We start from the raw sequence: 576,716 nt of genomic DNA, 5'->3' as shown, positions 1-576,716 counted from the left end.
GCCGCCTAATTATAATGCAGCTCTGGCACGAAAAACCCCCTATATTATTTTATTTCTTAATGTGTTTTTTTTTTCAGATCACCAGGGAAACCGGAAGTGCTCAATCGGAAGAGAAATGAAAGTGTCACTCGTGCGAGCAATTTGTTTTTGTTTAGTTTTTTTCCCCTGTTTAATGAGCTGTTCAAAGCGTCGGGGTCAACGACACATAGCCAAACGAAAGGAGCACGCATCTGCGACAGCTGACGCATCGAACTTACGTATACGATTAGCATTGCTAAATGCGGCGCAGCTCAACGTCACGGCGACCCGCGTAAGATCGATAAGCCGCAATCAATGTCCCTAATGCAATAAAGGTCGACTCGCCGTATACAGACCCCACGCGCGATCTCAAATATGCGCAAACAAGCGTGCGCTGGGATCCTCATTAGATAAGGGCGCGCCCCATCCGACCCGATCCGATTAAAACGGTAATTTATTGAGGCTTACTTAGCGACCGGCTTGGCGGAGCCAACGAGGCAGCGAGGATTAATTTGGACAACTTTCGCTCTTCCGTCTTCTTGTCCATTATCTCGTGGGTCGCAGTGAAAAATCTGGCTCCACCGGGTTTCTTTTCGTTTTTTTTTTTTTATCCCTAACGACGCTTTGAAACCCCCTTCGGGTACCCAACTCGCTGCCATAATTATGTTCCCATAATCATAAAAAAAAAATTGACAGCTCGCGCGACGGTCTATAGTGGTTATACGGCGTTCCACTGCTGACCCGCAGGAGCGAATCCCAACTGCGGCGGCCCCATTTTCGATGGAGGCGAAAATGCTAGCGGCCCGTGTTCTTAGAAAGAGATGGACATTGAAGATCTCTAGGTGGTCGAAATTTCCGGAGCCCTCCACTACACGGCGTCTCTCATAATCATATGGTGGTTTTGGGACGTTAAACTACAATATATATTACTAAACACTACCACTGCTAACTGATCATGATCGCATTGAAAGTTCATGTTTTCATCAATTCACTATGAATTTCATTCCATTTTAACTGTTGAATCATTGTACCGATTTTATTTATCCAGAAAGCCAAGGGTTTGAGCCCGCCCACGTCGGTCGCCCTTGGAGGGACAAGATAATATCTAGAGTGTTACGTCCCAGAACTACGATGTCAATATGAGGGAAATAAGATACGTTGTAGTTAGAGCGCGTCGAAAATTTCCACCACCCAGTGTTTTTTTTTTTTTTTTTGAACGTGTACTAACATCGTAAAATACACGGGCGTCTGTAAAATTTCACTTCCAAAGAAATGCGACCGCCTCGGCCGTCATCGAACCCGCGACCTTGGGTCAGCAGCCGGGCACCCTAAACCGCTGGAGGGAGGCGAAATTCGAGGCCCGCGCTCTGAGCAAAGCCAGTTAAAGGACGCCGGATTGTCGAAGTTTGCTGGAGTCCTCCATTATACGGTGTCCCTCGTAATTAAACCGTTATTGCGGCACGCGTAGTCTCCAGGAATTAATTCAAGTTTAGTCAACATTCAATCAAAATAATTCCGAAATAATTCCACACGACTCGCCTTTGGCACTAGAAGCCACGCATTCGATGCACACCTTATACACATATTATCATTGTTATCGTTTTCGATAACTTTTGGTGTCAATATATAGTGTTCGATTTTTATTTACTATCACGGCGTTTTAAAGTAAAGGCAAGTTATTTCTCCACAACCTGAAAAAAAAAACACTGCTATTGAAGAGAAGAGAGTGATTGTATTAATTAGATGCGCATACTCCCCGAACACTTTCCTGCCCGTTGCACCTTTTCACACACGCAGCACAGAAAGTTACGTCACCAGTTAAGTAATGTACAGCAGCGGCCACGTCTGTAGCCAGTTTCGGGCTCTGAAGTGCTGTAACATAAGCATGTGCGGCTTAGCTGTCAGGCGGACCACATCAGAGCCCGAAACTGCCTCGAGGTTTCGCCCAGCGGAGCGAAAACCGGCTCCACGCGTGCCCTACACAGACGTAGCCGCGGCTACACTTTAGCGGATACTCACGCACACCCAATTACAATCGACAGACCGACCTTAAAGATGTTTGGGGAAGGAAAAGAATGACACGTGGATTAAGCGAAGATTAAGCAGGCACATCAACTAAACATCGGCCAGCAGTGGTTCAGCTCAGCTTGCTTCAACGTACCACGTAACCCTTAGAGCAGAACAAAACGAGCTATCTACGCGACGGAAGCAGCATTCAGGAAACGATCTCGAACTGTGCCAGTTATCCCGAGCAATCGATGCTTTTGGAGCGCCGTGCATCAAACACATGTGCGGTTATAGTAACGCGGCGCCGGTCTGCCGCCGGTAGCAAATTGCTCGAAAGCGACAGGAAGAGATTTTGAAGCGATCAAAAAACTCGAAACGAAAATAAAGACGGGCCGCGACTAAACAAGCGTAGCAGACGACAAACGGGCAGACGACGTTTAAGCCAGTCGCTCTTTTCTCTTTTTTTTTTGCAAGGCAGACGGCATACAGCACTGTACCAATGGGAAATCGTCCCCAGACGTCGCACGTTTCACGTCACAGTCATCACGTCAAGCTCGTCACTTCCACGAGGAAAACACTAAAACAGTAATGATAGTCGCGAACAGCTAGCGACAGAGCGTTGCTGCTAATGCGAGCGCCTCGACAAATGAGCTCTGGCGATGACCCGCTTTCGTGTCCGGTCTAGGATAGTACTTCACGAGTGAACACCGACAGAAATCGTGCTTTTAGTGAATGTCAAGATCGAAAGGGGCGGGGCATATCGCCAATTTTCGGGTCCAAGATTAAAGTAAACTCGGTACGAGAGTCGCAGCAGCGGTTCAAGGTGTCCTAGACAGGAACGAAGCAGGCACAATACTACGTTCGTACGCAGACACTCGCGTGCGTTTTTATTTTTTTTTTTCTTCGGCCCGAAAACCGCACCGACCGAACCCACCGCTACTGGCAAGCCGACTGACGGCTCGTCAATCAACCGTGCTTCGATGCGAACAGCCACAGAGGCGACGCTGCCCGTGTATTACGTACAAAAGCCACCTCGCTTCTTCTCCACGACGACCTTTCCTCACTAGAAACAAAAATCGAGAAAGAAAAAACAGAGGCGGCGTCGACGCACGCTAAACTTTCTCTCCTGGAACAACGGCAGGGCCATGCCGCCGGTCGCGCTAGCGTTTCATTCTGAGACCCCGAAAATAGTCGAACCGGCGAGGCCAGGCCCGCACGAACTAGCCGCAGCGAGGCATCGGCCCGGAGAGCTGAAGGAAAAGAAAGAAAAAAGTAAGGAAAAGCGGGTTTTGCGTACCTGACAGCAGACGTTGCTCGGCGAACACCGCCGGACCGGGCCAGCCGCAGAAGGCCAGAAAGCAGACGAAAAGCAGTGCGGTCAGCGACATGCCGACCCGCCGCGACAACATCTCGCCGCCGCCACAACTGCCGCTGGAAATCCACGGCAACCGCGTTTCAGGCGGCACGGCACCTAAACAGAAGCACTGCGTTCACGCTCACACCGGCGACGGACCACATGGTCGCCGCAGTTTTTTTGGGGGGTTTGGCACAGGCACACAGCTGATCTCAAAAGCCCTAACCGATGCAGACGACGTTGGGACGCCCCGGCGATGATGATAGCTGGCCCAGGTGCGACGCCTCTGAAGAAGCTCAAAAGGCGCTTTACGCACGTGAAAAAAACAGGGTCGCAGACACGAGCACGTTGCGGGTCACTCGGATTGCGCGGAAAGCACCAGGCAAGATGCATTCATTGGCACTCAGACACCGCCGCCGCCGGCATTGAAGTCGCTTCGCGGGCACGCGCCACTCCGCTCCTCGGGGCACCTCAACTCGTAGTGAAGTGCTGCCCGCCGAAGAACTCCAGCACCTCGGCTGCTCCCCCCACTGTTCCCTCCGCAGTCGCCTATACTCTTTCGTGTCTAGGTTCGTTTTCTTTTTGTTTTTGCGTATGAAGCGCTCCGAAATCAGATAGGGAGCGCCCTCTGCGCGCTATTTTCGCTACTAACGCGCCTGCCGGCGCGCTCCGCGTATTCTTGGCCCTCTATCGAAAGCAGGCCGCATTTCCAGCCTCCGAGCATAGCCGATTGCGTGCCGTGGGGTATCTCAGGGGCTATGCTCCGAAGTTTTTTTTTTTTTTTTTTTTTTTTGCAGTAAGACCAAAATTTTGTTTGAGTAAGATTTGATAGAACACAGCAACAGAGCTTGGGAAAATACGTGTAGACAAGAAAGCGTGCGCCTTGGCACACTTGGTTGAACCTTTCGGGAGGCGATAGAAGACTGTCCTGCTTTTATTAAACGTGATACGGAGCAACGGTACCGTCGCAATGATTGCTTGTAACAGCATTAGCACCGTGATTAACATGGCCTCCGACACTAGAGTGCAGTCAGTGCGGTAAGAGCGCGTGAGTTTGAACGCGTGGAAGAGTCAAAGCATGGATATACTACTACTACTACTACTACTACTACTAACTACTACTACTCCGAATAATAATAATAATAATAATAATAATAATAATAATAATAATAATAATAATAATAATAATAATAATAATAATAATAATAATAATAATAATAATAATAATAAAGTTAGGTCAAACGACGAAAGAGGACTGAAACACGAAATAAAACACTCCCAAGCCGACAATTCAAAAACCGCGAAAACGCACAGATCAGGGACCGCATTGAAGACTTGTTACGCTAAGTATATTCGGAAGAGAATATTTCAGCTAATCACGATACGGCACCGATCACTATTGAAGCCGGCTTACAGATGGCAAAACGCGCTTTAGGAAGATATGCGCATGAAACACACAATAAAGACTCCTATCCGAGTGAGAATCAAGCCCAGACCGTCTGGGTGGCAAGCGGATAATTCGGCGCAGAACTGCGCGATTGCTTGACGCTGCTTCGGAAAACATCCCTATCAATGTCATGTAGTGGATGGAGTCTGCGTTTAACGGATGTAACGTTGCGTGGCGGAAGCGTATACAATCGCGCCATGCGTGAAAACATAACAAGAAGGGAAATTGGGCTGTTAGTTATCTAAAATGAAGTAAAAAAACATGTGATTAAAGTCGCAACCATCACAAAGCACTCAAACATATGTTCGCGAGTTGCCTTATGGAGGCAAAGTGGGCTTTTCGCTGATTCGAAAAACGAGGGTGCAGTAGCCACTTATGGTAAATGCACTCGCAGTATAGGCATTCTGGGATAGATTGAAACAGCCAATGGTCTGTCGTCGGTCATAGCGGTGGCCTGCCGTAATTGAATGGGAAATAGGCGAAAAAAAATTATGTCTCACGAAAAAAAAAAAAGGATATGTATGCAAAACCAACTCCCAGTTCTATACAGCAGACACTTAGTTGAAAAGTCTGACAAAGTTTAAGGGCGGCTTTATAAACCACGTGGCTTCCCAGAGTGTTTAACATTTAACAATGGAACCCTATGTGTCTCTAAGGGCGGTGTTCGATTGTCCTAAGAAGCCACAGTCTTTGTAGTGCGATTCTACAATTTTACCAAAATGTACCAGTAAGCCTCTGCTGCATATAACCCGGAGCCGTTTTGGATAAATAGATGTTTTTTGAATAGATGTGATTTTTCTCATCTGCTTCCCATTCAGTTGTGGCAGGCTGCCGTTCCTGCTGCTGAGAGATGGCGCCACATTGTCATCCCCAATTCCTGAGAATGTTATAAGGTGTCGTGCTGATCTGCAAAACGCACATTTGAAATCTGCGTTAAACGACACAGAACACGTGTTCCAGTGTCCAGATTCGACAACGCCTGTGATTGGCCACAATATTTCGGCCGAAGACGACATCGAACACGACAGGTACTTACGCGTTGGCGGATTCGAACGCTTGCAGTACGCTGTCGAAGTATTGAGCAGTTTCCATTCTACATTTGGGGAGGAATTTACCGAGACCGTCGAAAACACACGAAAGCAAATGGAAAGCGCGGAAGAAAAAAGATCAAACACTCGGTAGTGCAATCTATAGTATTTTAAAGCAAAAGCCCTAAACTCCTCTTGTACATACCCAGGAACCACGTAGTTCCCTTATATCTGACCTTCGAGCTCACTCAATGTCAATGCGAGCGAGAAGCTTTCGGCAAAATGTTTGCAGAATATTTCACGAAATATTCGCAAAAAAAAAAAATTAACAACGGCTCAAGGTGAGCCTTTCGCGCACCTCTTCCACTTTTATGAACGGAAAATGCGTATAGATTATTTCATATTCGACCATCTCAACCAATGTTACATAAAACGTGAATTCCGTGCTTTGATGTATTTTATTCTGTTTTTGTGACAGTATTTTTGTTTTATTCTGAAATAAATTGAAAAACATCACAATTTGTCTACCTTACGGATGCATGAAGCACCATGTACATTTATTCGCAGTTTTGACTCCTTTTTATGTTTTGTACTGCTTTTCTGGCTGATAATAGAGTGCAAGTTAGTTGTTTCAATTATTTGTTGATATAATTTGTATATATTTTATTTGTGTATTGCATTATTAGTATGTCTGTGGCCAAATGCTGACCCGAGCCCAAGATAGACGGGGTGGGCTTAGTCAAGCTGCCTAAAAGCAGCTTTTCTCACACCTCGAGGTCTGCATTGCTCATGAAATAACCATCTATTCTATTCTAATCCACCGCTTGAGGCGCTGGCTGGATCCAAGCCTACCGCGCGTGCAAAATGGATGGATGGATATGGCTGTATCCTTTAGATCGGGCGGTGGCTAGCGCCACCAAGCCAACAGCCCTGGCGCCGCCAAGCGGCGTCACTGCGCAACACGTTGGCTCCCTTGTCGCTGGATGCACCGGAAACGTGTGTATGATTCTCGACGCTCTTACCTGAACCAAAGCACGCGGTAAGGTTGAATCTCAGCAAAACAATGGTTGCCTTCTTTCCCAAATCAATCAAAAGAGAAGAACTGTTCGATGCGCCTCCACCGATCGGAAGAGGTTCACGGCGGTGTACACCGGAGAACTTTCGGGAATCGCGCAGCGCGAGCTCAAGGGGTGCAAGCGCAGTGCGACACCAGAAACGAATAACGAGGTGCCGACATGGTGCAGACCTTATGTTTTTTTTTTTTTTCGCTTAATTTACTCCATCAACCTAACTTTGACATCCGGCAAGACGCGCATAGGGCATTTCACGATGCGCAAACGTCTTGGCAAGATACACAGCGTAACCGCCCTCTACGCCTGAAGTCTCCTTCATCTATCTACTCTGCTGCTAGTGCGCGTGCACTCTATAGTGCACCGAGCCGGCCCCATCCGCACTTCTCGAAGAACTCTGGGTGCCAACATTCACGTTAGAACGCATGTTCGAGCAGTGAGCCCGGTCACAGTCAATAACAACTCCGGGTCAGGTCGGATGCGGCCCTCCGTAGCCCTCTTCTGGCCTGTGGGTTGTCCAGGAGGCCCACAATGTGGTCTAAAGGCTTGGCCTTCCACGGTCCCTGAGACGCGACGTTCTCCACTGCCGTCGTGCATGAAGACGATACGGCCGCGGGTTCGTCGACTCTCCGACTACGGTGCAGAGATGGAACTCGAAGCAGGTCGTCTACAAACACGGGATTGTACGTGGGAGCGGCCCACTGCGTGTTTAGACATGATTAGGGTTAAGATTAGGATGTTGTAGGTAGCCGGCGGATCTAGCCTTGCATAAATTGCAGGCAATTGCCCCGCCCGGTTTCTACTTTGCTAATTGCATCTAATGAACTTTTGTTTGTTTTTTTGTATTTAAACACGAGGAGGCTCTTAAAGAAAATCGAGCATAGCGCGACGTAAGCCTGCATAATACGGTGGCCTCTGTGCTATTCCACATACAGTATTGCGCCGTTAATCTATCTCGCTGCACCATACCCCAAACATCATTATCACCAGTCACATGCGAGGTCTGCAGTATTCAAAAATTTCAAAAGAAGTCACGACACCTGTTTCCTGAAGATAGAGTGACCACGAGGAAACACTATATCAGTCACGCTGTCACATGTCGAGCCTAAATGTCGCATTTCCTCAAATAAACCTTGCCGTTCCTTCTTAAGCTAACGACACTTAAGCAAGTAGTGTTCTATATCACCATTTCCCTCGCACTTCGGGCACAAGGACATCGCTCTGGATGACCTTAATAAACTTTTTACATACCACATCATACCACCAGCTTAGGGGCGCAGGGGAATCCTGAAACAGCGCTGCACCTCATCTTTGAAACGGCGTGGCATGGTTCAGACGACGTCACTGCTACACCGCTGAAGAGAATGGCAAGGTGCAGCAGCTCGTGAACTACTCCGGTGGTGCAGGTGAATCGAAAGGACCTCGAGATATCACTCGATAAACGCGACTTAACTACGTTCAACCACGGGAAATTTTAACGTCACTTGCGTTTCCCAGAAATTCCATTGCCGGCGTCGTGGGTTGTTAACGAAAAATCGGTGTTGTCCGTAAATACAGTCGAACCTACTTATAACAATACTCAAGTGCCACGAAGATTCCATTGTTATAGTTTATAACCTTTAACCAATAATTGCTATAAGGAGGTTGCACGAAAAAAAAAAGATGGCAGGCTGTTTAGAATATGCCATCAGCCATCAGTGATGAGGATAACATGGCTGTCGATTTTTCGGACCTGCTTGAAAACTGGTATGCTTTCACGGAATTACCACAGACCTTATAGAGACAATGACGACACCTGAAGTTTTGGATGCTGAAACTCTTCACCGCCGCTCCCTCGCTGCAGCGCACTTTGAAAGCCATCTTTGCCGCAATACTACAACGCTGTTTGGTGAAGCATACCACAAATCCGCAGGTGCGCTGTTGGATGTTAGGCTTGTGGACGGGTGTTGAGCAGCCGTTGCGTAGCCAGACTTCCTTGGGGGGGGGGGGGGGGGTCACATGGATTTGACAGGGGGGAGCGAGGGGGGCACACAGACATCAGCTTTCCTCTGTGACATGACGATCAGCGGTAGTTTGAGCAGATTGTGTACATGTATATCAAAGCCATGAGACTCACCCACCCCCTCCCCATGCGAATGCTTGTAAAGAGAGCAGGTGAAAGTAAATCGCAGTAAACCACAGTAAACAACGGGTACAGTGGCCGTCTGGAGCAATGGCCTCTTGTCGCACCATTGAATGGACCATGGTCTTCGATAGCGCATTCTTGCGGCAACCCACCCGAGCGGAGAAGACATCGTTATTCTTTAATATCTGTTAAGCGTATGTGGCGTCGTTCTCGTCGGGTCGAAGTGCGTTTCGCAAGTCAAGGACGGCTCCACTTACGACGAGGAATGAGACGTATGCGCAGCGCGTTTTTGTGCAGAGGCAAGCGCAAAATAATTGAAACTGTGCAGAACTAAACGACGAGTAAAATTCGAAGACGTTTCATACTTCTCCAGCAAGGCATGAATTCGGATGTTCCTATAACCATGGCAGGCACTGAAAAAGAAGATTACCGCATCGGTTCACTCTGGAAAGTGGAGCTTCGAGTAGTCCGCTGCATTATTCGCAACAAGAGTCCTGCATTTAGCACAGGTCAAGTTAAACTGAGAGCAGAGTGGATTAGGGAACATATCATAGTTGAAATAAAGAAGAGGAAATGGACATGGGCCGGGCATGTAGCATGTAGACAGGATAACCGCTCGTCATTAAGGGTAACTAACTGGATTCCCAGAGAAGGGAAGCGGGTTAGGGGGAGACAGAAGGTTAGGTGGGAAGATGAGGTTAAGAAGTTTGCGGGTATAAATTGGCAGCAGCAAGCACAGGACCGAGTTGACTGGCGGAACATGGAAGAGGCCTTTGTCTTGTCGCCTAGAAGATCTTGGCTCATACCCACAAGGGGGATTGGCCACATTGTACCTTATAATAGATATTTTTGTACAACGCTTGCTAAAAAAATAGAGAAATTAGATAAGAACAATAATATTGCTCCTTTGAAAAAACGTGAAAAAGAATTCGATAAACCAGAATATATAAAACAAATTGTCCTGCAGTAAACGTAGTCAGGCTGATGATGATGATGAAGATGAAGATAAACAGAGGCCTCTCAGCATCAAGTATTTACCGCGAAAGTATCTTTTATAAGAGTTCAGAGGCGTATAGCGAATGAGCCCGTGCACGCACAAATCTTGTGGACAAAGCAGCTTTTGTTTACACGTAACTGTTTACAAATAAAAGCGACTAACTGCCTACCGTATCATTAGTTTCACATGGTAGCATCAGACGAAGTTCGGTGGTGATGGTCAGATAGATGTATGTATAAGAAACTTTGTTAATCCTGAGGTACAATACCTGACACTCAACGGGACAGATAAAAAAAAACATTTATATTCATGGTATGCTGCATAATACGCTCGTTTAATTTTCAACAAAACGTCATTTATGTTCGGCTGTTTGGCCCTGGTTTCCTCTCGTGGCCGTTTTCACTATCTAATAAATATAGCAGGCACGCGCGATTCCGTTTAGAAACCAGCCCGACACCCCTAGATAGGAGTGTGAGAGCAGAACGTACTTTGCTCGCCTGACCGCTTGGATGCAACACCGCTTCCTCTCCTATCGATATGATTAAGGAGGGAAAACCCAGACGGATACGTCCTCCCTCATTTGAACATCATGCTCCGCTTGAATATGCGGTAGTACCGCCAGCGCCCTCTGGTTTTGTCACGGCGCAACTCTCGTCTGCGGAAGCGGCTCGGCCGTGGAAACTCCAGCACTGGTTCCCTATGGGAATAATTTTTATGTTAAGCTCCATATGTCTAGCAAATTGCTTTTAGTCAACATTTTTTTGCTTTACTGCGCGCATCCAAGCATGCTTGCAATACGCGAAAGTTTTTTTTTTTTTTTTTTTTGTAAGTTGTGCTGCACGTTGGTAACATGATTTCGTTGCTCGCGTTATTTTTCAGGCTGACCGACTCTCGCGATCGTGGTGGACATTGCAGTTGTACTGTGACTTTTGATAGCAATGAAGTATTCTAATCGTAGAGGTTTTATCGTGCAATCTGCGAGGGCAAGGTAATCATTGTTGATAAATGTTCACTTGGTCGAAATCGAAAATGCATTTGGGACACACACATATAGAAATAGCTTGTTCACGGCGTACTAAGGGGGGGGGGGAGGGGGGACCGGCAGGACCCCTTGGCTACGCCATTGTGAATTTCTGGTTTTCTTCTTGCTTGTCGGGAGTTTCGCGTTAATTTACCTTTCGGCTAGAACATCCAACAGCCAGAATTCAGTGTTATAAAGAATAATGCGACATGCGGGTAATGTTGTAAGCGAGTTACTTCACCATATAAACCAGCAACAGGTTCTCTCATTGTTAGTAACCGAGATATTGTTAAAAAAAATGGTATTTTCCTCATTTTTTATGGGTGCCCCTAGAGTAAAAAAAAAATAAAATTCTGGCGCCTCCCCTGAATCCAAGCCGGGCATTTTGCGTGGCAAGCAAATGTACTACCAAACATGGCATAACTGTCAGTTCAAGCGCACGAATACACAGAAAGGAAGTGAGGACAAGCGCTTTATCGCGACTAAACGATTTAATATAGAAAGGGAAGAATTAATAAACAGGCAATCAAAAAACAACGCATGCGTGTGCAGGCAAAAAATGTACACCCGTGGCACCTCGAGAACACTTTCTGTTTATTCGTGCGCTTGAACGGACAGTTATGCCATGCATATCCAACTAGCCCAACTTCAGATTCTGTTACTATCAAACAGCCATGCCATCACTTAAAACTGCTTCGTGAAAAAAAACTATATATATATAAAACGTTATAAAAACTTCATGCACTAGAAGGAGTCCGATGAATGTAGTATTGCGAGACAGAATCATAGAGTACCTCCAGGAGTCAAAACATGCGAATTGTGCAACGAGTGGGTAAGGCTTTTAAAGTTGCCCATCCGTACAGCGTATATTCACCTGCGCAGGTGTGCGCAGTTCTTTAAGGGCGCCTAATGGGCGCGTCGCCTATTTCCCAAGGGTAAGAATCGTGCGGGCACCTCGCAACTCCACGTGCAGTAGATATTCTACGGTAGCGCCAATATCAGAAATGACTAACGTTACACGCACAAACGTTCTCCTCCTTGCGGCACGATTGAAGGCGGTCAGACGCTTAGGCTCGAGCCCGATATCGACATCGCTATCGAGTTATACTCTTAAAGGCGAACCTCAAGCTTCCTCAAAGTTTGTTTTCGTTTTGTCAAGGCAAAACCCGCACACCCGAAGACGTGCTTCGAAACGTACAGGCCATGGTGGATGCAAGAAGGCCGCAAATAAAGTTACATATGTACAGCTACAGGCGATATTCATTAGAAATGTTAAATACCTTCACGATTAACTTGATGACATTTGACTGAAGCCTTGCAATTACAAATGCACGACTGGGATTCACTGTATTTAATAAACTAAGAGATTTACTCGTTGGATTTGGATGAAAACTAAGTACATGTCAAAGTGTTCACCGCACGTAACAAGCGTGAGATAGGCGAACTCGGTTAGACGCCGTGACATCCGATGAAAGTGATAGTTTCGTACGAAAAACCATCACACATTCTCGAAATACATGCTTCTTGCTCACAACCGATTAACCCGACCACACAAACAACAAGTGTTGTGTTCAACGTTTGTCCCCTTTGGAGTTCTCAACAGCTGTCGAGTGTAAATACAAACGTTCTCTTCGTTCGTATCCTTGTCTTCGTTTTTTGCCCGAAATGCAATAATACAAAGATGAAGAAGAGATGACGTAATCTTACGCACAGTTATTGCAGTATTTATTTGATATATTGCATGATATTTCATTTTTGTTTGCGTTACCCCAGACAACGCTCCGACAACCTGAGGTTGTCCTGAGGATGACCTACACCGTACGAAAGTATGACCTGAGGAAGCCCTCAAATGAACCTCAAGTGGTCCTAAACCAGTCCGTTTGTCCGGCCTCAGATCGTCCTCAGGGCATCCAGAAAAGAGCACATTATGATGAGTCTAGTACTTTTTGAGGACGAAGCATACAAGACCTAGGCACTCATCAGACCTTACGAAAAGTTGCTCTAATTCTTCTTTTGGAGCGCTGAAATGACAACTGATCAATCAAAAGTGCCTGAACATGCACACTCTTTAAAGCACTGCCTGTGAGGTTTCAGTAACAATTTCTTCAAGTATAGCAATAAAAACAGCAATGCACAGAAAACATGTTTATTTTCAGGAATGAAACTTGGCAGTTTTCACTAGATGAGACTTCTTGCCCTGTGCCTTCAGAGGTCTTCATCCGATGGGCTTGACAACGCGACACTTTGAAGACATTCTGTAGTAATAGAAAGCAGCATATCTTGAAGCACAAGTGAATTTAGAGTATCAATAAGAATATTAAGACAATAACAGCATGCCAGATTTGAAAGCATAAAATGAAAATTATATTACCATAATGTGCAGGTACGAACTAGCCATTATATAATGGTGAAAATGATTTATATAGTTCATGCTTGCATACACATCAAAATTCGAGTAAGGCAAGAAAATTATTTAAACTATAACAGCAAAAGTATCATATGTTATGATAGCTTCAACAGCACAGATAATAAAACTCACCCTCATGGTGAGTGCGAGAAGTTCTTAAGCGCTGCTTCTGGAGCTTTTCCCCAGCATGCCGAAGCCACACTTTAATCACACACTCGATGTCATTTTTTTTTGTTTCCGGAAAATTTCGCCTCACGGCCTCTGAAAAAGTACAAAGTTCATAAAACAGGAATTACACAAACATAATACATTAATATAATGCTACATAGGTTGTTTGAAGAAGTACCTCTAGTCAGCATGATCGACATTTTGATAGGTGGGCACATCATCATTAAAGGTCCTTGCCATCCTTCCCCATGTTAATTTCAAGAGTACTGACATTGACACTATGTGTTGCATTACAAGAAGAACACCACGAAGAAGACATCATTGTAACTTTTTTGAAACCTAGCATGCAAAGAATGATGAGGCGCCTTTGACGAAAATACGTCCATGTATGAAAATGTTGACCAGCTTGTCTTAGGTACTTATTCCTGTTTAGAGATCCTCAGTGATCACTATGAGCTTCCATCTGTTAGTTTTCATCTGTACATAAGATTTCCACTACAGTTAAGAATGCCTAGTAGTGCTACCTGATAATAACTTCTGCAAGTAGTGAATGCTTGCGTATGTGTGCCATGCAAGTATACTAGTGTGCTTGAAGAAGCTGCAGGGTTTCTTACTGACAACAGATATTTCATGCTAAAAATTTTCCACGTTTAAGCACATAATTTTAATTAGCAAGCATCCTAAAAAATTTAATGCTTTCATGAAAAGATTGTTCTTTTGCTATTGACTTCAAATGAAAGATAATGTGGATAACAGACTTAGAAATGTCTGTACTCAAACACGGCTCTTGCAGCACATGGTGTTGTGAAACAAATTACTCACTGCAAATGACATCTGTGACACCTAGATCCACAAACTTCCTTTTGCCTTTTTGGCCTGCCCAGCTGAACTGCACAGCAACCTCAAGGCTTAGCAGAAGCTCCAGCATCCTCCTGGCTGCTGCCCCAAAAGTTGAGCCACCAAGGCCAGCAAGCTGCTGTATCTGTAAAGTTTTGAGGTCATTATTTTTTTTAGAAGAGTAGCTTAATGCAGTGACTAGAAAAAAAAATTATAGAAAAATATAATGAATGACGTACAAGCTTTAGCTTAATGTTGCCATCAGCAGCAAGTCTCCCCTCAAGACTTAGAAATTGGTCAATATCCTTGACCGGTGTCAAAACCACATCATCATTTGTCTCATCTTGAAGCCTCACTGTTGTGTTGAAAAGGTGCTGCTGCATGGCATCAACCTGTCGTCCCAGCTGCTCTAGCCTCATCAGGATAGTTTGCGAAATTCGCATGAGTTGACGCACGTATTCTGTAAAGACGTGTTCATGAAGTAATAGCGCTGAATTGCAACATATAAAATGGCAAAAGCTGAGATAACATTGAAAATGAGAAGTGCTACTAAACACAGCAAAACAAGCACACAGTTGTTTATGGCTTCTCTGCACATTATTGTCGGTTTTAGAAATTTGTGCCTACATGGCTTCAGTTATTTTGTTAGCATGCTCAGTGATGCCTTTTTAGGACCTGAATACGCATGCAGAGTTGACACTGAGATGAAGCACCTTCATTGCGTGCTGTGATTCAGTGTACCCATATATTTACAACCTAGTTTTCAACAAAAACTTGGAATAAGTTCAGAAAAATTGTTGAAAGTTAGGTTATTAAGTGAATTTGTGAAAAATAGAATAAGCAGAAACAGATACTTTAATGTTTTAAGCACTGAAACAATGTGTGACCAGACCATACATATAACAGTTGCCATAGTTTTTGCAGCAAAGTGATGCCACTATCACTTTCCCAACGAAAGCAAAAAAAAAATGTTTAAAATATAACTCTTCATTTATGGGGTAAAAGCGTGCTCATCGCCATCAAAGTGACACACAGTCCTCATTTCCACTGTGATCAAGAGGCATGTTCTCTACACTAAATAGGCGACAACAGTTGTTTATGAATTAAAAGTATTAATTGTGGCACCTTCGCTTCAATTTTTCTGAGACATCAGGTATTTACACTTGATAAAGCAACTACAGTTAGTACATTGTTCCGAAATTGCAAATAAGCAATTATGCTGCTTACGACTGGCACAGCTATAAGACAAAACGTTTTGCTTAGCACTTGCAAAGATTTTAATCTAAAGAGAAAAAAAACTGTATTCCCTAGACAATAAATACAAAGATTGTCTTCACCTCTGAAGTGGCACCCGGGTAAGAAAGCTTTAATGTTACTTACCAGGAGGTGAGCTTCTATTGCTAGAGGGGAAGCCTAATGAAGACCCATGGGTATTATTGTGTGCAGTCCCTACAGAAGCATAGATGAAGGTTTTAAGATGCACTTCTAAAAACTAGCTCTGAACATTTCATCGAAAGTATTCTTACATGAAGGGCCTTGCTGACTACTGTTATGTTGCTGCAACACTTGCCTTTCAAGGTTGTCTGCATGCTCTGTAAGTGACAGTTCCTACAAGTGACAGTTGCCATTGTTTTTGCTACAAAGTGATGCCACTGTCATTTCTGTCTACTGAAAAAAAAATATTTTTTTTTTGATTATGGGGTAAAAGCGTGCTCATTGCCATCGAAGTGACACGCAGTTTTCTCATTTCCACTGCGATCAAGAGGCATGTTCTGTACACCAAAAAGGTGATAACAGTTGTTTATGTATTAAAGCTTTAATTACTGGCACCTTAGCTTCAATTTTTCTGAGACAACAGGCATTTACACTTGATAAAGCAACTACATTTGGTACATTGTTCCGAAATTGCAAATAAGCACCCTATGTTGTTTACCACTGGTGCAGCTATCAGACGAAACGTGTTGCTTAGCACTTGCAAACCTTTATAACGTACAGGCAAAAACACTTTGTATTCCCCAAACAATGAATATAAAGGTAGTCTGCATCACAATAGGTGCCGATCTAAGGAAGCTCTAATGTTACTTACCAAAAGGTATGCTTCTAGTGCTAGGGGAATTGGAAGGTGTGTGTCTACTGGTAGGAGAATTCCTGATGACATTTTGCCCCTCATTATATCCTGCTCTCTGAGCAGGCATAGATGATGTTGAGGGAAAGCCTAAGCCAGGCTCGTGGCAATTATTGGGTGCAGTCCCTGCAGAAGCATAGATGAGCCTTTTAAGCTGCACAATTCTAAAAACAGCCCCTGAGCATTTTATCAAAAATACCGTCTTACATGAAGCCCCTTGCTGACTGCTGTAATGCTGCTGAAATGGTGGCCCTTCAAGATTGTCTGCATAAAAAAGAAAAGGGACAAGAATCAGAGTGATGGGACAGTTATTTTGGCCAGTTACGCGAAGCTCCCACCATCTTTCCATCAACACTTGCTGCAAAGCTTTAGTTGCAAAGTGATGCAAAGCTTTAGTTGTTCCAGAGTTTAGAAGGCTGGAACTACATTTACACTTGACACACCAACTACAGTTAGTAAGTTGCTCCAAAACTGAAAAGAAGCATCCATGCCATTTAGCTCTACCATAGCTTTAGACTAAACATATTGCTTAGCATATGGAAAACTTGGTGCCTAAAGTAAAATAACAACTTGCATACATAACACACAATAAATATGAAGGTAGACTTCACACGTAAAGTGACACCCATGGAAGGCAGCTTTTGTATCACTTACCCAGAGGTCTGCAGTTGTTGCTGTATGAACCTCTGTAAACATTTTGACCCTCAGGTGATGCCATTCTCGGTGAAGGGGCTCTTTGTGATGGCCTAATGCCTGCTGGTGAACTGGAGTCGAACGCAGGCACTTCACTGATATTGGATCTAGTCACTGCAGAAACATAAGTGAAGCTTTGAAATGTAATTCTACACATGCACTTTGAGCTGTTCATCAAACATAGTCTTACATAAAGCCCCTTCCTGGCCTGTGGTGCGATGCTGCTGCAGTGGTTGCCGCCCTGCCTTGTCTGCATACCCTGTTAGAAAACAGAGGCAAGAAAAAATCAGCGGGTAATGGGACAGTAGAATAGTCATGTGAAGATTAGACAAATTTTCCATTGTTTCTTCATGGCTCCTGAAAACCTGCAAACCTTGCATGAAATCAGCTCCGTCTACAACATAATCAAAGTTACAAATCTGTGCAGTGAGAATGATATAAAAAATGAATTTCAAGCGCTAGCATCACTCTGTCGTGGAATACTCAACACCAAGCAAAGGGCAAGTGTCCAAATTCGATACGACCCTGGGTATTTCTCTTCTCAGTTTTAATTTTTTGTGTCTATCAGTTACTTTTTCATGTCCATCAGGCCACTGATGGCCATGGCGACCCCACTCAATGCAAGAACGGGTGTTCAAGAGCTGCTCTAAAACTGATGTGCATGGTTTACGTACAATATCCCCTTTGGCAAAAACTCTTGGTTGGAAGCGAGTACTTAAATGCGTGCTGACATTCTCAGTTATCGCAGGTCAGAAGCATGTCATATGCTATTTGACATGACATTTTGGAAAGGAAAATGAAAAGTAAATAGAGGTTAACATGGAGTTATTAACCAGTTTGCCACCCTGCATAGGGGTGTAGAAAAAGGGGTTGTAAAGAGGAGAGATAAATAAAATAGCAAGAAAAAAAAACAGGATTTTATCCCAGAAGCATATCACCTTCATGTTCCAATGACCGTGGCTGGGTGGGCAGTGGCCGATTCTCTAAATTTCTTGGTCGCTTGTGTTTTCTCCCTAAGAAAGCAAGCCAGAATCAGCATTTCACAGCCCTAAAGCCAGATAACCCAGTGTTACTTTTGGCGGTAGATAACAGAAAACAGTGTGAGCAATTCCGTGGGGCTATCATTGTAAAATAGGCATTGCAGGATGTAAAAAGATTCAATACTATTAAAAAACATAAGTACAAGCAGTTCACTTTACGTAAAGTTCAAAAATGGTGTTATACGTCTTATCATTGAAGCTGGAGGTGATGGTGCCCCTTCATCATCTTCAGACTCATAGGATCTCTTATTTTTTTTTCTTCTGCCTTTCCCAAGTTCTGCCTCGCCGTCCAAGTTGGATCCATTTTCTACCCTTGGCAGATTTGCCCGTGCTTCGGCATATGTATCTGCAGAAAGAAGGGCAACAACTACTAATTAAATGATAAGCATGATCATTTCTCAGATCTGTCACACATAACAAGTAGAACTCCAATTCCTTTGCATAAGTCATTACCAAGCAGGTACTAAGAGTCACCCATGATATTAAAATGGATCATTTAAATTTTGCTGCAATGACAGCTGACATGCAAGTATTCACAAAATATGAGATACTTGATTTCGCATAATTGTTCTTTTTTTCCTGATATTCTCGAAGCTATCTTCTGATATTCTTCGAAGCCATCTTCTGATATCTTTTCCTGATATTCTCGAACCCATCTAAACTTTTAAGAAGTTACTTTGATCTAAAGTGGCAATTAGAGTTACAATGCTGAAATTGCAGTTTATTACATACCTTTTACTTCATTGCTGACCAAATCGCTGAAAAACGTGCAGTAAAACAGCATAAATAAGGAATAATTTACCAAATTCTCGGACAACAGTGCAAGGCACTTCTATCCAGTCAGCCCCTGGAGTCGCTTTCGCCTTCAACAAACTATGTACATATTTAGTTTGTCGAGGCCACAGGCAGCCGTCGCCTTTCAGCCAACTTTTGAGGATGATCCCAGATGTATCATCCTCTTCTGGGAAGAGAACGACAACGTATTGACCTTGCAAAAGAAAGAGAAGCCAAATTCAAATTCTGTATACATTCTGACACAGTTGTGAAAGTTTATTACATGTGCACTGTAGCATGCAAAAGAGGGAAAACAATGCTTTTCCTTTTCAAATACACTTTCAGGCATTTCTGTGAGATGTTCTTCAGAGGCCAATACCGCAGACTAGAAGGCTGAGACACTGAGTAAATTCCCAGTATGGAGGAAGGGCATGGCAGAGAATAAAAATCTTCACACTTGAGGAACTTCCTTCCAATTATGCATGGCTCACCGCACGGGAGATGAGCAAAATTGTCAATAACGACGATTGACCCATCACTTAGCCTACAGCACCCATTTCTCTTTTCAGCTCTAAGAATGACATTGCCAGGCAATGTTACTTTTTTAAACTCGGGGCCTCGGCATGGAGCAACAAGTGGCCCGTCAGCATGCTCTGCAGCAAATACGACATGGCTTTCAGTTTTCTTATGCCTCAGAGGACGGTGTGCCTGCTCAGCAAGCCTGTTGCAAAGTTGCTCCAAGGGAAGGTCTGGCTTTCTCAGCATTCTCTTTAACGAGGACATATGGTTTTCAAATGGGAAGGCACTCCATGAGTCCAAGGGGCCAAGGTGTGTAACATCATCTGCCAAATGACACAGGCCATGCACATTGTGTGAAACATGCTCTTTGCCATAAATGCTTATGAATGTCCGGATAAAAAACTTGAGCATGTTTCCGGCATACTCTATCTCACTTGCAGGTGCAGCTGGTGTGGAAAGAACAGAGATCCCCACATGTAAAGCTAAGAAGTTCTTGTACATGTGTGCAGGAATCAGTGATGACAAAACAACGGGTCCTCCATATAAAAGAAAAAAGCGAAACTCAGTCGCTTTCCACCGATCAAGTTCAGCAATGCTCCTCGGCTTTCGGCTAAAATCACATGGAACACACCGTGCAATTTGAGAATTTTTTTCCGACATCTCAAGACGCACTTTGCTTCCAAGTCTGGTCACTTTTGGGCCACGTACCCACAGTGTCAAGAGCTTGTTCATGACACCCAAGCACACAAGGTGCATGTAATCTAATGGTATATCTTTCACTAGGTCAAAAGGAAGTTCCTCAAGAATACTTTCGCCTGTGTGATGCTCCTCCTGGACTTTTAAGCGAAAGCTGTCATCTGTTCGCTTGCGAGCATTGACGTTTGGGAAGCACACCCTGCCCTCACAGTAGACACCTTTTACGTCACATTTGGTGCAGCTGTAATAGCCTGTGTGGCTTCTGACATATAATACAAATGCCTTTGCTGGTGCATCACATATGAGGGCATACAAGCTAACAGGAATTGCAGTTTCTCCAATGGTAATCCCTGTTGTGATAGCAGCATTTATGTCACAAACAAATGGTCGCAAAAAATCATTCGCGTTGTTGGGCTTGCTGCTTCCGAAAAAAACACCCACTATAAATGGTGCTTTGTCCTCCAAATTACTTATGCGTCCCAGTATGCACCAAAATTGGCCCCGTGAACTTTTTGAAACCGGCAGACCGTCAATGTTGAAGCTAAGCTTCAAAATTCTTGGTAGTTCTGCACAATCTTGCAGCACTCGCTGTAGGCCTGCACTGAGGCCGAAATGATGGTATTTCCCGCCGGCCAGCTGCAACACTTCCAGGCACTTCTTGGGCGTCTGTAACAATGCCCTTGCAGTTGAAGGGAGCGCGCTGAAGCATTCGTGGGACTGTAGTACTCTCAAGAGCGATGTAACTGAAGTGTGCGATGCGCGAGATTGTAAGGCCCACGCTTGCAGTCTCTCACGAAAGGCCAGCAAGCTGTCCACACTGCCGCGTTCACAAACTTGCTCTTCGTTACTCCCAGTCGGTGCCAATTCGAAAGAATCCCTCTGCCTCACCTGCGAGGTCGCCGAAGTCGAAGCCGCAGCGCTGCTGTCATGGAAGGCACGCCGTTCGAAGTCTGTGTGATCGTGAGGCACAGAAACACTGCAGCCGCTGGGGTAGCACGCGTCGCCAGAAATCAAAACGTGTCCTTGGGGCACATCCGTTTCTGGAACGATCGAGGAGTGTGCCGAAGGCCGTTCTCTGTCATGAACACAAAGGCGACGATGGCCGTCTTCGAGGTCGACCGCACAAGCCTCGGAGGGCAAGTCGCTCTCTCTTTCGGCGTTGCGGGAATCTCGGTCAACGTACCGCGTGTCATTTATGACATCGGCCTCACTGTCAATAAGCTGAAAACTAGCATTGACGCGCCGATTAATTTCACGCCGAAATTTGCGATCCGCGCTCTCAGCCATCTTGAACAGCACAGAGCACAGTAGAATGGTGGCTAGACCAAAGAACACCCACCACCAGAACACGTTGTTAGGCTAGTCAGTTGGTTTGTACATACATACATGAATAAGCAGTAAAGATATACAGCGCGAGGCTGAAAATCAACTGTCCTCTCTTTTTTTATTTATTTACCTTTGCGGCTTACAACTTCAATATGAAAATTTAACAGAAGACACTCACCTGGCATGCTTACGATTCTTTGAGGGCTTCTGCGAGAAGCTTCCTCTATGGCGAGAAGTGTTGTATTGGAATGTTGACTCGACCAATGACTCGACTTGACTTACTGCAGGCCCATAATGATGATGATGATAGTTGCGTCACTTTAAAATGGGTAAACAGTGTCGTAGACATCCAGATTTAAAAGCACCTTGACTGCGCATGGTGACCGCATTAAGGTACTGCTTTTTTTTTGTTAGCACCACCACAACTTCAGTCGCCCATTCGTTTTCCCACAGCGTTCTAGTTCCAATGCTGCTCTATTCACGATAACCTAGGCCAGCCCAGTCGTCAGCATGGTCAGTTGTCGTCTGCTCGATGGGACCGTGCGGCATTGCAACACTGGACACTCGAGAATAACGTGCTCGCTATTCACAGTTTTCACGCCTGCATTCATTTTGGAGCCGACACCGTTTATACTCGCACCAAACTTGGTCTGCCGCACGTGCGTTCATTGGGGAAACGGGTCAGACCACAGTCAGTGCGATATAATTCCGTATGCACGTCGGCGGTAGATCACGACCAACGAAAACGTGCAGGCAGAAAGTTTGGCCTACGATCACTTACAAAGTAAATAAATAAATAATAAATAAAAGAACACGTCTTTCTCGTGTTGGCTTGAAGTGCTTCCTCGTGTAACTATCTCATTTTAATGATCGAGAAGTACTTTACTATTATGACTCGAAAGTAGGCATACGAAATCCCGTGGACTTATTCGTTAACAGCCAGAAAATTAACCAAACACGAATTGCGAAAGCTGCATGCACCTACGAAACATGCATATCCTCAAAACGTCCTCGAGCAGACGATATCAGGACAATTCTTCGTCCTTAAAAAGGTCTCAAAGGGGCATTTTGGGGATAATCCTGCAAGTGTCGACTAGAGGACCAAATGAGGACGTCCTGAAACTGCCGAGGACGTTTGTACCATATGAGGACGACCTCAGGTCGTCGAGTGTTGTCTGGGACGTTATTGAACATTGTTCAAGTGACTTTGTAAACATTGAACTACGACTTATTGCCCGTTCCCCCCGAGTGGGTGTGTGTCATATTGTCTAAGGAACAAACACCTATGAAGGGAGAGCAAGACGAAGATGTAGGACAATTCGTTATTCTTCAAAAATGAAATACGCAAGTGCACTTTTTTTGTGTGTGTTTTTTCTCGTGCATATGGAGGAAGGGGTAACAAAATTAGGCGACGGGTATAATCGTAATTTTTTTATCCTAGTGTAAACAAAAAAAAGTTACAATTCACTCGTAAAGTTCGGTAGTCTGAAGAAGTCCATCACATCACTCCTAATACGGGCCATCTTCACCACAAAGCCGCCTTTGTAAAGATCTTCTTCTCCGTCGCCACTGCTCAAAAGGTTTTTGATGGTTGGCCGGATGCGATCCAGTTCGTATTTACCCCAAACGTTCCTGACGAACTGCGGGGTGATGTGTTGCTCGGGGGAATTTCCCGCGTCCAGCGAGAGAGGCAGCGTATTGTTTGGAATGTCGCCCGCCACTCTGTTGTATCTCTCGACGGCGTGCCTCACCCGATAAGCCTTATCATGCACAATCGGCTGTGACGCGGCTTCCCCGTTGGGGGCAGTCGCCGCGAATCGAGGCTCGATGCTGTCGGGGCAACTGTCACTCATCCGCGCCATGTTCTCGTCGAACGTTGGGTTTCCCGTCTTCAGCCGGCCCAGGGTTATGTGCGTCACGTACGACTTCTGGCTCGTGAAGACCACGTACAAGCTCCAACCCGTTCCGTCCAGGGACGTGCGACCCGTCGTGCCGTCGCGGAAGACTGTCGTCGCGTAGCCCCGCTTGGTGATGTACTCGGCCGCCTGAGCGAACCAGGTGTCGACGACTTCGTGGAGGAAACCCTTGAGACCCGCGATAGGCATGTCGCATTCCACCGCGAGGCCCAAGTGAGACGGGTCAAACTGTCCGTTGACGATCCAGGGATCTTCGACCACCGTGGCCGTCACTTCGCCCATATCGCAAAGGCGGTCGACTTCGTCGATCCTCTCTTTCGCGCACTGGAGTAAGGTCAAGCAAAATGTCCCTAGTATGTTGTTCGGCAGCGACCTGGCGTCGTAACGCTCCGAGTCGGTGATTTGCAACGCCACATGCATAATGGTCAGATGCATTGCCGAATCTCTGGTCTTTAACGTGAAGAGACTCGGCGCCAACTTGTCTCTTATGGCGTGAATCTTCTGCCCCGGTTCTAAAATAAGCACAACTCCAAATCCCGGATTGGCATTCGCGAGGTTTATGCCGTCCGAGGTGGTTACGGACTTCCATCCGGATCCCAATCCAGCCTCAATTTCGGATCGAATTCTCTGGTGGTGGGAGCGTTTTTCAAGGGGCACGTGCAAAGCGGTCAGCCGCGGCTGTTTGCCGGAGAAGCTGAAGCGTGCGGACGTACCTGCATCACCTGCTCCGTCTTCCATCTCCGATGATGATGGCAGTGGTGGATGCTCCTCCGAATGCTGTGCAGCACTCCCACTCGATTGGCTCACACTCACTTTCTGGGATTGCCTAGCAGCAGGCAAGGCACTGTTTGGGGTCGGTGTGATGCATTCACCATCTTCTTCTCTGGACACGGATGTGGCGAGCAGCATGTCGACGTCCTCTTTTACGTTGGCAATGGAGTGGCAAAAATTTTGACCGCCAGGATTTCGAAAGAAAATGATAATCTCCACACGCAGATGCAGGGAAGGCAACTGAAACACTTGTTAGCTCAAACTGCGTGCGTATATTTATACACAAAACATTTTGAAAGAGAGATGGGTGAAAAAGATCACCGCCCAAGCGCTCCGCACAAACGGTTTACACAGAGAAGCTGAAACGTGCAGCCGCCGAGTTCGTCACGGGGGGATTCCCCTCGGATGTCCCCGACCGAAAATCGAGGAGAGGGCGGACAACCCACACGCGCGTCAGCCTACTGTTTGCGCGGTTTGCGCCACGCCATCTGCTACTTAGCTCGAAGCCCATTGTTTGGTAGAAGACGCCACCTAGCAGAAGAATAACGAAACAGACCAATAGAGGCTGCGGCCTCGGAGATGGCGCACCAGCAGGTTTTCCCAAGTTCGCCGGCCGGCGCACAACGTCGGATACCGATCGCAGGCTCGTGGACATTCGGGCGTATGATTCTCGTGAGTGTGTTTGTCGTGAGAAATACACAAAAGCACTGCGAAACATTTCAGATGTACCCCACAAATCCACTAGAGGGCGAAGACGGAGTGAAAAAGAGTTCAAAGTCCTCACAAACGAACCCCAAAAGTAAGTTAATCGAGCCCTACAGCAAATATTCGCTATACAGTCACGCTGTCGTGACGTTCACGAAAGCAGCGGTGGGCGTGTTCAAAAGCGAAAATTTAAACGGGCAAAGGTGAGCCCGGGAAACAAAAAAGTCCGGCGATAAGTAATGCAAGCTGCCCGCTGATAGCGGTGAACAGAGCGTCGGCCGTCGATAATCTTATCTGTGATAAGCCGCGTCGGTATCTATAAATGCGGCATCGAGGGTTCTGATGCTTGCGAAACTCTCAAAAAAAAAAAAAGAAGCCTTGGCTATTCGTGTCCTGCGCGTAATATTAGCAAAATGAGCTCAGCCAATCGCGAAGCTTCTCGAACAATAATTGCGGCGCGGTCTGTGCCAAGCGATGCCGACAGCTTTGCCGGGCGAAACTCGAATACATAAAAACAAAGCAAGAAAAGGGTGCACCAATACATTAGTTAACAAAGTTTAGTGATCAATGATTATGTTGTACATTCATGACCATGCCTTTGGAACAACTAATGTTCAAAAAACGTCGATAGAAGCTTCCAGGTATCGGAATCGCCACTTGCATAGAAAGCCGAGTCAATGAAATCTTCTCTCAAAGAAAAAAAAATCGTTATAAACAGACATAACTGTTTTTAGTGCTCAGCGTCAGTTGCGTTTACATTCCGATTTTTAAAGCTTTCACCAATACGTACCAGTGAGGATGACAAATTATCGGGATCGGTTGTGGGGATCGATGCTCGCATCCAACGAGAAGCTGTTTTCACCGCATGGCGCCCACACGTACTAGGGGCCGGCTTCACCGCAGCACACTGTCCTAGCCATAGTTGCTGCCGTGCGAAAGATGGCGCTGGATAGATAGATTAGATTGATTGATTGATTGATTGTGTGATTGATTGATAAGTGGGGTTTAACGTCTCAAAACCACTATATGATTATGAGAGACGCCGTAGTGGAGGGCTCCGGAAATTTAGACCACCTGGGGTTCTTTAACGTGCACCCAAATCTGAGCACACGGGCCTACAAGATTTCCGCCTCCATCGGAAACTAGATAGATTAGAGTATGCAAAAACTGAGCTAAGAGAAAAAGTAAGCAACGTTCTTTTTCAACCCACCACTTCATCCTAACGGACCGTGATACCCAATAAGAATATATTCCGCGTTTCCTTAGTTTCCCTACAGCATGTGTGTTGTTCGTCTTCTTTACTGAATCTCGCTTTATGACAACGACTTCAAAGGCAACATTGAAGCGTTTCCCCTTGAAATGTCATGGAATGCACCCTCTTTACTTCGTTTTTGCCCTTTCGATAGGTACTCCGCCATCGCTGTCACACCGGTGTCTTTGCTACTTTGCACCGGTGTTTTCCTTCTACTACTCGTGAATGGAATAAGCTGGATGCGCGTGTAGTCGATGTTCCAGCCTATGTTTTTGTCCGTCGCAACCAAATGCGTGCTTTGCATGAATGCACAGACTCTGCTGCGCAAATGTACACCTTTTTTTTTTACTGTACAACTGTTTTTTTTTTCACTCCCCTACAATAATGCCCATTTGGGCGATATAGACTGCACTAGAATACATAAATAAATAATCAGAGCAGGCGCTGTGTTTTCGCTGTGGCGGTTAGAATACGGAGGGTCATGGTGAACGGGATCCTCCGCAAAGAATGGCTCCCGTAGTGAGTCGTACATCAATCAATCAATCAATCAATAAGTAAATCAGAGTTTATTCAATCAAACTAATACAAAAATCAGTTAAAAAAATATCAGGACGATAAGCCTGTACGACTATAGTTAGTGGTCTAATCAATAGATACATGACATGAGTATCTTTTACACGCCAGGAGCATATATGCGGGTAGTATGAATAAACAAAAAAATAAACAAAAATAACTTAATTTACATTTTTATTAGCAATTTTAGGGTGGTTTGTTGATATGACGAAGTTGCTGTGCATTACAAGTTAGCCTAGTTCCTAAAAAGTGAAAAACTTCACGGGCGGTTTCACGGATCCGTCGTCGAATTTCCAGACGGCGTTGCCGGAGAAACCGAAACTAACGCACCGCCGGAACGGTGGTCATCTGTGCTGCGTCACGCGCCAACCCCCTTTACGTGATCGCAGCGAGACCAGCAGGTCTCGGTTTCGCGTGCCTTCTCACACTTCGCGCTTCCTGCAGACGCCCTCGGCGTTCCAGCGCATAGAGTTTCTCAAAATTAACTAGAGGGCACTCTAGCGCTGCGATCGTTCAGCGACCATGGGATTGATGGGTAGTACCAAGGAGGATACATAATGGGTAGTACACACATTTGCCTAGTCTTCGTACTTGCGGGCGGCGAATCGTACTTGCGGCATCGTTTATTACTGGTTACGGTTTTGTTTTGAAAGAAAGAACGAACCCTTTTGAACTTAAGGAGTTGATTCGAAATAGTAAGCTTAAAAGAATAAGGCTGTGAAGCGCGAACGGTGAACATTTGCCAATTTATGTTTTCGTGAAAAAAGCAGCTCCAAGCCACACGAACACACGCGGAGCCAGAAGCAGGAGAGAAGTACGAAAATTAGACAAATATGTGTACTACCCATCCTTCCCATGCTCGCTGAAGCGCCGTGCGTTGCAACTCCCGTAGACACTAGCGCCAGAGTTCCCTCTAGTAAGTATTGTGGGAAACTCTATGTTCCAGCGCTCATGAATCTGGCGTGTGACTCAGCACAGGGACCGCCCTTCCGGCGGTGCGTTAGTTTCGGTTTCTCCGGCAACGCGGTCTGGAAATCATTTATTGATTTATTTCGATTACCCTCAGGGCACATAAAGGCGTTACAGAGGGGGTGGGTAATACAAGAAAAATGCAGTAAAAGTAGAACATTAAAATACAAGTCAGTGAGAATACATGTTTAACAACAAAAAAGTTATTTAGGGCGCGTAACATAGTCTGTCAGTGCAGTTTTGAATGATGATGCGTCTTCAATGCAGGCGACCACGCGTGAAACCACGCGCGAAGTTTTCAATTTTTTTTTTTAGAAACTAGGCTCGCCATGATTTCCGACAGAGAACAGCTTCGTCATATCAACTATCAACCTGAAATTTATAATTAGGCAATTAAATAAGTTTTGTTAATTAATAATTCCTGAGCAATGTAAATAGTGGCATTTTATCCCGCCGGAACTAGAAATTGGGTGCGGAGATGACAAGTCACTGCCTATTATAGTTTTTTTTTATTGCTCTTAAAAAAAAACCCTGTTATAATGGTCGCAAAGGTGAGTTTAGATTATCCGCTACATCAGACTTCAATAGCCCTATATGTTATCAAAAGTGGCCAGTTGCAGCGAGCAGTATGCGAAAAATACGACGAGCTTAACGGTCAGAGCTTGCGAAAAACTGCAGCCACAAACAAAACCTTACATTTTTTTTTTTTTTCTGCTCGCTGGAAATCCGATGAGCAGCGAGCAGAATGACAGCAAGGCAAGTTGCATCGCAAACCGTAGGGAAGCGCTTTTCAACGCTTTCATGCACGCACACTAACGGAGAAGTAGCAGACGGAACAGGGCCCGCACCACCATTACGATGCTATGCGCATCCAGTGATGTCCTGTGCAGGGAATTTTCCCCTTTTCGGGGAATTTTCGCCTGTCATTTTGAGCCAAATGGACACAGTGAGTCTTCGTGATACTGCGGGGAATTTCAAGAACGGTTAAATTATTCTATGACAACCGATAATTAGCGGTCAGAGCGCGCCTTCATCTGCTCTAATCGGTTCTGGCGCATGCACCACGCAAGCATAGCCTTCGAGATTTGTGTCTGATATTTACGCGCAGTGACTTTTAGCTGACTATTGGTGCTAGACTTGAAGCCCACAATGTGCAGTGTACTAACAGTATGTGAAATAATAAAGCCACGTTCTTGTTGTGCAGCGGTGGAGGAGCTAGTCATCTGAGAAGTCGCCAGTACGTGAGAACTATACAACATGTGTGTGCTTGCATGGGGGCGGAAATTACTACTGTTGTGCAGGGCACTACGTTGAGAATTTCGTCAGGCTCTGCATGTAAAATTCCCAAAATAACGAGTTTCCGCGTCCTTGAATGGGAATTCTTCGGCATAGTACGGAACATCACTGTGCGCATGCGCCACATTTAGAAATCCCGCCACCAGCCTCGAGTCACTGACTTTACCCCGGTCACGAGTTTGCCTGTTCCATCTAACAGTGGACCGTACTGTAGATGTGTTTGTGCGTCAAAGCATTCCTGAAAACTGAAAAGACGCTCTGGCGCATCTGTGTCCAGGTTCCATTTCAGCTAAGATAACTCAGTGTTGAGAATGACGCAAAGATAAACTGCGTTTTACGGAGAACTTGGGATTTACGAAAAATAAACACCGCTAAACGCCGAATTTCCGCACAGCTAGACGCACAAAAGGGAGACTGCGAAACAGACTCTCAGAATTTCAAGAAAAATAAACTCCCCAAAACACGGAGCCCGTTATAATTCGGCTCAGTGACTGGCTTGTTGAGTAGAAGTAGTCGTGAAGTGAAGAAGAAAAGTCCTGGCGTCTGCTGCTGCGCGCCATCTGCGTTCATGTTTGACCAGCGCTTATGTCCTGCCAAAATTCTTGCAGATTTGAATTTTTCATCACTGACAATTGAAACTTCAAATCAACAGATTAACTAACTATCGCATCTACGAATCAAACTCTACACAAAATAAAAAAAATTGCCCGCAGCTTCCCTCGGGGGAACACTCAGGAGGATGCGGACCATATAATTGGTTAACGGGGTGTTAAAGTGCGACTTACTTGGGTCGATGGCCAAATTGGTTAACGTGGTTGTGAAATGGGGTGTTAAATTGCGACTTACTTGGGTCGATGGCTAAATTGGTTAACGTGGTTGTAGGAGGGGGTGTTAAATGAGTGAACACGTACACACGTATGCGAAAGGGCGGCGCTGGTCGAAGGGACGTCGATCATTGTGTTTGTGGATTCGTTGGAATTCATTTCACCGCGACCTTGGACGTCGACGCGCCGTACAAACCAACCGACGAGCGGCAACTGAGCGAGCGAGCGCCGACCTTGAGTATATATACAGCACGACGGCGCATGCACTGTCAGCTGTTGAATGTTCTCGAAGCGCGACGCCACATGCGCGTCCACTGGAGAATCAGGAGAATTGTAGATGTCGAACGCGGTGTGTAGAGGAGGAAGGGTGCACAGATGGTGGAGGAGTGAAGCGCGCGCGGTGTGTAGAGGAGGAAGGGATGCACAGATGGTGGAAGAGTGGGCGACGGCGCATGCGCGCGCGTCAGCTGTCGAATGTTCGAGAAGCGGCGCGGACGGCGCACTACAAGGCGCGAGTATAAGATGCTCCGCATCTAAAAATTGGCAGATACCACGTACAGTGGGAATCGATGATATGCGAAGCACGAATAAGAAAGCTTGATATGACACTTTAAAATCAACAAAAAGTTACGAGGTGGAGGTAAATGATGCCGTACGTGACTTTTCTGCCATGATTATCATGTTTGCATGTGTCGTTTGCCTTCGTCATCTATTCACGTCACGTGATACCACATTTAGTATATGTGGAGCTAGCGAAACGGCAGCGAGCACGCTATTAGCGTGGTATATTCTCATGTTCTTACATGACACGCGTGTCAGGATTATCATGTTTGCACCAGTCATATATATTTCGTCATCCATTGACGTTTCGTAACACCAAATTTGATATATGTGGAGCTAGCGAAACGGCCACGAGCGCATCATGAGCGTGGCATGTAGTCGTGTTGTTACATGACACGCATATCATGATTTTCATGTTAGGGTCTGTCGCTTCTGTTCGCCATGTAATCATGTCATACCATACCAGTTTTGCAACATGCCATGTGAACGAAACCACCGCAAGAGCTGCAGGACCATGAAATGTAAATCATGACGTAATTGACATGTCATAATTTTCATGTCATGACTAGTCAGATATGTTCTTCATACAGTCATGTTATGTCATACCAAGTTTGGTATCGATACCATTATTGAAACGGCCAGGAGTGCTAAAAGTCGTAGGCGGCTAGATAGATAGATAGATAGATAAATAGATAGATAGATAGATAGATAGATAGATAGATAGATAGATAGATAGATACGCTCAAGGTCGCTGAAGTTCGCTAAGAAATGCTTCGCCTTTCATAGAAAGATTCACTCGCTGCTCGGCCAATTCACTGCATTGTATTTGTGCCACGCTACATCGACTTCCGTGGCTACCTGTGAAAGTCGCCAGTGTCTCCTAATAAATCATGCGACGTCTAGTGGTAGGTGCTGGATATCCAAGCCCGTACCACACGTGCTATACTATGAATAAATTTTCTTTGCTGCACTGCAGTGTGAACTGTGTCAGTCGCTCCTTGAGCGTGAGAGAGATCACACGCGGCAGCTATAACTGAAACAGATCACTCAGGCCATGTGAACGGCTTGCGTATTACCGTATCGTAATATATCATGCTATCTCGTTCACTTAGTCAACATTTCTAGAAACAATCGCTAAACGGGCCTTTGCGAGTAGCCATGGAATGACTTCACTAAAGGGGCTTGTTGCTCCACGAATTCACCTGCGACAAAAATTTTAGATACCGTCCAGTACGAGTGGAGTTACAAAAGATTTGGCCTAAAATTCACAATAAATTCTCAGTCAGCTGAAAATTGCTTTCTCTTCTCCCAACAAATGACGGAACAAGCTCGAAAATCACTCGTCACGGCCGTTGTATCAGCCATTGACCGACTTGAGGATGGCGCACTCGATCGTTACAAGTACCGCCACGGGAGGCCGCAACTTGTTCACGCGCGAACGCATTGAAAAGTCGCGTATTCGAAGAAAGAAAAAAATGTCTCGATTTGACTGCACTTTCTGCACTAGTTCAAGAGTGCAGCACTTTGGCCCTCAATTGGGCGGGCGCACATAGCGTCACTTGCACTTCGGCATTCTTTTTGAGGCCGTGCTGCACACCCAACATCCAACGCCAGTTTCTGTAACACTACAGAAACTGGCGCGGTACAGGCACGATACTTTCGTGAAATGTATACCAACTAGCCCAGATTTCCCTTCTTGTACGTCCAGAAAGTGCTGCCAAATCGAGACCATTTTAAAGTGCTCAAGGTCACGAGGCACGCATGACGTAATCATTTTCATCGTGCCATCTCTTCCTGTTTAGCGTCCAGCGCTTTTGTCGGGACGAGACATTCTACGCTCGTAGCAGACAGATTTTACCAACTTTTGCCGTGGATGAATTCACGAAGCAATAAGCTCCTGAGTAGCCATGGAACATATTCCATGGCTACTCCAAAAAGTGTTGCAGGGCCCCTTTTAAGTCTTTCGCTGCGACTTGAGAGGCATCAGCTACCCTTACAATCCACTGTTCGAATACCCCGCCTTGCGTGAGCATCGCCACATTACCCCTTTTTCTTCTGCTCCTCTCATGTGCACCCTATAAAGTGGACGGGGGGAGGGGGAGATTACCACTACCGCAGCTAAGTGGTATAGCATCGGACGCGTTATTCGAAGATCGCAGGTTCAGATCCTGCCGGTGGCAAGTTATCTCTCTTCGTCTCCTTTTCTTTCTTCACATTAGTTACTCCAAATAACATCCTCTATATTTCTTTGGCACCATTGTCCGTTCTTATTAGCAGTTAAGTGGACGCTGTAATTTGCGCAACACACGTCTTTACTGTAATCCCACATTACCCCCCCTCGCCACGTGGGTTGCGCAGGACACCAAATAAACCCTGTGCCTGAAGTCTAATAGCGGCGTATGGATACGCTACTTGACAGCCACGCCTAATGAGTAGAGTACAAATCCTGGCAGATAACTTCGTCTAACAGGCACCTCATAACAGGTCAGTTCAATATCAAACTCGTCCTACACAGAACCTACCATCAGCAAAGCATACTACACAGCGCTGCTCAAGTTCACGGGCAAAGGTATGTACCACGGATGGGAAAAGAAAGGGATAATTAAACCACGAAAAACTGAAAGGCAGGTAGTTGGCAGAGAAGGAATTGATGAAAATTTGGGGAACCCTTAAGCTTTGCTTCAGTTGAAAGCGATGCGCCGTCTTCAGTAAGTACTTCAACAACTTCGTGCATATTTTTATTGTATGATGTTACTTGAGAAGTTTAAACTGTGGACGACTATACTGCAATCCATAGAAGAGCATGAGTGAACCTTCCGCATGTGGATACAACCTGTGTAATGGGCAACGTGCTTTAAAACCATGACAAATTATGCATGTGAACATGGTTTTAAAAAAACTATGCACAGTAACGTACGTGGATTCTGCAATATGTGGCCAGTTTTAAACCACAAAATTATGATTATCACATATTCCAAGGTCTGATGGCAATGTACGCTTGTCCCATGCGATATCACTGTGATAATACCGTACACAAATCGCGTGTTTGCAATGCATGAACATTTTTTTCGCTGCATTTCCGACCAGACACGCAGCTGTGTGGTACAACACCAGCTTGCCACGCCAACGGCATGGGTTCAATCCTGCCTCGGACATAGCACATTTTCAAATTTTGTATTCTCAATTTTTGGTCATGGACAAGATTCTGCGCTCATAACCGACGACACTGGAATTCCTGTAAACAAGCTCTTTAATGCTATCACATTAAAATATGTATGTGCCGCACAGTCCATGCCTAGCCATGTGATCTGACCAGCTCCAGTTTAACCTGTCAGTGGGACATACACATGGAATGAAGTTAAAACAGCACTAGAACGAAACCGATCATATCAAGTTAAACACCACTTGGAGGTTTAGGAAAACAGTGCATAATCAAAGTGTGCAATTCCAAGGGGCTCTTTGACTGTGTATGAAAAAAAAATTTGTGATTCTATTATTTGCTGTCATGTGCCACATGCATGTTTCTTTTTGTATTGTCGCTTTCCACTGCCTGCAGTTTTTGTAATTTTTTGTAAATTTGTAGTTTAGATTATTTTCTGGGTGAAGGGGCCAGTCAAGCTTTGAAATGCAGCTTTTTTCCCCTTCGCACCGAACCACGTATACAGTGTATTTTCGTGTACTTGTCACGTGGTTGAATAAACTCAAACTCAAAATCAGCCGCTTACATAAAAAACCAAGCCCTCGAGCACCTACATACAAAGTGTGTCGATAAATTCGAGTCCACCCTGAAAAATTCAGGTCTTGAAAGCAAGTTTCACTTGCTATTATAATCAATGTTACGATACCACATGAGGTCGTCATGTGCTCTCCCTCAGTTTCCATGGCAGCTTCACTCTTGGCTGCACTAATGATCCACGAGTGGCCATACGGTCTGTTTTGGTTCCTGCACCATCACTACTAGCCATAGTGGTGCACCACGTCACGGGAACCAATACTGTAGCCCGACGTCATGCTAGTGACAATGCCAGTAGGTGCACCCTGTAAGAACTGATAAAGCATCAAAATAAAAAATGTCTTCCCAACATTTCTCAGCTACAGGCCTGCGCAGAAAACTGGCATCAGCACCTGTTTAATATTGGCAACAAGAGCAATGCATCAACAGTACGTCTTCCAGTTGCCATTACAGTTACACGCGTGAAGTAATGGATGCGTAAACACATACAATGGCTTTAGCAGACATTGCTAAAACTCGAGAAATATTCAGTAAGCGAAAGTTGAGTCAGCTCAGTGCTGAGGAGCCTTTATTAGTCAATAATCTTCACGATCGCTCAAGACGGGGTGGCAGAGGAGCATTCTCAGCTGATGCACGGATATTCAGGATACATTGGTAATACGTTCTCATGTAGACAATTAGAAATGTCTCTTCCAACCAGGAGAATAAAATAAAGCTGACTGTGCAAAATGACATAAAAAGAAAAATATATGAAAAAATGAAACTATGAAAGTCACGCTAAGGTGGACCCGTACGCCCACAATGTTCGATGCCAAGACAGATGTCCCTTTGAAGATCATAACAATGGTCAACAGATGTGAAAAGCAATAACAAAGAGAGATAGAAAAAAAAAAGAATGAAACGACAGCAACCTCAATGGCTCATGCCTGCTTTGAACACAGGGAAAGCTAAACAAAGAAAAAAATACATGTTTTCCCAAGTTCAGTTAAGCAAGAAAATTCACATGATCATTGCTAACTCGGTGCATGCACAGATGAAAAAAAAAAAGGTATGAACAACCACACACACTCTTGCACTAATAAAAGATCAAAACAGAAAAAAAAAAGATCAGAAAAAAAAGAATGCAACAATGTCTCACAGTACCCACAAGCTGAAGGGGGCAAACAGTCTGTCCGCTCTGCTGTCAATGCAAATTTTCTTGAGCAAGACAAGATGGAGCAGACCAGTCGGGTTCATGCCAAATAAACCAATATTCATAGGCAGAAAAAGAAAAAAAAAACATGACTGCACACTCAAGACCATCCCCCCAAAACGCTACCAGTCCCTAGAGGCGGCCAGCCATATTCTTCATAGCACACAGGCGATATGTGGCAGCGTTAAGCCAATCCAGAGTGGTTCTCGGAAAAACAATTCAACAATGAATAAGAGGAAAAAAACAAAACATATGAGGGAGGCACGTAACACTGCCAGTCACCAACAAGACGTGGACATGGTTATCGAGTTGCAAGAAGAGCGAGCACCCCAGAGTCCTGCAAACAGTTCGGAATGACTTTTCAAAACAACCAGGGTGGCTACCATTAAAATTAAGGTACACGAACTGACTTGCAGAACTGCGGTCGATGCCCCTTGCAACCGTCCACTGATGACCACTGCCAGCACAACGATCACTTCTACTTGGGCTGCTTGAAGGAGACTTGCAGCGGTCGACCCGCATAGCGGAACCCATTTAAGGCCTCGATGGCCCACACACAGTCCTGGTAGTTGGCCATGGTGACAAAGCCAAAGCCTTTGGACAGGCCCGTGGCTGTGTCGCGGATGATGTTCACCTTGGTCACCGTGCCATACTGGGCAAAGAGTTGCCACAGCGACTTTTCGTCCGTATCGGTCCCAATGTTGTAGACAAAGAGTACGTGCCCAGCTGCATCGGCCGCTGTGGGAGCAGGTGCCATGCCTTGCATCGGGTACTGGTAGGAACCCGTCAATGGGTTGTAACGGTAACGACCCTGGGCGCCGCGCATGGGGCCTCCGCCGCCAGCGCTCGGGGGCCCAATCAGCTGACCCTGGGGCCCCCGGCCTCCCGGAGGTCGCAGCTTCTTGGAGTTGTCTTCGGCGAACTTGATCAGAAGTGGCTCGGTGGCGCCTGGAAGCGTCTGGCCGGTCAGTGCCGCCATAGCAGCCTCGGCATTCTCACGCAGATCGTACAGCGCAAACGCCACGCCCTTGTTGCTCTGTCCGGCGTCGTCCTTGAGCACTCGAAACTGAATCAGCCGGCCGAAGTCTGCAAACAGCTTTTCAGCCTGCTCAGGGGGGAAGTGCTTGGGGATGCCGCGAATGTAGAGGTTGGCGTGCTTGATGGTCTCACCACCCGGCCTGGCGTATGCCACCTTGATCTTCTTGTTCTGCAACTGCAGGCCATTGAGCGACTCAACTGCGCGAGCTGCGTCGCCTGCTCCCTGATAGTCTACAAATCCAAAGCCGTAGCTGTAGCCGGTTGCCTTGTGGCGCACTATCTTCGATGACTTAATGGGACCGATGCTGGTGAAAAGGCTGCGGAACTCCTCGTCCGTCAGGCCCTGGGGAAGGTAGTTGATGATGAGGTTTGTCTGGCTGTTGCCTCCGTCGCCTTCCATGGCTTCGTATTGTTCCAGCGTGCTCCGTTGGTTCAGGCCCTCACTGTTCCCGTTCAGTAGTTTGGTCTGCTGCTTTCAGTCTCGCCAGGAATCTTGATATAACAGCGGCTGGCCTTGGTCACCTTGGAGGTGTAGAAGGGAATAAAAAAAAAACAGCCCTTCCTCCGTGAACACTGTGGCAGGAGTAAAGTCAGTCAGCAGGGTGGCAAAGTTGACAAACCCACCGGGAAGACAGGAGGGCCCCCAACGTCAGCAACGGAGAGCAGCAGCGATGGTGAGTAAAGATGGATCCAGGCCGGTAAAAAAATAGTGAGAAAAAAAGAACAAAAAAAATTACGAAGAAAAAAAAACGGGTAAAAAAAACACTGGCTGCAAAAGAGCAAAAGAAGGTGGGAAGGAAGGGGTTCGGTTATCAGGTGCTTTCTGTGTACAGAGCTCCGCCATCATCATGTCAAAGCATCAAAAAAGGCGATGGGCACAAAAAGATGACTGCAAAGTATCATTGGGCTGTCGTGGCGGCATGGCAATTCTTAAAGAGAGGAAAGGTATGCACTAAAATAGAACTATTACATGCACCCCACTGCAATCAAATACACCACAATATAAAATTTAAATAGTGCAAGACATAAATCATTTACCTCAAAGGATCTGACAATAGGGTAGCAAACCACACAGTCAACCATAAGCCAAGTGGCTTGTTCTCTTTCCATTATATGCTATGTTGACATGCCAATAACCTCATGAAATGCTGTTGAACCAGCACCCAGATCTTTCTAGTCCATGTTAGCTTTCTACAGAAGTGATATGGAGCGATACTAATAAGTTTGCGATGACATCAACATTTTCCTCCACTTCCATGTCATTCACAAAAGGAACCTGTTCGCACGCAGGTATGCCACCCTGTCACTCTTCCTTCTCACACGTAGCGAAGCACTTGCTTGGCCAAGCAGGGGTGCTACAGCCAAAATAGAATTGAGCAATTTTTGGATCAAAAAGATGTGGCTTTTGGAGCACAAAAATCCGAATCCGAAGCAGGTTACAGGAAACAATATTCTTTAGAAAAATAATCTTACCTCTAGAAAAAAAAAAATATGTACAAACCATTAAACATGCCCTAAATTGTGCAGTAGAGTAAGAGCACTGCCATTTCAATAAAATTAGTATTTTGAACAACCTCACTGAGCAAATAATAATAATGTCCACATTAGCGTTTGCCATGTCCGACTCTGCGAATTCAAATGTGGATCTGCCAAGCTGGCGACCTAGAAATTCCGGGGATTCATAGGGGCGGCGAAAAAAAAAAAGAGGTTTTTTTAAAGGCATCAGCAATGTCATACACTTCTCCAAATCATTGCCAGCAACCTTTTCAGACATCATTGATCCTACTAGTACTCACAATTATGCGGCATATAAATGAGTGACTAATTGAACAAAAAGTACTGTGTCCTCGATAAGTGCTGTGAGCCCCTTCAAAATCACAATGCGCTTTTTCGCAGGGCACCGGTATTTAACGGCGAAGGTGGATTAAGCAGCCATCTGTAAAGTTAGAACAAGCCATAAACACCCCTGCACCCCCCCTTTTTGCGACAGGATTTGGTTAAGGGCGCAACTTCTTGGCTCGCTTGCAAGGCGCGTTCGACCAGATGAAGTAACAACGGCGTGCGCTTGTTGTCCCGGCAAATGCACCAGATATCTATTGCCAAGATGACGAAACTTCAAGACAGAAAAATGTTTTATGTGCCGTTGCTATGGCAACCAATGTTGTCGCCGGTAACGTCAGTTTTCCCAGCACGTTGAGTCTATTCGCACGCGGGAACACGGCATACGCTTCCAGCTTTAGTTGCTAACATGCCATAGCCACGTTTGCTGACTAGGACGTTCATATTTTCCACGAAGCATTGATGGTTGCAGCAACAATTTCTTGTCTTCAACTTGCGCCGTCCCGCCGTTAGATATCCGCAGCGGTCAGCGGACCAATGGTGCGTGGCTTTGTTACTAAATCAGGTCGATCGCGTGTCGGGAGTGCCCTGACTTAACGGCAATATATCTTAAAGCATGGTTTCGGGTTGGGGTCGGAGTGCTTGGATTGATTGACGACGCAAACTTCACGCAGATAGCTAATGTGGCTGCCGTTTCTCGCTGAATTAAGCGCAACTGACAAGGCTCATCGAGCCAATTTGGCGCAATTCCAGCAAATTTCATGGTTTTGGCACAGCTCAACACGAAATTGGAGAATTGTATCAAATTGGTACAGCTGCTGCACCCCTAGACGAGCTAACAAACGGAGCATAGGAAATGAAAGAGTGAAATGTCTTTCTTTTTTATAGAAGGCGGGCGACTCTGCTATTACAACCCCATTTCGAAAAATTCTGACCATGTGTTTGTTGTACACTTGCACACAACTGCAACAACACAACTATATTTTGACCTCTGCGTGGTCAATGACCCTTTAGGCGAACTATCAGAGAGTAGCCACTAAAGCAGGCTCTTCTAACCAAAGAATGCCATATCCTGGCTTCCCCTTGACACACAAGACGTGCATTGTGACGAAGCACTTGTGATAAGGGCAAACATGACTTGTATGGTTTCGGCGAGCGACACGCTCCTAAAAGTCATTGCGTAACCATAATGCAACCATTATAATCAGTGTCTCGACATTACTGATCAGAAGACCTGGCATTAGAGGCAACCCCAATTGGCTGCAATAGTCTAAAGATTTTGACTATATTGCAGAAGCTGATGGACAAGGTGCAGTTTTTTCAGCTTAACAGTGAGTGAAAAGGTTACTCCTAGAGACAATCACAGGAGGCTTCGGGGCGACTGAACGCGAAAGAACGAAAGCTGCTGAACAGGACTTACTCCTGAAATATAATAAAAGCTATCCGGCACAGCAGTGCCTTGTTAACGCAAGTGTGGTGTTTGTGTTGCCCCGACTTTTCTCTTGTGTCCATGTTTACAGACAACGTTAAAGGAAACCCAGGTGGTCAAAATTTCCGGAGCCCTCCACTACAGCGTTTCTAATAATCATATGGTGGTTTTGGGACGTTGAACCCCACATATCAATCAATCAATGTTTACAGACATCTTTAAGATTGATTTCCACCCACTATATTAGCTTTAGTATTCTAAAATCCCTGTCACACAACACATATAATGAGAAAAGACAAGTTCTCATCAATGTTCTGTCTATCAAAGAAAGTGAGGCCTTAAAGGCCAACTTCGTCGATTTTTCTAGGTCAGTGGATTTCAATTAAATTGACTGGGTATGTTCATTTGCCGGTTTACGCTATTCATGCCAAATTGCAGACTTGATAGTTTCGCAGATTCTTTTCAAATAAATTTTATAGCTTGCCTCCAAACGCCCATCTCGCTTGCCGGAATTAATGACAAAATCGTGCATGGGACGATTTTCACAAAGCAGAAGTGACGGAACTGATGTGCCACAGCAGGTTGTTTGCTATGGAAGAATGGGTTTGGCCAGCACTTTCTTGGTTGAGCTTGGTATTTCCTTTTCTCACATTGGTGGGCGTGCGATGGGAGGCAAGCGGTGTTGCACGATTCGCCACATATTCACCATAACAGCGAAAGCGTTTTAGCTGATCGCCGCAGGCACGAACTTGGACGGCCTGTACAAGTGTCATCTTACTGCGTTATGCACAACCAGGCAGGTTCTGGCAAACTATTACATCATACGTAGAAGCTAACTTGGTTGGGTTTCGATACTGCGGTATTTTGCTAATTAAAAATATTTTCAAAATTATTGAGCATTTCAGCTATCCGAGCGCGACAAGTGTGTCTCGGGAACATAAAACCACCATTACCCTGACATAGCAAAAAATTGCCGGAGTTGGCCTTTAAGTTTACACTTCTTTCCATCAGCACATGTAATGTCATTTGCAGTGAATGTGAACAGCTGCTAATGACATTTCCGCTGCTGCTAAGTGGGCACGTCAAATGACATTTGCCCATCGAATGCACTTTTCGAGCTCATGCAAGCATGACATGTAGTCCCAACAACAGGAGCTCAACAAAAAAAATTACGAAACTGGCGAGTTACAGCAAAATTCACTCAAAGTTAAGGTTCTTACTAATAACCGTTGCTAACTTTTTTGGTCTTTTTGATGAAAAGCACAGGTGCTGAAGTGACTTGTGGAAATATCCTTTTCACCGCACTCCTCCAACACGAAACCAAAGCCACCGGTCATCCACATTTACAAACACTCATTTGGCATTTGTTCCTGCTCCAATTTCTCTATGCCGTTTCGGTGACGCAGTGTCACAGTAGCTAAGGTCAGACTTCAACACACTATTCACCAGGCGTGCAAGCAAACACTGCAGTTTCATCAGTAGAAACAAAAAGCGTACGGTACTGATGACACACACTAATGCCAACTGTGAATGTAGCTGTAGCCATATAGACGCAAGACTGCAATGACACTTAAAATGAGAGTCTCTTACAAGTGCAGTGTGATGGGTTATAATACTCATGCGGTTACCAAAGCAATGTTTCACATACCTAAAAGTATTCCACTTTTTTCCTCCGCACTACGAAGTGTTACGGAACACAACAAAGGTTTTTACTGCTCAATGCTTCCCAAAGTAATGGAACAACCATGACATTCTGGGCAAATGCAACTCCCCTTTCCCAGCTGGTTTAAAACTTCCAAATAACTCAGAGAGCAGCCCCTTCCTTTCCACAACCGATCGTGTTGTGCATCCATGCAACATGCTGGCTTGCTTGTAACCCATCCAAACCCGCTTAGCCGCCTAAAATCGCCTGCTCCCTATTTTTCCTTTTTTTTTAACCCGCATGATGACTGCAACTTGATTTTGGTGAACTTATTTTCCGAGTCGCATGTGTGTCTACATTCCAAAACTGTACCTTTGTCGACGATGTAGTATGCAAAAGTAACACCTCCAAGATCTGCATTGGTTGGTTAGAGTAGCTAATTTTGCTATTCACCGCATATGCTTTCATGCCACGCTTTGCCCAGCTTCAATGACCAGCAAAGCAGAACTTGAACAAGACCGTGTGGTTGCTCATGAGAGAAGCAACCACTTAGATAGCTAGATCAATTTGTTGGCATGCATTACATACACTCTTAACCAGATACCGAGTAATGTGCTGGCTATAAGCAGGAAACTAAACGAAAACAGTATAGTTTTCATTCTATATCTCAGACCTCAAGCATGACATGATTAAGTAGGTGCTGTTTGATGTTCTGCCGAATTCTATTTTCGCGACTCTTATGATAAATATATGATGGAATGTCCACGGCTGTGCGATTAACAGATGGGAGAACATGCTCACGGGCCTATTTATTGCAATGACTCATTGTATTGCATAAGCATAAAACAAATGTTAGTGCCCTGTGGTAGGTAGCTTTCTTTTCCTGGACTCCAAAGAAGGGCATACTGGAAGAAGACTCAGAAATGCAAGGGATTGAGTGTATCGAAAGAACGCTTATTTTTAGCCTGTCAATCAGGATCTTTTCTGCTAGCTCTCCAAAGTATCTTCTGAGTCATACCATCTGCAAAAAGCTGGCTGCAGACTGCATCCTTCGTGCGAAGCGTATGGTCGTTCGTGGACACCGCTTTAGCTCATTCTTTGAGTCGTTCGGGATCACAAAAAACATTTCGTAAAATTGCTTTTTCTTGGCGCCTAGGGCAAACTGACCGGCATATGCTAATGAAGCACTTTGACGTTTTCTTTCGTCATATTTCCTGCGTGACTGCTTACATCACAAGTTCATTTTGCAAATGGGAATGAAAAACACCTGTTAAGGAACGTGTCTAAAGTAGACTAGCAACTCAAGCCCGGTTTTCGCGAGTGACAAACTCAACGCTCGCTAAACGCCGGCGTTGCCACCGGCCTCGGTGGCTGCTATATAGCCAAAGGTACATTCCCCCCCCCCCCTACTATTATTTTTAAGTTGCACTGGCTTGCTGTAGCTGAGCACTGCCATCATCAGTGCGATGGACGCAAGCCGCTAATACTTTATCTAGTCGATCGCATCCCTGAAGGAAGCCAAGAAGTGTCCCCACCTACATGGTCATGTTTTACACTGTCGGTTAGTGTAAGCAGCCTTTACCGACCAGCTAGTCATGGTCCTCCTGATGGAGGAATATTTATGGGCTTTAGCGTGACCTCAAATAATGTTTCTCTTTCTCTAGTGAGCTATGGTTGAGTCTAATGATACCGCACAACACTGTGGTAAGGTCTGAAAGAAGTTAGATAACAATGCTTTCGCTGGATTTCGTGCCAACCGGTTATGCCCCCGCGATCTCCGACGACAGCGCAGCTCCGGCCAACTGGCTCGCCCTACGCCATCTCCCGACACCGACAAGAGCTCTCGCCGAGTGGTGTCCCGTCCTTGAACTCTTGCGACCGTGTCCATCTTTCATATCTTCTCCTCACTTCTGTATGTGGCTGCACGGTCTTAACGTTACTTGAACCAGATCAGTTTCGCAGCTCCGCGCGCGCGGCGGCACGAGCGCCTGACGCGTGAACTCATGGCGCTGCTGTTCCGTCTTGCTTCACATACCACGCCGCGCGTCGCGACACACATGTTGCCGCTTAGACACGACAACACGTTTTCGGCGCTCGGTCGCTTCTTCGCGCCATTATTTAGTGAACTGTCGTCTCTTACGAAAGATTTCTAACATGTGACAAGAGCGCCAATAAACAATGCCTTATTGTTGTGCCCCAGGCCGCAAAAGCGGCTACGGAAATGACATTGATCATCATTTCTTTGAGCCACCCTGGGATCGTGATGAGTTTAAAAAAAGCCGCCCGCATGTTCCTGCGGAATGAAGTCGAGTAAATGCGTTGCAGAGTGAGGGGGGGGTATCGCGTGTATGTTGTGTAATTGGGTATTGTTATTTCATCTTATTTACGGAATGATGAAGAAGCGCGTCCTTCAACGAGTGTTGGGAGGCTGATGTTGTTGGGTTGTGCCCCACCACTGGTTGAAGGTACTGTTGCTTCCAGCGCATCTACTCGAGTCAAGCAAAGCGTAGCCAAAAATTTCTTTCGAGGGGGGAATTAGGCGGGGGGCACCTGCTTCATTTCGGGCAAGGCACCCCCTTGAAATGGTCATTTGTTATTCTCTATGCTATCGCGAAAAAATTTTTCGCGTGGGGGGGGGGGGGGGGGGGGGCAAGGGCCCGGTGTGCTACCTCCTGGCTATGTCTGGCATGGACACAAACTGAACTCTGTGTAACGAGCCGGAAACGGTTGGACATGCTGTGAGTGAGTGCTGGGATTCGATATTCTTTTGGGATGTGGTACAAAAGACCCTGAAGAAATATCTGCCAATAACACCTCATGGCATACGTTATATTTCAATACAGAATGAGGGTGGTGTTCCATATAATATGACGCGATTACTGGGCCTTTACAGTCTCTGGATAAAACGCATGGCCGTGAGCCACACAGATCCTAAAGCAAAATCGGCAAGAGAAACTTCATTGAATGTGTAATATGTGCGCAAGGTAGATCGAACATTTATATAACCTCAAAATCGTATGCAGGTGTTTGACGAATTGGTGAAAATGAACCGTTTCTAAACTGTCAAAGTGGTGCGAGTAGACCAATATGGTTGTTATGAATATGTATTTATTTATTTCTCAACAAAAAAGTTCTAAAAAGCACACCTGTGCTTGTGTAGTAGAACTCTATTTCTGCAGTTTTTCTACTGCAGAAATCTTGCACCAAGAGCTGCTACTACAAAAAACTGTTATTGTGGAACGAGGTGGTAGCTCTAGATTGTGTCCACAACCATTAGTGTTGATCGTAAACACTTTACAGTGTTTACAAAGCGGCCTACTAGCTTTCTCTGCCTGTCCTACGAAGGCCACTGCTAGCCAGAAAGCCTGCAAAGGTGGTGAAAACCAGAAAATAAAAGGTCCGCAACCTCTCGAAGAGGTTTGCCTGTGCGGCTGCCTCAAAAAGGAAGAAACATAAGGAGATCCTGGCTCTTGAGCGAAAGCTTTCCGCAGTTTCGGATGAGAGAACAGAAAATACCCTTGCTGAGCTTCCTCATTTGCTAAGGCTTTCATTTATGACATCACTAATGTAACGAGTGTTCGGCAATAACCCAGCGAAATTATTCGAGAAAGATGGCTAATACATTAGCCATCTTTCGCCCGAGAGTTGGCATGATAACTACAATTTTTTTATACCTCCATGAGAGAATTCGCTCGCGAGAAAGATGGCTCATAACTACACAATATAAAAAAAATGCCACCTTGAGCAAACTGTATTTCTAAAAAGTGTTTTCATTATAGCGCAGTCGACATTTGGCTGGGAAATTTTGCAGGCCGACGAACACTGGAAAGAACGTGAAAGATGCACAGCTGATTACAAAATAAACTATGCTTAAGATGAGCCACCAATATAGAAGGACGATCGCGTACTAACAACTGGTCCTGTGTACTTCTATTCTGGCGTCTTGTGTTTCGCGCACTCTATTTTTAAAATGTATTGCGAACTAGCGCCCAACACAAGCTTTTCGGGCACAGCCGATTCCGCCTGAAAACAGCGTTCCGGGCACTGTTTGTAAATAAATAAGTAAAGAAATAAATAATTAGTTTCCCGATTGGAAAGGTTCCTGACATTTAGTGGTGATTATGAAATAGATGTTTTACAAATTTTCGTTTTTGAAGTGGTTGAGTTTACCGCTCAAGTGTCTATGGTGAATCTCGGTTATCATGACTGATGAGAGCTGCGACGAGAACGCGAATCACTTGCGCTGCAGCAGACGACGCGCGCGGCTTGAAGCAAAATGGCACAGCAGCGCCACTAGTTCTCGCATCGGCCACCACGGCGACTTCAGAGAGCGCGCGTCTACGGGGAGCTCCGAAACTGACCTGGTTCTAGTAACGTTGGTCTTAATCACCCACACACGCCACGCAGCCGTCCACAGTACCTTTCTGTGCGAGTCGACTCAGTGCGCCGCACAGACGTGTGTGTGATCAGGAGCGATATGGGCATTTCCACAACAAAACACGTGCGTACGGAAGCGCCCCGGTAGGAGCGGCATCAGCTCTGTTTGTGATGTGCTGCACACAACTATAGGAAATGATTGGTCTCGTGCGACAGCAAATGCTAGGCCTCGCCGGAGATTTTCGTACAGTGGCGCAGCTTCTAAGTGCACACACGCATCCCGGAGGTCCGGACAAGTATTCCTGTCTTCTGCCACACTCTTAATGTTCAGAGTCATCGTTTCCACATGCTCCCATACGATAAAGCCGCAATTTATTTCATGCTTTACTGGTATCGACAGCGCTCATCACGAGACACAAATTTGCAGATGGACGTCGACAGGTCCTGAATGTATTTACGAGAACCTGAGCGTGCACCAAAATGCCTGATAAATGTACCCTGGGGGCATTGAAGCTATTTCAGACGCGGCTGTAGCAATTAAATTACTTGAGCGGAATAAAAAAGTATTAATATTTTTTTCGGACAATTTTGCAGAACCTAGGAAGTCTGAAAAATTGGACATTAACGCAATCCCAAATTGAGATTTAACCCAGTCAGGCTTGGTTTGGCTCGAGTTGCGTCTTACTCAGGTGCCGCGATGTCGCCACTTTCAACGGGCATAACATTTGGCGCACGTTCGACGCACACTGGCCAAATTTTGAGGAAATGTAGCAGGGTGTAGAAGTCGAACAATTTGGTGCAATTGGCGCAGTCGTAGCATCACAACCATTTCTAACATTTAGTGCTTCCCAGTGAAAGATACTAACATCAATTCGTGTCCAGAAAAATCTTCCCCTTGTTTTATAGGGAGCAAGACTGCGGGCCACTCCCACATTGTAACAGGAATGAAAAAAAAAAAAAAACATGGAAATGTTGAAAATATGTAGCATTCCAATGCTCCCAATTTCACGACCTTTTTCAAAACTATTGGCCAGAGGGCACCACAATAAGTGCACAGAACGCCCTGTACAAATAAACACATTTGCAACCATGCATATGCAAATTGTATGACCTATATACTTCACCAAAAGTGCCACAGATCAGAATTACTGTGCTTTGAAACAAGGTAAGTGACTATTCTAGGACACCACTACATTTACTATTTCCATAGCAATCCGCTTACCCCATATGAAACAATACAGTATCAACATCTTTAAGTGCAATAATATCGGGTAAAAAATAGCACTGACACTGGACATGTAATGACATGCATCACTTTTCGAGTGTATACTCTATGCAAAATAAAAGAGCACAGCATACTAAAAAAGCAACTCCAATAAAAATGACATAGCAACTTAACACACCCATTACTGTATCATTTTTTTTTCCTTCCTCACAACAGTAATGAAGATACTACCAGTACTACCACAACAATCAATATTTCCATAGATATTAGCCTACAATCTACAATTAGAGGAACTATGTAAACTATGCTGGGTTGATATTTAAAGATTATTTTTGCTACAGTTTTCTGCATTTATGCTTTAGTCAACCCAATTTATTAAAGCAAATGAGCACCTTATTCAGATCACCAGCCTGGGAATGACAGGAAAGCACAGCTTTTGGATAAGTAATTGCATTTTTTTGCAATGCACCACAGTTTTTTTTTTTTCTGACTTCACAATATGGAGCCTTCCTATACAAAATCCACATGCAATTTTCCTGTACAACTTAGCAGAGTGACCTCACAACTGCCAAGGCAAGGGAAAAGAAAAAAAAAATGAAGAGCTTAACTTATATTTCATGACTAGGCAGCATTACATATCACATGCCCTCATGGATACTATCAGCAGTGACCTTCATGTGGGCAAGCAAACTGCACAAAACTGCAGATAAAGATGCTACGAACTTATACTTGTATTTCTGGTTCATGTCCAACGCTATAAATAGTGATTTGGCTCATAAAGTTGCACTTTACACTAGTAATGCTCCAAGACTGACAACACAGCTACACCGAGTTACGGACAGCCTCAAAATCGAGCTTATGCTTTACAATCATTAGCAATACAAGAGGCAGCAACTGATTCGTTGTGAAGCCTCATTTACCAGCAATTTGTGGGTCCAACAGCAACAAACCGTGTTCAACAATGTCCGCTTCTCTCAGCATTCGGTCACACTGAAAACTTGTGAGTTTTAGCAATTCCACCTCCTGACCACGCTTCGGGAACATCCCTACAGTGGGCAGTTGCCATCATCACCAGGCTAGCCAACTAGGCAAAGCTGCATTACCACTATTACCAAACTTCCTACAGCATTAATTTTGCCACTGAAACATTCAGACGTGACATGATAAGCAGTGTTTTCAACTGTGCCACACGAATATGGGGCAAGAGTACTTGGCTGTGCTTAAAAAACAACACTGCTACTATCCGCCATGCAGAATGCGCCAGCAAGCAAACAAGAAGGGCCCCTCACAAAATCCAATGACCACGACAGCCCAACAAAGCAGCACTTCTACATCAGCAAATCCTCCCTAGAGTCCTCTCTCACACGGAATCCATTTCATGCATCGCAAAACATTGCTGGCCAAAAATACCATTACTATGACTGCCTAATCAAGCTCACCCCTCAACACAAAACCGCCGCTGCAAAGATGACTTGGCCAATTTCATAACGCTACTGAGCGGACACTTTCTGTACTCCCTTATCCAGAACTATTTCTTCCGTGCTACCTAGGAGGTATAAATGTGAATGAACCCATACTAACAATGAGCAAAATGAGCAATTAACAATGAGCAAAACTTAGCTCTTCATATGCAAGTTGACAACAAATAGTAAATGAGCACTGACACTAAAATTTGAAGTCCTGTTTTTTGGGACCTCATGGCCCGTTTATCACAGCTGTAAACCTCGCCTGCTCGAATACGCAAAGGCTAATTATGTGAAGAAATATGAGCACCCACTCGCAGTTTCGGTTTCAAGTAGAGCAGAGAGATGGGTGAGTTCAGGTTTTTTTGCAAGTACGTCTGGTCATGTTACCAAAAACAAAATAGCCGCACATGTAGAGAGAATGGCAGCAAAAAAACTCGTGCAAAAGGTGGTGGTTAACATTACAAACACGAGGAAGTCGCAAAGTGCACCACTTCGCACTCGGATGCACAGAACTTACTTCAAAAGGCTCCGTTTGAACATGTTTGAGGCCATATGTGCGCTGCAGCGATTTGTTAGCAAGTGCCACTTTTTAGTGGGCGTGTACTAGCCCCCCCCCCCCCCTTTCCCGTACAAATTTAATTGGGCCCAGTGGCACGAATTAAGTGTGTTGTTTTCATCACTTCTCGAATTGCTGAATGCACCGATATCGTTATGTGAGTGGCAACTCAAAAACAAAGCCGTTGTAACTTTATTTCCTACAGAGAAGATGCACTATTTTCGGACTAAAGCTACAGACAACACCTGCTTCTGTAATCAGAAGTGACACTTGACCACTTGTGAATGACAACATAGGCCATGCATTTTGATCAGTTTGACCCAACAATTTGTGCGTAATATTCATACAGATCTAGATAGGCAAGACTATTGAGTACTAAATATTATGAAAGCGCTCTTTATACTTGCTCATATACAAAAGGGTTTTCGTTTTTAAATATGAAAACGTGAAGACCATTGCGAAAGGACACTAGGGACGATGCACAACGGCCACCACAAGGAGAAATATCTGGTACGTCTTTGTAAGAAACTCGCGGTTATTGGAAACTGCCCTTGCCATCAGTGGGAGAGTTAAATGAGAAAGGAAATGTTTTCTCTCGTCTACTGGCATATTGAAGTTTGAAGGATAATAACTTCCGTTACAGAGTACAGAATTCGATAATTCTTTTTGCATTCATCTCGACATGCGTGGGTATACAAACTCCAGCGCTACAGAATGCAGACGAAAAAGCGTCGCAGGACCTTTACAGCTGAGTCACATGAGATAGACCCACAGAAAAAACTGCTGCTTGTGCACTCATGTTAAAGATTTAGGGGAAGTACACTGTCCTTTATGTGATCGCATGACCTGCTCTCTACAATGGCTGCCTACATTATCTTTCAACGCTTGTCCAGAAGTTATAACACGTTGTTTTGCTTGCCAATAGATGACGCCAAAAGCCAACGTCTTTTACTGTTGCTTGATGATGATCCTGTAGGCAGCCGCCATAGAGTGCAGGCCACGCGCTCACGTGTTCCCCTTCATAAAGGACAGTGTACACAAATATGTCACGGCAACTTATCTTGTGTTGGTACTCCTTTGAGGCACAGCTTGAAATAACGTACTGCCAGGAATGACAGTCCTTCATATCCACATTTTGCAAACGCTATGTTAAATTACGACATTTCCAACATTCACCTACTATTCTTGTGTCTTCCCGAAACACAGCCACAAGTGCCCACTAACGATTATTTACAAACCACGCTGAGTGATGAGTGTTGCAATATGGCTAGTTCATCTGAAAGAAAGACACTAATCTTTTGTAACCTCGGAGCAACAGCACTTTTTAATTGCGCTTGTGTCCAACTGCCCGAAATTTTCCGACAGAAAATATAAAGAAATTCAAATTATTTGACAACAGCTTCAAATACTGGTCGATCGTGAAAGGATACCCAACATGGAGGTCAGTTCAGCACTACTTTGAAAGGAAAACTCAAAATCTTTTGGAAGTTGCATTATTTGGTTGTGAACTCCGTTATCGTGCGAGAGGACTCTTCTGGGAGGCAGAAAACAATAGTGGAATGCAATACCGCGAAAAAGTTACAGAATAAAAAGAATATAGAAAAAAATGTCTTACAAAAAGACGCCCTCAATGTGCGTTACTAGAAGAACAAAAAAAAAGCACATATGTTAAACATGAATGAAATCACCACAGTACAAGAAAAACACACTTATCAACGAAAATTACGAGAAAATTTCCGCTCTAGAAACACTGATAAGGACAAGCAAATGAACTTCATAACACGACTTCTAGAGATCGTGGGGGGGGGGGGGGAAACGCGAGTGGCGGGAAGTACACCTTAAAAAACAAAAGAAAACGTGCCAGCTCTAGAGGCCACTGTTACGAAAAAAAGAGCGGTGAAAGGCTAATGGCACCGCACAGCCGACGCATGCGCACCTGGCTAGGGGGCGATCGAATAAAGAGCGGGTGGTTAACGCTACACGCGAGCCCCTCGGCGTCACGAAATTATCATTAACAAATACGAACGTCACACGCTACGAACGCACCGCTGTCTCCTTATAGCAGCCCCACCCAAGACAGTCCAGACTGAGCGATCCAACGAAACAAAAATACACAAACACGCCGGCGCAGTACGCAAGCAACCGGCATAAAAACGCGCGCCGCACAGCGTAGGCCAGAAGCCAGGCGTGTTCATTGCATGGATGCCGGTCGACAGCACAAATGTTAGGACGACGCGACGCAAGAACGTTTCCCAAGCAGTCGACGTTAGATAAGCAAAACTTTGGTGCGCGCCAGCGTTCGCTGGACTAACCAAACCAGCCGTCATCGCGTTCAAGAACAAAAAGTATAACAAGAGCTCCCGCCGCCACCATAAACGTTAGGCCTAACGTGGTTCAGCGTGCATTGGCGCCGACCGGCGCATTTTCGACCGGAATCGACGGTTAGAACGCCGGACACGCATCGTAATTTGTCGTGTCGGCGCCAGTATTTACTGTACGTGGCGTGCGAGCACAACAACGCGGGCGAAACGAGCAAATTTAGGAAAAAAGCAATATCGGCTACTCACAAAGACGGAATTTCACGTCATAGACGCTGCTGCATGAAATTTTGGAAGCCGTGCACTGGCCACCTGCCGGCGAAAAAGACAACCACATTCATTGATAAACTATTCCGCGTCGCTCAGCAACGGCGCGCCTTTATTGTCAGTTTCGGAATTTCTTAGTTAGGACTCTGGGAAGGTCGGCTATCGGTGACCTGTTTATTTTCGTGCTGTTCGAGTAAAATTACACGCGATCAAGCATTTGAACGTGAACACGCGCAAGTGCCAACTACTCTGAAAACTCTCCACTTGCATGCACCTGCGTCAAAGATAACTTTCGCTACTCGTGGGTCCTGGTCGAAATATAAATTTTTCGATCGCGCATGGTTTTTTTTTTTTTAGCGTGGCAGAGAAAAGCGGCCAGCTGCGTGGTCGTTCGCAAGTGCGCGGAGTGCAACCGGCACAAAGAAAGTTTGTGAAAGCAACTGAAAGCAATTCCAAAAACGCGTTGAGTAGTATTCAAACAACAACAATGGCGTAGAAGTTAGTACGGCGCAGTTTAGTTATTGAACACTTATCAGCTTGCAAAACAAAATGAAAAAAAAAATGCGTTTTTTACGGAAAGCGAAACGAGAACTAGTCTGTTTCAGTCAACGTGTCGACGCGCGCTGTTTAAAAAATGCAAAACGGCGCATCGTTGCGAACTTCTCTCATAATTTTATTTCGAAGTTAGAAAAGGCGTTACGAACCAGTATTTATATATATTCTTTTACACTCGCAGGGTATTTCAACAAATCTGTCCGAAAATTTCCAAAATGTCACGGTAACTGCGACGCCTGTCACCTCCGACATCTCAGGCGGAGAGTACAGGGGGGCTTTTTCCGGGCTGCTTGATGCGCTCGTTCGAGGTACTCTACATCCCCCCCTCAAAAAAAAAAAAAAAAAAACTGGCACTGGTTCGGCATATTTTTTAATTGCGAACGGGCTGTTGGCCTGTCTTTCAGTTATTTTGCAGGGAACTGTTTGTGCCCGCTCCTTTTCCATTCAGGCTTACAAAATTCAAATCATGAAGCAGTGACAAATAGGAAATTTGGAGCCATGGTCGTATCTAAGACGAAGTCACGTGATGACGAAAATTCTGGCATTTGCGCAGCTTTCGTGCAAAATGAGTACATGATATACACGTACATATAAAAAAGCGAGCTTTTTATATGTAAATATACATTTGTGTACTGTCATCTTAAAACTTTCGATAAGTTTTTTTTCTCACTAGCTATATATATAAAGAGAGAGAGAGAGAGACAGAAATGGGGAAGATCAAGTTGGGCAACCCGCCCCCTCCGAGAAATTGCGAACTCTTCGCTCATGTTCAGCATTGTTCTTTCTGTGGCGACAGACATTTGCTACGGCAGTAATCACTGTTATGAAATAATTCACATTCGTAGTTTTGTTAATGGGAGCTCCAACACTAATTAGCGCCCCTTTTTTTTTTTTTCCGTGGGTCGTCTAGACTGGCGTACAGACACACTAATGCAGCAATAACAGCACGCAGTCCCAAGTTATTCGATTAAAATGAAAAAATTCGGCCCGCCACTATGGTCTAGTGGCTAAGGTAGGGTTGCTGGCCCGCAGGTCGCGAGATCGAATCCCTGCTGCGGCGGCTGCATTTTCGATGGAGGCCAAAATACTGAAGGCCCGTACCTATGCTCATATTTGGATGCACGTTAAAGAACACCAGGTGGCTGAAGCTTTTGGAGTCCTCCACTACGGTGTCGCTCAGAATGATATAGTGGTTTTGGGACGTTAAACCGCACATATCAATCAATGAAGTTTAGAAAATTCTAAATACAAAAATAAATTCCTATATTCAACTTGATTTTCGCGGGGTCAGTTGACCGCATCTCACTCACCCAATGACGTCGGCCGGCTCGCCCAATGAAATGAGCTGGTAGGGCCCACGTACAGGAAGATCGCACACCGTTGTTCCTTGTTCTTTACAACTTAACGTTGACCTCGTTGCCACAGTAACAAACGTGGTGCCCGACCTTCCGCTTACAAGAATGTGAGCGGGCAATACTGTCTCGAAGCGAGGTATTTTCTGCTGTTCTTTACGACATTCCGAGTCACGAACTCCTCTTATTCTAAAGAACTTGTAGAACGACCAGGGCGGTGAAGTACTGTTCGCCCTTCGAGCGTTGTTCGGTAAGCCGACCGACGAACAATGGTTCGTCTACGTGTGGCTGTGAAGCTTTTGTTGAATTTTTCCACGACATATGCAGGCAAGCATTTTTTTTTTTCTCTGGCTTGCATTTGAAGAACAAACTTCGCCAGAAACAGCTAGGTGGAATGTTGCTTCAGACCACACGACCTGATCACAAGCTGTTGAGATATTGGTGTGGCACTTGAGTTGGAACAAATAAAACTGCAAAGCCGGCTGTGGCATGCTCACGGTAAAAGTGCACGGCAGCAGTGTGGTCTGCCAGCGCGCGCGGAAGCTTTGGCCTCATGGCACCAAACTTGAAACAGACGAAGTGGGCGGCTTTCATTGGCCTACCAGTCAGTCACACAGAGAAAGACAGTCATGCCTATGAAAGCGACATTGTACTTATATCTCTCCACTTTTTTAGATGCGGAGCATCTTATACTCGCGCCTTGTAGTGCGCCGTCCGCACCGCTTCTCGAACATTCGACAGCTGACGCGCGCGCATGCGCCGTCGCCCACTCTTCCACCATCTGTGCATCCCTTCCTCCTCTACACACCGCGCGCGCTTCACTCCTCCACCATCTGTGCACCCTTCCTCCTCTACACACCGCGTTCGACATCTACAATTCTCCTGATTCTCCAGTGGACGCGCATGTGGCGGGTCTCTCTCGAGCGTTCACAGAGAGCAGACGTGTTGCCCGGTGCTCCCGATTCAGCGAGAGACGCTACCGCGTCAGCCCGCGAGAGACGCGACCGCGTTCCGCGCAGTGCTCCTCGCGTTCCTGGACTCTCATACCCGTTCGAGTCTTGTCAAGGAGAGTAATCTTTACAGATTATGCCCTTGGATCCCTGCCACCGCTTTCGGTGACCTGAGCCCTGTGACAGCGTCCTCTGCTCCTGCGCGTCGCTGGGGCAGCTGTCATCCCGACTACCATGGCAGAGCAGTCCCCTCCATTCTCGGCTACGCCATTGGAACGCCCGTCGCGTTCCCTGGTTCCCACATCGTCACACAGACGCTCAGCGAGCGTCGCGTGCACCCGCGTGCTGTGGAACCTCATCTCCAGTGCCAAAGCGGTGCGGTTGCATCATGAACAGGCACAGAAACTGTGCAGAGTCGTCAGCGAGAAACCGACATCACTTCGCCTACCGGTGCTTGCTGCCGACGTCGAGACAACTGCAAGGGGCCTGACGTCCTCGGCGGCCTCCAGCCCTACCACTAGCACCACAGCATCTTCGACCGCTGTAGCGGCGCATCATACAGCCCAACTCGAAGATGCCGGGTCAATTCTGTGCGTGAACGTCACCGTTCCACAGAACGTACCACTGCCGTTAGACGAGGAACCTGATATTGCAGACATGGATACTACGTCAACGCGTAAGCGCTCGCGTCCTAGCGAGTCGGGCAGCGACGATGAGGGTGGCTCGCGGAAGATGCACGCAGTAGCGCCTGAACGTGCCACAGTTGCGTGTCTTACCCCAACGTCAAATGATGCGGTTGCCCACGAAGACGCCGTCACACACGCAACTGACGAAATCAGTCAGTCTGAGTTTCAGACCGTCCTCTCCAAGTCTAAGAAGCGCCGACAGCGAGCCTCGACATCTCAAGGACCCGCTGCCCACACTGGTCCTCGTCCCGCCACTGAATCGACGGCTATGCTTGCCCACGTTGCTCCAGGGACTTCTAATGCGCCCACTGCGACTCAGACCGCTCCTGCAGGGGTACGCGCCACTGAACACACCATGCCGGCTTCTGCTTCATCGTCGCTAGACTCGGGCACTATTCTTTTTCGACCAGCAAACGCCAGCGCCTCCTTTCACCGCACCTCTCGTCTTGCCATTGCGCAAGCTCTCTCTGCGCTGCCCGGAGTCAAGGAGGTGAGAGTAAACACGAAAAAGAACATCGTGGCAGCAGACGCATCTACACCAGAATGGATGAATCGCCTACTAGCAACATCGGAGCTCGCAGGAATACCCGTGACTGCCCGCCTCCCTGCTGACCGTTCACAAAGCAGTGGCGTGGTGCAAGGCGTCGATGGCGACTATACCGACGAAGCCCTCCTGGCCGCCGTGTCGTCCGATGTGCCGGTGATTGCAGCCAGGCGACAAGGGACATCACTAGTCTTGCGGTTCGCCTCTCCCGTGCCTCCCACCCGGGTCCGCCTTTTTCGCATGGTGTTCGAAGTGAGGCCATCCCGACCTCGCCCGCTTCAGTGCCGGCGGTGCGGACGCTATGGGCATATCGCCGTCACTTGCCGAGGACCAGAGCGGTGCCTGCGATGTGGTGGCCACCATGGGAAAGACGCCAACTGCACCAACAAATTAAGATGCCTGCACTGCGGCAGGCCACATTCAGCTGATTCCGCAGACTGTCAGCTCTGGCAAAGAGAGCGGCGCCTGGCCACCATCAAGGCATCAGCTCCCACCTACCTGCCTCACCGCGAGGCTCAAGCAGTCTTGCGGGCAAGCCCTAGTGTAACTGATAGTCCTCAGCTGAAGCAGACCACGGGCAAGAGCTATGCTGCCGCAGTGGGATCACCATCCAAGATGACGGTCAGCTCGACCCATCCAGGCCAGACAGGCGTACAACAACGGGGCCCTTCGGCTGGTCTCAAGCACCCAGACTCTACCACGACTCGTCCACCCGCGAAGGTACCTTCCCAGCCTCGTGTGGACCAGGAAAATGCAAACCTGAGGCTCCTGTTAAGAGCAGTTGCGGACCTGCTGCCTCCTGAAAACCAGCTGCGCTCCATCTGCCTTCAGGCAGGTGGCGCGCACCCTCATAGCAGCCACCATGGCTGACACTCATCCGCATGCTGCAGAGAACCACCGCCGCCGCCGCCCGTGTGTGCTTCAATGGAACGCTCACTCGTTGCGGCGGCGGCATGCAGACCTCTCCTCACATCTCCTGCAGAGCGAGTATGATGTGCTTGCTTTGCAGGAAGTGTACGTAGCAGCGACCGACTTGCGACTTCCCGGATACATCGGTTACCAAAGTATCACGTCGTGTACTCTAGACACGTGCCAGGACGCGCCGTGCATAGCGAGTGCACATCCCCAGGGTCGACCACGTTGTGCAGTGTACGTGCGACGAGAACTACCACATGTGCACATAAACGTGGCTGATGTCACTGGAGGGGCTCTTGAGTGTTGTGCCGTGACGGTGCGGCTTCGCGGTGTGGACACGACAGTGGCCTCTGTGTATGTGCGACCTGGACAGCGGTGGGACGCCTCCATGCTGTTACAGCTCACGGCTAAATTCGGAAGAGACTACCTCATATGTGGGGACATGAATGCTCATCACACCATGTGGGGGAGTAGCACCTGCTCCTCTCGAGGAAGGGATCTGGTGGACGTTATCCATCAACTGGGCCTACAAGTTTTGAACACCGGATCCTTCACTTTCGTCCGCAGAACAGCACGACCGTCATGCTCCGCCATTGACGTCACCTTGGCCAGTGAAGGGGACCGGTACGATTGGGCAGTGGAGCCTGACTCCTGGGGTTCAGACCACCTGCCGATCGTCATCTCACCTGTGGGCGGAAAGATCCCAAGGAGGAGGCTGTGTAGTACGATCGATTGGCGGGCTTTTCGAAGGCAGCTTCGAGACGTCCCAGAGGATCAGGATTTCCTGAATCTGGTAGCAGTGGCAGCGCAGGCGGCAACTATCCAGACCAGGGTGCCAGAGCACCACCCTGTGCCAGACCTCCATCACTTGAACTTACGGGCTGCGAGGCGCAGGGCTGAGAGAAGGTACCTAAAATCCCATGACCCAGCTCAACGTACACTCTTCAATCGTGTGGATGCGGTATGTCGGCGACATGCCAACCGTCGCAGGCGGCAAAGCTGGCAAGGCATCTGCCTCTCCCTGAGTCAGGCAAGAGGTGGCGCAAAAGCATGGCGACTTCTACGATCCCTCGTCACTGGACCAATGGTGCGGCAACCCGTCATTGCGGTGGCCATCTACTTAGGCATTAGTGAAAAAGAACTGGCAGAGCGACTGGCCGATCGCTTCACAGAACTCCCACCAGCCAATCCTTCAGCCCTCATCGCCACGCCTGCTCCCAAGCCACCGCAAGGTCATCACCCTGCCTGGACGGCCAGCCAGATCGCATCTCTGTGTCAGGACCCTATTTTCGAACACGAACTGAACGTTGCTCTAGCCAGAACCAAGCGCCGCAGTTCCCCTGGTGCCGACGGCATCACATACCAGATGCTGCGCAACCTGGATATGGCCTCACGACGACACCTGTTGAGGACTTTTAATGAAATATGGCAGAGCGGCAACCTACCTGAAGCCTGGCTGACCGCTGTTGTGGTGCCGATCCGGAAACCTCGCCGCCCTTGTGCTGCCATTACGTCCTACAGACCCGTTTCTCTCACCTCTGCTGCCTGCAAGCTCATGGAAGCCATAGCACTGGCACGCCTAAATTGGATTGCGGGGGCAAAGGATTTCCTACCAGAACAGCAGACGGGCTTCCGACGCCACCGATGCACAGCAGACTCGATCGCGGACGTCGTCTCTACCTTGGAGGAGGCCAAGCGCAACGGCGAAGTGGCCCTCCTCGTCCTGCTGGATGTACAGAGCGCTTTTGACAGCTTGCCTCACATAGCGATAGAGAGTGCTTTGGACACACTCGGCATCGTGAGCTGCCTACGTACCTTTATCAGTGCCTTTCTGGCAAAACGCACCCTCCGGGTTAGAGTACGACGCGCGCTCAGCGATCCACGGCCAGTGACAGCAGGCGTTCCACAAGGTTCCGTCCTGAGCCCCTTTCTGTTCAACCTGGTGCTAGCGGGGCTGCCGACCGCGATGCCCGCAGACAAGCGTTACCCCACGCAGTGCTCCTTGTACGCAGACGATGTGGCACTGTGGGTTAAGGGGCCTAGGCAAAACTTCACGGCCATAAGGCGTTCCCTGCAGCGCTCCTTGGATGCCGTCGTCTCTTTCTTCAAGGCAATCGGACTGAACGTTTCGCCCACGAAGACGGAGGCACTGCTGGTTCACCCCAGAGCCACTGCGCGGAGGGCCGTCCGAAGGCTTGTGCTAGGTGACCGACCTATCCCGTGGAGCGATGCAGTGACGTACCTGGGGCTAAGGATCGACCACCGCCTTACCTGGATACCAGCCGTTAAGCTCGCCGTCCTCAAGGCCACCAGGGTCGAGACTGCCGTAAGCAAACTGCTCAGCAGGGGCCAAGGGTGCACCTCACGGCTGGCTCTAAGACTCTACGAAGGGGCTGCAACGACAGCGCAAACTTATGCACTGCCCTTGGTGCAGCTAGCGCCACACCGCAAGGAGCAACTGGAGCGGCAACATCGCATGGCAATTCGGCGCTTCATGGGACTTCCCCGTCAGTCACCCATAGCTGCAACCCTGGCGGAGGCCCAGACCTGGCCTCTGTCACTCTTGATGCTACGACAGGCGCTGCATCACGTGGATCGCCTTCACAGGGCCCTCGGGGGCGCTGCCCTCCTTCGGAGACTGCGGAGCCGACCAGCGTCACGGATGGCACAGATCTGCGCCCTCTATGAAGAGCTGGTCCCCGATCCCCCCAGTCCAATCCAACCCCCTCCACCACACCAGCAGCCTCTGGACGTACAATTAACTCTGGACAACCTCAGAAAAAGGCGCACACCGGCATGCGAGCTCCATCAGGCAGCCGTGGCGAAACTTCATGAAAGACTTAAGGGGCAGCTCCTGGTATTCACGGACGGGTCCGTTCGGGACAGCCCCCATTCGGCCGCGGCTGCCTGCGTCATACCATCGACTGGGACAACCATCCGCTGCCGACTTCCCTTTCACGCCAGCTCCACTGCAGCTGAATTGGCCGGCCTTCACTTGGCAGCCGACCACCTTGCTGCCACGTTACCCCAGTTGCCTGTGGCGATTCTGTGCGACTCCCGACCAGCCCTACAAGCGCTGCTCCAACCAGACCAAGCAGGCATAACTGTGGCGTTGCTGCACGCAAAACTGACCGCCATCAAAGAGAGTGGTGTGCGCCTGTCCCTCCACTGGCTTCCCTCGCACGTTGGAATAGCTGGCAACGAGGAGGCTGACGCCGCCGCTAAGGCAGCACACCACTGCGACACGCCAGTCACTAAGGCGGTAACCCAGTCGGATTACTCACGGCAGCGACTGCGGAAGCTCTTACCAACGGCCCACCCTGACACACGGGTGGCAAGCGGCAAACCTCCACCATCCCTTCCGGAGACCGGCCTGGACAGATGCGAGCGGCGGTTGTTGCTTCGCCTGCGTACTGGCAGCGTCTGGCCTGCGGCACGCATGTATTCCGCGGGTCGCTCTTCATCGCCAGCGTGCCGAAGGTGCGGTGATGACGAAACGCTGCAGCATATTGTTTGCTCCTGCCCTGACCTGGCCACTGAGCGTTGCGCACTGGTAAGCCGCTATCGTCTGCTTGGACTACCTGCCGAAACAATGGAAGACATACTTTTTCCCGCGCGCTCGAAGACGAAAGCCCTTCGAGCCTTCCTCGAGTTCTGTGCTTGCGCGGACCTCGCCGCCTTATAGACGGACTCTTTTCACCCGCACTACTGACTGTACTGACAAGACGTTCTCTTGCCATGACATTCACTTTTTCTTTCCTTCCTCTCTTCTTCCTATCATCTTTACTTCCCCTTCCCCGATCCCTAAAGGCGCTGAGCCGTGCCCCCGCGACGGGAGGCAGAAAATAGCGTCCTTTTTGTCTCTTCCTCTTTCATTAATCTCTCTCTCTCTCTCTCTCGCATGTGGCGTCGCGCTTCGAGAACATTCAACAGCTGACAGTGCATGCGCCGTCGTGCTGTATATATACTCAAGGTCGGCGCTCGCTCGCTCAGTTGCCGCTCGTCGGTTGGTTTGTACGGCGCGTCGACGTCCAAGGTCGTGGTGAAATGAATTCCAACGAATCCACAAACACAATGATCGACGTCCCTTCGACCAGCGCCGCCCTTTCGCATACGTGTTCACTCATTTAACACCCCCTCCTACAACCACGTTAACCAATTTAGCCATCGACCCAAGTAAGTCGCAATTTAACACCCCATTTCACAACCACGTTAACCAATTTAGCCATCGACCCAAGTAAGTCGCACTTTAACACCCCGTTAACCAATTATATGGTCCGCATCCTCCTCAGTGTTCCCGCGAGGGAAGCTGCGGGCAATTTTTTTAAAATAAATGTATTAAAAAAGCGAAATTGAACTTATCTTTCTCCACTTGTTTATATCTGCTGCTGTCTCTTTCATTTCTTTTCTCTGCTTCTCATCTTCTTTCCTACTTCTCGGTTCCTTGCATCAGCGCTCCTTCTATTAGTAGGTTAGAAGTGTGGCTGCTAGGGCTAGTTGGTATATGACGACAGTTATAGCGCGAGAACAAAACGACGACACAGAGACAAGAAGGACGTGAAAGTTATTGTCCTTCTTGTCTCTGTGTCGTCGTTTTGTTCCCGCGCTATAATTATCGTCATGCTATTAGTAGGCTTTGCTCTTTCCTACGCTTCATACCCAAGCTCTGCCTCCTCACCCTTCTGCACTCTCCCCCTCGACTGTCACCTCACTTTCTTTTGTGCCTTCTGTGTTTTTGTGGACGTCACCTAACACAGCTGTTGCTAAAATTTCACACATAACTTGCATGCGTCGTCACAGAGAGCTCCTCTGCTCCGAGTACCTAAAGATGGCGGCCACCATGACTTTTCATCTCATTGGAGGGCAAGTGCAGGGGAGGACATACAGACATTCAGTCCCCTCATTCTTTTGTGTTCTCCCACCTTTCTCCTGTTCCAGCCGTGCCTGGAGGCAACACAAACAATTGGAAGGAAGGGGGGGGGGGCACCAGCGCTAATCTGATGTCACAGTTTCTTGCTCATCGCGGTCCAAAGCAAGAGAAGTGCGTGAACTTGTGCGGGTTGGTACACATTCACAATAAAAAATAACAAAAAAAAAACGGCACGAAAACAACAAGTAAACGACAGATGGAACAGGACATCGCTGTCCTGAAAACTGTCCACGGTTTTTAGCGCTCTATTTCTTCCGTTTCTCATTGTTTTCGCGCTGTTTTCTTACTATGTAGAGCAAGAGTTCATACAGCATGTTAACTAGCTGGCACAAGAAGATAGCCACAGCAGTGACATTAATGTAAGTTATGTTTAATAATGTCCACTTTTAGAAGACAACTGCAGACACATGTAGTACAAGGAAAAGAACACAACTCATGTATTACATATGATATAATCGCAAAAAACCACAAAAATTCATCGAGAATCGATAGCAAGAGACTACAGAAATGAAACACACAGAGGACCCACCGAGGTGTCTTCACTCCTGCGATTTTGAGCTCTAAATCTCAAGGACACAGCTGCTTTAATTTTCCAAATTAATGACATATAAAACGTGCAACTTCAAGAAGGTTCCATCGCTGTGCATGTTGATGTAGCCAACTTCATAGTTAAGGCACTTCAAACGTTTGAAATCCTGGCATAGCTCTGAAGTCACTTAGAGGTACTTTTAATGAAAATTTTATAAACGATGCAAATTTCCCTTTAAGCAAAAAAAAAAAAAAGCTGTACAAGACTGATTGTGTAAGGAGGCTGAGAGCTGTTTGATGCACTTTAGAAGTTACTTTCAACCACTAATTGTTAGTACTTTTTCTCATCCTGCCATAAAAATATTCTGTACACCCCTGATCTTTAAGCCTCTCTTATATTACCATGGGACACGCAAAAAGACTGCATTTGTAAAAAAGCATAAAGCTGTTTGATACATTTTTGGTGTAACCTTCCAATGTCAAAATTGAATCAGTTACCCCTCCATTTATTTACACACACACAAAACGAAGGTATGCACACACTTGATCTTTAGTTCTCCTTAGCACGATGATGAGATATGCAAAATATTACTGAAGAGGAAGTTTTACGGAATTTAGAAGCTGTTTGATATATTTGAGGGTTTACCTTTTACAGTAACAAATTATTTCGTCAGCTACCACTTTGGTTACTTTCACAGAAAAAAAACATGTTTGCATGCCCCACACCTTTGGGGCTTATTTTCATGACGATGGAACGTACAAGATACTGTTAAACTTTGAGCTTTTCAGAAAGCTGGAAGCTCTTTGATGAATTTGAGGGATAACCTTCAAGAGTATAATTTATTCAGTCTGTTTCATACCACACACGCACAAAAAAGTATGTACACCCCTACTTCACTGCTGCTTTGCATGACGACGAGACATGTGGTCTTTGAGGCTGTCTGTTCGTGAAAAGGATGCACTGCAGTGAACACAGGAATAAGGGAGCTCTCCTGTGTGGGCGTGCATATGGCGCTTGAGGTTGCTCTTTTTCGAGAAGGACACGTAGCAGTGGGAACAGCTAAACGGATTCTCCCCGGTGTGGGTGCGCATGTGCCCAACAAGGTGAGAGTGCTGCCTAAAGGATGCGTAGCAGAAGTCGCAGGGAAAGGGACGCTCCCCAGTGTGGCTGCGCACGTGGACCACGAGTTTGGACCTCTCGTGAAACGTGGCCGGACACAGGTGACACTGGAAGGGGCGCTCGCCCGTGTGAATGCGGAGGTGTACTCTCATGTGATTCCTGTGCTTGGTCACATAGTTACACTGCAGGCAGGACTGCAGTCCGCCCTGTGCGCACACGAGCAAACGGTACGGATCCTCGGGCGCCAAAGTGGAGCAATCTGCAAAATGGTAGGGAGTATAGGAAGGCAACGGAAACTGTGCATTACGCACTACAATTAACAGGACTGTGGTGCTAAGCAATCAAGAAGGATTGCTGCTTTCACAGGAGTGCGCAGGGTTACCACATCATGGGGGGACGAAGGCTTATCACAACATCCCCCCTCCCTATTACATCAATGAATAGGCCTGATTTTGTGCCCCCCTCCTCATTGTGTTAATTTATAGACCAGATTTTGTCCCCCTCCTCCTTATGAAGTGAATGTATGAAATGCATTTTGTGCCCCCCCCCCCCCCCCGCCCTCTTAGGTGACTGCTCCCACCCCCCCATGCGCACGCCTATGACTGCTCTTATAAGTGAAGTAGTGAAGTACAGAGTTGACCACATCTAAGGATAACACGTCTTTATAGCTAATAAAAAGTCAATAAAACTGTAACATTTATTATATTTCATTAAAATGTCCATCATCATAGTGTCGATAATGACAATAATAATTTTCCAAATTATATATTAAACATAGCATCCATGAGGTGTCCTAACAAGTGAACAAATAACAAAGTGATCACTTTAGATGTGGACACCCTTGTACATAACATTGCCTTCCCCAAACCACATACCACAGGACAAACCCAGTACGTACATTTCATGCAAGTTTCTATCTCTCTGCACATGCAAACCCAAAAGTTAATGGCATGCAAAATTTTCAAGAAAGCTGTAATCTCAGTAACTGTGTCAGGTAACGGTGCCTTCAAATGAATGTTCCAGCTTGTAGATGGCAATGCAACCCGTACAGCCATCAGCTACATTATAAGCAATAACTAATGGGTATAAAAAGAGCAAAATACAAGGTAAACAAAACACCAGCTGAGGTGGTAATGTCTGTGTGTGTGTGTGTATGTGTATGTACCACATATTGTCCGATTTCTCTGTCTAGCCTTTTGTCCTTTTCTTGCTAATTATTTATGTCTGAAGTCAATTTGCACCAACTAACTCAACTCACATTACTACTAAATATCAAGTATTAAACAGTAACACTATGAATTCAGGGGACAAACCAGGGTTAAGGATATCATAATTGAAATAAAGAAGAAGAAATAGAGGTGGGCTGGGGACGTAGCACATAGGCAGAATAAACGCTGATCATTAAAGGTAACTGACTGGATTTCCAGAGAAGGCAAATGAACGCAGGGGAGACAGAAAGTTAGGTGGGTTGATGAGATTAAAAAGTTCGCAGGTGTAACGTGGCAACGAAAAGCACAAGACCGGGTTGATTGGCAGATCATGGGAGAGGCCTTTGCCCTGCAGTGGGCGTCGTCAGGGTGATGATGATGATGACTATTAATTTTAGTTTGTTATGAAACCAATGTCTTGTAATCCTTTGCTTCATAGTGTCCGTAAATGAATTAGCACAAATTAATACTTTATTAGTACTAAAACCTCCTACCAAAGCAAGGAGACCAGATTTGGATGCTGAGTTGAGTTGAATAAACTTTATTTGCCCAACGGTTGTTGCTGTGCCCGGGGCTAGGCTGCCAGGGACACATCGTTCGAGGAACATCTTTTGAGGTCCTCGGCGACGGCGCTGGCCCGCTGGACGGCCCACACCTGGTCTTCGAGGGCCTCGCTGAGAAGGGCGGCTTGCCATCGCTCAGCAAGGTGCCCCATTTCGGTGGGTTCCTCAGTTGACGTCATCCTCTCTCGTGGCCTATCTTCATCTCTTTCACATTGCCAAAATATATGTGCCATATTGGCCCGTTCGTGCGTGCACCACGGGCAGCCAGGCGACGGGTGCAGCGTGGGCCATAAGCGGTGCAGATGGTAGGGGTTGGTGAACGTGCCCGTCTGCAGCCTTCTCAGGTCCACCGCCTGCGACCTGTCCAGGCGCACGTGGGGTTGCAGAAATTTCTTCCGGTCTTTCCTATAGTGCGCAAGCACGTCGTGGTATGTGGCAGGAAATTCTTCTCCATATCAGTCGGCGCACCTCTGTTGTCTCGCCTCTTCTGCACCAACTTCAGTTGCTGCAGCAACGGACGTAGTGGGGGGGGGGGGTAATTTTGGCATTGCCAGTGCGTGTGGCCACCACCGTTCCTCGGCCGGTGCTCCTCCCAACCACGGTGGTGGCTGCTCCCTGGGTGGCTGCATCGCGGCAGGAAAGTTGCCTCGCGATGAGGTGGGCACGCTCGTTATGGTTGGGTGGGATGCCGGTTAGTCTTTGGCTGTTGGCGTTGTTGCTGCTAGTTTTACGGCTGTTGTTGTTGATAGTTCCACTGTCCCCCATGTGAGCGGGAAACCACTTGAGGGCCTTGTCAGTAATCTTGCCTGAAGCGAAGTCCCCAGCTCTGGCGTTAAGCATGCGTGCCACCTCCTCGGACACTCAGCCTTTAATATAGCTCCGAATCGCTGATCTAGAATCTCTAATAATCAGGCTGTCGTCTGCACCGCTGTGGAGTACTGCTAAAGCTATGGCCGTTTCTCCTGCAGCTTCGGATGATGGCAGCCGTGCTGATGCTGATGCCGTGACCCGAACCTTTCCTGTTGTGTCCAGGACCGCCATAGAGAAAGCAGGTCCAGCCGCCGCTGACCGGACTCGCTGTTGATGTTGCCGCTGTCGCTGCAGTCGTTGTTGTCGTAGCAGTAGCAGTGGTGGTAGTGTTAGCGCCTCGACTTCGCCTCGCTCGTTCACGGGTAGCGGCGGGGGTTCCGAGCGTCCCCCATCGCCGCCGCCGGCTGACAGTGGAAACCTGGCCGTATCGACGAAGAGGACATCCTCTTGGCTTCCATGCGCCTTCAGGATCGCTGCAGCTCTGCATTTGCGTCGTTGCAAGTCGTGAACGGGGTGCATGTTCCTGGGGATGTTTTCTGTCAGTATGGCATCCCTGACTTCCGGTAGCAATGCTTCCTCAAGTCCACGCGCCTCGTGATATCGAATCCCGAGCAGATCGAGAATGCGTCTTCCCGTTCTTGTGCCAGACAACCTCTCAATCTCCGCGATCCTCTGCGCTTCTGCTATCTCGTCGAGGGTGTTGTGCACATCCAGCTCCAGAAGCCGGCGGGTTTCCCTGTGCTGGGGCACACCCAGGGCTACCTTGAACGCTCGACGAATCGCCGCGTTCAGCTTCTCGGTTTCGCTTCTGTTCCAGTCAGCATATGCGGCAACATACGCTATGTGGCTCAGCGGATACGCATGTATTAACTTCGTCACGTTGTGTTCCTTTAGCCCTTTTCTTTTTTTCGCTACCCGACGCACAAGGTGCGTTGCGGCGGCCACTTTCTTTTGCAGTCGTGCTACCAGCTCGTGGTTCGCACCGTTCTCTTCCAGCCACAGGCCGAGCACTCGTATTTTGGACACCGTCGGTATTTGGGTCCCCTCCTTCGTCATGACACGAATGCCCAAGCGACGGGCGTCCAGTACAGCCTGCGGGTGAGGTCCTTTCTTGAGTGGTCTATGCAGGAGTATTTCCGACTTATCGGAAGAGCAGACGAGTCCCATGCCTTCAAGGTGCCGCTCCACAGCCCGAACGCCCTGCTGCATCCTCTCTAGCACTTCACCAACGCTCGTATTCGCTGTGGTTTACACGGTCACGTCGTCTGCATAGATCGTGTGATTGATGCCCTCTATTGCGTCGAGACACTCCGGTAGTCTGATTGATGAGGTTGAAAAGCATGGGAGAGAGCACCGAGCCCTGTGGCGTACCCGCACCCCCCATGTCAACTGTTCTTGGTGGGGCACCATCGACCTTCACCGTCGCCTTGCGTCCGGTCAGGAAGCTGCTGATGTACCGGTGGCACCTTGAACCAAGACCTAGTTGGCTGATCTTGTTCAAAATGGCAGCATGTTTTACTGTATCCAAGGCGCTTTTGAGGTCTAACCAGAGCAGGGCGTGCACGTGCGTGCTTGGTGCGTTAATGACCTGTTCCTTGATTTGCAGCATAGCATCCTGCGTCTAAAATCCTCTGCGGAAGCCGATGATGTGAGTGCCGAAGGCATCCTGTTTCTCGAGAATCGTTGTCACTCTGTTGAGGCAGGCGTGCTCCATGACTTTCCCGACGCAGGATGTCAGAGATATCGGCCTCATATTTCGAACCTCAAGTGGTTTACCTGGCTTGGGTATTAGTATGACATCCGCTGTATTCCATTCTTGTGGAATACGGCCTTCCTTCTAGCATGTGTTGATATACTGATGTAGCTTCTCGATGGCGTCATCATTGTGGTTCCTCAGAATTCGGTTGGTGATCTTGTCAGGACCGGGTGCCGATTTAGTCTTCAGTAGCTGGAGGACTGCTCTAATTTCCTGCATGAAAAATTCCGCGTCTAGTTCCTCGTTGGGAGCCCCACAGTATTCCATGTGACTCTCGCCTGCCGGGCGACTGAGGTGCGTCTGGATGATCTCCTCCACGAAGGCCTGCGCGTCGTCTTTGTACTTGTGTCGCAGCTTGGCTATCTGGACTCGAGTCACCGTTCTTGTGCTGGTTGGATCCAGCAGGTGCCTGAGAATCTTCTATGTGCGCCCTGCACTCATGTTTCCATCCATCATATCGCACAACTCCTACCATTCCTGTTCGCACAGTCGAACGCAGTGGGCCTCAATCTCTCGGTTGATCTCGGCAATCTTCTTGCGTATCTTCCAGTTCAGTTTCTGCTGACTTGCTCTTCGCTGCATAGATTTCTTGGCCTCTACAAGATGCGCAAGCCGGCGGTCCACCCTGGACGGCTCGGGAACGCTGTCGTCGACGTTTCCGCAGGGCCTGTCACCACCTTCAGGCTCTTTTCGCCTGTCTGGCCATTCTATTTCTTTTGTAGCTTTTTTTACGTCCGCGAGTAGTTCCCTGCACCTTTCCCCGATATCCTCGATCGGCCCTTCCTGCTTCTCTCGTTCTCTTTGCTCTCGAAACTTGTCTCAGTCCACGACTCTAGCTTTTTGGCAGCTGTCCGTTTTGCCTCTATCCTCTCCCATTGTCATGCACAGGACTCTGTGGTCGCTCCCCAGATCCTCAAAGGTGTTCGACCAGGTGATCGCGCCCACGTCTGACCAAATGGAGAGATCAGGGGACGTGTCGCGACACGCGCCCTGTCCAATCCGTGTGTGCGATGCCAGTTCATTGAGTAGAACCAAGCCAAGCTCGTCCATCAGTTCGGCTAGCCTCTTCCCTTTGGGCGAGTCGGCTGCATATCCCCATTGGGTGTGCGGTGCATTGAAGTCTCCGCAGATTAAGAGGGAAATGGAGGCGGCCTTCGCCATCGCTTCGCGAAAAAGGGCGCCAAAGTTGTGCGTGAGGCTCCTTTTTGAAGGGGGGCTGTAAACATTAGGCACGAATAGGCCGGTCTTCCGGTTTCCAATGCAGGGCACGACCTCAATCAGGTTGTGGTCTATGTCCGACTCCTCGCTGATATCAAGTGAATGGTCGATAAAGGCCGTCCCTCTCTTAACTAGGGTACACACCTTTCTGTCCTTCCGCGTGCATTCACAGAGAGAGCCACATGCCACATAGCCTGGTAGCTGAGCCCGGTCGAAGGGTTCTTGCAAAGCAATCACTTCGGGAAGTTTGCTTTTCGAGAGAGTTTTCATATATTGTACCATTGTAGCTTTTTTGTTTTTGAAGCCCCTACAGTTCCATTGCCAAACGGTGCATCTTCCGACAAACTTGCGGGATGCAGCCATGGCTGCTATTTAAAGGCGTTGGGGGAACGCGACTGTCCGTGCGTCCCTCCTTTTTCAGTGTGGGTGGTGTTGATATTGCTGCTTCTGTTGAGAATGGTCGATGCGTCCCCTCCCAATTCATCGTGGCCTTGTCCCTGCTGCTGCAACTGCGCCGTCCCGCGTTTCAGATATTCGATGCGCTTATTCACGGCCGCAAGTTGGTTATTGACCGCGGCATACTGTGCGTTCCTTTCGGCGTCAGACTCGTTCAGCCGAATGAGGAGCGTCTCAAACGGTCGCTGTGTCATTTTGGTTAGTTTGTCTACCATTTCTTCGATCACGTCTATCTTTCCGCCTGCCGGTCGTGCCCGCTTCAGTTCTTGCGTGTGATTTTCAGCGCCTTTAAAATGTTGAGAATCGCTTGAGCTCTTAGGCTTAAAGCCCACCGCCACCGGCGCTTCATATACACCTCCACAGCCCACGTCCGTGTCCCTGTCTCCTACTGCTGAAGTTGTGTCGCATTCATCGGCAGCTGCATGGGACGAGGAGGCACCAGATGATGGGGTCTCTGCGGGGTGTCCTCCCATTCACTTGAGGATTTCGTTCAGTGTCTGTTGTAGCTCCTCAATTTTTCGCGTTGATTTTTCATTCTGCTTTCTGGCCTTGGCCAACTCTTGTCTAGGCTCCCTATTTTCTTTCACCATGTTCTCCATCCTCGCTGCCAGGCCGGGGTCGGTGGCTGCCCGCGGGCGGCTGGAGAGAGGGTGCCCCTGTGCGGAGTCCGCCTTTGTTCCCGTGACTATGTCACGCCAGGTGATTTTGCGCGGCCCTTTCTGTTTCCCGCCAGGTGTGGCCCCTCCTATGTCTTGTTGAGGGTGGTGTCGGTTCTCGCTGCGGCTTCTGCTCCAACTCCGACTTCTGCTCGTGCTACGACTTTTGCTCCGTCCTTTTACCGGCGAGGAAGATCCAGATCTGGTTGAACGACGCATGACCTGTTGGGAGTGGGTTCTGGATCTCGAGCGACTAGGGCGGCCTCCTTCCACAGCACCAGCATTGCTATCCGATGGTGACGGGGTTCGCTCTTCAAAGTCTCTGAACCTTGCCTTCCACCTTCTCTGCTTCACTATGTGTGGCACCTTGTATTTGGCCTTGCACATCCGGTCAGCCGTGGGGTGCGCCTCACCACAAATTCGGCACTGAGGCGTACACTCGTGTCCATTGATGGGGTTCTTTAACCCACAAATTGGGTACAGTTTGATGTCCGGTCTTGGGCACACGTCAGGTTTGTGGCCGAGCCTGCCACACTCCTTGCAGAAGTCTATCTGTTTCTGGTACAGAGATACTCTTATCATAACGCTGTTGAAGTAAACCCACGAAGGAACTCGGTTTCCTTCATAGAGCAGTATCACGTTTGTCGTACTACCGAGCCTCTTCGCATATGTTAGAGAGGGGTTTCTTGTGTTCACCAGTGCTTCCACGAGCTGATCTTGATTATATTTAAGAGGTACATTGCGTATGATTCCTTTTGTAATATTCTCAGGCACTGAAACATATGCGTTCGTTTCGTACCTCTTTCCATTGATAGTCTAAACCTTCATCTTGGCGATTTTCGTCGCTGTGGTTTCCACCGGTGTGCTTATCACCAAAATGTTTTGCGTGGGGTTTGGGCAGATCGTGATCATCTTGTCGTCACTCACTCCTGCTCCGTTGCGTATCGCCTCATCAAGACTCGCACCGCACGTGCTCCTTATATTCAGCCCGTCCCTCGGTCGAACAATTACCTTGATATGGTCCCTGGGCCGTCTGGACATCTTGCTTACTCATAGAACCTTGCTGACAATGCTTCGGCGGCCTTGGTGCATCGGGCTTGGTGAACGGGCGTCTTCTTGTCTCTCCACCTTGTTTTGGCTCGCGCGTCTTCTTTTTTTTTCGTGTAACTTCAATCCAGCCATCTGCAACGCTATCAGCGTCTTCGTCTTCACTCGTGGAAACGCTTCTTGTTTGTTCAGTTCTGTGGTCCGTGGCTTCCCCTGTCCCTGCCTCGTCTACATCCATCTCGGCTGTTCGATCAGTCTTCGAGTTAGACGCGGTATGCGCCAGGCCCAACCACCGTTAGGCCTAGACGCTCACTCGTATAGTTCTTGCAGTTTATGAGCCTAAAGCTCGTAAAGCTCACGCTCACCCAAAAAGCTGGTATCTGTGGGTTCACGATGACTTGACCTGTCCGATGGTGTGCCACTTTCAAGGGTAGAGTTCGAAAAACCCCCAGAAACATTCACAAATCGACAGAGCCAATGTGACATGCGTTTGCTCCCATGCGTAGCGCCTCCTCATTTCAATGCATTTATGGCAATTATAACTAGATAGTCAAATTACCTTGCATTTTCACCACTGCATTGAGCAATAACCCACTGAAGTAATTATCCCACTTTTATTTTTGCACAGTGCTGCACAGTAACAGCATCAATTAAAATTTTAACACACAAAGCACGTGGAAAACAAATATTACTGAAATACCTTAACATGAGACAAACAAAGGTTAGAATGGCATCACAGGTTCTGGTGGTGTATGATACAGCTACAATATTGTTAACTAGCCATCAGAATTGTCTTATTCCTCAAATAAAGGAAAATGCAACCGAATATTTAAAGAAAACTTAAGCTTCACCTCCAGGAGAGCAATGTGATAGTGCATTCGGGCCACTTCCAAACACCATCTCAATCACTTGTCCACATAAAGATAGTACACAAATAATACATAAACCAAGAAAGAATCTGGAAGAAACCTCAAATATACAAACAAAATTTTCAAAATATTGAATTTGAGCCACTGTGCTACAATTGGTGAAAGATAACTTAGCTGCATTTTTGTGAATTCAGATTGTACCTGTTCCTTAGTGCCATTGCCACAAACTGAAGTTAGTTGGCCCACAACGATTTCAAAAAATTGCCATTAACAGCACAAAAGCATGAACAATAGTTTATGGGGCCAAATGCATCATGAGTTTAGACAAAATATCGGCTGTAAACTTGCTTCAAGATCACTGTTTACATATTGCAACATGAAAGCGAAATAACACCGCAGAGCGCTGATTCACCTCATTTACAAGATTGTTTTTATCAGCTGTACTTGTACGAGCATGTACACCACTTAACAGACTTGTAAAGACGGATACCCAATACCCAGCCTGAAACAATGCAATGTACAGAAACAGGCACAATTCTTTCATGCCGGTGATTGAAAGTTAAACGCTGCAAGGAAATATATTCTTCCCAATTTCAATAGACTAAAAGGGCAAAAGATGAATATCCCTCTCTGGTCTTTTCAATATAACCAATCCAAGGCAGTAGTTGCTGAACATGGTCATATCCCCATCACAATGTTTTACGAAGAAGCGAATGCAACATTTCTGACAATATCCGAACTTGTCCGCAGGAGGAGTGGACACATCTGAAAGAGCAAAGGGATTACTGTCAAAGACTGCACAAACACTCACAGCACCACTTTCAGATACTTCTTCTTTTGGCATCAATCTGATTCTCATGTAAGAAATCACTTGGCCTAGAAAATTTCAACTGGTCTTGTAATTGAGCTGTTGCTTATTTCAGCTTATTTATTATATGCTTGCTTATTTATTATATGCTTGCTTATTTATTATATGCAACAAGTTGGGCTATTTGTGCAAGATGTGTTTGTGTTTGCTTGTGTAACTAGATGCCATGGTACTTAGTGTAATTAATACACCAATGTTTTTCCCACCTACATGCGTTGTTCTCAACTCACAAGTGCCTCTTTTGCAATACACTCAAAGTTCATTATAACGAAGTTGCATCTTACACCAAAATAAGTTAATTAGATCTGGAAATTCGTAATATAGGTTCAATTCTAACACTATATTTATCGCAAGACTATTTATTTACTTTGTCATAACCGGTATTTCGTTGTATTTGGTTTAATTATATTGAGGCTTGTGTATAACTAGAAACTTTGTCTTTCTCCTTCCCTACTTGGCCTCAAGGTGGCACTATTTGTGGGGGCACACTTCATAGAAGTGTTTCGACAAATGGGGCATTTATGATTGTGTGTAGTGTAGAACATCGCAACAGGCCTTGACAGGAAGCATGAACAGCACAGAGTTCAAGAGCATGTGGAAATATGCTAGTTGTGCAGTGTCAAAATAGAAGAGAGAAGAAAGATGCAAGCACCATTTCTAGGTCAGCTTACAGTGATCATCATCCTACTGTGAAACAGGCTGACCAGAGAAGTGGCAAGGGAATAGATGCCGCACGGACTGCACTTGAATAAACTATAACTCATTTTTCAGCTAAAGGCAAGAAATGTGCCCTAGGCATACTTTGTCGTAACTGATACAAGATTAAATTAAAATGCACATCTGCTGCAGAGCAAGCTATCTTACACATTGCCTGACATGCTCAGATGCAAACCAAAGTTATAGTAATATCAACTTGAAAGCTTGACAACTAAGAGAATAGTAACCCATGAATCAGCTAAGCTTTAGTTTCAATATGTCGCCAGTGACAGCCTGCAAAGTACTAGACGCAGCTTGTTTTGCTTTCTTGCAGTTAAATTTCCTGGTAGGACAAACAACCCCTTAAAATGGCTCGATTTTCCACTACCAAGAGGTGGCAAGATTCGACGACATGAGCGTTCAACTGGTGCAGGGACCCATTGCCCACATCGAGAAAAACAGAGGGTTTACGCATGCAGCTGGCACCATAAGCAGCTGTCCTCACCATGAACCAAGTGCCTTTTCAGGAAGCTCGAAGTGCTTGCGCTTAATGCACCTTAAGCAGGGTAGCTAGGTACAATAACAACCAAACGTGAAGTGCAAAATCTTTTAGATTTTCATATGTTTATTGCAACACAGGACGCTTGCCCTCAATGCAATAGTCCCGCGAACAGAGGCACAGATGGTCGGTCTCCATACAGAGGCGGGCGCTACGTTAGGGCATCATGCCTCGAATAATAAAAAAAAACAGTGAGTACAGTGGTAGTGCTAGAAATTGAACACAGCACTTCCAATAGTGGAAACGTACAAAACATCACTTCACCACCAGCTTGTGCCAAACCACTGCCTAGAAAGAAGTTCTGCTCTGTGGTGCCCCAAGTCACATGCGCAACAATTTCAACATTGACATAAACAAAAAATTTCATTTCATTCTCTCATTCTTTCAGCATGGAAGCATAGAAACTTTGATATATTGGAACAGCAGATATTCCTGATTCTTTATGTTGAGGTTAAATGTACACAGTGTCATATGGACCTTGAATCATAAAGATAGTAAGTATTTTGTGATACGAAAAATCTCATTATACAATAGACTCTCAGTAAATGAAAATCTGTTAAATGGAACTGCTGCATAAACGCAAGAAGTGTTTCCGGCAAGATTGGTTTTGTTCTTGTATTCTGCGCCCTTGTCCATCTCTCAATAAACAGAACACCTGTTAAACGGAACATATTTTTATGGCCTACTGTATTTAGGGGTGCGCAAATAGCAAAATATTATCTCGAATCGAATTTAAATCGAATAATGCCAAATAGGGGACAAAAATACTGAATAAAGAATCGAATATCAAGTACAGAAGATTTTCAAAAATGACAGAACAAAGAAACGAAATTAGCTCATGTCCTTGAGCATACAACACTGTGACTGCTATTGAAGGATTACACATTGCTATGCAGAAACACCATTATCGTATTTCCAGGAACAGTGCACAGTCGGATTACAGAAAGACAGAGAAAAAATCACGGAAGCTACGGCACAGTGGAAGCTTTAATAAGTGCTTGTTCAGAAGAGCCTTTTTTTTCCCTAAGCTTTTATGAATGTGTGAGAGCTGCCATTGCAGGCAGCAAAAGGGCCAGTGGCAGATTTAGCCTTCTAACAGTAATCTGTTAACAATAATGTGGTGCTTCATTGTCAAAAGTGTTCGGAGCCTGAAAATCCTCAGGTGCTCTTACACAGCAGTGTTTCAACTGCACACGGGAACAACGGGTGTTCCTGAACAAATGACGCGGGACAGCATTGGAGTAGTGTAGTGGCAACTGCACAGCATGAACAAATTTTTACATGTGAAACAGAGCACCAAGACTATTACAGGCCAAGGTCAGCATGTTCACCGCGCTTGCAGCATACGCAACTGAACTACGAGAGGTGTTCATGCCATCATTTCGGAGGCAAAGTTGCAAAGAACCGCATGATTTTCTTGAGTATATTCCTTTTTTTTTTATTAGCTGAAATGACATACTGATATCTTTTCAAAAAAAAAAAAACATCGCACTTTTCAAACCAGAATACTGTGGAATATAAAAAAAAGGCCTATTGATAACGACGTTGGCGTAAGTTTTAGCCACCCGACCCCTACCAGGTTCCACCTTTGGCCTTTATCGTGTTTCAGATATTTATCCTGTGGAAATTATTCAAGACTTTGAATACTAGCTATTCAATATTTGTATCGAATGATTCAATCAAGTATTCTACTTGAACTAAAAAGTCGTATATTCACATACCCCTAGTTATAACGAAATTCATTTAGACAGTGAACTACTACAGGCCAACTACATCACTCCTGCTTTGACAAACTCACAGGAACAACAAAAACGTGGCACAATATTGCCACGTTCCATTTCACAAGTTTTTGTTATCGTTCCGAAACACCACACAATTCTCGGCGCAAACCGCGCCTGCAGGTTTCGAGAAGGTTCCGGACTGTAGTAGATCATTTCGATAAGATCACGCCCACTGTGCGAACGGTACAGATTGTTCTAGAACCTACGCCACCGCCAGCGATAACACTAGAACATTCGACGGCAAGGCTATAAATGCCGACGCGCTTCGCCGCTTGTGAGTTGTTGATCGAAGGCCGACGCTGCGTTCGCCGCTATCAGTCCGAGACTGCTATCTGTGCAAGACTGCTGCTGTATTTAGACTTTCCCTTTACCTGGCACAGGTTCGCCCCAAATAAACAGTTAAATCCCAACATGAAGTTTCCTGTCTTTGGCCACGTCACGACCCCGTGACAATATACCCGCGGCCTGACCTCAACCGCATGTCGAGTCCACACTCACCTTTATAACTTCTTGGCATGACGGTGAGTCACATGATATTTGAGGTGAGCCATCCGCGAAAAAGAAGCGTTGCAGTGAGTGCAGGAATACGGACGCTCTCCCGTATGAGTGCGCACATGTTCACTGAGGTGGCTCCTCTTTGAGAAGGATGCACTGCAGTAGTCGCAGGAAAAGGGACGCTCTCCCGTGTGGGTACAAATGTGGCCGAGGAGATGGTCCTTCTTCGAAAAGGATGCGTTGCAAAAATTGCAGGGAAAGGGGCGTTTTCCTGTGTGGGCACGCACATGAAGCGTGAGCTTGAATTTCTCGGCGAATGTGGCAGGACACAAGTGGCACTCGTACGGGTGCTGGTTCAAGTGCTTCAGAAGATGTGTTCTCATGTGCGTCTTGTACTTGGTCACGTATGTGCACTGCCGGCAAGAATGCAGCCTGTCTTGAACGAACACGAGTGAATGGTACTGCTGGTGCGACATCTTAGATGAGGAACCTGCAGGGCCACAAAAAAAAAGGGAAAGCAATGCAAACCATTTCACACACTAAGAAGAACTTGACCGCAGCATAAAGTGATAGAGAATAGTTGCTGTACTTATTAATGGAATACTGACACGAACACAATCACTTGCTCTAATTTTGCTTCTAATGAGAGGCCAAGCTCTCAAGAGCCGCCAAATACACTGGTAAGTGCGAGTGCAGCCTGAGAAAGTAGATGCAGCATTCTGTTTAAACATACTTTCTGTTCCTGTTGCATCCTGGCATTACAAGACGGTACAAGCGTCTCGGAATGTGGTCTTGCAAGGCATCGTGTTTTCATAGCTCTGGTGCCTGACATTGTCACAAGTAGCCATACTGGCGGATGAAGTCACTAGAATCGATACTTCACTCTTATGTCACGCTAGAGATGATATCACTACAAGAACCCCTTTAATTTCAAAATAAAACATTCAATTTTCACTTTCTGAGCTTCACACTTGCACAGAAGCATCTCTGTACATAGATTTAAATGGCAGAGTAAAATCGGCTTTGAAAATTCGGGTCAGTAGCCCTTCAATAAAGTACATTGCCATGTTGGCCTGCCCAAAACACGTTGCTGCAGTGGTAACGTCGCAGAGACACAGCAGATGTTTCACAGAGACTCCCATGTATCTGTACATAAGTGCTACATTTAGTGAATGCAAACGTCTGCTGCCAAAGCACGGATGACTGATGTGGACGAAATTATAGCACTGTGCCAACCAAAAGATCCCTAGCAAGCGCCCCTCTACTACTTTCTTCGTGAGAACAGTGAATGCATTCACAGTCAATGGAGCATTTAATTACAAGCATGGGTGTGCATTCTATATTCTTTGCGGCTCTTTCACCGCTATCTCGAATTTAGATCCATGATCGAGCAAAGGCCTCCCCCTTCACATCTTGAGAAATTGTAATCCCCAATGGGTGAAGGGGGCGGCGTTGCTTGCTCGGGACTTTAAAGTAGTAAAGTTACTTTGCATAAGTACCATTTTGTGGGGGAACAACCCACTGAACAAAGTATATTCTTCTTTAACAGGCAAGTATGCATACGATCTCATAATAACAGAAAGCACAGATAGTTGTTAAAGATTCATGGCAAAAGAGCTCTTAAAACATTAAGCATATGAAATAGAACATCAGTGAAAGGACCTAATGTGGAACAAACTTGAAGATACTAAAATGAAAAAAAAAATATTTACACGGTTTAGGAAAGCATCAAACCTCCTGGTGGAGAAAAATGTGATCACTACAAACACTCTCTTTTTCTTATCGGGGCCCTGTACAGATTCTCCCTTAAAATACTTTTCTTGCTTGTGTCGCAGTAGAATGTATCCACGGTGTATTAAAAGAACTTAATTATGATATAACGTTTCAGTCCCACAACCACACACAAGTCGATATTCTTTTTAAGTTGTCACTATATATAGCATAGATAGCACAGATAGTAAACCTCAATAGGTAGGATGGCTATTTTGATACCACATATTGAAAGCCATATGGACACGCTGAAATATTAAAGTACTTTAACCAATGTTGCTGCACAATGCACTCACAAGCTTAAAAGAGATCTACATGTATTTAAGACATGATAGTAGTATTCAGTTCCCGAGCACATGAACTAAGCAACTGATATATAAACATAAGAACACAAGCAAAATGCACATCACAAAATCTGAGAGAAAACAGAAATTTAGTCAAGTTAGGTCCCAAAGTCAAAGCAACGATTACGACAGCAACTAATGGGAATGTTATACGGAGCAGAGGTAGCAGCTAACTTCGTTGGCAACTGACCTGGCGGAACTCAAAATGCTGGCACAAATGCAGCCACAGAAACGAGTGAAAACACCTTCATGCTGACGATTTCTTCAGTGCAACCAGCGGTGCTAATACAACACGTAAAAAGGTATGCGCCGTCTGCCGATCCCTGTCAAGATAGGGCACATAAGACTGCACTCAGCCAATCAAAGTATGTAGTTCTTGGTGGATTCACACAACCATTGAATGTCCGACGTATGCCACTTCGACACTTCGTATGATGAACCGACACATCTGCAAAAGCACAGAGATCACATTTAAAATCAGACACAACACTCACAATCCACTCATACAACGTCAATTTTGAGACAAGAAAATCGGGGTGGTCAATAGTTGCTTCATCTTCTTAGCACTCCAGGTTGGCCCACTACTTCAACCGTGCTGCTACAGCTTGAAATGCATGGCCACATCGGATGTTGATACTAGTGAATCAGGAATTGGTAAATTTTCAACCTTTGTGGTGGACTTACTAGAAGTGCAATTCTTGGGGCAAGTTGGTGGTTCATTATACACTCAAACCTTAATATAATGAACTAGGATATAACGAAATACCTGTTACAACAAAGTAAACATAGAACAGTGTTACAATAGACAGTGTTAGGAATAAACTTTTATAACAAACATCCAGATATAACAAAGTTAATTTTGTGTAAGATGCAGCTCTGTTACGATGAGGATTGAGTGTAGAACCTAACAGTGCAAGAAAGAACACATAGGTGTTGGCAGGGGGTGCAAAAGGGGCACTTGCTCCCCTCACGTTACCCCAGCACTGCCCATCAACCAAGCAAAATCAGTGCTTCTCCCCTGCCCCAACTGGGGTGCAACACGAGTTTGCAACCCCCCCCCCCCCCCCCCAAGACAAAATCCTGCCGACGCTCATAAAAGAACAAGGCAAAAAAAAAAAAAAAAACTGGCTTGTCTGTGCTTCTTTCTTGTGCTGCTGGATACGATGTGTTTTCTTTTTAAGTCTCAGTAATAAAGGAGTGGTGCATTTCAAATAGGGCACAAATGTAAGTACTGAGCTATTGAATAGGTACAATCCTTCACACAACTTTTCTGTACAATAATGCCCCTCTTTTGGTGCAGGTGCACGGTGCAAATTTTTGTTGCCTTCGCAAGTGTTTTTGCAATGAATCGAGAGGAATGACACAAAGAAATTGAAAAGCCGTTTGCAGAGGACATGAAAAGTACATGATGGTCTAAGACGAATACAAATTACCCTCATATCGAAAAATTCCTTTTTCAAAACATGAAAATCAATCCATTTACCAGGAGAAGATATTTGGTAAGCAAGAAAACACACAAAAAAATTCATGTGAAAACATAGTATTGAAGTTCTTGTACCTATCACTATAAATCATGAAAAATTGCATAACTCTATTAACACCCACATTACTTCTGATGGTTAAAAATGAAGTATATTGTCCTCCGAGGGGGGCCATTGACTCAAAGTAACTACGTCTCAGGAAACTTCGTTGCACCAAGGTCGCCAAACTTCGAGAAATGCACTTTGAAATCTGTGACATAACCTGCAATAACTGAGACGCAAAACTTTAAAATGAGCCTTCGTTTTTTGTCTCTCTTATTATAAAATTGAGAAACGAGTGACATTAATCTTTGTAGTAAAATTAATATATTTAACTCACTTTATTGTTCCACTTTTGTGTCCCTTCAAGTTTAATAATCAAGTAAAGCAAATGTACTAAACATGCTCAATTACTTAAGCAGTGGTTCATAATTTGAATTTTACATTTCAAAGAAAGTAATAGCATATGGCGACTTAAGTAAGTGTCGTTATAAAAGAGGTACATAGCTACACTTACAAACATGAATTGTTCACGAATATGATTTTTCGGACGTTTACATATCGCCTATTGCTCAACGTGACTTTAAATAGTTTCAACACTCTGCACACCTCAATAAGCATGCTCTGCACTCAACATTAGCAATGGGACATCCAGAGAACTGCTTGCATCATTTCTTAGGGCTATGTGGAGACCATGACTAAGGAACAATAAGTGCTCACACTTCAGCATCACGCAAGAAGTTGACTGCAAATGTGAGTACCACTGTTTATGCTTGAACCCCATCAACTGTAATCTTTACTACACTCTCGCTATAATAAATTTTATGGTCACCAAAAGGCTGTTCCTTTCAGTCCATCTAAGAAAAGTAATGCAAGGCGGGTAAAATTTATTACTTTTGCAACCATAAAAGGCACTTTGTCGTCATGTGTGAGATGATTAAGTTAACAATTTAAGCTTTAATCTCAACAGTTCTGATCCTGTGAACATATTCTATCTATTTACATTTCTGCCAAGAGGGGCCTTGCACTTAGCGATTGAAATAGACACGTCACAGTTGCTTTCACCAGTGCGGAACTACTTCTGGCTACCTATATGGGCTTTGGTGGCAGCTGGCTACTTTCTGGCCAGTTTTTATTATTTTTCAGCTGCATTTTGACCTGGCAACCTCGCTTCTTGGGTGAGTTCATTAATTTGACAATTTCTAGATGAGGTGTGTGAAAAATTTCAATGAAACGCTATCTATCAGGATCTGGAATGAAAAGACTAAGACGCTTCCCCAACTACAGGCAATCTCAGTATGCAGAATATTCGTGCTTGAAGGTCACAAATGCAGCTATTTCTTGAGGTAGCTTGTGCACCAGGCACCCACAGTGCACCGGTCGTGGCACTTCCACACATGAAGCGCCACCAGATGCCTATAGCAAAAAAGTTGGGCTCGTCATTTGTTGCTCCCAAGAGCCCACTCACGGCAGTAAAGCGCAACTCTAGGCTGAAAAAACGCAAGAACTAAGCAGAAATCCCGAGCTTTTTCGTAAGTCTGCATGTGCGGTTGCCAAAACGGCTGCAGAAGCATTGTTTCAAAGCAGCTAACTGCAAAATTGTGCCTGTTGACAACTCTTGATGGCAGCTATACGGCGCATAAGCAACGGTTCAAATTCCATCTATAAGTGTCCTCACTCCAATATGCTTGTTTTTTCCTGTTATTATGCTAAATGTTTACATAAACTTACAAGGTCATGAAGTAATGGGGACAAAGCAGGCTGATGACAGCCAATTAGGCACAATATGCCTGTCTGCGTTTTCTGATCTCACACGATTTATTGCCTTTTAGGACGGTGACCACGAGTAGCCGGTGTGATATCGGACACGCATTTACCGCATTCTTTTAGTTGAGAACGAAAAATGTTTGATATGACTCACTGCACGTAGAGCATTTAAAAAAAAACACTCACTTCCACTCATATATCGTAGTCAACATCGCTTTCCAGTAATGTTGAAAGGTTCCATCACGCAGAGCAATTATTTAAGACCACACACTGACCCCAAGCGTCCAACTTGACGCCAAGCAGCGAGCAACTCCTTTTGAAACGCGCGTCAATGCAATTTCAATCCCATGGAAACCTCAAAACAACACATAATTGCCTGTTCTCGTCACCATGTTCAGACACGGGCTGGCAAAGTGGTTTTTCTAGCAGACAACCAGTGACGAACTGATGGGCCCTTGCACTTTTCACAACATGAGATGTGTGTGCATGCGCACTCCTGTCAGTGTACGTGCATGCCTGCAGGTGAATGGGGTGCTACTTTTGCTCGTATGGTGTCCAAGGGATGGAACGACTAGTTCCAGTGACTTTTGACAAGGAACCTTTTTCCAGGGCAAGTATTTATTCTGTTCATCTTTTAAGTAGAGCTTGCAATTGAGTTTTTAGTGAAAATAAGGCCTCAGGTGGTCTGTCTTTCTCGAATGCCTTGAGGCAATGAGGGGACCAGGCTTAGTAGAATTTTTCGCAGTCACTGCAGCACTGTTCTTCGAATACAGCTCTAGACAGCGCTAGTTTGAGGCTTCTCGGACAGGGAAAAAAAAAAAGCAAATTCGTACCTGAACATAAAAAAAAAAAAAAGAACTACTGTTGCCATTTGTGGAGAACAGCGACCGCTGCGACTGTCGCTTCCACCTTAAAACATGAACAGGAGCAGATCAGCGACAATACTAAAAGTGCACTGCAAGCTCAGGAGAACGCAAGAGCATCAAAGCCACCATACCGACTCTCAAGGTCTATAGCCAACACTTAGTCCTTCTGTGTAACCCCCCTTCACTTTTTGTGTTTGATGTCAATTTAAATGAAGTCTCTTTTATTCCTACTTCATATAGATGCTCCAAGCCCTCTTCTGCTTTGCTGGCCTCTGGTAGTAAATGACTGAAGATTTCTGCTTTGCAGAGGCATTCCGCTGCTAGGTACTCACTTTTGTAGTGATACACCAACACGAAAGACAAAATATAGCGTACATGATGACAGCACTTTAGAAACGGGGATAGCACGCCTTTATACAATGCCACACAGCAACAGTCTCATTTGAAATTTTAACAAACAAGGCATGTGAAAACAAACATTAGTGAGCATGTGAAAACAAACATTAGTGACAGAACTTAATGTGAGACAAACAAAGGTTAGAATGACATCATAGCATCACAGCTTCTTGCAGTGTATACTGTAGCCACACCTTTGTGCGCTACACAAAATATGGTTTTTTCACTGTTTGCGCATCAGAAATATTTTATTCTTCAAATTGGAGCGAAATGCGACCACATACTGTGAGTAAAATCAGGCTTGACCAATAGGAGAGGAAAGCGACATTGTAGCTGGGCCAATTTTGCATGGCACGTCATTCTGATGTCCACAAAAGCATAATTAACAAGTGATAGACAAATTACAAAAGAACATGAAAGAAATGAACCTCATAAATTGCAGACCTCCCTGCAGATGTCTCTCAGCGAGCAAGCAGTGATCACCTTCCCAGTAATGAAATGTGAGACAGACTAACCAAAGAAGGCAAAGGAGGGATAGATGCAGCACGATATGTACTTCAATTAACTATAATTTATTTTTCACGTTAAGGTGAGAAATTTCCTTTCGCGATATTTTGTCACAACTGATACAAAATCAAATTCAAATTCAAAACCTGTTGCAGAGCAAAATATTTTCGCACATCGTTACAACCTGCTCAAATGTTAAACAGTTCTAATGATATCAACTTGCAAGCTTGGCAACTAAGAGAACTGTCACCCACAAAACAGCTATGTTTTAGTTTCCATATGTTGTGGGTGAGAGCCTGCGAAGTACTCGATGTAGCTTGTTGTTGTTTCGTGCACTAAATTTCCTGTCAGACCTAACTAACCTTTTAACAGAACAGATTTATTCAAGTATTCGTTTTTGGTTCGGAGCATCGATGACTGGAATCAATTACCTCAATATATAGTCGAACATTGCGATTTACAAAGGTTCGAAAAGGCTTTGTCAGAATATTTGTAACCAAATTGCTTGTTCCTTGTTGGTTGAATATGTTCAATGTACTATATCAATATGTTCAATATGTACTATATCACTTCAAATCTTTTTTCTCTTTTTGGTGACGTGTACGAGATGTATTGGAACCTGTTTCTTTTAACCGTGACCTATACGGGATGAATTCTGATATAGTTTTGTGTTTTTGTTTTGTTATTTACATATAGTGTGCGTCTTGAGCATACAGTGTGAAACTTGTTTCTACATATGTTCTTTGTACATGCCAGATATGTAACCCCAACTCCTGTCTCGGCCCTTGGGCTGACAGCATGAATAAAATAAAACTAAAATAAATAAATAATAAAAAATGGCTCGGTTTGCCAATGCCAAGTGGTGGCAAGATCCGATGGCACGAGTATTCAATCGGCCCAGGGGCGCTACGCCCACATCTGGTTTACCCATACAGCTGGCCTCATAAGGAGGTATTACCATCGTGAACTACGCGACTCTTTTGCAAGCTCAGAGTACTTGCACCTAATGTGTCCTAAACAGGGGCCCACATACAATAACAACCAAATGTGAAGTGCGAAATATGTATCTTTTGTCCAACACGGGACACTTGCCCTCAATGCGTGATAGTCTCATGCATTCATGCATAGGTGCGTGCACCCCTTCTTAAAAGACCCCTGACAGCAAAAGTTTTCTTTGCGAGCTTTTTACAGTAATTTGTAGCTTTATGCCTGGTAATGCTGAAATCATATCGTAAATGCTCCAATGCATCGTATAATTAATGTTAATGGCATTAATTCAGAACAATTTTGCATCACTTCAAAATGCCCACCTAAATACAGTAAGAACCTAGCCCCCCACAGCGGAGCAGCGCCTGAGACTGTTTTCAAATAGGGGGACACGCCTGCGGTGAAGAATGAAGCGATGTGGGTGCTTTGAGCGTGTACCCCTCAAAAAAAGAAAAAAGAAAAGCATTCCTGGCTTAAGAAGCCATAACCACCTTGAGGGCAGCCCGACAACAGAGCGAGAGGGGTGTTGAACAGTAGTGCTTGCTGGGTGCCAGTCGGTATTGTGCGCGCCCCACAAATGTTGACCTTGCAACGTCACAAAAAGAGTCCCGGTCTACGTCAAACCGCAGAAAATGTCGATTGCACCTGAATACTTATTAGAACATGCACCCTTACTTTAAAACCAAATTAAAGTATCTTCTAGGCTACTCTTGCCACTAATAGTCAGTTAGAGGTGTCCCCACATCCAGTGCTATCAAGCAACACAAGCATCTCGCCTTTCCACATTTGGTGTCAGGGGTCCTTCAAGTGAGTAGGGGGGGGGGGGGGGGGGGACGTGGCTGTCACACCCACTCACAAGAGGGGGCTCAAAGCCAACCATGATTGACACAATGGGGAGGACAGCAATGTCAGCCCCATAGATCGCCATAATAGGAAGGGGGCACTGGGACGAACCTTTGCCCCACCTGAAGGGGAACCCTGAGCACGCCTATGGTCTCATGAGCAGCAAGCCTTAGGTTGGGGTGCCCCACTTCAGATAAGAAAACCAACCAGTGAGTGCCCCGGCAGGTCTGGAAATTGAACACAAAACTTCCTCTTGTGAAGATGGACAAAATATCCCTTCACAACAAAGCTGCACCAAGTTTTGAACATTTCTGATATTTGCGAAAAGCCACTGTTTGGAAAGACGTCCCGCTCTGTGGCTACCCCTCTCAGATGCGCAACCATAACACCATGGATACGATTATAGGTTTCGTTTCGTTGTTTCATCATTCCGCTATGAAAGCGGTGAGAATTCGGTATATAAAGTAGACTCCCTTTAAGACGAGATCGAAAGTACCACAATCACTTGTTCATCTTATCAGGAGTTCCTCATTCAGAAGTGCCCCCCAAAACCAAATGCTAACATACCAAGTACGCCCAAACATGTTGCTTGAAAACAGTGAATGGAGTCTACTTATAATGCGGAGGAATCGATAAAGAAAAAACATTTATTTGGTTTGACTGGATAAAAGCTATGCTTTCAAGCAGAGTATTTAGAGTAAATGAGTTCATAATAAATATGCTCATGAATGACTTGCTACCACATTTTAAAAACAAAACTGTAGCTCGACCCTATTTTGATAAATATAAAATAATAAAAAGGGAGAGACAAGCACAATTTTCCTTCAGAGAATGGAAAATTTATTCTTCTGGCTGTTCATCTTCTCAGAGGCTGTTTTACTGGCATTTCTATCACTTTTGAATACATCTTCGTTGCATCTGTTGACAAAGCCAATATTATACACCAAGTTACTTATGAAAGTCTGCAAGCTTTCTTTTTTTCAGGTTTGGACACTTTATTTTCAGCCTGCAGTAACTTTCCTGAACGACATGCAGCTGAAGGTCTTCGTTTACACTACTCGTAATCACAAGCCTCGGGCCCACTTAAAAGACATGACACAGCTGTATTTAGTGTGCAAAATTACCTTCCATTGCCGCGCACTTTCATAATGAAAACGGCCCATCCCAATTGGCTGCATTTCACTAGGAACCGATACGACACGCACAGGCCTTATGCGAAACAACACAAACTGACAACATGTGCTCAGGCACCGTTGTCTGACGGTGTTGACAATGTATCCGACTTCTTTGATGGGGGTACTAGTGCCACATATGTGGTTTCTGTTTCATGTAATTAAATGTACACACAATGTTTGTTCCTGTTCTCACTTTGTTTGGCTTTTTCTTGTCCCCCTTCCCTTGTATTTTCCCCTCTAGTCAAGCTCTAGTGTTCTTCTGTTCTCTACTGTGTTCCTGTTGGGGAATTGAAGAATGCAAGGAGAATACAAAAGGATGAACACCTTTTGTTTCTTTATTTGCTGATAAATCCAGCCCTTTCTGCCCTTACAGGTTTGGGGTGGGGGAGATGCCAGCTTTATGAGCTGACCTTTTTCTTCCACTTATATAGCTTTCTCTCTCCACATCGCAATTCGCTTTCAATTTGCTTAGAGTCTTTACGTCAGGAAGTCTTTCTTTTTTCTTTTCAATTTGTTGTCTCTTGTTTGCCTGGCTGCCCCCATGGAGATTATAATGTTTTGTTGTGCCCACTCCCCATTGTTGTTCGTCGCTGTATGAGTTTGTCTTAGCAGAAGAGGCCTGTTACACGGTCCGTCTTAAGCAGATTTTTTTTGCATTGAGTCTATGGGAAACCAAACAAACACTTTTGTGTTGTTTATCTTAAGCAAGAATTCATCTTAACAAAGTTTATCTTAATGGGAGTTTACTGTATATGTATAAAAAAATGCAAGTAGACATTACTTTTTATGTTGAGGTTAAAAATTAAAAATATATTGCATGGACCTCAAATCACAAAGATTTTAGATACCTTGTTATATAAAAAGATCTCTTTATAATTAGGGGTGTGCAAAGGATGAAATTTCATCTCAAATTCAATACAAATCGAATAATGCCAAATAGTAGAAAAATATAGTGACTAACCAGTCAAATATCGAATACTGAAGATTTTACTGCAATTGAAAGAAAGACAAAAAACAAAAACAAAATCTGTATGTCCTCGAGCCCACAACACTATGACTGACTGCTATAAAAACACTACAAATCATTTTGCAGAAAAGACTACGTTATTTTTACAAAACATGCACCTCCAGTTTACAGCGAAACAAAGGAAAAATCTGGGACGCTACGAGATGGCGGCAGCTTCATTACAGGCTTATTCGGGAAGACATTTTGTTAATTTCTTCATTTTTCGAGCATTTACGAGTATGCAATAGCCAGCAACCCAATAAGCAGCGGCAGTCTTAACCTCCTCACAATAATCTGACAACAGCAACATTGTGCTTCATTGTCACGAGTGTAGAGGGCCCAAAAATCTTCAGGAGCTTTTTCACGGCAGCCTTTCAACTGTGCAGTGGGGATTGCTGAACAAAGGATGCGAGCGGTAGTGGCAACTGCGCAGTATGAACAAATGTTCACATCTGAAGCCGAGTACCGAGGGTTTCATGGGCCATAGTCAGTATGTTTTACAGTGCTTGTGGCTTATCCGACCAATCTACTCAAGAAGTCTGTGCCCTCGTTTCGGAAGCGAAGTTGTGATGGTCTTGACAGTTTTCTGATGTTCGGAAATGACAAATTTCATTTTAAAAAATCATGCTCTCCCTTTTCAACTATAATATTGGTGACAGTTTTAAAAAAAGGCCTACCACTAATAACATTGATATTAGTTTTAGCCATCTCAGCCTAACCAAGTTTCACCATGTGTTCTAAATATTCTTTGCCTTGCCTCAGACAGCACCTCATCTAAGTTGAATCAGCCGCATCGAGTTGGGATTGATGAAATAGAAGAGGTAGCGAGATGTGGACGCCATCTGGCAGGGGTGTTAGAAACATGAGCTTGTGCAGAACTCAGGACCAGTGCCAGCTGGCAGCACCGCATCATCGGCAGAGGGCATTTTTTTTTCGTACATAGCACCATATCCTCAGCACAGCCTAAGAAACACTAGGGAAACACAGGCAGACACACTAAAATTTTTGCGTTCGAATAATTTAAGAAAGGCTTTTAATATTTCACAACTTTGAATGCTAGCTATTCAAAAGTCATATTGGATAATTAGATCAGGTATTCCTTCGCATTTTAAAGTCAAATATTCGCACACCCTTAGCTATAATTAAGTTTAGTTAAACAGTGAACAGCCAACAAAACCATTTTGGTTTTTATTAACTAGCAGGAACAACGAAAACCTGGGAAATACTACTGCGGCCTGATCTCCCTTGCACACCTATTGCACACTGACCTTTAGGGCTTCTCAGCGTGAAGGTGGGTCACATGGTATCTGAGGTTGTCCCTCCGTGAAAAACGAGCGTTGCAGTGAACACAGGAATACGGGCGTTCTCCCGTATGAGTGCGCATGTGGACACCGAGATTGTGTTTCCTTGTAAAGTACGCAGGGCAGAGGTCGCAGGAAAAGGGACGCTCTCCCGTGTGGGTGTAAATGTGCTCAATGAGGTGGTTCCTCTGGTTGAAGGATGCGTCGCAGAAGTCGCAGGGAAAGGGACGCTTTCCTGTGTGGGCACGCACGTGAAGCTTGAGCTTGGACCTCTCGGTGAATGTGGACGGACACAAGTGGCACTCGAAGGGGCGCTTGCCCAAGTGCCTCAGAAGGTGCGTTCTCATGTGTGTTTTGTACCTGGTCACGTAAGTGCACTGTCGGCAAGAATGGAGCCCGTCTTGAAAGGACACGAGCGAATGGTACTCCTCGTGCGCCATTTTGGATGGGGAACCTGCAGGGCCACAGAGAGAAAGGGAAAGCAATGCCAAGCTATTTCATACACTGGGCGATGATTTAAACCCTAACCACAAGTTTTTGAAGAAACCCGCCGTTTCAGAAGCGACGTTTATTTCACACACTACGAGAAACTTGACTGTGATCGAGACGGGCTGCTGCACTTGCTAAAATGGTACCGGCATGAAAGTTTTCGTTTGTTCTTTTATTTGCTTCAAACAGAAGGTCACCCTCTCCAGAGCATATAAAATGGACTGACAAGCGTGCAGTATGTTTTGAAAAGCTAGTTTCGGTTTTTTCTGTATGTTTTAATTGCAAAATGACATGACATTCTTTCAATGTTCTCACACAAGGTCTCAGGTTTTCATGGCTGCTCCCCATCTGGCTCTATTGGCCACACACGTGGAGCCATATTGAATGTTTTTTGTGAGGCATAATGTCCACTTTGAATGTCGCAATGCCTAATGTCATGAGAAGCAGCTGTACTGGAAAATGAAATCTCGAGAGTCGACATGTAACATTGCATCACATTAGAGATGACATGGTGTGCCCCTCGAAAATCCCTTGAATGTGAAAATGAAATGTCTAATCAGCCCTTGCTGACCTTCACAATTGACCCAGGCGTTTCTGCATATAGGAGCCTTGCATGGTAGAGTAAACTCTCCTTTGAAAGTTCGTGTTGGTACCCCTTTATTAAAGTGTGGCCAAGCTGGTTTACTCAAACCTCCTGTTGCTGCAGTGGTAACAAACAACAGATTCATCACAGAGGCTCCCATTTGTTTTAAATAAATGCTATGCTTAAGGGGGCCTTGGAACAATTTTTCAAGACGCCATGGAAAGGATACACTAAAGGAGCTTATTGGCTCACGAATTCACCGCTGCAAAGATTTTTAGAATTCGTCCAGAACGAGCAGAGTTACAAAGATTCGTCGCACGCTGCAATTGAATTTTCTCTTTTCTCGTTTCAACAAAAGTGCTGGAAGCTAAGCAGGGAGGAATGGCACAGCAAAATTAAGTATGCCATGTGCACCTCATGGCTAAAGGAACTTACTCACCATACAATGTTTCAGTCACACAACCACATGCAAATAGGTATTCTGCGTTGTTCCTATTTATAGAATGGCTCATTATCCTGAATAGGTAGGACAACTATGCATTGAAGCTACATATTGAAAGTCATACAAACATATTTAAATATTAAGGTACTTCGACCACGACACACTGCACAATGAACTTATCAGCCTAAAAAAACTTACACCCGCTTCACTCATGAACATAGTCTTCAGATCACGAGCGCACAGATTGCTGCAAATGATAAACATAACACAAGCAAAATCGGTGTCCCGTAATCTGATAAAGAAACATAAACATAGTCACAGTTACATTGTAAGGGAAAAGCAATAATTACAATAGCAACGAATTGGATTGTTACACGAAGCAAGGCAAGCAGCTAACTTCTTTAGCATATGAACTTGCAGAACTTAACATGGTGTCATAATCAATTGCCATAAGTGAAAGGAGCGAAATGACTTTCACGCTGTCAATCCCTTCAGTATAAACAGCGGAGCAAACACAGCGTTCATAAGGTTTGAGCAGTCTGTTGATCTCGACCAACATAAAGCACACGTGACTGCACGCAGCCAATCAAAGTGTGCAGTTCCTTGTGGGTTCACACTTCAATCCATGGCCTGAAGTGTGCAGCTTGTATGATTCTCCGCAGATGAACAGACACACCTGCAAAAATACAGAGGTCTCGTTTAAAGCCGAACCGAACTCTTACAATTCACTCATCCGATTTCAATGTTGACACGAGCAAAACAGTATGCTAAATAGTTGCTCCATCATCTTAGCAATCCATGCTGGCCCACTTCTGCAACTTTGCTGCTACAGCTTGATACAGTGATGGAAGTGCCTTTTTATTTTTTAAAGCATACTTTGGAGCTGGAAAAGACCCACTTTAGAGCAACCTCAAGTGTTTTCAGAGCAGAAAAAAATTCTAGTTTAGAGAAGATATTAAATTTTTCCATACACTAATTGGAATTCAGAGCATTGCCAGAACATCTCATAAATATTAATACTGCTTATGAAATATATTTGAACAGACAATAGTCAAAATAAATTTCACGTGGAAAACAATAGCAGGTAGCCAAAGATGTACCATGAAATACGCTTTATGCTTAATATACTAGTACTTGTGGCAGAAATGAAATCAAACTGGTAAAGCTCAGTGCCACAATTTAGAAGTAACCACCACATTTGCACGTATGTTGCCAAATAAATAGTAGATTATCAATGTCAGATAAAAGCAATTCTGCTCATTTGACAATTTGCCACACTAGACTGGATGTCTAGCTGAAAAAAAAAAAGAAAAGCAGCCAGATGAGTTATATGCATATACGCAAACTCTTGTTGCATAAATGAGATCAGAGCCGATAATTCTGCACACTAGCAGCATACTGGGACGATAGTACACAGATTCTTTTCAGTTTCTTTAGGGCGTATGGGTGGGTATAACAATAAAAGTTCGTAATTCTCAATCTCTCAGTGTCATTTTGGAGCAAGTTTGGAGCAATTACTAACATGAATTACTCTTTGGAGCAACATTTCTCTTTCGGAGCAGTTTGGAGCAACGCTTCCATCAATGTTGGCATGGCCACATTGGGTACTGATGGTAGGAAATTGGGGATTGGTAACATTTTACCCTTTGTGATGAACATACTGGAAGTGTTTTTTTTTTAACTTCTCGCCGACCACAGCCCTTCAATCATTAAACATCCCATCACAACTCTCGCGATACCAAGACGAAGCTTTAAAATTTTCATACGGAATTATTAACTCCTCCTCTGGCCTTGGCCATGGTAACCTCATCACATTTACTGATGGTAGTTGTACCCGCAGTTCCTACGCTTTGAATGTAACACCTTTCTTTTCTCGTACTAATACCTTTAAACACAGTTTTTTTCCGCGTGCAATAGAACTGTGTAATTCCCTGCCTGGTAGCATTCGCTCCTTACTGCTAACCAACTTCATAGTTGCTGTCGATGAATATCTTACTGACACGTACATAACTTCATTTTTACTTTTGCTTTGTTACGAGTATACTTGCTTCACAATTTGTATTATTTGTTTGTATTTTTTCTCTGTTGCCTAGTATTATATAACGTCCTTTTCCTGCGATAGCCCTGAATAGGGCTGCAGTATGTATAAATAAATAAATAATAACAAAGCAGTGCATTTCAAAAAGGACACAAATGTGAGTATTGAGCCAATGAACAGGCACAGGCCTCCACATAACGTTTCAGCACAAAGCTGCCCTTCTTTAGCATAGGCACAAGGTGTAACTTTACGCTTTTCACAAGTGTTTTCACATGGAACAAGGACATAAAAAGTGCACGAGGGACTACACAGCGTGCACTGACATAGACAGGGTAGGTCCTTTCATTTTCTTGAACATTAAAGCGACACTAATAATACCGATTATTTTCATATCGTTGCATTACTCTTTTGGAATGCCAAAACCACCCTGTTTAGTTCAAGAAGGTGATTGGTAAGCAACAAAACGCAAGAAAATTCAGTTGGAGATACCATCTTAAAGTTCTTGTTATCTGTCACCATGAAGTGATTGAATTTTACCACGCACATTGGACCTATATTATTTTTGCTGGGTAAAAATGAAGTAGATTGCCCTCTGGAGGGGGGGGGGGCAAAGACATGGACTTAACGCACCAAGTTCCAAGGGAATTTCACTTTGCAAATGTGGCTGAAATATGAAAACACACACTTGGAAATCTGTGGCAAAACATGCAAAGATTTCGTTGCGGAATTAAAAGGCGACACTTTGCCCTTTATTGTATAGACCGTCTTATCAAAGCTAAAATGGTGAAAGTTAAGAACACTAGAGTTCTAAGAGTACAATTTATCAACTTAAATAAATTCACTACATTTCCTTGTGAGTCTTTTCAAGGTCAGTAGTTAAATAATTAAAATGCAATAATTTACATTTCAGCACTCACCCAATCACTTGAAGCCATGGTTAATAATTTCAGTTACATTTCAATGTAAATGTATAAGGTTGAATAATTTTCTGTGATGAGTACAAGTATGGTGTACACATCTTCATAGAAGATGTCCAATGAACATGACTTCATAGAATCATTTTTAAAAAATTATTAATAATTTTTTTTTCTACAAGTACATATACAATCTATTGCTTATTGCGACTCTAAACTGTTTCTGGTGAACTGAACTCCGCACTCCCCAATATGCATGCTCTGCTTTCATGATTAAAAATGAGATGTCCAAAGAGGTGCTTGCACAACTTATTAAGGGTAAGTCAAAACTATGACTCAGGAATGTTAAGTGCTCAGAGTTCACAGTCACGCAAGAAGCTGACTACAAATATGAGCACTTCTGTTTCTGTTTGAACTTCACCAACTCTTATCTTTAGAACATTCGTGCTTTAATCATTTTCAAGACCATCGAAATGTTGTTGCTGTCGTTGCTTAAATAAAGATCATGAAAGACAGTTGAACCGAGCATTATTTTTACAACAGCAAAAGGCATTTTGTTATCATGCAAGAGATGATGAAGTCAGCAATGCGTGCTTTAATCTCAACAATTCTGACCTTGATATTGTTGAATATACCATGTTAATACATTGGCAGGAAGCCCAATGCTGCACAAAGACGCGCGAAGCAGGTGAAAGGCAGGGCTGCTCATTAGCATAAAAAAGAAGTGTTCAACTAGGGCAAGGCGGGTTTCAGTCTTTCTTATCTGTCTCTACAGCGTTCACATTCTACCTATTTGCATTTTTGCCAAGTGAGCCTTTGCATTTAGTAATTAAAATGAAAAATCAACAGTTACTTTCACCCAAGTGTGCCCACTGTTACTGCTCTTTGTTGAAGTCGGCTGATTTCTGGTACTTTTTTTTATTTGTCAGCAACACTTGGTCCTGGCAACCATGTTCCTTAGGCGTGTTACTCCATCTTGACGATTCCTGGATGAGGTCTGGGAAGAATTTCCATGACATGCTACCTGCCTGGGTGAAGAGTGACAAGACTGCTTTGCGGGCAACCAGTGTATGCAGGGTGCTCCCACTTGAGTGCCACAAATTCTTCTGGTAGCTTCAGCTCTGGCCACTCATGTTTACTCGGTTGTGGACCATTGTCCTTCTACGTCAGCCCACTCTTTGCGTTAGATGTCACTTCAGGTGCGATTTCTTTCATTTCCATTCCGTGGTGATGTCCTTCCCCCTCTTCTGTTTTTCTGGCCTTCCGTGGTGGATGGCTGAAGACGTTAGCACTGCATAGATATTCCGCCGCTAGGTACTCGATTTTGTAGTCGCATGCTGACATGAGAGACGAAATACAGCATACATGGTGACCGCGCTCGTTGAATGGGCTTAGCATGGACCAAGTCTTAAAAGCGGCCTCTGATTTGTCGCATTTATGAAGAGCCTTACTTACAGGAAGAGATTAAACTTCAGCAAGGCATTTGACAAGTGCTTCCCAGTACGCGTAAGCATAGCTTTTTTCGGCTAAGTTTATGGTTGTCGACGTACATGCAACTGGCCTCTCTCTGCCATCTCCACCCACATGACTCAGCAAGGTGCCTAGTACATTAGGCGACATGGCACAGGCAAGCACTACGGGATCACTGATATCGCAATTGACTGGCGCGAGCGACCAGTGGATTTTTCTCTCACTGAACTGCTTCTGCCTGTCTCAAACCAATGCCACTCCTAAACTTCGAGCTGCTCCTATCAAAGTTGTTAGAAAAGCTCAAATCTCCTAAAAATACTTAAAAGTACTTTTTCGCATGTCAGTGGTGGAACCTAGCGAGTCGTGTGGACTTTGTTTTCAATCACTTGCGTCCCTACAAACCTTACTGACAATCTGAAGTAAAACACTTCCTCAACACAGATTTCACTGGCAGATCATTTACATAGATTCTCTGCAGCAGTTCTCAGAAACTAGTATTCTGCAACAAAACTTGTTGCTGGGCAAGTTGGCTCATACTTGAACGGCAAGAATGGTACGCCCAAATTATACGCAACCATGTTTTTTTTCTTACTGTGTCGTTGTGGACAATCTGTGCATACGACTTCTAGCTTTCTAGCACCTTGCAGCGTGACATCCCTTTTACCAATTAAGACGTAGGCCAGGAACACGAGAGCTCTATCCAATTTATACAACAGTTCTTCCATGCACACTGAGCTGCAAATAATACGAACCACTGGAGTGCACACCGAAATTGCCATCTGAAGTTTCTAATGGCGAGCTGTGTGCTGTCGAGGGCATAGCTGTGGCCTGTATTCAACAGAGGAGCTGCTACCAACAAACGGCTCGACACCAGACGATGCGGATGGCAATTTCACAGGGCGGATGCAATAGTATTCAGTATGCAAAGTGTTTAGTATTTTGGTAAGCTGGTACATGAGAAAGGGAAGACAACCACACGTTTGTAGCACGAAGCCGCAAGAAAGTCCACACGGATTTCTCAGAAAAAAAATTTTGTCCTGGTCCGGGGTTCGAGCCCGGGACCTACGCCTTTCTGGGGTGACTGCTCTTGACAATTGACAGGGCGAGCGCGAATTCATCGACAACTCGAAGCACGTGAACACAATTGTCAATTGCTGCCTTCTTGGTTAGCTCAATTGGTAGAGCAACCGCCCCGGGCATTGGTGCCGAGTTGTAAACCTGGACCAGGACAAATTTTTGCCAACTAGAAGCTTTTCTTTCCAAGAAATCCACACGAATTTCTTTGTGACTTCGTGCTACAAATGGGTAGTTGTCATTGTTCCCCTTCTTAACCCTTCCGCCACCTTGCGGCTTTCCGCAGAACTCATTTGCATTTGGTACATGTTTATAGAAAACGAGAAACAGTGCAAGGCACGTGTTAAAGACGGACCTAGCACTAACTTGAAACCAAATCTTTATACTGTGCAAGGTAGTATGTATATGCACTTAAACCATGAACTCATATGCACATGGATCATCCCCACATCATTTCATGATACAGGCCTCCTTGTGTATAACCGCCTTGATCAGAATAAAGCTCTGGTTGTAAGTCGGCGCTTGGTCAGTCTCTGTTATTTTGGCATCAGGTTCGCACTGTTCCTCGTTTTTTTATGCATAATTTCGGCATGTGCTCGGGTGGTCCATATTATACTGTGGCCGACTATACATATTGTCATCATTATCAGCCTGACAACGCCCACTGCAGGACAAAGGCCTCTCCCATGTTCCGCCAGTCAACTCAGTCCTGTGCTTGCTGCTGCCACTTTATATCTGCAAACTTCCTAATCTCATCTGCCCACCTAAGTTTCAGTCTCCCCTTCAGCCGTCTGCCTTCTCTTGGAATCCAGTCTGTGATCCTTAATGCCTAGCAGTTGTCTTGCCTTTGCACTACATGTCTTGCCCATGACCATTTCTTCTTGATTTTGACTATGATGTCCTTAACACCCGTTTGTTCTCTGACATACTCTGCTCTCTTCTTGTCTCTTAAGGTTACGCCTATCATTTTCCTTTCCCACCGTTCGCTGTAACGTCTGCAATTTAAGCTGAACCCACTTCGTAAAACTCCAGGTTTCTGCTCCGTAGGTAAGTACTGGCACGATGCAGCTGTTATTTACCTTCCTCTTGACAGATGGTGTCAATCTACCAATCTTAATTTCAGAGTGCTTGGCGAATGTGCTCCAGCCCATTCTTATTCTAGTAACTTCAATCTCGTGGTTCGGCTCTGCGGTTACTACCTGTCCTAAGTAGATGCAATCTTTTACATCGTCAAGTGCATCTGCACATAAAATGTACAAGTACATAGTGTACATAACCAACAATGAGCCGCAGCCTCTACTGCACCATACTGGAAGCAAGAAACGCACAATGTGTAGCAACTTACAAGTCGGCTGCCTTTCCATCGACACCTCATCAGAAGCTTTAACCACAAAAACTACGAGCACCAAGTAGGCTTCACAAAGAGCTGTTCTGGTGTTTGCAGCCAGGGGATACATTTGCCACTCCACTACACAGTCAACTGTGCTCTTGTAGTTCCGACACAACTTTAACGATTCTTCATTCACGTGTCGCCCAATTTGAGTGGTATGCAAGCTGGAAAATGGCTCGACTTGTCTCCTGCCCGCATCACCTTTGGTCTTCATGAAAAGAGTACTTGCAATGCTCTCAAGAGTTGTAGTGGTGCCTAAGGGTGTGTTCTGTTCCACATGGGAGCTCATCTCTCCTTCCAAGTTAGGGCTAAAGAGTGTCGAATGCTTCTTGAGCAACGCTTTCATTTCGCCACTAGCAGCTCAATGTGGCGGACGTGCATTATGGATACCACTCAGGCTTTTATGCACAAGAGATTGAAGCAGACCCCGTGCGTAAGCCTGATATCTGTTATATCCCCTGCAACCAATGGCAGACGATGCTCACATTCTTTCATTTGCACACTCACTGTTGGTTTGCCCAACAAATTCTTTCTGTTCTTGTAAGCCCAGAAGTGACGACAAATAGGATGCAGAGTCCTCTTCGATATGTGCAGTTTCCAGATAGTCTGATCGTGACAGCTGATCCCACTGCACAATGGGTGTGTGCACAGGGGTAACAGTCGACTCCTAGTCGTCTGAGGGGTGCTACCATCACGACTTAAAGTGCAGGGCCACGCCTACGCAGTTTTTTTGACGATAACGGCGGACGAGGTCTCCTGATGTTTAATGTCGAGACTTCCCTTTTTTACTCTAAGCCGGGGAATAAAGGCCGGCCGTTTTGAAAAGCACGCCTTCTCATTTAGACTTTTGTGTCGCTTGCTTTCTTCAGGATTCTACAATGAAACTTGACTTCCTTCCAAGTGGTTGAGAACCCTGCGCACGTCTACGCACCGCACTTTATTGGCCTATTCGGCTTCCGCTGCTGCACATTTCCATAGTCAAGGCTGGCTAGTCACCTCACAGCACGAACACGCCATACACAGCGTTCTCGCGATGGCTCTCGTCGACTTCCCTTCCACCAAAATTCCACCAAGTTAAAATGTACTAGAATAACCAGGTGAATTGGGTTCAGCAGTACCGTGAGCCGCATACTTTCACGATGTGGCTTCGTTGCTTACAGAGGTGGCACTCATCGTGTGAACAAGACGGTTGGATGCGAGCTGTCCGCAGTATCCTTATTGCAAAGGCTTTCTTTTTAATATTCACGCCTCACTGTAACAGAATTTGGACGAGTACACACCTATGAAGCGAACATATTCGCCCGAGTTCTCAGGAGAAGCAGGCGAACCACAGACTACAGGTGTAACCCCTCTTCGATGTAGACCGGACTCTCAAGAGGAAAGCTGTTCCTGCGTTCCAAACTTGAATCACTGCACTGTCAGCGACGGTAAGAAATGGTTTGAAAACACTACAGGTGTAACTACTCTTCGATGAAGTCCGGACTCCCAGGAAAAAGAAAAAAGCTGTTAAAAAAGTGGTTTGACAGAGGCCTGCAGTTGATCTTTTCGCAGACCGCAGCCGGTAGTGCGCCAGGAGAACGAAAGGAGCGAGCGATGGCAGGGTCGCATACGCTGCGGAGTATTGCTCTCTCTTGTCCCCATCGATGTCATTTGCAAGAAACTTTGACCCACGTGCTCTGTGTGAGTGAGTGAGAACAACTTTATTATGGTCCAGTGCAGACGCTGAGGTTGCCACGCGTGACCCGGCTACTCCCACGTGGGGACCGGCAGGTCTAGCCTGACGGCCCTGTCACGGGCACACTGGACGGCCAGGATTTGGTCCTGAAGTTCTGGGCTGTGCAGAAGCGCATCCCACTCGGGTTTGCTATAAGTCGGTCCAAGCGACCCGCACTCCCAGAGCATGTGTGCTAACGTAGCGATCTGCCCGCAAGCGGCATCAGGGAATTTGTGAGGATAAATTGCATTTAGATATGCTAACGACGGGTACGAATGGGTTTGAAGTAAGCGCAACGAGACGGCCTGTGCTCTATTGAGTTTTGAATGTGGCATTGGGAATGCCCACCTCGCCATGTAGTAATACTTGGTAATCTCGTTGTGTGTAGTAGGTGTGTCTTTATGTCCCACGTCGTCGGCACTGGAGCCGTCGCCCAGGTCGAGCAGCGCGGTCAGTGAGTGCGCGCGCTGCTGTGTGGGCCGACTCGTTCGGGTTCAGTGCAGCGCCGTTTATGCAGCCGACATGCACGGGGAACCAATGTATGGTATGAGGGACAATCGTATAGCTGGTGGAGCTGTTCAAGATTCTGGCTGCCTGTGTTGATATGCGGCCCTTGTGAAAGGCTCTGACTGTGGATTTGGAGTCGCTGTACACTTCTTCGCACCGACCATTTAGCAGAGCGAGTGCGATGGCCACTTGTTCGGCCACCCGGGGATTCGTTGTGCGTACCGCGGCGCAGTTCGAAGTTGAGCCCGTCTGGTCCACAACCACCGCTGCGAACTTTTTGACATCTCGATATGCTGCAGCGTCAACGAAACTTGCATTTACGCCACCTTTTCCCAGTTGCTTCAGTACAGCCGTCGCCCTTGCCCGACGACGTCCCTCATTGTGTACAGGGTGAGTGTTGCGGGGTATTGGGGCAACAATGACGTTTTCCTGTATGTTTTGACATACGCACATTATTTGTTTCCAGCTCCATTGGGTTAAAACCTAGCTCGCCAAGTATGCGCCGACCAGCCGTCGTAGTGGACAAGCGAGCCAGCTGCGAGCGTTGCTGCGCTTCCACTATCTCGGCAGCAGAGTTGTGCACACCGAGCGCGAGCAAGTTCTCGGTGTGTGTGAGTACGGGAAGCCCCAGTGCTTTCTGCTTTCTTGACGGTCTTTCTGATAATCACGTCGAGCTTGTCCCACTCCGACCTAAGCCAGTTGTGCATGGCAACGGTGTAGGTAAAGTGACAGAGCACGAACGCATTGATGAGCCTTAACAAATTGTCTTCATTAAGGCCTCTATGTCTCCCGGAGACTCTTTTGACGACTCGAAAAGCGTTGTCAGTCTTGGCGACAATCTTCCGCAGAGCAGTACCGTTGCCACCCTTCGCTTCAATAAACATGCCGAGAATCCGGATGGTGTCTACCCTCGGGATTTCCTCGCCGTCATTCGTGTAAATGTGTATATCGCTTTCTTCGACGGGGTTTCCATCCCTTTGGTCGGCCACCTCGTTCTTTTCTATAGAGCAGGAGCTCCGACTTGGCGGGCGAGCATCTGAGTCCCGTTTGGCGCAAGTACAATTCCACCTCGGCGACTGCTTCTTGAAGGGCATCTTGCACCCGGCCTTCGCTGCCGCCAACGCCCCAAATTGTGATGTCATCGGCGTAGATGGTATGCTTGATGCTGTCCACGCTAGCCAGTCTTTTCGACAGTCCGATTATGCAGAGATTGAACAGCACTGGAGAAATCACAGACCCCTGGGGCGTGCCTCGATGTCTGAGTGATATGTCGTCAGAGAAGAAGTTCCCGATGCGCAGCCTCGCTTTTCTTCCAGACAAGAAGGACTTGATGTAGTTGTACAGCCTGGGCCCAAGCTCGAGTTTCGCCACAGTCTCCAAGATGAATTCGTGCTTGATGTTGTCAAAGGCCTTTTCTAGGTCTAGGCCAAGACGAGCCTTTATATCTCTAGAGTATCCATCAAGATTAGATTTGTGGTGTTTAACGTCCCAAAACCATCATATGATTATGAGAGACGCAGAGTATCCATCAAGGACTGGGTGCTTAATGAGCAGCATTGCATCCTGCATTGAAAGGCCGGTACGAAACCGAATCATATTGTGCGTATAAATCTCATTTCCCTCCAGGTAGTCGTTAAGTCTGTTGAGAATTGCGTGCTCTGCCACCTTACCCACGCACGACGTGAGGGAAATGGGGCGAAGATCCTCAACGCTAGGAGACTTTCCTGGCTTGGGAATCAGTACGGTGTCAGCTAGCTTCCATTCCTCAGGAACCCTTCCCGTTTTTCATGCTTCATTGATGAAACCAGTTAGATGTTCTATGGATGCGTCGTCGAGGTTTCTGAGGGTTCTGTTCGTGATCCCGTCTGGCCCTGGTGCCGACTTGCGATTGAGCATTCGTATCACTCTCCTGATTTCGGCCTCTGAAAAGTCTTCGTCTAGTTCGGGTAGAGGAGAACCGCCATACTCTGGGAACACGCCGTCTTCATCCTCTCGTTCGACCGACAGGTACTTGGAAACTAATCGGGTAACGAGTTTGTCAACCCCCTGATCTTTGGTGGCTTCGTGAAGGGCACGGGCTAAAGTGTGTCTGGTTGGCTCTAGTGCTGTGCTCGTCCAGGAGGTGCTCCAGAAGGTGCCAGGACTTGCCATTTCTGATTTGACCGTCGACGGACTCGCACAACTCGTCCCACTGCTGTGTGCACAGTGTGTCGCAATGTTGTTCGATTTCTTTGTTCAACTTTGATATTCTTTGCCGCAGCCTACGGCTGTGCCTCTGCTTCTTCCATCGAGAAAATAGAGCTGTCTTGGCTTCGAGCAGGTGGGCAAGCCTACTGTCCATCTTCTCCACATTTAAATCTGTCTTTATCTTCTTGGTGGCAGTGGTGGTATCTCTGCGGATGCCCTCGCAACATTCCTCGAAATTATCAGGAGCACTGGCCCTTGTACCGCGGATGCTGCGAAAAAGACCCAGTCAACCACCGTGAACTCTCGGACTCTGCTACGGTCCACTATAATAGAAGTTTGTAGAACGTAGTGGTCGCTGCCAAAATCCATGGCGGTGTTAGCCCATGTAGTCTTTTCGACATTCTTGATGAAAGCGAGGTTTGGCGTCGTGTCTCTGGTCGCAGAGTTGCCTATCCGCGTAGGAAAAGCCTTATCAGTGATTAAGGTAAGGTCTAGTTCGGTGACGTCCTGCCAGAGGTCACGACCTTTTCTCGTCTCATACACGTATTCCCATAAGCCATGTGGTGCATCGAAGTCACCGACTATGACAAGGGGCCGAGGACCGGCTAATTCAACTGCCCTCTCAAGCAACGTCTTGAAATGCTGGCGCCTGTGCCTGGGGTTACTGTAGACATTCAAAACAAAAACACTGTTTTTCCGCTGATTGCGCCATGGTGTGTGAAGTAGGATCTATACCATTACATATTCGATATTGCATCTGGCCATCTGCAAGTTGTGGGCGACGTGCGTCAGCTTTTTACTCATAAGTGTGCAGACACCTCGTCCTCCTGACTGACCAGGGACCGTCCCGTAACCAGAAAGGGATGCTGAAGAAGCTAAGGTCTCTTGAAGCGCTATAATTTGAGGTTTCTTCGTTATTGTTCTAAAGTACTGCTGCAAGTGTGCTCTTTTATCAGCGTACCCCCTGCAGTTCCATTGCCAAATACAGACAGTGTCTTTCTTTATCGTTATCCATAATGGATTCTACTTTGATCACCGCCCTGGGGAGTCAGTGTTGTTCGAAAAATCTGTTCATCTTCATAATAAGCTCTTCGGCTATCGACTTGTACGGGAATGGCCATTTCCACGTTGTTAGGTGACGCACCCTGTGGCGCAGATTTAGGCAGTTTGGCGTGAATTTCTAGCGCAATGATGCGCTCGTTCATTACCCTAAGCCCCTCTACTGGGTCACCGAGTGCAGCCTGCATCTGCCCAACACTCTCCGTGAGGCTAGCTACACTCTCTGCCACCATCTTAATGTTCTCTGTAATTGTAACCAGCGTTTGCTTAATCTCCTCGACTTGAGATTCCGTGTTCTTAAGCTTGCTTACTACCGCTCTGCGTTTAGTTGCCATGGGCCCATCACTAATAGGAGCCGGAACCGGCGTATCGGTTGTTTCGCCTTCAGTTTTGCTGTGCATCGTGCTCAGCATTCTTTCAAACTCTGCCATTTCATTTGCCATTTTAGTAAGCGTATCCTTAAGCTCGGCGTTTTTCTTTTTCAATCGTAATATCTCCGCATCTCTAGCATGCTCTGGGGACGGGTCGCATCACATGGGTTGCTCGCCGTCATTACTACGAACCCTGTCGGCCCAGGTTAGGTTTGACTTGCCCCTGCTCTGGTCCTCGGTGGCGTGGACTGCCCGGGACAGCTGGAGTCCCCGTGCGTGCCCGCAGTCTGTCCTGGGCGAGGGGTTTGGTCTGGTGCTCGGTGCGTCAGCCTTTCCGTGGCCAGGTTCGAGACCGGATCCGGAACGGGCACTGGAGCTGGGACGTGGTCTGGTGCCACCCCTGGATTGAGATCGTGTCCTGGACATGAAGCGGGCCCCGGATCTCGAACGGGATCCGAGACGCAATCTGGACGTGGAACGACTCCTGCAGCTGCCTCTGGTTCTGAATCTCCCTCGTAATTTGAATCGGCCTCCAGGAGTCGATGGTCCAGGCTGGCCCTGCTGATGACAGTCGTTGAGCTCGAGGAAGCCATCGACATTGACGGATGGAGACCTCTCCCGAAGGGCGCGGGCCCTAAGGCCTCGCCTGCGCCTGACGACATAGAATATCCGATATTGGTGCTGGCATTCCCTGGATGCGGTGAGGTGCTTTGCGCCACACAAACTGCATATTGGTTCACAAACATGATCCTCTTCTTGCTGGATAGCTTGTCTGCAAGCCTTGCAGACTGAAGCGTCAGGCGTCGGGCAGACGTCAGAGCGGTGTCCTAGTCGGCCGCAGGCATAGCAAACATCAACTTGCTTGCTGTATAAAGTGCACTTGATGAGGGTGCCACCATAGGAAACATAATTGGGAACCTTGTACCCGTCGAACAGCACTATGATCACGCCAGTATTCTTGATTCTTTTTGCTCCGAGGGCCAGTGGATTTCTCGCGTTGACAATCTTCCGGTCGATGGCTCCTGGATCATCACTAAGAGGGATCCTATGGATGACTCCCTTGCAGGTGGCATGCGGAGCAGCAACATATGCACCGACTTCGTGGCGCTGTCCGGCCACCGTAATAGCTTCAACGTTAACGTAGCACTTAACATTCTCTTGGCTCGAAGTACTGACGACCATAATATTTTGCAGGTGATTAGGGCATATTGTGTCCGTGCTTCTCTCTTCCGGGCCGAGCCCCGCCGCACTCCATATAGCCTCTGCCACGACAGACGCACCAGACTTGCTAATACACAGACCGCCTCTCGGCCTCACGACGACCTTAGTTTCTTCACATGGCAGCGGTGGCATCTTGCTTCCCTTATAAGGTTTTTCTTTACATCTCCGAAGCTGTGACGGCCGGGCGTAGGTTCTTGAGCATTCGTCTTAGACGCCGGCGTTCCGGCGCCAGCAGCTCTACTGGCTCTCCTCACATCCGATCGTCTTTTAGTCACCGTAATCCACCCGGAATCCTTGTTATTCTCTTCAGCGTCCCCCGGGGTCTTCGATGATTCATATTCCATCTCTTAACGTGGCGAGAACAAGTCATTTTATGTTTGAGACGCTGTGCCTGTGCACCACGCAAACAACGGCGCGGCCGGGCCGAACGACGGCGTCTGTAGCTGCTCACTCAGCGTCGTCGTCACGAAAGTCACTTATTAATGTACAAATAGTCCACCCACCGGTGTGATTCTTGTGTCCACAGCGTCCCGGTGATCTTAGAAGTCCGTTGCGACTCAATTTCGGGTGAATGCGGCCTCACATAACACCAAGAAGCGAAGAAATCACTGAAGCCGATCGCAACGTCGGACGCGGAAAACTGGTAGGTGTCCTGTGTCCACGTGCTTTGATTTGACCCAACAACAGCGGCAAGCGCGATCAACAACAAAATAACCAACCACATTATTCTGTGGGTTAGACGACATAATAAGCCTAGAAGTTATTTTGACAGCTAGCTCCACAGAGAAATAAAAATAAAAACAAGTTTTTTTTTTGTCTATTTGCTACATCACAAAAGCTCATTTTGTGGGCCACGTAGGCCAGACCGTGATGTTCTAGGTGTACTGTGGTAAAGCTATGTAGAACCGTACACTTCTCGACGACGGTTTCTTTTTTTTTTCTTTTGGCGCATCGTATCTTGCCGTCCTGCGATGCCAAACGCTACCGACAGACTGAAAAAGGACGCGCGGACCACCGCGCAGAAAGGCGTCACATTAAACCAGTTATTCGATTTCGAAAACCGGATTGACGGGATATTCGGTTGGTTATTCGGTTAACAATACCGTGATATTCGGGTAATTGAATAACCGGATTGTTATTTTGTAATGCTACGACAAATATTCGTTTTTTTTTTTTTGGATTATCGTGTTTGTAGAAAACATTACAACCATTCGTACAAGTCCGATATGTGCTATTATTGACCTTATCACATTATTGATTTGTCTTAATGTGGGATATTACGTTAGTTACAAATGATAATGTCTCCTGAAAAGTAGCTGTGATTACCCATTCACAAACGTTCCATTAGTTATGAATATCAGCAGGGTGTGCAAGTGCATGCACAGTTAATTTATGCCAGTAATGAATTAAAAGCTGCGCATGTTGTGCCTGTGCACATCTAACAGCACTTAAATGTCAAAAAGTTCCTTAGCGAGACTAAATATGCGGATAACCGGGTGCACATTCATTCAAACCGGATAAACAGAGTTCCAGTTTTTTTTTGTTTTTTTTTTTATCCGGCTTTCAAGGCCAGATTTACTTTTCTCCGGTTTAACCGGATAGCCGGTTTGGCGCATACCTTCCAGCCCTACAGCACAGGGTAGTATGTCAAATATTCACGATTGAATGATTGATGCACTACGTAGAACATTTTTTTTTCTGCGAAAGACGACATTTCTTCAAATTTATACTTGTAACATAGGGACTTCCACTGTGGCAATCACGGAGGAAAGAATAAGTTGTTTCCTCCCTCCACTGCGGCGATATTTTGCCACATTCATAAACATTTGCCTCCAAAGAAAAAGCTTGCTAGCGTTGTGACGTGTCATGCCCCCACCTTCCAATTTGCCCAAAACTCCGTATTCTGGGCAAAGCTTTTAGTTTTGTGCAACACTGCAGCTATGAATCTCTCGAAGTACCGTGAGAGAACAAAAAAGGGGGAAAAAAAACCCAACAGCAGTAGCGGCGTACGCTTCCAGGAAGAGGGGGCGGGCCTCGGGAAGTTCAAACCTTCCACCCTTCCGATTTTTTTTCATTTCATTGCTGAACACCCCTTCCTAAAGAAAACAACAAAAAGAAGACAATTGTCACTTATCATTATCATTCATCTGCAATGTCGCTGCAGCCCTGAGACACAATACAAGTACACCAGCTTTCTTATGTCGCAGTGGCATACAGAAAATGAAAAAGGGCCAGATGATGCAGCTTGCGATGAAAAAATCCATGTCGAGTTGACATTTCGACAACTAACCTCTGTTTAGGGATTTTTTTATTGACATACAGGGCATTGCAAGAAATGTGGTCATGAAAAATCCTCGGAAATAAGAAAAACAACATTTACTAGCTGCCTTCACGTTTATTTTTGTAGCGGCAGACATAGATAGATATAGATACATCAACCACGGCAGTATATGAAGAAATGAAGTCAACTTTTTAATTAATGAAGAATTGAAGTTCGTTGGGCAAAGATCTTATTACCAGTTTGTGTGCATGTACATGCACGCAAAGGAAGACCAAGATAATGAATGGCCTGGCCTGGTTGATTGATATGAGGTGTTTAATGTCTCAAAACCACCATATGGTTATGAGAGATGCCATAGTGGAGGGCTCTGGAAATTTCAACCAATAGGCTGAAGTGCGTATGGCTGGCCCTCCCAAATTATGTCAGGAAATCTGCCACTATCATTAAAGCAAAAAGTATACAACCACTGCATACTGCAAGTTCAAACATAAGGGGCTGAAACGTGGAGACTGGAGAACAACAAGACAACTAGAGAAAAAACTATGGATTACACAGCAGATGATGGAATGTGAAATGACAGGAATAACATGAAGAGATCAAAAGAATCAATAATAGAGCAGACAGGAGTTGCAGATATCCTAGCTGACATCAAACGAAAAAAAAAAAATGGACCTGGGCTGGTCATGCAATGCGCGAGAACAAACAACTGGTGGACAGTAAAGGCAACAAAATGGTTACCAAGAGACGGGAAACATAGTCAGGGAAGGCAAAGGGTTTGATGGAGTGATGAAACTGAAACGGTACCTGAAGGAACTGGAAAAATGTGTTCCATTGAACAGGAGTTCCTTTTACTGACAGATGAACAGGGGGGGGGGCAGAACAAAGTATGAAGCTAATCATATCAGAGGCGGTTGTTCCATTTATGCAGCAGTTCCGTTAAGCGGATTTTGGTTTACTGGGAGATCACTGTACCAACACACATAAACGGGCATTTGCCTAGAGGAAAAAAAAAAAAACTGTCAAATGCGTCCTTGCAATTCAGAACTGCTATCAATGCGGCAAACAGCTCATTAACTGAAAGTCCTTTTTGCCCACTTTTCTTTCTTCATGTGTACTTTACAATTACAACTGATACCAGCCTCTATACTTTTTCTTGGAATCATTGTTAGCTAGTTCTCATTAATATTGTGTCTAACAAAGAAAATGAGCCCGTAAATTTCGGTTTTCTTCATTCATAGTGAGGGTCTCGTCCTGGTAGACTTGATGCCTTCAGGTAGTACACGAGGAATCATTGGTCAGCTGCTGGCCTACAATAAGTTAACGTGCCACGTGATGCCAACAGGCAGAAAAAAAGACTCGCCATAATGGCTACTGGCCACGCTGACGGATACTCACACGGTTCAATGCCCATATATACCCAATAAAGTGGACAAGAGGATGACTGCTACTGAAGCTCAGTTGGTAGAGCAGTTGGTAGAGCGTCATTCGAAGGTCACAAGTTCGGTCCCTGCCAGCAGAATGTTATCTTTTCATCCACATTTCGTTCTTCACATTTACATTACAATAGCATCCCCAATGCTTTCCTTAGACTCACTGTCCCTTAGCTATCATTCATATTGTGTCTAACAAAATGAGCCCTTAAATTTCCACTTCTTTCCTTCCCAATACAAATGAGAGCACAGTGCATGAGACAAATCGGCAAGAACCAAATTGCCCACGCACCTTAAAAAACTGTGGAGATAAAAACGCAGAAGACGATACCTTCCAATTACATTTTTCCAAAAAAGTCACCTCTTTTTATGAAAGAGATAAGGATGGCACACTCATACACGGATCTTGTTCGCATTTTCGCATAAGACATGCTTCAACGTCTGTTTGTGACATTTCATGTTCTTGCCCACGCGTGTTTTCAGGCTGGATCACTCAACTTTTTCAAACTGAGTAGTACCCACAGGCCCTGCCCCAGACTTTTCTACATGTGCAAACACCCATAAAAGGGACATTTATTTTTCATTCAAAATTTTCTTGTGCTCGACGGTGATGAATTTCATTTTATTTTTCATTATTTCATACTGTGACCCCTTTCAAGCTGTTACAGGGTGGGGAAGCTTAAAAGAAAATATACAAACGGCATAGTACAAGCAGCACAATGCAAACTCAACAACAGGAATGTATGCACAGCATGTGCGAAACTGCGAATGGAATACAAATCAGTAGCATAGCAACAATATTGTGCAATTATACATAACAATAAGAATGTTATAATTAAGCGCCAAATGACTGTTTTTTTTTTCGAAACTCACAAACTCATACGTTCAAAAGTTTCTGAATTTTGTTTTTTCCATTCTTTGATGGTTATGACCAGGAAAGAAAGTTTGGAACATCAACTCTAGGCACGCAAGGTCTAATAGCAGATGAGTGGGAGGACCGACATGAAACTCTGCCTAAAGGCTGCAATTAGAGCCCGGGGTTTATGTTCTGCATATCGTTATACAGTTGATGAAAACATTTTAGCCTGGCTATTTTCCAGCATGAAGGCAAACTCGGAAGGTTTGGCTTATCAACCAGAGCAGTCACAGATTAAGCGTGCAACGAGGCACTGCGCGCAATCAGTCTGGTTGATTAGAATCAGTGAATATGGGTCCCACACGTACTCCAGGTTGGGTCAAACAACTGTAGTGTAAGCGTTAAGTTTTACATCAGGAGATGCTTGTTTTAATTTTCGTCGCAACACTCCCTGCTTCCGCTAGAAAGATCCACAAATGTAGACAAAATTCTCACTCTAGCCTAAGTTATGCACGACAGTAACACGTAAATACTCTCCGTACTGGATCAAATATTTGTTAATGACATGTTCAAAGAATTCACACAATGGTAAGGAGTTTACATTTATGGTAATTATTTACTTTTAGTTTATCACTAGCTTTGAAGATGGGAACCACGTAGCCTATGTCTAATTATCTAGTGAGGTGCGTGTTTTGAGAGATGCTGTGAATACTTCAACTAAAAAATTTGAAACACATTTACGGTAACCTTTCAGGAAAGCATTCAGCATTTTATCCAAGTCGGAAATTTTCCTCACTATATAGTTCTGACTAGTGCAAACCCATGTGCTGCAAATAGAGGTTTGAATCACCATCAAGAAATAAATTCTTTGCTACCCTTGCATCACAACTCTTAACTGGGCAAGTTCATGCGTTTACATCTTGGACGAATGAACAGCGTGAAAGAAATGACGAACGAGCAGAGGAACAGTAGTCTCCAGGGCTAACTCGCAACTAAAGTTTAAATTCGAACTGAAGCAGAATAAATAGCAAACAAACCATCACACATGCACAAGGTGACATACAGGAGCAAACACAAAAAACCCTAAGTGGCTGATTAGACATGCACATGACGCAATATATCCCTGAGATATGACACTTCTGCCTTTAATAATGTTAACGAAGTGCTAATGAGTTTTTTTGCTACTTTATGTCACCTAGCACATCTGTGATGTCTGTTTGTTTTCATGCTTCTACAAATGCTATCTACAATGCCTTGTTTTAAATAGAATTTTCGTGCTGCACCCCTGGTTCTGATGGCGATATACAAATCCGTATTCCTGTACTGAAGCCCAATACTTTTTACACAACAGCGAAATTGCGTGCGCTGTGTATAAAAAAACACATTTAAGACTTTCCTGCATACAACCAAGCATGTTTATACACTTTGCACATTTTCCATAATGCTGTTTTTTTTTAAAGCGAGCGCATTAAGATGCTTGGCATGCTTTTAAGTATGCAGAAGGTTCACTGTTGGTCCCATCTTGTTCGTACATGCAGATTGATAGTCCAACAGAAAATTTTACATTCACTCTCTATGTTAGTCACTCAGCGTTGGTACTTAACACATTTACTAAGGTCACCAGCTGTTCGTTTTGAACATTGTACACCATGCTCCATTTTGTTTCACATTCGGCATGCACACCTCTAACACTTTCTGGTCAGATAAACTGCAATGCCACAGGTAACATGACATCTTTATGCATATTCATGTCGGTGTGGTTACATTTTTGTTCAGCACAATGTCATACATGTATAAATCGCTCGTGAGACATCCGTGGAGCCCTCACAGCAAAAGATAAGACAGGAATGTTAAGTCTTGCCCAAGTATCATTGCTTTTACGTTGCCCTATTTTCCCCTAACCTGAGGTTATGGCCTGACCGAGATCATCGATTGAGTCCCGGCAAAGCAAGTTTATTTGGCTTCCTCATCTCAGCAGAAGACACATTCGACATATTGGCATATGTGTTAAGTTGTTCAAAGGCACATAGGATATTTTCTTCAAGAATGACAGACTGCTCTCTACGTAATAGACTGTAAGAAACTCCAGGCTTAGGTGTACAAAAAATTTACAAAACACTTGGAAAGTCAGTCTCCCCGAAGAAAAAAAATCAATCTTCCATTAAGCCCCTCCCCCCAAAAAAAAAGTCAGAACCTTGGGTACTTCAGAAATTCAGGGCTTTTTCTTTGCATGGCATTGGGCCATATGGCAAATGAAAGCGAATTCCCGTAAAAAGGATGCACTGCAGTGGACACAGGAAAAGGGACGCGTTTCTCTGTGCACGCGCATGTGAGCCATAAGGTGGCTTAAATGAGAAAAGGATGCACTGCATTGGTCACAGGAAAAGGGGCGGTCCCTTGTGTGGGTGCGAATGTGTGCCATGAGACCCCAGTTCTGGGAGAATGCAGCTGGACAAAGGTGGCAGTTGAAAGGCCGCTCGCCCGTGTGTCTACGAAGGTGTCTACGCATGTGCCATCTTTTCTTGGTAACGTAGGTGCACTGATGACAGGAATGCAGCCCGTCTTCTACGGATGAGAGAGAATGGTACTGGTCTTGGGATGCCGAAGACAAAGAACCTGCAAAGACACAGGAAGCAGAGAAAGGCAATGCAAATCGTGTTTTATACACTACAGAATCCGGCCGCGGCACCAGGGAAACAAGAACGGTTACTGCACTGGTATGCGTACACTGTCCACAGAAACTGCACATTATACTGAAGTTATAGTTCACTGATACAGTACGTGTCTTACAAGAGTTCCCTTCTTTTGAGATAATTGCAGTGCTTTGTACATGCAGATACCTGCTGCTATGCATAAAGGCACGATTTTGATGCAATTCCGACACTACACTTAAACAATAAGACTTTTTAGTATATCTCCTTAGATCAAGCACCAAACCATTAATTAAGCTAATTATCATAATTTCCCTTTGCATGTCTACAATTCAGCATGCATCAGTTCATATGTTAACACAAGAAGCATACAAAATGAAATGCAAGTTAAGGTAGTCTATAATATAAAAAAGAACAATTACAAGGGTTACAATAACACCACAGCTCTGGTGGCCTGAAATACACATTCATTTTTAGCATTGCGCAAACAATTAATGTTTCATGCATGGACTGTATAAGTTAACACACTGCCCATTATTGTTCATACAGTGCTTCAATGAAGCGATAAAAATGCAATAAAAATGCCCCCCTCCTAAATAAAAAACTATTAATTTGCTCCAAAAAGTACACAAGAAGATACTACTGTCTATCACTATATATAATCGATTATCACAAATAAATGCAGTAGATAAACAGTAAAGCCCCATTTAGAATGCTATTGTGACATGCTTGAATTATCGGAGACCTTTCAAAGTATTGCCCTGCACAACACAAACATTAACTTAAGAAAACACTACATGACACATCGGGCATCAAAGTATCACTACCACGAGCAAAAGAAATGCACTATCTCAAATACAAGGTAATACATGGTCGACCACATCTAAGGTGAACACCTGCTTCGAACTGGTAAAACTAGAATATTTATTCTGCTTCACAAGATAGATGGGTGAATGAACTTTATTTGGTTCGTCGGAATGCGCTTTAGCACATTAAGGGCTGCTCCCACATCGGAACAGAAAGACCAAGTCTGTCTGCTGCATCACGGGCCCGTTGGACTGCCCATAATTGTTTTTTGAGTCCGGAGTTTGCAATTGAGATGATATGTATAACTAACTCGGAACATACGCTCTGGTGGTGCACCCGCTTAACGCTGTGGGGAAGTGATCACGCCGTTTAAATGGGAGGGTGCTTCACAATAAAAATGTTCCTTATATGACATCTAGAAGTGGGGCTGATAAGTCCCCTAACAATTTCTCGAATTATGTATCAAACATCAGCTTCTGTCAGGTCTTGAACCCTAATAAGGGGTTCACCATAGGTGTAAATGAGTCTGTACATATTAAAGGTTCAGTGAATGGTCTCTCAAAATAAAGGAAACGAGAACAACTAAGCCCCTTTACTTGCATTCAAATTAATCCCTTTTCGCTATAAGACGCTTCTTACATCAGTAGTAAAGACTTTCAACAAACACTATTGATGAAGTTGTTAAAGACACCGCTATCAAACAGTTCCAAAAGACTTAAAGCACTGAAACAGCTACGTACATTGTAATTATTGCTAGACACAACACTAACACTCTACAAGTCTATGTCTCAGTTTAGCCTAATTTGAAGAATACTTCTTGGTATGTCACTCCACGTTATGCTCGATTTTGCAATAACACGAGTTGCACAACGGTTATGTAAGTGTGGTCATGGCACACTCAGCTGCTTCACGAGTTTCCGATGCGAAGGTGCCTTTCCTAGCCAGCAAGGTTTCTAACATAATTTAATAAAAGAGGTGCAACAAGCAAAACCGATACAGTTCAAAATTATGCCAATTTTGATGATGGGAGGCTATGCAGCGACTTTAAAGCACAATAAGAAAACCACTGTACCTTGGATAGCACTGCAGTTGATATACACCAGTTTTGACATCAAACCTATTTGAAGGCACAACACAAAAACAGAAATGCAAAGAATGACGGGGCAAAATTTTTGAAGAAGTAACAAAATGGTTGTAAACATGCTGCATTGCAAAAACAAAGTGCCGCCGACAAGTGTTGTGGCAAGTTACCCGGGAGATTTTTGGCATAATTTGGGCTGGCATAAATGTGCATACCGTTGAACAGAGACAAGAGTATGCTTCGTAAAGACAGACGCAGTTTTTTTATCCATGATGACTAAAAAACACTGCGGTAAAGTTCACTTTTTTCTTCTCAATATAAATGGACAAACAGTTCCAAAAAGATACATCCCATTTGACTTGTTTCAATATAACTTATCAGAGGCAGCAGCCAGCAAACACCTGCATATTGCTATCACGATCTCAGGGCTATATTGCAATCTAACGGGGCAAACGTCACTTGAAACTGCAAGTATGATCCATCTTGCAATGCCCGAAGAACGCAACTTCTTGGAAGCTCAGTAGAGGGAATAAACAGATCTGAAATAGCATAAAGATTACTGTTAAAAACTGGCCTAAAGAATGGCAGGCACCACTCTTCTGAAAATTTTCACCCTTGGCATCAAATGATCTTGCAGGTAAGAATTTACACCGGGATCAATTAAAACTCTCAGGCAACAACCTTTTCAGCAAGTAACCACACGCGACTGCCTTGGTTACTGAAGACAAGCTCTGGTGGGCGACACGAAATTAACCAGTTGTACTTAGTGGCAACTACACAAGAGAACATGTAGCGCAGAAATACATAAAATTCCTTTATTTAGAGGAGCAAATTTAGGTTCTTAATATTTGTTTTTTTATCTTAGTAAAGCCACTTGGTTGGCTGGCCATCTCAAGTGGCACAACAATGGTCTTATAAAATTTTGCTTTTTGCTACAAACATAAAAATTAAGTTCCTTAAGTTTGATCATTAATAAAATGCTGTATAGCAAAGACGACACAGATGTATTAATTAAAATATTGAATAAACACAACTTTGTACCCAACATTTTATTACAACATTGCTCTGCTTTGATGCTGGGATGAGCAAGCTTTGAAGTGTCATTCCTCGTGCTTTCCTGTTGAAGCAAGAAAAGATGACAGAGGCAAATTGAACATAAATTGTCAGAGAAGATTAGGGAAGAAGGAATATTAAAAAAAAATCAAATTATGAACCACATAGTGCATATACCATATATAAAATATTTTTCAAATACTTTTTGAATAATCAGAAATGATGAGAAAACTCCAAAGGAACAACAGGATAGAAGAGCGAAGGATCATTGTTCCTGTTTTAATTAATGAATTATAAAAATGCAAGCACTTGAACCTTTGACAAGATTATCCAATCTCTACTCATCACCAAAAGAAGGAATTTTCACTTTAATCTCCATCTAGCCAAAGCGAATGTGTCCTTCAGAATCATTATTGTGAGATTCATGTTGTGCATTCATGAAACATTATTTATATTTGAAGTCTTAGTTTTAAGTACTAGATCAAATACTGAACTAACTGCTGCATTAATCCTACAATTTAAAAATAGCACTTGAGGGCCATAGTCACTACCTTATAGGACTTTCTTCAGTGTTCTTAATTATGGTATCTTTCCAGCTAGGTCAAAAGAATGGATGCATCTGCAATAGCACAGAGGTCACCGTTAAAGCCAGCCTGAACACATGGTACGCTCATGCGAAGTTTCACCACTTGCACCAACAGCACCTGGATGTAAAAGACACTCGCTATCAATTATATTTTTTGTCAATATTTGAATTGATCTACTACATTTCAATACATAGCCACCCGAGTTATTCAATCATACCAGTTGCGAAACTATTCCAAAACCCAGACACACAATTAGTTCAATTCATTAGAAACTAGCAGACTGTCTCACCTTCTGGGAGCAACAATGCTAAACAAAATAATGCGAATAATAGCTGGAGTGCTGATAAACAAGTGGCGCGACAATCTGCACACTCTTGACACATGGGCCTATGTCATGTCCGTATTTTGATACATGGGGCTTATAGGGGGGTATTGCAACTTATATGACTGGATAACTCTCATAGAAGTAGCCGATAGCATTATCGTTGAGACAAGCTGTAGCAGTTGACACAAATTTGAGCACTAGTAATTTTCAAAAACAATACAGCAAAACATCTCCTTTCCTGCAATGCAGCACTGGGTAGGATGCAAATATTCCAACAAATCTTCAAACAAAGTATTTTCCCGGCACTGCAGTTGAGTGAGTCAACTATTTAAATCAGAGCAGCAGCAACTCAATCCATGTGGTTTCTGTGTGATAGGGCCTTCACCAACAATAATGCTCTGTTTATTTAATGATGCCTCCATAATAAGATAATTATGAGATGCGTGTCAGGGGGAGACGCTGCGAGCGCTGACGAGTGCAGACGCGCTTCACGTCGGCTCCTGCTTTCATGAACAACTTCGCAGTGAAAATCATCACGTGCATTTCTCATAGTGATATCAGAAGATTTGCCTCGTCATCCAGATTCTCAGGATACCAAAGACAAGGTGGGCCAACTGTTTTTCGTCTTTTTACGGCCTTTTCTCGGTGCACACCACACGAGACGCTGTTAAGCCTCGCGAAACAGGCCGGTTTCCTCAGGGAGCCGGCGCTGTAAACCCAATGGAATCTACCGCGTCGGCAGGCGACGCCCAAGACAGTGTTGCTGATTCAAGGACAATGGACGTACAACACGATGATGATGAATCGCCAGCCACTACCGAGAGTGAAGAAGGCTAGCACACCGTCTAATACGGACGTCGTCGAAAGCCCGGACGTGAATCGGTCAGGGACGCTGATGGCATCCATGGTGCTAACAACAAGGTAGAACCCGGTTTTCATAACACGCAAGCCAAAACGCAGGAAAGACGGATGAGCCACATCGAAAAAGCGAGCAGAATGCCCAAGCTGCCAGCGGGAGACTACAAATTCTCATCCGACCGAGAGGAGGCCTACGCGTAGTCGCACTCGGCCACACCGATATAACCAGAGGCATGCATGAAGCCGCGGTTACACCACCAGAAGTCTGGCACTTCGACGTGATATGCCCCAACAAGACACAGAACATCATGATAGTGAGGACACCAGACCCCGACCGAGCTGACCAGTACAGCAAAATCAAGACAATACTTATACGAAGCAAAGAATATGAAGTGGCAGCGTATGAAACAGCGCCAGAAGATACAGCCAAGGGTATCATCAAAGGAATCCCACTGGAAAAAATGCCCGGTAGCATTAGGGCGGCCCTTGTCACTGAAGAAAACCCCAGCATCATCACAGCAAAACGACTGGGGAATACTACAACGGTCATTGTGCTCTTCAGTGACAACAAGGTACTCTCCAGTGTGTGCTATGATGGGGTAATAATACCATGCACACTATACCGCAAGCAAATTGACTACTGCAAGCAGTGCGACAGACTGGGACATAGAAGTGACGTGTGCCCCAACCCCCAAGATACACTTTGTGCTGGTTGCGGCATTCACAACGCCAAAGACGACCACAGATGCGACCCTAGTTGTCAAATCTGTGGAAAAGACCCCGTTACAGCCGATAAAAGCTGCACGGCCAGGTTCAAGAAACCTTACATTGTAAAACAGAGACAATGGGCCAGACTACGAGAACATCAAAGGCAAAGCTCATCTCCACCAAGAGGACGTCCACGAGAGCGCTCGACATCGAGACCCGGAAAACGACAGCAAACAAGATCCCGCTCCGGTTCAAAGAACCGCAGCCCTGCAAGCTCGCAGCCCAGTTCCAGGTCAGGATCGGCGTCTAAAGGACCAACAAACAAGGTGAGTTGGGCAGATAGAGTACGCGGCTTGCGACCGGAGGGACCTCAGGAGGTTAAAAATAATAACGGTAGCAATAACAACAACAGTAAAGAGTTAGAGCGGCTTAAAGGAGAAAACAGATGAATGAAAGAAATGATGAAAGAAATGATAGAACAGGTGCAAGCTCAAATAGAACTCCTCACTATGGAACGCGAATGCGGCAAACCCAGAAGCCCTAATATAACTAATACTGTAATGCAGGAGGAAACACCCATAGCCGACGATCGCATGGAGATAACTACCCCTCCGTTAAAACGAAAGGCCAAAACGCAGAAAACTACAGATCCCCCAAGCACTAAACAAGAAAGCATCTCGTAACAAACAAGGTTGAATAACATTCAGAAAAAAGTTGACCAGCTATTAACCGCGTTCTAATCTATCCTGGAAACCACCACTAAGACGTCTGTTGATCTAACGGCACTAGCAGCTAGGGTAAAAATGCTGGAACGAGGACACAACCCAAAAAAATCCGCAGACCTTCAGGGTGTAGTCACGAACGTTCACCAACAACCACAGGCACCATATCCCCTGCAGGAAACTCCCACAAAACCACCAACCCCTCTCATCCACCCACCTATTTTCCCACCTGCCACACAAATAACGAACAGCGATGGTGAGGCGTGGCAAAGGACAACTCCGCATATGGCAATGGAACTGTAGAGGATTCAGGGCTAAGAAATCTGTCATCCAGCAGTACATCCGACAAGGTAACAAGACAGATGTTATTTTACTTCAAGAAACGCATGGCCTCGCCACACTACCAGGATACCAGTCAGTAAGTCCCGAGCGTGAAGAAGGAAATAAAGTTCTCACTACACTAATAAGGAGAGAGATTACGGTCAGAACCCATAATCTAGAATGTGGATACAACCATATAATGACAGACCTTCTGTCTAGGAAAACAAAAGGGATCAGCACATTTATTCTTAACGTATATAGCAGTCCGTCAAATCACAGACAGCAATTTCACTCTCTATTTAGGCAGGCCGTGATATTAGCTGGCAACGCCCTGCTCATCATAGCAGGGGACTTCAATGCTGCACACGAGGTATGGGGGTATGGTTACACCACCCCCAAAGGGAAACAGTTATGGCAGAGCATACAAGATGAACAGCTTACTCTGATAACAGATCCGCATGCGCACACACGCATAAGTACAAGAACCCAGCGAGACACAACACCGGATCTTACAATAACCAAGAATGCCCCGGGGGCTACATGGCACAACACATTCGATTATTTAGGAAGTGACCATCGCATACTCGAAACACACGTACCATTCACCGATAGCGACAGGATTACGACCATATGTAACAGGAAACGTCTAATTGACTGGGATAAATTTCGGGATATCAGAAAAATGATTACCGAGCATCCTGACGATATCCAGCAATGGTGCGAGAGCATAATAGACACTTTCAGAAAAGCCACACATGAAGCAGAAACAGATATCCCAGTTGAGCGCATTGATAACAGATTAATCCACCTGTGGTGAACTAAAGAAGCATTACAACACAAATGGCGGAGGCAAAGACACAACAGAACAATCCGGAAAAAGATAGCACAGCTCAATAAAGACATTGAAAGTCACTGCAAGCAGCTGTGTGAGCAACAATGGGCGGAGATATGTAAGGACATGGGCACCCAAATTGGAACATCACAAACGTGGAGATTGCTATGGTTTCTTTTAGATCCCACCAATACCAAAATTGAACAGAGACACACTATCCGTCGTCTCACACGCGAATACGAAGGAAACGAGGAGCAGCTAATGACAGATCTACGAAACATCTACGTGCCCAAATCGCCGCCACTACAACATAAAAACTATACAGGTGAAGCCAACCCCAACATGGACCAAAACTTTGAGGTAGAAGAGATTAGAGCGGTGCTCCACCAATTAAATGTAAAATCTGCACCGGGACCCGATGGAGTCACCAACCGAGCATTACGTAACCTGGACAATGAATCCATAAAATTTTTAACAGGATATATAAACAAATATTGGACAGAAGGGGCAATACCCGACGCGTGGAAAGAGGGCTAGAGCAATCCCCATACCAAAACCTGCAAAGCCAATCAACAAGTTAAATCTCCGACCCATCTCATTAACGTCATGCGTAGCAAAAGTAATGGAACATGCATTTTTAAATAGAGCCAACAACTATCTTGAGGATGGTGAGTACTACCCACACACGATGATAGGCTTCCGTTGTCACCTAGCCACCCAATACGCCATACTACAGATTAAACACCAAATCAGACTACCCCACAAGATCCACACGAGCCATACTCGGTCTGGATCTCAAGAAAGCATTTGACAATGCAGCTCATGAAACAATTCTCAGCCGCATATCGAGCTTAAACATGGGTGAGCGAGCCTATAATTACGTCAGAAACTTCTTGACCAACAGAAAAGCAAGGCTCAGCTTAGGAAGCCTTACATCTGATCTCCAAGAATTGGGCTGTAGAGGCACTCCTCAGGGCTCCGTAATATTGCGAATGCTTTTTAATCTAATCATGATTGGACTACCAAAAGAGTTAAATAAAATCCCGGGATTATATCACTCTATCTACGCGGATGACATCACAATATGGGTCAGTGATGGCAGCAACGGCTACATAGAACAGAGACTCTAAGAAGCAATAGGAACAGTTGAGCGATACTTGGAAGGCACAGGACTCACATGCTCCCCGGAGAAATCAGAACTTCTTCTCTACAGGCCAGCAATCAGAGGCAGACCATGCAAGTCAGAGGAAAACAAGCGGCAATATGAGGAAATTAGGATTCATACACAGGAGGGCACAGCTATACCGAGAGTTCCAAAAATACGGGTACTGAGATTAGTCACCGAGGCTAACGATGCCAAGGGCGAGACTATACGCAGACTAAACACCAAAATCATGAATGCGATGAGACTGATTCGCAGGGTCACGAATAAACACCGAGGTATGAAAGAAGCCCACGTAATTCGTCTAATTCAGGCTTTCGTCATAAGTCACATAACGTATGTAGCAGCATACCACAACCGGCAAAAAGCTGAAACTAACAAAATAAATGCACTCATCCGGAAGGTCTACAAACAAGCGATAGGAATACCTGAGTATACTAGCACAAACCTTTTTCTTCAGCTAGGACTACACAATACGCTTGAAAAGATTATAGAAGCTCAGCTGATATCCCAGCTTGAAAGGCTCAGTAAAACTAACACGGAAAGAAATATAATGAGTAGATTAGGGATCATGTACCATGCACAACATGGTGTCAAAATGACATCCCTAATACAATCACAGCTAGGATCACTTCTAACCCGATACCGAAAAACATGAACCCCATTGTCAACACAGACCGCAGAAAACACCGAGCCAAAGCACTGCTCAAAGCACACGGCACGAACAGTAAATCTCTTTTTGTAGATGCTAGCCCATACCCTGAACGAAAAGCTCACGCTGCTGTCGTGAGTGACATGTCCGGCATTTGTACTAATGCGTGCTCAGTCATAAGAAACAATATAGAGGAGGCTGAGGAGGTAGCCATAGCCATGGCTATCACCTCCAACAAACACTAATTCATACTGAGCAATTCGCAAGTAGCAATCAGAAATTTTACGCAAGGACGGATTTCACAGCAAGCCCTCAGAATCCTCGTTAATAACCAAGAACCATACAAAGTAGATCAACCGAAATACCTCGTATGGTTCCCGGTGCACACAGAGACTGATACACCCAATCCTAACGAGCTGGCTCATGAGTTGTCGCGAGAATTAACCCGCCGCGCAACCCGACCACACCGCTCGACGATCATCCCTGGCGCCGCCGACGTACCACACAAAGACCGATTTACAGGCTACACAGAATACATGCAACACTATAGAGAAGCAAGGCGCGTCATTCTCACCCCTCATCCGAGTCTAAACAGGCAAGAAGCACCAGAATACCGACAGCTACAGACGAACTGCTACCCGAATCCTGTGCGCCTCCACAGGAGCTACCCAAACTTATACCCGGACAATAAATGTAAGCTACGTGTAACAGAAAAGGCGTCTTACAAACATATACTATGGGAATGCCCCAGCTTATCAACAAATTCTCCTGAAGTCCTCCGGGAGCAGTGGCGACTTGTGCTGCTCAGCTGGGAGGTTCAAGACCAAAAATGGGCTATCGAGCAGGCCAGGGAGGCTGTACAAAGACAAGGTCTCCCGGTACCTCCTTGTGCGGTCTAGCCCGGACCACAAACATGCCGGATATGAAAATAAAGTTTATTCATCATCCATAATAATGGCCCTGTCACATGCTGATGACAGGCTATCTTGTTATCTCAATCTTGGCAATCTTGGCCCCATCACATGCTGATATGGCCAACCTTGTTAATTTTCTACAGGACTTGTCAGAGTGCCTTTCTTAATACGCACGAATGATGAAATGGTGCGTTTCACAATGGAATACAATAAAAGTCCATTACTTCAACACTCATTACCTTGGGCAATCCAATTAATCAGAAACCTTCTCTGGCCCTAACAAGTATCTATATTGTTCAATAGCATCATACTCCTGTTAATTTGAATGATTTTCGGAGCGTGCCGAGGGCAAATTGTCGCATATGTGCGGCGCGAAGTGGCAGAAACGGCGTCTGCAGACAACTGAGCCAAAGTGTCACTATCGTCATCAGCGTGAACCATATGATAATGACGATAGCGACATTTCAGGTTAACACATTTCAGGTTAGTTAGCATAGGGAATTCTTGAGGTGTGGTCAAACAGTGAATGCACACAAATGGCAAGATTTGCGCCTTTTACACCGCTCTTAGGCAAAGTAAGTATAGGACTTAAGTATTCATCAAGATAATGAAAGTGTATTGACATAATGCACTCAAACCTCAACATAACAAAATAGCGGATATAACGAAGTAAATGAAAAATAGTCTTGCAATAGATATAGTGTTCGTGATATACCCTTAAAATTAATTTTTGGATATCACAAAGTTATTTTCTTGTAAGATACAACTTTCTTATAATGAGTCTTGAGTGTAGACATGTGCTTACAGTTTTCTTGACACTTCCGATACCTCAAGATCCAGTTAATTTGGACATTTTGTCTAACCTCACGAAATCCAAATTAACGAGTTTATACTGTATAAACATTGAAAAACTTGATCAATAAATCGTATGTGCAACATTTCACTACCCTTCTTTTCTGTATACAGATAGAGATAACTAACTATCCTAGAGCAAAACCATGGCTATACATAAAAGGCACATTTGGAAAGCAGCATTGGTATGCCTCAGCAATCAAAGCTCTTTCTATGCCTTTCATTGAGCAATGCACACATTAAGCAAACAAACCAATACACTTAAACCACACTATAAGAAAGTTTTATCTTACACCAAAATGTTTGTTATATCCAAAAATTCGTTATAAATGTATATTTCTATCACTATATTTACTGCAAAACTATTTTCATTTACTTTGTTATAACCCATATTTCGTTATATCGAGGTTTGAGTGTTATGTACACTCAATTTAGCAGTCAATAAACTCATATTTTGTGGTCACAAAATGCACCAACTGGTACATAATGTGATAGCAAGAAAAAAAGAAAACATGATGTATAAAAAATGTCATGAAAAGATTGGTCCAAGCAACAATGGTGTCCTACGAAGAAAGTGGCACCAAGGGCAACACTAGAAAGAAGCAAAAGGAACAGAAGGGTTAAATGCATAACAGAGTTGCACTAAATTTCTGCTGTAACGTTATTTCAATATCATTGGTAATGTACTGCAGGAGAAAAGCAAAATATTGCTATACAGTTTCTTGTTAATTTATGCACAAATATTTCTTTCGCTCGAGCAAGTTGCATGAATATAAGAACATGTGCACTGCTTGACAATTTCGAAAAGACAGGAGTAGGCATTGCCACCTACCCAGCGCGGCATTCCTGCCCTGAACCAATACTTAGCAATACAAGCACATCTGCTAGTCTGATAATGATCGAAACAGAAATTACAATTAAGTAGATACTCTTCTTCATACTGTAACAGACTAGCGCATCAAAAAGAATATGTTTTGACTCAACCCTTTGAGAATCAAAGCCGTACATCTCCATTCCACAAACAACCACAAGACAGCCAAGCACGTACATGTATGTCATTGCCTGTATGTTTAAATGCATGCTTTTTTCGGTGAACTCACGTTTCAAATGTGCTGTCGCAATGCAGGAATGCGTGGAATTTTTTCTTTACCCTCTGCTGTTTTTTTTTTTTGGCAGGGGGTGGGGGAGGGCTTTACTTCGCGATGCACCGACTGTTTTCTGTCTTATTCTTTGACTGGTTCACACGTGCTGCACTTGTAAAACTGATGGCTTCCCAGCACAAAAGCTTTTAAAAGGCATAACACATTCGCAATGTCACAGAACAAATAATATAGCAGCCATGAAGAAAAATCTGCTCTGCTTTGACAAAAGTCACACCAGTGGTATGGACAAAGAGTTACCATACTTTGAAAGTGATATGTAGGAACTACTAATGCAGGGTGCAGTGAATATGCACTGGCAAATTAATGCACTAAATGATTTAGAGCCGAGTTAATGTTATCGTGGGTAGCTCTGAAACAAGACAGTTCATCTTCACATAAGTGAGGGGTCGGCTACTACATTCTCAAACATTAAGAATCTATTTCCCGGTGTACTGCATCGCTGTCCTTTATGTGGAGATGATAACTCTAGAAAATTTGGCAGACCACAGCTTTGAAATTGATAAAATAGCTGCCACTAGGGCAAAAGAACATCTCTCAAACTCATTCAGACAAATCAAGCCGTGAGTCCGAGTGACTCTGGGTGACTAATATATTGGTGGAGTTGAGTCCGCGTAAGTTCCGTTGAGTGAGTGACTGGGTGAAATAGCTTTATTTGGTCCACAATAGATGCAAGTGAAATCAACGTCACCTGGATAGACCCACTTAAGGACGGTTGAGAAAACTTAGTATTGCTGAGTCTGAGTCAGTCTGGTCAAGTAAAACTTTGGAAAGTTTGAGTGAGCTCTAAGCGCAAAATATACGTCATGAGTGAGCCCACATTTCTTGCCGAGCTATGGTAACGAGTGAGAGCATATTAACCGATTTCAGGCATGTAAAAAGGCTCACGTACAGTGATTCGACTTGTCGCTTCAAGTGCATCTGCAAGTGTGATGTCATGGCAAAGCACCTCTTTACAGTGCAGCTGTACATCTTGACCAAATGTATCTTCCGTGAGATGGCGAAGAGCAACGTGGTTTATGTTTTTTTTGGCACTGGAAGAATAACATAATATCAGCAGCATGGACTACAACGCTACAGAGCCTTATACACTTTGACGAGGAGTGCAAAATGAAACAATGGACAGTGTAAGTTAGTGCTCAACTTAGGTTTGGCTGCACTTGCCCTTAATGTACGGTCCGGGTTGCAACGTCCGACACAAAAAAGCACAAACAGTAAAGGAAAATGTCTGCACCTGAGCTAGAAGTTTTTAAGGCTGCATTGCATTTCTTTTTTTGAAATAAACTGCACATACGGTTGGACAAGGGTCAGTAAATATTTCCCACTGCGATTCGGTAAAACATCCTTGTAACAAAGCGGCTACCTGAAATTAAATAGCACCATTTTTCAAAACTAGGCTTTCCTTCCTCGCCTTATTCCCAAAGTGGTTGTTTAACAAACTTTATTTCCATTCCTCTGCCAAACCAGCGCAGATTGTGGAGGTCATCCTTCACAAAACCTAGGCATACAGCTAATTTCTCAAAAAGTACAGTGAAATATTGTGAACCTGCGATGTGGCTACAGCAGCAGATCACTACAGGGTCACATGGAACGTGCAGAACCCAGCTCTGGATAAAAATAGTGACTGATGATTGATATGTGGGGTTTGACGTCTCAAAACTACCATATGATTATGAGAGACGCCGCAGTGGAGGAGTCCGGAAATTTCGATTACCTGGGGTTCTCTGAGCACATGGGCCTACAGCATTCTCGCCTCCATCGAAAATGCAGCCGTCGCAGCCAGGATTCAATTCCGCGACCTGTGGGGATAATAGTAGTGGTGCACGTGGGTGAGTGTGTTTACGTGCACGGTGAAGATGAAGTGCATGAAGCACTGCAGTGCGGCGTTACAGGTAAAGGAACACAGAGTTGGTAGTAAGCGCTCGTGTTAGTAATGCTTTCACTTACCTGCATTTCCGAACTTCGGTGCTCTATGCGCTTTTATCCAAAAGTAGTTGGTGAGCAACATAAATAAAGTGAGCTAGGACAGCGCTGCGAGCTTGTTAGTACTGCATGACTTGGATACTAATCTTGGTGCTAGAAAAGCACACGGTCATACATACTAGGTGGGTTTTTTCCCAGTTATTTTGTTCGTGTGCCCGTTTAGTGTCACATTATACAGGAAGTTAGTTTCATGGGTTCGTAGTGGAATAATGCCTTCATTACATACATTCATATGCTTCAATGTCACACTTGATTTTCAATATAACCTGGTAAAGTTATACAGGCTAAAAATAAGAAGAGCACATATACTATGCCGGCAGCAGTAGCTCAAGTTGCTTCCAGCATAGGAAAGCCAAGATACGGTCGTACATACAGTGTAATCATTTTGCGCGCCACGAGGAAACAAAAGAGCGATCGTGTTTGTGTTGTATCGTTCTTTCTTCGTCAATTTTGTTTGCTCCTAGCGCGCAAGGTTTACACTAGTGGTCCAGCATGTTCACCCGACGGCTCTCACTGTTTTGCCAATGTCCGTAGTGTGCCCGTGTCACTAGGGCGCCAGTAATCCACGCTTTCGCGTTTTTGTCATTTTGTCATCTTCCGTGGTTTGCCCGCCCATTAAAACCAGGAGGGTTAATGTCAATGCAATACTTGAAAAAAAAAAAAAGAAACGTCGGCACCGAGATTCCAACCTGTCACGTTGCAATCAACGATCTCGCGAAAGAGCCTCTACTGATTTCGAAAATCGTGCATGCAGCATCACTCATATGCTTGTGTCCTATACTACTGACAGAGCGGGGCGCGTGATCGACACGAAAGCTACATTCGTTGGGCCGTTAGACGAGAGTGCCGGCACAATAACTTTCAACACTAACATGCCGGCTGCTGGCACTCTGTAGGACGGAACACCAGAATCGGGCGTTTAGCGAGCGCACCATTTTTGACAAGTAGCACGCCTCAGTTTTTCGCATTCGTGGCAAGCAAAGAAAACAAACAAACGCACGTTACCTTTCCGGGGGAAAAAAAATCATTCACGTAGTACGTTAAACCCCGACACCAAACACCGTCGATGCACTTTTGTATTGTCTGAGAGACACATCCATTGCGCGCTTTTGACATTCTGCACCAGCCACGAGCGCGGTTGCCCTCCCGGCTAAAATGATCGGTTCAACCAACAGCCCAGCGATTGTGTTCAGCGAACGTGTTTAGTCTAATTAGTCCAACGAACGTGCTCGAACGTCGAACACAAGTTGTCACTAACGTCAATACCTAGTGCAACCGAGCAAGCTTGCAAATGAAAGTAGCGCCACGGTAGCGCCACAGAACACCTGCGCCACCTGCGCGTCCGCGTTCACTTAAAACGACGATGATGATATGCTGCTGTTTTCTTTTTAACGCGTAGATATAATGACACTTTAGCCGTCGTAAAAAAACACATACAAGGAAGATAAAAAATGTAAAAAAGTCACACTGTGGGGTAAAAACAACGAACACAAGTAAACCACTACGAACCACCTACGTTATGCGAAGTTTCGGTTTCGCATTTAATTTTTACCTGGTAGACCTGTCACGGGGTGCTGACAGCGATTAAGCCCAATCGGGATCGAATTTCTCAACAATAATTGGCAATACCTTATTGAGCTCACGCAAAGGAGCCAATCATGATCAAGAAATTTGATCTGGATTAGGCCCGATTTCAATCAAGAAGTGACCGTGTCACACTGCGGTATGGTTCTAGAAACGTCGCCGCGGTATCACCAAATGCAGCCTGGTACGTTCCATATGTATCCGTAGTTTTCGGCTGGTCACTTTGATGGACACGACTGTGACATGACTCGGCACTGTTGGCACTGATGTTCTTTGGCTGTAACGGACAAACCCATAGTGATCCAAACTGGTAGGTGTTCTCTGGTGATCCCAAGGTTGTCACCGAAAACGAGTGCAGTGCAAAACAATTTAGCGCACTGCACCTAGCAGCGAACGCCCATGGCTACAAATGGAAATCTAAAGAACCAGCTGTCGTAAATGTGTGATACAGAATACAGCAGTTTGCACGTGGGCGAAAAATTGATGCCGTGACAGCGCGACACAATGTGCATGATTCAGCGCGCGCGGCCACCTCCTCCATGAGCGCGACCAAAGCTACCGCGGTCACGCGTTTGACAAGGTTGCCGCTAAATTTATCTTGCCATGCATGCATGCTCATTCCTTTTCATGTCACCGTGTTTACCCTCTCTCTCCCCACCCTAAAAAAAAAAACAAAACAAAGCGGTTACTGGCGCTCAGTGCCGCGCCGGAAACTTCGCGAATGTATTGGGATATATTCTCATAAGGTTGCGCGAGTAGAACTTGTTTATCGCCAGTACATAGCGCTGGAAAGATTAACGCACCCCGCGGCGATAAGTAGACGGCAGTGCTCGTCATATCGTTTTGAAGCAAGTTGTACTTCCAATTCCAATTTTTGCCTCCTAGGTGCACGTACGATCGTTTCCACCACGCGTCTGTATTGAACACAAGGTGTTTGTAGCGCCTATTGTAGCATTCACGCGCAGCAAAAGGCAACACATTTTTATACGTATTCTCTTCTGTAGCTTTCTGCAAGCACGCATACTTAAGACCGACTAAGAAACTGATGTACGTGAAAAATATCAAACGAAGGCGGTTTTAGAGGACGGCTTCTCCTGACATGTTATGTAGCGGAGAAGCCAGCTTTAGGCACTTTAAAGAGCCGAATTTACAACTCAGCACGAGAAAAAAAAAAAACGCGTGCGCACACACACACGCACGCACGCAAGCGCGCGGCAGCTCTACTACTTTGAAGACTTTGAAGTGCATAGCATGGGCACCCAGCACTTGCCATTCGCAAACGCGTCATTCACCGCAGCGTCAACGACGCCAATGTTCGAGGTGAGAATGCAGCGTTTCATTTAGCCAAACGTGTCCTTCTAATTCTGCATTGCCATTAATATGCTGCAATTACCTCATTGTGAAAATGATATAAGTGTTCAGCATACTCTCCAATCAATGAACAGCAATTATTTCCAAAATGCTCTTCCCACCTTTCTCTTTTCTCGTTTCTCTCTCTTTCTCCAACATGTTTGAGACCTCATAAACGGGTGGTAACCCCGAACTCTATATTAGCACGAAAAAGAAAGAGAAAAGAATTCTGCACAAAACTTGTAATGATGCTACCCATATTTCCTCTCAATGCAGTGTCTTCCCCCTTGCCACTAAACTAGGAAAAAATTGCATGAAGACCAGAAAAAAAAAGCCCTCTTCTCCCCTCCCCCCAAAAGCATAAAGGGTGTTACTTGTTTTTAATTGATGTGGTGTACATAAAAGATAACAGAAAAATGCATTGAACTTTATGAAACAACTCGCCGGTAAAGAGGGCATGAATTAACTGTGCATTACACACACAACGCTCTTTACAATTAATTCTGTGGCCGCACATTTGCCTTTTTGCATTCAACAGTGAAACTTAAGCGGCATCCTCTACAGAGCTACCAACCAAAAGGTTGGGATGCACAAGGTTGACATAAATGGCCCATTTGTAAGGCCTTATAGTTCAATAGCATACCGATTTAGTGCTCAGCAAATGAAATAGAATAGACGACCTGCATAGGCCATGCACGCATGTTACTTTATTTGATGAAGATTTGGCCAGAACTGCATTGTCAAACTCACATACCTTATAACGTTGATGTGTATATAAATGAAATGAAATATTTCCATGAATATATTTTTATATACAGAATACTTTGTATACCAAGCTATTTTATATACAGAATTTTCTTATTATTCCTTTCAGCTTTCATATATTAGTGGGTTCAACTGTACATAGTACAATGTAACACCGGGAAATGGCATTCTCAAAAGTAATTGGCATCCGCTGGCATACAAGTGCTGTTATATCTTGAATTCCGACAGTGGGTCATCGTCATTATGCTCGTAGCGTATATACAACGGTGTGTCCAAGTGGGAGAGATTATGGAGTGTACCCCCTCACTTATTTTTTGCCTCATGTCATCGTAAGATTTTGCATACCATGTTCTTTCTTTAGCGATGGAACGTATGTACACTCACGATATTGGTCGACAAGCTCTCCAAAAAACGTCCACCAGGTACATTGGAAGCCAGCAGTTTAAAATAATGTTTGTTGTAAACATTGACGTAGCAGGTGGCACTGTTCATACAACCCATTTTTAACATCCACATTTAGTATGTTTATACTGGCACCCATACAAACACATGTGCAGACACGCATAAGAGGAACATCCATCCTTCGTCAGATTATTATTTTTTTTTGCATTTAATGTTCACGAATTGCAGAGTACCGACTAGCTCAAAGCCCACATCAATGGGCTTTGATGGTTTCATGACTCATTGAGCAAAATGCAAATGCATGCCAGTATTCGATAAAAGAACTGTGCTGGCTACTCACCCTAATGATAGTACTAGGCTCACTATTGAGGCGGCGACGACAGAAAATCGAAGTTGCCTCAGCAAGCCATCCATCGCACTAACAAAACAATAACTAGATTACTTGAATTCACTGGCACGTGGTTTTTCTATGTGAATTCCCCAACGCTTAGGTTTAGTTTGTCTTCAACCTAGTGCATTTATTGATACGATTGTGATGTCATGTGACAAATAAATATTCTTGCTTTGGAATAAAATTTTAGTTGGAAGTTAGAGCTTGTGCTCGTTGTCCCTTTCGTCCCTGTCTACTTTTTCTTGTGCTTCGGCTGTAAAAATATAAAATACCATGCAACTAGCCCGCTCACACACCTTGCCGATGTCAATACATAAAGGAGGGTTGAATTTCTTCCAACTCTCCACGGAATAAGTTCCTTGCGATGCACCCGATTCTGACGGCAGTACATTAGCCCTCACTTTGATCTACTGAAGCTTTACACCACATTACACCACACTTCTGCTACCATTACACGACAAGTACATATGTTATATGCTATAAAAACACATTTCAGAGTTTCCCTCATGCGACCAAGTGCATTTATGCCCTTCACACGTTTCATTTAAGAACTTTACCTCAGAAGTCAGCTAAGAACCATACCTTAGCTAAGATTCTGTATGCATGCACAGATTCATATTACGTTATCATAAAAGAAGGGGAGGGGTATTCCTTTTGACTGTAAAAGCTTATCCACTGGCAACTTATAGCTAGAGGCTAAGTAAAATGAATTACGACACAATACATGAGACAATGAAGTGTTAAGGCAACTCGAAAGCAACATTTATTTTGTCATTTCAATGTTGTTATGCAGTTATAGAAATGAAGCAAATGATGGTGTATAAAAAGAGCATAAAAACAAAACTTTCGTAACATCTTAAAACGTACAAAGGAAAAACATGTTTCCCGACATGAATGCTGGTTCTTCAGAGATTTGAAAAAAAAAAAGACTTTAGGTACTCTGTTTGCTACTATGGTAATGATAGAGAATGAATACAAGGAGAGCGCAATGTGAAAATGTTCGATGCTCAAAGAATTAGGTACACAAATGTAAAATAATATACAATACATAGATGCCTTTTACTTGTAGCTACCTAATTTTTAAAAAAATCCTTCTTTAAAAATGGACCAAAAAAAAGATTTACCATTTTAGATACAGTCTTCTGTGCTACTGCTTCACAATGTAATCAAACACTTATGATGACAAAAAGAAGGCCAACATTTAAATGGGCAAGAAATATACACATTAGGTGCCATTTGTTGAGTTCCGAATACAGTACAAAGTTCCACAGTTTGACAATGGCAACTTTGAAATTGCACTTTATGAGCAACTACAATGACAGCCTGAGCAAAAGAAAAAAAAAGTGTGGTTTAACAGACCCTAATTATGTTGAATGATCAGCTAGAAAACAATATAGATTACAGTGTGTCCTGTAATGCAGCATTAGGAGTGAAGGCACAGTTAGAGTAGTAGTTAATGTAATGGTTCTGGCAATGACTAATAGGCACTGCCGGTCCAAACGAGATGTACTGATACCTTAACCCATATCCTAATAAAACGGTTGAATGATGAAGCAAATGTACGGAACCTACTTCACGTTGAGACCAAAGCATCAGGTACATTGTCTTATTTATGAGGTCACCTGTTCGTTGAGCCACTCCTGCTGCGTCTAACACGTCAAGGAGTTTATAATGGTTCTTAGAAATAGGGGAATAGTCACGAATGCATCGCTGTCAAAGCATCAACTCAATAATCCAAAGAAAACATAAGAACCATACAGATATCTTTAAAAATGAATAATTGAACAAATACAGATATAAATAAACAATTAGGTAAACAGGAAGGAACGCACGAAGACATTGAAGTACGTGCTGCATTCCACATGGCTTCATCTACAGCAAACAAAAAAATTTGTCTTAAGTTCCAAAGCTGACTGGATTTACTTGAACCTTTGTAGAAATACACAGATTCAAAGATGTCTGCATACAGTGCTTGCATTAAAGAGATTTGATGATGCAGTACAAAAGGAAATATTGCAAGCCATTTTAGTTGTTCACTATCATATGTTCAGTCACTTATAATAACTGATATTTAGGGTTGCTGAAAAAAAATGCCATAGCAATTTTTCATTTTGGATACAGTTTTGTGAGCTGCTGCTTCACAATGTCCTTAAACAATGCATTTATGGCTACCATTTTCACTGGCATATCATCAAAGTGCGATGCTGTATTTTTTAACACATAGACACATAATCTAAGAGCTACAATGTTGAGAACACTGAAGGAAGGAACAGTTACAATGAATGAGGCCGCAGCTTTCTGCTGATTGATCTGCTGCAGAATGAATGTTGCGGAATGATTGATCTGCTGCGGAATGAAGGCAAGGTGTGCTATGCAGGCTGAAGAAACTGGCCATGGCTTAAGCTCCTGTCCTGACAGCTGCTTTCACTCAAATTGAGCTGGCAGCGTGTGAAGGACATGTGGGAATGCACTTTCAATGGTTGAAGGTGACTGCACGAGGTTTAAAAGCCCGTAGAGGCGCCACCTGCAGCTGCCTGAAAGGACCAATGAGGAGTATTCTGTACATGCCGGTATAACATATTGCACTTGTATCAAATGAAAGCAGAAATTTCATTAGAGGCTCACGGAACATCGAGGTGGGACCTGTGGAACCCTAAGGTTCCGCAGAACACACACTTTGAGGTGCCCGGCATTAGAGTACTTACAATTCAATTTTGGAATTACCAGATACTAAGCTATAGCTTACTATAAAAAATTGGCAGATCCCACATACAGTGGGGATTATATGCTAAGCATGAATAAGAAAGAGTGATATGTCACTTTAAAATCGGCATGTTATGAGGTGGAGGTAAACGATGCCATACATGACTTCTGTGTCACGATTATCATGTTTGGATGTGTCGTTTACCTTCGTCATCTAGTCACGTCACATGATACCTAATTTAGTATATGTGGAGCTAACAAAGTAGCCGTCAGCACGCTATTAGCGTGGTATGTTGTCATGTTCTTACATGACACGCGTGTCAGGATTATAATATTTGCCCCAATCATATATTTCGTCATTCATTGACGTCACGTAACACCAAATTTGTTATATGTGGAGCTAGCAAAACGGCCGCGAGTGCATCATGAATAGCCTAATGATATACTCCAATGTAGCGTTGATGCACGCACACGCTGGGCACAGCGACGCTACATTAGCAAAATGCGAGCAGTCTTAGTCTGACACCGGGCATGACCGACGCGACCAGCATCCGTCGGCGCGGCTCGACGGCAACCGGCGCGAAATTCGCGCCGATGCCTTACCCAGACAACACCGTGTCTACCTCTTTTCGTTACGGAGGGAAGCCGGACGCGCTGAAACACGCAGGCGTCAAAGCAACGCAGCGTGGCGCGTGCCTGCGAGTATATGGAAGGACCAGTGCCTGGCGTGGCAAAGCCGATGAGCACGCGCACAGCGTCCCGTCGAAATGTATTGGTGCCTTGACTGTGATGTGCAGTCACGTTCTCACATGACACACACCTCATGATTATCATGTTTGCACCAGTCACATACCTTCGTCATCAATTGACATCACTTAATACCAAATTTGGCATGTGTGAAGCTAGCGAAATGGCCGCCTGCGCATCATGAGTGTGGTATGTAGTCATGTTGTCACATGACACGCACATTGTGATTATCATGTTTGTATGTGTGACTTACCTATGTCATCCGTTCGCGTCGCGCAATACCGAGTTTGGTACATGTGACGCTAGCGAAACTGCCGCGAGCGCATCATGAGCGTAGCATGTAGTCATGTTGTTACATGACACGCATGTCATGATTTTCAAGTTAAGGTCTGTTGCTTGTGTTTGACATGCAATCATGTAATACCATACCAGTTTTGCAACATGTCATGTGAACGAAACCACCGCAAGAGCTGCAGGACCATCAAATGTAAATGATGACATTCATGACATACATGTCACGATTTTCATGTCGTGACACGTTTGGTATCGATATCATTATCGAAACGGCCAGGAGAGCTAGAAGTCATAGGCGGCTAGATAGATAGGATAGATGAATAGATGCGCTCAAAGTCGCCAAAGTTTGCTAAGAAATGCTTCGCATTTAAAATGTCACAAACAAATCTTTCGCTGTCTGGGGTCCTTTAACTGTTCCCACTTAGTGCACGCCTTCCTTTTTGCATGGCAGCTGGGGCACATTCACTGTGACAGCACTGAGGCAAGTACCACAAGTGAATGCGATCTTCATCGCTTGGTCTACAGAGGTCGCAAGCATGGCAACACCTCTGTTATGCAATAGTCCCCTCACTGTTCAATGCTTTCATTAAGATGAAAGTTTTAGATGCCTCATTAAACGCAAGAAGTGACCGTCGGCAGCATCAACACGAGTGATGCAGAAAAAAAAACACCATCATATCACATGTTGACATAATTTAAATTGTCGCTTTGTTAAAGATGGGCGAATTAGAAGGAACTGCCAAGAGCCGGGAGGTTCAGAAAACTTCCAATTCCCATTTATTTATTTATTTATTTAATTTATTTTTATTCAAGTACATTCCAGGTTCCTATTTGAACATTACGTTGAGCAGGCTGTAATCCTAAATTCAGACAACATACAGCATGTGTTATTGAATTTACGTCCAGGTAAGTTGTGCAAAGTAAATGCTAACTCCAAATCTGTTCGATACACTGGACATATTCAGCGAACTGGGAGTGAGGCAACGCACAACAGACAGAGGAGGAACCATACAGCACAATGTCTATTGTCTTCCTTAGTCTTGTGTGTTGCCGCCAGAACGAATATGAACTAGTACTAACTAGCACCGATTTCAATCCTTTCACACTGGACATATTGAATTAGTATTGATTAGACAAGAAGCAACAGAAAAAATGCACACGAAATGGCTGAGAAAGGCCTTAAGCACAAGTTGAACATCATTACGCAATGGCTCTATCAATACTAGAAAAAAAGCAAGAAAAGACAACCACGAAATAAAGACAGAAAAAACAAAACAACATAAAAATGAAAACTCAACATTTTTTTCTTTCAAAACATATTTATAATATGCTTATCTCATAGAACCCTTGCCATGATGACCAATTAAAAAAGTAAGGCTGCTCTGCACTAGTGTTGTGAAGACTGTGGCAGCAGAGCTGGTAGTGTTCTCTTTCTCCTCGTATTTTTATTTTTCTCTCTCTCAGTGCTTCTATCTCTATCTTAGATTACCTGCTATCTATATTTCTCACTTTGTCTTTTTTTCTACCCCTTTTCATGTGACTTTTTTTTTATTCCCTACCTTTCAATTCTTCTCTTTTTGCCTTTCGTTGTCTCTGTTTCTCTTTCTTTCAAAGACATAAAAGTACCTGCGTACTTCTGACCTTTAGGGCTTCTTCCTTGCATGACGCCGACACACATGATGAGTGAGCCGCTTTTTCGACAAAAAGGACGCGTTGCAGCGGTCCCCAAAAAAGGGGCGCTGCCCTGTGTGGGTGGGAACATGGTTCTTAAGATTATAGTTCAGACTGAATGCGGCTGGACACAAGTGACATGCAAAGCGGCGCTCGCCTGTGTGCTTGAAAAGGTGCCTTTTCATTTTGTTTCTGTACAAGGTCATGTACGTGCACTGCCGGCAAAAAATTAGTAGGCCTTGTACGGACACAAGTGAGTGGTATTCTTCCAAGGAAGTTGGAGACGAGGAACCTGCAAAGCCGCAGCAAGCACACGAAGGCAATGCAAACAGTGTGCCACAAGCTACATGAAACAGTACCGTAGCAGCTGACAGTTAAATGTTGCTGCCTTTGTAAGTAAAATTTATGATACCTTTAGCCTTGCAAATCACATGTTACTGCAGTGGCAATGGTACACTGCCCCTGTACATGTCACAGAAGTTCTCATCTGTACACTAATACAATGCTTGACATTAGACAACACATGCTGACCATACAGAGGCATGATTTAGATGAAATGCTGAGACTACACTCACTTTAGCAACCACAATTACTTGCACATGTGCCAATAGCTCAAGCAGTCAAGCACGAAACTTGTATGTTCTTCACACGGGAGTGTTTAAACAATGATACATGGCAAAACACCATGGAATTTGACCACATGACAGATACAAGGTAAAACATGAAATAAAGAATTTAAGATGCTACACACTGCTCAATATAAAAAAAATAAACAGAGTACAATCAGAATGCTTACAATGCCACCAATATTCCTGAAAGTGGAAATACAGGCATACTACAGCAGCACTTTTATGCCTGTCTTTTTTTCTGTTCGCAATGTAGACAAATTATCATCGTGCCAGCACTGCGAGATCAAGCAAAGTTATGCATAGCTGTGCCTAATTAAGTTGATTTTATCATAGGTAAGGGTAATTAAACCTGACTAAGCATAGGATTGTCTAATTAGCTAATTTAATTAAGCCATATATGTAGCATTCTAACAAACTGAATTAAGTCACGCTGAGATTAAGGTGCACCGACCATGTCAAGCTCGGCAAAATGAGCTGAGCTAATCCTAATTAATAAAGCACAGTTGGTGCTAATTAGAATTAGGTTGAATTGGAATGCAAGCTAATTTAGACCAAGTCTCAATAAATAAAATTAGGCCAATTAAGCTAGTAAAATATTTAGGCTACTTGGCCTGGGATGGCCAAGTTATTCCCCCCCCCCCCCCCCATTGGACCAGATCGATATTTAGTTAACACTTGTGATTTAGATTGCGATGATGTGGACACTTCATGCACCTGTGTGTGAGTGCACGTGTGCCTCACCAAGCCAGGACCAGCCGAGCATTGACCAGCTCTGTGCTGCCCCACTTGCGCGACTCAATGAATGCTGCGCAAAATTTTTTAATGCGCTATAACAAGAATAGCAGTGCTGTACACATTGGCAGAGTTTAGAAATTTCCTCATAATGTCTTTATAGTGCTTCCTTAGAAGCATAACGGTACAGCAAAGTACTAAAGGTGACCTATTTGCCCGAAGACCATTCAGTCAACTACATGAGCACATATAAGACAACATTCTACGTACTTTACCGCTACAAAATTCACTACCCTGAATGAACACTAAAGCTACACATTGATGCCATGTTACAGAGGCTGTATGGACATGCCTACTAAATGATCAACTTAGAATCAATGTAATGCAGAGCACAATGTGCTTGTTAACTTGTTTGGTGACTGCTTCATGGTGTTTAACTAGCCAAAGCCACTCAGGCTATGGGTTCGTTCACACCAGCTATCAGCACCAGTCGCACGACTACTTACACCTGGCGATGAAAAGGCACGTAAAGGAAGCTGATGTTCCAACCTACAAGCATTATATACCAATCCCCACAAAGAGTTCAGGTCTTCTTGCTGTTCCTGGCTAATGGTTCAAAGGTTTCGGCCTGTAGTCACACGATTGAAAAATTGAACAGCAAACTGAGTGAACGTAGTTCGTTGCGACAAAAAGGGCCAACTGATGTCTTAAAGTATCGGTAGTGGATGCTGAAAGAAGTAAAAAAATCTCATCAGTACATCCAAGGCTGTTTTCACAGGCTCTCTTATCTCTGTGCCTAATTTTTAAAAACTTCAGTGACACATTTACTTCAATGAAAACTGAAATGATTAGGGCACTTTCCTTGGTGCAATGCAGTGAAGCTGATTTACTGTATATTGTTAAGCAATAAATGTTTGTTTTTCAAACCACGTAACATTGAATTGGCAAGTTTGAAAATCGGCATTTTTGCATTGTTTTTGGCCAAAAAGACTCTGTAGACAAAGGGTTAATATGCAATAACATCGCACAGTACACAGTCCTCCAGCATATCACTTCTGTCAAAATACAAGCACCACAGCTACATCAAACCCACATCTTTTGGGTCAGCAGCCATGAACTGTAACCATGTAGTCACAGCAGTGGGCCAGTTCATTAGGTCAAAGCAGTAGCATTTTAGGAATCACAGTATTCATATCATGAGAACATGAAATGCTGTAACCGATACATAATGAGCAATAAATAACAAGACAGGTTGTAGAGAATATGAAAGATGTTGAAGAAAAACAATGGATCCATGCAAAAAACAGTGCCACGCTTGATGGTGAATGGGAATGTGGCAACTTATATATTGAAAATGACTGTTCGTGGGCTCGTGACATTTTATAAAAAAGTAAATAGGATTAGTCGGACTACGTTACTTTTTATATCTGGTTGATTTAAAAGCATGACACAAGAATGGAAATGCAAACAATGACAGGAATTCATGCATAATGAACAGAAATTCACACTGTAAAGAGACTTCAGAAAGTTCTACAACTATTCATAGCAGTTAATTACCCACAATTTTTTTTCACACAGCTGCACTTGCGTGAACATGTGCAATGGTGAACCAACTCGCAAATATGAGTGTGTTAATCTTTATAAACAAAGATGGTTATGCTAGTTCCTCTATGCTTGTACAATGCAATCTATTTAAATACTGTAATAAGCCCATTTTTCCTTTCCAGTTTGAGTGAAATAACATGTACAAAGACATATTGTATATCAATGGTTTTAATGTATTTACATGCAGCAGCCAGTAAACAGTGCACAATGTCTTCACAATATATATATATATATATATATATATATATATATATATATATATATATATATCATAACAAAAGTACACTGTATTTGCCGTGCCACCATCTCATCGGCTGTGAGAGTTTTTCCCTCGTTTGCTCACACGGGCCCTCGTTTCCCGATGATGTCCTCTTCTGTGCGACGCACACGTATAACGCTGCTATTGTGTCCCCATAACCGTGTTAACATAACTCATAACACCACAGCATTGCGCTAAGCACACCACACTATCACACAGTCGCACTCGAGCCACACTCACTCATCACAGGACACGGGGATAACTTGCTATCCTGAAGGAACATTATGGCGATACGCTAATGGCAAATATGTAAAGCCATGTTTGCATGCCCAAACAGCCAAAGCTCTTTCAATGTCGTGAATCGACAATGCATGCATCAACAATCTAACAAAGCAGTGCATGATGTTTAGTACAATGCTCTGTAGGAGAAGTGCAATTACTTCATGCTGATAATTGAAAATTAAACACTGAAATGAAGCAGATACTCTTCTTTATTATATTTATAAACTAACACATTCAAAAACAAACATCTGATTTCACCTGCCACAAAATAACTGATTAAAAAGCAGTATCAGTAAATATGGAATGTCACGGTCAAAATCATTAATTAGACTCATACTATAATGTAACCAGCCAAACAAGCAAGAAGTTTTTAGGAAAAGGTGGAGAGGGTCCATTCAGGGGCACTTAGAAGGCATAGAAACATCAGAAAGAAATCTGATATCACTGTTAAAGCGAGCATAAATGCTCGCAGCACACCCAAGTGTAGGAGCTAAGAAAAATGGAGTCAATTCCAGCCTTCCAGACATACTAAAGACCAGTTTATCCAACTCGCACAATGAATTCATAACAAAAACCGATGCGTTGATTTGTGTTCTTGCTTTTCGGGATAGCAAGAACACAAATCAATCATGAAACTAAATACAACATACTTTCCTTACTTTTAGTCATTAGTATTAGTGAAGAAATCCCAATGCACGCACACTGCACTTATTTGGACATATTTAAAGCCTACATACAACTTGAGTCTTCGAACTAGTTGGTCTCGCAAAATGCACCTACGTATCAGAACGGTTCTTCCAACACTGATCAAGCTCATATATTTTACTTGCAAGGTGCATTGGCCAAAGGACTGACAAATCACTGCAGCAAGAATAGCAGCAATAGGGGCACACAGTCTGAAGTTGTACAGCCTAGAAAATTTAAAGGACAAGAAAGAAAAGTCACTCTCAGCCCAATTTCCACCAGGTCGCATGACTACATTCACTCACCACTGGAATTGCAAGGAATCTCCAATGAAACAAGCTCTAAAGACCTATGTAGGAAGAGCTTGCATTGTTGCTTGTTCCATCCAGTGCAGCAATGACACCATTACCACAGTAACAAACAAGACGCGCAGCTCCCTGAAGAAAGGGTGAGGCCAATAGCACTGCGTCGAGTTGAAAATATTTCACCTTTTGAACATGAGTGCAAAAAATGTGAAAGCCGAGGTTACACAGGAGAGTACACATACAAGAAAACTTTCGCATAATAACAGACCCTGTGGGTACATTTTTTCTATACTCGGAGGCCACAAGTTCCAAAGCAGACAGTGCCACTGTTATCTCAAGTTGCACAGCTCTCTTTTTTCTCATGACACTTAAGTTGCACAACTTTCTTTTCAATGACACTATCTGCTTCCGTTAGCAAAACAGGTTAGTAAAACAGGCAGACAAAAATTCTTCAAACTTGCAATCTTGAACTTGCACCTCTTTAACAATGAAGAGTGTACTGCATGCATAAAACAAGGTATCTCGCGAATGTAGCCAGGCAAGAGAAAGAAGTCAGATAAGTCTTCCGTATGGACATCCAACTCATGCAAGAGAGAAGCTGGAGCCAAATAGCAGCCAGCGCATGTATCAATCTTCGCAGTTATTTTTTTTTATTAACAGCTGCAACAGCATATATCTAGCATACACGGGAAAAGAACTCGAAAGAAATCCAGATGATAACCTCTTTTTTCAGACATTGCCTTGATCACTTGCAACTTCAGATTGATACAATCAAAGGCCTACACTCATCTGCATCCTTTCCGCTAGCAAGAGTTATAGCCAGTGCCAATAAGTGTTAACGAAGCTGTCAGCGGTGCAGTGATTTTACTGAGTAGTTAAAATATTGAACCTACCAGCATCTGTGCAATCACTTATCCAGAAATTATCTCTAGCAACTAGTCTACACAACCCACAAACAAGAACTAGGTTCTTCAAAAGTGAAGGAGGGCTTCTTAAACACTGACGGAGTAAATACAATCAAACCCCTTCATAAGAGACAAATCGGTATAAGAGATAGCAGTGTGCCTAAAGTAAAATACAAGTTGATAGGAAAATGCATACATAGTACCCTGCTTATAAGAGACATCTCGTATAATAGACAAGAATTGCTGCCCAAAGCATGCCTCTTATAAAGAGGTTCAACTGTATATAAGATTCAGGTTGCACTGCGCGAAGTGATACAGATGAATGCACAAAAGTAATAGCGGAAAAAGTAACACACTTTATTTTCGTTCATGTGCTCAGCACAGCAACACAGAACAGCATAATCCCCATTCAAGATAAGCCAACCTTAGATATAATGGCATGTGTGCGAAGCCACCCAAAGGCACTTTTAAGAAATTTTTTAAAAGAATGACAGGTGTTCCTCTAAGCAACACTGCGAAAGAATCTCGATAGCTGAGGGACCTTTCAAAGCAATTTACGCTAACAACAACAAAGTCGATCCAGTCCCATAAGAAAAAAAACCTGCGTGCCCATAATCTTAGAGCTTCTTGTTTGCAACACAATACCACCTATGGCGGGCGAGGTCCTGTTTCCGAGAAAAGGATGCACTGCAATGGTCACAGGGAAAGGGACGCTCCCCCGTATGGGTGCGCATGTGGTTGTTGAGGTTGTGTTTCACCGCAAAGGACGCACTGCAGAGGCCGCACGAAAAGGGGCGCTCCCCCGTGTGGGTTCGTATGTGGTAGTTGAGGTGATGCTTCAGCGGAAAGGAGGCACCGCAGTCGCCGCAGGAAAAGGGACGGTCACCTGTGCGAGCGTGAACATTCTTTTTGAAATTGGACTTCTCGCTTAAACACAGTTGGACACAGGCGGCAATCGGAGTGGCGCTCACCCGTGTGCTTGCCAAGGTGCTTTTTCATATTGCTCTTGTCCTTAGTTACGTAGTCGCACTGCGTGCAAGAATGCAGTCTGCCTTGTACGGACACAAGCAAACGGTACTGCTCCAGAGTCACCCAAGGCGAGGGACCTGCAAAGCCGCAGGGAGCATAGGAACATATTGCAAACGGTGTGTCGAACAATACGTGGAACTAAACTGTAGCACCAAACAAGCAAAGGTCCCTTCATTTCTGTGTGGTCTAGATGATAACATTAGTCTAATGAGCCACATGATATTACACTGGCAATGGTACACTGATCCTGCACAAGTCACACAAGTTCTCATGTCAGTATAAATGTTATGCTTCATTTATGCAAACACCTGCTGCTATTACTGACACAAATGACTTAGATGCAGTTCTGACACTACACTTGCTCAGACGGCCAAATTTATTTGAACATGTGCCAGTAGATTAACACATTCAAAACAAGCACCTGTTCCCGCTATATCTGCATGATAACCACGACTTCAAGTTCCAATTTTGGCTCTCCATGAGCACTTCTGCACAGCTAACGTGATAAGTGGCATTAATGACTAACCTGGTCGTGTGACTTGTGACAGGCACAGCCCTGAATGAGGCTTATGAAAGACAGCAGAGTAGAGGCTTCCAGATAATTTCAACTTCCCGAGTGTTCTTTAACATGCACCGACATTGCACACAACACAGTCCTGCAGTATACTACTTCCACCAAAATACAAACGCCATCGCTGGGATTAAATGAATATCTTGCGGGTCAGCAGCTATGCCCCGTAACCATTTAGCCCTCGCGATGGCTTAGCTCATCAACACAACAATGTAGTACAGGCATTTCAGGCATCACACCATTCATATCACGAGCCCGTTAAGTGCCCCAACTTATACACAACGAACCAGAAAGAACAAACACAAAATGGGTTGGGCAGAACATGAAAGACGATACAGGAAAACATTGATCCACGTGAAAAAGACACCATGTGTGATGATGAACGGACATACAGCCACATTTTATTACATATATAGAAAGAAGTGTTTCTCAGCTAGTGGCACTTCATACTTTTAAAAAATGTAGTTAGTTGAACTGTGTTAGTTTTCACATGTTGCTAGTTTGAAAGCACAACACAAAAACAAAAAAATGCTAAGAACAACGGGGATTAATGCATAATGAACAGAAATTTACAATGAAAACTAGGGGTGTGCCAATAGTGAAATTCAGAGCCAAGCCAAACACATAGCGAATAGTACCCATACCAAATCGAATCTAATACTATTCGAATAGTAAAGCATACTTTTTTAAGACAAGCCTAGAATTCTAAAACTTTTTTATTTCAAACATTCATCAACTTTGAATTGTATAATTATCAATATATTTGATGGACAAAAGATACTACAACTTTGTAAACTGAGGTAAGCTCATATAAAGTAGATACTGGATTTAGCGCTTAAAGGGCCCGTAAACCACCTCGGATATTTTTTCAAAGTAGATACTGGATTTAGCGCTTAAAGGGCCCGTAAACCAGCTCGGATATTTTTTCAAACATTTCAAGTAAATGCATGCATTGTGTGCAGAATTCCATCGCGATCAACGATTCTACACCTGGCAGTGCTACGAGCCGCTGGCACGCCACAAATTACAGGAAACAATCCCTCCTTCTTTTCGGTTGTTTCGGGTCTCCCCGTGCCGCACCGTTCCATATCACTGACGTGCTGAGCCAAATATGCTGTGATTGGTCATACAAGAGCCTACGACTACTAATCAGTCTGCAAGCAGCTGTCCGCGCTGCTTGTAGTTGTCCGTCAAGTTGCCCGCATGCGGGCAACATGTACGGGGCACGACGTGTCCCCTTACGGGTCCAACGCGTTTTCGATCCTTTGAAAGCGTGCGCACAATGCAGGGTCATTACCGGCACGATTACTGCAACCACAGTTCACCAACAAGCACGCAGCTGCAAAGCAACTGACGGAGCCGACGGCCGGAGTCGCATCAACCGGAAGTAAACGGTGTTTCAAGCAGCGGATCAGCGATGGCGTATGCCACGCGAGATTAAGAGGGGTCCTCGGCGAGAGGGCAAAGTCGCTTGGGAGAGGATACCAGCGGAGGGAAGTGCGGGATGGAGCAAAAGGAGTGATCGTCGCGGTTTCAATAATCAAACGCGTTTAACTCTGTAAGGGCAGCACCGTTTCGAAAAATTCTCACGGCTCTGTGTTCGTTGTACACTTGTGCATAATTTCCCCACAACTGAATTTCGACCTCTGGGTGGTTTACGGGACCTTCAAGGATTTTCCACTTGAGTAGCTAATTGAATTGTTCAAGTTTTTTAATATTTATACACGTCTATTATAAACAGATCCCAAAATCGTTTTTAATATATTGTAGTTCAGTAGTAAATTGCTACAACTAATCATGGCAGTAATTACAATTTCTTTTCTCCCAGCTACACTTCTGCAAGCACGTGACCTGTTGAACCAACTAGAAAATATGAGAGCGTTCATTTTTATAATCCAAATCTAAACAAACCTTCAAAAGACAGAGTTCCTTTCTGCTCATGATATGAACCAAAACAATGCAATAAGTCCTGTTTTATTTTAATGAACTAACATGTATGGAACGATAACGTATATTAGTTATAGTACTTTCACCGTATAGTAGTTAAACGTATAGTACTATACATACTTTTAAGCCCGTATACTACTTTCACCATAACAAGTGAAAGTACTATGTATCAATGATAATGTCTGGGTATAGTAGTTAAACGTATAGTACTATACATACTTTTAAGCACGTGTATTACTTTCACCATAACAAGTGAAAGTACTATGTATCAATGATAATGTCTGATACTTGCAACTTCTACGATGCTCCGTCGAAAGTATGGATGCATCTGCAATGCCACAGAAATCACCGTTAAAGCCAGCCTGAGGATGTACACCACACCCACACAAATTTCTACCATTTGTAACAAAAACACATGTGCAAAAAAAAATTACTCGTATTCAAATGCATTTATAACCAGTGTTAGGATTGATCTGTTACATTTCAAGATATATCCACAAATAGACATTAACATCAAGCTGCAGCCGCTCTTTTGACACTTATACATTTCAGAAACTACACCGCAAAATATCTTTCGTGCAATCCAGCAGCGTGTAGGATGTGAATGCTCAGACAAATCATGGCACTTGGAATTTTGCAGCATGGTGCTCCGCATTGAACTCTTTCTGCAGCTACAGCTCAACAACTATGGCCAAATCATGCACTCAGGAAATTAGTACAGCCAACCATGCACACTATTTGCTGGGCAAACACCTTCTCTATTTTATCAATGCGAGATAGATGCGTCCGATCTAGCCATTCACCACCCTCTCATCTAACCCTTTCTGGTTCTCGCCCATCGTCTAGCCTTCGCTTGTGCTTTGCGGTCACGGGGCAGAAAACTTCTCATGCAGTGCCTCACGACGAAAATTATATGAAGTAATTTTTTGTTCAGTCGTGTTCAAATCCGTGGGGCGGCGTCTTGCATTCCTCGTGTTCACAATATTGATGGTCACGCTGGCTCTGTAAAAGATACGGTGTTTTGAGATAGTGTATCACGTTTTGTGGCCCTATGCGGGCAACCAATGTGGAAGTGTCACTGCAACACTACTGCATGCACTGTGCTGTGATGGCAGTATTGCTTCGAGCCACAAAGAATGAGCACAAAGGAACAAATCTGACAAACATGATATTTAAGTGAAAAGCACGTCTATTGCACCTGCGGGGGAAAGCGCCCTGAAGAATGTTTGAGACAAGCAGCGCTACCCATCATGTAACGTTGCACTCCGACCACTCCTTGAACTAAAGTAGACCGATGGCTCCCGTTGATAAGCAAGCATTTGCACTGGCATTGAAAGTGTGGTGACCAATGCGCACAAACCTGCCCGGCGTGACACACCCACCAGCACCAACACGCTTCCGATAAGGAACAGCGCCACTGCAGCTTCACCGGAAGCTTACGTCACCACTGGTGGCTATAAAACTAAAGGCCTTCATGATTGCTCCGTTACCTCTGACAAGCGTAGCGCACGTAAGCTCGATCTGATGCTTTCCCTATAAGTGGAATAAACAGTTATGTTTTGATGTTGGGATCTGTCAATCTGTCGACACGGCATCCCACAAAAGAAATAAAAGGGGCGTTGGCTAGGCTTATCAAGTGTTTTCCTAGCGACCCAGTAACAAATTAGTGCCACTAGTCACGGTAGACATGGATAAAAGAATTGTAAGCTTTAGTCGATAGACATTATGCACCCCATCCTCATAAAACACTGCCCTTCTTTACGACAGACTCTGGGATAACTTATCCTAAAGGGCAATGGCTACCCATTGAAGGCATATTTGGAAAGCGACGTTAGTGCGCCTACACAGTCAAAGCTCTGTCAATGTATTAAAGTGAAGAATACAGGCATCACCAAGCTAATAAAGCAGTACAGGCAATTTGGTCATCCAAATATTCGTATCATGAGGACACAAAATGCACTGACTGACATGTATGTTACAAAATATGAAAAGACTGACTTATGAGAACACAGCGTCCCTTGGTCAAAATAGCATTTAGGCGCACCATTAGAACAGAAACAAAAGGCACAATGGGGCTAACTCCACAACAAAGTAACACCAATTTTCTGCTGAAACGTCATTTCAATAGTTCTGTATGTTGCAGTCCAAAAGCAAAATGCTGCAATAAAGTGTCACGTTATCTTGCCAATAGTCTGAGCTAGTTGCGTGATATAAGAACATGCGCAATGCTAAACGATTTAGCAAAGACAGAAGGAGAGATTACCAACTACCTGCCGTGACTTTCCTATTCTGAGCTATTGCTTTAACAACAAAGCAATGCCGCTATGCTTATGACTAAAACTTACACACTGCCATGAAGCAGATACTTTTTCCTAACAATACTATACTAATAGACTAACACATCCAAATACAAATATCAACTATCATCAGTTTCAATATAACTAGACATCTGCATTTTTGTATAAATCCTAAAAATTCAATTAACACTCGCCGGTAAAATTCTTTACAGTTTGGATCTATCCAACAGGCTCAGATTTTAAAAGGGCATTTTTAACAGCAACCAGACACTTTCAGAGGTGACAATCATCAATCGAAAGGAGCACACTTCTGTCACAAGCAGCGACCATGTAAAGTATGCTTGTGTCTACTGAAAGCTTTAAGGTTGCAATACGAACAAACGTAGGTTTTTGTATTCAAGCATTTGTACTTTTATGTATATGTGTTTGGGCATTCAAACCCTCTAGACACCTAAAATACACTTGTGCGTTCACGTGGTTTTATGTTGAGATATCCTTTCATCCAAGATTTCGGAGCAATGAGATTGGTAATAATATTACTAGGTTCTTTATTTTCCATCAGGAAGATGAGGGAGATCGGGAGAAAAAGATGAGCAACAGCTTGACTAGCTCCCTCTACCCTCAAAAGTACACTTTGGCGAGTTTAGAGCAGTGAACATGAACAGCCTTATTGAAAGGGTAAATGAACAGGGAGATGGGAAAAAATGAAAGGATGAAAATGCAGGATTATTAGCAACAATGCAATGCATTTTCATTGGCAATGAAATCAATAAGAAGACATTGCAACAATTCATAATGCAAAATCGAACATCAAATTTCAGAGAATAGGAGATTTATGAGAAGTAAACACCAATGTGCTTGATTGAGCTAGTTAGTGCTGCATAGTAGATAAAGAATGAAGAAAAGTGCTTGACAGCGCAAACGACATGAGTTTGCACAGCGCAAACTCCTGTCGTTTGAGCTGTTTAAGGACTTTCCTTCATTTTTTGTCTAAACACCAATAAATGTAGATTTTCTTAAAAAAATAATAAGAAGAAGAATATTAAACTCCGAAAAACACCCTCGGAATTTCAGGCAAAATAAACTCTGAAAACACGGAGCTCCAAATATTAGGCAGCAGGCAGTAAATATGGTATGTCACTGTCAAAACCATAAACTAAAGACACAAGCTGATATTTACTTGGGAAGACAAACAAAAGGTTTTTACAAAATCGTTAATGCGACGCACTTCTGGCAATATTCATTCAGTGCTAAGAAGAACAAAACGCACATGTCTAGAAGAAGACTGACATCATTAAAGACAGAGGAAACGGTCACAGTACACACACAAATTATTTCATGAAGCCACACACCTATATGATGAAGCCACACACAAAAGGACATAATCGTGGGACAATAGATCTGTCCTTCAATACTAATCGGTGCATTTAAGACTTGTAAAGAGAGAAATTGCCCGTTCATGCTGGCCATGAGTCTGTAGACTTGTCGAAGAAGAGAAAAAAGAAGAAAATGAAAGAAAGTAAAATAAGCGTATCCAACAAAGATATATAAAAAAAGATAATAAATTGAGGAAGAAAAAAAAGAAGAAAGAACACAAAAAAGAGGCCAAAGAATGGGCCATTATTCAAATATTCCATAGAATTTTATAAAACCACTCAATTCTTGACCAATCCCCCACAGTGGGTATGAGCCACAGGACAAGGTGAACAACAAAAACAACTCCACATGGCCGGCAGAGAGAAGGAGGAGGCAGAGCAGATTGGAACGGGAAGAGGTGAAGACGAGCAGTGGCAGCGGGAGGCGTTTGCCCGAAGTACTCCAGCAAAGCTCCTAGCATGGTGCCCCAGCCTTATCATCAATGCCCTGTGGGCTACGAGGCGTAATCAGGAGTGGAACTCGACTGAGCGATGTCTCCCTCGTGCGGATGCGCGAGATGCTCTGCGCCTACGCTCCGTAGGCTGAGCATCACAAGGACGCGCGATACAGCCACTGTGGGGACCCGACTCTGCCCTGACGAGTTACTGCAGGGACCAGACAGTGCATCTGACGACCCTGCACTGTGGTGCGACAGACTTCACAGATGCGATGAGACTTGACACGCTGACTACAGAGCTGCCACAATGTCAGGGCATGCACCTGTACTGTAAATATAATTCACTAGTCTGTTTATATAGTAAAGGACCGCGATAGCGTACTTTGCATGTTTTCTGCTACTTGGGTTTTTCTTCACTCAAAGATTTTTCATACTCCTTATGTTGATGTGTCGTGCTTTAATGTCAAGAGACCATGACAATGCTTCTTTAACGCACTTAAAAAATCGTGTCCACACGAATTTGAAGCCAGCTTTCCTAAGCAGGTTAGCCACTTCAGGTACTCCGGCTATTATTCAGACCTCGTGGTTTCTGCAGCAAAAACTTGCACAGGAAGACAAGAAAAACAAATGGCACCGAATGCAGGGACTCCCGGAGCACTGTGGTCATATCCTATGTTAACCACTTCGCACGATCTGCTGAAGCAAGTTTAAAAAGCCAGTGCTGATGTAGGGTTCTCAGTACCAGCACGACAGTCAGGCCTGCACAGAAGGGTGAATGGTGCGAAGAAGCATACCGTAACACCTACGTCACTAGCAAAGAACCGGTGAATCGTAGGATTCCGTTCACCATGCTAAGGTTTACATTTGTCAGACAGGCAAGTGCGCGAACAAGCAGTTACAATCACCACTTCTCAGAAAAAGGTTCTGGACATTTGATATTTCATTGCAGGTACTGCGGTGGTGCTCCCACTCATTAAAATGCAGTGGTTCAGCTCGTTAAAATGTATACATGTGAGCAAGAACAAGAAGCAAAACCAGCATACGGACATCCGACTTGCACCAGTACAAACGCAGGAAAAAACAGAAATACTCGAGGCAACAGACATCAATCAATGGCAAAATAAATGTGTCAGCTGCCCTCAGTATCACTCTCTCAAAAACCTGCCGATACCTTGGCCTATAATCACATATTGTGTGCCATATTTATCAGGAACACGTCATATCTGTGGCCTCGATCACCTTCACTGCTGTCAGTGTGCATGCGCATGTTATTCCACTTCAGTGGTCTTTCCAACAATAAAGGCATCAGTTGCGATACAGCACTTGCGTTCACATCATTTCGTACGTGTGTGATTGTACCCTTTTGTGTGCTGCTTCATCAAACATGATGGCTGACTGACTAGCCCATCAGTACATATTGAGCATGTATAAGTGGCTAAGAAAAAGGCAGTCCAACTGCAGCCTTCTCGACAAACGCAAAACTAGTTTATTCAAGCTGCACAACACATTTACGACAAAAAAGAATTGTGCCCCCCCCCCCCGGAAGAAAGAACACAAATTGATAACCAAACTGAATACAATATACAGCACACTCTACCTGTTCATGATTGTGAAGTATTACTATAAACACCCCAGTGCATGCATACTGTATTTGCAGATGTTTAAAGACTATACACAAATCCAGGCCACCAACTAGTTCATATTGTGAAATGTAACAAATTAAAGAGGCCTTCCAACACTATTCCAGCCTTCATTTTTTTTACTTGCGGGTTTGACAGGTTAAATGATGGAAGAAGTGATGTGGCAAAATTGACAGCAGCAGGGGATGCGGTCACTTGTTCACATCCCAGAAAATCCAAAAGAAAGAAAAAAAGCACACGAACACCTCTCTATTTCCATGGAGCCACATGACCACATTTCACTTTGGCCTGGCATTTCAAGTGTCACAAATGAAATGAGCTCAAAGGTCCTACGTAGAGGAAGCTTGAATTGTTGCCCCAGTAATTCTAGTGCAGCGATCACACTATTACCACAGTAACAAGCAAGATAAAGTTGCACCCCTAGAAATAGGGCGAGATCCACAGCATTGTGTCGAGGTGAAAAATTCACATTTTGAACACCACAACACTCCCGAGTGCGAAATAGACACAAAAACGAGACTGCTTGAGAGAATATACAGGCAAGATGGTGAACTGTTACTTAGGGACAAAGCTCGCGAGTGAATTTTTCCATGCTTGCAAGACAGCAGGTATCGCTCCTATAGTGAAATCAAGTTGCACAGCTTTTTTTGTGTGTGTGTGTACAGCATTGCACAGCTTTTTTTTTTTTTTACCAAACTGCATGATCATGTTGGCATAAAGAGTAGAGAAAAACAAAATTGAAGCTTAAAACTTGCACCATTCCAACAACAACCAAGTGTGCCATATGTGTGAAACGAGGCAGCTCGTTAAAATGTATACATGTGATCAAGAACAAGAAGCGAAACCAGCATACGGATATCCGAATTGCACAAGCAAAAAGTGAGAGGTGAAATGGTTGCTGCCAGTAATCTTTTAACTGCTCTCTCTCGTTTTTTTTTTTTTAATGCCAACTTTATGTTGACTGGTAAAGTATGCAAATGTAAGCTTGATCATAATCTCTGTTTTAAAGCATTGCCTCAATAACTTCTGATGTTAGATTTTTCTAGACTTGTGCGAATAGCGAATTGTAAGTTCGAAGCAAATAGTGATTTTGGTCAAATAAGTGCGAATCAAGTTCGAATGATATGTATATCACACATTATGAAGAAAAATGGGCAAATTTTTTATGATTCAACTAACCCGCACTGTATTTTTTAATGATTGAAACAAGGGCTGTGACAATGCCATTCTTTTTTATTAAAAAGAAAGTGGAAACAACTTTGAATAGGAGGATTTGACATTTCGTAGAATGCAAGTGATAACCTGAAAAATATGTTATGTTTTGAAATTCAGTATACTTCAAGCATATAAGGTGGTATAGCAAGCTTTGAAACTAACGATGAATTGATATGAAAAAAATATGTTCACTCAACTTTGAATTAGGGCTTCGCTGCAGTGCTGATTTCCCCTGAATAGACGTTTCCACAATTTAGCATTTCTTTACTGCAGTGAAACCACCTTTACAGTAAGTTACATGTGAATTGTTATACATTTAAATAGATACTTTCATGGCGTAGCAGCCCTTCACAGGTACGAAACCAACTTTTGGAAGGACTAGATGCGGACTAATATACATCTATGCATTCATTTTGAATACTTCGAAATTTTCAACAACTTATGTTCAAATTGAAGCAAATTCAATATAGTAATATTCGTTACAATATTAGAAGCACTTGTATATTCACACAAGCATAGATTTGTCCGATCAAAGACCAGGACTCTTTGCAGCCACTTCCCTTTACAATAGTTATAGCAAGCGATACTACACACTGATACAGACAGCAGTGATGCAGTGACTTTACAGCAGGATGACAATAATAAATATATTTATATCGGCGCTTTGACGGCAATTCACATCTCCAATAAGAGAATCAATCCAGCCCCCCAAAAAAATTGTAAAATTAAGTGCGCTCTTGACCTTTACAGTTTCTTGTCTGCATGAAAACGTTCCATGTGCCGGGTGAGGTGATGTTTCAGTGTAAAGGACACACCGCAGTGGACGCAGGAAAAGGGACGCTCGCCCGTGTGGGTGCGAACGTGCTTTCTGAGACTGGCGCTGTCCCTGAAAGCGGCTGGGCACACGTCGCACTTAAAGTGGCGCTCGCCCGTGTGTTTGCAAAGGTGTGCCTTCATGTGCGGCCTGTACTTGGTCACATAGCCACACTGCCGGCAGAAGTGCAGTCCGCCTTGGAAGGACACGAGTGAATCGTACTGCTCCAGTGACACCGAAGATGAGAAACCTGAAAAGCCACAGGAAGCACAGAAACACAATGCAAATGGTGTCACATACTTAGTCAAGAGTTCTACGAAAGTTCATCTGGTTAGATATTGTGATGATGTGGATGCAGTCGCTGACCAAGTCAAGGTGAAAAAACACTGACATTTCAGGACCTACACGGGTTCCTTGTTCACACTAAGCTGTACATCGCTTTTTTAGGCTAAAATGTTTTGTGATAGAACGTCCTTTTTTGCGCTAAAAAAACAACCTACGGCTCTTGCTGGCTTAGTGTTGAGAAGGAACCCATATGGACCCCGAAATGTTTCTGCGTTTTTTCACCTTGGCTTGGTCAGCGACCGCATCTACATCCTCAGCGTCACGTACTAGACCTAAACTCGTATACAGCACTAGACAATCAAGGGTTGCCGAACTTGTAAGTGATGTTGATGACAACCCTAGCCTAATGAACCACATGTCAGTTACTGCAGTTGAAACTGCCCACCGACCCAGTCCATATCACAGACAAATTCTGATCTGTACATAAATACTATGCTTAATATATGGATGCAAACACTTGTTGCCATTACATAGCAGCAACATATAGTTAAGTTTCACACACTACACTCACTTTAACAGCCAGAACTATTAGTACACTCGCCAGCAGTTTAAGCACTAAAGTACAAAACTGATACTTTTTTAGCATAGCACTGTCTAAACAATAGCACACTGGAAAAGCATTGTGAAATTTGGATTCATATTCATCATATTCATTCATCATATCCCATGATGGATATGAAGCGAAATTTGTGCCACAAACTGCAAAATATGTAAAAGAAAGACACAGAGCTCAATCACAATGGTTACAATGCCATCAAAGTTTCTGGTAGAATAATTAAAGGCGTATTCGGGCTATAAAGAATATTTCTGCTTCACATGTATTGGCAGAGTTTGCAGACTACTTCTAAATGTTTTTATATTGCCTTAGTGAAAGCATAACGGTAGAACAAAATACCGTAAGAGACTTATTTGCCAAATGACATTTCCGTCAGTTATGGAAGCACATAAGAGCAGATACTTTATATTATCATTAGAAAATTCATGATCCTGAACAAATATGAAAAATAAACATTCAAGCCATGTTGCAAAAGCTGCATCGACATGCCTAAGAGATAACCCCGAAGCCGCTCAAGCTCATTCACACCAGCGCGCAGCATCGGTCGTGCGATCCGTGGTGAGTGGCAACCAAGCGGCCCCTTGAAGCGAGTGATGTACACACCACCGAGCGACATACACTCATCACCACACAGAGTGCACCTTTAATCCAAGTGCTATTGCCCCGTCAAATAAGCTCATCGTGCTCCAGGAACTATGGTTTAGAAGTTTACATCTGTAAACTCGAGCAGCTAGCAACCAAGCGAAAGAAGTCGCATAGCAATCAGAGCAGCCATTCGAGACAATGTGCAGACAGTTGCATTGCAGCCAATTTGCTAGCGCGACAAGTGGTAGTCGCAGGTGTTATTGAGCCTCAAGAGAGAGAGATGACACCATAGAGGGTGTAAGATAATTTCAGCCTCCCAGGTCATTTTTTGAGATGCATTGAAATTGCACAGTACACAGACCTGCAGCATTTCATGTCCACCAAAATGCAAACCCCATGGCCCGAATCAAACCCCCTTTTTTTTTTTTCAGCTCAGCGGTCATGCACTGTAACCACATGGCACTGCAGTGGCTCAATTTATCAACTGAACAAAGCAGTACAAGCATTTAAGGCATCGGGGTGTTCACGTCATGAGCCCCTTAAATGCAACAACTTAACAAGGTTTAAAATGCATGGCTCTCAATGGAGCTTTCAAGAGGAATTTCATTTGCTTCGTTATATCCACTATTTCGTTACGTCCCATTACGTTATAACGAGGTTTGAGTGACTCTGTATGTTACGCAAGAAAGAACTACAAAACAGTTTCAACAAAATATGAAAGACCTCACAGAAAATAATTGATTCAAGTGAAAAATAGTGTCAGGGGTGATGGTGAAAAAGAGTTAAGTCACACTCAGTTGAATATAAAAAATGGTCGTTCTTCAGCTAGTGAGATTTCACAAACATAAAAGGAATGGAGTTAGTTGGACCACATTAGTTTCAATAACCTGTTGATTTGAAAGCACAATGCAAGAATACAAATGCAAAGGATGACAGGACTTAATGCATAATGAACATAAACTTACATCACAAGCTGATTTCAAAATCATTGCTAAAATAGTACAGTGCAAAAACAAAGGGCAGCAACTATTCATAGCTGTAATTACCCACTGGTGCACTGTTGAACCACCAACTTTCATGTGCACTGTTGAACATGTGCACTGCTGAATAAACTTTTGAAATAAAGCATTCATTGCTAAACACTCAACCTGAACAAATGCTTTTAAAAACTTTTAGAGTTTGTTCATGCTGACAATTGTAATCTAAACACTGCAATACCCTCTCCCCCCTTTTTTAGCTCTCTTAAACTAAGGCGTGCCAAAACAAATAATTTTTTAAGGTAACTGATCACATCCAGCAAACAACTGCACATGCCTTCACAATCTCAATGTCACAACAAATCAATGTACTAGGGATCAATGGGAACGTCCAAAACTTGCAACTTCTACGATGCTCCGTTGAAAGAATGGACACATCTGCAATAGCACAGAGATCACCATTATTCCAGGCCTGAACACGCACGGCACATTTACACGAAACTTTACCACTTCCACATGAAAAAATTACCTACAATCAACCACCTTTCTTGTCAGTGTTCAACAATGGCAACATGATATACTCAGAAAAATAGATATGGCCAAGATTTCACATAATTTGTTAGACCTACCAGCGCATTTTCTTACAACCGAGTAAAAAAGATGTGGTACATTATCTAGTGTACAGAGATTACAGAATTGAAAAGTTGAATAAATAAATCTTATCTGACACATTTTTGTACAATAGTGCCGATACTTCCTGCAGGCACTGGGATAGCTTATTAGGTGGAACTGACAATTGGGCGAGTTGTACGGATGCATTTTTTAAAGAAAACGGCCCAACAGAGATGACAAAAACACTTTTCAACCATGTTGCTTGGTTGCTTGCAGGGCTAGCTAGTTCACTTCAACATAAGCAACAATGCATAAAACTATACAGGACGACATAGACAGAGAGTAGAGACTTGTGGTCATCACCCAGTGCATTACTTGCCGATTGCTTTTTTTCCCTTGCTTTTACTTTCTCGCTTTACCTGCTGGCTCTCCTTATGCATTTATACCTGGTATCAGCGGAATAAAACAGCTGGCAGAAAACAGCGCTTTTTGCTCTCTGTCTGTGTCATCCTTTCCAGTCTAACCCTCTGTGACACATGTTGCTTGCTCGACATTTGTGCATCCGTGGTTAAGAACTTTTCTGTTACACCATTTTCCTAAACAATAACATATTATCCTGAAAGAACACTATGGCTATAAGCTAAAGGCACATTTGGAAAGACATGCTGGTGCGCCTACACTGTCAAAGCTCTTTCAATGTTTTGAACAATGCATACATCATCAAGCTAATAGAGCAGTACATTTGAACCTCGGCACAACGAACTCGGATACAAGAAATTATTGGTTATAACGAAGTAGATAAACAACAGTCTTGCCATAAACACAGCGTGAACAGTGTGACAGAATTATTTATAACAAAATTTCGTATATAACGTAGCTCAGAACGGACGTGACTGTTATGAGGTCTGAGTGTACATGCAATTTAGTCATCAAAGTATTTGGATCATGGAAACAAAAAATGCACAGACTGATATATGAATGTCGCAACGTGAACTAAGAAAACACAGCACATACAAGGTACAAAGGAGAGATTGATGCAAGTGAGAATTAGGCTACATGGTGAAAGTGGAAGCAAAGCACAACAAAAAGAAACAAAAAACAGAAACAAAAAGGACAACATGGCTAAATACAGAACAAGGTAACAAAAAAAAAAAGAGAGAGGGACTTCTGATATACAACGGCCTACAGAAATGAAAAGCCTTGACCAAGAACAGCTACCTTGTTAAAACACCCATGAGTGCACGACACATACGAAATGACGTAGCTCAGCTGAGCACACACTCAAGAAAGAAACCTTTACGTCACGACAAACCTCACACGTCCATTTTTCTAGTTCTATGCTTGGAGGGGCCGCAGAGCCCTTACGGCATTTCCAAGTTGCACGGACTCTTTTTTTGTTTCAAATGAAACTGTCTATTACTGCTAGCATAAAAATCAATGCAAATGGATCGCTGGAACTCTTAGTCATAGGCTCCTGAATTCTGAAAATCTCAAGATATGCTCGAAATTTCTCAGCATTTTCACAGCGTGGTGCCTGCAAACAGCATTCAGAGTTGTCACAAATTACCAGAGCATTCGATAAAATGTCTTTCCCACTAGTGATAACACCAGAAATTTCCTTTTAGAATTTTGTCTAGTTCAGTAGAAGTAGTAAATGCATGTATATTGTAAAGAAGAGGAAGTACTCCGGCGCAGAGGCAGCAGCATCGAGCGTGCAGGAGAGGGTCGATGCTGCTGCCTCTGCGCAGGAGCACCTCTTCCTTGCCCCTTCTTTGCAATTTTATATAATACATTTAATTAGAACACCAGGCGGTCATTCTTTTTAAAGGTTATTACACCCACATCTTGAATTTTTTTCGTCCGTAACAGAGTAAGGGGCCCCTCTCTAAATCTTTTCTCATTATCTCTTCACAGCAAAGAAGGGTGTGGGAACACACACACACACACACACACACACGCACGCACGCACGCACGCACGCACACGCGCACGCGCGCTAGGTGAGGATTTTACAGTAAGATTGAGGTTATAATGACTAGAGTGATAAGCATAAATGACCAAAGAAATCAGAGAAAAAGTAATCAACTTTATTTTCCTCCCTGCGCTCACCACGGGACAGCGTAATTTACTTTTGGCAAAATGACATGTATGTGAAGTCCCCTAAGAAATTTTTTTAAACAATAAAAGACGTTTCTCTAAGCAACACTGAAATAAATGCAATGATCTAATAACCATTCAATGCAATTAATGTCCACAACAAAAAAAATCAATCTAGCCCCACAAAAATAGACCATGTGCCCTTGGCTGTTAGAGCTCTTTGTTTGGTCCAAGAATTTATAAATAGGTTCGATGACTTAATTAGATGTACTGCCTTGTCAATGAATTAACAAACCAGTGCATGTAGCTTCATCATCAAAACTACTAATATCATGATACACAAGCTGCACCAACCCATATATGAACATTGCAACATGAAGAAAATAAGACATGAAAAAAAAATTGGCCCAAGGAAAGATGCCACCAAAGCACAACCTAAAAAACAGAAACGAAACAAATGACAGGGCAGAACACATAATTACAATACATAGGATTTACACTGTAAAGTTATTTCAATACTACATTATTAACACATAGCAGTACAAGAGCCAAATGCTTCTGAAATGTGTTGTGTCGACATGCCATAAAATATTTTTGTCTAGTCTGAGCTAAGTTTATGAACATAAGAAATGTGCACTGATAATAATTATTGGGATTTAACGTCTCAAAATCACCATATGATTATGAGAGATGCCGTTGTGGAGGGCTACAGAAATTTCAACCACCTGGAGTTTTTTAATGAGCACCAAAACCTAAGCATGCAGGCCTCAAAGAGTTCTTGCTGCCATCAAAAATGTGTCTGCCATAGCCGCGATTCGATGTCATGATCTGTAAAAATGTGTGCACTACTGAACAATTTTGCAAGGACAGGACCAAGCTACGAAGCAAGACATTTTCTACACTGAATCAATGCTTTGTAGGACAGACACAATTCATTTAAGCTGGTAATTAAAACTTAAGAAATGCAATGAAATAGACACCACGTTATAATACTGTTACACTAACACATAGAAGAACAAATATCTGCTTTCACTCATTTCAAGATAACGAATTAGAGGCGGCAGCCAGCAAATATCTGGCAATGTTCATAGCATAACTCTTATATGGTACTTCGTAGATGGAATGGACGCATCTGCAAAAAAAAAAAAAAGAAAATCACTGTTAAAGCTTGTGGAAATGCTCACAGTCATAGGCATACCAGTTGGGGGGGGGGGGGGGGGGGGGTGCCAAGAAGAACGCCCCACCCCCACTTAGAAAGGTTAGGGGGGCTGAGCTACCCCACTTTTGACGTCCCTGTTGGCTGCACGCTGGGGAAACTTACAATTAACACGAAGTGTTCTTTTACCAGAGTAATCACTCAACTATGTTTTACGAGAGAATGTTATAATATAGTGAAATTTCATCAACATTTTTGCTGTGCCGATTTTTGTTATAGGCTTTTTGCGGTGCAGGCCGCCTATAAGGAGCTTTCACGCCTTGTGTTGTATAATACTACATGACTGGCACACGAATTGTTTGCATTCGATTCCAGCTGGGATCTTGATTGTTATTCTTTGCAGTTGTTGGATCAAGGCTGCCGATGCCCCATTTTTAAAAGGTTGTAGCATTGAAATCACCGGCATCCGTTGTCACTGCTTCTAGGTCGATTCAAACTTTAATGTGCACACCCGCATACCAAAGCCTGTGGTATACAGCCACGTGACACACATAACTGAAGGTTTCATGACGTACACGGCATGATTTTCACGTCATGTATGTCAGGACCAGGCACATGTTTTCATGTCCTCGTGCCCTCATATGCAGATTTTGGTCTATACTAGAGTGATAGGGCAACTAAGCGAGCACCAAGACGTAACTAGCCAGATAGGTAGATAAGTAGACAGAAACGCTCGAAGTACATCAGTTGTCTAAAGATTGCTTCTCACATGAAAATTCAAATCTTTGTGAGCTACTTTGAGTCCTTAAACATTTAATTGGATGATAATACAAATATGGACTGTTGGAGAGGCTAACATCAGCATATTTGTATTCATGCAGAAAGTTGTGAGGTAATGCATAAAAAGCGTCGTGTGTAAGACGTGCATGGCATGCATATGCGTATGAAAAAGCATATTAAAGTATCAAAGTGCGAGCGCATTGATGAAGTTCTCTCTCTCTCATATATATATATATATATATATATATATATATATAAGGGAAAGAAGTGTATACCTAAGGGCTCGTTTTTCCGTGTTTTTAACACAATAATAATGAGATATAACAGACAGTAATGCCAAGGAATGTACAGGGGAAGTTATTAACATTAATGGAATGTAAATAAGAAGAAAGAAAAGTGGATGAAAAAATTACCAACTGTAAGCAGGAATCGAACCTACGACCTTCGAATTACGCGTTCGATGCTCTAACCACTGAGCTATTACAGCGGCACTCCCTCCATCCGCTTTTTTGGGTTTATCTGTGAATTTAGAAGTAGGAGCGACAGTCAGCGCCATCTATAAGCCAAACAACGAGTGTGAAAACACTCTTATGCGCATGTTTGGCGTCACGTAGCACGTGAACTTATTATGAGCGGGCAGCTGATTAATTGTCCCTCTTATACAACCTAAACACACCAAGTCTGCCAGTACGAGACCCTCGTTCAATGAAATAAGGGAAAGAAGTGTATACCTAAGGGCTCGTTTTTCCGTGTTTTTAACACAATAATAATGAGATATAACAGACAGTAATGCCAAGGAATGTACAGGGGAAGTTATTAACATTAATGGAATGTAAATAAGAAGAAAGAAAAGTGGATGAAAAAATTACCAACTGTAAGCAGGAATCGAACCTACGACCTTCAAATTACGCGTTCGATGCTCTAACCACTGAGCTATTACAGCGGCACTCCCTCCATCCACTTTTTTGGGTTTATCTGTGAATTTAGAAGTAGGATTAATCAGCTGCCCGCTCATAATAAGTTCACGTGCTACGTGACGCCAAACATGCGCATAAGAGTGTTTTCACACTCGTTGTTTGGCTTATAGATGGCGCTGACTGTCGCTCCTACTTCTAAATTCACAGATAAACCCAAAAAAGTGGATGGAGGGAGTGCCGCTGTAATAGCTCAGTGGTTAGAGCATCGAACGCGTAATTCGAAGGTCGTAGGTTCGATTCCTGCTTACAGTTGGTAATTTTTTCATCCACTTTTCTTTCTTCTTATTTACATTCCATTAATGTTAATAACTTCCCCTGTACATTCCTTGGCATTACTGTCTGTTATATCTCATATATATATATATATATATATATATATATATATATATATATATATATATATATATATATATATATATATATATATATATATATATACCAGCTGACTAGTTTCAGTTAGGTTTGCCCCCACTCGCAAAAGAGTTGGTACGCCACTGCTCACAGTACAACCCCACAAAAATTTGCCATGAATGCCCACAACACTTGCAGTTATCTGATTGTGATCGATCACAAGTTTTCAGAGATTTGTAATTTATTAATTACTTTTTCCATAACTGACTACAAGTACCAAGAAACAATACTAAAGGGACAAGGTCTACGTATACGAAAACATTTGAAATTAAGTGGCTGAATTTTGCAGGAATACATACAGCAAAGCATCTATGGAGATGCTTTGCTGTATGTATCAGTAGCCAACATATCAGTAGCCAACAGCAACCCTGCAAGCCCAATTTGCGGCATCAGGCATGGTAACTTATAGCACTTTATTGCTTTTTTTTTTTTAAAGATAACAAAAAGTAACAAGCCGACTAGAATGAACAACAGCTAGTATGGCATTCCAGCAACGGTAAAATCACAAAAGAGTGGCATTATGGCTAGCTATCTCGACCATAGGCCGGCAAACTCGCTCCAGAGTCGACTCACTTGATCCCACTTGGACTCAGATCAAGCCATTAGTCCGAGCCTGAAGAAGTCCAGGCGAGTCATTTTGGCAAATTTAAGTCCGAGTGAGTCCGGTTAAAAAACATTTTTTTGTAAATGAGAGCCCGAGTGAGTCTAAAGTGCAAGATTGAGCGAGTCTAGGTGATCTCCATTTTTTTTTTTTTTTTTTTGCCGGCCTATGGTGTCGGCACGAAAGACAGCTGGTATTGCTCCTGAGGTGAATGCCTTAATAGCACAAAATACTTTGCTGTCAGATAGAAATTTTTGGACCTCAGTATATGAAGTACGTAACTCACAACTTCATGCTCATCAAATACAAGATATGTTAACCTTAATATCAAAAAAAATACTTCTTCAAGAGAGGTGAACAGAAAATGAGATGTATTACACACTTCACACTTCCGACTAAAAAACTCACAGGGTCTCCCCTAAGATGACTTGAATGCAAAAGCCACGTTCTTTCTCTTATCAGTTGATATATTGATCCCTCCTTGACACCATCCAATAGCTTTCTGGGCTGGCCTCAGAGATAGGGGGAACCTTAGCTTGTTTTGCATTGCCTCCATAATTGGCGAACCCATGTCTAAGTTTGATGTCAAGTAATGACATCACAAATGTCAACAATCTGTGACATCACCATTGTGTCACATGGCCCGTCATCTAGCAATTATTTTTTGCATCACTCATGTTGTTTCCAATGCCAACGGTAAACTTTCATGTTTAATAAGGTATCTATGATTTTCACTTTATTAAATAAGACTACTACAATGCAAGCATAAGAAGTCAAATAGCTAGACTATCAAAGATAAGTTTGTTCAATAAAGCACCATTCAAATCGCATGCTACATGACAGCATGGAAACGTATATGAGGGTGGAAAGTACGAAATGTAAGGTCTTCTCAGTTATCCTGCAAGCAATCTTGACAGAAAACAAATATCTTTGAACTAAGAAAGGCTAGTGTCCTGTGAATGATTGATATAGCCTGTTGCCTTGTTTTAATTACCAGAAAATAGGAAGAAGCTATCTCTAACTTGCTGAGGAAAATGACTAATTAAAAATCCCTATCACAATTAATGGTGCTTTCACTTAGTGAACTGTTTGCTCTTTCAGCAGTTTTTGGGCCTGAATAGCTGACTTTTTTCAGAGCTTTCAGCACCTATGGCCCCTTGCTAGCTTCATAATGTCATGCAAGTGCTCTGTGATAAAATCAATGCTTAAAACTTCTATTCAAGCAGTACATTGATACTGGTAGTTGCTCAGCTTTGAGGAAGGTCGCAACAATTGTACGAATGTGCTGAGTTACCGCACTCTGTGAGCCACGCGTAGTCCTTATAATGATGCAGGGCCCAGCAAAAATGTGAAATTGCCCAAGCACACACGTTTGCACAACAGGACCAACAAATCATTACGCCAGATAATTCAGCCAGAGATGAACACCACTTCAGTGAACATGAATAGCTTTGAGAGAAAGCAAGAGAATAGACAATCTTCCCACAGGGAGGCTTCTGCTACTATATTGTTGAAAAAATCTTTTATGAAGCAATAACCTCGCTCAAATGAGTTAGTTGAATAGAGAATTTCGTCACCTCGAAAAAGTTTTTTCTCCCTTGAAATCTAATATTGTGACTTGATGCCCAAAAGCAACCACAGCACTATTTTTGCTGGCAACCCATGCCTGCACATATGAAAAGTCTGTAAGGCCTGCCCAAACAAAGGGGACGCTATGTCTGGGCAGCCCAGGCCAGGTAAATGGCCGCGATCGGCCGTCGTAGGTTAGCAATACGAGATAAAGCGGAGAATGACCGCAGCACATTTTCTATTTAATGTGCCCACCGAGCTCCAGCTTGCAAATTGCAGCTCTTCTACACTGTTTTGATGCTTTGACTGCGAGGAATCCTTTGCTGCGTAAGAAATGGCGGTGTAGCAGGCTGCCACGCAGGTTTTTAAATATTTCATTTTTAGACAGAATGTCACCGTGAAACAAACCTCTGATTATGGTTAAGGAAAAGGCCACAAATTTCAAGCTGCACAAAAGTAAAAAAAAAACTTTTTCTGCTTACCCTGTCCCCTTGAGAGGAATCTGCGACATGCAGCTGAGCTCTGCTGCATGTCGCAGATTTACACACGGGTTGTAGCACTGAAGTACACCGCTACAGTGCGACATATTCTTGCACCAGTAAAAAACTTATATAAATGTTCAACAGAAAGCTTTCATCGGACTACGTGCATGAGAGTGCTACAACAAAGACTTGGTTAATGAGACAAGCATGTTTCTTTTCTTTTTTTTTTCAGACCAAAAATTACCACTGCCTTCTGTCGGTCACAAACAATGCCACACAAATGCTATACAATGTAAAAAGAGTGAATTTTCAGTGAAATCATACATAATATATAAGGCATGTCATTTGAATTAATTTCCAGCATCTGGGCTTTTTAAAGCGTTCTTAAATCTAAGCACACGGTTGTGCACGGTAACTCTGTTTTAAGCACAGTGTAAGTAACAAAGTCACACAGTTTATGTGATAGTAATATTTACATAGAAATATAGTAATATGTGTTAGTACCACGGCCATATAAACACAACTAAGGCTCCTCGCATGATGGATAAACTACAGTCACGGAACACTTACAGTGCCGTAGTTGTACACCTACCAACAACGCACAAATGTATGGCCTAAAGCCCCCCCCTTTTTTTAACAACCGAGTCGCCATTAAATGCTGCACTCACACAGCATTTAATAGTCCTCATGTTTGCAAGGATGCCAAGAGCATTTTGCAAAGTGCTTGAAACAGAAAGCGGCACCCAGTCTAGAATTATTTTGCTGAACGGAGGGTATGACGACAATAAACAGCACTCTGGAAAGTTGCACACGCCGATCTTATTACAATGCATTAGCAGCCGAACAAGAAAAAACGTCGTTTACGGCATACGTAGAAACAGTTACACTCGCGCTGACATGACTGGACAAACCACACTTTGAGAACCTGCATCACGTACACGCACATAAAAACACGACGTGGCTAGCAGACGATGCAAGGAGCAATCCACACTTCACCGGTCTGGCCAGTTTCTGCCAAGCAGCGACTCTGCTCAATCTCGCGGCCAATACCTTTATTTACACCAGCGAAGGTTTCTTGCGGTTACATGTATATATCAGCCAGCACTGGACAGCTTCTGTGCTCCGGGCATCTGTGTTGGGGCTATGCGTAGTAGGTACCTTGTTTGCACACTAACGCTGATGCATGCATGTTGCTCACTGCTGTACATGCTAAAACGCTACTCACGTGGGCTTTATTTAATGTAAACATCAATTGACTCGCAATAAAACAATTTATTGTTGTAAGTTTGTGTGATCAGTGTTGTCATTTTGCTCGGCCTGTACATGGCATTACAGCTTACTAAAGAAAGTATGCAATAATGAGGGGAACAGCGCAAAAACGGGATGGAAAAAGAGTCCGTCCCATTTTGGCACTGTTTCTCTGAGTATCACGTACCAACTAGCCCTTGATTGATATATGGGGTTTAACGTCCCAAAACCACTACATGATTATGAGAGACGCCGTAGTGGAGGGCTCCGGAAATTTCGACCACCTGGGGTTCTTTAACGTGCACCCAAATCTGAGCACACGGGCCTACAACATTTCCGCCTCCATCGGAAATGCAGCCGCCGAAGCCGGGATTTGAACCCGCGCCCTGCGGGTCAGCAGCCGAGTACCATAGCCACTAGACCACCGCGGCGGGGCACCAACTAGCCCTTCAAGACATCCTTCTGTAAGCACGTAAGATACTTGTGAGCTTCTAGTAAGTAAATCACTGCAATGTACTATATGAAAATGTGAGAAATCGAGACAGCGAGCTGCTGCAGTGAGTGAAGGACAGCCATGATGCAGAAGCAGACGATGACGGTGTCATCTGTTATGTGGAATGCCTGCCGCTATATCAAAACGCCCTTATGATTTTGAGAGCTATTTCAGTTTATGCGCATGCGCAGCTATAAATTATACAACTAAAATGCTTAGTTGTTATTTGTTGGCAAAAGTTATTCGAGAGTAAGAGATAATACAACTTTTTCAGTTATAGGTAGAATTGTAATTTTCCTATCTTTCTACAACTGCCGCCAGAATCCCGACTGCGCTATCATCACATCCAATTTTGCCCCTATTGGCTTTATGGGCATGGATGGATTGATATGGCTGTACCCTTTAGATTGGGCGGCGGCTAACAATACCTAGTCTTGATACTTAGTGAACCAAAAACTAGATTTATCTTTTTTTTTTCTTTAAATAGTGAGGTTGAGGACTGGTACTTTGCAGAGAAGGGTTTAATTTTCACTCGTTTAATTTTCACTCTTGCCTTGACTCTAGCCACCAATCAAATAACCTCCGAGTTAATTCTACCTGCTTAAAGTCTATTTTGCCCTCCCTGTCCCTAAACCCCAATGCTTTGAAGAACTCTGAGCCATCACCCTGAACTATAGGGTGAAGCCCTTTACAGAACATTATCAAGTGTTCCGCAGTTTCTTCCTCTCCACACGCACTGCATACCATGTCTACCCCTTCGTATTTGGCCCAATATGTCTTGGTTCGCAATAATCCCGTCCTGGCCTCAAACAGTAGAGCACTACCCTGAGTATTATCATAGATCCTTTCCTAGGCAATGTCGTGCTTGAAAATTCGATAGATCTCTAGTGCAGACTTCTTAATCATGCCGATTCTCCACATATCATACTTTTTTTTTTTTGTATTTCACCTTCACATGCTGTAATTCACTTTTCTAGTATGTATTTTGCTTACATGTTCATAAGTTGAACTGCATTTTCTATTATAATCAATATTTACCTATGTATGTGTAGATATATATGTATATATATTTTTCTAACATATTATCTGTACCGCCCCCCTTACACAATGCCCCTCGAGGGCTCTGTAAGGTACTGTAAAAAAATAAATATCGGTCTCCGTTTCCTTCACCTTCTCCTTAATCGATAGTTCTTTTTGGTTTGGCACACTGCTGTTTTCTAAGTATTTACCCGTCAATTTTCTGGTTCGCTTTCTCCATAATGTATCGACATTTTTCATGTACAAGTAGCTGAAAACCTTCCTAACCCAACGCTCCTCCCCCATTTCTCTCAATCTATCTTGCTGCTAGCTTGCCTGCTCTCAAATAATGTCCATACCATATCAACTTGTACTCCCTGATTTGATGTATTCCTGTGAGCTCCTAATGCAAGCCTACCTATTCCACGTTGGTTAATTTCTAATATTGCTTGAACTTCTGATCTCATGCACAATATTGCATTGCTGAACGTCAGACCAGGAACCATTGTTAAGATCGGCCTGCCTGGCTTAACGCCGCTTTGTCGCATGAGACATGGTGGCTGAGCCTACCCCGATTTTTTCTGAGTCAGAGCTCCCAGAGATGCACCAAGAGCAGCGACAACAGAGAAATCGTTCTTCTAGGTCATCGGCGCCCCTCGTAAAACCCTTTGGACACGCCTGACGAATTAGGAAGAGTTCTTGGCCGTCGAGGCGGTTTGCTTTGTCGTCAAGGTGTCCCGGGCAAAGGTCCCAGCGTCTGAGAACTGTCTGCGGATGCCTTTCCCTCGTTCTTCGTGGCGCCTTGATGCTGCTGTTTCCACAATTTGTGGTCTGCCTGGCGCCGCATACCCATCACTGCAACAGACTACAAAATTGACTTCCACGTAAGACTCAATGTCTTCGTTTTGTGCTGTGTCATGCGCGGTGTGCAGTGTTCTCTCCCTCGCCATGGGCTGAACTGGGCGTGCCTCTTCCCTTTTCGTAGCTTAGGAAGGAAGCGGCGTTTCACCTTCCCCTTTCGGGGGCGAAGGTGAATATGGCGATTTTCATTGGGCTGTTCTGGCCTCTGTTGTTCTTCCTGCAGGGAATCCTGGGAAGGCCAGGACATAAAATGCGAGTGCCGAGGCGCTCCCGACAGGCTCTCACAAGCTTGCAGAAGCTCCCAGCATGCTTCCGTCGAGAGCTTCCATGATGCTGCTCTCATCATGTAATAACACGCTGCCTGTACATAATGTAATTAAACGTTACGGTTAACAGCTTCGGGCTTTTCTCCTCGGCATCTCCCCAAGACTCTGGCTGGCTCCGGTCCTCTGGACAGAACCCCAGTTACATCACCATGACCCCTTTCCATATCGCTCCCTTGACAGCGCCGCTAGCAGAGAATGCTAAGGACTGCACGCGTTGCCCGCGTTGCGTGTGTGATGTGACATTTCTATGTGCTTCTGCAAGCATCGTCCTGTTGTGCCGCGGCGTTTCCGGTTTGTGTTAATTAAACGTAGTTACAGTGCCCGACCTTCACACTATACAAGCATACGGTAACTTGTGCTGTGCGTGCGTCCTTCTATCCACCCGTTAGCTTGTTCGTGGAGTTTTTTTAGCGTCTCAGTCAATGTATGAATTATACTACACGCTAGCTTCACAGGCTGGTACTGGAATAATGTATTCACTCAGCACTTTCATATACCGAATCACATGCGTTCCTTGCCAGAATTCGAAGGTGTTGTGCACAAGATCCTAACGACGAGCGCGTCGTTTCTGACAAATACTATGCCACATTTCTTCATTTGCATTCGTGAGAAAACGAACGGCCATACGTTACCTTTGCAGGCCAGAAATTACTCACGCACATTCGCCAATAATATTGCCGCTGATGCACATATGTCCTTGTCCGTACGATGCGTCCAGTCATGCAACTACAACGCTGTTCTAAGCTCGCGCCTCAAATAATCTCTTCCTGGATTATTTCAACGACGTGTGCAATTCTCTGAGACGCGTGCGAACGTCAAAAACATGCTGTCACGAGTGTTCCGTGGTATCGCGTCCATGGATCGCGTCCGTGTTCACATGGAGATCGCGCGCTTTTTGCGCCGTCTAGTGGATACGTTTGTACAACCAACGCCTCCTCTAGAAGATGCCTGCCGCATGAGAAGAAAAACGGCTGCCACACCCTTTCCTTTCTTTATTTTAGAATGTTCTTGGTCGCTAGCGTCCCTTGTGGCGGACGGTGCAACAACGCAACACTTTGCATAGCCTCAGAAATAGTGATGCACCATTGCAGGTCTCGAACAACTTTCGACTGACGCGCCCCTAGGGGCCGCAGATGAAAAACGTTCAGCTGGTACCGCAAGTCACCCAAGGAGGATATATATTATGTATCCTCCTTGAAGTCACCGTGATATTAGATGGATGGATGGATGGATGAATAAATGGATGGATGCATATGGCTGTACCATAGAGAACTGTACCCTTTAGATTGGGCGTTGGCTAGCGCCACCACGCCGTAATACTTATTGAACCAAAAACTATACTGTTTTTCCTTAAAAAGTGAGTTTGAGGATTCGTACTTTGCAGTGAAGAGTTTATTTTCACTCGTGCCTTGACTTTAGCCACCAATCACATAACCTCCTTATAGTTAAGTCTACCCGCTTAAAGTCTATTTTGCCCTTTCGGTCCCTAAACCCCAGTGCTTTGAAAAACTCTGCGCCGTCATCCTGAACTATAGGGTGAAGCCCTTTACAGAACATTATCAAGTGTTCAGCAGTTTCTTCTTCCTCTCCACACGCACTGCATACTGTGTCTACCCCTTCGTATTTGGCCCGATATGTCTTGGTTCGCAGTACTCCCATCCTTGCCTCGAACAGTAGAGAACTACCCCGAGTATTATCATAGATCCTTTCCTTGGCAATTTCCTGCTTAAAATTTAGATAGATCTCTAGTGCGGACTTCTTAATCATGCCCATTTTCCACATGTCAGTGTCCGTTTCCTTCACTTTCTTCTTAACCGATAGTTCTTTTTGGTTTGGCCACATGCTGTTTTCTAAGTATTTACCAGTCAACTTTCTGGTTCGCTTCCACCATTTTGTATCGACATTTTTCATGTACAAGTAGCCGAAAACTGCCTAGCCCAACGCTCCTCCCACATTTCTCTCAATCGCTTCTCAAATTTTATCTTGCTGCTAGCTTCCCTGCCCTCAAATGATGTCCATCCCATATCTTGTACTCCCTGATTTAGTGTATTCCCGTGAGCTCCTAAAGCAAGCCTACCTATTCCCCGTTGCTTAATTTCTAATCTTGCTTGAACTTCTGATCTCATGCACAAGAACGCATTGCCGAACGTCAGCCCAGGAACCATGGCCCCTTTCCATATTCCTCTTTTATCATACCTATTGTGATTCCACAGTGCCCTATTTTTCATCACTGCTGCATTCCTGTTACCTTTAGTCGTCACGTATATTTCGCGTTTCCTTAGGTACTCGGTCCCATTGCTTATCCATACGCCCAGATATTTGTATTTATCTGTTATCTCTAGCGCGACCTCCTGTATTCTAATCTCACTACCTTTGTTATGATTAAAAATCATCCCAGTCAAAAATATTCAATGGGTCCAACTGGAAAATTTCCATTTAAAATCAATGGGTGTTGGACCAGTAGGATTTTCGCCACCCATTGAACATTATCCCGTTCGAATCAATGGGTAAACCCTTATATTCCAAAGGGGGATCCAAGTGGCTCACCACTTCAATGCAACTGGTTCAACAGGGGACCCCATTGGCTACCAGTTAAGTGTGGCTGGTGCTGAGCAATTGCCAGTTAGTTGCAATGGTGCGCACCATTTGAAATTGGTTGGTGACAAACTGGTAGCCCCTTTGGCCTCACATGGCCAGCCCATGAAAACGAAATGGTACGCTGGTGGTTGTCCAATTGGTGTGAATTGGCTAACCCGTTGAATCTAACTGGTGGTCAATTAAATATCCCGTTGATTTCAAATGGTCAACCCATTAAGACTAAATGGTACGCAGGTGGTTGTCCACCTGGTGTGAATTGGCTGACCTGTTGAAGCTAACTGGTGGTCAATTGGAAACCCCATTGACCTCAAATGGTCAACCCATTAATACTAAATGGTATGCAGGTGGTTGTCCACCTGGTGTGAATTGGCTGACCTGTTGAAGCTAACTGGTGGTCAATAGGAAACCCCATTGACCTAAAATGGTCAACCCATTTATACTAAATGGTATACTGGTGGTTGTCCACTTGGTGTGAATAGGCTGACCTGTTGAAGCCAACTGGTGGTGAATAGAAAACCCGTTGACCTGAAATGGTCAACCCATTGAAAATTAATGGTAGGCACGTGGTTGCCCGGCAGGTCTCAGTAGACTAACCCGTTGAAGCTAACTGGTAATCCTGTGGTTCCAGATGTTTGGCCCACTGATCGTAACTGGCATTCCAAACAGCCCCCAATTCATTCTAGTTGGTAAGCAAATTCAATGTGGCTGGTAACCACATGACTTCCCACATTGTTGCAAATGGTCAGCACTTTGATGGTAATTGAGACTCCAATGATTCCATATGTTTCAATAAAAGGTTGAGTTGGGCTAGTTGATACATACTTGGATACATGCAGCGCGAACTTAGACAAAGAACACAGACAAGCGCTCGTCTGCGTTGTGACTCTCTGGTCTTCGACCAAGCTGCACTGCATGTATCCAGATGATTGGCCCAGTGACAAAAGCTGGTGTTTAGCCAGTCACCATTCTACCTGGTAAGCCAATTTAATATGGCTGGCCATTAGTTTCTGGTAAGCACTTGGTTGACGCTAAATTGCTAACTGCATTTCAGCCAGCCAGTGGTTGGTATACAGAGAGAGCCAACTGAAGCTAAGTAGTAGTGTAGTAATTGCAGTCTCTTGGCTGACCTATAAACATGATTATCACATTTCTGCGGATGCAAGTAGAAAATGACAATCCTGTAGAAGGCTGGCTGTCATCACACTGCACTTCATTAATTGCAATTTCACAACACAGTGGAAACAGCACAGGCTGGATTACCTAGTGTGAATGTGACATTAATGCACACTCAAATGCATGCACATACAAGATAAAAACAATGGTAGAGAAAAAAAAAATATGAAAGAATGAAAATTTATTCACACATTCCATAATATTTACACTATTTAGAAAATGCACCAATGGTCCTCCTCTGTTAAACTTCCGCAACGCCCTGGTTGTCCTTCGCCCTGCAAATGTTTTGCAGAATTTATACATTTAGTCAGCCACACAATGGCTTACATTCTTCCAAGTCTAGATGTGATTTAACATAAAAACATTAACATAAAAATAGCTATGCATGTTGAAGGGGTACAACAGCTGTGCCAATTACGCGAATTTGATACAATTCCCCGCTTTTGCGCCGAGCTGCCAAAACCATATTGCGCCACGCTGCGCCAAAATGCCAGACGAGCCTCCAAATTTTCTCAGTCTCTTTCTGTACATGCATGTTGCAAGCAGATGAATATGGCCAAGTTTCTCTTAAAAAAAGGGGGGGGGGGGAGTCCTTTGACACAAAGAACACACTTATCTTACCGCTTGGCAAGCTTCTCAATATCTGAAAGCTTCTCAACAATGAAGTGGTTCATCTGTTTGACTGCCAACGGCAGTACTCCTGCAGGCACGCCTTGATGCTCCAGACGTGCTCTGTAGCAGTCTGAAACAACAAAAATTATCAATAAATAGCCTTGAAGAAACCAGCTGCTTAAAGAACTAATAGCATCGATATTACTTTAAGAACACAAAAGTTCAAAATTGAACTTTTAGTCATATTTCTTGATGCAATGAAGTGTTATATGCTGAATGGCCTAGAATATGCCTTAGCAGCACAGGCTTGAACAATACAGAAAGCATTCTCCAGTTAGCAAAAGTGTTCCGTTCCAGCATTTATTAGAAAAAGGAAACTGCGAACTTAGCGTGCACATGCACAAAAATAATCTAAAAAAGTAACATTTCACAGCTCTCCACTCGCACCATGTAACTGTGTGGATTTATATAGTGCAGGAAGAAAGCAGAGAACACTATTTCTTTTTTTGTCATTTTTTATGAAAGAGATATAAGTTATGATGAAAAAAATGCTGGCAGTCTACACACTAGCTCTATTGTTGGCTTTTCTTTTTTTCGACTATCTTTTTGAACTACCAGTGCATTTAAGAGACTTAAGACTTTCACCTGCCTGCACTCCTGACTAAAACAAATGAATTTAATAGTAAGTAAGAGGCAAGGTGTTGGGTCACATTTTTACAACTACATAGTTTATGTAAAATTGTGTTCATAACTGAAGTCAAAGCAGACAGTAAAGTTTGTAGTGGCTTCAAAATAGACTCAATTGCAACCGAGCTTTGCTGTGATTTCATGTACTAAGAATAAGATTGGTTCAATATGCATTCCAAGAGACTGTCTGCACACTTACCACGCATTACGTCCAACTTCCACGGTGTTAGGGGAGCCTTGCGTGGACGGTTAGGGTACCGTGGACAATGTTTTCCTGCATAACAGATATCCACAACAACGAATTCCCCCGTTACCAACTGACACACACTATGCTTTTGTATTATAACCAACCATGCAGGGAGCGCTCCTTAAGGTTGTCTTTCGACCAGATGGTGACTAGCAGGTCCTTGACAAATAAGGAATCCTTATGATGGGACTGCACATGTTCCCATGCACCTTTCTTGACCATAAGCCCTCGTCCAATGTCCACCTGCACGGAACATATGCATTCTGAAGGCATCCATGTGCAGTGCAACCTGTATTGCATATCATAAACAACAAAGGTCTATTCATTTCACCAGCACTTTGTCAGCCAGTTTTGTGGTGCTGCACTCTAGCATTCTTTCTATGAACTGCACATGGTGGTGTCAGCACCACAGTATTCATTGAGAGAAAGTGCAGCCTTTGTGCAAGACCAGTTTACAAAGTGCCTGCACCTTCTCAGTGAGGTTGTGCTGAATCCGCGCAGCACGAGATGGCTAAAACAGCAGCAGACAAGGCCAAGTGTATTCCTTAATATTTCTGTCCAACAAGTACGTTAGTGAAGTTGTTTTAGTAAGTTGTGTTGCTGACAACGAAATTCATTTTTTTTGGTTGTTCATAAGTTCTGCTTAAAATTTACACATATCTATAATGATCACTGAACTCTTTTTGGAATGTCTTGCTCAGCTGTGCAGAGACAAACTTCTATGACAAGTAATCTATAATGCTCAATCTTGCTTTATATTATTTTAACATGCTTTCAAAAGAACAGTTGTTTGTAATTTGGACAGCTGCACATTATTGACATTCCAGATAGAATACCATTGTTTCACTGTCATTCGGTTGCGGATTGGATGAACCTGGGCGAAGGGCTCGCTCTGTCAAGGTGTCTTGTAGATCCTCAGACACGGAGGGGCTCGACTGGCTGCCATCCATGATCCTTTTCATAATTCTGCAGCCTGCATTTATACATGAGGTGCCGTGCTGTTTGCATTGCCCAGAGAGGAAAAAGAGCTGACAAAATATTTTCATTAAATTTCATCAAACAGCTGTAAACAATAGCCATTTGCAGTCTAAACTCGAAATATCTTCACTTAAAGACTGCCGAACGTTTTATGGTAACAAGCTGTACACACTGCTAAATGTCAGAAGAATGGCATTAATGCTTTCACAGCACAAAATCAGTACAATGAAGACATTTTCTGCTTCATACCTTTCATGTCTTCCAGTGCAGAAATAACCTTGTCCTGAAGCTCCATGTTCAGTCTTCTGAGTTGAGCCATCTCCCTGTCTTTTTCTTCATTTTGTTTTCGCAGTTGGCGAATGATGGTAGATTTTTTCTCTACCTGCTCTTCAAGGTTATCAATGGTTTCATGAGCCCCCTGAAGGCGCCCACTGTCCATTGCTTCTTTGTGGTGCTTTTTAGAATGTGGCCCATCTTGATTTTTCGCCTGCCTCTTCATATTTTCTTTCTTGCTTTTTAAAAGCTGAAGCAGGCGTGCCTCTGCACCACTTGTTGTTTTGTTTTTCGTTTTTTCTTTGATAGGGCTCTGGGCGAAAATAGAAAATAACTTGTTACACACTGTTTACACAAGTGTTGACAGGACCTTTTGTAGGAGGTTTAGATAATAATTTACCTCCGCTTCATTCTCGTAGTCCGAAGACGCCGGCGAATAAACCCTCTTCGGAATACGCGTTCTCTCTCTGGCCTCTGTCTCCGCGAAGTCCTCCGATTCTGGAAAACGTGAGGGCGGATTGCAACATTAACATTTACTGAGTTAGTGTCACATCATCCTCTGACGCGTGCACATTTCACGATCTCTAGCATGCACTTTTATTAGTTTTATTGCATTGTAAATTAACCATCGAACCTCGTGTGAATGCTTAAGTACCGTTGTAACACAACGTCATATGCCGCGAGCGAAATAGTAGCGTATAGACCTTGTCATTAGGTATAAAAGCTGCAGTGCCACAAACAAAGGCGCGTCCTACCGCAAAAGGGCCTTATATACTCCAGGCTGATATACCCGACGCTGTTGGTATCTCTCTGCGGCCAGGTAAATACCAGCGTCATCTCCGTAGAGTTTTCAGGTATATGCATAAATTAATAATGACACCATACTTATTTGCGATTGCACGCGGTAAATTAACAAAATGAACTATGCTAGTGGAGATTATCGATAAAATACTTTGTAGTTACTAACGGTGAACAGTGCTTAGCAGTCAGCCAGGCCAAAGAGAATGCATTTCGCCGGCAACATATCAAACAAAAGCAGGCTTACCTCCCAGTGCCAGAATCCGGGCCCTATAGTAATCGCTGTCTCCACTGTCGTCCGTCCATTTGACTAAATAGAGGGATTTGGACTTGAAGTCTTGCTGGTGACGGGGGAAGAAATCTTTAACGTCTTCTATTGGCACCGTTCCAATTTTTTTATCATCTTCGTACCGGACTCGAACGTGGGTAATCATCTTGCAATGCTGAAGAAAACATCTACACACGTGCGCTACAGCTGGTCAAACGCTGGTCGCACACAGCAAGCAACAAGGGTCGACCGCAGCTGCGGATCTGATAGTTTGTCAATGAAAATGTTATTCTTCATTATAAGTAAACAAAAAATCAGAATAATTTTAAAAGTATTTTTTTACTTTTATAATGTTTGTTTAACGCTACGCTGTTTCAATCAATTCACATGCAGACTGCTGGCTGCAGGGTGTCTATGCAATATGGCAGCCGCTGTGGCCGCAGGCAGCCGGTGCACATTGTCCTATCGCTTACATCGCCGTTTCTGTACTTCGTGTCCCGGAGTGAAATAAGCCGTCTTGTTGCTTCAAGACCTCGCGATGGAGCGCGGTCCGAAGAAAAGAAAGAGAGGACCCTACAAGACTTATTTAAATCCCAAGTCTCAGTTCCAGCTACCAAGGAGCACCGCACGCGCTTGCCCGCCGACCGTAAGTTCTGATCATTTTCAACATGGATGGGCACTTTCGATCGGGGTTTTAGCTTGATCCGGGCCCTGCTGGTATCAGATCAGCGGTTGTCCACAACATTAATCTGCATGTTGCTCAACGACTTCGATCGTTGCGCCGTGTTTTACGGTCTTCCTTTTTACCACCCTTTTTTTACCCACACTTTCTGGATATGGTGATGATTTTTTGTTTCACGATTATGTTTCAATGCATGGTGACAACATGGTGTACCTCATAAAAATTGTTCTTTAGAGCAGTCATGCCTGTGTAGCTCATGAACATACCAAGAAAATGTTTTTAAATGTGCAGTGAAAATGGTTATGTGTGGGCCCGCACATGAGAGCCTCCCCGGCTGCATATTTGAGACCACTGATATAGAGGGATTTATCGTGCTGTGCAGATTAAATTGATTGACCACATGGCTGTGACAAATTGTGAAATATCTGTCTGTAAGCCAGCTTGCTCTCTAGGTTTGATTGTTTTTGGAAATATTTTTTTTTCGTTAAAGTCTAGTGTTTTGCATATTGTATTAGGTATCTGAATATTACCGAAAAGAGATCGGTGGGTCTGAATTTCTTTAAATTTATTATGTCTCTTTTTGTGTGTATTAATGTTTTATATTTGCATTGTGTACTGAATGTTTTCCTATATTTATTCAGTGGGTGCTGTATTTTTTTTATTCTTACTGCTATTGTATTCTTTATTTTAGTGTGTGTGTCGGGGTACTGCAATATTACATGACGCTTTTTATTCTTTTTCATACAAGTTCAGTCTTGTACACTATGCATAGAATGTGTGCTTGTCATTCATACATAATTCATTGTGCCACTGTGAGCATCCTTAAAGGCCAACTCCAGCGATTTTTCGACCATGTCAAGGTAATGGTGTTTCTGTGTTCCTGAGACACTCTTGTCACGAGCCCAATAGCTGAAATGCTCAGGAAATTCGAAAACAATTTTTAATAAGCAAAAAGGTGCAAAACCGAAACCCGACCGGGCGCCCGGTCTGCATATGATGTACTATTTGTTAAGAACTGGAGGCCGTATACTGGTTCTGCCGGCACGTAGTATGAAAACTGTGAAAGCCAGACCAGCGAAGCACCGGCAAAACACCACAGAGGAAGGAAGAAAGCTCTCCCGTGCTATGGTCGTGCCAAACACCACCGCTGTCGTCTTGGGGCCAGCACAATAAACAATGTAGGGGCCAAAGTAGCGATGCCATCGCCTGCGTCACTTTCGTTGACATGACAAACTTGACATCGCACTGACAGTGTTGCCAATAATTCTGGCAAGCGAGGCGAGTTTTTCGAGGCAATCTTTAAAATTCATTTGCAAATAATCTGCGCATCTCTCAAGCCTGTAATTGGCATAAATGACAGGAATGTGCGTAAGAGTGTACCCAGCGAATTTGATTGAGATTCGTTGACCTCGAAAAACCACCGGAGTTGACCTTTAAGCATCCTTAAATAAGTAAAGACATGCTGTTCACGTGTAAACTGTTAACCTGTATGAAACCTGTTTCTCAGTGCTTTACTGAAATGCCAGTTGTATGGCAATGCCTTTTTCCTCCTTTGGAACTAAAATTCCTTTTATTGTGATTCAATTTACTGTTATAAGTATTTGTAATATTTGAAGTATCTTGTACGCCTTGTGTTGCAGCACTGGCCAAGAAATTTTTTTACACCAAAATATGTTCTGTGCTATTTAAATCCTGTTTGCCTTGAAATAAAATTCTTTTTTTTTTCAATGTTATTGTTGCCTTTCATACCTTCTTTCGGATATCTTGTTAGTGAGAACATCTAATTGTTTTCTCTTAGTTGCATAACCTTTTCTATCGTATGAATATTAAAAAAATTCAGTCATATCCTGCAGCAGCATTATATGCAGTGACAGGTAGCCCATAAACACGTGACATCAGGTGCTCACTGGTAGTTAGCCATATTCCCTAGTTTGGGAATAAGACATCGTTGGTACATTGTGATGCTGCAAACAGTAGAAGGTGCGGTTCCAATGTGTACTAGTACTTTAACTGCTGCATTTTCATGATGCATATATGGAAAGCTTAATCAGATGCCCTGATACAGTGGTTGTTTGTAAACCAGGCAAGTGTTGTAAACAAGCTTAATTTAATCCAAGGTTTAAGTAAGTGACCGAGCTCAGGGATTCCAAGCTGAAGCACTAGCTCGAATTCTGTTTGGGTAACACACATAAATGAATTGCTTTATATGGAGGGTTGGATGCATCACCGTAGATTTCCATTTATGACTTTCAATACTGCTCAGGTAGAGAATTGTAAAAAATAAACTTCAAAGTTATGCATGTACTGCAATTGGGGTGTCCTATTGGACTCTCCCATTGCAGCTTGGGTCCCATTGACGTCCATTTGAGTCCCATTGCAACCAACTGGAACCACCTATCATGACAGCAGGTCATCCTGTTAGAACTTCAAATATGCAGAGTTGGTTAAAATGTTAGAAGCCACTACATGGGAAGTCCAATTGGACAGTCCCATTGCAGCATGCACTTCCAATTGGGCACCAGTTAGACACCATTTGAACCCCACTTAGCCCCCTTTGCCACCCATTGCTCCTAACTGGAACATCCAGTTGGACCCATTAACTATTTTTGACTGGGATGACTGCTGATTTTTCCTTACTGAATCTAAAATCTAACCTATCTCCCTCATTACCTCAGATGTCCATCAATATCTGCAAATCTTCCTTGTTGTCGGCCATTAGCACTATGTCACCTGCGTACATTAATGCTGGTAGTGCCTGATCAATGAATTTTCCTTGTTTGACTAAAGAGAGGGTGAAGCCAAGTCCACTTCCGTCTAATTGGGCCTCTAATCCTTGTAGGTACATCATGAATAACAAGGGTGACAGTAGACACCCCTGCCTAATTAAGTCCCCGTTTTACCTCTGTGGGCTTGGATACCTGTTTTTCCCACTTTATAGCTACCTTGTTACTTTTATAGATTTCCTTTAAAAGATTAGTGACTCCATCTTCCACGCCCAGTGTGTCTAGTATTCCCCACAAGTCCCCTTGAACCACGCTATCATACGCTCCCTTGATATCCAAAAATGCTAGCCACAGGGACCTGAGTTCCTTTTTCTGCTATTTCGATGCACTGAGTGAGTGAGAACAGATTGTCTTCCAACCTCCTGTGTTTCCGAAACCCACTCTGCAGTTCCCCCAGCACCCCCTCATCCTCGATCATTGCGTGCAGTCTTTCCTTTATAATCTGCATCGCCAGCCTGTAGACCACTGATGTCACTGTTATAGGACGGTATAGTTGTTTATGTCATCTTTGTCCCCCTTTAATTCCTTTAGAGATCATGCTCATCCTGCTAAGTTTCCATCCATCAGGGACTTCACCATCGATTATTGTTCTGCTCACTGCATCTCTCAAAGTCTGTTTAGACTTTGAACCCAATGTCTTTATTAGCATAATTGGAATGCCGTCTGGGCCTGTTGTACTACTTAGAACCCTCTTCGCAGCCCTTTCCCACTCTCGTTGTGAAAATGGAGTCATTGCACCACTTGATTCGTCCTTGTCTATTGTGGTGCATAAAGTACTTCTTTGTTGAAATTTTTCTGTCACCCTTGCTCTTATATATTCAATAGCTTCGTCCCCTTCTAGCCTAGCACCTTGAGCTGTAGTTATGAACCTCTGCTCTAGATTTGTTTCATTTCTTAGGGAGTTTAGATGGTTCCAGAATTTATCAGCTGCCTTTCTATCTTTTTTATGTACTTCTGCCAGCCACTGAGCTCCTTTTCTTCTAATCTTTTCATTGATCAGAAGGGATGCATCCCTTCTACAGCTTAGAAAGGTTGCCAATTTTCTTTCAACATCATCTGTCGGTTCACCCCGCTGCTTAGCATGTCTGTGTTCCCTAGAGACTTCCTGGCAATTTATTATGGTTCTCTTAACTTCCTCATCCCACTAACTCTTGGGCTTGTGTCTTATTTTCCAAGGTGACTTGTCATGTGCCTTAGCGAGCTCTAGCCCAAACAGTCTAATTAGATTTGTGTATGTCCACACATTCTTATTATCCGCGTGATTACTTTCTCAATTTGTTTAGTAGCAATTTCTATTTGCCTTTCTGAATGAAAATTTTCCTGCAGTTGCTCATCTTGTCTCCTTCCCACTTTCGCTGCTCTTCCAAAACTTAGCTTGATACGTTTGTGATCACTACCCAGACTTCTGGAGCCACCGGCATTCCCCTGAGCTTATCATACATCCTATGTGACATCAGTGTGTAATCTATCGTTGACTTCAGCCTTCCTACCTCCCATGTTATTTGCCCTTCACACTTCTAGGTACTGTTGCAAATTATCAAATCACGCCTTTCACACATATCCATGATCAATGTGCCTGTTGAGTCAGTATACCCATCTATATCTTCTATGTGTGCATTCATAGTACACTGTAACGCTGTCTCATGGCGGGTTGTTTGCAGCACAATTGGGTTCGGTTTCGAATCAGACACACGGACAATTTTCTGGTGCATTTCTCTCTACAAAAACCTATATAGATGTTTACGTATCGCATGTATATGGCAAGCGTGTGGTTACATACGTTCTGAGGCATAATATAACGTGCAGCGAATTAGTTGTCGTTTCTTTGCAAACCTGTCTATTTCGTTTTAGGAACTGAACGTTCCGCGAAGTGCCAGAACAAAACGTGCATTCCGACGGGTGCATCGTGTTATGAGTGGCAGCTAAATGTCAACAAAATAATAATAATGCTGCGTCAAGCTGTTATTTAGGGGCGAAGCTCCTTATAGTGGCACTTGTTTGTCCCTCGTAGCCGTTGTAGTCTGTAACAAGCATGGCATTTTGACCTCCAAGGTGGTGCCGGTGAGAGATTTCCTTTGTGTGTTGTTGAACAATAAAAGATAATGCTCAATGTACATGCCAATGGCTGCTAAGGGGGAATGAGAGACAGGAGCATTCGGCTTTTAGTTAACGCGCACGCTGTGATCCCCATCAGCAGCCACTGGCATGTACATTGAGCACTATCTGACAGGAAAAGGTTGCTACGTTATACTCACTGGGCGTAACCTCCTTGCTTTTAGAAATGTTTAGCGAGCGTTGGGCCGCAGTGCCATGAATACAGTGAAATAGTATATACCATGAATTCGAGGTGGTTAAAGGCGGGAAGTAGACCCGAAGTGCAAGTCGTAAGAAAGTGGGCGTGTGCCACCTCTCGTTTATCCTTGGAATGTCCGCTGGATGGCGGTGCTTCTATATGGGGAATAGTGTTACTGTATATGCTAAGGTAGCATATACAGTATCTCTAATGGCGAATATATTACGAAAAGATGCGAGATGGAGGTACTTGGAGTGTTATGGACGAACGGACACACAGACAGATGCAAGGATGGACGGATAAACGGACACAGGGCGGATGCATGGACGAACGCAAGCACGGATGGGCGGATGGACGCATGGACGGTCACACAGACGGACGCATGGATGGACGGAAACAAGAACGAATGGACGGACGAATGCTTCGCCCCACTCTCCATCATTCACGCTGTGGATATGCTGCCATTTTTTTTGTCCTTGTAAGGCTTCCGTATGCTTGTGAGAGTTGAAGTTTATTCTTTGTGTTTAGTGTGTAGTTTAACCCGTTTTTTTTTTTCAACTCTAAAGAAGTGCAAAGAGCTTACGGCCTGACGTAAATGAGCGGACGAATTCCCGTTGTGCTCGATGTGCATCATATAGTGTACGAAACTTTATGATGTGCTTAGTTTCAGTTTCGCCTCGATTGGGGGTATGAACTTCGGTCAGTATTTTCTCAAATTAAGTGAGTTTTCCAAGTTTTTAAAATGTAGAGTGTATCAGAATATGGCATCCTACAGCTTTTAAATACAGATGAAGAGCAATATTCAAAGTGATAAACGACGTCTTGTTTATCGCTCAGTTGAACGTAACCTTAGTCGCGGCAAATGTTTCCCGCCTCGGCGTAGAGATCATTCGCGAAACCACCCGGATCGACATTCCGGTCATAACATCTGTATTGTCTACAACAAAGTAAGCATACAACCACTGTGTGCATGCATGCATGCGTTTGATATTGGTTGAACTTCATTCAAACTAGACCCGGTGTATTATTTTCAAGGATGGGACAGCACAACTTTCATGAAAATGTCTTTACTGCATGAAGGCGTTTTCAGACTACATGGTCCACCAGCAGCTAGTAGACCACGCAGCCTGAAAACGTACAGCGAAGCTTTTATATATATATATATATATATATATATATATATGATTTGATTGATGATTTGGGGTGTTTAACGTCCGAAAACCACCCTATGATTATGAAAGACGCCGTAGTGGAGGGCTCCGGAAATTTCGACCACTTGGGCTTCTTTAACGTGCTCCCAAATCTGAGTACACGGGCCTACAACATTTCCGCCTCCATCGGAAATGCAGCCGCCACAGCCGGGATTTGATCCCGCGACTTGCGAATCTGCAGCCGAGTACCTTAGCCACTAGACCACCATGGCGGGGCTATATATATATATATATATATATATATATATATATATATATATATATATATATATATATATATATATATATATATATATTGCATCCTTTTTCTGTATTTTTCGTTATATATTGTTTATTGGTCTGAGCTGTACAATGTTTTATTATGCATTACTGCTTATTCCTTTGGAAATGTCTCCCACACCGACCTCGTTCAATGTTTTTTGTTTATGCTGTTTATATGTTATTTTATTACTCAACTTGAATTAGTCATTATTATTATTAAAAGTCCATGAATTGCCAATTTACTTGTGTTATTCACTATGTTATCATGTACAGGAGGTCACAATTCAGTTTGTAACTATGGGATCTCCTTCAATACATACTAATCATGTATTCTCTCCTATGTTTTGCGTGAAAAATAAAGCGATTCTGATACTTGTGACGTATTGTTTGAATACGAAGAAGAGCACGAAAACAACAGGAAGACATTCACACATTTTCTTGTTCAAAAAGTGCATTACAAGTGTCAACTACCTATGTACAACCTATTAACTAGGCTCTACTCTGGCCCTACCTTTTGGAGCAGTTGTTTGTAACACAAATATATATGCACACGTAAATGTATATTTATGTATGATTTTTCTCAAATGGCGACATTTTTTCAGGGCTCCTCATTTTCCTGCAAATAGCCCTGATCTTTTTATATACATAGCACTGACCCGAATTAGGAAGTGTGCTCGAAGGTGCAGGAGGGTGGGAGAAGGGGTTTCCAATGCAACTGCCACATAACTTAAAGGGCCTCTAAATTAGTCTGTGTTCGAAGAGGATAGGGAGGTTTCTCTCTCGCCTTCAGTTTCCAGAGGTGCTACCTCACCATTGCCACTTATTTGTTAAAGCACGTGGACAATGTCAGCCTGAAGTGTTAAGCCGATCTGTATTTTGAGCTTATTGGCTATACGTGCTGCCATATCCGCTCGTCCAGTCAAAAGCACACAAATCAAGCGAAACCAGATGATTGCACCCACTGTATTGATGCGAGACATGGCAGGACAGGCGTGCATCTACATGTCAAAGAAATTAATGGCCACTCTTTCTCATATGTCGACCAATCGAGAGCTTATGTCAACCTGCGATGGCAACAAACCACTCGCGCGTCACAAACTGTGCTTAAAAGATGAGAAATTTGCACCTTAATTGCTTTACTTTTTCAAAGTTTTTTTGTGTGCAAAAAAAAAATCTTCCTGGATGTTCACCTTGCTGGCTTTTGAGATGCACAATGAACAAAAGATGTGGATTTCTAATGGCTTGCCTTTCATTAATATAGGCTCGACATAATTTGAACAAACAAAAAGTACTAATTATAATGCAATTGTGAAGAAAGTAAAGTGGATGAAAAGATAACGCATCACTAAACCTGTAACCTTATAATGATATGTCTGCATGGTGCTCAGGTGGTAACCTGAGCTACTCCAGTGATGTCCCCACCATCCACGTGATGGTGGATTCGAAACTAGGAGTGTTGATCAGTACCGCTGGTAGTTATGACATGTAGAACACTTTTTTTTGTGCGGGCTAGCGTCGCGACATATATCTTTTCATGAGCTGGCAGTTGATCAGTAGTCCCAGCATGCATATACACAATTGTATAGTTTAAGTCGGCTTCTTCTCACAATGCATCATACTGTGCAGAAGCCTGCTTTACGGGCAACTTACAGAATTTTTTTAGAAATTAAAGAGACATGTTGACCATGGTTGCAGGCATTTCGAAAAATCATTTCGAAAACGTTATCTTCTCAATGTTAATGAGGTGCTAACAAAACCTACAAAACAAAAGAAACTTGCATTTTTCAACATTTTATTTCATTCTTGCGTCCCCATTCTGGGCATTGCATGCTGTTTTTATTAAGGTTGCATCAAACAAAAAGAAACAAGCCCCCAAAAGACCAAAGTCTTAACAAAAAGCTCGACGCTCCACTGTAAAGCTGATCTACTTTAACATGAGACTGACGCATCATAAGCATTGATATTGTACAAAGTTTTGCTTTAGGTTCCCTTTGCTACCGGGCGTTGTGTGTGAGTGTGCGCACGCTGCGCACACATGTACGAAGGTGGCCGAAGGAGGCTTCTCTGCACATGCTATCATACTGTGGAGAAGCCAGCTTTGCATGTACACATCAGAGGTGTTTATTCGCATCAGGTCGGGGGGGGGGGGGGGGGGAGTGCTTGTAAAGCTTGTCTCCCGGCCCAAGGAAAAAAAAAGTATTAGGACAAAAGTATTTATAGTCTCATACAATGCAGCATCCCGTCCATCCATCAGTGCCCTTAAAAGGTGCCAGCAGTGGGGTATACCCTTCAAACTACCTCAGCAATACGTTATGGCCAAATGGCGCATATCAGTTGCGCCATCACAGCTGTGGACTTTTTCCATTACACTCTCTTTGCAATCACGTGATACCCTTCTGTCATTGTGATATTCGCCCCAATATCGAGCTAAAGGTGATAGCACCGTCACCGTGCTAGTGTGGATACAAATAAATGCAGAGGCGCTTTTTTGGGATCCGTAAGAGCCGCGGTTGCAGCCACGAAAAGGTGGCTTACTGAGTGGTGGGCAACTGTACGGCGGATGTAGGGCCTAGACCACTATGTGTGCGTCTCCTGCCTGTGCCATTTAAAAGTGTGGATTTTTTTCTTTTTCTTTTTTTTTTGAGGCTAGGACATTGAGTGTGTTCCCCCGTTGCAAAGGGGCCAGCCGCCATCACATCATCATCATCTAGGGTATGGTGGCTACACAATAGCACACACAATGCACAAATAGCACAACACAGATAAAACAGATGAGTCATGAAGAAAAGGGAGAGCATATGCATTGGAAATAAACAATTCAAATATAGCAAAATAAACAAATCACACAGAATTAAAAAAAAGGTTCTGAATGTCCTGCCTATGTATTGTGTAGCTTTATGAACAACCAGCAACAAACTTTCCCAAGTTTCCAAGCTGGCTAGACTTACTTGAATTTCGGCAGAGATACATTGATTCAAGGATGTGCTTATGCAGTACTTACACAAGAGAAATTTATTCGTAATGCATTCAAAAAAAGATTACTGCACATTCCTTTAACTCCCAGTCGATATGCTATGAAAACATATTATGAGAGAGGGGTCCATGACAATGAACATGGCATCCACTGTGCGGCTACTGCTGATTGGTATGCCCGGGCAGGACTGTCCATTCCAAGATGGTTCAAAGAACGGATGTATTATGCAGGATGTAGAGACTCTAGACCCGGCTTTCCTGTGTGGGTGCGCACGTGTAACTTGAGGGTCGATTTCCGTGAAAAAGATGCATTACAGTGGTCACAGGAAAAAGGGCGCTCTCCAGTGTGGGTGCGCACGTGGTACTTGAGGTTTGATTTCCATGAAAAAGATGCATTGCAGTGGTGACAGGAGAAAGGGCGCTCTCCTATGTGGGTATGCACGTGACACTTGAGGCTCATTTTGTTTGAAAAAGACGCACTGCAGTGATCACAGGAAAAAGGGCGCTCTCCTGTATGGGTGCGCATATGGTTCACGAGGCCAGTTTTCGTTGAGAAAGATGCACTGCATTGGTCAAAGGTAAAGGGACGCTCTCCTGTGTGTGTATGAATGTGGTCTTTAAGATGCCTGCGTTGAAAGAATGCAGCTGGACACAAGTGGCACAGGAAGGGCCGCTCGCCGGTGTGTTTCCGAAGGTGCCTTCGCATGTTTCCACTCTTCTTGGTAACATAGGTGCACTGTCGGCAGGAGTACAGTCCACCTTCAACAAACATAAGTGAATGGTCCTGCTCATGGGATGCTGCACAAGAGATCATGCAAAGAGAACAGAAAGGGCATATAAAAGCATGTTACCTACATTGTCTGCAAGTGGACTACAGCACCATGTAATAAAAGAATGTTGCTGCACTTATAAATGAAGTACAAACTTATCTTTGCCTATTCAAACTGTGTGTTAGTGCAGCAGTAACTGTGCGATGACATGACACGTTTTACAACAGTTCCCACCTATCTGTAAGCAAATGCTCCACTTAATATATGGTAAAACCTGCAAATCCACAAGGGCTCGATTTATATGCAATTACAATACTATGCCTAAATAGCCAAATGTCTTAATTATATGCCATGACATTAAGCAGCATTATATTGAAGTACTTATTATACTTCAATGTAATGCTGCACAGTAACAGAATATGTTCAAATTTCAACACATGAAGCATAAGGAGTAAGATATTAAAATCGTTGGCAAAGAAGCGAATGGCATCACAGCTTTTCGTGGGCAACTGATGTGGCACTTATGTAAATGGTACAGGACATTGGTACTTTATGAGCACAATAGCACTGTTTATACGCTTCTCATTATTGTCCCCATCGTGCTTGAATGAAAGTACGATTCACCATAGAATACGAAGTGAGGTATTCACCACATAACGTTTCATACACTTACATGATTACATAAACTTTTCACTACATATCCAACTTTATCAATTTTTAACAACATACACTCAACTTCAACAATCTCTATACATTTATTCATGCTTAGAAGACCACCTTACGATGCCAAAATGGTCACATAAAACAAAGCACTGAGCTCAACACACTATAAATATGCTTTACACATCACCTGGGACAAAAAAAAAAAGAGAAATGAATTATCAAAGCAAGACGATAGTTACAGCACGAGAATAAAACGATGACACAGAGACAAGAAGGACACGAAGGACACCTTGTCTCTGTGTCGTCGTTTTATTCTCGCACTATAACTATCGTCATGCCGTACAAACTAGCAAGAATTTAACATCAAAGCAAGAATTCACTCATTTCAAGAAACCTCTAAAGGCCCTCAAAAAAAATATAATACATAGGGCAGTGGGAAAAAGAAAATATATATACAATGCAAAAGATAATCATCAAGCATAAAAAAATTTCAAACAAAACAACACTTGCTTAAGCATAATGAAAAAGGCAACACAATAACACAACACATTGGAAATATTGAAAAAATATTTGTAAGTGCACTACAATATGACAAAATAACATAATAATAGAGCACAATTAAAAAAGTAAATTATAATTTTTTGTCATTATTTATATAAATGTTGATTTCTATTGCAATGCTTCAAGGCAGCTGGTTCCATTCAGTCATCGTTTTTGAAATGAACAAATCAGCAAAAGATATACGACATGTGATGCATTTGATCTTGAGAGGACGATCAGGGCATAGAAACGTGGCTAGAGGTTAGTGAAAGAAGTCGTCATGAAGCAATGGATAATGATAGTATGTATGCAAAAGAGATAAAGGAGCAAGCTTACAATAATGGGATAGGTTATCAACACTTGCACGAGATTTTAGGGCCGTGATAAGGTGAAACGAAAATAGTCAGAGAAAATGAGCATGAGCAGCAGACTTATGCAGAGATTCTATGTTATCAATTACATTATACTGGTTCCAAATCCCATATGACTGAAGCCTTGCCAATTTTAGGGCACGTTCGGATAACATATGAAAGTTTTTGCACATGTGCAGGAGCATGACACAGATTACGCTTCAGCATCCCATGGCAGCGTTTAGTAGCTGCAAAAATGTAATCAACATGACAGTTCCAGGAAAGGTTGGTTCGTAGGTGTAGTCCTAGATATCTGTACGACGTGACTTACTTTTTGTGTGCAAATAAGTGTACATGTGATTGGCATGTGGCTAGAATTTCGTGTAAAGGAGACGAGGTTAATCTTGCAGTGATTTAGCCTGATAGGCAATGATAAACACCAATAATTGGTCAGATTATAAGGATTGCTGTTGCTCGTCACTTTGGCGGCACGATATTATATGATGTCGTGAGCGAACAATATAATAAAAATGATGAAACATTTGGTGGCAGAAAAGAACATAGAAACATTTAATAAAACATGAGTGATTATTACTTAGCATGAGACACTGTGAAAGATATAAAGTTTGATTGTCAATATTATTAGAATATATTGCTGAGCACTAGTCAGAGAGAGACGCACAAGGGTTTTACAAAGAAAAGTAATGATGAGGTAACACCACACTGCCCCTATATTACTATTATTTGTACATTGCAGAATAATGTCAAAGTGCCAATAACAAGCATGGAACATTGCAGTTACTTATTCATGAAACTGTTTCTCATAGTGTATATAGTTGAGTAAAGATGTGCTTTAATAACTATTTAGACTGAAGCTGTGCTTCGTAAGGAAGGCACGATTTCGTTACACCATAGTTTCTGACACATACATTTCAATAGAATTATTAAAGTCTTCCCAATTTCATTTGTATAACGGTGCAGAAACTGTGTGGCGAGTTTCCCTCGTTTCAATGCAACCAGTCCTTAGCAGTCCACAAACATTTTAACATCACCGTCACATTCTCATGTTCATAATGCATTAAGCTCCAACATAAGTGTAAAATGGTGCATAATTTCTAAGAAGGGGCAAGTGCACTCAATTCCTGTCCATATCCAAAGTATGCAACTTTGCTTCTTCATTGAAGAGATGAACACATCTGCAACAGCCCAAAAAAAACTGTTAAAGCCAGCACAAACAACCCAGAACACTAAAACTTAGTTTCACTGTTAGCACAAACCAGACTTGATCGGTAGAAATATTTTGATTACTATTATGGCCATACCTGAACGACTACTTTTTCAGTAAATTGTCAGGTGAAATAATATATACTTTTGAAAAAAAGAAAATAAACAAGCTCTGCACATAGGGTGATACAATTTAGAGCAAATGAAGTTGAAAGTAAATAATGAATTTAAAGAGAAAGTCTCAGTTTCATCACAAGGCCGAAGCAATACATGCAATATAATGATTAGTAGAGTTTTGTGGCGCAAGGGCCATGGGTGGCCGAAGAGCGCCATGTATTTTGTGTGATGTAAGCCATAACCAATTATTGCGATGACCGGGTGTGTTACAGCTGTATAGAGGCCTAAAAATATGTCCTGTATAGAGGTGTGCATAAACTATAAGATTATGACAGTGATACACGATGTGATGTATGGGTATGAAATAAATTACAAATGACCATGGTTTCTGCAAGTGAGTGATTATAAAGCAGCGTGAGTGTCTCCTAAATGCCTTTGAAACCGAAGGCGAGAGGCAGGTGCTTGTCAGAGTAGCTACTGCAGCAACAACCTCTGTGGAGAGGTTATGCTATGGATTTCCTTTAGATAAGATGTAAAAGCAAGAATTATATCTAAAAAACGCAAACAATGGCATATATTTAGGAAGCACTTTTTTACCAGTGAACATCTGAGGATGAAGTCAGTATGAGTTGTCTTTAAGCTAACAGTAAGTTGACGGTAAATGATTCACCACATCAATAATACAAAGGTGGATTGCCACCGCACAAAAGGTGTGAATGTATACTGTGTGTATACCCTGTTCTAAGTCTTGTGAGTGTAACTTCTGTGTGGCACGATTTCAACACTGGCAGCTAATTACGGAGGTACGGCTTGATTAAATTTAATTTGTTCTGTGTGTACCTATCCCAGGTGTTCTGCCAACAAGCCTTGAGCTTTCATTTAAAGAAAGGTTTCAAATCACAAGCACAGAGGCGGGTATATATCAACTGGCAGCGCTTTCGTGGACAGATGTGGCTAGTAGTCCACCATTACGTTACCATAGATCTCGCGGTACCAGGGCAGCATGAGATGCTTTTTGGATTTGTAGACTGTGTATATTATTGAATACAGCGAGACAAGGACAGAGTTTATGTGTTTTTTAAGAGTTTGCAGACCTTTTACCATGCTTAGAAAATCTGTGTAAGTTACTGCTTTCTGTAGTTTTAAATGTTCAGTGTGTTTAATGGTAGCAAGAATAGAAAAGCTTCTGCAGTAAAAATGCTTGTATCAGGATACATAACACCGGCCTTCGAACAAGATGGACTGACCGCTGCGTAAGAAACAGAAGAGAAAGACTTTGAAGTGTCTGTAAAAAACTAAGGACGTGTACTTGTGTTGCAGTTCCAGGAATTGATTGATTGATTGATTTGTGGGGTTTAACGTCCCAAAACCACAATTTGATTATGAGAGACGCCGTAGTGGAGGGCTCCGGAAATTTTGACCACCTGGGGTTCTTTAATGTGCACCCAAATCTGAGTACACGGGCCTACAACATTTCCGCCTCCATCGGAAATGCAGCCGCCACAGCCGGGATTTGATCCCGCAACCTGCGGATCAGCAGCCGAGTACCTTAGCCACTAGACCACCGTGGCGGGGCGGCAGTGACACACCCGTTTCCTCGGCTAGGCCTCAAACACAGAGCGAGTAGGGCTTTCGAAATGAGGGATGGTTTTCAAATAGCACAAACTGGACATATCATTCATTGTGATGCATGATGGGCGTATTTTGTCTGCGTCCAGGTTCATATAGTTTGCAAAAGAAATGTATCATTGCTGCAGTTGAGGCAACCACTTGTTTGATCATACGTACAGGCTTTCCATAAGACTGGTTCGAAAAGCACCCGTACAAAGACGAATGCCCAAACGGTGGATAGGGTGAAGCATTTGCAAGACACTTGTCGCTGCAGATTGATAGATTATCGCCCCATGTTCAAGGTGTATGCATATAAGACTTCTATAAAGATTCACCAGAAATTTACTGTCCCATGATGTCTGCCACAGAAGCTTAAGTATATTTATAGCCTTACGCACTTGTTTTTGAGCTATTTTAGATGGGTTACGAGTGATAATTTCCTGTCTAAAATTACGCCTAAAAATTTGAATTCAGTTTTCACAGTTACAGCAGACTGTGCAGGTCTATGTCTGGATCAGGATGGAGATCTCTCTTTCTTGAAAATTAAAGATGTGATTTTCATAGGATCAAAGGTGAATCCATTCTCGTCTGCCCATTCGGTGACTATTCAAACCAAGTTGAACTTGCCGCTCACCCATTGACATTTTAGGACTTAAAACCAATTTCCACATCATCGACGTATGTGCAGTAAAACATAATGCAAGGAATGTAGAAATGTAAGGTATTCATTTTTCTAATAAAACGTGAGACACTCTAGACTGTACCTTGCGGAACTCCACTCCCCTGGACAAATGTTCGTGACATTACCCACCCGGACACGGAAAGTGCGGTTGTGGAAATAAATTTTGATTATGGTCAGCATGTCAGACACCCAATTGTGGGAGATCTCGCAGTATGCCACAGTGCCATGTCATGTCATATCCCTTTTTCATATCTAAGAATACTGCAAGCAAAAATTGTTTGTGAGCAAAAGCATCAAGGATTTCTGCCTCTGTGCATAGTGAGTGGTCAGTGGTGGATCTATCCTCACGAAATCCACACTGGTATGGGTCCACTTGTTTGTTTTCAGAAAATATATTAGTCGGTAGTTAATCATCTTTTCAAGAAGCTAACACTCGCAACTTGTTAGTGTGATCGGCCTGTAACTTCTAATGAGATACAGATCCTTGCCGTTTTTCAATGGTCGAATGACAATAACCTATTTTTAAAAAAAACAGGGATCTCACTGGAGAACCATATGAAATCACACAGAGAAAGTAAGGTTTGTCCCGTTTTGGGAGGCGAGTTTTTTTTAATATTTTATACACTACATGGTCAGAACCTGGTGCGGAATTACTGCACTTATTTAGCAATGTTAGTAGCTCAGCCACGCTGAAAGGTTGGTTGTACACCTCGTATTTTGTACATTTCCGTTCTAGTTTCTGTTTTATAACTCTCATTTTTACCGCTGGAATTCTTGAGAGTAGTGCTACGAGCTGGAGACCTGCGCCCAAGCTGACTGTAAAGCAAAGTGGAGCCCGCCACCGTGCACTACATCTGGACCACTCCAAGGCTCCCGGTTTTCTGTTGCACCCGTTGCCTTGCCCCAGACCGCGTGCGCATAGCCAAGGCAGAGTTGGAAGCCATGCTTCGAGAAGGCGTCGCCCGTAGCTCTGATGGTGCACGGACCCCCCCACTTCACCGAAGGTTTGCGTAGGTTCGCAATTGCATTCATGCCAATTTCAATTGACAAAGAGTGCAGAAAAGTGAATTGCCAATTTCAATCATTTCAATATAACCAAGGCCAAGCTGCAGTCAGCAGGCACGGTCACATCGCCATCACAATCGCATGTTCACAGAATATTAAGCTGCGACATAATCCTGAAATGAATGGTTTCTGGGTGGACACTGGTGCAACGCTTTCCTGGCAATATCCAAAGCATGAGACTTCTTCGTTTCTCCGTAAAGAGATGGACACATCTGCAAAAGCACACAGACAAATTTTAAACCTTGCACAATCAAAAGGATACACTCAAACATACTTTTGTCATTGGCATCAACTCAAGCTCATGGTTAAAAATTCTATAACCATCTACATTCTTTGAACTGTAATTGAGTGACTACTCTTTTAATAGCTATTTTGACACTTGAGAAGACAAGCTTTGTACGTAGGGCAATATAGTTAAGCACTTGAATTTGGATTGAAGTATGAAATGAACTTCTGTATTGGTGACGAATGCCTTGTCATCTAAACCAATGCAAAACCTACTGCTTCTCCAGTTTGATGATAGACCATATTGAACGAAGCTGCTGTGGGTAAATAACAACATATGCATTAGTAGATGCCAAGAAATCAAGCATGTAGACAGATTTTGTTTTGATTTTGCAGAACATTTCGAAATTGTCTTTTTTTGCTGCACTTCGAGGAGAACCCGCATGTGAGACTCCAGCTAGAAACTAAATATAATCTTAAAAAGTACATTTTTGTGCCACACTATCCATCTTACCCATGCACACATGAAATGAGTTTTCAGTGATATTACATAACTTTTCAGACTGAAAAAAATTGATCAACACAAATACTGAAAACAAAAAGTTAATGGTGATGATGAACAACACATGCAGGGTTGTAAATGATTCACTGATGAATACCTGTTATAAATTGTCTACTCTTGTAGACAATTTATAAAAGGTAGACAATTTAAAACACTAACTACATAGTTAGTTGGCTTAATTTACACTGCGAGGCAAGTCTACTCCTGTTGTCAGAGTTTGCTCTAAGTGCCAATGTGCAGCAACTCGCTCTGAGATTCCCAGGCAATCAACTGCCACTATTTGTCAGATCTGCCAAAATTTTGAGTGTTTGTACTCTCCTTTTTGGACAATCTGGGCAAACGCTCTATAATTCATAGTGACTCATGAACTCATCATTTGCTATTAAAAGCTGAAGAAGAGACATGCTCAAGAATGTGCTAAAGCTCAAGGAGTCACTACGATTTTGACAACACAACTTTCAGCCAAAGTTGAAACTCTTTTCCAGTGGATGAGTGACTAGTGCTGTGCTTGAAGAATGTTTCCACATCGACTTGCAGGTGGTCACAATATTGAAAGAGCTCAATCAACAGTTCCCTTTAACAGTGTAGTTTACTGTGCAATGGTGTAAAAAGGGGATGGGAAAAGGTGATATATTCCTTGACCTGAAGCTCATCCACTGAAAACCTGTAAGCCCTAATCTCACAAAGATGGAATAAATGAAATTTCATACAGAGTTTGCTGCAAAAAAATAATTTAAAAAGCCTATCTATAAATACTACTTAAATAATGTATCATAGACGCAGGAATGAAGTTTATGATTCCCGAAATTACAGCGACAAACTTAAAACATGAATGACATTATTCTGGGACATTTCTAGGTAAATTGTGCGAAAATGAATACAAAAATAAGTACTTTGTGAGACTCTGCACAGAAGTACAGAAATGATGGTGATTGAATGCTAGAGGAGTGCAATATGTAGAACGTTGACTGGAAGGAATAAAGTTGACGAATGTGAAGTAACATGCAGTATGATAATTATTATCTGGGATTTTACATCCCAAAACCACAACATGATTGTGAGAAACGCCGTGGTGGAAGGCTCAGAAAATTGCGCCCATCTGGCGTTCTTTAACATGCACTGACACCACATAGCAGACCGGCATAGACCACTTTGCCTCCCCCGAATCGCAACCACTGTGGCCGGAATCGAAGCTGTGACCATTGGGTCACTAGCAGAGCCCTGCAGCCACTGATCCACCGTGGTGGACTACATTCAGTACAAAGACCTGCTACATTTGAAGCAAGATAACCTATAGTTTCTCCTCAGATGCAAGAAAATTCCATCATTTTGTAGTATTTACAGCCCTCTAGAACAACTGTATCTTCAATGAAGAGCCATTTGCAAAATATAATGCGATTACATACTTAGGGATACTAGCTATCATTAATGGCATTGAGAAGGAGCAGCACAAATACACATGTCCAACAAATTAAAATGCCCCGAGTATTTTTGTTTCATCACAACCTTATAATCTCAACAAACTCAACGCATTTCAAAGTCCAAGCAACTCAAGGCAAGCTAATTAAAGGCCAAGACACTATCACTAGTAATGTAAGTGGAATTGGTAAACTCATTCAAACACTTATCGAACATTGATTGCTTTAACCAAATTGAGCAACAGTCTGACAAACACATTATCACAAAGATATCAAGTTGTTTCGATCAGAACATATGAAGACAAAATAAGCACCTTTCATTTGTGAATTGCAAGTAAAATCATTTTGTTCCTTTAAGGCAACCGAAAGTTGAAGTTTCAGGGCAACTATAAAGACAGACAGAAAGAACCACGGAAAATTTGTCGGAAGCTCAACATGTCAATTGTTCAGCTACAAGAGAATGCAGGGTGCAGTGTTTGTTGTATCTGGTTCCATCAGGAATGAAGAAACAATAAGAGTTATCTGTAGCATTCCATCCCTGGAAGCAACTTATATGAATTGCAAGTGCAAACAAGGCACAATGAAAGCTAGCACAGTTTTATATTCAATACGGTGCATTTATAAAATGAGCAGAATGAGGGTGCAAAAACAGCTTATTCTATGCAAAGAGCATGAGGTTACACAAAATATGCCAACTGTTCTCATAGCCATGTTTTGTGTGCAATTACAATTTCTTCCCTTTCTCAACCAGATGCTTCTCAGTTCTCAAAACATTTATATAATGACATCAGGGCATCAAATTGGTCCAATAGAAGTATGCTTGCCATTATAATTTTGCAAAATTCTAATATACTTCATTTCGTGAAGCCAGGATGTGTGGCGTTTAACGTCCCAAAACCACCACGTGATTATGAGAGACGCCGTAGTGGAGGGCTCCGGAAATTTCGACCCCCTGAGGTTCTTTAATGTGCACCCAGAAAGCCAGGAGAGAATGAAGTACAGAAAAAATAGAGAACAGTAATTGTAGTTCCTAACTGACGTGTACCTAACAACTACAAAAAGTATTACAAACAAATTAAGCAATAAGAAAAAAAGAACTGCCCCTGTATTTTATTATGCAAGACACCACACGACTCCCATGTCCCCGGCCAATGCCAAGAAAGTTGTTACTCTGCTATGTGGCACATTACTTAAATCTATTTTCCCAAAAAAGCTGTAGCATTCTCAACACTCGCATCAGGAAATGTAAAGTTTCCTACTCTAGCCTGAATCTTCCTTTGAGGAAGCAATGAAACTGTTGTAAGACGATTCCTTGCCAAATGTCCCAGTCTTTTTTGTGACCATTCCACACATTATGGAAAAATTGTGCTGACTTCTTTTACAAAGGCTATGTATTGGTAGAATATTCTAGAGAAAAAACAGGTTTTGGTCACGTGGGAGCCTTCCCAATTTCGTATAATTTCGTCCGAGTAACGCTATTGAGACTATCCTTTCTTGTTTCAAAGCAAAGGTCTGTGTACATATTAAAATGAAGCATTTGGATAAATTGTTCGAATCTGTCATATATGGCTCCAGCAATTTTTTAAAATTATTCTATGTATTTTTTCTCTTTTATTAATGCCTTGTTATGTATGAATACCCCAGAAATAACTAATTACTCTACAAATTCTACATTTCTGAGTGAAAATATTTCCAGACCACTGTAGTTTGTAAACAATGCAAGCAAAAATCAACAATTTGAGAAAATCTTCTTTTTGGTTCACATTAAGATGCAATTTACACAACGTCGCAGAATCCAATTTAAGAGCAACTTCCTACCTCAATTGACAGCACGTAAGTTATTGTCACATTAAAATATTGGTTATTACAATAGCTTTTGAAGTTTCCTATTCACAACAATGGGCTACTCAATTAACGAATCTGCCATATGATCTAATGGGAAAAGACCACAAGTTGAACATAAGCAGGACAACCTAGTCTTTGAGATGACATGCATGAACCTCGGATGCCTTAATGCACTTGATGCGCATTCACTTCACATTTACATTATAACTTCAGCATTACATTACTTTTTTTTTCTTGAATGCATCATTGTGCTGTGTTGACACGCTCCTGCCACGTCGATGCAAGCCCTTTCCTTGTATTAGACATCCTAAGAATGGTGGACTGGACGGGAACCGGAAGGACAAGCAGATGGTCTTGGCCAAGGAGCTAGGCTTCACAACGTCAAGATGCATGACTGTTCGAGATGGGCACACATTCGAAATCTCCTACTTGCACTGTACGCTATTAAACTTTTGTGATTATGCGGGCACGTTTGTTTGTCACACGTAGGACATCTCCAACACCACTGCGATAACAAAAAGGATAAAAACACAGGTCAGCAGTTTTCAAATTTTCTTTCCTGTATTCTCAAGTCACTTTCATTGTGGAACCCTGGTGTCATGCGAAAAAGTGGACTATTATTTTAAAGCGGCTACTTACTGTCACAAATCATGACGCAACAGGTTCAGTAAATACACACGTACGCAGGTACCTATATTTACGGGTACAAGTATGATCACTGGCATCAGAAAATCTTAGTATGAGTCACTCGGAGCCTGCTCATAATATTTCTGCAGTCCTGACGCACATAATAATATCCGGGGTTTTAGATCTCGAAACCATGAGATTATTATGACACACGCCAAAGTGGAACACTCCATAAATTTTTGCAATCTGCTGTTCTTCAACATGCACTGAACTCGCACTGCACACAGGCCTCTACCATTTTGCCTCCGTCTATATGTGACCGCCGTAGCCGGGATCGAAACTGCAACATTCAGGTCAGCAGCCGAGCAACGTAGCCACTGTTCTATCGAGCTGGATAAATCCTGAGACACAAAGAGAAGAAAATATACAACACACATCTTTTCTTGCATACTAATTTTCCATGTTTTCTGGTGAAACAAATTTCATATGACATGAATAATTTCAGCAATCCCGCGAGGTTCGTTTCATTAAGGTTTTCCTGAAGTAGTCTCAAGAGAGTTTACGAATGGTTCTTGAATTGCCACTCATCCAGCTTACGCTGTGACTGGGCCACGCTTTCCGTGCAGGCCTGCCATTTTTTCTCTCAAGATTTATGAATTTCAGTGGTCTGAAAACACATTTATTGACAAAAGTACCTGCGGTACTGTAATTGTTGATTACTGGGGTATTCACAGATGATACGGCATTACAAGAAAAAAATATTCAAACATAGATTATATAGGCAAAATTTGCGTAGGCGTACCTGGCAGAAAAATTTAAGCAATATTAGCGAGACTGAAGTTCCTCAAACAAATGCTTTGGATTATTATGTACATCAATTTTTCAAATGAACCAACAAATGATACTCTCAGAATTACTTCTTTAACAAGTTTCACTGTTCCGACATTTTGCGAAATTCGGACGGCTCTCACGTGACCAAAAAATTTTCCCTCTTTGAAATATTCTGCCAATTAGCTGTTTTCCAAGGAATAAATCGACAATATTTTGTTCTACCACATTCGAGACCGTGGCCAAAATGGCTGGGACATTTGGCATGGAATGACCCAGCCTATACTAGGGTAGAACTTCCTTTCGTCTGTTAAATATACACTGCTTCTGATAATGCCATCATAAAAAGACGAGTGCTTTGTTACATAAGGAAATTCATTATACTAAAGCCTGCTTTTGAAATGATTACATAATAAAAGTAAACTACTCCTTAATAAACTTGCAGGAAGTACGAGAACTTGACACATAATTGACCCGACTTCAATTGCACACCTGTCTCTTTTAAGTTTCTTAATACCGTATCTAATATACAGGTGCTAAAAGGCTAAACTCATTAATCCATTTACAGCGAATCCCCACAAAGGCAAGTCAAATCTTTCTCATCAAGCAAAGCTACGAATAAGGAGAGGAAGCAGAGAGACGAAGGAAGCGGAAGTGATACCACTTCCCTATCTGGGTAAGACGAGTAGGGAAGCGAGCAAGAGAGGGGAGTGGGAGAGTGGTGCAAAGAACGTAGTGATCGCTACCGAGAGAGATGGGCGCCGACAATTAAAGTCTCTTTACCGACAATGTGGACAGCGCGCCCCTTCTTGCCACACCACGTGCGCGATCGCGCCGACGGGCGGGACGCCGTCGCGGCACGGTTCCCGCTAGTGTGCGCGTACTTTTCCCGGCTGTAGGCCCGGCTCTCACCGGCGTTGCGAGGGTTAGCGAAGCCGATCGCATTCGCTAATGGCGACGTCAATGCCGAAGAAGCGCGATTCAGGGAAGCCGAACGCAAGCGTCGGCAGTGGAACACCAGCAACACCTACGAGGTGCGAGTCAAAACACCGATCGCGTTCAAGAATACAGTCAGCGCGCAGGTAACACCGACGAGACGCGAGCCAAGGAAGAGCGCAAGCGTCTTCAACGAGTACATCCCGCCTCTCGGTTTAAACATTGCGTTTTAAACAAACGTTTATAGGCTAGCAACACCGCCCACTGACCAGAGGGAGTTGCACTGCTCAGACTGTCCCCGTCTTAAAGTCGCTTAGGGGCACACAGAAAGTTGACGCGTGTACGTATCCACTGTGTATCCCCGCTGCGAGCCACAATCAGCACGGTGATGCAGGGCGCGCGAGACGTGCGTATCGTGTTCCATTACAACCGACCTCGTCTTAATGCTGCTTTTTCTTTGGGGGGGGGGGGGGGGGGGCATCCGCTAGGCTACGTGGTTTGGCACTGCAGCCTGATCGGAAAACTCAACTGTAAGGTGCCTACACCGAGTTTCGCTTGAAACCGTTCTTTCAGAACCCGTGCCGACGCCCGTTTCAACTGGGTCAACGCCATACGCACCGCGGCTGCTTCGCATCCCATCATGGTTCCCTTCAAAGAGATGATCCATAGTTTTATAATGACATATCACATTTTCGTTATTACCCGCGCCTACATTGCTCGGGGTACGAATTACGAACCTGTAATAATCCAATCTCTAACGACATTGCACAGCGCTTGTCAAAGAAAAAATAAGTAACATGCACCAGTTTGGAATTGTGACAAAGGAAATAAGCAGCAGTACATCACCTGCGAATGTTGGCTGCTTGACGACATACACACATTTCGTCGCGCGTGTGCTGTCGATTGTGTGCCTTCGACGTTCCACTTAGGTACCATTGATACCGCGACTCCACTCGTCAGACGCCTCAGATTACACCTTCGTGGGTATTCTCAGAAAAGTGAACGTACCTCCGCAGCCTCAAAATCACACTGGCGCTTCAAAGACGGCGAACAAAACTTTTCAGACGAGCTAGAAAATAAAAGTGGCGCCATAGAGTATGTTACTCTACCGTGGCGCGTTCGTCCACCTAATGCCTCCTAGATTTCCTGTGCCTGCCAGATTATCAGTGGTCACTTGGGAAGCGGTGGTTGTCGGAACTATGGTGGGAGCGCTACTCAAGTAGGGTGTCTTCAAAAATATTTTTACGTTCTTGGAGCCTATATGCAACACAAATAACGTAAAAAGTTTTTAAAAGGCGTAAACGTAAATATAACTAACCCTACGTAAGTGACGCCAACATTCAGCACGCAACTTTTTAATACAAGGCATCATTTGAAGTTAGTAACAAACACCGAAATTGTCGATCTCAAAGGCCAAGTACAAACACTCCTATTCCTACGTAGGGAGCGCCGCTCTAGATGACCGGCGTTATGCGCTCATTCGGCAGGCACAAGAAATCTAGAAGGCGGTGGTCCACCACACGATAAACAAACAAACAAAAAAAACATAAAGTTTAATGAAAAAAAAAACGCGCATTGAGCGTCATTTATTGGCACTCTATTCGCATCACAATTAGGTTCGGTTTTGAATTCGGATTAGACGCACGGACAAATTTTTACTGCATTTAATTTTTCAAGAACCAATAAATTGGTCTACTTATCGCATGTACATGGCAAGCGAGAGTTTGCATACGTTCTCAGACAAAATACTGCGTTCAACCAATTGTTTGTCATTTCTTTATAAACTTTTTCATTTCGTTTTAGGCATTCACCGTTACGCGAAGTCTGTTCCTGTAATTCTGCCCATAACTAAACATGCATTCTCACGAGCGCATCGCGTCATGAGTGGCAGATGTAAAAAAAATAATAATAATAATACTGCTTCAAACGGGCTGCCAAGCTCGGCTTGACGGTCCCTACATGGGATTAGCAGGGTGGCGCGGGGTCTCGCCTGCGTCTTCTCGGGACCAAAATAAAGTTTTAATCAATAAATATAAATAAATCAATCAACCAATCAACTGTTTCTTGTTTTTGTAAGCCTCCCGAAGCTTCGTTTGCTTGTGAGAGTTGAAGCTTATTCTTTGTGTTTAGTGTGCACCTCTGACTAGGCTTTTTCTCCAACTTGAAAGAAGTGCAAAGAACTTGCGGCCTGACGTAAGTGAGCTGACGAACTTCCTGCGTGCTCAATGAGCTTAGTTTCGGTTTCGCCTCGCGTGGTGCCTTGAACTTTGTATTTCTAAAATGTGGGTGCATCAATTTATGGCGTCATACAGCTCTTAAAATACAGAGAACTATCGAAGAATTATCAAAAGTTTTCTTCACTACTTAGTCTTCACTGTTTAGTTCATTTTAACCTTAGGTGCAGCAAAGTTTTTCCGCCTCTGCATAGTGTTCACCCGTGATGACGACAGGGACCTTACTGTCATGAAATTTCAATAAAATAATCTGTATCGTCTGCAAAAAAGTAAACATATAAACTACTGTGTAGTGAGTGCGTGTGTTTGTTTGGCATGGTTGAACTGGAAGGAACCGCCGACACCAATTTTGGAAACTCTAGATATACTTGGATTGTTTGAGAGCCCTGCGTGCGGGGGCACTCGATCTTGACCGATTATTAGTGGCGAACGTTGCCCATGACATATTTTATTTATTTATTTATTATTATTTATTTTTACATACCGCAGCCCGTAAGGGCTATGGCAGGAGTGGGTAACAGGCCTGTACAAAACATGGTGTAATACTTTGCGAAGGAACGCAAAATACAAAGTGGCAATACATGGCATCAATAGGTGGCATAATGAAGACATGGTGGCAAGGAAGAGAACACAGTAAACAGTGAAACGAAAAAAGACAAACTGTCAAAGGGTATTTATGGAGAACAAGAATTCATTTAAGGGCAAAGAACATATGTCACCGGATAAGTTATTCCAAAGTTCAACATTTCGTGGAAAGAAGCTAAATTTAAACGTGTTAGTACGGGCATAGAATGGTGTCATATTCAAAGGATGGTATTGGCGTGTTGAAGAAGGTCTGGAACATGTTAAGTAGAGATCTTTTGAAAGTTTGCACACGAATAAATTATATAATGTAATAACTTGAGAGATTCAATGTTCCTTCGCGATGAAAGTAGAGATAAGTTCAAAGATGGTAATGCTGACCTAGGTGAAAAAGCAGAGTCATAACGCCTGAAGATGAATCTAATGGCCTTTTTCTGTACCGATTCTATTTGTTTTATTTCGCACTGGTTGTAGGGGTTCCATACAGGTGACGCGTATTCGAGCACGGGGCGGATAAGGGTCTTGTACACAGTTAGTTTTGTATCGCTAGGGGCCGCAGATAGTGTACCCCGGAGGCAACAAAGTTTTTTTAGCGCTTTAGAAGTAATGTAATCAATATGGTGAGACCAGGACAGGTTAGGAGTGAAAAGCACGCCAAGGTATTTATATTGGTAAACTCTCATCAAAGACAGTCCATTAATTGAGTAGTTGAAATCTGAAAGAACTAATGTATTAGTAAAGGACATGAACACCGTTTTTTTGTAGTTAATCATCATTTGCCAGGAACCGCACCAGTTACAGAAAGATGCAAACGAATAGTTGAGAAGGATGTGATCATTGGGCGAGTGGATTACATTATATAAAACACAATCATCTTACAATCGAATCTTACAATGAACAATATCAGGCAGGTTATTAACATAAAGCAAAAATAACAAAGGCCCGAGGATTGAGCCCTGCGGAACACAAGAAGTGATTTTGGCCAGGGAAGAAGCAACGGAATCAAAGCACACAAATTGAGAACGGTTCGAAAGAAAGCAAGAAATTCAGTGAACTAATTGTGGGTTATTGAGGATCTTATTTAATTTGTGCAAGAGTTTTGAATGAATAACAGTGTCAAAGGCTTTAGAAAAATCGATAAATATGGCATCAATCTGATATCCTGCGTCAAGGTTCATGGAAATGTCATGTGAAAAGGCAATAAGTTGCGTCACCGTGCTGAACCCGCGTCGAAACCCATGTTGAAAATTGGACAGAAGGTTATTAGACTCGAGGAAGTTCATGATATGTTTAAAGATTACGTGTTCAAGCATTTTACAAGAGTATGAGGTTAATGAAATTGGTCTATAATTGGAAAAGGAGTGCTTATCGCCGGATTTGAAAAGAGGAAGGACTTTACCTATTTTCCAGAACGAGGGAACGGTACCGGTGCGGATCGTTGTGTTAAAAATAATTTGAAAATAGCGAGCACACCATTGGGAATACCGGAGTAGAAATGCATTGGGAATGCAATCAGGACCACTGCATTTTTTTTGTCTAGATTCAATATAAGGTTCAGAATGCCCTCTGCGGTAATTGTAATATTCCCAATGGAGATATTAGAGAGACGATTTCGGAAGGGAGGAACAATGTTATTGTCAACAGAAGAATTGGAACTAAAATAGTCATTGAAGGCATTTGGTATATCAGCTGCGTCACATAATGTTTCGCCATCAGAGGTGAATGAAGGCGGTAACGTGGATTTAGGAAGGATCGAACGCCAAAACTTTTTGGGATTAATTTTAAGCAGAGTTTGAAGCTGCACCCGATAATAAAAATCCCTAGCCGAGTTTGTCATCCGTCGAAGTTCTTCTTTCGCGAGATTGAACTTGGTGATAGTGTCAGGGTTATTGTTACGTTTAGATCGCCTGAGGCGATTCACACGGCGTGATAAGTGGAGAATGTCGCGATTCATCCATGGAACACTGGGATTAGTCTTTTTCGTTTTTAGTGGAATAAACTGCCGTATGCAGGAGTTAACAAGCCGCTCGAAGAAATCTACAAGGGCGTTAGTGTCACCACTGAGACTTAGCTCGTTGAACGCTTCAAAGCTATCGAACAATTCCTCGATAATAGAATTATCATCAGCGTTATTGAAGTCAGGGAAAGTTGGGAAAAGCGAACCAGGTTTCGGCAATGAAGAAGGAATGTTAACAACAACTGCACTGTGGTCAGATATTCCTTTGATTATCTCATAAGTGAAGCCATTCTGCGCAGCACGAGCACTAAGAAAAACCAAATCCAGTAGGGCATTGGACCTTGTGGTGCCAGTAACGATCTGGAGAAGCCCAGCAGAGAGTGACAAATTTAGGAGTGCTTTGTTAATAATGGTATCTCGACCGCTGTGGGTCAATGCCGACCAGTTAACCCCAGGTGCATTGAAATCACCCAAGCAAACAAAATGTGCCGCAGAAAAGTTATGTTCAAGAATGAATTGGCTGAGGGAGTGAATGCTTTCAACCGAACACCCGGGAGGGCGATAAAATACACAGATTACAATTGACTTTTTAGGAAGATGCAGTTTGCACCATACTGATTCAGTAGCAGCTGGAGAAGGTAACACCAAAAACTTAAGGTCAGAACGCAGTAGCAAAGCAACACCACCACCTTTCGTATTAGAGCGATCAAACCTGACTGCGATGAATCCTGGTGGGGTAAATTCGGAATCAAGTATGCCATCGTGTAACCATGTTTCGGTGATCCCGATCACATGGGGGGAATACGAGGAGACAAGAGAAAGAAGGTCTGGAAATTTATTAGTGATACTCCTGGCGTTTAGATTAAGGAGGGTGAGGTTATCTGGTAGCTTACGGGCAGTTAAGGAAGGCGACGAAGAACTAGACTGAACGAATGCAGACACAGAAGGGGGGCGGTTTACATTAACCCGACTTTTTAATAGCATGTTAAGGTTAGTGTCCCAGTAATGACGAATGCCGTCCATGTAAACATGGTCGAAACGTATTTTAACTGTGGAACCATTGCTACGATGAGATGAGGTGACCTCCCAAAGTTTCCTACATAACGAACGTACTCGCGTAGAATAATTTTCAGCAATGCAGAAACCAGTGCCTTTTAGCTTTGGAGCATTGCTCCAGAATATCCATTTTATCTCTGAAATCCAACAGTTTGAGAATGACTGGACGTGGAAGGCCATTGTGCGTTGTACCGATACGGTGACAGCGCTCAGTACGAGGGCACGCCATTTCCAAATGCTCGGACATAAATTTCGCAACGATAGTGAGTAAAGAAACATTCGTTTTTTTTTATTCCTCGGGCAAACCATGGACGATAATGTTGTTCTTTCGAGAGCGATTTTCTAGTTCGTCATTTTTAGAAACAAGTTTTGATACTGTTTGTGATAAATGCAAAATCTCGGAACGATCTGGCTCAGACAAACTGTTCACATGGGAAGATGCCGGCATTGATTCGAGTGCTGACACACGCGCTTCAAGAGACTCAAGACGGGTGCTGAAGGACTGCTTAATATCAGAGATATCGCACGCGATTTGCTTTTGACCAGCCAGTATCTGTGAAAGAGTTTTCGTGACTGTATCAGAAACGCCCGGAAAAGAAGTGGTTACCGATACATCAGAGGCTGATTTGGCGCGATTCGATGGTCCTGTGGCAGAATCAGTTGTGTTATTAGTAACCTTAGAACGGGTTTCCTTGAGAGGGCCCGGGTTCAGTTCAACGTCACCGTTTAGGATAAGACGATGTAAGCAAAACGCAATGTGTGAATAACATGAAACAACACTTTGTGGGTAGGCACAGAGCAGCTGAAAACGATCATCGCTTCTAAAGAACGCAGCGTCTGCGAGGTAACATACCTGCAAAAACAAGCGACGATCAGGCATAGTGCTCACACCGCTCCTGCCTAGCCCACTGAAGAAGGTGCTGGGATGAAGTCCTTTTAAACGGGTCGAGTGTGACGTCACTTGGCAGGCGTTGGTCGTCTTCCAGGGGTCGCTGCAGGCATTCCGGCAAGGTGAGCGAGGCAGACAGCCCAAGATAGGGCTATCAAGCATCACCAGTCTGCCAGGCACGTCGTCGATAGGCGATTCCGGAGGGACCGCGACGTTCGCATGCGCAGGCCAGGGTGATGGGTCAGGCACGATCCTTGGCTCAGCAGAACACAGCAGCAGGGCGGCGGACCAAAAAGCGAACTGCAAAAACAAGCGGCGATCAGGCATAGTGCTCACGCCGCTCCTGCCTAGCCCACTCTTTAATTTAGTTTTAAAGAAGGCGTGCATGCTGATCCGGGAATTCTGGAGCAATCGAGATTTTCTGTAGTTTGACGTAGACCGGTGATCATCTCGGGACGTTGCAGAGGTCTATCAAGTGTTGTCAACGTCACAGCACGTTTGCTGGGCACTCAGAATAGCCAGACTGGCCTCCAGCGAGGACTATCGTTCGTCACCCGTGTCGCTCTATTGTCAGGCTGCTCCTAAGGAGCGTTTCATTTATTCATTTTCATTTATTCATTTTTCGGACAGTACAAAAAGCATTGCCCGCGGTCAGGACAAAAGGAGGTGGTTAGCCTCCTGACATGGTCCTGCTCGCGCTGGGCGTAACAGTAGCAATAGAAACAATATAAATTATTGCAAAGCGCACACATAAACATATATACATACATAAAATATATACATACAAATAAAAAAAGGAACAAAAGAAATCACTATTGTAACATTAGAAATCATTGCTGAGCACACATAACATATAGACATACACAAAAATATATACGTACAAATAAAAAGAGCAATAGAAATAACCATTATAACAATAGTATTCATTGCTGAGCACACAAACATATATATATATATATATATATATATATATATACACAAAAACATATACATACAAATAGTATGAGAGACTGTAAGCTCATCCTACCGTGCTGAGAGTGCATTTATCCTAAGTGTTAAAGAGGGACCGAATTTTCATTTTGAATTTTTTTGAGTTGGTGCACGATCGTGCTAGTTCAATTATTACAGGATGCTCATTACATAACTTCATAATTTGGAAGTCTATTGTTTGCATTCCATAGTTTGTGCATGTTCTTTCCACAACTATGTGTGTTTTACAAAGGTCGTAGCCGGTGTTCCTGCTTAAATAGCGACGGCTAAATGAACCCCAGTCTCTCGATACTTCACAATATATGTACATCGACAATTTTATTTTGTAAACAAGGCAGTATTGTGGAATTCTGTACTTTAACATGAGAGCTGACGCATCTACATTATACCACGAATTAAGTAGTCTAACTGCTTTCCTCTGTAAAGAAGAAAGCTTTTCATTATCAGTCTTAATTCCTGTTCCCCACACTAACGAGCAGTAACTAAAATGAGAATGTACTATGGAAAAATACAATTCCTTCTTTAAGTTAGTTGTTAAAAAGTTACGTAAACGGTTCAACATGCCTATAGACTTCGCTACCTTCATCCTTACATTGTTCACGTGTATTGACCAACTTAAATTTGATTGAAGAGAAACGCCTACAAACGAATGATTGTGTACTAGATCTAGTTGCGAATCGCCGTAGTATAGTTTCATAATGTAATCTACTTCTTTATTTTTAGGATAGAAAAGGATGAAATTTGCCTTTTTAACATTTATTTTTAGTTTATTAGAAGATACCCAGAGATTAAGCTCTTTCAACCAGTTGTTTGACATCGCCTCTAGCTCCTTCAAATCATTCCCAGAAAAGAAAACACTCGTATCGTCAGCATACATTAATACCTCCCCAGTAAAAGGGATATTAACAATATCATTCACATATGTTATAAATAGTAGAGGGCCCAGTACAGAGCCTTGGGGCACACCATATTTGATTACAGTTTCTTCAGATTGAGCATCCTGGAGACAAATGTACTGTAGTCGATTGTGCAAATAACTACGGATAAGATTTTGTGCTTTACCTCTAAAGCCGTATGCTTCAAGTTTACAGAATAAAATTTCGTGTTTGATGGAGTCGAATGCTTTTTGGAAATCTAGATATATAGTGACTGTAAATAACCTGTTTTCAATATCTTGAATGATTTTATCTTTTATTTGTACAAGTGCCTTTTCTGTAGACTTTCCCTTTTGAAATCCGAACTGTTGCTCTACAATAACATTTTTCGCTGACAAAAATTTATTAAGTCGCGTGCATAAGACTTTCTCTGCAACTTTAGCAAATATTGATAGTACAGATATTGGTCTATAGTTACCCAACTCATTACACTTGCCGCCTTTATGAAGTAAAGTCACACGAGCAATTTTTAGCCTATCAGGATAGATACCAGATGATATCATTTCATTAAAAATGTGCATTAATGGCTTTGCAATGTCATGTGCCACGACCTTAACTGGTGGAGCTTTTATGCCGTCTTCTCCGGCAGCTGATTTGTTATCAAGAGAACCTAGAATAGACATGATTTCATCTTCTGTAGTAGGACAAATAAATAAAGTGTCTTTCACAGCACAATGCACGTATGTCATATAACTTTGTTCTGGGTGCACAGTATGGAGGGGTTCAGCAGCTCCAACATTGATAAAATAATTGTTTAGCAAGTTTGCTAAAGAATCCCCAGAATACCTCACGCCATCGACTTCTAATTCCGCTGGTACTCCTGATGAAGGGGTACTTGTCAATTCACGAAAGACCTTCCATGTCTTACGACTGTTTTGGGCGACGCTTTCAAACTTGCGTTAAAAAAAGGCAAGTTTGGCCTTCCTTAGGTCGACATTTAACCTATTTCTAAACTTCTTAAATTCCTGTAATATTTGAAGATCGCGTGTTTTTAGAAAATTAGCAAATAATTTTTCTTTTTGTTTAATACGATAATAAAGGTCGCTCGTGATCCATGCCTTCCGGACCTTTCTGTGCTTCACTACTGTTGTTAAAGGAAAAGCAGTATTATAACCGTGCTGTAATTTTGACACAAATATTTCATATGATCTAGATGGATTTTGCTCGGAGTACACGTCTTCCCAGTTTGTGCTGACGACTAGAGACTGAAATAAAGTGATGCTGCGCTGATTTATGCGTCTCGAAGTGAACTTTTCTGGACTGGAATAATTATGCGTTGGAAAAATTGCAAATATGGATAAATGGTCACTGATATCTGAACCCAGGACACCAGAGCATGTTTCAGCCTTTGGTACATTTGTAAAGCATAAGTCAATGAGCGTATCACACTCTGGAGTAACCCTGGTGGCCTGGTGAATTAGGTTATCGCAGTTATTCGCAAGCATAACTTCAAGTAACTGAAATTTTGCTTGATTATCGGTAAACTGATTTACATTAAAATCACCGACCATAATGACGTTCCATTTATTAGCATTGGCATAATGTAGTAGCATCTCGACATAGTCAAGAAAGTTTGAGAGTGCCGCCTGAGGCGGGCGGTAAACAACAGCTGTAAGAAAGTTGCGGCACACAATAGCAACCGTTTCGAAATCATCGCACATGCAAGTAAACTCCCTCAGAGTGTAGAAGTGATTACGTTGGTGAACATAAAGGGACACACCCCCACAACGCCTCCCGGAAACGGTAAACAGAAACATGCTTATAATCGACAAAATTGTGCACTTCTGCGTGATCTGAGTACCAAGTTTCAGAGAAAGCTAAAAAATCAAAACAATCTAACTGAGATAAATATGCCTCGGTTTCGACATGTTTATTTCTGAGGCTTCTTGTGTTCATGTGAAAAAGTGAAGCGTGTTTCTTATGGAAGCAATCCTCCACTTGTACTAAGCTATTGAAATGCTCAGAAGTTAAATGAATAGCCATTGTTTACTAGAATCAAGGGAGTTTCTAATCAGGGGATGTTACGTAATTTTGGCCAGATCATCCTCGATTGAGATTTTGATTGCGCGCATGTCAGGCTGCTTGCGCACAAAGATTCTGCCCTCTGAAGTCCAGACGAACTAATAATCTTTTTCTCTTGCTTTTTGCTTCACCATCCAGAGCAGTTGTTTGTTGGCTGCAGTCAAGTTGTCAAAGAATTTCACTCCCGGAAGCCTGTTCATTAGTTGCTTTCGTTTCGCGAACCATTTTGCCCTTACTGCTCTTGATGCAAATCGGAGGATAGCGACTGGAGGCTTGCCTTCTTTGGTCGGGAGGCGGTGCAGCCCGTCAATGTCATTCTCAGATAGTTCAGGGATCTCAAGACAGCGCGCTATTTTATTAACTTCTTCAAAGAGGCTTTCATTCTCGTGAGGATTAATGCCGTGAATTTCGATATTCTGTCTTCTACTGTACTGCTCCAATTCGCTCACTTGTTGTTTCAACACCGTAATTTGCGTAACTTCTGGCGACTTCTCTACAGTTTCGACTCGGCGACGCAAATAAGAAATGTCCTTCTCTTGCCGAATGAGAGTATCTTTTAGTTCATCATAGGTATCAGACAAGTGCTGAACAGATGTTTCGATGTGCCGCACTGTATCCTGCAAGCCCATTAGTCTGTCTAATTTTGTCTCTAGCACAGAGATTTGCGACAGCTTCTTGCTGATTTCTGCCAGCTGTGCCTGCAATGGGCCAGGCGCAGTTAGTGTCTCACCCCGGCAGCCACCGCATTTTTGGGTTTTTCTAGATGAGTCTTTCATTGACCGAAAAGATCGGTCACTGATTCCACTGCACTTTCCAACATGAAAAACCATGCTACATTCAGCACATGTCACAACTAGATCTTTTTCTTCAAACTGTACCTCGCAAGATGAGCATCTAGCGACAGCAGACATAGCAACGAAGCTTCCAGAAGGCGAAACTCATACAAGTACAATAGCTTGAGGGGCAGCAGCAGCAGTGAGACAACGGAATTAATGCTATGGTATCGAGTAATAAAATTGTCTCACAAACCTGTAATGAATACAGGTTGCGCTTAGTGCACGATGTGTTGATCCGTGTCACTGCTACCGCTGCCACCCACAAAGTGATGGTAGCTGGCCTCTGGTTGACGCTTTTAAGGGCTGGCCACGACGCCAATCTGTACACGTGTCTGTACTTCCAGGCTTGACCGCGGTGACAGCTGTCGGCGCTCGATAAAACGATATCCTGGTTGTTCCTTCACTGCTGGATTCTGTAATGAATACAGGATGAGCTTAGTCCACGATGTGTTGATCCGTGTCACTGCTACTGCTGCCGCCCACAAAGTTTCGCTGCGCAAGCCACGAGTGCTTTATAACAAAGTTGCATCTTGCAAGAAAATATGTCTTTTAAATCCGAAAATATATAGCTTATTTTAAAGACGATAGTTTTTCTTGGGGACCTTCGACGCAAAAATTTTGGTCTGTCTGTCTGTTAATATGTCTGTTTGTCCACTCTCAACGGCATTGGCTACTTTGAAACGGTTGACCCCATGTTGCTCAAGATTCCGCATTCATGCTTGGCGATTGCGAATTAAAAAGCAATTATTGCGCATGTTTGGGGCACCATAACAACACGTATATATTCTGCATGTGCGTATTTTACTAGAAAAAACATACATAAGTAATTTTAAGGACCGTACCGCTTATCACGCTGCGCTGACCATGCAACGCTTGCACGGAAAGGCGAGTGTTTCCAACGCTTTGCTAAGACGAGACGGTGGTGACACCTACCCATCGCCTTGCGTTCTACACCTTATCACCTCTGAGACGGGCGCGCACACCCGTTCATCCTAGAAGTGCCGTTCGGCTGCCTCTCAAGTCGATGAGCTCGGAGCATCCGACCGTCGTTGTCCAATCGCCTCTCGAAGTCGATGGGGTTGTAGCATCTGACTGCTGTCGTCGAGTCGTTGCAACCTGGGTTGACGCCATCACTCCGCTGAATCCAATGGTTGCGACCTGGGTTGACGCTATCCCACCGCTGCCATCTAGTTTTTGCGACTCCGGGTCCTGCGGGTCTCAGTTTGGTAGCGGGCCCCCGTCCTAGGACCCATCGTGAAACAAGTCAGATAAGGCGCTCGTAAAAACAGCAACAATTTATTTACTTGGTTAGTAACCGAGAATCAGAAAGGAGGTGATTAAGTGATCAGAACTGCACATGAGAGCTGTTTAACTGTAGAACTTCAAATACACAAAAGTCTTCGGCTTATATAGCGCCTCGTTGCCAACCCTTGGCACATTGTTCGCGGCTTCCGCCAATAAGGCACACCATGGTCTAGGTGCTCCACCCACGAAGGAGAGGAAAGACACCACACAGTGCATGTGGAGAGGGCACAGTCCACACGATGCCCAAATATGGTCACCAAAGCACTTCACCTACGTTTTTGCACATGTACACATGTCAAACTTGCCTGACTCTTTGGATAGTACAATGTAGTGGCGGGCCAGCATATCGTCAAAATATGCCACCCTATTCAGCCGATCCTGTGAAGAAAGGGGGGAAGGAATAGTCAACTAATCCCTCGTCACTGAGGCGGGCTCCTGCAAGGGCCGCAGCAGATAGTGCATTATCCTTTTCTTCATTCCACATCCCATTCCTGGTTGTTTGCTAGAAGCTGTGGCTTAGCTGCACATATCCCGGCGCTACGCTTGTCCTCGCAGGATGCAGCCACAACCAATTCGGCTCTAGCTTGCAGCCTGAACTGCAAATACCAAGCTGGTTCCGAGATTTCCAGATTTTCGGTGACGTTGAAAATGGTTCAGCTGCCTCCTTGTCTGCCTCCAAAGCCTTGCTCGCAGCAAACACTTTGGCCTTTCTTGAGTAGAGCTCACAATGACCTCTCTTGGCTTGTGGGTTTTCTTTGCGCGAACCAGTCCCGAACCCCTCGTTCAGGTTTTGCCGAAAGAAATTCAACCCGTCTTGACGACACACCCTGGCTTGGAATGCGTCGAAATATTTTCGTCCCATTCACAAAGGCCGAAAAACTTCAATAATGATGACGGTCGTAACAGTCTTTCGCGCGGTGGGGTAAAGATCTCGATGGGCTGAGGTTTGCAGCCACAGTTCAGAGGGATCAGCGCTGACGTCTGGTCTGGTGAAGACTCTCCTTGATGAAGTAGTGACCACCTGCTTCATTTTGGCTCAACAGACATCACATACGCATATGAAACACAACCACTCACCTAGTGAGCGCCAGACAATTCCATCAAACCCCACCAGGCACATTTACTCTTTTACCTAATTAAAACAAGTACACTAGTTATTCTGAATTCCTCTCCCTACATTTGTGTGAAACAGAATAACAGTATCGGAAGCGCACCCAACCTGAAACCCTGAATAGTGATGTCTTCAATGTACTCACCATGAGTTCAACGAACTCTAAAACGCAACAAAACAACAACAAAACCTCGTCAATGGTCAAAAGTGAAATAAGAGAAATAGAATTTAAAGGAACAAGGTGCCAGACGAAAGAAGCAATATCCGGTGCGTTTTTCGAATATTACAAAGGGTAATTCACACCAACAAGTGTACATGCAGATCGTTTTAATAGCGATTACATTTCAATAATGCCAAGACTTGATGATGAAAGGAAGGAAATTTTAGAATTGCCTATAACAGAGCAAGAAGTTGAAAAAGCAATTGATAAGTTAAACAATAGTAAGTCTCCAGGACCAGATGGCCTGAGTGCTGCAGTGTACAAGGAATTTAAACACGTTATTTCACCTATTTTGAGGGAAGTATTTAACGAGGCTTCTAAATGTAAACAACTTCCACCATCGTTTTTGTCAGCCCGCACGGTCTTAATACCTAAAACAGAAGATCCCGCGAAGTTAAGAAGTGTTACTGCATATAGACCAATCAGCCTAACTAATGTTGACTATACAATATTGATGAAAGTATTGGCCAGAAGACTCCAGACGGTTATGACAAAACTGATAGGGCCCCACCAAACTTGTGGCATAAAGGGAAGAAAAAGTAATCACCGACATAAAGATAGAAGATTAATCCTAGAAAGTTGTGACGCAATGCATCTAAATGTTGCCATGTTTCAAGTTGACCTCGAAAAGGCATTTGATCACATGTCGCACAACTTGCTTCTTTCATTACTTCCGCACATTAACGTAGGGAGTTTGATTAGCGACGGAGTGCGCATGGCTTACACTGGATGCACGACGAGACTGGTAATAAATGAAACTGCGGGTGAGCATATACCTGTGCTGCGGTCAGTGAGACAGGGGTGCCCACTATCGCCCCTGCTTTTTGCTATTTTTATTGAACCTTTCTGTTTAAGTGTAATCAATAACACTATAATAAGCGGCGTTAAATTGCACGAATCTGAGGTTAGCCTCCTTCCATACGCAGACGACATTGCAGTTTTCTGTACAAATTATGAGAGTATAATGCATGCTGTAAATGCCGTGAAAACTTTTTGCCAGGCGAGTGGTAGTGCCGTGAACTGGGATAAGTGCCTTGGCTTCTGGCATGGGGAATGGTACGTCACAAAAAGAGTATTTCTAAATATCAAATGGCAGGAAACACCAGTGATATATTTAGGAGTGCCGCTGGAGTTCTGTCACGACAGTGAACCGTATTGGTAAAAAGAAACACAGGCATTGAGCAATGATGTAGAAAAATGGAAAGGTTGGGGTATTTCGATATTCGCACGGGCCACAACGTGCAACTTGTTTCTGGTGAGCAAGCTGTGGTACGTAATGCAGGTTTTGCACTGCAGTAGAATAAGTGTACAGAAAATACACAGAGTATTTGCGATTTTCATATGGAGCTCTGTATGGGAAAGATCAAGCCGTACAAACCTGTTCAGAAAAGTTAGAGATGGCGGGCTCGGATTACTTCATTACTACATAAGACAACTTGTCAATCGATTCCTTTTTGTGCGTGATGTTGATGACCCCTTTTTGAGAATCGTTATACAACTAAGGCTATCTAGAGTGCTGCCGGGATTTATCGTATCATCATCAAATATGCAAGGACCCATACAAGGGTATTTAAAGGAAGTTGTTTAGTCTTTCCACTTTTTGTCAGTGAGATTTTCGTTAGAGTATCTGGTTGAAGTACCATGTAAAAGATTGCATAAAGACCTTGTCGATGTTTTACGGCCTGTACTAATGTACCGTCAGCTATATTGTGCAGGCACAGGACAGGATGTTCTGAAACGTGTTAAAAGAATGCTTGTAGCGCCAGGGGTCAAAACTTTTTTCTTTAAATTACATACTGGTACCTTACCAGTTAAAACATGGTTGTAGGATAAGGGAATATTCGTGCCATGGCGCACAAATTGTCACTTGTGTAATAAACCGGAAACAATTGAACACGTGTTTATAGATTGCTGAAGCGGGGACTTTTTCTGCGACATACTGCAAAGAACCTTGAAAAAAGAATTACCGTTAAGTCCACATGGCATCCGTTTTCTTTCGGTTAAAAACGAGGCAGGTGTACCTTATGATCTCATAATGCTTCTGGGCCTGCACAGTATATGGAAAACCCGATGTGCCTTTGAAAACGCGGATGTAGAAGTGCTAGCTGTGCGCCAATATTTTTACGAATCTGTGTGCCATTTTCTTGAAATTCTGAAAGGCCAAGAGGATGTGCCAGACTGGATTGGGCGCATTCAGCCATTGTTACGAATGCCCAAGTATTGATTAAGGTCAGCCAAGAGCTGACAGTACCTCAATGATTTTTGTCGGTGTATTTTGTGACGCACTTGAATTTGGACCAATATGTAAATATGTAAATTGTGAACAGTCATGATATGCAAGGCAATAAAGAAAAAAAACATTTCGGCTTTGTGGTAGGACACTTGCTTGCAACACAAGCAGCCAAGGTTCGATTCTCAATGAGAACGAAAATTTTATTCTTTATTTTATTTCCTTCTTTCTCGATTTTTCACTCACGGACCATTTTTCGCTCAAAACCAACGGTGAAGACACCGGAATTTTCGCGACACTAGCTTTCTAACGCTAACGCGCTAAAAAGGTGCCGATGAAGAGACGCATCTTCTTGCCCCCGTACCATCCAGTTCTTGGGGAAGCTTTCAGTGCACTTGCTCGTAAAAGACGACAGAGAAAGCATTAGAAGCATGCAAGAAATCTCCATAGCCCCTCTCACACCTGCTGTATTAAGAAACCTTTGCTACATATGATTTGTGAAGCAGAATGCACTAATATAGGGAATCCCAGCTAGCAATTAGGGGAGCACCAACTTCGTTTGCTTTGCTTCAATGCACGGAGTATAACAAATAAAATTGAAAAGTTGGAAAATATTTTGCTCACGCACGATCCTCATGTCTGTGTGATAACAGAGTCTTGGTTACATGAAGCCATTGGCGATAGCGAGATAGTTCCGCCGAACTACCAACTTTTTCGATGTGATCGTGGTCATCGGGGCGGTGGAGTGGCTGTCATTATCAAGTATGGCATTGATGTAACTATTGCTGAGCGTTTTCCAGTGAGAGAGAGTCTGCTTTTAAAACTTTCATTTGCTGATATGTCATTTTTTCTCTGTGCGGTTTATCGATGTCCTAATGCTGATGATTCTTTTATGAGCGGTTTGTACGATGAACTACTACGTCTACGAAGCAAAAATCTTATTTTAACGGGTGACTTCAATCTGCCAGCCATTAATTGGGATGATATAAATTATGGTACTTCTTCCTCGGCTGACACACTCTTAGACATAATGTTTTCTCTAGGCCTTGAGCAAATGGTAGGACACCCCACAAGGGGGAGTTCGATACTTGATCTGCTATTTACAACGGAACTCTTTACCGAAGCGACTATCACAGTTGAAACCGGTATTTCTGACCATAGATTAATATCATTTGTTTGGGACAGGCATGCACGTTGTAAATCAGTGAAAACGCCAGTGGAAAGTGTCGTAAGAGATTTCAATCGAGCGGATGATGTTGCAGTAATTGATTATTTAGAAACACATCTCCCCACATCTGTTAGTGATGTTGATAGAGCCTGGCAACGCTTCCGTGGTATTGTGGACTTCTGTACAAAGAACTTTGTCCCGCTTAGGAGAATACGCAGGCGTTCACATAACCCATGGATAAACCGTGAGATTATAAAGATCAAGAGAAAGATAAAAAGGTTACGAAAAAAACACAAGACTAGTACGCAACATTTTTCCGATCTTAAAGAAAAATTATTAGAGAGTGTTAGCAAGGCTAGGCATCAATTTTTTAACGACACACTACCTGAATTCATCAGGACAGATCCTGATAAATTTTGGCGCTATATTAAGCAAACTAAAGAAGGTGTTTCTGAAATACAAGTTGATGAGGTCACGATAACAGATCCGGCACTAATTGCTGATCATTTTAATAAATACTTTCAGAGCGTCTTTTCCGAACCACAGTATTATGAACTGCGAGACCCGATGCCCATAATCACGGATGATGTTCTGATAACTCGTGAAGGTGTTTTACAAATGTTACTTAAGGTTAATCCTAAGAAATCGTCAGGCCCTGACGGCATTGGTAATTCATTCCTACGACGCTATGCTGAACAAATCACTGACTTCCTTACTGCCCTTTTCAATGTATCATTCAAATATGGTCAGATACCAGCCGATTGGCGTAAAGCTCGTGTTGTGCCGATCTTTAAAAAGGGTAACCGCTATTCCTTGACAAACTACCGTCCTGTTTCTATCACTAGTAGCTGCTGTAAAATGTTAGAGCATGTTGTTGCAAATTACATTAACACATTTTTATCAGAAAATAATATTTTGTCGCCTAATCAACATGGTTTCCGAAAAAATATGTCTACGGAAACACAGCTTGTGTCTACAGTGCATGAATTCGCACGGGTTCTAGATATATCTGGGCAGACTGATGTGTTCTTTTTAGATTTTAGCAAAGCGTTTGATAAGGTGCCTCATGGAAAACTTTTGTTTAAACTCGAAAATATTGGGCTACCTTCGGGTATCGTTAAATGGATTCATATGTACTTAAATAACAGAACTCAATTTGTTGAGGTCAGGGGTTGTTTTTCTTCTTCGCTAAATGTTTCTTCTGGTGTGCCACAAGGTAGTGTGTTAGGCCCCTTGTTATTCTTAATTTTTATTAATGATTTAGTTGATGTCGTACATAAGGACATATCCGTCAGATTATTCGCGGATGATTGTGTTGTTTTTAAAGAAATATGTTGTGTAAATGACCACATATTACTTCAACAGTCTCTTACAAGTATAGATGAGTGGTGTCAAAACTGGGGCATGGAACTTAATAGTGACAAAACAGTTCTCTTGAGAATAACAAGAAAACGAACTCCCAGCCTTTATACTTATTTTCTCCGCAATAACCCACTCAAAGACGTAGAAAAATACAAATATTTAGGAGTCACTTTGACAAAGTCACTTACGTGGTCAGACCACATTACAAGCATATGCACGGCTGCACTTGGGAAACTGTGGTTTCTTAAGAGGAGACTTAAATCCTCAACGAAGGAGACTAGATTATTGGCATATAACACCTGCATCCGATCAAAACTTGAATATGCCTCGGTTGTTTGGGACCCTCAATGTAAAAAAGATATTGCCTTGATTGAAAAAGTTCAACGGAAGGCTGTCAGATTTATATTTAGCAAATATAAAAGATATGATTCGCCAACACAACTTATGCAACTAAATGATATCCAAACACTGGAAACTCGCAGGAAAATTAATCGGTTAACGTTCCTACACAAAATTCTTTCCGGTAAAGTTACAACAAGTCTGCCCAACTGTGTGAAACCTCTATCTTCTAGAAAAACAAGACATAAGCATAAATATTCATTGGCGCCAGTTTTTGCCCGTACCACTGCTTTTAAAAATAGTTTTTTCCCTAGGACTATTGCTGACTGGAACTCTTTACCAATAAGTGCTTTTCAGTCCGAAGATATTGAAAAACAGCTTGAAACTTTTTTTGTTTAGTTCTGAATGATGTATCCATATGGTGTGTATTCGCAGTGCCCGAGTAATGTAGTTAGTTGACTTCTGCTGCGCATGAGTGTTCTGATCACTGTTTATGTGCCGTAACTCTGTTGTGCAAGTGCACTATAAGTTGTCTAATTAAGTGCTGTGACATTGTACTTTTTTTTTGTTGTTTTTGCCCCTCCTGCTTGGGCCTAAGTATAGGCCTGCAGAACCTGTAAATAAATAAATAAATAATAAAATAAAAAATATTGGAACTTTTTCATAACTCGGAACCCTGTGGCAGGACCCCTTTAAATCTTTCGCTATCACTGACGCACTGCTACGCTGTCGTATATCCTCCACACATTTAAAGGGGCCCTGCAAACTATTTGAGCATGCATTTTTCATCGGTTCTTCTGGTGATGAGGAACGCGCTGATATTGTTGTGCAAACAGCAACGCCAAAATCAACAGTGTTAAAATTTTATATCATGGGACAAACTACCTTGATTTCAGGCTACGGCGATACACACCGGCTATTTATATTATGAGAAGTGATGTTGTGTCATGTGACGACAGATTGTTCGCTTTTGATTGGCTTGACGCAACAAATAGCACGCCATATTCATTTCGTGGTAACTAGGCCATACGTGTGAATGCTAAAAACAGCAAAAACCCTTTTTACAATTTCTCAGAAAGAAATCGCCCCTGTTCCTCAACGATGTATTTTCAGAACAACGAAGGCAACATTTAGTCTGCGAACGAGGTTATGTTACGCCAGACATTAAAGATGGAAACACCTGCGGCCTTTTTAGCGAGCCAAAACTGCACCAGGGGGTGGGCGCAGGCGTTGCCGTAGAATGTGTCTTGCAAGCAAACCGAGAAGTGACCCCGCGCAAAAAGTATGCGTGTATCTTACACAGTGTCATTGTTCTAGTACACTCTAATGTGACCGTAGGAGCATCTGCTACCCGACGCACGTGATTTGATTGATTGATTTGTGGAATTTAACGTCCCAAAACCACCATATGATTATGAGAGACGCCGTAGTGGAGGGCTCCGGAAATTTTGACCACCTGGGGTTCTTTAACGTGCACCCAAATCTGAGCACACGGGCCTCGACATTTCCGCCTCCATCGGAAATGCAGCCGCCGCAGCCGGGATTTGAACCCGCGACCTGCGGGTCAGCAGCCGAGTACCTTAGCCACTAGACCACCGCGGCGGGGCTACCCGACGCACGTGGTTTGTAGCAATAATGCTAAGGGCGCCGTCAAAAACAGCGGTAGCGAGGTATTGTGTGAAAGCCACTATAAGGTGACATTTCAGTATATCTTTACGAGACGCGCGCTGTGATTGAAAGCGGTCTTTGACGTCAGCAGGCGAGTGAAATGCGAAAAAAAAAAAACGTTTCATGCTGTCGTCTGTTCGAGCTTTTAACTTTCAGGACTCTTAACTTCACTTTCTGTGCACCAATTCCCATAATTTTTGTTGCATTCATCTTCGTAAGCATTGCTACACGCATTCCCGTGCTACATCAGCCTGTCCAAAACTGTCGCAGGGCCTCTTCAACCACTTTTCCGGTCTCCGCAGAACTCAATTGCATTACTTGTTTCCAAGCGCTTCAAGCTGCCAATGAATTCGCCGTGTCAAATGCTAGCTTCCTGGGTAGCTCAATTGGTAGAGCGACTGCCCCGGAAAGGCATTGGTTTTGGGTTCGATCCCCGAACCAGGACGAATTTTTCAGCCACAAAGAAGGTGTTCTTTCTGTGAAATCCATATGAACTTCCTAGAGGCTTCATGCCACAAACAGGTGGTTGTGTCTTTTCCCTTTCTTCACTTTTCTGCTACCTTGAAAGTTTCTGCAGAACTCATTTGCATTAAATCTAGCTTAAAGCTTAACCTCTGCAACATCTGGCCTTTGCATACTGCTTTTGCAGGAAAGTCAAGATGCAGACATCTAAAACAATGAAGGAATATCTCTGTACATGAGCCACCTGTGTTCGTGGTACCATGTTTCAATTGTCTCCACAAGAAAGACAAAAATGTTCAAAGTGATCTTGAAGCCCTTTCAAATATTATATTATCGAGTGGCTTGGCTGAAATAGGTGAAGCTCATTTGAATAAAAAGTTGATGAGAGCCCTTCTGTATGAAGATAGCCACCTTTAACTAAAAACTAAAGAGTGCCTTCATGGATGAGCAATCAGCACTAAACCACGTATTGTGCGATTCTCGGCCAAAAAGCCATAAACTGCGGCAGTCATGCTCCACCATTCTGTCGATCGTGCACACCTTGTATACTCCACATCTAAAGAGGGCAAACTTGATCAGTTGGACATGTGACGTGGCGAGTGCTATGTCAGTGGAGTTTAAAAAAAAATGCTACCACAGCAGATTACTGTGTAACGGAACACTGTGTTCGGTAGAAATGTGCATGTTTAATGCCTTATAACAACCTTGACACTATGCACAGCATTTAATCTATTAGAGATCTGAACGACTCGCACGAAAGGTGCAATGTCTTCTTGAAAAATTGTCGAAACAGTTTCAGGTATTCACGTGAACTGCAGAGGTGGCATTCCCTTAGCAAAGTTGCAAAAGTTTTTTTGTATTAAGCAATCACTTAATATGATTGTTTTCACTAAGTAAAGCACCAGGACAAATCCTCATTGCACAGTCATTGTTGAAAGTATCAGTACTGAGAATTAAAAGGAATACAGAAACCCTGCTGATACATAAGCTTTGACGCGAAATCACTTAATTATCGAATGAGCTAAGCGCTTGTTTCTTGTGTTCCTGTGTAAAAGTTGAGCACTTCCTACCAAGAAGAGAAGTAAACTGTTTCAAGAATTGCAATGTCGTGTGCTTCATTTGCATAAAACCATGATTATTTGCATAAGTTACCACGATTAATGCACTGTACGGCATATCGTAGCATTATGACTCGAGTAGTAATCATTCTAGGCAAGACTAACAAGTGGGCATACTGGCATTGCATACTGGTCACAACCTTATTGACGTTATGACGACCCGCAGTAAAAATAACCGAAGAGTCACACGCTCCAGTTCAACGCGGATCACAAACACGGACAAAAGTAATCGCAACAAAAGTAGGCAATGCTGGTTGCAGCGCTAATACACACGGCGACGCTTGCTGTGCAAGTGCGCCCCTGGTTATTCTGACCGAGTGCATTCCAAGCTCTACAGTCGGTGTTCAAAACACACTCCACTGTTTCCAAGTTAAGCGTCATAAGGTAGTGCTGCAATAATGCATTACACACTTCCCAATTGCGATGACATACCAACGTTTTCGATATCACCCGCCTACACTTCTCGGGGATCGAAATACGAACTAAATCGAACCACGTTCTAACGGCCCGAAGAGTTTGTAAAAGAAAGAAATAGGTAACATGCATAAGTTTGTTTGGAATCATGACAAAGAAAATAAACGGCAGTACATCACCTACGAATGTTCGCTGCCTGAGGGTTAATACACACGTTTCATCGTGCCGTCCATCGTGCGCGTTTGACGTTCCGCGAAGGTACCAATCATACCACGAATCCACTCGTCACTGACGCCTCAGATGACACCTTCGCGAGTATGCTCAGCGAATTGGACGAATCTCCGCAGCGTCGAAGCCACATTGGCACTAAAATGACGGCGAATACAAGCTACTCAGGTGAGTCCGCAAATATGAAAGTGGCGCGTTCGTCTACCCAACGCATCCTCTAAAAAGATGCCTGCCGCATGAGAAAAAAAAACAGCTGCCACATCCTTTCTCTCCTTCAATTTGAAATCGTTCTTGGTCGCTAGCGTCACTAGTGGCGGACGGTGCAACAACGCAACACTTTGCATTGCCTCTGAAATTGTGGTTGCAGCTCTCGAACAACTCTCGACTGACGCGCCTCTATGGGCCGCAGATGAAGAACGCTTAGCTGATACCCAAGGAGGTTATATTTAGTATAACCTCCTTGCTGATACCGCCCGTCGCCGTGATAACAGTGTCGGTCGCGAGCGCCACTGCGCGGAGCTTGTTTAAAAGGGAAGGCAGGCCAACTCCGCTGCGAGCGCGAGCCATTCCTCAGGAATCTTTCTAGAGGAGGCGTTGGTCTACCACACGGATTGATTGATTTGTGTGGTTTCCCATGAAAATGTTATTATAGTTTGGTGCGAGCTTGGTATCCATGGCGGTTCCGCTGACTTGACTAAAGTACTCTTGCTTGAACTCAAATGAGTTCAGTTCTAATACTAGCCTTGCGACGGCAGAGAAATCTGGGGTGTCAGGTTATCTATGGTGTGTGTACGTGTTTTTTAATGCCGCTATGCCATCATCGTGGGGAATATTTGTATACAGTAAGGACACATCAAGATTAGCTAAGTATAAGTTTTTCGGAACGCACAGGTCTGCAATATCTCGAAGAAAATGTGCGGTGTCTTTTACATACGACGCGAGAGTGCAAGGAATGTGGCCTATTAATTTGTCTACGTACCCCGATATGGGCTCGGTTACTGTGCCTATACCTGGAATGATTGGTCGGCCTGGGTTACCGGGTTTATAAATTTTTGGTAGTATGTAGAAGCGACCTGGATGAGGGTGTACTGGTCGCATTATTTTGTGCTCACTGCGTGTCATTCTTCCTTCGTCCAACAGCTTCGGAGTGGTTCTTAAGAGAAAGGAAGAGAAAAGTGAGCCCCGTTATTGTCTGCTTCAGTGAGCGACACCGCCACAGAGCTCACAAAGGGATGGGGGTAAGGAGGGATAAAAGGGTAGAAGTAAAGGTATAGGAAAGAGGAAGAAGAAGCAACAACAAACTGAGGGGATAGGAGAGACAGGAAAGATGGAAGAACGGTCACTAAAGTCCGAGGACGGGGTACACTTGCGAGAGATGTTGTCGGCGTCTGTAGATGGCGTAGAGCAGGTCCAGTAGGTCAGAGCTGCGCTGTCACCGAAGACAGCCGGCGACAGGAGGTGACGTAGGGCCAGCCCAGTCGGCCAGAGCTACGATGACGCCGAAGGTCGCGAGCGCGCGGAGCGCGCGGGCGCACAACCGGTCGGCACGAAATCCAGGGAGCGTCTCGTCCAACAGCTTCTTCAGTGCTGTTGCTACAATACACGTGTATTTCTCTGTCGGATCACCTGGGAGGCGTTTGTAGAATTTTAGGTTGTTGAGTGCACGGTATGGTTTTTCTAGGTAGTCGGCTGTATTTAAAACTATAATTGCCCCTCCTTTGTCAGCGGGTGTTAATATTATATCAGTCCTAGATGTTAGGTTTAACATACTCCTTTTCTCGCATTTCGTCCTGTTTTCCCGCTTACCCTTTTGTCTGTGATACTCCTGTAATATTGTCTAGCCACTTGTCTATAGTCACTTGTCTTGGTGACTATTTGGTGTCTAATCGCTTGTTTCGTGGCGGGAAGTCTTTGGAATGTTACTAAGAAATATTCTCACAGCCGCAATTTTCTAGCGAAGTTGTAGAGGTCTCGGAGTAAGTGAAACTCGAGAAAAGATTTTCTAGTTGGGCAGAAGTTTAGTCCTTTAAATAATAGTTTTACTTTGTCAGCTGACGAACTCGTGTTTGATAGGTTTACAATCACAGCATCGCAGCGAGTGTTGATAGGTGTGTTCTCGTTCGTGCTGCGAGTGGCCTCGTGGGTGGATGTGTTGGAGTCATATAGGATAACATCTGGTAGTGTGGGGTTCGGAACATTGTCTCTTTTAAGGTCCCAAATTGCAGTTTTCATGATTTCTTGGTATTTATTTGGTTCAAACGCTGTTATTAGGGCGATTTCCTCATTTGATAAGTGGTTATTGTCGCGCAGCATGGCGTTGGTCATGGTGGTCAGTTTCTTTACTTGTTTTCCACTGTGGCTGATTGCAATGTTAGCTTGAGTGACACCTATAGAAGGACGTTTTGCCATGCTGCCTGGCTGCTTTCGTCGAGATTTGTGATGGCTGGGGTGATGGAGAGTGTCATTCCTTTGGGGGCTATTATAGCATTTAGGTACACTTGCAGCGTCAATCTATGCATTTCATGTCTGATTCGTTTATCCGTGAGTTTTCTTACTTTAAGAAAAGTGGCACTGTAACAGGAAAGCGGAAAGCTGCTTTTACAGGTTGTAAGTCAGTCTTTGTTTGGGCGCGGGGATGGCACTGCAGAAGTCCGCAGATTCTAAGGTGTGAGCCTTTTGCCAAAAGCTCGATGCCAACAGAGCCGACGCTGACAGGGTCCCACTTGTTTTGAAAGGTATCGCCATTGATGCATTAAACCTGCTAGTATTTACAAATGTAATGACTGTTGATTGCATACGTGATGAAAGAGTTCCATTGTCTCGTGCAGGCAAAGAGACGACGCATTTTGCACCAGTTCCACCGCCTACCCAAAACAGCTGCAACCTCATCTAGCGAAGCCCCTTCTTGTCAGCCGTCTACAACTGAAGACATAATGCGCATCCTCCGACATGAACTCAAAGCCACACACCCGACTCTTAACAAACTGACCATGTTCGAAGCCTCGACGCCAGCCGTTTCCTTGATCCAGGCTGTTGTCCGCCAGGAATTCGCTAACCTGGCTCTCTTGTCCACTGTATGCGCCCTGAACAATACTGATGCCTCAATAGCTTCCATGGGCACGACATGCTGCCATTTGTACTCCCTTCGAACCAGGAACCCGTCTAAGTGGCGAACAGCTGATCATAAGCCAATCTGCTTCCGCTGTGGTCACGTGGGACATGTCGCTCATTACTATTGCGGCAAGTGGGCGAGGCGGCAGCGTGCCTGCAACTATGCTGAACAAGCACGTCTTTTTCCTTGTGCAGATGCTGGTCGCCATTTCGTCCAGCCCTATGCCGGCATCCGATCAGGATTTCTGCCCAGCCGACGTTTCTCGTGCCCTATCTGGCGAAGTACACGGAAATTCAACATTCATGAACTACTGCAGTTTCATCGAACAACCAGGCGCCTCGTGTGCACTTGCGAGCCATGCCTTCACCTCCTTTCACGTGACGTCATCCGGCCCAGGACTTATATACTCGCCGCCACCCCTGCGCATCTTCAGTGGGCGAGGCGGCAGCGTGCCTGCAACTATGCTGAACAAGCACGTCTTTTTCCTTGTGCAGATGCTGGTCGCCATTTCGTCCAGCCCTATGCCGGCATCCGATCAGGATTTCTGCCCAGCCGACGTTTCTCGTGCCCTATCTGGCGAAGTACACGGAAATTCAACATTCATGAACTACTGCAGTTTCATCGAACAACCAGGCGCCTCGTGTGCACTTGCGAGCCATGCCTTCACCTCCTTTCACGTGACGTCATCCGGCCCAGGACTTATATACTCGCCGCCACCCCTGCGCATCTTCAGTGGGCGAGGCGGCAGCGTGCCTGCAACTATGCTGAACAAGCACGTCTTTTTCCTTGTGCAGGTCAGTTACCTTAGCGGTGCTAAATGTTTTCGAAGCAATGATCCTTTTCTTGTCCTGCTGCCTTGCCCACAGAAGCGAAAATGTGCATTTTGTAGTCTACTATGTTCATTAAGTTCTTTCTTTTTTGATGTGCTATTACTGTGCGGTGACGTTGAGCAAAACCCAGGGCCTAATGATGATAAGGTATCACGCCAACTGCGCAGCTCAAAAGTAGACTCTGAAAGTGATCATGAATTACTACTTCACGTTCTTGAAGGCCAAAAGGAAATAATTCGCCGTATGAACGATTATAGCACGGCGCAGACTTCTTTACAGGACACCTTAGTTCAGCTCAAAGACAGGCTAGATTCCTTGGAGGCATCGGTCATACCGATTGCCAATGCTCAGGAGCAATTTGCTTCTATGAAATCCCACATGCAGAGCATAGATAAAAGCATTGCCTCTATTGCTGATAAAGTTGACGATCTCGAAAATCGCAGCAGGCGCAATAACATTATTATTCACGGTTTTCGTGAACCCGCAGATGAAACATTGTCATCTCTGTGTGAATGTGTTTCTAGGGATTTTTTTCAAGAAAAGCTTCAGCTTTCTATAAATGGTATGGAAAGATGTCACCGGATTGGATCAAAACGCCCAAACAAAACGAGACCAATCGTTATTAAATTACTTGATTATAGAGAAAAACAATCAATTCTAAAGAACTGTGGCAAACTAAAAAATTCTGGTATGTATGTGACCGAAGATTACTCAGAAAAAGTACGGAACATAAGAAAAAGGTTGTGGGATTGTACCAGTGTACACAGAGAACGCGGGGATCGGGTTAAACTTTCCTACGACAAGGTGTCTGTCAATGGAACTCTGTATACCTGGGATGAAGCATCTAACGATAAGGTTGCAGTTTCTAGAAACGCAAAACAATGACCCCAGCACCCTCCCTTTTCGTTGAAACTGCTCAACGCAAACTGTCGAAGTATTGTGCGCAAGGGCCTCGATTTAGAGCACTTAACTTCAATTCACGATCCTGACGTAATCGCCTTAACCGAAACATGGCTTCACAACGGTGTCTTCGATAGCGAATTCACGCCCCCTCAGTTTTGCGCTCATAGGAGAGATAGGAATTTCAGGGGTGGGGGAGTGGCACTTCTGTTTCGAAAAGGCTTAAAAGTAGTACGCTTGTCCGAGCCACCTGGAGCTGAAGCTATGTTCTGCAAATTGTTTTTTGAAAACGAATGCCTAGTAATTGGAGTAGTTTACAGACCACCCGGCGAAGATGTAAAAGTCCTGGAAGAGCTGAAAGCATTTATAGCTTCCCTTATATCGCAAAACACAAAGCTCATTCTTTGCGGTGATTTTAATTTGCCGGGAATCGACTGGAATACATTTTCAGCTACTAATAATGATATAGTGTGTGGTGAAGAACTTATCGACATTGCGTTTCGCTTTGATCTAAGACAAATAGTTAAGGATTGTACACGTGTTCACGGTGAGTCTAAATCCATTCTGGATCTCGTTTTTGTTCGAAGCAACATTCCGGGAACTATTGAGTGTGATGTAGTTGATGGCATCTCCGACCATCATGCGGTGCTTGTACAGTTTCCTTCTTTAAAGGCGACGAAACATTTTAAGGTTATAAGTTTTCAGGACTTTGCAAGAGCTGATGATGTATCTATTTTGGAAATGTTGGAATCATCTTACGACGATTTCTTTCGCAGTGTTCACACATGTGATGTTAACGCTTTGTGGGTAAAATTTAGAAACATGGTCCATGCTTGCATACAACTTTTTGTACCCCTTAGAACTAAAAAAACTAACGTATCCAATCCTTGGATTACACGGGACATTATTCATTTAAAAAGGAAGGTTAAGCGTTTGAAGAAAGCTAAAAAAAAGCTCCACCATAACACAAATATTCATAATCAAATCTTAAGCGTATCTAAAGAACTTAAAATTAAGATGCGAGAAGAGAAACATAATTTTTACAATGTTAGGCTGAGTAAAATGATAAAAGAGTCCCCTGCCTCTTTTTGGAGGTTCATAAAACCGGTGATCTCAAACTGTGATACCTTCATTGTAAATAATGCTTCTACCTCTGATGCTACTGTAATTGCCAGTGAATTTAATGATTACTTCAAATCTGTATTTGTCACAGATGATGGAAGCTCCCCTTTTTATAAAAAATTTAGTGATCTGCCCCCTATAGAAAATTTAGATGTATCAGAATCTGGGGTACTTAATTTATTGTTAGACCTGAATATAAAAAAAAGTCCTGGTCCAGATGAAATACCCAATGCGTTTTTAAAGCGGTACGCGTTATGGTGCGCCAAGTATCTTACATTAATTTATAACTTATCTCTGTCCACTGGTCTTTTACCTGATGACTGGAAGACGTCGATAGTTAAACCCCTACATAAGCAAGGCGATAAACACCTGATAGCCAATTACAGACCAATAGCCCTCACCTGTACATGCTGTAAACTATTGGAGCACGTAATTTACAAGCATGTTATGAAATTCTTGGAAGCCAACTCAGTTTTATCACCTGCACAGCATGGTTTCAGGCATGGGTTCTCCACCGTCACGCAACTAGTTGAGGTAATTCATGACTTTGCTTCGGCGATCAACAATCATACTCAAATTGACGCTATTTTTCTGGATTTCACCAAGGCGTTCGATAAACTGTCGCACCCAAAACTACTACTTAAAGTTTCGCACATCTTAAAGAATAGTACAATTTGTAACTGGATAGAGTCTTACTTAACTTCTAGAAAACAGTGTGTCTCGTTTAATCAAGCTACTTCAACCATGCTTCCGGTTTCTTCGGGAGTACCCCAAGGATCGGTGTTAGGACCATTATTATTCTTACTCTACATCAATGATATTGCTGACAATTGTAATGTAAAAATTAGGTTGTACGCGGACGACTGTGTAATTTACTCCGTTATTAACTCTATTAATGATCAACTGCAACTGAACAGGGAACTTCATCAGCTTTTTCAATGGTGCAATACATGGCAAATGTCAGTAAATCTTAAGAAAAGTGTTGTCATGTCTATCGCAAATAAAACACATATACACTCATTTGACTACACAATTGACGGTACCATCCTATCTCGCGTCGAGCACTACAAGTACCTTGGTCTTCACATTCGTAGCGACCTGCGCTGGAATGATCATATAACAGAGATCACTAACAAAGGAATGTCGAAACTGCATTACTTAAAACGCTCCCTTCGTCATTCTTCTTGTGATACTAAGCTTATAGCATTTAAAACACTTGTCTTACCTATTCTAGAATACGCTAATATTGTTTGGGACCCCTTTACACAATCTAATATTAATAAGCTAGAAAGAGTCCAAAACAAAGCCGTAAGATTTATTTTCAATCGCTACGATAGGGTCTCGGTCTCAGGCTTAGTGGCTAAGGCTAATCTGAAGCATACTTCGGCGAGGAATAAAATCGCACGATTACGTTTTATGTTTAAAATAGTTAAAGGTCATCTCAACGGCAGTATATCCAATTATGTGCATTTTTCAACAGGTTATGATACCAGAATGCGACATTGTTTTTCAATCACTCCATATCAATCGGCTAATAATATTTTTAAGTATTCTTTTTTTCCGCGAACGATCGATGAGTGGAACGCCCTGGATGCACCCACCGTTGAGGCCAACAGTGTGGAATTGTTCGATTCATTGCTTGCCGGTTGATTGTGTGGAGTTCCTTTCTTATGCATTGCTTGCCTTTCGCCTCATATTTCGGCCTGAATGGGTGTCCGTTTTTGTTTCTGGTTTTTTCTTTATACATTGTGCGCCTGTTTACATTGTGCGCCTGTACATTACACATTGTGCGCCTGTTTTGTTTTAACTAATTGTGTTGGTTCTTTGCTTTGTATTGTCTTCATTTTTATTGTAACCCCACTCTGCGGCGACTCCACCAGGAGTTAGCAGTATTGTCAAATAAATAAATAAATAAAGTGGCTATCTACACCTTCTGGCCTGTGTCCGACTTGCAGTAACCCATTCCGTCCATCGAACAACCATTATCCGACCTGCAATGAGTACCCGATCAGCACCAAGTATGCATTTACCACCCCTGAGGATTACGGCCGCACTATCCCATCGTCACCACCTCAAAGTCGCCCTTCTCGTTCCCTAATGCGTTGTCGCTCTCCCTCGCCGCTGTTGAACAGCCACATGTACCTGGCTGCGAAGCTTCTGGAGATGAAGCTGCCCTGTCGACATTAACTAAAAATCCTCTGCTGCCCTTACGTCTGAACTGGAACACACTTGCAATACATCTTGATGGCACATTTGTTGAAGCTTCCATTGATATGGGTGCACATGTCTCTTTCACGAGTTCGGATTTTCGTCGTTGCATGAAGAACGTCCTAACACCCCCCTTGACTAATGTCGTGCGATTCGCGTATGGCGCTACAGTGCCTGTCGTCGGTATGTGCTCAGCTCAACTTATCGTAGCCGGTCATCAAGTGGTCGTCCCTTTTACCGTCCTTGCAACATGTCCCCGCTACCCCGTACTAGGCCTAGATTTGTCTCCCACAAGTCAGACTTACGTGCCAATTTTATTGCAGTGACTTTGTTCACCTGCTCTCCAAAACTGTGACGTCAATTTCCTGAGCTCACCAGCTGTGCCCGACGGTGACTATTACAGTACACCTACCAACGTACTTTCTGCGCATAGTGTTGCAGTCCTATACACGGTGCTAACATCACAGCTAAGAGAACTTGCCTACCACTCGTAAATTTCGGCTTCATGAATTACGTGGTTACACAAGGCATTCCTGAATCACACCTGTCCATGAATTGCTAGATTAACAAATTGAAGCTCTCGCCTTAGATACCCTTGTTCTAACACATCACACACCACTCCCAGAACATTTCGGCAGCCGTTGTATTGTAGACATGATCGCCACTAATCTTCCGCCTGAGCAAGTAGAAGCACTCCAGCATCTTTTCGGGGTCCTACTAGGACATTTTCAATTTTGGTGATAGATCTCTAGGCCAGACATTCTTTGTCCGGCATTGCGTACACACAATTATGCGTTAATCACCATCCCTACAGTGTGTCTGCTTCTTAGTGGAGCATCATGCAGGAGCTAGGTGAACAAGATACTAGTGAAGGACATCATTAAGCCATCCTCTAGTCTCTGGGTGTCCCTGGTGGAATTAGTAAAAAAGGATAGATTTTGAAAACTTTGCAGCGTGCTGTTTTTTGAATGCACTGCCATTGATTTGAGGTGCTTTGCTTCACTAATGCACAAAAAGAATATGATCTTAAGAGTGTTTTGAAATGTTGGACCTCTTTCACAAGTGGCCTTCGAAATTGCATGTCTTTATTCTCTTTCTTTTTTGCTTAAATACCTTTTCTGACCTACAAAGAACATATTTCATGGATTTTGAACCAAGTGCTCTGTACGAAATGGTGTAATAAACATGACAGAAAGCAAGATATCATAATCTGATAAAAACCATATACAGTGACAGTAAGCAAGTTCTCCTGTATTTATGGTTGCTATCCCCAACATGATTAGTAGTCTTTAAAGCATTTGATCACTGAATCATATTTGGATAGTAAGAAAGAGTGGCTCTCGTCATGACAGTCTATCCCTTCCTCCATACAACATGCTGTTGTGGCCAAGACATAGGTAGAATAGAAATTGAGCAAGCTTATTCAATGTGCTGATTGGGCAGATATATAGTATGTCCCTATTTCACTCTCAAGCATGGAAAGGCTAGTCGTGTTCTACGCATGCCAAAGGTCTATTGCACTAGTACTAAATCAAAGTGGTAAAAACAGCACCAATAGGCACATTCAGTGGCTAACCAACATTTCACCTCTGCTGCATCAAAAAAGCTCTCACTAATACACACCTCTTCAAGAAAAAACAAAACAAAATTACACTCTTGAATAGCGTACATTTTTAAAGAAAATATTTCTGAGAAAATTTGAACACATTGAGCTTAACAGCTCAATGTATACAATGCATTGCTGGGCAGGTTGGTAAATGGACTTATTAAACATATACCAGATATTGGAACTGTCTCATCGGATATCTGATTTTAGAGTGTCTTTGAAAGAATTGATCCATCAAATTTTTTGCAACGAGATTACAGAAGAGCTTGGTGATGAAAACTGTCCTTCCAGATTAGAAAACATCATGGTGATCTACAGTGGCCGCGTTATTTTTGATAAGCTTTGTTAACATAGCAATGCAGCCAAAAGCGTCATAGTTGTCTGCCGTGTTGAGAAAGAAATCTGCATAGCTTTCCCAAGATTCCACGAGAATGTGTAACCTTTGTTTTGGTAATTCCTGAATATGTATGAGAGTGATAGTATCGTTATACCACCAAGTATGATAGGACGGCATCAGTGATGTATACGTAAGTGTTTTGATTCATGAATGTCGATCTTTACCCTCACACTGCAACTAAAGAGTCTGTACTAGTATTTTCAATGAGTACTGATATCTATCTTTACTACTGACATTAATGTATTTATTGTTTCTCTTTCCTGACAAAAACTCAAAATGAGCTTTGGAGTATGTACAAAATAAAACAAGTAAAAATATTTAAACATTCTTGTCCTCAGGTTCATTCAGGCTATGAGACATTCGAATAATTCGCAAGAGAAATGTGGGAGTAGGCTAGCGAACAAAATGTTTTGTAATTCATTACTTGTAGTCTTTAATTATTATGCAGTTATGACATCAATAAAAACAATCAAAGGTGAACAAAAGCAAAAGCACTGCCACTATAGCTAAATATGTATATTATTGGACACGTAATTAAAAATTGCAGTTTCTACTTTCACTGGCGTTGAATTTTTTTTCCCCACACTTTGGGAGGCACAAAGTTCGAAAGCCAGTTTGTGTGGCCGCTTACCAGTTTTTCTCACGAAGAGAGTTTTACCCAGTAGTACTGAATGATGGTGTGAATCATATCTCAAGAAAGCGGGCTCTTTTTTTAAACTAACTCCGCCTGATGTATTTTGTGTTCGTTAAGCGCTGTGTTTCTAATGAATTCGTACCAACAGGATGGCCTCTTAAGTCTCGCACTCTCTTCTACCAGTCTCCATTCCTCCCACTAATTCATGCCGTTATCAATTGCAAGTTTCAAATCTAATCCTCAAACTACTCTTCCACTGTCACCTCTTACCAACAAGCTCCTTCCACATGATAAACCTCTACCCTCTTAAAGAAAACAAGCAGGCCATTCACTTCTTATGGTTTCTTGTTTTCATGACTAGACAGGTGGCTTATGAGGTTGGATTTCCTCGAAAATGATGCATTGCAGTAGTGACATGCAAAAGGGCGCTCTCCAGTGTGAGTGCGCATATGGTTCACAAGGATTGTTTTCGTTGAGAAAAACGCACTGCAGTTGTCACAAGAAAAAGGACGCTCCCCTGTGTGGGTGCGCACGTGGTTCTTGAGGTTCGATTTAGATGAAAAAGATGCATTGCAGTGGTGACAGGAGAAAGGACGCTCTCCTGTGTGGGTGCGCACGTGGTACTTGAGGCTCGATTTCCGTGAAAAAGATGCATTGCAGTGGTCACAGGAAAAAGGGCGCTCTCCAGTGTGGGTGCGCACATGGTACTTGAGGACAGTTTTCGTTGAGAAAGATGCACTGCATCGGTCACAGGTAAAGGGACGCTCTCCTGTGTGTGTACGAATGTGGTGTTTAAGATGCGTGCGTTCAGGGAATGCAGCTGGACACAAGTGGCACTGGAAGGGCCGCTCGCCGGTGTGTTTGCGAAGGTGTCTTCGCATGTTTCCACTGTTCTTGGTAACATAGGTGCACTGTCGGCAGGAGTACAGTCCACCTTCTACGAACATGAGTGAATGGTCCTGCTCATGGGATGCTGCACAAGATATCATGCAAAGAGAACAGAAAGGGCATTGAAAACTATGTTACCTACATTGTCTGCAAGTGGACTACCGCACCATGTAATAAAAGAATGTTGCTGCACTTATAAATGAAGTACAAAATTATCTTTGCCTATTCAAACTGTATGTTAGTGCAGCAGTAACTGTGCTATGACATGACACGTTTTACAACGGTTCCCACCTATCTGTAAGTAAATGCTCCACTTAATATATGGTAAAACCTGCAAATACACAAGGGCTCGATTAATATGCAATTACAATACTATGCCTAAACAGCCAAATATCTTAATTACATGCCATGACATTAAGCAGCATTACATTGAAGTACTTATTATACTTCAATCTAATGCTGCACAGCAACAGAATATGTTCAAATTTCAACACATGAAGCATAAGGAGTAAGATATTAAAATCGTTGGCAAAGAAGCGAATGGCATCACAGCTTTTCATGGGCAACTGATGTGGCACTTATGTAGATGGTACAGGACATTGGTAGTTTATGAGCACAATAGCATGTTTATACGCTTCTCATGTCCCCATCGTGCTTGAATGAAAGTACAATTCACCATAAAATACGAAGTGAGGTATTCACCACATAATGTTTCATACCTTTACATGATTACATAGACTTTTCACTACATATCCAACTTTATCAATTTTTAACAATATACACTCAACTTCGACAATCTCTATACATTGATTCATGCTTAGAAGACCACCTTACGATGCCAAAATGGTCACATGAAACAAAGCACTGAGCTCAACACACCATAAATGTGCTTTACACATCACCTGAGACAAAAGGAAAAATGAGAAATGAATGATCAAAGCAAAACGATAGTTATAGCGCGAGAATAAAACGACGACACAGAGACAAGAAGGACACGAAGGACACCTTGTCTCTGTGTCGTCGTTTTATTCTCGCACTATAACTATCGTCATGCCGTACAAACTAGCAAGAATTTAACATTAAAGCAAGAATTCACTCAATTCAAGAAACCTCTAAAGGCCCTCAAAAAAAATATAATACATAGGGCAGTGGGAAAAAGATAATATATATACAATGCAAAAGATACACATCAAGCATAAAAAAGTTTCAAACAAAACAACACTTGCTTAAGCATAATGAAAAAGCCAACACAATAACACAACACATTGGAAATATTGAAAAATATTTGTAAATGCACTACAATATGACAGAATAACATAATAATAAAGCACAATATAAAAAAGTAAATAACACTTGGTTATAAATTTTTGTCATTATTTATTGAAATGTTGCTTTCTATTGCAATGCTTCAAGGCAGCTGGTTCCACTCATTCATCGTTTTTAGAATGAACAAATCAGCAAAAGATGAGGTACGGCATGTGATGCATTTGATCTTGAGAGGACGATCCGAGGCATAGAAACATGGCTAGAGGTTACTGAAAGAAGTCATCATGAAGCAATGGATAATGATAGTATGTATGCAAAAGAGATAAAGGAGCAAGCTTACAATAATGGGATAGGTTATCAACACTTGCACGAGATTTTAGGGCCGTGATAAGGTGAAACGAAAATAGTCAAATAAAATGAGCATGAGCAGCAGACTTATGCAGAGATTCTTTGTTATCAATTACATTATACTGGTTCCAAATCCCATATGACTGAAGCCTTGCCAATTTTAGGGCACGTTCGGCTAACATATGAAAGTTTTTGCACATGTGCAGGAGCATGACACAGATTACGCTTTAGCATCCCATGGCAGCGTTTAGTAGCTGCAAAAACGTAATCCACATGACAGTTCCAGGAAAGGTTGGTTCGTAGGTGTAGTCCTAGATATCTGTACGACGTGACTTACTTTTTGTGTGCGAATAAATGTACATGTGATTGGGATGTGGCTAGAATTTCGTGTAAAAGAGACGAGGTTAATCTTGCAGTGATTTAGCCTGATAGGCAATGATAAACACCATTAATTGGTCAGATTATAACAATTGTTGTTGCTCGTCACTTTGGCGGCACAATATACAATGATGTCGTAAGCGAACAATATAATAAAAATGATGAAACATTCGGTGGCAAAAAAGAACATAGAAACATTTCATCAAACATAAGTGATTATTACTTAGCATGAGACACTGTGAAAGAAATAAAGTTTGATTGTCAATATTATTAGAATATATTGTTGAGCACTAGTCAGAGAGAGACTCACAAGAGTTTTACAAAGAAAAGTAATGATTAGGTAACACCACACTAGTGCTATATTACTATTATTTGTATATTGCAGAATAATGTCAAAGTGCCAATAACAAGCATGGAACATTGCAGTTACTTATTCATAAAACTGTTTCTCATTGTGCATATAGTTGAGTAAAGATGTGGTTTAATAACTATTTAGACTGAAGCTGTGCTTCGTAAGGAAGGCACGATTTCGTTACACCATAGTTTTCGGAACATATATCTTAATAGAATAATTAATGTCTTCCCAATTTCATTTGAATAACAACGCAGAAACTGCGTGGAGAGTTTCCCTCGTTTCAATGCAACCAGTCCTTAGCAGTCCACAAACATTTTAACATCACCGTCACATTCTCATGTTCATAATGCATTAAGCTCCAACATAAGTGTAAAATGGCGCATAATTTCTACGAAGGGGCAGGTGCACTCCATTCCTGTCAATATCCAAAGTATGCAACTTTGCTTCTTCATTGAAGAGATAAACACATCTGCAACAGTCCACAGAACACTGTTAAGCCAGCACAAATATTGCAGAACACTGAAACATACTTTTACTATTAGCACAAACCAGTCTTGATCGTTAGAAATAATTTAATTACTGTTATGGCCATACCTAAATGACTACTTTTTCAGTAATTTGTCAGGTGAAATAATATATACTTTTGAAAAAAAAAAAAAGAAATAAACAAGTTCTGCACATAGGGTGATTCAATTTAGAGCAGTTGAAGTTGAAAATAAAAAATGAATTTAAAGAGAAAGTTTCAGTTTCAGCACAAGGCCGAAGCAATACATGCAATATGATGATTAGTGGAGTTTTGTGGCGCAAGGGCCATGGGTGGCCGAAGAGCACCATGTCTTTTGTGTGATGTAAGCCATGACCAATTATTGCGATGACCGGGTGTATTACAGCTGTATAGAGGCCTAAAAACATGTGCTGTATAGAGGTGTGCATAAACTATAAAATTATGACAGTGATACACGATGTGATGTATGGGTATGAAATGAATAACAAATGACCATGGTTTCTGCAAGTGAGTGATTATAAAGCAGCGCGAGTGTCTCCTGAATGCCTTTGAAACCAAAAGCGAGAGGCAGGTACTTCTCAGAGTAGCTACTGCAGCAACAACCTCTGTGGAGAGATTATGCTATGGATTTCCTTTAGATATTATGATGTGATGTGACAATATGATGTGAAAGCAAGAATTATATCTAAAAAACGCAAAAAATGACATATATTTAAGAAGCATTTTTTTTACCAGTGAACATCTGAGGATGAAGTCGGTATGAACTGTCGGTAAGCTAACAGTAAGTTGACCATTGTGGTAAAGAAACGCTGCCCTGGAGAGTGTGCATCATGCTTTGACGTAGAAAATTGGTGTGCGGGGCCGATTTAGTATTTCAAGGTGCGCGGGAATCATCATGATGGTGATCGCGGTAAAACTAAGAGCGCGCCTATGCGCGTGCTCGTGCGCGTACCACGTGAAAAAGCTCCCGAGCCACGGGGACAGCTCGGCTAACCCCAGAGAGCAGAGCGCAAGGACAAGTTCGGGCCACGCCCCGGCTGCTCGTTCTGACCCTCCGTGTCCAGGCCTCGTCTCGGCGTTGAAGTCCTCGGGTGCGTCCTGGACTGGGCATCGTCCCACCTCACCCCCACATTGGTCTGAAGCAACGTTCGTCACGGCCAGCTGCTGTTCTGGTCTCGGAGCGAGACGCTGTCCCAGGTCTGTTCGCGGCGGTCGGCGGTTCGCTGTTCTCGGTGGTGTACAGGCAAGCCCAGTCGTTGACCACCGTACTGGGATGCCCCTGGCGGTTATCTTCTAGACCGGGCTCCGCCTCGGTACGAGCTCCGCAAGCACAAGGCACACCGCCTCCTGACTACCAGAGAGCTCAAGGTCAAGCGCAACGTTCACGCCCCAAGAGTAGAATGTGAGTGGACGAACAAGAACATTAACTCCCTTTCGCGTAGGACCGTGAACGCGTGTATATATGTGTGAGTTTATGTTGTGTGTATCCATTTGTCAGTCTTCGTGTATATAAAAGTCTCTCGTTGTCCTCGAACGTCCTCTGTCCTCATCTGGCTAACCTGTGCCCACAGTTGCCCACAAATTTTGGCGAGCCTGCCAGGATAGATCGGCCTTACCTTCTTGCCGAGAGCCAGACGGGCGGGACGAAAATCTGTGTAAGTTACTGTGTAACTTAGATAATCTGTGTAATTTACTGCTTTCTGTAGTTTTAAATGTTCAGTGTGTTGAATGGTAGCAAATATAGAAAAAGCTTCTGCAGTGGAAATGCTTGTATCGGGATACATAATGCTGGCCTCCGAACAAGATGGACCGACCGCTGCGTATGACACAGAAGAGAAAGACTTTGAAGTGTCTGTAAAGAACTAAGGATGTGTACTTGTGTTGCAGTTCCAGGAAGTATGTGCAGATATGTGGAATGGGCACGTGCTTCGTGACCTCCACGAAAGACACATCGCAATGTATAGTCGGCCACTGCCATGGCGACAGGTATGCTGCAGGAACCACCAAACAGTGTTCACGTGGCACACTTGTTTCCTCGGCTAGGCCTCCAACACAAAGCGAGTAGGGCTTTCGAAATAAGGGATGGTTTTCAAATAGCACAAACTGGACATATCATTCATTGTGATGCATGATGGGTGCATTTTGTCTGCGTCCACTTTCAGACAGTTATCAAAAGAAATGTATCATTGCTGCAGTTGAAGCAAACACTTGTTTGATCATACGTACAGGCTTTCCATAAGAATGTTTCGAAAAGCCTTCGTAGAAAGACGAATGCCCAAACGGTGGATAGGGTGAAGCATTTTCAAGAGGCTTGTCGCAGCAGATTGATAGATTATCCCATGTTCAAGGTGTATGCATATAAAACTTCTATAAATATTCATCAGGTATTTACTGCCCTTTGATGTCCGGGACAGAAGCTGGAGTATATTTATAGCCTTAGGCACATGTTCATGAGTTATTTTATATGTGCTACGAGTGATAGTTTCCTGTCTAATATTACGCCTAAAAATGTGAGTTCAGTTTTTACAGTTAACAGCTGACTGTGCAGGTCTATGTCTGGATCAGGATGGAGATCTCTGTTTCCTGAAAATTAAAGATGTGATTTTCATCGGATCAAGGGTGAATCCATTCTCGTCTGCCCAATCGGTGACTATTCAAACCAAGTTGAACTTGCCGCTCACACATTGCGATTGTAGGACTTAAAACCAATTTCCATGTCGTCGACATATGTGCAGTGAAACATAATGAGTGCAATGTAGGAATGTAAAGTATTCATTTTTCTAATAAAACGTGAGCAACTCAAGACTGTACTTTGCGGAACTCCACTCCCCTGGACAAATGTTCGTGACATTACTCACCCGGACACGAAAAGTGCGGTTGTAGAAATAAATTTTGATTATGGTAAGCATGTCTCACACCTAAGTGTGGGAGATCTCGCAGTATGTCACAGCGCCATGTCATGTCATGCCCCTTCTTCTAAGAATACTGCAAGCAAAAATTGTTTGTGAGCAAAAGCATCGTGGATTTGTGCCTCGGTGCATAGCAAATGGTCAGCAGTGGATCTACCCTCACGAAATCCACACTGGTATAAGTCCACTCGTTTGTTTCCAGAAAATATATTAGTCCGTAGTTAATCATCTTTTCAAAAAGCTTACAATGGCAACTTGTTAGTCTGGTCGGCCATTAACTTCCAATGAGGTACAGATCCTTGCCGTTTTTCAAAATTCGAATGACATTAACCTCTTTCTAAAAAAATAGGGATCTCACTGGAGAACCATATAAAATCGTACAGAGAAAGTAAGGTTTGGCGCGTTTTGGGAGGTCAGTTTTTTAAATATTTTATACACAACATGGTCAGAACCTGGTGCGGAATTACTGCAGCTATTTAGCAATGTTAGTAGCTCAGCCACGCTGAAAGGTTGGCTGTACACCTCGTATTTTGTACATTTCCGTTCTAGTTTCTGTTTCATAACTCTCATTTTTGTACCGCTGGAATTCTTTAGAAAAGTGCTACAAGCTGGAGACCTGCGGCCCAGCTGACTGTAACGCAAAGTGCAGCCCGCCACCGTGCACTACATCTGGATCACTCCAAGGCTCCCGGTTTTCTGCCGCACCCAATGCCTTGCCCCAGACCGCGCGCGCATAGCCAAGGCAGAGTTCGAAGCCATGCTTCGAGAAGGCGTCGCCCGTAGCTCCGATGGTTCACGGGCCCCCCCCACTTCGCCGAAGGTTTGCGTAGGTTCGCAATTGCATTCATGCCAATTTCAATTGAACAAGAGTGCAGAAAAGTGAATTGCCAATTTCACTCATTTCGATACAACCAAGCCCAAGCTGCAGTCAGCAGTCACATCGCCATCACAATCGCACGTCCACAGAATATAAAGCTGTGACATAATCCTTAAATGAATGGTTTCTGGGTGGACACTGGTGCAACGCTTTCCTGGCAATATCCAAAGCATGAGACTTCTTCGTTTCTCCGTAAAGAGATGGACACATCTGCAAAAGCACACAGGCAAATGTTAAACCCTGCACAAACAAAACGATACACTCAAACATACTTTTATCACTGGCATCAACTCAAGTTCATAGTTGAAGATTTTATAATCAACTACATTCTTTGTACTGTATTTGAGTGACTACTCTTTTAATAGCTATTTTCACACTTGAAAAAACAAGCTCTACATAGGGCAATATAATTAAGCACTTGAATTTGGATTGATAACATATGCATTAGTTGATGCCAAGATATCAAACATGTAGACAGTTTTTTTTTTTTTCATTTTGCAGAACATTTCAAAAGTGTCTTTTTTGGTGCACTTTGAGGAGAACACACATGCGAAACTCTAGCTAGAAACTAAATGTAATATTAGAGTACATTTTCGTACCACGTTGTCAATCTTACCCATCCACATATGAAATGCGTTTTCAGTGTTGTTACATACCTTTTCACACAGAAAAAATTTATCAGCACAAATACTGAAAACTAAAAGTTAACGGTGATGATGAACAACACATACAGGGTTGTAAATGATCCAATGATGGATACCTAAATGTTATAAATTCTTCAGCATAGCAACTGCTGTTTCTGAGGCTGACTGACACACTGAACCATGGCAGCCATAGTTAGTTGGCTTAATTTACACAGCGAGGCAAGTCTACTCCTGTCATCAGAGTTGGCTCTAAGTGCCACATGTGCAGCAACTCGCTCTGAGATTCCCATGCAATCAACTGCCACCATTTGTGAGATCTGCCAAAATTTTGAGTGTTTGTACTCTCCTTTTTGGACAATCTGGGCGAACGCTCTGTAATTCATAGTGACTCGTAACCTCATCATTTGCTATTAAAGTTGGAAAAGCGACATGCTCACGAATGTGCTAAAGCTCATGGAGCCACGACGATTTTAACAACACAACTTTCAGTCAGTTGAAACTCTTTTCCAGTGGATGAGTGACTTGTACTGTGGTTGAAGAATGTTTCCACATCGACTTGCAGGTGGTCACAATATTAAAAAAGCTCATTCAACAGTTCCTTTTAATAGTGTAGTTTACTGTGCAATTGTGTAAAGAGGGGATGAAAGAAGGTGATATATTCCTTGACCTGAAGCTCATCCACTGGAAACCTGTAAGCCCCAATCTCACCAAGATGGAATAAATGAAATAACATACAGAGTTTAATGCAAAAAAAAAAAATAATTTTAAATGCCTATCAAAATACTACTTAGGTATTGTATGATAAACGCAGGAATGAAGTTCATGATTCCCAAAATTACAGCGACAAACTTAAAACATGAATGACATTCTTCTGGTACACACAGAACTACAGAAATGATGGTGATTGAATGCTAGAGGAGTGCAATTTGTAGAACATTGAGTAGAAGGAACAAAGTTGACGGATGTGAAGTAAGATTTAGTATGATAATTATTATCTGGGATTTTACATCCCAAAACCACATCATGATTGTGAGAAACGCCGTGGTGGAAGGCTCAGAAAATTGCGCCCATGTGGCGTTCTTCAACATACACTGACATCACATAGCAGACAGGCATCAACCACTTTGCCTCCCCCAAATCGCAACCACTGTGGCCGGAATCGAAGCTGTGACCATTGGGTCACCAGGAGACCACTGCAGTCACTGATCCACCGTTGTGGACTACATTCAGTACAACGACCTGCTACATTCGAAGCAAGATAACCTATAGTTTCTCCTCAGATGCAGGAAGTTTCGATCATTTTGTAGTATATACAGCCCTCCAGAACAACTGCATCTTCAATGAAGAGCCATTTGCAAAATATAATGCAATCACATACTTAGGGATACATGCTATCATTACTGGCATTGAGAAGGAGCAGCACAAGTACACATGTCCAACAAATTAAAATGCCCCGAGTCTTTTTGTTTCATCACAACCTTATCATCTAAACAAACTCAACACATCTGAAAGTCCAAGCAACTCAAGGCAAGCTAATTAAAGGCCAAAACACTATCACTAGTAATGTATGTGAAATTGGCGCACTCATTCAAACACTTCTCAAACATTGATTGCTTTAATCAAATAGAGCAACAGTCTGGCAAGCACATTATCACAAAGATATCAAGTTGTTTCGATTGTGACCTTTCATTTGTGAATTTCAAGTAAAATCATTTTGTTCCTTTAAGGCAACCGAAAGTTGTAGTTTCAGGGCAACTATAATGACAGACAGAATGAACCACGGGAAATTTGTCGGAAGCTCAACATGTCAATTCTTGAGCTACAAGAGTATGCAGGGTGCAGTATTTGTTGTATCTGGTTCCACCAGGAATGAAGGAACAATAAGAGTTATCTGTAGCATTCCATCCCTGGAAACAACTTATACGAATTGCAAGTGCAAAAAAGGCACAATGAAAGCTAGCACAGTTTTATATTCATTACGGTACATTTATAAAATGAGCTAAATGAGGGTGCAAGAACAGCTTATTCTATGCAAAGAGCACGAGATTACACAAAATATGCCAACTGTTCTCATAGCCATGTTTTGTGTGCAATTACAATTCCTTCCCTTTTTCAAGCAGATGCTTCCCAGTTCTCAAAACATTTATATAATGACATCAGGGCGTCACATCGGTCCAATAGAAGTATGCGTGCCATAATAATTTTGCAAAATTCTAATATACTTCATTTCGTGAAGCCAGGTTGTGTGGGCTTTAACGTCCCAAAACCACCACGTGATTATGAGAGACGCCTTAGTGGAGGGCTCCGGAAATTTCGACCACCTGAGGTTCTTTAATGTGCTCCCAAAAAGCCAGGAGAGAATGAAGTACAGAAAAAATAGAGAACAGTACTTGTAGTTCCTAAGTGACGTGTACGTAACAACTACAAAAAGTAATACAAACATATTAAGCAATACGAAAAAAGGAACTGCCCCTGTATCTTATGCGAGACACTGCACGACTCCCATGTCCCTAGCCACTGCCAAGAAAGTGGCACATTATTTAAAACTGTTTTCCCAAAAAAGCTGTAGCATTCTCAACACTCGCATCAGGAAATGTAAAGTTTCCTACTCTAGCCTGAATCTTCCTTTGAGGAAGCAATGAAACTGTTGTAAGACGATTCCTTGCCAAATGTCCCAGTCTTGTTTGTGACCATTTCACACATTATGGAAAAATTGTGCTGACTTCTTTTACAAAGGCCATGTATTGGTAGAACATTCTAGAGAAAAAAAATGTTTTGGTCACGTGGGAGCCTTCCCAATTTGGTATAATTTCGTCCAAGTAACGCTATTGAGACTATCCTTTCTTGTTTCAAAACAAAGGTCTGTGTACATATTTAAATGAAACATTTGGATAAATGGTTCGAATCTGTCATATATGGCTCCAGCAATTTTTTGAGAATATTCTATGTTTGCATTTTTTCTCTTTTATTGATGCCCTGTTATGTATGAATACCCCAGCAATCACTAATTACTCTACAAGTTATATATTTCTGAGTGAAAGTATTTTCAGACCACTGAATTTTGTAAACAATGTAAGCAAAAATCAGCAATTTGAGGAAATCTTCCTTTTGGCTCACATTAAGATGCAATTTACATAATGTCGCAAAATCCAATTTAAGAGCAACTTCCTACCTCAATTTACAGCACGTAAGTTATTGTCAGATGGAAGCATGAGTTATTACAATAGATTTTGGAGTTTCCTATTCATGACAATGGGCAACTCAGTTAACGAATCTGCCATATTATCTAATGGGAAAAGACCGCAAGTTGAACATATGCAGGACAACCTAGTCTTTGAGATGACGTGCATGAACCTCGGATGCCTTAATGCACCTTTATGCGTATTCAATTCACATATAAATTACAAAAAACTTCAGCATTAGTTTTTTTTTTCTTGAATGCGTCACTATACTGTGTTGACACGCTCCTGCCATGTCGATGCAAGCCCTTTCCTTGTATTAGACATCCTAAGAATGGTGGACTGGACGGGAACCGGAAGGACAAGCGGATGGTCTTGGCCAAGAAGCTAGGCTTCACAATGTCAAGATGCATGACTGTTCGGGATGGGCACACATTCGAAATCTCCTACTTGCACTGTACGCTATTAAACATTTGTGATTGTGCGGGCACGTTTGTTTGTCGCCCGAAGGACATCTTCAAGACAACTACGATAACAAAAATGATAAAAACACGGGTCAGCAGTTTTCAAATTTTCTTTCCTGCTTTTTCAAGTCACTTTCATCGCGGAACCCTGGTGTCATGCGAAAAAGTGGACTGTTATTTTGAAGCGGCTACTTACTGTCACAAATCATGATGCAACAGGTTCAGTAATTACACACGTGCGCACATACCTATACTTACGGGTACAAGTATGATCACTGGCGTCGGAAAATCTTTGTGTCAGTCACTCAGAGCCTGCTCATTATATTTCTGCAGTCCTGACGCACATAAAAATATGCGGAGTTTAATATCTCGAAACCATGAGATGATTATGACACACGCCAAAGTGGAAGACTCCATAAATGTTTACCATCTGCTGTTCTTCAACATGCACTGAACTCGCACTGCACACAGGCCTCTACCATTTTGCTTCCGTCTATATGTGACCGCCGTAGCCGGGATCGAAACTGCAACATTCAGGTCAGCAGCCGAGCAACGTAGCCACTGTTCTATAGAGCTGGATAAATCCTGAGACACAAAGAGAGAAACTATACAACACACATCTTTTCTTGCATACTAATTTTCCATGTTTTCTGGTAAAACAAATTTCATATGACATGAATAATTTCAGCAATCCCGCGAAGTTCGTTTCATTGAGGTCTTCCTGAAGTAGTCTCAAGAGAGTTTACGAATGGTTTTTGAATAGCCACTCATCCAGCTTACGCTGTGACTGGGCCACGCTTTCCGTGCAGGCCTGCCATTTTTTCTCTCAAGATTTATGAATTTCAGTGGTCTGAAAATACATTTATTGACAAAAGTACCTTCGGTAATAATTGTTGATTACTGGGGTATTCACAGATGGTACGGCATTACAAGAAAAAAATATTCAAACATAGATTATATAGGCAAAATTTGCGTAGGCGTACCTGGCAGAAAAATTTAAGCAATATTAGCGAGACTGAAGTTCCTCAAACAAATGCTTTGGATTATTATGTACATCAATTTTTTAAGTGAACCAACAAATGATACTCTCAGAATTACTTCTTTAACAAGTCTCACTGTTCCGACATTTTGCGAAATTCGGACTGCTCTCACGTGACCAAAAAATTTTCCTTCTTTGAAATATTCTGCCAATCAGCTGTTTTCCAAGAAATAAATCGACAATATTTTGTTCTACCACATTCGAGATCGTGGCCAAAATGGCTGGGACATTTGGCATGGAATGACCCAGCCTATACTAGGGTAGAACTTCCTTTCGTCTGTTAAATATACACTGCTTCTGATAATGCCATCATAAAAAGACGAGTGCTTTGTTACGTAAGGAAATTCATTATACTAAAGCCTGCTTTTGAAATGATTACATAATAAAAGTAAACTACTCCTTAATAAACTTGCAGGAAATATGAGAACTTGACACATAATTGACCCGACTTCAATTGCACACCTGTCTCTCTTACCTTCCCAATACCATATCTAATATGCAGGTGCTAAAAGGCTAAACTCATTAATGCATTTACAGCGAATCCCCACAAAGGCAAGTCAAATCTTTCTCATCAAGCAAAGCTATGAATTTGCCTAAAAATTTATTCTGTTATTGCATAACATATTTCATTCTATGACCTACAACACTATGGCGAAATCAATTCCTGGGGCACTTGAAATAGCATGAAAAGTAAGAATATGACAAGTAATACTTATTGCATAAGGCGAATGCAAAACGTAAAGGTTATGGGAAGGTGAGGAGGGAGAGGCGGTAGTGCAATGTGATGTCGTGGTACAAGAGAAGCGCGTCTCGCGCATTCATTCCTGGCGGTGGCTGGCTGGCTCGGTCAGTCAAATCGCAAGCAATAGAATTGTCCACCTCGTTGCCTGGATGATGCGCGTGAGCGGGTACCCAGATGATATAAACGGGGCAAGAGGAAATGGTGCCAGACCGCACGATGCGTGCTGGCGGCACCACCCGTATTACCGCGTAGTTGTATACCGCAGGTTTGGAGTCCGAGAAAATGTATTCTGCTGAGGTTTGTGTTATGGCGAGAGCAATAGCTGCCTCTTCAGCCTCGACAGAGATGGAAGTACAGATGGAGGCGGTAATGAAAGATCGGAGGGAGTTGTCGGTGACTGCGAGGGCGTGGGCTGCATATTGGCGATACGGGGGGGAGGGGGGGGGGGCATACACATAAGCCAAGTCGGGTTACCGTCCGAACTTGCGTCGAAGCGCGAAGGCTCGCGCTGCTCTACGAGAGGGGTGGTGTTCGTGAGGTATATATTTTTTGAGGGGATCGATGGCTAGAAGGGAAAGAGACGTGGGAAGGGATGGGCAGTGAGATGGGAAGAGACAAGAGAGGGGAGAGTTTAAGGGTGGAGAGAAGTGCGCGACCTGGCCGTGTGCGAGAGAGACGAAGGAGCTGGGCCGTGCGATAGGCCTTCGTCAGCTCATCAGTACCCATCGACAGTAGCCGATATGTCGAGGTAGATGTGGAAAGGGACAGGGCCGACTTATACGCCTGACGAATAAGGCAGTTGACTTTGTCTTTCTAGGTGCGAGAAAGGAAGCGATATGGTAGAGAATAAACAAAGCGGCTGAGAACAAAGGTCTGAACCAGGCGGCGGAGGTCATGTTCGCGCATGCCGTGTTGGCGGTTCGCAATGCGGGGTATGAAGTGCATGGTCTGGTGTACAGTGTTACTGAGTTGAATGATGAGGGTAGTGTGCTTACCACTGGACTGAAGAAAGAGTTCAAGGATGCAAAGGGTAGAGACGAGAGGAAGTGGTGTGCCATCAACGAAGATGGTGAGTGGAGAAGGAGACAGGGGAGCCACTCCCTGAGGCAGGAGGAGCAAAAGCCCCGATTCGGTCGCAGAGCAGCTCAACCCGATAGCTCGGGCGTGAGATGTCACCGCATCCACACCCGACTGGAGAATGGTCTCCATGTCGCCAAGATTGCCGGTGGTCATCCAAAAAGTGATGTCATCGGCATAGAAAGCATAAGATAGAGCTGATATTGTGCTAAGCTTGCGTGCCAGTTGGAAGAGGTTAATCTTAAAAAGATGAGGGGACAGTACCCAGCTTTGGGGAGTACCATTGCTGCTTAAAGAAAAAGAAGAAGAAAGTGGGCCATATGAAATTTCTGCTGCACGGTAGGTGAGGAAAGCAGTAATGTAAGCATGTACACGGTGTCCGATGTCAAGGGAGGAGAGAGCGTCCAGAATAGCTGTGTGGTGTACATTGTCGAATGCTTTGGTTAGGTCCAGCGTCAGGATAGCTCGAGTGCGTTTTTGGTGGGATGGGTATAAGACATCCTTGGAGAGCTGGTTGGAGCATGACATCTTGGTTAGACAACTGCAGACGAAACCCGAACATGGAGTAGGGATACAGGTTATGGTCGTCCAAGTAGGTTTGGAGGCAGGCCGCGATGACATGCTCAAACAGCTTGCCAAGGCAATATGTCAGAGAGATCGGGCGGAGGTGCTCGAGGGAAATGGGTTTGACATGTTTGGGGATGAAAGGGACACGTGCATGGGTCCAGGAGGGGGGAAGAGTACCAGCCTGCCAATGTTTGTTGAGAAGGTTGGTAAGGGATTAGAGGGAGGCGGTATCTAGGTGGCGGAGAGCCTTGTTAGTAATGTGGTCCGTCCCCTGAGCTGAGGTTGTGCAGAGCTTGAGTAGTGCAGCATGAATCTTTCCCAAAAAAAGTTCAGCATCAAGGTAGCTGTTGGAGGAGCCGGAGTAAGCAGGAAATTGAGCGCTGGGTCAGTGCAGATGTAGCGGTCCCCATCCCGGCTAGAAACTCAATATCCGTTAGTAAAGAGGAGTGAAGTAGAAGGGAGACATCCTTGCACTGGAATGCTTTGGTATGAGTGGGATCAAGCTGCACCCCGAGAGGCGACCAAGTGTCGCGGAAGCCAAGGTTGCCGGCCATGCAGTCTCACATTTGCCGGTCATGCGGTCTCATGTTTGCCAGCCATGCAGTCGCACGTTTGACCCCACTGTAGTCGTAGAAGAGAGGAGCAGTGCTCCTCCATGTCCACCGCGAGCCGGGCCAAATGGTGGCGCAGGCGGCGATTATGTTTCTGCGCCTGCCATCGGCGGTGGACAGCATGATAGGCCTCCCAAAAGTGCAGCAGACGGCTGTACTGGAGTGTGGATGTAGCGATGCCAAAATGGTCTCAGTACAGACTGAGAAGTCTGAGTTAGAAGAAGGAGAGGAAGCAGAGAGACGAAGGAAGCGGAAGTGATACCACTTCCCTATCTGGGTAAGACGAGTATGGAAGCGAGCAAGAGAGGGGAGTGGGAGAGTAGTGCAAAGAACGTAGTGATCGCTACCGAGAGAGATGGGCGCCGACAATTAAAGTCTTTTTACCGACAATGTGGACAGCGCGCCCCTTCTTGTTGCACCACATGCGCGATCGCGCCGACGGGCGGGACGCCGTCGCGGCATGGTTCCCGCTAGTGTGCGCGTACCTTTGCCGGCTGTAGGCCCGGCTCTCACCGGCGTTGCGAGGGTTAGCGAAGCCGATCGCATTCGCTAATGGTGACGTCAACGCCGAAGAGGCGCGATTCAGGGAAGCCGAACGCAAGCGTCGGCAGTGGAAGACCAGCAACACCTACGAGGTGCGAGTCAAAACACAGATCGCGTTCAAGAATACAGTCAGCGCGCGGGTAACACCGACGAGACGCGAGCCAAGGAAGAGCGCAAGCGTCTTCAACGAGTACATCCCGCCTCTCGGTTTAAAGATTGCGTTTTAAACAAACTTTTATAGGCTAGCGGCACTGTCCACTGACCAGAGGGAGTTGCACTGCTCACACTGTCCCCGTCTCAAAGTCGGTTAGGGGCACACAGAAAGTTGACGCGTGTACGCATCCCCTGTGGATCCCCGCTGCGAGCCACAATCAGCACGGTGATGTAGGGCGCGCGAGACGTGCGTATCGTGTTCCATTACAACCGACCTCGTCTTAATGCTGCTTTTTCTTTGGGGGGGGGGCATCCGCTAAGCTACGTGGTTTGTTACCTGCGCCCACATTGCTCGGGGTACGAATTACTCTCGGTTTAAACATTGCGTTGTAAACAAACGTTTATCGTACCCGCGCCCTCATTGCTTGGGGTACGAATTACGAACCTGTAATAACCCAATCTCTAACGACATTGCACAGAGCTTGTCAAAGAAAAAATAAGTAACATGAACCAGTTTGAAATTGAGACAAAGGAAATAAGAAGCAGTACATCACCTGCGAATGTTGGCTCAAAGGCCAAGTACAAACACTCCTATTCCTACGTAGGGAGCGCCGCTCTTGATGACCGGCGTTTTGCGCTCATTTGGCAGGCACAAGAAATCTAGGAGGCGGTGGTCCACCACATGATAAACAAACAAAAAAACCCATAAACTTTAATGAAAAAAAAAAAAAAACGCGCATTGAGCGTCATTTATTGGCACTCTATTCGCATCACAATTAGGTTCGGTTTTGAATTCGGATTAGACGCACGGACAAATTTTTCGTGCATTTCATTTTTCAAGAACCAATAAATTATTTTACTTATCGCATGTGCATGGCAAGCGAGAGTTTGCATACGTTCTCAGACAAAATACTGCGTTCAACCAATTGTTTGTCATTTATTTATAAACTTTTTCATTTCGTTTTAGTCATTGACCGTTACGCGAAGTCTGTTCCTGTAATTCTGCTGAGAACTAAACATGCATTCTCACTAGCGCATCGCGTCATGAGTGGCAGATGTAAAAAAAATAATAATAATAATACTGCTTCTAACGGGCCGCCAAGCTCAGCTTGACGGTCCCTACGCGGGATTAGCAGGGTGGCGCGGGGTCTCGCCTGCGTCTTCTCGGGACCAAAATAAAGTTTCAATCAATAAATATAAATAAATCAATCAACCAATCAACTGTTTCTTGTTTTTGTAAGCCTCCCAAAGCTTCGTTTGCTTGTGAGAGTTGAAGCTTATTCTCTGTGTTTAGTGTGCACCTCTGACTAGGCTTTTTCTCCAACTTGAAAGAAGTGCAAAGAACTTGCGGCCTGACGTAAGTGAGCTGACGAACTTCCTGCGTGCTCAATGAGCTTAGTTTCGGTTTCGCCTCGCGTGGTGCCTTGAACTTTGTATTTCTAAAATGTGGGTGCATCAATTTATGGCGTCATACAGCTCTTAAAATACAGAGAACTATCGAAGAATTATCAAAAGTTTTCTTCACTACTTAGTCTTCACTGTTTAGTTCATTTTAACCTTAGGTGCAGCAAAGTTTTTCCGCCTCTGCATAGTGTTCACCCGTGATGACGACAGGGACCTTACTGTCATGAAATTTCAATAAAATAATCTGTATCGTCTGCAAAAAAGTAAACATATAAACTACTGTGTAGTGAGTGCGTGTGTTTGTTTGGCATGGTTGAACTGGAAGGAACCGCCGACACCAATTTTGGAAACTCTAGATACACTTGGGTTGTTTGAGAGCCCTGCGTGCGGGGGCACTCGATCTTGACCGATTATTAGTGGCGAACGTTGCCCATGACATATTTTATTTATTTATTTATTATTATTTATTTTTACATACCGCAGCCTGTAAGGGCTATGGCAGGAGTGGGTAACAGGCCGGTACAAAACATGGTGTAATACTTTGCGAAGGAACGCAAAATACAAAGTGGCAATACATGGCATCAATAGGTGGCATAATGAAGACATGGTGGCAAGGAAGAGAACACAGTAAACAGTGAAACGGAAAAAGACAAACTGTCAAAGGGTATTTATGGAGAACAAGAATTCATTTAAGGGCAAAGAACATATGTCACCGGATAAGTTATTCCAAAGTTCAACATTTCGTGGAAAGAAGCTAAATTTAAACGTGTTAGTACGGGCATAGAATGGTGTCATATTCAAAGGATGGTATTGGCGTGTTGAAGAAGGTCTGGAACATGTTAAGTAGAGATCTTATGAAAGTTTGCACGTCGAATAAATTATATAATGTAATAACTTGAGAGATTCAATGTTCCTTCGCGATGAAAGTAGAGATAGGTTCAAAGATGGTAATGCTGACGTAGGTGAAAAAGCAGTCATAACGCCTGAAGATGAATCTAATGGCCTTTTTCTGTACCGATTCTATTTGTTTTATTTCGCACTGGTTGTAGGGGTTCCATACAGGTGACGCGTATTCGAGCACGGGGTGGATAAGGGTCTTGTACACAGTTAGTTTTGCATCGCTAGGGGCCGCAGATAGTGTACCCCGGAGGCAACAAAGTTTTTTTAGCGCTTTAGAAGTAATGTAATCAATATGGTGAGACCAGGACAGGTTAGGAGTGAAAAGCACGCCAAGGTATTTATATTGGTAAACTCTCAGCAAAGACAGTCCATTAATTGAGTAGTTGAAATCTGAAAGAACTAATGTATTAGTAAAGGACATGAACACCGTTTTTTTGTAGTTAATCATCATTTGCCAGGAACCGCACCAGTTACAGAAAGATGCAAACGAATAGTTGAGAAGGATGTGATCATTGGGCGAGTGGATTACATGATATAAAACACAATCATCTTACAATCGAATCTTACAATGAACAATATCAGGCAGGTCATTAACATAAAGGAAAAATAACAAAGGCCCGAGGATTGAGCCCTGCGGAACACAAGAAGTGATTTTGGCCGGGGAAGAAGCAACGGAATCAAAGCACACAAATTGAGAACGGTTCGAAAGAAAGCAAGAAATTCAGTGAACTAATTGTGGGTTATTGAGGATCTTATTTATTTTTTTGCAAGAGTTTTGAATGAATAACAGTGTCAAAGGCTTTAGAAAAATCGATAAATATGGCATCAATCTGATATCCTGCGTCAAGGTTCATGGAAATGTCATGTGAAAAGGCAATAAGTTGCGTCACCGTGCTGAACCCGCGTCGAAACCCATGTTGAAAATTGGACAGAAGGTTATTAGACTCGAGGAAGTTCATGATATGTTTAAAGGTTACGTGTTCAAGCATTTTACAAGAGTGAGGTTAATGAAATTGGTCTATAATTGGAAAAGGAGTGCTTATCGCCGGATTTGAAAAGAGGAAGGACTTTACCTATTTTCCAGAACGAGGGAACGGTACCGGTGCGGATCGTTGTGTTAAAAATAATTTCAAAATAGCGAGCACACCATTGGGAATACCGGAGTAGAAATGCATTGGGAATGCAATCAGGACCACTGCATTTTTTTACGTCTAGATTCAATATAAGGTTCAGAATGCCCTCTGCGGTAATTGTAATATTCCCAATGGAGATATTAGAGAGACGATTTCGGAAGGGAGGAACAATGTTATTGTCAACAGAAGAATTGGAACTAAAATAGTCATTGAAGGCATTTGGTATATCAGCTGCGTCACATAATGTTTCGCCATCAGAGGTGAATGAAGGCGGTAACGTGGATTTAGGAAGGATCGAACGCCAAAACTTTTTGGGATTAATTTTAAGCAGAGTTTGAAGCTGCACCCGATAATAAAAATCCCTAGCCGAGTTTGTCATCCGTCGAAGTTCTTCTTTCGCGAGATTGAACTTGGTGATAGTGTCAGGGTTATTGTTACGTTTAGATCGCCTGAGGCGATTCACACGGCGTGATAAGTGGAGAATGTCGCGATTCATCCATGAAACACTGGGATTAGTCTTTTTTGTTTTTAGTGGAATAAACTGCCGTATGCAGGAGTTAACAAGCCGCTTGAAGAAATCTACAAGGGCGTTAGTGTCACCACTGAGACTTAGCTCGTTGAACGCTTCAAAGCTATCGAACAATTCCTCGATAATAGAATTATCATCAGCGTTATTGAAGTCGGGGAAAGTTGGGAAAAGCGAACCAGGTTTCGGCAATGAAGAAGGAATGTTAACAACAACTGCACTGTGGTCAGATATTCCTTTGATTATCTCATAAGTGAAGCCATTCTGCGCAGCACGAGCACTAAGAAAAACCAAATACAGTAGGGCGTTGGACCTTGTGGTGCCAGTAACGATCTGGAGAAGCCACGCAGAGAGTGACAAATTTAGGAGTGCTTTGTTAATAATGGTATCTCGACCGCTGTGGGTCAATGCCGACCAGTTAACCCCAGGTGCATTGAAATCACCCAAGCAAACAAAATGTGCCGCAGAAAAGTTATGTTCAAGAATGAAATGGCTGAGGGAGTGAATGCTTTCAACCAAACACCCGGGAGGGCGATAAAATACACCGATTACAATTGACTTTTTAGGAAGATGCAGTTTGCACCATACTGATTCAGTAGCAGCTTGAGAAGGTAACACCAAAAACTTAAGGTCAGAACGCAGTAGCAAAGCAACACCACCACCTTTCGTATTAGAGCGATCAAACCTGACTGCGATGAATCCTGGTGGGGTAAATTCGGAATCAAGTATGCCATCGTGTAACCATGTTTCGGTGATTTCAATCACATGGGGGGAATACGAGGAGACAAGAGAAAGAAGGTCTGGAAATTTATTAGTGATACTCCTGGCGTTTAGATTAAGGAGGGTGAGGTTATCTGGTAGCTTACGGGCAGTTCAGGAAGGCGACGAAGAACTAGACTGAACGGATGCAGGCACAGAAGGGGGGCGGTTTACATTAACCCGACTTTTTACTAGCATGTTAAGGTTAGTGTCCCAGTAATGACGAATGCCGTCAATGTAAACATGGTCGAAACGTATTTTAACTGTGGAACCATTGCTACGATGAGGTGAGGTGGCCTCCCAAAGTTTCCTACGTAACAAACGTACTCGCATAGAATAATCTTTAGCAATGCAAAAACCAGTGCCTTTTAGCTTTCGAGCATTGCTCAGAATATCCATTTTATCTCTGAAATCCAACAGTTTGAGAATGACTGGACGTGGAAGGCCATTGTGTGCCGTAACGATACGGTGACAGCGCTCAGTACGAGGGCACTCCATTTCCAAATGCTCGGACATAAATTTCGCAACGATAGCGAGTAAAAAAACATTCGTTTCTTTTGATTCCTCGGGCAAACCATGGACGATAATGTTGTTCCTTCGAGAGCGATTTTCTAGTTCGTCATTTTTAGAAACAAGTTTTGATACTGTTTGTGATAAATGCAAAATCTCGGAACGATCTGGCTCCGACAAACTGTTCACATGGGAAGACGCCGGCATTGATTCGAGTGCTGACACACGCGCTTCAAGAGACTCAAGACGGGCGTTGAAGGACTGCTTAATATCAGAGATATCGCGCGCGATTTGCTTTTGACCAGCCAGTATCTGCGAAAGAGTTTCCGCAACTGTATCAGAAACGCCCGGAAAAGAAGTGGTTACCGATACATCAGAGGCTGATTTGGCGCGATTCGATGGTCCTGTGGCAGAATCACTTGTGTTATTAGTAACCTTAGGGAAGGTTTTCCTTGAGAGGGCCCGGGTTCAGTTCAACGTCACCGCTTAGGATAAGACGATGTAAGCAAAACACAATGTGCGAATAACATGAAACAACACTTTAAGGGTAGGCACAGAGCAGCAGAAAACGATCATCGCTTCTAAAGCACGCAGCATCTGCGAGGTAACATACCTGCAAAAACAAGCGGCGATCAGGCATAGTGCTCACGCCGCTCCTGCCTAGCCCACTGAAGAAGGTGCTGGGATGAAGTCCTTTTAAACGGGTCGAGTGTGACGTCACTTGGCAGGCGTTGGTCGTCTTCCAGGGGTCGCTGCAGGCATTCCGGCAAGGTGAGCGAGGCAGACAGCCCAAGATAGGGCTATCGAGCATCACCAGTCTGCCGGGCACGTCGTCGATAGGCGATTCCGGAGGGACCGCGAAGTTCGCATGCGCAGGCCAGGGTGATGGGTCAGGCACGATCCTTGGCTCAGCAGAACACAGCAGCAGGGCGGCGGACCAAAAAGCGAACTGCAAAAACAAGCGGCGATCAGGCATAGTGCTCACGCCGCTCCTGCCTGGCCCACTCTTTAATTTAGCTTCAAAGAAAGCGTGCATGCTCATCCGAAAATTCTGGAGCAATCGAGATTTTCTGTAGTTTGACGTAGACCGGTGATCGTCTCGGGACGTTGCAGAGGTCTATCAAGTGTTGTCAACGTCACAGCACGTTTGCGGGGCACTCAGAATAGCCAGACTGGCCTCCAGCGAGGACTATCGTTCGTCACCCGTGTCGCTCTATTGTCAGGCTGCTCCTAAGGAGCGTTTCATTTATTCATTTTCATTTATTCATTTTTCGGACAGTACAAAAAGCATTGCCCGCGGTCAGGACAAAAGGAGGTGGTTAGCCCCCTGACATGGTCCTGCTCGCGCTGGGCGTGACAGTAGCAATAGAAACAATATAAATTATTGCAAAGCGCACACATAAACATATATACATACATAAAATATACACATACAAAAAAAAGGAACAAAAGAAATAACCATTATAACAACAGTATTCATTGCTGAGCACACATAACATATATATATATATATATATATATATATATATATATATATATATATATATATATATACACAAATATATACATACAAATAGTATGACAGACTGTAGCTCACCCTACCGTGCTGAGAGTGCATTTATCCTAAGTGTTAAAGAGGGACCGAATTTTCATTTTGAATTTTTTTGAGTTGGTGCACGATCGTGCTAGTTCAATTATTGCAGGATGCTCATACCTAACTTCATAATTTGGAAGTCTATTGTTTGCATTCCATAGTTTGTGCGTGTTCTTTCCACAATTATGTGTGTTTTACGAAGGTCGCGGCCAGTGTTCCTGCTGAAATAGCGACGGCTAAATGAACCCCAGTCTCCCGATACTTCGCAATATATGTACATCGACAATTTTATTTTGTAAACAAGGCAGTATTGTGGAATTCTGTACTTTAACATGAGAGCTGACGCATCTACATTATACCCCGAATTAAGTAGTCTAACTGCTTTCCTCTGTAAAGAAGAAAGCTTTTCATTATCAGTCTTAATTCCTGTTCCCCACACTAACGAGCAGTAACTAAAATGAGAATGTACTATGGAAAAATACAATTCCTTCTTTAAGTTAGTTGTTAAAAAGTTACGTAAACGGTTCAACATGCCTATACACTTCGCTACCTTCATCCTTACATTGTTCACGTGTATTGACCAACTTAAATTTGATTGAAAAGAAACGCCTAGAAACAAATGATTGTGTACTAGATCTAGTTGCGAATCGCCGTAGTATAGTTTCATAATGTAATCTACTTCTTTATTTTTAGGATAGAAAAGCATGAACTTTGTCTTTTTAACATTTATTTTTAGTTTATTACAAGATACCCAGAGATTAAGCTCTTTCAACCAGTTGTTTGACATCGCCTCTAGCTCCTTCAAATCATTCCCAGAAAAGAAAACACTCGTATCGTCAGCATACATTAATACCTCCCCAGTAAAAGGGATATTAACAATATCATTCACATATGTTATAAATAGTAGAGGGCCCAGTACAGAGCCTTGGGGCACACCATATTTGATTACAGTTTCTTCAGATTGAGCATCCTGGAGACAAATGTACTGTAGTCGATTGTGCAAATAACTACGGATAAGATTTTGTGCTTTACCTCTAAAGCCGTATGCTTCAAGTTTACGGAATAAAATTTCGTGTTTGATGGAGTCGAATGCTTTTTGGAAATCTAGATATATAGCGACTGTAAATAACCTGTTTTCAATATTTTGGATGATTTTATCTTTTATTTGTACAAGTGCCTTTTCTGTAGACTTTCCCTTTTGAAATCCGAACTGTTGCTCTACAATAACATTTTTCGCTGACAAAAATTTATTAAATCGCGTGCATAAGACTTTCTCTGCAACTTTAGCAAATATTGGTAGTACAAATATTGGTCTATAGTTACCCAACTCATTACACTTGCCGCTTTTATGAAGTAAAGTCACACGAGCAATTTTTAGCCTATCAGGATAGATACCAGATGATATCATTTCATTAAAAATGTGCATTAATGGCTTTGCAATGTCATGTGCCACGACCTTAACTGGTGAAGCTTTTATGCCGTCTTCTTCGGCAGCTGATTTGTTATCAAGAGAACCTAGAATAGACATGATTTCATCTTCTGAAGTAGGACAAATAAATAAAGTGTCTTTCACAGCACAATGCACGTATGTCATATAACTTTGTTCTGGGTGCACAGTATGGAGGGGTTCAGCAGCTCCAACATTGATAAAATAATTGTTTAACAAGTTTGCTAAAGAATCCCCAGAATACCTCACGCCATCGACTTCTAATTCCGCTGGTACTCCTGATGAAAGGGTACTTGTCAATTCACGAAAGACCTTCCATGTCTTACGACTGTTTTGGGCGACGCTTTCAAACTTGCGTTCAAAAAAGGCAAGTTTGACCTTCCTTAGGTCGACATTTAACCTATTTCTAAACTTCTTGAATTCCTGTAATATTTGAAGATCACGTGTTTTTAGAAAATTAGCAAATAATTTTTCTTTTTGTTTAATACGATAATAAAGGTCGCTCGTGATCCATGCCTTCCGGGCCTTTCTGTGCCTCACTATTGTTGTTAAAGGAAAATCAGTATTATAACCGTGCTGTAATTTTGACACAAATATTTCATATGATCTAGATGGATTTTGCTCGGAGTACACGTCTTCCCAGTTTGTGCTGACAACTAGAGACTGAAATAAAGTGATGCTGCGCTGATTTATGCGTCTCGTAGTGAACTTTTCTGCACTGGAAAAATTATGCGTTGGAAAAATTGCAAATATGGATAAATGGTCACTGATATCTGAACCCAGGACACCAGAGCAAGTTTCAGCCTTTGGTACATTTGTAAAGCACAAGTCAATGAGCGTATCACATTGTGAAGTAACCCTGGTGGCCTGGTGAATTAGGTTATCGCAGTTATTCGCAAGCATAACTTTAAGTAACTGAAATTTTGCTTGATTATCAGTAAACTGATTTACATTAAAATCACCGACCATAATGACGTTCCATTTATTAGCATTGGCATAATGTAGTAGCATCTCGACATAATCAAGAAAGTTTGAGAGTGCCGCCCGAGGCGGGCGGTAAACAACAGCTATAAGAAAGTTGCGGCACACAATAGCAACCGTTTCGAAATCATCGCACATGCAAGTAAACTCCCTCAGAGTGTAGAAGTGATTACGTTGGTGAACATAAAGGGACACACCCCCACGACGCCTCCCGGAAACGGTAAACAGAAACATGCTTATAATCGACAAAATTGTGCACTTCTGCGTGATCTGAGTACCAAGTTTCAGAGAAAGCTAAAAGATCAAAACAACAATCTAACTGAGATAAATATGCCTCGGTTTCGACATGTTTATTTCTGAGGCTTCTTGTGTTCATGTGAAAAAGTGAAGCGTGTTTCTTATGGAAGCAATCCTCAACTTGTACTAAGCTATTGAAATGCTCAGAAGTTAAATGAGTAGCCATTGTTTACTAGAATCAAGGGAGTTTCTAATCAGGGGGTGTTACGTAATTTTGGCCAGATCATCCTCGATTGAGATTTTGATTGCGCGCATGTCAGGCTGCTTGCACACAAACATTCTGCCCTCTGAAGTCCAAACGAACTGATAATCGTTTTCTCTTGCTTTTTGCTTCACCATCCAGAGCAGTTGTTTGTTGGCTGCAGTCAAATTGTCAAAGGATTTCACTCCCGGAAGCCTGTTCATTAGTTGCTTTCGTTTCGGGAACCATTTTGCCCTTACTGCTCTTGATGCAAATCGGAGGATAGCGACTGGAGGCTTGCCTTCTTTGGTCGGGAGGTGGTGCAGCCCGTCAATGTCATTCTCAGATAGTTCAGGGATTTCAAGACAGCGCTATTAACTTCTTCAAAGAGGCTTTCATTCTCGCGAGGAGTAATGCCGTGAATTTCGATATTCTGTCTTCTACTGTACTGCTCCAATTCGCTCACTTGTCGTTTCAACACCGTAATTTGCGTAACTTCTGGCGACTTCTCTACAGTTTCGACTCGGCGACGCAAATCAGAAATGTCCTTCTCTTGCCGAATGAGAGTATCTTTTAGTTCATCATAGGTATCAGACAAGTGCTGAACAGATGTTTCGATGTGCCGCACTGTATCCTGCAAGCCCATTAGTCTGTCTAATTTTGTCTCTAGCACAGAGATTTGCGACAGCTTCTTGCCGATTTCTGCCAGCTGTGCCTGCAATGGGCCAGACGCAGTTAGTGTCTCACCCCGGCAGCCACCGCATTTTTGGGTTTTTCTAGACGAGTCTTTCATTGACCGAAAAGATCGGTCACTGATTCCACTGCACTTTCCAACATGAAAAACCATGCTACATTCAGCACATGTCACAACTAGATCTTTTTCTTCAAACTGTACCTCGCAAGATGAGCATCTAGCGACAGCAGACAAAGCAACGAAGCTTCCAGAAGGCGAAACCCATACAAGTACAATAGCTTGAGGGGCAGCAGCAGCAGTGAGACAACGGAATTAATGCTATGGTATCGAGTAATAAAATTGTATCACAAACCTGTAATGAATACAGGATGCGCTTAGTCCATGATGTGTTGATCCGTGTCACTGCTACCGCTGCCGCCCACAAAGTGATGGTAGCTGGCCTCTGGTTGACGCTTTTAAGGGCTGGCCACGACGCCAATCTGCACACGTGCCTGTACTTCCAGGCTTGACCGCAGTGACAGCTGTCGGCACTCGATAAAAAGATATCTTGGTTGTTCCTTCATTACTGGATTCTGTAATGAATACAGGATGCGCTTAGTCCACGATGTGTTGATCCGTGTCACTGCTACCGCTGCCGCCCACAAAGTTTCGCTGCGCAAGCCACGAGTGCTTTATAACAAAGTTGCATCTTGCAAGAAAATATGTCTTTTAAATCCGAAAATATATAGCTTATTTTAAAGACAATAGATTTTCTTGGGGACCTTCGACGCAAAAATTTTGGTCTGTCTGTCTGTTAATATGTCTGTTTGTCCACTCTCAACGGCATTGGCTACTTTGAAACGGTTGACCCCATGTTGCTCAAGATTCCGCGTTCATGCTTGTGCGATTGCGAATTAAAAAGCAATTATTGCGCATGTTTGGGGCACCATAACAACACGTATATATTCTGCATGTGCGTATTTTACTAGAAAAGGCATACATAAGTAATTTTAAGGACCGTACCGCTTATCACGCTGCGCTGACCATGCAACGCTTGCACAAAAAGGCGAGTGTTTCCAACGCTTTGCTAAGACGAGACGGTGGTGACACCTACCCGTCGCCTTGCCTTCTACACCTTATCACCCCTGAGCAGGCGCGCACACCCGTTCATCCTAAAAGTGAAGTTCGGCTGCCTCTCAAGTCGATGAGCTCGGAGCATGCGACCGTTGTCGTCCAATCGCCTCTCGAAGTCGATGGGGTTGTAGCATCTGAGTGCTGTCGTCGAGTCGTTGCTAGCTGGGTTGACGCGATCACTCCACTGAATCAAATGGTTGCGACCTGGGTTGACGCTATCCCACCGCTGCCATCTAGTTTTTGCGACTCCGGGTCCTGCGGGTCTCAGTTTGGTAGCGGGCCCCCGTCCTAGGACCCATCGTCAAACAAGCCAGATAAGGCGCTCGTAAAAACAGCAACAATTTATTTACTTGGTTAGTAACCGAGAATTAGAAAGGAGGTGATTAAGTGATCAGAACTGCACATGAGAGCTGTTTAACTGTAGAACTTCAAATACACAAAAGTCTTTGGCTTATATAGCGCCTCGTTGCCAACCTTGGACACATTGTCCGCGGCTTCCGCCAATAGGGCACTCCATGGTCTACGTGCTCCACCCACGAAGGAGAGGAAAGACACCACACAATGCATGTGGAGAGGGCACAGTCCACACGATGCCCAAATATGGTCACCAAAGCACTGCTCCGACGTTTTCGCACACGTCACCAAGTTTCGTGCACGTCCGATGATTTTGGTTTCCAAGATTCTTCTGGCAGCTGGGTGACGTTCAAAAAACTGGCTACCAGTACACATGTAAACTTGCCCAACTCTTTGGATAGGACAATGTAGTGGCGGGCCAGCATATCGTCAAAATATGCCATCCCATTCAGCCAATCTTATGGAGAAAGAGGGAAAGGAATAGTCATTTAATCCCTCGTCGCCGAGGCGGGCTCCGGCAAGAGCCGCAGCAGATAGTGCATTATCCTTTTCTTCATTCCACATCCCATTCCTGGTTGTTTGCTAGAAGCTGTGGCTTAGCTGCACATATCCCGGGGCTCCGCTTGTCCTCGCAGGATGCAGCCACAACCAATTTGGCTTTAGCTTGCAGCCTGAACTGCAAATACCAAGCTGGTTCCGAGATTTCCAGATTTTCGGTGACCTCGAAAATGGTTCAGCTGCCTCCTTGTCTGCCTCAAAAGCCTTGCTCGCAGCAAACACAATGGCCTTTCTTGAGTAGAGCTCACAATGACCTCTCTTGGCTCGTGGGTTTTCTTTGCGCGAACCAGTCCCGAACCCCTCGTTCAGGTTTTGCCGAAAGAAATTCAACCCGTCTTGACGACACACCCTGGCTTGGAATGCGTCGAAATATTTTCGACCCGTTCACAAAGGCCGAAAAACTTCAATAATGATTACGGTCGTAACAGTCTACCGCGCGGTGGGGTGAAGATCTCGATGGGCTGAGGTTTGCAGCCACAGTTCAGAGGGATCAGCGCTGACGTCTGGTCTGGTGAAGACTGTCCTTCATGAAGTAGCGACCACCTGCTTCATTTTGGCTCAACAGACATCACATACGCATATGAAACACAACCACTCACCTAGTGAGCGCCAGACAATTCCGTCAAATCCCACCAGGCACATTTACCCTTTTACCTAATTAAAACAAGTACACTAGTTATTCTGAATTCCTCTCCCTACGTTTGAGTGAAACAGAATAACAGTATCGGAAGCCCACCCAACCTGTAAACCTGAATAGTGGTGTCTTCGAAGTACTCACCATGAGTTCAACGAACTCTAAAACGCAACAAAACAAAAACAAAACCTCGTCAATGGTCAAAAGTGAAATAAGAGAAATAGAATTTAAAGGAACAAGGTGCCATACGAAAGAAGATATATCTGGTGCGTTTTTCGAATATTACAAAGGATAATTCACACCAACAAGTGTATATGCAGATCGTTTTAATAGCGATTACATTTCATTAATGCCAAGACTTGATGACGAAAGAAAGGAAATTTTAGAATTGCCTATAACAGAGCAAGAAGTTGAAACAGCAATTGATAAGTTAAACAATGGTAAGTCTCCAGGACCAGATGGCCTGAGTGCTGCAGTGTACAAGGAATTTAAACACGTTATTTCACCTATTTTGAGGGAAGTATTTAACGAGGCTTCTAAATGTAAACAACTTCCACCATCGCTTTTGTCAGCCCACACAGTCTTAATACCTAAAACAGAAGATCCCGCGAAATTAAGAAGTGTTACTGCATATAGACCAATCAGCCTAACTAATGTTGACTATAAAATATTGATGAAAATATTGGCCAGAAGACTCCAGACAGTTATAACAAAACTGATTGGGCCCCACCAAACTTGTGGCATAAAGGGAAGAAAAATAATTACCAACATAAACATAGCACGATTAATCCTAGAAAGTTGTGACGCAATGCATCTCAATGTTGCCATGCTTCAAATTGACCTCGAAAAGGCATTTGATCACGTGTCGCACGACTTGCTTCTTTCATTACTTGAGCACATTAACGTAGGGAGTTTGATTAGCGATGGAGTGCGCATGGCTTACACTGGATGCACGACGAGACTGGTAATAAATGAAACTGCGGGTGAGCATATACCTGTGCTGCGGTCAGTGAGACAGGGGTGCCCACTATCGCCCCTGCTTTTTGCTATTTTTTATTGAACCTTTCTGTTTAAGTGTAATCAATAACACTGTAATAAGCGGCTTTAAATTGCACGAATCTGAGGTTAGCCTCCTTCCATACGCAGAGGACATTGCAGTTTTCTGTACAAATTATGAGAGTATAATGCATGCTGTAAATGCCGTGAAAACCTTTTGCGAGGCGAGTGGTAGTGCCGTGAACTGGGATAATTGCCTTGGCTTCTGGCATGGGGAATGGGACGTCACACCAAGAGTATTTCTAAATTTTAAATGGCAGGAAACACCAGTGATGTATTTAGGAGTGCCGCTGGAGTTCTGTCACGACAGTGAACCGTATTGGAAAAAAGAAACACAGGCATTGAGCAATAATGTAGAAAAATGGAAAGGTTGGGGTATTTCAATATTCACACGGGCCACAACGTGCAACTTGTTTCTGGTGAGCAAGCTGTGGTACGTAATGCAGGTTTTGCACTGCAGTAGAATAAGTGTACAGAAAATACACAGAGTATTTGCGATTTTCATATGGAGCTCTGTATGGGAAAGATCAAGCCGCACAAACCTGTTCAGAAAAGTTAGAGATGGCGGGCTCGGATTACTTCATTTGTACATAAGACAACTTGTCAATCGATTCCTTTTTGTGCGTGATGTTGATGACCCCTTTTTGAGAATCGTTATACAACTAAGGTTATCTAGAGTGCTGCCGGGATTTATCGTATCATCATCAAATATGCATGGACCCATACACGGGTATTTAAAGGAAGTTGTTTAGTCTTTCCACTTTTTGTCAGTGAGATTTTCGTTAGAGTATCTGGCTGAAGTACCATGTAAAAAATTGCAAAAAGACCTTGTCGATGTTTTACTGCCTGTACTATTGTACCGTCAGCTATATTGTGCAGGCCCAGGACACGATGTTCTGAAACGTGTTAAAAGAATGCTTGTAGCGCCAGGGGTCAAAACTTTTTTCTTTAAATTACATACTGGTACCTTACCAGTTAAAACATGGTTGTAGGATAAGGGAATATTCGTGCCATGGCGCACAAATTGCCACTTGTGTAATAAACCGGAAACAATTGAACACGTGTTTATAGATTGCTGAAGCGGGGTCTTTTTCTGGGACATACTGCAAAGAACCTTGAAAAAAGAATTACCGTTAAGTCCACATGGCATCCGTTTTCTTTCGGTTAAAAACGAGGCAGGTGTACCTTATGATCTCATCATGCTTCAGGGCCTGCACAGTGTATGTAAAACCCGATGTGCCTTTGAAAACGCGGATGTAGAAGTGCTAGCTGTGCGCCAATATTTTTGCGAATCTGTGTGCCATTTTCTTAAAATGCTGAAAGGCCAAGAGGATGTGCCAGACTGGATTGGGCGCATTGAGCGATTGTTACGAATGCCCAAGTATTGATTAAGGTCAGGCAAGAGCTGACAGTACCTCAATGATTTTTGTCGGCGATTTTGTGACGCACTTGAATTTGGACCAATATGTAAATATGTAAATTGTGAACAGTCATGATATGCAAGGCAATAAAGAAGAAAAAAAAACATTTTGGCTTTGTGGTAGGACACTTGCTTGCAACACAAACGGCCCGGGTTCGATTCTCAATGGGAACGAAAATTTTATTCTTTATTTTATTTCCTTCTTTCTCGATTTTTCACTCACAACCAACGGTGAAGACACCGGAATTTTCGCGACACTAGCTTTCTAACGCTAACGCGTTAAAAAGGTGCCGATGAAGAGACGCATCTTCTTGCCCCCGTACCATCCACTTCTTGGGGAAGCTTTCAGTACACTTGCTCGTAAAAGAGGAGAGAGAAAGCATTAGAAGCATGCAAGAAATCTCCATAGCCCCTCTCACACTTGCTGTATTAAGAAACCTTTGCTACATATGATTTGTGAAGCAGAATGCACTAATATTGGAACTTTTTCATAACTCGGAACGCTGTGGCAGGACCCCTTTAAATCTTTCGCTATCACTGACGCACTGCTACGGTGTCGTATATCCTCCACACATTTAAAGGGGCCCTGCAAACTATTTGAGCATGCATTCTTCATCGGTTCTTCTGGTGATGAGGAACGCGCTGATATTGTTGTGCAAACAGCAACGCCAAAATCAACAGTGTTAAAACTTTAATTCACGGGACAAACTACCTTGATTTGATGCTATGGTGATACACACCGGCTATTTTTTTATGAGAAGTGATGTTGTGTCATGTGACGATAGATTGTTCGCTTTTGATTGGCTTGACGCAACAAATAGCGCGCCATATTCATTTCGTGGTAGCTGGGCCATACGTGTGAATGCTAAAACAGCAAAAACCTTTTTTTACAACTTCTCAGAAGGAATTTGCTACTGTTCCTCAACGATGTATTTTCAGAACAACGAAGGCAACACTGAGCATGCGAATGAGGTTATGGTACGCCAGACATTAAAGGTGGAAACGCCTGCGGCATTTTTAGAGAGCCAAAACTGCACCAGGGGGTGGGCACAGGCGTTGCCGTAGAATGCGTCTTGCGAGCAAGCCGAGAAGTGACCCCGCGCAAAACGTATGCGTGTATATTACACAGTGTCATTGTTCTAGTACACTCTAATATGACCGTAGGAGCATCTGCTACCCGACGCACGTAGTTCGTAGCAACAATGCTAACGACGCCGTCAAAAAGAGTGGTAGCGAGGTATTGTGTGAAAGCCACTATGAGGTGACATTTCGGCATATCTTTACGAGACGCGCGCTGTGATTGAAAGCGGTCTTTGACGTCAGCAGGCGAGTGAACTGCGAAAAAACAAAAAACGTTTCATGCTGTCGTCTGCTCGAGCTTTGAACTTTGAGGACTCATAACTGCACTTTCTGTGCACCAATGCCCATAATTTTTGATGCATTCATCTCAGTAATCATTGCTACACGCATTCCGGTGCTACATTAGCCTGTCCAAAACTGTCGCAGGGCCTCTTCAACCACTTTTCCGGTCTCCGCAGAACTCAATTGCATTACTTGTTTCCAAGCGCTTCGAGCTGCCAATGAGTTCGCCCTGTCAAATGCTAGCTTCCTGGGTCGCTCAATTGGTAGAGCGACTGCCCCGGAAAGGCGTCAGTTTTGGGTTCGATCCCCGAACCAGGACGAATTTTTCAGCCACTAAAAAGGTGTTCTTTTTATGAAATCCATATGAACTTCCTAGAGGCTTCATGCCACAAACAGGTGGTTGTGTCTTTTCCCTTTCTTCACTCTTCTGCTACCTTGAAAGTTTCTGCAGAACTCATTTGCATTAAATCTAGCTTAAAGCTTAACCTCTGCAACATCTGGCTTTTGCATACTGCTTTTGCAGGAAAGTCAAGATGCAGACATCTAAAACAATGAAGGAATATCTCTGTACATGAGCCACCTGTGTTCGTGGTACCATGTTTCAATTGTCTCCACAAGAAAGACAAAAATGCTCAAAGTGATCTTGAAACCCTTCTAAATATTATATTATCAAGTGGTTTGGCAGCAATAGGTGAAGCTTATTTGAATAAAAAGTTGATGAAAGCCCTTCTGTATGAAGATAGCCACCTTTCACTAAAAACTAAAGAGTGCCTTCATGGATGAGCAATCAGCCCTAAACCACGTATTGTGCGATTCTCGGCCAAAAAGCCATAAACTGCGGCAGTCATGCTCCACCATTTTGTCGATCGTGCACACCATGTATACTCCACATCTAAAGAGGGCAAACTTGATAAGTTGGACATGTGACGTGCCGAATGCTATGTCAGTGAAGTTTAAAAAAAAATGAGCTAAAGCTACCACAGCAGATTACTGTGTAACGGCACACTGTGTTCGGTAGAAATGTGCATGTTTAATGCCTTATAACAACCTTGACACTAAGCATAGCATTACATCTATTAGAGATCTGAAGGACTCTCGGGAAAGGTGCAATGTCTTCATGAAAAATTGTCGAAACAGTTTCAGGTATTCACATGAACTGCAGAGGTGGCATTCCATTAGCAAAGTTGCAAAAGTGTTTTCATATTAAGGAATCACTTAATATGATTGTTTTCACTAAGTAAGCACCAGGACAAATCCTTATTGCACAGTCATTGTTGAAAGTATCAGTACTGAGAATTAAAAGGAATATAGAAACCCTGCTGATACATAAGCTTTGACGCGAAATCACTTAATTATCGAATGAGCGAAGCGCTTGTTTCTTGTGTTCCTGTGTAAAAGTTGAGCACTTCCTACCAAGAAGAGAAGCAAACTGTTTCAAGAATTGCAATGTCGTGTGCTTCATTTGCATAAAACCATGGTTATTTGCATATGTTACCACGGTTAATGCACTGTACGGCACATCGTAGCATTATGACTCGAGTAGTAATCATTCTAGGCAAGACTAACAAGTGGGCATACTGGCATTGCATACTGGTCACAACCTTATTGACGTTATGACGACCCGCAGTAAAAATAACCGAAGAGTCACACGCTCCAGCTCAACGCGGATCACAAACACGGACAAAAGTAATCGCAACAAAAGTAGCCAATGCTGGTTGCAACGCTAAGACACACGGCGACGCTTGCTGTGGAAGTGCGCCCCTGGTTATTTTGACCGAGTGCATTCCAAGCTCTGCAGTCAGTGTTCAAAACACAGGCCACTGTTTCCAAGTTAAGCGTCATAAGGTAGTGCTGCAATAATGCATTACATACTTCCCAATTGCGATGACATACCAACGTTTTCGATATCACCCGCCTACACTTCTCGGGGATCGAAATACGAACTACATCGAACCACGTTCTAACGGCCCGAAGAGTTTGTAGAAGAAAGAAATAAGTAACATGCATAAGTTTGTTTGGAATCATGACAAAAGAAAATAAACGGCAGTACATCACCTGCGAATGTTCGCTGCCTGACGGTTAATACACACGTTTCATCGTGCCGTCCATCGTGCGCGTTTGACGTTCCGCGAAGGTACCAATCATACCACGAATCCACTCGTCACTGACGCCTCAGATGACACCTTCGCGAGTATGCTCAGCGAATCGGACGAATCTCCGCAGCGTCGAAGCCACATTGGCACTAAAATGACGGCGAACACAAGCTACTCAGGTGAGTTCGCAAAATGAAAGTGGCGCGTTCGTCTACCCAACGCCTCCTATGAAAAAATGCCTGCCGCATGAAAAAAAAAAAAAAAAAAACAGCTTCCGCACCTTTTTTTCCCTTCATTTTGAAAATGTTCTTGGTCGCTAGCGTCACTTGTGGCGGACGGTGCAACAATGCAACACTTTGCATTGCCTCTGAAATAGTGGTGAGCAGTTGTATTGTTTAAAACTGAAGGCAGGCCAACCATAGAGAAATAAAAAGGCCAACTCAGCTGGGAGCGCTAGCCATTCCTCAGAATTCTTTCTAGAGGAGGCGTTGGTCTACCACACGGATTGATTGATTTGTGGGGTTTAACGTCCCAAAACCACCAATATGATTATGAGAGACGCCGTAGTCGAGGGCTCCGGAAATTTCGACCACCTGGTGTTCTTTAAAGTGCACCCAAATCTGAGCACATCTACCACTACCACACGGAGCACTACCACATGAAGTCACAAACAAGAAGTAAAAAAAAAAAGACGCATTCCGTGCCATCTCGTGCCAGCACAATTAGGTTCGGTTTCGAATTCAAATTAGACACACCAATAAATTTCTCGTCCATTTTGCTTTTTAAAACCTAATAGAGATGGTTACTTATCGCGTGTATACGGCCATTATACACAAAGCGAGCGGTTGTATACGTTATGAGATAGAATATTGCGTCCAACAAATAGGCTGCCATTTTTTTTTTTTGAAAGCTTTCTTATTTTGTTTTAAAGGACTATTTGGGAAGCAAGTAGTCCAAATAGTATTTTTGGAAGCAAATAGAATCGATGGGGAATAGAATGGGCCGGTAACATTGCTTTTACATTTTGCCGGTAATATTATTGTCCGGCGGCGACAACGCACTTTCCAGCCATTTCAACATAATTAGGCAAAGCAAACGACTAACTTCAATTTTCGCGGAGCCCCCTCACGTGGTGTACCGCAGGGATAAAAACCTGAAGGACATTCTTGTCAGAGCAAAAACAAACCCCTCCAAAATTCAATCAGGGTGCCATCTCAGCAGAAAAGCTCGCTGCAAGGTATGCCCACAGATGGTCACAACACGTGAATCGAATTCTGCATAACTTTCAAATTCTGCATAACTGAAAGCCTTAATTGTCACTCCAGTAACGCAATATACATGCTACATTGCGACAACTGTGGGCAAGAATATATAGGCCAAACAGACACGTCATTTTTACTGTGGTTCAGTTATCACCGGTACCACGTACACCACTTCCCTGCTGAAGCTACCGTTGTCTAGACATCTGCACCTGCCAAACCACAGTTTTGAAAATATCAGCGTAACCCTTTTCGCAGTCCGGTTTCTCAGACAGGCGCGAACAGCGTGAGGCATATTTTATTTTCAAATGCTGAACTTTAGTAGCCGGCATCAACGAGCACTCCGGAAGACTCTCCTGCCTCCGGGAAGTAACCTAGGAGGAAATTGGGCAACAAAGATTCATAACTGGAGACCGTATGCTTGTTTTCTGACTGCCTCGTACGTGTACAGCGTCTTTTCTCCACGTGCACATACAAAGTGAAGTGCTAACGCTTGCCTACAACTTGAAGGCAAATGAAGGGAAACGAGCGAAGATGAAAGGTAAAGAGCCGACCGACCCATTAAGTGGACACTCTTCCCTTACGCGCGACGGCGCGGGCCCCTTCCGCCACCGCGGCGGCAATCTTGGGTGGCCCCACACACGTCGAGAACTGGCCAGCAAGGATGAGAACCAGATGTGGACTTACACCGACTTTTGGATGTGCACAACCTGGTTTTCTGCTCGGCCACACTTCTTAGTGCTCAGCGTTCACAGTTTTTTTTTCCCCACTCTCGCAAACCTCTTTCAAGGTGAGAGTGATGCGGCAGCAACCAAGTTTGAACGCCTACGTATCCTCTGACGAAGGGAGGACCCCTCCCGAATCTATGAGGAAATAAACATATTTACCCTTGTTAACAACACTCTTGTTGTGTTATACTTTATACCTTCACCAAGACAAACTGGCCGATTGAAATATATATATGTACATTGAATAAATATATATGAGGGTATACATTCTGTTCGCACTCCCATTTATAGTATTTTGAGTGAAAAATTAGAGGGAAAAACGGCTAAGAAGGAATGAAATGAAATGAAAAAACAAAGGAGGAAAAAAATCCAGAATGTTCCAGGGTCCACTGAGGGATGCGAGTGGCGTCGTCAGTGTGTACTTTTTTTCAGAAGCATTGCGTTCATTGTAGTTGGGTGGCGGTGCCTCTATTGTAAACGGGGCCTGGCTAAGGTGTTTGTTTTTCTTTTTTCCCCCCTTAGACCGTCACTAATCTAGGTGTCAACGGCATCCCGAGGCAACGAGAATGGCTGTTTAGATACGGGAATGGACGTTTAAAGTGAATACTATTTTGTTCTTAGAATTCACGTTTGGGCGCTTTTTGTTGTGTATGAGGCAGCTGTTCGACATGTCGGCCTTAAAACCATTGATTGGCGACTAAGAAAGATAGAAATAGACGACAGTTGTACATTAAAAAGGGTAGTTACACTGAAATATAGAAAGATATCTGCAATTGTCCGGTCCTCGTAGCCGTTACAGTGCCGCGAAATCTTGAAATGTCATGATTTCAATTATACACTTATATATACACACATACACATATACTATGCACATAACACAAAATGCATATATTATAAGGAAGAGCTTTATTCGAGACGAGCTCGAGCTGTCACACACTGATGATATCTACAGATGAGGAAATTATACAAATGATGATGACACGTCCATTTGATAAAGATGAGTCGATGACTGCACTCACACTGATTCCCCGTCACGCTGGAAGCGGCCTCCTGGCTGCGCAAGAGAGAATATTAGGAATTGCGTCGGGTATACAGTTTTAGTCGAGAAACATGCGCAATTTCTGTCCCATGGCAACGGTGGTCGGAGGGAGCGTTAAGTGGTGAGATACGGTAATTAAAGGGGGACGTTTGTTCAATCACCGCATAAGGTTCTATAAAACAACTGAGAAATTTTTCAGATAAGCCGGGCACACGCACGGGAGTCCACAGAAGAACTTCGTCTCCTGGGAAAAAGGTGACAGCACGGTGAGTTGAGTCGTAGCGAGACTTGCGAGCTTCCTGAGAGATGCTGGTGTTGATTCGGGCCGGATGACGGCAGTGCTCGAGGCGAAACAAAAATTGTGCAGATAAAGAGCCTGCTGAGATAGCAGGAGTCGAAAGGAAGGAGACGTCCAGAGTTACACTTGGAGAGCGGCCATGGACCAGAAAATAGGGAGAAAAGCCGGTGGTGCGTTGCGTAGCCATATTGTAGGCGAACGTTACGAATGGCAAAATGGCGTCTCAGTTCGTGTGGTCAGGGTTAACGTACATGACAATCATGTCTGAGAGGGTACGATGAAAGCGTTCCGTCAAGCCATTTGTTTGTGGATAATAAGCAGAAGTTGTTTTGTGGATGGTGTTGGCGGCGCGTAGAACCTCAGCAACACTAGAGGAAAGAAATATCTTGCCGCGGTCGCTGAGCAGAACACGTGGAGCTTCATGGCGCAAAAATATGTTACGCAGAAAAAAATCGGCTACTTCAGTGGCTGTACAATCATGCGGTGAGGGTGTTTCCGCGTAACAAGTGAGCTGGGCAACAGCCCTTACAATCCAACGATTTTCATTGGAGGTCACGGGAAGGGGGCCGTACAAGTCTATCCCGACGACTTTGAATGTGAAAGCGGGACAAGGAAGAGGTTGGAGAAAGCCAGAAGGAGCAGTAGTGGGTCGTTTCCGCCGTTGACATAAGGCACACGAAGAAACATATTTGGCAATGGCGGATGAGAGGCCAGGCCTGGTGAACCGACTGCGCATTTTGTCGTACGTTTTGTGATAGCCGAGATGCCCAGCAGCAGGATCATCGTGGAATGTCTCAAGAACCTGTCGTAGTAGACAACGTGGTATAATGGGGACCCATTTGTTTCCTTCACTGTGGTAAATATAGCGATGTAAAACACCATCGTGAAGCTTCAATTGTTTCAGTTGTCGGCGAAGTCGTGCATTCGGAGGAGTTAGTGTGCCTTCTAAGCGTGCTATTATAGAGCGGCAGTAAGGGTCAAGGCGTTGATGCGACACAAGGGTAAGAGGGCGGCCGGATCTTAGCCAACTGAGACCTGCAATGGTAATGCTGCGGTGGAAATTGGCGACGGTGGGCTATTACGGTTGGGTAGAGGGCAGCGAGAGAGAGAGCATCAGCATCTTGGTACTTCTTACCAGACCTGTAGACGACATCAAAGTTGCGCTCTTGTAAACGAAGCACCCAGCGGCCAAGACGGCCCGATAAGTTCTTTAGCGACGAAAGCCAGCACAATGCGTTGTGGTCGGTGACGACTGTGAAGTGGCGGCCGTGGAGGTATGGACGAAATTTTTGTACCGCCCATACAACAGCAAGGCACTCTTGTTCGGTTATTGTGTAATTTTTCTCGGCAGCACTCAAAGCACAACTGGCGTAAGCGATGACACGTTCGCGTGCGGTGTTGTCACGCTGCAGTAGAATGGCACCGAGACCATGACCACTGGCGTCAGTGTGAAGAATGGTGGGTGCACCTGGATCGAAGTGACATAGTACAGGGTCGGATGTCAGGGCTTGTTTCAACGCCAGGAAAGCCTTTTCACAGTCTTCGGACCAGACGAATGTCGTGTTACTTGCGAGTAGTTGATAGAGCGAAGAGGCAAGCCTTGCAAAATTGCGTATGAAGCACCGAAGTAGGATGCCAAGCTGAGGAAACTGCGCAAGCCTTTTTGACGCAACGGACGGGGAAACTCAAGGACGATGGCAAGCTTTTCAGGATCCGGTCGAATACCGTCTTTGCTGACACTAAGTGCCCTAGAACATTGATCGTCTTGCTTGCGAAGGTGCATTTTTTTCGTATTCAGCTGTAAACCAGTTTTTGCAGGGCAACCTAGGATTTCTTCGAGACGTTGCAGATGTTGCGAAAAGGTAGACAAAAACACTATGATGTCGTCAAGATAGCATAAACAGGTTTTTCACTTGAGGTCACGCAGTACGCTAGCGATAATACGTTCAAAGGTAGCAGGCGTGTTACAAAGTCCGAAAGGCGTTACGTGAAACTCATATAGCCCACTTGGGGTGGTAAAAGCCGTCTTCTCTTTGTCAGATTCGAACACTGGTATTTGCCAGTAGCCAGATCGCAGGTCAAGGCTGGAAAAATACTCAGCGCCATGCAACGAATCTAGTGCGTCATCGATTCATGGGAGAGGGTAAACATCTTCGCACGTTATTTTGTTCAATGCCCGGTAATCAACGTAAAAACGTACTGTTCTGCCTTTCTTTTGCACCAAAACAACTGGCGAAGACCATGGAGTCGAGGAAGGATGTATGGTATTCCGTCTAAGCATGTCTGAGATGTTTTCCTCGATTATCTTTCTTTCTGCAAGAGACACGCGGTATGGGCGTCGGTGAATAATTCGGGAGTCGTCAGTCTGAATTCGGTGAATCGTAGAAGTTGTCATACCAAGGACAGCAGAATGAACGTCAAACAAAGAGAGATGTCTGTTCAATAAATTCAGCAATTCTTGACTCTGGGCTGCTGTCAGATCAGGGCTTATCGTCACCGATAGAAGAGTGGGAGAGTTGAGTGGCGGCGTGCTTGGCTCTGGTAGGTCTTCTTGACTTGGAAGGGTAACAATTGCAATGAGATGCGGGTCAATAGCGCATGTGACTGTTGATCCACAGGGCAACAATAAAGGTTCAGGGGTCTGATTTAATGCAGTAATAAAAGCAGACCCTTCAGAAAAACGAACAAGGCTTGGAATGATCAGGATGCCTCGATGTACCGTGGGGCCATAAGGTAGTAAAAGCATGCCATCATCCACAATGTTGATGCATTCATTGCTAATTTATTTCATTTTATTTTCAATTCCAAAATGATAGGTCAAAGAACTGTTTGAACCCATAGCCAAAAGCTAGAATAGGGTCCAATGATGCGATACATAATTGCACAGTATCCAAACGATAGCACAAGGCAACAATAGCGCATGTAGCAAAACAATAGAACAAGGCATTAAACCAGGATACAAGGTGCTATACATTGCGGATATAGTAAAAAGGTTAGGCATTGTACAGACATATATATTCAGATACTCGAACTTGGATAAGATAACAGAACCATGTAATTTTTATACTCAAACAAAAGAAAGCAATAAGTATTAACAACTACGCAGTAAACTTTCACTGGACGTAGTGGTACTTATACACAAGGTTTGAACGATTTTGTTACTATTAAAGGGGTTACATAGACACATTAAGGATTGCAAGGAAGTGTTTTTTTTTATTTTCAGAGGAAAGTTAACAGCCGATTTTATATCCTGGAGCAATCTATTGCAGATTTTGGTACCGACGAACTGCAGGCGCCGTTCTCCATAGACGTTGTTCGTTGGAGGAAAATTAAAATTACCGGCAGCGGTATTCCTCGTAGGGCGGGATGAGGACCAAAGAATGGACGAACGAACAGGACGGTTATACCTTATAATATTATTAATGGCAATGGCTGTTCTCTGTTGACGCAAACTGTCCATCGGTAAAATTTATAGTTTACTAAACAGGGGTGCACTGGGATGATCGTGGCTTGAGTGCGTTATCATTAGCTACACAAACTCTGATGGTAAAGAATACGGAGAACAGAGAAGTTTTAATCAAGCTCCAAATACGCTACTCACAACTGAAATGTTATCCCAGAGCACCCTCTTGCTTGATTTACATAGCCTTAAGAAAGGCACAGGGCATCCAAGGGCCTTATACTAAAAGGGGGTTGAGGGGGTTCTGACACCCTTAAAAATTTTTTATTGGTTTAACTTTTTGAGTGATATTAAAGTATTTACACGGCTTCACACTGACCACTAGTTGCCAAAGTTGGCTTTTCTACACAAAAGCAACCCCGGAAAAAAATGCCCGAGTACAGCCCTGATGTGTACATTGCAACGTCCGGATCTCCACAACGCCGAAAAACATCTAGAACATCTGTATGGGCGCAGCGGATAGAGTTGTGGAAGGCGCGCTTTCTGCCTAGGGTAAGATGGCGGCGTGCAGTTTCACATGAGGGGCGCCTCACTCAAGCAACGATAGCTTTAACCATCTTGGTTACAGCCCCAGCCTCTTAGGATGTGCATTGGATTGGACCAATCTGGATTGCTGTATTTACTGACTATACTATTCATGATGTGGATTGGATTTGATGCGACCTGGATTTTTGCATTTACTATTGATTTGCATCTCCACAATTTGCAAACCTCCCTTATACATACTTTCAAAATCTACTCACATGTTCTGTGCCCCTTCCATTGACAATGACTGACAGCTTTGCAAGAATGCAGCTGTGCTTGTGATGGGCACATGCATTTTGATGATGACAATAAAACTTTATTCGTATCTAGAAAAGATGCAGGGGAGACACCACGCCACTCGTCTACTCCTACATAAAGACGCTTTATCTCTCTTGGCTCTGATGCTTGGAGCTCGACGAAAGTCTTCAGATGGAATAAAAACTGGGGGCAACGTTTAAAGTGGCGACATTTGAATATGTCCCGAGAAGAAGGAATCTGTTTGGTCACAACAGCTTCCTTAATTTCATTGATGAATCACAAATGCCAGCGGGTTACCTTCATTTACGCACTATTTTAAAGACAGAACTCTAAAAATAATCACAGATATATTAGTACTACCATCTCAGGAAAATGAAATGAGAAATTTAGATGAACTCGCCCAATGCTACCCTTGAAGTGCGAGCTACCGTTTCCCGTTGCATTGCCAATAATAATAATATTAAAAGTAATACTAAAAGACATGGCACAACCCGGCAAGCCTCTGCTAATGGCAGTCCTAACCTAACCAGAAGGCCTTCAAGCCGAGCTGAAATAATGGCCAAGACAAACATTCACAAATTACCGATGTGAGAAACGTTGTGGTTCGAAAATCAGATAGTAAGGTGTGTGATATGTAAAAACAACAGGCATCAAATTAGTGCATGTACCAACATGGAAGCTAAGGAACGCTTTAGTGAACGTGGAGGCCTATGCCCAGTGAAAATTTCCACAGTCTTTATGCTATGGGCTGCCACGATTGTGACAACCAGTACATCAATGAGATACGTGATTTCAAAAAAAAGAGTTAAACAACTCGAATATGACATGGGGGAAACAACGCGTGACCTCATATACCCTCTCGAAACATGTGGAATCTACAGGCCACTAAACTGACAGGACAAGCGCGCATGTTCTGGCAAAAAAAAAAAAAGCATGCATCCATGCCTGCACCTGGAATCCCTGCACATACAGACAACTACACATGCCCTGAACAGGAGTGATGGCACACTCATGTAGTGATACTGCCGAGGTATTCTGATGTGGAGCAATTTCGAAGTAGCAATATTTTCCATTTTGGAACTCTTTGGAGTAACAGAATTTTTCTATTTTTGAACACTTCGGAGCAGCCAAATTTTTACGTTATGGAGCAATCTGGAGCAGCAAACTTCACAACCTAGAGTAGAAACAAGTTGCATTTACATTCAAGGACATGAATAATTATTTTGGGGCTCTTGTGAAGAGCTGTGAGTATTTCGATTCATTTCAATCTAATGGAGCCAGTCATCTTAGGGGCAACTCCCTATTTTCAGCTCATGATGCAAAAATAATGACGTTATGCAGCTGAGCATTCTGGAAAAACTTGTTCAGTGATTATTTTCATAGCAAATGAACAGTATACTGGTTGAATAAAATTGTACTTCATGAAATAACATTCTTAATACACCTATTTGGTTATCAGTGGACATGGTAGAAAAACGCTGTGACGTACAATGTTAGAGACTTGCACAGATGACTTCAAGGATAAAGAAAGGTTCTTTACTATCACAACTGATTATACTGCCAGGTGTAACATGTCATTCAGCTGCATCATAATGCCAACCTCCTCTGGCACTCTCTGCGCTGAAACGACATGATTGAACTAACTTCGGTTTGCCGAGGTGTTTTATGTGAATAAGGCGTTCTGTATAAACTTCGAAAACTCCCCACAGTGTCCTCTATAAAGCGGAGCAAAAAAAAAAAAAAAACAACACAGAGTACCTTATGCATACACCTAAGACACTCGAAAGCAAGAGCCATTTTTGTTGTCAATTACACGGACATTTCATTACTGTTTTTTTTTTTTCTGTCGCCAAGCGCGTAGGCAGGACTTTTTCTGGGGGGGGGGGTCACTTTGATCTGATGAGGGGGCCGCCCTGGGAAATTATCATTTCGCAGTATATATGCTGTGGAAAAAAATTCATAGAAGGGGGGGGGGGGGCACGAACTCGATGTGCCCCCCTATCTACGCAAGTAGTCATTGCTGTCGTGTTATACGTACTGTCCCAATCAATAACATCCTCCCCCCCACATCGTATGCTTTATACATGGGTAAAAGTGCTCGAGCACGGACAACACACGCGGCTAAAGCAGAGATAAAAAGAGCTGTCCTATCTCCTTTGCACGGAGGGCGGATGCGCTAATATCACCCTACATGCCAAGCCTGTCATTGACTGTGACTCAAGTAGAGGAACTCGCCGCTCTACTTCAAGGACCGGGAAGGAACTAGTATAGGAATGCGGGGGGGGGGGGGGGGGGATGGGTGTTATGAAGTTTGACTGAGGTTGTGATCACTGGCATGCACGCTATTGCAGCAGCCATTAAAGATGGCTGGTGCACCCTTCTACCTTGTACTCTAAGCGAACAGAGTGTGCGAAAAGTGCATCACTTTCTAGAGCGATCCTATAAAAAAAGTACCCACTGTATATGTGTGTGATCACCTTAAATCATTTTGGTGCTTGTTTTAAAAACCTTCCTCTGGAGCAGGAGTATGGCCACAAGTGTGGGTTCGGACTTAGCGAGCCACACAGCCGTGTTTGGTCGCCTCGCATGCTCTAGCGCACCGCTGCACATGTGCGTTTGGGCAGCAAAGAAGCTGAGTGGAGACTTTGCTCAACTTCACTTAGCTTCTCCAACCTGAACTGTTTCCGAAGTCAAGAAGCGTGGCACCGACCCACTGGGACAATGTGTTACCGTGCTTTGCCAGCGAAATCCCACAGACCAATGTAGCGACCAGAATCGTGGATAAGTCCAAACCGTTCTATGGTATTAAAACTGAGGTGCCCGGCATGAAATCTTTTGGAAGTCAGAAGAAATAGCACTACTAAATTTTTGTAAAGTAGCAAAACTCAAATAAAAATTCTAAAAGTATAAACACATACCACTAACTGTAATTAATGCAATCCATCTTCATACAAAAAACCAGCGTCTTCCAAAAACTCTCTTACACGACCTTACTATGTGATTTCAAAGGATAGGGAAGATTGCGTTGTTAAAATTCCACTCCTGGCCAGAAAGAGAAATTTCAAGGTCTTTTTGTTTGGCCGACACCCCATTGATTGAATTAACAGACAAGAAAGTTCTAGTTATGATTTGAAATGTGAAGAAAGTAAATTAAGAAGAAAAAGATGAAATGCCGAGAAAAACGTGCTTTATAAGAAAGGCCACACTTCTGAGTGAATGCAGCAGGACAGATGTGGCGCTCAAAGGGACGCTTGCCCAGGGGAACACGAATTCTTGTGTGTTGTACTTGCTCACACAGGCGCTCTGCTGGTCGGAATGCAGTCTTCAGTGAACGGTACTGCTCCAGCAATGCCAAGGACAGGAAAACTGAAAAGCCAAGAAAATACAGTTAGGCAATGCAAACCACGTGTTATACTCTACACATGAAATCAGACTGCAGCACCAAGCAATCGACAGCTGCTACACCAGTAATTGAAGTACAACCTTGGTCCTCGCGTTAGTGCAGTGGCAGTAGAATGTGCCGACAACACTACATTCCTTTTACAAGTTCCCAACATTCTCTGCATAAATACTATGCTTACATATAAAAAAAGCCTGCCGCCAATATATAAAGGCCTGACTAGGTTGTGATTCAGACGCACCATACTTAGTGAACCCAAATTTATTATTATATGTGGCATCAGATTAGGCACTAGACCATCAAGCTAATTATCATACTTGAATGTACCTAGTAGTACCTAAACCATGATACACATAAGAAGCATCACTTCAATACATGAAGCGTATGGAATAAAGTGTGAGTGAAAAATAATCTGAAAAGAAAATTGGATATGCGATAAGGAGAAAAATATTTACAATGCTGATACCAGCATGACAAGTTGTGATGATAAAAAAATACAAGACTACTTTTGTGTATATTATTGCGATGGCAATTATATGGACACTCTCGGCTGGATTTTGCCGCCGGCATCGATGTGATGCACCTTATATGCATACGTATCTATATATATAAAAACCCGAGAAAGAAAAAAATCCATAAAAAAACACTCCGGCGCGTAGAATCGAACGTGGGACCTCTGCATCGTGATAGCGAGGCGTTAACCACGGAGCCACCCCGGAGAGAGAACGTTATTCACTGTTCAGACGGCGTCATTTATATCTACCACTTACCGCTGCTGTGTTTTCGACATTACCAGAAAGATGGCGCAATGAGCGCACGTCGCCACATCGCGTAGTGGCGCCCGCTCTAATCTCCTACACGTACTTTGCCCGGCTTAGAGAAGGGGAGCAACACTCCCTCGCATGCCCTTATCTCGCAGTGGTGAGGAGGGGAGGATCGTACGCCTTGGCGGGCCTCCGACATTACGTGGAACGATTCTGCTGTAGTTACCAGGCGCACAAAAGCCACTGCAATCAATGCAACCTCCGTCTGTAAAAAGCGCCTGCTTTTCACACTGAACGAAGTAACAAATGACACCCTTATTTACGTGCATCCGTACCTGTGAATATGTTTCATGCGTAATTATTGCACGAAAAATGCGGGGCACGTTTCGGTCTGCTTTCCATTCTGCGTGTGACCTTTCAAATCGTTGCAATCGCGTTTATTGCTTCGCCTTTGAAGGAAAGCTATGACTTTTTAGTTATTCTATATGGTTTATCCCTGCAACAAAGAAATGTTCCATTTGACTGAAAAATGGCAAACAGGGCACCAATACAAAAAGACTGCAAATAAGTACAAGTATGTTGGTAAAGACCAATCTTTTGAGAAATGCTTGAGCACAGCATTTATTCATGCCTTACAAAACTGTTTTAAAATAACTATTTCTTACAAACATTTCAACAAGATTTTTGAGCAGAGTTTTCATGTATAATGCAATTACATTCATAGATGACATAAATATATGCTTAAGAAAAGATACAGAAAGTGAAGCTGTTTTGCTTTATTTTGTAGTGCCATATAATTTAGTTTTCAAGTTATCATTCCTGGGAATTTCAGAGCTCCTATAATGGCCGGAGGACTGTTTGACAAACTGCCAACAATGGGTCATTATATATGGCATGGCCCCATCATCTGCAAATGTGCCACCTGTTATATCCTGGGGCTTGGTTGTGGGTTCACAGCAGTTTTAGATTTTCATAAACGATTTTCCAAATGGCCTTACATCTGCTGTGAGAGGCTATGCTGATGACTGTATCATATTCCTACGTGGTTTCCGCTCACGGTAACGGAGCATAGTTGGACATACCCTGAAATGCACCTCGGACGAGAAGTGAAGAAGTTGACATTGTGTGTGAGCTGTGCTGTGATTACGCACTGACTGCTGTTATTTCCCCATAGCATATTGAAGGAAGTGGGGGTGCTCTCTTTTGATGATGGAGCTGCACAGTGGACACCTCTATAAGTCTACTAACATGGCTCTGGGTGAAAACAGGCCCTCGCCACCTAACTCTGCAACTCCGATGACAGCAGCCCGGTCTGTTGCCTTAACGCGACATCGTGATCCCGGTAGCCTTCCTGGAGAGAACATGAATGTGGACAAGTGGCTCAGTATGTACGAGCATTTCAGCAAGCAGTATAGCCGGGCTCCAACCGTCATGCTCGCAAATGTCTTATTCTATCTCAACAAGACTCGTTGCGTCTGGTTTGAGAGCCACGAGCACGAAGTCACAAGCTGGAAAATGTTTACACAACTCTGCTACCTTTTTGGAAACTCATTTGGGCAATAGCTTAATGCTCAAAACAACTGGCCGTACATACACAAACGTCCACCGAGCCTTACTTGACCTACAGTCAAGACGTGTTAGCCTTGTGCCAAAAGGTTGATGCCAAAAGAGCCGAGGCTGACAGGGTCTCACTTGTTTTGAAAGGTATCGCCAATGATGCGTTAAACCTGCCAGTCTTTACAAATGTAATGACTGTTGACTGCATACATGATGAAAGAGTTCCGTTGTCTCGTGCAGGCAAAGAGACGACGCATTTTGCACCAGTTCCACCGCCTACCCAAACAGCTGCAACTTCATCTAGCGAAGCCCCCTGTTGTCAGCCGTCTACAACTGAAGACATGATGCGCATCCTCCAACATGAACTCAAAGCCACACACCCGACTGTTAACAAACTGATCATGTTCGAAACCTCAACGCCAGCTGCCTCCTTGATCTAGGCTGTTGTCCGCCAGGAATTTGCTAACCCAGGTCTCTTGTCCATTGTATGCGCCCTGAACAATACTGATGCCTCAATAGCTTCCATAGATACGACATGCTGTTATTTGTACTCCCTTCGAACCAGAAACCCGTCTAAGTGGCGAACACCTGATCATAAGCCAATCTGCTTCCGCTGTGGTCGCGTGGGACATGTTGCTCATCACTATCGTAGCCAGTGGCTATCCACACCTTAAGGCCTGTGTCCGACTTACAGTAACCCATTCCGTCCAACGAACAACCATTATCCGTCCTGCAATGAGTACCCGATCAGCACCAGGTCTCCATTTACCACCCCTGAGGACTACGGCCGCACTTTTTCATTGTCACCCTCTCAAAGTCGCCCTTCCCGTTGACTCATGCATCATCGCTCTCCCTCACCGTTGTTGAACAGCCACATGTACCTGGCTGTGCAGCTGCTGCAGATGAAGCTGCCCTGTCGACATTAACCAAAAATCCTCTGCTGCCCTTACGCCTGAACAAGAACACACTTGCAATACATCTTGATGGCACATCTGCTGAATCTTCCATTGATATGGGTGCACATGTCTCTTACTAACAAGCTCCTTCCACTTGATACACCTCTACCCACTTAAAGAAAACAAGCAGGCCACTCACTTTTTATGGTTTCTTGTTTTCATGACGAGACAGGTGGCTTATCAGGCGGGATTTCCTCGAAAATGATGCATTGCAGTAGTTACATGAAAAAGGGCGCTCTCCAGTGTGAGTGCGCACGTGCTCCTTGAGGGTCGCTCTACATGAAAAAGACGCACTGCAGTGGTCACAGGAATAAGGGCGCTCTCCTGTGTGGGTGTGCACGTGGTACTTGAGGCTCGATATCCTTGAAAAACATGCATTGCAGTGGTGACAGGAGAAAGGGCGCTCGCCTGTGTGGGTGCGCACATGACACTTGAGGTTCGAGCTACATGAAAAAGACGCACTGCAGTGCTCACAGGAATAAGGACGCTCTCCTGTGTGGGTGCGCATATGGTTCACGAGGCCAGTTTTCGTTGAGAAAGATGCACTGCATTGGTCACAGGAAAAGGGACGCTCTCCTGTGTGTGTACGAATGTGGTTATCAAGATGCCTGCGTTCAGGGAATGCAGCTGGACACAAGTGGCACCGGAAGGGCCGTTCGCCGGTGTGTTTGCGAAGGTGTCTTCGCATGACTCCTCTGCTTTTGGTAACATAGGTGCACTGTCGGCAGGAGTACAGTCCACCTTCTTTGGACATGAGTGAATGGTCCTGCTCATGGGATGCTGCACAAGAGATCATGCAAAGAGAACAGAAAGAGCATTGAAAACCATATTACCTACATTGTCTGCAAGTGAACTACAGTACCAGGTAATAAAAGAATGTTGCAGCACTTGTAAATAAAGTACAAAATTATGTTTGCCTGTTCAAACTGTATGTTAGTGCAGATGTAACTGTGCGATGACATGACACGTTTTACAACAGTTCCCACCTATCTGTAAGTAAATTCTCCACCTAATATACGGTAAAACCTACAAATACACAAGGGCTCGATTTAGATGCAATTACAATACTATGCCTAAACAGCCAAATGTCTTAATTATATGCCATAACATTAAGCAGCATTACATTGAATGTACTTATTATACTTCAATGTGATGCTCCACAGCAACAGAATATGTTCAAATTTTAACACATGAAGCATAAGGAGTAAGATATTAAAATCGTTGGCAAGGAGCCGAGTGGCATCACAGCTTTTCGTGGTCAACTGATGTGGCACTTATGTAGATGGTACAGGACATTGGTAATTTATGAGCACAATAGCACTGTTTATACGCTTTCCATTACTGTCCCCATTGTGATTGAATGAAAGTACAATTCACCATAGAATACAAAGTCAGGTATCCACCACATAACGTTTCATACTTACATAATTACACAAACTTGTCACTACATATCCAACTTTATCAATTTTTAACAATATACACTCAACTTCGACAATCTCTATACATTGATTCATGCTTAGAAGACCACTTTCCGATGCCAAAATGGTCACATGAAACAAAGCACTGAGCTCAACACACTATAAATGTGCTTTAGGCATCACCTGAGACAAAACGAAAAATGAGAAATGAATGATCAAAGCAAGACGATAGTTATAGCGCGAGAATAAAACGACCCCACAGAGACAAGAAGGACACGAAGGACACCTTGTCTCTGTGTCGTCGTTTTATACTCCCACTATAACTATCGTCATGCCGTACAAACTAGCAAGAATTCAACATCAAAGCAAGAATTCACTTATTTCAAGAAACCTCTAAAGGCCCTCAAAAAAAAAAATGTATTACATAAGACAGTGGGAAAAAAGAAATATATATACAATGCAACAGATACACATCAAGCATAAAAAAATTGCAAACAAAACAACACTTGCTTAAGCATATAGAAAATGACAACACCAAACCACAACACATTGGAAATATTGAAAAAATATTTGTAAATACAATACAATATGACAGAATAACATAATAATAGAGCACAATATAAAAAAAATGAAAATGAAACTTGGTTATAATTTTTGTCATTAATTATTGAAATGTTGCTTTTTATTGCAATGCTTCAAGGCAGCTGGTTCCATTTTTTCATCGTTTTTGAAATGAACAAATCAGCAAAAGATGAGGTACGGCATGTGATACATGGCTAGAGGTTACTGAAAGAAGTCATCATGAAGCAATGGATAATGATAGTATGTATGCAAAAGAGATAAAGGAGCAAGCTTACAATAATGGGATAGGTTATCAACACTCGCATGAGATTTTAGGGCCGTGATAAGGTGAAAGGAAAATAGTCAGAGAAAATTAGCGTAACCAGCAGACTTATGCAGAGATTCTATGTTATCAATTACATTACGCTGGTTACAAATCCCATAAGACTGAAGCCTTGCCAATTTTAGGGCACGTTCGGTTAACATATGAAAGTTTTTGCACATGTGTAGGAGCATGACACAGATTACGCTTCAGCATCCCATGGCAGCATTTAGTAGCTGCAAAAATGTAATCGACATGACAGTTCCAGGAAAGGTTGGTTCATAGGTGTAGTCCTACATATCTGTACAACGTGACTTACTTTTTGTGTGCAAATGAATGTGCATCTGGTTGGGATGTGGCTGGAATTTCTTGTAAAGGAGACGAGGTTAATCTTGCAGTGATTTAGCCTGATAGGCAATGATAAACACCATTAAGTGGTCAGATTATAAGGATTGCTGTTGCTCGTCACTTTGGCGGCACGATATACTATGATGTCGTGAGCGAACAATATAATAAAAATGATGAAACATTTGGTGGCAGAAAAGAACATAGAAACATTTAATCAAACATAAATGATTATTACTTAGCATGAGACACTGTGAAAGAAATAAAGTTTGATTGTCAATATTATTAGAATATATTGTTGAGCACTAGTCGGAGAGAGACGCACAAGGGTTTTATAAAGAAAAGTAATGATGAGGTAACACCACACTGCTGCTATATTACTATTATTTGTATATTGCAGAATAATGTCAAAGTGCCAATAACAAGCATGGAACATTGCAGTTACTTATTCATGAAACTGTTTCTCATAGTGTATATAGTTGAGTAAAGATGTGCTTTAATAACTATTTAGACTGAAGCTGTGCTTCGTGAGGAAGGCACAATTTCGTTACACCATAGCTTTCGACACATACATCTTAATAGAATAATTAAAGTCTTCCCAATTTCATTTGAATAACAACGCAGAAGCTGCGTGGCGAGTTTCCCTCGTTTCAATGCAACCAGTCCTTAGCAGTCCACAAACATTTTAACATCACCGTCACATTCTCATGTTCATAATGCATTAAGCTCCAACATAAGTGTAAAATGGTGCATAGATTCTACGAAGGGGCAGGTGCACTCCATTCCTGTCAATATCCAAAGTATGCAACTTTGCTTCTTCATTGAAGAGATAAACACATCTGCAACAGTCCACAGAACACTGTTTAGCCAGCACAAACATTGCAGAACACTGAAACTTACTTTTACTATTAGCACAAACCAGTCTTGATTGTTAGAAATATTTTAATTACTGTTATGGCCATACCTGAATGACTACTTTATCAGTAATTTGTCAGGTGAAATAATATATACTTTTGAAAAAAAAAAGAAAGAAACAAGTTCTGCACATAGGGTGATTCAATTTAGAGCAGTTGAAGATGAAAATAAAAAATGAATTTAAAGAGAAAGTTTCAGTTTCAGCACAAGGCCGAAGCAATACATGCAATATGATGATTAGTGGAGTTTTGTGGCGCAAGGGCCATGGGTGGCCGAAGAGCGCCATGTCTTTTGTGTGATGTAAGCCATGACCAATTATTGCGATGACCGGGTGTATTACAGCTGTATAGAGGCCTAAAAACATGTGCTGTATAGAGGTGTGCATAAACTATAAAATTATGACAGTGATACACGATGTGATGTATGGGTATGAAATGAATTACAAATGACCATGGTTTCTGCAAGTGAGTGATTATAAAGCAGCGTGAGTGTCTCCTGAATGCCTTTAAAACCAAAAACGAGAGGATGGTGCTTCTCAGAGTAGCTACTGCAGCAACAACCTCTGTGGAGAGGTTATGCTATGGATTTCCTTTAGATATTATGATGTGATGCGACAATATGATGTGAAAGCAAGAATTATATCTAAAAAACGCAAAAAATGACATATATTTAAGAAGCATTTTTTTTACCAGTGAACATCTGAGGATGAAGTCAGTATGAGCTGCGGTAAGCTAACAGTAAGTTGACCGTTGTGGCAAAAAAACGCTGCCCTGGAGAGTGTGCGTCATGCTTTGACGTAGAAAATCGGTGTGGGGGGCCGATTTAGTATTTCAAGGTGCGCGGGAATCATCATGATGGTGATCGCGGTAAAACTATGAGCGCGCCTATGCGCGTGCTCGTGCGCGTACCATGTGAAAAAGCTCCCGAGCCACGGGGACAGCTCAGCTAACCCCAGAGAGCAGAGCGCAAGGACAAGTTCGGGCCACGCCCCGGCTGCTCGTTCTGACCCTCCGTGTCCGGGCCTCGTCTCGGCGTTGAAGTCCTCGGGTGCGTCCTGGACTGGGCATCGCCCCACCTCACCCCCACATTGGTCTGAAGCAACGTTCGTCACGGCCAGCTGCTGTTCTGGTCTCGGAGCGAGACGCTGTCCCAGGTCTGTTCGCGGCGGTCGGCGGTTCGCTGTTCTCGGTGATGTACAGGCAAGCCCAGTCGTTGACCACCGTACTGGGATGCCCCTGGCGGTTATCTTCTAGACCGGGCCCCGCCTTGGTGCGAGCTCCGCAAGCACAAGGCACACCGCCTCCTGACTACCAAAGAGCTCAAAGTCAAGCGCAACGTTCACGCCCCAAGAGTAGAATGTGAGTGGACGAACAAGAACATTAACTCCCTTTCGCGTAGGACCGTGAACGCGTGTATATATGTGTGAGTTTATGTTGTGTGTATCCATTTGTCCGTCTTCGTGTATATAAAAGTCTCTCGTTGTCCTCGAACGTCCTCTGTCCTCATCTGGCTAACCTGTGCCCACAGTTGCCCACAAATTTTGGCGAGCCTGCCAAGATAGATCGGCCTTACCTTCTTGCCGAGAGCCAGACGGGCGGGACGTTCGAGGACGAGAGACTTTGACGAGAAAAGGTGTGAATGTATACTGTGTGTATACCCTGTTCTTAGTCTCGTGAGTGTAACTTCTCAGTGGCATGATTTCAACAATGGAAGCTAATTACCAAGATACAACTTGATGACATTTAGTTTGTTCTGTGTGTATCTATCCCAGGTGTTCTGCCAACAAGCCTTGAGCTTTCATTTAAAGAAAGGTCTCAAATCACAAGCACAGAGGCGGGTATATATCAATTGGCAGCGCTTTCGTGGATGGATGTAGCTAGCTGGTCCACCATTACGTTACGATAGATCTCGCGGTACCAGGGCAGCATGAGATGCTTTTTGGATTTAAAGACTCTGTATAATATTCAATACAGCAAGACAAGGACAGACTTTATGTGTTTTTTAAGAGTTGGCAGATCTTTTACCATGCTTAGAAAATCTGTGTAAGTTACTGCTTTCTGTAGTTTTAAATGTTCAGTGTGTTGAATGGTAGAAAATATAGAAAAAGCTTCTGCAGTGGAAATGCTTGTATCGGGATACATAATGCCGGCCTCCGAACAAGATGGACCGACTGCTGCGTATGACACAGAAGAGAAAGACTTTGAAGTGTCTGTAAAGAACTAAGGATGTGTACTTGTGTTGCAGTTCCAGGAAGTATGTGCAGATATGTGGAATGGGCACGTGCTTCGTGACCTCCACGAAAGACACATCGCAATGTATAGTCGGCCACTGCCATGGCGACAGGTATGCTGCAGGAACCACCAAACAGTGTTCACGTGGCACACTTGTTTCCTCGGCTAGGCCTCCAACACAAAGCGAGTAGGGCTTTCGAAATAAGGGATGGTTTTCAAATACCACAAACTGGACATATCATTCATTGTGATGCATGATGGGTGCATTTTGTCTGCGTCCACTTTCAGACAGTTATCAAAAGAAATGTATCATTGCTGCAGTTGAAGCAACAACTTGTTTGATCATACGTACAGGCTTTCCATAAGACTGGTTCGAAAAGCACTCGTAGAAAGATGAATGCCCAAACGGTGGATAGGGTGAAGCATTTTCAAGACGCTTGTCGCTGCAGATTGATAGATTATCGTCCCATGTTCAAGGTGTATGCATATAAAACTTCTTTAAATATTCATCTGGTATTTACTGCCCCATGATGTCCGGGACAGAAGCTTGAGTATATTTATAGCCTTAGGCACTTGTTCATGAGTGTTTTTATATGTGTTACGAGTGATAGTTTCCTGTCTAATATTACGCCTAAAATTGCGAGTTCAGTTTTTACAGTTAACAGCTGACCATGCAGGTCTATGTCGGGGTCAGGATGGAGGTATCTCTTTCTTGAAAATTAAAGACGTGATTTTCATCGGATCAAGGGTGAATCCATTCTCGTCTGCCCAATCGGTGACTATTCAAACCAAGTTGAACTTGCCGCTCACACATTGCGATTGTAGGACTTAAAACCAATTTCCATGTCGTCGACATATGTGCAGTGAAACATAATGAGTGCAATGTAGGAATGTAAAGTATTCATTTTTCTAATAAAACGTGAGCAACTCAAGACTGTACTTTGCGGAACTCCACTCCCCTGGACAAATGTTCGTGACATTACCCACCCGGACACTAAAAGTGCGGTTTTAGAAATAAATTTTGATTATGGTAAGCATGTCTCACACCTAAGTGTGGGAGATCTCGCAGTATGTCACAGCGCCATGTCATGTCATGCCCCTTCTTCTAAGAATACTGCAAGCAAAAATTGTTTGTGAGCAAAAGCATCGTGGATTTGTGCCTCGGTGCATAGCAAATGGTCAGCAGTGGATCTACCCTCACGAAATCCACACTGGTATAAGTCCACTCGTTTGTTTCCAGAAAATATATTAGTCCGTAGTTAATCATCTTTTCAAAAAGCTTACAATGGCAACTTGTTAGTCTGATCGGCCATTACCTTCCAATGAGGTACAGATCCTTGCCGTTTTTCAAAATTCGAATGACATTAACCTCTTTCTAAAAAAATAGGGATCTCACTGGAGAACCATATAAAATCGTACAGAGAAAGTAAGGTTTGGCGCGTTTTGGGAGGTCAGTTTTTTTAATATTTTATACACAACATGGTCAGAACCTGGTGCGGAATTACTGCAGCTATTTAGCGATGTTAGTAGCTCAGCCACGCTGAAAGGTTGGTTGTACACCTCGTATTTTGTACATTTCCGTTCTAGTTTCTGTTTCATAACTCTCATTTTTGTACCGCTGGAATTCTTTAGAAAAGTGCTACAAGCTGGAGACCTGCGGCCCAGCTGACTGTAACGCAAAGTGCAGCCCGCCACCGTGCACTACATCTGGATCACTCCAAGGCTCCCGGTTTTCTGCCGCACCCAATGCCTTGCCCCAGACCGCGCGCGCATAGCCAAGGCAGAGTTCGAAGCCATGCTTCGAGAAGGCGTCCCCCGTAGCTCCGATGGTTCACGGGCCCCCCCCACTTCGCCGAAGGTTTGCGTAGGTTCGCAATTGCATTCATGCCAATTTCAATTGAACAAGAGTGCAGAAAAGTGAATTGCCAATTTCACTCATTTCGATACAACCAAGCCCAAGCTGCAGTCAGCAGTCACATCGCCATCACAATCGCACGTTCACCGAATATAAAGCTGTGACATAATCCTTAAATGAATGGTTTCTGGGTGGACACTGGTGCAACGCTTTCCTGGCAATATCCAAAGCATGAGACTTCTTCGTTTCTCCGAAAAGAGATGGACACATCTGCAAAAGCACACAGGCAAATGTTAAACCCTGCACAAACAAAACGATACACTCAAACATACTTTTATCACTGGCATCAACTCAAGTTCATAGTTGAAGATTTTATAATCAACTACATTCTTTGTACTGTATTTGAGTGACTACTCTTTTAATAGCTATTTTCTCACTTGAAAAAACAAGCTCTACATAGGGCAATATATTTAAGCACTTGAATTTGGATTGAAGTATGAAATGAACTCTTGCATTGGTGTAAGGATATGAATGCCTTGTCATCTAAACCAATGCATGGACTACTGCTTCTCCAATTTGATGATAGACCATATTGAACGAAGCTTCAGTGGGTAAATAATAACATATGCATTAGTAGATGCCAAGAATTCAAACATGTAGACAGTTTTTTTTTTCATTTTGCAGAACATTTCAAAGGTGTCTTTTTGGTGCACTTTGAGGAGAACACACATGCGAAACTCTAGCTAGAAACTAAATGTAATATTAGAGTACATTTTCGTACCACGTTGTCAATCTTACCCATCCACATATGAAATGAGTTTTCAGTGTTGTTACATACCTTTTCACACAGAAAAAATTTATCAGCACAAATACTGAAAACTAAAAGTTAACGGTGATGATGAACAACACATACAGGGTTGTAAATGATCCAATGATGGATACCTAAATGTTATAAATTCTCCAGCATAACAACTGCTGTTTCTGAGGCTGACTGACACACTGAACCATGGACCCATAGTTAGTTGGCCTAATTTACACAGCGAGGCAAGTCTACTCCTGTCATCAGAGTTGGCTCTAAGTGCCACATGTGCAGCAACTCGCTCTGAGATTCCCATGCAATCAACTGCCACCATTTGTCAGATCTGCCAAAATTTTGAGTGTTTGTACTCTCCTTTTTGGACAATCTGGGCGAACGCTCTGTAATTCATAGTGACTCGTGACCTCATCATTTGTTATTAAAGCTGGAAAAGCGACATGCTCACGAATGTGCTAAAGCTCATGGAGCCACTACGATTTTAACAACACAACTTTCAGTCAGTTGAAACTCTTTTCCAGTGGATGAGTGACTTGTACTGTGGTTGAAGAATGTTTCCACATCGACTTGCAGGTGGTCACAATATTAAAAAAGCTCATTCAACAGTTCCTTTTAATAGTGTAGTTTACTGTGCAATTGTGTAAAGAGGGGATGAAAGAAGGTGATATATTCCTTGACCTGAAGCTCATCCACTGGAAACCTGTAAGCCCCAATCTCACCAAGATGGAATAAATGAAATAACATACAGAGTTTAATGCAAAAAAAAAAATAATTTTAAATGCCTATCAAAATACTACTTAGGTATTGTATGATAAACGCAGGAATGAAGTTCATGATTCCCAAAATTACAGCGACAAACTTAAAACATGAATGACATTCTTCTGGTACACACAGAACTACAGAAATGATGGTGATTGAATGCTAGAGGAGTGCAATTTGTAGAACATTGAGTAGAAGGAACAAAGTTGACGGATGTGAAGTAAGATTTAGTATGATAATTATTATCTGGGATTTTACATCCCAAAACCACATCATGATTGTGAGAAACGCCGTGGTGGAAGGCTCAGAAAATTGCGCCCATGTGGCGTTCTTCTACATGCACTGACATCACATAGCAGACAGGCATCAACCACTTTGCCTCCCCCGAATCGCAACCACTGTGGCCGGAATCGAACCTGTGACCATTTGGTCACCAGCAGAGCACTGCAGCCACTGATCCACCGTGGTGGACTACATTCAGTACAAAGACCTGCTACATTTGAAGCAAGATAACCAATCGTTTCTCCTCAGATACAGGAAATTTCGATCATTTTGTAGTATATACAGCCCTCCAGAACAACTGCATCTTCAATGAAGAGCCATTTGCAAAATATAATGGAATCACATACTTAGGGATACATGCTATCATTACTGGCATTGAGAAGGAGCAGCACAAATACACATGTCCAACAAATTAAAATGCCCCGAGTATTTTTGTTTCATCACAACCTTATCTAAACAAACTCAACACATCTGAAAGTCCAAGCAACTCAAGGCAAGCTAATTAAAGGCCAAAACACTATCACTAGTAATGTAAGTGAAATTGGCACACTCATTCAAACACTTCTCAAACATTGATTGCTTTAATCAAATTGAGCAACAGTCTGGCAAGCACATTATCACAAAGATATCAAGTTGTTTCTATTGTGACCTTTCATTTTTCACCTTTCATTTGTGAATTGCAAGTAAAATCATTTTGTTCCTTTAAGGCAACCGAAAGTTGTAGTTTCAGGGCAACTATAATGACAGACAGAATGAACCACGGGAAATTTGTCAGAAGCTCAACATGTCAATTCTTGAGCTACAAGAGTATGCAGGGTGCAGTATTTGTTGTATCTGGTTCCACCAGGAATGAAGGAACAATAAGAGTTATCTGTAGCATTCCATCCCTGGAAACAACTTATACGAATTGCAAGTGCAAAAAAGGCACAATGAAAGCTAGCACAGTTTTATATTCATTACGGTACATTTATAAAATGAGCTAAATGAGGGTGCAAGAACAGCTTATTCTATGCAAAGAGCACGAGATTACACAAAATATGCCAACTGTTCTCATAGCCATGTTTTGTGTGCAATTACAATTCCTTCCCTTTTTCAAGCAGATGCTTCCCAGTTCTCAAAACATTTATATAATGACATCAGGGCGTCACATCGGTCCAATAGAAGTATGCGTGCCATAATAATTTTGCAAAATTCTAATATACTTCATTTCGTGAAGCCAGGTTGTGTGGGCTTTAACGTCCCAAAACCACCACGTGATTATGAGAGACGCCTTAGTGGAGGGCTCCGGAAATTTCGACCACCTGAGGTTCTTTAATGTGCTCCCAAAAAGCCAGGAGAGAATGAAGTACAAAAAAAATAGAGAACAGTACTTGTAGTTCCTAAGTGACGTGTACGTAACAACTACAAAAAGTAATACAAACATATTAAGCAATACGAAAAAAGGAACTGCCCCTGTATCTTATGCGAGACACTGCACGACTCCCATGTTCCTAGCCACTGCCAAGAAAGTTGTTACTCTGCTATGTGGCACATTACTTAAATCTGTTTTCCCAAAAAAGCTGTAGCATTCTCAACACTCGCATCAGGAAATGTAAAGTTTCCTACTCTAGCCTGAATCTTCCTTTGAGGAAGCAATGAAACTGTTGTAACACGATTCCTTGCCAAATGTCCCAGTCTTGTTTGTGACCATTTCACACATTATGGAAAAATTGTGCTGACTTCTTTTACAAAGGCTATGTATTGATAGAATATTCTAGAGAGAAAAAATGTTTTGGTCACCTGGCAGCCTTCCCAATTTCGTATAATTGCGTCCAAGTAACGCTATTGAGACTATCCTTTCTTGTTTCAAAACAAAGGTCTGTGTACATATTAAAATGAAGCATTTGGATAAATGGTTCGAATCTGTCATATATGGCTCCAGCAATTTTTTGAGAATATTCTATGTTTGCATTTTTTCTCTTTTATTGATGCCCTGTTATGTATGAATACCCCAGCAATCACTAATTACTCTACAAGTTATATATTTCTGAGTGAAAGTATTTTCAGACCACTGAATTTTGTAAACAATGTAAGCAAAAATCAGCAATTTGAGGAAATCTTTCTTTTGGTTCACATTAAGATGCAATTTACATAATGTCGCAGAATTCAATTTAAGAGCAACTTCCTACCTCAATTGACAGCACGCAAGTTATTGTCACATGGAAGCATGAGTTATTACAATAGCTTTTGGGGTTTCCTACTGATGAGAATGGGCAACTAAGTTAACGAATCTGCCATATGATCTAATGGGAAAAGAGCGCAAGTTGAACATATGCAGGACAACCTAGTCTTTGAGATGACGTGCATGAACCTCAAGTGCCTTATGCACCTTTATGCGCATTCAATTCACGTATAAATTACAAAAAACTTCAGCATTAGTTTTTTTTTCTTGATTGCATCATTATACTGTGTTGACACGCTCCTGCCACGTGAATGCAAGTCATTTCCTTGTATTAGACATCCTAAGAATGGTGGACTGAACGGGAACCGGAAGGACAAGCGGATGGTCTTGGCCAAGAAGCTAGGCTTCACAATGTCAAGATGCATGACTGTTCGGGATGGGCACACATTCGAAATCTCCTACTTGCACTGTACGCTATTAAACTTTTGTGATTGTGCGGGCACGTCTGTTTGTCGCCTGAAGGACATCTCCAACACCACTACGATAACAAAATTGATAAAAACACGGGTCAGCAGTTCTCAAATTTTCTTTCCTGCTTTCTCAAGTCACTTTCATCGCGGAACCCTGGTGTCATGCGAAAAAGTGGACTGTTATTTTGAAGCGGCTACTTACTGTCACCAATCATGACGCAACAGGTTCAGTAATTACACACGTGCGCATGTACCTATATTTACGGGTACAATTATGATCACTGGCGTCGGAAAATCTTTATGTCAGTCACTCAGAGCCTGCTCATAATATTTCTGCAGTCCTGACGCACATAAAAATATGCGGAGTTTAATATCTCGAAACCATGAGATGATTATGACACACGCCAAAGTGGAGGACTCCATAAATTTTTACCATCTGCTGTTCTTCAACATGCACTGAACTCGCACTGCACACAGGCCTCTACCATTTTGCCTCCATCTATATGTGACCGCCGTAGCCGGGATCGAAACTGCAACATTCAGGTCAGCAGCCGAGCAACGTAGCCACTGTTCTATCGAGCTGGATAAATTCTGAGACACAAAGAGAGAAAATATACAACACACATCTTTTCTTGCATACTAATTTTCCATGTTTTCTGGTGAAACAAATTTCATATGACATGAATAATTTCAGCAATCCCGCGAGGTTCGTTTCATTGAGGTCTTCCTGAAGTAGTCTCAAGAGAGTTTACGAATGGTTCTTGAATTGCCACTCATCCAGCTTACGCTGTGACTGGGCCACGCTTTCCGTGCAGGCCTGCCATTTTTTCTCTCAAGATTTATGAATTTCAGTGGTCTGAAAATGCATTTAATGACAAAAGTACCTTCGGTACAGTAATTGTTGATTACTGGGGTATTCACAGATGGTACGGCATTACAAGAAAAAAATATTCAAACAGAGATTATATAGGCAAAATTTGAGTAGGCGTACCTGGCAGAAAAATTTAAGCAATATTAGCGAGACTGAAGTTCCTCAAACAAATGCTTTGGATTATTATGTACATCAATTTTTCAAATGAACCAACAAATGATACTCTCAGAATTACTTCTTTAACAAGTCTCACTGTTCCGACATTTTGCGAAATTCGGACGGCTCTCAAGTGACCAAAAAATTTTCCCTCTTTGAAATATTCTGCCAATTAGCTCTTTTCCAAGGAATAAATCGACAATATTTTGTTCTACCACATTCGAGATTGTGGCCAAAATGGCTGGGACATTTGGCATGGAATGACCCAGCCTATACTAGGGTAGAACTTCCTTTCGTCTGTTAAATATACACTGCTTCTGATAATGCCATCATAAAAAGACGAGTGCTTTGTTACGTAAGGAAATTCATTATACTAAAGCCTGCTTTTGAAATGATTACATAATAAAAGTAAACTACTCCTTAATAAACTTGCAGGAAATATGAGAACTTGACACATAATTGACCCGACTTCAATTGCACACCTGTCTGTCTCTCTGAACTTTCTTAATACCATATCTAATATGCAGGTGCTAAAAGGCTAAACTCATTAATGCATTTACAGCGAATCCCCACAAAGGCAAGTCAAATCTTTCTCATCAAGCAAAGCTATGAAGAAGGAGAGGAAGCAGAGAGACTAAGGAAGCGGAAGTAATACCACTTCCCTATCTGGGTAAGACGAGTAGGGAAGCGAGCAAGAGAGGGGAGTGGGAGAGTGGTGCAAAGAACGTAGTGATCGCTACCGAGAGAGATGGGCGCCGACAATTAAAGTCTTTTTACTGACAATGTGGACAGCGCGCCCCTTCTTGCCGCACCACGTGCGCGATCGCGCCGACGGGCGGGACGCCGTCGCGGCATGGTTCCCGCTAGTGTGCGTGTACCTTTCCCGGCTGTAGGCCCGGCTCTCACCGGCGTTGCGAGGGTTAGCGAAGCCGATCGCATTCGCTAATGGCGACGTCAACGCCGAAGAGGCGCGATTCAGGGAAGCCGAACGCAAGCGTCGGCAGTGGAAGACCAGCAACACCTACGAGGTGCGAGTCAAAACACCGATCGCGTTCAAGAATACAGTCAGCGCGCGGGTAACACCGACGAGACGCGAGCCAAGGAAGAGAGGAAGAGCGCAAGCGTCTTCAACGAGTACATCCCGCCTCTCGGTTTAAACATTGCGTTTTAAACAAACGTTTATAGGCTAGCGGCACCGTCCACTGACCAGAGGGAGTTGCACTGCTCACACTGTCCCCGTCTTAAAGTCGCTTAGGGGCACACAGAAAGTTGACGCGTGTACGCATCCCCTGTGTATCCCCGCTGCGAGCCACAATCAGCACGGTGACGCAGGGTGCGCGAGACGTGCGTATCGTGTTCCATTACAACCGACCTCGTCTTAATGTTGCTTTTTCTTTCTCAACTGTACGGTGCCTACTCAACTGTACGGTGCCTACACCAAGTTTCGCTTGAAACCGTTCTTTCAGAACCCGCGCCGACGCCCGTTTCAACCAGGTCAACGCCATACGCACCGCGGCTACTTCGCATCCCATCATGGTTCCCTTCGAAGAGATGATACATAGTTTTATAATGACATATCACATTTTCGTTATTACCCGTGCCCACATTGCTCGGGGTACGAATTACGAACCTGTAATAACCCAATCTCTAACGACATTGCACAGAGCTTGTCAAAGAAAAAATAAGTAACATGCACCAGTTTGGAATTGTGACAAAGGAAATAAGCAGCAGTACATCACCTGCGAATGTTGGCTGCTTGACGACATACACACATTTCGTCGTGCGTGTGCTGTCGATTGTGTGCCTTCGACGTTCCACGTAGGTACTTTTGATACCGCGACTCCACTCGTCAGACGCCTCAGATTACACCTTCGCGGGTATGCTCAGAAAAGTGAACGTACCTCCGCAGCCTCAAAATCACACTGGCGCTTCAAAGACGGCGAACAAAACTTTTCAGACGAGCGAGAAAATGAAAGTGTCGCCATAGAGTATGTTACTCTACCGTGGCGTGTTCGTCCACCTAACGCCTCCTAGATTTCCTGTGCCTGCCAGATTATCGGTGGTCACTTGGGAAGCAGTGGTTGTCGGAACTATGGTGGGAGCGCTACTCAAGTAGGGTGTCTTCAAATAGATTTTTACGTTCTTGGAGCCTATATGCAACAAAAATAACGTAAAAAGTTTTTAAAAGGCGTAAACGTAAATATAAATTACAATACGTAAGTGACGCCGACATTCAGCACGCAACTCTTTAATACAAGGCATCATTTGAAGTTAGTAACAAACACCGAAATTGCCGATCTCAAAGGCCAAGTACAAACACTCCTATTCCTACGTAGGGAGCGCCGCTCTAGATGACCGGCGTTATGCGCTCATTCGGCAGGCACAAGAAATCTAGGAGGCGGTGGTCCACCAAATGATAAACGAACAAACAAAAAAAAAACCCATAAAGTTTAATGAAAAAAAACGCGCATTGAGCGTCATTTATTGGCACTCTATTCGCATCACAATTAGGTTTGGTTTTGAATTCGGATTAGACACACGGACAAATTTTTCGTGCATTTCATTTTTCAAGAACCAATAAATTGGTTTACTTATCGCATGTGCATGGCAAGCGAGAGTTTGCATACGTTCTCAGACAAAATACTGCATTCAACCAATTGTTTGTCATTTCTTTATAAACTTTTTCATTTCGTTTTAGGCATTGACCATTACGCAAAGTCTTTTCCTGTAATTCTGCCCCAGGGGCGGCGCCAGGATGTTTTTACTGGGGGGGGGGGGGGGGGCAACCACGAAAAGTGAGTTCCTCCAGGGGGGCAAGCAAGTGGGGAGCTTATGCGTTGTATTTTCACTGTCTTACTCTCTTCCCCTTTTCTTCTTTTATAAACGCCCAACTTCTTCGATGGAAGTCTACGATATGTCCTGTTACATGTCACCTACGCTTCGTTCAGTAGCTCAACACGTCAATAAACATGCGTATTGCTCTGCTTAGGTGAGTTCAAAGTAATATATTATCTGAAAGATTTTCTCTTGATCTAAATCAACTCTTACACTCTTACAAAAGAAATCATCTAGGCGCTAGCTTTATACGGGTTAGAATGGGATTAGCTGGGCGAAAAACAGCTGATCTATAGCTTCCTTGATAATATTACCAGAACGATAGCAACTTGAGAAAATGGGCGCAGCTGTGATGTAGTCGGAGGTAGCCAGCCAAGCCTCTGGGAGAAGTCGAGCCGAAGCAACGCCTCCTAGAACTTGTCAAGCCTGCGTGTCACGACGTCAGCTACGTCATCAGCGTCGACCGGTTTGACGCCGCTATGCTGCTTCGCTGTCTTTGCTGTCTAGTACACTGTAGCTGTATCTACTGCTATGCGCAGTTCACTACAATCTCGCCAAGGATAGCTATCTATTAGCTCACCTGCAACTGCTTCATTTGCTGCACGCAAGTGCTGCTTAGTCACGAAATACCACAATCTTTCACCACAATCTTCCGAAAACACAAGAAGACACCAATTAGTTGGTGGCTGAAACCGTTTGGCTGGGCTAAAGGCCCAGGTTCTAAACACACCAGTGTAAGTAAGATATTCGAGCAACGCAGTAGGATACAACTTAATATTTAGCATGTTTACACAGCAGTTGTATTGCTAGTAAAATGAAAATTGATACAGTTTGTCAAACAACCGATATACAAAATGCAGTACCAAATAAAAGAAATTAAGCTTGGTAACCAGCAGCAACAAAATAACACGTGTTAACTAGATCAAAATATAGCTTCGAAAGAGTCATTTCAGAGCATCAGAGATAACTAACACCACTAAGTAATGTTCATATCAATTCCAAGTTTTGTAATGATGCGCCAGATTACAAAATGTTAAAAGGCTGTTCTTGCACCTGCTGGTGTTGCTAAACATTGGAAATGGGAAAAGAAAAAAGGAGCAATGTAGCAAAAGAATAAACAAATGAAGGGCATAGATTTGTAAAACTGGATCACGCATAGGCAGGTAAGTCATTTCACATCTGACTAAACAGTACACCAGTTTTCACAAATGTGTCAGCTCTCCTACTAGGCACTGTTCACCACACAAGCGGGGCACCGACGTGGCCTCAGACAAGCGGGGCACCTTTTGCAGTTTGTTTGAAAGCGAGGAAAAACGGCCGGAATTATTCGATGGCGAAGCGGGTTTCCGTGCCCGAACATTTTTCCCGTGAAAGTGCCGCAAAGGTACTATAGAGTTTCATTTACCGGCATACTAGTGCAGACGTATACGCCGATTTTTGTGTGCAGCATCGAACATGTCAACAACACGCTGAAGGTCTATCTTATTGGCTAGAGACCGTTCTACCGCAAGCACAGCTAGGTCGCTCAGACGGTTGTTAGTCATTTTGCTGCGAAGATAAGTCTTCAGTCTTCGAAGGCACGAAAATGTGCGCTCGCAAGAAGATGATGATGCCGGTATCGTCACGGCGATAACACTTAGCTTGTGCAGTTCGTGAAAGGCTAACTTATACTCTTCCAAGACGGTGACCAATTGCAGCAATGTTTCTATCTTGCACTTCCTTTCGGCTTCGATGCGCTGAAGAAGTTTAATTACCAACTTGCATTCAACTTCAACGCTGTTGGTGTCGCATGCATAGTGCTCAGCGAAAGGCTTGAGCAAGGAGACGTCCATAAAATTCTCACTTTGAGGGTGGAGGGCGCTGACTCCGCAGTGTACGTCATTATTTTCCGCAAATCGCCTAGTCAGTTCCACAATGAGGTGGTCCAAAACGGGCAGAAAAACTTTGACTCTGAAAGTTTCTTTTGAATCTGGAGACTCTTCTTCAACGGGCCGTCCTTCACTTAATACAAACTGCTCTAAATGGAGCGGAAGGCGCTTCGTTCTCTGCTTTTCCCTTTGGGGGACCCCGTTCTCCTCAGAAATAGTGCAGGTTTGCTCCCACACAGTGCCAAACGCGCTCTGCGAATTTCTGATTTCGGATAACTCGTCAATGACAGTGTGCGCCATGAGGCATGCCTGACTAAGGTTGCAGTCTTTACTTTGTAATATGTCCGAAAAAAACCTTAAGGCGGCTGAGTAGCTTGGTGAATAGCCTTAAATGGAAAAGAAAAGAGAAGTTCATTTGCTCCAGCAGACCCCCGGCTTCCGTTGCCCGCCTGCTGTTTGTAGCGATGACTTCGCTGAGGCATACAAGAATGGCAGGAAAGCTTTTCATGGCAGCTGTGCAAGCCGTTATCTGGCAGGCCCATCGTGTATCGCTGAGACGCTGCAGCTCTGTCACAGGCAAAGACAACCTTTTTTGAACATCTACATAGAGGGAGCGAACTGCAGATCCACTTAGGAATACATAAAGGCTTTCCAAAAGAGAGAAAAAATCCCTCACCGGTTTTATCGCCTTGCAGACATCCACGATGACAAGATTGAGACGGTGGTTCATGCAGTGTACGTACACTGCCTGCGGCACTTCCTGCCTGAATAGTGCCTGGACGCCTCGTGACGTACCGCTCATGACACTTGCACCATCGTATGTTTGAGCAATGCACAGTTGAGAATCAATGCCGCAGCGATTCAGCGTTTCCTTGACGTAGCTCAGGAGCGACTTAGCATACAATTGCTCAGCGTTGCGGAATCCAAGGAACCTCTCAAAGACAGCCCCATTGAGGTAGTATCTTACTACCACTGACAACTGTTCCGTCTTACTTAGATCCTTGGTTTCATCGACGATAAGTGCAAAGCACTGGGAGCTTTTCATCTCTTCTTTTATACTTGTTAATGTGATGTGGCTGAGAATTTCGAGGATCTGGTCTTGTATCGAGTGATGAACGTACTTCGCATTCGCTGCTCCACCATTCAGTTTCTTTCCTATAATGTCGTCATATTTAGCAAACAAGTTCAAGAGCTCAACGAAGTTTCCTTTGTTTTCACTTCTGGCACTTTCATCGTGGCCCCTCTGAGAGATTCCCTGAACGGCAGTAAATCGCAATATATCGGCAACTCTTGCTATATAGAGGCGATTTTCCTGCACATCCCTGGAGTACGCGTCGCTGAGATGTGTTGCAACCGACTTGCTTTGTCCTCCCGCCTTCATCTGCGTGAAGGAAACCCACGATGCCTGGCAAGTCTTATGCACGAGTGAGTTTTCGTGCTTCCTGAAGCCACCGTCTCTTTCTAGGGCATTTTTCCAATTACTGTATCCACCATTGACAAATGCAGATTTCTCATTGTCACCAGTTGAAAACATTCTGCAAGGGAAACAGAAAGCTGCGTCAGCTTGCGCGCTGTACTCCAACCAAGGAAATAGGCGGTACCGGTTTGAGTTGAAGCTCCTGCTCAATTTTCCGTACTTCTTAGATGGAAATGGGTTCAGTATTGGCTGTGTGGGTTGCTCTGTCTTGAATTTCGAAATGTCCAACTGGCCTGCGTGGTCGACATCCACATCAGAGGCGGTGAATTCTGTCGCAGAATCAGATTGATGTCTTGCTGCACACGATGCGGAAAGGTCATCACATTCGCGGTCCATGTGCCCTGACGAGGACGGGCAAGCATCGTCAGACGCGATGCTACGCACAGTCTCTTCAAGCGGAATTGAAACAAAGCACTGAGCATTTTCTTGTTCCTGAAGCGTCCCCGAATCTTCTGCTGTGGAAGCAAACAGCTCGGGGGAGACAGCTTTTTGCTTGGCCCGCTTGCTCGAAGGCGAAAAAAAGTCGGCAATAGACCTTTTCTGTGACATACTGAGACAAGCCAATGTAGACTGAACGTTGGAGGGATGGCAGGGGAGACCCACGCCGTAGAGGGCGCTGCGGGGTCGGCCGCTGCCGTTGAATGGGGGGGCAAAACTCGTTGCAAGAATGTTGACCTCTCCGATGTTCCCCTCAACCTGTCTTTAAAAAACCTGTTCCTTTGCTTCCACGCTACACGTGTTCTGCACGTGTTTTTGAGAGTTTCGCCTCGCGCGTGGTTAGGATGTACACGCTTTTGTCGCATTTAAGATCGCCGCAATTTAAGATTTTTTTCGTGGCAGCAATTTGGTGAAAGGTCAGCGATCTGCTCAGCCATGTAGCAGATGCGGAGCAAGTGGTAGCAGACAACGCCATAATCAAACTCTATAAAAACATGTGCGATGGCAAAATGCCTCATTAAAAAAAAAAAACTAGCGATTGCGACCATCTGGTGTGCACAGAAATATGTCATACGAGAACTGCACGGAGATAGCTATGTATAGAAATTTATTTATCAAGCATTGTGCGTAGTCCGTTGCTTGAATCATTATTACATTTAATGAAAGGTATCCAAAGAGCAATGCGCTTGTTGTACTCGTTGTTAGGCTAGTTAGTACATGTCTCAATTAAATAGTCAATTTCGCGCCAAAATCACGACCATACTGCAAATGAAGAAAACACATAGACAGGGCGGGCGCGCTTGTTGCATAGACAAATGTCCTTGTTACTAACCGCGTTCCAATCTTACCCTTAAAACGTGGTGGTATGAAGGGGTCACGTTTATGATAAATACCCTTTTATTCTAGCTTTACTTGATAATTGCACGTGCGCGGAACAAATTTTCGCTGAGCGTAAATTTTGGAATAAACAGTCTAAAGAGAATGCTTTAAAATGCATAGTCAGTTATGCGCTTCGCTGCTTATCATACCTCTGCGCCGTTTCTGCGTGAGATGCCCGTTTCCTGTAAGCCGCTGGAACTATCGTCAGTACATAAGAAGTGTGCTCGCTTGAGTCACTTTGCAGTTTTCCACAAAATGGCTGCTACAAATCATTGTCGAAGCTTTTGGCAACCACATTCTTCCATCGGCGCTGCTTAGATACAAAAATATATAATCACACATCACAAATACCACATGTGTACACAACTTCAACTACTACAATATCGAATAACAGTAGCAGCATAAACATGTCTTTGCAATTTTTTGACAGTGCTGAAAAGATGCAAGTTGAAAGTAATATAGCAATTTGCGCTTTTAAGATGCAGATATGTATGTCCATGTAACTCAAAAGCTTAGAGGAGTGGTGACGCAGGAATAAACTCCTGTCAGGTTAAATGCATCGTGCACGTGCTCATTTTTATAAAAAAATTTACTTGTCTCGGCGCACTGTTGCGATCCATGCTTGTCGCCTGCTTTTTCTGTTTGGGAATGTTGAAGTCGACCCCTTCGTGTTTACATGGCCATTGTCACAGTTGACGACACAGCTATGATTCCCTCCTCTTTGTCGCGTTGACATGGCGGAACGAGGGCTGTTTCACGTGCAGCGCGCGCTTCACAAGTATACGCGGGAACCAAAGGGAGCGGAGGCTGTACGCTTTTTTCCGGCAGAGAAGCGTTGACGTCGCCGGACAAACTTCTCGGGTCTTCTCTCTCACGACGGGGGGCAGGGGGGGGGGGGCGCAGTCAGGTCTGCACATTGATATAATAGAGGCTGCGACTGGGGGGGAGCGCCAAGTCAGCCCCATGCATTGACATAAGAGGGAGGGGTGGCACTGCGACGAACCTTCGCCCCTCCTGAAGGGGAACCCTGCGTATGCCTATGCGTGACACGAACACTGCTTGGGAGCGAGCACAGAGTAAGAAAATAAGAAAAAAGTGTGTGTCTTACACCGCGAGAGCTAGCAAACGAATGGAATACCACGGCAGTTTGTCCAGTTTTGTTTTTTTTTACGTGCCGCTCTGGCATCGCCTAAAGACGACACGCATATCCGCGTGTTGTGTGTTCTAGATTTAGTGCCAGGGACCCCCAGCCGCCGGCGTACGCACGCTCTGGCGTTCCATTGTACTCCCAACTGCACCTGCAGAATATGCAAAGAAACGTACGTGGGCGGCTGGGATCTCCCTATGTCCAAGGTTAAACTTCACATGAAAAGGTATCGAAACCGGCTCCGTATATGAACGTCTACGGTTTTGAGCCCACGCTGCTTGCTGCTCCTGTGTTCTAGCCTGCTTATGGCCACACGTGCACAGGCACGCAGGCAGAAATTTGTTTAAGGTGAGGGGGGGGGGGGATACTACCTGGATCCGAAGTTGGGGCCAGCCAGGCAGACGTGGTCGAGCGTCGTTTTGTTTTGTGCCCTGTATGCGATGGCATTTTTGGAGGGAGGAAGGTCACAGGCCTAATGTGCCACCCCCTGGCTACGCCACTGCACGTGCACCCTGTCTAAGGTTCCCCAGCGCTCGTTGCCCCAGCAGGGCGAAGCTTATTCTCTGCGGTGGTGGTGTGTGAGGGGAAGGCGCGCCTCGAAAAGAGGATCTCGCACGAGCTTGTTGCTTCACACAAGCAGAGCAAACTACAAACTGTGGACTTTCTTGTTTCAATCTACTATCAGTCAGAGCCATTTCTTTTCTTATCGTGCCTGTTCGCACTGTATTTCAAGTGCCTGTTTATCACAGGCGAGAGGGTAATAGCCTGTGACCAGAAATTTCCAATAATTTGATACTTTATTTTGATACCGCATCCCTTGGGTAAGCTTTCCGGGCAGCATATATTGAAAACCTAGTAGGAGCAGAGCTAGCAACTGGCGGCGAGAGCTGATTGGCTACTTGAGCCGAGGGACGCTGTGATGTCACGCCATAGCAACGGCGCCGGCGCCGCTTCGGATCTTGGCCGCTTTGGCCGCGCCACCGTTACCGCTGCTTCGTACGCGGTTTTGGCTTTCGCGCTGCGCGCGTTTGGCCGCCCGAACCGCTCTCTCTCTCGCGGCGCTTCTCGTTTTGCGCTGGGCCGCCGATGACTACTGGAGAACCTTGCCAAACCATGAGCGCTACGCGCGCCGTTATTTAGTGAATAAAGTTGCTTTAATTAGGAATGCATTCCTACACTTCTCCAGGGCATTGCAAAAAACAATAAAATGCTGCGCCGTTCATGGAGTTATTTGAACTCTATTAAGAAACTTCATGTAATCGCCAAAATTACGCATCGCAATACAATGGCTGTACTTAAAGCTCATAGCGCTTAAAGCTCATAGTACTTAAAGCTCATAGGCTGTACTTAAAGCTCATAGCTATCTCCTATCGCATCCGACGCGCATTGTTTAGTGAATAAAGTTGCCTTAATTAGGAATGTATTCCTAGCTTTTCCCAGAGCATTACGCAATTTTGCGCCGAAAAATTGCTGCGCCGTTCACAAACTTTTTTGAATTGTATTAAAAAAACCCTATCAGCAACATTCGGTACCGAAATAACGGGCTGTAATTAAAGCCATGGAATACATCGTAAAAGCGCTACCACACAACACAAGGGAAGAAGAGACGAGCACAGGCGCAAACTAACAACTGATTTATTGAACGCGGATCAACAAGTATATATACCAGCAAGCTGCGCAGGCGCATCGTCACAGCGATCCTTAGAACAGGAAACAGAAAAAACGTTCAAACAAGGCGCGTCAGAAATTGAATTTCGGCTTTGTACAGCGCAATGGAAGTGTCGCTGACACAATCCTCACCTGCTTTTATAATGAAAAACGCTTCTAAGGTTTCACGGGCCGTTTTTTGCCTACTTCTGCCAAGGATTTTTGCGCAGCGGAACCGTGGTTCACAATTCGAGCACGCCGCGCAGTGGTCAACAAGATGACTTCTCTCGTTATTGTTAAGATTTCTTTCGTGTTCCCTGAGTCGGTCATTGAGGCAGCGCCCTGTCTGGCCGATGTAGCTCATAGTGCATTGAAGGTGCCTCCCATCGCGTGGAGAGCTGCTTTGTTAAGTACGCGCAGTATCTGGAGCCAGCATGTGCCTTTATTACATCACCTAGTTTGGTCCACATGCTCTTAAGCGCCCGTTAAGTTATTTTATCGAACAGCAAATAATAATAAAATAATACGTATTAATTAAAGCTTACAATGCATTGCAGGCGTTTCCCATCGCGCACAGTTTTGCAATAATGCGCACGGCGCAGTCTCCGGAGCCAGCACGTGCCTTTATGTCACCTATATCAACTTTAATCGGAACTGCGCAGAGCCTACACACACGCAATTTTGCCGATTTGCGACCCAATCATGCCACGTGTAACTCGTGAAATAAAGGAAACTGGTATACAGCGATGTACATAAGCTGTGACCCTTCAAACACCACATTTCTATCTTACAAATAAATATCCGCGAACTTGAGCAAGAGGAGATGAACAGTTGGAAGTATTGTTTCTCTAAAATGTAGTTGATAGGTTTGTTCGTTTTCTTGTTTTGCATGACAATTTTGTTTCAGAGGTTAACTTTTTTTGCTGCGAACGGCCACGTGCGCTTTTCCTTCCCGCTGTCCACGGCCAGCATTTTTTAAGTCTTTCGCGGGTTGTGGGGTCCTTGAGGCTGGCAGAACGAATCTTTCTCCCCTTCACACCAAACCACATTTCTGCGTGCTTTTGTGCAGCGGCCTACGCGGTTTAAGCTTAAACAAGGCCGTGCCGCTGGTGCGCTCTGGGTTCCACTGCCTATATACTGTAGTCTGGAAAGCGATCGCTGAAACGAGCGAGCAAGCAGCCTCCATATCGAATTGCCACATCGAATTGCGTATGGCTTGATTCGATATGGTCGTGCAGCCCAGCTTCTCGACGGAAAAGCCCGCGCGGCCAAGGTCCGGAGCGGCACCGTCACCGTTGCTATGGTGTGACGTCAGAGCGTCCCTCGGCGCAAGTAGCCAATCAGCTCTCGCCGTCGGTTGCTAGCTCTGCTCCTACTAGGTTTTCAATATATGCTTCCGGGCACTTGGGTGGGCATAGGGGGGGCAGGCGAGAATTTGGGGGGGGGGGGCTCCAGCCCACCCTTGCCCCCCCCCCCTGGCGCCGCCCCTGTTCTGCCCAGAACTAAACATGCATTCTCACGAGCGCATCGCGTCATGAGTGGCAGATGTAAAAATAATAATAATAATAATACTGCTTCTAACGGGCCGCCAAGCTCGGCTTGACGGTCCCTACGTGGGATTAGCAAGGTGGCGCGGAGTCTCGCCTGCGTCTTTTCGGGACCAAAATAAAGTTTTAATCAATGAATATAAATAATTCAATCAACTGTTTCTTGTTTTTGTAAGCCTCCCGAAGCTTCGTTTGCTTGTGAGAGTTGAAGCTTATTCTCCGTGTTTAGTGTGCACCTCTGACTAGGCTTTTTCTCCAACTTGAAAGAAGTGCAAAGAACTTGCGGCCTGACGTAAATGAGCTGACGAATTTCCTGCGTGCTCAATGAGCTTAGTTTCGGTTTTGCCTCGCGTGGTGCCTTGAACTTTGTATTTTGTCAAATAAAGTGTGTTTTCTGAGATTTCTAAAATGTGGGTGCATCAATTTATAGCGTCATACAGCTCTTAAAATACAGAGAACTATCGACGAATTATCAAAAGTTTTCTTCACTGCTTAGTCTTCACTGCTTAGTTCATTTTAACCTTAAGTGCAGCAAAGTTTTTCCGCCTCTGCGTAGTGTTCACCAGTGATGATGACAGGGACCTTACTGTCATGAAATTTTAATAAGATAATCTGTATCGTCTGCAAAAAAGTAAACATATAAACCACTGTGCAGTGAGTGCGTGTGTTTGTTTGGCATGGTTGAACTGGAAGGAACCGCCGACACCAATTTTGGAAACTCTAGATATACTTGGGTTGTTTGAGAGCCCTGCGTGCGGGGGCACTCGATCTTGACCGATTATTAGTGGCGAGCGTTGCCCATGACATATTTTATTTATATATTATTATTTATTTTTACATACAGCAGCCCGTAAGGGCTATGGCAGGAGTGGGTAACAGGCCGGTACAAAACATGGTGTAATACTTTGCGAAGGAAAGCAAAATACAAAGTGGCAATACATGGCATCACATGGTGGCATAATGAAGACATGGTGGCAAGGAAGAGAACACAATAAACAGTGAAACGGAAAAATACAAACTGTCAAAGGGTATTTATGGAGAACAAGAATTCATTTAAGGGCAAAGAACGTATGTCACCGGATAAGTTATTCCAAAGTTCAACATTTCGTGGAAAGAAGCTAAGTTTAAACGTGTTATTACAGGCATAGAATGGTGTCATATTCAAAGGATGGTATTGGCGTGTTGAAGGTCTGGAACATGTTAAGTAGAGATCTTTTGAAAGTTAGCACGTCGAATAAATTATATAATGTAATAACTTGAGAGATTCAATGTTCCTTCGCGATGAAAGTAGAGATAGGTTAAAAGATGGTAATGCTGACGTAGGTGAAAAAGCAGAGTCATAACGCCTGAAGATGAATCTAATGGCCTTTTTCTGTACCGATTCTATTTGTTTTATTTCGCACTGGTTGTAGGGGTTCCATACAGGTGACGCGTATTCAAGCACGGGGCGGATAAGGGTCTTGTACACAGTTAGTTTTGTATCGCTAGGGGCCGCAAGTAGTGTACCCCGGAAATAACAAAGTTTTTTTAGCGCTTTAGAAGTAATGTAATCAATATGGTGAGACCAGGACAGGTTAGGAGTGAAAAGCACGCCAAGGTATTTATATTGGTAAACTCTCAGCAAAGACAGTCCATTAATTGAGTAGTTGAAATCTGAAAGAACCAATGTATTAGTAAAGGACATGAACACCGTTTTTTTTTTTTGTAGTTAATGTTCATTTGCCAGGAACGGCACCAGTTACAGAAAGATGCAAATGAATCGTTGAGAAGGATGTGATCATTGGGCGAGTGGATTACATGATATAAAACACAATCATCTTACAATCGAATCTTACAATGAACAATATCAGGCAGGTCATTAACATAAAGCAAAAATAACAAAGGCCCGAGGATTGAGCCCTGCGGAACACCAGAAGTGATTTTGGCCGGGGAAGAAGCAACGGAATCAAAGCACACAAATTGAGAACGGTTCGAAAGAAAGCAAGAAATTCAGTGAACTAATTGTGGGTTATTGAGGATCTTATTTAATTTGTGCAAGAGTTTTGAATGAATAACAGTGTCAAAGGCTTTAGAAAAATCGATACAGATGGCATCAGTCTGATATCCTGCGTCAAGGTTCATGGAAATGTCATGTGAAAAGGCAATAAGTTGCGTCACCGTGCTGAACCCGCGTCGAAACCCATGTTGAAAATTGGACAGAAGGTTATTAGACTCGAGGAAGTTCATGATATGTTTAAAGATTACGTGTTCAAGCATTTTACAAGAGTATGAGGTTAATGAAATAGGTCTATAATTGGAAAAGGAGTGCTTATCGCCGGATTTGAAAAGAGGAAGGTATTTACCTATTTTCCAGGACGAGGGAACGGTACCGGTGCGGATCGTTGTGTTAAAAATAATTTCAAAATACTGAGCACACCATTGGGAATACCGGAGTAGAAATGCATTGGGAATGCAATCAGGACCACTGCATTTTTTTACGTCCAGATTCAATATAAGGTTCAGAATGCCCTCTGCGGTAATTGTAATATTCCCAATGGAGATATTAGAGAGACGATTTCGGAAGGGAGGAACAATGTTAATGTCAACAGAAGAATTGGAACTAAAATAGTCATTGAAGGCATTTGATATATCAGCTGCGTCACATAATGTTTGCAGCGCTAAGACACACGGCGATGCTTGCTGTGAAAGTGCGCCCCTGGTTATTTTGACCAAGTGCATTCCAAGCTCTACAGTCAGTGTTCAAAACACAGTCCACTGTTTCCAAGTTAAGCGTCATAAGGTAGTGCTGCAATAATGCATTACATACTTCCCAATTCCGATGACATACCAACGTTTTCGATATCACCCGCCTACACTTCTCAGGGATCGAAATACGAACTACATCGAACCACGTTCTAACGGCCCGAAGAGTTTGTAAAAGAAAGAAATAAGTAACCCAAGTAACCACGGATATCCGTCGGCTGTCCGCTATGAATCCAAAGGTCGAAAAATTCGGATATCCAGAGCGGACACAGCACGGACATTCGCTGGACGTACAAGGAAGGTCCATTGACGGGATGTACTAGGTGGCTTCCTGGTGGATATCCGAACAGGATTTCAGTCGGACAGCCAGTTGCGAATGTCCACTGGCTATCCATCAAAGGGCCCCAAAGAACACATGAGAATTGAAATTAGTTTTGGAGTACTGCAGTGCATGAGCATATCCTATGCTCGCAGTCATCAGAAATTTTCTAAATCTTGTGATAATAGTGGGGCCTTAATTGCGTATGGTGATCCACAAGTGATCTGCTTTCAGATCTAGAGCTCATATCTCCTTGTATAGCGGCCGGAGTAGTGGCGAATGTGTGTATCTGTGAGCAGACAGTTTCCGTGGATGGCATGAGCTGACTCGCATGCCGATTCCCAGGCCAACACATGTACACGCTGGGGAAGCCAGAAAGCCCTTCAAGGATGAGGTATTGTTTTTTTAATTTTCACGGCATTCTGAACTGAATGCGACGGTTATTTGAAACGTAAAGGTCGCGGGATCAAATCCCGGCGGCGGCGACTGCATTTCCGATGGAGGCAGAAATGTCGGCCCGTGTGGTCAGATTTGGGTCACGTTAAAGAACCCCAGGTGGTAGAAATTTCCGGAACCCACGACTACGTAGGCGTCTCTCATAATCATATGGTGGTTTTGGGACGTTAACCCCACATATCAATCCTATTTTGAAACGTAAAAAAATATAGCATCTAGTTCAGGGTTTTTTAAGGCATGTGCACTTTTTGTCAGGGTTAAAAATATATGTGCTCGTATAATTTATGTTGTATACTGTGCATTGCTTGTAGTATATCGTGCACTTATCTTACTAGTTTTTGTCAGTCGAAAGTGACCAACAGTTTTAAAAATAATTGTTCCATGAAATCAATTAAATTTTTTTATCCCGTTGACCACTATAGCAAAAGATATACAATGAAACCATACACTCAATCTATCACTGAATAGACTAACTTTTCACTGCTGAACGTTTATTACAAATCACGTGTAAGAATACTTTAGGTAAATAAATGCCACGGAGCGAGCGCAACCCGACAAATGTAATAGTTACGTGCGGTACACCACGGAGGAAGGTGATACACGGTGCTAGCGATGACACTGCTGCTGCGTCGCAAATGTCTCTCTCAAAAACTGAAACATGTCACAAAAATGGCGTTTCCAATTTAGGTTATTTGATAATAATTATCATCAAAAACGGTTGTAATACACCGCCTAATTGTTAAATATTATAAAGCTACTTTAACGACGTTGTTTATATTGACGGTGATCTATCCAAACAGCGGAGAAAAAAAAAGTTTCGTTTGGCGAGCCATCGCCCAGTCAAGCCAAGCCACTGGATTTGTTCTGTTGGTCCTGTGGATAATGGCGGCGTGCTTGTAGTGCCAGTGCAGATACGATTGTATTTTCTTCCCCAGCTACGGAGGTAAGACAGCTACATTTATTTATTTATTAAGATTACAGTCAAAGACTTCAGAACTTCGTATGAGTACTACAATGTGTTTCCGTCGCAGGTGCCAGCATGCCTAAAGCGAAGGAAAAGTCTTACACGCGCAAGAAAGCGTCATTGCAAACAAAGGCAATATTTCGGGATTTCGGATTTCAAGCCGGCAGCCAGCCGTCAACGTCTGAAGGAATCGGGAACTTCGAACAATGCAGTAGTGCGTGTGGTACACTACGCGCATGCAGTAACACATGCTGTGCCAGTGAGTGTGCGAGCATTTGCGTGCCTGGGGCTGACGAAAACACTGCGGCTACATCAGCAGCTACTCAGGCGGATTGCTGCAGCTCGGCGCCCCCTGAGGGCAGTTCGCCTTGCGTCACCGAAAGTGACTCAACGGACACATCGCCTACAAAATGTTCACCCTGTTCGTCCACCGGAGCATCGCACACTGAACCCGAAGGCTCGCCAATGCAACTCAGCGATGTGCCTTCTCCTGTAAGCGGAGTCCCGGAGGTACCTGTTTGTTCATCTTCCACTGATGCATTGTCAAAGCACAAAGATTTTGTTGTGTCACTGCGCAGTTGGGTCATCAAAGAAAATGTTACTCATACAGCTTTGTCCGCCCTTCTAAAAATTCTCAAGGTCAGTACTTTCGATTCTTCATCTCTGCCTAGCGACGCTCATACTCTTCTCGCCATGCCTAGAGATACACAGCGTGCACCTGTTGTCAGTTCAATGGCACCGGGACATTACTGCCACTTTGGGCTACAGAAAATCCTTGAGAATGCTTTGTCAAAAGCACGTTATGAAGGCAGTCATGTTTCTCTTGCCTTTAACATTGACGGGCTGCCAATTTCCAAACGCTCCTCCATGCAGTTGTGGCCCATACAGTGCATGATTCGTGAAGATCGAAGAATACCACCCTTTGTAGTTGGAATTTTCACAGGCCCAGGAAAGCCTGCTTCAGCCTATGAGTTTCTCAACAAACTTGTCAGTGACCTGCAACAGCTTCTTTCCCAAGGAATGATTTTTCATGGGCACCTAATTGATGTTTCTTTGAAGTGTTTTGTTTTGGATGCCCCAGCACGATCATTTGTGTTTCAGATTAAAGGACATACAGGTTATTCTGGGTGTCCTAAGTGCACAGCTGAGGGTACATACAGAAACAGTCGACTCAGCTTCCCTACTACGTCATCCACTTTGCGTACGAATGATTCTTTCAGGCGTCAGATTGACTCTGACCATCACCGGGGCGCATCAGTATTAACATCACTGCCCATATAGTGTGTGACCTCTGCACCACTGGACTATATGCACCTGTTGTGTTTGGGGATTGCGAAAAAGCTGCATAATGCTTGGCTAAGTAGTCCTTTAGACATAACGCCTTGGGCCTGCAAAGCGCAGACAATTCTCTCACCTTAATGTGTTGTTAGCACCATATGTAACGAAAGGTGCCCTGCATCATTGGCCGTGAATTCAAAGTAAAAGAAAACTTGTATGAGAAGCCATTTATTTCTGGCACCATTGATGTTTTTGTGGTTTCACAGCTTTCTGGTGTTAAATGTTGGCCATTAATAAATGTACGCAAGGTTGCTAGGTTACCCTGGCACGGAAAATTTGTTACTATTCCACTGCTTCATCTGTCTTGAGGGCACTAAAAGAAGAATTGATTGCATTTAGGATAGATTACCCTTCAACAGTTTTTGACACACCGCTTTGCTATGAAGAGATGCTTTGTTTTCTTAAAGGGGAACTCCGGTGCATTTTCGACCATACTGAGATAATGCTGTTTTCAAATAGTATTGACAATCCTGCAAAGGCTAAGGTGGTTAATTTTGCCCAGGTACTCGTCAGTAATTTTAATTAAGCAATAAGCGACAAGTCAAAACAAAGACCAAAACGGGAAGCTGCTCTGTCATTCATGGTGGGTATCAGATGAGGTCTCGAGAATTCGTCGCTGATGACGTCACGAGATCAGCTACACCCCGCCACGGCTTGCTAGGGTGCACACATAGCTCACATTCCTCTTCTGATGCGCGAAAAGCAAGTTGGCGATATCGACGCAGAAGCAAGCTGTGCCAGAGCGTCTGAACTTACTAGTGACAAGTTCAGCAATGATTGCAGCTACTATCTCAGCGCAGAAGCATCGCTTTTTGATTTCGACTCGCCGGCGCGTGAAGCATCTGACATGCCCCGAATCGATTTTCTTGTTGCTCAATATTGTAAGACCGACATCAACGATGACGAACACGTTGTATACAGCTGACAAAACTGAACTGTGCTAGCGTTGTCACCTCGTAGAAGAAAGCGCACGTTGCATCTGTCTGCCGGGGAATGCAGGGTTTTCCAAAAAGAGTAGGCCCTTACGTCACATGCACAGGGTGGCCTGCGTTTACTAGTGTGATTGCAGAATCGGCTACTAATTTTAAAAGTTGTTTTCCAAGAAACTGAATGACGTAGGGTGCATAATTTGGCACATATTATCACGGTACCAATGAAAACACATGTTTAAAGTTTTATTGAAATCAGTTAATATTGAAAAAACGCCGGAGTTCCCCTTTAAGTGGTTGTTACATGAAAGTTTTAATTTGTTGTTTTCTTGCGTTAAATGATATGTGGGCTTTAACATCCCGAAACCACCATATGATTATGAGAGACGCCGTAGTGGAGGGCTCCGGAAATTTCGACCACCTGGGATTCATTAACGTGCCCCCAAATCTGAGCACACGGGCGTACATTTCCGCTTCCATCGGAAATGCAGCAGCCACAGCCGGGATTTGATCCCGCGACCTGCGGGTCAGCAGCTGAGTACCTTAGACACTATACCACCGTTGCGTTAAATGTTAAGCCAAGCCCTGCTGATCCTAGAAAATAAGTGTAAGTGCTCCCTGAAAAAGTAATTACAACATGTTATTAAAAACTAGTCTTGGTTCCTACTGTACTCTCAAGTCGCGATATGAGCTTTTCACATGCTGGAGCAAGAAATTGTGATGTTCCCATGGCCAGGCGAGTATCCTGTATGATGTCGCCAGAATTAGTACTGTAGCCTAACGTCAAGCTAGTGTCGATGTCGCGAGGTGCACCTTGGGAAAATTGGCTTTACTAGTACTGAGGGAAAAATGGCACTAAATTGGGACGAAGAAAGAATGACCGCACAACACTGAGGAACAATGGAACTGAGGAACAACTGTGTGTGTGTTTATTACACGGGAAAATATAGAGCTGCAAAAACAAATAGGACTACAACACTTGCTCATAAAGATGAAAAGCAAGATGAATCTCTCACGAGTCAAAATGTCCAAAGTTAACAGCTCAGAAACATGTTCTCTTTTTCGAGGAGGGCAAGTGGAGGCTCACTGACACACGTGTCCTTTCTTCCTAATATGGAAGGCTTCGTTGATTTCGCACTCGATCTTGTTACGATATCGTGAAAGCATCTTTCAATTATGGAAGAGCTGGGTGCAGCTGCACGAGGAACAATGGGCTGCTAAGGTGCTGCTTGTTGAAGTCTTGAGATTGAACGGGTGCTCATTCAGGTGATTGTTCAAACATTGACTGGTCTGTCCAGCATAGGTGTAGCCACATGACAACGGAATGTTGTAATACATTGTTAATGCATTCCTCGTACTGTGTCCTGTGCTTCTTTATGCACGCATGCTCTTTGGGGTTACTTTACTTTTTCGCATAGGCTGCCGAGAAAGCCTTACGCCTGCTTTGCTAACGATCTTGAGTGCATGGCTCGCACCGCGTGCGTAAGGGATGGCGGAAATTTTTTGTCTTGTGCTGGGTATTTCCTGGTGCTTTGCTCAGCACAGGAAAGACAATAAATTTTTGTCGTCTCTTAGGTACATAGTTTGAGTCATGCGCTCATGCAAATCGTGTATCAACTGGCCCTTCAAGACACCCTTCTGGCTTTAATTCCAAAATAATCTATCTCGGCATTTGCTGTACTTCACACTTGCTCCGAGCTATCTCTATACACAGGAGATTTGTAGGACAGAGTAAACTGTCCTTCAAAAAAAATGGTGGCACCACCCCTTTAATATGACAGTTATTTGGTCACCATATTGTGCTAGCAGTGAAACGAAACAGCCACTATTGTGCAATAAACATTCACATTCTCCAAAGATAAAGAGGTGTATTGGTTGTGCTTGAATTAAAACTGATGTCTATGTGAGGACTGTTCATAGTGTTGAAGAGATATCCATGTCATAAGGGTATCTTAATTGTCCCATTGCATTGTTCTATGTAGAGCTCTAAAATGCTTATGGGCGAATGACAGTTTTATGTATGATTATAGTTTATTGTACTTAATAAACAATAAAACTGTGTCATCCATTTTCAGCATGTGATGGAATTGAGCCCTGTGCTTTCCATGATGTGAATTTGTCTTATACATTTTTTTTGGCATTTCCCATTTCATGTTTGTTTTTGTATTTTTGCAACAGTCATATTTGTCGCCTGTTCTGCAGTATTGTATTGGAATGGTGTTTTGCATCATACTGGATTTTGTCAGTTTTTAACTTAAACCTTTTTTATTTCTTGCTAAATGTTCTTGACATTTTTTGTTTGTACCAAAGCTTGTGTCTTTATGACCCTGTAAGTTTTAATTTTGATATTACAAAATGAAATAATCACAGTTAACTTCTTTCATTGTATTACCTTCACTGCTAGAATTGTGTGGAGCTGTGCTTCTATTCTCATCATTGTGTTCACACTTCAACTTGAACATCGTACTTGATTTAATTAGTGTTTGCTTAATTTATTTATTCATTATTACTAGAGTACATGATTTGACCTAATGATAATAAACATTTTATTGCATCTGAGACCTTGTGTGAGCCCAATCTTCTTACGCTTTAGCACTTGTTCCTGGGCAAGTTGATGCCTAAGTTTGCCAAACATATGTTATTCTGTTTTATCGATGGTAAAAGCTTGAAAACAAATAAGCTTCTAAGCATGCACAGTGGCATGAAAGTTCGCTGTACTCTTTCACGTCGCTGTGCATGATTGTTTTTTCTAGCTTATACCATCAATAAACAGCTGGTAATTGGCACTCCGGATCCCTAGTCGTCACCTTATTTGTGTCCATGAATCTTGTTTTAATTTAGCATTGCACCAGAAATAATTTTAGCGCTTTGATATTTAATCTGCAGCAAAAGGGTTCTTGTGAAAGACGTTCAAGCATCAATTGCGAGAGTGCACAAAACCTCAAGGACCCTCGATATTACCACACACACACACATATATATATATAGCTAGGTATTTGTGCTCACTCAACATCAGCCTCGGACAGGCCGCATGGACATTCAAAGGACCATTAGGGGGTAGATTATTTATGCACAATGAATAAGAAATCAATATACATATCTATTATGAACATATATGTACCTGTGTATATGTATAATATATCCCCTGATGGTCCTTTTAATGTCCGTGTCAGCTGTCCGAAACGGATGACGAGCGAACGTACAAATTTGTTACCTTTGTACATTCACAGTATGTCCATTGGACGTACATTGTACGTCCGCGGATATCTGATGGATGTCCGGAATATCCGAGACGGACGTCCCGACGTATTCCTAACGGATATCCGTGGTTACTTGGGAACATGCATAAATTTGTTTGGAATCATGACAAAGAAAATAAACGACAGTACATCACCTGCGAATGTTCGCTGCCTGACGGTTAATACACACGTTTCATCGTGCCGTCCATCGTGCGCGTTTGACGTTCCGCGAAGGTACCAATCATACCACGAATCCACTCGTCACTGATGCCTCAGATGACACCTTCGCGAGGATGCTCAGCGAATTGGACGAATCTCCGCAGCGTCGAAGCCACATTGGCACTTCAATGACGGCGAACACAAGCTACTCAGGTGAGTCCGCAAATTGAAAGTGGCGCGTTCGTCTTCCCAACGCCTCCTATAAAAAAATGCCTGCTGCATGAAAAAAAAAAAAAAACAGCTGCCACACCCTTTCTTTCCTTTATTTTGAAAATGTTCTTGGTCGCTAGCGTCACTTGTGGCGGACGGTGCAACAACGCAACACTTTGCATTGCCTCTGAAATAGTGGTTAACAGTTGCAGCTCTTGAACAACTCTCGGCTGACGCGCCTCCATGGGCCGCAGATGAAGAACGCTTAGCTGATACCAACGTTACTAGATGCTGATACCGCCCGTCGCCGTGATAATGATGAATGGATGGATGGATGTGGCTGTACCCTTTAGATCGGGCGGCAGCTATCGCCACCTAGCCGTAATAATTAGTGAACTAACCATTACATTTATCTTTTTTTTTCCCTTTAAATAATGAAGTTGAGGATTCGTACTTTGCAGTGAAGGGTTTAATTTTCACTCGAACCTTGACTTTAGCCACCAATCAGATAACCTACTTTTAGTTAAGTCTTCCCGCTTAAAGTCTATTTTGCCCTCGCTGTCCCTAAATCCCAGTGCTTTGAAAAACTCTGCGCCATCATCCTGAACTATAGGGTGAAACCCTTTACAGAACATTATCAAGTGTTCGGCAGTTTCTTCTTCCTCTCCACACGCACTACATACTGTGTCTACCCTCAAACAGTAGAGAGCTACCCCGAGTATTATCATAGATCCTTTCCTTGGCAATTTCCTGCTTAAAAGTTCGATAGATGTCTAGTGCCGACTTCTTAATCATGCCCATTCTCCACATGTCAGTCTCCATTTCCTTCACTTTCTTCTTAACCGATAGTTCTTTTTGGTTTGGCCACCTGCTCTTTTCCAAGTATTTACCAATCAATTCTCTGGTTCGCTTCCTCCATTCTGTATTGACATTCTTCATGTACAAGTAGCTGAAAACCTTCCTAACCCAACGCTCCTCCCCCATTTATCTTAATCGCTTCTCAAATTTTATCTTGCTGCTAGCTTCCCTGCCCTGAAATGGTGTCGATCCCATATCACCTTGTACTCCCTGATTTGGTGTATTCCCGTGAGCTCCTAAAGCAAGCCTACCTATTCCACGTTGCTTAATTTCTAATCTTGCTTGAACTTCTGATCTCATGCACAAGACCGCATTGCCGAACGTCAGCCCAGGAACAATGACCCCTTTCCATATTCCTCTCACAACATCATACCTATTGTAATTCCACAGTGCCCTATTTTTCATCACTGCTGCATTCCTGTTACCTTTAGTTGTCACGTATATTTTGTGTTCCCTCAGATACTTGGTGCCATTGCTTATCCATACGCCCAGATATTTGTATTTATCTGTTATCTCTAACATGACCTCCTGTATTCTAAGCTCACTACCTTCGTTGTCATTGAAAATCATGACTGCTGATTTTTCCTTACTGAATCTAAAATCTAACCTATCTCCCTCATTACCGCAGATTTCCATCAATCTCTGCAAATCTTCCTTGTTGTTGGCCATTAGCTCTATATCATCTGCGTACATTAATGCTGGTAGTGCCTGATCAATAAGTTTTCCTTGTTTGACTAAAGAGAGGTTGAAGCCCAGTCCACTTCCCTCTAATTTGGCCTCTAATCCTTGTAGGTACATCATGAATAATAAGGGTGACAGGGGACACCCCTGCCTAAGCCCCCGTTTTACCTCTGCAGGCTTGGATACCTGTTTTTTCCACTTTATAACTACCTTGTTACCTTTATAGATACCCTTTAAAAGATTAGTGACTACATGTTCCACGCCTAGTGTGTCCAGTATTCCCCACAATTCCTCTTGAACCACGCTATCGTACGCTCCCTTGATATCCAAAAATGCTAGCCACAGGGGCCTGTGTTCCTTTTCTGCTATGTTTTTCTGCTGACAGTGTCGGTCGCGAGCGCCACCGCGCGCAGCTTGTTTAAAACGGAAGGCAGGCCAACTCCACTGGGAGCGCGAGCCATTCCTCAGGAATCTTTCTAGAGGAGGCGTTGGTCTACCACACGGAATGATTGATTTGTGGGGTTACCATGGAAATGTTATTATAGTTTGGTGCGAGCTTGGTATCCATGGCGGTTCTGCTGACTTGACTAAAGTACTCTTGCTTGAACTCAAATGAGTTCAGTTCCAATACTAGCCTTGCGAGGCTTGTGACGCCAGAGAAATCAGGGGTGTCAGGTTATCTATGGTGTGTGTACGTGTTTTTTATTGCCGCTATGCCATCATCGTATGAATATTTGTATACAGTAAGGACACATCAAGATTAGCTAAGTATAAGTGTTTCGGAACGCACAGGTCTGCAATATCTCGAAGAAAATGTGTGGTGTCTTTTACATACGACGCGAGAGTGCAAGGAATGTGGCCTATTAATTTGTCTGCGTACCCCGATATGGGCTCGGTCCCATATCGGGGTACGTAGCCCGATATGGGACGTACCCCGATATGGGCAACATGTCCAACATGGCATACGTACCCCGATATGGGCAACATGTCCCACGCTGTGGTCGCGTGGGACATGTTGCTCATTACTATCGCAGCAAGTGGCTATCTACACCTTCTGGCCTGTGTCCGACTTACAGTAACCCATTCCGTCCATCGAACAACCATTATCTGACCTGCAATGAGTACCCGATCAGCACCAAGTCTGCATTTACCACCCCTGAGGACTACGGCCGCACTTTCCCATCGTCACCACCTCAAAGTCGCCCTTCTCGTTAACTAATGCGTTGTCGCTCTCCTTCACCGTTGTTGAACAGCCACATGTACCTGGCTGCGAAGCTTCTGGAGATGAAGCTGCCCTGTCGACATTAACCAAAAATCCTCTGCTGCCCTTACGTCTGAACTGGAACACACTTGCAATACCTCTTGATGGCACATCTGTTGAAGCTTCCATTGATATGGGTGCACATGTCTCTTTTACGAGTTCGGATTTTTGTCGTTGCATGAGGAACGTCCTCACACCCCCCTTGACTAATGTCGTGCGATTCGCGGATGGCGCTACAGTGCCTGTTGTCGGTATGTGCACAGCTCAACTTATTGTAGCCGGTCATCAAGTGGTCGTCCCTTTTACCGCCCTTGCAACATGTCCCCGCTACCCCATACTAGGCCTAGATTTCTCTCCCACAAGTCAGACTTACGTGCCAATTTTAGTGCAGTGACTTTGTTCACCTGCCCTCCAAAACTGTGAGGTCAATTTCCCGAGCTCACCACTTGTGCCCAACGGTGACTATTACGCTACACCTACCAACGTACTTTCTGCACATAGTGTTGCAGTCCTATACACGGTGCTAACATCACAGCTAAAAGAACTTGCCTACAACTCGTAAAATTCGGCTTCATGAATTACGTGGTTCTACAAGGCATTCCTGAATCACACCTGTCCGTGAATTGCTAGATTAACAAATTGAAGCTCTCGCCTTAGATACCCTTGTTCCAACACAGCGGCAGCCGTTGCATTGTAGACGTGATCGCCACTAATCTTCCGCCTGAGCAAGTTGAAGCACTCCAGCATCTTTTCGGGGTCCTACTAGGACATCTTCAATTTTGGTGATAGATCTCTAGGCCAGACATTCTTTGTCCGGCATCGCGTACACACAATTATGCGTTAATCACCATCCCTACAGTGTGTCTGCTTCTTAGTGGAGCATCATGCAGGAGCTAGGTGAACAAGATACTAGTGAAGGACATAATTAAGCCATCTTCTAGTTTCTGGGTGTCCCTGGTGGAATTAGTAAAAAAGGATAGATTTTGAATCCTTTGCAAGTGCTGTTTCTTGAATGCACTGCCATTGGTTTGAGGTGCTTTGCTTCACTAATGCACAAAATGAATATGATCTTAAGAGTGTTTTGAAATGTTGGACCTCTTTCACATGTGGCCTTTGAAATTCCATGTCTTTATTCTCTTTCTTTTTTCTTAAATACCCTTTCTGACCTACAAAGAACATATTTCATGGATTTTAAACCAAGTGCTCTGTACGAAATGGTGTAATAAACATGACAGAAAGCAAGATATCATAATCTGATTAAACCATATACAGTGACAGTAAGCAAGTTCTACTGTATTGATGGTTGCTATCACCAACATGATTAGTAGTCTTTAAAGCATTTGATCACTGAATCATATTTGGATAGTAAGAAAGAGTGGCTCTCGTCATGACAGTATATCCCTTCCTCCATACAACATGCTGTTAAGGCCAAGACATAGGTAGAATAGAAATTGAGCAAGCTTATTCAATGTGCTGATTGGGCAGATATATATTATGCCCCTATTTCACTCTCAAGCACGGAAAGGCTAGTCGTGTCCTACACATGCCAAAGGTCTATTGCACTAGTACTAAGTGAAAGTGGTAAAAACAGCACCAATTGGCACATTCAGTGGCTAACCAACATTTCACCTCTGCTGCATCAAAAAAGCTCTCACTAATACACACCTCTTCAAGAAAAAACAAAACAAAGTTACAGTCTTGAACAGCGTACACTTAAAAAAATATTTCTGAGAGAAATTGAACACATTGAGCTTAACAGCTCAATGTATACAATGCATTGCTGGGCAGGTTGGTAAATGGACATATTAAACATATACGAGATACTGGAACTGTCTCATCGGATATCTTATTTTAGAGTGTTTTTGAAAGAATTGATCCATCAAATTTTTTGCAACGAGATTACAGAAGAGCTCGGTGATGAAAACTGTCCTTCCAGATTAGAAAACTACATGGTGATTTACAGTGGCCGCGTTATTTTTGATAAGCTTTGTTAACATAGCAATGCAGCCAAAAGCGTCATAGTTGTCTGCCGTGTTGAAAAAGAAATCTGCATAGGTGTCCCAAGATTCCACGAGAATGTGTAACCTTTGTTTTGGTAACTCCTGAATATGTATGAGAGTGATAGTATCGTTATACCACCAAGTATGATAGGACTGCATCAGTGATGTATACGTAAGTGTTTTGATTCATGAATGTAGATCTTTACCCTCACACTGCAACTCAAAGAGTCTGTACTAGTATTTTCAATGAGTACTGATATCTATCTTTAATACTGACCTTAATGTATTTACTGTTTCTCTTTCCTGACAAAAACTCAAAATGACCTTTGGAGTATGTACAAAATAAAACAAGTAAAAATATTTAAACAATCTTGTCCTCAGGTTCATTCAGGCTATGAGACATTCGAATAATTCGCAAGAGAAATGTGGGAGTAGGCTAGCGAACAAAATGTTTTGTAATTCATTACTTGTAGTGTTTAATTATTATGCAGTTGTGACATCAATAAAAACAATCAAAGGTGAACAAAAGAAAAAGCACTGCCACTATAGCTCAATATGTATATTATTGGACACGTAATTAAAAAAACTGCAGTTTCTAGTTTCACTGGCGTTGAATTTTTTTCCCCCACACTTTGGTAGGCACAAAGTTCGAAAGCCAGTTTTTGTGGTCGCTTACCAGTTTTTTTCACGAAGAGAGTTTTACCCAGTAGTACTGAATAATGGTGTGAATCATATCTCAAGAAAGCGGGCTCTCTTTTGAACTAACTCCGCCTGATGTATTTTGTGTTCGTTAAGCGCTGTGTTTCTAATGAATTCATACCAACAGGATGGCCTTTTAAGTCTTGCACTCTCTTCTACCAGTCTCCTTTCCTCCCACTAATTCATGCCGTTATCAATTGCAAGTTTCAAATCTAGTCCTCAAACTACTCTACCACTGTCACCTCTTACCAACAAGCTCCTTCCACATGATACACCTCTACCCTCTTAAAGAAAACAAGCAGGCCATTCAGTTTTTATGGTTTCTTGTTTTCATGACAAGACAGGTGGCTTATAAGGTTGGATTTCCTCGAAAATGATGCATTGCAGTAGTGACAAGAAAAAGGACGCTCCCCTGTGTGGGTGCGCACGTGGTTCTTGAGGTTCGATTTAGATGAAAAAGATGCATTGCAGTGGTGACAGGAGAAAGGGCGCTCTCCAGTGGTGGTGCACACATGGTACTTGAGGACAGTTTCCGTTGAGAAAGATGCACTGCATCGGTCACAGGTAAAGGGACGCTCTCCTGTGTGTGTACGAATGTGGTGTTTAAGATGCCTGCAATCAGGGAATGCAGCTGGACACAAGTGGCACCGAAAGGGCCGCTCGCCGGTGTGTTTGCGAAGGTGTCTTCGCATGTTTCCACTTTTCTTGGTAACATAGGTGCACTGTCGGCAGAAGTACAGTCCACCTTCTACGAACATGAGTGAATGGTCCTGCTCATGGGATGCTGCACAAGAGATCATGCAAAAAGAACAGAAAGGGCATTGGAAACCATGTTACCTACATTGTCTGCAAGTGGACTACTGCACCATGTAATGAAAGAATGTTGCTGCACTTATAAATGAAGTACAAAATTATCTTTGCCTATTCAAACTGTATGTTAGTGCAGCAGTAACTTTGCGATGACATGACACGTTTGACAATAGTTCCCACCTATCTGTAAGCAAATGCTCCAATTAGTGTATGGTAAATCCTGGAAATACACAAGGGCTCGATTTACACGCAATTACAATACTATGCCTAAACAGCCAAATGTCTTAATTATATGCCATAACATTAAGCAGCATTACATTGAATGTACTTATTATACTTCAATGTGATGCTCCACAGCAACAGAATATGTTCAAATTTTAACACATGAAGCATAAGGAGTAAGATATTAAAATCTTTGGCAAGGAGCCGAGTGGCATCACAGCTTTTCGTGGCCAACTGATGTGGCACTTATGTAGATGGTACAGGACATTGGTACTTAATGAGCACAATAGCACTGTTTACACGCTTCTCATTATTGTCCCCATCGTGCTTGAATGAAAGTACAATTCACCATAGAATACGAAGTGAGGTATTCACCACATAACGTTTCATACCTTTACATGATTCCATAAACTTTTCACTACATATCCAACTTTATCAATTTTTAACAATATACACTCAACTTCGACAATCTCTATACATTGATTCATGCTTAGAAGGCCACCTTACGATGCCAAAATGGTCACATGAAACAAAGCACTGAGCTCAACACACTATAAATGTGCTTTAGGCATCACCTGAGACAAGAGGAAAAATGAGAAATGAATGATCAAAGCAAGACGATAGTTATAGCGCGAGAATAAAACGACGACACAGAGACAAGAAGGACACGAAGGACACCTTGTCTCTGTGTCGTCGTTTTATTGCACTTTAACTATTGTCATTCCGTACAAACTAGCAAAAATTCAACATCAAAGTAAGAATTCACTCACTTCAAGAAACCTCTAAAGGCCCTCAAAAAAATATAATACATAGGGCAGTGGGAAAAAGAAAAAATATATACAATGCAAAAGATACACATCAAGCATAAAAAAATGTCAAACAAAACAACACTTGCTTAAGTATAATGAAAAAGGCAACACAATAACACAACACATTGGAAATATTGAAAAATATTTGTAAATGCACTACAATATGACAGAATAACATAATAATAAAGCACAATATAAAAAAGTAAATAACACTTGGTTATAAACTTTTGTCATTATTTATTGAAATGTTGCTTTCTATTGCAATGCTTCAAGGCAGCTGGTTCCACTCATTCATCGTTTTTAGAATGAACAAATCAGCAAAAGATGAGGTACGGCATGTGATGCATTTGATCTTGAGAGGACGATTCGAGGCATAGAAACATGGCTAGAGGTTACTGAAAGAAGTCATCATGAAGCAATGGATAATGATAGTATGTATGCAAAAGAGATAAAGGAGCAAGCTTACAATAATGGGATAGGTTATCAACACTTGCACGAGATTTTAGGGCCGTGATAAGGTGAAACGAAAATAGTCAAATAAAATGAGCATGAGCAGCAGACTTATGCAGAGATTCTTTGTTATCAATTACATTATACTGGTTCCAAATCCCATATGACTGAATCCTTGCCAATTTTAGGGCACGTTCGGCTAACATATGAAAGTTTTTGCACATGTGCAGGAGCATAACACAGATTACGCTTCAGCATCCCATGGCAGCGTTTAGTAGCTGAAAAAATGTAATCGACATGACAGTTTCAGGAAAGGTTGGTTCGCAGGTGCAGTCCTAGATATCTGAACGACGTGACTTACTTTTTGTGTGCAAATGACTGTACATCTGGTTGAGATGTGGCTAGAATTTCGTGTAAAGGAGACGAGGTCAATCTTGCAGTGATTTAGCCTGATAGGCAATGAAGAACACCATTAATTGGTCAGATTATAACAATTGCTGTTGCTCGTCACTTTGGCGGCACAATATACAAAGATGTCGTGAGCGAACAATATAATAAAAATGATGAAACATTTGGTGGCAAAAAAGAACAGAAACATTTAATCAAACATAAGTGATTATTACTTAGCATGAGACACTGTGAAAGAAATAAAGTTTGATTGTCAATATTATTAGAATATATTGCTGAGCACTAGTCAGAGAGAGACGCACAAGGGTTTTACAAAGAAAAGTAATGATGAGGTAACACCACACTGCCGCTATATTACTATTATTTGTATATTGCAGAATAATGTCAAAGTGCTAATAACAAGCATGGAACATTGCAGTTACTTATTCATGAAACTGTTTCTCATAGTGTATATAGTTGAGTAAAGATGTGGTTTAATAACTATTTAGACTGAAGCTGTGCTTCGTAAGGAAGGCACGATTTCGTTACACCATAGCTTTCGACACATACATCTTAATAGAATAATTAAAGTCTTCCCAATTTCATTTGAATAACAACGCAGAAACTGCGTGGCGAGTTTCCCTCGTTTCAATGCAACCAGTCCTTAGCAGTCCACAAACATTTTAACATCACCGTCACATTCTCATGTTCATAATGCATTAAGCTCCAACATAAGTGTAAAATGGTGCATAATTTCTATGAAGGGGCAGGTGCACTCCATTCCTGTCAATATCCAAAGTATGCAACTTTGCTTCTTCATTGAAGAGATAAACACATCTGCAACAGTCCACAGAACACTGTTAAGCCAGCACAAACATTGTAGAACACTGAAACTTACTTTTACTATTAGCACAAACCAGTCTTGATCGTTAGAAATATTTTAATTACTGTTATAGCCATACCTGAATGACTAACTTTTCAGTAATTTGTCAGGTGAAACAATATATACTATTGAAGAAAAAAAAGAAACGAAACAAGTTCTGCACATAGGGTGATTCAATTTAGAGCAGTTGAAGTTGAAAATAAAAAATGAATTTAAAGAGAAAGTTTAAGTTTCAGCACAAGGCCGAAGCAATACATGCAATATGATGATTAGTGGAGTTTTATGGCGCAAGGGCCATGGGTGGCCGAAGAGCGCCATGCCTTTTGTGTGATGTAAGCCATGACAATTATTGCGATGACCGGGTGCATTACAGCTGTATAGAGGCCTAAAAACATGTGCTGTATAGAGGTGTGCATAAACTATAAAATTATGACAGTGATACACGATATGATGTATGGGTATGAAATGGATTACAAATGACCATGGTTTCTGCAAGTGAGTGATTATAAAGCAGCGTGAGTGTCTCCTGAATGCCTTTGAAACCGAAAGCGAGAGGCAGGTGCTTCTCAGAGTAGCTACTGCAGCAACAACCTCTGTGGAGAGGTTATGCTATGGATTTCCTTTAAATATTATGATGTGATACGACAATATGATGTGAAAGCAAGAATTATATCTAAAAAATGCAAAAAATGACATATATTTAAGAAGCATTTTTTTTTACCAGTGAACATCTGAGGATGAAGTCAGTATGAGTTGTCGGTAAGTTAACAGTAAGTTGACCGTAAATGATCCATCACATCAATTACACAAAGAAGGATTACCACCACACAAAAGGTGTGAATGTACACTGTATATACCCTGTTCTTAGTCTTGTGAGTGTAACTTCTGTGTGGCACGATTTCAACACTGTCAGCTAATTACCAAGGTATGGCTTGATTACATTTAATTTGTTCTGTGTGTACCAATCCCAGGTGTTCTACCAACAAGCCTTGAGCTTTCATTTAAAGAAAGGTTTCAAATCACAAGCACAGAGGCGGGTATATATCAATTGGCAGCGCTTTCGTGGACGGATGTGGCTAGCTGGTCCACCATTACGTTACGATAGATCTCGCGGTACCAGGGCAGCATGAGATGCTTTTTGGATTTAAAGACTGTGTATAATATTGAATACAGCAAGACAAGGACAAAGTTTATGTGTTTGTTAAGAGTTTGCAGATCTTTTACCATGCTTAGAAAATCTGTGTAAGTTACTGCTTTCTGTAGTTTTAAATGTTCAGTGTGTTGAACGGTAGCAAATATAGAAAAAGCTTCGGCAGTGGAAATGCTTGTATCGGGATACATAATGCCGGCCTCCGAACAAGATGGACCGACCGCTGCATATGACACAGAAGAAAAAGACTTTGAAGTGTCTGTAAAGAACTAAGGATGTGTACTTGTGTTGCAGTTCCAGGAAGCATGTGCAGATATGTGGAATGGGCACGTGCTTCGTGACCTCCACGAAAGACACATTGCAATGTATAGTCCGCGATTGCCATGGCGACAGGTATGCTGCAGGAACCATCAAACAGTGTTCACGTGGCACACCCGTTTCCTCGGCAAGGCACACCCGTTTTCTCGGCTAGACGTATGTGCAGTAAAATATAATGCGTGGTATGTAGGAATGTAGGGTATTCATTTTTCTAATAAAACGTGAGCAACTCAAGACTGTACGTTGCGAAACTCCACACCCCTGGACAAATGTTCGTGACATTACCCACCCGGACACAAAAATTGCGGTTGTAGAAATAAATTTTGATTATGGTAAGCATGTCTCACACCTAAGTGTGGGAGATCTCGCAGTATGTCACAGCGCCCTGTCATGTCATGCCCCTTCTTCTATCTAAGAATACTGCAAGCAAAAATTGATTGTGAGCAAAAGCATCGTCGATTTGTGCCTCGGTGCATAGCAAAAGGTCGCTCGGTGGATCTACCCTCACGAAATCCACACTGGTATGTGCCACTAGTTTGTCCAGAATATATATTAGTCCGTAGTTAATCATCTTTTCAAAAAGGTTACAATGGCAACTTGTTAGTATGATCGGCAATTACCTTCCAATGAGGTACCGATCCTTGCCAATTTTCAAAATTCGAATGAGAATAACCTCTTTATAAAAAAATAGGGATCTCACTGGAGAACCATATGGAATCGTACAGAGAAAGTAAGGTTTGTCACGTTTTGCGAGGTCAGTTTTTTTAATATTTTATACACAACATGGTCAGAACCTGGTGCGGAATTAGTGCAGCTATTTAGCGATGTTAGTAGCTCAGCCACGCTGAAAGGTTGGTTGTACACCTCGTATTTTGTACATTTCCGTTCTAGTTTCTGTTTCATAACTCTCATTTTGTACCGCTGGAATTCTTTAGAGTAGTGCTACGAGCTGGAGACCTGCGGCCCAGCTGACTGTAACGTAAAGTGCAGCCCGCCACCGTACACTACATCTGGACCGCTCCAAGGCTCCCGGTTTTTTTCCGCATTCGATGCCTTGCCCCAGACCGCGCGCACATAGCCAAGGCAGAGTTCGAAGCCATGCTTCGAGAAGGCTTCGCCCGTAGCTTCAATGGTGCACGGCCCCCCCCTTCCCCCCCCCACTGCGCCGAAGGTTTGCGTAGGTTCGCAATTGCATTTATGCCAATTTCAATTGAACAAGAGTGCAGAAAAGTGAATTGCCAATTTCACTCATTTCGATACAACCAGGCCCAAGCTGCAGTCAGCAGGCACGGTCACATCGCCATCACAATCGCATGTTCACAGAATGTTAAACTGCGACATAATCCTGAAATGAATGGTTTCTGGGTGGACACTGGTGCAACGCTTTCCTGGCAATATCCAAAGCTTGAGACTTCTTCGTTTCTCCGTAAAGAGATGGACACATCTGCAAAAAGCACACAGACAAATGTTAAATCCTGCACAAACAAAACGATACACTCTGTAGTGGGGAATTCGCAAGGCAATGATAGTGGGACCATCGCTGAGTGCGAAGCGCGAGCACGAGCTGTAGACACTGGACTGCCCGAGCATTTGTTTCTGTACCGGCTGTCTGCCTATTATCTGGCGTCGCTAATAAACCCCCTTGCAAAGTGGTGGAAGTGTGCTGGGTACGCAAACCTGGAACTTCGAAGCCGGAAGCTGCCCACTACATCAGCAATGCCTGATCAGACGACCGAGCAAGGCACCACTCAGCAAAGCACGGCCCAATCTCAACTGGTCATCGTGCCTACCACCCTGCGCCAACGAGATCCGCCCTTCTTCGGTGGCACCGAGGACCAAGATGTGGAGGACTGGTTGCAGCTGTTTGAGAAGGTGAGCGCCGCCAACAAGTGGGACGACCCCTCGAAATTAGAGTATGTCCCATTTTATCTCAAAGACGTCGCCAGCCTGTGGTTCACAAACCACCGCACTGAATTTATCACTTGGGCCGGTTTCAAGACCACCCTCGCAGCTGTGTTCGATCGCCCCGCAGTGCGCAAGCTGCGTGCTGAGCAGCGCCTACGCGGACGTGCACAAAGGCAGGGCGAAAACTTCACAAGCTATATTGAAGATGTAATCGATTTATGCCGGCGCTTCAACCCTGAGATGACCGAACATGACAAGATCAGGCATATCTTGAAAGGCATAGACGATGATGCCTATCAAATGTTGCTGGCAAAGAGCCCAAGTACCGTATCCGAACTTGTGACCTTGTGCCAGAGCTTGGAAGAGATTCGGAAACAACGTGCAGCAGTTCGGAGGTCGACGACTGCAGACGACTCTCTCGCTGCCCTGGCCGTCGGTGGTGACAGCTCCCTGCTGGAGCAGATAAAAGAATATGTACGCGAAGAGGTCGCACGACAACTTTCATGTCTCTCGTATCTGCCGACCACCGAAGCACCAACGAACCGCCTAACGCCGACAATAAGACAGGCTATTCAGGAGCAGGTCTCCGAGGCGTTGCCATTACCTACGCCTGCCTCTCAACCAACGCCTGTTGCCGCGCCACTGACTTATGCGGCCGTCGCGGCAATGCCTCCTGCATCTCGTCTGCCAATGTATACGCCACAACCTGTGCGACCGTCCACCGCGCCGTTTCCACAGCAACACGCCGGAAATCCTTGGCGCACCGCTGACAACCGGCCTATATGTTACTTTTGCGGAATTCCAGGTCACGTTGCACGTCTATGTCGTCGGCGCTTCACAGTTAACGCACCAAGATATCCTGACTATTCGTTTCGACCTCCATACCACGCGCCTCACGTACGACCTGAAGTTCACGAACGCGATGCGCAAACTGCTTCCGGCGCCCGAACATTCGCTTCTAGACGTTCTACTTCCCGCTCGCCTTCACCTTCACCAAGTCGTCGTTCCGTGTCGCCTATGCGTCGACGACCCACCTCCATTGAGACGGAAAACTAACTGCCGCAGCTCCGGAGGCACGAGCTGCGTCATCGTCTAATCGTTCAAGTCCTCGCCTGTCTCCCGCCAATCTTATCGATGTAATCGTCGAAGGTATACCGGTGCCGCGATATCTGTGATTAGTGAGAGACTCTGCCGCTCTCTTCGTAAAGTGACGATGCTTTCTCCCATGGTTTCTCTTAGTACTGCGAGCGCCCAACAAATTGAGCCCGTCGCGTCATGTACAGCAAAAGTTGTGATTCGAGACGTGTTGTACACCATTGAATTTCACGTGTTGGCTTCATGTTCCCACGATGTCATCCTAGGATGGGATTTTTTATCACGTCATCACGCCGTCGTGGACTGCGCTCGGGCCGAAGTGGAGCTGTTACCGTTTGGTGATGCGCCTTCTGTTGATGCGGCCGTATCTAGTGTGGCAAACCTTGTCGTCGCGACTGACATAGACCTTCCTCCTTTCAGCGCCCAGTTTGTCCCTGCCTGCTGTGCTTCACTTTCTGACGCTACCGTCCTATTCACGCCATCTGACATCTTCGGTAGCCGCCACCACACATCGCTGCCATTCGCCGTTCTTGAGCTTTGTCAAGACACTACCGGGATATTTATTTCCAATCCCAACTCGTGCCCCCTCAGTTTGCGCCGCAACGAGACGCTCGGCCACATTCAGCTCATCGATGAAGGTACTATCGTGCCTGCCGATTTTTTCAACACCAAGCCGAATATGGAGCTGAACGCGTTGGTTCCTCACTTTGCCTTGAACAGCGTGTCTACCGATGCATTTCACCATTCTATTGACAGCCATCTTGCCCCGGCTCAACGAAAGCAGCTTGTTACCCTGCTGCACGAATTCAAGCGTTCGTTTGACTTTCCCCAAGCGGTGCTAGGAAGAACGAACACCGTTGTGCACACAATTGACACAGGAAAGAGTACTCCTTTGCGCCAGCGCCCTTATCGTGTGTCACCAGCGGAGCGTCGGGTAATTGCAGAACAAGTAGACGACATGCTACAGCGCGGAGTCATCAAGCCTTCTTGTAGTCCTTGGTCTTCCCCAGTTGTACTCGTCAAAAAAAAAGGATGGTTCAGTCCGGTTCTGCGTAGACTACAGGCGCCTAAACAACATTACGAGGAAAGATGTTTACCCTCTTCCCCGCATAGACGACGCTCTCGATTGTCTCCAAGGTGCAGAATTCTTTTCCTCGCTTGACCTTCGCTCGGGTTATTGGCAGGTCCCAATGGCTGAGTCTGATCGGCCAAAAACGGCGTTTGTCACACCGGATGGCCTCTATGAATTTACCGTGATGCCATTCGGACTCTGCAATGCGCCTGCCACATTCGAGCGAATGATGGACAGCATTTTACGTGGTATCAAATGGAACATTTGCTTGTGCTATCTTGATGACGTTGTGGTTTTTTCACCCAATTTCACTTCGCATCTCACTCGTCTGCGCAAGATTCTACAGTGCCTTACAAACGCCAGGCTTCAGCTTAACCTGAAGAAGTGTCACTTCGGGGCTAAACAACTCACCATACTTGGTCATGTTGTCTCGAAAGCCGGCATTCTTCCCGACCCTGACAAGCTTTGTGCTGTTGCCGAATTTCCTAAGCCGACTACTGTTAAAGAACTACGGAGCTTTGTGGGCCTGTGCTCCTATTTTCGTCGCTTTGTCCGGAACTTTGCCTCCATCATCGCTCCACTCACCAAACTCCTTGCTGGCCCTGCAGATCTTTCGAATTGGACAGCAGCCTGTGACGAATCCTTCGCAACACTGCGCCGACTCCTTACCTCACCACCCGTACTGCGCCATTACGACCCTACTGCGCCAACCGAAGTACACACGGATGCAAGTGGCGTTGGCCTTGGTGCAGTACTCGCGCAACGCAAGCCAGGTTTTACGGAGTATGTGGTCGCCTATGCCAGCCGCGCCCTCACTAAGGCAGAAGCCAACTATTCTGTTACGGAAAAAGAGTGCCTCGCGATTGTGTGGGCGTTAAACAAGTTTCGCCCCTATTTGTACGGCCAAACTTTTGATGTGGTAACTGACCATCACGCACTCTGTTGGTTGGCTTCGCTAAAAGATCCTTCCGGCCGCCTCGGACGTTGGGCACTACGCCTCCAGGAATTCGACATACGCGTCGTCTACCGATCGGGACGAAAGCACTCTGACGCAGATGCGCTTTCACGATCACCCGTGAAATCCGATGATACGGATATATCAGCCCTGGACCTTCCCCTCTCTGCCGTCAGCATCACAGACATGCCATCCGAACAGCGCAAGGACCCTTGGATCGCCTCGCTATTGAATATGCTTTCTGACGCATCAACTTCCGGTTACCCGCGTGCTCTTCGCCGCCAAGCAACGCATTTCGTCATACGGGATGGCCTGTTATACCGTCGCAACTATCAAGTGACGGGTCGTAAATGGCTGCTAGTCATACCCAGCCATATGCGGTCTGATATCTGCAAATATTTTCATGCTGAACCGCAACACGCACACGCCGGTGCGCTAAAGACGTATGAGCGGATCCGCCAACGTTACTACTGGCGGGGTATGTACACGTTTGTACGCAAACACATTCGCTCATGTTCCCAGTGTCAGCAGCGCAAGACATTCCCTCATTCACCCGGTCAACTGCAGCCTTTGCCATGTCCTGCACGCCCATTCGACCGTGTTGGGATTGACCTATACGGCCTGCTACCGTGCTCTGTTGGTGGCAATCGATGGGTGATTGTGGCTGCCGACCATCTGACAAGGTACGCCGAAACGGCAGCCCTGCCTTCGGCTGGTGCTCGTGACGTTGCAACCTTCATCTTGCACCGGTTTGTTCTTCGTCATGGTGCACCACGGGAGCTCCTGAGTGACAGAGGACGCGTATTTTGGTCCGAAGTTCTGCAGCAGCTCCTACATTCATGCCGTACGGTACACCGCACATCAACAGCCTATCACCCTCAGACAAACGGCCTAACGGAACGCTTCAACAGAACTCTCGGAGACATGCTCGCTATGTATATTGATTCCGACCACTCCAACTGGGACGTTGTTCTTCCTTTCGTGACGTACGCCTACAATACGGCGATTCAATCAACAACAGGCTTTTCTCCATTTTTTCTTTTATATGGTCGTGACCCATACAACACACTCGACACAATTTTGCCATACAATCCTGATGCCTCAGAGTTCAGCCCAGTTTCTGAAATGGCTGAACATGCCGAAGAGTGTCGTCAACTTGCACGATCCTTTACAGCCGATAACCAAGCCCTCCAAAAAGATCGCCACGACCATGATCTTGTTCAGAATACCTTCCCCGTCGGTTCTCTCGTGTGGCTCCGACTGCCTTTCCACTCTCCTGGACTGACTCCCAAGTTTGCACCGAAGTATACGGGCCCTTACCGCGTCATACAACACCCTTCTTCTGTCACCTATGTGATTGAACCACTCAAGCCGTCCACGGACAAGCGCCGCCTTGGTCGTGAGACGGTCCACGTCAGTCGCCTCAAGCCCTGTTACGACCCTCCTGTTCTCTCGTCACCTTGAGTCGCCAGGATGGCTCGTCTTCGTCGCCGGGGCATTGTAGTGGGGAATTCGCAAGGCAATGATAGTGGGACCATCGCTGAGTGCGAAGCGCGAGCACGAGCTGTAGACACTGGACTGCCCGAGCATTTGTTTCTGTACCGGCTGTCTGCCTATTATCTGGCGTCGCTAATAAACCCCCTTGCACACTCAAACATACTTTTATCATTGGCATCAACTCAAGTTCATAGTTGGAAATTCTATAATCAACTACATTCTTTGTACTGTAATTGTGCGACTACTCTTTTAATAGCTATTTTCACACTTGAAAAAACAAGCTCTCTACATAGGCCAATATAATTAAGCACTTGAATTTGGATTGATAACATATGCATTAGTTGATGCCAAGATATCAAACATGTAGACAGTTCTTTTTTTCATTTTGCAGAACATTTCAAAAGTGTCTTTTCTGGTGCACTTGAGGAGAACACACATGCGAAACTCTAGCTAGAAAGTAAATGAAATCTTACAGAGTACATTTTCGTACCACGCTGTCAATCTTACCCATCCACATATGAAATGAGTTTTCAGTGTTGTTACATACCTTTTCACACAGAAAAAATTTATCAGCACAAATACTGAAAACTAAAAGTTAACGGTGATGATGAACAATGATGAACAACACATACAGGGTTGTAAATGATCCACTGATGGATACCTAAATGTTATAAATTCTCCAGCATAGCAACTGCTGTTTCTGAGGCTGACTGACACACTGAACCATGGCAGCCATAGTTAGTTGGCTTAATTTACACAGCGAGGCAAGCCTACTCCTGTCATCAGAGTTGGCTCTAAGTGCCAATGTGCAGCAAATCACTCTGAGATTCTTATGCAATCAACTGCCACCATTTGTCAAATCTGCCAAACTTCTGAGTGTTTATACTCTCCTTTTGGGACAATCTGGGCGAACGCTCTACAATTCATAGTGACTCATGAGCTCATAATTTGCTATTAAAGCTGGAGAAGCGATATGCTCACGAATGTGCTAAAGCTTATGGAGCCACTACGTTTTTGACAACACAACTTTCAGTCAAAGTTGAAACTCTTTTCTAGTGGATGAGTGACTAGTGCTGTGCTTGAAGAATGTTTCCACATTGACTTGCAGGTGGTCACAATATTAAAAAAGCTCATTCAACAGTTCCTTTTAATGGTGTAGTTTACTGTGCAATGGTGTAAAGAGGTGATATATTCCTTGACTTGACATATATATATATATGATTTGTGGGGTTTAACGTCCCCAAACCACCCTATGATTGTGAGAGACACCGTAGTGGAGGGCTCTGGAAATTTCGACCACCTGGGTTTTTTTAACGTGCTCCCAAACCTGAGTACACGGGCCTACAACATTTCCGCCTCCATCGGAAATGCAGCCGCCACAGCCGGGATTTGATACCGCGACCTGCGGATCAGCAGCCGAGTAATTTAGCCACTAGACCACCGTGGCGGGGCTATATATATATATTGCATCCTTTTTCTGAATCTTCCGTATTTTTCTTTATATATTGTTTATTGGTCTGAGCTGTACAATGTTTTTTGTTAATGCTGTTTATATGTTATTCTATTACTCAGCTTGAATAAGTCATTATTGGTATTATTAAAAGTCCTTGAATTGCCAATTTACTTGTGTTATTCACTATGTTATCAAGTACAGGAGGTCCCAATTCAGTTTGTAACTATAGGATCTCCTTCTGTACATACTAATCATGTATTCTCTCCTTTGTTTCACGTGAAAAATAAAGTGAATCTGATACTTGTGACGTATTGTTTGGATACGAAGAAGAGCACGAAAACGACAGGAAGACATTTACACATTTTCATGTTCAAAAAGTGAATTACAAGTGTCAACAACCTATGTACAACTAATTGACTAGGCTCTACTCTGGCCCTATCTTTTGGAGCAGTTGTTTGTAACACATAAATATATATGCACATGTATATGTATATTTATGTGATTTTTCTCAAATGGCAACATTAATTCAGGGCTCCTCATTTTCCTGCAAATAGCCCTGAACATTTTACATACGTCGCTCTGACCAAATTTAGGAAGTGTGCTCAAAGGTGCAGGAGGGTGGGAGAAGGGGTTTACAATGCAACTGCCACATACCTTAAAGGGCCCCTAAATTACTCCGTGTTCGAAGAGGATAGGGAGGTTTCTCTCTCACCTTCACTTTCTAGAGGTGCTACCTCACCATCGCCACTTATTTCTTGAAGCACGTGACAATGTCAGCCTGAAGGGTTAAGCCGATCTGTATGTTGAGCTTGTTGGCTGTACGTGCTGCCATATCCGCTCGCCCAGTCAAAAGCACACAAATCAAGCGAAACCGGATGATTGCACCCACTATATTGATGCGAGACATGGCAGGACAGGCGTGCATCTACATGTCAAACCAATTAATGGCCAGTCTTTCCGGTATGTCGACCAATCGAGAGCTTATGTCAACCTGCGATGGCAACAAACCACTCGCGCGTCACAAACTGTGCTTAAAGGATGAGAAATTTGCACCTTAATTGCTTTACTTTTTAAAGTTTTTTTGTGTGCAAAAAAAAAAATCTTCCTGGATGTTCACCTTGCTGGCTGTTGAGATGCACAATGAACGAAAGATGTGGATTTCTAATGGCTTGCCTTTCATTAATATAGGCTCGACATAATTTGAACAAACAAAAAGTACTAATTATAATGCAATTGTGAAGAAAGTAAAGTGGATGAAAAGATAACATATCACTAAACCTGTAACCTTATAATGATATGTCTGCATGGTGCTCAGGTGGTAACCTGAGCTACTCCGGTGATGTCCCCACCATCCACGTGATGGTGGATTCGAAACTAGGAGTGTTGATCAGTACTGCTGGTAGTTATGACATGTAGAACACTTTTTTTTGTGCGGGCTAGCGTCGCGACATATATCTTTTCATGAGCTGGCAGTTGATCAGTAGTTCCAGCATGCATATACACAATTGTATAGTTTAAGTCGGCTTCTTCTCACAATGCATCATACTGTGCAGAAGCCTGCTTTACGGGCAACTTACAGAATTTTTTTAGAAATTAAAGAGACATGTTGACCATGGTTGCAGGCATCTCGAAAAATCATTTCGAAAACGTTATCTTCTCAATGTTAATGAGGTGCTAACAAAACCTACAAAACAACAGAAACTTGAATTTTTCAACATTTCATTTCATTCTTGCATCCCCATTCTGGGCATTTCATGCTGTTTTTATTAAGGTTGCATCAAACAAAAAGAAACGAGCCCTCAAAAGACCAAAGTCTTAACAAAAAGCTCGACGCTCCACTGTAAAACTGGTCTACTTTAACATGAGACTGACGCATCATAAGCATTGATATTGTACAAAGTCTTGCTTTAGGTTCCCTTTGCTACCGGGCGTTGTGTGTGAGTGTGCCCACACTGCGCACACACGTACGAAGGTGGCCAAAGGAGGCTTCTCTGCACATGCTATCATACTGTGGAGAAGCCAGCTTTGTATGTACACATTAGAGGTGTTTATTCGCATCAGGTCAGGGGGTGCTTGTAAGGCTTGTCCCCCGGGCCAAGGAAAAAAAAAAGTATTAGGACAAAAGTATTTATAGGCTCATACAATGCAGCATCCCGTCCATCCATCAGTGCCCTTAAAAAGTGCCAGCAGTGGGGTATACCCTTCAAACTACCCCAGCAATACGTTATGGCCAAATGGCGCATATCAGTTGCGCCATCACAGCTGTGGCCTTTTTCCATTACACTCTCTTTGCAATCACGTGATACCCTTCTGTCATTGTGATATTCGCCCCAATACCGAGCTAAAGGTGATAGCACCGTCACCGTGCTAGTGTGGATACAAATAAATGCAGAGGCCCTTTTTTGAGATCCGTAAGAGCCGCGGTTGCAGCCACGAAAAGGTGGCTTACTGAGTGGTGGGCAACTGTACGGCGGATGTAGGACCTAGACCACTATGTGTGCGTCTCCTGCCTGTGCCATTTAAAAGTGTGGATCTTTTTCTTTTTTTCTTTTTTTTGAGGCTAGGACATTGAGTGTGTTCCCCCGTTGCAAAGGGGCCAGCCGCCATCACATCATCATCATCTAGGGTATGGTGGCTACACAATAGCACACACAATGCACAAATAGCACAACACAGATAAAACAGATGAGTCATGAAGAAAAGGGAGAGCATATGCATTGGAAATAAACAATTCAAATATAGCAAAATAAACAAATCACACAGAATTGAAAAAAAGGTTCTGAATGTCCTGCCTATGTATTGTGTAGCTTTATGAACAACCAGCAACAAACTTTCCCAAGTTTCCAAGCTGGCTAGACTTACTTGAATCTCGGCAGAGATAAACTGATTCAAGGATGTGCTTATGCAGTACTTACACAAGAGAAATTTATTCGTAATGCATTCAAAAAAAGATTACTGCACATTCCTTTAACTCCCAGTCGATATGCTATGAAAACATATTATGAGAGAGGGGTCCATGACAATGAACATGGCATCCACTGTGCGGCTACTGCTGATTGGTATGCCCGGGCAGGACTGTCCATTCCAAGGTGGTTTAAAGAACGGATGTATTATGCAGGATGTAGAGACTCTAGACCCGGCTTTCCTGTGTGGGTGCGCACGTGGGACTTGAGGGTCGATTTCCGTGAAAAAGATGCATTACAGTGGTCACAGGAAAAAGGGCGCTCTCCAGTGTGGGTGCGCACGTGGTCGTTGAGGTTTGATTTACATGAAAAAGATGCATTGCAGTGGTGACAGGAGAAAGGGCGCTCTCCTGTGTGGGTGCGCACGTGAATCTTGAGGTTCGCTCTGTTTGAAAAAGACGCACTGCAGTGATCACAGGAAAAAGGGCGCTCTCCTGTGTGGGTGCGCATATGGTTTAGGAGGACAGTTTTTGTTGAGAAAGATGCACTGCATTGGTCACAGGTAAAGGGACGCTCTCCTGTGTGCCTACGAATGTGGTCTTTAAGATGCCTGTGTTGAGGGAATGCAGCTGGACACAAGTGGCACCGGAAGGGCCGCTCGCCGGTGTGTTTGCGAAGGTGTCTTCGCATGTTTCCACTTTTCTTGGTAACATAGGTGCACTGTCGGCAGAAGTACAGTCCACCTTCAAGGAACATGAGTAAATGGTCCTGCTCATGGGATGCTGCACAAGATATCATGCAAAGAGAACAGAAAGGGCATATAAAAGCATGTTACCTACATTGTCTGCAAGTGGACTACAGCACCATGTAATAAAAGAATGTTGCTGCACTTATAAATGAAGTACAAAATTATCTTTGCCTATTCAAACTGTGTGTTAGTGCAGCAGTAACTGTGCGATGACATGACACGTTTTACAACAGTTCCCACCTATCTGTAAGCAAATGCTCCACATAATATATGGTAAAACCTGCAAATCCACAAGGGCTCGATTTATATGCAATTACAATACTATGCCTAAACAGCCAAATGTCTTAATTATATGCCATGACATTAAGCAGCATTATATTGAAGTACTTATTATACTTCAATGTAATGCTGCACAGCAACAGAATATGTTCAAATTTCAACACATGAAGCATAAGGAGTAAGATATTAAAATCGTTGGCAAAGAAGCGAATGGCATCACAGCTTTTCGTGGCCAACTGATGTGGCACTTATGTAAATGGTACAGGACATTGGTACTTTATGAGCACAATAGCACTGTTCATACGCTTCTCAATATTGTCCCCATCGCGCTTGAATGAAAGTACGATTCACCATAGAATACGAAGTGAGGTATTCACCACATAACGTTTTATACACTTACATGATTACATAAACTTTTCACTACATATCCAACTTTATCAATTTTTAACAACATACACTCAACTTCAACAATCTCTATACATTTATTCATGCTTAGAAGACCACCTTCCGATGCCAAAATGGTCACATGAAACAAAGCACTGAGCTCAACACACTATAAATATGCTTTACACATCACCTGGGACAAGAAAAAGAGAAATGAATTATCAAAGCAAGACGATAGTTATAGCACGAGAATAAAACGATGACACAGAGACAAGAAGGACACGAAGGACACCTTGTCTCTGTGTCGTCGTTTTATTCTCGCACTATGACTATCGTCATGCCGTACAAACTAGCAAGAATTTAACATCAAAGCAAGAATTCACTCATTTCAAGAAACCTCTAAAGGCCCTCAAAAAAAATATAATACATAGAGCAGAGGGAAAAAGAAAATATATATACAATGCAAAAGATAATCATCAAGCATAAAAAAATTTCAAACAAAACAACACTTGCTTAAGCATAATGAAAAAGGCAACACAATAACACAACACATTGGAAATATTGAAAAAACATTTGTAAATGCACTACAATCTGACAAAATAACATAATAATAGAGCACAATATAAAAAGTAAATTATAATTTTTTGTCATTATTTATATAAATGTTGCTTTCTATTGCAATGCTTCAAGGCAGCTGGTTCCATTCAGTCATCGTTTTTAGAATGAACAAATCAGCAAAAGATGAGGTACGGCATGTGATGCATTTGATCTTGAGACGACGATCAGGGCATAGAAACATGGCTAGAGGTTACTGAAAGAAGTAATCATGAAGCAATGGATAATGATAGTATGTATGCAAAAGAGATAACTGAGCAAGCTAAATTAATGGGATAGGTTATCAACACTTGCACGAGATTTTAGGGCCGTGATAAAGTGAAACGAAAATAGACAGAGTAAATGAGGTGAGCAGCAGGCTTGTGCAGCGATTCTATGTTATCAATTACATTATGATGGTTCCAAATCCCATATGACTGAAGCCTTGCCAATTTTAGGGCACGTTCGGCTAACATATTAAAGTTTTTGCACATGTGCAGGAGCATTACACAGATTACGCTTCAGCATCCCAAGGCAGCGTTTAGTAGCTGCAAAAACGGAATCGACATGACAGTTCCAGGAAAGGTTGGTTTGTAGGTGTAGTCGTAGAAATCTGTATGACGTGACTTACTTTTTATGTGCGAATAAATGTACATGTGGTTGGGATGTGGCTACAATTTCGTGTAAAGGAAACAAGGTTAATCTTGCAGTGATTTAGCCTCATAGGCAATGATGAACACCATTAATTGGTCAGATTATAAGGATTGCTGTTGCTCGTCACTTTGGCGGCACGATATACTATGATGTCGTGAGCGAACAATATAATAAAAATGATGAAACATTTGGTGGCAAAAAAGAACAGAAACATTTAATCAAACATAAGTGATTATTACTTAGCATGAGACACTGTGAAAGATATAAAGTTTGATTGTCAATATTATTAGAATATATTGCTGAGCACTAGTCAGAGAGAGACGCACAAGGGTTTTACAAAGAAAAGTAATGATGAGGTAACACCACACTGCCGCTATATTACTATTATTTGTATATTGCAAATAATGTCAAAGTGCCAATAACAAGCATGGAACATTGCAGTTACTTATTCATGAAACTGTTTCTCATAGTGTATATAGTTGAGTAAAGATGTGCTTTAATAACTATTTAGACTGAAGCTGTGCTTCGTAAGGAAGGCACGATTTCGTTACACCATAGTTTCTGACACATACATCTCAATAGAATTATTAAAGTCTTCCCAATCTCATTTGAATAACAACGCAAAAACTGCGTTGCGAGTTTCCCTCGTTTCAATGCAACCAGTCCTGAGCAGTCTACAAAAATATTTTCAACATCACCGTCAAATTCTCATGTTCATAATGCATTAAGCTCTGACATAATTGTAATATGGTGTATAACTTCTATGAAGGGACAGTTGCACCCCATTCCTGTGAATATCCACAGTATGCAACATTGCTTCTTCATTGAAGAGATGAACACATCTGCAACAGTCCACAGAACACTGTTAAAGCCAGCACAAACATCGCAGAACACTAAAACTTACTTTTACTATTAGCACAAACCAGTCTTGATCGTTAGAAATCTTTTAATTACTGTTATGGCCATACCTGAATGACTACATTTTCAGTAATTTGTCAGGTGAAATATTATATACTTCTGAAAAAAAAAAAAAGAAACAAGCTCTGCACATAGGGTGATTCAACGTAGAGCGGTTGAAGTTGAATATAAATAATGAATTTAAAGAGAAAGTACCAGTTTCAGCACAAGGCCGAAGCAATACATGCAATATGATGATTAGTGGAGTTTTGTGGCGCAAGGGCCATGGGTGGCCGAAGAGCGCCATGTCTTTTGTGTGATGTAAGCCATGACCAATTATTGCGATGACCGGGTGTATCACAGCTGTATAGAGGGCTAAAAAAATGTGCTGTATAGAGGTGTGCATAAACTATAAAATTATGACAGTGATACGCGATGTGGTGTATGGCTATGAAATGAATTACAAATGACCATGGTTTGTGCAAGTGAGTGATTATAAAGCAGCGCGAGTGTCTCCTGAATACCTTTGAAACCGAAGGCGAGAGGCAGGTGCTTCTCAGAGTAGCTACTGCAGCAACCACCTCTGTGGAGAGGTTATGCTATGGATTTCCTTTAGATATGATGTGAAAGCAAGAATTATATCTAAAAAATGCAAACAATGACATATATTTAAGAAGCATTTTTTTACCAGTGAACATCTGACGATGAAATCAGTATGAGTTGTCGGTAAGCTAACAGTAAGTTGACGGTAAATGATTCACCACATCAATCACACAAAGGTTGATTGCCACCACACAAAAGGTGTGAATGTATACTGTGTGTATACTCTGTTCTTAGTCTCGTGAGTGTAACTTCTCAGTGGCATGATTTCAACAATGGAAGCTAATTACCAAGATACAACTTGATGACATTTAGTTTGTTCTGTGTGTATCTATCCCAGGTGTACTGCCAACAAGCCCTGAGCTTTCATTTAAAAAAAGGTTTCAAATCACAAGCACAGAGGCGGGTATATATCAATTGGCAGCGCTTTCGTGGACGGATGTGGCTAGCTGGTCCACCATTATGTTACGATAGATCTCGCGGTACCAGGGCAGCATGAGATGCTTTTTCGATTTAAAGACTGTGTATAATATTGAATACAGCAAGACAAGGACAGAGTTTATGTGTTTTTTAAGAGTTTGCAGATCTTTTACCATGCTTAGAAAATCTGTGTAAGTTACTGCTTTCTGTAGTTGTAAATGTTCAGTGTGTTGAACGGTAGCAAATATAGAAAAAGCTTCTGCATTGGGAATGCTTGTATCGGGATACATAACACCGGCCTCCGAACAAGATGGACCGACCGCTGCGTATGACACAGAAGAGAAAGACTTTGAAGTGTCTGTAAAGAACTAAGGATGTGTACTTGTGTTGCAGTTCCAGGAAGTATGTGCAGATATGTGGAATGGGCACGTGCTTCGTGACCTCCACGAAAGACACATCGCAATGTATAGTCGACCACTACCATGGCGACAGGTATGCTGCAGGAACCATCAAACAGTGTTCACGTGGCACACCTGTTTCCTCGGCTAGGCCTCCAACACAAAGCGAGTAGGGCTTTCGAAATAATTTCGAAATAGCACAAACTGGACATATCATTCATTGTGATGCATGATGGGTGCATTTTGTCTGCGTCCACTTTCAGACAGTTATCAAAAGAAATGTATCATTGCTGCAGTTGAAGCAACAACTTGTTTGATCATACGTACAGGCCTTCCATAAGACTGGTTCGAAAAGCACTCGTAGAAAGACGAATGCCCAAACGGTGGATAAGGTGAAGCATTTTCAAGAGGCTTGTCGCTGCAGATTGATAGATTATCGCCCCATGTTCAAGGTGTATGCATATAAAACTTCTATAAATATTCATCAGGTATTTACTGCCCCATGATGTTCGGGACAGAAGCTTGAGTATATTTATAGCCTTAGGCACTTGTTCATGAGTTATTTTATATGTGTTACGAGTGATAGTTTCCTGTCTAATATTACGCCTAAAAATGCGAGTTGAGTTTTTACAGTTAACACCTGACCGTGCAGGTCTATGTCTGGATCAGGATGGAGATCTCTCTTTCTTGAAAATTAAAGACGTGATTTTCATCGGATCAAGGGTAAATCCATTCTCGTCTGCCCATTCGGTGACTATTCAAACCAAGTTGAACTTGCCGCTCACACATTGCAATTGTAGGACTTAAAACCAATTTCCATGTCGTCGACATATGTGCAGTAAAATATAATGCGTGGTATGTAGGAATGTAAGGTATTCATTTTTCTAATAAAACGTGAGCAACTCAAGACTGTACCTTGCGGAACTCCACTCCCCTGGACAAATGTTCGCGACATTACTCACCCGGACACGAAAAGTGCGGTTGTAGAAATAAATTTTGATTATGGTAAGCATGTCTCACACCTAAGAGTGGGAGATCTCGCAGTATGTCACAGCGCCATGTCATGTCATGCCCCTTCTATCTAAGAATACTGCAAGCAAAAATTGTGAGCAAAAGCATCGTGGATTTGTGCCTCGGTGCATAGCAAATGGTCAGCGGTGGATCTACCCTCACGAAATCCACACTGGTATGGGTTTACTGGTTTGTTTCCAGAAAATATATTAGTCCGTAGTTAATCATCTTTTCAAAAAGCTTTACCTTCCAATGAGGTACGGATCCTTGCCGTTTTTCAAAATTCGAATGACAATAACCTCTTTCTAAAAAAATAGGGATCTCACTGGAGAACCATATGGAATCGTACAGAAAAGTAAGGTTTGGCGCGTTTTGGGAGGTCAGTTTTTTTAATATTTTATACACAACATGGTCAGAACCTGGTGCGGAATTACTGCAGCTATTTAGCAATGTTAGTAGCTCAGCCACGCTGAAAGGTTGGTTGTAAACCTCGTATTTTGTACATTTCCTTTCTAATTTCTGTTTTAAAGCTCTCATTTTTACCGCTGGAACTCTTGAGAGTAGTGCTACGAGCTGGAGACCTGCGCCCAAGCTGACTGTAAAGCAAAGTGCAGGCCGCCACCGTGCACTACATCTGGACCACTCCAAGGCTCCCGGTTTTCTGCCGCACCCGTTGCCTTGCCCCAGACCGTGCGCACATAGCCAAGGCAGAGTTCGAAGCCATGCTTCGAGAAGGCGTCGCCCGTAGCTGCGATGGTGCACGGGCCCCCCCAGTTCCCCGAAGGTTTGCGTAGGTTCGCAATTGCATTCATGCCAATTTTAATTGAACAAGAGTGCAGAAAAGTGAATTGCCAATTTCACTCATTTCGATACTACCAAGCCCAAGCTGCAGTCAGCAGGCACGGTCACATCGCCATCACAATCGCATGTTCACAGAATATTAAGCTGCGACATAATCCTTAAATGAATGGTTTCTGGGTGGACACTGGTGCAACGCTTTCCTGGCAATATCCAAAGCATGAGACTCCTTCGTTTCTCCGTAAAGAGATGGACACATCTGCAAAAGCACACAGGCAAATGTTAAACCCTGCACAAACAAAACGATACACTCAAACATACTTTTATCATTGGCAACAACTCAAGTTCATAGTTGAAGATTTTATAATCAACTACATTCTTTGTACTGTATTTGAGTGACTACTCTTTTAATAGCTATTTTCACACTTGAAAAAACAAGCTCTACATAGGGCAATATAATTAAGCACTTGAATTTGGATTGAAGTATAAAATGAACTCCTGCATTGGTGTAAGGATATGAATGCCTTGTCATTTAAACCAATGCATGGACTACTGCTTCTCCAATTTGATGGTAGACCATATTGAACGAAGCTGCAGTGGGTAAATAATAACATATGCATTAGTAGATGCCAAGAAATCAAACATGTAGACAGTTTTTTTTTTTCATTTTGCAGAACATTTCAAAAGTGTCTTTTTGGTGCACTTTGAGAAGAACACACATGCGAAACTCTAGCTAGAAACTAAATGTAATCTTAGAGTACATTTTCGTACCAAGCTGTCAATCTTACCCATCCACATATGAAATGAGTTTTCAGTGTTGTTACATACCTTTTCACACAGAAAAAATTTATCAGCACAAATACTGAAAACTAAAAGTTAACGGTGATGATGAACAACACATACAGGGTTGTAAATGATCCAATGATGGATACCTAAATGTTATGAATTCTCCAGCATAACAACTGTTGTTTCTGAGGCTGACTGACACACTGAACCATGGCGGCCATATTTAGTTGGCTTAATTTACACAGCGAGGCAAGTCTACTCCTGTCATCAGAGTTGGCTCTAAGTGCCACATGTGCAGCAACTCGCTCCGAGATTCCCATGCAATCAACTGCCACCATTTGTCAGATCTGCCAAAATTTTGAGTGTTTGTACTCTCCTTTTTGGACAATCTGGGCGAACACTCTGTAATTCATAGTGACTCGTGACCTCATCATTTGCTATTAAAGCTGGAAAAGCGACATGCTCACGAATGTGCTAAAGCTCATGGAGCCACGACGATTTTAACAACACAACTTTAAGTCAGTTGAAACTCTTTTCCAGTGGATGAGTGACTAGTACTGTGGTTGAAGAATGTTTCCACATCGACTTGCAGGTGGTCACAATATTAAAAAAGCTCATTCAACAGTTCCTTTTAATAGTGTAGTTTACTGTGCAATGGTGTAAAGAGGGGATGAAATAACGTGATATATACCTTGACCTGAAGCTCATCCACTGGAAACCTGTAAGCCCCAATCTCACCAAGACGGGATAAATGAAATTAAATACAGAGTTTGCTGCAAAAAAAATAATTTTAAATGCCTAGCAAAATACTACTTAAGTAATGTATGATAGACGCAGGAATGAAGTTTATGATTCCCAAAATTACAGCGACAAACTTAAAACATGAATGACATTCTTCTGGTACACACAGAACTACAGAAATGATGGTGATTGAATGCTAGAGGAGTGCAATGTGTAGAACATTGAGTAGAAGGAACAAAGTTGACGGATGTGAAGTAAGATGCAGTATGATAATTATTATCTGGGATTTTACATCCCAAAACCACATCATGATTGTGAAAACGCCGTGGTGGAAGGCTCAGAAAATTGCGCCCATGTGGCGTTCTTCAACATGCACTGACATCACATAGCAGACAGGCATCAACCACTTTGCCTCCCCCAAATCGCAACCACTGTGGCCGGAATCGAAGCTGTGACCATTGGGTCACCAGGAGACCACTGCAGTCACTGATCCACCGTTGTGGACTACATTCAGTACAACGACCTGCTACATTCGAAGCAAGATAACCTATAGTTTCTCCTCAGATGCAGGAAGTTTCGATCATTTTGTAGTATATACAGCCCTCCAGAACAACTGCATCTTCAATGAAGAGCCATTTGCAAAATATAATGCAATCACATACTTAGGGATACATGCTATCATTACTGGCATTGAGAAGGAGCAGCACAAGTACACATGTCCAACAAATTAAAATGCCCCGAGTCTTTTTGTTTCATCACAACCTTATCATCTAAACAAACTCAACACATCTGAAAGTCCAAGCAACTCAAGGCAAGCTAATTAAAGGCCAAAACACTATCACTAGTAATGTATGTGAAATTGGCGCACTCATTCAAACACTTCTCAAACATTGATTGCTTTAATCAAATAGAGCAACAGTCTGGCAAGCACATTATCACAAAGATATCAAGTTGTTTCGATTGTGACCTTTCATTTGTGAATTTCAAGTAAAATCATTTTGTTCCTTTAAGGCAACCGAAAGTTGTAGTTTCAGGGCAACTATAATGACAGACAGAATGAACCACGGGAAATTCGTCAGAAGCTCAGCATGTCAATTGTTGAGCTACAAGAGAATGCAGGGTGCAGTGTTTGTTGTATCTGGTTCCATCAGGAATGAAGGAACAATAAGAGTTATCGTTAGCATTCCATCCCTGGAAACAACTTATACGAATTGCAAGTTCAAAAAAGGCACAATGAAAGCTAGCACAGTTTTATATTCATTACGGTACATTTATAAAATGAGCTAAATGAGGGTGCAAGAACAGCTTATTCTATGCAAAGAGCACGAGATTACACGAAATATGCCAACTGTTCTTATAGCCATGTTTTGTGTGCAATTACACTTCCTTCCCTTTCTCAACCAGATGCTTCTCAGTTCTCAAAACATTTATATATTGACATCAGGGCATCACATCGGTCCAATAGAAGTATGCGTGCCATAATAATTTTGCAAAATTCTAATATACTTCATTTCCTGAAGCCAGGATGTGTTGGCTTTAACGTCCCAAAACCACCACGTGATTATGATAGACGCCTTAGTGGAGGGCTCCGGAAATTTCGACCTCCTGAGGTTCTTTAATGTGCTCCCAAAAAGCCAGGAGAGAATGAAGTACAGAAAAAATAGAGAACAGTACTTGTAGTTCCTAAGTGACGTGTACGTAACAACTACAAAAAGTAATACAAACATATTAAGCAATACGAAAAAAAGAACTGCCCCTGTATCTTATGCGAGACACTACACGACTCCCATGTTCCCAGCCACTGCCAAGAAAGTTGTTACTCTGCTATGTGGCACATTTTTTAAAACTGTTTTCCCAAAAAAGCTGTAGCATTCTCAACACTCGCATCAGGAAATGTAAAGTTTCCTACTCTAGCCTGAATCTTCCTTTGAGGAAGCAATGAAACTGTTGTAAGACGATTCCTTGCCAAATGTCCCAGTCTTGTTTGTGACCATTTCACACATTATGGAAAAATTGTGCTGACTTCTTTTACAAAGGCCATGTATTGGTAGAACATTCTAGAGAGAAAAAATGTTTTGGTCACGTGGGAGCCTTCCCAATTTGGTATAATTTCGTCCAAGTAACGCTATTGAGACTATCCTTTCTTGTTTCAAAACAAAGGTCTGTGTACATATTTAAATGAAGCATTTGGATAAATGGTTCGAATCTGTCATATATGGCTCCAGCAATTTTTTGAGAATATTCTATGTTTGCATTTTTTCTCTTTTATTGATGCCCTGTTATGTATGAATACCCCAGCAATCACTAATCACTATGCAAGTTATATATTTTTGAGTGAAAATATTTTCAGACCACTGAATTTTGTAAACAATGTAAGCAAAAATCAGCAATTTGAGGAAATCTTCCTTTTGGCTCACATTAAGATGCAATTTACATAATGTCGCAAAATCCAATTTAAGAGCAACTTCCTACCTCAATTTACAGCACGTAAGTTATTGTCACATGAAAGCATCAGTTATTACAATAGCTTTTGGAGTTTCCTATTCATGACAATGGGCAACTCAGTTAACGAATCTGCCATATTATCTAATGGGTAAAGACCGCAAGTTGAACATATGCAGGACAACCTAGTCTTTGAGATGACGTGCATGAACCTCGGATGCCTTAATGCACCTTTATGCGTATTCAATTCACATATAAATTACAAAAAACTTCAGCATTAGTTTTTTTTTTCTTGAATGCGTCATTATACTGTATTGACACGCTCCTGCCATGTCGATGCAAGCCCTTTCCTTGTATTAGACATCCTAAGAATGGTGGACTGGACGGGAACCGGAAGGACAAGCGGATGGTCTTGGCCAAGGAGCTAGGCTTCACAATGTCAAGATGCATGACTGTTCGGGATGGGCACACATTCGAAATCTCCTACTTGCACTGTACGCTATTAAACTTTTGTGATTGTGCGGGCACGTTTGTTTGTCGCCCGAAGGACATCTCCAACACAACTACGATAACAAAAATGATAAAAACATGGGTCAGCAGTTTTCAAATTTTCTTTCCTGCTTTCTCAAGTCACCTTCATCGAGGAACCCTGGTGTCATGCGAAAAAGTGGACTGTTATTTTGAAGCGGCTACTTACTGTCACAAATCATGATGCAACAGGTTCAGTAATTACACACGTGCGCACATACCTATACTTACGGGTACAAGTATGATCACTGGCGTCGGAAAATCTTTGTGTCAGTCACTCAGAGCCTGCTCATAATATTTCTGCAGTCCTGACGCACATAAAAATATGCGGAGTTTAATATCTCGAAACCATGAGATGATTATGACACACGCCAAAGTGGAGGACTCCATAAATTTTTACCATCTGCTGTTCTTCAACATGCACTGAACTCGCACTGCACACAGGCCTCTACCATTTCGCCTCCGTCTATATGTGACCGCCGTAGCCGGGATCGAAACTTAACATTTAGGTCAGCAGCCGAGCAACGTAGCCACTGTTCTATAGAGCTGGATAAATCCTGAGACACAAAGAGAGAAACTATACAACACACATCTTTTCTTGCATACTAATTTTCCATGTTTTCTGGTAAAACAAATTTCATATGACATGAATAATTTCAGCAATCCCGCGAAGTTCGTTTCATTGAGGTCTTCCAGAAGTAGTCTCAAGAGAGTTTACGAATGGTTTTTGAATAGCCACTCATCCAGCTTACGCTGTGACTGGGCCACGCTTTCCGTGCAGGCCTGCCATTTTTTCTCTCAAGATTTATGAATTTCAGTGGTCTGAAAATACATTTATTGACAAAAGTACCTTCGGTAATAATTGTTGATTACTGGGGTATTCACAGATGGTACGGCATTACAAGAAAAAAATATTCAAACAAAGATTATATAGGCAAAATTTGCATGGGAGAAACATGAAACCTGGGAGAAAAATTTAAGCAATATTAGCGAGACTGAAGTTCCTCAAACAAATGCTTTGGATTATTATGTACATCAATTTTTTAAGTGAACCAACAAATGATACTCTCAGAATTACTTCTTTAACAAGTCTCACTGTTCCGACATTTTGCGAAATTCGGACTGCTCTCACGTGACCAAAAAATTTTCCTTCTTTGAAATATTCTGCCAATCAGCTGTTTTCCAAGAAATAAATCGACAATATTTTGTTCTACCACATTCGAGATCGTGGCCAAAATGGCTGGGACATTTGGCATGGAATGACCCAGCCTATACTAGGGTAGAACTTCCTTTCGTCTGTTAAATATACACTGCTTCTGATAATGCCATCATAAAAAGACGAGTGCTTTGTTACGTAAGGAAATTCATTATACTAAAGCCTGCTTTTGAAATGATTACATAATAAAAGTAAACTACTCGTTAATAAACTTGCAGGAAATACGAGAACTTGACACATAATTGACCCGACTTCAATTGCACACCTGTCTCTCTTACCTTCCCAATACCATATATAATATGCAGGTGCTAAAAGGCTAAACTCATTAATGCATTTACAGCAAATCCCCACAAAGGCAAGTCAAATCTTTCTCATCAATCAAAGCTATGAATTCGCCTAAAAATTTATTCTGTTATTGCATAACATATTTCATTCTATGACCTACAACACTATGGCGAAATCAATTCCTGGGGCACTTGAAATAGCATGAAAAGTAAGAATATGACAAGTAATACTTATTGCATAAGGTGAATGCAAAACGTAAAGGTTATGGGAAGGTGAGGAGGGAGAGGCGGTAGTGCAATGTGATGTCGTGGTACAAGAGAAGCGCGTCTCGCGTATTCATTCCTGGCGGTGGCGGGCTGGCTCGGTCAGTCGAATCGCAAGCAATAGAATTGTCCACCTCGTTGCCTGGATGATGCGCGTGAGCGGGTACCCAGATGATATAAACGGGGCAAGAGGAAATGGTGCCAGACCGCACGATGCGTGTTGGCGGCACCACCCGTATTACCGCGTAGTTGTATACCGCAGGTTCGGAGTCCGAGAAAATGTATTCTGCTGAGGTTTGTGTTATGGCGAGAGCAATAGCTGCCTCTTCAGCCTCGACAGAGATGGAAGTACAGATGGAGGCGGTAATGAAAGGTCGGAGGGAGTTGTCGGTGACTGCGAGGGCGTGGGCTGCATATTGGCGATACGGGGGGGAGGGGGGGGGGCATACACATAAGCCAAGTCGGGTTACCGTCCGAACTTGCGTCGAAGCGCGGAGGCTCGCGCTGCTCTACGAGAGGGGTGGTGTTCGTGAGGTATATATTTTTTGAGGGGATCGATGGCTAGAAGGGAAAGAGACATGGGAAGGGATGGGCAGTGAGATGGGAAGAGACAAGAGAGGGGAGAGTTTAAGGGTGGAGAGAAGTGCGCGACCTGGCCGTGTGCGAGAGAGACGAAGGAGCTGGGCCGTGCGATAGGCCTTCGTCAGCTCATCAGTACCCATCGACAGTAGCCGATATGTTGAGGTAGATGTGGAAAGGGACAGGGCCGACTTATACGCCTGACGAATAAGGCAGTTGACTTTGTCTTTCTAGGTGCGAGAAAGGAAGCGATATGGTAGAGAATAAACAAAGCGGCTGAGAACAAAGGTCTGAACCAGGCGGCGGAGGTCATGTTCGCGCATGCCGTGGTGGCGGTTCGCAATGCGGGGTATGAAGTGCATGGTCTGGTGTACAGTGTTGCTGAGTTGAATGATGAGGGTAGGGTGCTTACCACTGGACTGAAGAAAGAGTTCAAGGATGCAAAGGGTAGAGACGAGAGGAAGTGGTGTGCCATCAATGAAGACGGTGAGTGGAGAAGGAGACGGGAGCCACTCCCTGAGGCAGGAGGAGCAAAAGCCCCGATTCGGTCGCAGAGCAGCTCGACCCGATAGCTCGGGCGTGAGATGTCACCGCATCCACACCCGACTGGAGAATGGTCTCCATGTCGCCAAGATTGCCGGTGGTCATCCAAAAAGTGATGTCATCGGCATAGAAAGCATAAGATAGAGCTGGTATTGTGCTAAGCTTGCGTGCCAGTTGGAAGAGGTTAATCTTAAAAAGATGAGGGGACAGTACACAGCCTTGGGGAGTACCATTGCTGCTTAAAGAAAAAGAAGGAGAAGAAAGTGGGCCATATGAAATTTCTGCTGCACGGTAGGTGAGGAAAGCAGTAATGTAAGCATGTACACGGTGCCCGATGTCAAGGGAGGAGAGAGCGTCCAGAATAGCTGTGTGGTGTACATTGTGGAATGCTTTGGTTAGGTCCAGCGCCAGGATAGCTCGAGTGCGTTTTTGGTGGGATGGGTATAAGACATCCTCGGAGAGCTGGTTGGAGCATGACATCTTGGTTAGACAACTGCAGACGAAACCCGAACATGGAGTAGGGATGCAGGTTATGGTCGTCCAAGTAGGTTTGGAGGCAGGCCGCGATGACATGCTCAAACAGCTTGCCAAGGCAATATGTCAGAGAGATCGGGCGGAGGTGCTCGAGGGAAATGGGTTTGACATGTTTGGGGATGAAAGAGACATGTGCATGGGTCCAGGAGGGGGGAAGAGTACCAGCCTGCCAATGTTTGTTGAGAAGGTTGGTAAGGGATTAAAGGGAGGCGGTATCTAGGTGGCGGAGAGCCTTGTTAGTAATGTGGTCCGTCCCCTGAGCTGAGGTTGTGCAGAGCTTGAGTAGCGCAGCATGAATCTTTCCCAAAAAAAGTTCAGCATCAAGGTAGCTGTTGGAGGAGCCGGAGTAAGCAGGAAATTGAGCGCTGGGTCAGTGCAGATGTAGCGGTCCCCATCCCAGCTAGAAACTCAATATCCGTTAGTAAAGAGGAGTGAAGTAGAAGGGAGACATCCTTGCACTGGGATGCTTTGGTATGAGTGGGATCAAGCGGCACCCCGAGAGGCGACCAAGTGTCGCGGAAGCCAAGGTTGCCGGCCATGCAGTCTCACGTTTGCCAGTCATGCGGTCTCATGTTTGCCAGCCATGCAGTCGCACGTTTGACCCCACTGTAGTCGTAGAAGAGAGGAGCAGTGCTCCTCCATGTCCACCGCGAGCCGGGCCAAACGGTGGCGCAGGCGGCGATTATGTTTCTGCGCCTGCCATCGGCGGTGGACAGCATGATAGGCCTCCCAAAAGTGCAGCAGACGGCTGTCTGCCGTACTGGAGTGTGGATGTAGCGATGCCAAAATGGTCTCAGTACAGACTGAGAAGTCTGAGTTAGAAGAAGGAGAGGAAGCAGAGAGACGAAGGAAGCGGAAGTGATACCACTTCCCAATCTGGGTAAGACGAGTATGGAAGCGAGCAAGAGAGGGGAGTGGGAGAGTAGTGCAAAGAACGTAGTGATCGCTACCAAGGGAGATGGGCGCCGACAATTAAAGTCTTTTTACCGACAATGTGGACAGCGCGCCCCTTCTTGCCGCACCACATGCGCGATCGCGCCGACCGGCGGGACGCCGTCGCGGCATGGTTCCCGCTAGTGTGCGCGTACCTTTGCCGGCTGTAGGCCCGGCTCTCACCGGCGTTGCGAGGGTTAGCGAAGCCGATCGCATTCGCTAATGGTGACGTCAACGCCGAAGAGGCGCGATTCAGGGAAGCCGAACGCAAGCGTCGGCAGTGGAAGACCAGCAACACCTACGAGGTGCGAGTCAAAACACAGATTGCGTTCAAGAATACAGTCAGCGCGCGGGTAACACCGACGAGACGCGAGCCAAGGAAGAGCGCAAGCGTCTTCAACGAGTACATCCCGCCTCTCGGTTTAAACATTGCGTTTTAAACAAACTTTTATAGGCTAGCGGCACTGTCCACTGACCAGAGGGAGTTGCACTGCTCACACTGTCCCCGTCTCAAAGTCGGTTAGGGGCACACAGAAAGTTGACGCGTGTACGCATCCCCTGTGGATCCCCGCTGCGAGCCACAATCAGCACGGTGATGTAGGGCGCGCGAGACGTGCGTATCGTGTTCCATTACAACCGACCTCGTCTTAATGCTGCTTTTTCTTTTGGGGGGGGGGGGGGGGGCATCCGCTAGGCTACGTGGTTTGTTACCCGCGCCCACATTGCTCGGGGTACGAATTACTCTCGGTTTAAACATTGCGTTGTAAACAAACGTTTATCGTACCCGCGCCCACATTGCTTGGGGTACGAATTACGAACCTGTAATAACCCAATCTCTAACGACATTGCACAGAGCTTGTCAAAGAAAAAATAAGTAACATGCACCAGTTTGGAATTGTGACAAAGGAAATAAGAAGCAGTACATCACCTGCGAATGTTGGCTCAAAGGCCAAGTACAAACACTCCTATTCCTACGTAGGGTGCGCCGCTCTAGATGACCGGCGTTTTGCGCTCATTTGGCAGGCACAAGAAATCTAGGAGGCGGTGGTCCACCACATGATAAACAAACAAAAAAACCCATAAACTTTAATGAAAAAAAAAACGCGCATTGAGCGTCATTTATTGGCACTCTATTCGCATCACAATTAGGTTCGGTTTTGAATTCGGATTAGACGCACGGACAAATTTTTCGTGCATTTCATTTTTCAAGAACCAATAGACTTGTTTACTTATCGAATTTACATGGCAAGCGAGAGTTTGCATACGTTCTCAGACAAAATACTGCGTTCAACCAATTGTTTGTCATTTATTCATAAACTTTTTCATTTCGTTTTAGTCATTGACCGTTACGCGAAGTCTGTTCCTGTAATTCTGCCCAGAACTAAACATGCATTCTCACTAGCGCATCGCGTCATGAGTGGCAGATGTAAAAAAAATAATAATAATAATACTGCTTCTAACGGGCCGCCAAGCTCAGCTTGACGGTCCCTACGCGGGATTAGCAGGGTGGCGCGGGGTCTCGCCTGCGTCTTCTCGGGACCAAAATAAAGTTTCAATCAATAAATATAAATAAATCAATCAACCAATCAACTGTTTCTTGTTTTTGTAAGCCTCCCAAAGCTTCGTTTGCTTGTGAGAGTTGAAGCTTATTCTCTGTGTTTAGTGTGCACTTCTGACCAGGCTTTTTCTCCAACTTGAAAGAAGTGCAAAGAACTTGCGGCCTGACGTAAATGAGCTGACGAATTTCCTGCGTGCTCAATGAGCTTAGTTTCGGTTTTGCCTCGCGTGGTGCCTTGAACTTTGTATTTTGTCAAATAAAGTGAGTTTTCTGAGATTTCTAAAATGTGGGTGCATCAATTTATGGCGTCATACAGCTCTTAAAATACAGAGAACTATCGACGAATTATCAAAAATTTTCTTCACTGCTTAGTCTTCACTGCTTAGTTCATTTTAACCTTAGGTGCAGCAAAGTTTTTCCGCCTCTGCGTAGTGTTCACTCGTGATGACGACAGGAACCTTACTGTCATGAAATTTTAATAAAATAATCTGTATCGTCTACAACAAAGTAAACATATAAACCACTGTGTAGTGAGTGCGTGTGTTTCTTTGGCATGGTTGAACTGGAAGGAACCGCCGACACCAATTTTTGAAACTCTAGATATACTTGGGTTGTTTGAGAACCCTGCGTGCGGGGGCACTCGATCTTGACCGATTATTAGTGGCGAGCGTTGCCCATGACATATTTTATTTATTTATTTATTATTATTTATTTTTACATACTGCAGCCCGTAAGGGCTATGGCAGGAGTGGGTAACAGGCCGGTACAAAACATGGTGTAATACTTTGCGAAGGAAAGCAATATACAAAGTGGCAATACATGGCATCACATGGTGGCATAATGAAGACATGGTGGCAAGGAAGAGAACACAGTAAACACAGTAAACAGTGAAACGGAAAAAGACAAACTGTCAAAGGGTATTTATGGATAACAAGAATTCATTTAAGGGCAAAGGACGTATGTCACCGGATAAGTTATTCCGAAGTTCAACAGTTAGTGGAAAGAAGCTAAATTTAAACGTGCTAGTACGGGCATAGAATGGTGTCATATTCAAAGGATGGTATTGGCGTGTTGAAGAAGGTCTGGAACATGTTAAGTAGAGATCTTTTGATAGTTTGCACGTCGAATAAATTATATAATGTAATAACTTGAGAGATTCAATGTTCCTTTGCGATGAAAGTAGAGATAGGTTCAAAGATGGTAATGCTGACGTAGGTGAAAAAGCAGAGTCATAACGCCTGAAGATGAATCTAATGGCCTTTTTCTGTACCGATTCTATTTGTTTTATTTCGCCCTGGTTGTAGGGGTTCCATACAGGTGACGCGTATTCGAGCACGGGGCGGATAAGGGTCTTGTACACAGTTAGTTTTGTATTGCTAGGGGCCGCAGATAGTGTACGCCGGAGGTAACAAAGTTTTTTTTAGCGCTTTAGAAGTAATGTAATCAATATGGTGAGACCAGGACAGGTTAGGAGAGAAAAGCACGCCAAGGTATTTATATTGGTAAACTCTCAGCAAAGACAGTCCATTAAATGAGTAGTTGAAATCTGAAAGAACTAATGTATTAGTAAAAGACATGAACACCGTTTTTTTGTAGTTAATGTTCATTTGCCAGGAACGGCACCAGTTACAGAAAGATGCAAATGAATCGTTGAGAAGGATGTGATCATTGGGCGAGTGGATTACATGATATAAAACACAATCATCTTACAATCGAATCTTACAATGAACAATATCAGGCAGGTCATTAACATAAAGCAAAAATAACAAAGGCCCGAGGATTGAGCCCTGCAGAACACCAGAAGTGATTTTGGCCGGGGAAGAAGCAACGGAATCAAAGCACACAAATTGAGAACGGTTCGAAAGAAAGCAAGAAATTCAGTGAACTAATTGTGGGTTATTGAGGATCTTATTTTATTTGTGCAAGAGTTTTGAATGAATAACAGTGTCAAAGGCTTTAGAAAAATCGATAAAGATGGCATCAACCTGATATCCTGCGTCAAGGTTCATGGAAATGTCATGTGAAAAGGCAATAGGTTGCGTCACCGTGCTGAACCCGCGTCGAAACCCATGTTGAAAATTGGACAGAAGGTTATTAGACTCGAGGAAGTTCATGATATGTTTAAAGATTACGTGTTCAAGCATTTTACAAGAGTATGAGGTTAATGAAATTGGTCTATAATTGGAAAAGGAGTGCTTATCGCCGGATTTGAAAAGAGAAAGGACTTTACCTATTTTCCAGGACGAGGAAACGGTACCGGTGTGGATCGTTGTGTTAAAAATAATTTCAAAATACCGAGCGCACCATTGGGAATACCGGAGTAGAAATGCATAGGGAATGCAATCAGGACCACTGCATTTTTTTACGTCCAGATTCAATATAAGGTTCAGAATGCCCTCTGTGGTAATTGTAATATTTCCAATGGAGATATTAGAGAGACGATTTCGGAAGGGAGGAACAATGTTATTGTCAACAGAAGAATTGTAACTAAAATAGTCATTGAAGGCATTTGATATATCAGCTGCATCACATAATGTTTCGCCATCAGAGGTGAATGAAGGCGGTAAAGTGCATTTAGGAAGGATAGAACGCCAAAACTTTTTGGGATTACTTTTAAGCAGAGTTTGAAGCTGCACCCGATAATAAAAATCCCTAGCCGAGTTTGTCATCCATCGAAGTTCTTCTTTCGCGAGATTGAACTTGGTGATAGTGTCAGGGTTATTGTTACGTTTAGATCGCCTGAGGCGATTCACATGGCGTGATAAGTGGAGAATGTCGCGATTCATCCATGGAACACTGGGATTAGTCTTTTTCGTTTTTAGTGGAATAAACTGCCGTATGCAGGAGTTAACAAGCCGCTCGAAGAAATCTACAAGGGCGTTAGTGTCACCACTGAGACTTAGCTCGTTGAACGCTTCAAAGCTATCGAACAATTCCTCGATAATAGAATTATCATCAGCGTTATTGAAGTCGGGGAAAGTTGGGAAAAGCGAACCAGGTTTCGGCAATGAAGAAGGAATGTTAACAACAACTGCACTGTGGTCAGATATTCCTTTGATTATCTCATAAGTGAAGCCATTCTGCGCAGCACGAGCACTAAGAAAAACCAAATCCAGTAGGGCATTGGACCTTGTGGTGCCAGTAACGATCTGGAGAAGCCCAGCAGAGAGTGACAAATTTAGGAGTGCTTTGTTAATAATGGTATCTCGACCGCTGTGGGTCAATGCCGACCAGTTAACCCCAGGTGCATTGAAATCACCCAAGCAAACAAAATGTGCCGCAGAAAAGTTATGTTCAAGAATGAATTGGCTGAGGGAGTGAATGCTTTCAACCGAACACCCGGGAGGGCGATAAAATACACCGATTACAATTGACTTTTTAGGAAGATGCAGTTTGCACCATACTGATTCAGTAGCAGCTGGAGAAGGTAACACCAAAAACTTAAGGTCAGAACGCAGTAGCAAAGCAACACCACCACCTTTCGTATTAGAGCGATCAAACCTGACTGCGATGAATCCTGGTGGGGTAAATTCGGAATCAAGTATGCCATCGTGTAACCATGTTTCGGTGATCCCGATCACATGGGGGGAATACGAGGAGACAAGAGAAAGAAGGTCTGGAAATTTACTAGTGATACTCCTGGCGTTTAGATTAAGGAGGGTGAGGTTATCTGGTAGCTTACGGGCAGTTAAGGAAGGCGACGAAGAACTAGACTGAACGGATGCAGGCACAGAAGGGGGGCGGTTTACATTAACCCGACTTTTTAATAGCATGTTAAGGTTAGTGTCCCAGTAATGACGAATGCCGTCAATGTAAACATGGTCGAAACGTATTTTAACTGTGGAACCATTGCTACGATGAGATGAGGTGGCCTCCCAAAGTTTCCTACATAACGAACGTACTCGCGTAGAATAATTTTCAGCAATGCAGAAACCAGTGCCTTTTAGCTTTGGAGCATTGCTCAGAATATCCATTTTATCTCTGAAATCCAACAGTTTGAGAATGACTGGACGTGGAAGGCCATTGTGCGTCGTACCGATACGGTGACAGCGCTCAGTACGAGGGCACGCCACATCAGAGGCTGATTTGGCGCGATTCGATGGTCCTTTGGCAGAATCACTTGTGTTATTAGTAACCTTAGAACGGGTTTCCTTGAGAGGGCCCGGGTTCAGTTCAACGTCATCGTTTAGGATAAGACGATGTAAGCAAAACACAATGTGTGAATAACATGAAACAACACTTTGTGGGTAGGCACAGAGCAGCAGAAAACGATCATCACTTCTAAAGAACGCAGCGTCTGTGAGGTAACATACCTGCAAAAACAAGCGACGATCAGGCATAGTGCTCACGCCGCTCCTGCCTAGCCCACTGAAGAAGGTGCTGGGATGAAGTCCTTTTAAACGGGTCGAGTGTGACGTCACTTGGCAGGCGTTGGTCGTCTTCCAGGGGTCGCTGCAGGCATTCCGGCAAGGTGAGCGAGGCAGACAGCCCAAGATAGGGCTATCAAGCATCACCAGTCTGCCGGGCACGTCGTCGATAGGCGATTCCGGAGGGACCGCGAAGTTCGCATGCGCAGGCCAGGGTGATGGGTCAGGCACGATCCTTGGCTCAGCAGAACACAGCAGCAGGGCGGCGGACCAAAAAGCGAACTGCAAAAACAAGCGGCGATCAGGCATAGTGCTCACGCCACCCCTGCCTAGCCCACTCTTTAATTTAGTTTCAAAGAAAGCGTGCATGCTCATCCGGGAATTCTGGAGCAATCGAGATTTTCTGTAGTTTGACGTAGACCGGTGATCGTCTCGGGACGTTGCAGAGGTCTATCAAGTGTTGTCAACGTCACAGCACGTTTGCGGGGCACTCAGAATAGCCAGACTGGCCTCCAGCGAGGACTATCGTTCGTCACCCGTGTCGCTCTATTGTCAGGCTGCTCCTAAGGAGCGTTTCATTTATTCATTTTCATTTATTCATTTTTCGGACAGTACAAAAAGCATTGCCCGCGGTCAGGACAAAAGGAGGTGGTTAGCCCCCTGACATGGTCCTGCTCGCGCTGGGCGTAACAGTAGCAATAGAAACAATATAAATTATTGCAAAGTGCACACATAAACATATATACATACATAAAATATATACATACAAATAAAAAAAGGAACAAAAGAAATCACTATTGTAACATTAGAAATCATTGCTGAGCACACATAACATATAGACATACACAAAAATATATACGTACAAATAAAAAGAGCAATAGAAATAACCATTATAACAATAGTATTCATTGCTGAGCACACAAACACACACATATATATATATATATATATATATATATATATATATATATATATATATATACACAAAAACATACACATACAAATAGTATGAGAGACTGTAAGCTCATCCTACCGTGCTGAGAGTGCATTTATCCTAAGTGTTAAAGAGGGACCGAATTTTCATTCTGAATTTTTTTGAGTTGGTGCACGATCGTGCTAGTTCAATTATTACAGGATGCTCATTACATAACTTCATAATTTGGAAGTCTATTGTTTGCATTCCATAGTTTGTGCATGTTCTTTCCACAACTATGTGTGTTTTACAAAGGTCGTGGCCGGTGTTCCTGCTTAAATAGCGACGGCTAAATGAACCCCAGTCTCCCGATACTTCGCAATATATGTACATCGACAATTTTATTTCGTAAACAAGGCAGTATTGTGGAATTCTGTACTTTAACATGAGAGCTGACGCATCTACATTATACCACGAATTCAGTAGTCTAACTGCTTTCCTCTGTAAAGAAGAAAGCTTTTCATTATCAGTCTTAATTCCTGTTCCCCACACTAACGAGCAGTAACTAAAGTGAGAATGTACTATGGAAAAATACAATTCCTTCTTTAAGTTAGTTGTTAAAAAGTTACGTAAACGGTTCAACATGCCTATAGACTTCGCTACCTTCATCCTTACATTGTTCACGTGTATTGATCAACTTAAATTTGATTGAAAAGAAACGCCTAGAAACGAATGATTGTGTACTAGATCTAGTTGCGAATTGCCGTAGTATAGTTTCATAATGTAATCTACTACTTTATTTTTAGGATAGAAAAGCATGAAATTTGTCTTTTTAACATTTATTTTTAGTTTATTAGAAGATACCCAGAGATTAAGCTCTTTCAACCAGTTGTTTGACATCGCCTCTAGCTCCTTCAAATCATTCCCAGAAAAGAAAACACTCGTATCGTCAGCATACATTAATACCTCCCCAGTAAAAGGGATATTAACAATATCATTCACATATGTTATAAATAGTAGAGGGCCCAGTACAGAGCCTTGGGGCACACCATATTTGATTACAGTTTCTTCAGATTGAGCATCCTGGAGACAAATGTACTGTAGTCGATTGTGCAAATAACTACGGATAAGATTTTGTGCTTTACCTCTAAAGCCGTATGCTTCAAGTTTACGGAATAAAATTTCGTGTTTGATGGAGTCGAATGCTTTTTGGAAATCTAGATATATAGCGACTGTAAATAACCTGTTTTCAATATTTTGGATGATTTTATCTTTTATTCGTACAAGTGCCTTTTCTGTAGACTTTCCCTTTTGAAATCCGAACTGTTGCTCAACAATAACATTTTTCGCTGACAAAAATTTATTAAATCGCGTGCATAAGACTTTCTCTGCAACTTTAGCAAATATTGGTAGTACAGATATTGGTCTATAGTTACCCAACTCATTACACTTGCCGCCTTTATGAAGTAAAGTCACACGAGCAATTTTTAGCCTATCAGGATAGATACCAGATGATATCATTTCATTAAAAATGTGCATTAATGGCTTTGAAATGTAATGTGCCACGGCCTTAACTGGTGAAGCTTTTATGCCGTCTTCTCCGGCAGCTGATTTGTTATCAAGAGAACCTAGAATAGACATGATTTCATCTTCTGAAGTAGGACAAATAAATAAAGTGTCTTTCACAGCACAATGCACGTATGTCATATAACTTTGTTCTGGGTGCACAGTATGGAGGGGTTCAGCAGCTCCAACATTGATAAAATAATTGTTTAGCAAGTTTGCTAAAGAATCCCCACAATACCTCACGCCATCGACTTCTAATTCCGCTGGTACTCCTGACGAAGGGGTACTTGTCAATTCACGAAAGACCTTCCATGTCTTACGACTTAATTTGGGCGACGCTTTCAAACTTGCGTTCAAAAAAGGCAAGTTTGACCTTCCTTAGGTCGACATTTAACCTATTTCTAAACTTCTTGAATTCCTGTAATATTTGAAGATCGCGTGTTTTTAGAAAATTAGCAAATAATTTTTCTTTTTGTTTAATACGATAATAAAGGTCGCTCGTGATCCATGCCTTCCGGGCCTTTCTGTGCTTCACTATTGTTGTTAAAGGAAAAGCAGTATTATAACCGTGCTGTAATTTTGACACAAATATTTCATATGATCTAGATGGATTTTGCTCGGAGTACACGTCTTCCCAGTTTGTGCTGACGACTAGAGACTGAAATAAAGTGATGCTGCGCTGATTTATGCGTCTCGTAGTGAACTTTTCTGCACTGGAATAATTATGCGTTTGAAAAATTGCAAATATGGATAAATGGTCACTGATATCTGAACCCAGGACACCAGAGCAAGTTTCAGCCTTTGGTACATTTGTAAAGCATAAGTCAATGAGCGTATCACTCTGTGAAGTGACCCTGGTGGCCTGGTGAATTAGGTTATCGCAGTTATTCGCAAGCATAACTTCAAGTAACTGAAATTTTGCTTGATTATCGGTAAACTGATTTACATTAATATCAACGACCATAATGACGTTCCATTTATTAGCATTGGCATAATGTAGTAGCGTCTCGACATAGTCAAGAAAGTTTGAGAGTGCCGCCTGATGCGGGCGGTAAACAACAGCTATAAGAAAGTTGCGGCATACAATAGCAACCGTTTCGAAATCATCGCACATGCAAGTAAACTCCCTCAGAGTGTAGAAGTGATTACGTTGGTGAACATAAAGGGACACGCCCCCACCACGCCTCCCGGAAACGGTAAACAGAAACATGCTTATAATCGACAAAATTGTGCACTTCTGCGTCATCTGAGAACCAGGTTTCAGAGAAAGCTAAAAAATCAAAACAACCATCTAACTGAGATAAATATGCCTCGGTTTCTACATGTTTATTTCTGAGGCTTCTTGTGTTCATGTGAAAAAGTGAAGCGTGTTTCTTACGGAAGCAATCCTCAACTTGTACTAAGCTATTGAAATGCTCAGAAGTTAAATGAGTAGCCATTGTTTACTAGAATCAAGGGAGTTTCTAATCAGGGGGTGTTACGTAATTTTGGCCAGATCATCCTCGATTGAGATTTTGATTGCGCGCATGTCAGGCTGCTTGCGCACAAAGATTCTGCCCTCTGAAGTCCAGACGAACTGATAATCTTTTTCTCTTGCTTTTTGCTTCACCATCCAGAGCAGTTGTTTGTTGGCTGCAGTCAAGTTGTCAAAGAATTTCACTCCCGGAAGCCTGTTCATTAGTTGCTTTCGTTTCGCGAACCATTTTGCCCTTACTGCTCTTGATGCAAATCGGAGGATAGCGACTGGAGGCTTGCCTTCTTTGGTCGGGAGGCGGTGCAGCCCGTCAATGTCATTCTCAGATAGTTCAGGGACCTCAAGACAGCGCGCTATTTTATTAACTTCTTCAAAGAGGCTTTCATTCTCGTGAGGAGTAATGCCGTGAATTTCGATATTCTGTCTTCTACTGTACTGCTCCAATTCGCTCACTTGTCGTTTCAACACCCTAATTTGCATAACTTCTGGCGACTTCTCTACAGTTTCGACTCGGCGACGCAAATAAGAAATGTCCTTCTCTTGCCGAATGAGAGTATCTTTTAGTTCATCATAGGTATCAGACAAGTGCTGAACAGATGTTTCGATGTGCCGCACTGTATCCTGCAAGCCCATTAGTCTGTCTAATTTTGTCTCTAGCACAGAGATTTGCGACAGCTTCTTGCTGATTTCTGCCAGCTGTGCCTGCAATAGGCCAGACGCAGTTAGTGTCTCACCCCGGCAGCCACCGCATTTTTGGGTTTTTCTAGATGAGTCTTTCATTGACCGAAAAGATCGGTCACCGATTCCACTGCACTTTCCAACATGAAAAACCATGCTACATTCAGCACATGTCACAACTAGATCTTTTTCTTCGAACTGTACCTCGCAAGATGAGCATCTAGCGACAGCAGACATAGCAACGAAGCTTCCAGAAGGCGAAACCCATACAAGTACAATAGCTTGAGGGGCAGCAGCAGCAGTGAGACAACGGAATTAATGCTAAGGTATCGAGTAATAAAATTGTATCACAAACCTGTAATGAATACAGGATGCGCTTAGTCCACGATGTGTTGATCCGTGTCACTGCTACCGCTGCCGCCCACAAAGTGATGGTAGCTGGCCTCTGGTTGACGCTTTTAAGGGCTGGCCACGACGCCAATCTGTACACGTGTCTGTACTTCCAGGCTTGACCGCGGTGACAGCTGTCGGCGCTCGATAAAAAGATATCTTGGTTGTTCCTTCACTGCTGGATTCTGTAATGAATACAGGATGCGCTTAGTCCACGATGTGTTGATCCGTGTCACTGCTACCGCTGCCGCCCACAAAGTTTCGCTGCGCAAGCCACAAGTGCTTTATAACAAAGTTGCATCTTGCAAGAAAATGTGTCTTTTAAATCCGAAAATATATAGCTTACTTTAAAGACGATAGTTTTTCTTGGGGACCTTCGACGCAAAAATTTTGGTCTGTCTGTCTGTTAATATGTCTGTGTCCACTCTCAATGGCATTGGCTACTTTGAAACGGTTGACCCCATGTTGCTCAAGATTCCGCGTTCATGCTAGTGCGATTGCGAATTAAAAAGCAATTATTGCACATGTTTGGGGCACCATAACAACACGTATATATTCTGCATGTGCGTATTTTACTAGAAAAGGCATACATAAGAAATTTTAAGGACCGTACCGCTTATCACGCTACGCTGACCATGCAACGCTTGCACGGAAAGGCGAGTGTTTCCAACGCTTTGCTAAGACGAGACGGTGGTGACACCTACTTGTCGCCTTGCGTTCTACACCTTATCACCTCTGAGACGGGCGCGCACACCCGTTCATCCTAGAAGTGCCGTTCGGCTGCCTCTCAAGTCGATGAGCTCGGAGCATCCGACCGTCGTCGTCCAATCGCCTCTCGAAGTCGATGGGGTTGTAGCATCTGACTGCTGTCGTCGAGTCGTTGCAACCTGGGTTGACGCCATCACTCCGCTGAATCCAATGGTTGCGACCTGGGTTGACGCTATCCCACCGCTGCCATCTAGTTTTTGCGACTCCGGGTCCTGCGGGTCTCAGTTTGGTAGCGGGCCCCCGTCCTAGGACCCATCGTCAAACAAGTCAGATAAGGCGCTCGTAAAAACAGCAACAATTTATTTACTTGGTTAGTAACCGAGAATTAGAAAGGAGGTGATTAAGTGATCAGAACTGCACATGAGAGCTGTTTAACTGTAGAACTTCAAATACACAAAAGTCTTCGGCTTATATAGCGCCTCGTTGCCAACACTGGGCACATTGTTCGCGGCTTCCGCCAATAAGGCCCTCCATGGTCTAGGTGCTCCACCCACGAAGGAGAGGAAAGACACCACACAATGCATGTGGAGAGGGCACAGTCCACACGATGCCCACATATGGTCACCAAAGCACTGCTCCGACGTTTTCGCACACGTCACCAAGTTTCGTGCACGTCCGATGATTTTGGTTTCCAAGATTTTTCTGGCAGCTGGGTGAGGTTCAAAAAAACCGGCTACCAGTACACATGTCGAATTTGCCTGACTCTTTGGATAGGACAATGTAGTGGGGGGCCAGCATATCCTCAAAATATGCCACCCTATTCAGCCGATCCGATGGAGAAGAGGGGAAGAAATAGTCAACTAATCCCTCGTCGCCCAGGCGGGCTCCGGCAAGGGCCACAGCAGATAGTGCATTATCCTTTTCTTCATTCCACATTCCATTCCTGGTTGTTTGCTAGAAGCTGTGGCTTAGCTGCACATATCCCGGGGCTCCGCTTGTCCTCCCAAGATGCAGTCACAACCAATTTGGCTTTAGCTTGCAGCCTGAACTGTAAATACCATGCTGGTTCCGAGATTTCCAGATTCTCGGTGACCTCGAAAATGGTCCAGCTGCCTCCTTGTCTGCCTCGAAAGCCTTGCTGGCAGCAAACACAATGGCCTTTCTTGAGTAGAGCTCACAATGACCTCTCTTGGCTCGTGGGTTTTCTTTGCGTGAACCAGTCCCGAACCCCTCGTTCAGGTTTTGCCGAAAGAAATTCAACCCGTCTTGACAGCACACCCTGGCTTGGAATGTGTCGAAATATTTTCGTCCCGTTCACAAAGGCAAAAAAACTTCAATAATGATGACGGTCGTAACAGTCTCTCGCGCGGTGGGGTGAAGATCTCGATGGGCTGAGGTTTGCAGCCACAGTTCAGAGGGATCAGCGCTGACGTCTGGTCTGGTGAAGGCTGTCCTTGATGAAGTAGTGACCACCTGCATCATTTTGGCTCAACAGACATCACATACGCATATGAAACACAACCCCTCACCTAGTGAGCGCCAGACAATTCCGTCAAACCCCACCAGGCATATTTACCCTTTTACCTAATTAAAACAAGTACACTAGTTATTCTGAATTCCTCTCCTACGTTTGAGTGAAACAGAATAACAGTATCGGAAGCGCACCCAACCTGAAACCCTGAATAGTGGTGTCCTCAATGTACTCACCATGAGTTCAACGAACTCTAAAACGCAACAAAAAAACAACAAAACCTCGTCAAAACCTCGTCAATGGGTAAAAGTGAAATAAGAGAAATGTAATGTAAAGGAACAAGGTGCCATACGAAAGAAGCAATATCCGGTGCGTTTTTCGAATATTACAAAGAGTTATTCACACCAACAAGTGTATACGCAGATCGTTTTAATAGCGATTTCATTTCATTGATGCCAAGACTTGATGATGAAAGGAAGGAAATTTTCGAATTGCATATAACAGAGCGAGATGTTGAAAAACCAATTGATAAGTTAAACAATGGTAATTCTCCAGGACAAGATGGCCAGAGTGCTGCAGTGTACAAGGAATTAAAACACGTTATCTCGCCTATCTTAAGGGAAGTATTTAACGAGGCTTTTAAATGTAAATAACTTCCACCATCGTTTTTGTCAGCCCGCACGGTCTTAATACCTAAAACAGAAGATCCCGCGAAGTTAAGAAGTGTTACTGCATATAGACCAATCAGCCTAACTAATGTTGACTATAAAATATTTGTGAAAATATTGGCTGAGAAGACTCCAGACAGTTATGACAAAACTGATTGGGCCCCACCAAACTTGTGGCATAAAGGGAAGAAAAATAATGACCAAAATAAACATAGCTCGATTAATCCTAGAAAGTTGTGACGCAATGCTTCAAATTGACCTCGAAAAGGCATTTGATCACGTGTCGCACGACTTTCTTCTTTCATTACTTGAGCACATTAACGTAGGGAGTTTGATTAGCGACGGAGTGCGCATGGCTTACACTGGATGCACGATGAGATTGGTAATAAATAAAACTGCGGGTGAGCGTATACCTGTGCTGCGGTCAGTCAGACAGGGGTGCCCACTATCGCCCCTGCTTTTTGCTATTTTTATTGAACCTTTCTGTTTAAGTGTAATCAATTACATTGCAATAAGCGGCTTTAAATTGCACGAAACTGAGGTTAGCCTCCTTGCATACGCAGACGACATTGCAGTTTTCTGTACAGATTATGAGAGTATAATGCATGCTGTAAATGCCGTGAAAACTTTTTGCCAGGCGAGTGGTAGTGCCGTGAACTGGGATAAGTGCCTTGGCTTCTGGCATGGGGAATGGGACGTCACGCCAAGAGTATTTTCAAATATTAAACGGCAGGAAACACCAGTGATGTATTTAGGAGTGCCGCTGGAGTTCTGTCACGACAGAGAACCGTATTGGAAAAAAGAAACACAGGCATTGCGCAATGATGTAGAAAAATGGAAAGGTTGGGGTATTTCGATATTCGCACGGGCCACAACGTGCAACTTGTTTCTGGTGAGCAAGCTGTGGTACGTAATGCAGGTTTTGCACTGCAGTAGAATAAGTGTACAGAAAATACACAGAGTATTTGCGATTTTCATATGGAGCTCTGTACGGGAAAGATCAAGCCGCACAAACCTGTTCAGAAAAGTTAGAGATGGCGGGCTCGGATTACTTCATTTCTACATAAGACAACTTGTCAATCGATTCCTTTTTGTGCGTGATGTTGATGACCCCTTTTTGAGAATCGTTATACAACTAAGGTTATCTAGTTATACAACTAAGGTTATCTAGAGTGCTGCCGGGATTTATCGTACCATCATCAAATATGCAAGGACCCATACAAGGGTATTTAAAGGAAGTTGTTTAGTCTTTCCACTTTTTGTCAGTGAGATTTTCGTTAGAGTATCTGGTTGAAGTACCATGTAAAAAATTGCATAAAGACCTTGTCGATGTTTTACGGCCTGTACTATTTTACCGTCAGCTATATTGTGCAGGCCCAGGACAGGATGTTCTGAAACGTGTTAATAGAATGCTTGTAGCGCCAGGGGTCAAAACTTTTTTCTTTAAATTACATACTGGTACCTTACCAGTTAAAACATGGTTGTAGGATAAGGGAATATTCGTGCCATGGAGCACAAATTGCCACTTGTGTAATAAACCGGAAACAATTGAACACGTGTTTAGAGATTGCTGAAGCGGGGACTTTTTCTGGGACATACTACAAAGAACCTTGAAAAAAGAATTACCGTTAAGTCCACATGGCATCCGTTTTTTTTCGGTTAAAAACGAGGCAGGTGTACCTTATCATCTCATAATGCTTCTGGGCCTGCACAGTATATGGAAAACCCGATGTGCCTTTGAAAACGCGGATGTAGAAGTGCTAGCTGTGCGCCAATATTTTTGCGAATCTGTGTGCCATTTTTTTGAAATGCTGAAAGGCCAAGAGGATGTGCCAGACTGGATTGGGCGCATTCAGCGATTGTTACGAATGCCCAAGTATTGATTAAGGTCAGCCAAGAGCTGACAGTACCTCAATGATTTTTGTCGGTGTATTTTGTGACGCACTTGAATTTGGACCAATATGTAAATATGTAAATTGTGAACAGTCATGATATGCAAGGCAATAAAGAAAAAAAAACATTTCGGCTTTGTGGTAGGACACTTGCTTGCAACACAAACAGCCCGGGTTCGATTCTCAATGAGAACGAAAATTTTATTTTTTATTTTATTTCCTTCTTTCTGGATTTTTCGCTCACGGACCATTTTTCGCTCAAAACCAACGGTGAAGACACCGGAATTTTCGCGACAGTAGCTTTCTAACGCTAACGCGTTAAAAAAGTGCAGATGAAGAGACGCATTTTCTTGCCCCCGTACCATCCAATTCTTGGCGAAGCTTTCAGTGCACTTGCTCGTAAAAGAGGAGAGAGAAAGCATTAGAAGCATGCAAGAAATCTCCATAGCCCCTCTCACACCTGCTGTATTAAAAAACCTTTGCTACATATGATTTGTGAAGCAGAATGCACTAATATTGCAACATTTTCATAACTCGGAAGCCTGTTGCAGGACCCCTTTAAATCTTTCGCTGTCACTGACGCACTGCTACGCTGTCGTATATCCTCCACACATTTAAAGGGGCCCTGCAACACTATTTGAGCATGCATTTTTCATCGGTTCTTGTGGTGATGAGGAACGCGCTGATATTGTTGTGCAAACAGCAACGCCAAAATCAACAGTGTTAAAACTTTATATCATGGGACAAACTACCTTGATTTCAGGCTGTGGTGATACACACCGGCTATTTATATTATGAGAAGTGATGTTGTGTCATGTGACGGCAGATTGTTCGCTTTTGATTGGCTTGACGCAAAAATAGCACGCCATATTCATTTCGTGGTAGCTAGGCCATACGTGTGAATGCTAAAAACAGCAAAAACCCTTTTTACAAATTCTCAGAAAGAAATCGCTACTGTTCCTCAACGATGTATCTTCAGAACAACGAAGGCAACAAAGAGCCTGCGAACGAGGTTATGGTACGCCAGACATTAAAGATGGAAACACCTGCGGCCTTTTTAGCGAGCCAAAACTGCACCAGGGGGTGGGCGCAGGCGTTGCCGTAGAATGCGTCTTGCCAGCAAGCCGAGAAGTGACCCCGCGCAAAACGTATGTGTGTATCTTACACAGTGTGATTGTTCTAGTACACTCTAATGTGACCGTAGGAGCATCTGCTACCCGACGCACGTGGTTCGTAGCAACAATGCTAACGACGCCGTCAAAAAGAGCGGTAGCGAGGTATTATGTGAAAGCCACTATGAGGTGACATTTCGGTATATCTTTACGAGACGCGCGCTGTGATTGAAAGCGGTCTTTGACGTCAGCAGGCGAGTGAACTGCGAAAAAAAAAAAAAACGTTTCATGCTGTCGTCTGTTCGAGCTTTGAACTTTCAGGACTCTTAACTTCACTTTCTTTGCACCAATTCCCATAATTTTTGTTGCATTCATCTCAGTAAGCATTGCTACACGCATTCCAGTGCTACATCAGCCTGTCCAAAACTGTTGCAGGGCCTCTTCAACCACTTTTCTGGTCTCCACAGAACTCAATTGCATTACTTGTTTCCAAGCGCTTCGAGCTGCCTATGACTTCGCCCTGTCAACTGCTAGCTTCATGGGTAGCTCAACTGGTAGAGCGACTGCCCCGGAAAGTCGTTGGTTCTGGGTTCAATCCCCGAACCAGGACGAATTTTTCAGTCACTAAGAAGGTGTTCTTTCTGTGAAATCCATATGAACTTCCTAGAGGCTTCATGCCACAAACAGGTGGTTGTGTCTTTTCCCTTTCTTCACTCTTCTGCTACCTTGAAAGTTGCTGCAGAACTCATTTGCATTAAATCTAGCTTAAAGCTTAACCTCTGCAACATCTGGCCTTTGCATAGTGTTTTTGCAGGAAAGTCAAGATGCAGACATCTAAAACAATGAAGCAATATCTCTGTACATGAGCCACCTGTGTTCGTGGTACCATGTTTCAATTGTCCCCACAAAAAAAAAAGCAAATGCTTAAAGTGATCTTGAAACCTTTTTAAAAATTATCTTATCGAGTGGCTTGGCTGAACTAGGTGAAGCTCATTTGAATAAAAAGTTGATGAAAGCCCTTCTGTATGAAGATAGCCACCTTTAATTAAAAACTAAAGCATACCTTCAAGGATGAGCAATCATAACTAAACCACGTATTGTGCGATTCTCGGCCAAAAAGCCATAAAATGTGGCAGGCATGCTCCACCATTTTGTCGATCGTGCACACCATGTATACTCCACATCTAAAGAGGGCAAACTTGATCAGTTGGACACATGACGTGCCGAGTGCTATATCAGTGGAGTTTAAAAAAAAATGAGCTAAAGCTACCACAGCAGATTACTGTGTAATGGCACACTGTGTTCGGTGGAATTGTGCATGTTTAATGCCTTATAACAACGTTGACACTATGCACAGCATTTAATCTATTAGAGATCTGAACGACTCGCACGAAAGGTGCAATGTCTTCTTGAAAAATTGTCGAAAGAGTTTTAGATATTCACATGAACTGCAGAGGTGGCATTCCATTAGCAAAGTTGCAAAAGTGTTTTCTTATTAAGGAATCACTTAATATGAATGTTTTCATTAAGTAAGCAACAGGGCAAATCCTCATTGCACAGTCATTGTTGAAAGTATCAGTACTAAGAATTAAAAGGAATATAGAAACCCTGCTGATACATAAGCTTTGACGCGAAATCGCTTAATTATCGAATGAGCTAAGCGCTTGCTTCTTGTGTTCCTGTGTAAATGTTGAGCACTTCCTACCAGGAAGAGGGGTAAACTGTTTCAAGAATAGCAATGTTGTGTGCTTCATTTGCATAAAACCATGGTTATTTGCATATGTTACCACAATTAATGCACTGTACGGCACATCGTAGCATTATGACTCGAGTAGTAATCATTCTAGGCGAGACTAACAAGTGGGCATACTGGCATTGCATACTGGTCACAACCTTATTGACGTTATGACGACCCGCAGTAAAAATAACCGAATAGTCACACGCTCCAGCTCAACGCTGATCACAAACACGGACAAAAGTAATCGCAACAAAAGTAGCCAATGCTGGTTGCAGCGCTAAGACACACGGCGACGCTTGCTGTGGAAGTGCGCCCCTGGTTATTTTGACTGAGTGCATTCCAAGCTCTGCAGTCAGTGTTCAAAACACAGGCCACTGTTTCCAAGTTAAGCGTCATAAGGTAGTGCTGCAATAATGCATTACATACTTCCCAATTGCGATGACATACCAACGTTTTCGATATCACCCGCCTACACTTCTCGGGGATCGAAATACGAACTACATCGAACCACGTTCTAACGGCCCGAAGAGTTTGTAAAAGAAAGAAATAGGTAACATGCATAAGTTTGTTTGGAATCATGACAAAGAAAATAAACGGCAGTACATCACCTACGAATGTTCGCTGCCTGAGGGTTAATACACACGTTTCATCGTGCCGTCCATCGTGCGCGTTTGACGTTCCGCGAAGGTACCAATCATACCACGAATCCACTCGTCACTGACGCCTCAGATGACACCTACGCGAGTATGCTCAGCGAATTGGACGAATCTCCGCAGCGTCGAAGGCACATTGGCACTTCAATGACGGCGAACACAAGCTACTCAGGTGAGTCCGCAAAATGAAAGTGGCGCGTTCGTCTACCCAACGCCTCCTATAAAAAGATGCCTGCCGCATGAAAAAAAAAAAAAGAAACAGGTGCCACATCTTTTCTCTCCTTCATTTTGAAAATGTTCTTGGTCGCTAGCGTCACTTGTGGCGGATGGTGCAACAACGCAACACTTTGCATTGCCTCTGAAATAGTGGTGAACAGTTGCAGCTCTCGAACAACTCTCGACTGACGCGCCTCTATGGGCCGCAGATGAAGAACGCTGTGATAACAATGTCGGTCGCGAGCGCTACCGCGTGGAGTTTGTTTAAAACCGAAGGCAGGCCAACTCCGCTAGGAGCGCGAGCCATTCCTCAGGCATATTTCTAGAGGAGGCGTTGGTCTACCACATGAAGTCACAAACAAGAAGTAAAAAAAAAAACGCATTCCGCGTCGTTTTATGCCAGCACCATTAGGTTCGGTTTCGAATTCAAATTAGACGCAACTGTAAATTTCTTGTCCATTTTACTTCTTAAAACCTAATAGAGATGGTTATTTATCGCATGTATACGGCCATAATACAGAAAGTGAGCGGTTGTACATGTTAAGAGACAGAATATTTAGTGCAACAAATAGGCTGTCATTTTTTTAAAGCTTTTCTATTTTATTTTAAAGGACTATTTGGGAAGCAAGAAGTCCAAATAGTATTTTTGGAAGCAAATAAAATCGATGGGGAACAGAATGGGCCGGTAACATTGCTTTTAACATTTTGCCGGTAATTTTATCGTCCGGCGGCGACAACGCACTTTCCCGCCATTTCAACATAATTAGGCAAAGCAAACGACTAACTTCAATTTTCGCGAGCCACCTCACGTGGTGTACCGCAGGGATAAAAACCAGAAGGACATTCTTGTCAGAGCAAAAACAAACCCCTCCAAAATTCAATCAGGGTGCCATCTCAGCAGAAAAGCTCGCTGCAAGGTATGCCCACAGATGGTCACAACACGTGAATCGAATTCTGCATAACTTTCAAATTCTGCATAACTGAAAGCCTTAATTGTCACTCCAGTAACGCAATATACATGCTACATTGCGACAACTGTGGGCAAGAATATATAGGCCAAACAGACACGTCATTTTTACTGTGGTTCAGTTATCACCGGTACCACGTACACCACTTCCCTGCTGAAGCTACCGTTGTCTAGACATCTGCACCTGCCAAACCACAGTTTTGAAAATATCAGCGTAACCCTTTTCGCAGTCCGGTTTCTCAGACAGGCGCGAACAGCGTGAGGCATATTTTATTTTCAAATGCTGAACTTTAGTAGCCGGCATCAACGAGCACTCCGGAAGACTCTCCTGCCTCCGGGAAGTAAGCTAGGAGGAAATTGGGCAACAAAGATTCATAACTGGAGACCGTATGCCTGTTTTCTGACTGGCTCGTACGTGTACAGCGTCTTTTCTCCACGTGCACATACAAAAAGAAGAGCTAACGCTCGCCCACAACTCGAAGGCAAATGAAGGGAAACGAGCGAATATGAAAGGTAAAGAGCCGACCGACCCATTAAGCGGACACTCTTCCCTTACGCGCGACGGCACGGGCCCCTTCCGCCACCGCGGCGGCAATCTTGGGTGGCCCCACACACGTCGAGAACTGGCCAGCACAGGATGAGAACCAGATGTGGACTTACACCGACTTTTGGATGTGCACAGTCTGGTTTTGTGCTCAGCCACACTTCTTAGTGCTCAGCGTTCACAGTTTTTTTTTTTTTTTTTCACTCTCGCAAACCTCTTTCAAGGCGTGAGTGATGCGGCAGCAACCAAGTTTGAACGTCTACGTATCCTCTGACGAAGGGAGGACCCCTCCCGAAACTGTTAGGAAATAAACATATTTATCCTTGTTAACAACACTCTCGTTTTGTTATACTGATCGAGGCTCGAAATGTTTTCCTTCTAGCCTCTATTAGCCACCCTATCTCTATACTGAAGCCGCGGATAATGCGCCCAGGGTTGGCAACGCGGCGCTATATAAGCGGAAGTCTTTTTGTATATTTTAAAGCTCTACAGTTTTCATGTACAGTTCTTGACTTCTACTTGATCAACTCTTTTCGAATACTCAGTTACTAAACATGCAAATAAATTGTTGTCGTTATTACAAGCACCTCATCTGACTTGTTCGACGATGGGTCCTAGCTAGTACGGGGGCCCGCTACAAAACTGAGACCCGGTGTCGCAACAGCGGGTACCTACCGACTCCGTCGCCTACCGCTGCCGTACGTGTTGTCTCCTCGGGCTTGCACCCGTTCAGTTTTGCCTCACGATGCAAGTTTGAGGGCTCCTAGTGAGGCAAGTTGATTTAGCAGTACCCGAAGAGGGAGCAGAGCTTCGGGGTGTTTCTTCACCGAAAGTTATTACCTAAAATTGAGAACACCACTTGTGACTTTCCGAAACGTACCGGCGTGTTTGGCTGGCGCGGATTAACAACAACAAAAAACTAGTTGAAGAAACTCGGTGATATTTGCGTCTTCAGGTGTAACTTCATTCCGGGTAAGTGCCATAGCCAAGCACTTACCTGCAAACAGAGATAGCTTACAAAGATACTGTACATACAAACTTGTCCGCGACCACTGCGTGCACAATCAGCGTGTCAGGGAGGCGGTCAAAATCATGATGGCGATCGCGGAAATTCGGATATTGCATTGAAACAAACTGTGAAAATGGATGCGAAAGAATATTAGTTCCCTTTGAAATATAGCCGATAGGTTCGAGTTGGGGGGGTCAGGATTTTTAAAAATTGGTCAATTAATTCCCTAACACGGTCTCCAACATTTTCAGGTACTCCACTGTACATTAGCGTACAAAAAAAAGTAAAATACGAGGTGGGAAAGATGTCAAAACGTGCGCGAAAAAAAAAAAGGTGATGACCAGCATTACCGTGGCACGCACCACGCGAAGTCTCTATCTCCCTCGCATAATATTTTCCTCGGACGTACTGTTTAAAACACATTGGGGGGGGGGGGGGGGGGGCGTTTCTACTTTGGTGGCGTGGGCAGCAGCAATATAGTAATATTAATACTATATATCTTCTAAACTTGCCTAGCACTGCACGACTCCTTTTCGATGGGAGCTGCTGCGCTTCGCTCATCCACCCTTAAAATTGCGGCTCGAGACTTTGGGCTTTCACTTGTTCTTGGGCCACGCAGTTTGTAGTGAAAGCGAGGTGGCCCTTGTCTAGGTTGTAACGGGCAGCCGTTGGCTGGTATACGTGTCGCACATCTTGATTTTCTGGTCTTGTATCGAGTAAACAAACGAGGCCTTCGTGATCTGATGAGCTCGTTAAAGTACGACAACAAAAAAAAACAATGCTTCCCTTTAAACATCGTACACAGCAACAGATGATGAGCCCCCAAGAAACCGCGCTGCAGCACGCGAACTGCTGTAGCTACCCAGGGAGGTACCCGGGCAGGGTGGGCGAGGGCGACAACGGCAGAAGTGACATCACATGAACACTATGTATACATATCACTATAGTGTACTAGAATATTCTAGTACACTATAATATTACATGCATGGCCGTGTCCACATATGCATGCAGGTTTATCCATTAGCAGTTAATTGTTTTAGCATTAGCAGTTACAGCGCCCCAGCACGCCGCGCTGTAATTTGCTCGAGGGCTCCGGCAATTTCTATCCCAGGGGCCCCTTTAACGTGCACCTACATCTGAGTACACGGTCTCTCTTACCATAGCATGTCTCCTTCATCGAAACGCCGGCCTTGATCCGATTCCTCAACCTACGGGTCAGCACTCCAACCATCGTGGCGGTAGCCAGGTCTCGATTCCGCATATTGCTCAGATTGCCGGTGTCGTGCCCAATATTCTTAAAGCAACGATCTTCCTGCTTGATAAGGGCATTGTTAACCCTTGCGCTATTCCTTAAAGGAAGAACAAAAACGCTTCTGAAAAACGCGTGCAACGTTTTAAGAATTCATGCGCTCGTCTCCATATTGATGGCAATACTACATTGCCTTTTAAAAAATGGTTACCTATTGATGAGCCAGTGAATGCGCCCACCCTTTGTTTCACGCCGTTTCTTGATCTTTTTCTTTTTTTCTCAAATCTTACTGCTTGATTGCTGTTCTACCTAAAGCTGGCTTTTTTGCAACATCATAACGCGTGTGGTGGAGCCTTTTTTTTAACTGCCTTCGATAACAATGTATTTTTTTTTTTCAGTCCTTAGTTTTTAAAATATATCGAACTAGGCTTGATGCGCACCGATCACAACGCAACATTAACGTGGCGATTCTTTCCGGCGTTCAAAGAAAGGCCGCTAAATGTGGAATAAAATACCATATGCGAACATGTGCTATCAGTGTAGAAGCAAAATTACACTAGCATGTGTTAAGAAGTGTTGTGACTAGTGTTACCAACCATCCCGGATTTCTCTGGACCCTCCAGACTTTTTATGCAACGTCCCGAGTCCCAGAACATCCATGTCGGGACACCTATACCACGGATTTGCTCCCCACCGCCAAATTTGCAACGCCCTAGCTTCTAATAATGTGGAGAGAAACACCACTCCTACACGAATCGCATGCACGAAGCAATGTCAAGGTGGCTCCTTGGAGCTTTAGCCACTTTAGATGAAGTTCTGTGGGAAATGCCCCAACTTTTACTAGTATGTTCTCTAGCATCCGAAAGTGCCACGAATAGAATGTAGCCAGCTCAAACACCACTTGAAGAGGCTGCAACAATAAAGAAAGATCCCGCAATACAGAATACTGACTTTGCAGGCTCCCTGAGGCCCGTTACATTTATTGTGGCTGTGCTAGCTTTGCTGCACTTATTGCGCAGGCCAGCCTAGAATTTCTTTTCTGATCACCACAATTTCTGGCACCTGGCAATCGCTTCAAAATACCACCTGATCTCTGGAAAGAGGTGTGGCAAAAAAATACAATGCACAAAGCATCAATCTGTCAACATTTTATTGAATTACTGAGCATCTCTATTTTCGCTTGTGTGTTTGACGTCCCGTTCACTTCATCGACCTCGCCCCAGCACTGCAATCATTTTCCTCTCTCTTCAAGGGGCCTTGCGATGCATAAAAGCGTTGCAGAGCGTCTTTAAGAGCGAGAAGCCTGTCTGCTCCAAACCTTTATGGCTTCTCGTTTTGGTGCCAATTATACATGTGGCGCATAAGGACACTTGACCTTGTAAAGGATGCATTGCAGTAGGCACAGGGATAGGGGCGCCTTCCTGCGTGTATGGGCATATGGTCTTTGAGGCTCTGTTTGCGCACAAAGGATGCATTGCAGTGGACACAGGAAAAGGGGCGCTCGTTTGTGTGGATGCGCATATGTTCTTTGAGTCTATATTTGCGCGAAAAGGATACATCGCAGTGAGCACAGGAAAAGGGGCGCTCTTTTGTGTGGATGGCCATGTGTCTTTGGAGGTTGAATTTGACTGAAAATGATGCACTGCAGTGCGCACAGGAAAAGGAACGTTTTGCCGTGTGGGCGCCAACATGCTTTCTCAAATAGAAGCTGTCACTGAATGTGGCTGGACAAAGGTGGCACTCAAAGAGGAACTCGCCCGTGTGTATGCGAAGGTGTGTCTCCATGTTTGCCCTGTCCTTGGTCACATAAGTGCACTGCCGGCACAAATGCAGTCCGTCTTGTACAGCCGTGAGTGACTCTTCCTTAAGACACTTGAAAGACAAAGAGCCTGCAAAACAACATGGTGAACAGGAAGGCAATGCAAACTAAGAGTCTCTCACCACATAAAAGTAGATTGCAGCACCACGCAAGCAAGAATGGTTGCCGCACTTCTATGAAAAGTATACATGTGTCCACTAGCATTCAATAGGTCTTTGTCACAATTTTGCCTGATTTGAGAAAACACTCTCCATTTTATTGCTCCAGGTTATACTGCATTTATTTATTATTTATCTGCATCACCTCGTAGGGCACTAAAGCACAAAAGTTCCCTATTTACCTAGGCACATGAAGAATTGACAGGGTGTGGGTATGGCCATGTTGGTTAGCATTTAATTAGTTTAGCACGCTTGTCAAACAAGGCAGAAAAAAAGAATGTTTCTTGCCATGTTTGTCTCCATATTTTTAACAAGTGTGCTAAAACAGCAAAACGAACAAATAATTTTGATGCATAAAAAAAAGCAATCTATATATACAATGCCCTATCGCATGTGTCTTAGACTCACTAGAGCGAACGGGCCACACTTCATAAAGTAAAGCATGAGCTGAGGCAGGAAAGATGTCATATCTGGCTGATACACTTCACCTCGATATAACGAACCAAGATATAACAAAATAGCAATGATAAAAAAATAAATGAAAAATAGTACTGCAATGGTTATAGTGTTACAAATGAACCTTTATAAAATATTTTCGAATATAACGAGCTTATTTTCGTGTAAAATGCAACATTGTTATAATGAGGTTTGAGTGTATTTCAAGGGTTTTTGGAGAGAGATCATTCGAAAAACACTGATACCGATTTTCAGGGTGACGGATATCGACGCTGATTCTGAAATGTTGAATTTCTCAGTTTTGGTAGTTGGCACATGGCGATTTAATAGACCGACACTCAAAAAAATGCCCGAGACCTCTCATCTTTGTGTAGCTCATGGACGTACTTATTGAGAAAGTGAAACAAACATGCAGGCTACAGAACTTCTTGTGTGAAGTCTGTGGGCTGCGCAAGTTCTTTCTTCCACGTGTTTGAGACCCCTTCTCTATGGCAAACTATTCTAGCTTCCATTACACGAGTGTTCACCTTGATAGCTAGGGCACGGAACGCACCACAGCTTCACTTAACTAACATGATTGCAGTTAGCTACCCTTCTCAACAGGCTTGCGCAGACAATTTACCCCAACAAGCATGGCCTCTAACATAGCACATTGCGAGAAATTCGACAACCAAAATTTATCCAAGTCAAAATCATGCAATTTTTTATGGCTGGAGAAAATATAGCAACACATAATCATGTGTTGCGCCAACATGCTTTCTCAAATAGAAGCTGTCACTGAATGTGGCTGGACAAAGGTGGCACTCAAAGAGGAACTCGCCCGTGTGTATGCGAAGGTGTGTCTCCATGTTTGCCCTGTCCTTGGTCACATAAGTGCACTGCCGGCACGAATGCAGTCCGTCTTGTACAGCCGTGAGTGACTCTTCCTTAAGACACTCGAAAGACAAAGAGCCTGCAAAACAACATGGTGAACAGGAAGGCAATGCAAACTAAGAGTCTCTCACCACATAAAAGTAGATTGCAGCACCACGCAAGCAAGAATGGTTGCCGCACTTCTATGAAAAGTATACATGTGTCCACTAGCATTTAATAGGTCTTTGTCACAATTTTGCCTGATTTGAGAAAACACTCTCCATTTTATTGCTCCAGGTTATACTGCATTTATTTATTATTTATCTGCATCACCTCGTAGGGCACTAAAGCACAAAAGTTCCCTATTTACCTAGGCACATGAAGAATTGACAGGGTGTGGGTATGGCCATGTTGGTTAGCATTTAATTAGTTTAGCACGCTTGTCAAACAAGGCAGAAAAAAAGAATGTTTCTTGCCATGTTTGTCTCCATATTTTTAACAAGTGTGCTAAAACAGCAAAACGAACAAATAATTTTGATGCATAAAAAAAGCAATCTATATATACAATGCCCTATCGCATGTGTCTTAGACTCACTAGAGTGAACGGGCCACACTTCATAAAGTAAAGCATGAGCTGAGGCAGGAAAGATGTCATATCTGGCTGATACACTTCACCTCGATATAACGAACCAAGATATAACAAAATAGTAATGATAAAAAAATAAATGAAAAATAGTACAGCAATAAGTATAGTGTTACAAATGAACCTTTATAAAATATTTTCGGATATAACGAGCTTATTTTCATGTAAAATGCAACATTGTTATAATGAGGTTTGAGTGTATTTCAAGGGTTTTTGGAGAGAGATCATTCGAAAAACACTGATATCGATTTTCAGGGTGACGGATATCGACGCTGATTCTGAAATGTTGAATTTCTCAGTTTTGGTAGTTGGCACATGGCGATTTAATAGACCGACACTAAAAAAAATGCCCGAGACCTCTCATCTTTGTGTAGCTCATGGACGTACTTATTGAGAAAGTGAAACAAACATGCAGGCTACAGAACTTCTTGCGTGAAGTCTGTGGGCTGCGCAAGTTCTTTATTCCACGTGTTTGAGACCCCTTCTCTATGGCAAACTATTCTAGCTTCCATTACACGAGTGTTCACCTTGATAGCTAGGGCACGGAACGCACCACAGCTTCACTTAACTAACATGATTGCAGTTAGCTACCCTTCTCAACAGGCTTGCGCAGACAATTTACCCCAACAAGCATGGCCTCTAACATAGCACATTGCGAGAAGTTTGACTACCAAAATTTATCCAAGTCAAATCATGCATTTTTTTATGACTGGAGAAAATATAGCAACACATAATCATGCATTCAAGAAGATTTAAGTTCCTCAAGCAACACTTCGCTTAAAACAAGGTATCGGTCGATGCTATATTTCAATATGTAGTTGCTTTGAAAGTATAATACAAAAACAGAGTGATGAGTGTACTAATTCACAAAGTAACAAGAGATTTTCTCTCTAAAGTTAATTGGAAATTATAGCTAATGTACTCCAATGCAAAAGCTAAGTTTCGTGGTAAGCAAGTTTCGTGGTAAGCAACTTACAAATGTTTTTCTGCTAAGCTGAACTCGCATAAACACATCCACTGTTCAACAGAGACGAGATTGCACTTTGCGAAATACCAAGTCTGAAGCAATGTTTTGAATAGGCATTCAGAGCTTGTTTATGCTGATCGCAGAAATGTAGACACCATAGTAAAATGCCCTGCTTTTTATATTATTATACATGATGTCTTAATGTCCAAAAATATACAGACAGTATAACTTTGCATAACCAATCAGAGGTCGCAGCCAGTAAAAAATTACACATTGCTTTCACAAACTAAAATACATATGGTAACGTAACAGAAAAAACACTATCAATGCATTTATGGTGGTGTCAGAAGTAAGCAGCTTCTTGGGTGCTTGGCAAAAATGGTGCACCTGTAAAACAATATATACTGTTAAGGCAAGCACAAATTTTCACGGTACACCAAACATTCTTTTACCCTTCCACCAAAACTTTATGCAATGGAACTCTTGAAATTATGTTTGAACTTTTAGTATTGCCACATTGAGCTACTATGTTTTTTTCTAACTAATACCAAGTTCAGGGAAATACAAATTTGAGTGCAGAAGTATAATGAGATATAGAACCGAGAAGCTTCAGTACTGCGATGCAGCAAAATGTAGAATGCAAACGTCAATCGAACCATATCAATGAACAACAAACTGTGCTTGAGGTCAGCCACGTGCGCTAATCATACAGTGCAAACTTGTCATGAAGATATGTCTGAATACAATGAAAATGAGCCCTGTGCAGTTTCAAGTTTGGCTGTTTAAAAAAGAAAGCAGTGAAAAAGGTTATGTGCGAATGTTGAAATGATGGCATTTTCAGTAGGCGTCTGCTCACATATATGTTAACGAGGAGAATTCGGCTTTGTAAGATGGAGCACATTTGTGATTTGTTGCCAATTAGCAAGTGCGAGAGACGAAGAAGGGGAAAAATGCCATGTGAAATGAAGGGCAGACTAAAGCAATGGAACATCACAAGTTGTCTGGCTTGAAGATGACTATGTGGGAATGGAGAATTACCATCCTTATAGTGGAAAGGCAATTGTTAAAAGGATACATAGTATTTACTCACGTTATAAATGCACTATTTTTACCTAACAATTGAAGCAAAAAAGGCGGTGAGTTTATTATACATGGAAAAATTTAATGAATTTTTTGGTGGATGAGCAAAAATGTGGCAATAAAAAAAGTTAGGTAGATGTTTCGTACGTACACTATAAACACAACTTCAGTAGTTGATGATGGTACATTGAGGTATGAGGTCTATTTTATTTTTCTATACATAGAAAAAAACCTAAGTAAAAGCAAAAGGCTATAAAGCCTGACGAAGGCTTTTGCTCCGAAATACAGTGTGGTACACAACTTAGACACAGATAAAACAACTTTTTATACAGAGACAGAAAATTGGCAAATTATAATCAGACAAATAAATGCTACACATGTGAAAAAGGAATGGAACAATATGCAGAAATTGAAGACAAAAATTCCATTAAATTAAAACATAATGGCAATATGTAGAATAGGTGAGATGAAATCACATATGCAGGCATATACATTTATAAAGCAAGCAACAAGAGTGAAACTGTACTGTTAACAATTAGGACACATTAAATAATAACTCACCAAAATATTTATATTAAACATGTTCAAGGCAATTATGAAGAATTTTGTGAATTTATTTTTGGAATTTTCTTTATTTAAATCAACTATAATTACAAGTTTATTGAAGAGACTGGGTATATGATAGTCAGTATGTTGCTGACCATGGGTGGTCCAAGCTCTCGGTGTTCTTATGCCAGGCGTACGGAGGCAGTATTCAACACACCGAGGAGAATCATACGTGGGCTATAGTTTGTTATTTTTTAATGTACAAAAATAACTTGTAATAATATACTTGGTTTGCTCGTAATATGAAATATTTCGAAAATAAGAGACGTGTGCTAAGATCTTGTGGGTGACCGTAGTATCCTTTGATTAGTCGTAGTACTTTTTTCAGTAACGTGAGTAATGTCTTATAGATCTGTGCTGTCGTTGACTGTGCTGCAAACTGTCCCCGCACCGCCCGCGCAATCCATAAAAGCGCGTCGCGGTTTCCCTTTCTCACAACCCCATATCACAACGGTGGTATCTGCTATGATCTCGAGAGGCACCCAGAAGCGTGCGCTACGACGTATTTTCCCAACACTGTGGCAACCACGCACCATGACGCTGCATTGACATTGCAGCAAGTAAGCGAATTTCAGCAAGCTACTACCCAAGTGCAATATATTATATATATATATATATATATATATATATATATGTCAATAACAAGACTAGTGACAAAATATGGCCTCCGCCTTGCTGTCGGCATGACAAGTGACAGTAGAAAAGGTAGCCTATATCTTGCATTTCTTGAAGTACGCTCTTTTAACAAGCGTGAAGGATGAATTCCAAACGAAGCCAGAATCGAGGGTGCTATACTAAGTTACGGAAATTGTCACGCTACTTTTTGGGCTACAAGGATTTTTTTATAGTTTTCCAGAAACATGAAACGCGATGGTGACAAATGGCCTTTCGCGACAGCCATGGCGATGGCAAACAAATCCTGTTGCCATCACTCTAAAATCGCGTGCTTGTGGTTGGGCCTTAAAGTAATTCATATTTGCCGGAAGCGACCGTTCCTTGGCGCAGGCAGTGTCGCGACCTTCGCTCGCTGTGTGCTTGTGAAGACACGTTTGCACTAGAGAGACACAGCAACGATCTTGGTCTGCCACTGTCTTTAGGAGTGTATTTTGTCTTGTCGTCTTATGTACAATGCAAAGACACAAACAGCCCGCTCATGGTCTTTCAAAGACTCTGCCCACACCTTGTCGAGCTCAGTCTTTCGTTGGCCAATTCTGTAGTCGCATTGGAGGCACACGCAGCGACACCGACTAAACTTGCACACCTGCACCTCATTTTCATTTTCAGTCATGGTCCCTGCTCTGCTAATGTCTCTCTCCGGCTACGGAGTGCCGTATAAGGGACAGGGGTGGTTAGACACAAAAGGAAAGGGTCTTCAGTTGGGTGCTCATGCTGCCTATTCAGATGCTGCGGAAGCCTCAGAGAGGGCATTGTTAACTTCCCCAAGATCGCCCTCTTCATGGTCGTTTGAAGCAAAGACATGGGGCCAATTTTCCCTCAGCCGCAGATCTCCCGAAGATATGCCGACGACAGGTCTGGAGACGCGTTTTGCTGATGTTTTCGATCTGTCATCATGTCACACTACGACGACATGATGTCTTTTGAGGCGTCATCGTCGGCCTAGTGTTCCCATGGGGTCTGGCAACTTTCGTCGGCCGATGGTCTGCGTCTGCCTCGTGTCTTCGTCGGGGTCATGTCAGTGTAGTGTCACTCTAGTGTATATGCACCTTGAGCTACGATATCTCTACACTCCCGCCATTTGTCAACCCTGCTGTGGCACAGTGATAAATTATTAATAAAAACAAAAGGCAGGGGAAAAAGAAAAACGAAAGGCGTATTGCAGCGGGCGAGAAGGGGGCCCGGGAAGCAAGCGGAGGTGGACCAGCATAATAAAACCGAAAAGATCCAATGCGCAAGTAGGCGTCAGGTGTCGGTCTGCAGGACTGCAGTGGAAGAATGTACGAGGGGCTGCACAGCGCTCCCTACCGGGCGGCAATTTGTGTGTTTGCTTCGATAAATAGCACGTACCCACTTTGGGTGATTGGAAAAGAATGCAGCGTCGAGACTGTTAAAAAGGTATTTTGGGTAAGGCATGGGATTAAAAACCAAAAATCTAACTACTAACACCACTAGATTGTATGGGGTGAGTTTACTTTGCGAGAAGAAATAAATAAATCCCAATTTTGATGACTGAAGTTCAGGGTGCATTTGTTATCCAAGTGCATTATTTATGCGCAAGTAAATACCAAGACTCTTTTAAGCATTGAATTTATTCTTTCTATACAGTATGAATGCAAATAAAAGACTATGCAACAGTTAAATAGCAATCATTATATTGGTATCAATGCATATATTACGAATACGTCACACGCACCTCATGCCCTTGAGCACTTTTTCTTTTTTCTTCGTACGCATACCGCCGTTAAGACGTGAACTTTAACTTTAGTGCTGTCATGATCACTGCTGGCCATGGAGAAAAAAAAGCTAAGGAGAGGTCCTTGCAATGCGAGCGGCAGGGCAAAAACTGTGGCGAGTCACGTGCTTTTCCAGGGTGGTTGTGGGACAAGATGGCGTCTTGAGAGCCTTGTAAGGGCGCCTTGCGCAGTGCATTGTGAGGGGGCCTATCCGCTCGCATTTGTAAACTCACCGCTGTGCACGCCAGCGGCTCCTCCAAGCTGGCGCCCCTTGCACATGCACGAACCGCCGTAGTGTGCCCACAATTGAGAGGAGCCCTTCTACTTTTCCCTACTTCCGGCTTCACAAAATGTGATGTAACATCCTCCCTTTAGTTTATTCCTTCCTCCATGAAATGGATTCACTAAAAGAGCTTAATTGCATCACAAATTCACTGCCCCCAAATTTTTCGAATCCGTTCAGTATGAGTGAAATTAAAAAGATTTGACGCATGCTGCAATTGCATTCTCTCCTCCCTTGTGCCGTCTAATGCGCTGGAAGCTAAGCAAAGAAAGATTGCACGTGAAAAGCAAATGTGAGGCGTGCCTCTCTTTTCACTTTTTCTCTATTTGTCTTTCCTTTTAGAATACGCAGCTTTGCGATCGCACATGTACAAGTCGTGGCCTTCCACTGCGACACATGTAACGATCAGTGCCTTGCTCAAATCAGACAATGGCTAATTTAATGGCTGTAACAAGTAATTAGCTTTTTCCGTCATTTGTCCAGAGAACAGAAAGCAATTTTTAGCCGACTCTAAGACTTTAGTGGGAATTTCAGGCTCACGAGTTCTCTGGAGCCTTTAATATCGATCGGCAGCGTTTTAGCGTTTTCGGACGATGTTTAAACAGTGCAACCGGGCCCCTTTTAGGCAGGCATGACCGGCTGTTCAAGAAGTTCTTCGCACCCTGAAGCGGCCATATTGGGAGTGTGCATTGAGCCTTAGTCTGCAATCCAGTTTGTAGGTCTATTCGTATGTGCTGTTCGTACTGTACGTGTATCGGCATTACAGGAGTCTAGCCATTCAAGTCCCCGTACGGATCTCGAACACAGCGCAAGCAGCATGTTTTTTGCGAGAGCACGGACCTTCAAAATGGCAACCCCGCCACTAGTGCTCCTCGTAGATGACATCAAGCCTTACTCAGTATAACAATAATATTTTCGGTATCGCATTCATTGCGAAAAGCTTAAGTGTATCTTCTGGAGCCGATCTCGCACTACTTATGAGATTGCTGGTTGAAGGGACTACTCCAGAAGCAGAGGCGGTTTTCGTGCTGCGAGTGTTCTAAATGCAAAGTGGACGCTGATAGCACAGAAAGTTTAAGAGCAGTCTCATAATGCGTCGAGATAGCATGCACAAGCGACTGCGCTCTTTGAGAAACGCAGCTTCCATTCTTGCAGAACGAATTAGACAACAAATGCGATACACCATCATGTTTAATATTTTTCAACAGTCAAGCCTGAAAAGCGGTAGGCATATGTGTAACATGACATAGCTGCTTCACAGTGAGCGTTCCGGCGCCAAGGCCTTCAGCGATGAGCCCATCACAGAAACCTATGCGTACTAAAACCGAATAGCCGCTTCTTCGACTTGGGGGCATGCTTTTATTAATGAAATGAAACGAAGAAAAAAAACATCCAAAAGATTTGAAAGGAAAAACATTCAAAGAATCTGTCTAGAGCATGCCTCCTTAAAGGGGTTCAACTGTAAACGCAATCGGTACACAGTAACGGAAGTAATGTTATTAGCCTACAATTTTCAAAACCCAACAGACGACGAGAAGAAGCGCCCCCTTTCGCATTTCACTATCTCACTGATGTCAGAGAGCGTTGCCAATCACCACACACCTCTCACAGGGACGTATCCTGCATGTAACCAGCTCAAACACCACTTCAAGAGGCCGCAACAATAAAGAAAGAACGGGTTTGTCTGGGAAATCCCACAATAAAAAAAAAAACTGATTTCAATGGCTCCCCATGGCTCCATACTTTCACAGTGACTGTGCTGCACTTTCTGCGCAGGCCTGCAAATTTTTTTTCTGATTACCTTTATTTCCAGCATCTGGCAATAGCTTCGAAAATAACACCTGATCTCTGAAAAGCCAGAGATATAGCAAGAAATATAATGCACAAAGCATTAATCTGTCAATATTTTATTGTTATTCATTAACTAAACATTAATTTGTCAACATTTTTGCTTGTGTGTTTGACGTGTTTTCTGCAGTATCGACCTAGCCCCAGCACTGCAACCATTTTTTTCTTTTTCTTAAAGGGGTCTTGCAATGCATATAAGCGTTGCAGGGCTTCTTTCGGAGCAAGAAGCCTGTCAGCTCCAATCCTTTATGGCTTCTTGTTTGTATGACAATTAGACGTGTGGCAAATAAAGTGGCTTGTATGTGTAAGGAATGCACCGCAGTAGGCTCAGGAAGAGGGGCACCCTCCTTTTGTGTGTACGGACATATGATTATAGAGGCTTTTTCGGTATCTAAAAGATGCATTGCAGTGTGCACAAATAAAGGGGCACTCTCCTGTGTGGACTCGCATGTGGCCTTTAAAGAGTATTTTTTAGTGCAAAAGATGCATCGCAGTGTGCACAAGAAAATGGGCGCTATTCTGTGTGGGTGCACATGTGTTCTTTGAGCCTCTCTCTGCGCGAAAAGGATGCATCGCAGTGAGCGCAAGAAAATGGGTGCTTTCCTGTGTGGGTGGTCATGTGTCTTTTTAGGTTACGTTTTGAAGTAAAGGATGTACTGCAGTGTGAACATGAGAAGGGCCGCTCTCCTGTGTGAATGCGTATGTGGCCTTTAAGAGTTCTTTGGCGCGCAAAGGAAGCATTGCAGTGTGCACAAATAAAGGGGCGCTCTCCTGTGTGGATTCGCATGTGGCTAAGAGTATTTTTGAGTGCAAAGGATGCATCGCAGTGTGCACAAGAAAAGGGACGCTCTCCTGTGTGGGTGCGCATGTGTCTTTTGAGTTTATCTCCGAGTGTAAAGGAAGCATCACAGTGAGCGCAAGAAAAGGGGCGCTCTCCTGTGTGGGTGCACATGTGTGCTTCGAGTCAATCTCTTTGCGAAAAGGATGAACTGCAGAGGGCACAGGAAAACGAATGCTTTCCACTGTGGGCACGAACGTGCCTTTTCAGGCTGGAATTGTCATTGTATGTAGCCGGGCACAGGTGGCACTCAAAGGGGCGTTGGCCTGTGTGTATGCGAAGGTGTCTGTTCATGTTTGACTTTTTCTTGCTCACATACGTGCACTGCCAGCAGGAATGCAGTCCGTCTTGTACAGGCATTGGCGACTTGCATTCCTCAAGGGACTCTAAAGACGAGGAGCCTGAAAAGCAACAGAGAGAATAGACTGCAGCACCAGGCAAGCAAGAATGGTTGCAGCCCTTCTGTGTATATGTCGATTAACATGACGTAAGTCTTTGTCACAATTTTTCCTTATTTTAGGAAACACACTTCACCCCATTGCTGCAGTTTACACTGTATTTATTTAGTGCTGTAATACCATTGGCATTATAGCACTAGAGGTTTCTTATTCACCAACACACATGAACAATCGATAAGGCATGGGTTTGGCCATATTGATAATCCATTTTACTGATTTAGCACACTTGTTAACTTTTTTTGTTTCATGTACAAAAATGGTTCTTTTTTATATGTCTCAGGAAAATAGTTTTTGCCAGTCTGAAAGTACTGCAACAGACACTGCAGCATAGCAAATTTTTCACACTGAAATGTTCTTTCGAAATATATTGTCGCGACGTGAAGACAGAGGTCGTACTTGAAGACGCTGAGAAAACAGCAGCGGGTCGGTCTTTTTATTAACCGCACGCGCCCGAGAGAGTTCCTCGTCTTTCTCGTTGTTGCGTTTTGCATAAAAGCGTGCAGATGCGCTGTCGCCTTCGTCTTTTTGGCGGGGTGCACGTGACATTTGCCTCCCTCCAAAAATGGCATCGTCCCGATGCGCAGTCAAGGCGCTCTACTCATAAAAACGCACATATGCACCGGCACACACAGGACAAATGAGAGTTAGCTGGACAAGTAGGGTTTCATCCGGATGACATGCACGATCTCGGGTGAGCAGTATCGGCGACTGGAACTGCAATCGCCGTCCGGAATAACTTCATAGTTGATATCGTTCAATCGTCGGGTGACTCGATATGGGCCGGAGTATTGTCGTAATAGCTTTTCTGAAAGTCCGCGTCGATGTATTGGGATCCAGACCCATACCTTGTTGCCTGGTTTGTAGGTTACCAATTTATGTTGTAGGTCGTACCGTTTTGCATCTTTGTGTTGCTGGTGACAAATACGCACACGGGCTAGCTGTCTGGCTTCTTCGGCGCGCTGACCAAATTCTTCGGAGTCAGCGTGAGTGTCGTCACACTCGTGCGGCAGCATAGCGCCCAACGTTGTAGTGACTTTGCGCCCGTGTATTAAACTAAACGGCGTCATTCCGGTAGTTTCCTGCCGGGCAGTATTATAGGCAAAGGTCACATAAGGCAAGATTTTGTCCCAGTTCTTGTGTTCTGTGTCGACATACATGCAGAGCATGTCTGCGAGGGTCTTATTAAGCCGCTCTGTTCGTTCGTTTGTGGGTGGTACGCCGTTGTACTCCGGTGAACTGTACTGCTGAGCCTGAGAACCGACTCCAAAAGTTCTGCCACGAACGCAGTTCCTCTATCCGTGATGAGGAAAGTTGGAGCACCGTGCCGAAGGACGACTTTTTCTATGAAAAAATGAGCCGCTTCTGCTGCTGTGGCCCTCGGCATGGCTTTAGTTTCTGCATAGCGAGACAAGTAATCGGTGGCAACAATGATACATCTGTTCCTGGTGGTAGAAGTTGGGAATGGGCCCAGAAAATCTATTCCGATTTTGGCGAATGGCTTTGCTGGTACTTGAATGGAATGTAATAAGCCTGCCGGGTGGCGCTTTGTGTCTTTGACAGTCGGCACATGTTTGGATGTGATGTTTCACAGCAGCAGGTAGGTTCGGCCAGTAGTAACTGTTTTGCAGACGGGACAATGTTCGAGTGTAACCGAGATGACCGGAGGTGACTTCATCATGGCAGGCTTCCAGAATTTCTTTTCGCAGAGATGCAAGGACGACGAGCAAGTATGGGTTGCCGGCGGGAGAAAAGTTTTTCTTGTATAGGACGTCGTTCCTTAAACAAAAAGATGGCACTCCTCTTGCAAAAACTCGCGGCACGTCTTCACGTCGTCCTTCTAAGAAGTCGATAAGTGAAAGCAGGTCAGGGTCACTGCGCTGCTCTTGTGAAATAGTGGCCGCGTTGATGACTCCTAAGAATGCGGCGTCCATAGACTCGTCATTAATAGCGGCAGGCTCGACGGGTGACCGCGAGGGACAGTCTGCGTCGGTGTGCTTCTTCCCTGATTTATAAATAATGGTCATATCAAACTCCTGAAGCCGAAGGCTCCAGTGAGCTAAACGGCCGAATGGGTCTTTCAAGTTAGTGAGCCAGCAAAGCGAGTGGTGATCACTGACGACCTTGAATGAGCGGCCGTACAGATTGGGTCGAAATTTGAGAACCACCCAAACCACGGCGAGGCACTCTTTCTCGCTAGTCGAGTAGTTCTCTTCCGCGCGAGAGAGAGCTCTGCTGGCATAGGCTATCAATTTCTCGGAGTTATCTTGCCATTGTATCAATACGGCACCCAGGCCTACATTGCTTGCGTCGGTGTGAAGTGCTGTTCGCGTTTCCTGGTCAAAGTGCGCAAGAACCGGAGGTGTTTGGAGGCGTTGGCGTAATTCGTTGAACGCTGCTTGTTCCTTTTTGCTCCAAAGAAAGGGGACATCCTCTCGTGTGAGCCGCGTCAGAGACGCCGCAATAGACGAAAAGTTGGTGATGAATCGTCGGTAATAAGCGCAGAGGCCTAAGAAGCGTCTCACTGCTCTTTTGTCATGCGGTGCGGGAAACTTTGCGACAACGTCGATTTTGCCCGGGTCAGGTCGAACACCTTTGTGGCTGACCACGTGGCCTAAGAAGCAAAGTTCGCTGAAACCGAAATGGCACTTCTCTGGTTTTAAAGTCAGGCCAGCCGAACATATAGCTTGTAGAACTGCGAATAATCGACTTAGGTGTTCCTCGAATGTAGCAGAGAAGACGACAACGTCGTCTAGATAGACCAAGCATGTCTGCCACTTCAGTCCTGATAGCACAGTGTCCATTAAATGCTGAAAAATGGCTGGCGCTGAGCATAACCCGAATGGAAGCACTTTAAATTCATAAAGACCGTCAGGCGTCACGAAAGCAGTTTTCTCAAGGTCTCTCTCGTCGACTTCTATTTGCCAATAGCCACTTCGCAGGTCCATCGATGAGAAATAGCGTGCATGCCGCAGCCAATCAAGAGAGTCATCTATGCATGGCAGTGAGTAGACGTCTTTCTTCGTTACTTGATTTAACTTGCGGTAATCTATACAGAAACGCAAGCTGCCGTCTTTCTTTTTAACCAATACCAGGGGGATGCCCAGGGACTCTTGGAAGGCTGTATTACGTCATCTTGGAGCATCTTCTGAACTTGCTTTTGGATCTCCTCACGTTCTTTCGGAGCCACACGGTATGGGTTTTGACGGATCGGTCTCGTATTTTCTTCAACGATGATTCGGTGCCGGGTCAGTGGTGTTTGCTTGACTTTCGACGTGCACGAAAAACTATTTTTGAACTGGTGTATCAGCTCTAGTAGGCGCTGTTTATCCAAGGCTGACAGGGTTGAGCAAATGTTGACAGACAAAGGTGTCGAGGCTGGGATGGTCGCCTCGTCCGGTTTCAAAGCGAAGCAATCTATGGCTTGGTCCACGTCGTCGTAGTAGGCAATCGCGGTGCCCTTCTGGATGTGACGACGCTCGTTGCTGAAGTTGGTGATGAGCACTTGTGCCCGCCCATCAATTAGTGCCAGAACGCCTCTCGCTATTGAAACACCTTGCGTAAGCAATAGCGTGTCTATTCGCTCCGCTATCACCTCATTACGGCACGGCCGTTCACATAACACCGACACAAGGCAGCAAGATCTCGGCAGGAGCATCAGATCATCGGCTACACGTAAACATTGCAGTTGTTGTTCAGTGATGGCGTCGACGTAAGGATGGGCGGAATAGGTGACGATACGTTCTGGAATGTTGATGACAGCACCGTACTCTCGCAGAAAATCCATACCCAAAATCAACTTTTTACAACAGTCCGGTAAAATGACAAAAGTGGCGACGAAGTTCGAATCATCGATTACGAGCCGAGCGGTGGATTTACTAGTTGGCGTCTTTAGCTGTCCACCAGCACTCCTTATGCTAGGCCCACTCCACGGCGTCTTGATCTTTTTAAGGCGGTCGGCGAGCTCTTGTCTCATAATAGAGAAACTAAACCATCCTAATTAATGTCTTGACTCTCAATCGTCCCAACTGCAGTCATAACTCTCGCCTTATCTCTTATGGTGGTTCGGGCCGGCCTACGTGAGGCCCCTGACTTGGCTAGCTCGTTGCCCAAGTGCAGTCGGTCGTCGATCCCGACGTTCACTCCGCAGCTCAACGCGTCCGTCGGCGCCTGTGCGTGCAGGCCATTGTCGCTGACGCTCGTAGGTCCCTTTCGGGCTACTGGTACTGTCGACTGCTTCACCCGGCGTGGCGTTCCAGTGTTGACGTGGCACTTCGGGGATGGCCTTGGGTGGCTCGCTTCCGAAAAGGGGCTTGCTCCGGGAACGCTCGTCCTCGCTGGGCGTGGCGGCTGCTTATCCGAAGAGCCTCCTTTCGATCACTGCCGATTTCGCCGGCCACCTTGAGACGGCCACGTCTCAGGCAGCTGACCTAAACGCCCATCGCTCCCGTCGCCAGCGCATGCCAAGTACAATCCTGGCAGGCTCGCCAACTGTCACAGATTACGGGGTGTGGCCCCGGTGCGATGGACTCAGTCAGACTCGAAAACAGAACAAACATTTATCAGAGAAAAAAAAAACGGGACCCTAAAATATCTGCAAATGTACAAAACCACACAAATAACTTTACACTATGAAACTTGCCACAACTAGATTAGTGACTAAACCGTCCTAATTAATGTCTTAATTCTAAATCATCCTAACTGCAATCTTAACTCTCGCCTTATCTCTTATGATGATTCGAGCCTGCCTACGTGATGCCACTGACTTGGCTAGTTCATTGCCCAAGTTCAGTTGGTTGTCGATACCGACGTTCACTCCGCAGCTTGACGCGTCGGTCGGCACCTGTGCGTTCAGGCCGTCGTCGCTGACGCTCCATGATAGTCGTACCTGTTGACCTCGTAGCTTCAAATACAGGTTAGCAGTAGTTGGAATCGAGTAAAAATATTTCTATTGAAAGACACGACTCACACGAGATATATTTATTAAGAACTTGCTGTGAGACAGATTGTAGTAGCTTATCTACAAAATCATTTTAGCAAAATTTTCAAGAATGTGCACAATGTTAAACATACACAAGCACAAGAGTGTTGATTGCCAACCGCTTTAGCCTAACACAAGGCTTTGCAGAAACATGCATAATTACTCTATACTGCCCACTGAAATGAACATTGCAATGAAACATGCACAGCTGGCTGGTCACATCTATGTACACATGAGATGGATTAAAAAATAATGGACTAAAATTACTACACAAGAGAAACTTCAAGAACAGTTCAATGGACTTTCATATTCACCAGTGCTTGTCTGTCAGTAGTCCATGGCAAAACCTTAAAGTATTTTTTCATAGCACATGTTGATGGTGGTGCTGGGAAAGGGATTCACTTATTCTGCTTTGAGGCTTGTTATCTCGCTATTTTGACTGCCTATGCACAATTTTATAGACTTCCACCTGCATTCGAGAGCTTCCGGTCTGAGCCGCCCATTCACAACATGCAGCCAAGGTTGCATAGATGCAATTTGAAGAGAGTGTAGCTGTCATAACTTTTTGTATTACGTGGGTATTACTTGTAATTACAAATTACGTAGTTATTGCACAGTTGGTTAAGCCATATGTGTGAGCGGTAATTCATATGCCATATGTACTACTATGTACAAGCGATAATTCAACAGAATTGGACAACGAAATCAGCAGAATGGAATACCTACTTGCAAGGTATTCTGGGCAACTCAAGGACTTGTGCTTAATCCTTGCTCTCATGCTTACTCCGACGATGCAGATTGTGTTCCCTTTGCAGATTCAGAGGCCCTGCTCTACGTCAGAGTAGAGTGCTCGCTCACATAGCCCATGAGATGCTAGGACTCTGCCATTAGAATTCAACATTACTACACACTGTAACATAGAGTACTACAGATTGATGAAAAACAATAGCATAATAATGCTTAACCTACCTATTAAAGCTGTAGAATATGAATAAAAATGATTATTTATTACATGCCTTCATCACAATGGCCCTCCTTATCATACATCTCTTAGCATCCTCCTTCCAGCATGGGTTAATGATGTCATGCGTGCAAAAAACTTTACGATTTCATTGCCACCTGCGTCTAGCACCCATAAAAGAATCATGTGCGACTATAGCAATCAAAAAACGACTCAAGGCAACCGATGTTCACACTTGCGAGCAACTTATATGTGTCGTCACACTTAATTCACATCTGTTCGCATTGCCATTGCCCCGTAAGGTATGGCGACATCCTATTCCCGCACATCTGATTGGTTTAGAGGTTTGCGACTGCAGCCATGCAATGAAGAATCAAGCAGCCCGTGACTGACCCACATCAGACTGCTACAAAAGCGGCCTTCTGCGACCATTTGAGTGCGAAAGAGCTCTTAAGGCTATTTGACAGCAGCTGTCACAACTCATATATTATCTCTTTATATAAAATAGTGACCCTGAAGGCAAAATTAAACTGCTGCCAACGACCTTATAACACAAACAAAGTTCTCATCCATGGTTGCTGCTGTTCAGATTTATCATTTAAACTATGACTTCCATGACATTTTTCAAAGTGCAGAGAAACAAAGTGGGCTTGCAGCAATACTGTGATAGTGACAGACTGCAACACTCCGTATTCCTTACAAAAAGACTTCATATTACTTAAACAGAACACCTGACGATTGACATCAGTTAGTGAGACAAGGGCCCATATTGTGAAACAGTCCCAAAAGCAACAATAATGCTTTTGGTGACATTGGTGACATTTTGGTGTCATTGTTGCACACGTCATTGATTTATGAATGACTGACAACACATGGGTTAGCATATTGTAAGAGTGCCAAGCGACCAAGGCGTGGCGCTTTCCTGGCCTGGCCACTTCTACGCAGTGGCCAGGCTTGGCTGTAGCTACTTTAAATATAAAGGGTGTTGAAAGTGCTTTCAACGTGTTTCATGCTTAAAGCATAGAATATTATTTAAAGAATGCTGCTTTGCATGCAATATATTTTTGTTCATAGTTTAACACAGCATACTCAGAGTTCAGCTGTAGCGTGCCATCACAGCAGTATCATGCGAACATCTTATCATTTTGCCGGCGAGCAATAAATCATGCAAGCAACGCATATTTCATGTACCTGGAACATACAAACCACAAAAAACACATGCTGGCAACAGAAGAAGTACTGAAAACAAACCAAGCTAATCCTCATTGAATGCTTCAGAATAAAAATGCTGCTGAAATAACCAATGTCTGAATACGGGAAGCTACCATCTATGCCTCTGAAATGCTAGACTTCACCGCCAAGGGGCGGTGATAAAGTGTGCTAATTTATTCCAAGCATGTCAGGAGTACCATAGAGCTGCATCACACCGGCATAAACCTTAGAGAGCACCCACACATCTTCTATTGTGCTCAATAGCCAAAGAGCCCCCACCAAAGGCGACACTTTTGCAACTGTCACTTCTGCGACCTTTTCAGGACATGGCTCCAGATAAGGATAATCCTCTTATTCAAAAGCACGATGTCGTGCCAGTTACAGCACATCCAAGCATACACATAAGATAGTTATTGCAAGGCCAAAAACAGCCTCCCGCAGAGCAAATATGTGCACCTCACACAACACCAAATACATACACTTAAACGGGGCAGTATAGCACAGACAGCATGAATGTTAAAACAAACGTATACATTGTGACGAGCAGCTGAAAAAATTCTCCCTACCGTTTTGCTGCACTGCCCACAACGACACCTTAGCAGATATGGGAGGCAAGTATCAAGTTGGTATGGCCTTCTACAATATTCTGAAAACCTCACAGTGCTCAATTCATCGCACTACTTTTGTACTGTCGTTCTTTACCAGGTGCTCATCACCCTGAGATCCACCAGCTGAAACGCAGTACTATGTGCAGTCCCTTCCTTTTAATTGAATGCTCGAGTCGTGGCGCCCGTACCAAAATAGAAGTTCAGGTAAGCTGATAGAACATACATGTAATTTATAAAGGCACAAAATACAGGAAGACCAGTAGAAAGATCGACAACAGCACTGTTTTCTACTGTCAGTTCCCTTCTTTCTTTGGGCTCCCATCATTAGTGCTGTTCTAATTTCCAACCTTAACCAACTAGCCTGTCTTTCCAAGTCTACTTGCCACTGCACTGCTCATCAGTAAAAATTGTTCTAAAAAACTTTCTGCAATTCATTTTGCGACTTTCGCTAGACAGCTACCATTAAGGTACATGAACATCCTTCAATGGTGCCCAGTAAAAGCAAGGGTCAAGGCTCCTTGATTTTGGAAAGGCATGACAACAGCAGTATGACTTATCACCGCATGCGTCTGTAGGTTTACTGTCAAATTTGCAGCCCAGATACACAGCTTGCCTGAGCAAGTCTTCCCCATGATAGCCAAGTGCTAAGTAGATCCCATTTTTCTTGATGCTGGAAAAATAGAAGCTCTGTCAACATAATGAAAGGCTAAGCAGCTTCGTACACATTGACAACTTGGGCAGTATCAAAGACTGCTTTGTGCTTAACCTTGCCAGAGAAATGCCCACAGTGAGCTTTGCCGTGTGCGGCCGTCACAGATGCTAGTGCACAGAGAAGCCGACGCCTAGAGCTGTAGCCACCAATATCGCCACAGTCTGCGAGCTGGTTGTTTTGATCAAAGCACATTTCAGAGTGCTGTAGTATTGTAGTGTACAAGCAAAGTCACGTGATTTCATTTCGTATCTCATTTGCTCCCTTAAACTATAAAAAAAATTCCCGCTTTGCACTTACGTTGTTGTGAAAAATTGGATCAGTCTTTTTTTAATGCTCTCTACAATATGACAAAATGCACATGGCTCTAAAGTGAATATTAAATATTTTGCAGAATTGTTCTTTGATTAATAGTTAAGCACAATATAGAATAACCTAATAAGCACCACATGATTGCAAAGCATAATGCATTAATTTCATTCAGTTGTAAATAACGACTTCTTATTAAAAAAAATTGGCCCCGGATCTGCATGGTACATTACAATTGCCGTTGAAAGACGATAGTATAGTGTCTGGAGAGAGTGAAGAAAACATTTAGTTGATGTTCTGCACACGACAATCGGTGAATGGTATTCTGGAGGCGCTGCGTTAGAGTGCCTCGAGCGTGCAGCGGAGGCGAACAAGCGCATTGAGGCACGTTAGCCACCACGAGCGCCATCTGGCAATTATCTTCGAAAACGAAGGAAGGCCTGCGTGCCAGCGGAGAAAGATGCGTGCCATTCTCAGAGGCGATAAGGTGTAGAACGCAAAGCGACGGGCAGATGCCACCACCGTGTCGTTTTAGCAAAGCGTTGGCAACACTTGCCTTTTTGAGCCCCGCGTCGCACTGTCAGCGCAGCGTGTTTAACACTACGGTCCTTAGAATTACTTGTGCGGGCCTTCACTTGTATAAAGGCACATATACAAAACATCGACGTGTTGTTATGGTACCTCATATATGCACGATGATTGCTTTTTAATTGACAATCGCAGAAGTATAAACGCTGAATCTTGAGCAATATTGGTGGACGCTGCGGATGAGGTCGACTGTTCGAGGTATCGTTAAGGGTGGACAAACGGACAAATGTAGAGACAGACAGACCAAAATTTTTTCTGTCAAGGGTCCCCAAGAAAGACTATCGTCTTTAATATTTAGTTGTTATATGAAACACCCTGAACTCTGCTGCATGCGCTTGTGTGTGTGTGTACCCACACAGACACATGCACACACACACATTTCCATCACTCGATTTATTGGCAGGTGTTGGCATTGCCCATAGACTGATAAGCCGCCAAGTAGAATTCAGGGCCATTCTTTCGAGGAGGGTTAGTAGTTGACACAATGGCAGCACAACGCAGCTGCTCCCTCTTTTTTTTTTTTGCCTTTATAACATGAAATGTGGGAATGGTTATCGGTCTACGAACTGTCATCTTTAACATAGAAGCTTGGGCGTGTTGGTACAATTCACGACCTAATGTACTCCTAACCAGCTCAGGTGGCGGGGTTCCTATGGAAACTAGTGTCACCGCTTTCGTTCAACTGCTCACCGTTGATGACGCTACCTAAAACCTGTTCATCTGATACACTACGGCTATTTGGACAGCGCTAGAGTAAGAACGGCTGCATTCTGTGAACTGCCAGCATATATGCGACTATTTTTTCACTTAGATTACTGGTCAAGTGAGCTGTTCAGTGCCATTAAGTATTTATTGCACATTGATTGACAAACGTGGGAACCTGTAGTCTTACATGGTGTAGGACAGCTTGTGTGATGGTCAGCTTGTGCGAATAATTACAAGGAATTTCTGAAAGACCTCTAGTTTATTTATTTCCCAACTATTTTTTATTCTTGCATAATAATTACGCAATATGACTGCTCTGTTGGCCAAAGGTGACGAACGCTGAAGGTGACGCCAGTGAACAGGTGCCGACTAGCGCCATGCTACTCGTCGCTTACGGCCCAAGCGGCAGAGGGTACAGTCGCAATATTTTTTGGAGTGAACACAGGCGGGCGTGGCTTGCGGCACTACTAGCGTCATTTGCCGACACGTCACAGTATCTGCGCGCATGCGTGAGGAGGGTAGCTTTCCTTCGTGCGCATCACGTCACCGCTGCGCTCGTATGTCGTCTGCTAACTGATTTTCAACATCTTTGGTGTTCGTATTATTATGGCTAATAAAGCTTAGATGCTTTCAGTTCAATCGGCGCACTTATTGTGCGTGCCGTGTCACTTGGTTTTCGTCTTTTTCCTGCGTTCTTGTACAACGAAAAAGCAAAGGAACACAATTGCCCGAACGGTCATTTGATGTACGTTCAACAAAAGATGAATTAGTTTAAGGAAGTTGTATCGTTAATCTAAAATAGCTTGCCTCGATGTTTCATTAGCATTTTGTCATGTTCCCCTTTGAAAAATAAGAGCACTGCTGCCATTCTGGAAGGTTGTGAGAAGTACAGTGCTGGCACAAAGTAATGATGCACTCGAAGATTTCGACACTCTTGACGAACTTTCAGTTTCTCCGCAGCCGCCGCGTTAACAGAGTGCCGCACCATAGCCTATTTTATGTATATTGCCATATGTTTTCACAAATGCTTAAGCTTGTCAGAAGAGCACCGCAACCCGGCAATTTTCCGTGTGCTCGTTCATAATAAGTTCTGCAGTGTGCCCCGGTGCCAAGCACAAAATGTGCATCCGGGAAAGCACCCAGCAACAAATCAACGATGATCTTGAAAACATGTTTATTTTGTTGAGACGTGTTGAGAGGACGACCCACTGTACGAAGGCTTCGCCACAATTTGTGAGTAAGGTGGAGCAAAATTAGAAGTTCAAAATTCTTGCCACGTTGAAGCACCCTGCTTTCCTACTGCCGTGCGTGTGCAGCAGACGACACGCGCTAGCTCGCCTGACGCAATGCGCGCGACGGTATCATTTTCGCAGCCCGGCCGCATGGCGCATGAGCGATGCTTCTGGGTGCCCCCGCTTAACAGCGCTCGGAGCTCCGAAAGCCTAATGGCGAATTCTACTGAGAGAGCAGGAGCACTGAAAAGCACGCTTAAAGTGCTCTCTTGAGACATGGCGTGTTTCAGTGGTCGAACAGGTGCAGGAGCACTGCCATTCATTGGTAGAGCAAGAGTGCTCTACCAATGTGCCGAGAGCAGCCAGGCGCAGTTTGTAGTGATCTCGCCTGAAAAGCGGAGTCACACTCGAACGTCACAGTTCTCGAATTTTTCTTTAGCCGGTGAGCGCGGCGGCAATGGTAGCAACCATGTGTAGTTTGACACCCCTGTTTTCTATGGGTGGCTACGATGACAGCTGGACGCCTGCCAAATGGGTCATTTCACAAACATACTAGGTACTAGGATAATAAAAAACACATGGCTGACCGATTTCACGCATATTTTGCTGCTGCCCCAAAGAGAATATCCCGAGGCTTGGAATGTTTCAGTAACATTACTCTACTCGTCACCTTCTTACCTGCCCTCCGAGAGCAGGGCACATTCCAATGGCAGGTTGAGTGGCCCTGCTTTCAGTGCTCTGCCCCCCACTCCTAACTGCCCAGCCCCTCTAACTCCTGTTCCCTCAATGAAATTCGCCACAAGGTCCCTAGATGAAACAAGTTGTTTTGTTTCATCTAGAGACCTCATGAAAGCCAACGGCTCCCATATTCACCCCCAAAAAGATTGCGACTGCACAAACTTGACGTGGTGGGCGCTGGAGAGGGGCTATCTGGGCAGGTCAGGAGTAGAGTAGGTCGTGGTATAATTCTTTATAAAGCAAATAAAGCGCGAAAAAAACGAGTACAGCCACAAACTTTTAACCTGGACGCGCGATCGTCGACAGCTCAGTCGATATAAGCATCTAACTCTTTTCTTACCGTAGAAAACTGGTCTTTTCAATGGGTGTCTACATGATATTTTTTTTTATCAAAAACTGTTGCGTGTACAATGGGTTCTTGTACATTTAAATGTAGCCCATTCACGCGTTTTTCTAATGCAATAAAATTCAAAGCAAACAACCTCATACTGTTTCATAATTTATTTCTGAAATTCGAGGAAAACAAAAGAAAATGTACAATAGAATATATAAAATTGCTGTTACACATTACAACATTTAGATTGAAACAAAACTGAAATATACAAATGGCAGCTTATAATACCAGGTATAATATTTCCAAATTTCAACATTCTCGAATAAAAAGTATATTTCTCGCGGGCCCTCATCTTAGCACCCATGACGCATGTACCACTTGGAGAAGCAGTTGCGCATGGCGGTAAAGCAGAGATGTGCTTTGCAGGTGCTACAAAGAACATTTGTTTTCACTTCCTTCTTGGTGTTCTCGTAGCACAACTTGCAGTTTTTTCGGCTGCCAACCTTTTCCGGCTTGTGCCGAATCCAGTCGGGTGGCAGACAAGAAACTCTGACAGGTTGGTCATCATTTAGGTTCAAAACTCCCTGGATGAGCATCTCTCGGAAGAAAGCTGATCAAATTGGGAACTCAAATTTAGCTCAGGAATGTCTGGATGCTGTTTGCGATGCTCTTGAAAAAGAATAAAGCTATTTATGCAGGCTATCTCGATACAATGGGAGAACAGTGTTTTCCTCATCATACGCGTTTCCGAAAGACGTATGTGCCAATTATCTGGTCAGATTTGTCTACCCCCAACATGCCTGCATTGTAGTCATGCACTAACAAGGGCTTCCTTATTGTTCTCTCAGTCCATCGGTTCCCCACTTTTTGACATCTTTTTTTGCCAAAACGTGTTCGTTCGCTGTGTGGATTGTACTCATTACATTTACTGCCTTGTCGTCTTTCCACTGGAGAAACAAGATGTTTCCATCCCTGACCCACCTAATGTGCCCCCGCTCAGCCTTCCTTTCCCATTTTATTTCAGATCGCCAGGGAAGCCTCGGTGATCTTTTCTTGTCGTTCCACATGCCAGCGTACGTTCCGCATTGCAGGAGATGTTCGAATAGGTTCTTTGAGGTATAAAAATTGTCCATGTAACTTTTGTACCCTTGTTGTATTTTTCACAAAGTTTACTGACAAGATCAAAAGCCAATCAATGTGGTCCTGGTGTACCCCTCTTAACTGTGTAGACAAAGAACTGTAAAGTATACCCTGTTTCAGATTCAGCGAGAACCCACCATTTGTAACCACACTTCGTCACCTTATAAAGAATATAGTGCCTAATTCCCGATCTTGCTTTCGGTTTCCCCGTTTTTTTCATCTAGTGCAATGGATTCCCGTGGCTGGAAAAATGGTGCAGACACCTCATTGATATGTTGAAGCAGTGGCCACACCTTCCGCAGTTTTCCGGCTGATGCAGTGCTCTGATCTTCCGGATCAGAGACGTGCAAGAAAGCGGGGAGAGAAAAGAAACGCTTCCTACTCATGATTTGCGCTGGAAGGAGACCACCGTATATTGACCCAGTGTTCCAGTACATACGAAGGCGTGGCACTTGCACAATACCCATGTAAATGAGGGGTGCAATGCATCACAAAATCTCCGGCGGCGGCGTGACCTCAGGCCAAGAGCCGTCTGCTTCTGCGTAGCTGGGTTTTTCGAAAATTTTCAACCAAGCGTACTTGGTGTACTGACAAACAGTTGAGACCAATTCGGCAGTGAAAAACATCATAAACATGTCCAGTGCACGTTTAAAACTTCGCGTCTCGCTCAGGCGCGTAACATCCAGATGTACCCCAGGTGTTCGTTCACGTAAGAACTTGGCTCTGCATGGTGCATTCGGCAGAATATCGCCTCCATAGGTAGTTGACACCCTAGTAAGAAAACGTTAACAAGTGTCGTCACTTACAAAACACGCTCATCACTTCCGAACCTACACTTACTTTGACACAGGGGTTGAAGGTCCGGGCTGTGGAGATGAACCATCGCTGTCCGAGTCGAAATCTGATGATCCAACTTCAACAGAGTCCTCACTACAGCTCAAACCAAGATCATGAGCAGTGGAGGCAGCAGAATCACGTTTCTGGTCGGCGGCGGCCGATGCGCTAAACGCAACGCTACCTCAACGCCTCCTGTACTTTGGCTACCTCCTTCGCTGTCTTCTTTTTTGCGCAGGAGCTCCCGCCGATAGACCGAAACAAAAAGTAGTAATGTAGAGTAGTTCTTATATTTCCGGCCAAAAGGCGTTAAGTGTCCGTAAAAAAAAGATAAATTTAATTATTAGTTCATTAATTATTAAAGCTAGGTGGCGTTAGCCGCTACTCAATCTAAAGGGTACAGCCACATCCCTCCATCGATCCATTCATCGCATACTTTTATTTTTTGGCGGGGCTTTTAAAACCACCGATCCATGGTAATCGAAGCTCTATGGGACGGTAAGGAAAGAGTTAACGGAGCATAGCGGCAAAATGAACCGTAATACGTGCATGCCTGCAATGTAGTACAGTCCTTTACAGCTGTCTTCTTCTAGGCTGCACCGGACGCGCGTACTGACTCGGCGGTCGATGCTGGCATGCAAGAAAAAAAAAAAGTGGGGGGGGGGGGGAGGGGTCGGCTGTACAAGACTGAAGCACACACAGCACTTCTTTTTTTTTTTTAACTGTTGTGACACAGCACTGTGGGTGTGCCAGTTTATCTCGTCTAAGGTTTTTATCGCTGTGTTGACTGGTGTTAAAATGGTGAACGCCTTGTCACCGCTCGGATTATGGCGTAAACTGGCAGCTTGCGTTTGACACGGGCCAAGCTCACAGCTGTGTCAACCAGAAATTTTCAACGGAGCCTGCAGTTTTACATCGGCAAATGTGTATCAGCAAGAAACAAATTTCTTTTAGCCGATAAAAACTTGGGCACAGCACCTTTGCGGCGTGTTAGCTTCACAGTATTTGCAACCACGAAAAAAAAAAAAACACTTACGAAAGCTCAAGTGTACTTCATCATGCGTTGCAGCCAATGTTCAATATAGTCCACGTGAGGCCGGCAAACAAGGACGCAAATAAAAGCCCGCCAAGAACATGACACAAATGTTGAAGCATCTTGAAAAGCACGCGTGTTGCGTCCATCGATAGTACAGTGAACAAGAGTAAGTAAGTTGGTGTTCCTCGCGTCGTGGCGATTTCGACCAGAGGCAGCGAGGCGGTCGTCTAGTTGGTAAGGTCACAGAACATACGGTGAGGTCCCTTAGATCAACCAGCGGCTCTTTTATTGATAAAATAAAGGAGGCGTTCGATGAACGTTTATAGAAGCTGTTCAGTTGCCAAGCTCTTCGCCTCAAGTGCACGGTTGGATTGCGCCGCAGCCGCTCTCGCGTTTATTATTCTTGCTGTACTACAGTCGACAAAATCAGTAAAATTCTCCTGCAGCTTCTTTCCCGAATGCATGGAGTGCTAAAAGCTGCTCTGGAAAATTTTTACGCTTCTCATAATGCCCGATTGCCGGGATCGTTTGCTATGGGCGCGCCGACTTTTGTAAAAGGTAACGACTCATTTCGTGTCGAATTAAAGCATCGAATGGACTTAACGCGCGCAACCGCGCCATAGTACGTTCATAGTAAGTTTGCACCCGAAGATGGGCCGTGGAATTGACGTGACAAGCACGCGCAAATATACATTCTTGTTTAGCACGCATAGCCCTACAACGCACAGTGGAAGCTGATTCCCGGCTTTGTGGCAAGCAACACATCATTCTTACAGCCTCATATGCAGCCGCAACCTTTCCATTATAATTGGAGCCAAACGCAAGTGTCACACACACGTGCGTGCACCCAATTCAGAGTTTTAACCAAGTGAAATCTCACTCAAGGAGCAGTTTCTCTGCGGCACGATCCCAATACTTAATGCGCAAAGTATCTACGGTTGTCACACGGTGCACATTCGATCGCCATCGAGCCACTCCATGGGTGAAAACATGGAGGAAGGGAGTGAAAATGATGACACCATCATCATCATCGTGACGGGGAAAAGAGGGCTTATGGTTGAGTACTGAAAATAAAGGAACAGTTCGATGTCGTTGTTCGAATCGGTGTGACGGTGATTGAGCCTTAGTTCGTGACAATGTAACAAATAGATGTCAAAAGCTTTAGTCCAGCGTCCCATTGAACCCACTGCTAAACACCAGGGTCGAACACTTCAGCATTCGTTGGTTAACCATTTGTACAGTGCTTGGGCGGACTTGTCTAACATACATAATTGGTGTTCGCGGTGGCTAATGCAGCTTAATACACAAAAATGTAAATTCATGCAAGTTTCACACAAGCGCACTAACTTTTCCTTCCAGTATTTTGTGAACTTCCAACCCTTAACCCAGGTCGACTCCTATCGTTATCTTGGTGTCAGAATAACAAGTAAACTGACATGGTCCGAGCACATAGAACAACTGATCTTCGCTTCAGCAAAATCAGTTGGCTACATTAAAAGATCGCTTACGTCCTGCCCACCGCAAATCTGAAAATTAGCTTACGAAACCTTCACACGTACTAAACTTGGATGTGCTTCTGCTATTTGGAACCCTCACCAAAATTACCTAATCGACGCATTAGAAGCAATTCAAAATCGCGCTGCCAGATTCATCACCTCACAATACAGTTCTCGCTTAAGTATTACCAGTATCAAACTTTCCCTCAACATCCCTCCTCTAGAAATTCGCCGCAAGGTCACTCAGCTCTGCCTTCTGCACAAACTATACCATAATTTCCGTCGCCACGCAATACCGTTCTTCTACCTCCCGCCCGTTCATCGCGTGGCCTCTTTAACTCCCTATGTTTACAGCGCTTACATGGTTCAACTAACGCTTTCAATAAATCATTTTTACCTACTGCCATTGATGACTGGAATAACCTGCCTGAATCCATAGTGCATGAACGAAACCCCTTAAAATTTAAATAGCTAATCACAAATCACTTGATATGTTAGTTAATTTACAATTGTTGCCGTTTTCTTCCACGTATATATATATTTTCCCTTCTGTTGACATTGTTTTTTATCATGTAGTTCACTTTCGATTATGCTTTGTACCATTGACAATCATGCATCTGTCGAATTGTGTTTTTGCCTCCCCCTTATTTAATACCCTGCAAGGGGTCTTTAAGGGTTCAATAAATGATGATGATGATGGTGATATTTTTCACTCCACAAACCGTCCCCGATACGCCATTTACTATAGCCCCTGCATTTTTCAAAGAAAAGAAAATGAATGTGATTTCTGTGAGCAGGTTCACACAAATACCTATTTTTATTCTGCAATTATCGTACGCATATTTAAAATTAGAGCTGTCTTAAATTGTTCTTTATATGAAGAGCAAATATAGCTCTGCCAGTACTTTTGTCTGTTATAGGCATCTGGCATTTGCTTTTCCACCTCAATATAAAACGAAGGGGTATATGAGGAGACCTTAATTCGGTGTTTTAGGTATACAGCTGCGCTAAACAGCCTGCAATGCATATGGTTTTTGACATCATGTATGGAATCGAGGCAAACGTAGTCACCTCTAATTGAGCTGCTGGATGGGCAAAGAAAGGGGTTTGATGCACCAAAGCCACAACCGGACAGGGGAGATGGGACAAACAAAATCCCTTGTAGATACATGATCCTTTATTTACAAAGACAAGAGCAAGAGCCTTGATTTTTAGTATTTGCGACTACCGCCAAAAAAAGAAAATATGTGGCCTCCGCCCAATCACAGTGACACAAAATATTACCCCTTGGTGTTCTTCAACGTGTGCCAAAACAGAGCTACACAAGTTGTTACTGTCGCCTCCATGCAAATGGGGCCGTGAAAAAGAAAAGAATTAAGATAGAAACGAAAAGAGGGAGGAGGTAGGTGAAGTTTTTCCACTTGCACCAAAATATATGCACACGAACCTCAAAACAAAAGGACAAGCAAGCAAAGAACAGTCTTTCTGTGTTACGCATGCAAACAAAATTTGAAAAGAGTTAGCCCATATACTATTACAACTCCGCAGTAAGAATTTCGCTTGAAATGCGAGAGACAAAGCTATGTCTTTTAGCGCGGTAGCATATACCAGCATCTATGGTGTTTGAGCTAAAGAGAGCTATGCTGTAATGTAGCGGCCGCAGTACTTTCGCAGTCACGTGAAAATGAATTAAAAAACATATCTACGTGTTGTAATGTTTCACGACAACTAGAAAAACGCCGTTTGACAAGCTTGCATGCAACCTATATGAAAAAATATTCCGTGACAGCAAGGAGAAACATTTTATTAATGCACTTGAGCATTGCTCTCTGTAGCTGTAGCGAGACGATATCAACATTGACTGCCTGCTTATAACGAGTCACAAATTAGTAACAACGTGCCTATACGGCCGAACTTGAGACTGAAGTGACTGTAATCACACGCTATGCCAGGCAGATGACCACCACTTAACTTCTGGGGAAAGATCACCATCTTGCGGCGTCTTCAAGACACGAGAAAATTATACTCATTCGCTAAGTGACACACTAAATGGGACTGCCGTACCAACAGTGCACCACCAGCTATTCTTGGAGGCCATGTCCTAAACTTGCAGATTGGATTACTAGTATTCTGTTAGATGGTTTCCAATATGTGCAACCTACTCTTCCACAGTCACCTTCAGTCAACACATTCTGTCCACTATGACACACGTCCCCGTCGTTGAAGAAAGCCTATAGACGACTCACTCTTGTGGCTTCTTGTTCTTATGATGATGTGACAAGTGGTTCATGAGATGGGAATTTCTTGAAAAAGAGGCATCTTTGTGGTCACAGGAAAATCGACGCTCCCCAGTGTGGGTACGCATGTGTTCCGTGAGGTAATGCTTCCGTGAGAAAGACGAATTGCAGTGGTCACAGGAAAAGGGACGCTCTCCTGTGTGGGTACGCATGTGTTCCATGAGGTAATGTTTCCGTGAGAAGATTGAGTTGCAGTGGTCACAGGAAAAGGGACGCTCTCCTGTGTGGGTGTGAATGTGGCGAGTGAGGCTGACTTTCTTTGAAAAAGATGCATCGCAGTGATCACAGGAAAACAGACGCTCTCCCGTGTGAGTGCGAATGTGCCCTGTGAGGTGACTGTCCTGAGAAAATGTAGCTGGACAAAGGTGGCACTGGAAAGGGCGCTCGCCTGTATGTTTGTAAAGGTGCCTTTCCATATTGCTTTTGCGATTGGTCACGTAGGTGCACTGACCACAGTGGTACTCCCGATAGGATGTCGAAGACAATGAACCTGCAAAGCCACGGGGAGATAAGAAAGATAATGAAAACCATGTGACACATTGTCTGCAACTGGATTACAGCACCAGGCAATCAAGCACTGCACTTGTAAATCCTAAAGTGTATGTTAATGCAGTACTAATCATGCAATGACACAATATGTTTTACAAGGGTTCGCATCTCTCTATAACTAAATACTCCACTTATTGCATGCAAAATCCTTCTGCAAATGCAAAAAGGCCGAATGCAGATGCAATTGTGATAATCTGCAACACCAACCACATTTTTTAAATATTATGCTAATACATTAGGTACCAACTCATTCAAGTATTTATTGTACATGCTACACAGCAATAGAATCAGCATATCAGTAAATGAAGCATAAATAATAAAATATGAGCAGAAGTTATGAAACAAAATAGAAAATATTAAAAAAGGAAAAAAAAGTTACAGTATTTCCAAAGGACAGAGTAGCATCACAGTTTTTCGTGGTCAAAAATACCAGATTACTTGTGTGGATAGTGCCGATAACTGTTTTTCTATGTGTACTAAAACAGTTTGCACATTTCCCATTATTGGTCTACCATGCTTGAATGAAAGCATAATGAAACAATACTACAAAAGTAACCGATTCATTATATGTTTCAGACACACATTCACACGATTAAATATTCCCCTTTATCGCATTATGTGGATAATTATAGCAAACGAGGATCATGACTAAATTCTAATCCACACTAAGAAGGCTGTCTTCATCAGCCAAGATGGACAGTTTACATTGCAAATATTACAAAAGATTGCGTCAACTCTATGCACTATTGACATTTAAAGAATCACCTAGGAAAAAAAGGAACAATTGTTTCAAGATTTTGCTCACACTTGATGGTGAAAAACGCCGCTTCTCTCACCACATACCATTGTGTAAAAATATGCATTAATAAATACCTAAAACAAAGCAGTGCTTTGTCAGACAGGCACAATTCCTTTAAACTGATGATTAAAATGTGTACATTGCAATGAAATCCATCATATTCTTCCTAATTTTAACTGACAAACAGCACAGAAAGTCGAAAATCAACTTGACTCGTTCCAATAACATGTAATTTCTTGCTACAGTCTATCCACATGGCCAAATCACCGTCGCATTCCAATGCGCGTCAGATACAACATAAGCATAAAATGGTAGTCCATCTGTTCAACATGCATTCAGCTACAACATAAGCATAAAATGGTGAACGATTTGCAAGAAGAGGCTGCTTCAATGCATTTCTGGAAAATCTAAAGTTTGGCCAACCACAGTATGCAACTTCTTCACTTCTCCTTGCAAGGGATAGAAGGGAAGGGATTTGTAACAAAAAAAAAACAGGCCACTTGAAAGCAAGAACAAACAACACAGAACACGCCAAACACACTTATGCCCTAGGCATCAATTTCAAGCTGGCATTTCAGAAGTTATTGAATCATTAACATTTTTTTAAATATTGTAATTCACCGAGTACTCTTTTGATAACTGATTCGATGTAACTCTTTATTTTTACTAAAAGGAAAGTTTTAAATGTACGTCAATGTCAGTTTGTTGAATGAGTTTGGAGGCAAACATAGAGTTGAACACCTGTAGTGGTGCGATGCAGCTGCATATAGGAAACGAATACCCAACGAGAACCAAACCAATACACTGGGTATTATTTCCTTGTTTTTGTTGCACCGTGTATGGGCAAACCATATTAATAAACAGACCTTTTTATAGCTAAATAGTGATAGGTGCATGAGCCACATATACCAGGAAATTGAGTGTAGACCGTTTATTTTACACTGCGCGGAACATTTAACAAGTGTCACTCTTGAATTTTTAGCAGTAAATAAATGCTGCATTTTAAGAGGACCCACACACAACACTCAGCCAGTGATCAAATACAATTTTATGCACTACACTTTCACAAAACGCTGCCCTCTTTGCCCTGCCACACACAATCAGTTTTCAGTGTGGTAACAGCGGTTCTCACACTGAAAGAAGTGTCGTGAACTTGAAAAACGAACCTGTGAAGGCAATTAACACATGCAGTGCTGCAGAGTAAAGCTGAACACTTGTGCTCAGCTTCCCTGGTTAGCGCCTCGTTGGTGTTGCAGGCGTTATGTCACTGTTCGTGAATGGGATCGGCTCTGCTAACCCTCGAAAGGCCGACGATGGCCGGGTTAGGCTAAATCGCTTCAGCGCAGGTTTCTGCGGACGAAGGAGTTTCACTTTTCATTGTCCTCTCCATAGCAGATAAACGAGCGAGAGAGTGTTTACTCGATGTGTGCTCGGACGTTGCGAGCATTCGAGAGGGTGAAACTAGAGAGAAGTAACACGCAACAAGCATGCGGCAGGTGAGAGAGAGAGTGACGTCACCACGCTCTGCGAGAGAAGGAGTGACCTATTTCGCACTGCTCCAACACCTTCAGCGAAGGGAGTGTGGTACGGCGCGTTGGCCCAAGTAGTCAAGGAGCTACTTTGCATGTAATAACACTGAAATTTTGTAGCACAGCATACTGAAGCAGAAAATGCCAATAGAGAAATATATTAATTTTATAGAGAAATCTTATTGACTTTTAAGAGCTGAATGGGAACCTAATTGATCTTATTTGAGTACTATTGGCACCTATAAAAACTAAGTGGCCACACCTATCTGTCACTCATAAGGCCAATAAGGTGCCTATAGGTTGTAGCTATTTGTCACCTCCAGAGCCAATAAACATGTATTGACACCATTAGGATTCAGTAAGAGACAGCTATTTGTCCCCTATAGGACCAGTTAATATGTATTGGTAGCTATAGGTGACAGCTATTGGTGTGTATTGGCATACATAGGCTGTAATAGATGAGACATATTTATTGCCTATATAATTAAAAATAAGAAATAGCAGTTATTTATTATTTATAAAACAAGCAGGTATGAATTGCCACCAGAATCAATTATTGGTAGGGTTATATGCATGGTATTAAGATGCCATTCATATGTATTTCACTTAGTGGCAAATTCAATCAAAAGAGAGTTTTTTATTTGTTCAATATATGAGCAAAGTGACAAATGTATGTGCATTCTAAAATAGCGCACCCATATTTTCCCTAAATGTCACAGAAATAATTTCACACCAGTGAATTTGAATAATTTTATATGCAAGCCCATTAAAAAATTCTCACATCAAGGGAAGTTATTATAGAGTTTAAAGAAGAACATCACTGCAAGTATTGTTTCAGCAAGGGGTCAAGATGTTCCTGTAAAGGCAGCAGCGCACCACTTTTTTTAAAAGTGCAAACGGGGCACGAAAATAAACTATTATCAAAATAACTGAAGTTGAAGTATATGGTAGAAACTGTCATGGGCTGCTTGAATGCGTATAGCTGTATATTGTCCTTTTCAGTCGATGGACCAGTGCGGTGGATTGATATGTGGGGTTCAAGGTCCCAAAACCACCATTTGATTATGAGAGACGCCGTAGTGAAGGGCTCCGAAAATTTCGACCGCCTGGGGTTCTTTAACGTGCACCGAAATCTGAGTACACAGGCCTCCATTTCTGCCTCCATCGAAAATGCAGCCGCCGCAGCCGGGATTCGATTCCACGACCTGGGGCGAGTACGGTTCTACGAATATAAAAAAAACACGAACAGTATGTCTCCCAGCTATACTGCTCGCGTTACTTTTCAAGCATTTGTAGCCTTGGTAGTAACGAAAATAGAAGCCATTCATCATGCATGATAACGAGATTAATACGACCAAGAGCACGGTTAAGAAAAATGCGAATAGTGCTGTTCGTGTATCTTTCTGTCGCCCCTGCAATACCTAAGTGATCAAGCTTGTTCGAGTGCTTGCAAGGTGAACATCGACGTTCCCGTTCACTGCCGCAGGTTTGTGTATCACAGGGGCGCCTTACTGAGCACTGCTAGTGCAAATTAAAATGAGAAAAGTCACAATCGAAAGATGCGGCAGCTTGCAGTGTGATACATGCTTAAAGAATAGAAAAAAAGATAATTTAGCATGAAGGCACTGTATGTATTCCATTTCATTTTTACTTGTGCCACTGACATTAAAGTTTACTACGCTCTTTATAAAACTTTGATGTGTCTGCAGTTGAGTATATTTGACGAGAGAAAAATATTGCCATAAATGGCGAGAAAACAAACCTGTTTTCGTGGCATGGCCATGGTGCCCTTCTAGCAAGGAGAAAGGAAAGCGAGGAGAGACCCTAGAATAGAGAAAGGAAACATTCCTTCATCTGTGTGGCCTAGCCATGCGAGCTGCAGAGCGATAAGTGTGGCGGAAGTCATGTGCTTTTGCGGGGGGGTTATGGGATTAGGACGGCACACCGGCGTCTGGATCACCATTCATATGACCACAATTTTGATAGCCAGCTACAGTTCTAAACATTCATTTTTATGCAGCTGTTGCACTTCAAAGATGACGCAATGTGTCAGAAGCCTACAGTGAGAGTTGGTCATCACGGTTGCGAGTTTATATCGCTTGAGGTCGAAAGCGGTCATTTTCGAATCTCGTGACCACTTCTTTGAAAATGGTTGGTGCCGCAGCTTCGCCATTTCCCTTCGGCACTGTGCTGTTGAGCGCCTTAGCAAAGCAAGCCTACAATGCCAAGACGAGAACAATGCCAAGACAAGAATGACAGCGTCTATGGCTGTAGATGAAAAAGGCGACCGTAGGCTGTTTTCGTGTACTAGGGTCACAACTATCTGAAAGCAATACACGTGGCCCACTGTTCTCACCGGAGCTTGCCGAGTCAAGAAGGTTATTTATTGTTTGAACTATCACTTCCTGTCTATGTCTTGCGAGCGGTGGCCAAGTTTTTTTTCCATATTGTCGCAGTCGGCTGACCCGTGGGCTGCTGCGAACTAAACTTAAGTGCACGTACCGTAACACACACGACGAAGAATGATTTGAAGGTACTTCAATTGGCTAAATAGCAAGACAAATTAAATAGCATTTCTCTGTTACACCATGCTCCGTCTGTCGTGGCAATTAGTCGGCCAATTCAAGACGTCGCTATCTTGCATTCAGCGCATTAAACTTGAAGTGCTGAGCTGCAAGTTTATTGTAGATTCATGATATGAGCCATAATGAGGCTGCAAAGTGCACACAGGCACTCCACAAGCGAGTATTGTAAGACATTTACTCATAATCTGCACAAAAGTTTCTATTTTCCCACTTGTCTATCAGATGGTGGCGGTGGTGCCACCTGACGCGTCCAAATTTGTCTCGCCTCCCTCTTGTTCGCGCCCATTGCACATGCATGAGCCGCGTAGCACACCCAACGTTGCAAGAAGGAGTCCTCAACTTTTGACTACTTCCAGCTTCACAAGATGTGACGTAATGACCTCGCCTCAGTTTATTCCTTCCTCCATGCCTTGAAACCACCCTAGCCATGGAATAAGTGCTCAAGCCAGCAAGCGTGCGTGCAAGTCGAGTATAGCTTGCCACAGACGCAGCTGTTGTTGGTTGCGTGTGTATGGGGCGGCGCGATTGTTCTCTGTGTTTGTATAGGCTTAAAAGTGTTTTAGATGGGAAGGAGCTCTCCGACTAGCCTGTGTAATGTCCCTCCGTGCAAACCCACCGCAATGCGCTCCTCTTGCCGCAGGTGATGGAGCAGTGCCAAGTAGGTCACCCCGCAGCTGCACGTTGATGTCATGCTCTCCTCGCAGTGCGCACTGATGTCTCTCTCTCTCGGCTTCCGCAAGCTCGCAGCTGCCGCCTCGTCCGTTCGCTCGCAACACCGACAGCTACTGTCTCTTGCTACACTGCGGACTCGGCGGTTCACACACAATCAACCTGACGCGCATCTGACGCACTCATTGAAACATATCTGTACGTGTCATCTACAAGACCTATGCCCGTTATCGCTTCAAACGAATCTTCTAGCACTCCCCGCAGCACCCACATTTGCGTCGTTGAACCCGTGACGCCACCTGTGCGCAATGCTGCTGCTTCACATCCCATCAGGGTGCCCTTTGGATAGATGGTGTCAATTTTTTTAAAGGTAAATCGGTGCAAAATGTACGGTGTAATTGCGACGACAATGCTAGATTAGTACAGAACATCAAAGGGGTTATGCATGCTAAAAGCAGCGCCCGGTAGTACTGGTACCATCACGATGCCCACCAAGGTGATTTCTTCCGAGCGCATACACTGCCGCTGTTAGGTAAGTGAATTGCTTTACATATTTGTTAGTAAGGTTGCTTTTCTTGTGCTTCTAACTTGTGTATTTGCCAGCCATCAAAGTGCATCCCTGTTCAAAGTATTTGGCCGATTTATTTCTTACGGTAGTTTTTCCTCTCTACAGTACAACACTTCAATATTGTGTGGGCTGTTTGCATATACAGAGAAATACTGCAAAACAAGCTGGTTGGTATGAATGCATAATAAGTTATTGATGCCGTTCCTTCTCTTGGTCAGTGTGAGCTAAAAATAAGTTATCCCACATATACAGACACAAATGCACGTTATTGACTTGTGCATTGTTTTTGTGATAATTCAAAAATACCGAAATATCATATTGACGCGTGTCTACATGTGGACGAAAACAATGATGGGGGATTTAGTGGACACGAGGTAGTGGGCCTCTAGTTTCACTCGAGACCGAAGACGATCTTGTGGCTCAGCTGTTGAAAACACGCAGCTTTCGTTGCCTCAAGGTGTACCCCTGTTTTATTCGCGTTGTACCGCAACACTGGTGGAGGAGCTGGAACGCAACCCTGTCTGATGCTCCACACGCCCGCTGGGAGCCGTTCATCGAGTCCAGAATCATTGTCACCGGTAGCAACTCCGGTGCATCGCTCCAGTCGACGGTTGCGAGGCCTCGCGCCAGAGCCCACTCACTCGCCGGAACCTCCTAGACACCGTACACCTCAACCAATGGCTAACGCAAGCCCACAAAAGGTGCCCCAAGGCAGCTTTCTGACGCTCCCATCTCAGGTGACCATCTTTCAACCCCTTGTTCCCGATCGCTTTAGTGGCGGTGCCCATGAAGACGTCCACGAATGGCTTGACAACTACGAGCGTGTTGCCGAGGTCAATCAGTGGTCGGAACAGGAAAAGCTTTCTCGCGTCTATTTCTACCTTGACGACGGTGCTCGTACTTGGTATGAAAATAAAGAAGGCAATTTGTCAGCTTGCCCGACTTTCGACAGAAGTTCGTCGATACCTTCGCCAATGTGGATAGAAAGGACCGTGCGGAGCAGTTATTGGCGATACGGGTTCAAAAACCCAACGAAACCGCTGCAATGTTTGCCGAGGACATGACTCGCCTCTTTCATCGAGCTAACCCGCACATGACAGAAGATAAAAAGTTGAGTTACCTCATGCGCGGTGTCAAGGAGCAGCTTTTCGCCGGGCTACTGCACAACCCTCCAAGTACCGTGGTTGACTTCATCAAGGAAGCTACGGCTATCGAGCGGGCCCTTCATCAACGCTGCAGACAATATGACCGCATGTCCTGCAATGTCCCAATCAACGCTAACGCCATGACGTGTAAGAATCAGACCTCCTTACGAGAGTTGATTAGGGAGATAGTTCGCGAAGAACTGCAGAGGTTACGGACTCCGGTTGCTGAAAATGCCATCGCGTCGATCGCTGAAGTCGTATGCAACGAAATTCACCAAGCATTGTCTACGACTGGTCCTGATACTTAGCAGCGTCCTATGAGCTACGCTGCCGCTCTTCGATGTCCACCGCCCGCTATGCCGACGCAGTACCACCAGGTGCCCAAGGTCCCTTGGTTTCCGCCGCAAGAGCAGACACTGCATCAACCACCCACGCTACGGTCATACAACCAGCCGTCCACAGCCACCCCATGGGCAGCGACGCCAGGGGAGATGCTCAGACGATGCATGGCGCACAGTGGACAGACGTCCACTATGCTTTCCCTGTGGAGGTGCTGGCCATATTGCCCATCATTGCTGGCATCGAGGTGATTCATTCCGTCCTCATCGACCTTGGTTTGACGGTCGACGTACCAACGACGAATACACACCACGCCGTGACGACACCCCTTTCTATGGAACCCGTTCTCACTTTGAGGATGGCTGTACCACTACAGAGGAGGCTGTAGCACTACTCACCCTCCTAGTCTGAGACGTCAATCCCGCTCTCCGTCCCCCGCGTGTTCGCCTTTGTCGCACCGCCGCACATACGCGGATCTTAATACAAGAAGGTCACCAAGCCCGCGACGGGGAAACTGAGGGCGGCGACCAGGGGCAAGAGTGCACGCCATAAATATGACGACAAGCCCCCACAGCATGACGACGTGCAGCCGATAAGCCGTGAAAACGATGAAATTTTGACTGCCCACCTTAGTGTCCTTCTTGACGGTCAGAAAGTGACAGCTTTAGTCGACACTGGTGCAGACTTTTCTATTATCAGTCAGGACCACGCCGACAGCCTTATAAAAGTGAAGACGCCGTGGACGGGCCCTCACATAAGAATAGCAGGGGGCCAGTTACTGATGCCCTCTGGAAGATGTACCGCAAGAGTTGACATCAGAGGTTCTCCTTTCACTGCGTCGTTCGTCGTTATCGTCGCATGCTGCAGAGATGAAATTCTTGGCATGGATTTTTTACGGGAATATGGCGCTGTCATCAACATACCAGAGAGCTTGATTACATTTTGCAACAGTTCGGGCTTACCCGATTCTCCAGAGGCGCGACCAAACCAACTGCGTATTACTGATGACGACGTGGTTCTCCCTCCTAGGTCATGCACGCTTGTTTCGGTGGCCGCCGCTGCTCAGTTTGACGCCGAAGGAGTTGCAGACCAAATAAGCTCGCTGCTCTTCACCCACGGTATTTCTATCCCACGAGGTATAGTCAGAGTTGCTGCTGGACGCACAGACTTGCTGCTGACCAATTTCAGTGCTGAGCGCCGGCACCTTCCTAAAGGCACGACTGTCGCTTACTTCGACGATGTCGTAGATGCCGAAAGCTGCTTGGCGGTAGTCGATGAGTCGCTAAATCTTGATTCAGCGCCTGTTCTGGGCGTTAGCACTACTTTGCCGAAAGACGACCGACGCAGACTCCTTGAGCTACTGGCCAAATTTCAAGACTGCTTTTCGACAACATCAAAAGTTGGCCGTATGCCTCTAACCAGGCATCGAATAATTACCGATGAAACGGCAAGACCTATTCACCAAAACCCTTATCGCGTGGCTCCAAAAGAACGAGAAGTGATACAACAGAAGGTAGGCAGAATGCTTGAAGATGAGGTCATTCAGCATTCACAGAGCCCCTGAGCGTCACCTGTAGTCCTCGTTAGGAAAAAGGACGGCAACCTGCGCTTCTGTGTGGATCATTGCAAGCTAAAACAGGTGACCAAGAAAGACCCACTACCGCGTACAGATGACTCTCTCGACAGACTTCAACACGCTCGATACTTCTCTTCAATGGATTTGCGGAGTGGATATTGGCAAATCAAGGTGGACCCGAGAGACCGCGAGAAGACCGCTTTTGTAACACCAGATGGGTTGTATGAATTTAAGGTCTTGCCATTCGGTTTGTGCTCAGCGCCTGCTACCTTTCAAAGGCTCATGGATACTGTGCTTTCTGGGTTAAAGTGGAAAACATGCTTAGTATATCTGGACGACGTCATAGTGTTCGCCGCAACGTTTGATGAGCACCTTGAGAGACTTGAGGTGGTCTTACGAGCCATACAGTATGCGGGCCTGACGTTGAAGCCTGAGAAGGGCCACTTTTGCTACGAAGAGCTGCAATTTCTTGGTCATGTCGTCAGTTATGCAGGTGTTCGTCCCGATCCTGAAAAAATCGCAGCCGTAGAACAGTTCCCTTTGCCGACCGATAAAAAGGCTGTCAGGCGCTTTCTCGGCCTCTGTGCATATTATCGACGATTTATCGCAGACTTCGCACGCATAGCATCACCGTTAACTCGCCTCACGAGAGAAGACGTCACCTTTGAGTGAAATAACGAAGAGGAAGCTGCTTTTAACGATCTTCACCAGCGACTACAAACACCTCCAGTCCTTGCGCACTTCGACGAGAAAGCCCCTACGATGCTTCACACGTATGCTAGCAATGCTGGTCTGGGAGCTGTGCTTGTGCAGCAGCAAGAAGGCGCAGAACGGGTAATCGCTTACGCAAGCAGAACGTTAACATGCGCTGAGGCTAATTACTCCACGACTGAGAAGGAATGTCTCGCCGTAGTATGGGCGGTTACAAAATTTTGTCCGTATTTATATGGTCGCCCCTTGAAAGTAATTAGCGATCACCACTCACTGTGTTGGTTAACTAATCTTAAAGACCCTACCGGCCGATTAGCGCGTTGGAGTCTCAGGCTGCAGGAATTCGATATGGCAGTCGTACATAAGTCAGGGAAGCGGCATATGGATGCCGACTGTTTGTTTCGTTCACCCATTGAGTCGCGACCCTACCCGAGGAGGAGGAAACATCATTTCTCGGTGTCCTCGACACGACCACCCTTGCGCAGCAACAAAATGACGACGCTGAGTTGCTTGGCTTAATTGCCTACTTGGATGGCAGTTCTCCGAAGGCGGCAAGAGTTTTCGCAAGGGTGTTGTCATCGTTTTGTTTACGGGGCGGAGTACTCTACAAAATAAACTTTTCGTCAACGGGATCCGCCTATCTACTCGTCATCCCAGCAGCCCTGCGCACCGAAGTACTGAAAGCATGCTTAACGAGGTTACCTTTGGCCACTTGGGTTACACAAGAACGTTGGTTAGGGTACAGCAAAGGTATTACTGGCCAAGACTAACCACAGCCGTGAAGAACCACGTTCGTACTTGTCTCGACTGCCAGCGACGCAAGTCACAACCAACTAAACCAGCTGGCCTCCTGCAACCCATACAGGTCCCAATGACTCCATTCCACCAGATTGACATGGACATTTTGGGCCCACTCCCTACTTCTACTGCAGGCAACCGATGGGTTATCGTCGCGACAGATTATCTGACCCGTTATGCCGAGACAAAGGCTATCCAGAGAGGTACAGCAGCGGAGGTGGCAAGATTTTTCATTGAGAATATTGTACTGAGGCATGGTGCACCAACCGTCGTAATCACAGACAGAGGTACCGCATTTACGGCAGCTCTTTTGGACCATGTCTTGATGCTGAGTGGAACAAAGCATCGTAAGACCACCGCCTACCACTCGCGAACGAACGGGCTGACAGAGTGTCTAATCAAAACCATTGAAGACATGCTTTCAATGTATGTAGACGTTGAACACAAAAATTGGGATCAAATCTTACCATACATAACGTTCGCATATAACACGACCAAGCAAGAAACGACCCGCATGACATCGTTCAGCCTCGTTTATGGACGGGAAGTACGAACCATGTTAGATGCAATGTTATCGCACGAAGGCGACGACATCGTCCCGGATGTCGACACGTTTACCGAACGCGCGGAAGAAGCTAGGCAACTTGCACGTTTACACATCAGCCAGCAGCAAGAGTACGATGCAGGCCGTTACAATGCTCACCGCAGAACAGTCGTCTACCAAACTGGTGACAAAGTATGGGTTTGGACGCCGGTACGGAAACGAGGACTTTTTGAAAAGCTCTTAAGAAGATACTTTGGACCTTACCTAGTGCTGCGAAGACTGAGTGACGTCACTTACGAAGTTGTTCCCGACAGTTCGCATAGTACAAGGCGTCACCAGCACTATCCTGAACTCGTTCATGTAGTCCGCATGAAGCCATACGTCAGCGAGTGATGTGAGACTTTTCTTGTGAAAAAACAACAACAAAAGTTCATTACAGACTTTGCATCGGGGCGATGCTCTTTGAGAGGGAGGCAAATGACGCGTGTCTACATGCGGACGAAAACAATGATGGGGGATTTAGTGGTCACGAGGTAGTGGACCTCTAGCTTCATTCGAAACCGAAGAAGACGATCTTGTGGCTCAGCTGTTGAAAACACGCTGCTTTCGTTGCCTCAAGGTGTACCTCTGTTTTATTCGCGTTGTACCGTGACAATATGTAATGTCTTCATTCAATCATTATAGTACCCTTAGGGAAGAGAGCAGAAGCTTATTGCCAACGGAAATCCTATGCGGCTGTCCATCATTAATTAGCATTTATGCTCACGAAGCCACATTCTGTAGTACACATTGCTGCAGTAGAGAGGCGCTTATTTAGTGAAGCTTTTTGTGTAACTCCTAAAGCAAAGATAAAATGTAAATGAAGCGAGGCAAAAAATGTGTTCTCTCGATGTACATTTTCTCTCTCTCGATGCACAAGAATGTAATCTTTCTAGGGTACTTCAAGTCCAGATAATACAAAAGCAAGACGCTTATCAGTAGAATTCTAGGTTGAAAAGGCACACACATTTAAATAATTTTGCCACGTTGATTGCTTTGAACAAACTGGGCGACAATGAGATACAAGCAATTTCGGCCACATACCCAGATGTTTTGCTCAGCACACATGAGCACTAAAATTAAGCTAGTGGCTAAATGAGTTAGGAATCTACATGTTGTATCATTACTTACATGTGAATCATAAATTAAACACTTACCTTTGACTAGGGCAACTGAAATATTGTCATTTATGAGCAGATATGATAAGATAGAATGGATTGAGAAAAAAATATGCAGCTTGAAAGAAGCTCATTATGTCAAATGATCAGTTTGAACACCTTGCAAGGCATTGTATGTGCTGAATATAGTTGGTTCAGAAATGAAGGCACAGCTAAGAGTTCTTGTCAACATTTCAGCCTTGGAAACAACTAGTATGCATTGCAATCACTACGGAAGGTACACTGACAGCTAAGCCAATAGCCAAATAAAACATATTAATGAAGAAATGTGCAGGCCATGAGCATGTAAGTGTAGATATCCATAAGAAAAGCACATTCGGACATAAATAAGTAGTCAATACAAAAAGTTCTTGATCAGCCTGAAAAGTTCCACATGGCTTTGTTGAAAGTACACAATAACTTGCCAAGGTTTTTAAATTGACTCGATTCACCATCGTCTTGAAAGAGATAGATTTATTTAAAGAAGACACTATACAATGCTTGCACGAACGATATTCGATACAGCATTTCAGATAGAAAATAGGGCATGCTCTCTCAAATGTCTCTCGATATCATCTCTACAATGACAACAAGAAAAAAAGTGTTCCAATTCTGCCAACACTGAGAGAGGGGACTGGGACAATAAGCTTCACTGTACTGTGGCTTCTGTGGTTGTTGAGGCTGTGGTAGAAACGTTTGTAGGAGCACTCTTTCAGACAGGATGAGCCATGTCTAGAGATGGTTTTAGGGCAGTAAAGGCATTGGCTCCACCTGCATGAAAAGACAAACTTGATATGTCATACGCATGCCAAAAATATATTGGACTAGTACTATATGAAGGTGTCTGAAAATGTACAAGTTAACAATTCCAACAGCTGCCCAACCTTTTTTCATCGGCTTTGTCAAAAGATTGTATAATATTGTTACGTGAGTAACGAGACAAAGTATTGCGAATATATTCGAAAAATATATTTGCAAGAGCGGTTGCAGCACTGGCCAGTCTGGCTCCGAGCTCGAGCAGCCAGCGAGCCTCATCTTCTTCGTCGGGCGCACACGCGCATTCGCACTATGGTTTGTGGCAGCCTACAGGTAGCATAACCCCCGTCGGCAAAGGCGCCGTCTCGGCGCATCTAGATGTCAAGATCATTGGGCGAGTGGTACTGCTTCAGGCGTGCGACGTGTACGATGTCGCTGGCCCTAGGGGTGGATGAAGACGGCGAGGCAGCAGGAGTGATTTCATAAGTGACGGGAGTCACCTCACGAAGCACTCTGTAGGGCCCTGTGTACCGAGAGAGCAGCTTGTCAGACAGGCCAACGTGCCTGGTCGGAGACCACAGCAGAACCAACGAACCGGGCGAAAAGTGCACATCGCGGTGTCGTTGGTCGTACCGACGCCGTTGGTTTGCTTGGGAGGTCAGAAGGCGAGCACGAGCGGTTTCGCGTGCGTGGGCGGCCCGGCTGATGGCGTCCAGAGCATATTGTGAAGTTGGAGCTGCTGGTAACGGAATCGTCGTATCGAGGGGTAATGTGGGTTCGCGGCCGAACAGCAAGAAAAAAGGGGAGTAACCAGCCGTGTCGTGGCGCGAAGAACACGTGGCGCGACACGGCGCGTGTCGTGGCGCGACACGCGCCGTGTCGTGGCGCTTTGTCTCGTTACTCACGTAACATATTTGGTGGAGGTGGAACGATCCCCGTCCTCACCACGCAGCTCCGCAGTGGCCGCATCCTCCAGCTTCCCGCCATGGCTTCCAGTGACAACGCGTCCGCTTCATCATCTGCGGCTTCTCCGACAACCTTTGTCGCCGTCCAAACACCACGTGATCCCGGGACATTTTCTGCGCAACCTGGCCTCGACGTCGACAAATGGCTTCGCCTTTATGAACGGGTCAGTCAAACTCACCGTTGGGACCCTACCATGATGCTCGCTAATGTTCTCTTCTACTTGGACGGAACCCCGCGTGTCTGGTACGAGACAAATGAGTCCGAACTCACCAGCTGGGACACGTTCAAGGAGAAGCTACGTGACATCTTTGGGGACCCGACCGGTCGCCACGCAGCTGCACGACAGGAGCTGGCTACCCGTGTCCAGTCGCCAACTGAATCGTATGTGTCATACATCCAAGAAGTTCTCGCTCTTTGCCGAAAAGTGGACGAGGCGATGTCTGAGGCTGAAAAGGTTGGACACGTTTTGAAGGGGATCGCGGACGACGCCTTCAATTTGCTGGTGTACACTAACGTCTCGACCATCGACCGTGTAATTCAAGAATGCCGCCGTTTCGAAACAGCAAAAAGCCGTCGGGTGCGCCCTCCTTTTTCTCGGTTGCCAAACACGGCGGCTACGTCCACCTGCTCCGATTCTACCGTCACACCGCCCTTTGAGCAGAGTGTAACGCGTATCGTTCGACGGGAACTTGAAGCAGCAAGTCCAGCGCCGCTTCAGCCCACTTCTTTCGAACATACGATACCGACAACCCCCGCGATCTCCGTTATTCAGGCGGTCGTACGACAAGAATTCGCCAACCGCGGGTTCCCTGATGCTTGCCCCATCTCTTGCCCCTCCTCCAGACCAATTCCCATTAATGCACCTCGACGTGACCCATTTGTTGCTCCACGATCTCGCAACCCGGCGGAATGGCGAACTCCTGACGACAAACCGATCTGCTTCCGGTGCCACCGCGTTGGACATGTCTCCCGCTACTGCCGTGCCTCCTGGACGCCGCCACATAGGAGCCAGTTTTTCGCACCTTATAGCCCATATGAAGATCTTCGCCGGTATTCGTCCAGCCGTACCGCCCCTGCTTTCGACACGTCTAACAGCCGCCTTCCTGCTCGTTCTCCGTCCCCTCAACGCCGTCGTTCCCCGTCGCCCCAGCCACGCCGCCATCACTCGCCGCCTAACTTTTCATCGTACCCGACGGAAAACTAGACAGTGCAGCCCCTGGAGGTAGTGCTGCATCATCCCTGTCTGAACCAAACCCTCCATTGACGCTTCATACGAACAAAAATCTTGTCGATGTACACGTGGACGGTATTTCTCTGTCGGCACTAGTCGATACTGGCGCACATGTGTCCATAATCAGCGTTCATCTTTGTCGCCGCTTAAGAAAAGTACTCACGCCCCCTGCTACCGAAGCTGTACGTGTGGCCGATGGCGGCACTGTTCCTGTCATTGGCATGTGTACGGCTCGCATACGCATCGCCGACCGTTACATCCCTGTTCTATTCACGGTGCTCCAGAACTGTCCTCATGACCTCATCTTAGGGATGGACTTCCTGTCGACCCATTCTGCTCTGATCGACTGTTCCGCTGGTACTCTTTGCTTAGACCTTCCTCTTCAGCCGGATATTCACCCTGAACCTCAACACGGCCTTTCTGCCACAGACTTCCTCCGCTTACCGCCTAAAGCCCTCACATTCACCGAATTCGCCACGACCTCACCCGTATTGGATGGGAATTACATCGTCACGCCGATTCCTGATGTCCTACTGGCACGTGACGTCACCGTCCCTCACTGCATCGTAACTGTAGCCTCCAACCGGACCCATCTACCCGTCATAAATTTCGGCTTCACAAAGCAAGTCCTCCCTGAAGGCATCCTAATTGCCACGTTGCGGTCCTTAGCCGATGATCACGTCACCACTTTCGCAGCCGACGCATGCCCCAATTTTCCTTGTCGCCCACTCGATGCCACATGCCTCGACATGTCAATACGTCCCATGATCGACCCTGACCTTCCCCCAGCGCAATCAGCCGCTCTCGCACGCCTTCTAGCTTCCTACCGTGACATCTTCGACCTTGACGACCGCCCACTCGGCCAAACTTCTCTTGTAAAGCACCGCATCAACACCGGTGATGCTGCTCCCATTCACCGTCGACCGTATCGCGTGTCCGCGTCGGAGCGCCAGATTATTCAAGCTGAAGTGAATAAGATGTTAACTAAAGGCATTATTGAGCCCTCATCAAGCCCATGGGCGTCACCCGTCGTCCTGGTTAAAAAGAAGGACAACACATGGCGTTTTTGCATCGATTACCGGCATCTAAATCGAATCACCAAAAAGGACGTGTATCCTTTACCACGTATTGATGACGCCCTCGATTGTCTCCACGGCGCACGCTACTTTTCATCCATCGACCTTCGTTCTGGTTATTGGCAGATTGCCGTAGACGAGAAAGACCAAGAAAAGACCGCCTTCATCACTCCAGATGGCCTATACCAATTCAAGGTTATGCCCTTCGGCCTATGCAATGCCCCCGCCACGTTCGAACGTATGATGGACTCTCTGCTACACGGGTTCAAATGGTCAACATGCCTGTGTTACCTAGACGACGTCCTCGTATTTGCACCTACGTTTGAGACCCACCTTGAGCGTCTGTCGGCCATTCTCGACGTCTTCCGCAAAGCTGGCCTCCAGTTGAACTCCTCGAAGTGTCACTTCGGCCGCCGACAGATTACCGTGCTGGGCCACCTTGTCGATGCTTCTGGTGTGAGACCGGACCCTGAGAAAATTCGTGCCGTCACGAATTTCCCAGTACCCCAATCCGCCAAAGATGTCCGGAGCTTTGTGGGACTTTGCTCCTACTTTAGGCGGTTCGTGAAAGATTTTGCGGCAATCGCCCAACCACTTACCGATCTTTTGAAGAAAGGCGTTCCATTTTCGTGGGGGTCCACTCAAGCTGCCGCCTTCTCTCACCTCATAACACTTTTGACGACGCCCCCTATCCTCGCCCACTTTGACCCATCTGCCCGAACTGAGGTCCGAACTGATGCCAGTGGTCAGGGTATCGGAGCCGTTCTCGCCCAATGCCAACAGGGACACGACCGCGTTATCGCGTATGCTAGCCGCCTCCTTACACCTGCAGAGCGTAACTATTCGATCACAGAGCGAGAATGCCTTGCTCTTGTCTGGGCGGTCTCAAAATTCCGTCCATATTTATATGGCACTCACTTTTCCGTCGTCACCGACCACCACGCGCTCTGCTGGCTTTCATCCTTAAGAGATCCTACAGGTCGACTTGGTCGCTGGGCTCTGCGACTGCAAGAATACACCTTTTCTGTGATATACAAGTCTGGACGCCTGCACCAGGACGCCGATTGCCTTTCTCGCTATCCAGTTGACCCATCGGCCACCATACCTGACAACGACGCCTGCGTGTGCTCCGTTTCTCAACTGAACCACATAGCCGACGAGCAACGCCGTGATGCAGCCCTACGAGCTATCATTGAGCGCCTCGACTCCTCCCCATCGAACCGATCCTATCGCTCGTTCGTACTCCAGAATGGCACATTATACCGGCATAACTTCCATCCAGACGGCCCATCTCTGCTGCTTGCCATACCCAGCACCTCCACCAAATATGTTACGTGAGTAACGAGACAAAGTATTGCGAATATATTCGAAAAATATATTTGCAAGAGCGGTTGCAGCACTGGCCAGTCTGGCTCCGAGCTCGAGCAGCCAGCGAGCCTCATCTTCTTCGTCGGGCGCACACGCGCATTCGCACTATGGTTTGTGGCAGCCTACAGGTAGCAATATAAAATACAAAACAATAATAAATTTGAGAAAGAGATTGCATCATTAAATAAAATGTGCTGCTAGACAAGTTAGCGCATGAATAGATTAGATCTCAATTTGGAAATACGACATCAGATATCAGATTTTGGAGCCTGTTTTCCCATACATTAACACCTTTGAGTGTTTTTTCTTGGTAATTTGAAAGGGTTAGGAAATGAACTGCTCTTCTCGGTTAGAAAATAAATGGCTTTCCGAGTGCATCTCCTAAACTCGTCAAAAGTTCTCGATATAGCAATCTGGCCAAGAGGGTCATCCTAGTCTTCTTTGATATTGAAAAAAAAAATCTACCTAGAGTTCTGAAGATACCCTTAGAATGTGTGAAGTCATATTTTCAATAACCCTTGAATACGTCTGTATGAGCATTATAGTATAACAATGACTGTACATGTATGATATGCGTGTGAATGATGTATGTTCAAGTGTTGACATTTATGGGTGTTTCGCATGTGTGATTGTACATCGCTGCCTTTACACTACTACTCAAAAGTACTGCATATTGCCACCTAGAGTTGTGAGCCGGCAAGACCTAGCGAGCCGAAAAGGAAAAAGAGAACAAAGAAGTGTGTGTTAGCGCTTCCTTTAAAGATACACGCCCGTGTCTTTCTGCCCTGCTGTTTCTGTCTTGTCTTCACGGTTCTTGGTGCGTGACAAATGGTGGAGGTGCTGGGTAATCTATGCACCGTACCCCTCCACATAGCAAGAACTCAAGCGTCATACCAGAGGTCACTTCTGTGCACCGCGCCAGCAGAAGAATCCGAGGGCAATCCCCTGAGTTTGGACTGCTCGTAAAGAACATGGCAGCTTCGACCAGCCCTACTGACACCAACCCAAATGGTACGAACGGCACAACGCCGCTTCATTGCACCTTATTCACACCGCGAACGCCAAATCCCTTTCATGGCACTGCACTTGAGGATGTCGAAGAGTGGCTCGTTCATTACGAGTTCGTTGCCGTGCACAACCAGTGGGACGACGCAGACAAATTGCGGCACGTCTATTTCAGTCTGTTGGACGGCGCACGTGTATGGTATGAGAACCAGGCAGGTATTCTTACATCGTGGGAAGACTTCAAACGCCGACTTCTTGGGACATATGCCAGCCCTGACCGACGGGAGAGAGCTGAGCGCAATCTGCAGTCCCGCATACAACTGCCAAATGAAGGGGTTGCGATGTATGTCGAGGACATGACGCGTCTTTTCCACCAAGCTAACCCCGGCATGCCAGAAGAAAAGAAGGTACGGTACCTCATGCGCGGGTTGAAAGAACAGCTTTTTGGTGGGCTTGTGCACAGTCCTCCCAAGACTGTGTCCGAATATCTCAGAGAAGCCGTCACCATCAAAAGCACTCTTAGGCACCGGGCCCCGTCATACGAACGACACGTCAAGGCTTCAACTACGGACTACTTGGGAGCTTTCGGTGGCCAAATAGATTTCTTCTGAGAGCTCATACGTTCAGTCATCCGCGAAAAACTCCAGAAGCTGTCAGTACCCTTGCAGCCAACTATCTCCTCGTTGTCCAGCGTTGTCAGAGATGAAGTCCAGCATGCCTTAAGAGAACCTCCTTCCATGCGGTATTATCAACCACCCAGCGACTTCCCCCGCATGTCGTATGCTCAAGCTTTGCGGCAACCTGTTAAACCCGCAATCCCGCATCCCACCGTGGCCCCAGCCATGCTGCAGACGATCCAAGCGGCGCTATATTACAGCGCACCTCACCTGATTTCGCGGAAATCAGACGTCTGGCGTGCGCCAAATAGACGTCCTCTCTGCTTCTGTGGTGAAGCTGGGCATCTGTACCGACACTGTTCTTACCGACAACTTGGACTACGCAGATTTTCAACGAACTCACCGCCACCCAGGTTCGGTCAGCGGCCCCCTGAAATTGAAGAGTATGTGGCTCAGCAGTGCGGAACTTCGTCGTCCTTGCACCAGTCACGCTCCCCGTCACTGCGGCGATTTTCTCCTAATCGCCGTACCTATTCGAGCAAGGCGCTGGGTCGTGAAGACTGCCGCTGTGGCCGCTTTTCCAGCTCCGACAGACAAGAAAAGTCTTCGACGATTTCTGGGGCTCTGCGCATACTATCGCTGCTTTATCGAAAACTTCTCTAAGATTGCGGAGCCACTCATCAGACTTACGCGTGACGACACCCCATTTCTGTGGACTGACGAACAAGCGACTGCCTTTGCGGAACTGCAACATCGATTGTCTTCCCCTCCTGTGCTTGGTCATTTCGATGAGGACACTGACACAGAGGTGCGCACTGACACAAGCAACTTTGATCTCTGAACTATCTTGATGCAAACACAAGATGGGACCGAACGTGTGATTGCCTACGCGAGCTGCACTTTATCACGTGCCGAAACCAACTATTCAACGTCAGAGAAGGAAAGTCTCGCGGTAATATGGGCGATTACAAAGTTCAGGCCTTATCTCTATGGGCGCCCATTTAAAGTTGACTGATCACCACGCTTTATGTTGGTTGGCTAATCTCCGAGACCCTTCTGGGCGATTAGCACGATGGAGTCTGCGACTTCAGAAGTTTGATGTCACCATCGTATACAAGTCGGGTAGAAAGCATGAAGACGCCGACACGCTATCACGAGCACCTCTGGAATCCGACCACACAGCTGTAGAAGACGACAGTGCCTTCATGGGGACTCTCAGTGGGGCGAACCTCCTCAGTAAGCAACAAGCGGACCCAGAGTTAAGGCCCATTATCGACCATTTAGAAGGCAGCACCGCGTCTGTTCCTCGACCACTTTCCCGTACGTGGCTGTCATTTTGCTTACGACACGGCATATTATACAAGAGAAACACCGGTGTCGGCAGCAGATCTTATCTTCTAGTCGTTCCTCAAGACCTTCGTGATGACATCCTATTAGCCTGCCACGATGAGCCGACATCCGGCCATCTGGGATACTCACGGACGCTCGACCAGGTACGACAGCTATATTTCTGGCCAAATATCGCAGTTTGTGTCAAACGCTACGTGAAAGGATGCCGCGAATGTCAGCATCGCAAGTCACCACCTGTAAAACCTGCAGGCCTCCTACAACCCATCGAACCACCGCGTACGCCGTTTGACCAAGTTGGAATGGACCTTCTTGGACCGTTTTGTTTGTCTCACTCTGGAAACAAGTGGATCATCGTCGCAACTGATTATTTGACGTGTTACGCTGAAACGAAGCCACTGCCACGCGGTACAGCATCTGAAGTCGCCCAGTTTTTCATGCACCACATAGCGCTTCGTCACGGCGCCCCGTCATTCATCGTTACTGACCGAGGGACAGCGTTTACGGCAAAACTGTTAGACGACATCTTCAAGCTCAGTTACACGAACCACCGTAAGACAACCGCATACCACCCCCAGAGTAACGGCTTGACAGAAAGGCTAAAGAAAACACTGGCCGACATGATTTCTATGTACGTGGATGTGCAGCATAAAACGTGGGACGAGATCCTGCCGTACGTAACATTTGCGTATAACATCGCAACCCAGGAAACGACAAGGTTTGCACCCTTTCGCCTCATTTACGGTCGAGACGTCAAACCATGCTAGACGCCATGATTCCTTGTGACATCGACCAGCACGAGCTGCTAACTCCTGATGTCGAGGATTACATTCAGGGTGCTGAGGAAGCACGTCAACTAGCTCGCGTGCACATAAGATCTCAGCAATGTAAAGACTCCCGAAGGTACAACATCCACCATCGACCAGTTACCTATCAACCTGGCCACCAAGTGTGGGTTTGGACTCTTGTTAGGCGGCGAGGTCTCAGCGAGAAACTCCCAAGCAAGTACTTCGGACCCTACAAAGTATTACGGCGGTTGAACGAGGTCAACTACGAAGTCATTCCAGACGGAGGCTCGGCAACGACCCAGTGCCACTCACCACGAACAGAGATTGTGCATGGCGTTCGCTTAAAACCTTATTTTACGCGGTAATATTTGCCTTATTGTGCCAGGGCAGCAAACATTTTTTTTTTCGTTCTCCATAGGGTCTCGAACGAACTTTGAACTGTATTAATCTTTTTTTTTCTTATGACCAATCACAGACATTTTTCTTTTTTTTTTTGCACCTGCATATGCCCTGTGCACTATAAGTATCGTTTCTCCTTTTCTTTTTATTCCCTTATGGGCACTGCTGTCACCTTGTGTATGAGCATCGAGTCGATGCTCTAATGGGAGGGGGAATAATGCCACCTAGAGTTGTGAGCCGGCAAGCCCTAGCGAGCCGAAAAGGAAAAAGAGAACAAAGAAAAAGTGTGTGTTAGCGCTTCATTTAAAGATACACGCTCGTGTCTTTCTGCCCTGCTGCTGTTCCTGTCTTGTCTTCACGGCTCTTGGTGCGTGACAATATATATTTTGCACGAGCTTTTATAATCATCCTTACTATAACATTTACTGCTTGTCTTTTCTGCAAAAAAATCAAAATAAAGTTCGGGCTCATTCAAGCTATGAGACATTTCAATGGTTTGCGAGATGAATGTGGGAGTAGGCTGACAAATAAAATGCTTTAAAATTTAGTAACTGAGGCTTTTAATTAATATACAAGGTTCAGTTGAGAGTTTCTGTCAGCATTCCAGTCTTACCATCATACAAAAGCTAGCAAATTAAGGTGGACAAAATACTGCTGCCATAGATGAATGTATTTTCACTCAGACACACAATCACAAAATAATGGTTGCAATTACTACTGGTGGAGAGCTTTTCTTTTTCCCCACCCACCTCTGCAGGCAGTGGGTTCAATTCCCACTGCCCAAGGTCACTCTATAGTTTTTTCAATGCACCGAGCGTTATTCCACAGTGGCGCACGGTAGCGTAGATACCCTATCTCATAGAGGCAGCCTTTCCTTTACACTCTCTTCTACCACTCCCCTTTGCTCCCATAAATTTATAACATTCTCCCTCGTGAGTTGACAAACGAAGTTACTTTGCTAACATTATAGGGGCCCCGAAACACTTTTTCAAGTAACCATGGAATGGTATCACTAAAAGAGCTTAATGCCTCTCGAATTCAATGCCTCAAAAATTTTAAGAATCCATTCAGTACGAGCGAAGTTACAAAGATTTGTCGCACTCTGCAATTGCGTTCTTTCTTCTCTCATCCTGGTGAAAGCGCTCGAGGCTAAGCGGGGAAGGATGACAGGGGCAAAGAAGATATGTCAAGCGCGCCTCGTGATCCTGAGCACTTTTTTTTTCTTCGAATCGACGGCCTTTTTAATCTTTTTCGTGCGATCGCACGTGATTGTGTGGGCAAATTGAGGCCTCCAGCAGCGACCCCTTTAACGACCGAACGTGCCATGTTCAAATTAACCAGTGGCTGATATATCGCTTTCTACACACGTCATTTCTCAAAAAAAAAAGCAAACTTTAGCTGACTTTGATAATTTATTGTGAATTTCAGGTCGTGTGCTGCACTATAATATTTGGCTCGTGTCTATAATATTTGGCTCGTGTGTTTTTTGAAGCTTTTACTAACAATTGGCATCATTTTCTGACCATGATCACTAAGTGTTTCAGGGCTCTTTTAAAGCAATCTTTCACCGCCACCTTCAATGAACACTCTCTAGCCTGACACATCTCTCCCTCTTTGAGCTTTGAAGTTTTACAGTTGTAGACCGAAGATTATAATCTTTTGGGCTTATGTAATGTGAAAGTTTAAAATCCAAAAATTGCTACAAATGTAGAAAAAATATACATCTATAATTAGCCAAAATATGAATGTCATTACACCAATAATAACTAAGAAATGGAAAGTGCGATTTCAATGTGAGTTGGCAGATATGTAGTAGGAAGAAACACCTGCACAAATAACCCCAATCACTACATCTCTAAGCTATGCAGGTTACTATAAAGAGACTGATAAATTTGATATCTTGCAGGTTCTCTTTGTGCACTATTAGCCATAGTACAAAAGTTGCAACTCGTTTCGAGTTATTCTGCTTGAATGCACAGTGCCATCTATAATTAAATAGGACGCACAATTTTGGATGAAATCACTGCATAACTGCAGTGTACCAGAAAATCACATTGCGAGAATAATGACAAATATTTAAACTGAATGTCCATGCAATAAAGAAACATTCAATTCATCTGAAGTTCACCAGACTCATAGCTCGGGCCCTCCTTTGAAATGGTACAAAAGCTGAAGGAACCTCTCACTTTTTTTTTCTTGCTCACTTTATATATAGAGCTGACTCACACCCATGAGCTCCGAAGCGGTTACAGGCTTAGTACATTTATTCCTCAAAAATTTTTTAAAACAAAAATGTGTCTACAAGCTATAGAGCGTACTTAAACAACTTAGTAAGTCAAGCCCACACGTAATGGCTCTTCTTAAAACAAACTTTCGAATGATACCCGCGTGAACATGGAAACATACATCATCTTGAAACGTCTTTGCACAGCGCATGAAGATGAGCAGTTACGGCGTAACTACGGATGGAAGAGACATAGACAGGAAAGATCGCCGACTTCAACTAAATTATATCAGCGAAAATGCTGACAATATATACATGTGATATCAAGAGGCACATCACGGTACAACTGCGCAGCCTATTGTGCTACAGCCAAATACTCAATTTTTTTTAGTGAGCGCAACCAAAGGCATGCAAACACATGGGCCACCCAGCAGTTTCGTTTGATTAGCCTCGATGACCTCACTTGCTAGCTGCTTCCAATGCCTTGCAACAACGTTGCACTTTTCAAATTCTGGTTTGCAACCACAATCTTTACAATTTAGAGATTGTAGATTGTGGTTGCAAGTCCAGATAGTACTGAACAGCGGAGTTAGCATGATAGTGATGCTCTTTTACATACTCATTCAGGCAGACTTCTTGCCCCAGGCCAACGGGATCAAGTAAACAATAGCCACATAACATGCCACGGATTGTCTCCTATGTTTGGATGTACAGCCGCTCCTTTGAGCTGTTTGAGCATTGACACATCTGCAGAGCACTGAAAGCTTATCTGGGGCAGAGAAAACAACCAAAAGAAAATGTGCACCAAAACAGAGCTACACAGGCTTTTACTGTCCCTTCCATGTAAATGGGCCGGAAAAAAAACTGAAAATGAAAGAGGGGGGGGGGGGGGGGATCAGGTGAAGTTCTTCCACTTGCACTTAAAGTACACGAACCTCCAGCCTACCAGGAAAATTAAAGAGACACAAACAAAGAATGGTCTTTCTGTGTTACACACAAAAAAAATTTGGGAAGAGTTGGCCTATATACCATTACAGCTCCACTGTAAGAATTTCGCTTAAAGTGTGAGAAACAAAGCAATGTTTTTTAGTGCGGTAGCATATACTAGCACCTATGGTGTTCGAGTTAAAGAGAGCTATGCTGCAATGCAGCTGCCGCAGTACTTTCATAGCTGTGTCGAAATGAATTAAAAAGCATACCTACACGTAACATTTCATGACAACTAGAAAAATGCCGTTCGGCAAGCTTTCATACAACCAAATGAAAAAAATATTCCGCACTAGCAGCCTCTGTTGCCCAAAACTGCTTTTAAACGACCACGAAATGCAGGGAGTAACTTTTACCAATGCATCTATACTTCTCTGTAGCTGAAGCAAAGCGATATGGATGTCGACTGCATGCTTACAATGTATCTCAAATAGGTAATAATGTGCAGATACAGTCAAAGTTGGGACTGAAACAACTGGACTTGTGCTCTGTGCCAGGCAGACGAGCGTCGCTCGACCCCTTGGGAAAGATCGCTATATAGTGGCATCTTCGGAAAGCAATAAAATTAGACTTCTTCGCTGCCGAATGGGACGGCCATAGCAATGGCGCACAGCTGGCTAATTTCAGAGGCCATGTCCTAATCTTGTAGACTGGATTGCTAGTATTCCGTCAAATGGTTTCTAATATGTGCAATCCACTTTTCCACAGTCACCTTTAGTCAGCAAATTCTGTCCACCCTGACACCCCTACCCCTCATTAGAGAAAGCCTGCAGACCACTCACTGTTTATGGCTCTTTGCTTGCATGATAACGGGACGTGTGAATCGTGAGTTGCTGATTTCTTGAAAAGGATGCACTGCAGTGGTCACAGGAAAAAGGACGGTCTCCTGTGTGGATGTCCATGTGGCGAATGAGGCTCAGTTTCTTTGAAAAAGAGGCATTGCAGTGTTCACAGGAAAATGGACGCTCCCCAGTGTGGGTACGCATGTGTTCCACTAGGTTGCATTTCACGGAGAATGAGGCGCTGCAGTGGTCACAGGAAAAGGGACGCTCTCCTGTGTGGGTGCGGATGTGGCGAATGAGGCTCAGTTTCTTTGAAAAAGATGCATCGCACTGGTCACAGGAAAATGGACGCTCCCCAGTGTGGGTACGCATGTGTTCCATGAGGTTGCGTTTCACAGAGAATGATGCCCCGCAGTGGCCACAGGAAAAGGGACGCTCGCCCGTATGTTTTGAAAGGTGCCTTTCCATATTCCTTTTGTGCTTCGTCACATAGGTGCACTGAAGACAGGAATACAGGTCGCCTTGTATGGACACACAGGACAGGTACTGCTCATAGTATGACGAAGACAAGGAACCTGAAGCCACAGAGAAAAAAGAAAGGTAATACAAACCATGTGACACACATTGTCTGCAACTGGACTACAGCACCAGACAATTATGATTGCTACATTGTAAATGCTAAACTGTATGTTAGTGGAGTAGTAACCGTGAAACGCCACAACATGCCTTACAACAGTTCCCATCTCTCTATAAGTAAATACTCTGCTTACTGCTTGCAAAACCTTCTGCAAGTGCAGAAGAGCCGAATTCATATGCAATAAGAATACTAGGGCAAACCACAGAAATTTTTTTAATAATACGCCAATACATTACATACAGTACAGTAGCAAATTGGCAAGTTGGAACATACTCATCATAATCAGCGCACAAAAAAAGACAGCGCTTGTGTGGTGCACTTTCTTTTTGTGTGCTGATCATGATGAACATTATGTATCCGCTCATTTAAGAATTTATGATACATCCTGCATAGCGACAAAATAAGTATATTAGCACATAAAGCATAAAATAAAAAATATGAACAGAAGTTATGAAACAAAATGGAAAATTTTAAAAATGACAAAAAAAGTTATTAACAAAGGACAGAATAACATCACAGTTTTCGGTGGTCAAAAATACCAGATTACTTGTGTGGATAGTACCGATAACTGTTCTTCTATGTGTACTAGAACAGTTTGTACATTTCCCAGTATTGATTTACCTTGCTTCAATGAAGGCATATTGAAACGATACAACAAAAGTAACCGATTGCCACAGGCATGGAACGAGATTGAGCCAAGCCAATGCGAGTATGTGCCATTTTGTGAAAAAGAAGAAGACTGGTGGTTGTGCTCGTGGTATAACGTTCTGTTCGGCTCGACGTCCAGTGCTGCTGCTCCTGTGAAGAGACGTTGTGGTCTTTCCGTAATCACGTGACATTTTCTGGTGGAGGTGCTGGGTAGTATTGTATGCACTGCAATCGGCAACAAGATCCCGACACTAGTCGCGACTTGGAAGAACCAGCTGACCTACGGGGTAGCAGGCGACAACTAGGCCTACCGCCTGAATTCGGACCGCTTCCACAACTAGACAGAACTATGGCTGGTGCGGGAACGCAAACCCACGAGACATCGGTGCTGTCTCCTCTATGGTTCTTCAATGCCCCGGGAACCCCAAAACCGTTCCACGATGACCCTTACGAGGACGTCGATGACTGTCTTGACGACTACAACCGTTGCGCCAGCGTCAACGAGTGGAACGAGCACCGAGAGCTTCGGTATGTCTACTTTTACCTCGAGGACTCTGCGTGCACTTGGTTCAAAAACCATGAAGCCGCTATTGCAACCTGGCCAGAGTTTTGCAACCAGTTGCAGAATACTTTCAGAAACTCTAACCGAGTGGAGCAAGCGGAACGACTCCTCAATTCCCGAAATCAGTGTCCGAACGAGAGTGTTGCCATGTTCGTTGAGGACATGTCGCGGCTGTTCAGGCGAGCTGACTCCTCAATGACAGAAGAGAAACGGAAGAGAAGAAGGTGCGCCTCCTGATGCAGGGAGTGATAGAGCAGTTGTTCGCTGGACTAGTGCGCAACCCTCCCAGCACTGTAGCGGATTTCCTCCGCGAAGCCACGACAATAGAGAGAATGCTAAGGCAGCGTTCGTATCAGTATGAGCGTCTTGGCAGTCTTTCATTAGTGTCATCGGCCCTGCCAACACTTGACGTCATGACTATAAGAGACCTGACGGAGCTCGTGCGCAGTACTGTGCACGAGGAGCTGCAAAAGCTGCACGCGGTGTCTTCTCAGCCCTATGTTGCTGCTCTAATGGATGTCGTCCACAAAGAGGTCCGGCAGTTGGTGCAACCCGTGATGACTCTGCGTCCAGCCGAGGTCGAACCCATACGGCCCTGCATCCAGCCGAAGCTCCGCTGTTAATGCACGCGGAAGCATTACGTACTCCTGCACCGGTTGTTAGCTATCTGTCCACCCTGCAGTCGGTGCCATCATTCTACTCAAGACCCCTGCAGTATGGCAACTCACTTACACGGAAATCCAGTGTGTGGCGTGCTCCCGACAACCTGCCTCTCTGTTATCACTACGGTGAATCAGGTCACATCTACCGTGAGTGCGCATACAGGCACATGGGACTTCCTGGCTTTCCTCCAGATGCTCGTCGACCCAGAGGTAGTGAGCAGCCCCGTGCTATCGCCGAATACTTGGCAAGCTAGCAGTCCCCAACCCTTCCACCTCGCCAATCCCGCTCACCATCTCCACGGTGCTCCACTTCACGTTGCCAACAATCGACCTTTTCGGACGTCTGCAGGAAGATCGCCTAGATCCACGAGCCGGCGCCGGGGAAACCAAGAACAGCGACCTCTGGAGGTGAGCCAACTGTTGATCGACCGTTACAAGACTCTCCCTCAAACTGCCTGCTGACATTCGACGATATCCTTTCACCGACGTGTGCCATCGACGACAAACGTGTCTCTACTCGCATCTCTGTACTTGCCGACAACCACGAGCTAACCGTTCTGATAGATACAGGTGCTGATTATTCCGTCATAAGCGCTGACCTGGCTGCAGAGCTACGAAAGGTAACGACACCTTGGGGACATGCACGCAACCTCCGGACTGAAGGGAGGTCACCTATTGACACCGCTGGGAATATGCACTGCCCGGCTCCGAATTCCTGAGTCGGCATACATAGCTTCCTTCATCGTATTGTGCGAATGCTCCCAAAACCTGATTCTCGGAATAAATTTCCTCCCCGTGTATGGAGCCATTATTAAACTTCGCGACCTGCTCATAATGTTCTTTGACGACCATGCAGCCAGACAAAAGAATGCAGCTGCGCAGACCACCACACTTTGAATTGCTGACGGCACTATCTCTCTTCCGCCGCGAGCCAGTATGTTGGTGACTGTGGAGAGCGACTGTGACCACAAAAGTAGTGGCATCGCTGAAACCAATTTCTCGGTGCTCTTGGCTCGGCAGATTTGTGTCGCGCGCGCAATCGTCCAACTGAAACATCGGAGGACTCAGCTTCTGATCACGAATTTCAGCGGTCAGTATCAACACTTGGCAAAGCGAACAGCGATCGCGAACTTTGAAGCCATTGATGACGAAGAATGTTTTACTATCGCTCTGATTGCCACTGCCGCCGAATGCGACACTTCATTAGCCAGTACAGTCATCGTGAATTACCAGCTATCCTCTGTGCAGCAGCAGCAGATACCCATGATTTTACGTACGTATGGTGACTGTTTTGCGCCCACCTCCAAAATAAAGCAAACCCCAACCGTGAAGCACCGCATTATAACACACCCTACCAAACGGCCTGTACGACAGCACGCCTACCGCGTGTCGCAAAAAGAACAAGATACGTTTTCAGGTGAAACAGATGCTCAACGACCACGTCATCTAACCCTCGAACAGACCATGGGCGTAACCCGTCATACTTGTGAAAAAGAAAGACAGCACTCTTCGATTTTGTGTCGATTACCGGAAGCTCAGCAAAGTGACGAAGAAAGACGTCTACCCTCTCCCACGCATAGATGACTCAATGGATCGACTTCGACATGCCCGATATTTTTTATCACTGGATTTACACAGCGGCTACTGGCAGATCAAGGTCGATGAACGCGACAGAGAAAAAACAGCGTTAATAACTCCCGATGACCTCTACGAATTCAAAGTGCTACCGTTCCGATTGGGCTTTGCACCTGCAACGTTCCAAAGGATGATGAACACCGTCCTGTCCGGTATTAAGTGGGAATCCTGCCTCGTCTATTAAGACGACGTCGTTTTTTCCAAAACATTTGAGCAACATTTACGACTTCAGTCCGTCTTCGTCGCCATTCAATCCGTAGGCTTATCACTAAAACTGGAGAACTGTCATTTCGGCTACGAGGAACTAAAGTTCCTCAGCCACTTTGTCAGTCACCATAGCATTCGACCAGACCAAGAAAAGACCATGGCCGTTGCTGCGTTTCCTCCACCTTCGAACAAACGGGAATCGTGCCACCTTTTGGCTCTACGCAGACTACAGGCGCTTTGTACAGAGCTTTGCTAACATTGCTGAACCCTTTACCCGGTTAACAAAGAAGGATGCACCTTTTGTATGAGGTCCAGAGCAGAGAACCGCTTTTTCCAAGCTTCAACAGCGTCTTCAGAGTGAACCCTTACTAGGGCACTTTGATGAAGACGCCGCCACTGAACTTCACACGGACGCAAGCAACATCGGTCTTGGTGCAGTGCTCGTCCAGTGGCAAAACGGCGCCGAGCATCCCATCACTTATGCTAGTCGCATTCTTTCATCTGCAGAAACTAATTACTCGACCAGGGAGAAGGAATGCCTTGCTGTTATTTGGGCGATATCAAAGTTCCGACCGTATCTGTATGGCCGTCCATTCAGAGTAGTTACGGACCATCATGCCCTCTGTTGGCTGGCCAATCTCAAGGACCCTTCAGGGCGCCTCACGAGGTGGAGCTTGTACCTTCAAGAATTTGAGGTTACAATCGTCTACAAGCCGAGCCGCAGGCACACTGATGCTGATTGCCTTTTGTGCGCTCCCCTCGCAACGACATCGAGCGATGACGCTACCGATGGCCATTTTCTTTGTGCAGTCAGGTAATCTGACTTGGCCCAACAACAGCGGAATCATTCAGAGCTCCAAAAACTAATCAAACACCTTCAAGGTCACAGCTCGAGTCCACCATCAGCATTCGCACGTTCAGGGTCACTTTGTCTCTGCAACGACATCCTCTACAAAAAGAACTTCGAACCTTATGCGACTGAATACTTCTTTGTCGTTCCACCAGGGCTACGTGCTGACATTTCATCTGCCTGCCACGACGAGCCTTGCTTCGGCTACCTAGGATTCACACGTACCCCTTCCCGGATTCGGACTCACTAGTACTGGTCAAAGCTCACCCAGGATGTCAAGCATTACGTTAAAACGTTTAATCAATGCCAGCGCCGTAAAGCCCCACCTGTGCCCCCTGCTGATTTATTGCAGCCTGTTGCACCACCGTCACAACCGTTTGAACGAATCGGCATGGACTTGCTTGGGCCCTTCCCGAAGTCACATGATGGCAACCGCTGGATCGTAGTCGCTACTGACTATTTAACGAGGTACTGCGAAACGAAAGCCCTACAACGGGGCACCGCCAATGAGATTGTGTATTTTTCATGAACAACATCGTCCTCCGCCATGGAGCGCCAACAGTTCTTATCACTGACCGTGGAACAGCCTTTAAAGCATAATTGATGCAAGATGTCATGAGACTTCGTGCAACAGCTCATCACAAAACGACCGCATACCATCCACAAACCAATGGCCTGACGGAGAGATTAAACAAGAAGCTCGCAGACATGCTATCCGTGTACGTCGACCGCGTTCACAAAAACTGGGATGAAATTTCACCATACGTAACGTTCGCTTACAATACTGCGGTTCAAGAGACTACAGGTTTCACTCCTTTTCGGTTGCTTCATGGCCGAGAAGCAATTACGATGCTGGACGTCATGCTCTTACCACACCTTACATGACCAGTATTCCTACTGATGCGAATGATTTTATCCGGCTCGACGACGCGGCCCGCCAGCTTGCACTCGAACGGATCCAAAAACAACAATGCATTGACTCGCAGAGATACAACTCCCGTCATCGCCATGTTATTTACCAACCCGGTGATCTGGTGTGGCTGTGGATCCTCGTTCGCCAAAGGGGCCGCTCGGAAAAGTTACTTGACCGCTACTGCGGTCGTTACAGAGTACTACAGCACCTCACAGATGTCAACTACGAAGTCCTGCTTGAATACACAGCTCAGCGATCTCGATGTTCCCAGCAGATGGACATTGTTCATGTGTCACGGATGAAGCCACACTACCCTCCGAGCCACCTGACACTGCTTCATCATGCGTCTTTGTGCGTGTACGCGATTACTTTAACTTTTAATCGGCCTTCCGCATCAGGGCAGTACTTCATGACAATGCGAGTACGTGCCATTTTGTGAAAAAGAAGAAGACTGGTTGTTGTGCTCCTGGTCTAACGTTCGGTTCGGCTCGACGTCCAGTGCTGCTGCTCCTGTGCACAGACGTCGTGGTCTTTCCGTAATCACGTGACAATATGTTTTAGACACATGTCCACACACGAGTAAATATTCCCCTTTATAGTATTATGTGGATAATTATAGCGAACGAGGATGACTAAATGTTGATCCAAGCTAAGAAGGCTGTATTCTTTAGCCAAGATAGACAGTGTACATTGCAAATATTACAAAACAATGGGTCAACTCTATGCATTATTGATGTATAAAGCATCGCCTAGTTTTTCAAAAAAAAAAGAACAATTGTTTTAATATTGTGCTCACATTTGATGATGGAAAAGAATAGAGAAACATTTAGGATAACATAGGCAGTTATTACTTAGTATGGCGCATTGTAAAAAATTAGTAAAGTTTCTTTGTCTATATTATTTTGTTGAGCACTAAAAAACATGCACACAGTTTTCAGAGGGCAAAATGCATAATGAAGTAACCCCACACTGCCACTGTCCACTTATATGAAAATCATTATTTGCATAATGCACTGTAAAATAGAAGTGTCGCTACTAAATGTTGCTATTACTGATACGCGACACTGCTTCTCTCACTATATACTGATGTGTAAAGATGTGCATTAAGAAATACCTAAACTAAACTTGTGCTTTATCAGACAGGAAAAATTTCACTGCACTGATGGTTGATGCATGTATATTGCAATAAAATCCACCTCATTCTTCCCAATTTTAACTGACTAACAATGCGGAAAGTCAATGGTCAATTTGACTCATTCCGCTATCATTCAACCTCTCGCTTCAGTCCGTCCACATGCTCTCATCAATGCCACAGTCTCATGTTCAACGTGTATTAAGCTACAACATAAGTGTGAAATAGTGAAGAATTTTTCAAAAGAGGCTGGCTCAAGGCATTCCTGGCAAACTCCAAAGCACGATGATCAAAAGTATAGAATTTCCTTGTTTCTCCTCGGAAGGGATGAACACATCTGCAACAGAAAACGGGCCACTGTGACAGCCAGAAGACACAATGCAATACACTCAAAAACACTTCTGTCATAGGCATCAATTAAGCTCGATTGTCAGAAGTTCCTTAATAAGATCTTTAATGTTGTATTATAGTGAGCATTCTTTCGGTAACTAACTTGATGTAGCTATTTACATTTAGAAAAAGGCAATTTCAGAACATTCTTCTATGCAAATTTGGGGAATCAATTTGGAAGCAAATATAGAGTTGAACATCTGCAGTGATGCGATGCAGAAGCATATCGGATACGAGTACCCAACGAGAACCAAACCAATACACTGGGTATCATTTCCTGATTTTGGTGTACTATGTATGGGCAAACCATACGAATAAACGAAGTTGTTATTGCTAAATAGCGACAGGTGCATGAACCACAGATGCCAGGAAATCGAGTGTAGACAGTTTATTTCACACTCTGCAGAACATTTAGAAAGTCTCACGCTTGAGTTTTTAGCTATAAATAAATGGTGAATCGCAAAGAGGACCCACATGCAACACTAAGCCAGTGATTAAATACAACTTTGTGTACTACACTTTCACAACAAACTACCCTCTTTCCCAAGTGCACACAAAACCCGTTTCCATTGTGGTTACAAGTGTTCCCACACTGAAAGAAGCAGAGGTGCACACCAATCTTGAAAAACGAGCCTGTGAAGGTAAACAACACATGCAGTGCTGCAGAGGATTCATTAAGAGTCGGGGCAGATTACTCTGTGCACTCGAATGTAAAAGTTGGCTCAAAAAATGATGTGTGCGCAATCTTTTGCATTTTAACTGGTTTCATTACCAGTACGGCTTAATGGCACAAAGGCTAATGGCCATAGAGTATCAATACAAAGCAAGATCTATGTGAATTGGTGTGACCAATGATGACAGCCAGTTGTAACGTAACTGTAAAAAAGCCTCGAATCTTGCATACTAAATGAATGTAAAGTGCATATTAATAAAAAGTCATGAGAATTACATAAAATGTGTGCAATGAATATCAAACATGTACTTTTATAAAGCATATGCTTTGACTATGGATAATAAGGGTGTGCGTGTGTAAAAGGTGATCATTCTAACAGTGAGAAAGAAATGACTTCCTATCTTACTTTACAAAATCAATTTAGTTGTCGTGTGACAGTACTAGCGATGTCATGAGCAATGACCGATCATATCTTAAGCCTATAATAACTGAATATTGTTTGAACAATTGTTCTAATTAATTGGTTGTATTATTGTGTTCTGTTATAGCTGCATTTTTATTTATTACCCACCCCCTCTGTAACGCCTTTATGGGCCCTGAGGGTAATGTAAATAAATAAATAAATGACGATACAGGACAAAGTACAGAAAAAGGTGGCACATATGATCACGGTAATACAAGGGCTAGAAACATGTCTACAGGCTTTACATCGTGAGGCCCTCAAATCGTAAGGACTGACATCGAAGTCACACCACTACAGTGCAAGCAAGTATTGAAGCTTATTGTTGATTTTAGTATTCTATTTCCTTTTCCACTTGACCAAGAATGTCACAGATGAATGCTTTCAGATCTTGACATCACACACTGGTCCTGTCAGGTCTGCGGCTACCGCTGCACAATATTTACATTTGGGGTTTTACGTCCCAATAGTACCACCATAATATTATGACACGCTGTAGTAGAGGGCTCCAGAAATTTCGACCATGTCGTGTTCCTTAATGTGCACTGACATCGCACAGTATACGGGCCTCTTCCATTTCACTTCCGAGATCGTGGTCAGTATTGAACAAACGACCTTCGGGTCAACAGCCGAGGGTCTTAGCCTCTGATCCATTGCGGTGGAGTACCACTACCCAAGCAACAGCTTTCTCACTCCAGTTAATGACCTGAAACTCAGAAAACTAGTATGAGAAATCTTTTGCTATGCTTTTCAAGATAATTCATGACTGGCTTCTTCTGTGGTTCACTTGCGTGCGATGTGCGCACTCTGCTAAATGAAAATGAACATATAAATCCTTCCGTAATATTTTCGCCCAAGTGTAATTAATGGCACTTCTAATTGCACAGGCCTCCCCAATAAAGAATACTTGTACACATGTTAAGTCTTAGTGAAAAAGCGAAATCAGCCCATTAACAGCTGCAGCTACCGAATATATACTGCACATTGGCATAAACTGGAGAGGGGTTAGAACTGCCATAACGCGGCGTGCATTTATTGGTAACTCGTAACCCATCAGCTCAATAAGATGGATAAAAATACGATACGTTTAGTGTATGTTGCAGAACCAAAGCTAGAAAAGTCTACAGAAAATAATACTGAAATGTTGCAACACTAATGCACGAATAAAGTGATAGTTCCTGCAAGCAAAGCAGGAAAACTAAAAGATCTGTGATAGCCTTTAATAACTAGTTACAACACCAGAAGTCAGTGGCGTTTCCCCCTCAATGATGAACAGACACAAGCTCGCACCGATGGGCGTGTACTCCAAACTTGTTTTGAGCTGTACGGCCGTTAACCCCGTCTGCAAAGAATGTTACCAAGAGCAAGAGTGGGACTATTTATTTAGTCACTGAGGAGATCGCCTACCACACTTTGGTCATCTACGCCTGACTCTTTAAGCTGTATTCGACTTCAGTAGATTTTTACACAAATTGTGTAAAAATCTACTAGTGTGATTTTCTTATTTGCACTTGAATAAAATAATTCATTCGTTCAATTGTGGCTCAGAAGATAAATACAGTCTTCCCAAAAGATTAAAAAAACATACTTTGAGCCACTGCACATAGCTTAAGTAACAGTAGTGAATAAATGCCAAAGTGAAGTATGTAAAAAAGCCAGCAAAAGGAAAGAAGTTGACAAACATGAAGTAATATGCAATAGAGGAATTGAGTATAACTAAAGAAGTGCAAAAAAAAAAAACTCGCTTTGGATGAAGGACACTATTTGACCAGGACTTACCGCCCCATAGAATCATTGCATTTTTTTGCACAGCATACTATTAGAGAAACTGCAATTTCACATTTCGCTGTGAGCATCATGCAAAAAATAAGTTTGCTGCATTTCAATGTGACACATATTTTAAACTCTGCCTACTCGAGCTGCATGATGGAATGTGTACACCAATTGCATGACGCTGAAAGATGGAGTGATCAGTACAGATTTTCGGAAAAAAAAAAAAACGAGACAGGTCCTTCGAGCAGACCTGCAAAGGATTCACTGAGAGACAGACTAGCTAGTTCCACATGGTGAAACGTAAAGATTTGGTGATAACTAATACAAACACTACCTTATATATCTCGGTAGTAGCACATGCATTTGTGGTAAAAATACTGGAATAGGTGGCGAGTCATTGTAACGAAAGAAAAATTTGGCTCAATAGCACATGCAGCTACTGAACGTATTGTACACTGGCATAAACATGGGACGGCATAGAACTTCCATATATCGAAGCTCATTCAATGATAACCTGTATTTGCAAGCTCGCTAAGATCAATTGAAATACAATAGATTCAGTGCATGCTGCAAAACCAAAACTAGAAAAACCTACTTAAAATACTGCTTAAAATGTAATAACATGAACATGGGAATCAAGCGATGGTTTCTATTAACACAGGGTAAAGACTAAGATTACTGACATCCTTCTAGAATATTTATGTACATACTGTTTTCTAAATCTAGGCTTTCCAAAAAAGAAAGATGCATTTTGAGCCACTCTACACAATACTACAGTAATGATGGTGAATGAATGTTATAAAATATAATACGTATAATGTGCAGTACAAGAAAAAGATGTGAAAATTGCAAATATTATGCCATACAAAGATAATATATAACCGAAGAGAGGTAAAAAAAATTTCTGTCTCGATGCACAAAAACGTTCGACCATCTCCCGCTAAAGAGAACCATGTGTAGATGCAAAGCAGCGGGTGCTAACGCTTGAGCCCGAAACATATGCAGCCTTTTTGACCGCGTTATCTTGGCACCGCTTCCCTCGGCGTTATTCTGGTCATGGCGTAAACGTCGTCAGAGACGGTAGCAAACCATATGAGGAGCACCAAGGCCAGCGTCAGCTCAGCGTTGCAGAGTGTGTCGAAGAAAATAAACCCGAGAATGCACTAGAGACATACAGCCAATAAAATTGGCTGTATGTCACAAACAAGTAAAAAAACACAGAAATATATAATTATCCTTATAATTATCGCCCCATCTCATTGACAAGTGTCCAGTGTAAAATTCTAGAACATGTGTTGTTTTCTCATCTTGCAAGGTTTCTTGATTCTAACTCATTTTTTTTTCGTGTGCACAACTTGGTTTTCGCAAAACATTTTCATGTGAGACACAGTTGCTAACCTTTACACATCAACTTCATGTCATTTTGGATCGTCGTTCACGTGCCGATTGCATTTTTCTAGATTTCGCTAAAGCTTTCGATTAGGTAAGCTATAAACTACTACTTTTCAAGCTTAGCAAAATAAACCTTGATCACAATCTTTTCGCCTGGTTAGAGCAGTTTCTTCTTAACCGTTCACAGTTTGTAACGTACAATGACCATGAATCTTCACTTAGTCCCGTTTTATCTGGTGTGCCCCAAGGTTCCGTTCTTGGTCCTCTTCTTTTTCTTATTTATATTATTGATTTGCCAGATTGTATTTCCTCTAACGTCCACCTATTTGCTGATGACTGTGTTATTTTTCACGAAATAAAGGATGTTAATGATACTAACATATTGCAAAATGATATCCCTGCCACATCCGATAGGTGCTTGAAGTGCAAATGGAACTTAACACTACTAAATGCAAGGTTTTTTATGTTTCGTAATCCACGCTTTCTTGCCCTGCTTACTATCTAAACAACACGCCGCTCAAAAACGTTACATCATATCGGTTCTCAGGTGTCAATATTTGTGATAATCTAACCTGGTCTTTGTATGTTGAGAATTTATTTAACAGCGCTAATCGTATGTTAGGCTACTTACGCTGCAACTTTCGTTTCGCACCGATCTCACTGAAAACACTGTTATACAAAACACTAGTTAGGTCAAAACTGGAATACCCAGCTTCAATTTGGGACCCCAGCTCTGAAACTCTAATTAAATCATTAGAACTAGTTCAGAACAACGCCGCTCATTTCATTCTTCACAATTACAGCAGAACAAATGATGTTGCATCCATGAAAAATTCCTTGCAATTACCTCATCTGGCTACCTGTCACAAACACAGTAAGCTTTCCTCCTTCCATAAAATTTATTACCACAACTCTATTCTACGCACAGCTCTCATTTCCCCACCTTCGTATGTTTCATCCTGCACTGACCACCCTCACAAAGTAGGCATTATGACGTGCCTCAATAATACTTGTTTTCAGTCATTCATTCCTCATACATCGAACCAATGAAACCATCTTCCCAGACCAATTGCTGGCATTCAAAATAATGAATGCTTCCGCACTGCATTATTAACAACGTAACAGATGTTAAGTGTATATGTTTAGTTGCTGTTGCTTTGTTGTATTGCTTCCCCCTACATGAACTCCCACTCCCCTCTGTAATGCCCTTGGCCTTGAGGGTAAAATATATATATATATTGGGCACATTCAAGCTACGAGACATTTCAATGATTTGCAAGATGAATGTGGAATAGGCTGACAAATAATAATTCTCGCAGTGTCATGTCATCACACAAAAGCTAGCAAATTAAGGTTAATTAAATTAATATACAAAGGCACTGCTCCCATAGCTGAATATTATTTTCATCAGACACAAACTACAAAATAATGGTTTCAGTTACTACTGGTCTAGAGTTGTTTTTTTTTTTTTTTTTTCGCCACCCACCTTGGCAGGCAGTGGGTTGAATTCCCAGTGCCTATGGTCACTCACGAATTTTTCTAATGGAGCGAGCGTTATCCCACAGCTTGGTAGCGTGGATATACTCCCACTTCAACAAAGCAGATTCTCGTTTACACACTCTTCTGCCACTACGCCTCCGATAAATTTATACCAAACTCCCCCATGAGTTGCCAAACCAAGTTACTTTCTTAATATTATGCGGCGACATTTTGCCTGCATTCAAATAACGTGCCCATCACCGCGCGCACAGGGACACACATGCGCGCCTTCTAGTGTTGGGCAGGGACGATGATGGCACGAGCACCCAGCTGGACCCGGCTGATGTGCGCCACGCGGTCGGGGCTTCTTTTGGAAAGGAAGAAGAAGGCAGCGGAAGCTTTGGTGTTCGACTGACACGTTCTACCACCATAGTCACTTTGAGTTGTGGGCACAGGTACGCCCTTATAATAAATACTTTTTTTATATACCCTTACCCTCCCCCCTCCCTGGGTCCTTGAACATCACTAGAATATCAAACCAATCGTTCACCTTCACCTTTAATCAACGAATCCTCTCCAGCTTGATACATCTGCCCCCTCTACAAGTTTCAAAATTTTACAGTTGAAGTGCAAAAGTTATATTTATTAAAATCTGAAAATTGCTAAAAATGTAGAAAATATATATGACACCTCAAATTTGCCAAAATAATCGTGTCCTGCCTACACTGATAGCTACAAAATGGTATGTGCAATTTAAATACAAATAGTGAGGAGAAACACCTCAACATCCAACCACAGTCACTACATCTCAAAGCTATGAGTGTTATTATAAAGGCACTGATAAACGTGATGCCCTGCAGGTTTGTTTTGAGCACTATTAGCCATAGTATTAAACCCACAACTCATTTTCAGTTATTCTGCTTGAATGCACAGCTTAAGCTATAATGAAATCAAGGCTTCGACAGATGCCCATCTGGTCGGGAGTTCTGGGTGCCACGTCATTTTATCTTTTATTCTATAATGGTCGGCATTTTTGCCTTTTTTTTTTAATTTAATCGATAATAAATAGCATGCACAACTCTGAACAAAATCACTATTTGCATGATGAAGGATGCAAAAAACCACATTGTGAGGGAAATAACATTTGAACTGAATGTCCGTACAATAAAGAAATATTAAATTAGTCTGAAATTCACCTGGTTCACAGCTAGAGCCATCCTTTGATATGGCACAGTGTCTTTGTTTTAGAGCAAGCTGAAGCAACCCTCTCACATTTTTTTCTTGCTCACTTTATGTATAGAGCTGACTCACACCCATCAGCTGCATAGCGGTTATGCGATGAGTATATTCATTCCTTTATTTCTTTTTTAATCCAAAAAGTGTCTACAAGCTACAGTATGTACTTAAAACAACTGGGTACATATTAGGGTTATGAAAAACATTTGTGACGAGACCGCAGGAATTGCACTATTGGAAACCTTTAATTTATATTCCGGACGAGTCTTGGAAGGGTTTGAAAAGAGGTCATAGATTTTGAATAGCTCACGATAAACACAATTATTTTTGCTAAATAATGTTGGATAGACAGGGAACGTAAAAATGTTAAATCCCAAACACTTTTTTTTAAAGAAAATATGTTTCAAAAGTGGTGATTTACCCTAAAGGAAGCCTTTTGATCACTCACTCTTCACAGCTTTTTGTTTGCATGATAACGGGACACATGTAACACGAAGCGTGGAAACTTGGGCAAGTTGGTAGGACGTAACTGAATATACTAACAGCGCAACTCAGAAGCACACCCCTTGTGGTGAACGATAACGAGAAAAGATTTTGAGGGAGCCTCTAGCTTGGTCACCGACCAAACTTCAAGATGTCGGTGGAAGAGCCTCTAAGAAGAATGCACAGCTGTGTGTCTAAAGAAAGGCTTTATCTAAGTATTTACAGCGTAACTACGGAAGCTTTTCTATCCTTGTTTTTTTGCTTCCGTAGTTATGCTCTAACTACTTCTCAGTTGCGCTGTTCGTACATCCAGTTACGTGTAACATGAGGTCGAGTTTTTATGAAAAGGATTCATTGACGTAGTCCCACGAAAAGAAACATGTGAGTGTGCACTTTAAGACCAGGTTTTAAAACCAGCAATGCACACAGTGGGTCTGCATAGAATCAAGGCATAGAAATGGGAAGTAAGTAACAGCTGCTGCACTTTCATGTGAGTGTGTGCGAGAATGTGTGTGGCTCCCCGTTTTCACGAGAATCATCAGGGGAGGCCCCTTACAGCTGAAAGAACTGGCCCACACTAAACCGCAAAGTCTAACTTTCCACGACCATGAAGAACTCCTCCGCCAGCCCAATGTTGTGGAAAACAGAGGTCATTCGACCCCATATAATGAAATTACACAGCACTTTTACCTCGGCAGGGGAGAGTTTCCCCTTCATAAGAGGGGCACTAAAGTCAACTATTAAGTCGATGTTGATTGTTGAAATGACGGTCCAGAAACCTCAAAGTGTTAGTTTTGTGCCAAGGAAGGGCCTATTTTTAAATAAAATCACATGTTAGTGCTCCGCATCGGGTCAGCGCACTTCAAGTTACCCGCCTCAAGAAACGGACCGATTGGACCGTCTCGCGTCACTGAAGCCATGCACAACGTAGCCCGGCTTTACTGTGCTAGAAACAGCAGACTGAAAGCAGTCCACAGCAGCAACAACGGCCAGTGATCAATTTCCCGCCATTGGCTTCGGAATTGCAGACGCTTTAGTTTCAACTGCACCCCGCTAGAAGGCACCACCTGTCCCGTGTAACCACGCAAAAAATTGAATTTTCGAACCACTCCCTCCATTCCCCACAGTAACCTCTGGTGATTATTTTTTTTCCATGAATCAAACAGAAACAAACAAGCAGCATTTTATTGCATCAATGCACAAAACCTTCTTTACTTAGCGCAGTTAAATCGATTACTAGTAATTAATTGTAGGCGGTCTGTCTGATATCATCGGGATCATATTGAAAATGTCCTACTGCGGCGCTTGTGTTCCTGTACTTTGACTTCTTGGCAAGTAGGGCACTGTTGGTGATAATATTGTCATTTTAGATGTTGTCATACATTGAGCTTTCACTTTGATGTAAATTGTTGTTTGACTTTAGTGTCCCTTTAACAAGTTAAATTGAGCATAGGCACTGACTCTCGGACTACTGCAGGTAGGTTAAAATCCCAGCTCGGCTTTATTGCATAAAACTTATCCAACACCCCAATAGCTCCTGCAGGCACTACAACGAATTCGCTAACCTAGACCACATACTCTGGCATTGTCCTTAGTTACAGCGCACGAACCAATCCAACGGAGACAAGTGACTATCCGCTATCCAGTTGGGGATCAACTGTGGGCTGTCCAGAGGGCCCACGATGCAGTGGTCGGGCTTGGCCTGATTGTCTCAATGTGATAGCGGCTTTCTGCACGTGGAGTCATGCACTTCAAGACTTACAATAACGCTTCGCATCCATCCATGTGCTTTCATGTGAACTACTTTACAACCTTTGCCCACCAACATCATCCGATTATGAAATTACACTGCAATTACTCAGTGAATGTGACAAACGAGTTCCCTTCTCACAATGCATAAATAATATGAATAATGACATAAGTCGGTCGGGGCCTACCCTGGAAGTAGTGCAACATGGGTGACATGAAGGAAATTTCAAGGGGGTAGGGCTACCTATGTAGTAAGGGTAACACAAACGATCAGTTTATAAGACGAAAAAAATAAGAATTAAGATGAGCTGAAGTTGTAAAGGCATGCTAGCAGTTTAAATGTGAACAAACAGTGAAGCATTGTCTAGAAATAATAGTGCACAGACATTTGAAATTACGAAGAGAAATTCCATACACTGTGCTATAAAATGAGATACATTGCCGAGATAGTTGGAGCACACATGAACTAAAACATTAGAATTTCGGAAATATATGTAACATCTGATTTCAAAGTGTGTTTGCCCGGACAGCAATACCTTAGGATTTTCTCAATAAGAGAGTTAGGCAACAAAAAGTACACTTTTAAGTCAGCAAATTAAATGGCGATTAGCAGAAGCTGCCTTAAAACGAGTGCTACTTAAGTGGATTGCCATTAGTATGAAATTCACGGGAACCACATTTTTTTAATTAAGCGAACTTCCAATTAAGCAAAATGGGACAATTCTGTTTGGTGTTGCATAAAGTGTTGACAGACATGCAGGAGTCAGTGTTGCCAGACTGCTGCCAAATTTAGCAAGAAACTTTGCCTTTGTAGTTGTGCCTTCTTTGTGAGGTCTTTGCATCGTCCGCGCGCAAAAGGCACAAAAACTGCACTTTCATTGCTTGAAACCTGAGAGTTATCAAAGTAGTCTGTCATTTTTCTTGCCGAGCCTGGCTGCGACTAGCAAATTTCCCAGGTACTGCACATATCGAAGGGCTTCTTCAGCATTGTCTTTAACAAAACATAAGAACCGCAGCGCAAGAGCAAGACCCCCACCAACATTGGTAGCCCTTGGTGGCGATTCGTCCCTATGTCGTCGTCCACTAGCCGAACCAGCTGCACAATTTTTCTGTTCGTTAGCGGACCGCATTTAGCGACGTTGCTATCCACAGTAACAATTTTTTTTCAAAACGGGCGTCACTAAGAACAGCCCCAAAACTACTGTCGTCGAGTTCACCTGTTCGCACTTGATGAAATCCGAGGCCGTACTTTCGTGCTATTTCTAGGTTGGCGGTGCCTCCCGGGTCAACCTCGTTCAAGATGTTCGACTTTAGTCGCCAGGTCAAGCGTTCGGTAGAAGCCGCGAGTTGCCATCAAATGTAGCCACCACAACACTCAACATCAGCGTTGCGGAAACACGTGCGGAATCAACCCACAGTGCGTTGGCGGGCTAGTCGGTTTATCATGCCATGTTTGAAAGGTCGTGGTTCGAACAGCGCAACTGGACACGGACGAAGCGGAACACACAAACACACAGCACTGTGTGTGTGTGTGTGTTTTAGCATTCTTTTCCGCCAGCGTGCTGTCGCGCTGTTTTAACTCCATGTCAAACCCAGTACGCGGTTGAAACAGGGAACACCTAATACTAAACAAGTTGTGGCTGAAGCACCCGACGTACCACAACAAAAAATCTAGTTAGCCGGTGCGATCTTTACGAAGCTTTGCTCCGGCTTCCGGCGTTGACTAAACCACATTGCCGCTGCACCGACTGTGGCGTTGCGGGCAGTGGCGATGGCGACAACAGCGTAGTCAGACAGTTGTTTTGGCACACAAAAATCCCCAATTTCATTTAAAAGTTACAATCGCCTCAAGGCCCTCGACTGAAAAACTTCTAATTTAAAGACACTACGGGCTTTTAACTATAAATTACTGAACATTCTTTCCTAAAGGCATGCATGCAAAAATGATAGGACCACTTGTTAGATTCTAATTAACCGAAAATTCCAATTAAGCAACGAATCATCGGGAGTCCGCTCTATCATTTTAATTTAGGCATCACAGAACCGTGGCTCACCATTGATATATATGGTGAAGAGAGCCACTATCGAGGCCACGATCGTGGGTGAGTAGGTGGTGTGGCCATTTTTTTTCTAAAATCTGGTCTAAACCATTGTGTAAATAGGTCTATGACTGAACTAGAGTCAGTTTGGTGTGAAGTGAAGTCTATCTTGAAAAGAGATCACTGACAAGCATATCGCGCCATATTGCACTTCAGGTTCAGCTACTTCTATCTGGCCAGAATGCATTTTTACACATGCACATAGAGTTTCATTATTGTATGAAACCCTATGTAAGCAGAACTTCTTCCAAGGAAGTTCTGTACTATATCTTCTATAGAACCTCCTTGGTTTATTCTGACCTATGGCTCATGGGTAACTTCAATGCTTCTGACATATCATGGCAGTCAACTGCGACTAGCAATAAGATACAATTCCTGTTAGTTGATAATTCCCCAACCAATTCTTTCTTAGTCGATGCTCACAAACGCACACCAGCGTGTTGATGATGAGTATGTACAAATGAGTAGATGGAGTACATAAATAATGCTCACACTACTTTTCCCCCTCTGCGCACGAGCGACTGACGTACGAAGGTGGCTTAGGCAGGCTTCTCCACATATGCCATCATACTGTGCCAGCTTCACATGTTCACATTGGAGGTGTTTATATATATTTACGTCAGGACGGGGGGCGTTTGTAAGGCCTGTCTCCCGTTCCCCGCCTCCCTTGACCCCAGCAAGGACAACCATAAAGCTTTAAGGCAAAAGCTCTTAATGGCTCGATCATACTCGCGGCATCCGCCCGTTGATTCATCAGTACCCTGAAACGGTACCAGCTGTGGCGTCTTCCCTTCAAACTATCTCGGCAAACGTGATGGCAAAACGGCGCTTATCAGCTATGCCACCACAGCTGTGGCCTCTCCCTTTCACACTGACTTCGCAATCACGTGATACCCCTCTGATATTCACCCCGATATTGAGCTACAGATATGGCTACAGGTAACCGCACCGTCACCGCGCTAGTGTGGATAGGCGGCGCCCATACAAATGTACGCAGCGGCGCTTTTTTGAGAGCGGCGTGAGCCGATTGTCAGCAAATAAGAAGCGTTGACTGCAGCCTACTCGTAGTAAATACGTCGCCCATTGCCGAATGGATGCACACTTGAAGGTCTCCGAACGTTACTATTAGTTGTGAGAGAAACACAATCTGCCATTGAAAGCGATGTTCCCGCTTGCCGACTTTCAGCGTGATCGCATTACGTCACCTTTCTTGTAGATTAGGTGTTCAGCTTGTGTCCCGTATAGTGCGACTGGAGTTCACTCTTTGCTTCATGCATGCTGGTTTTATATACTGTTAAAAAAGAAAAGCGAAAGAGAGATATAGAAGGAAAGAAGTCGCGTATTCTTTGGGGATGAGTTAAAATAATCTCGAATACGCATCCACATTTTTCTTAATCACTTTGTTATGCAATGAACATAGGACAGTTGATAAGTTTATACAGGAAAGCTAAGTGCATGGCTGACAGCGCTTTAACACGCTCTAGTGATCATCGTGCGCACACTGTTTGCCTTCAGGTGGGGAGGGGGGGAAGCGAAGGTTTGTCGCAGCGTCCTCCTCCCTATTGTCATTTTATAAGTCTAATTCGGCGCCCCTCCCCTTAGGTGACATTATGGCGCCCCCGCCCGGCACCTCATGCACACGCCTATGGCTCCAATGACAGTATAAAGTCCAGTTGTTTCATCAGTATATCAACATTAGTATGTCCATCAGGTAAGACCTGAGAAGTTCCAGAAAGCATGCGGGGCATTGTGTAGGCTTCGGGGTTTTCTTCCATCAAAAATACGGCTACTGTTGTATAATACAATATTTATCTCTCATGCTAATTATTGTAATTTAGTATGGGGAACTACGTCAAAGAAGGATTGCAGGACATTATTTATGCTACAAAAAAAAAGACATTACGGCATGTTGCGTGTGTTCCTTATGACAGCCATACAAGTCCATTATTTGCTCAGTTTAATGTTCTCCCATTTCGTTACCATTATGAGTTTAACCTTGCCATGAAGTATAAAGAAAGCGTTAACCGAGGCCATGGTGCACTTATTCATCTTTGTAAGTTAAACAAACCCCATCAACTCAATTATGACATCAGAGAGCGTGAAACTTGGGCTGTCCCCTTTTCGCGAACCAATCATGGAAGAGACCGGCTACTGTACCGTATATCATTACTGCTTAACGATCTTGAGGGGGAAAGCATTATTTTAAATACTACTTCACGTCGAATGTTAAAGCAGAATTTTCTTAGCCGTGCGGCTTTGTGTGAGTAATTTTATGCCACATATGTGCTTGCTTTTCCTTTCTTGTTTCTTAGGTATGGTATATCTTTTATGTTTGTGGTGTGTGTGAAAGCCTTCCTACATGCTCTTATGTTCTTGAAAATCTGTGTGGTTTCACCATGATGCATATTTTCTACGACTGTGTTTGTGAACGTTGGGGACTGTTCACTAAACAAAAAGTGTCTTCTGTGTAAGGAAAAAAGGAAACTTTTGTTGAGCTTTCAATTTGCAACACACATTTCAATGTTTTATTAGTTTGATTATTTTTTTCTCGAAAGATAATCTGCATATCGATGCATATCAGTTTTTGAGTACGTGTGTTGTCTCCTGCCAAATTCTGTAGGGGCAGGGGCCTTCGTCAAGCTGCTATGATAGCGGCTTTTTGCTCCTGTCCTAGTATTTGTTGTAAATGAATGCTGAAATAAAGAATGAGATTTAGAAAACTGTAGCAGGTACAAAAAATATCTCATTTAGCTTGTTTCAAACCAATCAAATGCAGCAGACCAAAACCATCTCTCCATCTAGTGACTTCACTAACTCAAAAACATTATGAAAAATACAATAGGGCAAACAAGCAAACATTATCTGTGACGCATGTTCAATTACACTTCTTGGATATTCTGTAGTAATAATGTAAGTGTATTTAAAACCACAGATACTGCTGTTAAAGCCAGCCTGAACACTCATCGTACACTTACAGAAGCTTTCACTGGTATCAGCTAGACTTGCGCAACAATTCGCTTACAATCAGCTATATTTTTTTAGCAGTTTTGTAACTCAGTGACATACTTTTTAAATGCGAATGTATTTGTTAGTAAGACAATGTCAGGCGTCCGTCGGGATCTGTCCAACCCCCTCTCCCCTAGCAACAGCTGCGAGCTCTCGCGCCCCTAGCAATCGGAGCCCCCACCTCCTTGACTTGAACGTGACTTGCCACTGCCTCAAAGAAGTGCGTTTGAAATGCGTTTGTAGTGTTTGTGTTGCGACCGTTTGTCTAGCATTTTAGGTGCGAAGCTCCTTATAGCAGCACTCGTTCGTCCCTCATAGCCGTTGTAGTATGTAACAAATATAACATTTTGACCTCCAAAGTGGTGCCGGTGAGAGATTTCTTCTGTGCGTTGTTGAACAATAAAAAATAGTGCTCAATGTACATGCCAATGACTGCTAATGGGGAAAGAAAGACAGGAGCATTCGGCTTTTAGTTAACGCGCACGCTGTGATCCCCATTAACAGCCATTGGCATGTACTTTGAGCACTATCTGACAAGAAAGGGTTGCTACATTATACTCGCTGGGCGTAACCTCCTTGGTTTTAAAAAGGTTTAGCGAAAGTTGGGCCGCAGTGCCATGAATACAGCGAACTAGTATATACCATCAACTCGAGGTGGTTAAAGGTGGGAAGTACACCCGAAGCGCAAGCCGTAAGAAAGTGTGTGTCTGCCACTTCTCGTTCAGTCCTTGGAATGTCCGCTGGATGGCGGTGCTTCTATTATGGGAAATATATGATGAATATATGGCTCGCTAAACCTTTCTAAACCCAAGGAGGTTACGCCCAGCGAGTATAATGGAGCAACTCTTTCTTGTCAGATAGCACTCAATGTACATGCCAATGGCTGCTAATGGGTAATGGGAGACAGGTGCATTTGGCTTTTAGTTAACACGCATGCTGTGAATTTTTAATTGTTCAACAACGCACAGGAGAAATCTCCCACCGGCACCACCTTGCAGGTCAACGTAAGACTGGTTGCGCACTACGACGAGGGACGAACGGGTGCCGCCTTAAGGAGCTTCACCTTAAAAAAGAAAAGCAGAACGTCATTGCATTAGGGGCCACTCCAAAGCCAACGTCTCCTAGAAAAATATATGCCTGGAACGTTGCTCTTTTCAATTGGGAGCCTCCTGTCAGCATTCGATCCCGGAGGCCATGCTTCCTGCCTTGTGTTGCGACTGGCCGCCGCGTGAGAACGCTCGCCTCAGTACCGCTCAGTCACGTGACATCACTGCTGCTCGAAGGCAACTGTGAGAGCATTGCTGTGTTCGCAGGGAGCGGCATTCGGAGACGCTCGCCTTCGTACCGAAGGAGAAGGAAAATATCAGAGGGTAGGGCAGCGCATTCGCGGCTCACGTTCCAGGCATAAATTTTTTAGGAGGCGTTGGCCAAGCGCGCGCAGTGAAGGCCCGCGCGCAAGGCGTCGAAAACAAAAAGGAAAAAATGCGGACAAAAAACGCGGGCGCCGGTAGGGTGGTGCAAAAGGGGCACTTGCCCCCCTCAAGCCTCCCTAGCACTTGCCCCCCTCAAGCCTCTCTAGCACTTGCCCGCACCCAGTCCCCCTTCCAAAGCCGCGATGCAACATTGCTTTGAACACCCCACGAGAAAATGCTGCCGATGACCATGCGCCGAAACCGCGGAAAGCTACTCGGTAAAGCATCGTTCATATGCAGTGTGGCCCCACGTATATGGCGCAAAAGCATTGGCACTTACAAAACGAAAGTTTTTTTTTTTTTTTTTTTGAAGGGGGGCACATCCGCGCCTGCGCCCGTGGCGGCAACGCCGGGTCGTGGGGTGCAGGCCCACCTGTGCCCGCCTCGCGCTTGCTCTCACCTGGTTGTACGCCGCCACAACTTCGCGCACCCGCGGGAGATGCATGCTTGTATCAAAACGACGAAACCCGGGGTGAAACTCCCGATTGGCCGAGGGAAAAATTCGTTATATCAAGGTTGTCTCCCGCTGCTACTTAGTTACACAGAGGTCGCAAATACATAAGCATCTACAGACAAACGGCGAGGAACAGGAAAACTTCGTTACATCGAGGAATTCTTTATATGGAAGTTTATCGTAAACAGGTCTAACTGTATATGAATGCTTAAAGAAAGTAATCAGAATGCGAAGTATTTGTTTTTTATCATTGTAAAGGCACGTTCGCACCGAGTGCAGATCCGGAAAGCGTACGCGGATTATCCGCAAAAGCGGAAAATCCGCGGCCGCTTTGGCCACAGCCTATCAGCGCCCGACGCGCTTGCGCAGTTTCGCGTAGTGTCGCGAGATGGCAACACGTTCCCCGTGGATTGATGGAATGCCTCGTGCCCGCGGCAGAGTGGGGAGAAGGCAACGCGATCGGTCTGAACAGCCGCGCGCGCTCGCTGCTTCCCCGTTTCGAAAATCCGCTAGCCCGCTTGCGTGCACGGTGTGCACGCGCCATAAGGCCAACTAAAGTATTTGTTTCATCATCGCTGGCCAACTAAACCGTGCAGCAACGGCTTGGTAAAACCGACGATATAGGTTATTGATATGAAAGATGTCGGAATGAAAATTTGATGCTGAATGTTATTGATGCTAGATCAGTGTGACACTTTCTTCAGCTTTTTGCAGAGCTTATCAGATTTATCTGCCTTGTGCCAAAGCTAGTGAGGTGTCCTATTACTAAAAGGGCATGCACACACTAAGAATCATTGATTAAATACAATACTGTGAATAACCATTTAGTAAATGCTGGCCTGCTTTACAAAGTGGGCATATAAGGTGTGATTTCAGTGTTCTGCCTGATGATAATGAACAATGACAGGCAGAAATCTTTTGGCATAGCTAAAATGGGAACAAAAGCACATTCTAAGAATTTATCATTAGCAGCAAGACTTCACTATAAGCAATATACTCTAGGCGAAATCTGATGAGGATGCCTGGGGTTTAACATCCCAAAACCACCATATGATTATGAGCGACGCCGTAGTGGAGGGCTCCGGAAATTTCGACCACCTGGGGTTTTTCACCATGCACCCAAATCTTAGAACACGGGCCCTACAGAATTTTTGCCTCTATCGAAATTGCAGCCGCCGTAGCCGGGATTCAATCCTGCGACCTGCGGGCTAGCAGCCGAGTACCTTAGCCACTAAATTGCCGCAACGGGGGCTCTAGGCAAAATCACTGCAACCTAATATCAAATGTACAACCATTTCTACATTGACAAACTTGCAGAAAAAAACAAAAATTTGGCACAAACACACCAGTCAGACCTCAATTAGACATTTATCTCTGTGTTCCTAGTTATTATATAACATGCAACTGCTAAAACATCATCAGAGCTCAGCTTTATAATCACCTAAAGGCACTTGAGAAATTTCGATTACCTTTGAGAGATTTGTCTCTCAACAATATGCAATAAGAAACTCACTTGCTGAGGCATTTAAAGTGCAATGATAATAATAATAATAATATTAATAATGATATTTTGGGTGTAATGTCCCAACAGCAATAAATGGTCCTGACAGATGCCGTAGTAAAAGACTCCGGAAACTTTGACCATCTGGTGTTTTTTAAGTGCACTGACATTGTACAGTCGACGGGCTTTTATCGTTTCGACTCCATGGAAATAAGACTGCCATAGCCTGGATGTGCAAGGAATCTACACTCAAATCCACACAAAATTGTATCTTGAGAGAAACTAAGCTTGTTATATCCGAAAATTCGTTATTAAGTTTATTCCCAACACTATATTGCAAGACTAGTTTTCATTTACTTCATTATAAAAGACATTTTGTTAGAATCGTGTTCATAATATTGAGGTTTAAGTGTAGCTTTAAAACAAATTACTCCCGACGTGTATGGAAATCTGGAAGTGATAAACTTTTCTAATGTCTAAAATGCATCACACTCATACCTTGGGCCTACTTTAGAATCTGACCGTTTTCTTTTCATAATAGCAGACTCAATCCAATTCATCCTTGCCTATTCGCTGTTCTAAAGTGCTGTCTATCAAATGGTTAAAAATGTGAATTTTGCCCCTGTGGTACCCTGGTTCGATGCTCACCTGCTTCAAGTACACCACCACTTCCATTACTGCTTTGTTAAAAGCACTAAATACTCTGACAAATGAGCAGGCTGAACAGAACATTATCAGAGGACTGAGAAGGAATTCTTTATTGAGATCAAAAACATTCATTATTATAAAATGCTTGTCCGCGATTTTGTGAACTACTACACTCAAGTGTCATGACACAACACCTGACGAGTGACATCTCTGACGAGTTTACACATATTATACAGAATCTGGAGCTTCCCATTTTTTTTTTCAAATGAGTAAAGGAGGGATTGAAAATACTCATCATTTTTAATACATTAGGATCAAAATAAGAAACTGTCCTAAATAGGATTGCTTAAACATTGCCATTAAAATATAAGAAAACAAATTCACTTTGGAAGGTAGCAGCATACTTTAAAAATCCAAACATCTTTGCATCACACTTTCAATTTTGCCACAGCTGAATAAAAAAAAAATACTGCACAAGCACTGTGTGACAACTCAACACATAGGTCACACGAAATAAGATGTGCCAGAAAGTAGTCTGTGCAAGAGAAGATGAAAAGATGAAGAAAAAAATATACACGAAATGCTTACAAAAATTAAAATAGCATTGCAGTTTCTGGCGGAGTAAAATAGAAGCACATCATTATGCATATCACAAAAGAATTGTTCATTATTAAGTATTAGCAGAGTATACACATTCTTTATTGATTCTTTTATATTGCTTCAATTAAGGCACAATAAAACAGTATCAAATGTAACTTAGTCAACAGCACAATCAGAGTAATCATGATATGAATGCTTACAAATTGATTCGAACAAAAAATAAGAGCTCCTGTCATAGCTTGATATTCAAAACAGTGAAAGAGGATACTATATAACTCCACGACTTCCCTGTCCCTGCAAAGAAAGACGCTTTGCTCTATGGCTTCTCGCTGTCATGCAGCACACAATATTAAAATAAGGGTCAGCTAAAGGCAAGGCAGGCACCAGCAACAACTGGCACTAGCAAGCTTTACATTACTGTTTCAACCACCCTTTGTAGAAGCAGAAAAACTGTTATACTGAACTAGTGAGTAAAAAACATGCTTTCTTTTGCGAAGGTCAAGACACACTTATCGGACAATGCGATAAAACAATACTTTGTTACACTGAGAACACCAATACAATGAAGCCTGCTTTAAAGAAACCTAACAGCAATCTTATACTGATGGTACAAGAAACAACTCCGTTAATTGATAAACTTGCAGGAAAGAATACTTGGCGCACACCGCAGAGGCCAGACCTCAATTGCACGCCTGTCCGATTTTTCTATTAATGAGAACAGGTACATGGGAGGAATTTATTTTCAGGTGACCTACAATTAAGACAAGTCAAACCTCTGTCACCAGAGTACAGCTATAGGTGCAATTAAAACTTTTTATTACCACAGATTCATTTTAAGCCATTTGTTGTAACAACAAGAATTGCTAATGCACGTAAAAACCACTTTATACACTTTGGATGTCATTTCAATCACGGAAATTCAAACAATCAACCTGCCCCTGCTTCTGCAAATACAAATTCTCAGACCTTTTAGGGTTTTTTTTTTTTCTGAGTCATTTAGGGTCTTCATGGTTAGGATTTCATGTTTTTAGGGGTTTCTTAGGGTCTCAACGATTATGGGACACATGTATATTCATGTTGTCTTTCCTAGAAAAGGATGCATTATGGTGAACATAGGAAAAAAGACACTCAGCAATGTGCGTTAGCATGTGGCACATGAGGCTCCCTTTGCTTGCAAAAAATTGTGTCACAGAGCACTCGTGAAAAGGGATACTCTCCAGTGCACGAGGGTTGCACATGAATTGTGAGCTAGAATCTATGAGAGAATGCTGTTGGACACAAACAGCAGTCTATGGGCACTGTCCAGTATGAATGCAAAGGTGTCTGTATTTTCATCTTCACCTTGGTCACGCAGGAGCACTGCTGGCAAGAATGCAGTTAGACGCAAGTGACTTGTACTCTTCCAGGGAGACAGAAGACCAACAAAGCAACAAGTAGAACCGGAACCAATGAAAGCACTCACTACATGACGCTTATTACGAGCTGGCAGCTGACCAATAATCCCTTGCAAACTACCAGAAGGCATCAAGTCTGCCAGGACGACACCCTCGCTATGAATGAAATCTAAATTCAAAACAACAGAAACTCACTGCATGACACTTATTACAAGCTCGCAGCTGACCAATTATCCCTTGCAAACATCCCAGAAGGCATCAAGTCTAATAAAGAAATAAAGTCTATATTCAGAACAACGGAAACTCTCTGCATGACATTACAAGTTGGCAGCTGACCAATGATCCCTTGCAAACTACCAGAAGGCATCAAGTCTGCCAGGACGAAACCCTTGTTATGAATGAAGGAATGAAGTCTAAATTCAGAACAATGAAAACTCACTGCATGACACTTATTACAAGCTGGCAGCTGACCAATAATCCCTTGCGGACATCCCAGAAGGCATCAAGTCTAATAAAGGAGTAATGTCTAAATTCAGAATAACGGAAACTCGGTGCATGACATTACTACGAGTTGGCAGCTGAACAATGATCCCTTCCAGATTATCAGAACGCGTCAAGTCTGCCAGGACGAGACCCTCGCTACGAATGAAGTTTAAATTCAAAGGCTTGTGTTCTTTGTTGTCCGCAAATGAGCTTTGCAGTAAGTCCAAAATAAAGAAATCAAAATGCCGCAGTATTCTTCTCCTTGGGTTCATTCAAGATATGAGACATTCGAATGATTCGCAAATAAATGTGGAAAAAGGCTTAGTAACAAATTCCCCATAATTCATAACTTACAAGTTATAATTATCCAGTATTATGATATCAAGGCAAACAAATCGAGGTCAACAAAAGCAAAAGCACTTCCACCATAGCTCTATATGTAGATTATCCAGACACTGAATTAGAAAATTGCCAATTTTAGTTCAATCAGCAGTGAGTTTTTCTTTTCATACTTTTCGGGAAAAAACAAAGTTGGATACCCAGTGCCCGTACCCGCTCACCTGACCTTCTCACGGAAAGAGTGTTGCCCAAAACAAGTGCAAAATAGTGTGGATACTTATATCTCAAGAAGGCGGCCACTTTTTTACACTCTCTTCTACCACACGTCTCTCGCACAAATTCATGCCATTTTCCATTGGGAATTGCCAAACAGAGTTACTTTCTCAGTCTACATTTTCCCTTCAACCTCTACACAACAAATCCTTTATTGTTTGGCACTCCTACTCTCTTAAAGACAGGCTGTGGACCACTCACTTTTTATGGCTTCTTGTTTGCATGGTGACAAGATAGGTGGTTCATGAGTTTATACTTCTGTGAGAAGGATGCACTGCAGTGGTAACAGGGGAAGGGACGCTTTCCTGTGTGAATAACCTGGTGGCGAATGAGATGCTCCTGTCGCGAGAATGATGCGTTGCAGTGGTCACAGGAAAAGGGACGCTCTCCTGTGTGCTTGCGTTTGTGTACCATGAGGGAACTTTTGTGTAAAAAAGCTGCGCTGCACTGGTCACAGGAAAAGGGCCGCTCCCCTGTGTGGGTGCGCACATGGTACACAAGGGCCGATTTCCTTACGAACGACGCACTGCAGTAGTCACAGGAGAAGGGACGCTCTCCTGTATGCGTACACATGTGCTCTGTGAGGTTAGACTCCTGGCAAAATGCAGCTGGACACAAGTGGCACTGAAAGGGGCGCACGCCTGTATGTTTGCAAAGATGTCTTAGCATGTTCGTTCTGAACTTGGTCACATAGGTGCACTGACGACAGGAGTGCAGTCCGGCTTTTTTGGTCACGAGTGAATGGTAGTGCTCATAGTGTAACAAAGACAAGGATCCTGCAAAGCCACAGAAAAAACAGAAAGGCAATAAAAAACAATGAAACATTTTCTGCAGCTAGATTACAGCCCCAGGCAATGAAGAAAGGTTGCTGCACTTGTAAATGAAGTATGAAATTACCTTTACCTATGCAAACCACATGTTACAGCAGAAGTAACCATGCAATGACGCAACATGCTGTACAGAAATTCCCTTTTCTCTGTATGTAAGCACTCCACTCGATACACTCAAAATGTTTCGCAAATGCACATGGGCCTGCTTTGGACAATATTCTGATACGATGCCTAAACATCAAACTTGCAAGTGTGGAAGCTTGGGCTAGTTGGTGCGTAGTCATATTTGCAAGATGTTTCAGCGCGAGAACAAAGGAAAAAGGACAGGGTAGACAGAAAGAGCACTCTTTCTGTCCACCCTGTCCTTTTTTCTTTGTTTGCGCACTGAAACATCTTACAAATCAAACTTGCTTTGTAATATGCAAATACATGAAGCACAAGCAAACTATAGTGTTTATCGTGCTTTCCTTTTTTTTTTTTACATAATGCTGCATCAAAACTCCGTTCATACTTCAACACATAAAACAAAGCATGAGTGAAAGAAGTTAATACAAGAAAAAATGGGAAAAGAAAGAATATAATTTGCAAGAAATCATACAGCACCACTGTTTTTGATGGTCAGCAATGATGGCACATTTGAGTGGATTTGTCACAAATTTATCCTCTGAGCACTTGCAGCGGATGCAATTACGAGAGACATGAGTCGGAGGTAACACAGCAAACCCTTTTAATACTGGGCAAAACAGCAAAACATCAGAAAACCCTCAAATACCATGAAAAACAAAGACATGCACATAATAACTGGCTAAACAACGAAACCGTAACTAATATCAATCTAAGTCAAGTTCAGTCCTAAGCCTAATCTTTCTCTAGCCAAAATGGTGTCTTGGTGGCCACAATCATGCCGTCCCGCAATAGTAGAACATTCTTACTGTTCACATGCCATCCTCAGAACTACAACAAAGCGGTGTCACTTCGCCATGATCGTCGTCTGTGCGCGTCCACTTGGCGATTCACTAGCCTTCATTGCCGGTGTTTTGGTCTTACTCGTTAACTTCGGACCTCTTTATAAAATCCCATTCGTCCATGGCATTATTGATGATGTGCTCCAGTGACTGCAGTGGGCCACATTTGTTCCCGCTCAACGCAGAAGAGCTGAAGTCCCCCAGGAACTGTGGTGCAAGGTTGTGGCAAATCCGGGCAACCCCACTCGAGATCTCCAAGGTCGACGGCCACTTCGTGGGCCTCTTAAGCAGACACCCTTCAAAACCGGGCGGCTAGTGCTTTCGTCGCTGTAGTGACACTGACCTTCCTGAACTTTGCAGTTCGAAGCTCCACAGCACAGTGCCAGCTCATCCTCAGGAATTTTCTATCACGGCTCCGGTTGCGTGCCACGGGCCTTTCTCTGACCAATCCTCGACGTGACCGTGGCGCTTATCTGCACCATGGGGATTTCGCGCATCGACGCCGCGTTTTGGCACTCGGCACGTGCCTTTCGCCCTCTTACTCATGACAGTGGCTCCCTTTTCAAGAGTGTTTTCTAAAAAAAAAACTGCTCTTGTTCTTATTTCTTGTGATTTTGGCCTTCTGTTATCCTGTCAGTGTCATCACTTTTATGGCCAATCAGGCGCAGCCTGGTGCATCATCACCTTCCATCGCTGCACATTTTTATCGATATTCACTTGGCACAACACCAAGCTATTACACACTTTCACCAACACGCATCAAACACTACACTCGACTGTTCACATGTCCACAAGTTCCTCATCTAAGGCTAAACGACTGCACCCGCAAGACTAATTAGACACAGTACTCAACACCCAATATTCCGAAAAATCTGTGCAATATCCACTACCTGCCCTAAATCTTCACTATATTTAAAAAGCTCAACTCGGCCTAAGGTGACATCTCAAGTCACTCGTAACATATTCCACTGTCCAGATGTTTTGCACAAAAGCATTTACTAATTGAAGAAACCCTGCTTAAGTCTGTGCTTCTTCACATTCAGCGTCTTTTTGAGCTTTTTTCTGCACCTGCTCGCTACCCATCGTCGCGGCCGCTCATTGCTGGTGTCCCGGTTTTACTCATCATCTTCGGCCTGCTTGGTTAAATCAAATTCGTCCATGGCATCATTGATAATGCGCTCCCTTGACTGGTGTGGGCCACATTCGTTCTAGATCAAAGTGGAAAAGCTGTAGTCCCCCAGGAACTGTAGTGCAAGGTTGCGGCGAGTCCGGGCAGCCTCACTCGAGACCTCCGAAGTCAATGGCCACTTCCCGGACCTCTTACGCCGATACCCTTCAAAACTGGGCGGCTACTGCTTTCGTCGCTGACCTTGCTGACCTTGGCAGTTTGAAGCTCCACAGCACAGTGCTAGCTCATCCTCTGGGATTTTTGATCACGGCGCGGGTCGCGCGCCGCAAGCTTTTCTCTGACCAATCCTATACGTGAATGTGGTGTGTATCTGCACCATTGGGGTCTCGCGTACTGACACAGAGTTCCAGCTCTCGGCACATGCCTCGCACGCTCTTACTCATGACAGGATTGCACAGAAAAATGGTTCTCCATAGATACTAGCACTGTTACTACATTTCTCATTAAGGTTTCCATCCTGCTTGAATGCAGGCATAATATTGGCATAGAATACAAAGTGAGCTATTAGTTTCAGACACTCACACGATCACGCACACGTGTAGATACTATTCCTCTTTATGACAATGTATAACTAATTACACTGAATTAAGACAATTACTACATTTTGATCCATGAATATTGACTGTTGCCTGTGCTTTGCCTACAGGTGACTAACTCACTTGCCTGTTAGCTCCTTCTGCCCTTCGCCTTCCTTCACTTTATCTTTGTAACAATATACCGTAACATAACAACGCTTGATGATGGAAGAAATGCCTATGACTTCCTTCGCTTTATCTCCATAACAATATAATAATGTTCGATTATGGAAGAAAACGAAGACACATTAAGGCACACTGAAGTGGTTGTTGCTTAACTAGTGCACTGAAAAAAAAAGACAATAAATCGTTCAAAAATGAAGTTTGTTCGGCCATATAATTGGAAGATTTTCTTGAGACTATGCGGATATACACAAAAGTTTTATAGAGAAAAAGGCACAATAAAGTAACATGAGACTTCTGCTGTACGCTTACATTACTATCTATATATTGCAGTGCATCATCAAAGTATTACCAGCAAGCAATTCAGTTCCTTATAAAACAAACATCTTCTCCTAGCACATACAGATGTGTCATGATGTGCATCAATAAATACCTAAACTGAACCAGGGCCATGTAAGGAAGGCATAATTTCTTTACAGTAAAGCTTTCAACACATATATTGTAAATAGATTATTACAGTCTTTAGAATTTTAATTGAATAACAGTGCAGGAACTGCATAGTCAATTTCACTTGTTTCATTACAATGGGTCATTAGTAGCAGTCCAAATGACAGTCATACCACCGTCACGTTTTTTATGTTCATAACGTATTAAGCTCCAACACAAGTGTAAAATCGTCAATGATTTCCAAGAAGAGGGTAGTGCAATGCATTGCTGTCAATATTAAAATCATGCGAGTCCTTTTCTACTCCACAGAGGGGACCAAGACATCTGCAACAGCACATAAAACATTGTTAAAGCCACCACAAACGCAGCACATTCAAAAATACTTACAACCTTGAAATCAGCTAGGCTCAATTGTTACAAATAACTCAATTTTAGTTTTTATACCTATAACTGAGTGACTCCTCTTTCAGTAATAAAGAGAAGAACAAATATGAGGGCATGTTTCTTTTTTTGCTAGATGCAATATGATTTCTCATTAATATGGCTTATTTAGTGACTAATTTGGTGTAACCATATAAACATTTGAAAATTTTCCAAATTTAACTTTGAGCACTTGAATTTGGAAAGAAATATTAAATTGGTTTGCAGCAGTGTGATGCAAAACAGAAAGAATATGAATGCCCAGTGAACCGAAATGATGCACCAATTATCAGCTTCCCCATTTTAGCCCGCTATATATACGTAGATGATAACAAATGCAACTGCAGTGACTAAGTATAACTGGGCGCATGAACCACAGATGCCATGAAATCGAACGGCCGCACCAGTTATACATTTCACGACACAATTAGGAGGAGTTTTTTTGTTTACAGCAATAATGATTCGCTATGTCATGAAGAGAACACACCTCTGACTTCAAGCAGTTTGTAAATACAATTTTCTGCATTTCACTTCTTTACAACACTGTCCGTCTTTTTCACCTATCCCATTAACAAGCGAGTGGAGAAATGAACGGTGACCCTGCACAACCATTGGCGAGTCAACAGCCAATAATCAAAATAAGTAGTTCAACATAAAGGGTCATTCAATCTACCAGAGTTTAATATAATCAGGTTTGACTACGCCACTGAATACAAGCTAGTATGAATTTTGTTGATTTCAATATCATATATGCTCTCTTCTGATGCAGAAAGTGGTAAAGCACTTTCAGATCTTGGTGTGGCACACCGATCTCGTCAGAACGTCTTCTTTGTGTGGCTACTGATGCATTAGCATCTGCTTGCTCATTCTGGTCAGTGCCATGAAGATGGATACTAAGGGTGCTTGCAGAAAAACAGCAATTATTGTAACATCATGACAGAAACTATTTGCTATGATAGCGTGTAGAAGCAATTTGGTTCTCGCGTGATGGTATTGAAGATGTCAAGAGCAGTGATGGTTCAGAAGGCAATAAGCAAAAAGAAAGCTTTCACATGAGATGGCAGCAAATCAAGGGTAGCAAACATAACTAATGGCTTCACATCAAGTGACTCGACCATTGTAGGGACAAACAACCTCCTGATACCACCGAATATAAGCTAGTACAGTAGTCTCTCAGTAACCAGAAATCTGTTAATAGAATTGCTGCTTGAATAGAACACCTGTCTCTGATATGATTGCTTTAGTAGTCGTATTATGACCCCTGTTCTACTCTTAGTAAAGAATACATCCACTTCTGGAAAAAGAAGAACCACAGACGAAGTGCGTCGGTACTATGTTCTGCTCATTCACACCTGAGCCTCTCCCGCATTCTATCATAACTCCTATATTCAAGTCATGCAAATGAAACTCTTGTTAAATGGAACATATTTTCCAAGTCCTTTCTGGTTCTGTTTACAAGTCTACTGAATATGGAGGTAGCTCAGTTGTATGGAGCTTGTTCGTTTCGACACCCTATTCCCACTGTCACCTGTCATGCAGAATGTGGCGGGCAAGCCCTTTCCGTTTTTTGTACGGCACACAATTCTCATCAGGAGTGCTTCTTTACACGACCCCTGCTGCACAAATTTCTCGCTCAGGTCAATACAGACGTGACCCGTCACCCAGCAAGCTGTAATATTTAAAGTGCTTAGATATTCTATAAGAAACACTGTTCAAGATCATTAAGGGCTACGTTACACAGTTTGACAGTGTGTGATGTTTGCAGCACACTGAATGAATTGCTAAATACAACTGATTTGTTAATGTTTCACCCAACAATGTATTTTATGGTAGCTAAAATTGCATATGCTTTTGCGATAAAAACACTGCTATGGGTGTCCAGCTTTTGTGAAGGAGAAAAATCAGGCCAAATAGCATCTGCAGCTACAGAGTACTGTAGAAAAACATAAATAGGGAATATATGGGAATATATGTTTATTATTATCATAACATATATTAATAATAAACAGCCTAGTGTTTGAATGATTACGGAATCTACATCATGTGTCATCCATTTACTTGTGAACCACAACTAAAATAATTATCCTTCACAAAGAAAACTACCAAACTATAGTCTAACAGTGGGTCGTAACGTCAAATATTAAACTAACGGATTATGTAGGGCACTGTGTAAGTCATATATTTGCCCCCGGAATAAAACCACAATTGTAGTTCAAGAATTCTAGTTAACATTCCAGTCCTAGAAACAATATGCATTGCTCATACAAAGAAGGCATACTGATTGCTCAGCCAACGCGCAGATAAAACTGACAAGTTTTAACAGTGTCCTTGATTGGGTTGGTTGGTGCCGCATGGCTGACGACGACTAAAACAGCATGAAGGACGGGACGATAAAAAAAGGCTGTGTTTATGTTCTTTTTTCGACCGTCCCGTCCGCGCCGTTTCAGCCGTCTACCAAAGTAAAAAGTGATGAAGTAAATCTGCAGCATATGTGTAAAAACTAATAAACAAGCAAATAGGCACACTAGTAAATCAACAAGTGGACACAAAGCAGAATTCAAAAAGTGCGCGCCGAATTCCACATGGCTTCATCCACGGCAAACAACAAGCAGGCCCATGGTGCGAAGTGCATAAAATTTACGTGAATCCAGGAGGAGAAACATTGATCTAAACATTACAATGCTTGCATGAGATAACATAAATTTCATAGTGCAGTTCAAAAAGAAATTATTACACGCTGCCTCAGACTCCTTGTCGATATGCTCTTCATGACAACACACAATCAACAATGCTACATGCCAACGCTCGGAGGGAACTGTGACAATAAAGATGGTCTCAACTGTGGCCATCGTTTGTAGGTACAGTGTGCTAGTTATGCTCAAAGCAGCATGATTTCGTAGCAGGATGTGCCATGCAGGCTGTGAGAAGTCTGGATATAGCTTTGGCTCTGATCTTGACTATAGCTATTACTGTAACTAAGCCGGTACATTACATTGGGGAGGGTTTCTGGGAATGAACTTGCAAAGGCTGCTGATCAGTTACGATATGGTTTAAGTAGCTTGAAAAGCCCAGGCTGCACCTGCATGAGAAGGTCAAGTCAGTTTGATGAATGCTAAAAAGATTCCAGTAATGAAAAACGAGAGTGCTAAAAAATGTACAACAGCACGACTCTTAATTTCTTTGTATCAAAACAGCCGTGTGGTGTGTTCAGATAAAAACATTGGAGCGCATGGCTCGGCCTCTTAATTTTGAAAAAATATATTTCACTGCAACAGTACACAATGCCATAAAACAAATGGTACTTTTGCAAAAAATTCTGCCTTAATTTATAAGCCTCCACTGAACCAGAACTAACTGTTGGGAATTGCGCAAAAAAAGCCATTTTGACGAGATTCTGCAGAAGATCTCTTGTATCTGTGTCAATTTTTATAGGCTTACTATGAGTAACATGCATTTATAAAGTGTTCTGACCTAGCAGATTCATTGGCGAAATTTCAAAAGCAAGTACCAAATGTAGCATACTGCTCTATTATTCCAAAGTTTCAAGTTCTCTTGCTCCACATCTATATTAGTCAGCATTTTGAAAAGGTCTCAGACTGCTGCCAAATAATTGGTTAACAATTGTGCCAAGTACAATTGCTGAGCGTGACATTCAACTCATACCAATAATGCATAAGTGAATGCATGCCTCTAAAAATACAGTAACATTAAAAACACATTTAATTTTTATTTTGAATTAAAATCACACACATGTTATAGATTAATCTGTAAAAACAAGCTGCATAGTTCTTGATAAAATCAGGGTTACACAGCCCCCAAAGTGGCCAAATTTACATCACTGCGTGACCACATCGATGAGTGAACATGTAGCTACAGTTGTTAAGGCAACTTTTAGGTCTCGGGTAAGTATTCTTTCATGTTCCCGCAACAACCAAGTTCAAGAGAAAAAAAAGATGGAGGCATGCTTTAAAGTGCAAGCTTGTACATACACATTTGCACTAACCATTAAAATTTTTATGACGAGATCAATTATAAAGAAATGTATAGATGTGCACTCAAGTCGGGTTTTCATGTACAAATGTTTCTTCATTTCTCACATACAGTACTCACAGATTTAAACAAGGCATCAATCTTTTTTTTAGAATAATGTCTGGTACGTGCATTTGCTCAAGATGTCACGTCGTAATGTCTTATTCGTAATGACAACGTTGGCCGTCAACTATGCGTTCAAGTTGAAATTATGCCAATATAGCCCGAAATGAAGACCATATAAAGCGAAAGTATTTGCGCTACTTAGCCCTACTTTTTTCCATTTCAATCCTTGAGTACTGTACACAGGACATAGGAGACACATTGAAAAACAGGCAGAAAGTGTCCTGAAGACTGCACCCACAATCTCCACCTGCTTACACCTGGTATTGGATGCCCAACAAGGTCGTTCCACCTTCACCACAACCTGCAGAGAAGAAATTTTTGCCAAGTAATTAAACAAGTTTCGATCATCTGCTGTGTTTTTCTCGGGAATAAAATTTGAAAAAAAAAAAAATCACGTCATATCCACGGAAAGAATGATAACATTAGAAAGACGTGAGACTGTGCACATATTATACAAATAAACATTTATATTAAGTTATTCACAACTGTTCACAAATGCAGCTGCGCAATGCCAACACACACGCCTGCAAATGTTGCTGACATGCGACCACCGTGCTGGCTCTCGTGAAAGGTAGCCCATTACATCATTTGAAAGATTTAAAACGGCATATATTATACAAATCAACTTTTCTTTTGTTTTTGTTTGCAAAGGTGCTTTATGGTCGCTAAAGTGGTGGATCCGGTGATGAGGCGTAGTGAGGTGTTTGCAAGGAGGAAGTAGTGAGCAGTTTGCAGAGGTGGTTACAAATCAGTCACAGAGAAAAGACAGACCCACAACTTTAGGAGCTTCACCCCTGAAACAAATATGCATCTGTACATTTTACGGTAATCCCTGAAGAGGCTGCCCCAGTTTGCAAGGTGGGGAGGGCTTTTTTTGACACAAGACTTGTGAACAAGGTGCTATCCAAGTAATTAAATTTTCGACAGTTTCAATGATGGCTATTTTACTTCTCGCACTTGCTCAGATGGTGCTAAACGCTTGCTTTGTGCTCTTTAACTCAGCCACAAATCTCTGAGGAGTGCAAGAAGGGGCATGCACACTCACACAAACAGTTCACCAAAGGACTGAAACATAAAAACGGATGTGTCATTGCAACATCAACCCGCCTGAAATGCATTGTGCTGTTTATTATTAAATGTCTTTTTGTTTTAATTTTTAATTTTGAAGAAATTAGAAAATATTATACAAATTCGAAAAACTTGGTGGTACAGGGGGTGCTATGCAGCCTCCCTGTGCTTAAAAATTCAGAAAAGGAGAACAAAATTAATAAACAAAAAGAGAAAAGCTCATTATGATTCAGCGAATTTTAAGTTTCAACCACTGCATCAGCTTTTTGTCTGCCAGTTACGTCGTCGAGCGCCAGCAGTTCTCTAGTGAGCAGCCTATGCAAGCGTGCATGTGCTTGTGCTCCCTTGAGATGTACGGCCGAGTTCCACAGCTAAAAGTCATCCTTTAGCACTATCTGAACAAAGGTGCGTTGCATATTTTGTTCAATAATGTTGCTTTTTCAGATTCGTAGTCTATTTCTACGAACAGAAACTGACAACACTTTAGAGGCCCTGCCACAGAGATTCGGATGTTTGCATTGCCGCTGTTGGCTCTGAACAAAAGATCAGCATTCTTCTTGAGCTTGACTTGAATACAAATAAGAAGTCGCGCAGTCTATTATGGGTATGCCTAAAGCGATTCAAAAGCAAAAACCATACAGATTTTTTTTTCTAAGTCGATTGAGCCGTGCACAAACATTGAACTTGTGTCTAAAGCAGATGTATCAACAGACTAAGTGCATGATCTTTTCATGAATATTTCGTATGTAAAGGTTTGCTAAATATTGCTAGATAGCATTTCACACAATGGCAAACAAAGCCTTGGGTTTAAGGCCATTCTGATATGGCAGCTTACCAACTAGACAACCAATGCTAGAGCCACAATAACATGGATGAAAAAATGACATCAACAATGGCATGAAACAGATATGAAAAAAAAAAAAATTATATAGCACACTTAGCTTAATTAGCCATAGCAATTAACTAAATAGTGGTGCTTGAAATAAAGCTTCAAAACCACATTTTGATGACAAGCTCATAGAACACAAATAATATGCAGAGCACTGTGCGTATCACATACAGTTGCATTAAGTGTGAAGGAATAACTAAGAGTTGTTCTCGTTAACTCTCTACAACAGGAAACAACTGACAAGCATCACAAACAAATATAGCACAGCACAGATAAAACAGATGAGTCATGAAGAAAATGTAGAGTATATGCATGGAAATAAACAATTCAACAAATAGCAAAATAAACGAACACAACATGAAGTCAATGGCTCATGGAATATAAAAAAAGTTTCTAATATCTTACCTACGTTCTGTATAGCTTTATAAACAACCAGCAACAAACTTTCTCAAGTTCCCAAGCTAGCTAAACTTACTTGAACCTAGGCAGAGATACATTGATTTAAGAATGTGCTTATGCAGCACTTACACAAAAAAATTTAATATTAATGCATTAAAAAAATGATTACTGCAAACTCCTTCAACTCCCCGTCGATATGCTATGCATGTTATAAGAGGGGGGACCATTATGACGAACATAGAATCCTCTGCAGCTACTGCTGATTGGTATGCTTTGGCAGGAATGTCCATTACAAGGTGCTTTAAAGGACGGATGTAGCATGCAAGATGTAGAGACTGTAGACACGGTTATGGTTCCGGTTTTGACTGAAACTTTCACTGAAACTGAGTTGGCAAAGTGTGAAGGGTTTGTGGGAAATAACTTGCAATGTTTGAAGCTGCTGAAACTATCTGAATGAGGTTTGAGAACTTGTAAAGGCTCCGGCTGAACCTGCATGAGAAGATCAACTAAGTATGTTCTATAAATGCCAGAAATCAATTGCACAACTAGTACCGAAATAAAGTGGCAGAAAAGACCCATGTAACCTATTCAAACAGCTGCTCGTCATTTCATATCTGCTGTGTCGAAACAGTCATTGCTATAATACTTGCTCATGAAAAAGAACACCATCCATAAATAACAGTGTACAACTACACAAAACGGCAGGAAGAAATTGCATACACTGCGCTAATCAATAAAATGTGCTGCTGGGTCAAGTAATACACGAATAGGTTAAATATTTGATGATAAGTGTATGATAAATGTTGGAATTGGCAAATATGATATAGGATATCTTATAATGGAGCCCATTTTCTCATACTGTGGCAGCTCAAGGTTTTTTTTTTGTGAGATTACGAAAAAATAAAAACTGCAGTTCTTGGTTAGCAAATTAGACGTTGTTACACAGTGGCTGTTCTAAACTGAGCAGGATTCGTATATCAACATATAATAAAGCCAAGAAGGCCATGTCAATTTGCCTAAGTGCCTAAGCAAGCTACAAGTTATGCACCAGTAACTGTGCTACGACGACACAGTTACAAACAGTTTCTACCTCTCCATATCTAATACATGCAAAAACCTCCAGTAAATGCACAGAAATGCAATTTCGATGTTAATCTATACTACACCTAAATGACAAAAGTTTCTTCATAATACGCCAATAGATTATGCACCAGCCCAGTGAAACATTTATGGCACTTTTTTTTCCCCATAGAAATATCCATAAAATGCTCTGCAGTGAACAAACAACTTCATAATTAAGTGCAAAAAGTATAAAAAATGAGATACGAGTGAACAAGATTAATATGAAACAAACTGCAAAAAATATGAAAAAGAAAAGCTATTCATTCAGAAGGGATAGAAATGATATTACAAATTTAGTGGTCAGAAATGCTGGCACATTTATGTGGACTGTATAAAATATAAGTTCTTTAGTGTACTTGCTCAGTTTACACATTTTCCGTTTTCTCTAAACTACTTCAGTGACAGCATAATGACAGAATGGAACACAAGTAAGCTATGCAATGTTTCAGACACTAACTTGACGATACATATCAGCACAAAGTCTACTTTATCTCGTAACTGTGTTAAAATATAATTAGCTCCGATTTTAGGGGACTGGACAAAACATATGTATCGACCAAATGCCAAACTACCAGAAATATTTAAAAAATCAAATATTTCTACCATAAAATATTTTCAATTTCTTCGTAAACCTGTAAATGCTGTACTTATTTTGCATAAAAGAAGCGAAAAGTTGCAACTTTTGTCATCCCACAACATTGTTCACAATGTGGCGAAGCTACAAGACGCCCGTTTTCGATAAGCCTGAAAGGTGTTCTGCACTACACCCTTACCTATAGCGGCATGCAGGTGTTTTTTTTTTTTTTTTTCACGTAAAACTGTTGGCGCGTTATGCCCACCGTGCTCCAATGACCGTGTGAGTTAACCGGGTTGAGGCCATATACGACCAAACTACGAAGAACTTCGTGCCATTAAGATATGCAAATTTAGGCCTTGACTAACAAACATGTCCAGTAATCATATTTTCCTACCAAGCATCAAATTGACACGCATTTACTGTGTACTGAATGAAGACAATCGTTATAAATCAATTCAAGACTGTCCTAATATACCAGAAAGGTCAAAACATTATGGATATATTGCGAAACAGTGCACTCAACACAATGCACTCATCGCATTTTACGCATCACTTGAGAGAAAAGGCCAAGGAAAAAAATACCAGTGATCATGCTTGTCACTGATCATTCGAATGATCACTGACCATGACCAATGACTATGTTTGGTGATATAATAGAGAAATATTTAAGTAAATTTAAATGTTTGTCGCTCAGTAAATGGCACTGCAAAAAATTACTTTATTAGCCCATATAATTAGAAGATTTTGTTGACTAGAAAACACAACGCACGCACATGCACAAAAGCTTTAGAAGGCAAAATGCATAATAAAGTAACACCACATTGCCACTGTACACTTGCATTCTGCAGTGAAAATCAAAGTGTCACTACCGAGTGAAGCCTTACTTCGCTGAAAATTTGTTTCTCTTAGTACAAACAGACGTGTGAAGAAGTGCATAAATAAATAAACACCTAACATCAATCAGTGCTTTGTAAGACAGGCAATACTTCTTTACGCTCATGATACATAAACATCACAAAAGAAATCCATCATTCTTCCTCATTTCAATCGCTTCAATGAAACTAGCAGTCCCCGGACACCACCCTATCCCACGTTCACAAAATATTAAGCAGCAAAATTTTCCTGAAACGATGAATGGCTTTCAGGAGGGCACTGGCAGAATGTTTTTCTGACAATATCCGAAGCACAAGACTTTTCCGTTTCTCCATAAAGGGATAGACACATCTGCAAAAGCACACGGAGAGCTGTTGAAGGAGCAGTGACATCAACTTGATGCATGCCGCGTTCTTTTGCATCAACATGTAGTTATCGGTCCCCAAGTAACGATTCGATACTAATAGTGCAAAAGAGGGACGAATATTATGTGTAATATCGATTAGTATAACCAGCATAGATCCAAATTCATAAGTGGTCTAAAGCCTGCCAACTTTCAACGCCGCCAGCGCTGTCAAATGGTCACCTCCCATAGTCCCACCCCATCGGATCACGTGTCCACACAAAATGGCGACGCGACCTGCAGTTGAGATTTCGTCTGCTTGCCGCGCATGTTTATAGGCATGTTTTCACCACCCCCATTGTCATCAGTGTCCACAAGGAAAGATGGAAACGCAGAGAAATATGGAATTGCAGTGATTCACAGTGTGGCGAGTCATTTTTGGTGTGATCCTTTTCCAAGCAGTGACTGTGAAATTGATGCCACACCGAGCAGCGACAAGGCAGCTGGAGACACACGCCTGGGCCACCCTGTCTAGTAAGACATACGAACGATGGGTGCCTGTTACTTATTCCTGATGACCATAGATTCAAATTATCACATTCGCAATCACGGCCCCACGACTAATCAATCGAAGCGGTACAACAATAATGCTGAAGTCGCACGAACACGCCGCACAGAGCAAGCGAAACAAAGCAAGTGAGACCGTTTCTTGGCAGCAAGGCGCCGCCGCCAGACGATACCACATGTGGGCATCATGATGACAACATTTATTTATTTCAACATACTGCAGCCCCGCAGGGCTATCCCAGGATTGTCGACGTCAATGCTGGTCGCTCCTATTCACCCAGTTCCTGAGGCGTGGCCTAGGAGCTTGCAGAACCAACACTATGTAGACTAGCTTATGGGTTTTTCAACCCTACCCACACAAGCGACCTACTTCACACGTGTTGTCCTGGTCAACACAACCTGTTTTGCCGCGTAGGTCAATTTTGCTCCTTTCGTCTTCACCTCATCTGCTCGGTAAGACATTCTGTCGTCGCGAAGTTGCACAGAGTGAACATGGTTTTTATTCCTTGCGAGTGTCTTTTTTTCCCCCGAATTTTCAATCAAGCTGTGAATTTCTTAACCTGTTACAGTTCATAATTGTGCCCTTGTGCTTGTTATATATTCGTGCATCATTAAGTGAACCATTCGGGAACACTGGAATGTTCCTCGTGTGAGAAATCCGTTGAGCCACATGTGGTCAAGTGCTTCCAGCAACCTGGGCCGCTGTTGCGTCCCTGGCAGCAAAGGAAATTATGACAGTGGACCAAACTTCATGTGTCTTTCTCTGCATGGGGCGTTGGCCCCAAGAATAAGAAGCTGCAAGCTATTCCAAGGAAAGATTTAACGGCAAGTGCCTATTCGAAGGCAAGCAACAATTAGAAATATTAATGCATATGTTCATGCTTTTTTCGCATATAGTTAATAGTAGGTCAATTCGATCACCTATGTTCTCTGCACAGTCTGCACCTTTTCATGGTGCGCTGCACCTCGCTCCTCGATTCTCAAAGAAGACAGTGGCACCCCCTGCACCACCGTCTTCGATTGTACAGGTTGTTGGTTAGGTGTCATCATGGTGCCGCGAACCCTTGCACCTTCTAGCACGAGGGTGCAGCATTTTGGTGCAGCCTCGCACATTCCTGTCGCGCACTATAAGACAACACCTTGAGACATGCCTGTGGTCATGGATTGACGGTGTACCGACGAAAAGTTTTCCGATTGTGGACGATCTCGGCGTGATACTCTTTGACAGCGACACCGAACTCTACACTAGCGATAAGGCTAGAACATTCAATGGCAAGTGTATAAATGCCGACGTTCTTTGCCGCTTGTCAGTTTATCGACGGCCGATGCTGCAGTCGTCGCTATCAGTGCAAGTTTGCTACTGTGATCCAACTTTCCGTTTACCAGGCACAGGTTCGCCCAAATAAATAGTTTTATCTTCATGTACTGTCTGCTTCTTCACGACGTCACGACCCCATGACATCTGGTGGAGGTGCTGCTACTTCGATGTTCTAAACGCCCCCTTCAAGCCGCGAACCTAGCCCAAGCAGCAAAGAAGACACTGAAGCCAACCCTGAGGAGCCAACAAGCCGCTGGCAGAGGAGATTGCAACCAGAGTACGGGCCCCTTCCTGAAACAGCAAGGCAGCCCTGAATCCCGCAATCATCAGCAGCAATGATGACCGCACCCGTTCAGCCCGCCGCAGTCGTTCTCTGGCAGCCCAAGGAACCTCCAACATTACATGGATCGTCAGGCGAGGACCTGGAAAGCTGGATCGAAATATACGACTGAGTCGCCGCCTTGAACAGCTGGGACCCCAAAGAAAAATTGGTTCGAAAACCATGAATCAGTGCTACGAACCTGGGAATTTTTTCGGATGACATTCCTGAGCACGTGCGTCATTTGCAAGGAAAGGGCCACCACATCGCTGGAGACAAGGGTGCAACTCCCTAATGAAAGTGTAACCATCTTTGTCGAAGAGATGACCCGGCTCTTTCGGCACGCCGACTTCACCATGGCTGAGGAAAAGAAGCTCCAGTTCCTCATACGGAGGGTCAAGCAAGAGCTGTTAGCGGGACTTGTCCGGAACCCGCCTAAGACTGTCAGCGAATTTATTACCGAGGTCACGACTATGGAAAAGGCGCTCGAGATGCGCACAACTCGGTACAACCGCCGCGCCTCACTCAACTGCGTCGATGCTTTTAGTATCGACGCCCTGTGCGAAACGATTCGAGCGATCGTGCGGGAGGAACTGCGGAAGCTGTTGCCTTCGACGCAGCCTCAAGCCAATTCAATCGCCGCCATTGTCCGTGAAGAAGTTCGGCAGTCGCTTGGAATCCCAGAAACACTGCAGTCTGAACCGGAAGCAATCAGCTATGCCGCTGCAGTGCGCCGCAACGCTCCTCCATGCCCTCGCCAGGACACTGCCTCACCGCAGTTCTTCGGCCAGGCACCACCGCCACGATACCACCCGCCAGCAGGCCAGCGCTATAGTTGAAGGAAGACTGACTGACAGTTGAAGGAAGCCTGACTGATGCTTCAAGAAAGTCTGGCACGCCCCTGACCACCCCCCACTGTGCTACTACTGTGGTGAAGCCGGTCAAACGTACTGCCACTGCCAGTACCGCCAGATGGGACTACAAGGTTTTGCCATCGACGTGCCACATCAACATAGGAGTGAAAGAACACGTGACGTTGCCGACTATCTCACCGGAACACAGAGGACACCCCGGGGATAATCTCGTTCACCCTTACCCGGCCGCTATATGTCACCACACCGTCGACAGTACAGTGGCCCAAACCAGGGCAGGTCACCTAGCCTGTATCAGGAAAACTAAGGGCAGCAATCGATGGAGGTGCAGTTGCTGTACGACGAACTGTCAAAAATCCTCCGCCGCCGCCATTGAAGGCATCGACGAGACGAAACGTCAAGAACATGCCGGTTCCCGAACGCAGCTCGGAGGCCGATACTTTGCAGCGAGCAGAATACCTGACGATGCAACGTCGAACCAGCGGTACAAATCGTCGTAGTCGTAATTCGACGCCACGACCCAACTGCAACGCAAGGCGATAAACTAGCGACCTCGACGTCCTCATCAACGGCCACAGTGTAACAGCTTTCGTCGACACCGAAGCTGACTATTCCATCATCAGAAGGACATTCGCCACGAAATAGAAGAAAGTTAGGACAGCCTAAGAAGGCCTCGAAATTCATACTGCTGGAGGTCACCTAGTTACACCGTCAGGAATCTGTAATGCAAGAGTCACCATTAACAGCAAGATTTACCCGCAAGCTTCATTATACTACAGCATTGCTCCGGAGATGTCATCCTTGGTATGAATTTCTTAAGCCTTCATGGTGCCGTCATCGACCTGAGAACAAAGTCCATAACACTATCCACACATAAAGCACTGCCGCTGCACACGTCGCCAGCAAGATACGCCTTGAATGTGCTGGAACACCAAGTCACCATTCCTCCTCAGTCCAGTGTCAGCATTTTCGTCGGCACTCAAGAGTCAACAGACATGCAAGGCGTCGTTGAAGGAGACCAGCACCTGTTGATTAACCGCGAAATTGGCGTCGCCAGAGGTATAGCCGAGCTGCGAGGAGGGAACGCATAAGTGATGCTCAGGAACTTCAGCAACGAGTACAAGCACGTGAGAAAAGGCACGACAGGTGCCTACATCGAAGAGATACTGGAAGCCAGCAACGCTTTCGCCCTCACCGATTTCACCTAATCTACTCCGACGCATAAACAAGAGCAGCTCAAAAACCTGCTCCTGAAATACAAGAACTGCTTTTCGTCGTCATCAAAAATTTGGCAGACCCCTGTCGCGAAACATCAAATTGCAATAAAGAAAATGTCAGGCCACTCCGTCAGAGTCCATACAGAGTTTCGACGCAACATCATCCAGCCTTCGAAGAGCCCATGGGCTCTTCCACAGCGGGGTGAACGACCACGTGACATCGTCGACTATCTCGCCGAACCACAGAAGACACCCCTGGGATAATCTCGTTCACCCTCACCTGGCTTCACTAAAACCACCGTCAGCAGTGGTGTTAGTGAAGAAAAAGGATGGAACACTATGCTTCTCCGTTGACTATCGCCGACACAAAAAATAACGAAGAAGGACGTATATCCTCTCCCTTGAATAGACGACGCCCTCGATCGACTCCATAACGCCAAATACTTCTCATCGATGGACCTCAAGACAGGCTATTGGCAGATCGAAGTAGATGAGAGAGACCAAGAAAAGACTGCGTTCATAACACCAGACGGCCTCTTCGAGTTCAAGATCATGCCCTGGTTTTCGCTCGGCGCCTGCGACGTTCCAATGTATTATAGACACCGTGCTCGCTGAATTGAAGTGGCATACTTGCCTCGTGTACTTCTAGTAATAAGAACCTCCAGACTCACTCTGAAGCCAGAAAAGTGCCGCTTTGCATCCGAGCAACTCTTGTTCCTGAGACATGTGATAAGCAAGTGCGGAGTACGCCCCGACCCACAAAAGACAACATCCATCACAGCATTTCCGTCTACCGCCGACAAGAAGTCCGTGCATCGATTTCTCGGCCTCTGCGCCTATTACAGGCATTTCGTCAGAAATTTTGCCCGCATCGCTGAGCCACTCATTAACCTGACAAAGACCGACGTCAAGTTCAAGTGGGAAACCCCGCAGGAGGAAGCATTTCAAGAACTAAAACGATGCCTGCAGACACCGCTAATGCTAGCTCATTTCGAGGAAAATGCTGACACAGAAATCCATACCGACGCAAACAGTGTAGGGCTCAGAGCTGTCCTGGTGCAGAAGATTGCCGGGCTTCAAAGGGTCATCAACTATGCAAGCGAGTCGTTATCTAAGGCGGAAGTCAACTATTCCACAACAGAAAAGGAGTGTCTTGTCATCATTTGGGCTACCTCCAAATTTCGCCCTTACCTCTACAGCAGGCCTTTCAAAGTTGTGAGCGACCACCATGCCCTCAGTTGGCTAGCTAAGTTGAAGGACTTTTCAGGTCATCTCACACAGTGGAGTCTGCGACTGCAGGAATTCGCCATCACCGTCGTTTACAAGTCGGGGCGAAGGCACTCTGATGCTAACTGCCTGTCTTGCGCCCCCGTCGACCCACCGCCGTAGGACAAAAAAGACGGCGACTGCTATCTGGGAACCTTAGACGCCAATAATTTTGCAGAACGACAGCGTGCCAACCCTGAAATCAAGGGCCTTGTGGAATACCTAGAGGGAAAGGCTGCCGTTGTTCGAAAAATATTCATGCGAGTACTGGCGTCGTTTTTCTTGCGTAACAGCATCCTTGTCAAAAAAAACTTTTCACCTGTGGGGTCTCGAACTGGCCAGCGAGCGCCACGCTCTTAGAGTGAAAGGACACAGCAGACGCGGTCGGTACAAACCAAACAATACACATTTATTTAACCAATTTAGAACGACAATATCGTCCGCCAAATCGATACATCAATTGTAATTAACCCGCTAACATATCCTTACACAATATTATCATACAATCCATGACAAACACAATAACACACCCAAGGCGGCGGCGCCAACGCTTGACTTACCACGAAAACCCACCACGCGCAGTCACTAGAGACAACCGTTCGCAGCAACCGCCAGGCGCAGAAGAGACTCGCTTAACTCTCGCCCGCCACCAAATCTTGCCTTCCGCCAGGGGTCACCGCCGGCGCTACACCATGGTTATGATAGTGGTGATCAACGAGAACACAACACCACCTACCGACCAGTGGTTGTAACCCCAAATGCGGCTTTTGGGCGAGACACGAGCGTCTCGTAGCGCAAACAACATTACATAGAGTGTCAGCACCCCCCTCACATTACATCGGGCCAACTACCTCCTCGTAGTACCTTCAGTGTTACGTCCAGAAGTTTTGGATGCTCTACACGACGACCCGACAACTGGACACCTTGGTGTTTCCCGTACACTCGCGAGAATACAGGAGAAGTATTACTGGCCATTACTTGCCACCAACATCACTCGTTACGTCAGGACATGTCAAGACTGTCAACAATGAAAGACACCGCCGACTAGGCCAGCCGGACTTCTCCAGCCTATCGAGCCATTTCACCGGCCATTTCAGCAAATCGGCATGAACTTACTGGGGCTGTTCCCGACGTCGAATTCCGGAAATGAATGAAATGTTCTAGCTACTGACTACCTCACCCGCTACGCCGAAACAAGGGCTCTCTCCAAAGGCAATGCCACCGAGGTAGCAAAGTTCTTCATCAAGAACATCGTCTTGCGTCACGAAACTCCAGAAGTCCTCATCACAAACAGAGGTACGGCCTTTACGGAGGACCTAACTCAGGCAATCCTAAGGTACAGCCTACAAGTCACCGCCTGCCATGCACTGAACAATGGCCTCACTGAGCGTCTCAATAAGACCATCGCCGATATGCTGGCCATGTACGTCGACGTCGAGCACAAGACATTGGATGAGCCACCGTACCACCGCCGCACAAGAAACAATGCAGATGACGCTGTAAAAGTTGGTCTATGGAAGGAAACCGACAACGACGCTCGACGCCATGCTGCTAAACGTCGCTGATGAAGAAAACCTCGACGTCACCGTCTGCCTTCAGTGCGCAGAAGAAGCTCATCCATTCGCCCACCTGCGCATCAAGAATCAGCAGGCAGCCAACAGCCGTTGGTACAATCTTCGACGAAGCTTCGTCGAGTACCAGTCCGGTGACGGCGTCTGGGTATGGACGCCGATACGCCGACGTGGACGATGGTACTTCGGACCGTACAGAGTAGTTCGACGTCTCAGCCCACTCGACTACGAGGTTGTTCTCGATGGCATTGTGAACTCTCAACGGCGCCGTGCTCGACCTGAAGCCGTCCATGTCGTGCGCCTCAAATCATTTCATGCGCGAACCTGAGGACTCTATTTTGTTGTTGTTGATGTGCTTTATTTCTTGTATTTATTGTCTTTATTACTGGACCTTCATCTTTTGTTAAAGCATCGGGACGATGCCATTTTTAGAGGGGGCGATGCCACGTTCCTTTCAAGTTTTTTTGTAATTCTGTTACAATATGTTGAGCGTGAACCGCGCCTACGTTGTTTGAAAAGCTTAGAGGATGTAGTAGATTGTTTTGTTAAGATTATGCCCACTTCGTGAACATTTCAGATTATTCTGGAACCTATGTCGCCGCTAGCGATAACGCTAGACCATTTGATGGCAAGTGTATAAATGCTGACGCGCTTCACTGCTTGTCAGTTTATTGACGGCCAACGCTGCATTCCTCGTTATCAGTACAAGCTTGCTACTGTGATCCGACTTTCCGTTTACCGGGCACAGGTTCGCCCAAATAAACAGTTCAATCTTCAACGTACTGTCTGCTTCTTCGTCGACATCACAACCCCATGACAGCATTGAGAGCGCTCCTGCTCCACATGTGAAGTTTTCGGTTGCAGTGCAGCCAGATCTTTGTGTTTCAGCTTGTTTTGTGAAGCTTCCATCTGGAACAGCAGTCCCAGACAAAGTGCACAGCATTTCTAAAGTAGGTTTAAGTTTCCTTAGCTCTCCACTGTTCACATGGTACCAATTACAAAACTTTCAGTTGAAAAGTTTAATAGTGGAAGCTTCGCAAACGAATTCCTTTCTCACTCTGATCAATGAAGTGTTGTTCGATCAATGACAATGTCTGTTAAAAAATCCTTTGGAAATATAGGCATGCTCCAATAGACACACATCAGAAACTGTGATGCATTTAATAGTGAACGCAGCGACAAACAGCCTGTTGAACAATTTTTGCAAACTTAGAAATGATGCAGTGCAATATGATGCCCCCTTCCACAAAAAAAAAAGCAACCGCGCACAAGGCATGCATATTAATAAAGTGAGATGTGCGTGATGTAGCGACATTTTCAATACAGCGGTTTTGTGCTTGCATTTCTGTACCCCCCCCCCCCCCCTGCAGTACATTGGAAAAAAATAGCCTCTTTTACAAGCATTTATCATGTCTTAAGGCGACACAAAAAGTTGACAATGTATAAAAATGTGTATGTGATTGGACGTAAGAAACGTCTGATTTTCAATCGTACAGTAAAGGTGTCACGAAACAACTCTCTGTGTCTTCAAAGCAGACCAACAACTTTTGCGATTCCTGCTATAAAATTACTAAATTACTCTGTCTTAGTAAGTGCGTACAAGAAGTTCTAGCTTTCGTTAAATTATTTTGGCTCCGTATACACTACCCCTATTGCTATAAATGGAAAGAACCTTTGGCAGCACACAGGTGTGGAGCGAGGGGTGCGGGCAAGTACCGTGACATCATTATGCCAGGAGGCCTTGAGCTAGTTTAGGTGGTGTTGGCTGAACACGTCAGAATACTATCGATGTCTCATGGCCGGGAACGCGCTGATGAGCCTTGGAAGCTCTTCCTGCTCTCAATAGAATAAATGTGTGGCCAGGTTTTCATTACATAGTGGGGCGTTTAGAATGCGTCTTTCTCGAATCCTAATGATAATGAAGTGCTGTGTTTTCAATAGCACACATATGCGAGACTTCAGCTAGCGAGTAAATACAATTGCGCATACTTGTGCTTTCAAACAGCAGTGTGTCTCTCTACCATGACAAATTGAATGAGTTCCCAGTGTCATAACTGGGGTTTCCAATCTATAAAATGAAATGATCAGCCTAAATCTTGAAAACAAAGGTCAGTGAAAAAATTTAAGGACTCTTAAATTTAAGGACCTTTAAGAGTTGAACGTGATAACAATATCCGGTCCCTAGTGTGTACTTCAAACATTTAGTGCATGAAATCTTTTCAAACTTGCTATGCACGCGCTGCTCATATGATTGAATAACTCTGACTGGCATTGCATGCATTGGATACTGGTCACAACGCCAAGACGACCTGCAGTAAAAAAATTAAGAAGACACACACACTGCGGTTCAACCAGGACTACAAACACACACAAAAGTTCAGTAGGGTTGAGAGCTGGGCTAGTTGGTGAGACATCATTTTACCATATGGTGTAGTAGCGCAAATTCACGGGGACAAAGAGGACAAGAAAACACGACACTCGCAACTAATTTTTAAACTAAAATTAGTTGCGAGAGTAGCGAGTGTCGTGTTTTCTTGTCCTCTTCGTCCCCGTGAATTTGCGCTACTACACCATATGGTAAAATGACACACAAAAGTAAAGGTGGTAAAGGCGAAATCGGAACTCCAGAGTAGAGTCAACGAGAGTAGCAAATGCTAGTTGTAGCGCTGAAGCACATGGTGAAACAGGCTGTGGAGCGGTGCGCCTGGTTATTTTGACCTAGTGCATTCTCAGCTCTACAGTCGCTGTTCAAAACACATTCCACTGTTTCCAAGTTAAGCATAATATGTTAGGGCTACAATAATGCATTACTTACTTTTCTATAGTGCAATGAAAAACCACATTTTCGATATTACCCGCCTCCGTTTCTCGGAGCTGGAAACACGTAACTTCATTTAACCACACTGTAACGAACCATAGAGTCTGTCGAAGAAAGAAATAAGTAACATGCATAAGTTTGTTTGATATCATGACAAAGGAAATAAGCGACAGTACGTCACCTGCGAATGTTGGCTGCTTGTCGGTGAACACACACATTTCGCGTGCCGTCCATTGAGTGCGTTTGACGTTCCGCGTTGGCACCATTGGTACCACTTTTCCACTCGTCACTGACGCCTCAGCAGATGACACCTTCGCGAGTATATTCAGCGAAGTGGACGAATCTCGGCAGCGTCAGAGTCCTTCAATGCTCTGGCAGCGTCAAAGCCACCCTGGCGCTTCAGTGATGGCGAACTAAACTTCTCAGACGAGTCAACAATATGAAAGTGGCGCGTCTGTCCACCACATGGTGGTGATAGGCAAGAGGTAAACAAATAGACGCACATCACGCTCTAATAGCTCCCTAGATAAAACAAGGGCAAGGTTAAAAGATGTTTTTATCTAGGGACCTGAGCCAACGCCTCCTAGATTTCCTGTGCCTGCAGAATAAGCGCGAAACACCGGTCATTTATGGCGGCGCTGCCTACGTAGGGGTAAGGGTCTTTGTACTTCGCCTATAAGATTAGCAATTCTGGCGTTTGCTAGTAATTTGAGAGGATGCCTTGTAATAAAAAAAAAGTTGCTTGCTAAATGACTGCATCACTTACGTATGGCTAAATATATTTACTTTTACGCCTTTCTAAAACTTTTTAACGTTATTTTTGTTGCATATAAGCTCTAAAAACGTAAAAACCTACTTAAAAACACCCCTCCCCCCCCCCCCCCTCCTACTTGAGTGACGCCACTATTGTAGTTCCTACAACCGCCGCTTCCCAAGTGACCACCGATAATCCGGCAGGCACAGGAAATCTAGGAGGCGTTGCCTGAGCCAACGCCTTCTCTAGAAAGATGCCTGAGGAATGGCTCACGCTCCCAGCAAAGTTGGCCTGCCTTCAGTTTTAAACAAGCTCCGCGCAATGGCGCTCGCGACCGACACTATGGACAGAAGCGGAAAAGAGAAAAGAACTCCAAAAAGAGCTCGGAGCGTCGCGTGAGCGAGAGGAGGCTACCGCCAGCCTATTAGAGCAAATGAAGGGTGACCTTCAAAAAGAACGGGAAGGGGAACCGAGCTAGAGCAGCGGGTAAAGGAACTAATGGCGCTTTGCCCCGGCCCGAGTTGTGTGAGACGGAAGGTGTGGGTAGCGGAGAAGGCGACAGGCGGGAAGGAACAGGCGAGAAGGAACAGGCGAGAAGGGAGGTCAGGGGGCCGCAGTGTCTGGCCACAGCACGGAGGCTCCGAGAACATACAACTCGGTGGTGCAGCATCCGTGTGGTGCAGCAGTCTCAAGCAGGGCAGAAACACAGGACAGACGGCAGAGAGAGAAACAGGTGAAGCAAACAGGGGCGCCATCACAAACAGGAAGCCAGCGATTGGAGCGTAGAAGGGTCCTAGTGGTGGGGCACTCTAACGTGGCCAGGATTAGGGATGGCCTCTTCAAGACAGTGAAGGAAGATGGGAGAGTCAGGGTGGAGGCACAGTCAGGGAAGAGCATGGTGGATGCACTGGCCAAAGCTCAGGAGGTTGTAGAAAACAGCATGGAGGGCGAAAATCTAGTCATTATTCGTGCTGGGGTCAATGATGTGTTGAAGGGCAAGGATCAGAACCTTCAGAGAAAGTTAGAGAATGGGATGTGTAAGCTCCGAAAAGCCGCTGGGCGTATGTGACCATATGCACAGTCCCAGAGGTCTGGGGGCAGCCTCGTGGGATTGAAAGGAGGGTACTGGAGGCCAATTGTGTGATCAAGGGTTCGAGCCAGTTACTCGGATACAGCGTAAAGAAAGTTAACCAAGACGTGTACGAGCCCGGCGCTCACCCCTTTGCACAGGATGGCATTCACTACAGTGGAGCGACGGGCAGGAGGGTCGGTAACAGAATGGGTCGCCAAGCCATAGCTTTTTTAGGGGGACCCAGAACCCTGAGGCCAACAGTGTAGCCAAAGACGGACCTAAAGGGGCACAAATATTCAAGCCACACGAAGTGCGTGGGAGAAAAAATCGACGTAAGCACAAGGGCCGAGCTAAGTCAGACGTAGGCTATATTAACATGTATGGTGGCAGGAATAGGTTAAAGTGGGAAGAGATAGAAGAGCAGTTGAGGCAGGAGGAGCTGATGGTATATGGGGTTGTGGAGACACATCTTCGGGACCTGGAGCAACCACCCTGCAATCTCGACTACGTATGGAAATATTGCAATAGAATAGAAGGCATTAAAAAGGGGGGTGGGTGGAATTGATGCATTTATACATAAGAACACGGGTTGGCAAAGAGTCAAGCAGGGATGCAAGGAACATTTATGGCTAAAAGGAAAAGTGGCAGGGCAAATGACACTCCTTGGTTTCGTGTACTTGTGGACGGGAGCAAAGGCCAGAGAGGAAAACCAGGCAATGGTAGAGTGTATATCAAATGACTATCAGGAGTTAGGAGGAGAGTGCGAGATAATTATACTAGGAGATATGAATGCACACATAGAAGCTATAGATGGGTATACTGACTCAACAGGCAAAATGATCATGAATATGTGTGAAAGGCACGATTTGATCATTTGCAACAGTACCAAGAAGTGTGAAGGGCAAAAAACATGGGAGGTAAGAAGGCTGCAGTCAACGATAGATTACGCACTGATGTCACATAGGATGTATGATAAGCTCAGGGGAATGCACATAGATTAAGGTGGCTCCAGAAGTCTGGGTACTGATCACAAACGTATCAAGCTAAGTTTTGGAAAAGCAGCGAAAGTGGGAAGGACACAAGATGAGCAACTACAGGAAAATTTTCATTCAGAAAGGCAAATAGAAATCGCTACTAAACAAATTGAGAAAGTAATCACTGAGGATAATAAGAATGTGTGGACATACACAAATCTAATTAGACTGTTTGGGCTAGAGCTTGCTAAGGCACATGACAAGTCACCTCGGAAAAGAAGACACAAGCCCAAGAGTTGGTGGGATGAGGAAGTTAAGAGAGCCATAGCAAAAATGTCAGGAAGCCTCTAGGGAACACAGACATACTAAGCAACGGGGTGAACCGATAGATGATGTTGAAAGAAAATGGGAAATCTTTCTAAGCTCTAGAAGGGAAGCATCCCTCCTGATCAATGAAAAGATTAGAAGAAAGGGTGCTCAGTGGCTGGCAGAAGTAATAAAAAGGACAGAAAGGCAGCTGCGAAATACAGGAACCATCTAAACTCCCTACAAAATAAAATAAATCAATAGCAGAGGTTTGTAACTACAGCTCAAGGTGCTAGGCTAGAAGGGGACGGAGCTATTGAATATATAAGAACAAGGGTGACAGAAAAAATTTCAACAAAGAAGTGCCTTATGCACCACAATAGACAGGGATGGATAAAGTGGCACAATGGCTCCATTTTCACAACGAGAGTGAGAAAGGGCTGACAAGAGGATTCCAAGTAGTACATCAACAAGCCCAGATGGCATTCCTATTATGCTGATAAAGACATTGGGTCCCAAGTCTAAACAGACTTTGAGAGAGGCAGTGAGCAGAACAATAATCGATGGTGAGGTCCCTGATGGATGGAAACTTAGCAGGATGAGCATGATCTCTTAAGGAATTAAAGGGGGACAAAGATGACATAAACAACTACCGTCCTATAACAGTGATATCAGTGGTCTACAGGCTGGCGATGCAGACTATAAAGGAAAGACTGCAGGCATGGATAGAGAATGAGGGGGTGCTGGGGGAACTGCAGAATGGGTTTCGGGAACACAGGAGGTTGGAAGACAATCTGTTCTCACTGACGCACTGCATCGAAATAGCAGAAAAAGAACTCAGGCCCCTGTGGCTAGCATTTTTGGATATCAAGGGAGTGTATGATAGCGTGGTTCAAGAGGACTTGTGGGGAATACCAGACACACTGGATGTGGAAGATGGAGTCACTAATCTTTTAAAGGAAATCTATAAAAGTAACAAGGTAGTTATAAAGTGGGAAAAACAGGTATCCAAGCCCACAGAGGTGAAACGGGGACTTAGGCAGGGGTGTCCACTGTCACCCTTGTTATTCATGATGTACCCACAAGGAATAGAGGACAAATTAGAGGGAAGTGGACTGGGCTTCAACCTCTCTTTCGTCAAACAAAGAAAACTCGTTTAACAGGCACTACCAGCATTGATGTACGCAGATGATATGGTGCTAATGGCCGACAACAAGGAAGATTTGCAGAGATTGATGGACATCTGCGGCAATGAGGGAGACAGGTTGGAGTTCAGATTCATTAAGGAAAAATCAGCAGTCATGATTTTTAATGACAATGAAGGTAGTAAGCTTAGAATACACGAGGTCACGCTAGAGATAACAGATAAGTACAAATATCTGGGCGTATGGATAAGCAATGGGGCCGAGTACCTAAGGGAACACGAAACATGCATGACGACTAAAGGTAACAGGAATGCAGCAGTGATGAAAAATAGGGCATAGTGGAATTACAATAGGTATGATGTGAGAGGAATATGGAAAGGGGTCATGGTTCCTGGGCTGACGTTCGGCAATGCGGTCTTGTGCATGAGATCAGAAGTTCAAACAAGATTAGAAATTAAGCAACGTGGAATAGGTAGGCTTGCCTTAGGAGCTCACGGGAATAAACCAAATCAGGGAGTACAAGGTGATATGGGATGGACATCATTTGAGGGCAAGGAAGCTAGCAACAAGACAAAATTTGAGAAGCGATTGAAAGAAATGGGGAAAAAGCGTTAGCCTAGGAAGATATTCAGCTACTTGTACATGAAGAATGTTGATACAAAATGGAGGAAGCGAACCAGAGAATTGACTGGTCAATACTTGGAAAAGAGCAGGGGGCCAAACCAAAAAGAGTTGTCGGGAAGAAGGTGAAGGAAGCTGAGACCAATATGTGGAAAATTGGCATGATTAAGAAGTCCACGCTAGAGATCTATCGAACTTTTAAGCAGGAAATTGCCCAGGAAAGGATCTGTGATAATACTCGAGGTAGTTCTCTACTGTTTGAGGCCAGGACAGGAGTATTGCGAACCAAGACATATCGGGCCAAATACGAAGGGGTAGACACGGTATGCAGTGCGTGTGGAGAGGAAGAAGAAACTGCCGAACACTTGATGATGTTCTGTAAAGGGCTTAACCCTATTGTTCAGGATGATGGCGCAGAGTTTTTCAAAGCACTGGGGTTTAGGGACAGGGAGGGCAAAATAGACGTTAATTAAGCGGGTAGAATTAACTAGAAGGAGGTTATCTGATTGGTGGCTAAAGTCAAGGCACGAGTGAAATTTAAACCCTTCACTGCAAAGTACGAATCCCCAGCCTCACTATTTAAAGGGAAAAAAATATAGTTTTTGGTTCATTAGGTATTACGGATTGGTGGCGCAAGCCACCGTCCGATCTAAAGGGTACAGCACTTTAAACTGGTAGGTGTTCTGTGGTACAGTCATATTTATCCATTTTACTAGTTTGTGATTTCATGTGGTAGACGAACGTGAACAGGAATGATATATTTAAGGGACCAAACAGATTATCTAAAACGACTTCCCAAACGAACCTTGTACTAACTTACTCCTCATGAGCGCCACGAATCAACAACATACTTTCCCGCCATTTCAACATAATCAGGCAAAGCAAACGACTAACTTCTATTTTCGCGAAGCCACCTCACGTGGTGTACCGCCGGGATAAAAATCTGAAGGACATTCTTGTCAGAGCAAAAACAAACACCCCCAATTTCAATCAGGGTGCCATCCCTGCGGAAAAGCTCGATGCAAGGTATGCCCACAGATGGTCACAACACGTGAATCCAAAGCGAACTTCTCGGATTTCAAATTCTGCATAACTGAAAGCCTTAACTGTGACTCCAGTAACGTAATATACTTGCTACATTGCAACATCTGTGGACAAGAATATATCGGCCAAACAGACACGCCATTTCGACTGCGGTTGAATAATCACCGGTACCACGCCACTTCACTGCCGAAGCTACCTTTATCTAGACATCTGCGCCTGCCAAACCACAGTTTTGAAAATATCAGCGTAACTCTTTTGCAGTCCGGTTTCTCAAACAGACGCGAGCGCGAACAGCGTGAGGCATATTTTATTTTCAAATTTCGTACAGTAGTAGCCGGCATCAACGAGGACCCCGGAAAACTCAACTGCCTCCGAGAAGTAAGCCAGGAGAAAATTGGTGACAAAGATTGATAGCTGGAGACCATGCTTTTTTCTGACTGACTCGTACGTGTACACTGTCCTTTTTTTGTGTGTGTTTTTTTTACATGCACATACAAAGTGCTTACCTTCGCCTACCACTTGATGACCATTGAAGGGAAACGGACGAAGATTAAAGGTAAATAGCCGACCGACCCATTAACGGGAATTCCTTCCTTTACGCACGCCGCCCGCCGACCGACCCATTACGGAGAAACCCCTTTCTTTATGCACGCCGTCACGGACCCTCCCGGCACCGCGGCGACAATCTTGGGTGGCCCGACACACGTCAAAAACTGAACAGCACGTGATATGAACCGTATGTGGATGTAGACGGACAGTTGGCTTCGTTCTCAGTGTTGACAGTGGTTTTTCCTCTTTTTTACTTTCTTTCTTTTTCTTTTTCGTCTTTTTTCTCCTCCTTTTTTGTTTTTTTTTCCTTTTTCTAGTTCTTTCTCACTCTCGCAAACATGTTTTAAGGCGAGAGGGACGCGGCAGCAACGAAGTTTGGAAATTCATGTCAGTATAACTCATCCCCTGATGAAGGGAGGACCCCTCCCGAAACTGTTGGGAAATAAATATATTTATCCTTGTTGACAACGCTCCCGTTGTGCCATATCCCATACCTATATATATATATATATATATATATATATATATATATATATATATATATATATATATATATATATATATATATATATATATATATATATATATATATATGTATAGCATTCTTCTGTAATTTTCCGTATTTGTCTTTATATATTGTTTATTGGTGTGGGCTGTACAATGTTTTTTGTTAATGCTGTTTATTTGTTATTTTATTACTCAACTTGAATTAGTCAATATTGTTATTATTAAATGTCCATGAATTGCCAATTTACTTGCATTATTTACTACGTTATCATTTACAGGAGGTCCCAATTCAGTTTGTAACTATGGGATCTCCTTCAGTACATACTAATCATGTATTCTCTCCTTTGTTTCACGTGAAAAATAAAACGAATCTGATACTTGTGACGTATTGTTTGAATATGAAGAAGAGCACGAAAATGACAGGAAAACATTCACACATTTTCATGTTCAAAGAGAGCATTACAAGTGTCAACTACCTATGTACAACCAATTGACTAGCCTCTACTCTGGCACTACCTTTTGGAGCAGTTGCGTGTAACACATAAATATATATGCACACATAAATGTACATTTATGTATGATTTTTCTCAAATGGCGACATTAATTCAGGGCTCCTCATTTTCCTGCAAATAGCCCTGAACTTTTTATAAACATATCTCTGAACAAATTTAGGAAGTGTGCTCAAAGGTGCAGGAGAGTGGGAGAAGGGGTTTGCAATGCAACTGCCACACACCTTAAAAGGCCCCTAAATTACTCCGTGTTCGAAGAAGATAGGTAGGTTTCTCTCTCACCTTCACTTTCTAGAGGCGCTACCTCACCATCGCCACTTATTTCTTAAAGCACGTGGACAATGTCAGCCTGAAGAGTTAAGCCGATCTGTATTTTGAGCTTGTTGGCTGTACGTGCTGCCATATCCGCTCGCCCAGTCAAAAGCACACAAATCAAGCGAAACCGGATGATTGCACCCACTATATTGATGCGAGACATGGCAGGACAGGCGTGCATCTACATGTCCAATCAATTAATGGCCAGTCTTTCTCGTATGTCGACCAATCGAGAACTTATGTCAACCTGCGATGGCAACAAACCACTCGCGCGTCACAAACTGTGCTTAAAAGATGAGAAATTTGCACCTTAATTGCTTTACTTTTTTTAAAGTTTTTTTGTGTGCAAAAAAAATCTTCCTGGATGTTCACCTTGCTGGCTGTTGAGATGCACAATGAACGAAAGATGTGGATTTCTAATAGCTCGCCTTTCATTAATATAGGCTCGACATAATTAGAACAAACAAGAAAGTACTAATTATAATGCGATTGTGAAGAAAGTAAAGTGGATGAAAAGATAACATATCACTGGCAGAGAATAAACCTGTAACCTTATAACGATATGTCTGCATGGTGCTCGGTTGGTAACCTGAGCTACTCCGGTGATGTCCCCACCATCCACGTGATGGTGGATTCGAAACTAGGAGTGTTGATCAGTACTGCTGGTAGTTATGACATGTAGAACACTTTTTTTTTGTGCGGGCTAGCGTCGCGACATATATCTTTTCATGAGCTGGCAGTTGATCAGTAGTCCCAGCATGCATATACACAATTGTATAGTTTGAGTCGGCTTCTTCTCACAATGCATCATACTGTGCAGAAGCCTGCTTTACGGGCAACTTACAGAATTTTTTTAGAAATTAAAGAGACATGTTGACCATGGTTGCAGGCATCTCGAAAAATCATTTCGAAAACGTTATCTTCTCAATGTTAATGAGGTGCTAACAAAACCTACAAAACAACAGAAACTTGCATTTTTAGAATACCCAAAGGGTCTATTATGCGTCCGTAGGGCTATACACGAACCAACGCAGCAGTTCGCTCTGTTGATGCTTTTGCTGATGGAGCAATGCATGATGTCTTTAAGAGCTTTGTAATGGGTGGGCATTCAGGACACCCGCTCTTTGCCCGGTTTACATCTTCTGATACCTGGTGCAAATCTATGCTTTTGCCACACAATACTATTACATGCGACAAGACTACTTCTACTGCATGGAATTTATATAGTGCTTTTTTCCTGAAGCAATTGCGAGCGATAGCTTGGCTTTGTGGGAGAGAACCCGCTTGCCGCAGATGGCCTAACATAGATGCTCACTCGTACCAAAGAGTTTTATTATTTCTTTTATTTGCATACATGTCGATTTTTCAGTCAAAGCCAAGATTTTTCGCAAACAACTAACGGCATTGACGCTGATGCCAGAATTTCTGTGAAACGAGGTCTTTAATGATATCGTGCTAACATTGAAGCCACCAACATCTGGCTAGATTTTGAAAGATAATATATGGTAGCGCAGACAAAGAACACGGACAAGAGAAGGCGCATTCACGACAACACAGCGCAAAGGTGCTTTCTCTTGTCCGTGTGTTTTGTCTGTGCTACCATATATTATCATCCTACAATACCAACAAGCCCAAATCGCCACCCTCATTAGATTTTGAAATTACTTATATAGTTACTTATACAGCAAACATTTTCTCTTGGCGCACAACAAGGTGAAATTACAAATTTATCCGACACGCTTGTGCGGGGCACCACTACAAATACTAACATACACAAAATACTTCTTCACAAACGTGCCCCTCAAATCATAGCAAAATTTTCTCTCCACCCAACATTATTCACCAATACACCCAACATAATCTCTTTTCACTAAATTTAACATTATCAGAGTCACTGAAGTATATTCACTTTTGTTTGCTGTATTCATACTTATTTTCCTCTAAAAAGTTCTCTTCACTTTTAAAATCATTGTCAAGACAGCAATGGCAGTAAAGTGACCAACGCACTTGTAGTCAGAACAAAGGGCTTGTCATGAAAAGATGCACCAATTATATAATGCAATCACTAGTCTACAAAGTTTCCACTCATAAATAAGTATGAAACGAAGGTATTGATGTTGTGTGGCACAGTGCTTCCAGATCTTGCATAGTGTGACACACTAATCTCGTCATGACTGCTTCTTCGTGTGGCTAGTGCTGCAGAAGCATATGCTTGTTTATTCTTGTCAATACCAAAGTGACCTGGAACTCTGCAGACTATAGTATTCGAAGTGCTTTGGTACGCTGTAATCAAATACTGTTCAAGACCATTCAGGGCCGTATTTTTATGAGGTTTGTCCGTGTACAATGTACACACAACACTTCATGAACCTGTAAATACAACAGTTTTTTTTCTTCAATATTTCGCCTGACAATTTCTTTATAGCACATTTTAAATTGCACTTGCCTTCACATTAAAAATACTAGCACGCATGCCGAGTCTTTGCAAAGATGCAGTATCGGGCCCAACGGCAGCTTCAGCTACCAAAAACCGTACCATGGCATAAAAAGGGTAGAGGATGGAATATCCATAGCTTCGACCTCATCCACTGATTAGCTGCAAACCCTAAGCTCATGAAGACGAATTAAAAGATAATACATTCAATGTGAGTTGAAAAGCAAGAACCAGAAAAGTCCATTTAGAGTACAACTTAAGATAGACACTGGAATGAAGTCTGCATGCAAGACGTAAAAACTGAAACAATCACATCTAAAACATCTGTGCATAAATTGTACTTTCTACAATGAATACTTGCTTTCGAAGATTAAAGAAAAAATATTTCTTTAGCCATTCTGCAAAAAACTACAGTACTGATGGTGATTCATTTCTAGAAATGTGCATTATGTAAAAGGTACAGTACAAGAAATGAAGTTTACAAGTATGAAGAAATATGAATTGCAAAAAGACAGTATATTTGAAGCTAGGTAAAAAGCATCTCTTCAAATGAAGAAATATCTCTGGGCAAAAATACACAACGAGTGCCACTAACACGTCTCTGAGACAAAGTTTCACAGCTGCGCCATATCATTGATTAATAAAACTAGTTTTTATTTAAAGCTCTAGCACTACACAGCTGGATAACGCCCTATACGTGTCGTACTGCAACGCGAGTCGAGCGTCCAATGGCCGTGAGTAAAAACCCATACCACAGAACACCTATAATATTCCCGTACTACCCGAGACCCAAGCTCACGAGCCTCGCACAGCTCTTTTCACATACCATCCGACACATTGCAACCACAAGCCATCTGCCGTCCCCTCTTTTTGTCGGGCGTCAGAGATGGCGCTTGTTCGGCCTGATCACACGCACCTGTTGCAGCGCGTCAGTGCGTGGCTTTTTGACATGGCTTCGCACCCGCTTTCCTTGGAGAGAGAGAGAGAGAGAAAGCACTTAGCTACGCCAAGTTGCACACCCTTTCTCTCCACAGGGAGAGGACGCGAACCCACATAAGCAAAGCCACACACTGACGCCCTGCAACAGGTGCTTGTGATCAAGCCCTAAGCACGCTAAAGCATTGAGAAGGCCTCCAACACGAGAAAGACGACATGTTGCGTTACCATCAATATCTCGTGCTAGGCTGCTAGGTGCGGGAGGCTAAGGTCACCCCACTCGCCCGTCACCCTAGGATCGCGTCGGAAGGGAGAAATATTGTTGGACATGTGGGACGGCTGAGTAGGTAGAAAAGCTGCACAATGGCGACATGCAAACCTCAACCACCACAACATTTACGAACAAAACCTTTAAAGACACTAACACGCAATAGTATTAGCATGTAAGAAAATACATATTTGTGCACATAAATGTATATTTCTATGCAGTATCTCAAATGGTGACATCTCGCCTTCCTGCAGACAGCCTCAAACTTTCATATACCTAGGACTATAGGCGTGCACGCAGAAATAGGGAGGGAGGCAAATGTTGCCACATACGTTGACTTAATAGGTGGGGAGGGCTGTGAACTCCCACCCCCCTCCCTGAAGGGGAACCCTGCAAAGGCTTACATCTATGACATAAGGTTACCCAACATTTCCTCACGATAGCCTCCTTATTCGTTATTAAGGGTAGCTTCAACGAATGTGTCAAGCTATGAAAATATTTTATGGATGCCCTTTTACTACCAAAAAAAACTTTTATGATGACGTCCACGTTTCCGATACAACCTTATTGTTCAAGTTGCATGGCGAAGCATATGTTGTTGCAATTTATGAAGACTAGTTTGGGTTTTGGTAAAATAGAAAGTTTAATAAACAATTGCATATTTTGTCCCAACTTCAATGCTGCACTCAATCAAATATACAAGAATTAGCCTTTGCTGCACTTCATTCAGATGGTTTTTCTAACCTGAACTGTTTCCAAAGCCAAGAAGTGTGGCACCAAGCCACTGGGACCATGTGTAACTGTGCTTTGCAAGCAAGATCTCACAGCCCAATGTAGAGGCTAGAATGATGGATAAGTCTCGGCCGTTTTGTGGTATTAAAAATGAGGTGCCCAGTTTGAAATTTCTTGGAAGTCAGAACTACCACTACAGGATGCGGCGGCCGCATTTTCGAGGGAGACAAAAATTATGTAGGCCCTGGTGCTCAGATTTGGGGGCATGATCCAGGTGGTTGAAATTTTTGGAACCCTCCACTATGCCATCTCTCATAACCATATAGTAGTTTGAGATGTTAAACCCCAAATATTATTAATACTATCATTAAGAAATACCACTACAATACTTTTGTGAAATAGCAAAACTCGAATGAGGCATTCTAAAAAAATACACACATACCACTTATTAAAATTAATGCAGTCTTCATACAAAAAACCGGCGTGTTCCAAAAACTTTTCTTACCTGACCTCACAATGTAACTTCACAGGATGGGGAACTTTGTATTCTTGAAATTTCTTCTTGGCCAGAAAGCTCACGGTCAGAAAGGAGAAATTCAAGGGCTTTTTCTTTGTTAGGCACGACATTAACTGAAGTAACAGACAAGAATGTACTAGTTATGATACCAATGTAAAGAAAGTAAAGTCAACAAAAAGATAACTTGCTGATAACGTGCTTTATAAGGCCACACTTCTGAGTGAATGCAGCTATACAGAGGTGGCACTCAAAGGTAACGCTTGCCCAGGTGGACACAAATCCTCGCATCTTGTACTAGCTAACATATGAGCACTGCTAGCAGAAATGCAGTCTTCTTTGTGCGGCTTCAGTGAACGGTACTGCTTTAACGATGCCAAGGACGAGGAAACTGAAAAGCCAAAAAAATACAGCGAGGCAACGAAAACCGCGTGTTATACTCTACACACGAAATCAGACTTCAACAAGAAGAAATTAGGAGCTACTACACCAATACACACATTAACCTTGATCCTCACGTTAGTGCAGTGGCAGTGCAGTGTGCCAACACACTACATTTTTTATGCAAGTTCTCAACATTCCCTGCTTAAATACTATGCTTTCATATACAAAGCACTGCTGCCAATACATAAAGGCCTAAGTTGCAATCCAGATATACAACACTTAAATCACGAAATTTATTTTCATTTGTGACATCACACTACTTAGCATTAGACCATCAAACTAATCATCACACTTTAATGTGCATCGAAGTACCTATATGGTGATACATGAAGCATATGAAATAAAATGTAACTAGAAAAATTTCATCCGAAAAGAAAACTAGAAATGAGATAAGAAGAAAAAGATTTACCAGCCTTACAACTTGGTTGTAAATACAGGACTACTTTAGTGTATTCATATCTTTTTGAGTGTAGCTTCTCCCTCAGCCGCACGTTCTTATTGTGGTGGCTCAGAGTAATGGAATTGTCTGTAACAAAATGCGCGCACTCTGTGTGCTCAAGTATCCGAAATTATCTTAGGGCCCATTTTTTTTGCTATTCAAATAAATTGAATATTTATTGAATTTAGAAAGTATCCTATTAAATATTTAATTTTAAAACAAGTTTTTTAAGACACTGATATATCAAGGTTTTTCAACAAGATTACAGAAAAGCTTGGCAATGAAATCTGTCCTTCCAGAATAGAAAATTAAATGGTGCTTTGTAATGGCTGTTTTATATTGGCCAATCTTCGACGACATAGCAATGTCCTGAGTGTGCCATTACAGTTCCCTGTGGTGCTGAAAAAAAAAAAAAAGCCACATAGGCTTCACAAAATTCCACTAGAATGAGCAAACTTCTTTTTTGTAAGTCTAGAATATATCTGGGTATGATCGTATCCTTATACCTCTAAGTATGATATGACTGTATGAGTGATATATATTTAGGTGTTCTCATTTATAAATGTAAATTTTTTACCATCACACTCTTACTCAAAAGTCTGTACTAGTATTTTGAATGAGTACTAGTATGCTTCTGTAGTAGTGACTTTATTATATTTATTTTTTTCTCCTTCCTGACAAATATTTTCAATATGAGGTTTGCAGTATGTCAAACATATATGAATACAAATACCTAAATATTGTTGTCCAAACTACAAGCCATTCGAATGATTCGCAAGACAAATGTGGGAGCAGGCTAGCCAATAAAATGCCTCATAATTCATTACTTGTAGTTTATATTCATTATGCAGTATCATGACATCAAGGAAAACAAATTAATGTGAACAAACCATCAGCACTGCCACCATAGCTTAATATGTAGATTACCAGACACATAATTAGAAAATTGCTGTTTCTAGTTTTATGAATGGGGAGATATCTTTCTTCAACCCTTCAGCGGCACATAGTTCGAAAGCCTGTACCCACTCAACAGATCTCATAAGGAACCCTTACCCAAAAGTAGTGCACGCTAGTGTGAATACTATCTCAAGAAGGTGGCCTCTCCTTTGCACTCTTTTCTACCACTTGCCTTTCCTCCCAAGAATTCGCGCCATTATCATTTGCTGAACAAAGAGACTTTCCAAACCTCGAACTACTCTTTCACTGTCACTTCTGATCAACGAGCTCTCTTCACCCTGATATGCTTCCCCCCTTACAGAAGGTCAGTAAAGCACTCAAATTTTATGGCTTCTTGTCTTCATGATAACGAGACATGTGGTCTGTCAGGCGGTTTTGCTGAGAGAAGGACGCATTGCAGTGGTCACAAGAATAGGCACCCTCTCTTGTGTGGATGCGCATATGGTTCACGAAGGTCTTTTTCAGTGCGAAAGATGCACTGCAGTGGTCACAACAAAAGGGACGGTTTCCTGTGTGGCTGTGCATGTGCCTTATGAGGTTCGTCATTCGTGAAAATGATGCAGAGCAATGCTCACAGGAAAACGGACGCTCTCGCGTGTGGGTTCGCATGTGCTTCACGAGGGTCTTCTTTAGTGCAAACGACGCACTGCAGCGGTCACAGGAAAAGGGACGCTCTCCCGTGTGGGTGCGAATGTGATCAACGAGGGTTGCTCTCAGAGAAAATGCAGCTGGGCATAGGTGGCACTGGAAAGGGCGTTCTCCCGTGTGCTTGCGAAGGTGTACTTGCATGTGTCCTTTTACCTTGGTCGCATAGCTACACATAAGACACGAATGCAGTCCGCCTTGTACAGACACGAGCGAATGGTACTCCTCATGGCATGCCGAAGACAAGGAACCTGCAAAACCACAGAGACAAAAGGAAGGCAATAAAAATCTTACACGCATTGTCTGTAACTAGACTACAGCACCAGACAATGAAGAAAGATTACTGTACTTACAGACAAAGTGCATAATCACTTTTGCCTAAAAAACCACATGTTACTGGAGCAGTACCCATGCTATGATGACATGGTTACAGCTTTCTCTCTCTGTATGTAAATACTATGCCCAATACATGCAAAACAATCCAGTGAATGCACAAGAATGCAAGTTTGTGTAATTCTGATACTACACCTAAATACCAAAGCTTTTCCGTAATACGCTAAGAGTTTATGCACCAGCTCATTGAAACATTTATTGCACTTTCTTTTTTTTTCTCAATTGAAATATTTATAAAATGCTGCACACCCACCAAACACCTTCCTAAATCAAGACACAAAGCACAAGAAATGATATATGAGATTAAGAGGTTAATAAGAAATAAATGGCAAAATATGATAGAATCGCTAGGAAGGGATAAAAGTGACATCACAGGTGTGATGGTCTGAAATGCTGATACATCTATAAGGAATGCAAAAAAAGGTTGTTGTTCTATTTGCATTTCCACAGCTTACACATTTTTTATTACATTTTCTATTTCTATATCAATTTGTAAATAAATCCTATACTTATTTCGCATAAAAAAGGAGAAAAAGTCGCAAGTCTCGTAATCCTGCAACTCTGTTCACAATGTAGCCAAGCTTCAAGACCCCCTCTTTATTAGGCCTGAAAGGTGTTCTGCACCTTGTCCTTACCTACAGCTACAACCATTATCTGCACCACGTGCACATGTTTTTTCGCAGGTAAATTGGCTGACATTTCATGCTCAGCACTCTCCAATGACTGGTCGAGTTAAGTAGATTGAGGCTAAATATGACCGCATTACAAGAGCTTCATGCCATTAAACAATGCAGATTATGGCCTCGACCTATAAACATGTTCGAATTATCAAGATTTTACTCTACACTGAATAAAAGCAATGACTATTAGACTTATACGACTGTCCTTATATACTAGAATGGTAAAACAACCTTGGATATAATACAAAAAAGTGCGATCAACTCAATGCACTGCTTGCATCTTAAGCATCACTGAGAGAAAAGACAAAGAAATATACAAATGATCAAATCAAGAATGATGCAAAGTTCGATGACAGAAGAGGACCAGAAAGATTTAAGCAAATTTACAAGGCTGTTGCTCAATGAGCAGAACTACAAAAAAATAAGTTCCTTTGTCCAGATGACAAATTTTGTTGACTAGAAAAAACAACACAAACATGCACAAATGTTTTAGAGGGTAAAATGCATAAGAAAGTAACGCCAGGTTGCCATTACACATTTACAGTCTGCAGTGTAAAATCAAAGTGTCCCTGCCGAGCGTTGCTCTTGCTTAGATGCATTTCTTTCTCTCGGCACATACACATGTGTAAAGAATTTCATGATTAAATGCGTAATATAAACCAGTGATTTGTAAGACAGCCAATATTGCTTTACACGGATAATACATACACAATGCAATGAAATTCCTTATACACTTCTCAGGTTCTATCGAAATACATCACAGAAACTGAATAGTCAATTACACACGACTGCGAAACCTGTTCTTTGGAGGACTCACAGACATGGTCACAACACCAACATTATCCGATGCACACAGAGTATTAAGCTGCAACATTATTGTGAAAGAGCGAGTGACTTCCAAGAGGACACTGGAACAATGCTATTCTGGGAGTATCCGAAGCATAAGACTTCGATGCTTTTCCACAGAACGGATGGACTCATCTGCAAAAGCACACAGACAACTGTTCAAGCTAGCACAAGCAACATACACTCAATACACTCAAAATCAGCTGGGCTTCATCAAACTTTTTTTCTTGTAATTCAGCCAGTACTTTTTCAGTACCACTTCGATGTCACTACTTTTTATTGCGATAGAAATTATATGGACACTCTCAGCTGGTTTTCGCCACTGGTGTCGACGTCATGCACCGTACATGTATAATCAAGAACGAAAAATCAAGAATGAAAAAAAAAGCCCTCCATGCTCAGTATTCAGGTCGTTGCGATGCGCCAACAAGCGCTTATCTTCCACGTGTACTTTGCCCTACGGATTTGGGAAGGGGGAGGGGGGTAGAAGCTTGTGCAAGCACCCTTATTCTTTTGCGGAGAGAGAATTGTGCCTTGGGCTTTCACCGGAACAATTTTATTATATGTCGGGCCCACAAAGCTCTATTCACATGCTGTGCAGGCTCTGTTTGCAAGAAGAGCGTGCTTTTCATATACACCGAAGTAACATTCGGAACACTTCTTAGTTTGCACACATCTGTCTCTGTGATTAGGTATCGTGTGTTGTTTTCGTTTCAACAGCACATTGTGTCGAGTGGTAAATGTTAGTTTGCTCTCGTCCTGTTTGAGTTGTTTCTGTGAGTCATTTGTGTGCGAGCAGCACACAGCACGCTTTGATCTTCTAGCCGCTTTCAGTGTTACATTCTAAGTTGTTGCTATGGCATTTGTTGCATTGTCTCTGAGGTGAAACAGTGACTCTATTTTAAAAAGACTTCTACGCATAAGACAATACAAAATGGAGCACTTGAATGCAGTGGGGAATATAAAGTTTAGCATCTGCTGCAGTGCGTTGTAGCTGCAAATAAGGTATGAAAGATTCAAATGCTCTGTGAACTAAATCAATGAGCTAAGTGGCAATTCTCTCATCTTAGCACGAAATATACGAAATATTTGGGTAGGTTAAAGCAAACACAAGTCCTGTGGCTGAATACAAATGGCTGCATCAACTGTTGATGTCTGGAAATCAAATGCGTAAAACATTTTTTTTAGACATTGTGAGACGTGTAGAATGTGTCTTGTGTTGTAGTTCTGTGTTTCGTAGAGAACACACACGTGAGGCGGAGCCAACCAGTAAATACAATGGCATGCACTATGGTTTCATACAACACTGTGCTTCTTTACCATGGAAAAATGGATCAGCACAAATGTTGAAAAACAAATGTCAGTAAAAATTAAAAGGAAGAGCAGGGTTGCACAGGATTCAGAGAGATAAGCCAGATGATTTTGTGTTCTGAAATGTAAAGGTTACGCGACAAATAATGCATAGCCAACCTATCACACTCCACTGTTTTTTTTTAGCAGCAGCGTTTAATGATGAAAAGGAGTAGAGCATCAAGCAAAAGCAAAATGTATATGCATTGCCACAATCAAAGACTATGTCTAAATGTAGTGTGGATTTAAAAATGGCAAAAATCCTGCGTGCAAAATGTGTGGAAATAAAAATATCGAAATTACAATAATACCCCAAAAGGTGTGATATCTGTCTTTCTCACCCATTCTCAATACCTGTGACAAAATGAACGTCAAACATGTCCTATCAAAATGCGTTTACTGTGAGCACAGATACCAAGAATGTTTGCATAAAAACCGCAATCATTTGAACACCACAACATAACTTATTTTCCACCTTAGTGTTTCGCATCAATTTAGCTCTCGTGTGATGGCAGTGGGGATGTGATCAGTAGCGATGGTAGAACTTATTATTAATGATACGGCCGCATATAGAACCAGATTAAAACATGAGCTACTAACAAATGAAGTGGCTACACATTAAGTGACCTCGTGGTTGTAGGAACTAACAAGCCAGTAGCATCAGAATACAAGTGTTACTTACCCTCAGCTATGATGGTAAGGCTGAGACTTATGTCTCAAGAACAGACACTGAAGAAAGTGTTTTGCTGCTTAGACGTAGCCTGATGAAGAGAAATAGAAGGTTGTTTAATAAAAAAAATTGGTAGGTGAAGTGGGATGGGCCTTCAAAAATAATTTGCTAAGTGGGGTTTCCACTGTATCTCGATTTGTGTGCATTCAGTCAGAACATGCAAAACAGACAGGTCTCTCCCCTCCCCCATCTATCACAAGCAGATACGCCTTTTCTTTCTATCTCTGCATCTCACTTTTTATCTCTGCATGTCACTTCCACTTTTTATCTCTTTTTCTTGCTTGCTCTCTTAACTGTCTTGCTTTAAGTTTCTCTCTCTCATCTTTTTTCTTTGCCTCCCACTCTGTGGAGACACTAGAACACTAGAACACCAAACCATGCCGACATGCCTCCACGTACAGATTTTTGTTCCATCAAGTGCGTTTCATCCCCCTGATCCCGAGGCAGGGCAGATTGTCATCGCTGTGCGAGTTTTCGGCATTTTTCGGTCCTTCCAACTTTACGCGACTGAAGCCTAGTCTAGCCTAGACACAGGAAACGACAGCCACTTTGAGCGGTGCCGGCACGACTGAGCTTGCAATAAAAGAGAGATCGCAGCCTTGCGCATGCCAGAGCTACCTTCTATGCATTGGAAAATTATAGTCAGACCCCGAGATGGTTTCGATTTTTGCAAAATCACTTGCTTCGGCATTTTTACCACCATGTGCACGGCGGCCAGGATTGTAAAGCAATGCACGCAACTCAAGTAACTAAATGCCAATTGTTTCGTTTTTCACAATTCAGAGAGGCAAATGCAAAAACCAATGACCAAATTAAGAATGGTGCAATCTTTTATAACAAAAGAAAATAAAGAAACACTTTGGAAAATATAAATGGTTGTTACTCAGCAGGCATTGCCACACAAAAAAAAAGAAAAGTTTCTTTGTTCATTTTGTTTCTAGATTTTGTTAGTCGGAAAGTGCAGCACAACCATTCACAAAGGCTTTCAAGGGCAATATGCACAATCATTTTTTATATACTGCAATGTAAGATCAAAGTGTCACTACCAAGTGTTGCAGTTACAAAGGCAATAGCAGACTATTTCAGCGATTTTATGTTACGATATGCACTGAAAAATACCTAAACTGAACCAGTGTTCTGTAAAACAGGCACAATATTATTACATTGACGACTGAAACATATATATACAAAGCGATAAAATCTATTACATCAATGCCAATTTCCATTGACTGAAAGTGATCTAAGTGAACAGCCAATTCTCTCATTCCAATATGACCGAGCAGCAGTCTATAGACGTGGTCACATCGGCATCACAATCCCGCGTTCACAGCATTGCCTCATCAGCAAAAAAAAGGGTAAATTATTTTCAAGAAGAGACATTTATAGCAATGCCTACTGCATTCAACTTCGTATCTCCTTAGAGGGCAGATGCACATATCTGCAGAAGCACATGGACAGAACACACTACTCTAGAACATACTTTCACCGTTAGCATCACCTCCAGTTGATTGTAAGAAATTCCGTAATAAACAAAACTTCTGCGTGTTGAGAATGAGTGGGTACTTTTTAAGTATGTCAGTAACTGAACTATCTTTTTTTAAACACAAGCTCTATAAGGGAGCACTTGAACATTGAAGTGCATTGTAATAGGGTACATTATATGATACGTGCAAATGCCCAGTGAACCCAATTGATGCTCTCAGTACCCGTTTCTTCATTTTGGAGCACTATATGCACGTACGCTATATTGAATGTTCCCAATTTGGCAAAATAAAGATGTGTGTATTACCTGTAGACGTAAGGAATAAAGTGCGTATCCAATTTCTTTTACATGTTGTAGGCCGCTTAGGAGGCATCTTACTCGAATTTTAGCAATGGTGAAGTTTTGTATTTAAAACAAAAAGACACATGCAAGACTTTAGCAAGTAAGTAAAGACAATATTGTACACTACTACTTCATACAACACTGGTTTTCTTTCTACTGGACACATGGAACAACAAGTTTCCAGCGTTGCTACTGGATTTTTCATCCTGCAAGACGGAGTGACGAGCACTAATTTTGAAAAACATGTGTCAGTAAAAATAAATAGCACGTGAAAGGCTGCAAAGTATTTACTGAGAGAGGCCAGATAATCTCAAGTGCTACAAAGTGAAGGCTGGGGGACAAATAATGCAAAAGCAATGTATTTTTTTTTTTACTGTTTTTCATTTGTAGTAGGGTTTATTGACCCAATGGCTAAATAAAGCATCAAATCAAAGTAAGGTGTACATGCCTTCGTTTGATCATTGAATATGGCCAAATGTAAACATAATGGCTATAAAAAGACTTTAATTCCTCAGCAAAGAAAGTGCAGAATATATAAAAAATACCTATAAAGTTACAATGACATGTGTGCAACCAATGTTTAACATGTACTTTTGAGTGGCATATTTCATGACCACAGGTGCTAAAAGTGTTTACGTAAAAACAACAGAAATTCTAACTCCCTGACAAAAGGTATTTGCTATATTAGTCTAAAAAATCAATCCTGTCTTCAATTGGTAGTAACACAGATGTCATCACAAGTGATAATACAATACACAAGAAATAAAAAGAATGTAAGGACACAAGATCACAGTAAATCAAGAGCTACAAAAACATTGTTGGCTTCAGAACGAATGGCCCAATCCTGGTAGAAACTTACAAATGACTGATACCACAAAAGTACAAGCCAGTAAAGAGGTCATTAATTACAGTGTATCATACTGTCTCTGACAACCGCAGAAAGTGGTGAACAAGCACTTACCGATTTTGATATGGCACATTGACCTTATCAGGCCTGCGTCTTTGGCTGTCTACTAATCCCCATATGCCTGTGATCTGTCTCTCAACATGACCTGGCACCCAGCAAACTATTATTTGAAGTACCTCAATATAACTTATCAAAGTGCTTTTAAAGGTCAATAAGGTCTATATTTTTATGTAGTTTGCCAGTGCTCTCTGTACGTGCACTGCCCAGTGTATTCATGAATGCTAGTACTTTCTTAATATTTCGTACAACGAAGTATTTTATGGCAGTTAAAGTAAGATGCAAATAGAAAAATTTCGTGATTGTTGAGCCTCGGGAACGGGATTTTTTTTCCGCTGTATATAAAGGGTTTTATTGCCATTTCAAATATGTAATTAGTTTTAAAATAATTTGAGCAATTTTTGGTGAGTGTCACGACAATGTGTAAAATAAATTTCATCTTGGACAAACTTTTCAAGCCGTTAATCTTTCATGATTTTCAGCCATTAATGGCTCATAGTGCTTCAGAATAACTGTAGAATGCAAATTAGTATTAAGAAAGTGCATATAAGACATTTTTATGGACAAGAAAAATGGTGATCTGAGAATTATTAGAATCATCAGTCCATAATACGTGCTTGCTTTAGGTTTGTAGTAATTATACAGGCGATACTATGTTTTAAAAGAGATACTTGTACCCTTCACATGTGAAGAAATATTGGGGCGAAATTTTATCTTGATCTAGCTATCAGAAGTACCAAAAACACCACGTCAAAACTCTAAAGCTGGCGCAAAAGTCGATGTTGAAAAAAATGCCTTTTAAAGGTAAGTTGAAGCTCATTTATATAGCAATTATATGTCTTATTTTGTTAATAATTTTCTCCACCATGTAGAGCTTGGGGATCATCCTTATTTCGAGCATGTGGCTTTCGTTTACTCCTCATGCAAAACTGTATAATAAGTAGCCAGGTTACAGTTTCCAAGGAAGTCTAGACATTGAGCTCTTTTTAGTTTTTAGTAGCCACCTTGAGCGGACTAAAAGTGATTTTAACGTACTTCGAGTTTAGTTACAACCTCTGCCGTGAAAGTAGAGAAATTAAACTTGCAAGAGCCCATAAAAACAAAAATATCTAATTTTGGAAAAAAATCAATTTTTTTTTTACTCACATCTCCCCTTAAAATTGCATATGCCTTTTCGTTTGAAGAACTGGCATGGGTACCGTGTTTTTTGAAGAAAAATATGAACGAAGGACAGCTGCAGCTACCTAGTGAGTTGTGCAATGACAAAAATTGGCAAAAAAAGGCAAGTGCTCAGAATTTCCGTGAATATGGTCTCATCCCCTAATAACTTGTAACCCTTAAGCTCACTAAGATGGATTACAGGACAGTACATACAGCGTATGCAGTGAAACAAAAACTAAAAAAGCCACTTGAGATACTACTCGGATGTAGCAACAGACTTAAACATAAAGTGATGCCTCCTCCAAGCACAATGTAAAAACCAAGACAGTCATGACAAGGCTCTAAATGATTCGTACACAATTTGTGCTTACTAAAACAGGTAGTCTCTTTTCAAATATACAATAAAAACAATGCATTAAGCCACTGAGCATGAAATTACAGCATTGATAGTAAATGAGTGCAACAATATTGCAATGTGTAAAAGGGGCCATTTAGTGCAGAAGGTGCACGTCAATAACAACAGGAAAAAAGACTTATCTTTACACGCTCAAAGGGCTACAGCTGGCTATGCTACATGTGATTTTGCCTGAGTTTACACCAAGCCACGACAGCCTGCCCCCTTCAAATGCTCCCGACAAAAGAAAAAGAAAGGAAAACATTTTCTATTGAACAATATTTCAAGTGGAAATGGCACACATAATCAAAGAAGTGACTGATATACATTATGTGTCATCCATGGTTTGTGAGTAACTAAAATCTTTCACAAAGACAAATATAAAACAGTATTTGGAAAGCAACTATGATGAATGACAGTATGTACAGCTACCCATTTTTTAAATCCTAACCGCACAAGCGTAGACTGCAGAGTCGGTAAGCACCAGTTCCCGTAGTCTCAGTGTCCGGTATTCGGAACGGCACAGTAACAAGGCAGCTGCCCGGGATTGTTCATCACGTGCATGCACATATCTATTGGATTCGCAGGTGTCACAATACAAAAGAATTTTTCCAACTTATGTTGGCTTTGAGAGGTCCATGAATATACAAATACCTCACTATAATATACAATACCTCACTACCCTTAACAAGAGACAGAAATACCAAGTTTGTGCACCAGCAAGCCAGAGTTCAGCAAAGACGCTGCAACCGGCCGTACCACACATCCTTACAGCCCATGCGACTGCGGCGCCACCGCATGAATCCGGGACCCGTCTAAGCTTCTGGCTTCAAGGCAGCACTCGACGCGCACCATCATCTGAACACATTGTAACCACGTAATTATTGTCTTGTGTCAATCACTCACTTATCTATAATAAAGATCACTTGGAAGACTAGGTTGGGTACTGTTCTTTCCTTTTCTCTTGATCACGTTAATTTACGCTACTGCAGCCATGAACATACAGCAGTTTGGAAGCTTAGGCAATTTCTTATGACATAGTTGTAATTAAAACAAGCCCTAAAAACACGCCACCTGACAGTAGGACGACACAGACAATGGTGCGGGGTGTTTTTTGTTCAGTGGTCTCACGTCCTTTTTATTTGTACACTATTCCAACCAAAAGAAACTTCACTATCGTGAAAATCCTGAATTGGTGTCAACATCGGAGAAACACTGAGCTCCGACAAGTTGCGTAAATACATGCTGACTCACAGGCAGAGGGTCAACCTCTCACTTTGCACACTTGTTAAGCTCGGTCAGGTCCATGTATATATACACACTTCGATTAGGCTTTTGCACAATGACCATTCCAGAACACCGCTGTGTTGGCTCTTCCACTGCCTTAATGACTCAAGGCTCAACCATCTCTTGTAGTTTTACCTTGGCTTTCAACATTAACAGTGCGAGAACTTTTCAAGGAGAGGTCAATGCTAGTGATGCAGCACCTTTCCTAAGCTTGATCTTGTATGCGAGCTCGATTTTACCAAGATCGGTAAAGACTTCAGGAAGTTCACTCTTTCGTTTCACACCTTCGCTTTTCTGACTAATTACTTCATCAAGGTGTTTCACAATGCCTAGTTTTTCGTTAGCAGCCTTTCACCAGAGAGGCGTTTATGATGAAAAAAAAAAAACAAGGTTTTATTTAAACTAGAAGTGGATTAAAATTGCCCTTAAAGAGTACAATGTGGCTATAAAAGAACTACCAAATGCTCACTGTCTAGAGTCCCCTGGAAGTTGCCACCTGTCTACAAGACATTAAATTTTGCATGAGTAGTTCGTGAAATCCACGTGCCCAAGACAGCAATAATTCCCAAGGTCTTGTAACGAATTAAATCATTTTAAAAAGCACCTCTTTGCCACAAAGATCAGGTTTGATTTCTACACTTAAACTGAATTTTCCCCAAGATGATATTTTCGCAAGCTTCTTAAAATTATTACATTCCTAATACTTACTTGCATTCTATAGTTCTTGTCGAGCAATATCAGCCATTAATCGCACATAATAAAAAAAGTTTAGTGGCAGAAAAAGATTGTTCGAAAAAAGTTATATTTTAGAGATTGTCATGGTGGAAAACAAAGTTGTGCAAATCAATAACAAAGTGACTACATATCTGAAATCAGTATAAAAAGTTATGTAAAAAGCGAAAAGTTGATTACACTGTCTTATAAATTAAAAAAAAGCCTTGACTTGCATGTCCCCTTAAAGAAAGGGTCTGTACACAACTCACTTTTTATCTTGACTTTCTTGTATGATGATGGTACACGTGGTTTACAAGCTGTTGTTTTCATAAAAAAGATGCATTGCAGTGGCAACAGAAGAATGGACGCTATTTTGTGTGTGTGTTCATGTGCCTAGTGAAATTGGTCTTCTTTGCAAACGACACATTGCACTGGTCACAGGAAAATGGACAATCGCCTGTGTGAGTGCGCATGTGATCCACAAGGGACTGTTTCTTTGAGAACGATGCACTGCAGCAGTCACAGGAAAAGCGACGCTCCCCTGTGTGGGTGCGCATGTGGGCATTGAGGTTCCCTTTCTGAGTATATGCAGCTGGGCAAAGGTGGCACTGGAAGGGGCGCTTGCCCAGTGTTTGCGAAGGTGTGTTCGCATGAGCCCTCTTTTTTTGTTCACATAGCCGCACTGACTACACAAAAACAGTTTGCCTTGTACGGGCACGAGTGAATCGTGTTCCTTATGGAATGCCGAAGACAAGGAGCCTGCAAAACCACAGAAACAAGAGGAAGGCATTGGAAGCCATGGACAAGCATTCTCTAGAACATCACTAGAACATGAGGAAATGAAAAAATTACTGCACTTGTAGATGAAGTACACAATAACCTTTGCATCAGCAAGCCACATGTTACTGGAACACAACCGAGCTACAAAATGGTTACAAAGAGTTTCTCTCTTTGTTTGTAAATACTATGTCTAATAGTGCAAGCACATCCAGTGAATGTGCAGGAATGCAATATCGATGTAGTTCTTATACTATCCCTAAATGACAAAATTTATTTATAATACGCCAATAAATAAGGCCCTAGCCCAGAAAACATTTATTGTACTTATTTTTTGTTCCCATAGAAAAATCCCTAAAGTTTTGCACACTAACCAAATAACTTCATATGTCATCAAATGAAGCATAAGAAATGAAATATTAGTGTACAAGGTCCACATGAAACAAACCACAAATTATAACAAAATGAGAAATGAATCATTCAAAACGGATGGAAACGATATAACAGTTTGGTTGTCAGAAATGCTGGCACATTTATGCAGACTTGAGAAATGTGTTTTTCAGTGTACCTGTGCAATTTACGCATTTCCCATTCTCGCTTCTAAACTACTTTAGTGACAATGTTATGATTACATGAAACATAAGTAAGCTGTGCAACATATAACGTTCCAGACATTTACTCAAACAGACATACGAGCACTAATTCCCATTTATCAAATAAGTATGTTCAAAGCTCATTAGCTCGGATTTGACGAGACTGGACAATGCATTTAAATGGACAAAATGCCAAACTACCAAAATTACTTGTTTAAGATATTTGAAAAATAAAACCATTTACCAATTCTTCATCAATCTGTAAATGCTCTAAATATTTCTCAGAAGTAAAAAAGTCGTAACTTTTGTCATCCTGATATTTTGTTCCAAAGCAGCCAAGCTTCACGAGACCCGTTTCAATAAGCCTGAAAGGTGTTCTGCACCACAACCTTCCCTACAGTCACTACTATTACCTGCGCCACGCACACGTGTTTTTTCGCAAGTAATTTGGCTGGCGCTTCGTTCTCGGCACTCTCTGATCACCGTACGCGTTGAGTGGGTTTAGGTCGAATATGATCAAATTACAAGAGCGTCATGCCATTGAACAATGTAGATTCCTCCCTCGACCAACAAACATGTTCGAATTATCGAGCTTTTACTGTACACTGAATGCAGACAATGCCCATCGCACTTATACGACTGTCCTTATATACTAGAATGCCCCCACTTCCTCGGACATATTAAAAAACAGAGCACTCAACTCAATGCACTGCTTGCATTTTAAGCATCACTGAGAGAATGGACAAATAAATATACAAATGATCGAATCAAGAATGGTATTCAATAAGAATGTTAAGTGAATTGACATGGTTGTTGCTCAGTCAGCGGAACTGAAAAAAAAAAAAAAAGTTCGCTAGTCCAGATCACAGATTTCGTTGACTAGAAAACACAACACAGACTTGCACATATGTTTTAAAAGTTATAATACATAATAAAGTAACGCCAGGTTGCCACTACATGCGTACATTCTGCAGTGTAAAATCAAAGTGTCACTACCGAGTGTTGCCCTCGCTTAGATGCAAATTTATTTCTCTCGGCACATTCAGATGTGTGAAGAAGTGCATTAGGCTAAAATCATTCAGAGCTTTGTAAAACAGACAATACTGCTTCACGCTGATAATACATAAACATCGCAAAACAATCTATGACATTCTTCCCAATTTCAATCGACAAAAAGGGCAGAAGTTGAATAGTCACTTTCACTCGTTTCAATAAACCTATTTTTTTCAGCAGTCCACAGACATGGTCACATCTTAACCACAATCCTACGTTCACAAAATATTATGCAGCAACATTATCGTGAAATTATGAACGACTTTTGGGAGGACACTGGAGCAATGTTTTTCTCGCAATATCCAAAGCATAAGACTTCTTCGTTTTTCTATTAAGGGATGGACACATCTGCGAAAGCACACAGACAACTGTTAAAGCCAGCACAAACAACACACTACACTCAAGATAAGCTGAGTTTCAATAAACTTTTTTATTATTTTAATTGAATGACAACTTTTCAGTACCTAGTTAATAAACTACTTACTTTTTGAAAAGACAACCTCTATACAGAAGGCAATTAATTTGAGCACTTGAATTTGGAAAAAAAGAAAATATGAAATTGAACATTGAGGCAGTGTGTTGTTGCAGCATATTAGATATGAAAGAAACAAATGCTTCGTGAACCAAACCAATGAGCTAAGTGTCTGTTTCCTCATTTTAGCACAAAATATGTGGGTAGGCTATATTAAACAGAGGCTCTGTGGCTAAATAAAGATGGGTGCATCAACTGTTGATTCCAGGCAATCAAATGTGTAGACAGTTTGTTTTAGACACTGCGGGATGTTTAGAATGTGCCTTTCTTGAGTCGTAATAATAATGAAAGGCTGTGCTTCAAAGACAACACACACGCGAGACTTGAGCTAGCGAGCAAGTACAACTGCATGTACTATGCTCTTGAACAGCAGTGTGTCTCTCTACCATGACACATGGAATGAATTTTCAGTGTGATTACCAAAGTTTCCAAGCTCAAAAATGGAGTGATCAGAATGAATCTTGAAAAACAAAGATCAGTAAAAAAATTGGGGGACGCTTAAGCTCTGTCTTCAAGAGCTGAACGCGATAGTGATATCCTGTCCCTAATGCATACTTCAAACACTGCCAGTAGACCACCCAGAAAAAGTAAATTCAATAGGCATTGGTGCGATCGATGACTATAGCCAAATTTAGTGTGGATTTAAAAATACAGAAGTCCTGCATGCAAAACGTGCATGAATAAAGATACCGAAATTGCAATAATACCACAAAAGGTGTGATATCTGTCTTTCTCACCCATTCTCTATCCCTGTGACAAAATGAACGTCAAACATGTCCTATCGAAATGTGTTTACTGTGAGCCCATATAACAAGAATGTTTGCATAAAAATCGCAATCATTTCAACACCATGACAAACATTATTTGTTATCATGCTGTTCACAGTGGGGATGTGATCAGCAGTGATGATAGAACTCATAAATAAAGAAAACGGTTGCATATAAAACCACGTTGAAACATGGGCTACTAACGAATGAAGTGGCTACACATCAAGTGACCTCGTGGTTGTAGGAACCAACAAGCCAGTAGCATCAGAATACAAGTGTTACTTACCCTCAGCTATGACGGTAAGGCTGAGACTTATGTCTCAAGAACAGACACTGAAGAAAGTGTTTGGCTGCTTAGACAAAGCCTGATGAAGAGAAATAATTGGCTATCTGATAAAAAAAAAAGTGGAAATAGATGAAATGAGATGGTTCTTCAAAAACCATTGGCAAAGTGGAGTTTCCACTGTATCTCGATTTATGTACATTCAATCAGAACATGAAACACAGACAGGTTCCTCCACCTACATCGGTCCAGAGCAGACACGCCATTTAACACGACAACACCAAAGAGCTCGTTTCGCAAAAATTACAGCACCGGCGTGAACATTGTTGGTTGTGAGCGAATAATTTAAATCTTGTGCATGAACTGGAAATCAAGAAACATGCAGATAAAATAAATTATTAAAAATTTCGGGTCTGAGTAAAATGAGCCCAAATCGTTTGCTTGGCAAACAGTTGTTCTATCACACAGCCACGCGTCTGCCGATTTATTTATTCATTTATTTTCTTTCCCCTCAGGGCTCGAGGACATCACAGCGGGGAAAGGGTTACATTCGCAGTACAACATGTTTTCATAAAAAATAGAAAAAAAGCTAGGGTGAAAACATATTATATTATGAAGAAAACTGACAATAAATAGCACACAGTATAAAATGAAAAGAACATTTTAAATAATACAAAGTGAAAATAAGGGTGCTTCACAGTAAAGATACAAAATGAAATAGCACACGGAGCACCAGCACGCGCTTATGAACCAAGGAATACATGCGAAAATATTGGGGCAAACAAAAAAGGAAAACTAAGACGACGCTTAAAAATGTAGAGGAATGCAATGGTACAAAAATAATAGCTTTGAAACAATTGCAGGTTAGTTAAAGCAGCCTTGAATTTAGTATAATCAGCAATCTCGACTACCGATCAGGGAAGGTGATTCCAACTTGCTGTAGTACGCAGGATGAATGAATTTAAAAAATGGTCGGTGCGGCATGCGCGAATACTAACCTTATGACGATGGTTGATGCGGGCAGATGCTTACGAAGCAGGCATTATCAATTTAATTCTTTCATAATATATCTTCAGCAACAGGCAGAGGTGAAGCATTTTTTCACATTCTAATGGCAGAGGCAATGACAAGCTTGCTTTCATGTGCGATTATAGTTAGAAAGGATGAAATGAGCAGCCCGACTCTGGAAATATTTGAGCTGAGAGATGAGCAATTCTTGGCTGGGGTCCCATACAGCAGCATTTGGAGCAAACTAAAGAATTATAAAGAAGTAATTTCAAAGAACTGTAAGAGAGGTAAAAATTGCGGCGCATATAACCCAGCATGCAATTAGCGTTAATAGCATGACCGGAGTGAAAATAACTTTTTCTGTTTGAAAATGCAGTGAAAATAACTTTCACGTTTTATCAAAACACGTGCCCTGTACGTGCCATGCTACACAATACCGCATAAAACATTGCAGTAATAAGGCGTGGTAAAAGAATGCAGTACCATCAGGTGTCAGAATATGAGATTATCTTGATCACATCATGGATTAGTACAGGTCATCCACTACATTACGTGCACAAGTTAGTGAGCGTATTCTCTTAAAGCTACATGGCGGGTGCATAGCATGTCCGAAATGATTTCATGCACCAAGTGGTTCAAGTACGCACTAGCGACAGGATATCATTATCAGGTTCAACACTTAGAACGCAAAGCTCAAGGGTCCCCTATATTTTTTTTTTTATGTCTGTATCTCGCTTCCACTTTTTATCTTTCTCTCACTTTCTATCTTAAGCTCCCTTTCTTTGATGCTCTCTCTCTCAACATCCTTTTCTTTTTGCCTCTTATTCTGTATCCCTCTTTTTATTTCCACAGCATGTTTTACTCTCTCGTCCTTTTCCTTCTCCCCATGCTATCATCTGCACTCCGCTCCTTAACTTCCCCAACCAGCTTGCTATTTGTGCTCTTTTAGCCCCTTGCCCTTAGATGGTATGTACGTGGGTCTGAATCTGTCCTCGGGAGAAAACTTTTTCCCTCTGAATTTTTCTAGCCGACCTTAGGTACGCATCGTGTCGAACGCAGGTCATGGGCTACCACGAAAGTATGCATGCAGTCAATACGCGCCAACTCAACCCAATCTTTCTTGCCGTAACTATGCAAACAAAGATAGAAAGAACAAAGTTCAAAAGTTACGCACACGGCCACCGCAGCGCGCGCAGACTGAAAACAGAACTACAGTTTCCCGCAAGCGCTGCGCAGGAAAGCGAGGTCGCTATCGTCTTGTTCATCGATAGTGAATACGATCCGAAGAAGTGCAGATAATAATTGAAGATAACAATAATTAAAGATAATAAAGCCATAAAACAAGGTGAAGCGTTACGGCTTTCCTGTCATTCACTTTTGGCCATGGTAGTGCGGAGCTTCATCCCTTTTAGTGTATCAGTTGGTCTCTAGTGAAGCTTTAGCACGCTCATTTGCGGCGCTGTGAACTCAGCATGCCCCAAGCGTCGTCTGAAGATCGCATTTTCTTCTGTATGACACACCCCTGCATATAACTGGCACCAGGACCGCAAATCGCTGCAGGAAGAAAAAACTAGCCGCATATTGAGGCAAGGCTCCCTTCTTTGCATTGCTGTGAAGCCGCGCTATGAAGTCAACTAGTGCACCAAAATTTTTGTATAACCCGCACCCAGACATCAGCTAAAAATATACTGTATATTTTGATCCCGTCACATGCAAGAAGATACATTCACTCAGAAATCAGTAACACATATCGCTTCGCTTAGAATCATGAGAAAGAAAATAAATGGCAGCACATCAATGGCAAATGTTACATTCGTGGCGGTAACTACACACAATTCGTCACGCCGTCCGTTGTGTGCGTTTGACGTTACGTGTCAATACCATTGATACCACGACTCCACTCATCAATGACGTCTCAGATGACACCTTCGCGCGTATGCTCAACGAAGTGGACGAATCTCTGCAGCCTCAAAGCCACGTTGGTACTTCGATGATGGCAAACAGAACTTCTCAGATGAGTCCCCAGAAAGTGGTGCATCTGCCCAGCACATGGAGTCACGGACAAGAAGTAAACAAAAGCTCACGTGGATGAATGGATGCTATGGCCGTCCGTTTTATAATGGGGCGGTGACATGTGCGTCACCAGGCTCACAAGGGAAAAAAATGAAAACTTTCCTTTTGTGTTGGCCTAATACCTCATCTACTTTCATTTAATTGATTTTATTATAACAAAAAAAAATGTAAATTTATGTTCCACCTTTCTGCCTCTTTAGGCAGAGTGAGTTCATCACACTATTTCCCACTATTTCTGTCCTTTCTCTTTGCTTTTTTTGCCACCAATACTCTGTCTCTTACTTGCTTCTATTGTGGACGTGTTCACCTTTTCATGTTCGTCCCTGAGACCCAAAGACTCATTGTAGGCTAGTACCCACAGGTATCGCCGCATTCAATCAAAACATGTTCCATCATTTTCTTAGCTCTCCCACAGCATGTACAGTGCTCAACTCTCATGCCTATAACGATGGAGCGTCGCGCGCGGAACAGCACAGGCGACATCTACAGTCGTAAATACGCCACATCTGAGCATGCGCAGCGCTAGTGATGTGCTTGCCTTGCAATACTGATCCCTGTTCATCACTGCGGATGCAGCAATCGCTTTAGCCGTCGAAAGCGCACTGAACAATTTAGCGAAAAAACAAAAAGAACACAAAAAAGCGAAGCAAACCGTTCTCACTGTGATACGATACCATGAAGTGAGAATGAGTTTAGAGTATAAAAGGCGCCTATCGGGGCAATTTCTGGTTTCTTTTTTTTCCCTTCGGTTCTACAAAGTTGACAGCGCTTCGACAGCCAAAGCAGTCATAGCGGCTCTGAAACTAAACGAGGGTGGAAAATGCAAGAAAGGCACATCACTGTCGCCGCAGATGCTCAGATGCGGCGCATTTGCGACTGAAGATGTCGTTTGCGCTGTTCCACGCGCAACGCACCGTTGTTATAGACATGAGAGTGGAGCACTGTTCATTGTCCCTCCTTTTACTGAACCTCGCTTCCTGACTACACATTCTAAGGCAACCCAATCTCACTTTGAACAGTAAAGCGTTTCCCTTTGAATTACCATAAAACATCTGCCACCTTATTTTGTTCTTAATCTTTCGGTAGTTACTGAGAGGTGGCTTCTTTACCATCAGTGTCATCCAATAAATCCACTCCGCCTCTCTTAAGCAGCATTAAGCGAATTTTCGCTTAATGCTCCTTGTTGCCATATCGCCAACATTGCCACTTTTTTATTTACTGGCGAGCCTCCTAGTTCTTTTTCTTCACTTTACGTCCACGCTCTTCCTATACACTTTTCCGGCCCATCTACTATCATTCATTTGCCTAAGCATCTCTTCAAATGTCACTTTGCTCTGAACTTCCCTTACTTCAAAGCCTGTCTATCCCCTATCCCCCTTTACAGCCTCATTCGTCGTCTTCCCGTGAGTGCCCAACACGAAGCGTCCTACAGTCTTATGATTTACATCTATTCCTAATTGCACCTCGGACCGCACACCACTGAGTTCCCAAAGGTAAGCCCTGGAACCATAACGCCTTTCCACAGACCTCGACGCACTTTGTACCGATTGCAGCCAGTGCGCGCACCTTTGAACCTATCAATGCTTCGAGGACTTCCCCAAACTAGGGTCCCTAGAATACAGCACCCGAACACGAACCCATTGACGGTTTGCCGGAACTGTTCAAGGGTTTGCCTCCCCCTATCTTCCAATCTCTACCACCGCGACAATGCCGAGAATGCACCCTCACGTCACGGCACGGACGACTTTCTGTATCAGAGGCGTGCGAGGGCCTGTCGCGCTAACTGTTCCATTCGTTCTCTGCATCCGCGCTGCAACGCACGCTTCGTCAATTTCGGAAGTTTAGGTTTCGCCATTTCGCCAGCGCGTTTTGATGGTTCCCTTGCGATGTGCTGCAGTAATTATATATGCGGCGAAATTGAAGCTCGCTGTTGTGAATTTCGCTGAGGAAAACGGGAAGCATGCCGCCAGAAAGTACTTCAAGAGGACTTGACGACCGGCGCTAGAAAGCAGGAAACTGCGCGCTTCTAATACAAGTTCCTGTCATTGAATGATGCTCTTTCAATTATGTGTGGATGCTTAGTTCTTCCAGTAATTCTGTGTCGTGAGGAATAGTTTCGCTCAACATTGTCGAAAGAGCTTCAAGAAAACTATTGAAGCCCGCTAGCCCTCACGTGACAAGTTCTGACTCAGTAAATTATGCCCTAATTTTTTCAAAATTATTAAGTACACTTCGTTCGTGCTCCGTCTTATTTCTTCTTTTTTTATAAATGCATATACTGTACATGCTATAGGACTATTGCACAATATTTCGAATGCGCTGGCAAAATCCCCACCTCATTTGCACATCTCCTTCTTTGGGCCCCGAAATTAGAAAAAAAAGTGTGCAAATTTTGCGAGCAAACACTGTATTCCTTCTACTTTTATGCAAACTGTGTTTCCTCGGTATATTTCTCTCAAAAGCTTTATACAGTCATCACCCATGCCCGCTTCCTTTAATATGTCCCACGAAATTTCCAGATTAACATTGTCATACACCCCAGTGATGTCCAGATAAGACAGGTATAAATACCTGTTTTCTATTTTATATGCTTCTATACACCGAGTAAGAACAAGCCGGTTATCGTTTAACCGCCTGTAGATTCGGAATCCAATTTGAAGTTCTCCCAAAATATCATTTTGCTCTGTCCACGTTTCTATTTTTAATTCATTGCCTGCATCGCCAACCTGAATAGTACAGATAAAACGGTTAGCGGTCTATATGAGCCTTTTCTCCCTTGCCATTATAGATTAAGTTCATTCTACTTTTCTGCAAAGTGTCTGATATTTGTCTTCTGTAAGCACTTTTACGTAAATTTCAGCAGTGCTTCTATAGTGCTATGTCCAAGTTGGTTAATGAAGCACACGGGAACCCCATCTAAACCCAGAGTAGCGCGCTTATAAATTTTTCCTTCGGCCTTCTTCCAATTGAAATTTTCAAGTACTACTTCTTCCTCGGTTGTACTCTTTTCCATACATTTACTGATCGGGGAAGTCCCATGGGCGACCATATTAAATGAATTCGCTGTTACCTTTCGAATATAACAAAGTGCTTCGTAGCCTTCCAATTTATTGACTCCTTTATCTACTATATGTTGCTGCATTGTGACGGACTTCCTACCTAGTGCTTTTAGACAGCTCCAAAATATTTTAGGCGAGGCCTTTTCTTTTCGCGAATTTCTGTCATGCAGTGTTCAATTCACCATAAATTTCTGCCTCGACCAATTTCTGCACAATGGTTTGTTCTCTAAATATACTTCCCATATTTGGTTGACTTTATCCTGTGGGCGCTTCTCCCTTATTGTCTGCCTGTGCCCCCGTGATGTCTCACGCAACTTCTCGATCGCCTCCCGGATTTCTCTGTTCCACAAACTTTTTTGTCTTTCCTCTTCTGCTTTGTCTTTCCTCTCCAGCAAGTAGTTCCCTTTTTCCATCTCCCTCGTCATTGCATGTAACAGCTTACTATACTCCCAGTCTTTGCCCGGTAGTTTTCCTACTTCGTCCCCGAATCTTGCGGCTACATCTGTTATTGGTCAGTCATTTAAATGCGAGCTTCCTAATTTTGATTCTGCCACGGAGTAAATGGCCCCTGGTGAACCGGTGAGCCGTTATTGGGCCGGTTCATTTCAGTGAGCCGAGCCGTTCAGAGCCGCTCACTGAAATTAGCCGCTTTGCCCATCTCTAGTTGCACCCCAAGCACGTCGTGGCAAGAGAAAAACACAAAACAAGAAAAATACTAGGTAACTGACACCCCCCCCCCCCCCTTTCTTAACAGCCATACAATGTCATAGGTGCTATAAGGGTTTATACGGCTGCCTTATTAACGAATAAAATCAAGCTCGAGGCATGCAAAAACACTTACCAGCGCAGTGGATCCGCAGCTCTCACAAAACACGTTCATCGAACACACGTAAACATTTACACTGAGCAAAAGGAGCAGACAACTTGACATCGGTTGCGCAAGAATTCAAGGACAGGAGAACTCGAGCTTGGATGCCCCGATCACATTCTCCGAGCACTAAGCAGCATCCCAGACTTTCACGAGGAACACAGCATATAATTTTCTAAAACTTTAGGAAACTCTATGGAACGCAGCTCCCGGCCCGGGTGAAGACACGAACCGACGCCGCAGAACACCTATTCACTCCAGCGCCTCCTCTATTTTTTCTGTGCCTGTTGCGTCGCGCCAGTTCCGAATGCTCCGCGCCTGGTGGTTTGTTTCTCTGAGTGAACGCAAGGTTGCGCTAGGTTATTATCCTTTCCTTCCTCCGTGTTTTTAGATAATATATCTAGCAACGCTGGTCTGCTTGACATAAAGTTTCTCATAGGTATTGTAGAAAGCTTTATGCTGCCCGACTGGCTGCACAGCAGCTCTAGCCCCTGTACCGCTGGCTCTTCTGATGTTCACTTGTATTCGGTGATATAAATTTCCCTGTTTGTTTATGATAGCGTATCGAAAACAAGGGCGTACTGAAGATGTCTCACCGTTTTAACTTAATCCGAGCTCGAAGAAAGGTGCCGTGCACACAGGCATATCAGGCGGGGGTGGGGGGTAGCTGAGCCCTCCTACCTATATATATATATATATATATATATATATATATATATATATATATATATATATATATATATATATATATATATACATATATATATATATATATATATATATATATATATATATATATATATATATATATATATATATATATATATATATATATATATATATATATATATATATATATTGTGTTAAAACACGGAAAAACGAGCCCTTAGGTACCTAACCACTGAGCTATCACAGTGGTTAGGTACCTAAGGGCTCGGGTTTATCTGTGAATTTAGAAGTAGGAGCGACAGTCAGCGCCATCTATAAGCCAAACAACGAGTGTGAAAACATTCTTATGCGCATGTTTGGCGTCACGTAGCACGTGAACTTAATATGAGTGGGCAGCTGAATAATATATATATATATATATATATATATATATATATATATATATATATATATATATATATATATATAAGGGAAAGAAGTGTATACCTAAGGGCTCGTTTTTCCGTGTTTTAACACAATATTATTGAGATATAACAGACAGTAATGCCAAGGAATGTACATATATATATATATATATATATATATATATATATATATATATATATATATTTATATATATATATATATAAGGGAAAGAAGTGTATACCTAAGGGCTCGTTTTTCCGTGTTTTAACACAATATTATTGAGATTTAACAGACAGTAATGCCAAGGAATGTACAGGGGAAGTTATTAGAACCAATGGAATGTAAATAAGAAGAAAGAAAAGTGGATGAAAAAATTACCAACTGTGAGCAGGAATCGAACCTACGACCTTCGAATTACGCGTTCGATGCTCTAACCACTGAGCTATCACAGCGGCCCTCCCTCCATCCACTTTTTTGGGTTTATCAGACAGTAATGCCAAGGAATGTGAATTTAGAAGTAGGAGCGACAGTCAGCGCCATCTATAAGCCAAACAACGAGTGTGAAAACATTCTTATGCGCATGTTTGGCGTCACGTAGCACGTGAACTTATTATGAGTGGGCAGCTGATTAATTGTCCCTCTTATACAACCTAAACACACCAAGTCTGCCAGTACGAGACCCTCGTTCAATGAAATAAGGGAAAGAAGTGTATACCTAAGGGCTCGTTTTTCCGTGTTTTAACACAATATTATTGAGATATAACAGACAGTAATGCCAAGGAATGTACAGAGGAAGTTATTAAAATCAATGGAATATAAATAAGAAGAAAGAAAAGTGGATGAAAAAATTACCAACTGTGAGCGTAAAGTTTTTCAGTCTCACGAGATTTTTCCCAAGCGTTACTGGATTTTGATTTTTTGGCTGACCGAAATTGTCTTTTCTTTTTGTTGCTAAGTCGTTTCAAAGTATTATTGTACCATGGCGAAGTAGGCCGTTCTGTGATGGTAACTGTGGGGATGTACATGTTTATTAATTGCTGCATTTTGTTTTTGAAGAGCTCCCAGTTCTCGTCAACAGAACGTTTGGAAAAATCCACGAGGAACCAATCGGAAAAGGAAGCTAGTTCATCATTCATTCCTTGATAATTTGCTTTGTTGTATAGGGTTATCGTCTTTTTTACTTTTTTTGGATTGGGCAAGTTGCATTGAAAAGTGGCATGAATGACGGCATGATCACTGAAGTTGCTCGGACTAGAAACGGACGAAACTTTATCTGGTTGGGTCGTGAGAAATAAACCCAGTAAGCTTGATGAATTAAAAGTCGTTCGCGTAGGAAAGCTAATCATTTGAGATAAGTTGAAAGTAAGGCCAGTATCTATGAAGTCACTTTCAGTGTTCGGTTTCGACATTGCTAATGCTAGATCAGACCAAGTTATCGCCGGGAAGTTAAAATCACCAAGGAGGAGAATAGGGGCGTTATCCGACGCTGACGTTAATAGTTGTAGAGCATCATGAAGCTCACCAACGAAAGAAGGATCGGAATCAGGGGGGCGATAGCAGATGCCTATGACAACGGGTGGAACGGCAGCTTTGCAGTGAATAAAGACTACTTCAAGACTCGAAGGAATGTCGACAGCGCAGCATTGTAAACTGTGGTGAGCGGCGATTAGCACTCCACCACCCCGCTTGTTTTTGCGATCGCAACGGAAAATATCGAAGTTGTTGAACAGAGGAAGCAATTCAGAGTCCAAGATAGATGCATTAAGCCACGTTTCGGTTAGGAGAACTAAGCTACAGTCACTTGCTTGAATTAGGCTGTGCAAGGCATCGAGTTTGGGCAGTAGACTCCTAATATTAGTATAGATGAGCGAAATAAGGTTTACATTAGACTCGGTACGGACTTTAGCAGATAGCTACGGGGCACGTGGGACTACCGTTTGCGTAGTGGGATCAAGAATGTAGGTGACCTTATCGATGGTTAATTTTCGGTATGCAAGTTTATAGGGTTGGGACTGGGCTTTGCCAAACGCAATCAGCTGCTTGTGTATCAAGCGGGTGTTAGGCGAGTAATCTTGCGAAATGCTATACGTGGTATTTTTCAGCTTATTTGCGTTAGAAAGAATACGGTCTTTATCTTTGAAATGCGTGAACTTCACAATGATCGGTCTATTTTTGTTAGAATGGAAAGATCCCAGTCGATGTGCGCGGTCAATATCACGTGGGTTGAGCGTTACTTTGAGCGTATTTTTGCAGAGATTTATGATTAGTTCCTCGGACTGGGCCCAGGTTTCGCGATCCGAATCAGTGTGTCCATAAAATATGAGATTGTTTCGCCGGGCGTGATCGTTTGAATCGTCAAGACTGCAGGTTAGTTGCGATATTTGTTCAGAATTTTTGACAGTAATTGAGCGAATGACCTCAAAGTCTGCCTGAAGTGTGCCTACGGCGGTACATTCTTGTTCTATTTTAGCAAGCCGTTGATTAATATCGTCAAACGTTTCAACATTCTGGGACAGTGTAGTTTGCATGGCTTTCATTTCTTTCATAAGGTTGTCTTGGTTTAATCTAATTTCATCGAGTGCTGCCAAGATATCACCAGGAATTTCGCTGGAAGCGGAACGTGTAGTAGGACCTGGATTTTCTTCTATATCGCCGGAAAGAAGTAGCAAATTTAGAAAACAGTAGCAGTATTGACACAAGGCAGCAATACAATACCGTGGGCTCGGCAACACTATCAATGCATAGTACCGTGTTGGTTTGACGAATATGGAGTAACGGTTAGTTACCTGCACGAAAAACAGGCGTCGCAGGTAAGCGTCCGCCATCCTTGACGTGTTGCCGAGCCCACTGGTCATCATATGTGATGATACCAAACCGAATCCTACACTCAAACCTCAATAAAACGAATACAGATATAACGAAATATCAGTTGTAGGGAAGTGAATGAAAAATAGTCTTGCAGTCAATACAGTATCAGAAGAAAATTTGCCCCGTATCTGCATGTTCGGACAAAGAAGGTGGCTTTGCTGTTTTGCCTTCCCTTTTGTTTAAAGACAAAGCCACCATGGCTATAAACTCTGTTTTTAAACCCAGCCACTCTTCTATAGCAAAAGCTAAATTAAAAGCGAAAGGCTTTGCAACTCTCTCGGCCTAGATAAAGTGTCAAAATCAGTCGACAAATCAAAGTAGCTAAGTCTTGACATCTTTTTTACTGCTAAGACGCACAAGATTGACTGCCCATGCACTGCGGGTAATAGTTTCTGAAAACGGGACCTGGCAAAAACAGGTCGCCTTGTTTTTACAAGAATAGCTTAACCTTTTAACTATTGACGATCCTTTTCTGGGCGGTTATTAAGTTTTTAAGGTCTAATGACAAAAGACTGAAGGCTTTCTCGATAGACGTGAAAGGTCTATATTATTCACTTCCACATAACGCACTGCTCCAGTGCTTAGAAAAATGCATTTATTCGTTTGGATCGATAAACTTCCAGAATGCGTCAGGTATGCCAGTTCATGGTTTTCTGGAATTGCTTTCATTTTATTTAAAGTCAACGGTTGCGTCTTGGAATGAGCAACATTTAATTCAAAAAAGCGGCGTTTGCATAGGTTCCTGTTTGGCACCAGTCCTGAGTGACATCTTTCTCGCGCATAAGGATCGCCACACTCAAAAAGATCTCGACTTGTCTCTCGTTGTGAAGGTCTGTAGGTTTGCTGATGATTTCATTGTATTTATTGATTGTTTGGATACTGTTTTTGGAGTTGTTGTCCTTAGTCTTGTAGATTTGTTTGAGAAGCACTTGTAACCTCTTGAACTTACTCATGAGTTACCGTATGGAAATTCGATTAGGTTCTTAGACCTAACACTCTGTCCTAGAAGTAATCATTTACTTCTAGGACAGAGTGTTACTTCTAGGACAGAGTGAAAAGTGGTAAACCCCTTTTACCTTTCCACTCAGCTCATTCAAAATTGGTGGAAAGGGGTATCATTAAAGGTTGCCTGGTAAACGCTCTCAAGAGGTTATGCCTGCACTTGATGCAATGCAGTTTCAAAGCACAGGTAGAGCGCCTCTTAAGCACTGTTTACTCGAGCGCCCTGATTTCTGCTGTTGCGGAAAAACTTTTGAAGCAAATTAAAAATGAAGGAGGGTGATCTCAGCCTCAAAGCGCGTCTGTTCCCATGAAATGTGTTGCAGTTCCTTATCTGCATAACGTGTCGCATCGGCTGAAAAAAATCGGTAAACGCGCTGGGGTCACTGTTGTTTTTTACGCCCCAGAAAAGCTCGCAAAGCTTTGTAAGCTGGTGAATAATCCAGCTGCTATTAGAGGAAGATGCACTGTGAAACACAGAACGCGCTTTGTACCTTGTGTTATTGGTGTACATCTCCTTTCGCTTTTGTGCGGAATGGTATACATAGAGCAAACCGGAAAGTACCTTAATGACCGTTTAAGAGAGCACAATAACTATGTACACAACGTAGTTCAAGGACACCTCGGAATCCACTGCCGAGACTGCGGCTGCGTGCCAGTTTTTGAGCATTGCAAGGTATTAAGCAAGCACAACTCGCAGGCCACGCGTGAGATAATTTAAGCTCATCAAATAAACAAGTTTGACGGTAAATATGTAAGTTGTTCATTGCTTGCGTTGTTACAAAAAGAGATTGCGTATCTCGATCTTTTTTAAGTTACATATGTATTTGTTTTCAGCCCATTCAACAAGAGACAAGAGTTTTGCTGACATTGTATCGCAGTGGTTGTTCCTGCACCCTTCTACGCATGCCCTATTTTCTCATTATTCGCCTATATATTATTACGAGGCAGTGGGCATGGCTCTACCGTCGTGGACAACAGTTCGATGAAAAAGAAGTGGACTCGCCGCGCGAGAGACTGGCAGCTCTGAAGCGTCACTTTGGCATGTAAATATAGGAAATACGCTCATTCCTCTCTTCCGTGTGTTTGCGAGCCCCGTAACAAATTGGTGGGAGTGCTGGGTAACGAAGCGCCATACAACGGAGCTCCGCAGTGGTCGTCAAATCGGAGTTTCCGTGATGGAACACGGGACTGATCCCACGGCCACCTCTCCATCGGCTTCGGCGACGCCCGCACCATCCACGGCAACGCCTCCACTGGCCCCACCCCCACCCACGTACGTGCTGACGCATCCGAAGCATCCTGGAACGTTCTGCGGTACGGACCAAGTTGATGTCGACGACTGGATAGCCGACTACGAACGCACCAGTGCTCTCAACCGGTATGATCCGACTCTTATGCTGGCCAATGTGCTGTTTTACCTGAAAGGCACGGCCAAAGTCTGGTACGAGAACCATGAGGAGGAGATCGGCAGTTGGGACACCTTCAAGGAAAAGCTTCGCGACTTATTTGGGAAGCCCATCGGTCGAAAGGCGGCTGCAAAGAAGGAGTTGTCTATACGTGCTCAGACGTCCACAGAGCCGTATATCTCATATATACAGGACGTGCTGGCTCTATGTCGTAAAGTTGACAACGACATGTCGGAGTCTGACAAGGTTGGCCACGTCCTCAAGGGCATAGCGGACGACGCGTTCAACCTGCTAATGTGCCGGAACTGTGCGACCGTCGACGAAATTATTGAGGAATGCCGGCGTTTTGAACTGGCCAAAAGCAGGCGGATTTCAAGATCATTTACTCGACTGCCGAACACCGCAGCGACGTCCTCCTGCGAAGATGGACTGTCCTCCCATCGGCAGTCTTCACCAGCGTCTGAAATTACGCGAATTGTCCGGCGGGAAATCGAAGCAATTACACCTACTCTTCCCGCCAACGGCCACGTCGATTTGCAAGTACCTCAGGTTTGCTTGGTACAGTCGATTGTGCGGGAAGAACTGAGCAATTTGGGCTTCGATGTCTGCGCCGTTGCTCAGTCTCGACCAATTGGCTTCCGTTCAAGGTCGCCGCCTCGCCCCAGGTCACCACCCCAAGAAAGGTCTTATCCACGCTCTCGCAATCCGGCCGAATGGAGAACTGCGGATGATCGGCCGATCTGCTTTAACTGCCGCCGCATAGGTCACGTCGCACGGTATTGCCACAACCATTGGTCTTCGTCCCGAAACCAGTATAACACTGCTCGCCGCACCGATAGCTACCGTCGTTTCCAACCTCCTGAGCCGATCGCCGACAACTACCGCCGGCCTCTGCCCGTCGATTCCTACGCCTGCGATGCCCCTGATACGCAGCACAGCCGCTCACCGTCGCCTCGACGTCACCAGTCTCGTTCGCCGCCAGGACGTCGCCCGTCGTCCCCTTCTCCTCTACGACGACGCCCGACCTCCCCGCTCAATTCTCACCAGGGAAACTAAGCGGTGCAGCTCTTGGAGGTGAAGCTGCATCCTCGGTACCGACCTCAAATCCTCTCCTTGTACTGCCGACACGACGAAATTTGATCGACGTCGACGTTGACGGCCTGACTGTTTCTGCACTTGTTGACACTGGGGCGCATATTTCTGTGATGAGTGCCCGACTTCGTCGCCGCCTGAAGAAAGTGCTCACACCGGCTGCCCCTGGCGTTATTCGTGTCGCCGACGGAAGAAGTCTTGCCATCACAGGAATGTGCACAGCACGCATCACTATCGCCGATCACCCCACATCTGTTCTCTTTGCAGTTATTGAGCAGTGCCCAAATGACCTAATTCTTGGTTTAGATTTCTTGTCCACCCATGCTGCTCTCATCGACTGTGCAACCGGCGTTCTTCAACTTGAACTGCCTCGACTTGGACCTGTGCCGTCCTCACCGTCACACCGCTTGTGCGCTGTTGATTATGTTCGGCTGTCACCGCAAGCCACCACGTGTGTTGCCTTAACGATATCACCAGCTCTTCCTGACGGTGACTACATAGTGTCTCCATTGGTGGATGTGCTCTTGGCTCGAAGTGTTGCTGTGCCGCATACAATCGTGACTATTGTGGACAACTACGTTCAGCTTCCGCTCCTTAACTTCAGTAGTTCGACCCAAGTTCTCCCGCAAGGCATTTCGTTAGCCCACGTTTCCCCACTTGATGCATGTAGCATCGTGGCATTGGACCCTGAAGACTGTTCGTCCCCTACTGCAGCCAGCCGAGCAAACGCACCTAGCGACGAAATCACGATGATGATCGCCCCTGATCTTCTGCCCTGTCAGTTGGCGCAACTTCACCACGTTCTGACTACCTACCGAGATATTTTCGACTTCGATGACCGCCCTTTAGGGCAAACGTCCTTCGTGCGTCATCAAATACATACCGGCGATGCTAATCCTGTTAGACGGCGACCGTATCGTGTTTCCCAGTCCGAACGCCAGGTCATACAACGAGAAGTCGAGAAAATGCTCTCCAAAGGAGTCATAGAGGCCTCTTCAAGTCCATGGGCGTCACCTGTTGTTTTAGTGAAAAAGAAGGATGGCAGCTGGAGATTTTGCGTTGACTACCGTGCCTTGAACAAGATAACCCGCAAAGACGTATATCCGCTGCCACGAATCGACGACGCCCTTGATTGCCTTCATGGCGCGCGATACTTCTCATCTATTGATCTGCGTTCGGGCTACTGGCAAATTTCTGTCGACGACTTAGACCGAGAAAAGACTGCCTTCATCACACCGGACGGCCTTTATCAGTTCAAGGTTATGCCTTTTGGGCTGTGCAACGCCCCGGCAACGTTCGAACGCATGATGGACTCTCTTCTTCGTGGTTATAAATGGTCCATCTGTCTTTGCTACCTCGACGATGTGATTGTTTTTTCCCCAACATTTGAAACTCACTTAACTCGTTTGTCGACCATTTTAGCCGTTTTTCGTCGAGCAGGACTCCAGCTGAACTCGAAAAAGTGCAATTTCGGCCGACAACAAATCACGATCCTTGGTCATCTTGTAAGTGCTGCTGGCGTCCGACCTGACCCTGACAAGATTAGCGCTGTCAAGAATTTCCCTCTGCCTTCTTCAACCAAAGATGTTCGGAGTTTTGTGGGCTTATGCTCGTACTTCCGCCGCTTTATACGCGATTTCGCTACAATTGCACGACCACTAACTGATCTTCTCAAAAAGAACGTGCCCTTCTCGTGGGGCCAAGACCAAGCAGCTGCGTTTTCCACGCTGATCGACCTGCTCATTTCACCACCAATACTGGCTCACTTTGACCCGTCTGCGACGACTGAAGTACGCACAGACGCCAGTGCTCACGGAATCGGCGCCGTCCTCGCTCAACACCAGGGAGGCCAAACGCGTGTTATTGCGTATGCCAGCCGCCTTCTCTCCACATCTGAGCGAAACTATTCGATAACAGAGCGCGAGTGTCTTGCGTTGGTCTGGGCTGTAGCGAAATTTCGCCCCTACTTGTATGGCCGCGAGTTTTCAGTTATTACGGACCACCACGCTCTGTGTTGGCTGTCGTCGCTCAAGGACCCAACTGGTCGCCTAGGTCGCTGGGCTCTACGTCTCCAGGAGTATAACTTCGACGTAATTTATAAGTCGGGCAGGTTGCACCAAGATGCTGATTGTCTCTCGCGTTATCCGGTGGACCCTGCTAGCCTCGCTGTCCATGAAGGCGATTCTTGTGTGCTCGCCATATCTGATTTGCACGACATCGGCACAGAGCAGCGCCGGGACGCAACCCTCAAGAAGGTCATTCAGCGAGTATCTTCAGGACATTCCGACCCTTCTCTCCGTCAATATGTCCTTCGCAACGACATTCTGTATCGTCGCAACATGAAGTCTGATGGCCCGGAATATTTGTTAGTTATTCCCCAACACATGCGTGCCACTATTCTTCAACATCTGCATGACGCACCGACGGCGGGACACCTGGGTTTTTCACGCACCTATCACCGCGTGCGGCAACGGTTCTTTTGGCCTGGCATGTATAAATTTGTGCGCCGTTATGTCGCTGCTTGCGAGCGCTGCCAGCGTCGGAAACGTCCTGCTCTCCGTCCGGCTGGCCTGCTCCAACCTATCGACATTCCCCCGGAACCATTCTTCCGCATCGGCCTCGACTTGCTCGGACCTTTCCCGACGTCCGTGTCAGGCAACAAGTGGATCGCTGTCGCAACCGACTATGCGACCAGATACGCGATAACTCGTGCATTGCCAACTAGCTGCGCTACAGACGTCGCAGACTTTCTCCTAAATGACGTCATTCTGCGGCATGGAGCTCCGCGCCAGCTTTTGACGGATCGGGGCCGCTGCTTCCTCGCAAAAGTTATCGACGAAATCCTCCGGAGCTGCTCTACCGAACATCACCTTACTACTGCCTACCATCCCCAGACTAACGGTCTCACGGAGCGTCTCAACCGAACTCTTACAGACATGTTGTCTATGTACGTCTCTGCTGACCACCGTGACTGGGACGCAATGCTCCCCTACGTTACATTTGCATATAATTCGTCAAGACATGACACCGCCGGCTACTCTCCATTCTTTCTTTTGTACGGCTGCAACCCTGCGTTGCCATTCGACACACTCCTTCCTTCTGCTACTATCCAACCAACGGTGTATGCGCAGGACGCTGCTTCTCGAGCCCGCGTCGCTCGCCAAATCGCGCACACTCGGCTCAGTGCTTCTCAGGCCGCACAAAAAGTCCGCTACGATGACTCGCACCGCGACGTTGACTACCCTGATGACTCTCTTGTCCTACTCTGGACGCCGTATCGACGTGAAGGTTTGTGCGAGAAGCTCCTCCCACGATACACAGGACCCTACAAAGTTCTCCGCAAGGTCACCGACGTCGACTACCTCATCACTCCCGTTCAACCGCACTCATCCTCTGCTACACCATCTACTGATGTTGTTCATGTGTCGCGCCTAAAGCCCTACTATACTGCCAGTCCTGATTGACTTAGGGGCGCCGTGACGGCGCTTTGTTCGCCGGGGGTGATATTACGAGGCAGTGGGCATGGCTCTACCGTCGTGGACAACAGTTCGATGAAAAAGAAGTGGACTCGCCGCGCGAGAGACTGGCAGCTCTGAAGCGTCACTTTGGCATGTAAATATAGGAAATACGCTCATTCCTCTCTTCCGTGTGTTTGCGAGCCCCGTAACAATATGTACACCACTCCGATATGAGATCTTTGTTGAAAGTCAGTGCTCTTTTCTGTCCTTGTTTTTTCGCTTCCCTAGTTACGAAGTAACTACTTCTAGGTTGAACTGTTCATGCATTCAGTTATGTTTTACCAACTTGCCCAAGCTTCCACGCTTCATGGGGTCAACCGTTCCAAAGTACGTCCAATGCTGTTGGGATTGGACAAACAGACAGACTAAAACTTTTGCGTCGAAGGTCCCCAAGAAAGACTATCGCCTTTAAAATAACCTACATATTTTCGGATTTAAAAGACATATTTTCTTGTCAAATGCAACTTTGTTATAAAGCATTCGTGGCGTGCGCAGCGAAACCCTCCTTAGGAGCAGCCTGACAATAGAGCGACACGGGCGACGAACGATAGTCCTCGCTGGAGGCCAGTCTGGCTATTATGAGTGCCCCGCAAACGTGCTGTGACGTTGACAACACTTGATAGACCTCTGAAACGTCCCGAGATGATCACCGGTCTACGTCAAACTACAGAAAATGTCGATTGCACCAGAATTCCCGGGTGAGCACGCTGTCTTCGAAACCAAATTGAAATATGTCATAGGCAACGCTCAACACTAATAATTGGTCTGGATCGAGTGCCCCCGCACGCAGGGCTCTCAAACAACCGCATGTCTAGAGTTTCAAAAAATGGAGTCGGCGGTTCCTTTCAGTTCAGCGATGCAAACACAGACACGCGCTCACAACACAGTGGCTTATATGTTTACTTTGTTGTAGACAGTACAGATTATTTTATTAAAGTTTTACGACAGTGAGGGCCCTGTCGTCATCACGGGTGAACACTACGCCGAGGCGGAAAAACTTTGCTGCACCTAAGGTTAAAATTAACTAAGCAGTGAAGAAAATTTTTGATAATTGGTCGATCGTTCTCTGTATTTTAAGAGCTGTATGACGCCATAAATTGATGCACCCACATTTTAGTAATCTCAGAAAACTCACTTTATTTGACAAAATACAAAGTGCAAGGCACCACGCGAGGTGAAACCGAAACTAAGCTCATTGAGCACGCAGGAAATTCGTCAGCTCATTTACGTCAGGCCGCAAGCTCTTTGCACTTCTTTCGAGTTGGAGAAAAAGCCCCGTCAGAGGCGCACACTAAACACAGTAAATAAGCTTCAACTCTCACAAGCAAACGAAGCTTCGGGAGGCTTACAAGAACAAGAAACAGTTGATTGGTTGATTGATTTATTTATATTTATTGATTAAAACTTTATTTTGGTCCCGAGAAGACGCAGGCGAGACCCCACGCCACCCTGCTAATCCCACGTAGGGACCGTCAAGCCGAGCTTGGCGGCCCGTTAGAAGCACTGTTATTAATATTTTTTTTACATCTGCAACTCATGACGCGATGCGCTCGTTAGAATGCCCGTTTAGTTCTGGGCAGAATTACAGGAACAGACTTCGCGTAACTGTAAATGCCTAAAACGAAAAAAAAAAGTTTACAAAGAAATGACAAACAATTGGCTGAACGCACTATTTTGTCTGAGAACGTATGCAAACACTCGCTTGCCATGTACATTCGATAAGTAAACAAGTCTATTGGTTCTTGAAAAATGAAATGCACGAAAAGTTTGTCCGTGCGTCTAATCCGAATTCGAAACCGAACCTAATTGTGATGCGAATAGAGTGCCACTAAATGACGCTCAATGCGCGTTTTTTTTTTCAAAAAGTTTATGTTTTTTTTTTGTTTGTGATGTGGTGGTCCAACGCCTCCTAGATTTCTTGTGCCTGCCGAATGAGCGCGAAATGCCGGTCGTCTTTAGCGGCGCTGCCTACGTAGAAGTAAGAGTGTTTGTACTTGGCCTTTGAGATCGGCAATTTTGGTGTTTGTTACTAACTTCAAAGGATGCCTTGTAATAAAAAGTTGCTTGCTGAATGAACCATTTCCCTCGAGCACCTCCGCCCGATCTCTCTGACATATTGCCTTGGCAAGCTGTTCGAGCATGTCATCGCGGACTGCCTCCAAACCGGACGACCATAACCTGTATCCGTACTCCATGTTCGGCTTTCGTCCGCAGTTGTCCACCCAAGATGTCATGCTCCATCCGGCTATCTGAGGATGTCTTATACCAATCCCACCAAAACGCACTCGAGCTATCCTGGCACTGGACCTAACCAAAGCATTCGACAATGTACACCACACAGCTATTCTGGACGCTCTCTCCTCCCTTGACATCGGACACTGTGTACATGCTTACATCACCGCTTTCCTCACCTACCGCGCAGCAGAAATTTCATATGGCCCACTTTCTTCTCCTTCTTTTTTTTTTAGTCAACAAGGGTACTCCCCAAGGCTGTGTACTGTCTCCTCTTCTTTTTAAGATTACCCTCGTCCAACTGGCACGCAAGCTTAGCACAATACCAGCTCTATCTCATGCTGTCTATGCCGATGACATCACTTTTTGGATGATCACCGGCAATCTTGGCGACATGAAGACCATTCTCCAGTCGGGTGTGGATGCGGTGACATCTCACGCCAGAGATATCGGGTTGAACTGCTCTGCGACCGAATCGGGGCTTTTGCTCCTCCTGCCTCGGGGAGTGGCTCCCCTGTCTCTTTCTCCACTCACCGTCTTCGTTGCTGGCACACAACTTCCTCTCGTCTCTACCCTTTGCATCCTTGGACTCTTTCTTCAGTTAAGTTGTAAGAACACTACCCTCATCATTCAACTCAGCAACACTGCACACCAGACCATGCACTTCAAACCCCACATTGCAAACCGCCACGACGGCATGCGTGAACACGACCTCCGCCGCCTGGTTCAGACCTTTGTTCTCAGCCTCTTTGTTTATTCTCTACCGTATCTCTTTCTTTCTCGCACCGAGAAAGACAAAGTCATTTTTCTTATTCGTCAGGCGTATAAGTCGGCCCTGTCCATTCCCACATCTACCTCAACGGATCGGCTACTGTCGATGGGTATCCACATATCCCTCATGGAGCTGACGGAGGCCTATCGCACGGCCCAGCTCCTCCGTCTCTCTCGCACACGGCCAGGTCGCGCACTTCTCTCCACTCTTAAACTCCCCCCTATCTTGCCTCTTTCCATCTCACTGCCCATTCCTTCCCACGTCTCTTTCCCTTCTAGCCATCGATCCCCTCAAAAAATATATACCTCCCGAACACCACCCCTTTCGTAGAGCAGCGCGAGCCTCCGCGCTCCTACGCAAGTTCGAACGGTAACCCGACGTGGCTTATGTGGATGCCCCCCCCCCCCCGTATTGCCAATATGCAGCCCACGCCCTCGCAGTCACCGACAACTCCCTTTGACCTATCATTACCGCCTCCGTCTGTACTTCCACCTCTGTCGAGGCTGAAGAGGCAGCTTTTGCTCTCACCATAACACAAACCTCTGCAGAATACATTTTCTCGGACTCCAAACCTGCGGTATACAACTACGCGGTAGTACGGGTGGCGCCGCCGGCCGCACGCATCGTGCGGTCTGGCATCATTTCCTTTCGCCCCATTTATATCATCTGGGTACCTGCTCATGGGTATCATCCAGGCAACGAGGCGGACAATTCTATTGCTTGCGATTCGACTGACCGAGCCAGCCCGCCACCGCCGGGAATGAATACACGAGACGCTTTTCTCTCGTACCACGACATCACATTGCACTTCCGCCTCTCCCTCCTCACGTTCCCCCAACCTTTACGTTTTGCATTCACCTTATGCAATAAGTATTACTTGTCATATTCTTACTTTTTATGCTATTTCAAGTGCCCCAGGAATTGATTTTGCTATAGTGTAGGTCATAGAGTGAAATATGTTATGCAATAGCAGAATAAATTTTAGGCAAATTCATAGCTTTGCTTGATGAAGAAGATTTGACTTGCCTTTGTGGGGATTTGCTATAAATGCATTCATGAGTTTAGCCTTTTAGCACCTGCATATTAGATATGGAATTAAGAAAGTTAAGAGAGACAAATGTGCAATTGTAGTCGGGTCAATTATAGGTTCGTTCGATTCACCTGCACCGGTCGGAACCGGTTCACGGCTGTGCACGCGAAGTTCAGAAATTGTGCAGCGTGAGTTCAGCGGTGTAGGCACAGCACGACACCCGAAACAAATGACGATGTGCCGACCAGGTGTCGGCCTTATTTCTTTTCGGTTAATTTACACCGTTCAGCAAACACTGACCTATGGCGAAATGCACATGCGGATAGTTCATGAGGCGCGAACATCTTGGCAAAACACACCGCATTTGTAGAGGCGGGTACGGCACCTAAGCCACCTACGTCTAAGTGCTGCGTCGTCTGCTCAGCTGCACGCGCGCCTGCACCGTCAGCGAAGGAGGTGCAGGAAAATCGTGAACCGGTGCTGCACCCCTTCTGCACCTTTCGAAACGAATGGCAGGGTTCAATGGTCGTCAATGCTGCACCGCTGAAACGAATGGCAAGGTGCAGCACCTCGTGAACTGGTTCCCGTGGTGCAGGCGAATCGAACGGACCTTATGTGTCAAGTTCTCGTATTTCCTGCAAGTTTATGAAGGAGTAGTTTACTTTTATTATGTAATAGTTTCAAAAGCAGGCTTTATTATAATGAATTTCTTTAGGTAACAAATCACTCGTCTATTTATGATGGCTTTCATCAGAAGCAGTGTATATTTAACAGACAAAAGAAAGCATGTTTACTTTCTACCCTAGTATAGGCTGGGTCATTCCGTGCCAAATGTCCCAGCCATTTTGTCCACGATCTCGAATGTGGTAGAACAAAATATTGTTCATTTATTCCTTGGAAAACGGCTAATTGGCAGAATATTTCAAAGAGTGAAAATTTTTTGGTCACGTGAGAGCCGTCTGAATTTTGCAAAATGTCGGAAGAGTGAGGCTTGTTAAAGAAGTAATTCTGAGAGTATCATTTGTTGGTTTATTTGAAAAATTGGTGTACATAATAATCAGAAGCATTTGTTTGAGGAACTTCAGTCTCGCTAATATTGCTTAAATTTTTCTCCCAGGTTTCATGTTTCTCCCACGCAAATTTTGCCTATATAATCTATGTTTGAATATTTTTTTCTTGTAATGCCGCACCATCTGTGAATACCCCACTAATCAACAGTTACTGCAGGGAAGGTAATTTTATCATTAAAAGTATTTTCAGACCACTGAAATTCAGAAATTTTGAGAGAAAAAATGGCAGGCCTGCACGGAAAGCGTGACCCAGTCACAGCGTAAGCTGGATGAGTGGCTATTCAAGAACCATTCGTAAACTCTCTTGAGACTACTTCAGGAAGACCTCAATGAAACGAACCTCGCGGGATTGCTTAAAATATTCATGTCATATGAAATTTGTGTCACCAGAAAACATATAAAATTAGTATGCAAGAAAAGATTTGTGTTGTATATTTTCACTCTTTGTGTCTCAGGATTTTTCCACCTCTATAGAACAGTGGCTACGGTGCTCGGCTGCTGAACTGAATGTTGCAGTTTCGATCCCGGCTATGGCGGTCACATATAGACGGAGGCAAACTGGTAAAAGCCTGTTTGCAGTGCGAGTTTAGTGCATGTTGAAGAACAGCAGATTGTAAAAATTTATGGAGTCCTCCACTTTGGCGTGTGTCATAATCATCTCATGGTTTCGAGATCTAAAACCCCGCATATTATTATGTGCGTCAGGACTGTAGAAATATTATGAGCAGGCTCTGAGTAACTGACACTCAGATTTTCTGACGCCAGTAATCATACTTGTACCCGTAAATATAGGTACGTGCGCATGTGTGTAATTACTGAACCTGTTCCGTCATGATTTGTGACAGTAAGTAGCCGCTTCAAAATAACAGTCCACTTTTTCACATGACACCAGGGTTCTGCGATGAAAGTGACTTGAGAATGCAGGAAAGAAAATTCGAAAACTGCTGACCTGTGTTTTTATCATTTTTGTTATCGCAGTGGTGGAGATGTCTTTCGGGCGACAAACAAATGTGCCCGCACAATTACAAAATGTTTAATAGCCTACAGTGCAAGTAGGAGATTTCGAATGTGTGCTCATGGGTTTCAAATGTGTAATTTGACATGGGGCGAACCCATGTCAAATGTGTAATTTGACATGGGTTTGCGCGTAAATGCCAGAAGAGCGCACTTTTCGGAGGAAATTTCCAGGCCTCGATTGCGGAGATACAAAGCAGTTGCAGTAGCAGCTCTCTGTATTCTCGCTCGTAACTGCAGGCGAGTTACCGCAGATATGCCGATGTCATCAGCGTATGTTCATAGATAAATATTGTTTGGTAGGTGTGTATGGAGAGCGATTAGTGTTATATTGAATAGCACGGGGCTCAGTACACCGCCCTGAGGGACGCCACTACAACTGAAATGTGCAGACATGTTCCCGGCCTCCGTAATCACAAAAAAAGGATCGCATTAGGAGATAACTGCGTATCCACTTAAACATTCGGCCACCCACTCCAATCTCTTCTAGTGTGGTAAGGACGGCTTCATGTGTAACGTTATCATAGGCTCCTTTGACGTCAAGGAACAGAGGCGCAAAGACGCTTATGGCCTTTCTCATGTTCAACGTACGTGATTAGGTCGATGACGCTATCGATCGATGATCGACCACGTCGAAAGCCAACCATGGCATTTGGGTAGATCTCATAATACTCCAAGTACCCCTCGAGTCAGCCGAGAATCATTCTCTTCATCACTTTACCCACGCAACTAGCCAATGCGATCGGGCGATAGGAGGAGAGTTGCAATGGTGATTTGCCAGCTTTTAGCAGTGGTACTAGGTGTCTAGTTTTCCAACTTAAGGGGACAGTGCCCTCTAGCCAACAATCAATATATAGCTGAAGTAGAGCTATTCTCGTGCGCTCACCCAGATGACACAGGGCTCTGTAGGAGATTCCGCCAGGTCCTTGTGCGGAGGTACGTTTGCATGAAGCAAGTGCTGCCTTGAGCTCCTGAATGGTGAACGGGAAGCCCATACAGGAATCACGAGGTGGCGGACAACTGCTCGAAAGTGGTGAGCTGCTAAGTGCTGTTGTTTGCCCTGATAATCCATTGCAGAACTCTTCAGCAACGTCCACATCTGGTCGATTTTGGTAAGGGGCTAGGGCCTTGAATGGTGACTTCTGAATTGGGGATGACCGCAAACCTCTTACCGTCCTCGATATCTGCGATAAAGGCTTACGAGGGTCGAGTGACTCGCAGAAAGTAATCCAGCGTTGGAATTCTAGCTTGTCCAACCGACGTTTGATCTTCTTCTGCATACGTCTAGCAGTCAGTAAATCTTCTGTCCTTCGTGCGCCGGTGCCTTCTTTCAGCTCGTCGTCGCAAAGCTCGAAGCCGCTCCAGCTCTATGTCGATGTCCATGATTCTTACAGGGCATGGGATTGTACACACAGTCTATTTTACAGTGCTCTTGATGGCCTCTTGTAAATCGGATATGTGTTGTTGGTATTGGTCTTTCATACGAGACTGAATTTTTTTTCCAATCCACCCTTTTAACCATGTCGCGCACTTTAGGAGGCGACAATCCTCTGATCTTGACGTATGTTGGAATGTGATCACTCCCATGCGTTTCTATATCCGTCAACCATTCCGTATGTTTCACTAAGCTTCGCGAAACAAAAGCCATGTCGAGACAGCTACTGTATGTGGAGCCACGTAAAAATGTAGGACTGCCATCGTTCAGTAACCAAAGTTTGTTGTCGGAGGCAAAAGACACCAAGTTTCTGCCCTTCATGTTGGTATTCTGACTTCCCCATAATGTATGATGAGCGTTAAAATTCCCAATGATAACACACGGGTCAGGAGTTAACGCTATGATGTCTCGTAGTCTTTTTTTGAGCGAAACGGCTTGATGGTGATAGGTATGCGCCAACCACAGTGATGTTGAGCCTCCTTTTTTTCACTCTTAAGCATACGTATTGGTTTCCGTCACGAGGTGATACAGGTTGAAGGATGCAAGTGAGGTCTCTGCAAATGTACACTAGAATCTTGCTGCTTTCAGTAACAGTAGACGACATAAAAGGTTCGTATCCCGAGAGTCGTATTGCACTCGATAAGTTCGGCTCACACATGACGATTACGGGAAACATATTCACGTACACAAATCGACGAAAGTCACCAATGCGCGATCTCAGTCCCCTGGCGTTCCACTGCAGCATTGATGCTTTACGAACTTCATCCCTGAAAGACATTGGTGGGTTAGCCATGGTCTACTCTAGGGCTGCTAGCACTGGACTAAGCGCGTCCAGTACTTGAAGGGCACTCTTGACTGACGGTGTATTCATGTCGCTTAACAGCACGCGAATGGTGTCCACTAATGATCTTAGCATCACCATCACGCGATGATCTGGCTTCCCAGCCGTTTCAGCATTTTGTGCTTGTTCTTGAGGCGGCTTCTGTTGAGGCTCAACAGGTCGTGTAGGTGGCTTCTGTTGAGGCTCGACAGATCGTCTAGGCTGAAGGGGTGGCCATTCCTTTGGAGAGAGAGATGTTCCAGCATCTTCTTTTTCAGCGCAGGTGTCTGCCGTGCTAGGAGCCGCGCCTGTCGATTTCGCTTGAGTTTCTGACTTTCTCGTCAGATTTTGCACTGTCCTTCGTGAGGACCTTCGACGATGACGGCGCCTTCGCCTTACTTTTTGCGCAGCTTCTCTGTGAGTCGAGCTGTCTCGCACCATTTGCCTCAGAATATAAACCTCTTTCTTATTCTGAGGACAGTCTTTGGAGGAAGCACTGTGAGCTCCTTGGCAGTTTGGGCATTTCAACATAGTTGCATTACAGTCGTCTTCTGAGTGGTGTTCAGCGCATCGGGGGCACACTGCGGAATTTCTGCAAACGCCCTTCACGTGGCCAATCTTTTGGCACTTGAAACACTGCATAAGCTTCGGAATAAATGGGCGAACCTGGTGACGGAAATGGCCAACCTTCACGTAAGAGGGAAGACAGTCACCATTGAATGTTATTCGCACACTACGAGAGTTGCCTAGGCGACCAGCATGCACTATGATGTTGTTTTCACTCACTGGTTTTATCAGTACAGGAAGATCTTCATTGGCGATTTCAGTGTCTATTTCGGCCCTGGCCAGGCCAGACTCTAGGCCGAAAGGTCGAAATAAACCACGTTGTGACCGCTCACGGAGGATCTACTGGACTATATATATATATATATATATATATATATATATATATATATATATATATATATATATATATATATATATATATATATATATATATATATATATATATATATATATATATATATATATATATATATATATCTATATATCTATGTGTGTGTGTGTGTGTGTGTGTGTGTGTGTGTGTGTGTGTGTGTGTGAGGAAAGAAGTGTATACCTAAGGGCTCGTTTTTCCGCATTTTTACACAATTACTATTAATGAGATCTAACAGACAATAATGCCAAGGAAAGTATAGGGGAAGATATTAGACCAAATTGTAATGTAAATAGGAAGGAAAGTGGGTGAAAAGATAACTTGCCGTGGGCAGGATCCGAAAATGCGACCTTCGAATAACGCGTTCGATGCTCTACCACTGAGCTATCACGACAGCTATCCCCCCAGCCACTTTATTGGGTATCTATGTCAATTTAAACGTGGGAGAGTCAGTCAGCGCCACTAGTAGCCATGGCGGCGAGTGTGGTAGACTCTTTATGAGCCTGTTTGGCGTCACGTAGCACGTGAACTTATTACTAACTGGCAGCTGACCAATAGTACCCCCGTATGCAACCTAGAGGCACCAAGTCTGCCAGTACGATCGAGACCCTCGTTAATATATATATATATATATATATATATATATATATATATATATATATATATATATATATATATAGGTAGGAGAACTCAGCTCCCCCCCCCCCCCCCCCCCGCCTGATATGCCTGTGTGCACGGCACCTTTCTTCGAAGTGTGGCAGCTTGGGCTAGTTGGTATGGCATGACGATAGTTATAGCGCGAGAACAAAACGACGACACAGAGACAAGAAGGACACGAAAGACACCAGCGCTCGTGTCTTTCGTGTCCTTCTTGTCTCAGTGTCGTCGTTTTGTTCTCGCGCTATAACTATCGTCATGCCTTTCTTCGAGCTCGGATTAAGTTAAAACGGTGAGACATCTTCAGTACGGCCTTGTTTGCGATACGCTATCATAAACAAACAGGGAAATTCGGAATCACCGAATACAAGTGAAGATCAGAAGAGCCAACGGTACAGGGGCTAGAGCTGCTGTGCAGGCAGTCAGGCAGCATAGAGCTTCCTACAATACCTATGAGAAACTTTATGTCAAACAGACCAGCGTTGCTAGATATATTATCTAAAAACGTTGAGGCAGACCACGTGAGAGGATAATAACCTAGCGCAGCCTTGCGTTCACTCGGAGAAACAAACCACCAGGCGCGGAGCAATCGGAACTGGCGCGACGCAACAGGCACAGCAAAAATAGAGGAGGCGCTGGAGTGAATAGGTGTTCTGCGGCGTCGGTTCGTGTCTTCACCCGGGCCGGGTGCTGCGTTCCATAGAGTTTCCTAAAGTTTTAGAAAACTATATGCTGTGTTCCTCGTGAAAGTCTGGGATGCTGCTTAGTGCTCGGAGAATGCGATCGGGGCATCCAAGCTCGAGTTCTCCTGTCCTTGAATTCTTGCGCAACCGACATCAAGTTGTCTGCTGCTTTTGCTCGGTGTAAATGTTAACGTGTGTTCGATGAACGTGTTTTGTGAGGGCTGCGGATCCACTGCGCAGGTAAGTGTTTTTGCATGCCTCGAGCTTGATTTTATTCGTTAATAAGGCAGCCGTATAAACCCTTATAGCATCTATTACATTGTATGGCTGTTAAGAAAGGGGGGGGGGGAATGTCAGTTACCTAGTATTTTTCTTGTTTTGTGTTTTTCTCTTGCCACGACGTGCTTGGGGTGAGACTAGAGATGGGCAAAGCGGCTAATTTCAGTGAGCGGCTCTGAACGGCTCAGCTCACTGAAATAAACCGGCCCAATAACGGCTCACCAGTTCACCAGGGGCCATTTACTCCGTGTCAGAATCAAAATTAGGAAGCTCGCATTTAAATGACTCGCCGATAACAGATGTAGCCGCAAGATTCGGGGACAAAGTAGAAAAACTACCGGGCAAAGACTGGGAGTATAGTAAGCTGTTACATGCAATGACGAGGGAGATGGAAAAAGGGAACTACTTGCTGGAGAGGAAAGACAAAGCGAAAAAGTTTGTGGAACAGAGAAATCCGGGAAGCGATCGAGAAGCTACGTGAGACATCACGGGAGCACAGGCAGACAATAAGGGAGAAGTGACCACAGGATAAAGTCAACCAAATATGAAAAGTATATTTAGAGAACAAACCATTGTGCAGAAATTGGTCGAGGCAGAAATTTATGGTGAAAGTGAACACTGCATGACAGAAATTCGCGAAAAGAAAAGGCCTCGCCTAAAATATTTTGGAGCTGCCTAAAGCACTAGGTAGGAAGTCCGTCACAATGCAGAAACATATAGTAGATAAAGGAGTCAATAAATTGGAAGGCTACGAAGCACTTTGTTATATTCGAAAAGTAACAGCAAATTCGTTTAAAATGGTCGCCCATGGGACTTCATGGGCGACCCCGATCAGTAAACGTATGGAAAAAAGTACAACCAAGGAAGAAGTAGTACTTGAGAATTTCAATTGGAAGAAGGCCGAAGGAAAAATTTATAAGCTTGTACTCTGGGCTTAGATGGGGTTCCCGTGTGCTTCATTAACCAACTTTGACATAGCACTATAGAAGCACTGCTGAAATTTACGTAAAAGTGCTTACACAAGACGGAAATATCAGACACTTTGCAGAAAAGTAGAATGAACTTAATGTATAAAGGCAAGGGAGAAAAGGCTCATATAGATCGCTCACCATTACAACTGTACTATACAGGTTGGTGATGCAGGCAATGAATTAAAAATAGAAACGGGGACAGAGCAAAATGATATTTTGGGAGAACTTCAAATTGGATTCTGAATCTACAGGCGGTTAAACGATAACGTGCTTGTTCTTACTCGGTGTATAGAAGCATATAAAATAGAAAACAGGTCCTTATACCTATCTTATCTGGACATCACTTGGGTGTATGACAATGTTAACCTGGAAGTTTTGTGGGACATATTAAAGGAAGTGGGCATGGGTTATGACCGTATACAGCTTTTGAGAGAAATATACCGAGGAAACGCAGTTTGCATAAAATTAGAAGAAATACCGTGTTTGCTTGCAAAATTTGCACACTTTTTTCTCCAATTTTGGGGCCCAGAGAACGAGATGCGCAAATTACGTGGGGATTTTGCCAGCACATTCGAAATATCGTGCAATAGTCCTATAGCATGTGCAGTATATGCATTTATAAAAAAAGAAGAAATAAGTCGGAGCAGGAACGAAGTGAACTTAATAATTTTGAAAGAATTAGGGCGTAATTTACTGAGTCAGAACTTGTCACGTGAGGTCTAGCGGTTTTCAATAGTTTTCTTGAGGCTCTTTTGACAATGCTTAGCAAAACTATTCCTCACGACACAAAAGTACTGGAAGAACTAAGCATCCACTTATAATTGAAAGGGGTCATTCAATGACAGGAACTTGTATTAGAAGCGCGCACTTTCCTGCTTTCTAGCGCCGGTCGTCAAGTCCTCTTGAAGTACTTTCTGGCGGCATGCTTCCCGTTTTCCTCAGCGAAATGCACAACAGCGAGCTTCAATTTCGCCGCATATATAATTACTGCAGCACATCGCAAGGGAACCATCAAAACGCGTCGGCCAGATGGCGAAACCTAAACTTCCGAAATTGACCAAGCGTGCGTTGCAGCGCGGATGCAGAGAACGAAGGAAACAGTTAGCGTGACAGGCCCTCGCACGCCTCTGATACAGAAAGTCGTCCATGCCGTGACGTGAGGGTGCATTCTCGGCATTATCGAGGTGGTAGAGATAGGAAGATAGGGGGAGGCAAACACTCGAACAGTTCCGGCAAACCGTGAACGGGTTCGGGTGCTGTATTCTAGGGAACCTTGTTCGGGGAAGTCCTCGGAAGCGGGGACATCGCACAGGCAGCCCGTTTGACTGCGCTCGTCTGCTCGGCGAGGCGAGTACCCAGCCGAAGCATTGAAAGGTCCAAAGATGCGTGCACCAGCTGCAATAGGTACGAAGTGCGTCGAGGTCTGTGGAAAGGCGTTATGGTTCCAGGGCTTACCTTTGGGAACTCGGTGGTGTGCGGTCAGAGGTGCAATCAGGAATAGATGTAAATTATAGGACTGTAGGACGCCTCCTGTTGGGCACTCACAGGAAGACGACAAATGAGGCTGTAAAGGGGGATCGGGGATGGACAGGCTTTGAAGTAAGGGAAGCTCAGAGCAAAGTGAGAATTGAAGAGATGCTTAGGAAAACGAAAGATAGTAGATGAGCAGGAAATGTGTTCAGGTATTTTTGTAGGAAAAGCGTGGACGCAAAGTGAAGAAAAAGAACTAGGAGGCTTGCCAGTAAATAAAAAAGTGGCAATGTTGGCGATATGGCAACAAGGAGCATTAAGCGAAAATTCGCTTAATGCTGCTTAAGAGAGGTGGAGTGGATTTATTGGATGACACTGATGGCAAAGAAGCCACCTCCCAGTAACTACCGAAATGTTAAGAACAAAGTAAGGCGGCAGATGTTTTATGGTAATTCAAAGGGAAGCGCTTTACTGTTCAAAGTGAGATTGGGTTGCCTTAGAATGTGTAGTCAGGAAGCGAGGTTCAGTAAATAAGAGGGACAATGTACAATGCTCAACTTTCATGTCTATAACAACAGTGCGTAGCGCGTGGAACAGCGCAAACGACATCTTCAGTTGCAAATGCGCCACATCTGAGCATCCGTGGCGCCAGTGATGTGCCTGCGGTGCATTTTCCACCCTCCTTCAGTTTCGGGGCCGCGATGACTGCTTTGGCCGTCGAAGCGCTGTCAACTTTATAGAACCGAAAGGAAAAAAAAAAAGAAACCAGAAATTGCCCGGATAGGCGCCTTTTATACTCTAAACTCATTCTCGCTTCATGGTATCATATCACAGCGAGAACGGTTTGCTTCGTTTTTTTGCTTTCTTTTTGTTTTTTCGCTAAATCGTTCAGAGCGCTTTTGTCGGCCAAAGCGATTGCTGCATCCGCAGTGATGAACAGGGATCAGTATTGCAAGGCAAGCACATCACTAGCGCTGCGCATGCTCAGATGTGGCGTATTTACGACTGTAGATGTCGCCTGTGCTGTTCCGCGCGCGACGCTCCGTCGTTATAGGCATGAGAGTTGAGCACTGTACATGCTGTGGGAGAGCTAAGAAAATGATGGAACATGTTCTGATTGAATAGGGCGATACGTGTGGGTACTAGCCTACAATGAGTCTTTGGGTCTTACGGACGAACATGAAAAGGTGAACACGTTCACAATAGAAGCAAGTTAGAGACAGAGTATTGGTGCAGAAAAGCAGAGAGAAAGGACAGAAATAGTGGGAAATAGTGTGAAGAACTCATTCTGCCTAAAGAGGCAGAAAAGTGGAACATAAATTTACATTTTTTTTTGTTATAATAAAATTAATTTAATGGAAGTAGATAAGGTATCAGGCCAACACAACAGGAAAGTTTTCATTTTTTTCCTTGGAGCCGGGTGACGCACATGTCACCGCCCCATTATAAAACGGACGCTCATAGCATCCATTCATCCATGCGAGCTTTTGTTTACTTCTTGTCCGTGACTCCATGTGCTTGGCAGATGCGCCATTTTCTGTGGACTCATCTGAGGTCTGTTTGCCGTCATCGAAGCACGAACGTGGCTTTGACGCTGCAGAGATTCGTCCACTTCGTTGAGCATACGCGCGAAGGTGTCATCTGAGACGTCATTGATGAGTGTAGTCGTGGTATCAATGGTATTGACACGGAGCGTCAAACGCGCACAATGGACGGTGTGACGAAATGTGTGTATTTGCCGCCACGAATGTAACATTTGCCGTTGATGTGCTGCCATTTATTTTCTTTCTCATGATTTTAAGCGAACTGATATGTGTTACTCATTTCTGAGTGAATGTATCTTCTAGCATGTAACAGGATCAAAATATACAGTATATTTTTAGCCGATGTCTGGGTGCGGGTTATACAAGAATTTCGGTGCGCTAGTTGACTTCATAGCGCGGCTTCACGGCAATGCAAAGAAAGGAGCCTTGCCTCAATACGCGGCTAGTTTTTTCTTCCTGCAGCGATTTGCGGTCCTGGGCACCGGTTATATGCAGGGGTGTGTCATACAGATGAAAATGCGATCTTCAGACGACGCTTGGGGCATGCTGAGTTCACAGCGCCGCAAATGAGCGTGCCAAAGCTTCGCTAGAGGCCAACTGATACACTAAAAGTGATGAAGCTCCGCTCTACCATGGCTAAAAGTGAATGACAGGAAAGCCGTAATGCTTCACCTTGTTTTATGGCTTTATTATCTTTAATTATTGTTATCTTCAATTATTATCTGCACTTCTTCGGATCGTATTCACTATCGATGAACAAGACAATAGCGACCTCGCTTTCCTGCGCAGAGCTTGCGAGAAACTGTAGTTCTGTTTTCAGTCTGCGCGCGCTGCAGTGGCCGTGTGGGTGACTTTTGAACTTTGTTCTTTCTATCTTTGTTTGCATAGCTACGGCAAGAAAGATCGGGTTGAGTCGGCGCGTATTGACTGCATGCGTACTTTCGTGGTAGCCCATGACCTGCGTTCGACACGATGCGTTCCTAAGTTCGACTAGAAAAATTCAGAGGGAAAAAGTTTTCCCCCCGAGGACAGATTCGAAACTGCGTACATAGCATCTAAGGGCAAGGGGCTAGAAGAGCACAAATAGCAAGCTGGTTGGGGAAGTTCAGGAGCGGAGTGCAGATGATAGCATGGGGAGAAGGAAAAGGACGAGAGAGTAAAACATGCTGTGGAAATAAAAAGAGGGATACAGAATAAGAGGCAAAAAGAAAAGGATGTTGAGAGAGAGAGAGCATCAAAGAAAGAGATCTTAAGATAGAAAGTGAGAGAAAGAGATAAAAAGTGGAAGCGAGATACAGACATAAAAAGAAAAATATAGGGGACCCTTGAGCTTTGCGTTCTAAGTGTTGAACGTGGTAATGATATCCTGTCGCTAGTGTGTACTTGAACCACTTGGTGCATGAAATCATTTCGAACATGCTATGCACCCACCATGTAGCTTAAAGGGAATACGCTCACTAACTTGTGTACATTTTGTAGTGGGTGACCTGCACTAAACCATGATGTGATCAAGATAAACTCATATTCTGACACCTGATGGTAATGCATTCTTTTACCACGCCTTATTACTGCAATGTTTTATGCGGTATTGTGCAGCATGCCAGGTACAAGGCACGTGTTTTGATAAAACGTGAAAGTTATTTCCACTGCATTTTCAAGCAGAAAAAGTTATTTTTACTCCGGTAATGCTATTAACACTAATCGCATGCTGGGTTATATGCGTCGCAATTTTTACCTCTCTTACAGTTCTTTGAAATTACTTCTTTATAATCCTTTAGTTTGCTCCAAATGCTGCTGTATGGGACCCCAGCCAAGAACTGCTCATCTCTCAGCTCAAATATGTCCAGAGTCGGGCTGCTCATTTCATCCTTTCTAACTATCATCGCACATGAAAGCAAGCTTGTCATTGCCTCTGCCATTAGAGTGTGAAAAAATGTTTCACCTCTGCCTGTTCCTCAAGATATATTATGAAAGAATTAAATTGATAATGCCTGCTTCGTACGCATCTACCCGCATCAACTATCGTCATAAGGTTGGTATTGTACCATTGCATTCCTCTACATCTTTAAGCATCCTCTTAGTTTTCCTTTTTTGTTTGCCCCAATATTTTCACACGTATTCCTTGGTTCATAAGCACGTGCTGGTGCTCCGTGTGCTATTTCATTTTGTATCTTTACTGTGAAGCACCCTTATTTTCACTTTGTATTATTTAAAATGTTCTTGTCGTTTTATACTGTGTGCTATTTATTGTCAGTTTTCTTCATAATTGATTATGTTTTCACCCTAGCTTTTTTCTATTTTTTATGAAAACATGTTGTGCTGCGAATGTAACCCTCTCCCCTCTGTGATGTCCCTTAGCCCTGAGGGGAAAGAAAATAAATGAATAAATAAATAGGCAGACGCATGGCTGTGTAGTAGAACAACTGTTTGCCAAGCAAACGATTTGGGCTCATTTTACTCAGACCCGATGTTTTTAATAATTTATTTTATCTGCATGTTTCTTGATTTTCAGGTCATGCACAAGATTTAAATTATTTGCTCACAACCAACAACGTTCACGCCGGTGCTGTAATTTTTGCGAAACGAGCTCTTTGGTGTTGTCGTGTTAAATGGCATGTCTGCTCTGGACCGATGTAGGCGGAGGAACCTGTCTGTGTTGCATGTTCTGATTGAATGTACACAAATCGAGATACAGAGGAAACTCCACTTTGCCAATGGTTTTTGAAGAACCATGTCACTTCATATATCTCCACGTTTTTTTTTTATCAGATAGCCAATTATTTCTCTTCATCAGGCTTTGTCTAAGCAGCCAAACACTTTCTTCAGTGTCTGTTCTTGAGAAATAAGTCTCAGCCTTACCGTCATAGCTGAGGGTAAGTAACACTTGTATTCTGATGCTACTGGCTTGTTAGTTCCTACAAACACGAGGCTCCTTGATGTGTAGCCACTTCATTCGTTAGTAGCCCATGTTTTCACGTGATTCTATGTGTGACCGTTTTCTTTATTTATGAATTCTACCATCACTGCTGATCACATCCCCACTGTGAACAGCACGATAGCAAATAATGTTTGTCATGGTGTTGAAATGATTGCGATCTTTATGCAAACATTCTTGTTATCTGTGCTCACTAAAGGCATTTTGATAGCACATGTTTTACGTTCATTTTTCACAGGGATAGAGAATGGGCGAGAAGGATAGATATCACACCTTTTGTGGTATTATTGCAATTTCGGTATCTTTATTCATGCACGTTTTGCATGCAGGACTTTTGTATTTTTAAATCCACACTAAATTTGGCTATAGTCATTGATCGCACCAATGCATATTGAATTTACTTTTTCTGGGTGGTCTACTGGCGGTGTTTGAAGTATGCATTAGGGACAGGATATCACTATCGCGTTCAGCTCTTGAAGACAGAGCTTAAGCGTCCCCCAATTTCTTCACTGATCTTTGTTTTTCAAGATTCATTCTGATCACTCCTTTTTTCAGCTTGGCAACTATGGTAATACACTGAAAATTCATTCCATGTGTCATGGTAGAGAGACACACTGCTGTTCAAGGGCATAGTACATGCAGTTGTACTTGCTCGCTAGCTCAAGTCTCGCGTGTGTGTTGTCATTGAAGCACAGCCTTTCATCATTATTTCGACTCAAGAAAGACATATTCTGTACGTCCCGCAGTGTCTAAAAGAAACTGTCCGCACATTTGATTGCCTGGCATCAACAGTTAATGCACCCATTCTTATTTAGCCACAGGGCCTTTGTTTAATATAGCCTACCCACATATTTTGTGCTAAAATGAGGAAACACACACTTAGCTCATTGGTTTGGTTCACGAAGCATTTGTTTCTTTCATATCTAATATGCTGCTACAACACACTGCCTCAATGTTCAATTTCATGTTTTCTTTTCTTCCAAATTCAAGTGCTCAAATTAGTATTGCCTTCTGTATAGAGGTTGTCTTATCAAAAAATAAGTAGTTTATCAACTAGGTACTGAAAAGTTATCACTCAATTAAAATGATAAAAAAGTTTAATGAAATTCAGCTGATCTTGAGTGTAATGTGTTGTTTGTGCTGGCTTTAACAGTTGTCTGTGTGCTTTCGCAGATGTGTCCATCCCTTAATAGAGAAACGAAGAAGTCTTATGCTTTGGATATTGCGAGAAAAACATTGCTCCAGTGTCCTCCCAAAAGTCGTTCATAATTTCACGATAATGTTGCTGCATAATATTTTGTGAACGTAGGATTGTGGTTAAGATGTGACCATGTCTGTGGACTGCTGCAAAAAATAGGTTTATTGAAACGAGTGAAAGTGACTATTCAACTTCTGCCCTTTTTGTCGATTCGAATTTGGAAGAATGTCATAGATTGTTTTGCGATGTTTATGTATTATCAGCGTGAAGCAGTATTGTCTGTTTTACAAAGCTCTGGTTGATTTTAGGCTCATGCACTTCTTCACACATCTGAATGTGCCGAAAGAAATAAATTTGCATCTAAGTGAGGGCAACACTCGGTAGTGACACTTTGATTTTACCCTGCAAAATGTACGCGTGTAGCGGCAACCTGGCATTACGTTATTATGCATTTTACCCTTTGAAACATATGTGCATGTCTGTGTTGTGTTTTCTAGACGACGAAATCTGTGATCTGGACAAGTGAACTTCTTTTTTTTTTCCGTTCCGCTAACTGATCGACAACCATGTCAATTCACTTAACATTCTTGATTCAACATCATTCTTGATTCGATCATTTGTATATTTATTTGTCTTTTCTCTCGGTGATGCTTAAAATGCAAGCAGGTCATTGAGTTGATTGCTCTGTTTTGTAATATGTCCAAGGAAGTAAGGCCATTCTAGTATATGAGGACAGTCTTATAAGTGTGATGGGCATTGTCTGCATTCAGTGTACAGTAAAAGCTCGATAATTCGAACATGTTTGTTGGTCGAGGGAGGAATCTACATTGTTCAATGGCATGACGCTCTTGTAATTTGATCATATTCGACCTAAACCCAGTCAACGCGTACGGTGATCGGAGAGTGCCGAGCACGAAGCGCCAGCCAATTTACCTGCGAAAAAACACGTGCACAGGGCGCAGGTAATGGTTGTAACTGTAGAGAAGGGTGTGGTGCAGAACACCTTTCAGGCTTACTGAAACGGGTCTCGTGAAGCTTGGCTGCTTTGGAACAAAATATCAGGATGACAAAAGTTACGACTTTTTTACTTGTGAGAAATATTTAGCGCATTCACAGATTGATGAAGAATTGGTAAATGGTTTTATTTTTCAAATGGTAGTTTGGCATTTTGTCCATTTAAATGCATTGTCCAGTCTCGTCAAATCCGAGCTAATGAGCTTTGAACATACTTATTTGATAAATGGGAATTAGTGCTCGTATGTCTGTTTGAGTAAATGTCTGGAACGTTATATGTTGCACAGCTTACTTATGTTTCATGTAATCATAACATTGTCACTAAAGTAGTTTAGAAGCGAGAATGGGAAATGCGTAAATTGCACAGGTACACTGAAAAACACATTTCTGCAGTCTGCATAAATGTGCCAGCATTTCTGACAACCAAACTGTTATATCGTTTCCATCCATTTTGAATGATTCATTTCTCATTTTGTTATAATTTGCGGTTTGTTTCATGTGGACCTTGTACACTAATATTTCATTTCTTATGCTTCATTTGATGACATATGAAGTTATTTGGTTAGTGTGCAAAACTTTAGCGATTTTTCTATGGGAACAAAAAATAAGTACAATAAATGTTTTCTGGGCTAGGGCCTTATTTATTGGCGTATTATAAATAAATTTTGTCATTTAGGGATAGTATAAGAATTACATCGATATTGCATTCCTGCACATTCACTGGATGTGCTTGCACTATTAGACATAGTATTTACAAACAAAGAGAGAAACTCTTTGTAACCATTTTGTAGCTCGGTTGTGTTCCAGTAACATGTGGCTTGCTGATGCAAAGGTTATTGTGTACTTCATCTACAAGTGCAGTAATTTTTTCATTTCCTCATGTTCTAGTGATGTTCTAGAGAATGCTTGTCCATGGCTTCCAATGCCTTCCTCTTGTTTCTGTGGTTTTGCAGGCTCCTTGTCTTCGGCATTCCATAAGGAACACGATTCACTCGTGCCCGTACAAGGCAAACTGTTTTTGTGTAGTCAGTGCGGCTATCTGAACAAAAAAAGGGGGACTCATGCGAACACACCTTCGCAAACACTGGGCAAGCGCCCCTTCCAGTGCCACCTTTGCCCAGCTGCATATACTCAGAAAGGGAACCTCAATGCCCACATGCGCACCCACACAGGGGAGCGTCCCTTTTCCTGTGACTGCTGCAGTGCATCGTTCCCAAAGAAACAGTCCCTTGTGGATCACTTGCGCACTCACACAGGCGATTGTCCATTTTCCTGTGACCAGTGCAATGTGTCGTTTGCAAAGAAGACCAATTTCACTAGGCACATGAACACACACACAAAATAGCGTCCATTCTTCTGTTGCCACTGCAATGCATCTTTTTTATGAAAACAACAGCTTGTAAACCACGTGTACCATCATCATACAAGAAAGTCAAGATAAAAAGTGAGTTGTGTACAGACCCTTTCTTTAAGGGGACATGCAAGTCAAGGCTTTTTTTTAATTTATAAGACAGTGTAATGAACTTTTCGCTTTTTACATAACTTTTTATACTGATTTCAGATATGTAGTCACTTTGTTATTGATTTGCACAACTTTGTTTTCCACCATGACAATCTCTAAAATATAACTTTTTTCGAACAATCTTTTTCTGCCACTAAACTTTTTTTATTATGTGCGATTAATGGCTGATATTGCTCGACAAGAACTATAGAATGCAAGTAAGTATTAGGAATGTAATAATCTTAAGAAGCTTGCGAAAATATCATCTTGGGGAAAATTCAGTTTAAGTGTAGAAATGAAACCTGATCTTTGTGGCAAAGAGGTGCTTTTTAAAATGATTTAATTCGTTACGAGACCTTGGGAATTATTGCTGTCTTGGGCACGTGGATTTCACGAACTACTCATGCAAAATTTAATGTCTTGTAGACAGGTGGCAACTTCCAGGGGACTCTAGACAGTGAGCATTTGGTAGTTCTTTTAAAGCCACATTGTACTCTTTAAGGGCAATTTTAATCCACTTCTAGTTTAAATAAAACCTTGTTTTTTTTTTTTTCATCATAAACGCCTCTCTGGTGAAAGGCTGCTAACGAAAAACTAGGCATTGTGAAACACCTTGATCAAGTAATTAGTCAGAAAAGCGAAGGTGTGAAACGAAAGAGTGAACTTCCTGAAGTCTTTACCGATCTTGGTAAAATCGAGCTCGCATACAAGATCAAGCTTAGGAAAGGTGCTGCATCACTAGCATTGACCTCTCCTTGAAAAGTTCTCGCACTGTTAATGTTGAAAGCCAAGGTAAAACTACAAGAGATGGTTGAGCCTTGAGTCATTAAGGCAGTGGAAGAGCCAACACAGCGGTGTTCTGGAATGGTCATTGTGCAAAAGCCTAATCGAAGTGTGTATATATACATGGACCTGACCGAGCTTAACAAGTGTGCAAAGTGAGAGGTTGACCCTCTGCCTGTGAGTCAGCATGTATTTACGCAACTTGTCGGAGCTCAGTGTTTCTCCAAAGTTGACACCAATTCAGGATTTTCACGATAGTGAAGTTTCTTTTGGTTGGAATAGTGTACAAATAAAAAGGACGTGAGACCACTGAACAAAAAACACCCCGCACCATTGTCTGTGTCGTCCTACTGTCAGGTGGCGTGTTTTTAGGGCTTGTTTTAATTACAACTATGTCATAAGAAATTGCCTAAGCTTCCAAACTGCTGTATGTTCATGGCTGCAGTAGCGTAAATTAACGTGATCAAGAGAAAAGGAAAGAACAGTACCCAACCTAGTCTTCCAAGTGATCTTTATTATAGATAAGTGAGTGATTGACACAAGACAATAATTACGTGGTTACAATGTGTTCAGATGATGGTGCGCGTCGAGTGCTGCCTTGAAGCCAGAAGCTTAGACGGGTCCCGGATTCATGCGGTGGCGCCGCAGTCGCATGGGCTGTAAGGATGTGTGGTACGGCCGGTTGCAGCGTCCTTGCTGAACTCTGGCTTGCTGGTGCACAAACTTGGTATTTCTGTCTCTTGTTAAGGGTAGAGAGGTATTGTATATTATAGTGAGGTATTTGTATATTCATGGACCTCTCGAAGCCAACATAAGTTGGAAAAATTCTTTTGTATTGTGACACCTGCGAATCGAACAGATATGTGCATGCACGTGATGAACAATCCCGGGCAGGTGGCTTGTTACCATGCCGTTCCAAAAACCGTGCACGGAGACTACGGGAACCGGTGCTTACCGATTCTGTAGTCTACGCTTGTGCGGTTAGGATTTAAAAAATGGGTAGCTGTACATACTGTCATTCATCATACTTGATTTCCAAATACTATTTTATATTTGTCTTTGTGAAAGATTTTAGTATCTCACAAACCATAGATGACACAGAATGTATATCTGTCACTTCTTTGATGTGTGTGCCTTTTCTACTTGGAATATTGTTCAATAGAGAATGTTTTCCTTTCTTTTTGTTTAACGGGAGCATTTGAAGGGGGCAGGCTGTCGTGGCTTGGTGTAACTCAGGCAAAATTACATGTAGCATAGCCAGCTGTAGCACTTTGAGGACGTAAAGATAAGTCTTTTTTCCTGTTCTTGACGTGCACCTTCTACATTGTATGGCACCTTTTACACATTGCAATATTGTTGCACTCATTTAGTATCGTTGCTGTAATTTCAGGCTCAGTGGCTAAAGGTGTTCTTTTTATTGCATATTTGAAAAGAGAGTACCTGTTTTAGTAAGCACAAATTGTGTACGAATCTACTAGAATCATGTCATGAATGTCTTAGTTTTTACATTGTGCTTGGTGGAAGCATCACTTTATTTTTAAGTCTGTTACTACATCCGAGTAGTATCTCAAGTGGCTTTTTTAGTTTTTGTTTCCCTGCATACGTTGCATGTACTGTCCTTTAATCCACCTTAGTGAGCTTAAGGGTTACAAGTTACTAGGGGATGAGACCATATTCACGGAAATTCTGAGCACTTGCCAGTTTTGCCAATTTTTGTCATTGCACAACTCAATAGATAGCTGCAGCGTTCCTTGGTTCATATTTATCTTGAAAAAACACGGTATTCATGCCAGTACTTCAAGCGAAAAAGCATATGCCATTTTAAGAGCAGATGTGAGTAGAAAAAACATTGATTTTTTTCCAAAATTAGATGTTTTTGTTTTTATGAGCTCTTGCAAGTTCGGTTTCCTTACTTTCACGGCAGAGGTTGTAACTAAACTCAAAGTAAGTTAAAATCACATTTAATGCGTTCAAGGTGGCTATTAAAAACTAAAAAGAGCTCAATGTCTAGACTCCCTTGGAAACTGTAACCTGGCTACTTATTATACAGTTTCGTATGAGGAGTTAACGAAAGCCACATGCTCGAAATAAGGATGATCCCCAAGCTCTACATGGTGGAGAAAATTATTAACAAAATAAGACATATAATTGCTACATAAATAAGCTTCAACTTATACCTTTAAAATGCATTTTTCTCAGCATCGACTTTTGGGCCAGCTTTAGAGTTTTGACGTAGTGTTTTTGGTACTTGTGATAGCTAGATCAAGATAAAATTTCGCCCCAATATTTCTTCACATGTGAAGGGTACAAGTATCTCCTTTAAAACATAGTATCGCCTGTATAACTACTACAAACCTAAAGCAAGCACGTATTATGGGCTTAGGATTCTAATTATTCTCACATCACCATTTTTCTTGTCCATAAAAATGTCTTATATACACTTTCTTGGTACTAATTTGCATTCTACTGTTATTGTGAAGCAATATGAGCCATTAATGGCTCAAAACCATGAAAGATTAACGGCTTAAAAAGTTTGTCCAAGATGAACTTTATTTTACACATTGTCGTGACACTCACCAAAAATAGCTCAAATTATTTTAAAACTAATTACATATTTGAAATGGCAATAAAAGCCTTTATATACAGCAAAAAAAAAATCCCGTTCCCGAAGCTCAACAATGACAAAATTTTTCTATTTGCATCTTACCTTAACTGCAATAAAATACATCGTTGTACGAAATATTAAAAAAGTAGTAGCATTTATGAATACACTGGGCAGTGCACGTACAGAGAGCACTGGCAAACTACATAAAAATTTAGACCTTATTGACCTTTAAAAACACTTTGATAAGTTATATTGAGGTACTTCAAATAATAGTTTGCTGGGTGCCAGGTCATGTTGAGAGGCAGATCACAGGCACATGGGGATTAGTAGACAGCCAAAGACGCAGGCCTGACAAGGTCAATGTGCTATATCAAGATCTGTAAGTGCTTGTTCTCCACTTTCTGCTGTTGGCAGAGACAATATGGTACAGTGTAATTAATGACCTCCTTACTGGCTTGTACTTTTGTGGTATCAGTCATTTGTCAGTTTCTACCAAGATTGAGCCATTCGTTCTGAAGCCAACAATGTTTTTGTAGCTCTTGATTTACTGTGATCTTGTGTCCCTGCATTCTTTTTATTTCGTGTGTATTGTGTTTTCACTCGTGATGACGTGATGGCCTAAGCTTTACATTTCAGAACACAAAACTATCTGGCTTGTCTCTCTGAATCCATTCTAACCTTGCTTGTCCTTTTAATTTTCAGTGGCATTTGGTTTTCAACATTTGTACTGATGTATGTTTCCATGGTAAAGAAGCACAGTGTTGTTTGAAACCATAGTGCATGTCATTGTATTTACTGGTTGGCTCTAGCCTCACATGTGTGCTCTCTACGAAACACAGAACTACGACTCAAGACACATTTACACGTCTCGCAACGTCTAAAAGAAATTTTCTATGCATTTGTTTTCCAGACATCAACAGATGCAGCCATCTTTATTCAGCCACACGACATGTGTTTGTTTTATCCTACCTAAATATTTCGTGCTAAGATGAGAGAATGGCCACTAAGCTCATTGGTTTGGTTCACAGAACATTTGGATCTTTCATATCTTATATGCAGCTACAACGCACCACAGCAAATGCTAAATTTTTTATTTCCCTCTGCATTCAAATGCTCAAATTTTATTGCCTTTCACATAGAGGTCCTCAAAAGAAAAAAAAGTCACAGTTTAACCGCCATGTCGAAGCAACGAATGCTATTGCAACAATTTAACGTAATGCTGAAAAACGGCAAGCAGATCTAAACGTCCAGCGCGCTGCTGACGCACAAATGACGCATGAAAACAACCCACACTTGACGAGAGCGAACTAAAAACATCTACCGCTTGACACTTAGGGTGCTGTTTAAACAAAAATAATGCATGAAACATAATCACATAAATAGATGCGTGCAAACTAAGAAGTGTTCCAGACGTTACTTCGCTGTATATAAAAAGTGCCCTCTTTTTGCAAACGGGGCATGCGTAGCATGTTAATTAACATTTATGGGCTCGACAACTAATAAAATCATTCTGGTAAAGGCCCACGGCACAATTTTCTCTCCAAAAAAATAAGCGCAAGCGTACTAGCGTCTAGCCCCCCCCCCCCCCCCCCCCCTTTCCCACATTCAAAATTAGTGGGGCAAAATACACGTGGGAGATAAGCGCACGTTGGCACATCGCAACGACCTGGATACTGAGCATGAACAGCTTTTTTTCTTTCTTGAGTTTTCATATATAGATCCGTATACATGTACGATGCATGACGCCGACGCCAGCGGCAAAAACGAGCCAGTAGTGTTCATATAATTGCTATTGCAATAAAAAGTAGGGACATCAAAGCAGTACTGAAAAAGTACTAACTGAATAACAATAAACAAAATTTTGTTAAAGCCCAGCTGATCTTGCGTGTATGGTGTTGTTCGTGCTAGCTTGAACAGTTGTCTGTGTGCTTTTGCAGATGAGTCCATCCGTTCTGTGGAGAAGCATCAAAGTCTTATGATTCGGATACTCCCAGAAAAGCATTGTTCCAGTGTCCTCTTGGAAGTCACTCGCTCTTTCACAATAATGTTGCAGCTTAATACTCTGTGTGCATCGGATAATGTTGGTGTTATGACCATGTCTGTGAGTCCTCCAAAGAAAGGTTTGGCAGTCGTGTGTAATTGACTATTCAGTTTCTGCGATGTATTTCGATTTAACCTGAGAAGTGTATAATGGATTTTATTGCATTGTGTATGTATCATTAGTGTAAAGGAGTATTGGTTGTCTTACAAATCACTGGTTTATATTAGGCATTCATTCATGAACTTCTTTACACATTTGTATGTGCCAAGAGAAAGAAATTTGCATCTAAGCAAGGGCAACACTCGGTAGGGACACTCTTATTTTACACTGCGGAATGTAAGTGTGTAGCGACAACCTGGCGTTACTTTCTTATACATTTTACCCTCTAAAGCATTTGTGCATGTTTGTGTTGTGTTTTCTAGTCAACAAAATTTGTGATCCGGACAAATGAACTTATTTTTTTGCAGTTCCGCTCATTGAGCAACAGCCTTGTAAATTTGCCTAAATATATCTGGTCCTCTTCTTTCATCAAACTTTGCATCATTCTTGATCCGATTACTCGTATATTTTTTGCCTTTTCTCTTAGTGATGCTTAAGATGCAAGCAGTGCATTGAGTTGATCGCACTTTTTTGTAATATATCCAAGGTTGTTTTACCATTCTAGTATATAAGGACAGTCGTGTAAGTGTAATAGTCATTGCCTTCATTCAGTATAGAGTAAAAGCTTGATAATTCAAACAAAATTATTAGTTGAGGCCATAATCTGCATTGTTGAATGGCATGAAGCTCTTGTAGTTTGATCATATCTGACCTCAACCATGTCAACTCGTCCGGTGATTGGAGAGTTCCAAGCATGAAGCGCCAGCCAATTTACCTGCGAAAAAACACGTGCACGTGGCGCAGGTAATGGTTGTGGCTGTAGGAAAGGGAGTAGTGCAGAACACCTTCTAGGCTTATTGAATGGGGTGTCTTAAAGCTTGGCCGCTTTGGAACAAAATATCAGGATGACAAAAGTTGCGACTTTTTTATTTGTGAGAAATATGTAGAGCATTTACAAATTCATGAAGAATTTGTAAATGTTTTTATTTTCAAATATTTTAAGCAAGCATTTCTGGTAGCTTAGTATTCCGTCAATTTAAATGCATTGTTTAGTCTCGTCAAGTCCGAGCTAATGGGCTTTTGACATACTTATTTGATAAAGGAGAATTAGTGCTCGTATATCTGTTTGAGTGAATGTTTGGAACGTTATATGTTGCATAGCTTACTTATGTTTCATGTAATGATAACATTGTCACTAAAGTAGTTTAGAAGCAAGAATGGGGCCCCGCCACGGTGGTCTAGTGGCTAAGGTACTCTGCTGCTGACCCGCAGGGCGCGGGTTCGAATCCCGGCTGCGGCGGCTGCATTTCCGATGGAGGCGGAATTGTTGTAGGCCCGTGTGCTCAGATTTGAATGGGCGTTAAAGAACCCCAGGTGGTCAAAATTTCCGGCGCCCTCCACTACGGCGTCTCTCATAATAATATCGTGGTTTTGGGACGTTAAACCCCACAAATCAATCAAGCAAAAATGGGAAATGCGTAAATTGCACAGGTACACTGAAAAACATATTTCTGCAGTCTGCATAAATGTGCCAGCATTTCTGACAACCAAAGTGTGATATCGTTTCCATCCGTTTTGAATGATTCATTTGTCATTTTATTATATTTTGCAGTTTGTTTCATATGGACTTTGTACACTAATATTTCATTTCTTAACGATCATGTGATGACATATGAAGTTATTTGGTTAGTGTGCAGAACTTTCTATGGAACAGAGATTTTTCTATGGGAACAAAAAGTAAGTGCAATAAATGTTTTCTAAGCTAAGGCCTTATGTATTGGCATATTACAAATAAACGTTGTCCTTTAGAGATAGTATCAGAATTACATTGCTATTGAATTCCTGTACATTCACTGTAGCTGTTTGCACATATTAGACATAGTATTTACAAATAAAGAGAGAAACTCTTTGCAACCATTTTGTAGCTTGGTTGTGTTCCAGTAACATGTGGCTTGCTGATGCAAAGGTTATTGTGTACTTCATCTACAAGTGCAGTAATTTTTTCATTTCCTTGTGTTGTAGTGATGTTCTAGAGAATGTTTGTCCATGGCTTCCAATGCCTTCCTCTTGTTTCTGTGGTTTTGCAGGCTCCTTGTCTTCGGCATCCCATGAGGAACACGATTCACTCGTGCCCGTACAAGGCGGACTGTATTTGTGTAGTCAGTGCAGCTATGTGAACAAAAAAAGAGGGCTCATGCAAACACACCTTCGCAAACACACAGGCGAGCGCCCCTTCCAGTGCCACCTGTGCCCAGCTGCATTTACTCAGAAAGGGAACCTCACTGCCCACATGCGCACCCACACAGGAGAGCGTCCCTTTTCCTGTGACTGCTGCAGTGCATCGTTCTCACAGAAACAGTCCCTTGTGTATCACTTGCGCACTCACACAGGCGATCGTCCATTTTCCTGTGACCAGTGCAATGCGTCGTTTGCAAAGAAGACCAGTCTCACTAGGCACATGCTCACCCACACAAAATAGCGCCCATTCTTCTGTTGCCACTGCAAAGCATCTTTTTTATGAAAACAACAGCTTGTAAACCACCTGTACCATCATCATACAAGAAAGTCAACATAAAAAGTGAGTTGTCTACAGACCCTTTCTTTAAAGGGACATGCAACTCGAGTTTTTTTTTTTAATTTATAAAACAGTGCAATGAAATTTTCCCTTTTTACATAACTTTTTATACTGATTTCAGATATGTAGTCAGTTTGTTATTGATTTGCACAACATTGTTTTGTACCATGACAATCTCTAAAATGTAACTACATTGAACAATCTTTTTCTGCCACTAAGCTTTTTCTATTATGTGTGATTAATGGCTGATATTGCTCGACAAGAACTATGGAATGCAAGTAAGTATTAGGAATGGTAATAATCTTGAGTAGCTTGCCAACATATCATCTTGGGGAAAATTCAGTTTAAATGTGGAAATCAAACCTGATCTTTGTGGCAAAGAGGTGCTTTTTAAAATGATTTCATTATGAGACCTTGGGAATTATTGCCGTCTTAGGCATGTGGCTTTCACGACCTATTCATGCGAAATGTAATGTCTTATAGTCAGGTGACAACTTCCAGGGGACTCTAGACAGTGAGCATTTGGTTGTTGTTTTATAGCCACATTGTACTCTTTAAGGGCAATTTTAATCCACTTCTAGTTTAATTGATTTTTTTTTTCATCATAAACGCCTCTCTGGTGAAGAGCTGCTAACGAAAAACTAGCATTGTGAAGCACCTTGATCAAGTAATTAGTCAGAAAAGCGAAGGTGTTAAACGAAAGAGTGAACTTCCTGAAGTCTTTACCGATCTTGGTAAAATCGAGCTCGCATACAAGATCAAGCTTAGGAAAGGTGCTGCATCACTAGCATTGACCTCTCCTTGAAAAGTTCTCGCACTGTTAATGTTGAAAGCCAAGGTAAAACTACAAGAGATGGTTGAGCCTTGAGTCATTAAGGCAGTGGAAGAGCCAACACAGCGGTGTTCTGGAATGGTCATTGTGCAAAAGCCTAATCGAAGTGTGTATATATACATGGACCTGACCGAGCTTAACAAGTGTGCAAAGTGAGAGGCTGACCCTCTGCCTGTGAGTCAGCATGTATTTACGCAACTTGTCGGAGCTCAGTGTTTCTCCGATGTTGACACCAATTCAGGATTTTCACGATAGTGAAGTTTCTTTTGGTTGGAATAGTGTACAAATAAAAAGGACGTGAGACCACTGAACAAAAAACACCCCGCACCATTGTCTGTGTCGTCCTACTGTCAGGTGGCGTGTTTTTAGGGCTTGTTTTAATTACAACTGAGTCATAAGAAATTGCCTAAGCTTCCAAACTGCTGTATGTTCATGGCTGCAGTAGCGTAAATTAACGTGATCAAGAGAAAAGGAAAGAACAGTACCCAACCTAGTCTTCCAAGTGATCTTTATTATAGATAAGTGAGTGATTGACACAGGACAATAATGACGTGGTTACATGTGTTCAGATGATGGTGCGCGTCGAGTGCTGCCTTGAAGCCAGATGCGTAGACAGGTCCCGGATGTATGCGATGGCGCTGCAGTCACATGGGCTGTACGAATGTGTGGTGTGGCTGGTTACAGCATCCTTGCTGAGCTCTGGTTTGCAAAAACTTGGTATTTCTGTCATTTGTTTAGGGTATATATAATGAAGTTTTTGTATATTCATGGACCTCTCGAAGCCAACATAAGTTGGAAAAATTCTTTTGTATTGTGACACCTGCGAATCGAACAGATATGTGCATGCACGTGATGAACAATCCCGGGCAGGTGGCTTGTTACCATGCCGTTCCAAAAACCGTGCACGGAGACTACGGGAACCGGTGCTTACCGATTCTGTAGTCTACGCTTGTGCGGTTAGGATTTAAAAAATGGGTAGCTGTACATACTGTCATTCATCATACTTGATTTCCAAATACTATTTTATATTTGTCTTTGTGAAAGATTTTAGTATCTCACAAACCATAGATGACACAGAATGTATATCTGTCACTTCTTTGATGTGTGTGCCTTTTCTACTTGGAATATTGTTCAATAGAGAATGTTTTCCTTTCTTTTTGTTTAACGGGAGCATTTGAAGGGGGCAGGCTGTCGTGGCTTGGTGTAACTCAGGCAAAATTACATGTAGCATAGCCAGCTGTAGCACTTTGAGGACGTAAAGATAAGTCTTTTTTCCTGTTCTTGACGTGCACCTTCTACATTGTATGGCACCTTTTACACATTGCAATATTGTTGCACTCATTTAGTATCGTTGCTGTAATTTCAGGCTCAGTGGCTAAAGGTGTTCTTTTTATTGCATATTTGAAAAGAGAGTACCTGTTTTAGTAAGCACAAATTGTGTACGAATCTACTAGAATCATGTCATGAATGTCTTAGTTTTTACATTGTGCTTGGTGGAAGCATCACTTTATTTTTAAGTCTGTTACTACATCCGAGTAGTATCTCAAGTGGCTTTTTTAGTTTTTGTTTCCCTGCATACGTTGCATGTACTGTCCTTTAATCCACCTTAGTGAGCTTAAGGGTTACAAGTTACTAGGGGATGAGACCATATTCACGGAAATTCTGAGCACTTGCCAGTTTTGCCAATTTTTGTCATTGCACAACTCAATAGATAGCTGCAGCGTTCCTTGGTTCATATTTATCTTGAAAAAACACGGTATTCATGCCAGTACTTCAAGCGAAAAAGCATATGCCATTTTAAGAGCAGATGTGAGTAGAAAAAACATTGATTTTTTTCCAAAATTAGATGTTTTTGTTTTTATGAGCTCTTGCAAGTTCGGTTTCCTTACTTTCACGGCAGAGGTTGTAACTAAACTCAAAGTAAGTTAAAATCACATTTAATGCGTTCAAGGTGGCTATTAAAAACTAAAAAGAGCTCAATGTCTAGACTCCCTTGGAAACTGTAACCTGGCTACTTATTATACAGTTTCGTATGAGGAGTTAACGAAAGCCACATGCTCGAAATAAGGATGATCCCCAAGCTCTACATGGTGGAGAAAATTATTAACAAAATAAGACATATAATTGCTACATAAATAAGCTTCAACTTATACCTTTAAAATGCATTTTTCTCAGCATCGACTTTTGGGCCAGCTTTAGAGTTTTGACGTAGTGTTTTTGGTACTTGTGATAGCTAGATCAAGATAAAATTTCGCCCCAATATTTCTTCACATGTGAAGGGTACAAGTATCTCCTTTAAAACATAGTATCGCCTGTATAACTACTACAAACCTAAAGCAAGCACGTATTATGGGCTTAGGATTCTAATTATTCTCACATCACCATTTTTCTTGTCCATAAAAATGTCTTATATACACTTTCTTGGTACTAATTTGCATTCTACTGTTATTGTGAAGCAATATGAGCCATTAATGGCTCAAAACCATGAAAGATTAACGGCTTAAAAAGTTTGTCCAAGATGAACTTTATTTTACACATTGTCGTGACACTCACCAAAAATAGCTCAAATTATTTTAAAACTAATTACATATTTGAAATGGCAATAAAAGCCTTTATATACAGCAAAAAAAAAATCCCGTTCCCGAAGCTCAACAATGACAAAATTTTTCTATTTGCATCTTACCTTAACTGCAATAAAATACATCGTTGTACGAAATATTAAAAAAGTAGTAGCATTTATGAATACACTGGGCAGTGCACGTACAGAGAGCACTGGCAAACTACATAAAAATTTAGACCTTATTGACCTTTAAAAACACTTTGATAAGTTATATTGAGGTACTTCAAATAATAGTTTGCTGGGTGCCAGGTCATGTTGAGAGGCAGATCACAGGCACATGGGGATTAGTAGACAGCCAAAGACGCAGGCCTGACAAGGTCAATGTGCTATATCAAGATCTGTAAGTGCTTGTTCTCCACTTTCTGCTGTTGGCAGAGACAATATGGTACAGTGTAATTAATGACCTCCTTACTGGCTTGTACTTTTGTGGTATCAGTCATTTGTCAGTTTCTACCAAGATTGAGCCATTCGTTCTGAAGCCAACAATGTTTTTGTAGCTCTTGATTTACTGTGATCTTGTGTCCCTGCATTCTTTTTATTTCGTGTGTATTGTGTTTTCACTCGTGATGACGTGATGGCCTAAGCTTTACATTTCAGAACACAAAACTATCTGGCTTGTCTCTCTGAATCCATTCTAACCTTGCTTGTCCTTTTAATTTTCAGTGGCATTTGTTTTTCAACATTTGTACTGATGTATGTTTCCATGGTAAAGAAGCACAGTGTTGTTTGAAACCATAGTGCATGTCATTGTATTTACTGGTTGGCTCTAGCCTCACATGTGTGCTCTCTACGAAACACAGAACTGCGACTCAAGACACATTTACACGTCTCGCAACGTCTAAAAGAAATTTTCTATGCATTTGTTTTCCAGACATCAACAGATGCAGCCATCTTTATTCAGCCACACGACATGTGTTTGTTTTATCCTACCTAAATATTTCGTGCTAAGATGAGAGAATGGCCACTAAGCTCATTGGTTTGGTTCACAGAACATTTGGATCTTTCATATCTTATATGCAGCTACAACGCACCACAGCAAATGCTAAATTTTTTATTTCCCTCTGCATTCAAATGCTCAAATTTTATTGCCTTTCACATAGAGGTCCTCAAAAGAAAAAAAAGTCACAGTTTAACCGCCATGTCGAAGCAACGAATGCTATTGCAACAATTTAACGTAACGCTAAAAAACGGCAAGCAGATCTAAACGTGCAGCGCGCTGCTGACGCACAAATGAGCATGAAAACAACCCACACTTGACGAGAGCGAAATAAAAACATCTACCGCTTGACACTTAGTGTGCTGTTTAAACAAAAATAATGCACGAAACATAATCACATAAATAGATGCGTGCAAACTAAGAAGTGTTCCAGACGTTACTTCGCTGTATATGAAAAGTGCGCTCTTTTTGCAAACGGGGCCTGTACAGCATGTTCATTGACCTTTGTGGGCCCAACAACTAATAAAATCGTTCTGGTAAAGGCCCACGGCACAATTTTCTCTCTGCAAAAGAATAAGCACATGTGCACTAGCGCCTAGCCCCCCCCCCCCCTTCTCGTATTCGAAATTCGTGGGGCAAAATACACGTGGGAGATAAGCGCTCGTTGACACATCGCAACGACCTGAATACTGAGCTTGGACGTCTTTTTTTCTTTCTTGAGTTTTCATATATAGATCCGTATACATGTATGATGCATGAAGCCGACGCCAGCGGCAAAAACCAGCCAGTAGTGTTCATATAATTGCTATCGCAATAAAAAATAGTGACATCAAAGCGGAACTGAAAAAGTACTAACTGAAGTACAATAAAAAAAAATTTTAAAGGCCAGCTGATCTTGCGTGTATGATGTTTGTGCTAGCTTGAACAGTTGTCTGTGTGCTTTTGCAGATGAGTCCATCCGTTCTGTGGAGAAGCATCGAAGTCTTATGCTTCGGATACTCCCAGAAAAGCATTGTTCCAGTGTCCTCTTGGAAGTCACTTGCCCTTTCACAATATTGTTGCAGCTTAATACTCTGTGTGCATCGGATAAGGTTGATGTTTTGACCATGTCTGTGAGTCCTCCAAAGAACAGGTTTCACAGTCGTGTGAAATTGACTATTCAGTTTCTGTGATGTCTTTGAATTGAACCTGAGGAGTGTATAAGAAATTTCATTGCATTGTGTATGTATCATCAGTGTAAAGCAATATTGGCTGTCTTACAAATCACTGGTTTATATTACGCATTTATTCATGAAATTCTTTACACATGTGTATGTGCCGAGAGAAAGAAATGCATCTAAACAAGGGTAACACTCGGTAGGAACACCTTAATTTTACACTGCAGAATGTAAGTGTGTAGCGGCAACTTGGTGTTACTTTCTTATACATTTTACCCTCTAAAGCATTTGTGCATGTTTGTCTTGTGTTTTCTAGTCAACAAAATTTGTGATCTGGACAAATGAACTTATTTTTTTGCCGTTCCGCTCATTGAGCAACAGCCTTGTAAATTTGCCTAAATCTTTCTGGTCCTCTTCTGTCGTTAAACTTTGCATCATTCTTGATTCGATCATTCGTATATTTCTTTGTCTTTTCTCTCAGTGATGCTTAAGATGCAAACAGTGCATTGAGTTGATCGCACTTTTTTGTAATATATCCAAGGTTGTTTTACCATTCTAGTATATAAGGACAGTCGTATAAGTGTAATAGTCATCGCCTTCATTCAGTGTAGAGTAAAAGCTTGATAATTCGAACATGTTTGTTGGTCGAGGCCATAATCTGCATTGTTTAATGGCATGAAGCACTTGTAATTTGGTCATATTTAGCCTCGATCCACTTAACTCGACCAGTCATTAGGGAGTGCTTAGCACGAATTGTCAGCCAATTTACCCGCCAAAAAACATGCGCACATGGTGGAGTTAATGGTTGTGGCTGTAGGTAAGGATGTGGTGCAGAACACCTTTCAGGCCTAATTAAGAGGGGGTCTTGGGACTTGCGACTTTTTCTCCTATTTTATGGGAAATAAGTACAGTATTTATTTACAAATTCACGAAGAAGTATAAGGTGTAATGGGAAATGTGTAAGCTGTTGAAATGCACATAAAGAAACATACTTCTTTTGCATTAGTTATAAATGTATCAGAATTTCACACCACAAGAACTGTTGTCATTTTTATTCCATCCTAATGATTTATTTCCTTTCTTTCGCCACCCCATCACACTTTCCATCGCGACGAAAGTGCGATGGGGTGGCGTTTTGGCGTGGACGGGGAGGGGCATTGTGGGGCACTGCAGTGGCGTAGCTCATAGCTTTCCGGCTCGGTCAGCGGTGCTTGGGGAATTTGAAGCGATTGCCGATCTTCTTCTCGTACAGTGTCGGCGATCGAATCCACTCGAGGCTGTGCCGAAGGCAACAGCTTGCACAGCTCTTCCCGCACGATCGCTCAGATCGTTTCAGGCAGGGCTTCAGAGTCAATGACTTGAGCAGCAGCGCAATCTGGAGTCAGGCGACGATTATACTGTCTGGTGCGCATGCCCAGGGTCTTTTCGATAGTGGTCGCGTCGGCTACAAATTCTTGGACGGTGTTTGGTGCATTTCTCATCAGTCGTGCGAACAGCTTCTGTTTGACTTCTCGCATGAGGAAACGAACTTTCTTCTCCTCAGGCATGTCTGGGTCAGCGTGACAGAATAGGCGGGTCATTTCTTCTGTGAAAATGGCAACATTTTCATTTGTTAGCTGAACCCGGGTCTCTAGTAAAGCAGCGCTCTCTCTTTGCGAGCGACCCTCGGGAACGTTTGCAAAAATGTGCCGCCAAAGACCTCCCACGTTTGAAGCGCGGACTCCCGATTTTCGAGCCAGGACCTTGCGGTGTCTTCCAGGTAGAAGTACACACGACGGAGCTTCTTTTCATTGTCCCAGTGGTCAAGGACGGCAACACGGTCGTATGTTTCCAGCCATGTCTCCGGGTCTTCGAACGATGAACCATGGAAAGTTGGTGGTTCCTTGGGTAGATGCATGACGATCACGGGCTAGGACGCTGCGGTTGTCATTGTCGCTGTAGTTGAGGTCATGGCCTTGGTTTTCCGTGCCTTGTCTTGTAGGGGCCCATACTCCTGTGGTAGACCTTGCTGTTGGCAGCTTGTTCTCTGCTCCTGGTTGGCGTCAGTGTCTTCTTCATGACGTGGGCTGGGTTCACGGCTTGACGGTACATGAACGAAGCAGCACCTCTACCAGATTTCACGGGGTCGTGACGTGGCTGAAGACTGGAGACTTTATGTTGGGATTCAACTATTTATTTGGCCGAACCTGTGCCCGGTAAACGGAAAGTCTAATAACAGTAGCAGTCTTGCACAGATAGCAGAGAACGGAGCGTCGGCCGTCGATCGACTACATACAAGCGGCAAAGTGCTAGCGTTCTAGCGTTGTCGCTGGCGGTGACATAGGTTCCAGAATAATTTGTACAGTTCACGGAGTGGGCGTGATCTTATCGAAATGATCTACTATAGTTTTGAAGCTTCTCGAAAACTGCAGGCGCGGTTTGCGCTGAGAATTGTGTAGTGTTTTGGGGTGTTAACAAAACTTGAGGAATGGAACGTGGCAATATTTTGCCATTTATTTCTTATTAACTTCTGACTCTCATATATCATTTCTTGTGCTTTGTGTCTTGATTTAGGAAGGTGTTTGGTTTCAATGAGCTGGTGCATAAACTGTTAGCATGTTACGGAAAAGCTTTGCTATATTGGTGTAGTATCAGAATTACATAAACTTGCATTCTTGTGCATTCACTGGATTGTTTTGCATGTATTGGGCATAGTATTTACACACAGAAAGAGAAAGCTGTAACCATGTCATCATAGCATGGTTACTGCTCCAGTAACATGTGGTTTCTTAGGCAAAGGTGATTATGTACTTTGTCTGCAATTACAGTAATCTTTCATTGTCTGGTGCTGTAGTCTAGTTACAGACAATGCGTGTAAGATTTTCATTGCCTTCCTTTTGTCTCTGTGGTTTTGCAGGTTCCTTGTCTTCGGCATGCCATGACGAGTACCATGCGCTCGTGTCTGTACAAGGCGGACTGCATTCGTGTCGTATGTGTAGCTATGCAACCAAGGTAAAAGGACACATGAAAGATCACCTTCGCAGGCACACGGGGGAACGCCCTTTCCAGTGCCACCTATGCCCAGCTGCATTTTCTCTAAGAGCGACCCTCGTTTATCACATTCGCACCCATACGGGAGAGCGTCCCTTTTCCTGTGACCGCTGCAGTGCATCGTTTTCACTGAACAAGACCCTCGTGGATCACATGCGAACCCACACGGGAGAGCGTACTTTTTCCTGTGACCAATGCAGTGCGTCGTTCTCGCTGCATAGTACCCTCGTGAAGCACATGCGCACACACACTGGGGAGCGTCCGTTTTCTTGTGACCATTGCTCTGTATCATTTTCACAGAAGACGAACCTCATGAGGCACATGCACAGCCACACAGGAAACCGTCCCTTTTCCTGTGACCAATGCAGTGCATCATTCACACAGAAAAAGAGCCTTCTGGAGCATGTGCGCACCCACACAGGAGAGCGTCCTTTTGTGTGTGACCACTGCAGTGCATCTTTCGCACTGAAAAAGACCTTCGTGAACCATATGCGCATCCACACAAGAGAGGGTGCCTATTCTTGTGACCACTGCAATGCGTCCTTCTCTCAGAAATGCCGCCTGACGAACCACTTGTCTCGTTATCATGAAGACAAGAAGCCATAAAATTTGAGTGCTTTACTGACGTTCTGTAAGGGGGGAAGCATATCAGGGTGAAGAGAGCACGTTGATCAGAAGTGACAGTGAAAGAGTAGTTCGAGGTTTGGAAAGTCTTTTAGTTTAGCAAATGATAATGGCGCGAATTCTTGGGAGGAAAGGCAAGTGGTAGAGAAGAGTGCAAAGGAGAGGCCACCTTCTTGAGATAGTATTCACGCTAGCGTGCACTATTTTTGGGTAAAGGTTCCTTATGAGATCTGTTGAGCGGGTACAGGCTTTCGAACTATGTGCCGCCCGAAGGGTGGAAGAAAGATATCTCCCCATCCATAAAACTAGAAACAGCAATTTTCTAATTATGTGTCTGGTAATCTACATATTAAGCTATGGTGGCAGTGCTTATGGTTTGTTCATCTTAATTTGTGTTCCTTGATGTCATGATACTGCATAATAAATATAAACTACAAGTAATGAATTATGAGGCATTTTATTGGCTAGCCTACTCTCACATTCGTCTTGCGAATCATTCGAATGTCTTGTAGCTTGAATGAACCCGAGGACAACAATATTTAGGTATTTGTATTCATGTATGTTTGACATACTGCAAACCTCATATTGAAAATATTTGTCAGGAAGGAGGAAAAATGTATATATTAATGTCACTACTACAGAAGCATACTAGTACTCATTCAAAATACTAGTACAGACTTTTTGAGTAGGAGTGTGATGGCAAAAAATTTACATTTATAAATGAGAACACCTAAATATACATCACTCATACAGTCATATCATACTTACAGGTATAAGGATATCATCATGCCCACATATATTCTAGACTTACAAAAAAGAAGTTTGCTTATTCTAGTGGAATTTTGTGAAGCCTATGTGGCTTTTTTTTTTTTTTCAACACAGTAGGGAACTGTAATGGCACACTTAGGACATTGTTATGTCGTCGAAGATTGGCAAATGTAAAGCAGCCATTACAAAGCACCATCTAATTTTCTATTCTAGAAGGACAGATTTCATTGCCAAGCTCTTCTGTAATCTTGTTGAAAAAGCTTTGGTATATCAGTTTCTTGAAAAACAAGTTTTAATATCGAATATTTAATAAGATACTTCCAAAATTCAATAAATATTCAATTTATTTGAATAGCAAAAAGATGGGGCCTAAGATAATTTTGAATACTTGAGCACACAGAGTGCGCGCATTTTGTTACGGACGATTCCGTTACTCTGAGCCACCACAATAAGAACGTGCGGCTGAGGGAGAAGCTACACTCAAAAAGATATTAATACACTAAAGTAGTCCTGTATTTTTTACCAAGTTGTAAGGCTGGTAAATGTTTTTCTTCTTATCTTATTTCTAGTTTTCTTTTCGGCTGAAATTTTTTTACTCGCATTTTATTTCATATGCTTCATGTATCACCATATAGGTACTTCGATGCACATTAAAGTGTGATGATTTCCGTGATGGTCTAATGCTAAGTAGTCTGATGCCACATAT

The 576,716-nt window shown here is 43.6% G+C and overlaps 14 protein-coding genes, 3 long non-coding RNA genes, 4 other non-coding genes and 1 pseudogene across 58 annotated transcripts in view; 4 read left to right on the top strand and 18 right to left on the bottom strand.

Annotated features, from left to right (window-relative positions):
• The window catches only part of AdamTS-A (ADAM metallopeptidase with thrombospondin type 1 motif A), a 439,465-nt gene extending 435,560 nt beyond the window's left edge, over window positions 1-3,905 (bottom strand). For all 5 annotated transcript variants that reach the window (XM_075873573.1, XM_075873569.1, XM_075873570.1 and 2 more), the window contains exon 1: window positions 3,323-3,905. Coding sequence is in view for 4 of the 5 variants with exons in the window: in XM_075873569.1 (XP_075729684.1) it covers window positions 3,323-3,434 (112 nt within the window). In the remaining variant the exon portion in view is untranslated. The remainder of the gene's footprint in view (window positions 1-3,322) is intronic.
• A 9,292-nt stretch (window positions 3,906-13,197) lies between these two features.
• Window positions 13,198-21,977, bottom strand: LOC119187705 (uncharacterized). Of its 4 annotated transcripts, XM_075873563.1 has the most exons (14): window positions 21,831-21,977; window positions 19,140-19,325; window positions 18,522-18,683; window positions 18,236-18,310; window positions 17,488-17,556; window positions 17,259-17,411; window positions 16,812-16,868; window positions 16,566-16,730; window positions 16,006-16,071; window positions 15,860-15,928; window positions 14,719-14,939; window positions 14,465-14,624; window positions 13,607-13,735; window positions 13,198-13,322 (listed from the first exon to the last, which is right to left on the bottom strand). In XM_075873563.1, exons 1-14 carry the CDS (start codon window positions 21,835-21,837, stop codon window positions 13,273-13,275), a joined length of 1,569 nt encoding a protein of 522 aa, XP_075729678.1. In that variant the 5' UTR covers window positions 21,838-21,977; the 3' UTR covers window positions 13,198-13,272. The 4 variants fall into 4 exon arrangements, with proteins under 4 accessions (XP_075729678.1, XP_075729679.1, XP_075729680.1 ...); XM_075873564.1 differs by lacking the exon at window positions 16,006-16,071; XM_075873565.1 differs by lacking the exons at window positions 15,860-15,928; window positions 16,006-16,071.
• Window positions 21,978-34,793: 12,816 nt separating this feature from the next.
• On the bottom strand, window positions 34,794-51,727 carry LOC119163776 (ELAV-like protein 1-B). 4 transcript variants are annotated; one of them, XM_037415845.2, is made up of 3 exons: window positions 51,584-51,727; window positions 37,107-37,251; window positions 34,794-37,004 (listed from the first exon to the last, which is right to left on the bottom strand). In XM_037415845.2, the coding sequence occupies exon 3, from the start codon at window positions 36,880-36,882 to the stop codon at window positions 35,923-35,925; it is 960 nt and encodes a 319-aa protein (XP_037271742.1). In that variant the 5' UTR covers window positions 36,883-37,004; window positions 37,107-37,251; window positions 51,584-51,727; the 3' UTR covers window positions 34,794-35,922. The 4 variants fall into 4 exon arrangements, with proteins under 4 accessions (XP_037271742.1, XP_075729677.1, XP_037271740.1 ...); XM_075873562.1 differs by adding an exon at window positions 50,632-50,656 and having other exon boundaries at window positions 34,794-37,251; window positions 51,584-51,628; XM_037415843.2 differs by lacking the exon at window positions 37,107-37,251 and having other exon boundaries at window positions 34,794-37,055.
• Window positions 51,728-76,166: 24,439 nt separating this feature from the next.
• Window positions 76,167-88,593, bottom strand: LOC119165019 (uncharacterized). Its single transcript, XM_075874448.1, has 2 exons — window positions 79,407-88,593; window positions 76,167-76,653 (listed from the first exon to the last, which is right to left on the bottom strand). Exons 1-2 carry the CDS (start codon window positions 79,804-79,806, stop codon window positions 76,169-76,171), a joined length of 885 nt encoding a protein of 294 aa, XP_075730563.1. The 5' UTR covers window positions 79,807-88,593; the 3' UTR covers window positions 76,167-76,168.
• Window positions 88,594-89,138: 545 nt separating this feature from the next.
• Window positions 89,139-104,795, bottom strand: LOC142771731 (uncharacterized). Its single transcript, XR_012886111.1, has 2 exons — window positions 104,608-104,795; window positions 89,139-90,835 (listed from the first exon to the last, which is right to left on the bottom strand). It is a non-coding gene; the product is annotated as an uncharacterized LOC142771731 (long non-coding RNA).
• Window positions 104,796-122,557: 17,762 nt separating this feature from the next.
• Window positions 122,558-126,658, bottom strand: LOC142771730 (uncharacterized). The gene is made up of 3 exons (XR_012886110.1): window positions 126,606-126,658; window positions 125,071-125,155; window positions 122,558-124,390 (listed from the first exon to the last, which is right to left on the bottom strand). It is a non-coding gene; the product is annotated as an uncharacterized LOC142771730 (long non-coding RNA).
• Window positions 126,659-130,566: 3,908 nt separating this feature from the next.
• On the bottom strand, window positions 130,567-167,978 carry LOC119165021 (AT-rich binding protein). 7 transcript variants are annotated; one of them, XM_075873560.1, is made up of 4 exons: window positions 167,725-167,978; window positions 154,809-154,874; window positions 151,902-152,223; window positions 141,623-141,753 (listed from the first exon to the last, which is right to left on the bottom strand). In XM_075873560.1, the coding sequence occupies exons 1-3, from the start codon at window positions 167,753-167,755 to the stop codon at window positions 151,904-151,906; spliced, it is 417 nt and encodes a 138-aa protein (XP_075729675.1). In that variant the 5' UTR covers window positions 167,756-167,978; the 3' UTR covers window positions 141,623-141,753; window positions 151,902-151,903. The 7 variants fall into 7 exon arrangements, 5 of the variants coding, with proteins under 5 accessions (XP_075729674.1, XP_075729676.1, XP_075729672.1 ...); XM_075873559.1 differs by lacking the exons at window positions 154,809-154,874; window positions 167,725-167,978 and adding an exon at window positions 130,567-141,533 and having other exon boundaries at window positions 141,619-141,753; window positions 151,902-152,068; XM_075873561.1 differs by lacking the exons at window positions 151,902-152,223; window positions 154,809-154,874; window positions 167,725-167,978 and adding exons at window positions 130,567-141,533; window positions 142,487-143,522 and having other exon boundaries at window positions 141,619-141,753.
• TRNAT-CGU (transfer RNA threonine (anticodon CGU)) lies at window positions 159,494-159,566 on the bottom strand. The gene has a single exon. It is a non-coding gene; the product is annotated as a tRNA-Thr (tRNA).
• On the top strand, window positions 160,236-160,308 carry TRNAT-CGU (transfer RNA threonine (anticodon CGU)). The gene has a single exon. It is a non-coding gene; the product is annotated as a tRNA-Thr (tRNA).
• Window positions 167,979-170,999: 3,021 nt separating the features above from the next.
• Window positions 171,000-178,019, bottom strand: LOC119161611 (uncharacterized). The gene is made up of 8 exons (XM_037414169.2): window positions 174,678-178,019; window positions 174,033-174,130; window positions 173,609-173,945; window positions 173,218-173,354; window positions 172,486-172,624; window positions 172,334-172,408; window positions 171,457-171,577; window positions 171,000-171,110 (listed from the first exon to the last, which is right to left on the bottom strand). Exons 1-8 carry the CDS (start codon window positions 174,862-174,864, stop codon window positions 171,077-171,079), a joined length of 1,128 nt encoding a protein of 375 aa, XP_037270066.1. The 5' UTR covers window positions 174,865-178,019; the 3' UTR covers window positions 171,000-171,076.
• Window positions 178,020-185,292: 7,273 nt separating this feature from the next.
• LOC142771727 (uncharacterized) lies at window positions 185,293-374,378 on the bottom strand. 12 transcript variants are annotated; one of them, XM_075873540.1, is made up of 6 exons: window positions 373,643-374,378; window positions 365,411-365,630; window positions 360,371-360,706; window positions 254,690-255,025; window positions 205,047-205,382; window positions 185,293-185,699 (listed from the first exon to the last, which is right to left on the bottom strand). In XM_075873540.1, exons 3-6 carry the CDS (start codon window positions 360,566-360,568, stop codon window positions 185,433-185,435), a joined length of 1,137 nt encoding a protein of 378 aa, XP_075729655.1. In that variant the 5' UTR covers window positions 360,569-360,706; window positions 365,411-365,630; window positions 373,643-374,378; the 3' UTR covers window positions 185,293-185,432. The 12 variants fall into 12 exon arrangements, with proteins under 12 accessions (XP_075729655.1, XP_075729656.1, XP_075729658.1 ...); XM_075873541.1 differs by having other exon boundaries at window positions 373,647-374,378; XM_075873543.1 differs by having other exon boundaries at window positions 373,678-374,378.
• On the top strand, window positions 223,718-230,871 carry LOC142771729 (uncharacterized). Its single transcript, XM_075873552.1, has 2 exons — window positions 223,718-224,225; window positions 224,319-230,871. Exon 2 carries the CDS (start codon window positions 224,424-224,426, stop codon window positions 225,408-225,410), a length of 987 nt encoding a protein of 328 aa, XP_075729667.1. The 5' UTR covers window positions 223,718-224,225; window positions 224,319-224,423; the 3' UTR covers window positions 225,411-230,871.
• Window positions 232,627-254,851, bottom strand: LOC142761689 (uncharacterized). The gene is made up of 2 exons (XM_075873556.1): window positions 254,726-254,851; window positions 232,627-233,272 (listed from the first exon to the last, which is right to left on the bottom strand). The coding sequence occupies exon 2, from the start codon at window positions 233,244-233,246 to the stop codon at window positions 232,635-232,637; it is 612 nt and encodes a 203-aa protein (XP_075729671.1). The 5' UTR covers window positions 233,247-233,272; window positions 254,726-254,851; the 3' UTR covers window positions 232,627-232,634.
• Window positions 289,338-297,862, bottom strand: LOC119163781 (uncharacterized). The gene is made up of 2 exons (XR_005108731.2): window positions 297,004-297,862; window positions 289,338-290,021 (listed from the first exon to the last, which is right to left on the bottom strand). It is a non-coding gene; the product is annotated as an uncharacterized LOC119163781 (transcript).
• LOC142771724 (zinc finger MYM-type protein 1-like) lies at window positions 298,074-302,074 on the bottom strand (annotated as a pseudogene).
• LOC142771725 (uncharacterized) lies at window positions 311,237-316,409 on the top strand. The gene is made up of 2 exons (XM_075873539.1): window positions 311,237-311,562; window positions 311,651-316,409. The coding sequence occupies exon 2, from the start codon at window positions 311,659-311,661 to the stop codon at window positions 312,862-312,864; it is 1,206 nt and encodes a 401-aa protein (XP_075729654.1). The 5' UTR covers window positions 311,237-311,562; window positions 311,651-311,658; the 3' UTR covers window positions 312,865-316,409.
• A 4,427-nt stretch (window positions 374,379-378,805) lies between the features above and the next one.
• Window positions 378,806-404,647, bottom strand: LOC119163782 (uncharacterized). Of its 6 annotated transcripts, none has more exons than XM_075873553.1 (4): window positions 404,446-404,608; window positions 395,796-395,950; window positions 380,926-381,057; window positions 378,806-379,561 (listed from the first exon to the last, which is right to left on the bottom strand). In XM_075873553.1, exons 2-4 carry the CDS (start codon window positions 395,845-395,847, stop codon window positions 378,993-378,995), a joined length of 753 nt encoding a protein of 250 aa, XP_075729668.1. In that variant the 5' UTR covers window positions 395,848-395,950; window positions 404,446-404,608; the 3' UTR covers window positions 378,806-378,992. The 6 variants fall into 6 exon arrangements, 4 of the variants coding, with proteins under 4 accessions (XP_075729668.1, XP_037271749.2, XP_075729669.1 ...); XM_075873554.1 differs by adding an exon at window positions 389,953-390,034 and having other exon boundaries at window positions 379,453-382,954; window positions 404,446-404,647; XM_037415852.2 differs by lacking the exon at window positions 395,796-395,950 and having other exon boundaries at window positions 404,446-404,630.
• Window positions 404,648-422,733: 18,086 nt separating this feature from the next.
• LOC142772253 (uncharacterized) lies at window positions 422,734-454,053 on the bottom strand (the record flags this gene model as incomplete). Its single annotated transcript, XM_075874447.1, has 3 exons — window positions 422,734-423,047; window positions 435,823-436,397; window positions 453,921-454,053. Coding segments are annotated over 2 exons (705 nt in total), but the record flags the coding sequence as incomplete, so codon positions are not given.
• A 694-nt stretch (window positions 454,054-454,747) lies between these two features.
• LOC142771723 (uncharacterized) lies at window positions 454,748-464,219 on the top strand. Its single transcript, XR_012886106.1, has 3 exons — window positions 454,748-454,805; window positions 456,405-456,513; window positions 463,838-464,219. It is a non-coding gene; the product is annotated as an uncharacterized LOC142771723 (long non-coding RNA).
• A 1,430-nt stretch (window positions 464,220-465,649) lies between these two features.
• LOC119163787 (uncharacterized) lies at window positions 465,650-495,309 on the bottom strand. 4 transcript variants are annotated; one of them, XM_037415860.2, is made up of 4 exons: window positions 489,077-495,309; window positions 473,932-473,977; window positions 472,514-472,600; window positions 465,650-465,748 (listed from the first exon to the last, which is right to left on the bottom strand). In XM_037415860.2, the coding sequence occupies exons 1-4, from the start codon at window positions 489,159-489,161 to the stop codon at window positions 465,724-465,726; spliced, it is 243 nt and encodes an 80-aa protein (XP_037271757.1). In that variant the 5' UTR covers window positions 489,162-495,309; the 3' UTR covers window positions 465,650-465,723. The 4 variants fall into 4 exon arrangements, 2 of the variants coding, with proteins under 2 accessions (XP_037271757.1, XP_037271756.2); XR_012886105.1 differs by lacking the exon at window positions 465,650-465,748 and adding an exon at window positions 488,893-488,999 and having other exon boundaries at window positions 466,513-472,600; XM_037415859.2 differs by lacking the exon at window positions 465,650-465,748 and adding an exon at window positions 466,513-469,425 and having other exon boundaries at window positions 489,077-495,308.
• A 6,449-nt stretch (window positions 495,310-501,758) lies between these two features.
• LOC119163786 (uncharacterized) lies at window positions 501,759-525,694 on the bottom strand. Of its 3 annotated transcripts, XR_012886103.1 has the most exons (5): window positions 525,391-525,694; window positions 514,674-515,163; window positions 508,012-508,090; window positions 505,951-506,114; window positions 504,177-504,311 (listed from the first exon to the last, which is right to left on the bottom strand). XR_012886103.1 is itself a non-coding variant. In XM_075873538.1 (4 exons), exons 2-4 carry the CDS (start codon window positions 514,732-514,734, stop codon window positions 501,809-501,811), a joined length of 540 nt encoding a protein of 179 aa, XP_075729653.1. In that variant the 5' UTR covers window positions 514,735-515,163; window positions 525,391-525,693; the 3' UTR covers window positions 501,759-501,808. The 3 variants fall into 3 exon arrangements, 1 of the variants encoding a protein (XP_075729653.1); XM_075873538.1 differs by lacking the exons at window positions 505,951-506,114; window positions 508,012-508,090 and adding an exon at window positions 501,759-501,966 and having other exon boundaries at window positions 503,991-504,311; window positions 525,391-525,693; XR_012886102.1 differs by lacking the exon at window positions 505,951-506,114 and having other exon boundaries at window positions 504,176-504,311.
• Window positions 525,695-526,870: 1,176 nt separating this feature from the next.
• On the bottom strand, window positions 526,871-526,943 carry TRNAT-CGU (transfer RNA threonine (anticodon CGU)). Its single transcript has one exon. It is a non-coding gene; the product is annotated as a tRNA-Thr (tRNA).
• Window positions 526,944-576,716: the final 49,773 nt, after the last annotated feature.

This window comes from Rhipicephalus microplus, chromosome 9 (genome assembly GCF_043290135.1).
Source record: "Rhipicephalus microplus isolate Deutch F79 chromosome 9, USDA_Rmic, whole genome shotgun sequence".
In the NCBI taxonomy this organism is placed as follows: domain Eukaryota; kingdom Metazoa; phylum Arthropoda; class Arachnida; order Ixodida; family Ixodidae; genus Rhipicephalus; species Rhipicephalus microplus.
The sequence above is the reverse complement of the archived record's forward strand: the minus strand, read 5'-3'. Positions and strand labels throughout refer to the sequence as shown.

What these genes read in the sequence shown, in the direction of transcription:
- LOC119187705 (XM_075873563.1), bottom strand. An exon ending in ACGGTCATTGGAACATGAAG is followed by an intron (nt 17,557 to 18,235) that starts GTGATATGCTTC and finishes GTTTTCTAACAG; the next exon opens with GGTATGCAGACAAGGCAGGG. An exon ending in TGTCACAGATGTCATTTGCA is followed by an intron (nt 13,736 to 14,464) that starts GTGAGTAATTTG and finishes GTACTTTTTCAG; the next exon opens with AGGCCGTGAGGCGAAATTTT.
- LOC119163776 (XM_037415845.2), bottom strand. Translation starts at nt 36,882, where the DNA reads ATGGAAGGCGACGGAGGCAACAGCCAGACAAACCTCATCATCAACTAC.
- LOC119165019 (XM_075874448.1), bottom strand. Translation starts at nt 79,806, where the DNA reads ATGAATTTTTTTGTGTGTTTTCTTGCTTACCAAATATCTTCTCCTGGT. An exon ending in CAAGAAAGAAGCACAGACAA is followed by an intron (nt 76,654 to 79,406) that starts GCCAGTTTTTTT and finishes GTGGCCCTGCAG; the next exon opens with GTTCCTCATCTAAGATGTCG.
- LOC119165021 (XM_075873557.1), bottom strand. Translation starts at nt 142,637, where the DNA reads ATGTCCGTTCATCATCACACATGGTGTCTTTTTCACGTGGATCAATGT. An exon ending in TTTTGTGTTTGTTCTTTCTG is followed by an intron (nt 141,754 to 142,534) that starts GTTCGTTGTGTA and finishes GCGGCTTTGCAG; the next exon opens with GTCCCTCGCCTTGGGTGACT. An exon ending in GCACCTTGGCAAGCACACGG is followed by an intron (nt 141,534 to 141,618) that starts GTGAGCGCCACT and finishes ACGCTCGCACAG; the next exon opens with GTGACCGTCCCTTTTCCTGC.
- LOC119161611 (XM_037414169.2), bottom strand. Translation starts at nt 174,864, where the DNA reads ATGATTACCCACGTTCGAGTCCGGTACGAAGATGATAAAAAAATTGGA. An exon ending in ACTACGAGAATGAAGCGGAG is followed by an intron (nt 173,946 to 174,032) that starts GTAAATTATTAT and finishes ATTTTCGCCCAG; the next exon opens with AGCCCTATCAAAGAAAAAAC. An exon ending in TAAGGAGCGCTCCCTGCATG is followed by an intron (nt 172,409 to 172,485) that starts GTTGGTTATAAT and finishes TCTGTTATGCAG; the next exon opens with GAAAACATTGTCCACGGTAC.
- LOC142771729 (XM_075873552.1), top strand. Translation starts at nt 224,424, where the DNA reads ATGCGCATCCTCCGACATGAACTCAAAGCCACACACCCGACTCTTAAC.
- LOC142761689 (XM_075873556.1), bottom strand. Translation starts at nt 233,246, where the DNA reads ATGTTCGTAGAAGGTGGACTGTACTCCTGCCGACAGTGCACCTATGTT.
- LOC142771725 (XM_075873539.1), top strand. Translation starts at nt 311,659, where the DNA reads ATGCCTAAAGCGAAGGAAAAGTCTTACACGCGCAAGAAAGCGTCATTG.
- LOC142771727 (XM_075873540.1), bottom strand. Translation starts at nt 360,568, where the DNA reads ATGCTTGATAGCCCTATCTTGGGCTGTCTGCCTCGCTCACCTTGCCGG. An exon ending in ATCGTCGCTTGTTTTTGCAG is followed by an intron (nt 255,026 to 360,370) that starts GTATGTTACCTC and finishes TTGTTTTTGCAG; the next exon opens with TTCGCTTTTTGGTCCGCCGC. An exon ending in ATCGCCGCTTGTTTTTGCAG is followed by an intron (nt 205,383 to 254,689) that starts GTATGTTACCTC and finishes TTGTTTTTGCAG; the next exon opens with TTCGCTTTTTGGTCCGCCGC.
- LOC119163782 (XM_075873553.1), bottom strand. Translation starts at nt 395,847, where the DNA reads ATGAGAGCAAGGATTAAGCACAAGTCCTTGAGTTGCCCAGAATACCTT. An exon ending in TTGCCCAGAATACCTTGCAA is followed by an intron (nt 381,058 to 395,795) that starts GTAGGTATTCCA and finishes GTTGTTTTGCAG; the next exon opens with GCTCTTTGTCTTTCGAGTGT. An exon ending in ACACCTTCGCATACACACGG is followed by an intron (nt 379,562 to 380,925) that starts GCGAGTTCCTCT and finishes GTTGTTTTGCAG; the next exon opens with GCTCTTTGTCTTTCAAGTGT.
- LOC119163787 (XM_037415859.2), bottom strand. Translation starts at nt 489,161, where the DNA reads ATGGTGCCAACGCGGAACGTCAAACGCACTCAATGGACGGCACGCGAA. An exon ending in CAAGCAGCCAACATTCGCAG is followed by an intron (nt 473,978 to 489,076) that starts GTGACGTACTGT and finishes TCTTCTCTGCAG; the next exon opens with GTTGTGGTGAAGGTGGAACG. An exon ending in TCCCAGAAACCCTCCCCAAT is followed by an intron (nt 469,426 to 472,513) that starts GTAATGTACCGG and finishes GTGCTGTTGCAG; the next exon opens with ATGTCTTGGTCCCCTCTGTG.
- LOC119163786 (XM_075873538.1), bottom strand. Translation starts at nt 514,734, where the DNA reads ATGAAAACAACAGCTTGTAAACCACGTGTACCATCATCATACAAGAAA. An exon ending in CAAGAAAGTCAAGATAAAAA is followed by an intron (nt 504,312 to 514,673) that starts GTGAGTTGTGTA and finishes GTGGTTTTGCAG; the next exon opens with GTTCCTTGTCTTCGGCATGC. An exon ending in GCGAGAGCGTCCGTTTTCCT is followed by an intron (nt 501,967 to 503,990) that starts GTGAGCATTGCT and finishes TTGGCTTTTCAG; the next exon opens with TTTCCTCGTCCTTGGCATCG.